This window comes from Spea bombifrons, chromosome 8 (genome assembly GCF_027358695.1).
Source record: "Spea bombifrons isolate aSpeBom1 chromosome 8, aSpeBom1.2.pri, whole genome shotgun sequence".
Lineage (NCBI taxonomy): Eukaryota > Metazoa > Chordata > Amphibia > Anura > Pelobatidae > Spea > Spea bombifrons.
This window is the reverse complement of record NC_071094.1, coordinates 26,920,926-27,375,925: the sequence shown is the minus strand read 5'-3', so window position 1 is coordinate 27,375,925 and position 455,000 is coordinate 26,920,926. Positions and strand designations below refer to the sequence as shown.

General features: G+C 39.4%; 14 protein-coding genes across 24 annotated transcripts in view; 6 read left to right on the top strand and 8 right to left on the bottom strand.

The window, feature by feature from the left end:
* Positions 1 to 1,709, bottom strand: part of RAB39B (RAB39B, member RAS oncogene family) — a 6,086-nt gene extending 4,377 nt beyond the window's left edge. The window contains exon 1 of the mRNA XM_053473570.1: positions 1,248 to 1,709. Coding sequence (XP_053329545.1) covers positions 1,248 to 1,465 — 218 coding nt within the window. The 5' untranslated portion in view covers positions 1,466 to 1,709. The remainder of the gene's footprint in view (positions 1 to 1,247) is intronic.
* A 4,857-nt stretch (positions 1,710 to 6,566) lies between these two features.
* Positions 6,567 to 40,708, bottom strand: LOC128503470 (synaptotagmin-like protein 4). Of its 2 annotated transcripts, none has more exons than XM_053473566.1 (17): positions 40,628 to 40,708; positions 29,517 to 29,924; positions 28,320 to 28,471; positions 22,870 to 22,957; positions 21,915 to 21,999; positions 19,767 to 19,860; positions 18,090 to 19,079; positions 17,559 to 17,657; positions 15,998 to 16,089; positions 15,439 to 15,540; positions 14,869 to 15,038; positions 12,226 to 12,328; positions 11,636 to 11,797; positions 10,938 to 11,016; positions 9,648 to 9,747; positions 7,698 to 7,903; positions 6,567 to 7,432 (listed from the first exon to the last, which is right to left on the bottom strand). In XM_053473566.1, the coding sequence occupies exons 2-17, from the start codon at positions 29,636 to 29,638 to the stop codon at positions 7,287 to 7,289; spliced, it is 2,790 nt and encodes a 929-aa protein (XP_053329541.1). In that variant the 5' UTR covers positions 29,639 to 29,924; positions 40,628 to 40,708; the 3' UTR covers positions 6,567 to 7,286. The 2 variants fall into 2 exon arrangements, with proteins under 2 accessions (XP_053329541.1, XP_053329540.1); XM_053473565.1 differs by lacking the exon at positions 40,628 to 40,708 and adding an exon at positions 32,329 to 32,442.
* A 22,861-nt stretch (positions 40,709 to 63,569) lies between these two features.
* On the top strand, positions 63,570 to 75,051 carry VSIG1 (V-set and immunoglobulin domain containing 1). Of its 2 annotated transcripts, XM_053473803.1 has the most exons (8): positions 63,570 to 63,701; positions 64,176 to 64,339; positions 67,768 to 67,869; positions 69,481 to 69,673; positions 70,526 to 70,681; positions 71,476 to 71,595; positions 72,098 to 72,227; positions 73,560 to 75,051. In XM_053473803.1, the coding sequence occupies exons 1-8, from the start codon at positions 63,653 to 63,655 to the stop codon at positions 73,726 to 73,728; spliced, it is 1,083 nt and encodes a 360-aa protein (XP_053329778.1). In that variant the 5' UTR covers positions 63,570 to 63,652; the 3' UTR covers positions 73,729 to 75,051. The 2 variants fall into 2 exon arrangements, with proteins under 2 accessions (XP_053329778.1, XP_053329779.1); XM_053473804.1 differs by lacking the exon at positions 67,768 to 67,869.
* A 1,043-nt stretch (positions 75,052 to 76,094) lies between these two features.
* On the bottom strand, positions 76,095 to 79,903 carry PSMD10 (proteasome 26S subunit, non-ATPase 10). The gene is made up of 5 exons (XM_053472666.1): positions 79,763 to 79,903; positions 79,025 to 79,123; positions 78,230 to 78,376; positions 76,963 to 77,129; positions 76,095 to 76,286 (listed from the first exon to the last, which is right to left on the bottom strand). Exons 1-5 carry the CDS (start codon positions 79,877 to 79,879, stop codon positions 76,133 to 76,135), a joined length of 684 nt encoding a protein of 227 aa, XP_053328641.1. The 5' UTR covers positions 79,880 to 79,903; the 3' UTR covers positions 76,095 to 76,132.
* A 162-nt stretch (positions 79,904 to 80,065) lies between these two features.
* Positions 80,066 to 90,529, top strand: ATG4A (autophagy related 4A cysteine peptidase). Its single transcript, XM_053472766.1, has 13 exons — positions 80,066 to 80,126; positions 81,899 to 82,012; positions 84,632 to 84,703; positions 85,711 to 85,809; positions 86,118 to 86,219; positions 86,695 to 86,767; positions 87,071 to 87,150; positions 87,449 to 87,636; positions 88,027 to 88,105; positions 88,427 to 88,572; positions 89,094 to 89,150; positions 89,242 to 89,353; positions 89,738 to 90,529. The coding sequence occupies exons 1-13, from the start codon at positions 80,117 to 80,119 to the stop codon at positions 89,800 to 89,802; spliced, it is 1,197 nt and encodes a 398-aa protein (XP_053328741.1). The 5' UTR covers positions 80,066 to 80,116; the 3' UTR covers positions 89,803 to 90,529.
* A 2,252-nt stretch (positions 90,530 to 92,781) lies between these two features.
* COL4A6 (collagen type IV alpha 6 chain) lies at positions 92,782 to 181,247 on the bottom strand. Of its 3 annotated transcripts, XM_053474004.1 has the most exons (48): positions 181,217 to 181,247; positions 180,523 to 180,805; positions 180,270 to 180,423; positions 180,105 to 180,156; positions 145,984 to 146,067; positions 122,830 to 122,964; positions 122,081 to 122,125; positions 120,546 to 120,662; positions 120,263 to 120,331; positions 119,510 to 119,545; positions 118,894 to 118,956; positions 118,468 to 118,503; positions 118,337 to 118,378; positions 117,515 to 117,604; positions 116,417 to 116,470; positions 116,224 to 116,283; positions 115,883 to 115,927; positions 115,277 to 115,330; positions 114,519 to 114,588; positions 113,814 to 113,924; positions 113,536 to 113,691; positions 113,166 to 113,258; positions 112,926 to 113,086; positions 112,024 to 112,203; positions 110,910 to 111,093; positions 108,347 to 108,400; positions 106,904 to 106,975; positions 106,319 to 106,426; positions 106,012 to 106,233; positions 105,427 to 105,588; positions 102,428 to 102,598; positions 102,039 to 102,182; positions 101,834 to 101,959; positions 100,971 to 101,152; positions 100,523 to 100,586; positions 100,099 to 100,173; positions 98,952 to 99,059; positions 98,701 to 98,808; positions 97,910 to 97,981; positions 97,444 to 97,569; positions 97,239 to 97,355; positions 96,773 to 96,934; positions 96,045 to 96,143; positions 95,805 to 95,954; positions 95,080 to 95,196; positions 94,340 to 94,531; positions 93,912 to 94,198; positions 92,782 to 93,569 (listed from the first exon to the last, which is right to left on the bottom strand). In XM_053474004.1, exons 3-48 carry the CDS (start codon positions 180,278 to 180,280, stop codon positions 93,309 to 93,311), a joined length of 5,127 nt encoding a protein of 1,708 aa, XP_053329979.1. In that variant the 5' UTR covers positions 180,281 to 180,423; positions 180,523 to 180,805; positions 181,217 to 181,247; the 3' UTR covers positions 92,782 to 93,308. The 3 variants fall into 3 exon arrangements, with proteins under 3 accessions (XP_053329979.1, XP_053329982.1, XP_053329981.1); XM_053474007.1 differs by lacking the exon at positions 108,347 to 108,400; XM_053474006.1 differs by lacking the exons at positions 180,523 to 180,805; positions 181,217 to 181,247 and having other exon boundaries at positions 180,270 to 180,437.
* A 111-nt stretch (positions 181,248 to 181,358) lies between these two features.
* Positions 181,359 to 258,875, top strand: COL4A5 (collagen type IV alpha 5 chain). Its single transcript, XM_053474008.1, has 51 exons — positions 181,359 to 181,703; positions 206,372 to 206,431; positions 211,749 to 211,838; positions 212,533 to 212,577; positions 212,809 to 212,853; positions 213,154 to 213,216; positions 213,780 to 213,833; positions 214,466 to 214,492; positions 214,818 to 214,898; positions 215,462 to 215,524; positions 216,412 to 216,447; positions 216,531 to 216,572; positions 216,816 to 216,905; positions 218,976 to 219,029; positions 222,052 to 222,108; positions 222,510 to 222,554; positions 222,651 to 222,704; positions 223,337 to 223,378; positions 223,559 to 223,688; positions 223,818 to 223,973; positions 224,687 to 224,767; positions 225,176 to 225,268; positions 225,492 to 225,562; positions 225,955 to 226,146; positions 228,126 to 228,294; positions 228,590 to 228,682; positions 229,551 to 229,655; positions 230,181 to 230,278; positions 230,551 to 230,701; positions 230,847 to 230,960; positions 234,212 to 234,379; positions 234,820 to 234,909; positions 235,258 to 235,399; positions 235,612 to 235,712; positions 236,265 to 236,354; positions 237,100 to 237,239; positions 239,147 to 239,273; positions 239,695 to 239,775; positions 239,947 to 240,045; positions 240,203 to 240,253; positions 240,760 to 240,945; positions 247,937 to 248,070; positions 248,185 to 248,257; positions 248,618 to 248,689; positions 249,573 to 249,701; positions 250,480 to 250,578; positions 251,578 to 251,790; positions 252,469 to 252,646; positions 254,617 to 254,731; positions 255,274 to 255,446; positions 256,799 to 258,875. Exons 1-51 carry the CDS (start codon positions 181,617 to 181,619, stop codon positions 256,878 to 256,880), a joined length of 5,031 nt encoding a protein of 1,676 aa, XP_053329983.1. The 5' UTR covers positions 181,359 to 181,616; the 3' UTR covers positions 256,881 to 258,875.
* A 6,143-nt stretch (positions 258,876 to 265,018) lies between these two features.
* On the bottom strand, positions 265,019 to 274,497 carry IRS4 (insulin receptor substrate 4). 2 transcript variants are annotated; one of them, XR_008355245.1, is made up of 3 exons: positions 270,589 to 274,497; positions 265,478 to 265,554; positions 265,019 to 265,251 (listed from the first exon to the last, which is right to left on the bottom strand). XR_008355245.1 is itself a non-coding variant. In XM_053473573.1 (2 exons), the coding sequence occupies exons 1-2, from the start codon at positions 273,842 to 273,844 to the stop codon at positions 265,550 to 265,552; spliced, it is 3,261 nt and encodes a 1,086-aa protein (XP_053329548.1). In that variant the 5' UTR covers positions 273,845 to 274,496; the 3' UTR covers positions 265,019 to 265,549. The 2 variants fall into 2 exon arrangements, 1 of the variants encoding a protein (XP_053329548.1); XM_053473573.1 differs by having other exon boundaries at positions 265,019 to 265,554; positions 270,589 to 274,496.
* A 17,207-nt stretch (positions 274,498 to 291,704) lies between these two features.
* On the top strand, positions 291,705 to 298,775 carry LOC128503843 (uncharacterized). The gene is made up of 3 exons (XM_053474038.1): positions 291,705 to 292,015; positions 292,091 to 293,347; positions 298,706 to 298,775. Exons 1-3 carry the CDS (start codon positions 291,705 to 291,707, stop codon positions 298,773 to 298,775), a joined length of 1,638 nt encoding a protein of 545 aa, XP_053330013.1.
* Positions 298,776 to 331,966: 33,191 nt separating this feature from the next.
* Positions 331,967 to 360,577, bottom strand: GUCY2F (guanylate cyclase 2F, retinal). Its single transcript, XM_053473065.1, has 19 exons — positions 359,762 to 360,577; positions 353,324 to 353,625; positions 352,005 to 352,359; positions 347,211 to 347,295; positions 346,242 to 346,338; positions 345,533 to 345,676; positions 344,651 to 344,731; positions 343,945 to 344,121; positions 343,572 to 343,728; positions 342,916 to 343,065; positions 341,894 to 342,042; positions 341,077 to 341,240; positions 340,331 to 340,523; positions 339,832 to 340,006; positions 338,900 to 338,998; positions 338,473 to 338,567; positions 336,640 to 336,725; positions 336,460 to 336,548; positions 331,967 to 332,578 (listed from the first exon to the last, which is right to left on the bottom strand). The coding sequence occupies exons 1-18, from the start codon at positions 360,501 to 360,503 to the stop codon at positions 336,461 to 336,463; spliced, it is 3,339 nt and encodes a 1,112-aa protein (XP_053329040.1). The 5' UTR covers positions 360,504 to 360,577; the 3' UTR covers positions 331,967 to 332,578; position 336,460.
* Positions 360,578 to 368,145: 7,568 nt separating this feature from the next.
* On the top strand, positions 368,146 to 374,206 carry NXT2 (nuclear transport factor 2 like export factor 2). Its single transcript, XM_053472675.1, has 4 exons — positions 368,146 to 368,237; positions 369,024 to 369,110; positions 373,367 to 373,511; positions 373,821 to 374,206. The coding sequence occupies exons 1-4, from the start codon at positions 368,226 to 368,228 to the stop codon at positions 373,997 to 373,999; spliced, it is 423 nt and encodes a 140-aa protein (XP_053328650.1). The 5' UTR covers positions 368,146 to 368,225; the 3' UTR covers positions 374,000 to 374,206.
* Positions 374,207 to 386,794: 12,588 nt separating this feature from the next.
* On the bottom strand, positions 386,795 to 387,298 carry KCNE5 (potassium voltage-gated channel subfamily E regulatory subunit 5). The gene has a single exon (XM_053473152.1). The coding sequence runs from the start codon at positions 387,256 to 387,258 to the stop codon at positions 386,920 to 386,922; it is 339 nt and encodes a 112-aa protein (XP_053329127.1). The 5' UTR covers positions 387,259 to 387,298; the 3' UTR covers positions 386,795 to 386,919.
* A 14,647-nt stretch (positions 387,299 to 401,945) lies between these two features.
* ACSL4 (acyl-CoA synthetase long chain family member 4) lies at positions 401,946 to 429,696 on the bottom strand. Of its 6 annotated transcripts, none has more exons than XM_053472990.1 (16): positions 429,559 to 429,696; positions 417,353 to 417,398; positions 413,729 to 414,260; positions 413,158 to 413,335; positions 411,671 to 411,780; positions 411,425 to 411,563; positions 410,260 to 410,410; positions 409,715 to 409,838; positions 405,564 to 405,635; positions 404,995 to 405,134; positions 404,577 to 404,749; positions 404,195 to 404,269; positions 403,706 to 403,897; positions 403,412 to 403,526; positions 402,732 to 402,889; positions 401,946 to 402,110 (listed from the first exon to the last, which is right to left on the bottom strand). In XM_053472990.1, exons 3-16 carry the CDS (start codon positions 414,077 to 414,079, stop codon positions 401,953 to 401,955), a joined length of 2,136 nt encoding a protein of 711 aa, XP_053328965.1. In that variant the 5' UTR covers positions 414,080 to 414,260; positions 417,353 to 417,398; positions 429,559 to 429,696; the 3' UTR covers positions 401,946 to 401,952. The 6 variants fall into 6 exon arrangements, with proteins under 6 accessions (XP_053328965.1, XP_053328968.1, XP_053328969.1 ...); XM_053472993.1 differs by having other exon boundaries at positions 413,729 to 413,968; XM_053472994.1 differs by having other exon boundaries at positions 413,729 to 413,965.
* A 19,624-nt stretch (positions 429,697 to 449,320) lies between these two features.
* The window catches only part of TMEM164 (transmembrane protein 164), a 16,074-nt gene continuing 10,394 nt past the window's right edge, over positions 449,321 to 455,000 (top strand). The window contains exon 1 of the mRNA XM_053472650.1: positions 449,321 to 449,757. Coding sequence (XP_053328625.1) covers positions 449,359 to 449,757 — 399 coding nt within the window. The 5' untranslated portion in view covers positions 449,321 to 449,358. The remainder of the gene's footprint in view (positions 449,758 to 455,000) is intronic.

Below are 455,000 nucleotides of genomic sequence, written 5' to 3'. Positions count from 1 at the left end.
GTTCCAGCAATCCATGTCATTAGTCTGCTTGTTTTCAGCAAACTGTTTGCAGGCTTTCTTGTGCATCATCTTTAGAAGAGGCTTCCTTCTGGGACGATAGCCATGCAGACCAATTTGATGCAGTGTGCGGCGTATGGTCTGAGCACTGACAGGCTGACCCCCCACCCCTTCAACCTCTGCAGCAATGCTGGCAGCACTCATACGTCTATTTCCCAAAGATAACCTCTGGATATGACGCTGAGCACGTGCACTCAACTTCTTTGGTCGACCATGGCGAGGCCTGTTCTGAGTGGAACCTGTCCTGTGAAACCGCTGTATGGTCTTGCCCACCGTGTTGCAGCTCAGTTTCAGGGTCTTGGCAATCTTCTTATAGCCTAGGCCATCTTAATGTAGAGAAACAATTCTTTTTTCAGATCCTCAGAGAGTTCTTTGCCATGAGGTGCCATGTTGAACTTCCAGTGACCAGTATGAGAGAGTGTGAGAGCGATAACACCAAATTTAACACACCTGCTCCCCATTCACTCCTGAGACCTTGTAACACTAAAGAGTCACATGACACCGGGGAGAGAGAAAATAGATAAATGGGCCCAATTTGGACATTTCCACTTAGGGGTGTACTCATGTTTGTCGCCAAGGTTAAGACATTAATGGCTGTGTGTTGAGTTATTTTGATGGGAAAACCAAATGTACACTGTTATACAGGCTGTACACTCACTGCTTTACATTGTAGCAGAGTGTCACATGAAAAGATATAATAAAATATTTACAAAAATGTGAGATACTGTACATTGTTGGGGGTCTGAGGACACAATGTATGCGCTTGGACATCTGTTTGCAGTGACTTTAAAGATGACACTATGCCACCCCTGTGCGATTTACTTGCAAGAGGAGCAGAGACAGCCCTCCCATAATGCACAGTTCAATCAATGAGGTTCCAAATAAATTTCAGTGATTAACTTATACAGTATGCAGGGGCAACCAAGCTTATCTTGCTTGAGAAGCTAAATGCTATTGACCCCATACAATGCATAACAAAGTTAGTGAGCTGGAGGTACAACTCCCAATACAGTCAATAAAACTGGTTGTAAATAAATATACTGCCATACCGGGAGTCATTTTTTAAAGGCAGTTTAATAGTTTTTGGCGCATGCATTTGGTTCCATCAATAGTACCATATGTAACAACTCCCATGACCAAAACCCAACCGGTCTATGAAAATGACAGAGCAGCGACCAATTTCTACTCACCTGAATCTCTCTTGTCCCGCGGTATCCCAGATCTGCAGCTTGATACGCTTGCCTGGCTCGATTTCCACCAGTCTGGAGAAAAAATCCACTCCCACTGTGGGATCAGACACCTGGGCAAAGCGTCCTTCTGTGAACCGGCGGATCAGACACGACTTCCCCACCGTGGAGTCTCCAATAACGATAAGTCGAAACTGGTACAACCAAATGGCTTCCATCATTCAAGCTTCGTTTTTAGGCTTCTCTTTAAAACGTAAGGTCTGGATGAGGAGCTACCAGTACGGATAGGAACCTGGCCTCTGAAGCGAAAGAAATAAAGACTAAATTACGCAGGTGCTTTGGGATAGTTAGTGCCTCGAATGATAAAGTCCAGGATTCCTGCAATGTTCCTACTCTAGAAAGTGCTGCTTTTCAGGGCTATTAAACCCAGATCTGTGAAAAACATTAATTTTGAAGGGTCGTTGGAATTCTAGCCATTTCTTCCAAACGATCAAGACAATTATATGATTATATTTAGGTGGCCGAGAAATTCCTTACGACTGCAGCAAATCTCTACACAAATACAGCCCTAGAGTCTAGGGCGATCTAGAAAGTGGGTCACTGACAGGGGGTAACAGGTGGGTATACTAGGCACTAGGCAGGGCCATGCTCACAGATAAGGGGCAGGTAAAGGGGTACTTGCCCTTATTCTTCCATTCTCAGTCCAGAGTTCAGGCAGTCTTCATTCTGCAGCAGAGACTTGATATACCTGACAATACGGTAGAGCCTATACCCTACAAAGAGAACTAGCAGAGGATGAGGCTTTCAGTAGACAGGCCTACAAAGGACACCTAATACACACTGCAGAAAAACGTCATGGAAGATTAGGCAAGGCAGGCTTCCAGAACAAAGCAAGGCCAACGCAAAGCACCCTGTCCAGCCGGACTGCGCAGGGCCAGGGTCTGACAGGCAGCTTTACGGGGCAGTGCAGGCCCAGACACCCTACTCTAGCTGTGGGAGGCCAGGGCCCAAGGCTGAGAAGGCAGCTGGGGGCGGTCAGGGTTCAGGAGGACCCCGCTATGGATTTGACTAAGCAGTGCAATCTCAGGCTGGAAAGCCGGGACCCCGGCTGTAGATTAGCAGCACTCCACATGCAGAGACTCCATAGGCTTTCTTTACAAGGCCGACGCAGGACCATTTGTTCTGTCAAGACTCAAAAACAACGCAAATGGCACAGAGCCTCCGGGGAGCGCGCGAACCCCGCTGGATCCGCTGCCCTGTGAGAAATACAAGGTGTCTGCGGCCGCGGTAAGATGGAGAGATGTGTAACGGGGGCGCTCGGCTCACTGAACTGATGAAATGGCAGCAACATCAGCACCAAACACTCTGACTCATCATTGGCATCAGCAGCTACCGTAATCAACGGCCTACAGCGGCCTGTCCTGCCCCTACCGTAATGTCTGGTATAGCCTCGCCCACCCTTGCACTACAGAAAGATGGCTGACAAACGTCTGAAAAGTACAATGAATCCAACACCTCATAGATTCCACGCTTAATATTTCAAGATAGAGCATACGTACTTATGTATGGAATGAGCAAATCATTATCCTCGTGAATTTGCAAACGATATTTTTTTGAAGTTTCTCTTCAACAGTTTGAGGGAATAAATATTAGTTCTCCTCCAGCTAAACAATGGGGCTTTGTTGTTTTGGGAAACCTAACAAGAGGATCGTTATATAACTGCTTGTGTGGGGTCAGCTGAGCTTATATATAATTTACCCCCATCTCTGCCCACAGGTGCTTCATACTAAAGAATTAACTCTGTGGGTGCCACGAGAAAGAAAAATATAGGCATTGATTTTTTAGAATTTGGATAGAAACATATTGCCAATTCTTAAAGAATATACACCAGAATTTCCGTGAAGGGCAGTATTGTGACACACACACACACACACACACACACACACACACACACACACACACACACACACATATATATATATATATATATATATATATATATATATATATACATTGTCCAGATCAACATTTTGTCACAACAAAACCCTTTGGTCCCGTGTTGATGAGGTTGGATCCCTAACTCACCATACATTGATTTAATGATAGGGTTCTTCTGTTATAAAATGTCTTAAGAATAGTAGGACTAGAGCAGATTTTACTCCTAATTCACATATACTCAGCATCAGCTTGATAGGTAACTCATATAAAAAAATTCTATGACTATAAAGTGTAACTGTATAGCGTTATTACTGGATAATTAATTTAGTTTGCGGCTGTTGTCTGAAGATACGCCACCACCTAAAACCCTCTGCACCATTTACGCCTTGAGGAGTTGAGAAAAGGAGCTGACTGGTGTTGAAAGGGTGAGAGGTATGGCCAAAAGTCATTCAGTTGAGCCCCAGTTGGGCTCTCATGAAAGTATTTTCTAGCTTTCAACCATGTGATAGAGTTTATCCTTCTTAGCAGGTAGTACAATGCATTGTATGTTAACACACATTGTCAATTAATGGTTAACACAATTGCACATTGTAGCAAATGCTATGTTACACAAGTAACGCAAAGAATCCTTCTTTTATGTGAATGTGAACAAGAAAAAAGGTTCTGGCCCAAGTCTAGCAACTGCTCAGCAAATCACTTGTAAGACATTCGCCGGGGCAGGCTGGAGCTCTATCACCTGCATCACTGAATTGATAAGAAAGAAGGTATGTTAACGATCTGAGTACCAGAAGATGCTTTATTTCTAGTTGTTAACCCCTTCAATTGTTAGTCTCGCTACATATAGCTTGTAAAACATCCCCTTTTCTACTTATACAACAAAGTATCTCAACTGACGTCTTCATTTTTAGATCCATGAGTTGGCCCCGCGTTTTACACATATTCTGGTTCTAATAATGTTATTTTTTTAAAAAAATTGGACACTGCCGACACCTTTTGAAGAGGTGAATCTCTCAGATGAGTACTGGCAGGGCTGTAGGAAGCGTGAGGCACTTGCCTCGGGCACAGCTGCCGGCCCTGACCTCTGCATTATGTTTGACTCTGCTTCTGGATATCTCCTGTCTGTACCGTGTACCTGTTTCGCCCCTGTGCACACTCTCACTGCTCAAGTGATTACTCCATTCTGTCGATCTGAGCAGTGTTATTTTGCAAGGGTGTGCGCCATCTCTTGCAACTCCTGGTAAGTTCATGCAGTGTGTGTGTGTAAGGCCAGTGTAGTTACCGTATTTGCTCGATTATAAGACAAGGTTTTGTTTAGAAAATACCTCTGAAAAATACCCCTCGTCTTATAATCGAGGTCGTCTCATAATCAGACCTCAACCCACTTAATGCCACTCTGCCTCCAGAAATGCCTTTTAACCCTCTATACGCCACTCTGCCGCCTGAAATGCCTTATACCTCCCTATATGCCACTCTGCCCCATAATATGCCTTTTAACCCCCTAAATGCCAGAGTGGCATATAGGGGTATAAGACATTTCTGGAGGCAGAGTGGCAGATAGGGGGTCAAAAGGCATATCATGGGGCACAGTGGCATACAGAGGGTTAAAAGGCATATCATGGGAAAAAAAATAAACGTACATTTTTCGTTTATTTAAAATAATTTAATTAACAAACTGGATGTTAAAAACAAACAGCAGAATAAAAAAAAACTTGAGAAAAATGCATTTCTTGTTTTTATTTCCCAACCTGCCCCCCCCCAGTTATGCACATCTGAGCCCCGGCTTGCCCCACTGCCTCCCAGATATGCCTTATACCCCCAGATATGTCACTCCACCCTCCCCAGATTTGCCTTATATGCCCTACATCCCCTATATGCCTTATACCCCAGATATGCCACTCTGCCGCCCCAAATATGCCTTATAACCTCCTATATGCCCCTCTGATATGCCACGGTGCCTCCCAAATATGCTTTATACCACCTATATGCCACTGTGCCCCTGATATGCCACTCTACACCCCCCAGACTTACCCCCTGTGCTCCAGACTACTTGGTGTCTAGTAGGGGAAGCCGGTGAGTGTCTGTTCGATGCGCACAGACAAACCTCTGTTGCTGGATGGCCATGTGACGTCGGTGTGCCATCATAGCCCCAGCTGAAGTGCCGGCAGTAGTGGAGGCTGTCTGTGCGTAGACGCTCACTGGCTGCCAGAGAGAAAGATCCAGGTCCCCTGCAGCCTTGCGGCAGATCCTCTTCTCTGGCAGCTGGCGAACATTGCGCAATGCGCGCAGACAACCTCTGCCGCTGTTAGCCTGTACTTCCGCCAGGGCTTCTATGGTGGAGTGCCGGAAGGTCATGTCACGCTGGTGCCCCATCATAAAAGCTCTGGCAGAAGTGGAGGACAGTAGCGGAGGATGTCTGCGCGCATTGCACAGACGCCCCTGGCTGCCAGAGAGAAGGATCCAGGTCCCCTACAGCGCTGCGGAGGATCTGGGTCTTAGTGTTATTATCCAACCTCTATTTGAGGTCGGATTATAAAACGAAGGGTATTTTTCAGAGAATACCTCATCTTATGTTCAATAAAATCGATTCAACTAATCGATAATGAAATTTGTTGGCAACAATGTTCATTATCGATTAGTTGTTGCAGCCCTCGTTTTTTGTGTGTTTGTAAGCTAGTGTGTGTGTGTGTAAAGGCAGGGGAGTGTGAGGGCAGTGTATTTGTATACATGTGTGTATGGACAGGCTTGTGTAAGGGCAGTGTATGTATATGTGTGTGTATGGGCAGCTGTGTGTGTAAAGGCAGTGTCTAAGGGCAGGTGTGTGTGTATATGTGTGTTTATGGGTAGTTATGTATAAGGGCAGTGTATGCGTATATGCGTGTTAATGGGCATGTGTGTGTTTATGGACAGGTGTGTGTGTTAGGACAGTGTAAATAAAATAACCTCTGTAAAAAAAAAAATAGTTGGGGGGGCACAATTTTCCATTCCAGCCTCAGGTTCAAAAGGAGCTAGCTACTGCTCTGGGTACTGGGCAGGATTTATCTGAACCTGATGAGGTTACACCCCCTGAATTCAGTAGATTTAAAGGTCCTGTTTCACCTACTGTTAAAAGTAACAATTTTATAAATAAATGCAGCATCAGAAGCTCTATTCTTTATTATGTTGATTACCCCAAACCTTCCAAGAAATAATTCATTAAATGCATCAAATTGTGCCTCTGATAATTTCTCAGTGAATGCATATTTGTCACATATCCCCCAGCAGTCCTGGTTTCTGAAAGACAGTCCAGATTTCCAGGATATGTATATAGTGAACAAAATCATCTATTTGTGGTAATGTCTGTGATAATTTAATTGCATATTATAGTTAAGAAGGATCTCAGCATAATTATGTACAATGAATTTATTATACGGCATAATGTCCTGCAATACAGTGCCCATTTAAAACAAGGAAACACGACCCATTTTATTTTTTACCCCTTATACAACAGTACTAACACGTTTACTTCAATTGATTAAGATTCTTCAATTTTAGGCCAGGCGAGCATGGCTAGCCATGTGTGATGAGAGTTGATGTGAGGTTGTACTCATCAAAGTCTGGCTTGCAGGATGTGAAATTCAGTTTTCAATGGTGCTACAAGATGCAAATTGTTCATGTCACGGTTTCTAGTTATTGGCAGTTCCATTGTATTTCTGACAAAAAAAACCTCAACATTCTTGATGAACTTGACAAATTTGTAAAGTGTCTAAAAAACACACTCTTTTAAGTGTTCATAGTTAAATACTCTGCCAGTCTCCAGTCACAGAGACATCTGGTAGATCATCCTAATTTAAGATCGATCAAGTGCAAATCATATGCTGATATATATATTCCAAATATTGCTTCTTGGATGTAGGTATAAAGTGCTTTACCATAAAAAGGCACCCTGTATCTGTAAGTTATGTATACTAAATTCCTTAAAAAAATAAGTCAATTTGGAAAAGCAGTCTGGTATCAGGCAGTAGAAGTCCGTAAAAGATTCATTTCAGAAAGTCCTAGTGTAAATTTTAATTATGAAAATAAAAACTCCTGTAACAATTGCATTGGCTGGTCTCTTACACCAAAGGCTTATTTGAATTTTTTTCTCCCAGCCAGTGACCTTAACGGAAGTGATCCTTCAATCCACTCATTTGGCGTGTGTACCATTTCCTGCCAGAAGGCCACCTCTTCCTGAGTAGAGTCCATCCAGTCCACGGCGATCCCGTAACTGTAACCTTGAGAGCATACCGCAAAGAAAGATCAACTATTAAAAATTTTTTAACAATAAGTTCAATGCTTCTCAAAAACAGGGAGGTTTGACCCCAGATTGTGTGGTTGACTTCCATCTGGGCATTATGTGTTATGTTAAAGGGTGTGTGTGATGTGGCCAAGTGGCTAAGGGAAAGACAGTAATGTCCTTTAGCTAGAACTGGGTCATTAACTTAGAGGTGCAATACAGTTGAAAATCAACAATGACAAAAATCCCTTTGTTACCCTTACCTGAACCAAATCCAAGTCGAATTCCTCCTAAGAAGTGATTGTTTAGTTTTTCATGATCCCAAACTGTCAACTCAACACATGCATCTTTTAGATCCTCAGTGTGAAAGCCATCATAGACAATTGTGTGATTGAAAATTGGATTGGGATCTTTCTTGATCACTCGAGTCTTCTGATAACTCTTCTTACTGGTGTCGGGTAGAACATAGCTACCAAAAGATAATTAGAGTTATTTCAACAAAAATGTATCAAAAATATTAAAAATCATTTAAATGTAAGAAAATAGTGAAAACGCCACGCAGAGCCGCACATACGTACATACAAGAGCAAATCGCTGTTTATTTTGGTCACCGGTAGCCACAACATCAATCAGTATTTTATAATTTGTAGTACTTGATCTGAGTAAATGGAGGAGAATAATACTTATAATACAATGTGTTGTGTTATACTATACTATGTTGTAAAAAGGAGGATGTCTGCAAACTGACTGCAAAATACCAAATACACATCAGGGACTAATATAAAGTAATTTACATATATTTGCTCTAGCCAGAGGCATGAAATATTAAAATATAGAAGAACAAGGAACTGTTGCTGCCATAGCTTTTAGCTTATGTCAACCTATTTAATGAAACAACTTAGAATTTGTACTTTTTTGGAGTTGTTTTGTTGATATTTAGTTCACTTAATGCAAGCTGAGATTGGCAGCAGCCTATGGCAATTATCTCATTAATTTCCTGTCTTGAAGTGATAACTATTGCCCTACAGAGACTGGCAACAGCAATCAGCAACTTACCAAAGGTACAGAGTGTCAAGAACCACAGGGATCCAAACCTGCAACCTTGTGGAATCTAGGTGAATCACCTACCCACCACTCCACCAGGTGGATCTTGGATCACGGTCTCCTTCTGCCTCTCCTTGGACCATGCTGTTCCCTAATGCTCTTGAAACACCTGCCCCTCGTTTGGTCAATTAAGGCTCCATATAAACCAGGCATCAGCCCAGCCTTTTTGCTAGAGCATTGTGTTCCTGGCCCTGTATACTGACCTACTGTGTTTCTGCATCTGATCTGGCTACTTAAACAATCCCGATTTGTGTACCAGACCCCGGCGTGTCCCAGACGTACCTACCTGTCCGGCTGCTTCCTAGCCGTCTGCCCTGCAAGTTTTTATCCTGCTCTCTCTGAACACCTAAAGATGGCGCCCAAGAGAAAATCTAAAGCTAAAGTAGAGCACAGTCCTGAACTGGACACATCAGCCTGCCTACAGCCATGTTCTGAACCTGAACCTGCCCCTGCATTGAGACTCCTACCTGATCCGGCACCGAGTGCCCTGACACAGAGATAAGTTAATCGGAAGAATACTTATACAAATATATATTTATATACCTCTAGTTATGTTTATTAAGTGTGTGGAACTATGAAATGTATTAATGAAAAGCAACCAATTTGCTTTAATGAGAAAATAAAATAATAAAATATCACTGAATTAGAGGTTAGTTGACCTAGCCCTAAGGCAGCAGATTTAGGTGGAAGCCCCTGAGTGGCTTTACTAGAGGCTTATCACCCTACTGGGCAATTGGCCTTCCTAGTAAACCGCAACTCTTAATGGGCCGATTAAAAGCCTTGGAACTGGCCCAGGTCTGGGCCACACACATATTTGTGTAGAAGATCAAAACAATAAGTAATAAAGCAGACATGATACAATTACATTTCTAGAATCATATATATGTTGATCAGAGGTAGCTTCAGGTTTTTAGAAACCTTAAAATAAAATGTCTTGGGTCTCTATCTTGAAACAAAAAAGCATTATGGAAGATATTATTAAAAATTGCAGTATTCCAGTGACATTTATGCCATAAAGGTATAATATCCTCAACTATCTGAATGGGTTTAAATGGAAGAGCCACATCTGGTTACAAACTAGAATGCATAATTGATAAGCCACTACTTACCATTTTACAAATGAGTCCACCCCAGAAAGTCGCAGCTGTGGCAAATCTTTGGTGTCCTTCACCCAAATAAGGACCTCTCCTGAACTGGGATGTTTTGGACCTGGAATATAAGAACAAATATATTTCCAGAAATTATTTCTGTCACATTGCCTTTTGAGATTACACAGTCTACAGAATAACATATTTAAATAAGAAAGGTCATAATTTTCCATTGCTGAATATTAGCCATAGTTGGGATACTTTCGAAGAGACCTTACGAACCCCGGTACTTCTATTAATGCACAACATTTACCAAGATTGCCATTATGTAGAGCTGCTTAGTTCATCTTATACAGCTGGATCTAAAAATATTTTTAAGTATATCTGCGAGGCTCATGTCTGCTAAAAACCTGTATGATTAAAGTAAAAAAAGGTCTGAGCATCTGTAAAAGTAATCATTTGTTGAAATTAGTTTATTTTGAAGAATTATCCACAGCTCACACAGAGAGGTCTCATTAAAAGGCCAACGTTGGTAAGAACAGCACCATATGTGGAGTGTAATGAAGCCTCTTTGCTGGGTAGAATCACATTAGACAGTTTTGACTATGGAGATGCAAGATGTTTCTTAATAAAATATTTTATTGATGATTGCATAAGATTCCCTTACATAATCTAACTACAAAACAAAGTATGAATGATTTGGAAAGAGAGAATCTAGATACCCAAGCTGTAATAATAAGCCGGACATCATAACGAAAAGACTCGGCAAAGATACATGCTTTCTAATGTGTTGACATCAGTTATGTACTCTGGTGTCCAGCACAGCTTTGAACACACTAAAAAAAAAGTTGAATATATCTCCTGGAAATGTTTCTTCGATTATGCTCAATGCAACTGTCCTGCTAATACCGGTATATAATAGGTCACTTAGCAGGACAAGGATGGCCATGTTATAAAGCCGTCATAAATAGGTAACCAAGTTATCACATAGGAAAACCATTTTACAGAGGTTTTTTTGTCCATCAGGGCAGTTTAATCTCCAAGATTGGAAGGATGTATAAAGTGTTGCCAACTTTTATTCATTTCAATGTATTTCTCCATTTAATATACAGTGAAACAGTGGTAAATAAGTAAACAAATCAAATCCCTGTCTGTAACTGAATGCAGCCTTCATCACACTGCCGAGAGAGAAATCATAACACTCATCATGTATTAGCATACTTAACACTTTAGGGAAACATTGCAGTTATTTCAAGAGCTTATCTAGGTCCTTAGAGCCGACAGCAGACTATGGTTCATGATATATCTTACCAAGACTCCCAGGGGGAATGTATTTTATTGCCAAATTCATAGTTCCTCTGTGATCCACACCATTCATGGCTGACAAACTCTGCAAAAAGGGTACCCTATTATTTGACATTTCCTAACGTCATAATGTAAAAATGGCAAACTAAAAAAAAAAAAGATTGTTTGTGGAGTTCTTACCAATCAAATAATGAAATACGCACAAATGCACATTACACTTTTTCAATAGGCAGACAAGGCAGTTTTTTTTTATTAGGAGCACTTTAATTTTCCTTCCGCAGCACGGGGTGCCCTTTCGCATCACACAACAGTTAATGACTGTGACATACACATTTCTTCACATGAAAATCTGTTGCTATAATTAGCTGGTAATGTTCTTGTAAGGTGTACTTTATACACCTTTCAAAAGTACCCTAGTGATCTAACAGAGAAGCATGAAGGCAGCCGGCCATTGCTGGTGCAGTCTCTTCTCCTGCTCTTCAGTAAGTAGTCTATTGTTACAGACAGACATAGATTTCCTTGCTCCTTCTAAATAACTGGAAGTACTGTCTGCCCCACCCATGGATCCAACAAAATGGAAATAAGCAATGATAGGGGCTCTAAAAATGTATTTAGAACATAAGGGCCACACGCCACATACATAGTTGTACCGCATCTTCTCTGCAGCCATTTTGTTGTGGTGTAGGGATGGTTAGTATACATACCCTGGGTTTTAGGGTGTACCAGTTAGGCTTTGTATTACTCCAGTCCCAGCTGGTGAGGTCAATCTCCATCTCACCAAGGAAGCTGTTTCTCCCCAGGGGGTCGTTGTGCCACACAGAGAGGTTTAGTTTCTGGATCAGCAGAACCATTTTCTCTATCTTGTACTGGGAAAAAAGTTGAGATCTGATGGTTACAGGTCACAGTATGGGGATACAAAAAATGATCACACATTTTGACTTCAATAGAGGTAGTAGAAGTATTATTAAACACTCATCCACAGACAAGCCAGAAGGCTTGTTTTTCCCTCAGAAATCTCATGGTGTTTCCACAACCACAAGGGATTCTGGGTAGGCGCATGCAGATAAGGTTAACAATTATCACCTTTGCCTCTATATCCACTTTATACATGGATCCCTTAAAAGTAATTGCCCGCTGTACAAGACAGCCTTTACACAAAACTCAGGAAGAGGTACAATAGAGGAGATACAGAAGAAAAATACAATACATCTAGTCAAACCTGGGAAGGTGGTAAACATAGGATGCCTATTGATTAAACACAAAGAATCAATTCACCCAACTAGCCAAAAATTACCCTTAAAACTTCATTATAAACTGGGTTGGTGGTCTTTTTCTTCACAGATGTTTTCCTCTTTCCCATTCTGGCTTTGTCTGGGAGAAGATAGGTCTTTACATACCTAAAATAAATTATTTGTGTTAGAGCAAGTGTCATAAACTTCCTGGTGTCCTCGCAGTCCTCCCATGTGACAAGAAAGTATGTGTGTCTTCTGAGACAAAAAAAAAACACTTTTCTTGTAAAAGGTGTGAATCTGAGAGAGAGCTTTACATTTTTAGATAAGAACTTACATCTGGAGATTACCACAAACCTCCATTAAACATACTGATAATCATACAGATATCCATGTTTTGTTTTTTTGTTTACTGTTGAGTAAACAGCTTAAGCAGCCAATCAGGAAAGTACTCCAACGGGAAAACATTACGCATATGCACGGACCTGCAGGCATCATTCACCAGGGTCAGTGCTGGACCTGTTTGGAGGGTGATGCATTCAGCCAAATGCATCTGCTTCACAGCATTTAGCTGGGGGTGGGGAAAGGGTCAAATGCATTTTCTGAACACCCTCGTGCATTTGCAAGGGGACCACATAGTAACACAGTAATTTAGGTTGAAAAAGACCTAAGTCCATTGAGTTATATCCTTCTACCCAGCCCTTCTGCTTTTGATGCAAAAAAACCCTCCAATTAAGCTACTTTTCGAATCTTTGCCTCTTAGCGGAGGGGAAATCCCTTCTTGACTCCAAAAGGCAATCAGATTCCCCGTTGGATCAAGAAGCTCTAAAATATTAATATTTATTCTGTCATTTATAGCCTGCTATGTTCTGCTTTTCTAAAAAGATATCCAGACCCCTTTTGAAGCCATTGAGAGCATCACCTTTATAGCCCTTAGTGTAAAGAATCCCTTCTTTTGTTGTGTATGAAATCTTCACTCTTCCGGTCTTAGAGGGTGACCTCTAGTTCTTTGTATATTTCTGTAAATGAACCGGTCACTGGAGAGCTCATTATATTGGCCCTGCACATAATTATACAATCTTATAATATCCCCTCTAAGACGCTAATTTTGTAGTGTATAACTTTTTAGTCTCTTGGTAACTAAGATCTTCCAATCCCCTTATTAATTTAGTAGCCCTACTTTGCCCTTTTCTATGTCCTTTTGTAAGGACTGGTGCGCAGAACTGCACTGCATATTCATTGCACACCCCAAGCGCATGCTGAATAACTATCTTCACATGCTTACACCTTAAAACTATTTGCACAGTTTTAATACACGGCAGGCAATCACGCCTGAATGTAAACTTACATCCCTCAGACTTGTTCTTCTGGTCTTCTAAACATTGCATAACAATGTGGACACGCCTAGACTACATTTGTACTTAAGGTAGGTGTGTGAACGGGGTGAACCTTGCACATCTGTGTACAGTGACATTTTAGTCTGTACTACATGATCCATACTCACACTACTTTTAATCTATTAAATCAGATGGTGTGATCAGTCACAGCAGGGCACAGTTTGTTGTACTTGTATACTGATACTGTAGCAAGGTGGGGGCACACTATACCCAATTCACCTATACCTAAGTTGATCCTCGTACAGTATTTATCATTCCCGTTGCTTATATGGCTTTTAATGTCCACTTATTTGTTTCAGATAGGAGTTTGTGATACGATAATATGACAACTCCTAGAACCCACGGTAAACTGCAAAAAAATTATGTAGCAGTGATTGCCACAACTACATGCATTACTGTGCGACATAAATTCAACATAATCAGCCTCATATTGCTCTACATATCTGCTTCCCCACCTTATTACACACGAGCGATCTTTGATAGTTTTGTGCTGTGAGCACCAATAAAATTAAAAACAGATTTGGCCATATAGTGTGACGGAATCCCCAATATTTATGCCTTAGATAGGTGCTTTTTAAATGGTATTTGCTAGCTATACATTGAATTCTTGCTTTGTTTTGTAATTATTGGTCTTTATTATTCTAGCAGCAACCCATGGATCTGAATGTGTATGCCTTTTATACTATTTTTGTACACTCTCCTTTCTGTGTTTCTTTATCCTATTTAATAAGAAATTTTATGATATGAAATACAATGCAAACATAGAATCTGACAGCAGATAACCATTGGGCCCATCATTATTATGGTCATGGGACAATAGTAATATACTTTAAACCTTATGTGGTCCTTGGTCTTGTCTGATATTCAGACTAGCCCTAAGTCACTTGCATCTCTTGCGTGCTTAACCCCTTCAAGACCAGGACGTACCTGGTACTTCCTGGTCACGTGTCATCAGCAAACCAGGTACGTCATTGATGATGATGGTGAACCCAGTGATCCGTGGCAGCCAATCCCCCTCAGTTCCGTGCACGTGATCGCTTCTGAAGCGAATCACGTGTACGGAACTAGGAAATTTAAATGGGTACGCGGTCATCTAAGCTGACCCTCAATTTGTAGACTATGACTTACTTTCTTTTGGATTACACTGTTGCTCTAACAAAGGAGCAGTCATTATTAACAATGGGTCATAACAAATGTTACAAGAGGAAACTCATTATTAAAATAATAATGCATTTTTTCGGGGAGGGTTAGGTAAAATAAACCACTTGAATCTTTAAATACAGCATATCTAGAATATGTAAGAATACTAACGGGTCAGATCGTCCTTTCTTTTCATCCACCACTGCCAAGTCTTTACACTGAGCCACAAATATCTGGAACTCCCGATTTTTCTCATCATAGTCCAGGGAAAACTGAACTGTTCCCTGTGCATCCACACTGCCAAAGTCTCCGCTGTACACACTGAGGACGCTGTTACTCACCTGAAAACAGGAGGAAACAAAATAACAAAAAAAAAAAGTGAAACTATTTAAAACAATGCCTCTGCCAGGCAGTGGCAAGACGGATAGGCCCGGGGGGAGGGCATTCCAGAGGATAGGGGCTGCCCTTGAGAAGTCTTGTAGGCATGCATCAGAGATGGAAACCAGAGGAGAGGACAGACGGAGATCACTGGATGAACAGAGGAGTGTATTTAGAGATCAGCAAGGAGATGTAATTATGGGAGCTGCTATGAAAAGCTTTGAAAGTAAGAGTCAATTTTGAAATGAATCCTGAAGCACACAGGCAGCCAGTGAAGAGACTGACAGAAGGGAGAGGTGTTAGGGAAGCGACGGGAGAGGAAGATAAGTCTGGCATCTAGTGGCCAGAACAATGCACGCTTACAGAGGAGACCGATGCCATATCAGAAGAGTTGCTTCCACTGCTGTGGGTCTTCCTGTGCCTCTTGATGTTGAAGCTGATTTCAGAGGCAGTGTCTGATTCGGTCTAAAAAAGGAAAATCAAAAATGGACAAGATTCTAAAAAAACTCCTTTCTATCTGCTGCAGCTTTATGGAACGTGAACCATCTGCAAATCCTCTTTTCTACACAGTGGCTGCAGTTGATCTAATTGTAATAATCCTGTTATTGAATATGTTTTAATATTTACTCGTAATATATATATATTTTCCTTAATTGATAATTTAAAAAAAAACAACAATCCAAAACTGAATTCAACATTTTCAAAGCCTTTTTTGCCTGTTATTAGCCAGGTTAGTAATTATACTTGAAGATGAGGCTGAATTGGTATAGCAAAGATGCAACATTAAGCAACCTCATTTGCCTCGGAAAGTAAAACCATCCACAGAGCAGGTGGAGGATATACTTGAAACATTATGTACGTAGGCCAGAGTGCAACAATAAACTCTCTACAGCAATGAAGGCATTAGTGTTAGTGTGTATACCTCCGACAGCAGGGCAGGGGTAGATCTGCTCAGTTCTTTAGCCCTTTCTGGCTCCAAAAGCTGCTGACTCGGGGCCTGGGGTTTGTTATATGCTAAAGAGGAATGAAGAGGAAACAAAACATACATTGGATTAGACATGATACCTACGCAGACTCAACATGTTCTTATAGGAACAGAGCGCTTGTCGTGTCCATTTTATTTTTTTTACACAAAAAAATGTCTGTCAATTAACTAGTTAAATATATATGAGAAGGAACATTGTTCAGAAGTGGCCACCAACAGTTTTTTCAACTATGACTGTCTACATAGATGACTCTCGCAGATTAACGTATCAAATAATTCCATGTTTCGTTACCATATAAAACATAATTGGAACCAAATGGATAAAAATCAAAAACTAGCATCCTCCTGAACCCATATTTTACAAAACTCACAAAATATTTCTTTAAAGTTTAAACAAACCTCAAGGTACAAATGAAATAAACCCCGTAAGGACCAGGGCCGGCCTTTGGGGTGTGCGACCTGTGCGACCGCACAGGGCGCCACACTCCAGGGGGCGCCGCCGCCGGGTCCTCCCCCGCCGACGCTGCTGCTGCCGCCGCCGCCACGGGGTTCTCCGCCGCCGCGGGGTCCTCCTCCGCTGCCGCCCCCTCTGCACCTAAATGAAAACGTTGTTTTTTTTGTTGTTGGTTTTTTTTAACTTTATTTAACAACCTCCATGTTAAATAAAGTTTTTTTTAACTTTATTTAACATGGAGGATGTTAAATAAAGTTAAAAAACCAACAACAAAAAAAACAACGTTTTCATTTAGGTGCAGAGGGGGCGACGGAGGAGGACAACCCCGCGGCGGCGGCGGCGGCGGCGGAGGAGGAGGACCCCGTGGCGGAGGAGGAGGACCCCGTGGCGGCGGAGGACCCCGCGGCGGCGGCGCCCCCTGGAGTGTGGCGCCCTGTGCGGTTTGAAGGGGCAGAGGGGGGGTAGTTTGAAGGGGCAGAGGGGGGGGTAGTTTGAAGGGGCAGAGGGGGGGGTAGTTTGAAGGGGCAGAGGGGGGGGTAGTTTGAAGGGGCAGAGGGGGGGGTAGTTTGAAGGGGCAGAGGGGGGGGTAGTTTGAAGGGGCAGGGGGGGGTAGTTTGAAGGGGCAGAGGGGAGTAGTTTGAAGGGGCAGGGGGGGTAGTGAGGGGGGGCGCCAGAGGAGTAGTTCGCACAGGGCGCCGGAACACCTAAGGCCGGCTCTGGTAAGGACAAAGGCATTTTTACGGATGGCAGAATTTTCAACATTTCTGCTATGTACTTCGTCATAATTTCCCTCTTTCTCATTCAGTCTACCCACACAAATGATATATTGTTTTATTTTTTGGGACAAGCGGGATTTAATAGCATTTTTTAATTGTATAGTTTAGCATGAAAAGGTGGTACAAATGTGATGCTGGACCTAGTAATTAGGCCCTAGTAATTAGTCAGGCAGTAAACCCATGGGCAGTGGTGTACTATGATCTAGACGTGGCAGGTATGGGTCATGTGAGATATTACAGTTGTGGATTTTATCTGTTGAGAACTTACTTTCTGTGGTTGTATATATATTCACCATGCTCTTAGCGTTGCTTACACCGCTGGCCCGAGATGCAATAATGGCTTCAGGATGCTCATCAGTATTTGTTTCTGGGAAATAAGTAGGTATAATTGAATAAAATGATCTACAAAATGAGATCTATCCATACTCATGTTTTTACAAGGGGATTAAAAAAATATACTACTACCTGGACCTTTCAGCAAGATTTAGTCTGTTGGCCAAGAAATTATGTCACAATTATGTTTAGGAACTTATTGTACATGTATCATACGTGCATTGGTCATAAACTATTTATTTACATCACTGCCTTTTTAGAATAGCAACTGGTCCATACTTTATAAGTGATTTAGTGCGTGCTGGGATTCATCCCCAGATTACATCTGTCTAGATCCATAACATTCCATCTGCAAATATGTTTTAAATGTACAACCATGATACTTCTACTGGGATTTGTGGTTCACCAAGAAGGATAACATGAAAATGATGCAAAAAAACTACATAGAAACTATGTAATGTTTTACCAGTTTGAAGTGATGTGTTCTCCCGTTTGTCACTTTTGCGTTCACCTTCTTCATCAGAAGAGACAGCATCTATTAAAATTTTGACTCTGCTATATAGGGATTCTTTGACCTCTTGCTTTTTTTCTGGCACAATTAATTCATCCACCTCAGTCTGGGGTTCATTAGGTAATTTTTCATTTTTAGGAGATGAAGGTGAGTCTGCTTTATCTTCCTTGTTAACTGTGGACATGCGAACTGGAAGCTTTGACTTCTTAGAGCCTCTAGTAACACTCGCGCCACTGTTTTCTTCACTATGTGAGCTTGTACCATTGCTTTCAGACAAAGAAGTATTTTTGGAAATGGGTGAGCCTTGACTCTTGCCATAGGTTGACCTTGGGATCAGGGAGGATGAGCTTTTTCTTGGTGGAGTCCTGTGGACCATTTCATCTTCACTTGATGACATAACTGGTGCTCTATGTGGAAAATGCTTTACTCTGTGCTGGGGCTCAGGCCACTCTTCGTTTGTTTGTTTTTTGTTGGACTGAACGGACACATGATTATTCGGCTTAATTTCTGTCAGCTCTGTTTCAGAATTACTCTGCCTGCCTGCAGAGGTTTCCCAAAATGTCTTCAGTGACCTAAACTGTTCTCTGTTTACCATAGTTTCTTGCTCTGCTTTGTCCTTCATGGACTGAACGGTGAAATTTGCACCTGATTTATCCACATCTGCTTCAGGTGAGGAAACGCTTGATTGTCTAGAGACAACTGGCTTCTTGGTACTGCTGTCTGACTGATTCAAATACACTGTAATTTCAGGCCTACTAGGTTCTTTGCTTGTCCTTCTTTTGACTGGTATTTTACTTGGGCTGCTTTCATCCTTTGGACTTCTTCTCTCAGGCACAGGGTGTTTTCTGGTTGAAGTGGTATCTTTTGGAGTGGAAGTCCTGAGGTTAATGTCATCATCATTATCTCCCAGGTCTGTATATGAATTTTGTAGAATGTCATGATTCTCTGAAAACACACAAGATTACATTTGATATAGTACACTCCCCATACTTGTACATTAACACACGGAAGCATTTTGCATTAGCTCTTGTCCAAAGTGCATTTTTGCTACAGCTTAGAGGTGTGGTGTTTCTTTAATCGCCAAGTCTCAACACCATTATCCCAATACCTGGATTTGTATTGTACACAGATCTTCAATTCTGTGTAGAATATTTCTTTTATTCAGAATATTTGAAAATCATTTATTCAACTCCCACTTCTACTTTTGGGAGAACTATACAATAGGAGACATCCACAGAGGGACGAGTCTCCTCCTATCTTTATAATTGTAGTGAATAACTTAAGCATTATATATCCATTGCTTGCAAATAAATATAATAAATTAAAACACAAGTGTTTAATAGTGATTAGAAAGCACATTTAAAACAGGAGTTAACATAATTTGAAGACATATTTTTATTTTTTATAACTAAACCTTTCACAGTCCCAAGCTTTATTCTTTAAACCATCATGCTCAGTAAATGAGTTATATTGTTTGTACACCATCTTACCAATTTATCTACACATTGTTTGTGCGAATTCAGTGGGGGAGGATGATGAGTTGAAACAATATAACCCATCACATCTCACCTGAAAACTAATGGTTTGCTGCCCTTTGGCAGATGAAAGACACTGATGTAATAAGTGTGTTACCATTTTCACGTAGACTCCACTTATCTGCGTTAGGACTGGTGTTATGTAAACTATCCACAGAGTCCACAGGCACAACCTCTGTAAGGCTTCTTCTCTATAAAGTAAATTTAGAGAAATAATAAAAACAATGATGTCATAAACCATAAATAAACAACATAATGCATCTTTAATGAAATCAGCCCTTTTTGAATTCAAGAATTAAACACTTTTTATCAAATACACAGCTGGTCCCCAAAAGAGGTAGTTTAATGTTCTGGTATATGAATTTAATTAGGGAAACCCTCCATCAGAGGCAGGGTAATTAATCAGGTGACTACAATTCCCAGAGTGGTTTTATCTCCATAGTCTGTTTCTAAAATGTAATTTTTTTCAGTGCTGGGTAACCACAGAAATGAGCAGCAGGAGAGCTTAAGTATATTGCTTTAACAAGGATGACAAACTTGACATCTGTAATTCAGGGATTTCCCTTCAATAATGTACTGTTCTGGCCCTTAATGACTTTTGTAAGACACACTCAAGGTCTGGTGGTGTGTTGGATGTGTTCCAAGTGACTTCTTCACAGAAATTATTTGTGAAACTGAATTCTAATAAACCAATGACACACATCACAAGTTATGTGTATGTACATGGTTTACTAGCCACCTTTTTCATGTTTTAACATATAGAGTAGGTACAGTGAGGCTGCTTGCAGTGCAGATGTTTGCGTGTGTATCAGCATGGATGTGTGTGTGAGCATGGATGTGTATGTGCGTGTGTACAAATGTGTATGTGTGCGTGTCAGCATGGATGTGTGAGTGTGTGAGCATGGATGTGCGTGTGAGTGTGTTAGTGAGTATGAATGTTGGGGTGATTGTCTAATTCTATGGAAAGGTAAGAGTGTGTGTCAAAATGTGCACCACTGCGTATATAAGTCACTGGGGGAGAGGCAAGGGAAAGATGGGGAAAATATGCCAAATATAATAATGAATAAGAGTAGGGAGAAAGGAAAGAGATAATGAAAGGGAAGAGATACAGGGAGAAATAAAGAAAAGAGAGAATTAGATAAAGATGAGGAGGAGAGCGATAAGGAGAAAAAAAGGAGAAAAGAGAGAGTGGAAAGGGAGAGATAACAAATATGAGGGATAATGAGAAGTGAGGAAGATAGGGAGGAAAAAAAAGGAGAGTAAAATCAGAGGAGTGATAAAGAGAAATGGAAGAGATGAGCTAAATAAAAAGAGGAGATACAATGAGAAAGGGGGATCAAAGTAAAGGGGAGAGATAAGACATAAGGAAGAGGTAGAGAGAAAAGAGAGAAAGAGGAGGAGTGAGAAGGAGGAGAGGAAATTTACAGAAAGGGAAGAGTTAGGCTAAATGTGAGGCAAAGAAAATGGGAAGGTAATACTATAAAGAGAGCAAAGAGACATAAAAAGGAGAAAAGAGATTAACAGAAAGGGAAGACAAAGAGGAGAAGAGATAATGAGAAGAGGACTGATAAAGAAAAATGGGAGAGATAAAGAATGAAAGAAGAGGAGGGCTAAACAGCAAATGGAGAGCTGAGATAAAGATAACTGTATGAGATAATGTGAAAGGGAAGAACCAAGAGGAGACCTGAGGCTTTGAGAGGAGACCACTGAAGGTGCAATGTGAGTGTGGGATAAGTTCCATGGATGCAATCTGGGAAATCCCTGTAGGTAGGATCTGGGTGCTGGGGTCCTCATGTACATATTATACATTGGATGAATTTAGAAATGTGTGTATATGTGCAGTGTGCGCAGCGTCCACTACCAAAGATGACTACACTGCTATAAAAACTGCGGTAGGCTCTAGCCTCGGATCTTTTGTAGACCTAGCAACACTCCTGGGTAAGTATATGTCTCCAAAGCAAGTACAGCACAACATCATATCCTGTCCAAGAACATTTATGTGCGAGATAATAATCTAACTGCATTCCAAGTAGCCCCTGAATATATTTATGGATTGTTCTTATATTGTAATAAAATAGACCAAGCCAAAAAAGTTTCAAGATCATTTTAAGCTCTATTATAAAAACAATATTTAAACTCAATCACCAGTAGCCAATTAATCATTTATGTCATGAATGTCAATAAATTACTTGTTCGTAATTATTCTACCAAAAGGTCAAAATTGACAACGCGAACAGTAGCTCACCTTATTGGATACTTGATGTGGGAACGACGGTTTTGCTTGTGTTTGAAATGTAGCTCCATATGTCTCTGTGTCCCCATTACTGATACTGGAACAAAATGTTATAAACAAGGCTGTTTATTTTTTTCCTGACAACGAATTTTGTTCATAAATCTCTTGACTGTGTTACACAATTCCGTTTGTTTTTCTAATTTGGAAACTTAACTCATGGGAAAAAATGTTCATTTTGTTGCATCCTCATCCTCATTTAGTAATTATTCTTTAGATGCACTAGAACATATATCAGACACTTGTAATGAGACTCAGCTTAGATGTAAAACAACTACAGCTCTCATTATGCCTAGGTAGTTTCTATCATGTAAAAAAATAGGACCATTTAATAAATATATCATTAAAAATAGTACAGACAAGTATATTGCCTTTATTAGAGCTTTTTTTTTCACTGTATGGTATTTATTTATTTTGGGTCACATATTTGGGAATATATTATTTTCAATATATTTTTTAGATGTCTTCTTTGCTCACCCACTTTATATATTACTTTGTTATATTTAGTTTTTGGGTATATTGAAGGAGGACACCTTAATGTGTGGTTTGCAGCCTGTTTTATTAGCGCTTATTGGTGTATATTTACCTTTATCTAATGGCTGACAACATCGACCTCCCGACTACCTCTTTTCAGACATACCACAGAGAAATTTTATAATACCACATTTCTGTGTAGCTTTATAACGATATTCATGCAACTTGCATATTAAGACACAAACATGTAATATGTTATAAAGAATGTTAATGATTATTTATTGTTTATTATTATTATTATTATTGTTTCATATAGCGCTATCATATCCCGCGGCGCTGTACAATGAGTATTAAAGACATGGTTTGCTTATCAGCGCTTTGGACTTTGTTTAAGTATTACCCATAACTACAAACTGTTATTTCCATAAAGTATCACCTCTTATTTCCTGCATCCACAATGGGTGTTGCTGAGGAAGACGCATTTCTATCTTCTGGGCTCCCACCAGCAGTTCCATTATTTTGACCTGTCAAAAAAAATAAATAAACCATGTTTTTTAATCTATTTGATCTACAAGAGCGACATCGCTAATGGAAAAAAACAGGCATGTGTGGAATCAAAAATAAAGAGATATTGTATTCATTAAAGGGGCACTCCCTGGCAAAATCAGCACACTATAGACTATTAACGCTGATTTCAGAGATAGTTCCTTAAACCGAGAGAAACTGGTTCTTTTAACAAAGAGCGTTCTTGGGTTGCCAATCCTATACTTTTTCAGGGATCAGTGAAGCATCAGGAAATCTCACCAATTTAGCTATTCATTAAACAGGGCCAACTTAGAACTTCTTTCATATGGAAATCACTGAAATGAAATGTTTCAACCTGCAAATTAACAATGCTTGCCAGTAGACTTTATTTATTGACCTGCTGATCAAGCAACAAGTCTCAAGCAGACCATATGATTAAAATAAAAAAAAAAAATAATAATGTTGATTATTTGGTTTGAAGTGTAGATTTTGGGACTGTAGTTATCAAGCGGACTATGTTTATTAAGCTAATATGGAACACATTTTCCATGTGTGTCCAGGTTAAAAAAAAACATTGAGGGCCAGCGAAAAAAATCATTACAGCAACATGATGTTATTTATGTATAAATCATGTCATATTCTGAATAATACTAAGTATAACTGAAAAAATTCCAGGGTGTGGTTTACACCAATATAAGGTAAGTAAGGTCATTCTCATTTCTTGGTCTTCTACTATAGCTTCATGAAGTCTGATAATCAGATATAATGTCGCATAATGGGGAGTATCCGGGCTCCTCAGTGCAACCTTTCTTTAACAGGGCGCTGGGACAAGTCTCCCTTGTAACCGGCCCATTTACACTACAGCATTTGGTATTCACACCGTGCTTCCTCACGAGGTGGAGTGCTGGCATAATACCACGGTGCTCAGCAGAGAGGATGCCGGCATGGAGGTAAGCTGATACAGGCGATTTAAGTCAAAATATTTTTACCCTGACTTATAAGGGTTTTCATAAAGACTGTCAATGCAAGCATTATGAAAGGGTTAATATTTAAAGTGTGGGTCTAAGAAGGTCAAACATGCTTTTTGTTTGCATAAGGAGTTAAAAAGACACATAGCCAGGTGAGAAAAAAACGTGAAGACTTCCATTACAAGTGAATGTGGCTTGAGCCACGCATACATCTAACCCAGAGTCTGTCCGCCATGCTGCTCTAGAATGAATGAAACATTAATGAATGACGCTCTCTGCAGATTCTTGAAGGAAACGAAACAAATGCTCCTCAGGTGTGTGGGAACTGTCACCTTCCTGGGTTTTGGCATAACTCCATTTGTTTGCCAAGACTATAGCTTATTATTTTTTTTACCAGATGATTTATTAATTTCTTGTCCTTGCTCTCCTCGCCCCATACTTTCAAGGCTACCTGGACCATCCAACCACTTAACAAAAAGGAACAATCATCCAAAACCTGAGAAAAGCAATCTTAGACATCATTCCTGTAAAATGTGCATAAGGTGTATTTCTATCACACATGCACTGCTTCATTAAAATAAATTCCTTTACATAGGTTTATGCATCATCCAAGAAAATCATCCAGCGATGAGTGACTGTGATGTCATTCCTAATAAAACATGTAAATAATTTAATAAAATAAACACAAACACATTTAGTGAGATCCATTTATTTAATAAAACAAATGGACTGGTGATCGTTTGTGGCCTATCCTTTGACTCCGAGTCCATGTATGTACCATGACACATATGTAATAAATTTATTTAAAAGAAGGGGGTTTTAAGAATATTATTTCGTTTAAGTTAGTTTTATTATCTGCTTTGGCATACATTGGATAAAAAATATTTTGAATCTTTTTTTAATCATTATATTGGATTTACAGTTTGCCATAAACAAGGTGTCAATGAACAACTTAACAAGTACTGAAACAAATAAACTGTAAACTTATATAATTGTCACCTAAATCTAATCATAACAAAACTATTAAAATTGTCTTGACTCAAAGGGTTATAATATTTCTTTATTCTGTATACATACTCATGTGTAATTCTTAAAGAACTGCGTGCAATTCCCACCGACTAAATGTAAAATAAACATTAATTAAGATAAATGTTGCTGCCGCTGGGCATGGTGAGAAGCCAGAGCAGCGCAAGCTCAATTCTAAGTAGGATTTTTTGTGGGTCAGAGCTGTGGGCTGAAAGGCTTATGCAGAGAATTAAGCCTAAGAGTCTAAGGTACAGCACTGCTTAGCCTTCTGGAATTCAGAGATCCAGAGGTCAAGTAACTTCAGTTTTAATGATTGTTTCCTTTTTCTTAAAAACTCCAGTGGCCTTGCTGTGTCTTTAAATGAGATATGTGGATGAGCTTCATCTATGATCAAGTAAACATATTATAAAGGGGGATCTGTACGCATGCACTTTTCCCCTCACACACTTCGCACATACCTGTGTACCCACACACACACAGACACCCACTCTCACACAACCATGCACACACACCTCAGTGTGGAGAGCTTCTAGCCATACACTCTCTGGCACAGTGACCACATTGCCCAGGATTTCTAGGCCAAATTTTATACATTGCTGGCCCACACATGAAACTTTTGCTCTGTGGTATGTGGCATGTATTAATGTGAAATGTACTTGTGCCCAGTAAAAAATGGTCGAGGCAGTCACCATACTCTCCAGCCATGCAGCCCAGGTAATAGCTAATTCATTCCATAGCCCCCAATGGAAAAGAGGCTATGCGGAATGACATGCTGTCAACAGCTCAACTATTAGTACATTCAGCCCACTCCCTTATTTTGAACAAGTACCTTAAAAAAGGTAAACAGCACAGAGCCAACACCCTCGCCACTGTCTGTCACCGCAGTGTCATGTCAGCAAAGCTCTCGGCTGAGACACAGGGAGTTACTGAACCTGATCCGTTCCAGGACTTCGGTTTACCTACTTCCTGTTTAGGGCTAACGTAATTTGATATTGGCAAACATAGGAGGAGACCAAAGGAGCGGATAAATGGAGCTTTTTGCTGTTTGCACTGGCACCATCCCAGTTTAGTCAATGTGGAGCAATAAATAGGATTGGATTGGTTGCATTTCTCATGAGAAAACTAAATGAACAGGTAACCTAATAAACATCAGAATAGAGGATAAAGAAACGGTGTTTTAAATACCGTTAGGCGATTCTCATTTTCAATATGTTGTTTGCTTTCATGTATTTATTGCCAACGTGGTTAAACTACTGGACTAGAACATGTCTGTGTAATAATGTGTCTGCTTATACAACACTTTACACGCGATATTAATACAATTTGTTCTTCGCTTTAAGGAAAAGAACATGCCATATTCAGATCAAAGAGGTTTTTTTTTAACAGGGTCTTCATTTATTAAGTATTCATTTGTATTTATTCAGGCAAAGATGGAGCAATTGGTGGCTAATTTCTACCAAGTAGTAGAATTAAAATTGCTCCAGTTTTGCTTTGATGCATATGATTCTAAATACATATGACTTCAGTAATAGACCATCAAACATAATGCCATGTTTCTCATTTCACTATATCCACATAGCAGATTTTATTTACTGCCATCATTGAATGGTTTATGATTGTCACCATTAAAACTAACAGCACATCTAAGTGATTTGTTACATGAGTGGGAATAAACTCGCTAGCCCTGTCATTCAGAGAGAAGAATCAGAGATGAATTCATGAAGCATCTTCATGAAACTGCTCTTGCCAACCTTCCAGGCAAGGCACCCCAAGTTGGAGGGCTATTTCTGAAAGTCATAAAATCACATAAAGAGTCGTGGGAACTCAAGCCCCAGTCCTAGCAAAACCTCTAATACACCCCCTACGATGAAGGTATGTACATTAAAGTGCTCCCGATTGGCCCCAGAGCCAGGTCCAACATTAGAATCTTTAGAACATATGACCCAGGCTTCCATCTATCACATCCCAACATGGTAAAGTGTTACTTATGGTACAAATGGCTACCCCCTCTTCTCAGATGTCCCCAAGTTTAAAAGGAAAAGTATTTTCTCTTTCCCAATGGACATACACTAATTTCTCTAGGATGTCTCAAATTAAAAAAACGCAACTTTGGTGAATGAATCTCTGTTAAAGATCAGTGCTGGGTTGAGTCCAGCCCCCCTTTAAATGGCCAATCTAGGAATTCTATTTCTGTCTCTAGTAATTTAAGGGTCGTCTAGCAGAAGATGGCAGCCCAAAGTTTCAGTATTGTAACTCAAAAGGGGAAAATATTCTACTAGCTTGGCTTTATTTGACAAATTGGAACATTCACTCCTTATTTTGCAAAAAAGTAATATGCAAATATGGTGCAAAGTTTTGTTTTTGTTATAAGAATCATGTGAAGTCTTTATGATCAATGCTACATTGGCCAAGTACCTTACAGCCTTCTTTACAGTTTCTGTTTTAAAATTACAGCTTCATCCTCCTCCCTAGTATAATACAAATGACCTAGATGACCCTTAAATTACTAGAGGGTCATTAAAGTACACTTTGCATGCAAGCATCATACCAAGAGCCCACCTGAGACAGCATATACACGCTTAGCAAGGTCAGTGAGATGACTCCATGCTAAAAGTGGGTGAATGGTAAATGTAATCAAAACCCTTCCAGTAGAAGTGCCGTAACCTAGTGATCCAGTTATCTTTACCTACTGTCGGGGTGGAATAAAATTGCCGGGAAAAATATTTTAATCACATTTTTTTTAATGAAATGCTTGTGGAAGAAAAATCTATCTAAAGATAATTTTCCATTTAAGATACATTTTAGTCCAAAGATTATTCAGCATGAAATAGAGCTTAACTATGTAGTTTTTTTTAAAGATATTTTGTTTAACCACTCCAGTTAATAAGCATGTATGCTATATAATGTTATTGTTTTAGTTAACCAAAAAAAGTAGTTCTCCAAATAAGTGATTATCCTTTTAAACTCAAATCAGTTCTGATATAGATGTTTTACTAATCTGACAGGTTATTATTCTAAATATGGAATCGTCATCTGGTTGCAAATATTATTGATTATAACTTCCAGCAAGAATGGGTCTTTAAATTTAAAAATCATGACTTAACTCGAGTCTTATAGACTAGTGCTTTACATCAAATCCACCCTGCCTACTGTCTACTTGTGCTCGTGTTTTGTCACTGCACACAGGTTAATTATTAAACCATGGTTCATGGGAACCCTAAATTGTCAATATTCGAGCAATCTGACCGTGGGAACTCAAAAGCATGGTGATGCTATGATAAAAATATGACATGTGTTGGAATTTCCACCTATGCATAAGTATTTATGTAAGAATACACCGTGTAATATTTAAACGTTAAGGACTTACGAGGAGTCTGATTTTTCTTCCTTCTAATTGACGCTCGAAGAAGATCAGAACCTTGCAAATCCTCATTGAAACGCATAGCTTTCACATCATGAAACCAAGCTCCGGTTACAAACTTCTTCTTCTTTTCATCTTTCAAGGATCCCTGAAGGCGCCTAAAATGAAAACATGTCATTATAGTTTTTGTTTATGTCCTTACGGAAACCTTTAGCAAACATTCTTAGTTGTTAGGATAGCAGAACATCAGAGGAGCAAAGATGGATTTGAGACCCATAGGGGGACTGGCCCTATTAAACAGGGACATTTAGGATGTATGGTACTGTTTTAAGAAGGTCTTTTCACCTAGAAGATGGTAATAACGGGGGCACTGGACACATTTATTTGTTTAGATGGGTAATCTTTTTTATATATGGTCCCACTTACTGGGATCTATCTGTCTGTCTATCTATCCATCCACCTATCCATCTATGACCTGGTTTATAGCATATAGAAAAGATATGAGAATAACTTATGAATTTGTAGAAGAAAAATGACAGGCTGTGAAAAAAGAGAAGGAAATCAAAATATTTTAAATGTTTAATTTGTGCGTTATACAAAGTATTCTTCAACAGCGCATGTTCACAGGGTCTCCTCGCGGAGCTGAAGTGGATTGATTAGAAACCCTGATATACTAATTAATCCACTAATTTACATCCTGACATTCTGCACTTTGGGTGGCATACAGCACTAAATGTAATACTTCAAAAAGAAAATAGTGTGGTATTCAGTAACGTAATATAAAAAAATAAAAAAATGTTCAAATAAAGCAACCATATATAAATCACAAAAATACAGAATAGTCCTTAAAACACTCAGGGATGTTTTATTTTTCATGGTGACGTGATTAATAGGCAGTATTCTAATAATTTAGCTTCCCATGTTACACACCTCGCCTACATGTTGACGCAATAAACAACTGTAACTGCCTACCTTTGGCCCTGGTTTGTGAGTAACACACAAGGCATGTGTAGTTTCGCACTCTTATCACTACAGCCGAGTTCCTGCTTTCTTTGTGCACACCTATTCTTGAGTTAGTTTGGTGGTATATTGTTTATTATGCATGAATTGTATGGATTGTGTTGTTTAATCATTACTTTTGAACCGTATATTACCACTTTCCTATTATTACAATTAAATAGAATTTCTATAACTCAGTCTCACCTGATCCGGTCGCTTTCTTTCTTCTGCAGCTCTGCATCTCTCTGGAGAACATTCATGAGCTTCTCATATTCTTCTTCTGTTAAGAAGCTGAGGTCCAGCAAGGCTCCTGTGTTGTTCTTCATTGTATACAAATCAAGAAAAACCTACTTTAAATCCAAAGCGATGATTTGTTATAAGCTGAAAATCATGTCACTTCCAGGATCGGCTTTAACGTGCTCAAATCTTCAGTCTCATGTTGTCTCAAAGTGGTTGCAGGCTCGGAAGGATAATTTCCATCGACTTTTCCAAGTGCGGTCACAGTGTATCCAAGAAACGTAAGCAGACTACAGTGACCCCCATTGTCCAAGAGGAAGAGGCTTAGGGTTCAGACCTTACTTGAGATTTTCCTTGTCCAGGTTTATATCTAAACTGGACTGGTAACCACTGCAAAGCAGAAACAAAATGTATTTTTGAAATACAGATCAACATGACATATGGCAAATGAATGTGTGCATTGGGGGTGGTTATTTGCTCACTGGTACAAGTTCCAAAGAAAGCGCCAGTATCCTGCTTATTCCAGCGTGTCCGACCAATCAGCCCAAGGTAACAACATAACAAGATATCAGCCTTTTTACATGAAAAGCAAACAGTACGAGACTAGGTCACACTTTAGAAAACATGTAAACATGGAGAATATCAATTGTCAATAGAAGAATGAAAGAAAAGTTTTCGGATTAAATTAAGTTGAACTAAAGCTACTGTTGGGAAAAAAGTGGAATCAAGTAAGGGTCGTTATTCATATGTATAGTTAAAGAAAAAATAACCATGGAGAATGTTACAGCTCAGATCACAGCAGCTGTCTGCGCGATGACAGAAAACTTTCAGGTAGGAGAGTCGACCTGTTCGACCACTTTCATTTGCCACGGTACACAACCGGCGCACAACCACTATTTCCAGTAATCCTTCTTTCATCACAGCCAGCGGGCGCAGCCTGCAATCCACCGGCCGGACATATGACTCCCTCTTCAAATGAAGAAGTTACGAGGCTATAATGTGTCACCTTTACGTAAACACGTTATTTAACTGGGACAATTGAGCTTTAGATGGAGTGCAGAGCCATAAGCGCTACGGAATTTGATATAAAACAATAAATAATAATAATAAAAATAAGGTATACAGCTGCAGTTACAACTCAGTCTGGCAAAGGAAAGGTTATTATATGTTCCGGTTAATAATAAACAATACATATTTTCAAAACCTACTTGCTGTGCCGTGCGGGAGATAACATCAGCACAAGTGATATTATAAATACAACTGCTTTATGTTGCCATTTCAAATAGTAGGGGTTAAATTATCTCTGTCTATACTGTAATACAATTAAATATCATTATATATATATATATATATATATATATATATATATATATATATATACACACAAAATCAATATATTTGCAGATATATATTATATACACTATATACTACACGCTGGTTGCATCCCAGCATACATTCACTTAGGTGGGGTAAGTGCATTGTATATTTAGTTGCTCATTAAGTTAATTGATTGCATTGAATTGTTTTAATGGTTTAATGGGTTGTACTATATATGTTATGTTCTGCTCATATACTCATTTGTGTCCTGATGAAAGTCAAATAAAGACTGAAACGTTGACCTGCAAAAGAGCAATCTGTATTTATTGGAAAAAGCCCTAGAGTGCTGGTAACTATCCATAGACTGTGTATATTATATATATATGGAATGTTTCCAGTTAATAGCTGAGAAACCCTACAATGACTTCCACAAACTATAACTACACTCCATCCACTTGTAAATAAATACATCTTCCATCATCAGCCCTGCAGTATTTTTATTTTATGTATACCTAATCACCCCAATGTAATGCTTTGTTTGTATGGAAAGTACCCTTGGCAGACATCGACGCAAAGCCAGGGTAAGAGTTTATGATGTCTGGACATGAAAGGTGTGATATATTTTTTTAATTATAACACCGTCTGCATTACAAGCTGGTGAATCATCCCTGGGGATATCATGAAATGAAGAATTCTAAACATCCCTGCAAATGAATGGACCTTTTTTTTTGTTCCCTTTGATTTAGACCAAAGTTTAACCACCTGGATGCCTGGTACGCATTCGGCCAAAAGAGTCACAATCAGCAACAAGTTTTATTTTACTGAGAGGGTGGTTGATACATGGAACAGCCTCCCATCAGAAGTGGTAGAGGCTTATACAGGGAATTTAAACAGGCATGGGACAGACATAAAGCTATCTTGAATCTGAGAGAAGATCGAGGACCGATTAAGGTCTCTACACTGGGAAAAATAAGCAGACTAGATGGTTCTTATCTGCTGCCAAATTCTATGTTAATAAATTGTAGCTCTTCAAGAAAAAATATTTCACCAATTCCATGCAACAAAACTGTGTAATATTGCAAAAATCCCTCTCCTCACAGAAAATAATAAACTCAACATTAAAACACAACAACAGACACACAACCCAACATTATTAAAAAAATTACACACAACTCGACAACATTAAAACTAATTACAAACACACAACTCAACATAATTAAAACATATTAAATACACACAACCCAACATCCTTAAAATATATTACATACACACAACTCGACATCATTAAAACTAATCACAAACACACAACCCAACATAATTAAAACATATTAAATACACACACAACCCAACATCCTTAAAATATATTACATACACACAACCCGATAACATTAAAACAAATTACAGACACAAAACCCTACATTAAAACATTTTACATACACACAACATAACAAATTCTACCAACCAAGCAAGTGCCTGCGGGTGACGGAGCCAGCAGCCTCACGTGGCGTTCATTTGGCTGGGGGCTGCCCCTGCTCTTGGCTTACATCTGTCTGCTCTTCAGCAGGTTAAAACCCTGTTTGTCAAGTAAATGCGGTTTTGTGTTAGAGACGATCCTACGACCAGACCTGCCCCGTTACTGTCCTCTGACACTGCAGTAAATCACGGGGATTTGTACACTAAGCCAAAAACAAATCGACGTAAACTTGGGCAATGAATTACATGCCTACGTTAGAATTACTGGGCCTCAAGACACCGCCGTCGGAAAGATGGTTCAAAGCCAGTTCCAAAAAAATTGGAACTGGTTTGTGTTACAAAGTTATACACTCTGCTAAATACTTATTGTGAAAGAAACTGCAAAAGAAAGATGCATTGCCACATTATAAATGTTTTATAGTCCCAGCCAGACTTCCTGCTCCGAGTCTGATTATGTCGGTAACGTCCAAAACAAATCTTTCATGCTATGTATTCGCGGAACTTCAGCGTACAATGAGGACATTGAAAAGTAGAAATTGAGTAATTAAGTCCATCAAATCTGCCAGCTTTTTCTACAAGAAACCAAAAGCTTTACTGTCTGCATACAAACCCCACGAGTTCACCATTACTACATAGCCAATGGCGTTAAAACGTTTCAGAAAATAAAAGGTTTTGAGACAATAACTTGTGAATATGGATATGTATGATATGAGAGCGCCTGGCTACATGTGTTTCTGGAATGTGTTAATGCTGTCAATTCTGCCTTTTCATAGAAAGTATTTAATTCATTCATTTAATGAAGTATGAGTAGATGAGGGATGCAATGAATAACTAAAAAGCTTTTTCTCAATAGGTTGTTCAACTCAGACTCTCTATTTCCTTCTTTATGACATGTCCTTATTTCCACTCTACCAATTTCTCATTTTTTCCCATTCCCACTTGCATTTTTTTAACATTTCCCCGCATCTCAACCTTTGTGCACTACATCAGTTTTGTCTTCATTATCTCCCTTTTTGCGTATTATCTCAATTTCCCCAGTGGGCAAAACACCATTGTGCAGCCCCATGGTCTTGTCAAGCAACTCTTCATCACTAGGTCTGATGTTAGTGACCTAAATCTCTGCTACCATCTCGATTTTAGATTCTCTTATTTCAGTACTAAAACCACTTCCGGGTAAAATGTAAGAGCATGCACTCACAGCCTCTGGAGTATTACCGACTGGTCAAGCTGTATTGAACATCCCTGTGTGCATACTGCATATTGATGCATACATGCAAATTAATGTGCCGCTTAAAAATGCAGAAAATTGTTGTTATAGAATAGCTTTGGTATTAAGAAAGGTAAAAATCATGCATCACTCAGGTCTCCTTTTTGCCACTAAAACAGCCCTGACCTGTCAAGGCATGGACTCCACTAGCCCTCTGAAGGTGTGCTCTAGCACTAAGACATTAACATCAGATCCTTTATGTCCTGTATGTGGGGCCTCCATGGATTAACCCTGGTGGCATGTGTTCTCCAGGTAAGCGACGCACATGCGCCCGGCCATCCACGTGATGTAAAAGAAAACGTGATTCATCAGACCAGGCCCCCTTTTTCCATTGCTCTGTGCTCTAGTTCTTATGTTCAAGTGCCCATTTTAGGCACTTTTGGCAGTTGACAGGGGTCAGCATGGGCACCCTGACTGGTCTGCGGCTATGTAGCACCATACGCAACAAACTGCAATACACTGTGTGTTCTGACACCTTTCTATCCGAACCAGCAATACCATTTTCAGCAATTTGAGCTACAGTTGCTTATCTGTTGGATTTGACCACCTGCCTTCGCCTCCCCCACATGCATTAAAGAGCCTTGGCCACCCATGACCCTTTTCATTCCTTGGACCACTTTTGATGGGTAATGACCACTGCATACCGGGAACACCCCACAAGAGCTGCAGTTTTGGAGATGCTCTGACGCAGTCGTCAAGCCATCACAATTTGGCCCTTGTCAAAGTCGCTCGGATTTTAACTCTTATAGTATCTTCATGTCTGATCATTTTAACAACATGTTTTTATGCACTGATGATGTACTGTTACAGAAATGGTTTGAGACCATCTGTTATGTTACTTTTCATTAGAGAACAGACTGTAGATACTAGTCTAGGTATTAATAGTTCTGTAGCAGTTCATTGTCTTAAAAATGGTTTATTCAATAAAGTAGTAGTACAGTATGCATAAAAGTTTTCCACAGTTCCAATTTGAACCCACTTACGTTACAATGTACAATACGTTACAATCTCTGTGAACTTCACCTGCAAAAAATTTTTAGGTGGTGCTATATAAAAGTATAAAAGTGCCCCCCCTTAGTTAGTCAGTGAGTTCAAACAAAATCATCCTGCAAACTCTCACTTATGGTATTGTCAGACCCAACTGATCCTTACCTGACATGGTAAGGGGTCCCCTTTGCTGCACAGCTCCGTGGTGATGGTGTAGGCCACAACCGATATGGCGGAGTAGGCGGAAGCTGCAGCGCAAAGGGGTGGGGGGGCCTGATTCCATAATTATTCGGACTCCAATGGCCTCAATCAAGATAGGGAAGGAGTGGATACCTGCAGCGCTATAAAAACCTCACAGACGTCTTCCAAGGTTTCTCAGTTCTAGAGCCTTGATTACTGTATGTCTGTGGACTCCAGATGTACCCTCTTTGCTGTGCTACAGTGTCTCCTTTGGATTAACTGTTATTTGACCTATTGGATTACCCTGTTTGCCTTTGCCCTTGACCTCTGCTTGACAATCTCTTCTCCGATTGATTGCCACCTGCCCTGACCACTTGGACGGTTCCTCATTACATCTATAGCTCAACCCTTATATTGCACCCTTGTGCTTCCACCTCCTGCAGACAACCTGATAGGGGTACCTGGCAAGAGATAGCACCTCCTATTCTATGCTCCTACTTCAATCCCGACAGTTACTGAGATATTGAAATAGGAGTGCTTACATAACAAGGAGTTCGTATTAGACATACTGACAATGGAAAAGGTTGAGGAATGCTGATCTAAAGTAGGCAATACTCCCATGATGCCTAACCTATCTGCAGCTCTCCAGAGAAATTACACCCACACCTGAAATCTACAGTTTCTGATTTTAAGTTTCACTAACAACCCTCCAGAAAAAAAAAGGAAGAGACGCTTGAGGGTTTTTTTTGCCTAGATGTGTAACCAATTTTCATTATTAAAAGTTAAAAACAGAATTAAAAAAAGAATTAAAATTATTTTTTTTTTAAAATGCATTTTAACATTTTGCACTTTAGATCCATTTCATAGTTAAGTAATTGTTAAATACCATGAAGATCTGTTTCTATGGTGACTAGAACAAGTCTCTTTACGGGATTACAGAGAATGTGATTATCCATACTGCGGGTTGTGCATTGTGATTCTACCAAAGCTCTTAACTATAGTGCAATGTGAATCTACGTACACCTAGACACTGCCGGGAAAACTGCATCAGCAAGACAAGGGTTTTTAGGTGCGGCACAAAAAAAATTACTTAAGAATGAGGTGGAGGCTACAATCAGAAAACAATTGGAACTAGAATTCTAATACTGTTCACTCAGGGCACCAAAACCCTGCGGCAGAATACAGAAGAAGGGAGTGGTGTGGGTTACCAGCCAAATGGCTTGAAGGCTTCATCAAAACCCACTCGGTATGTTTACAAAGAAAAAAAGCTCTTCATTCGAGAAAAGGTACCTTTCATTGTAGGCCAAACCCCTTTGAATGTTTGTGCTCTGGGCAGATGCAATGCCCTTATAATCTCCATGCTAATCCTAATCCCCAATTTGTTCCCCAAGAACCTGTCCGGTTTCTGTTCTTCTTTATTTCACAACACTTTTTTATTTCAACCCAGCTAGAAACAAAATTAACCAGAGACTACGAAATAAAATAGATGCCTTTAATCTATCCTCGCAGTATGGCTATTCTGTTGTTTCTTGTCTTAAAAGACACTTAGCATGCATTTTCACCTGTACATATTTATGGATGTCATACTCTTTCCAAATTATTCACCAGCAGTCTGCACATTAGTGCATACCTGGGAACTTCTTGGCTCCGGCTACTCCGGGACGCAGCCAGGACTGCACACTGATGACGGTGGGCGGTCCCACTGACAGCAGCGGGAAACACCCCCATTTAAAGGAAAAATGGGCGGGGAGTGGGGCGTGTCAAGACGCTGCTCCCACGACCAGGAGGATTCGGGTCTTGACCCGGAGAACCAGCGCTCACCCTTAGAGTTCCCAGGTATGCATAAGTAATTGGTTAATCTTCTGACCCGTAAGGCAACATTTATTGACCAAAATGTTTAGTTGTTTTTTTGCCATGTTAATATTATTTTTGATCATAGTTGTAGTGTCCTGCTTTTCTTTGTGATTTAAGGGAATAATGGCTCATGTTTACAACTAGATTTCCTCTTGGGTTTTATACTAGGTGTTATATTCATAGAAATGGCATGGCAAACAATTTTATTATTTCTGCATTCAATATAAAATGTGACCGGTACTTTTATAGTCTTATACATTAATATGTAGAATACATTAAGTAGGCCAGTCAAAACGGAGAACTAGAGGGCATTGGGAGATTACAAGTGCATATACCCTTAATCCCCCTCTTTAACAAAAAAATCCTGGACGCAGGTGGTATTCAAAATGTCAATCACACGTTTGCACGCAAAACAGGTGCCTGCGTAAGGACAAACCTATTATTTACTATACAGGTTTTATCGAAGAGGCAATGTTGTGATCTTAGGAAGAAATGGAAAATGAAGCAAAACTGTTATTTCCTTAAAACTACTATTTCCTAACCGCTAACCTAATTTTCTTAATTGCTTTTGTATTTTTATACTTTCTGTCGTTTTTTTGTAACTGTATAGAACTTGTCAGAAACCGAATTGTGCATTGGGACGCGGCTCCCGCCAAAAAACTTGCGGGCGGTTTTTTCGGGTGTTGTGGACGGGAGCGGGCGGTCAGGCAATGTACCTGCGGGTACAGTAATCCCGCACACTCCCGCAAGGCTGCCTTCGTGTTGCTCCCTGACATCGTCTCTTCTCTTGTACAGCGCTACGGAATTTGATAGTGCTATATAAAACAATAAATTATAATAACAAGAGAAGAGATGCTGTGAGGGAGCAACACGAAGGCAGCCTTGGGGGATTGCGCAGGAAATCTGCAGTTCAGGTAAGGGGGTGGGCGGGATTGGCCACATCTTTATGTCTTCTAATAGGTTAAAACATTATAAATATGTTTGTGTAGTAAGTATCTCTTTAGTCCTTTTTTTCATTATTATTTTTTTTTTAAATGAGACTTGGTCAAGGTTCTACATTATACTTCCCAGTTTAAGAGGTTGTTAACGTGTCCTACCATACGGCTAGGTATAACACGGGAAATAAGTATGCAGGATGTGGCGAGGAATATAAACTCACTCGGTAAATATATGGCCAGGTGGTGAGAGGACGGAGAGGTAGCTCATGCGATTTAACACACACTTAGAAAAACGATCCTTGTTACCTTGTATAGAAAATAATAAGTGTGTATAAACAAAATCAGGTGAAACCAATTAAACAGCTGGAATCCCTGTTGCCATTGTTTGCATGTGGTCTTACTTACTGATTGTACAGTTAGTTTTTGTTAAAATGCTATAAGACAGGCTGTCCATGGCATAGAATTTTTGTTTCTTTCCTTATTCCTCCTATACTGTCCTTTCCATGGCACCTCCTTTAACCGGGCCTTACCTGTTTCTACTCTTTCCTCCTCAGGAGGAATCAGGAAATATAACTAATATACGGCATTACGTGTTCGCCTAGACTGCTTAACAACCAAACCAAATAAAATATCTAAACAACAAAACATTTTATTCACTAAATAAAGGTGAAAGAAAAGCAGTACATTCAGAAAAATATAAAGCATGTAGGAAACAGCTGTCCTAACACCGATCATTCTCTGTTCCTGTGCCATAACCCACTTGTACTAAAAGTCTGGAAGACACTGAAAGAGCCATCTCGGAATGTCCAAAGCTCTTTTTCCACCAGAGACTTAAAAAAAAGCAATTTTCTACAGGAGCAGAGGCCAATGTAAATCAAGGGATGTCTAGCAAATTGCTGAGGATTGACAGTTTTTCCCTCAGTCTAATATACACCCAACCAAAGCAAACAGGGAGATCAGTCATGCGCTCCCTTTACTAAGCTCTTTTCATCTTCTGCATACCCATACAGGATCCGCACACACAGATTTTGGCAGGGCTATTCTTCATGAAGCACAACAAAAAAATAATCATTTCAAGAGACGAGCTGTCAGCACTCAAGCCATTAACTCCTTTGCCCATACAATATATTCTGGCAATCATGAGTTTAAAGAGTGTACTGTGATGACCACGCTGTGCCAGTTTTAAAGTCGTCATCAATTGAATCAAATCATCAGATTAATTCTGAAAATTGTCCTTATGGTCCCTTAATTGTAACAGTCACAATAGACAGGCGTTTTGACTGTGAATCAGAAATGTGCCATATTTCTCTTGGCTAACACACTCATCTTCATCTTCCTCTGTAAAAACAGAACGGAAGTACCGTATTGCCTTGAATATAGGCCACATGGTAAAACAGGAACATTTTTGGTATCTATCAGTTTGTCAGCATATGTTATATACAAACAGAAAACCAATAGCCATTTTAAGGTCCCCCTCCTTAATTCATAATGCACCTTACTTGTAGATATGGCCCTCTGCCCCTGATATGCTCTATGCCCCCAGATATGCCACTCTGACCCCCAGATATGCTTTATGCCACCTAGAAATGCCCCTGCCCCCCCAGATATGCTTAATGTCCCCTAGAAGTGCCACTCTGCCCCCTGAAACACAACTCTGCTTCCTAGAAGTGCCACCCCCCCCCCGACTTACCAATGCACCCCTAGACTCCCTGGTGTCTAGCGGGGCCGGCCGGTGGACGTCTGTGCTTGAGCGCAGACAACCTCCGCTGCCCGCACTTCGCCAGGGCTTCTATTATGGAGAAGCACAGGCGGAAGTGCCGGCAGCAGAGGTTGTCTACGCACATCACGCAGACGTCCACGGCTGCCGGAGAGGAGGATCCAGCTACTCATAATCGAAAGTACATATGAATATAAGAGGCCATGGCAGGGCACACGTGTATGGTTCTAGAGAACATACAATAAAGTGGGTGCAAACGGCTATATATGGCTGTCTCCCCTCGTCAGCTCAATCATAATTATAAGTAAAGCATTCCATAGGCTGAGCTTATGCTAGACACGCACAGCGGACAAGAATAAACGTAAAAGCAAGGAACATTCTGACCTGTCAACTATATGATTTATAATATATATAGAGAAAGAAAATGTACAGTGTGCAGTTAGGTGTGCGTCGAGATATTTGTGATCTCCTTCAGCCTGCCTGTGAATTGAGGTTACATTCCCTAAATGTGAATTATGTACATGTATTTAGATTGTTGCTTCGTAGGGTATATAGCCTAATTAGGAGTTAATATGCCCCTTTAATACTCACGACTATCTAACAATATAGGGAACACCATGTCTAGGAATTCAGCCCCATATATGAAAAAGCCTGGAGAATATTCCGCATCCCGTTCTGCTGTGACGTCAGAGGTTGTGATATTATCTTTTATTTATATAGCACCAATAATGTACACAGCGCTTCTTACAGCACATATATTCATTTATACATTGTTCAGCCTAAATCAAGGGCAGCAGATTACATAGAAATTAGTATGCAAAATGATTCTCCTGTTTTTTAATGTTTAGATGGAGTTTTTCTTGCTTTTAATAGTTAAGGAATTGGCATTCAGATTTACAAGAGCCCTTTAGAATGACAACCAACCAGGAAACTGTTTAATATTTTACATTGTGGCCTCTTAAGGAGTTTGTTGTATAAAATACAAATTAAAAGGTGACGTCATCACACGTCATATAATCCTCCAGATAAGAGTCGGAATCACCAATGAAAAGCACGTAACACTGGCTTGAATTACAATCCTAAAATATGCTGATCTAGAACTCCCATAACTCTAGATCACTCGTAACTGCAATTGTAGCTGTGGGGAGGCAGCCTGACTAACCCTGTTTTTACATTAAACAGACATATGACAACTTAACAGTAAGCGTACGAGGGCAAAATTTAAAAAGCTACATCCTATTAAACTCTTGAGATTTGTACCCCGCCACAAGACGAGTCGCTTAGTCAAGTTCGGCTCCTCTTTACACGTTGTGGATCACGGAAAGGGGGCGCAGAAGTCTCCTACCTTTGTGCTCTGCAGGTGCAGATCTGGTACAGTCAGCGCAGCCGGGACAGTCACACTCACCTGCAAGTACGGCTCCCGGCCACACTGCAAGACCCGGAGCGGAGTCACGGGATCAGGAGCTTGCAGCACAGTAATACTGAATAAAGCGGAATTTAATAAAGCTCGGATTGAAAAGACATGCTAATGTAAATTAAAGCTCTGACAATACTGTAATGCTTCATAATACCAAGACAAGTCAAAATGAATATTAATAAATCTAATCCTACTGGCACTAAAATGGATCTTAATTATGCAGTTGATGACCCCAAGCAATGTATGTATGTATAAATATAAAAAAAATAATATATATATATATATATATATATTATATATATATATATATACACACACATTTAATACATAGCAAGCCTTGTCCCAAAAATCGGTAGCAAGAAGCACTGCGCATGCGCAGTGGGTTTGCATGTAGTTCTTTTTAACCGCGCACCGAGGCTTCCCTCAGCAGAACAGAGTGAGCCAAGCTGGTGGATCAAACGGAGTTATCATAGCCTACATCATAAATTTTATTATTTTATCTAATTACAAAGTAGTCAATGTATCCGGAACATTGAAAAAATCGATAAGAAAAACTTATCTGCATCTTTATACGATAAAACTACTTTATAAAGTGGATTTGTGAGGAGGGCTTCACATGAAGGACTTGAAATGTTTTCCACCACGTACATTCTGCTTTTAGTTAATTACTGAAATAGCTTAATTAATGCCTGATTATGATCTCACAGTAGCAGCTAATATTGAGATTTTAAAACAATAGAACCAAGCTCACTACACGTTGAATTCCTCCATTGCAGTGAAGCGTCCAAATTACTTTTTTAAATTAAATACATGATGGAGTGCTAAAATGATAAAATCCTGACAATCCTAGCAGACATCTACCATCTTATTTATACTATATGGAGCAAATGGTTCCTAATATATACACTCAGGCATTTCTTTTAAGGCAATCAAAGCCATTTTTGTTTGTTCTGCATTAGTTAACACACATACTCCTCGCTGTTAAAGTGCTCTTCATTTTTTGTCTTTCAAGAACACAATTAATAAAACATTACAACTTTTATCGTAAAAGATTAAGTGAATAATGCCCCTTTCGGTACCTGCTAATGCTTTCTTTCTTCTGCCCAAAAGTTTAGAACAGACCAGTAAAGAAGCCAGCTATACAATAACTCTGATCCTTACTTTCAATTGGGGATCTGACAGTGCTTTATATAACGTCATTACCAGAGCCGGCCTTAGGTGTTCTGGCGCCCTGTGCGGACTACTCGTCTGGCGCCCCCCCCAATCCAAAAAAAGAAAGGAATCAAAACTTGTAACAAAACCCCAATCACTATATACTACGCCAAACATTGATGTGGTGTAGGCCTACCACTTCATTGTCTGGCTTAGTAGTAGGGATGCACCGAAACGAATTCTGGACTGAAACCAAAAGTGCAGCATTTACCTGGCCGAAACCGAATATGACCCCCCCACACACACACCATAACACATAACAAAACAATTAAATAACAATATTTATATATATATATATATATATATATGATTAACAGCAATCACATTCTTATCATGCCCGCAGATTCCAGGATGTACTCGTAGACTACTTGGCATGATAGGAGTATGATTGCCCTATGTACCCCGTCTCACTCCATTCTCCCTATCTACCCCCTCCTAACTATCAACCCTCTCCCTCTTTGAAGTTCACTTACCTTTCAGAAGTCCTGCGGTGAGGGTGCAAGGCCTCTGCCTCCCAGCTCTGCCACTGTATGGAACAGTATAGAGTGATGGGAGTTATGATGTACTTTAGAGCATAATTATATAATGAAAAATACATTGGAAATGGTACAGCATAACACCCATCACTCTCACACCCTTACCAATCCACACACATACACCAATCCACACATATACACCAATCCACACATATATACCAATCCACACACATACACCAATCCACACACATACACCAATCCACACACATACACCAATCCACTCCACACATATACACCAATCAACACATATACACCAATCCACACATATACACCAATCCACACATATACACCAATCCACTCCACACATATACACCAATCCACTCCACACATATACACCAATCCACACATATACACCAATCCACTCCACACATATACACCAATCCACACATATACACCAATCCACATATATACACCAATCCACACACACATACACCAATCCACACATATACCAATCCACACATATACACCAATCCACACATATATACCAATCCACACGCATACCAATCCACACGCATACCAATCCACACACGTATACACCAATCCACACATATACACCAATCCACACGCATACCAATCCACACATATACACCAATCCACACATTTACACCAATCCACACATATATACCAATCCACACATATACACCAGTCCACACATATACACCAATCCACTCCACACATATACACCAATCCACACATATACACCAATCCACACATATACACCAATCCACACACACATATACACCAATCCACACATATACACCAATCCACACATATACACCAATCCACTCCACACACACATACCAATCCACACATATACACCAATCCACACATATATACCAATCCACACATATATACCAATCCACACGCATACCAATCCACACGCATACCAATCCACACACGTATACACCTCCACACACGTATACACCAATCCACACATATACACCAATCCACACATATATACCAATCCACACGCATACCAATCCACACATATACACCAATCCACACATATATACCAATCCACACATATACACCAATCCACACATATATACCAATCCACACATATACACCAATCCACACATATACACCAATCCACACATATACACCAATCCACACATATACACCAAACCACACATATACACCAATCCACACATATACACCAATCCACACATATACACCAATCCACACACATACCAAACCACACATATATACCAAACCACACACATATATACCAAACCACACATATATACTAATCCACACATATACACCAATCCACTCTCACTGTCACTCTATGCTTTCCTACCTTTCCTCTTTCAGTTTCTTTGCCTCCTCTTTGCTCTTCTTCTTAGTTCTTCTGTCTTCTCTTCTTCCGGGTCAGAGGGCACGGAGACCGGTGGGCGCGGCTTCAGTGCTGTGCGCCGGGATCTGACAGCAAACCCCGGCGCACAGCAGCTGTTGCCGCGGGGATCACAAGGGAGCGGTATCGGAGGTCTGTTAAAGACCTCCGATACTGCTCCCTTGCGAGCCTGCTCCTCCAGCGGCGGACATTACTGGCGGCGGCGGACCCCGCGGCGGCGCCCCCTGGAGTGTGGCGCCCTGTGCGGTCGCACAGGTCGCACACCCCAAAGGCCGGCCCTGGTCATTACCTAGAAACACTCATGCAATTTATGGTTTTTAAGTATAAGTAGACTTAGTTTATATGTGGTGCATTTATAAATTGACATTTGATACTACCTTATACAAAAATGTAATCTTTTAGTGCCATTTTGCACAAAATATTAACCTAATTTTATCACGGAATTCATAATACATCACGTAATTATTTATCCTGACAAGTGTTCATGTGAGAATGAATTTTATTTCAAATGTTGTGTAAATAAACATAAGACATATTTATAAGTGTGCAAATGAAACTTACTGTTGATCTAAATATTTTTACTAAATTTCTAGCTATGTATATATAAGTCACAGCTAGATGAAACTTATGGGTGCTGCACCCCAATAACTAAAGTGTTGCTCTTTGGCGATTTAAAATGTTGGGGGTATTTATAAAACATGTTGCCCTGGGTGTCAATTAAGAATATGTATAATCAGATAGTATTATCTATTTCATATTGCATCAGTTGACCTATAGTAACTGTAAGTATAGTAAGCTTTTTCATGCACATATAGGCTTAAATCATTTATTATATATTTCTAAAAAAATACATGTAAACATTGTGAGCACATCATAAAGTTGTTATAATTTGTTGATTAACATCAAGTTTATTTTGTTAATAATTATTTTATTGCTTTTTGAAAATGAATTACAATAACAACAGAATACAATTGAACCATAATAAAAATCAACCTCCATTACATCTGATATCAGTAAAACCGCTTATAGCTGTCTAACGTTTCTGTCAATTTGCCTCACATATGGTCAGATGGAGGGTCTATGTTAGTGTGATATAGAAATTGTACAAACGAGCGGGTGCAAGTCTGGGAGGAAGCGGAAATGAAAACAACCATCAACGTAGTGAAATCAAAATGCAAAGCTTTATTCGCGTCCTTGGACAGCAACTATAAGAAAGGCTTCTGCAGGGTCACAGTTCGAGCTTGACGCGTTTCGCCTAACCTGCTTACTCCAAAGCACTCTCAATATGTGATATAGAGATTGTAACATCTAGTTTATTATTGATGAGACGTCAGTATTAAGCATGAGCTTGATCACAGTTACATAGAATGTCTTGAACATCATACAATTTTCCATTATAGAATACAAACAATACCATCTTTGTGATATTTATGCAATTAATTTCTCTTCCTCATTAATAGAATAATAGTGGGAACAGCTGCTAATATTTTCACTTACCCACAAAAATGTCTCAGTGTTATGAATGTGGCATATATTTCATATTCCCTGTACCTTTAAGTTAACTTTTCATACACGGTTCTAGTGAGTATCACAGTGTATGCCTAATCATTAACGCTACTATCCAGTCCTTTGGGGGTGGAAAAAGTCAAATCAATCTCCAGAATAACCACTGTAGTCTGAAAGAGCTGCCAAGCTAAATAATTTGAGAAAAACAATTGTTGTTATTCCCTAAGCTCTTCAGTAGTGTATGCGACCCCCTACATAACAGTATGTGAAATTGATAAGAATTACCTATTTTGGACAGCTTGGTTATGCAGCCATGTCGACCTGCACACCACTGTCATACCCAGTGACTGATTGACTCTGGGCTGGATTCGCCAGTCCAGGACTTCAGCATAAGCTAAGCTTATGGATAAAATTGGCAAATTTGCAGAAAAACTTAAGTGCATTGTTCTTTAAGCCAGCTTCTAAAAAACGCCGCTGTCCAATCCCCTAGAATCTTATTAGGGACTGAAGTCATAGGCACAATTTTGCTAAACTGGTAGAGTCCTAGTAATAGCAGCATTCCTGATGAGGTCAACTGTAATGTAGTTTGGTAATAATAACTTCCCTTTCTGTGTGTATAACATCCATATTCTTTGTATTTCTGTTAAATGTCATTGTGCTGGGGGTATTCTTTAAAATGTCCTTAAAACACAGAACATTATCCTGTTTGGTGTTCCCACAATCTTCTGCAAATTTTTGGGCAAATAATTAACCTGAAGTCTGAACAGACTTCAATTGTTCATCGGAGGTTATCAGTGTTTAATTTATTACTCAGTGAGACAAGTTTAGATGTTAAATATGGTCATACCTGACTGGCTCTCCCCTAGGTAGGGTGAAAATGAACCAAGTCACTCATAAAAACATAGCTTGTGACAATAGCTAATTATGTGTTTACATGTGCTAAGGATCCCACTTAGCAGTTACTTCGAGATTATAACATGTCCATGTTGTAGATATCTGCTATCCCAGGAACCACATCTTCCTCAGTGTTTGCATTTGGAAAAAAAAACTGTCTTGGTTTTTAGTAGGGTGGCTCTAGGTTAACAACACTGTTCCTTATAGTGAGAACCCGGCAGGTTTTGCATTTGAAGGACATTATTGTTCCTCCCTCCACCTGAAATAGAAATGTGTACTAGAAAGTATAAAACTAATCTAACACAATGTTAGATGATGTTAGGGGAAATCCTGACCTGGCTAAGAGGTGTTCACTACAATAACTAAAGGGTACCTGGTTTGTCTACAGAAGCCTATTTTCAAGACAAATCGTGTAACACTCTGCTTCATATAGGTGACCATTTGCATTAGAAAAAGAGGAAAAATGGTCAGCAAATACCCCAACAGCCTTCCCAGTAGACATAAAAAGTATTTTCTGAAGCATAGCTGTGTGGAGTGAGTTTACAAACATAGACTTTCAAGGCAAGGAAGGACCTTTTGACCCATCTTGTCTGAAATGTGTACTATTATAGCGAATTTGGAAAAAGTGACATGCTCTAAGATGCAAAACAAGTCAATTAATATACATCTATTGTTTCATTTTCATTAGATATGTTTTTTTTAGTTCTCTGTATGTTTAGATTCTTAATACACACCGCCCAAACATCAGAATGGGGAAGAAAGGGGATTTAAATAACTTTGAACGTGGCATGGTTGTTGGTGCCAGACGAGCTGGTCTGAGTATTTCAGAAACTGTTGATCTACTGGGATTTTCACGCACAACCATCTCTAGGGTTCACAGGGAATGGTCCGAAAAAGAGTATCCAGTGAGCGGCAGCTGTGTGGATGAAAATGCCTTGTTGATGTCAAATATCAGAGGAGAATGGGCAGACTGGTTCGAGATGACAGAAAGGCAACAGTAACTCAAAAAAACACTTGTTACAACCAAGGTATGCAGAATACCATATCTGAACGCACAACATGCGGAACCTTGAAGCAGATGGGCTACAGCAGCAGAAGACCACACCTGTCCGCTAAGAGCAGGAAACTGAGGCTACAATTCGCACAGGCTGACCAAAATTGGACAATGGAAGACTGGAAGAACGTTGCCTGGTCTAAAGAAGTCTTGATTACAGCTGTGACATTCAGATGGCAGGGTCAGACTTTGACATAAACAACATGGAAGGATGGATGGTTCTTTGGGCCCCTTAGTACCAACTGAGCATCGTTTAAATGCGACAGCCTACCTGAGTATTGTTGCTGACAATGTCCATCCCTTTATGACCACAGTGTGGTCAGCCATAACATGCCCTGACTTGTCGAGGCATAGACTTCACTAGTCCTTTGAAGGTATGCTGTGGTATCTGGCACCAAGACATTATCACTAGATCCTTTAAGTCCTGTAAGTTGTGAAGTGGGGCCTCCATGTATTGGACTTGTTTGTCCAGCACATCCCACAGATGCTCGATTGGATTGAGATCTTGGTAATTTGGAGGCCAAGTCAACACCTTGAACTCGTTGTGTTCCTCAAACAATTGCTGAACCACTTTTGGTTTGTGGCAGGGCACATTATCCTGCTAAAAGAGGCCAAAGTCATCAGGGAATACCATGTCCATGAAAGGGTGTACATGGTCGGCAACAATGCTTAGGTAGGTGGTACATGTCAAAGTAACATCCACATGAATGTCAGGACCCAGTTTTCCCAACAGAACATTACCCACAGCATCACACTGCCTCTGCCACCTTGCCTTCATCCTATAGTGCATCCTGGTGCCATGTGTTCTCCAGGTAAGCAACGCACACAAACCTTGCCATCCACATGATGTAAAAGAAAACATGATTCATCAGACCAGGCCACCTTCCATTGCTCCATGGCCCAATTCTTATGCTCATGTGCCCATTGTAGGTGCTTTCGGCAGTGGACAGGGGTCAGCATGGGCATTCTGGCTGGTCTGCGGCTTCGCTGCCCTATAAGCTAAAAAAACGTGATGCAATGTGTTAACTTTTTTAGCAATTTCAGATATAGTAGCTTGTCTGTTGAATTTGACAGCATGGGCCAGCCTCCGCTCCCCATGTTCATCAATGACCCTTGGCTGCCTATGATGCTGTTACCGGTTCACCTGCTTTCCTTCCTTGGACCACTTTTGATGCAGATTGGGAACACTCCACAAAATCTGCAGTTTTGGAGATGCTCTGGCCCAGTCTTCTAGCCCTCACATTTTGGCCCTTGTCAAAGTCGCTCAAGTCCTTACTCTTGCCCATTTTTCCTGCTTCTAATACATCAACTTTGAAGACGAAATGTTCACTTGCTGCCTGATATATCCCACCCACATACAGGTTGTAACAAGATTATCAGTGTTATTCTCTTTACCTGTCAGTGGTCATAATGTTATGGGTGATAGGTGTATATTTGTATGTATATATAACACACTATCCTTAAACTTCTTCCAACATCTTAAAGCCTCCATTCAACACTTTTTTCATATTTGTAAATGGATTATTGTGATTTTGGGGTTTTAAGACTTTGGTTCCAAAGCAGGAAACCTGTAAGGTATGGCATTAGTAAAATAGTTTTAAAAGTAAAAGGTACGGCTTTGACTGAATAAGACAACAGGTACTCCAGCACTGAAATCAAAGATGCTAGTCTGCTTGTGGCACCTCAGTTGGATAATAACACACTTATAACAGTTACATACCCAGTTTGTTTCCCCTATCACAACTCAAAGTCTTTATCCATTACTTGTAGATGCCCAAGATACTTGTCCTTCAAGCCGCAATTACCACCACAGCAACAGATGACTACTCCAACGAAGGAGCCTCAGACTGTGCCAAAGTATGTGCTGTTCCTCATACATAATACATTTTGTCTTGTTTGGATATGATTGTTAGGAGGCAAAAGGAGAGACAATCTTTTTTCAGAGCAAGTAATTGTACTTTTAGTTGACCATTCCATAAATATGTATCACAGTTGTTCTTATGTCTGCATAATAATTGCAAAAGGCACCACCTGTGCTGTAAAAGTCATAGAGTCTTATGTGATCGGCCATTTACTTATTCAGTATTATTTTAATAATTATTCTTTGATTGAAATAGCACCATCATATTTCACAGAGCTGTATAGTATGTGTTCTTTTTGTATCTAGACACAGATTTAATTATTCATGGTATCATAGCTAAATAGTATCTCCCTTTCCACACACTAGCCCCTTCAGACACGTTTTGCTATCCTCCTACCCGTGATACTTATTTTTCAACATATACAGAGATTAAAAATTACAAACTCCATCAAAGTAAGAAGTCATTACAAAATGGTATCTAAGAACATTGCTATTTCTCACACAAGGTTTATTACCGTTAATTGCAGATTACCAGAACTTGCCCCGGTGGAGCCAAAATCGATGATGTGCCTTGCAATACCTACAGCAGAAGCCATCAAGCAGATTTGGCATGTGTCATCAGTGCCCGCTGGACATAAATACAGAAGTGGTACAGTTAAAAACCACAAACACAAGGCACAGCGTCACTCAGCCATCTAAAGGGCAGTACTTAATGATATCAACAACAGCGCTGGACCATATAACACAGTGTGATAATGCCTTAATATAAACAGTTTTTTCATATTTAATAATTGTGTTTTTATTTCCCTTTATTTGCCAACCTGACCCCCGTTATGCACATCTGACCCCCAGATTTTCCTTATACCCCCTATATGCCACTCTGCCTCCCAGATATGCCTATTGACCCTCTATTTGCCACTTGGTTGCTGAAGAGTTTGAAACTGCACAAAAGTTCCATAAAATTACCTCGATAGCTAAAATCCTGCAGCACAATGTGCTGAGCATTTTTTTTGTTCCACTATATCTCAGCCTTTGCTTTTCTGGAGCCGTATTTCAATCTAATTTGGGAAATATCATACCTTAAATTGAATCAGAGAAGTATCTGATTCATTATTTTTTTTTTTAGTATAAGTACTTTACAAGAATATTGTATAAAAAGTTTTATAAATTGCTCCACTGTGGGAGTAATATATGTAACAACATGTATATGCAAAAAACATTATGTAGCAAAACTAAAGACACTTTAAAATAAGGATTTTAGAGCATATAGGCTCTATAAGATGTCGCTCATACGGACGTTTAACTCCTGGTGCGATCCTACGGATTCCAGTTCCCATTAACCCCTGCGGTGTTGTGTAGAGAAGGTAGGCTAGAGGCAGTGGGAAGAGACCAGGGAGATTAGCTACAGACCCTCCTGAGAATCTGGCTCCACTTGCTGGTTGAATACAGCCACTGCATTCAACCATGCAAGTCAATGGAGCCCAGCTTTCTAATCACTGTGTCTGCAACTGCCTTCCACATGTTGTAATAGGTCGAGGATGAAGAGAGCATTCAGATTTTCAAAAGAGTGGAACCCTGGTTCCTCAATGTTTGTTTTAAACCAACCAAACTTTCTCAAGACCCTGTGCTTCATTGCTGTGTTGATGATCAGCAGGACATCGTCCAGATAATGGAATATAGGGACCCAGAGCCTTCTGATGTATTCAATGAGAATAACCAGTATCTTGGTGAATGTTCTCAGGGCTGTGCTCAACCCAAATGATAGGCATCGGAATTGAAAATGAGATCCTGAAATCACGGATCTTAGAAACCTTTGATGTTCTGGGGCTAAATGGATATGATAGTAAGCTTCCTTTACTGAATGACAGAAAAAAAGACTATTGAGCAAGGGGGATCAGGTGACCTTATACCATATCAGACCAAATGGATTCTGTCCTTATGTCTGAAGGGGAGGAGCTACCCATTGTAATGCTGCCATGGTTAGCCAGGAAAGAATAGTAAATAAAGAGGATATTTTGGCAAATATTCAGTAATGAGGTGGAGTCCTGTGTTTCAGTAATTACACCCCTCCCCCATCAATGGAGTAAGATCCACTCTTTTGATACAGGTATTACCTGCCATAACATAAGGGGGGGGGGTCTCAGAATGCAGAGCTCTGCCTTATTTTATCCTATTTGCCCTACATGTATTGCTTTGGACTGTGATAGTGGTATGTGTAGCAGACCCCGTCTGAATGATGGCCAAAACTTTACTGATGATTTTTAAGAAGCTTTATTGTACACTTTCCTTTAACTCCAAAAATTCACCGTAAGAGCTGAACAAAATACAAATAATATGCATTAATGACTTATCCATAAATTATGTATCTTTTGCATATTACTAATACAAAGTGAAAAATATACAGACCTTATGCCTTTTTCAGGTGGTTTGCTAAACAACCTTGTATATGAGGATGGACTCTGATAACTCTTGTTAATATGCTGGCTCCCTTGTATTACTGTTATGACCAGTATTACTGTTATGACCATTTCCTTCAGTCCTACCCCAAACACCTTCCCACTGCAACATGGACAGTGTAAACCCTATCCACATTTAAAACTTGCAAAAACTCAGAACATGCATACAACAAATTATAACATAAATGACAGTCTGTTACACTCCCACCAAATTATACATGTTTTCCAAACATGAGTAATTTCCACTTAAAAACACATTAATAACTATAATAAACTATAGTGAAGTCCTTTTGAACATTCGGTCATTCAGCTTCCAATAATAAGATCAACTTCTGTGCTGGTCTCTCTACTACTGAGATCTTGTTTATCACCAAGTGCTATTGTGGCCGTCCTTACAAGTCCATCTGGGCTGATTATGGTATCTATAATCCTTCCAAGTCTCCATTAATTTCTTGGCAAATTATCATCTGCATCCATGACCACATCACTAATTTGAAAATTCCTCTTGGGAGTATGCCAACACTGCCTAGCAGCGATGTTGAGAAGATATTCTTTTTTCCATCTACTCCAAAACTGTTCCGTAAGGTACTGTACACGTCTCCATCTCTTTTTCCCATATAAATCTTCTCTTGTGAACTCTCTGTTGGCTGTGGTGGATTTCATGGTAATCAGATGGTTAGGTGTAAGTGGTTCTAAGCTCTTGGGGTCATTCAGGTTGTCCACTGTAAGGGGGCGACTATTGACTATAGCCATGGCTTCATAAAACAAAGCGCGTAGTGAAGCATCATTGAGTCTGCCTGATGAGAGGGAAACTGTAGCATTAAGAACACTCCGTACAGTTTTGATTTGACGCTCCTATACACCACCTGCATGACTGGAATGCGGGACATTCATAACAAAAAAACACTGTTTATCTGCAAGAAAAGCAGTGAGCCTTTCTGAGTCAAGCTCCTGTGATGCTAGGTTAAGTTCATTCTTTGCGCCTATGAAATTGGAATCTTGGTCACATCTGATCTGGTTTAATCTCCCTCCCACCTTGATTATACCATCTGTATCTAAGAAGGAGTCCAGGTGATGAAGTTTATTATGAAATGGAAGTTGTTTTCCTTGACTCAGAACATCTATTTCTTTCTGATATATTTGTTTTTGCACACCCTTCAAAATCAAGCGATTTGCATCATCTTGTTCACTTACAGATGCAGGTGAATTGGTTTTATCGTTCTTAATCCGCCTCGGAAGGCGTGCAATGGCCTTGACAGCCTTAGACCAAGATGAAAATTTAGACAAATGGTCTACAAGATCTTTACTTTCTGTGGTCTTTGTTTGTAATGTCTGAATTTTTTTTACTTCTGGGTCCCCTACTGGGAGTTCCAATACAACATTTGAGGTTGGTATTTCCTTTTTCCATAAGAATGAGGGACCAAAGAACCAGTTAGATGACAGTAACTCATTTATTGTTATTCCTCTAGAAGCATTGTCTGCTGGGTTTTCATCCTCATTCACTGTTTCTACAACACCTCTTTCAATGATCTCCTTCAAGTAAGTAATATAGTCTGTCTTGTATTTCTCACTTTTATAGAACTTGTGCAAATGATTGAGTCTGACTTTAACAAGTTCTCTGATGTCAGGTAAGTATGGATGCTGTTTGAACAGAAGGGGCATTTCATAATGTCCTTAGCATTTTTCTTTATGCTGCCTTTCAGTTTGTCTAGGAACGCAATATCATCTTGCGAGATTGTCTGGTCATCTGCTGTGACGTCCTTAAAGTCCGACTCTAGTATATGGATTGCATCCACAGGTGTCAAAGCTGGTATCTCCTTTGTGGTTAATCTGTGACAAAGACTGACTGCTGATGATACGTTGATGCGTGGTGTGGAGCAGCCCACTATACTCCATCCTAAATCTGTCAGAATAGCATAAGGTTCATCTTCTTTACCTAGTATGACTTATCTGGGAGCTAGCACTCTAGGGCAGTTGTAGCCGATCAGTAAACCTACTTTACAACTGAGAAAAGGTGGCATTTCGTTTGTAATTACCTTCAAGTGAGCCCAGTTATTTGCTGTTTCTTGCGTTGGTATGTGATCTTGATTAATAGGAATACACCCCTTTGTGTATACTGGCGGAAGATTGATATACACTGAGGAATTGTACCCTCTTACACGAAGATTAGACACGCTTTTACTTTCGATGACCATATTGTCTCCTATCATGATGGTGAGTTTAAGTTTTATTGGGTGAGTATCTACTTGAAGTATGTTACTTATTTCTTCGTCAATAAAAATACTGTCACTCTGAGTGTCTAACAAAGCATAGACAAGCTGTTCATTGGATGGATTTTTAACAGACGACCTGTGCTTGTGATGTTAAGTGACATGACATTAGTAGTTTCACCATTATGTACATGCGCATTTCTTACTATGGATGGTGATTGTTTCCTATCTCTGTTGACATCACTGGAGGCAGGGGGGAGGATTCATAATGAAAGGGGCGGAGCCTGCAGCAATTTTTTTTTTAAATCTTTATTGTCTTTTTCGTAAGAAAGGGACAAATAAGTACATACGACATATAGACTAACATTCGATAGTTCGGTTCATGAACACTGCTAACATATAATTCCAGTTATTATAGGACAAACAGTATCGAAAAGACATAAATAAAAAGGGAAATATAGATAACAGTTAATACAAGAATGTGGACTTCAGAGATGGAGCTAGGGCAAAAAAGAAAAGGTTTATTGAGTAGTAAGTCGACTATGTAAGTCTATGTATAAACGTTTCTGTTGCCTATGTTTCATTTGTTTATTTTTTGAAGACTTAGGTCCCAGGTGTGAATTTCTCCATTGAAACTTTAAATTTCAGTTGATTCTCTAGCTGAGTCAGATTTAAATAATTATCTTGTTTCCATTCTTTGGCTATAATTCTTTTAGTGGCTACACATGTATGAATGGTTAGATTTATCTGTACCTGGAAGATGGAGTAAGGGATTAAGATATTATCTAATCTTTTCATGTAGACGAGGATCTCTTCCCAAAACCTAGTGACTTTGGAGCAGGACCACCATATATGTAGGTAAGTTCCTATTGACTGATCACAACGCCAACATACATTAGAACTGGCTGGGTACATGCCTGCCAGTCGAGTTGGTACCATGTACCATTTGTTTAAAAACTTAAATTGGGTCTCAAGAAGGGATAAATCGTGTACCCTGGGTAATAGCTTCCTAAACTCATTTAGCCAGTCGTTTGTATTCATTGAGATATTTAGTTCTTTCTCCCATCGTGCTAATGCAACAGTAATGGCTTTGTCCCCTTCTTTTATCTTCATGAGTTCTGCATATTTGGAAAGGAGTTTTATTGGATAATTAGATCCGAATATCTGTGCTAATTTCTGGAGTATGGCACCTTCTGTGCCTAATACATGTTTATTTATGCAGTACTCGGGTAATCAGGTCAGGTAGTAGCCCATGTGCAGGGGATACTAGGGGTTCGGTCTGTAACCCACGATGCATGATGACTTGGGGGTTGTTACAGACAGACGCAAGAACCAAACTACAGGCAGAATAGAGTGATATGATCTGTATTGCAGATGATGATATAAAAAACAAATACAGGTGTTAAGTGTCTAGGCTGGCGGGGCGCACTGCAGGAAGCCCTCTGGATGGGGCGCACGGCAGGTAGCCCTCTGGGTGGGACGCACGGCAGGTAGCCCTCTGGCGGGGCGCACGGCAGGTAGCCCTCTGGCGGGGCGCACGGCAGGTAGCCCTCTGGGTGGGGCGCAAGGCAGGTAGCCCTCTGGGTGGGGCGCAAGGCAGGTAAGCCCACTTGGCAGGGCTCAAAGCAGGAACAAGTAAGGATCAGGTACTCAGGAAGCCAAATAGCAAGTCAGGAATCAGGTACACAGGGCCAGAGCAAAACGGTCCACCAACTTCAATGCAAAGGCCCTGACTGAAGGGCTGGGGCAGGTTTAAATAGGCAGGCCTGATCCAGATAACAGGGTTCAGCTGAACATGGTAATCAGGTCTGGGTGCTTCAGAGTGGGAAGGGCGGCCACTAGGGGTTGCTGAAGGAAAAGAGCAGCACAGAAGCTTGAGTATTCCAGGCTGCAAAGGGTGGAACATGACACACTAGTGATTACAATTTACTTCAAAGTGAATGTTGATTACTCAAGTGCAATTTTTGTAAACTAAGTCAACTCGCCTGTCTTTTTTAAGGCAAAAAGATCAATAACATTTTCGTTGAATCTAGGTATGTCATTGACCATTTTCTTTTCAATTGAGAGCATGGCTAGAGCAGTCAGCCTGTCCTCACTCATGGTGCTCCTTAAAAATGTCTTAACTCGTTTTAAAGTTGAGAAACATATCTCCACCTCAGCAGTTGTCACTGGAATAGTAGAAATAATCAGCAATATTTTGTAGGTCTCAGAGAACGTAGTGTGCAAGTTATTTTCTATAACGAATTGTAGAAGGCACCATTCATATTTCTGAAATCTGATCTTCTGTAAATTACTCCTAGTTCAGTTTTCAGGTGGAATAAACATCTGTTGTTTGCTCAATAAGCTGATTCTTGGAGGAGAGAAACAGCAGAGTAGTGAGTTATGAAAGAAAATCTATCTTTCAATTGATTCGTGATAACATCACAAATCTCTTTAGCTGCCACAGTTTGATTTATGTGACTATTTTTTCTCTTCATTTTCTTTGATGATGGTTCCTCTGTTTCTGATATATTCGTGGTCACTGTATCCATTCTTTTCCTTTCTTTTCCCATTGTCTGTTGGAAAGTGTTTACATGTTTTCGAATGCGTGCTGCATCAGTTAGTGTTTTCTGAAGCTGGTTGTATAACACATCCACATGTGGCATAATATTGTGAAAAACTGTAAGCCAAAACACAAATACAGAGTCTTTCAACATACACCGAATAGCCCCTGCTTGATTTATTGCTACAGCTTGTTTCAGTGGGGACTCTATTTTTTCCATGCATTCAATTAACTGTTCCCTGTATTCAAACACACTCTCTCTCTCTCTCTCTCTTCTTTCATATCCCTCTGTCACGTCTTTCTTCCAGGCTATATATGTTAAGATCGTTTTACCTGTCCTAGTGAATTTAATCCTGTAATCTATTCTGACTTAGAGTGAATGTGTAGGTGTGTTAGTGAGTATGAGTAAGGGTGTGTTAGCATGTGTGATTTGTGTAAGTGTGTTTACGTATGTGTGCCAGAGTGTATGTTGGAGGATGAGAGGGGCAAATAAGGCATAGACAAGTTGTTTGGGGGCAGTGATGGCAGATATAAGCTGTTTCTGGGCTAGGATGGCACTGATAAGCTGTCAAACTAGGGGCAAAGATGGCACAGGTAGGCTGTTTGGGGGTTCAGATAGCACCATTAAGCTGCTTGGAGCGAAAGCACTCACAAGCTGGGGGAAAAGTGGCACTTTGTTGCTTGGTGAAATTGGGGAGGCACCAGGGCAATTTTCACACCAGGGCCCTGTGGTTTCATCAGCAAAAGTCTGATGTAGTCCACTGTCATTCTTTGCTTTGAATGCTGTATTCAGAGCTCTTTTCAACAAGCAGCCCTAGGGACAGCTTCTGTAGGTACATAACTCCATCATTTGCCTGGGGCAGCTACCGCTTTTACTTTGTGTTATAGATAACCCTGTGTAATGAGAATAAATTAAATGTTGATGAAACCAGAAGGCATTTTTCATGCATGACATATACTTACTACAATTCCAGCGCTGGCTCAGTAAACAGTGCAGATGGGGGTCCATTCAGACCCCTGTCCGCTGCTCAGAAATTTCATCTGTTTTGTCTGAATGCAATAGTACTTTTAGTGATGCCGTCACAGCAAAGTGTCATATAACATTTTGAACTGATGCAAATCATGCCTCGCAAAAAGGAAATCTCAGAAGACCTACAATGAAGAATTGTTGATTTGCAATGCATACCTTTCCAACCCTTCCAGCAAACCCTGAAATTGTATTCATGCCACAAATAAAAAAATTACAACCCATCAAGGATTAAGGATTTTGAGTGGCATCTCTTTATTTAATTATAATTTTAGTTATTTTGTTTTAGCTTTCCCTTTTTTCTTGTTATTTTACATTGTTGAATAAAATTGTTAAACATATTTTGAATGCATTAATGTGGAACTAAACAAAAGACCCTTCCTTTTTTATGCCAAAGTTTGTTTCAAAAAAATAAACAGTATTATTGTATGAATGCAAAAAAATCTTGAAACCTGAAGAACAGTATTGATACTATGAAGATAAAATGACATAATGTATATAACAAAGACCCAAAGAAAATATATATATTTGATTTAAATAGACTATTGTGCTATCTATTGCTCCTCTTACTTCTTACATATACAAAAATAGTTTTAAATCAATAAAAACAATATGCAAAAAAATACATTGTTGGACTTTATTACTGCTGGAAGATTGGGAAGCTATCAGACAAGGGATTTTATTAGAGCAGGTTTGTTTCCACATTTTTTGACAGATGCTCTAATCTTTTTCTTCTTTTCATTTTTGACTCCAAAGCGGCAAGATTCCAGTATTATACCAATTTGGGTTTTTTCTCCATGTGGATGATTAAGAAACAGCCCTCTATGCACATTTCAGTTAATTAAGCCCATTTGGCCATCCTTTCAGTTTGGTTTCTATATAAAATGTTATTAATTTATAAGTCAAACAAAATATTTTGTGGGATATTAAAATGTATGCATTAAGAAATAAGTGTTTTCTTCTTATAGCTATCAGTTACTGAAACTACGTTAGAACAAAATACATTTTATTGGCTTATGTCTTCTATTTAGAAAGATCCTTTAGTTAGGTGCTCAGTTGTCTTTTGTGCTTACCCGTGCAACTTAGCATGTCATTCCTCCGCACTTTTCCTTGCTTCAGGACCGAGTCCTGTACTACCAGTTCCCTGTTCCTAATTCCTCCTACTTCCCCTGGCTCCCATACCCCTACCGACTCTGGCTTCTTCACCTTCCTCTTGCCCTGGGGATTCCTGGCTACGTTCCCTATCTACAACACCAGACATTCTACCATCATGTCGGTATTTACAGGACAGCGACTCCTGAGAGAGCCGTAATGGCCTGAGAGACAGGGGACATTTGTTCCCTGAGCCAGTCCAAAATTGTACAAACACACACTGAAGGGCACACGTATTGCAGCTCATGAAACATGATCCCACGGTTATATTGTTTCTGCTTGCATACTGTGGGAGCAGCTGTAATGAAGGTCTCCAGGTAAGGTAAGGATCTCAGGAGGAAGGTGGGAGAGAGTGATGTGTGATTGATAGGTGGGTAATGCATAATGTGTGATAGACGTGATAAGAGTGAGGTGTTATGTGTGACACGTGTGCGGTAGTGAGGTGTGTGTGATTGGAGTGAGGTGTGATAGCTGTGAATAAGTGCAGTGTTATGTGTGATAACGCGTCTCAGCTGTCCCAAATAATGAAACAGTGCTCCTGAGATGGAGGGGTGGCCACTAGTGGCTGCAGCTAGACATGGCAATGTATAAAATAGGGTCCAGGCAGACAGTATATGGGTATGTGAGCATGTATGCATAAGTGGTGTGAGATGGTATGTGTGTTAGCATGAGTGGGTATGTGTGTATTAGTGAATATGAGTAAGTGTGTTTTTACATATGTATGCGATATTGTATGTTGTAAGTGGGGCAATCATGGCACAGACAAGCTGTTTGGGGGCACTGACAAATTGGAGCAAAGCTGGCACTGGCAGGCTGTTTGGGGGTACTGATAAGCTGCTTGGGGGCAAAGGTGGCTCTCACAAGCTGTTTGGGGGCAAAGGTGGCCCTGTGGCAATTTTCGCACCGGGCCCTGGGGTTTCTAGTGAGGCGCCTGAAAGAGAGTCTTATCTTTTATTAAAACAAAGGGAGCAGGATTTGTGTGAAACACAGGAAATGAATCAAGCAGAGAGCGTCAGGTTCTGAATTGTACAGTCAGGCTCATGTTAGCTCATGCCTTTGTCTCTTGATAGTATTGTTTCTTAGGCAGTGCTAAGGTGTACACAGGACACAGCAACACACATCTCTATTCCAATTATTTTCTATTTAAACCCTGTTTCCTGGTGAGGTTTAAGGAGTGAATTTTTTGTGTTACATGGACTTTGTGAGCAATCTACGTCTACAACAACACATATCTGCTAAATTTACTAAATGGTGCAAGACTTTTTTTTGGTTTATTATGTTTAACATATGCTGAGACATAATGGAAGAAATATGTTTTATCTTGAAAGGTCTCATGGGACTGGTGCTGACAGTACGCCTTATTTGTAACAGTGGGATACTGATGTGTCCCAAAAAGTGAAGAAAACGGGAGATGCAGGATAGCTGCAAGAAAATTCAGCACAGAATTTAAATAATGAAAAGAAAAAACAAAATGCAAGCAGGTGCGATGTGTCCAAATCTCAAATACACTTAAACAAACAGTAGCGTCACAAGTGTATGTGTATGTGAACATATATGTGAATACTTAGTCTTTGGATAAATTCTGAGAGAGCATTAAAAATAAATACAAATATATAGTGTAATATGTTTTACAGAACAGTAAATGTGATAAAAATAATTTAAAGGAATATCCACTCTTAAACCTCAAAAAGACCAAGTCAATGTTAACAGGGAGATCTAATGGCAGATGTACATAATCAGGATTCATATATTAAAGTCAGAACCAGATGGAGTTCAAGTAGGATAAACTGGGGTAGCAATCCTAAAGAGGAGAAGCAGAATCAGTGGAACAGGGCAGGGTCAGCAACAGGTCAGCAAACTGAAGGTAACAAACACACACAACACTGAGCCGAGTATGTGTTGCCCATAGGAGACCCGAGCCAAGTATGTACCACCCATATCAACCAATCATCTAATCTGAAGCGACAGCAAAACTATCTGTGGTGTCCAGTCCTCTGCAATAAGAATGTGATTTTCTCCTATCCTTGCTACGTACACACCTGGCAACCCCAACAATAAAGTTACGAGAGCGGGAACCCAAGGGAACCAACAGGCGACAGCCCTTGAAGCTCCCTTTTATGCTTAATGGCATGGAAGTGAGACCTGCGTTCAATGCCTAACTATGTCAGGGTCAAGTGGAAGAGTGTAAGCTTGAGCCAAGTAGACCTAAAATCCTCCATTTTTTGTGTTTTTTTCCTTACTTATGTCCATTAGGCTGTATCCTTGTAGCTTGTGTTGCTCTATGACCTTGCACCTCTGTTTATTACATCATATTCTGATAAAAGACTCTAAAAACTGCTTTGTAAATATAATTAGTGCCAGCTATGATATTACAATTTTCATAAAACATAAATAAATTATTTATACAATAAAAGCTTTTGTAGCTTGCTTGGGGATCATCTCTGATTCATAGACCTTCACTGAAAACAGCTTTCTTCAGGATTAATATTTTACTCACCTATATCTAACTGTCAAATTATATTGCCAAGTTTACTTTGGCTGAACGTGGAATTTGGTAGTGTGCAAATCTCGCATATCAGCAGGGCAGGGAGAATTCAACTGCAAGAAACTACAACATAGTATTGTGATTTGGTGATTGGTCTGGTTATTGAAAAGGTAGTCACACATAATTTACCTAATAACCTCATTTTAAAGATTTAAAAGAAACTATTCACTTCCATAGATTTTTGTTTGTCTCAAACTCACAATTTAGTATGAGTATACCAGGGCACAAAATGAAATGTCACACACAGCTCTGAAGGTCTGATTTTTGTCTTCACAAGACGTGAAAGAGCTTTTGCAGTATGAGAGACTGAGGTCTCTAATAAATGATGTGTCTGGTTATTTACTCATGTTTTGCCCATGTGTAAAGCGTGGATTTGTCGCCGTGCATGAACAGTTCTCAGCATTCCCAGAAATCACACAGGTTGGGGAAGTTGGCATTTTGGGACATTACTCTCACCGGACCATACTGGATTGTGACACGTTTATGTTTCAAGTACCTTCATTTTTGCATCCTGTAGAAGAATCTCCTATGATTTCAATGAACTTAGTAGAAACAGTTACTATCCAATTTACTTAACAAGTCTTCTGCTACCCACTTTGATTAGTATTCATTCTTGTAGAACCATCCTTTGGTGATGTAGGTTTGATGCTGCAGTGCTCCATCAAACATCAGTCAATATCGTTCTTTGTGATGTTTCCTTTGACTACAAGTTTAGATTGTGACATTTAGTGATATTTAGAAAGAATGGGTCCACGGTATATTCAAGAAACATGATTGTTCTTTCTTATACATTGTTGCAAGGCATTCTTACCATTCTGAGCATTGGGAAATTAGGAAAGTAGACTAGATCTTAGATGAGTGTAGTATGTTATCTTCAGCATGTTTTACATCCGAACCTTAGAACAAAAAAAATCACCAGTGGAATATTTAGACGGAAAATAAAAACTGAAAACATATTTAGTTATTTGTTCTATTTTTCTACTACATGTAGTGACTAATTGTTTTTACAAAAAAAAATCCATAATAGTATATCAACACTTGTAGTTGGGACTTGTCAGACATCTTATCTCTTTTTTCACACCCTTTCTTTTATAGTAGTTTCAGATTTGAAACCTTTCTGAAACTGTTTGCTGAGTCACACGGTTCCTGGTACAGACCATTTACAAACACCTTTGAATAATATCTAATACATCGTACTATTATACATTGACTCATTCTGGAAACATCAGTCTCCTCCACTAAAAAATTCATTGTTATGTGAAAAAAATGTATATGCAAGTATATACAAAATGTAAGCAGGTTTTTAAAAAAAAGTTGTGGTCATCATGATGAAGGTTTGTGTTTTATAACATTTAGCATTTAATATATTCGAACCATCTTTAATTAAATAACAACTCATTTTATACCCGATCTTCGGTTATGACCTAACACACTGGATCTTACATCATTTTAAGTTCTTAATAAAGGGTCATTTTAATCACTTAAAATAATGCTGTCCCATATTCTTATCCATTGTATGTCACATGTAATTACAGATGTCCTTTGTAATATACAGTACCAGAGAAGTTAATATCTCATCAGCCTCCCATGAGGCACCTGTGGGCTAAGGGTGCCTCCCTTGACCTGGGTCTAGTAGCATAGGCTTAAATACACCTCCGACACCATACGTTTCCATCTAATAAAATTTCATATAGAAATGAAATATTAAGGTTTAAGATGATAAGAGTACAGAAATGATGCAGATAAAAGAAATTAGAGGCAGTTCTGGTCTAACTATGCACACTGGAAATAGCCTGCCACCATTCTGTCAATGCTTGAAACATGTAGATTTCACATTAAATGTTGGAATACCATGAGGCTGAACGTACATTTGGAAGCTTACTACACATTGCCATTTCAAAAGAATCAATATACTTAATTTACACATAGGTGGACCTAAATGTTTGCTCTCCAAGAGGCACTTGCTATAATATTCGATGTTAAGAGTTAGGAAATACAAAAAGTTGTAGAATGAATGGATACGGTCCATGACCTGTGAGATCCCTAAAGCTTGCATAATATTAAACCTTTTTTGTATGTTGGCCCATTTTCTATGTTGGTCTCCCCTAAATGTGCTGTTTCTTCTTGAGTTCACATGGCAGTAAAATGAATAAGGGAATTGTATCCAATCTCCATGTCATATTTTAATATTTTTACTTTTACATTTTTACTTTCTGCCCCCCCCCTTAAAAGTTAACACCTATTTGGAATTTGGTGAAATGTTGTATTTTAGAAATAATAACTTATGTGCAGGAAAAATACAATATAATCAATCCAAAATACTGGGTAGAAGGTTACAAAAAATTGTTACTATGAGGTTAACGAGGCTTACGAATATATCAGGTGCACACACCCTAAAATCTAGATCAACTGAAAATGCACACAAAAGCCACAGTGCCATATTGGGAGAGTGGGGAGTGTGTTTGATAAAGCCTTTCTATGTGAAAGCCTTTGTTGACTTGCTGATGTTCAACGATAAGGACAACGACTGAGTGGAAGTCAGTAAAGACTAAAGCTAAACCGAGAAAGCACCTGAGTCTTTTCCTCTCTGGATCTCTTAACAACATGTTGGAGTCGATTGTGAAGGTTTTAATCCTTACATGGAGCCTGACGGGTAAGGCATATGGAAACCCACCAGCCATTTATTCATGGCTCTAAAATATAATAATGCATAAGATATGATTTAGAGGCCTGTCGTTCGAACATACATTCTACTTTTCGGTTAACTCTGATGCCATGAAACAGGTGGGAGCTGCCTAATGATTGTTTGTAAAGGGATCTGAAGGTCCTTAAAGTTAAAAACACCATTAGGGTCCAACATCAGACTGGAAACATTGAATTTAAAGTATTTATGAAAATAAAGAATATTTTTAATAGCCAGGTCTAGTTTTGCATGTAAGCAAATTCTTTACGTAGAATATGCATTATTTTTTAGACACACAAAATCTTTAAATGTGACCTAACAGGGTCCATTGTGAAATTATAGAGACTGTCACCTGCAATTCACTTAAATGTTTTTACAACAATTTCTATGTCATTGGAAGAAGAAAAAAAAGATAAATCTCACACACTGTTTGTATGTTTTTAGGTTTTGTCTGTTCTGTGCAGGTGACAATGCAAAACCCTGCAGTCAATGTGACAGCAGGACAGAATGTTACTCTGTACTGTACGTACAGCCCTCCTGGGACAAGCACCAATGGGGTCTTCATACAATGGACAACACTGCAGGCTCATACACAGACAACAAATTCTGTGAGTATACTCATGGTACTTATAACCATTTACGGTACGTGATCAATTAGTACGCATCCCAAGCATGTGATAAACCGTAATTTGTGCATGTCGTTTATTTCTTTTCTGCTCTCAGTGGCTCTGCTGCAATGTTCATCGTCTCTGGTTGTGGTTTACTTTACCTTAAAACCTGTTTTTTCTGAGTGTGTTGTCTACTAACATCTTTCATGCTGACATACCAATCCCATATGGCGATCCTATAATTTAGGGTAATTTGGCAAGATCTTTATACTTCTGTAAACACACATGATTGGGAGGTAAAATAGAAAGCAACATTTACTTTTCATGTTTTGTTGAGGAACATGTCTTCTTCGGAACATGGAAGTGAGAATAAAGGGAAGGTGCGTCTTTAGTGCCACATGTGAGGTTACCTGGACTTCTTTAGTTTAATGTATGGAGCCCTGTCTATATTTTAAAAGGAAGGGTGTTGATGGTTTCTGAGACTTTTGTGAACAAAAATGTATTTTGTCAGCTAGTTTTGGTGTTGATCCTTTTTTTTAAACAAAATTTGCTTTTTGGTGGACACAATTTGTCTACATATTGGAATTGTACAATGTTACATATAGTTAAGGTTTCATGGGCCTGGTTTATAAATAGCTGTTTTGGGAAAAATGATTTATCTTTTAGAGCTGGGTCTTAAGATTTATTACACATTATCCAATATGAGAAATAATGCGCCATGTCCGCAGGTGGAGACTAACTGCCCAAAATCCTACTCACTCGAAAAAGTTACTCTCCATTGGCCATAGCTCTGTGTTAATGATTTTATCCAGATGCTTTGCACGCAGGAATATTTGCAGATTCAGGTATTATTGCATTTTTATAAATAGAAACCTTTTCTGTATTTTTTTTCTCTGTAAGATTGAGTAATTTAGAATACTTTACTAACATCAAATCAGAGTCTAAGGAATCTTTGAAAACAATACTTTTTAGTTTTAGCTATTTTGTTTTGTTTCTCCACCTGTGGGGGGAAAAAAAGCAGATGATGATTTTGTAAAAAATAAGGGCAAAAAGACAAAGGGAGCTCATAAGTTGAAAGGTAGCTATACAGACAGTAATAATTTAATAAAAGCTCTCGTGGCCTAAAAAAAACTAAACGCAGCATGTGTAAGGTTTTGGTAAAAAAAATTGGGTCTGAAAACAAAAGCCTAACAAGACCCACACATTATGAATTTTTTTTTTAATTATTTAGTTATATATTTATATAATATATATATGTACTGCCTAGAAACGAAAGATCACACAAAGGACCTGTCAGTGGTAAAAATATATCTTAAGGTCCCAATACTACAGATATCCAAGCCACACACTTTTGAATGTTAAGTGATGCTAGCCTTTTTTTGTGATTTATTTATTATTAGAAAAAATAAATGTTTTAATTGTCCTCCTTTTCTATAATAATACTCTTTGTAATACTGTTCATAAGAGCAACATCCTTCTCTCATAAGGGATAGTATAAAAAAAATCGAAATTGGTGGCATGTATTAGTATTCATGTTATATTTCTATGCAGAAATATGGTTGTGACATAACTGACTGTTGTATCAAGGAAACATAACGTTTAGTAAAAAAGCTTCATTGCATCTACTACACCGCCCTACTACGTGGGGCTATCCTATCTAAAGCAGAGTGTTCAAGATTTATGGTAACCCTGGAACATTTTGCATTTAAGTTTCCGTATCTTCACTTAAAGTGGCTTCGTCACTTGTGAGATCATAAAATTGCCATCAAATGTACATTCAGAATCTTCAAAGACCTTTTCTGTTTTCATTTTTTAATCAGTTTTGGAGATATTAGAGATATATAAGGGACTATTTTAGCTTTGCACAAATATGAGTTTGTTGGGCTTTTGGTGGCCACACTCTGAGGTAAAAAAAATAAGGACAGAATGTGGTTAACCTAAAACTTGGCCTCGTGTCTAAGCGGGTTTGAAACCTCAGCTACCTCACATTTTTGTGTGTAGCAGGATGGAGCAAACAGATATTTTTCTCCTATAGTAAAGGGTCTATTTGGTGAATAAGATAAGAAGTCCTCAACAGAGCCGTAGCTACCTCCTTTTGGCGCCTGAGGCAAGAATGGAAAATTGTGCCCCCCAGCTATTTTTTTTACAGAGGTTATTTCGTTTACACTGCCCTTACACACCTGCCTTTCCTACACATACACTGCCTTTACACACACATTTACACATTCACACTGCCTTAACACACACCTGCCCATTAACACACATATACACATACACTGCCCTTACACAACGCTGCCTTCACACACATATATACACACACACCAGCTTAGAAACATACAAATACCTATAACGCTCGCCTCACTCGCCTTACCCTTGCTTTGGCCCTGGCCCTCAATAGTTATTAATCATCGCAAGTCCAGGTTACATGTTCACACACCCTTCCTAAAATGATTCATTCTTCTGGGTTTGACAGACCCACTTTAAGTGTGGTTATCAGTAACACAGAGATCCAGTCCAATAGGATGCTGAGAGACTAAGGGTTAAATACATAATTGTAGGCAAAGTTAATTTCTAAATTTACTCATTGATTTTAAAGATAAAATCCCATTAAAGCCTGAAAACGGCTCATCAAAACTGCATTGTAGGTATTTTTTCAATAGATTTGTTTTAAAATAGAGGCTATATTATGGCTTCCAAATCTGAATCTCTTTTTAGAGAAGTCGATTAAGAGACGTCATGCTGTACCTGTGTACATAATATTGGTGTTTTGAAAACAGGTGTAGCACAATAGACTTTGCACTCCTGCTAGAAAGATTGAATGGCTCCTTAAACATTTCCAAGTGTGTTCCCAGATTTGGGTGCCACATAGCTGGCATTCTATTGGTAGAGAAAAATAGCTTATAGCCAGTGAGGCCCTGAAGCAATATGGCCACAGCATATCTCGGCAAAGAAATTATCCACCCCTGTAGTCATAATGTAGAGAGCTTAGATTTTTGTCCAGATTTCAAGTTGCTCTTTTATGTGCCTGCACCCCTGATTGTGTCACACCATGACATCATACTTCCACTGTCAAGTGGGATAACAGAGAATGGGAGGCAAAATGTAAATGTCCGTATGGGCTGCACCTTGCAAGCCATCTGCCTTCACAATTAGTGCTTCCGACATCTTATGGACAAAAATAATCCTATGGAAGGAATAATCACCATACCTGGGAACTCTCCGGGTTTCACCTGGAGACTCCTGGAGAAATAAAAAATATGAAAACATCCCTTCTCATATGTGTTACAATTCCAAACTTAATTCACAATAACAGGTAATGGCTTCACCCAGGACAATTCATTAATCTGCATGCCTGGCCTTTCGGTTTCTGTTTGAGACAAACATTGCTTTTTGCTTTAAGCTCTTAGCTGCTTTCTGCTCCAAAACAGCAATCTTCTTGCTTCAGCTTGGAGGGAAGTTCTGTGAAACAGTGTCAAAACAAGACGGTGTTTGGCAGAGATGCCCGGGGAAGGTGTAGCTGGAAACACCAGGTAAGAAACATGTCTACAGCTATGGGTGCACGGGTTCTGGTGTGGTGGCCTCTATTGCAAGATCTCTCATTGAATGAAAATCGCTAGATGTCATCAATTTTATTGTGATGTTTGAAAAGTGCTACTTTTAACCTACTGTTGTTACTTTTGTGAAGGACCGTAACTAGGACCACATAGGTGAAGCCCTACGTGGAATCACATAGTGTATAACTTTGTATTAATATTTCCTACTATTGCATAAAGATTAATTAAATCTCACATTAATGACAGGGTCTGATGGTACACCTGGCAGAGCCATCTTAAGTGGTATCCACCCAGAATTTTCTACAATTTACAATTGAATTATGTGCTTTAATTACATCTACATTTTTTTTTATCTCCAGTCAACATAACTTGACTCATTAGTTACTATTTTATTACTTTTTATTGTAAAGCGCTACATAAATTATTTGATTTAAAAAAAAAAAATTATACCGTAATAATAATAATAGATGCAGTCAGAGGTTGAATGGCAAGTAAATATATTTGATTTCACATAAGTTCCTCAAGGTTGTGCGTTACTTGCAGTTTCTTATTTGACCATCTGAGGGTATATAGAATGTGAAGGAGTCCACATCAGGTCTTTATGAAACTTCACAAATGACTTAATCAGCAATACGCTGTCATTGATAACATCGTTGCTTACACCATAATTAATCCTATATATAATGTTTTTTTAAAAACTTTAAGGCACTATTGTGCTGTCCATAATATGTATGGGCATCCCTACTGTTTTACGGTATTTAAAATGCCCTTAACATCAGATATTTTAATGAAAAGTGGTAATATATTAAAGGGTTTTCATAGAAAAACAAACGTTTTTGCTTTCTCATGAATATTTATAATATATGTTCTGGGTTCTATCAACGTTGGCACAGACAGGAACTTAATAAATACCACATCAGAAAGCTACACAAAAACAATGTCACCTGGCACAGTACAGATATCACATCAGATAACGGGTGAGATTCTATCATCTGTAAGCTTCTGCCTAGAAAATAATAGACAAAGAAATAATAGAAAGTACTTTAGTATCTGTGTCGTATCCAAGCATTGAGACGAAATATTTTATTGAATATTAAATTAGTCCCTGTACAGTATGTTTTCAAATTATATACAATTCCTTTCATTCTAGTCATACTATGACGATACCATGAAAAGTTGGAAATGTTGTTCTTGGAGCCTTAATCTCAATCTGATGCTGAGGTTACATTCTGGTTTTCACTTAACAACTTTGACTTCATTAAATGTACCACCAGCTCCGTTTTGCACACAATGAAAGAAATATTTTTCCCTTCCTATCAAAAAGCAGAATTATTTTAAATGGTTCGCACAATTACGGTTTTTAGAACTGTGTTTCAGATCAATTGAAATGCTGTGTAAATAAAATAGTAATATATCTCATAAATAACCTGAAATCTAAACCTTTCTCTGCACATGACCTTGGCACTCAGCAGACGGTTTCCATGTAGGATTGTGTTTGAAGATTAAATAGCTTTACAGGTTAGCAATCCATACATTTAAATGTAACTATAAAACGTCAAGTTTATTTTTTGTTTTGCTTTGTTCCAGGTGTACTACTTCAATAACGGACAGTCCTCTTCCAGTGGGAACTATAAGAACAGAGTCACTGCATACATTAGTCCAGGAAATGCTACAATTACCATTTCCAACACGCAGCCACAAGATACTGGGATGTATTACTGTGAAGTCATAGTTGAAGGGCAAAATGTTGTTCAGGGAAGCATGCAGCTGACTGTCTTGGGTACTTCCATTATTATCATTTTTATAGAGTACTTTCTGCAATGGTGTCTCATGTAGTCATTCTGTTTGGAGTATTCCTAATTGAACAGAGATGTAATAACAAATGCTACAACAAATACAGTAAAACAGGTAGTAGGGGCAGGGGAGGGCTAGTGTCATTCTGCCCCAGGGACACATTTGGATGATGAAACCCAGTGTGGCCATCTGGCACAACAGTTATATGCTGTTGGAGATTTTAGTTATATCAAACAGTTCTTATATAGCCATATTTACTCACTGAGGCACATTTTCAAGAAGGTGGAGTTTGTAAATAGGCGCCATTTCAGCCATTATCACCGAAGCATGGTGTTAACCCGAACAGGAAGGTTGTTTGCAGTGTCCGGTATCATTCATCCAAGAAAGCTCTCTGTTTAACATGGCATCCTGCCTTCCACTATCTTATTATAATAATGGAAGTGATTGCCTGGTACTACCATGTGATATGTTTGCTCTTCTAGAAAGAGACAAATCAAATTAAATAAATACAAACCCATTTTTCCAAGGCAATTAAAAATGGTCTTCAGTCCTGGGAGGTTTTTTTTTTTTACAAACCTAAGAATGTTCTGATGTAGAGACTAAATTTCACCTGTTGCAAACTCCATGCTAGTGAGCTCTTTACTACTTCTAGTGGACCCAATATGCATCTATAATTATATTAAACAAAAAGGGGATGGAAACTGCATGTCCATTAATAACATGTAATTTATTTTCCTATCCTGGATTTGACCTCATTTAATCAGTATACCACTATTCCACATATTCTTTCAGCTACATAAAGTCTCCATAATGACTTATTCTTGACTTTCTTTCATAGTTGCCCCTTCTACTCCACATTGCTCTATGCGAGGGGCAGTGGAGACTGGACACTACCTCTCACTGTTTTGTTTTTCTGAGGAGGGGATGCCTCGGCCAACCTACACTTGGAACCTAGTGGACAATGGGGTACTGAAGCCGGTGCCTACAAATACAAGTAAGTTCAGCTAAACGGGCAGTAATATTTAAGAGTGAAGGGGAAAAACCATGCAAAATAACTCATCAACTGAAGGCCGGGTTTACACCAGAGGCTCAATAACTGATCATTTAAAGCGAAACACAAAGAGACAAGAAGGGATTGGATTTATTCTCACAAAGCGAAAGAAGGGATTGGATTTATTAAAAAGCAAACATTAGGTCAATTAGAGTGAGGCCAAAAATGTGATCTCAATGAATTAGGTAAACCTAGCCCTTTTACATACATGAAAAAATTGAAGAACAAGTTAAACTGGAGAGCGTCGGGGAGAGGATGTCACTACCAGTAGTTTCATTTTGCCACAAATTCAAGTGACGGCAAAAAAACGGCTCTTGCAGTGACATCCTCTCCCTCTATTGGAGAGAATATAAAAGATAGAAGATGAAAAAGAATATGACGCAGAAGTGGTCAGCAGAGAAGGTGGGGAAACATTTTTAAGAGCGAGAATGAGTGTGAGTGAATGTGGGAACTGGGCAATAAATTTTGTTCCCGGATAAAAAATGCCCCTGAATTTATGGCTGAACTGAATGGGTGGGGAACTCAATTTGTTGCCCGAAAACAAATGAGCCAAAAGCAAAAAAAAAAATTGCCAAACCAAAGTTAGTTTTTGATCCATTTGCAGGTTTAGTATAAATGCTGATTGTTTTCTTCATACATATACATCTAATTTTAGGCATTGCACCAATCACGCACTTACTATAGCTTTACAAATAATTACCATTGAATTTCCTTTTACCTGGTTTTGTTGTCCACAGATCAGCAGAAAGGGATGCTCATCGTAGGCAATATGTCCAATTTTGATGATGGATATTACAGATGCACAGCCAGCAACAGTTTAGGAAATACATCATGTGAACTAGATCTACATACTGGTGGTACAGTAATTATTTACTCCGAAATTCAACGTCTTGAGTATCTGCCACTGGGGATTAAAATCTGCAATTTAAACCTGACACTAAAAGGCTGTTTGTCAATTAATTACGCGGTTGCCTGCCGGATACACAAGGCACTACCCTAGGCTCCTGCACGTTTGCAGCATATGGCCCATGTATCAAGCTAGTGGCCACAGAGTAAAGGTCCTATGAATGACAACAAAAATGGGTGGGAGGCATCATGGCCTAGACTCAGTCCTTCTTTACAGTACTTGTAGACAACTTCATAAAATGACAAGTTATATCGGGAATGCCACAGCGCCCAAACATTTGTAATGTCGGTTCTGGACACTAGAGAATTTCTAGAATGCTAGTTTTGTTTGAGGTTTGCACTATACAGTGCTATTAAGCATGTGAAAGCCCACATCATTAGAATGAATTCGGAAATGCAGCTCTTTGATGGTCTTGTATCCTACTCTGTGTGACTAAACCTTCTCCATTTCAGGTGAAGCTGGAATCATTTTAGCTGGGGTCATTGGAGCAGTTGTGGTTGCATCTATCATCGCTGCGGTTATCTGGTTTGTAATTGCAAAGAACAAGGACAAAAAGCAGAAACAAGCAACCAGTGAGATGAAGTAAGATGTGGTATAGTTATCGACACATCCTTGTATACAGCATATTGTTTAAGCAGTGGGTAAAATTCTAGCATGCCATTCACTTTTTGTACTAATAATTATTGCACGCATATACACATATTTACATGTTCAGTAGATCTAAGAGTCTCATTTTAAACAAAAAGTATAATTGATGCAGGGGTAAAAAATAGACTTTTGGGAGGTTTGGGTTGTGATGTCAGAATCCAAGATGGATCATGGTTCTAATGATGTAAATCTTCAAAGAGGTGGTAGAGTTCATAATATTAGAACACATCCTGGATTTTAGGCCAGCAGTGTGATTAATGCCTCAGTCAAAAAAAATATCTATACAAATTAGGTGGGAATATATGACACTAATTGTTAAACTGTATCACAAAGTGTTTGAGAGTGTGGATACCATAAACTCGATTTAGTTGAGAAAATATATTAATAAGGCAGATTTCGGAATACTAAATATATTAATACATTTGCAGGTTTCCTCCTTGAAGGTCAGAAAAAACATTAAGGAGAATTGTCAGGAGAAAATGATTGAATTCATTATTAAAATATTTTTTGCTGACAAATGCTCTATAATACTAGCAGAAAAAAACTAAACTTTGTGTGGGTGACATTTATTCTATTTTTATTTTCCACAGTGGGTGCAGTAGATACAAAGGGATTGTTTTAGAATGGACAGTAGACCGGGATGGAAGATAATGATGATAATAAAGGTTGTAGAGGGTGCGTTGGGTATGATGGACAATACAGAGGCATACACATGTCAAAATGAGAGCACAGTGTCAATTGTGCAGACCCAAGAAAAATGCAACCATGACATCAATAAAAATAATGAAATAATATTGAAAGGCCATGCTGGAACCTAATCTTCTCCATCAAAAATAATTATATGTTGCCATTATTAAAGGTGCAGTTTGATAATAAGGTACTGCCAGATAAGGAAAGTGGTTGCGGCCGTATTTGCCCTAAGAGAAGATGAAGTATTTTGTTGAACTTAATACACAAAGTACAAGCGTTTATTTCAGAGGAGGAGAAATGTTTGAACAAGAGGTCATAACCTAAAACTAGGGGCTTAGATGTGACATGAGGAAGTTTGTCTAGAGTGTCTGAATTGCTTTTATCATAAGGTTTCTACACATTTTATTGGGTCAACGATAGGTCTCTGGGGCCTCAGAGGTGTCTCTGGGGTTTGGAAATCTTAGATCTTGTTTGTACATTGCCCTGATTTAAGGTATCAACCTCAACCAATGACTCCATCTTGACATTTTGGGGCATTTTACAGAAAAATCATTATCCCAAATAATTTCCCAACAGGACAATGCCTCCTTCAGGAGCTAACACGTATGCTGCTGTATCAGACGAAGTCCATGAGCCTGCCAGAGAAAACCTTGTAGCCTCAGAGCCTACTGAGACCGTTGAATTCCATGACCAGCCTGAAAATGCAGCTTCTGCCAATGGAGAAATGGAAAATCCAGCAGTGTAAAGTACTCAAGCTCACGTAAAGAGATGGCACATATTCCCTAAGGATCCAGAACCATCTCTAAAGTATAAAGGACTGGATACACAGGGGTTTATGCAACATTAATAGGTTTAGCATGCAAGAAAATACATTTTTATACTTTTTTTAAACTTGTGTTTGGATTATTTTTAAGTCTAGTCTATATCAGTGGTGTTACTTCAGAAGCTTTAACATATACTTAAACATTAGGTTCTTTACATCATAGCCAGAAGTGTGTCATCTTTACTGCCATTTTTTGTCTAATATCTCTATAGTTTATTAAAGTCCAGAGTTTTTTTTATCCCTCTCTCTAGAAACTCACTGTTACCACTGACTGTCCTCTTACAATAACCTTAATTATTCTGTATGTGTTTAACACATTTACACACATATACATTTGCCCAGAAGTTATTGTATAGGTTTGACTGCTGTATTTAAAAATCACATTGTTCATGAAATATTTGATTCTTTTGCTTTCCTGTATGCGGGATTCATATAGATCAGTTGGATGTGTCTCTAAATGCCTAGTTGGTCTTTTGTGCATGGAAGATGGCAGTGAAGGGCAGTAAGCTATAATATATTGTTTTGTGTCTACATGGCGTTAGGTTATTTTAATTTAATGTAAAAAAAAATAAAGTCCCCCTGCCTCCATCAAGTCTAAACCTGTACCAATTAGCTTGAACCTTGCTGCATGGGTTTAGGGCATCATGTTTTCAATGGTACGCTGGGTGGCAATAGGGGCATTGTGGCTTTCTTAATTTTATGTAATGCTTATGTCCTTCCTACAAAGCAATTTTAGGCTTGGCTCCTATGGGCTCTAAGAACATAAGCCCTGACAGCGTGCGCACATGCAATGATGCCTGGAAGTGCAGACGTTATGAACCAGCAAAGTTTCTAAGTGAAACGCTGCTTGGTTTGTTAAAATTTTGGTTCACCTTAACGGGATGTTTCTTAAGCAGATTGTATTTCTGGGACTCCAGGGCATCTTGTCAATGGGACTTTAGTGGAGGCTCTACTTGCAACTTTAGTAGCACAATTTAAATATACCGCCTGCTTTGGCATAGACAGAGGAGGAAAAAATAAGTGTCCGATTTCAGTGTGCATTTTAGATAACGGAGCCTGAACTGAACCAATAACTTAATATTAAATAGGCCCAAATGTTTCTTTTGTTTATTACGGATACTTTTGGTTTATTTTATCATATACAATTCATTTACTACAAATGCTTATGGTCGACAGTTTTCTTTCAACATGAACTGAACTTGATTTATGAAATGATATAGTAATAGACACTGCTGCCTCTTCAACTGAGAAGAGGAAAAAAAACAAAAAACATTTTGACGCTTCATGTGCTTTGAAGATCTTTGCAGCCTATCGCAAGAATTTCACGCAAGTTCCAAGCCATTCACACAGGATGAACCACATCAGGGTTCTATTGATAATGGATTTCTGCGTAATCTTTAAACTTTCCTCTATAAACCATAATTTTACCTGGTACAGTGTGGAATGTTAAAATATATATTCCTTTTATGTACACAGTATTTGTGTAACGAGAAAATGTACTCTGATTTGATTGCTACAATGATTCCAATTTTATTTCAGCTAATCCTTTAGTTTGGTAATGTGTCTGTATTGAAAACTGAAGAGACATATGAATTTTAATAAAGACTTAATTAAAAGTTGTCTAATCTGATCATTTTACTGGGGTACATATTGACAGCCCTTTATATATATATATATACATATATATATATCTTTTTTTGTGGGATGGCCAGCTGGAGATTTATGGTCGTAAAACAATCTCCTTATCCACATGCCTACAAAAACACATCAGGACAGCGGTAAAAGGTTTGATTGTTTCCACGACTGTTTATTTAAAACTCATCGTATGGGCAAAATCAACTATTATACAAGATTTTGAAATTCAAGAGTGTTTGGAAACCTAACTAAAACACAGTTTTCCCAATACCAAAATGTTTTATTGGAGGTTCTTGAGCTAACAGGAAGAAAATAAAAAGACTAAAATATTTAATTTTATTTGCACGTTCTTTCCTCATTTAGAATCCAGTGTATTTTTCGCAAATATCTTTTTCTACAGGACATATGGCTGCTATAGCCATTCGTAGATCATTTCTACTATGTAAACTGTTGTCTAAGCCTAATTTTTTTTCAAGCTCACTCGCAAAACTATTTTAAACTTTTTTTTTTTTTATGGCTACCACCATACATCAGATTTAGGGACATTCACTTACTAACAGCCAAAAATAATGTTAAAATACTCAGTACTCAGTGTTTGCCAACTTGCACCATGCTAATATTATTCCAGTAAGACACTTAAACGAAGCAGCCACTTGAAGAAATACTCTGATGTGAAGTTTATTGTGCACAGCTATCCTTCGACAATCCTCCTCAGCAAGGAGCCCAGACCTCCCCTGGCTACTTGCAGTGGAGTCTTCTCCTCTTTGTTTTCAATGTAGATACTTGCACCGTGTTCCACCAAAAACTTGGCTTCGTCTGTCCTTTCTTCGTCACAGGCAAGGTGGCTAGAATGAAAAACCAAGGAGACGACGGTAAACATGCATGCAACATGGTGTGTTTACCCCTATATGAAACATATACAGTATAGGACGCGTTCCCTAAAGTTTGACGCGTCAGCTGAACTGAAAACTCAAACTTGCATTTTACGACTGACTAAATCTCCATGCGTGGGTGTTTAAAGCCTGAAACTAGAATATAAAGCATATGCCAAAGCAGGTATTATGCTATAAAAATCCTTCCATGATTCCATGTATTGCATGGTCCAGCTCAAGTAACCTTGGTTTGAAATCTATTTTTCTATTAGATCATATGACCACATGAGCAAAATTATTTTTCCTCATGCGTCAAAGAAAACTCAATAGTTACCTTATTGTAAGTGTTCCAATCATATAATTGATATCTTACTTTATATGCTTTTTGGTTTCAATGTTTTCAGTACAATGTTCATTCATAGCATGATACCACCTTTCACTGATCAATAAGTCAAGATGGCAATATTATCATCTCCAGTCACAGTACTACAATCAATAGTTTTCACATATACTATTAATTATATTGTACAGTAAATATTTGGGGGGCTAAATGTCTGCTTAAAAATAAAGGTTGTGCACCAGTCCCTCTTATCAATAACTCTTTAGAAGCAGTCCATTTCACAAATACACATTGTATGAAGTTACTTACAGTGGCGTGTTCCCTTCCTTGTCCTGGATATTGGTGGATGCTTTGTGTTTCAGGAGGATCTGCACTATTTTCAGATTGCCTTTAGAAGCCGCACGGTGCAGCGGGGTCGAGTCCAAGTTGTCTTTTGCATCAGGTGACGCACCATTTTCTAACAGCATAAGAGTTATCTACAAGAGAGGTACAGGGATCTGGGTCTGGACTGCCGATAAAAAAACAACGGTCCTTTCTACGCTAATTCAGCAATTTCCAGGTCAAAAGTAAATTATGTCGGTTTCAAGCTAACGTTTGCCGCTTAACCTGGTAACTTACATTTTTACACATCAGCTCCAAAGGACTAATAGCAAACTAAGAAGAACCTAGCGGTTCTATTGTAAAACCGTTAAAAGATGACTTTACAGAATATGGAAGTGGGTAATATATAAACTGATCAATTTCCACCATCACTGAGGAAGAGGCAACTAACCAGGGGCCACACTGCAGCTTGCTTAGCACTTTAGATAACACACGATGCTTAGGAGGGAGGAACACTGTTGTCTGCTGCAACATTAATGATGTTTTTTTAACTTGTTTTCAATAAAACTCCACTGTATATCGCCAGCGGTAACCACCAGCCTCCTGGCAAGCATGTACAGGCACTGGAGGTGTGAAAGTGATGTATTTTCCCACAGAGGTGGAATTCGGGACTAAACCCTGCCATCTCTGTCAGTGGGGCGGCAGTCTGTTAAATATACAATTAAAAGGGAAGGACAAAACCCAATCAGAAACTGTCTGCAAATCTGTGAGGCTGGAGATTGTGTAGATTACTATAAAATCAACAGGGTCAAAAATATTTCATGACTCTACCCCTAATGCCACAATGGAAGCGTTTGATCAGAAACTGGGAGTATTAGCAATGCATGCTAGAATAGGCTAATATTAGGTAGCTGGAAAATGAACACCTCAAGCACTTGTTTAATGGATTAATGACATTTGGTTGGAAATAATTATTACTGGACCTGGATGAACAGCCCCACTAAAGAAGAGCGCATGAAAGTATTCTGTGGGACATTACATACGCAGTCGTCAAAAAAAAAAGGAAAATATACCAAGGTATTAAGGCTTGCAGCTGTGGTCTGACAATTCTTGCCACCGATTGGCTGTTTGAAGGAGCCAACCAGCGGCAGGAAAGCTCTCTCATTAAAATCAATGGGATAGCTTGCCGTGCGACATTTGCTGAGCCAGCACTAGAGTAGACTGGAAGTATTTGGCATAAGCGCAGGCTCAGTACCTCATGTTTGTTTTTGGAGGCAGCATAGTGAAGAGGGGTGCAGCCATTTTGATTTGTAGCATTTACTTGCGCTCTTTTTGAAATCAAAGCTCTCACGATATCATATCGGCCAGCGGAAGCCGCAATATGCAGAGGTGTCCATCCCGCCTGCAAGACAACATAAAGAACAAACACAATTCATACATAAACATATCTGATCCATAGCTACCTATCCCTGAAATGGTGACAAAAAAAGTTAAATAAATACAATTATTTTTTTTTTCTGTGCTTCCATTTACTGCATCAAGGAGATCTCGCCGTGTCTGGTGACAGCCAATCCCGGTCAGGACAAATAATATATATATAAATTATTACCTTCAGTAATGCATAAGGCACCTCTCTTCCTCAAACCATCAGAGATGTAGGAAGCAGAAGCACAGAAGAGGGTTCTATTTTGGCAGAAAAGGTTCTATTTTGTTAGACAAACAAAATCATAAGCATTTTTAAAAGAATTATGTCTTAAAGTAGTAGTATACACCTTCCTGCTAAGATTCTATTTGACATACACGTTTGCATTTTATGGATGGTAAAGAAAAACAAATCCATAGTGTTAAAGAAATCTATAAATATATATAAAAGCTATATTAGCCCTTAGGGCCGGTTCATGCAAGTGATGTCCACGGGACATCATAATTTAAGGTAGACTATTCAAAGCTCATGGGGGTTGAAGATCTGAACCTCATGCATGAAATAAATGGGTTAAACTATGTCCAGGCAAGCAGGAAATCAAGTGAGATATGATAGCGAAAAACTTACATCATCTTTGGCGTCAATTGGTACCCCTAATCCCAGTAAATAATCTGCCACGTTTGAGTGTCCCGCAGAGCATGCCCAATGGAGAGGCGTCCGTTCATCCTGCCGAGAGAGAAAGCGAGCAAAACCCATTCATACATTCATAAATGTATCTACACAAATCTATGCAGTTTGGAAACTCTTCATTCAGGTAACTTTCACAGACATATATATATATATATATATATATATATATACCCTATCATTCAAAAGTTTCGGGTCACCTGGAAATCTCCTTGTTTTTGAAAGAAAAGCAAATGTTGTCCATTAAAATAACATCACATTGATCAGACATTGTCGTCCCGCCGCTTCCGCTGGAGCTGAATCTATCCCCGGAAGTATGTATACTGGCGCTTTGACTTGTTTCCATGGAAACATGGCCACAATGACCGGTTATAGGACACTTGTATACCCAGAAGGGTGTTTTTTTTTTTCCCTACCATGTTGAGAGTTAGGATGCCACGCCATGCAACAACTCCATATTCTATATATATACTGTCTGGTGATATTGCCCTTAACTAGAAACTTTAGAATATACGCCTGTGAAGAGCAAATTCCAAGAAATAGGACCCTTATTTTGGGATGTTTACAGCTGTCTAAAGGGAGACATTTCCTGGCCCCCGGAACTATCAAGCTGGCCCCTAAAGTCCTGCTCTGGCTTCTGAATTATATTCCACTGCACTGGGCCACACGGTGAATTACCTGGTCCGTTTTGGCGGCCAGAGACTTGTCTGCGAGGATCTTGCTCCGGAGCTCTTCTAACTCCCCTCTATACGCCAGGTTACACACCTCCACATCGGATACCTTCACATCCTCCATGCTGACAACAGGGGAAACAACGACCCGGCCCACAGGCCAATCACAAAGTCCTTTGTCTTTGACGTACCAGAGGCATGGACCCGTCTTTGTGCAATGTGGGAGCTGTAGTTTTAGCGCGGCATGCTGCTGTCGTGTACTGGGGACGCCTTTGCTTCCGCAGGACTACAACTCCCAGCGTGCAATACTGCAAGTGTTGTTGTGGACGGGTCTACGCCGGTCCCTGGGTGACAGGGCAGGATGGAGGCCGGTAAGTGTCCCGGGTGGAACCCGTATTGTGCTGTGTCAGTATACATGTGTTTTTGTATTATTTATTAAACACTGTATCATTTTTAGTCAGGAGCAGGTTGGCAAATATCTGTGAGAGAAGCCTAGGCAGAAAAATATACTGACTTGTGGCGCCTCGGAGCCTCTGGTGTGTCCACTTATTCTAGAGCCTCCAGAGAAGTGTCACTTACAGTGATCGCGCCCTAACGTGACAGCTAAACCCCCCCAAGAGTTTCTGCAGCAGCTGGAGCTAGATCTCTGTCACCTTGTAGACAACATTGATCTCATGGTGATTGCCCACATTATGAGCAGCTGTGTCGTTTAACCCTGTGCTCTGATCATGAATATTAATCGGTACTTTAACTTATCTTGCATTGGGTCTAATTAATTTTAATTTGTATGCTTCCAGTATCCAGTACCATAGTGCAGAATTGGACTTTTCCGACTGATCCGACATCTATATGTTTACGTTGGTTCATATCCATTAATGCCATCAGTGATAAAGATTCAGCGGAAGTTACAAACAAACAAAAAAAGGTAGGCAATCTTCGGCTCCCATAATGTTCTCACAGTCTTAATGCTGGCAAAGCATCAAGGAAATGTAGTTCACAACATCTGGAGAGCCGAAGATTGCCTACCCCTGACCTAAAGTATAGGACTGATTAGGATCTGAGTCTTTACATCAGGAATAATGAGGAGACTAGATCGTTCTGATAGCCGTCAAATTCTATATTTTTCATTCTGGAGCAAACTTTGAAATATGGTCTGTCACCATAGCAACCAATATAATGCTCCAATGAGCATGGACATGTTATTGCTAAGTGATAAAACCACCTTTACACATAACCCCAACAAATGATTGTTTGTTGATGATATGTATCTGGTGTATAACTGTATTATTCTCGAATCACTATTATATTCTCATTCATATGATTGACACTCCTACTGATTATTCTGCACATCTTTTGCTGGTTTTATACTGGTTTAATGCAGCTGATCAGTTGTAATCAGTTTCATCATATCCTGACATGTGACAAGAATTGTCTAATTTTAAATTGCTGATCCGTCGGCCTTAGTTTTGAAACATCGCTTTCAAAATAATTTAATAACATTTAGCTTTCACTACTACCCTCTCTCTGTATGCGTGTAACAGTTAAAGGGACGGGCTAATGGCCCTGACACCCCTCTTATAAAATAATGCATATTAATGTAGTCCGTAACCCTAACCGCCTCTGACTACTTTAAATGCATTCTTCCAATAAAACATGTGACACAGAAGAGGCGGCCATGCTGCAAAATCTTCTTTATTCCTCCATGATTTGACATTTCCTGTCACTGATTGGTTGCTTAAGCTGTCAATTACTGGCATTAAAGTACCGCCAGTGAAATCAATGGGCGGATGTCCTGTCACAGATTGACAATCAGTGTAAGGAAAGTGCTCTCATCTGCGCACTGCATGCAGCTGCCAGCGTTTCATATTAAAGTATTCTCTTAGCTAGAAAACATATTTGCTTGTTATTACACCAAAATTTGTTGTTTATAGATGCATATAATCTGACAACTGCTAAAAACCGTTCGGCCCATCTAGTCTGCCTGCTTTTTTCTGCTTAAACACTTCATGGAGATACCTGCCAGTGTTGGCCCTTCATAATAGTGAACTCTCCTGCCCCTTCTCTCACTTTGGTGAATAAATCCCTGTGACTGGACCTTTGCTTTTATACGTATGGAGATGTCCAGGTATTTCTTCTTTTTCAGCTCTACTGAAGTATGAAAGTCAGGCCATCCTTCCAGAGTGCCTTGATCTGGAAGAACTTCCTGATACCGATGAGCCGGTTTATGTCTTGGGAAAGCAATATGATGTCAAAACAGGTTAGTTCCGTAACCCTAGGTGGATCACGACAGGATCAATTCATCAATGCTGATGTCTCTTTTTGGTAGTCTAGCTTTGCTCTCCTAGTGGATCTGTTCTAAAATAGAGGCACAAGATACAGGTATTTAGTGGATGTTTTCAAATGACAAGTTGACTCAAAGAATGTCATTTTTACATATTAAACAACAGATGCTCTGATAATGTAGGCTTCATGGGATCCCTCTGCCTTTAAAAGCAAATATTTCAGTTCTGTAGACTTTGTGTGATGTGATTGAAAGTATCTTTGCACGTGTACATGTATGTATATGTTAAAAGGTGTTGGCATTCCCTCTGATATGAATGGAGACAAACCAAATCCCTACTGAGGAATACATCTTTCACGAGTGAGCAAATGCTACAAACACTCCTGAACGTCTGTATTTACAGTAATTCTCTATTTAAGGAGGTCGGCATACAATAGAAATGATACAGAAACATCATTATGATACATGCAGGGGTCGACACAATGTTTTATTTTCATACCTTACCCCCTGGTCTGCAGTTTATTGGGGCAATATGGCATAAAACACACCTTTCTTCAGCGTGGTACTACTTTATACATTACCACAGTTAACCCCTTCATGACAGAGTATTTTACACCATAAAGTCTCAAGCCTGTATATTTAACCATTATTCCCTTTTCTGTGTTTTATTGTACTTGCCAAAGATTCATATCTTAATCTTTCAAGGTTTCATAATAAACCATATTTATGCTAATAAATAATATTTATTAGCACCAAACTATAAAGAGTAAAACATTTAAATGTGTTAGAAGACATGTTGCTTTCCAAAAAATATATTTTTTTTAAGTTATTTTTTCAAATAAGAACAATAACTAATTTATCGTTTTCTCAGCTCTGTGTTGCTTCCCATGAAACCCCCACCACTTTTTATCGCAAAGCTAATAAAGATAAGACCTGAAACTGAATCACACTGAAACCAAACCAAATGGCTAGCAAGACCTTTCCTGTAATATCTGCCAACACGCATTCACAAAACAATGGCTAAAAATGCTAGCGCTTTTATCTGCCCTGTTTCTAGATGACCACTCCATCCATAATAGATTGGGGCATGTGCCTGTAACATCATACCCTCATGTACACACATGCTAACACCATACATTAATACACACACTGTATCTGCTGATAAACACACATGCTAATGCCATACTGTAACATACACAACACCATACACGCTAACACCACACACTGGCTAACATTATACACTATACTTATATAAAATGCACACACACACATCAAGTCTGACACTACAGTACAATAGACACAGTGACACTATACATTTACACACACACTGACTCTAGCACTATACATATACACACATACACACAGACTCTGACAGTACAGTATACACACACACTCACAGACTTACTCCAGCACTGTACATATACACACACACACACAGACTCTGACAGTACAGTATACACTCTCACATACACTACTCCCTTCCCCTCTCACCTCGTGGAGACCTGCCCCGCAGCTGCTTCTGTCGTTGTGAATCGTGCACCCTACGCTTTCCTGCGGGGAAGGCGCCCACCTCAGCACACCCTGCAGGAAAGCATAGGGTCCCAGATTCACAATGGTAGTAATTACACATTTTTACCCCCTTCTCCTTCAAAACCCATTTTACCCACACACATTTATATAATATTAAACAATGGTCATCGTTGTATAGCATTACATCTTACGTATACCTATACACCTTATTTACTGTACAGGGAACAATTGATTAACTGTCCAAGATACAGCACAAAAACCAGCATATTAACTAGAATTTCACCATCTGTCACTGGTTGGTTGATTTTTGTGTGTTTTTAACAGAACCGTTAGGATCAAATGAGTGTAAATAGCTATAAGAACCGCTTACTGCTCATCTGATATCGCAATAAATATAGACATTACCAATAGCTAACTATTAGATTACGCCTTGTGTTTAACAGACACATTTTCCCTGCTGTCCTCCTTTTTACCGATAAAGTCAGAACATGTCAGGGCATCTTCAGATGCTTCATGAAGAAGGTTGGGAGTCAGTGGTGTAACCTGAGATCTCTTCTCCATGTTTCTCTTATGTATGTGTCAAATGATTGCCTTATAGGAAAGTCCTCAACTTCACATATTATTACCTTTTATTAACAGTATATAGCGGCAGCAAATTACGCGGCTGTTCTTACAGTACATATATTAAGGATTTATGACAAGACTAGAACTGACAGAATAAGACAAACCGACACATTAGGTAGATAAGGCCCTGCTCACAAGCATACAAGCTATAGAGCTATTTTTGGGCATATATTTAAAGTGATCTTGTGTCTATTTTGAAACTTTACACCAGAATTTTCTGATTACCCCCCACCCAGTATTGTAATTACCTCCCAAATGCTTACCAGTAGCCACTATTACCAAAGATACAATGGTCCGTATTTATAAGAACAATTCTTCACATTTAGAACTTCAATGTTCTTACGAGTATGGTGGTGATGTTTTAAGGGTATAGTTTATATCATTAAGTGAATGGGACTGTAGCCGTATTTACTGAAATTCACAGTCTGTTTGTGTTTGTAGAGAAATGTGACCTGCTATCTGACACCGCCTCTCGCCTGTGGTTCACGTACAGAAAGAAATTCTCTCCTATTGGTGAGTATTACACTGTACTGGGCTTGTACTGGGCTTGTACGGGGCTTGCACTGGGCTTGTACTGTGCGGTGATCCATCCCTCCGCTTGAGTCTCGCTTGGCTGTCTGACCAGACTTGCACATTCTTGTTTTGTGCAAAACTAACAGTAATTTGAGAGAGCGAGAGCAGTACTTCAGCATGAAAAGTCCAAAGGCAGATGCCATCTTAAAGTGCTTGGTGAGGTTGATATTAGTGTTTGCTGGGTTAATATTGAAGCAACTAATACAGTGTTCAAATCACCAAAGTTGCAACATGCTAACTCTCACCAATCACCAAGGTCTGTTATAACATGTAAAATGAATGATGAGGTTGTTTAATCAATGTTCATTTTGTAATCAATTATTTATCTAACCCAGTGTGGCCTTTTACTGTTTGAGATTGTTATAATAATTAATAGTAAAGATGGACAACATGGGAGAAAAGATTTGGGGTCTGCATGGGGACACCAAGGAGGTATTTAAAATTCCATGTGGGGAAAACAAGAGCTATTTAGTAAAAAAAAAATTGGGTAGATTGATCTACATACAGAATACGCTTTAGTGAAGCGTTACCCCCTCGTCTGGGTTACCAAGACGTGTTATAGGGAATTTTGTAGCGTAGATCCTGTTAAAAGAACTTCTGAACTAAAGAAAGTATTAAAGCCTTTGGACGTTTACTGAAGCGACTGTGAACTATACCAAGACTATGAACTACGATATTGTGATATGGATAAGATATGACTATGTCATTGTGCTACGAACACAGAGTACCAGCTCTTTCTTATGTGTTCTGCCCATTGCACAGGTTCTGGATGTCAAAGCCATTCCCAATACATCATGTTTCTGTGTATGTTCAATATAAATTCTTTTTAATACAAATAATGTTTCACTTATAACTGTAAAACCGAAGCCACTTTTCCTCTATTTTTATTCTACTGTTTTCTCTCCATATTACCTAAAATGTGTTTGCTGTCTATTGTCTCCTATTAGGAGGTACAGGCCCCTCGTCGGATGCAGGCTGGGGGTGTATGCTGAGATGCGGACAGATGATGTTGGCTCAGGCTTTAATCTGCCGGCACCTAGGCAGGGGTGAGTTTATCTAAAATACAAGTCAAAGTGACAGTTCATAAAAAAAACATTATTTACCTGGCCATGGTGTTCATAAATTGACTCGTAGGAATGCTTCTGCGCATGCTTAGGTTAATTTTGAACAAGGCAAAATAAATCTAACCAGCATAAAAGCATCTCAAGCTGTTCTTCATCGTGTACTGAGGCATTTTCATTTAAGGTCTTGTACCAGCGGAATTTACTTGCTGTGGCTTTCTTACAAATATAGATGATTCACGTATGTCTATCACCTGTACGGCGATATATATAATGTTTCCATTTTGTTTTAGATTGGCGGTGGAAGAAAGACAAAAAGCAGCCAGAAGAATATCACCAAATTCTGCATTATTTCCTAGATAGGAAAGATTGTTGCTATTCCATTCACCAGATGGGTGCGTAGTCAATCATGGCATGATATGCAAGTATCCTGTCTATGAGAGAGTGTGTATTTATGTATGTTTATGTGAGGGGTAGTGTGTGTGTGTGTGGATTTATATGTATCTGTCCATGTACATACAAGCACCTTATTAAGCCTGAGGCTGCATTGGCTGCCTCTGAAAAAAAGTCCTAATTAAGTCTGTCCGTGGGAGGTGGGATCTTGGTCTTGCTCATTTCCCATTGGCTGATTAAAAAAAAGTTAAGTAAAATTATGTGCAAATTGAAATATCCCCAACGTAGGAAAAAATGTTTCCATTGCAAGGAGACCTCTGAAGGCTTACGATACTTTACATTTATTTCCATCTTGGACAAACAAAAAGCTTCAGCTTCTATTGGACCGACTTGGCTATATTCATATTTTGTTAGTGTTAAAACTATAAAATTGTGAACTGGTTATGTTTGTTTTTTGTTTTTTTATTGGAAAACCAGCACAGATGGGAGTAGGAGAAGGGAAGTCCATAGGAGAATGGTTTGGACCAAACACAGTGGCTCAGGTTTTAAAGTAAGTTCTTCTTGTGATATAATGTCAAAGATGAAGGAATCAAAACAAAAGTTCCTAGATCTTTATGGTCATAACTTGTGACTTCATTCGGATGAAGGGCCGCACCTACAGTAGGCATTTGAGACATCTTTGTGGCATGAATAAAGTCTGGGGTACCTCAATGCTGTATGGTTTAAAGACAGCACAATTACAAGGAATGCCCGGTTTATGCATTGTAAATTACTTTAAGCTGCACAAATGATGGGACTTATATTTGTAAGCACACAATGGATGTAGACGTGATTCACTCGTGTTTATTTTCAGGAAACTCGCATTATTTGACGAGTGGAATTCGTTAGCTGTATACGTATCAATGGACAACACCGTCGTTATTGAGGATATCAGTAAGTAATAAAGATTTTTTGTGTTGATGATAAATTATTGCTTGTAAATCAACTAGAATTGGTGTCAGATCTGGAAAGAACTAACCCTGCCGAGTACAAGCAATCATGAAAACATTTCGTCAAAAGGTAATACCGTTAGAGAGAACGAGATGATAATAGGGAGGGGGTGATGACATGGGGCTCACTGGGAGTAGAAGGGGTAATGCGTGGAGAATGCAATAAATGTATAACCGTTGCTGACATGTATGTGCTGTTATGTGCTGTTTATACGTGGCGGTCTCGCTGGTTTTCCGTGCAGAGAAGATGTGCAGGTATCAGCCTCAGAGCTGCAGCTGGACACAGTTCGGCTCTTATTCACACCAAAGTGCTTGGAGCGGCTGCCGAGACCCAGCGGAGCAATCCTCGGGGTGGAGGCCGCTGCTGCTTATCGTACCTCTCCGCCTAGGAATCAACCACATCAACCCTGTTTATGTTGATGCGTTTAAAGTAAGTCAGACGTATGCATTTTGCACAGTTTAATCCCTTTTAATATATATCATGCATATGTTTTTTTCCACCCCGCCCTGCAGCTGAAGTTGCTGCATCTCCTGCTGCGTTATTAGTATATACATTATATTTTATATGTGGAATTGTGAGCATGACGTACAGTGAGGTAGTATGCTGTTTGCATTTGTCTCTGTCTAATGAAAATAATTAGATTTATTAAATTATTAAGTAATTGATGAATGACTATATTTTGTTTTGACCTATATAATACACACAACAACAGGACATTTTGTTTTACGTTGATGAAGAATTAAACTTAAAGCATAACTTTCATATATTTATTGCTAACAGCTAAATAATGACCGTTTTTTCATTATTCTGTCTCCCTAGGAGTGTTTTAAAATGCCACAATCATTAGGAGCTTTAGGCGGAAAACCAAATAATGCCTATTATTTCATAGGCTTTTCAGGTATGCCATTTGTATATATAATATCCATCTATAGTTTCAGTGAAAGAGTTAATCCAGTAAAATCAGAACTCTCACAGTGATATATACATTATTTACATATGTGAATATATTGAGTGTGGGAGACATACAGTGGAATCCAGATGTTTATGATATGATATATGCATGCGTATATTGATATAACTATTAATATATTCATATGATTAATTTGCTTTTAGCGTTTTTAATGTGTGATTCCATTGGAATTTCATTATTATTGTGTTACTGAATTGGACGCAACACACGTGTTAAAGTGTTACACACTAATGTTCTTGTTTGGCACAGGGGACGAGTTGATCTACCTGGACCCTCACACCACACAGACGGCTGTGGACACAGAAGAAGCCGGACCGGTGCAGGACCATACCTACCACTGCCAAAAGAGTCCGAACAGGATGGAAATCCTTAGCTTAGACCCATCGGTGGCATTAGTAAGTCATCCTTTATCTCTTCTTAATAGCTGCTATGGTGGGTAAAGCCTCGGGAAGATGGGTCTATTGGCAAGGCCATATTAACTGGATCAAGATGAGACTGGGAATGAAAACAACGGCGGAAGTTACATCAGATCGATGGGGAAGTAAAGCAGGTGGCCGCAGTTACCCAACGGCACGCTACAGTATTACATTTGATTTGCTTTTATTATCAGGCACCACCGGCACTGGCATTTGCCGGTCTCCGCAACAGTTCATGACTGGTTGGGCCCCATTGTACAGCGCTACAGAATTTGATGGAACTATATAAAACAATAAATAATAATAAAACAGTAGCATCATACCTACAGCAAAAAACTGGTTCTTATAGTTGCCCAAAGTTGTATCACTTTGATCCCTACTTACACAAAACTTCACAAGAAATTCTTTAATAAAAAGCTTATTCTTGTTATAGTCTTACTCATGATCGGATGATTGTAATACATTCTGGATATAAACCCGTTATTTTTACTTTACCCTAGGGCTTCTTTTGTAAAGAAGAAAAGGATTTTGAAGACTGGTGCGATGTTATAGAAAAGGTAATGGAGATTTTGAGAGAGTACTGATTCTGTATATGGTTTGCATTCGTCCATTTCTGTGCTGATGCGTAAAAATAATTCTTTGTGCTAGGAAATCCTTAAGAAGCAGAGTCTACGGATGTTTGAATTGGCACCAAAGCACCCGCCTCACTGGCCTCCATTTATACCCCCAACAAAACCAGAGGTTACCACTACAGGTGCAGGTGCGTATATGTATGAAATACTAAATGGCCATTGAATTCAAATTCTGACATTTAGCTGAGAGATGAATGTAAAGGCGCTGCCTTCAGACATGACTTGGTTAAGAGTGCAGGAAAGCTCCTAGCCCCAATTACATCACATTGAATTGTAAAAACAACGGCCCTCAAGAATCTACTCATCTTCCTAATTTTGTGATTTACCAATATTCAATTCATTAGACTGGACTCCAAAAATTCTTTTTTAAAAAGGTCGGGGAAACGTCAGAGCTCTCCTGCCAACCTCTTAGCATTGTTCTAAAGCAAATTCACCTTAGTGGATTTTTCATCTTAACAGCCCTCACTGTAAAAGAAAAATAGTTGTAATTCATTCATTTTCTCATCCTACAGAACTCATTGAATCTACTGATAAACTGTTTGATGTAGAGGAAGAGTTTGAGATCCTCACTGTGTGAATATGTCTCTGTCTGTCGTGAATTGGTACCTTACCTTAGCAAAGCTTTGATAACCAGAAAGTGCCTCGAACACGGAGAACAGAGCACAACGGAAACGAATGAACTCTGGAACGAACGTCCAGGAATGACACACGTACTCCTCTTCATGCCATGTGTTTCTGTCTCTTTAGAGACCATACACAGCGCAAAAGTGTTTACAGTTTGTCTACACGTGTCCTGGAATGGTTTATGGAAAACATTTGGGGACACACTTGTATTTATTTATGCAGTATGTAGTAGCAGAAGAGGGGGTTCAATCCTCTTATCGCAATATTCTTCAACTAACCTATACATTTTTTATTGTTTTTAACACTTTTAATGCTGGAAATATTGGACCTTTTTTCTTGCAAGATTTGTAAAGTATATTTATGTGGAATATATAAATACCCATCTTTAGGAGGGAACCATTGAAAGTGTCCTTTCCTTTAAGGATGTGCTCACGTATTCATTCACCTAATGTCTGCCACTCTGTATTGGATCCGAATGCAACTATTTGACAGAAAAGTGTCAATGCTCATTACTATTGTTCTTTTTTTATAAGATCATCTGTTTGTCAGCTTTATAGTTCTGACAATCACTAATTTCACTTGTGCCAAGTGGTTTACACTTATTAAAAACAATATGATCACTTTGTGGCTGAAAAAAAGGAACCCATTAAAGTTCACCTGCTTTCTTTTCTTGGTTCTTATGTCATTTTTAAGGCATTGTTGATTTGTTACTGATGTACTAATCTGTGAGTGATCAGAAATATAACATGTTCTCCCTCTGCACTCTAAAGTAAAGGCTAGTTAATGTGTATATGTGACGGCAGCAATTGTCGCTAATGCTAACGCAGGCTTTTGTTAATTTAGGATGATTTCCCATTGCTGGGCATACTTATATTAAGAAAAACAGTAGAAACTATCCGTAAGGTGCCCATCCTTTAATATTTTAGGGGGCGTTTAATCTTATTTTGGCTGTCTTAAACTTTGGGAATTCTTGGTGGTCCAACAGTAAGAAACAGTGGAATTTGCCTTTCCGGTGGTCTCCGGAGGTCTCTTCTACACAGCCTCGCGGCAGTGAAATAGGAAGTTATACATAAAATGCTGATTCCATCAGACTAAAGACAAACCAGAGATTTTTGCTGTATGCATCACTGATCTCTTTAATCTGTTTTGCTACTCCATTGTGCATAGTCTCTGGATCAAATAGGTCACCCGCTTCCCTGTAGACCCAGCCCTGTCCATATATATAAATATATTTATATATATATATATATATGTGTTTGTGGTCAGTGTTTACAGCATGGGTTAGATGCAATGTACGTAAGATAATAATTAGGAAGCGTAGGAGACGGTATGATATATTGGTAAAAGCTCAGCATTGTGGCAACATGAACTTGGGTGTGCCAAGCCTGTTTAGGGGTCTCACCCATTGCGTGATAAACATTAAGGGAGTTGAGGCAGGGTTTCTTTGGGAATGATGTATGACAAGTGCTGGATTGGAGGGGTTTAAATACACTGCCGGCATTTAGTTCTTTAGTGGGTGTAATCCTGTGTGAATGGGTGAGTTAACCAACAGATGTTGTGATCAGGCTGGTGATTCATTGAATTCCACCCAAGTTTTGAACTTTTAAGGACCTAGTTAGGATCTTAACTTGACATTACTTTCCCCCCAAGAGTTAGCCTCCTGTATTAGCTACTTTCGTCTCTGCCCATGGCTAGTATAAAGATCTGATGAGTTGCCAGATGAAAATAGCAAACCTGCCGGTAGACTAATAATGGGATCCTGACCAGCCAGTCCAAAAACATTTCTTAGATTGGGGGACTAATAATCTAAGGTTTAGCATCAGAGTGTCTCAAGTTAAAACCCAAGGAGGACTTCTATATGTCCTATTGACCAACTACATTGTATTTCAAACAGCACATCCACTTAATAATAATAAATTCTAAAAATAAATGACCATCTTTGGTTATGATTCTCATTCTGAATACAATGAGAAACTTAAACTCAGGAACAAATAAGAACAAACAGGTTAATCAGAGATAGAATTTATTTTAAATTTACACAGTGGTCATGCCACTCAGATCTCTCTGTACAATTTTAGCCTATTAATGGTTCTGTTGACCTCTTGAGATGTCATTATTATTATGTGATTGTTTGACCCTTTTTCTGTGTGGATAAGACTAAAACAGGTCATTAGCTATACTGAATGGGCAAAAAGAAAAGTGTGGAAAAAAAATATAAAAGTATATAACAATCTGTTGCACAAGTATGGTTGACTACAATTTATATAATTATATATGTTCTTTTTTCTAGCTTGTAGATAGATCTCTGTGAAAACATTAAAAATTATTATTAAATTCTAGTAATAAAATAATTGAACCAAGGCTACCTCTGAAAGACCAGGCTCTAGTGGTTGGAAATGTTAACAAAAACATTCACATACAAAATATATATAATATATAAAATTGTATCTTAACAATGGGTGATACATACCTTCTGGAGAACACATCAAACAAGTTATTATTATTACAAAAAATTGTAACCCATTCAGCTCCTGAACGGTGACCAATATTGCATTATTCTGCCATAAATTACAGACATCCTCCGAAGAAAACAAATTGTAATTTATGTTTAGCACCTACAATGAACCTGTTTCAGTACATAATAGACTATGTTGCCTAAATTAACATTTGCACTCTGTCTGCTTCTAGTAAAAGTGTGGCAATGAGACAGCTCTCCGCATGTTATGGAACTACACTTCCCCCTCGGCAAGTCACAGGCTCACCTATTGTATTTGAGGATACGTGGTGAATGATAATCAAGTTGGAGTTATAGAAGAGATTAAGCTATATGTTGGTTATCTTGATCTAAGTAGAGGAATGTTTAGTATGTTCTGTAGGAACAGAGATACAAGGGAAAGACACATGGCTGCAGCTCTACATCTGGATCCTTGCATTTTTGACCTTGTGTACTTGGGTTTTCAAAATGTTCTGTGCTTCTTTACACCTTGCAATGTGTTAATCTGGCTTTAAAAAAGGTATCCACACTAATATCCAGATGTTCCTGGTAATTGCCTAGGTAGGGTGTGATAGGACTTCCAAGATCACCCTTGATAAAAGAATTGTAGAATGCAGAGATGTTATTTGTAGGCAAGAGGGAGTAGCTAGCACCACAGTTAGGAATTTATGGGAGGCCTTTCTGAGGTAGCCATGAGTAAAACATCAAAAAGACAAAAAAAAAGCTTAGCACCATTCTTTGTAAAATATATTCAGGTTCCAAAAATGAGAAGGTCCATACTTCATTGTACGGTGCTATGTCACTCATCAATTTATACTTTACTGATGAGGTTACAGCAGATATTATTTCATCGGATGATGCTTTTCCCCCCCAAACTCAGAGGCATAGATATGTTGATCTCACAAGCTAACTTCCACCTTTTCTGTGAGGATGGAAGTAAAAGAGTTTCTGCTTAGTCAGCTGTGCTACAAGTTCTTCATGCACACTTGACAACGGCTCACACGTGTTCGGAGCTGCCCAGATTTCAGGGTTTCCGACTGGGGTGCACCAGCAAACTGCTTTGTTTCTTCAACGGTGGTTAGCCAGAAACTGTACTTGTTGGCAAAATAATGACAGCTTCCTCGTGCCCCATTACATTCAATGAATGGTGTAGCCCTGAAATCCTCAAGGCAGGAACCTGGTGATACCAAAGATTGTCCACCACCCTCAGCACCTGCTGCAGTATGCTGTAACAATAAATGATCAATAAGTTAATAGTTCACATGAAATTTCATTATGTAATTGACAATTTTAAATGGAGAAACATGTAATGTGGTTCAGCAATATAGCAGATCTGAGAATCACTTTGATTTCTTCATTCAAATATCAATTTGGTCTATGGTATATTTTGTTTGTGAGAATGGTGGTTAAAATGGTCAGAATATAGCTTCTGTCTGGTGTCACACCAAGTGGTCTCCAGCATACACTAAAACCATACGTTCACTAGGGAACTTTAAAAGTGGGCCCTAAACGTTCATATAAAAATATCTGGTTCAGAGAAACCTTACGGCAGTCCATATTATATTTACCATGAGAAAAGAATATCCAATCCAGAGACTTCTCCATCCGTCTGGACACTGTGGGATGGTGTTATCTTGACTGTGAACAGCCACTGCCTGAGAAGGTGCCTCACATACAGAACAGCGGCTGATGTAGCTTCTGATCTGTGTGCTGCTCACTGGCATCATTGGAATTGGAGCCGTTGTAGAGAGCCAATAGGACTTGTCATTTCTGCTGGCGTAATAGCAAACTTCATCGATGTTGCAGTAAATAAATGGCATGGTGCTGAACCGAGGCAAGCAGGAACCAGCAAGGCCTGGGAAACACATCAAAATCAGAAACGTATTTATTCACCATTGACTACAGATCCTGTAAGGGAATGTTAATTCTACTGACTTAAACTCTGCAGGCTGATAGAACATTATGAGTTCCCATTGACACCACACAGGTCACTTACCCAAGTCTTGATTGTGAGCTTTCTCCTGCCCTTCTACATATAACAAGCTGTATCCCTCCCACAGCCGGGCCATTCCGAGTGGACATGGTGGAACTTGCTCAGATTGACTGTGCTTCACTAGAGTGTACCCGACATTAACACTTCGGCCAGGCATGCCGGGTAAACCATAGGAACCCTGCTTTCCAGGGAGACCTACGACCGTGAAAGATATACAGTGAATAAAATAAAATAGTGTGAACAATTTCAAAATAGATCCTATAGTAATGTAAAGCTGTAGTATAATTACTGTCTACAGGAAAGGGCCAGACAATATGCATGTACTGCCAAATGTGAGGTCAAAACCATTAACAAAATAAACCAGAACACTATTTCCTGGTTTTATTTCATGCCGTCTCACTTGAAACGATAAACCATATATCTTCCTATACAAATAAAGTGTAAAAGGAGCGCAATAAAATGATTGTGATTGTACACCATAATAATATATAGTTTATAACCACTGCTTATTTATTTATTTCTTGTTTTTGTATTATTGTGTTTGAGGATTTATTTTTCCATTTTCATTTTATTGCGCTCCTTTTACCTTTTTATATGTTTTTTTATGGGTATTTCTGCTTGTTTAAGTGAGCAGTGCTTCATTTTTCTGCCCACCTTTCCATGCAAGTATATTTTTGTACAATTATTAGACTGTGACCTCTTTTTCTATGGTAGTGCTTAAATAGATCCCCTGATATATTCACCTTCAAGTCCAGGAAGCCCAGGGATGCCATCAAAGCCAGGGTCGCCTATAATGCCAGGAGTACCTGGTGAGCCTTTATTTCCCATCTGCCCAGGTCTGCCAGGACCACCTTTGCCACCTATCAACAGTTTTCACAAGTGTTACTTTGTTACCAACTTGTTACAAATGTAAACACATGTACTATTTGTGTCCCACACATCGTTATATATAATGGGTATAATTATACTGTATTTGTTCATAAGTCAAATACCTCACTATACAGAAAGAAAGAGAATGAGAGAGAGAGACAGGTCTAATCATTCATTATATTGCACCTCACTGCAGTTGAGTTGTTTGTCTGCTAGTAGAGTCATGAAGTGATTCGTTGATAGAGTTTGATGAAGTTTTGGCTGAAGCCCCCTACTACTGAGCCCCTTTTTCAACTCAATTAAAAACTCCACTCAAGTCAGTAAGCTGTGGGATATGGGTTGTAACAGGTAAAAACCATCATTTTGTTTTAATCTTACAATTGAAATCTGTGCCACAGTCATACTGCCCAGGTTAATGATGTATGTGCTAGAGGAGTGAAGCATGTTACTTATCCTTCAGGCAGAGAGACGCATACACTTTAAATATTTATATATTTTTTGGTGAAAAGACACATGACTATATTCAGCAGGGGGCCAACAAAGAAAATGGTTTAAATATCTGTTCTGCATAGCTGTTCATCACTAATCCTGATCTTACCTACTGGGCCAACAGGCCCCAACTGCCCTTGTTGTCCAGCCCCACCCGGAAAACCATTAACTCCAGGTAGACCTGGCAATCCAATAGGGACTTGTCCGCCATCATCAGGTAATGGTGCTGGACCTGGAAGTCCGGGGATGCCTGGGGTACCTAAAGGTAAAGATGTAACAAGACACTGCATATGAATAAACTCTTATGGTTAGAGAAGATAATGCTAAAAGCTCAATTCATTATACTTACCTGGATAGCCCTTTTCTCCCTTTGGACCAGGAAGGCCAGCATCTCCTACAGGACCTTCCTTCCCTGGACTTCCAATAAAGCCGGGGTCCCCTCTCAAACCTTGGTAAGACAAAAACATGAAACAATCAGTGATCTACCAGTGGAAGTACGGTACTAAGAACATTACTATGCTTTTGCTGAAGCAAAAATAGGCCTCCCAGATTCCTTCAAATAATCAAATAACCTAAAATCCCTGAAAACAGAATGTACATGTTATTAGACTAAAAACTCCTACTTACACTGTCTATAGATGTCTATTGGTATTTTTCTCTATATTTTTATATCAATAACTGTATATAATAACTGCATGTAAAACCATTTCTGGACTTGGTAACCAGGACATACTTGGAAACAAGAATAAATCCTAATGTATTCTTCCTGGTAAAACACTTTCTAAATAAATGAATAAAATAAATAAATAAATTCCAAGTAAAATTTTGTCTAATATAGATATGGATGAAAAAGGGGTCAAGAAAAAAATTAAATGACGCACTCTTTAGCTTCACCTTATAAGCCATCTCGCTGGAAGTAGGTTTAACTCTCTCCATCTTGTAGGTGAGTAGCATATTATGCTGCTTGAAATTAATATGGGGTGGTATCTTACCATGTATATATATATATATATATATATATATATATATATATATATATATACATATATACATATATACACACAGACACGCATGTACCTTTTATTCCCGGGGCTCCAGGGCTTCCTGGAATTCCATTTATTCCAGGATCTCCTTTGATGCCAGGTCTTCCAGGCATTCCAGGGATCCCTGAGTCTCCAGTATCACCTTGATCAGACGCTGGACCTGGGGGTCCACGTGGGCCTGGAGCACCAGAAAATCCTTGACAAAAACAAAAAAAAGCATAGTTTAAACGAGAGCTCATAATCAAATTGTGCATCTGCATATTCACAGTTTTATTCCATACAAAGACATGCCATCAAAATAAAATAGCCCTGACCTACTGGAGACTCCCGCATCAATAGCGCTGAGTCCCCTATCTGCAACAATCCTCCCGGTTCTACTTAGTGTTTTATATTTTCATCCTATCACAGCAGTGTTTCACTCACAGATTATAACTCAGAATGACAGCTCTACAGATGGACTGTTTGGCTTTTTGACTGAATGGTTTTGTTTAGAGACATACCTGACTCCCCATCTCGTCCAGGAGGACCAGGATCACCAGGTTTTCCAGGGATGTTGGAGGGAAATGTTATGCCCGGTGGTCCAGGAAGACCAGGAGAGCCTACTGCGCCAGGTCCACCTGAAAAATATAATGTAGGATCAGCATCAGAAAGAACATGATTACAGAAAGGTGTTGACAACTATGAAGTATGACACTATTATTTTACCTGTGTCTCCACGTAATCCTTTGGGCCCAGGTAGTCCAGGTTGACCAGGCACTCTGCTGACAGACCCGGCTTCACCTTTTGGCCCTGGAAGTCCTGGGGATCCTGGTCGTCCCGCTTCACTAAGCCCTGCAAACAAAAGTAATTGTTAAAATCTATACATCCAGCTTTTGATTCATAACTTCTAAATAAATCTGAACATGGAACATCTCAGGATCTTTCTTTTGCATCACATCCAATTACACCTGTGTGGTCTTGAAAGCTAGACATCTTCAGCTATGATTAAGTCAGCCCACCATCTGTTTTCACAAGCTTTCTTCTTTGAAATCAGTGCAGCAATACCTACTTTCTGTTATCTGAATTCATCATATCACTTGGATACAGAATCTACGATTATACCAGAATACCGCAGAACAATACTCCTCCTAAAGCTCTACCATGTTGAGAGGAGGAATATAAATATAATTACCAGGTGTTCCAGGTGATCCTCTGGTGCCAGGTAAACCATTCAGTCCATCCAGACCTGGAAGTCCAGGGAATCCTATAACAGAAGAACATAATAATAATGAGACATCCAAAAGTCATAAAATGAGTTCTGGTGGAACAACACATCTTGTAAGAGAATTGCCATGAGGACCAAGGCTTCAGGATTTTCTATATAGCTGCTTATACTGTTTTAATTAGGAACCATATGTTCATTAAGATACATTCAATTAATCCCTATTACTATCTCTTTTATCTGAATATTTTTAAGCCCAGCTGATGGATCTCCTTCTGAAATGCTCTTCATCATTACAAAGGACACTTAATATTTACTTAATAATATTTCTATTAAATACTGCTGTAAACAAAAATATCAACAATTCCATATTTAGTGCACATGATCGTTAAGCCTTACTTACCAATATTTCCTTCTTGGATCCCGGGACCCTGCAACATTAAGCTTTAGGCTACCCAGTAAAGATACTGGGTAGTTTGTAGCTCATTTACAAGTCTTTAGGCTGTATGTGTCAGACGTACACCATTAAAACGCAATGCTGCCTCTGCACAGTGTAATGCAATGAGCATAGGCAGTATTTTTGTGCCGGGACAGACCCGAGCTGGACGACACTGGACCCAAAAAAACCCAGAACTGTCCTGGGAAATTCTGTTGGCAGGTATGATAAAGCCTACATTATAACTTAGAGGTAAGTGCATGTGGCTTGTTACGCTTAATTTATTGTTACAGATAAATAAGTAAAACATTTGTTAATTTAGTACCTTTAACACCTGGAGAACCCGGTGATCCAGGGAATCCAGGTGCTCCTGGTAATCCAGGGGTTCCTACCAATCCAGGGTTCCCTCTAAATCCATTGAGACCTGGACCTCCTGCAAATGTAAAAGGTAGGATAATAAATGATTGAAACCTTTAACATAACATTAGCCACAATATGCTTCCATATGTTCAGCACGTGCTTCACCTTTAAAAATGCTTTATGTTAATATGATAGGCTGCGGGTATATTGTGTTACCTGGTGATCCTGGACGACCAAAGTCTCCCAATAACCCTTTTTGTCCTGGATTTCCTGGGTTTCCTATTTGGCCACCATCTCCAGGAGGGCCATCAAATCCCCTTGAACCTATAATACAGACAATACCTTACTCGTCAATGAATAAAAGATAAAAATACAATCCATATAACAGAAATGTGGCTGGTTTTGTTATTTTGACTTATATTCATCCAAATGACTGGGGCAGAATGCAGTATAACTCGTTTTATTAAAGCATGGCATCAAAATGCTAGCATTTAGAAATTCAAGTCTTAAATCGAAGAAGGCATTTACAGAACAAAAATACAGAAGATGCTCAATGCAACAAGCAGAGCTTCTGTAGCGACACCAGCAAACTAGTAAGCATTTTGCTGAACTAGCAGAAATACTGCTTCAGGAAAGCCCCAACTGGGCTGAAGAAGGGTTGAAAGAAGTTTTGTTGATTTTAGGCCAACAATAAAAATGAGGTGACACTAGTGCGCCACAGCTTAGTCTGTATCGTTTTGGAAATATATATTAAGCAGGCTCCAGGTTTCAGGCTACATCACAGCTAGCAATCACTATTAGACAAAACAGAATCCAACGTGTTTGCCTATAACATATAAAAGATGAAACAACCAGATGTTGCGGACTTTTAATGTAGAACAGGGGAGAAGACCAATATTAGGTAATTCAAAGAAACCACCACACTTGTGGATGCTCTATTAAAGTTTTTTTTTTAATATATTATCAGTGATATTTATGACCCAGTCTGACAGAGATCTACCTTGTTCCAAAGGGTTAAGAAGCAATTACATTTTGTCTATCATTACACATGTTGAGTGAAAATGTTATAATCTTGAATGACTGCTTTACGGCTACCTCCTCCATATCGGCTGTCAAGTTGTAATTATGAATAGATCACCAACAAATCTTTGTACTGGTAATGTCAGCAGTTCTGGTCATGTTCCATGTTTTAGAATATAGATATATCAGTATGTTTATACATCTAGTAATGTTCACATCAGTTAATATGGATCTCTTTATCCATCAATATGTACAATGATGCTGCATCCTGCATGGACTTCTCCTCAAGGAGAAGTGTAAAATGATACATTGGCAGAGAATGGAAAACAGGTTGTGTTATTACCTGGGATTCCAGGTGATCCTGGTTCTCCTTTATTTCCTGGCCGACCTGGCTGTCCCAAAGATTCCCCCCTTTCACCTGAGACAAGGAAAGGGAAATAGGTTACAGGTTTACCAAGCTTACATAGTAGCTTAGGATATGTTGAGGACTTGATGTATACAAGATATGTCATATAAGGACTATAAGGACTGCACAGATTTTAGCTGTGATCACGTTGTAAATCTATATCCTAGTGGCCTAGAAGCATTTCAGGGCAATCTGTTCTCCTTGGTCTCCACAAACATGGACTGGTGAGAATACGTTTTTTGGAGACCCTTTCCATGTGAAAAATCAAAGTGCGATGGTGCCAGTGAGACAAGCTGAGAGGGGGGGCTGCATATAAGACGTTGCCTTTTGTAGTGGAGCATGTAAATGTTTATAACCTCACCTTTAGGTCCTGGTTGACCCGGACTGCCAGAGAAACCGGGCGGTCCAGGAAATCCATCATCACCCTATAAATCAAAATAGGTTACATGTGAGTTAGTATTGCTGGAGAATATTTGTAATTTTGACACATTGGAAGGCATGTTAAACTGTAATAAGAGCGGTATGCGCCCCACAGTTTATTAGAATATATATCATAATCGTACATACAAAATATATAAGGATTTAAGGTAAAAAGTACTGGGGGTATAAAAGTTGTAAACTGCTTTTATCGAACATATTTTACAGAGCACGTAGATAAATGACACAATCATGGAGAAATTAAGGTGGCTTTGATATGTTTTTGCTGTAATCTAACTACTAACAGTTTGCACGTATATATATACGTCATTACTTCTCCTGTGACTTTTTATCTCCCTCCTAGTAAAATCTATTTAAAAAAGCATTTTGACCTTTGGTCCAGGCATCCCAGGAAACCCAATGATCCCGGGTTCTCCATTTGGCCCAGGAAATCCTGGTCTTCCAAAATCTCCAGGCCGCCCTGGCTCCCCAGGACGGCCCTTCTCTCTTCCTGGTGCACCTGGCTGGCCAGGGAAGCCTGGTGGGCCAGGAGGGCCAGAAAGACCTTTATCACCTATAAAAAAAACACAAGCATTGTTACTGATAATGCAACAATAAGCGTTGTTTAAGAAATAGACTGTTGGCAGCAGTCATGATATTTTCCCTACATGTCTGAGAAACATTTAGTATTTTACCAAACACATACCTTTTAAAGAGAATACATAGAAAGGGCAACTTTTGTATTGTTATTCAGTAAACAATCTCAGTCATCTCTCACTTCAATATGCCCTTGCGTGTAAGTTAAGAAATTCTCTCTCTATATTTTTCTAGCTAAATTAGAGAAAATTGTGTTTTTTTCCAAAGCTTTGCAGGAACTCAGAATAAGTAAGGAGTGGTAACAATCCCAGCGCTCTTGGCTTTGTACAGTATATAAAGATGGTTGGCTTAATATGTTTTGGAAGAGAATGAGAAAGATATGGTTGGTTCTTAACAGTGGTTTATTTGGCCACACACATATTTGAATGCCTACTAAAAAGAGATTCTTGCCAGTGCACAGTCTACTGGTATGGTGAACACTTGTGGCTTTTTTTTACTAGTATTGTTTCTACATACTTTTGTAATTGTGGATTACGGACCACTATTTTATTCCCACTATGCAAACTGCATTGTTAGGGACTGGGGATTAACACTGTTTAACTAAGGAAAATTAGTTTCAGATTAAGTGTTTTTGACTGAATTTTAGTTCCCCAGTTACCTCTGGGTCCGGGAAAGCCAGGACGCCCACTTTCTCCTTTCTCTCCTGCATCTCCCCTCAATAACGATAACTCAGATGAAGAGACTGTTACATTACGACCAGGAAGACCGGGTTCACCTCTGCTGCCTGGAAAATAAAAACAATGAATATTATTATAGCAATTATTAATTTATTTATGGTTTTGAAGTGTGACAATGCAATGTACCTTTTTCTCCTTTAATTCCATCCAGCCCAGGAATGCCATCTCTCCCAGGAAACCCACTGATTCCTTTAAATCCAATGCCACCCAGAGATCCTGGCAAACCAGGCATGCCGGGAAATCCAATCACACCAGGAGATCCCTTTTCGCCTGAAACAGATATTGTAACATTATTATAAGTCGGTTCAAATCCTTTTTTGAGGCAATTAGTCGTTTTTCTTCTCTACCCAAGTTTTCTACAACCAACTCATTTGTAGCACTAATGTCCCAAAATCAGGATTACATGCAGGGTGTTTTTTTGTGAGCATATGAGGTTAATGCAGTTATTACAATGAATAACGTGAAGCAGTGGAACACAAATAAGTTTAACATAAAGTATCTTGTGAAGTCCTCACCTTTAATTCCTGGGAACCCTGGACGACCATCACGTCCACCAGGCCCTTGTGGACCTGGAAGTCCAAATTGTCCAGGGCGACCTCGATCTCCAGGAATGCCTGGAAGTCCTTTAATGCCGGTTGGTCCTGGTAGGCCTCTGTCTCCAACTATACCCTTTGGCCCTGGGAAACCTGAAACATATGCACACACACATATTCACTACTGGAAAGCCATCAATAATAACATTGAAACAAAACCCATCGCTTCTAGAGGGGATTTAAAGGTTTGTGTGCCAGAAAGGGTGGAAAATCAATTTGGACCCTTCTGATACACAAAGAATTAATGGCATCCATCAGCTGGATCCCGCGGTGAAGTTACAAAGATAAAAGCAATGTGTTATTGGATCAAATGACAAATAAGCCTTATAAGTTGCTACATTTAGTTACCTAGCAGGCGAAGTGTTAGCTGCCAAAGCATTAGTGTTCCAAAGTTTTGCCTACCGCAAGACTACTGCCTGCCTACAACACTAAGTAAGTGACTGCAGTGAAACCCCTTATGGTTCATTAATTTCCAGATCTGCATCTAATATCCAACAATGCTTTCAAATTTTGCAAAAAATATTTCAATCTTTAGGCAGAATAGATGGGAACCATTGTCAGATGTTGAAGCACACATAAGTATCAGATGAACCTGTCGGCATCGTTTTCAATAAATTCTAAAAAAAAAAATAAAGATGTATGTTTAAATGAAATATACTAGTGACTACTTGAAGTAGAATTTTAAATTCAGGATATTATATATATATCCCTTTATGTTAGTGTAAGTCTTATTTATATTTTTATGTCAATAAAGCAGAAAAAAACAACCACCCTATAGCTTGGTAAATAACTGAAGTTGCTTATGAAGAGTGTTTGTGAATTGAATGCTGCCAAATAGAAAGCTGAAAATGAATGACATATCAAGAAGTGCTATTATCATTATTATAATTTTTTTTTTAATTTGTTACATTATAGCTTCATTTTTATAAATCCTGGTAGCATTGAGTGCATTGAAATAGCTACCTTTGTTTATACAATACTTGAGCATACTTAATCCAATGGTTCTTACAAAGTAGATTCGTAAATAAGGGGTGTCACCTATGGTCAGTGCAATGCTTGCAGCATGAAAAGCTAGGCTGTTAGTCCGTTTGCTTTTATGCTACATTGGCTTTTCTCACCTTGGCAGCCTATGTGAAGAAGCCCAAACCATAGAGAATGACATCAAATAAGTGGAAGGTTGGTGGATTTGCATTAAAGGTGCGATGAAGGAAAAACAGACAAAATGTATGAAAGAAAGAACACATAGAGATGGCAACCCGCAGACCAAAAGATGCAGCAAATAGGTGAACCAGTTTTCTGCAAGACCAGGATGAGTTAACCCGTCATTATCCAGCTTTTGGTGAACTACAACAGAGAGGATGCTTAGTTCATCAATGCTTAGAGAACGGCTAACCCTTAACTACAGCATCCTAAGGAGGAAGAAGAACATCAGTAATCAAAACAGCTGGTGGAGAAACAGAATGTGGCAGTATCGAGGAGGCAGACATTTCATTACATAGATGAGATCTGTGTGAAGAAAGGTGCCAAGTACTTCATTGGTTTCAGGTTAGTGATTTATATTAGAAAATCATTTCTGCAGGTAGTGCATGATTACCAGAGGTTTGGGGGTCTAGAAAACATATTAAGAACTGGCATGTGTTGTATTTCAGTTCCCTTTACTGTAAACCCTGCTGTTTAGATTTTAACCAAGTCATTAAATATTATTTTACCTTAAAAATACACTACCCCGACACAAGATAAGATTTTTGTGCCGAACACCTACCTATTGGACTCCTTACCCAACCGTTGACACAAATTGTGGTTAACGCTACCAATTCAGTCTGCATGCCGCCTGCTGCAGGGTGCTGGGAAATGTTGTTATATTCTTATGCCCTGCACTTGAGTTACTGAAAAGTTGTTGCATGGACCTCCACCTCTGAGCTATGGCAGCTGTTGGGGAGCCCAAGGGACAGCTTCCGTGGGCCCAGGACTGCTGCCCTCTTTGCCCTACATTAAAGACATCTCTGTAGACTACTAGAGCTAAGTATACCTAGGTATACCTTAAGGATAGCTCTGCGCACATTATGCAGCTTTTGCAGATATTCCACCCGCACTCATACATACTACTTGTATGTGTCTCAAATGCTCTGCCTACATAGTATTTTAAAAGGAACATTCAATAAAAGTCCATCATTAAAGAATGGACTTCAATGGATGTTCAACCAGCATGTGTTCTCTGCAGCATACCTTAGTATACTGGCTGCTTCTGTAAAAAACAGTCAGGGGAGGAGGAAATGAGACAGAAATCTCATTTTATAACTCCAATAAAAAAGAATGCATGCACAGTAAAATGCACTGGAGGCTATGTAAAATAAACTCAAAAAATGTATAAATAAAAACAAAATTAGCGTCCCATGTGTTGTTTTTTTTTGAAAACTTTGACCACCACTTTTCCCTGCTTATCACACTGTTCCCTTTCTTCATTAAGACATGTTTTTATTGTTTTTAAAATATTCACAAGTTTTTATGTTTTGAAAAAAGGAGGAATTAAACATTGGAGCTGCCAGTTGTATTTCCACCTTCCTGTACCTAGTATTATTTATTACTATACCAAGGTGTGCTAACAAAAGCAAACAAGGATGGATTTCCCATGCATATCTCTATAGCTCAACTCTATTGTGACCTCTAGAAGGTCTGCCCACCTTCTGTGCCCCATGCACCACAATATCATGAAACAATATATACTATAGTTGTACAGAGTTCACAATAATGTGCCTATGCATTATGATGGGTCATCTGAGCATGATGTTTTGTGGTGTGAAATGCAATAACGCTGTAATAACACTATATCCTATATAGTGTATGAAACAACTGCTAACCTGTCTGTCCATCACTGAGCATTGTAGAATTGTTCTTTGTTTTTATGAACCGTATTTACATACCTGGTGATCCAGGGTATCCAATTTCTCCAACAGAACCTTGTTTTCCTTTAATGCCCATTTCCCCTCCAAATCCAGGAGGTCCTCTGGGGCCTGGGCTACCAGGATAACCTGAATTGCCCTGTTCACCTTTAGCACCCATCAGACCAGGTCTTCCATCAAAACCTAAAAATACATATCAGAAAAGTGTCTTATACTATTAAAACATATAAGGGGATTCACTAAATAAGTTATTTGCGAGTGCATGCAAGACCAATTTAGTTAAATGAAAACTTGCATGTCCTCACCTGAAACTAGTGGAATGCCAAAAATACATTTTGTAAATGTATAAATCTTTAAACAAAGAAAAAACAACCAAAAATGGTTCATTTATTATGAGTAGGGCTATCTCTAAACTCATTCAGAGTTAACATTAACAAATACAAAATTTTGAGCAGAACAATGTATACATTGTGTACATAGTGCATTTCTTGATACTTGGTGATAATTTCAATTTTCAGAGTAAAAACAAAAGAAATACTAGACACATAATAATCTTAAAAGTGGTCAGTAGTCTAGTTAAAGAGACTTGATTAAAAAATGTTGTACCTTTCTGCCCTGGGAAGCCAGAATCTCCTGGAATTCCCTTGTCTCCTGTGATTCCACGTCGCCCAGGCTCACCGGGAGCACCAGGTTCAGCTCCCAAAACGTCTCCACGTATTCCTTTCACACCTGGTGACCCAGGGATCCCAATCTTTCCAGGACGTCCATCAAGACCATCCAAGCCAGGGAACCCAGGAGGACCTTCCTCTCCACGTGGGCCTGGAAATCCTGGAACAACAAAATCCAAATTATCTTTAGAGCAGGGACTAACATGTCTCATGGAGGGACTGACAAAAATAATAGTCATATTTACCTGGTGGACCTGGTACTCCTCCAAAACCTGGGCTGCCCGGTTGTCCTTTGGTGCCATCAAATCCACGCTGTCCTGGGATTCCTGGGAATCCTTTATCACCTTTACGGCCTACGTGAGAAATAATTTACATGAAATTCTGTATACAACAGTATACACAAAACTCAATTTATAACATGATAGACTAATAATAGGTGTTCACAAAGATTGTGATGATAGGACACAACACTAGATTAAACATTTTTAAATATGGGACAAATATAGTAATTTATTTGTAAGATGAAAGTTTTCTTCTAACATGATTGTTTTGTAATATTATCTATGTAACCAAATTTCTGTAATACAAATTACAGATTTCTGTCATTACAATGTGCATTTTATATTATTTTAATGTTTTTCTCTTCAAGATGATACCAAGAAGAAAAACATAATCATTAACAAAATGTTAAATAATCCTGGAAACCACTTTCCAACAATACTTTATAACATTAAACATGCATATGAACCTTACTCACAGATATCAAAAAAATACAACTACCTAACTGACCAAGAAAAGTTAGTAATGATCAGTTGAATTCCTCTCCATACCTGGAGTTCCTGGGGTGCCACGAGTTCCCGGAGCGCCAGACTCTCCAGCAATGATGCAAGGCAATGTCATCCCTAGATGAAAGCAAATTAGTAAGTTTATGTAGCCCAAACTGACGTAAACATAATACGTAAGGGCTCCACAAATGTGGCACAACACATGCATTGGATGCTTGTGTTAAAGCTGTTGACATGTTGCTTATGACTGTGATGGAGTGGAAAACCAATGGGGGAAAAAAAAAGAAAATGATGCAATCATACATTAATGATCGTTCTTGTGATAGCACTCCTGGTGAAAGCAAAAGCACTGGCAAATGGACGGATGTTACCGATGAAAGAATGAAGGAACAAGCTGTTAAGTATACTACAATCCTGTCTAAATAATATTATCCTCAGCAGCTGTGTGCACATCTCCGAACATGCTGTAATTAAATACCAAATAAAGGTGCGTTTGTACTTGGTTCCATTTATTTCGTTGATCTTGATCACTTCACACTCCAAAGGTAACTCAACTGTTCTTTTTTTTCAAAGTAATTTGTGGTACAATTAGTACTGCACAAGGCATTGGATTAACCCTCTATAAACTATTCTCTATTGCATAATGCCATATGGCTTATTTTTCACAAGGCACTGGATTAACTCTCTATAAACGGTAACCATTTCCCATACCAAGTAAAAATGCACCATACGGAACCACAAAATATGTGTCTGAATACAAAGCATTAGCTCTACATGAGATTGGGAGTATATTCAGGCTGGGCTTGTCCTAAGGATGTCAGGAGTCCAGCCACAAATCACTACAATGCAGCCTACTTGTGGAGTAAGAACATTAATTTCTAATGAAGAATAACCTAGAGTAGGCTTACCCAATGGATGATCCCATGGACAATCACCTGTGTCCACCCTTTAAGGACAGGACTGTTCCTTGTACTTACAATATCATATGAATCTAAAACTCACCGTGTAGTCTGAAATGTTACCCAAAGCTTGATGCAGGCTTTGTTTGATTTAGGATTAAAACACTTTCAAACATAGCATTTACCTACTTGTTAGAGGTCTTGATGAAAATGAAATGATAGTAATAGGCTTGGAAAGGTTAGTACAAGTGAAATGGATCTAAAAATTCTCATTAAGAAAACACATCTAAAGTTTAGGACTTAAGAACAGTAGTGGGGAACCTTATCGATCCAGCGTTTCCTACATTTCATGACAAAATAACAGAATAACTAGACAATAGCAATTATAATCAGTGCAAAAATAAATAATGTCTGAACCTCATATCAAAGGTTGCCCAATACTGACTGAAGACGTTCCTAAGGATAACTGTTATGATGGATACAATTATCAAATGTGACATGCAAGCAAATTCAGAATTTTCTAAATGGTGACAGGAGATCACACGGATCTCAACGGTCACGCGTGTTTGACCAGGCACTATCCTCTCACCTCCCTTTGTGACTAAGTCTCCATTACCAACATTGGCCCCGCAGCAGCAGTCACCTATACCAGTTAAGCAAAGAAGGACAGGTTAAACGTAGCTCAGAGAAATCATAAGACAGAGAAAGCTACCCACAGCACAAGTATATTCACACTTTTACAATGATGATGGCAATATAAAAAACTCACAAACAAAAACATCTGCTTATTTATAGCATACTTCCAAAAAGGGGACTAGATAGCAAAATGGAGACAAGATTTGAAAGGGCTTTAGTGTTGAGATATTAATAGATAAATCAAACTCCTTATACTGCTGTTTGGAGACGGATGGGTAGTTAACACATAGAACAGTACTTCCCAGTTAAAGAATCCACATAAGCAGAAAGGACAATTGTTCAAGAAGCGATTGTGAATCGCTCATTTCCCCTACCCATGAAAAATATAGAGACTCATTAAAGTCCCTCATAAAGACCCTCTCCTAACCAGGGATGCATACTTAAAATCAAAACTGCAGGGATTACAATGGAATTAGAACTAAAATACAAAAAATCAGTCCTATGTAATAAAAAGATGGAGATATTATGGATATATCACCTTTCACCAACAGCCTAGTTAGTTGCTGTTTTAATAAAAATTTTAAGTCCCTCAATGCTCGGTCTAAAACAATGGTGCATCATCATAGTGAATATACTTGGCTGTTTTTTACATGTTAAATATGCATTAAGCAGAAAGTTGAAATACATTTATTAAACAAGCAAAAGCAGAAAAAAGCAATATTTTCATTATTTTTTAATTGAAATCATCGCAGGTTTAGCAAAAAGAAACCCAAGCAGCCCCTCTGAAAGTACAGACATATAGGAAAAAGATGAGATATGGTACAGACTAGCACCAAAGTGTACATCCACCACAGATGTTACCAATACCTTCTCATATCATAACGGAAGGACCGGGCTTATATTTATGGTACGCTATTCTGTTCATGTTCAGGAAAGGACAGCATGTGAGGTCCACCTGATGACATCTGTGGCTTGAACTCTATTGTGCATGGCTCAAAATATGTTTTTTGACAAAGGAGGCACAACAGAGCCTAAATGTTAAGATGGTGTTATGTTTGAATTGGAACAAAATGCCCAACAAATTATTGTGATCATCAAACTATCTATGGAAGCAGTCTCTGAAACAAAAGTATTTACATCATATTATGTCACTTTTTTACACGTTTAGCTACACGGCTCTAAGCCTGAAGCCCCAGCGGCCACCATACCGATCTCTAGATCAGCCGCAGGTCAGTGGAATTTTCAATGGTGTCAGAGAACTGTATTGTTTTAATAACAACAATGATACAGTAAATGAATCCGCTAGGAGTGCTTTATTGTATATGTAAAGGTTATAGAAGTTGGCTATTACTGTATTTAAAGTATTAGTTAATTGTCCTTTGTTTGTTTTTCGATGAGTGCAATGGTTTGAGACTCACAGAGTCAAGGGCTAAAACCTGCCCCAAATCTAAATACTTTTTTCTTTTTAAGGCTACCTGCTTCAACTCAATGCCTTTTATCAACTCCTTCTTATCACTACCAGCTTTCCTCAATGGAAAACCTATTAACCAGAAGCTAGGCTCAAACACACACAAACACACACAGATATATGTATTTATGTATATATTATTAAATTAAATGTAAACACCATTGTTTTTAAAATTCAACGACCTGCAAAATGTAAACTCTTGTAAAGTTAAAGTAGATGATATTTAGGCAGAAGTATCCAAATATATATATATATATATATATATATATATATATATATATATATATATATATATATATATATAATAGTTCTCAGGAAATAAATAATACATATAATTGGCAAATAACAGATGATGACATTAAGAACAGAAAAATAAACTGGGTAGATGAGCAAAACCTTTTTATATAAATGCATAAAACAGACAATCAAACTCAGTTATTCATTCATATTATAGAAGTAGTTCTCAAACATTGGTCTTAAGTATCACAAGTGGTGCTCTGGAGTCTGGACCCGTTCAAAGTTTTCCTTGTGATCATACAAAGGGTGTGACAGGGTAATCTGTCTTTAAACCAAATAGGTTTGTGTACAGTACATAAAGTAGACGAGTTACTTAATTAAAATGCTAGGCTTCATGTTACATTTAGGTGGATCTTGTCTCTATGATAACTGTGTTATAATTATACATCAAAAGTGTATCATGGTCATGAGGTTTCTATTATGAAGGCATAAGAATTTCACGCCTTACCAAAACTATACTTAGTCAGTCCACATTTAGCCAAGGTATATAGATTGCATATTTGCATAATCAGTTTTTAAAGGATAGTAACTCCATAAAACCATTGCTAGAAAATTGAGAGAATCGAAAACATTGAAGCAGACGAAGTGTAATTTCATCAGAAATCTAAATATGTCTGGACTTTGTTTGTACCCTGATTTGGTAAATGAATATAGTGAGCTATGACACTGAACCAAGACAGAGTCATACTAACGTTGTCTATGAGCATATTCCACTAATAAGCTATATATTTATATACGTGGACATTTGTACCTGGTTCTCCTGGAGGTCCTGGCTGTCCTGGAAATCCTGCTTGACCTGGGTCACCAGGAAGACCACGAGATCCTGGGGAGCCTGGAAAGCCAATACCTGCGGGTCCACTGTCCCCTCGACGGCCCTTCTGGCCAGGTTGCCCTGGATAACCTTTCTCACCAGGAATCCCAGGTCCACCCTCACCCTGCATAGCAAGAGAAGACATCACAAGAAGAGATATGTTAATTAACAATGATCTCAATATAGAGCATATGATAAAAAGAAAGAACAAGTAGTACATTGTTATTACCACTGATACTTTGGATGTATATCTTACAGTAGTGAGTGAAAGCCAGAGTTCATCAGCAGTTATGAAACAAATTACAAAGGTTATAAAGGTCTATGAAGGTTATAAAGATCATAATAATTAAAAATAGGAGTTTTGGTTGAAGCTTGTACACATCTTGTTTTGAATGGCAGGGAAGCTGTATTTGGCAATGCCACTTTCTGGCCACTTTCTGCCCACTTCCCTCCTGGTCCACACCCTCTACAGGCTGTCTGAGGCTAGCTTCACCTTATCTTGCCGCGAACCCTTCACGAAAAGGTAGTGTACACCAGGCATGCATACAGGCAGTTTTATGACACTATAAGACACCATAAGTTTGGCTTTTATAAAAATACATAGATTTTTTAAATTATTTCTTACCAAGTTCTGGAAATGGGGGTCAATACAGGGGAACTGCCCCCATTCCCTTTTTAGCATAACTAAAATAGCTTGTGCTTTTCGCTTGATAATGACATTGTTTTGCAGATTTTTAGTTTGGCCGGTCTAGTATTATCGAATCAATTTCCTGACCCAATGTCCTCTCTTCGTCTAACCTACAAAGCCTGTCTGAACTAATAACCAACAATCAGCAATCTAACAATAGGGAAGAGACAACATAATTAGATGGAATAATAATGCCGACCCTGAGAAGTTAACGTACATTTAAAGTGGGTTTATAGCACATGTATATTTAATTTGTAAATATTGTTACATGATTTCATTTATTTTATAGAACAGTGAAGTACAGGACTTCAGAAAACTGACAGATCTGCTTTAAATTAGACCATTTTTATTAAAATAGAAACTTACAGGTGGTCCTGGACGTCCTGGTTGTCCTGGAAGTCCATCTCTTCCTGGTTTTCCACTCAGACCTGGGGTACCTCTAGGTCCTACAGAGCCAGGGTCTCCTCGAGCCCCTCTGCCACTTGGAAATACGGGTTCTCCTTTCTCTCCTTTAAGACCTGGGGCACCAGGTGGTCCAAGAGACCCCTATGAAACAATATTTAGCATAATATTCATATATTTTGGGCCTGTCAATAAGCAGCTGAATCATTATTTGGCTTTGTGGTGGCTCATATTTTGTTCAACATGAAAATAATATACATTGCTTATTCAAGATAATAATTAGATAATAATAAGTATGGAGTCTAAGAAGCATTATATGAATATATTGGCCAACTAAAATATATCAGAAACCTCTGAAGACCCTTACTACTATTGGTAAGTTTATTGCATTTTATTTCTCAAGCAGCAGCACATACTGGCATAAGACATACTGGCATAGAAGGAGATCCAAGCTTATCGTCTTCTCCAAGATCAATATGGAAATATAAATTTTTGTTCGTTTTAATATCATAATATTTTTTAATGCTTCCTAAATTCAAAAATGTTCTTTTGCTCTAAAGCATCTGTTCATTAGTAGCCACAAGAGTAATCATACCAAGTGCTTTTCAGAAGGCAGAAATACTAGACACAGATTGTAGAATAATCTTTATGAATGAAGCTGAGATTGTTCTCTTTGTTGGGAAAAAACTTTACATATAGCGCAAACTTTAGCCGTAGACACGTTTTCAGACATGGTAAGCTTCCTTTTTGCGGTAATGTTCATATACATAAACACAGGACTTGCATGTTTTATTCTTACTAAATCAATTATGAACACACTGTTTATAAATATATACATATAGGGTATCTTATTCAAGATTTCTTACAGATGGTCCGGGTAGCCCTCCAGGGCCTATCCTTCCTGGATCACCAGGTAGGCCATCAAGCCCAGGAAATCCATCATTCCCTTTTGGACCTGGGGGCCCAGGGAGTCCTGGGCTTCCTTTGCCTTCAAAGCCTCCTTCACAAGCACAGTCACCATCAGCACCTAGACAAAACCGCGTATTAATGAATGGGATCACTTAGATATTGGCACAGTAATTTAAGAACTAGTTTGAGTAAGATACCTTTAAATCCCTTGGGTCCAATTATACCAGGTGGTCCTCGTGCTCCTTTTCCTCCCGGTAACCCTGGTTCAGGATCCTGTAGTCCTCCTGAGGCTGTTTTAAATATTGAACAGGAAAATTAAAAAAAATACCATAATAAAACAGAAAAAAATCCAATACTATATTCTGTAAAATGTGAAGCATATTGGAATTGCTTTTATCATAAAAATCCTAGGTGTTTACCAACCATGTAATCCAACACCATTACCCATAATGCAATACACGTAAAATTACATATTTTACAAGATAACGATAAGACTCAGCGCTACTAAAATGTACAAAATATCCCTACTCTTCAACAAAATGAACATTAACAATAAAGCAGAATTACAAGGGGAAAGAGGCCCAGGCAGTCCTGGAGGGCCAGGCTCTCCCGGTGCGCCATCTTTTCCTGGAGGTCCTGGTAAGCCATATGCTGGTCTTCCTTGGTTCCCTTTTTCTCCTTTAGCTCCCCGAACACCAGGAAATCCAGGCAATCCAGGAATACCTGTGAAAAATATAAATTAAAAAACATAGTATGTTTATCAAGTTCTTTCTCAACCAGTTGAGTTTGAAAAAACAATTTGTTTTGTGGCAATAACATAACATGTTAATGAAAGCTTATCCTACCTCCTTCAAATGATGGAAACCCAGGTTGCCCCGGGAGGCCAGGAGGTCCACGGAGGCCTTCATCACCAGGCATCCCTTGAAACCCAGGAGGTCCTTGATCTCCAGGTGGACCTAAAGAAAAACCAAGCATATCATTTGAAAGAAGCCTCAGTGGCCAATAATATGAAGCATTCCTCTAATGTATATTATTTTTCAATTGTTTTTCTAATAGGACATATAATACATATACATGAAAAGTAAGGGGACTTCTTCCCAAGCATATTGTGTAAAGGCATTGATCATTCCACCTACCATAGTTCTGGAACTGTTCAAGTGACTATCCTTACCATTAACCATGATATAAATTCTACAACAAGCAGCTCAGACTCCATCCCCCATGTGTACTTGTACTGTGTCAAGATTAGTGCTCAAGGTTATGAACTAGAAGCTCAGATAACTTTTTAGTTTTTCATCTGCTTAAATTTTTCTATAACAATGTTACATTGAGTGCAGCGTATTCATTCTATGTCCTATTTTATTGTATTTTGTTGTATTTTACCAACAATATTACCAACAATATCCTTGTCTACAAAACAACATGTTCTCAACATGAACAACCATAGCATGCATTTTAGATGCAGCTGCAATGGACTGCAATTATATAACCTTCCACCCACAAATTCATTGGATAAAAACACCCCACCAAGAAAGAAAAAGATGTTTCACCTGGAATTGCAACGCCCTCATCATCTACATAAATAGGAAGACCAGGGAAACCAATGTCGCCTTGCTCTCCCTGAAAAGAAAATGCAGATTACTCTTCTGTTACTATAAAGAGCAAATTATACAGCTGGTGCTGTACCTGATGTTGTATATGGAGTGCTGTTAGGGGGTCTAAAGTATATTTGGAAAAATACAGAGACTAGGACAGCAGCACTTGAAAAAAAGGCCGTATTTAACATGGAACAAAGAAGACGGCCATGCAGATCTCAAAATAAGAAACGTGTGTGGAAAAGTCTAGTGGCGCTAAGGTATGGGGGGCTGATGGTGGGAAGCTTGGAAAGACATCAATGAAATGGATGGTTCTAGTGTTAATGTTTAGACCCCCATGTGCGTGTGTGGTAAGCTCCCCAATAATTTTGATGGGACTGCTTTCTGGTTACTGATCAGCAGTCAATCAGTGGCAAGAATAGACAAACCACAGAGGACGGCAACTGCAGCAGCTTCCGTGTTAGCTATGGGCTTTAATTTTTTTCTTCTTTTTGTTGAAGCTGATATGAGATAAGAAAACAATGTGGAGAGTTGTGCATAAAGAGAGGCCAAGGTGGTAGTTTTTGGGCATTGAGGCAACCACAATTTACAGCGTATGCCTTCCGTCGACTAAACAATTACATGCCTGAAGTTTGACGTTAAGCTTAGTGGCTGGGGAAGTTTCTGTTCCTTATCATTGTGCAGTCTAAGAGCACACAGTAGGGGATTATTACCTTCCCGCCTTTGAAGCCATCAAGTCCTATAAAACCAGGAAGCCCACGGTCCCCCTATAAAAGAAATACAGTAAAAACATTGTTTTTTTTTTTAAAATGCATTGTATGAAAAAAATAAAACTTTGTACAAAAAGAAAATACAAACATGGGAAGAAAATCCATCCCAAGGCGGTAATGCTCCCATGAGTTTTATGGTTCCTCTAACTCACATAACATCATTGTACAATGGGACACTATACACATGGAACACAAGAAGAATATCAATTTAACCTAAGATAATTGATATTGATAATGCCACCTAAGATGTCTCACTGTTGTAGAGCTGCTTACTATTTTGGTGCAATGTGCCACTTCAATTAAATGAACTAAGTTACCAGATCAGGGACGTGGAAGCCCTCATTTGTATTCTAAGCCCTAAAAACCCAGTAACAAAAAACTTGCGACATATTCATTTTACAAATATTTCTCTTTAGAGACATATAATTTGATAACAGATAAGATCCACTGGGACCATTTTTTCCTATTTTTCATGTTTAAATTCCCTCACCTGCTGGGAAAGAATGTTTTAGCACATGCTACATATCATTTGTTTTTTTTTTAAAGTACCTTTCTACCAGGAAATCCATCGGTTCCATCAGATCCCGGCAAACCCTATAAAAGAAGGACTGTTAAAGACTGTGTGTCTTGAGAAAACAACGCACTACTTTTGTGCGTAGGACATGTTTTGAGGAACACTTTTAAGGAACACTTGCTTCACTTAAAATGGTCCTGAGATCTATAACAGAAAAGGCTCAAAAGTAGTAGCTATGTAATAAAACATACTGCCATACAAAATACTGCCATACACACACTTACTTCAACAGCTAACTTAGAAATGTTTGTACAGAAACAACCATTGAGGTGGGCCATTCTCAACTGAGCTTACAATTAAGGTAGCTGGCACTTACCCTTCCACCGGGAAGTCCAAGAATTCCTTTCTCGCCTTTCTCTCCTCTGCCTCCAAAGCCCTGGATAAAACAATGTTTTATAGAAATAGTGAATAATCAAACAATGCAAAATTGTCATTTTTGCATAAATCAGCCATGTACATAGCAACCGTTTTAACACCCCCAGAAAAAAAGCTAAGTACTGAGATCTTACCGGAGGTCCAGGGAACCCAGGTGGCCCCACAGTTCCTTTTGGTCCAGGATCACCCTAGGCAGAACCAAAGAGACATATAATACATGTTGTAGACAGTGTTTGTAATGCTTGTATATATATGTATGAAGGGTGCCTTTTTATAAACATTTCAGAATCTGTTGCAATCCAGCATTGTATACAAAAAACAAAAACTGTCTGCGCTTCTTACCCTAATAAAGTTGGCAACAAATATATAAACATAATATAAATGAGAGGTTTTGGTTATATGAATTGGCCAAAGCATAATTAAGCTCACCCGCCACGTCAAGGCACACTCTCAATAGGGTGAGAACCTACTCTCACCTCCTACGTAGTGGACACACAAAGCAGTTTATACTGCGCAGACAGTTTTTGTTTTTTGTATACATTGTACAGCCAATACACTGTTTTTGCAGCATGCTTACACCTGTTTGGTAGGCCTCGTATTATACATTTGTATTATTTGAGCCTGTGACTAGCTTAGCGCACCAACATTTTTTCTTTTCCCTGCAATCCAGCATTGGACTGATCAAGTTGCTGGTGTATTCCTAGCAATGTTCATTCAGATCTTACTACAACCAAATCATCAACTTTTGGCTTCGGGAGGGTAACCTGGATAGGCTTTGCTGATATATTATTTCTGGCATGACACCAGAAAACCAGGTGATGCTTTTACTGCTTGCCAAGTATTATTCACGCTTGTATCTTATCATCTTACCGCCCTTAGATTCCAAATATATTCCAAATGTAAAGACTTGTGTCAAACATATGTATCACTAGGACAGTGTACACCAGAAGAGAACATGTGGTTAAGGGCATACAGTCATGGAAAAGATGTAAGAAGTTGTGTAGAGTTGAGCTGATATATTACTCACAAGTTGATCAAAAATACATCATATAAACATCAGCTGTTTTGCAACAGAGAAAGAGTTTGGTAAATCAGCGTATTGATGGTCAGTTAGTGTTTACTGAAAAGAAAACACTTAAAAACAGTTGCTTTCTAGCACCAGTAAACAAGCATATCTTAACCTCTAAAAAATATAGTGCAAAACATCACAAACAAGGACAAGGATCACAAACCTCCTCTCCTTTAACTCCTTTATATATATCAGTCACCGGTTCGCCAGTTATAGGTGCTTCGCCCGGAGGACCAATTGGCCCAACATCTCCCTGTTTAAAACAAAATATTACATTTAATTCCTGCAGAAGAATTGTAACGGTACTGTCATCAAACTAATCATCAGTCTAGGAAGCTGCATTGTTTTGTTTGTTGCCATGATTAATGGAATTGTGTGATAAAAATGCCCAGCGCTCTAGCCGCAGGTCCTAGTACTTGGTCATCTTGGCTTATCGGTTTTGCTAATCCAACTTTTGATGGTACTAGAAGAGGAGCGGATCAAAATGCACCCCTACTTTGTTTTCATCTTTTCTTATCTTCTCTACATTGTTCTAGTCCTTCTATTTGATTATCCTTTTCCCACCTAATGGGATGTTATAAAGCCTAGAGGTCAGCCTAATCAATTTTATTGGATAAAGCAATTCAGATGACATCATTTTTATGTTTCATGGTGCTTACCGACTGTAGTTGAATATTATCTATATTATAACACACGGCTTGTTTAATAAACCAATGTCAACTACTACAAATGCAATAACTAAAGTCATTATATAATTCGGTCAAACCTTAAATCACTTGGGCTATCTTTGCTCCAATTATTCTACATCTACAGTAGCACCTAATTTTATTCGTGGCAATATATGTATAACAAACATAATGAATTTAGTTTTTACCATTGGTGACCAAAGTAGTGACTTTACTTGTCTCAGTGGCGTTTACAGAATACTTTGTGGACCTGCAGAAAACCTTGGATACTGGTATTATAACAATAATACATTATCTACCTTTTCTCCTTTCTCTCCTTGAAAACCAACACCCATATTTCCCTGCGGAATAAAAACAAAATTAATGGTAAATATTCAAACGAAGTACACAGTTTACAAACACTGTAACTCATCATAACAAATGTTCTTACTTTTGGGCCTGGATTGCCGGCTGGACCAGATGGACCCTAAATGCAAAAAATCAAGGTTAATCAACCTCTGGATCTGGCATGGCAGGTTTTAATAGGTAGAGAAATCTTTTCTCCTAGTCAGTAGGAACATATAATTACATAGTTACATAAAAGACATGCGTCCATCAAGTTCAGCCTTTCCTATATCTGTTAATTTGTTGCTGTTGATCCAAAAGAAGGCATTTGGATAGTGAGTTTGGATATGAATCCTACAAAGCCCTTTTGTGTGTCAAAGAATTTGGATGGACCTTTGAACAGGCTGAAGAACAGTGAATATGCTGAGTGATTGCAGAATACCGGACTGAAGCCAGGTCGCCACTATATTTTTAAATATCTATAATGAGATGAGAGATCCAAAGAACCCGTTTTTGTGTCTGTTGCACCTACTGGTAGACCAGGAATTCCAGATGGCCCAGGCAATCCTTGAGGTCCAGGGGGTCCAATTGGTCCCTACAATAAAACATAATGGAATAAACATAGGATTTATAATTACAATTTCCAATGTTCAGCCTGTAACGATCTGCATGGGTGGACACCTGAGATGTGGAGAAACAAGGTTTAAATAAAAGTGACAAAAATAATACAGCACCCATGCTTGAAAAAATCATATGCTTAGGCACTAATGTCAGAGAAGGAACATATATATAATATGTGAATATAATCAAAATTGGAGAAAAACATAATAAGAAAGAATAATAATTTAATGAGAACTAGATGTTAAGGTGACTGCTCATATGACAGACAATTCAGTCAATATGTTTTTTATTTTAATATGTAATTAGCATTGTAGAGGTTTATTAAGTATACTAATAACATATGTATTATAAATTGTACAGGATTATCTCAAAGGATATTACATATCAAACCAACAGGAAGGAAACAATGGGGATACAGTTTAGGCAATTGATTTAGGCAATGTACTTCCAAATATTTATATGTATATTTCTGGCGTTAATAAGACCATTGAAGATCATTTTCACACATGGTAATGGGGAATACATACACGGACACCATTAAGTCCAGGTAATCCATCTTCACCCTTGAAGGACACAAAAATTAAAAATATTATTTTACAAAAAGATTGTTGACAAAATGCGTAGTATACAACTTAATACTAAAACTGTTGTGTATTACCATAGGTGGGCTTATGGGCTGCTAGATGTAAAGATAAAAAATCCATCATCAGGGTGTCTAGAGTAACAAGAACTTTAAAAATACTTTATACACTGGATGGATCCTCTCTGGGCAAATTTTATGAGGTTTCAATACAATTCCTTGTTAAAAGAACCAGATAATGGATTGAGTGTGCTGTCTGGAAACATGAAATCATGTGCTATAAACTGGGCCACTTAGGGCGAATGGCTTCAGCCATCCCATGGAAGAGATTTGTTGGCGCTGGCTTTACTTGCAGAAGCAGAGAACATATAAGTACTGCAGCTACTCCAAGTGCCCCCAAAAGTAAGTAATTTTCAGTCTAGCCCGAATTAATCAAAGTGAGGTTTATGAACTGTCTTTCATTTATGTTGGTTACACTGGCCAACAATTTGTGAGGTTTATAAGTAGCAACAGGAGCATAACATAAGCCTCTGCAGCCATGCAGTGCAGGTCGAACTCCAAGTCTACCTGGTGCACAAGTAGATCATTTGATGCTGGCACTTTTTAAATGTAAAAGGACGGTAAGAAATGCATGATGTTACAAAAATGACAAAAAAACAAACATATAAATAAACAAACTGAGTGCAAGGTTTTTCCTTACCCTTGGTCCTTTTATTTCACCTGTGAAAAAGGATGGTTCCCCTTTTTGACCTTTTGGACCAGAAGGACCCTAATAGGAGAGAAAAGCAAACAGAACATACTTTTCAATTCACTTATCAAATATCCTGTACCAAAAAAAAGTAAAGGGTAGCTAGCTAATTGTGTTTTCTATAAAGTAGTCTCCCTAAGTTTAAGTAAGCATTAAATAATGTATTTTTATAACGCCTTTTAAAAGTGGCCAAAGAAGCCACTGTGCAATAGGAAGAGAACAATAATGATCATACCGGTAATCCAGGACTTCCAGGGAACCCATTAGATCCAGAAAAGCCTTCATCTCCACTCGTACCATTGCAACCATCAAGTCCAGGCAAGCCTCTATGACCGGGCTGGCCAGAGTGACCCTAAAGTACAAACAAAAATAAATCTACTAAATAATGAATACTTTATTATATGCTTTATTTCATGTACTAGAGATAATGTACAATAGATATTGGTGATCTGGCTCACCAAATATCTAAGGTGACGAAGCAGGTGGTTTTGTTGCTAGCTGTTTAAATATTTAATGTATGGTTTCCATGCTACAATAATAGAGAAATATATTGAGTATGATCAACGTGTATTAATATGTATTTTGGTCTTGGCTGACTTATCAGGGAAGGACATTAGCTGGGGCAGATTGCCCTATTTTATAAAAGGTCTCCCCACTGGGCCACAACTCAATAGGTGGAGGAATAAAGATCAAAGATCTTCATTGTAACCAATCCATTTACAATATTTACATCTCAGATGGCAGCAGTATCTCAACCCCCTGCACTGCTGTTACAGCACCCAGCACAGACAATACACAGCACAAAAAAAACCAAAAACTTCTTCATGTAGGGTCTAGGGTGGTGCTGGGGATGCAGTACTGAGTCAGGCCTAGGACAGAGACAGTCAGGAGCCATGGACGTTTAAACCAGCAACCCTGCCTATGGTAGGTAGTTCACCTAACCATCGAGCCATCAGATGGCTTTTGGGTCGCTGATCTCTCTGCCTCCCCATGGACATAAGATACCTGTCTGTTTCTGCCGCACTTGTTTCTTGTTATGGCAATCAAGGGCCTATTTACCGAGGCATGCTCCTAGCTCAGTGGTAGGGCATTGTGTTGCTGGCCCTGTTTGTAATTACTTTATTGTGGCTTATCTGGATTTTGACATTGAGTCTGGTTTTCTCCTTTGTACTGCGGTTGTTTTGGATTTTATGGACTTTGACCTCTTGGTGTCAAACTTGACTTCCATTGAAACTTGATTATCCTTTGATACCATGCTATTGTTCCTCAGTCTGCTCCTGCCACTGACCCCCTTTCCATCTGCTGCTACTACAGACCCACTTGCCATTTGCTCATACTACAGACCCTACTGCCCTCTGCCTATACTACAGACCCCGTGGCTGTGAACTGTTCTCAGACTCCCTGTATTTTCCAGTTGTGTCTACAGATGGAGCCAAAGAGAAAACCTAAAGCTACAGCCTCCAGCCGACTTCAAAGTCTGATCCTGCCCCTGCAGAGCCGGGCCCCTGACAGAGACACATTTAAATAAATTACTGAGTAAGATAATGTATTGTGTCCTGGAGCGTCCTGGCTGAGGACAAGCAGTCCCTGGAGATCTCTGCGGATCCACACTAGCTGTCTCTATGACACCTCACGTCATATTCTGTTGTGAAAGTCTTGAGAGTCAGCACCACATCATGGCCACTGTTTTTTTTATACCTAGATTAACCTATTAATCCCACTTCTTAATTATATGTTCAAGGTTATTCATTCGATAAGAAGAAATCTTACTGGAATTCCATTAGCGCCTTGGAACCCTGGCACTCCCATAGGCCCCTGCAGAAAAAAGAAAATTATTTTAAAAAAGGTCAAAATACAAGTGGAATGAACATAGACATTTCTAGAAGTCTGGTTGATATTATTGAATTACAATTGTTTGTTACTTTTTTGTTGTTCTTATTTTATCTTGGAAGACATGAGTTATTTATAGAGCAAAACCTTCATAATTATTTTGCTTCTGAGCTTGCTCTTCTCGCTCAGTTTCCCATTTTCTTAATGAGAAGGGTAATCATGGGTACCATTGGTCGCCTAGTTAATATAGCTGCTTTTCTAACAAATACCGTCTTGTTTTGAATTTGTTATACGCGTCTATTGCCTATTCATTATCCATTATATTATTATCCAATCGCACATAGTTAAATATAGGATTTTTGAATTTGCCATGCCCACTTAAAATTGGTGTAACCCAAGAAGCTTTCACTCCTGTTTCAGAACACTCTGAAATCTTTAGTTATTTTGTGAAATATATGGATTAGAACATTTCCGTAGGCTGATAGTTGCCATGAAACCCAGAGGCCTCAGTTGTATAAGGTTGTATTGTTATTCCCATCTAAGTGGTACATGTCATGCGTTGGGTAGGAAATGTATAGTTAACTAAGTACCGTTAAATCAGAAAACATGTTAATTTCCTTTAATCTGGTGCAATACCCCCATAAGGAGGAAATTCATAAAATAGACTCAATGTCTACAGATGAACAGACCTGGTCTCCCTTAAATCCAGATGGTCCAGGAGACCCTGGTGATCCTCTTTCACCCTTTGCTCCAGTGACTCCGTCCGGCCCTGGAAATCCTGGGGGACCCATTGGTCCCTGAGGTCCAAGCGGCCCTGGTCGACCCTGTCAAAAACAAATTCTCGTTAAAAACAAAATATGAACACATGATGCTTTGCATAGTGTCACAAGAATTTCAGCAAAAAGGTTCTAAAACAAATATGTGTCCGGTAAATTAGCATTAGTACAATGTAAAAAATAATGCGGCAAAAGAAGAAAAAGACATTAGTTAGTCGTAACTTTAAAATAACCCTGATAACAGAGATTCTTCATTCAAGCAATGTCAATAGAAAAGAAAATAATAACATTTCTCATATCATTTGGTCATTTTTTCCAATAGAATCCTTATTTAAAATAATAATAAATAAATTGATGGAATAAGCATTTTCCCATGTTTAGCATTAACAGATCGCGTTCATAGTGACGATACATTTGCGTCATTTCAGAAGTTGTCCAGCAGAGGGCATGAAAGAGCTTAAAATGGCGGTGCACATTTGTACATTTTCAGGACAGACTGTATATGTTCCATGTATCTTTGCTTAAATTCCACTTGAAAGTACCTGCTACAAAACATTTATTTCCTAGAAAATTACATTATTTGACATTGAAGAACACAGCTTTCAAAGCAGCACACATTGCACATTTATTCAGGATGCCAAGTTACGAGTAAATAAAAATAGCCTTTTTACCCCCAAAAAAATATTTTGCTGTGTTGTCCACGGTCACAATCTGAGTAATCTCTTTATGCAATGAACGCGGCATTTAATGACATCACAAAAACATGGTGGACACTCACGCAGACCACCCAAGAAAAACATAGTTACATAGATTTATTTCTGTGAGCACCAGTATATGATATTAAACACAATATATATAAGTAGGTTTGTATGTGTATGTTCTACTGAGTAGATATTTATTTCTTGTGAAAAAAAACACACTTAAGCTCTTACATTTTGATTCTTTAGTTGTTCTGTTGCAGCTGAAATTTACTATTTATTAATTGTTATAGTAAAATTTAGAAACGTATGAGCCTACATATAAAAGTGACCGTTTCTTAGAGAAACTCTTATCTGTATAGTATAAATGTATAGTTAACCTGTAATTAAATAGTATATATAATTCTCAAAATAAAAAAGGTGCTTTGTGGGTTTTTAGATATTAAACAATATAAGATCCCATAAGGCCTCATCATTACGTGCTACATCCTGTCTTATTTGAAAGATGTCCTCAAATGGCATTACTATAAAACAACCATTATACATTTCATTATTCTGGAACTGTTCATGTCACGACTTGTGTTTGATGTCATTTTTTTTTCCTCTGTTTTAGTACAGTTTTCGTAAGTCCCAATTTCAGGCAAGGCTTGTACAAATATATTAATAATAACCCTTTTCATCTTAATGAGCTATTCCACCTCTTATCACCGCGAGGCACTTTAAATCCCCATTATTGCAATATTTATTTACAATTTTGGCTTTCTCCATCAAAAACTATAAATAAAGAAATCAAAGTCCGTATATGGCTACAGCGTTCAAGACAGAGGGCAGAGGTTGGCAACTGCTTAGTAAAAAGCTCTGGGAAGAAGCATGGAAAATGAACTAATAAAAATAACTAGCTACTCTTCTACAGGGGTTAGTTATTTTCTCCACGGGAAACAAATTATACTGTTTTGTAAGTTAAAGAACCAGCAATATTTGAGCTTTTTATTAAGAATTACATTTAAATGCAAATATACCCTAAGCATTATGGAAAGCAGGTTAAGAACAAATATGCACTGTGCTGCAAAAATGATTATTTATTCTTTAATTAATTATTTCATTACACGGTACAAAAACGCAGCAGATTACTCTGTTCTCAAAGATGGGACAAAAGCACTAGATGCTGGATACTGGAAAAGAGAATAACATTATAAAAGACCAAACTATATAAGCAAAAAAAAAATATAAAAAATATAAATAATAAACATTTATTATATTTTGCATATGGCTATATGATATAGTAGTTATGCAATTTTTTCCAAGCAGAAAAATGAAAAATAATTCTCCACTATGGTGTGGCAAATGTTATAATTTTTCTATGAAGACTTTCTTTTTTTGAAGTGCTAATTTATGTAAAGTACTCAGAGTATATTTCAACATTTAATATATTAATATATCAATGGTTAATTGAGACTTCTTTTCCATTGTGGTCAATAATTAAGTATTGTATTTTACATTAATTAAGTCTTAAACTCATGGAACAGTGCTAGAGAAAAGTAGATATATAATAGTAATGGAAGTCTTTTATACTATGCATTGGTAGAAGATGATTTAGGTAATCAAAGAAGTCATCTTCCATCTAAGGTCTACTTGCCTGATCCTCAGGACTCATCGTTGATTTGAGCCCTATAAGAATTCATAGATGAGTTCATAAAAATAGTTCAATGGGATGGTTGTTTGCCCCTTGAATCCAAAGGCCTCTAATTTTATGGGTGACCTGTTCTCAGGATGGGCTAAGACAGCGTTATCACAGCTGCTGTCCTCAGCGAGGAGGTCAGGAGGGCAAGGCAGTTTTTATCTTTCCATTTTAGAGCTTGAAAAGGCTCTGAGGCACAGAAAAGATGAATAGGGGGCCGTAAAGATTGTAAAAACCTCAGTGACTAATCAAAACTCCATCAGCTCATTTACAAGTTTCCTATCTGAAATGTATGGACCAGACGTCCTAAATCAAAAGGATATTAACTTTACAACCACACGCTTTCAAAGGGCTGCTACCAAACATTTTTCAAGATAACTTTGCCTTTTCACACTCCTAGACCTTTAACTGAGAGACGATGCACATTGCAATTACTTAAATGATGACTTTTCTGGACTGTGTTGGACTGTAAGATTATTTTCACTTTTCACGTTTTTACTGATAAATGTGGAAAAAGTTGCACCCTAAAGTTTTTTCAGTTCTTGATAAGGTTTGCTATATCTCAAGAGTAAGGTGGTCATACTTCTCAAAAGTGATTGGGGCATATATGTTTTTGTCTACTTCTTATCTCTTTGCGTGCATCTCTTTCTTGTTCCTAAAAAAAACAATACCTGGCCCCTAATTTGTTCTTCATGACCCCTGGGACAGTTTTGTCTGTAGGGAAGTCTCTCAAGATCCAAGTTCAACAAGGGAAATTGTGAGTAACACAGAGGGGACAGCATACATTACTTGATGGAACCTAGAACTGCTTATCTGCAATCAGGATTAACCTCTGTGTACAGCCATAACAAGTATGTAAACATGTAATTTAAGTTATCCATGCCTCAGAAGCAGAGATAACATCTACTCGGTGTGCTGCAGGCTGGAGAGTGCAAAGACGCGAATGCATATCACAAGATCTCCAGTCTGAGAGAAAGCACAGATTTCATGTTGCATGGTTAGCTTCATCATTTAAAAAAGTTGCTTGCTTAACTCTGAGAAATCAAGCAAAGTACAGGAATAGCAACATAAACATATACTCTAACAGACACAATAGCTGGTAACATCAATGCAGCAGTAGATATCCAGAACAGGATGAGAAACTCACTGCTCCAATTGTTGAGATGCAACAGTTGGAGTGACACAAGTTGTCATAGGTTTGTAACAAACAAATTGTAAAGAACAAGTCTCCGATATCATTCACTAAAACATTCTGTTTTTGATCATTTTAATTTTGAGTACTCATTCTGTTAGATATCGGTCATGTATATATATATGTACATATTTATATGTATAAAGTTTCCAGCTACTATAGTAATTTACGACATTAACAAAGCTGCCCTGTATCAATATCAAAACTGCTGTGTAGTGAATTGGGAAAAAAAATGTTTTATCTATCCTTCAAACTTTTTTTCAGGTAATCGAGTTAAAATCAGAAGGTATTTGACATCTTAATCAATAAAACAGAAAATACTTGGGGAAATTGTTAGCTGCATTTTCTACCCCATTTAATGGTTGAAGCTTCAAGCCAAACTGAGGGGTGGAGAATGGGAATAATAGACTAATTGCCGATTCTTTCATAGTCAGGCAGTAAATTCTTCACACTGCACTCTCTATCACCCATCATTGTGACGACCAGACAGCAAGTGAATCCAGACCAGACTTCTGTTAAGAAGATTTCAAGCCTTGCATGCAGGCACCCCTATTCTGGGAGAAAAACCCATTTCCATCTCAAAGGAGCTGAGATCAAAATGCCCTGCATAGGGTTATTGTGTCACCTGACATCACACGGTGACGCTTCAAAGTAGAACGGTTTGTCCTCCCGACTACTTTTCATTCGTGATTTCTACATTCAAACACTGCAACAAAAACATTCTTGCGTTTGATCTTTTCATATTGTGCCTTTTGCTACGATAATGATGAAACAAGATGCTTGCTGATGATGGAAACAGCCTAAGTTAACTTTGTGGCCCCGGTCTGAATGGTGACCCAAAACCTCAGTCTTTTACTTTAAATATCTGTGGTTGGGTTCTATGAGAACATATAACTGTTCCGTTTGGAGGTTCTTGGTGAGTTCCCTGTTGTGGTTGTAGAAAAGAAGCCTTCAGAGGCATCTTCAAGGCAAAAAGAGCAGCTACCCAGGGCTCACACATTCTTGCTTACAACATGTTACCTATTTGTCTAACAACAACCGTGTTTTTGTTTTATTCCTCTTTGACAAACTAAAGAAATGAGTTAGGATTGAAGATGGTAGATTGGGAAAGGGGGAGGTGAAGAGGTATAGAAATGGGGTGTGAGGGCATTGTGCTGAGATGGTGAAAGCGGGACATAGATGGATGGGGTGGTGTTTTGAGGACCTGTGGGGGGCACAAACAAAAGTTTACCGTGCTCCCTATTATGAATGAAGATCACCCTTATTGTATTATGCACCTTAAAAGCACAAACACAACATGCTTTAGTTCCCTTAACATTGTGAGATAAAGGGTCTCAACAAGAAACAAAGATGTTTGTGTGAATATAAAAGTTGTGGCTCATTATTATTATTTATTGATTTATATAGCCCCATTACATTCAGCAGCGCTCTACCGTATGCAGAACATAAAAAGTAGTGCGCCTCATAACAATCTGGACTACCAGAACAGAACGGTAAGGACGGCCCTGCGCAAAGAAGCTTACGATCTAGATGTGAATGATGTTAATTAGCAGACAGATTTCAACATAGCAAACCATAATACTAATTCTTGATTTATTAAGTTATCATATATTACAGAAATTAAAAAATCTAAGAAATTAAATATATAAATTAGTAGAGATTAGTAAATGCAAAATATTTTGGTGCACTTGCACCTGGAATCAAGAGAACGAAGGGGGCTGGAAGAGTTTCCTTCTGAAACTGAGGTGGGGATAAATCAAAATACCTTTACAAGGATGTCACATTAACTCAGTTATGTCCATCTCCGGTTGATAGAAGATTTTGGAAGCTCTAGTTGACACTGATGGAGATACATAGGCTGTCTAATTCCTTCTGTGGAAATCAATGTCACCACCAAAGCTAGATATTTCCAGAATTGAACTATTAACCTATATGATTACAGCTGGCTTTGCCATATAGAATACACAGTTAGGTTTATCGGTGCTTATCATCACTTAGATTGTGTGTTTTAGTCTGTGGATGGTATTACGTGGCAATGTTAACACTCCGCAATCATTTGTTGCTATAAACTACACTTCCAGTCTGCTTAATCTCTGATGGACAGGTCTCATTGTCTACCAAATCTCTCTCCAAACAATACAACAAAGAAGTAAATGACTATGTGGGCTGGTGAAGCTAGCCATGGCGTTTTGTGTTTCCTGCCAATGTATCCCTGGAATTCATGAGCATGCAGATCACCAAATTATACACAAGGCCAGGGATTAAGCATGGCTCTTTGTATAAGAGAATCTGAGGTCTGGAGGAAGATTTTACCTGTCATGGCCTGTGTTCATTGGGTCTTGACAAGTGACAGAAGAAGGCAGCACTGCAAAAGATCACACACACTCTGGTGTGATAGTCAGTGATCTAGACATGATAGCCTAATTCCAGCTGTCCTGGATACTGGTCTAGAAAGCTTTAAATATCAACAAATGTCTGCACTTTCTTTGCAGTAGTTTAAGACGTAATACCCACCTTAGTGTTCTGCTGCTTCGGGAGATTGACACGTTATATGGGCTGGAGTGATAAGAACCCAGGTGCTTGACTTTGAGAGTCTAACTAGGGACATTCAGGACCTACTCAGCTATTAAAACTGGAGAATACTTCTGAACACCCTTCACCAACAAAAAAGCATCTTAACAATAGGGTATAAAAAACTTTATTGGAAGGAATAATCATGCAGATCCCTCGCTCACATTCTTCTTTTCTAAGAGTGTAAAAGGTTGCTGGGCATGAGTGAATAACAATGTTCTACAATCCAAAAGGACCCAATAACTTGAGCACGAATAACAGAAAGAACCAAACCAAATGGGTTCATAGATACAGAGCAATCTTAAACTCTGGGACTCTACATGCTCAAGAACTTCAAGATCTGATGTCGTCATCAGCAGGGATAAAGTAAGACTGCTCAGGGCTGCTGAAGGTCAGATGTAAAGCATGGCTCGCATCGGACGGGTTAAAGTCACAGACTCAGCTGTTGATCTGGGGCTCTTGAATCTTGGTGGTCAGAGTGTTAACTTAGTGTTTACTTTGTTATAAGTAAAAAATCTGCAACGTAGGAGAACAGCCACCAGCTGCAAAACATCAGTCATTGCAAGAGGTGACACTGAGACACTCTTTTAAGGCATTTCCTATCTTCTAGAAAAAAAAAGACTACTTCAGTATGAGTAAGTACACTTCAGACACTACTAAAACAAAATGGAAATACAGATAGGCGCCAATGTCAGGCATGGCTAAAGAAATGAAAACCCTCGTGGAGCATTAAGGGGGAACGCTATAATATTCAGAATACAATCAATACACATTGTGTAGCATTTACATTCACAATGGATATACGAGAATAGGATATTTTAATTAATGGGGTTTATGAAAAAAATTATCTTAAAAGTGGTCCTATCACTGTAGCAAAGAATGAAGCGCCAGCTGGATGGACCATTGAATTGATTGTTATAATGATATGGTTTGGACCAGAAACACTTTTTTTCCATGGAAATTGCGGCATACAATTTCCTTATAAATGCTTTACCTTACACATCTTACATTCCGCCGAGGTGCTAAAAAGTAACATTTAAAGCTTATTAGGAGCTGGGCTGGTCAACTAAAAGTCCCAGCCCCAGGCACTGAACATTAGAGCATATAATGGAAAAACTGTTCTCTGCCCCCACTCTTTCCAATGGATGGTAGAGATATGCTGAGTATTTTAATTATTTTGCTAGAAATACAGCCCATGCCTACAGCATTTAACATCTGTAAGCACCAAATATCACCTTATAATTGTCAGGTCACCTACTTGGCTATCTATGTTCATTACAAGATTTGAGAGATCTCAGCATGATACATAAAATGTATTTGCTAGGAATAATTTCCTTTGATAAAAGTACACTTATTCATAATATTATTTAATACTCATCAGAATATACAAAGAATGCAACATTATCAGTTCAGTGTATAAGGAAGATACATGTTATACTGAGTAAAAAAACATTTCTTTTCAATAAAAACAAGAAATATATGAAGTTTATGTCATCATCTTATCCAATACTTCAATTATCTTCAAGTTAAGGCTGAAAATCTATCTTGAGCAAAATACGCAGAGGAATGCGAATTAGTAACAATAAATGTGGATTGTCGAACCTGGGTTAAGAATATTGGAGACAAGGGAGGGTTTCTACCCAGCGTATTACCTTTATATTGCTATGCTACCTTTAGACTGTAAGCTCTGGAGAACAAAGCTTTCCACGCCATCTTTTAATGTCTCACAGTTTTATGCAACTTCCCCATTGTGCAGAACACTGGAGTCTGTTATATGCTAAGGGATAGTAGTAATTCTGAACAACAATTAATAACCTTGAGGTATATATATATATATATATATATATATATATATATATATATATATATATATATATATACACACACATATTTCAGTATTTAAGTGTCATAAAACCCACTTCACACACATCCAGCTGCAGTACTTCCCAAGACATACATATTGCTCATTAAGAGCCAAGGTACTATATAAATATTTAAAGGAAGAATATACATTATAAACTAAATACATTTGTACAGTCATTTAGTGCACACTCACTGATTCATAGGAGCCCTTAGACGTAGGGAAATGTTTTCTTGCTATAAACAATTCTGATAAACATTACATTAATGTGAAAAATGAGGGCTAGTAGCTAGGTGGTCTTTAGTAACAAATGGGGCCACTATTTTCCCAAGTATCTGACACAGGGATGCGCTTACATCATTCACACGGTGAATAGCTTAACTTGTCTACGGTGTCTATATAAAAGTTCCCTTTATTATGTCTACCTGAGTCATACTAATCCTGGATCTGCTCGGTGTGGATATTTAACTTACTGTATACTAAGTAACACGCTCAGCATTTGCAGATTACATCTGACATGACTTAGACCGTGTACTTAGACCAATACTGCAGTAAGACAACCCTGGGCTAAACTAACATATGACTCATTTAAAGTGGCCGTCCATCCAGAGCTAGAAGGGTCTACAAATCATTTTAACCACATCAATGTTATGCGTACACGAGGAATGGCCACACATACCATTTATGATATGACATGGCAACATCTGTCCTAGCTGTAGTAAGTCATGCAAGGCTATGCAACATATGATGTAAAGCTAGTAAGTTTTACTTTACTGAGAGGGTGAAGCACAACTGGTGATCAGGAAAGGAACAGGCATGAGGCTAAGGTAAGACTATGGATTGATTAAGGTCTGAGTCTTTACATCAGGAAAGACTAGATGGGCTGCATGGGTCTTACTGTATCTGCCCTCAAATTCTGTGCTTCTACTATGTTTCTATATGGCACCATAGTTGTTGTGGACGGTAAGTAACATGTTGGGTAACCAGGCAAGTCTTCTGCTGTAAATCACAGCACCCAATGTTCTGGATAGTTAGCTAAGCATTTATGGGCTGCTCATTTTAGATAGAAAGCTCGATAGTAAAAGTTTGGCCAAGAAACCATTGTTGCTACCTAGTAAAATGAAACAATGCTCAGGGTATTCCTAGTATAGAAATATTATCGATATCAAGAATAATGTAGAAAATACTGACTTGATCGCATGCCTATCAACAGAACATGTTCAAGGATACCTCGACAGATTATATGTACATTTTAGCTAACAATTATTTTTCTTTAATTAAAACTATAATGTGTTCTCCTAGATACCATATAGGGATTTCTGCAATAAAGATTACAGATTGTCTGTTGGATTTCTCCCAGAAATTGTAAATGAATATAAAAATGGAGAGAGGGGACTATAAGAGCAGCCCATCTGCCATTGTTTGTATAAGAAAATGCTAATACTTGTATGGATGCTAATCCTATTTTACACAGATGGATATGTATAGTTACACAGAGTACTTACTTTTTTGTATGGTCCTGAATATATACAAGTTACTTAAATATTTGTTTCAGTCACTGTCATCTATATCATAATTTGGTATTTAAGGAAGTTTTAAAATCTGGCGTGGGATAATATGCAACGTTACAACAAGACATATTTAACTGTGCTTATGGACATTGAGTACCAGATGATTCACACTCGGCAAAGCACAAGACATTCTCATAAAGCATATGATGAATATTGTATCCGGTGTCCTGACCAGTTCCCACCTAGCGATTCTCCAAAATGTCAGATGTATGCCAGGATCAATACGAAGTCCTAATACTATATGCAACCTTCAAACATGTAACAATAACCAATAAAATAATACTAACACATCATTTTTAGTAAAGATCTAAGGCCTCGTCCCCATCTCCACTTCTCCCACAGTCTCCAAATTATCCTCAGTCTCGTAGGTGGTCCCGGGTCTCACTCAAAGTTCACCTGTAGTAAGCTGCTGTACTAAAAGTCTAGAGCAATACCATAAAGTATTTCTAAAGGTATATATGATTCTAGTCTTGGTATTGTCATCTAGACAATCTATAAAACATGTGATTAAATCATTTTTTGACATGGGTCTCTTTTCCTAAACTAGCCTCCAGCCAGTCCATCATATTTAAAATATTTTAAAATGAATATTTTTTATAGTCTATATAAGATAGAATACACAATAATATTTAAACCCCAAAGAACTTGTGTCCCAGTGCATAAGGTGTCTGTGGTTTCAAGACTGTCACCTAAGAGCCATGACTTACTAAATGTAAACTAGATTTGAAAAAGAGATCGATGTTATACTAAATGTAATAAAATAATATAAAAAATGCATTTAAATGAAGTTGGCACTCCACAGTGTGATCCTCGCGCTCAAACCCAGACATAAGACCTACTCATGCATTAAATAAATCCAAGAAAGGCCATGTGAAACGTATAATATCTAGAAAGAGGAATTAACATTTCCACTTCCACTTAAAGAGGTTTAGCGTGGCCTTGTGGTTTATGTTCAGGGCTAAAGATCAATACTCCTTTGATATTACTACCCCACGTAAACATTTAAAAATGTAAAAACGAAACACAGGAAAACCACAAGCCACAGATCTCATTACCAAAAATCAACCCTTTGCATGACTTATGCCATTGCAAGAACGAAACGGCCAGATGCAAAAAATCAAGTTCCAGAACGGGCTGCCAAAACCCGCTTTAACACTAACAGCTTGTTTTATAGCTAACCTCTCTGCAAGGTTTTGTTTCAAAAACGCACGTGTATTTAAGATGGGGAAAGAAAACACTGGGAGGAAACATCAAAATATAAATGTCAGATCTCCCGCCTAATCTGTTTAAATCAGGACAAGATGGAACAATATGTCTAGCAGGAGAACACTGTGTACAAACAACTGTGTCTTGTCCATGCGGGCATGCAGAAATGATTCAAAATGATCGTAACTAGAACATACAACATCATTGAAGCCAATGAATTTGTGTATTAAACTGGTGACTTAACACCTATTATTGTTTTCAACAGTTAGACAATTCTCAAATATCAAAATGATATATAATGGAGCCTTCGCTATTGTAGCAGAAGCTTGCTTCTTAAAAACACCTCGCCACACCTGCTTGAAAATAGAGCGCTGCCTTCGAGGGTCAGCAAACCTGGAATATCCGGGGAAATACTTTAAAAGGAATCTACACAAAAATTCAATACAAAAGAAAACGAAGCAAATAAAAAAAGCCAATTCACTTTCTATTAACGCCAAGGTCCTTCGGAGCATCACAACTTGGCGCAAAGATGTGGATCTGCATGAGGCTCATTGCGAATAAGTGTTATTTCTGACTACATCTTTCTGGAACTGGATTATTTCCATCTGTCCTGTTTCCTTTATTACCAGATACGTTTTATCTTCCTTATTTACTCTTAAATACGTTCCGTATAGTTAATGATTTGCGTAAATGCCAGAAACTTTTTTCTTACAATACTCCCACTCATATATTTAGCGGGTCATAAACTCTCCTGTACTGCAGCTGTATCTCTGCTTAATGTTCCACTTTTTCCTCTGCTGTAATTAACAAAAAGTTGCTTAACAGACTGCGTTCTTTCAAAAACTAAAAAAGAAACTTAAAAAAAAGCCACACCTCCATCCAAATTTGTAAATTTCAAATAGCAAAATAGAGATCTTTTAAGGTTAATATTTTTGTGCTTTTTAGTCCATATCAACTGAAGATTAACATTTACGTTTTATTCTGTCCAAGATCAATGATTAATAGGATGTTATTATTTGTCCGTATAGCTATTGTTCTAGGCAGCAAATGCAGTTGTTTTGCGTATTACTCGAGCAAAAATATACATATTTTAATTAATAAAGCATGGTGTTAACTGCATCCATATGAATATGTTTTAATTAATAAAGCATGTTGCAAAACATTTTGTTGCATTGCAAACGTCTTCTCGCATGGCAGATCCACAACGACGTAGGAAGTATTTTTATTATAAACTTCCAGCATTTCAGACAAAATTATAGGGACATTGGTCAGTATGATTTACAATGCCTTTAATTGTTAACACTAACCCCACTCGTTAATAGGAGCACTGGCCTACATACACAGAGGTAGCATTCCTGAAGAAATGTTATTTATACCCTAAAGGCACAAGAAAAAATACAACAGGATCCGCAGAACTGACTGCTGGTAACATACTGGCACAAGCCATGACAGGCCATCCTAAAATTAACCCCCGTTCCCCACTGGATGTTATTGGATGATGAAGTTGCATAGAAAAAGAGTTTTATGTTCTACAAAATACTTAACATTTTTGGAGGAATTCACGGAGAAAAGTTGATCCAGGCCATGTTGAAATGTAAATGTTTATAAAGTAAATGTTTAAGTACTTAAAATGAAGTCTGCTTTGCCAAGTTAAACTGTATAAGTGGAATGATGACAGTAAAGCTTCTGAAAATCTTTAATGTGGTATTGAATTTGAACTGTGAAGGTACTCATAAAAGATAAAAAATAAAAGTTATCACAGGTGAAATCATATTCATATAGAGTTTTGGTAGTTCAAAGTACCTCTTTTCTTTATGATCTTAAAAAAAATCATTCTAAGTTGATAGCCCTAGAATAGAAGTTGCTTAGGGACAGAGCTTCTAAAACTTCATGGGTTTTCATTAATGGAAGGAATCTGAGCTATGATATTTTTCAACATTAACACTCATACATTCCAGGTAGAGGGCTCATAGGGTTGGAGTAGTCGGAAGCCTTGTGGTAGGAGCACCCTCAACAGGAACAGAATGAGGCTTAAAACCGACCCTGGCACTTTAACCTAGTGGCCAGTGACACACGCATCCACCTGCCGGAAACATGCACCGGCACACTACAGGATGAGATCAGCCGAACAAGTGTCAGTAAAGGTATCTGGGAGGTGCATTTTCTACTGTGTTTGATAGAAAAAAAAATGTTTTATCTTGAGTATTCAAGCTGGGATGTTAGGGGCGCTAGGTCAGGCCCAGGGTAGCACCCACATGAAATGCATCACTGATTAAATGTAATGGCAAACAGTGAATGATGGGTTTACGAGGCACATTTTCCACATCAGAATTAGGAACATATTTAATTATGTTGTGCTTTTAAATAATCTAGACATTTAGCCATATACATAAAGTAATAGTGGAAAGATAAATAGACGTTTTTGTTAGACACAACTGGAAAACTGAGTGGGCTGATTCTTAACATCCATCGTGCTCCATATCTCTATTGAAGCAAATTGTACTTTTTCAAACAAAATAAGGAAAACAGACAAGTACTGGTATACCCACAAACATATAAATCGAAATGTACTCCTAAATATATAAAGCACAATAGTGTCTCTCCATCAATGGTGACCTTGTGGAAATATGCACAGCCATTCTTGTAGAAATGTCTGGACATGTTTTTTGCCGTTTGTCCTGAAAACCATATTCTAGGGTAAATCAGACAAGATGAGAATAAGAAATATGTTTGAAGGAATTTGAGAATGCCTTATTTGATGCTATGCCTTAAGCATAGGATCCTATGATGTCCAATGTATAAGTTAAGTCTTCAGAGAACAAGAATACCAAGAAAGATACCGGTAGGTCCTAAATAGATTTGTTGTCAGCTAAGTTCATTGATTAGAAGGTTCATTACATAGCGCTGTATGTTGTGTCTAATTGAAATCCCACATATTTTACTATTTAACTGCAAAATCACAGCCAACAATCTCCCAGTGTCCACGGTGAACTGAATTGGAACAAAATTGTGTCAACATATTGCATTCTACGAAACTCTCTAGTATTTGTGTCACCAGGATTCTGGCTCTCTGAAATTTCCCCATTCTGTCTGGAGCTCCCCTACTTATCCTAACTTTGAACGCTTACTAAAACCCCACCTATTTCGATAAGCATATAATCCATCCTTTTAATACCCACAATGATGCTCTCCCCATCTTTAGATCTCCACGACACAGACTTCTCCACATCACCCTCGCTACAATTCCCTATCAACCCCCAAATAGCTCACAAGAGATTAACGTGTGTTAATCTTATTCTCAATTTTATATATTGTTCATTTTAACATTATTGTCAATTTTTACTCTCCCCTTATTGTAACAGCTCTACATAATCTGAGGGTGCTTTATGAATAAAAATATTTTTATTGCATTTTACGATTCCATGCACTAGCTATGATTTACCAACTGTTTGTGGGTAAATGCGTCAGGAGTAAGGGTTAAAACCCACTTTCGTTTTCACTCTACCCTCCGTCACTGTTATGTTAAATAAAATGTGTTTAATTTTATTCACGAGCACTGTTTGTTCTAATCTGTGCTTTTATTACCAGCTTCAAATATTTTAATCTAAGCAATGAGCAAAAACGCTGGTTTTGTTTGATTATATCGGACAATACAATATCTAAGGAACATCAGTAATAGCTGATAGCTTATCACCATGTTTTGAGAAGAATGCTATTACCAGGGCCGGACTGGGAATGAAAAGCAGCCCTGGAAACATTTGGACAGCAGCCCCATATATTTTATCTCATGGTTGAGCTCTTGTACCCACACACAGCCCTCATACATCACACTATTTGCCATCCAAATAACTATAATTCATTTATTTTTATCACATTATTCTATTAAAATCACAGAAACCAAAACCAAATTAGTTACAGAGATTAGATATAATGGAATCAAAACATTTGCTACTGCAACAACTTTTTGATAAAAAGTTCCAGTTCTGCCAGTGCGTATGTAAAAGGTTCTCCCTTAAAGGGGAAGGACAAGGAATTGTCCCCTGTAGAGCAGAATTAAATCATGCCTTACAATTAAATTGGGTTTCACAGATTCTGAAAATCCCAACCACCATCCAAGTTCCTGCAACACACCAGGAGACTTTTCCATTAAGAATAGCATGCGTCCTGTGGTGTCAGCAGAACTACCTACTAACCTCAGCAGGACCACCCTTGACATTAGTGGGACCTCCTATCTGCATCCCACCAGGTATAGTTATGATGTCCAGGGCCAGTGTTATAACAAATAGCACCCCAGGCGAACTGTTTTTTTTTGCAACAGTCCCTGATACTTAGAATGCCAGTGTAGACATAGATCCCTTGGGCGTACCCGAATGCACTGCAGAAGACTGTGATGAACAACTGGCACCAGATGTACTCTCACACATTGAGGACATATTGTAGGGCAACAGCCAGCGCCCACCTTCTTAGACCAAGCAGCCCAGACAGTTGGCTCAGTTGCCTTGCACTAAGACCGTCCCTGATAATGTCATATGCCAACTTGCAGAGGACCATCCTAGAATTCGTTCATACAACACATAAACAACATGTATGTATGTGTGTTAATCTCTCCCCTCATTCATTCCAAGAAATATTGCCGTATTCTTGTCTCTAACCAAGGGATGTTCAGCTATTTTTGTCAGTTTAAAAATAGATCAGTAGTCTCAGTTAATGGGAGTCATCATATACCTTGAAGTATGTAAACCACAAAACCCTTCTACCCCCGGTGGATGGAACAGGGGGAGGGGGAAACATATTAATACGTGGCCATGTTTTTTTTACATCAATGTCAATGTCTCACGTTTTGTGTTATGTGGTTTGTGAATTATTGACCATATCCTTCACTGATCAGTTGTCGAGAGAACTAAGAGAAGATCTTATATATGTAGAAAACACTGTACTGCTTGAAAACAGGGGGCTCTCACGTGCCTGACATGTAGTAGCAAAGAGGTTATTGGGATAACATATGACGTTATAATATGATTGTTTGTGATTAATGGGGTGCTGTTCCACTTTGAAAAACAATAATTCTACTCGGTAGTATGCTAAGCAAATAAACCTTAGCAGATCTGTCATTGTTTCCTTCTAAGGTTTATATACATAAAAACAACACATGAATATATAAGAACCTTTTTCAATTTCTATGGAAATAACCCATCAATGCCTGATTTTGCATCCCATGACAATTAAGTGTTCCCAGAACAAATTATGAATAAGGCAAACATTTACACGATTAAAGGAATATTTAATTTACAAATTTTATAATTTCTTTTTTTGTTGTAGTAGTAAAATATTGGTTAGGCTTTCTCTATTTTTAATATGAAGGCACAACCTAGAGAATGACATCATGTCATTTGGCTGCAACTCCTCGTCTCCATCTGACAGCACTACAGATTCCCGTCTGGTCCAAACATGCACAGAGCAGATGCTTCTAGCTGTCTGAAGAATGCGTTGGTTAAAACTCTGATGTCATCTAAAGTATGTGAGGAAGGCTCCGGGAAACTGAGATTTCAATATTTTACTGTTTCCTCTTAAACCTAAAGATATTAATGTTATGAATATTTAATAGTTACCCAAAATAAAAGCATTGGATGTCCAACAGTCTCCCTAGAGGGGAAAAAACTCAGATAAGTTTGCTCATGATACATAAGACGTTACTTGCTGCCCAAGTGGTCCCCTTCCTCCCTTTCCATATGAGAACCAGGAGGGGGCACTGCTAAAAAGAAAGACAGGGACTTGAGCCCCAAAGAGAAGTCATTACTTCTAAAGAGGGACACTTGGGAGGTAATAAAAATGCGCATACAGAGATTCAAAGGCTGCTTCAAGTATCCTGCAACCAGTTATCATACTTAGAGCCTCTGGGGCAAACACAGGTATGCTAAAAATGCAGAGTATTTGCTGATCTTAGGGATAGTTAGACATCCCTGACAGCGGCATATTCTAGCCTATGCCCAGGGTGGCAGTTCCAGGGGCATCATTCCTTGTGCCAATTTCCAGAGACATTGGGCCATCACACTCCCTGGTTACACAACAAATCAATGGACTGCTTTAGGAGATCAGACATCTCGTTTGTAATTTACCCACCTCCGCTACAAAGACACAGCTTCCGTAGCATTTCTTTCCTTCCTCCGTGTGCCAGCACTCAGCACAGAGGAAGACACAATCCTACAGGTGGGTCCATACCATGGATCAGTAACCTTCAAATCAGATCTCAAATCTTTATCCAAAATCCATAGTTCCTCTCGATGCATGGTCCAGAATGAATCCACACTGGCAGTATAATAGTTAAATATGTGGAGTTCTGCTCTAAATAGCAGGGAGATAGTTAGCAAAGATACAGTTCTACCCTCAAGAGATCCTCGGAAGCCTGAGAGATGCAGGTCACGTCTTGTCGCAGCATAAGACTGGGTATAAACTACAATCAACACACTTCATTCAGATGTATCTTTTGTTTGAATAATGCTATTATCACATAGTTATTCTATTTAACAGATCTATAATAATTTTTCTACATATTTTAGCTAATTTTAAAAAAAGAACATTGTTTCTTAGTTAAAGACAACAGCGGTCCTCTTTGTTGGGCTAAACTAAAGAAAAAAGAAAAGTAAAACTAAAAGGAAAGAAAATCTGACATCACGGTGTTTTGTCTGCAGGCAGCAGCCTCTGCATTCCGCTGATGGGCATGTTTTAAAATCTTTTTATAATCGTACGGAGATGATCTTTTGCCAGCGCTATTAAATCATGCTATCAGTCTGCCTGGCTCTGCTTTGGGTGTAGTCAAGCAGAATGACTTTTACAAGGCACATGACTAAAGGGGATTTTTTTGGCACTAATACACATTATAAAGGGAGAAATGCTTGTCTTATAATCTCGGAAACAGCTACAAACCTGCCATTTAAAAACTGGCGTATTTCTATACTGAAACTACAGGGCATAAATAAAGGATCTTTTCAACAATGTACTAATTAGTATAATCTTGTTTAGACCCTCAAAGGTTATAGTTTGAATAGAAGCCATTGTAGAATGAATTAGTATCCACGACCCAGATGGGTGATTGATGAAATTGCTAGTAAGACAGCTAGGTTAGGACAATCATTCAGAGATATGTATATAGTTCAGAATCATGTAGGTAATGGTGCCTTACCTACTGTGCCCGTAACACTGCACCACCTATGTCTCTTATTTCAAAATACTTTCCTACCTTCCTTTTCACTCAACTTGTGTCTCGCTTGCCTTGTGTCTGGAGAATTGAACCCATGCTGTATGTATTCTTTGGATGCTTTGGTTTGTCCCCTACTTATTACAACTTTAAACACTCACTGAAAATCTATTTCTTCAAAGAAACATTTAATTTATCCTCTAATACCAACAACTGGTATCCTGAAAGCTTGTGAGACAAGGGTCCTATCCCCTTTCTGTACTAGTACTGTATGTCTTAACGTGTGTTAATATGTAACATAAGATAAAAATGTAACACGCCAGGGTGATGAATTCTCAATGCCAAAGTTAATGACGGCATCCCATTTGCTTCCTTTGATGTCTGCACCTTCAGCTGGTAATTGTCCTAGTGGCTCGGTTGACCTGATCTATCAAGAAAATCATCTTGCCCATAAGTGAAAGTTATTTGTCTAACCTGGAGAAACCACAAGGCATATCCTTACAGGTAGCGACCAAATATTCATTTCCTCAAGCCATCTGAATTACTTTCTGTTACTCTATTGTTCAATTTTTGAAGCATTTACCTGTCAAGTACAACATCAGCTTAGACAGAGATAAGAAGAAAAAGATCATAGAAAGGGTAAAACTAAAAGCTCGGAGCACTCCAATTTCTCTCCAGATCTAATATAAACGCAAGCTCCAGCTGTATATAACTAGATGTGGTATTCTCTAGACACATCATTTATTTCATAAGCACCCAGGTGTCTTTTCTTAAACAGTGTAAAAAGCCGCGATATAAAAGGAGATTTTTATTAGTACAAAACGTACTGTTTAGATTGAGACAGAGATTTCTAGATAGCGCAGACCCATTTATGGCTAGTAGAGTTTCATCAATCTATTGTTTCTGTTAGAAATCAGGACCTGACAAACTGTTTAATTGGGACAAAGTCATTTAATGTCTCGCCGCCCAGGAAATGTCATAATAACTGACGTGTACATTATGGAGCGAACCGAATACATGCGTATGCCCAAGAGTATTGGATTTACTGTGTGGGTTATAGCAGAATGAGCCCTGAAATCAATCACGAATATTTGAATATTGAAGAAATGTATTAAAATACTAAATAAAGACGTAGGTCTCAGAAAAAAATATATAATACAACCCTATGCATTGGTAGCCCAAGTTGCTGGAAATAATTACAGTATTTAGCCTACACAGCCACTTCCCTGAAAAAAATAACATGAAACAGGCCCTACAACAACCTATAGTCTGACAATGTAGCTCAGCAGCTAACCCTTTTGAACACTAATATTAAATATATATATATATATATATATATATAATGCACATGCAATTGTTTAGGAGCAACTCTTTTCTCCGGTCTACAGTGAATAAACAATGAACCTTTAAGTCAACATAAGCTCCAACGCACTTACCGAGTTCCCAAATCATGTTTATAATGTTTCCATAGCAGAACCACTAAACATTTTTGTTGTTTAAATACTATTTTAACCTATGCAGTGAACTGTTAATGTGGAAGACCACCCAGCCAGTTAAAATGTTTCCTTTGTTATGTTTTGAAAAGCACAATTAAGGAGTAGTTATGTAAAACCCCTGAGCTCTTTCTGTGTTGGCAAAGCTACTTGCATTTAGAAGCATCTACAATCGTGGCTTACCTACTTCAGGTATCTCACATTGTCTGTGCAAGGAGGACTAGTAAAGACAATAGAAAACACTAAAAAAAGAAAAACAAAATAACATATAGTGTCTGAAGAATTTTTGTGACATACCGGGAGATTTTGTGACAGGTACGGGAAACCAAAATCTCGGGGTCCTTCAAAAGTTTTACTCTTTATTTATTTAGAAAAGTTCAGCGTATTGAACATCTCTGTAGAATGGGTATATGCAACTTGGAAATATCTGATGACGCTACAAGGTTAGGCATACAGATACAAAAGAGGGAAAGGGTCTAACACAAGTGGATAAGGCTCATCCATGTTTAACAATGTGCCATACTTATATTGTGACATAATTTTAAGGGCTACTAATCCACACTTTAGCAGCACATCTGCATTTATAAGTACAGCCCAATGTATATACGACTTCATCCTTTCCCTGTCTTTATCTCATTCTGAGTTTAAATAAAGTAGCCTTTATTCTTTTGTTCTTTAAGACTTTTCACATGCTCATTCATTCAATGTATTTACCGGTCAGTGGCATTTCACTGGCCATGTGATCAATCACACATTAAACAGGAGACAACTGAAGCCAGCAACACACATTTAACTGAAAAAAAAAAAAAAATAACCATTTATTCTTTCTTTCTTAATTTTTTTAATAAATAAACTTAAAGTGGCTGGCTGTCATAACTTTAGGTAAAAATAAGAAAAAAATAGTATACAAATACTCAATACTCAAGTTTTTATTAATTATGTCCTGAATTCTCAATATGTTTTTAGAGGAAAAATAATTCACGTTGTTAACAAATTGTTAACATATTTAAGATGCACGCTCACATAGTAGTGAAGAGATATTGCATTTGTGCGCATAGCCGTTCTGCTTTAAGTGTCTAAATTGGCCCAAATAAAATAGCCCATACATCCAGTGCATCTATGATCACGTGTAAGCGATGAAAAGGATGGCTGGAGTTTATTGCACTTCTGTTTCAGCTATAAGGTAACCAACAATTTCCCTCTTACACAGTTATAATGGGAATGGGGGATAATTGCTGGTTACTGTTTTTTTTCCCCCAAATGAGGACTTTTGTAACATGAAACAAATTCCTTTCATTTTTGTCTATGGAACGGTAAATCTTTAAGCTTAGACTGCCGAGGAGACATTGGCTGTTAATCAGATTAAGGGGTTTTAAAAAGGGAGTGAATCTTTGCAGGGTGTATAATATCTGTAATTGTGTAAAGGCAACAGTATTTGTATGAGCATGGGATCCGTCAGCTACAATGTTCCAAGCTATACAAATAAAGAAATATCACTTTAAACTAATACTGTGATTTAACACGAAAAAGAAAAAAAAACACTTATTTTACACAGCCTTTCAGAGACAGACCATTCAGGGGTGCAGTACTGAGTTTTTAGGTCTTTTATTTTGTTAGAGGTGATGAATTTCTATTTGTTGACATCAAAGTCATCCAACAGCCATTGGAAGCTCTTGGTGTAAGATCCCTATATAGTCCGTAAGTATTAATGCCCACCTCTCTCATAGATGAAGTGCTAAATATATTCTAGGGCCTGTATAAAGAAAAGGATATTCCATGGGTACAGGTTTTCATTTTATTCACATTTTTGTCTGATGAGTAAGAAATAGATGAAGAAGCATTTTTGGTTCTCAACTCAGCTATGAAAACAGCTCCGAATCTTTGTGACATTCACACAAAAGGGCATGCCAACAATTCTCTGTATAATGTCAACAATTTAGCAGCCAGATCAAACAGCCATGCCAGTGCCTGACAGTATGAAAAGGCAGATATGCGAATCCTTGATCTATCTCCACGTTCCGGGCAGCAGCTGTGGGGTCTTTCGTTTTCGTGCAAACCGCTGGTATTGAGCGTCAGTCATAAAGAACTAATAATATGGTCAATGTCTTGCACTTCACTTGATAGACATTTGATGTCACTGTGACCTGATTAATTTGTTCTTTCAGCATAAAAACACATGTAAAAAATGCTAGGAATGTGACACATAGCAGATGACCCAGGTGTCTGTGCACAAAACGGACTACTCTGTTTAAAATAACTCTTCTACAGGCCTGGAAAACAGTTATCTGCTGATAGAGGAATACTCAAACATGATGGGTTTTACACCAACGAAGATATCATTATGTGCCAAGCGCTAGTTCCTGGTGTGGGAGACTCTCATGTTTGGTATGTTAGTCGATATCATTTGATATCAATCCCCTATTTTTGTTTTCTTTTCACTTTTGACCAAAAATTCCCATTTGGAGATACCACCCAAAACAGAGCATAACTATGTTATTGCAGTATTCCAAACAGAATTAGGGAATTAGTTAGATATGGAACATTGGGAAAGAAAATCTGAGACGTCTTATATACCTTGTAGGACAATTTAAGATATATCTTCTGGCAAAACATGACTCCATTGCTAACATTGTTCAGTTCCAGTTCAGGGGTTTGTGATGGTTAATTTAATCGCTCTTTAAGGTATTATTGATATTTATATTAATCTCTGAATAGGTAATTTTTCAGCAAAAAGGCCAAAAAGTATAGTAAGATTTCAGTGGTATGAGCCAGAGACAATGCTGACAAAGATCATACAGAGCCTGGAGCACTTTATTGCCTGTAAGCCTTCATTTTTAGTCTGTCTTTTTAGATAACCTTCTGTATCTTGGAATGAGCTTGTGAACCCCATAATTACACTGTGCAACCCAAGACAATATCTGAATTATCCATAATGTCTGACAAATTGCTGTCAAGAAAAAGTAGTCTTTGCAATAGGATTAGGGGACAATGTTTAAATACTTTATAGGAAAGGTGTTTTGTCTATTGAAATCTTCAAAAAAGACATCCGGCTCCTTGGGTTATCTATGTTTCCTCTAGTGTTGGGTCCTTTCGTGTATTTTTTCTCCATAAAAAAACCTAAAAGCCACACCTTTACAAAAAATAAGAATGTGTGTACATAAAATTTATATACACAACTAAACCCATGCAGGATATTCATAGCACCATAAGTTCATAGAGAACATCTTACAAGCAAACATTTTTACATTTGACAGTTTACTAAAAAACACGATTTCAACCTGTTAAAAAAAGTTATTAGGGTTGCAAAGGGATTAGTGAGCGGCACTGAACAGGCTTTAGTTACAGAGAAACCTGGCCAGCAAAGTCTTAACATGTGTTTAACAGCACACTAGCTGCAAGCGGAGTAACACAAGCCAAGGTCTCTCAGACCCCCTGTTAGGTCAGAAGACTGGCTCTGCTAACAGCTGTTTCCCTTCTCTTGCCCTGATGTAGATGTTTCTGGACTCATGTTTCTGCAGATGTTCTTCATAACAGAAAAAAAGCCAAGCGATAAGAATTACATGTAAATGTTTCCATCCAATCTGGAAAAAGCTGAGACTTACCCGAGCGCCTTTCTCTGGAAAACATTTGCAGCCCCCGCTACAATCTCGTCCTGCACATGGCCCCTGATAGGACTTTTTCACTCCCTGCAATAAGGAAAACATAAATATGAGATCATTTATGGCTCCCACAACCTTGCATAAACAGATTACTACCAGCATTAATAACTGTTTGCCTTCAATCTGACAGCGATGGTACAAACTGTAATCACTTCTGACAAGGGTTCTGTAAGTTACAACATTGGAATACAAGACCAGGTGCCTCCAAGGCAGCCTACATGTCCATGTGGTGAGAGTGAAGCATATGTGGAATGTTTTCCTCTCTTCAATGTATATATAAACTGATGACCTTTTTGCATATCCCACCCACTAATCCATGGGTAGGCAACCTGTGGAACCCCAGCTGTTATTCAGCTGTAAAACTGATCATAGCCAACAGTTGACTGAAGATGATGATCCAAAGATTGCCACTGCTGCTCTAATCTTAAAATATGTTTACAACACATCTCAAGAATTGTATCCTCAGCATGATTCTACTAAACTAGCACTGGATAAACAATGGACCCATTGTGAGCCTGCCATTATCAATCCTATGCACCTGATACAGGTGTTGCAATATACTTCAGAAGTTAAAGGTATTTTGGGGTAGACAGTTGCGTTTAGTCGTAGCTTTTTTATTATTATCCTTTAAACAAAGTTTTAGCGCAAGACAGAGCGTCAATGTTGATGTTGTCTTGGCTCTTCGTCTGCAGTGCAAATGAATTCAAGTATTATGTTACTGCCTTATAATAAACAACAGCATCGTTTTATCTGTTGTTAGAAAGCCCTATAAAATGTCTGTGCAGTAAAAGCTTACTTGGCAATACCAAATCAAGAACTGTTATCCTGAATATTGTCAAAAGTAGATCCAGGTTCAACTCAACTGGAACTGTCAACTGAGCTTAGGCACAGGGGACCTTATATGTTGGAAAGACTTGCTATTACCAGCTGTCTGAACAGCTGCTGAACTTGAGAACACCTTGCCTTCAACTTAAGTATGATTTTCACTTCAGCACATCAGAATAGCCAGGTCCCCATGGAATCACTAATCTATGCGTGTCTCCGATGTGTTATGAGTAAGGATAAAAGATGTAACCATACCAAAAGAAAATGGAGTCAGACAAAGCTGATATCTTTTATTGGGCCAAAAGAAAAAAAAGATGAAGAATCAGGTGAGGCCTGAAGGTTTAAATGGCTACTACTGTATTATTATGTTTATTTAACAATTTGTAAAGAGTTAAATATGCCACACCACATCATTTGCATAATTTGTTGACTGTACTTTGGTAATTCAATCTAGAATGATGCACATAATCCTGGAAATACTCAAACACTACACTAAAATAAATATTTAATTTGATCAAAATTAGGTTTCATATATTTTCTCAATGCCAGATCATATGAAGAGAGCGCCAGTAGGTTCAAAAGAATGTTGCCGGAAAACAAAAGCTTGTTGATATTGGTATTGATTTTAAAATGTTGAAAGCTATTGAGGAAATAAAAAAAAATTAAGCATCTGCTTAACATGTTAGAACTCTGAGTTGTTTTGTTTGGACGGAATAGCGTCTTTTAATAAAATCTGTTGCATACTCTTGACAAATACAACAGAATACTTTATGAATGAATACATGTTGATACCAGAACCAAATATACGACAGTACTTGTTTAGTCAAACATTTTTATTTTGGTTCCACTTATAAACACTTATAAATATAACAGTCTCTTAGCACAATGTGCTTAGTACTGTCTCAAGCACAATGAGTCTTCTCTCTCTTGAGCTCACAGTGTTCTACTAATGGATACGAATATTTATAAGAGCAGCGATGCTTTGGATGTGGTTTTAGAAAATAGTTTAACACAAACGTCATTCAGTACTCGCTCATTCATCCCCGATCATATGGCGTCAGAATGAGACTCCTATATGTGCACTATACTGTGCATTTTATGATCCACAAAAAATCTACTTGTATAACCCTTGACTCCTGACGCCGAGTAGAGGTATGTATGACCATTGCATTATTGCTCACACTACACTTTGTAAATGTTTGTGACCAGACCTCCCCCCAAAAGGGATGACGTAATTATAAAAAGCATATTACAGGTTTATGTGAAATGAATGATGCATTTTTTTGTTTTGATTTTAGTTAAATGAGAGATTTGGTATACATTCCGTACTGGCTAAGAGCCATACCATAGCCCACTCTCAGTAAGCATAAGCTGAGCCGTAACTTGGGCTCTTAGCACCTGGCTCTGGCTGCGGAAAGAAGCAAATGTGGTCCAAGGGTACTGCTGTCTGGTTGCTCAAGAACTCTTTCTACCTCGCACTTCTTGAAGCAGCTGACCCTCCTGCCCCATGGAAATTACATATGGACAGCCTCTCTCTACCAAGAGGCAAGAATGCCTACAACAAGTGGAATTTTAATCAGGCCGCATAATTAAAAGATCATTCATGTCTTTAGATGAAAAAGAATACGCTGAAGACTTTACCTTGTGATAATAGCATTTGAGACTTTTGAAAAGCAAAACAGTTCTAGAAAATTTTGTAACTGATCACATGAAAAAAGCTAGTAGCAGAAAATAAAAGTAGGTACAATTTTCATATTTCATTGTATAATTTTAAATGCTAAATGCAGGAATTTGACTGGTTTACTAATAAAATGTGTTCACGGTTTCACTACAGGTGCTCAGACTCTAATGGGGTGAGGTGAGACTCGAGGATTGCTTCTCTCTTGTCCTGTCTTGTTGGGTTGTTGCCTTAAGGCATCAAAGAATACTAACCAGAATCAAGATGATGTATTGCATACATTCTTTTAATGTTTTCCTTAAGGTGATATAATTTAAGTTTTGTTACAAAACAAATCTATACATTTCTCAGTGGACAAATGTCTAAATAACAATTGACCAGAAATGGGTTATAAATCTTAATATGCGCACCTTAGAAGCGAGAAGAGAGACAAGGGGAAATAATAAATATTATGAATTACTCAGATATTGTTATTTGATTCAGACTTTACTGGTGCTGGAATACAGCCTTAATTTGTATTGATACTTGGGAAGGTTGCCCAGAACTCTCTCCTGGGGGTTTGGCTGCCATCAGGGGCAGGACTAGCTACACGTGGAGGTAGGACTAGCCCTAGTTAAACTTAAAAGGGATGAGAGATGGGAGGAGAGTAGACGGGAAGGAGCAAAGATCAGGCGGTAATGGGTGGAACCTGGGCAGGGAGAAGCATGCCGCTCCGATGTCTTAAGACTAAAGATATTGCCCCAGAGTCCCAGGGAGAAAGCACTTAAGCCATAGACTCTGGGTTAAACCAGTCAAGTACCCAGTACTGGCCCAAAAAAGAGCACAGTAATAGGACAGCAGTTTTAGTATATATATATCGTACTGCAGGATAGAACACGTACAAGATGGCGGATATAGAGTGTCAGATGAATGTGCGAAAGAGCTTTCAATCAAACTAAATGCATGATACAAAATATAGAATGGAACTGATATACTGCCGTAACCAGGATTTATTTTATAATATAGTATCTAATGGCAGAAAAATAATTTGGTCCAATCTTCTATCTTCTGCAAAGCCTCAACCCTATATTTCCCTTGACCTTGGCCACAAAAGGTAAGCCCAGCTACATTTTGCTTACTCATTCGAGGAAAAGGCAAGTTACGGCCAAGTACAAGTTTCTTGTTGAAACGTTTTATTCCAAACTTCCATTGCTTACATACTGTCAAACAAAACAGAACATGACGAAAAGCTGTGAAACTGCAAATATTCACTTTTGAATATTTATGTTGGGGTCAACTATTTGTTCCTGAACCTAAGCATTTGCAGCAGAAATCCATTAATTAATGTAGTGGTATGGTATGCTACAAATTATCCCTCCATCTTCCTGTTCAAACATGCTAGTTTTGTACTTGACAAATATATGTATAAACTTCTGTACTCCTTTAGATCACAACTCTCTATGAAAGTGATTCAACTTTGGTATCTTTAGAGCGGTTGAACGAAAAGTCATCGTAGATCTTGCAGATCTTTCAGCCACGGTCACTTGAATTAACAAATGAGTTACTATGCTCAATGAGTCATTGTAAAAAAGAATCAAACCATAAAATGTTCAAGAAGCTCTCGTTCCCTTTATATTCTGTATAAATATGTATATATATAAGTCAATAACAAAAAATAACATTCTTACACTTTTTCGGTATGTAAATCCCCCACCACTATGTTCATTCATACAAATGTTGAAAGGAGATAGGCTACATTGATTTCTAACCTACCCCATTTTAATTTTATATTAAGACCTTTAAATTGCTTTGAGTAAGGCACGTTTGAAAAATATGTTAAAAAACGTTTTTGGTGTATCTTATAATTGATATGTTCTCGTTTTTATATGGGTTGTTGGAGATCTGTAACAAGGTAAACCATAAAAAAACATGTAAATGAAAGAAGTAAATATTTAGATTTTAGCACGAAACAAGGTCAAGACAAGAATACATTCTTCTATAAACACTGACGTCAACCCTGATGTGGAGTCCTAGCAATGAGCAAGCAGATCTGAGATGTGAAGCCAAGTGATCATCTTCATAGAGCTATGTAATGTTTTTGCATTGAATGCTAGACAAGTGTGCAATATATTTCTGACCATGAAAACATCTATTTAGATCTATTTCTAGACTATGTATTCACCTCTAGCTTGAATTTGAAAAGCGGTCTATTTACAAAACTACCCACCAAGTCAGAAGATGCCTTTCACTAAAATTTACCTCACTCCAAGTCTCTTTAGCTGATCAAGCCAGTGTTGGCTCTGTTGAGTTGACTGCTCAACAGAACTTAAAAAGTAAATTATAGTGCAATCACTTTAGGATTTGACACATTTAAATATGATCATTGGAGGCCCTTGGCAAATGCTTATATGTTTGCTCTGAATTCTAGGCACTGACTTGCAGAGTTACCGCAAAGTATACATAATGGGGTTATCACTGCTTAAATACAGGTGACTCAGTCCTCAAGACTTATCTTTGAAAGTATATCCTACTTTGCTAGTGAGACAGGTTTGGGATCCCCTGCAGTATAAGACTCTGCCAGCTCTAAGACTCTGCCAGCTACTGGGACTGACTTGTGAATGAAGACACGCTAAGGGAGAGGAAAGAACCTGACACCGTTTGGCACAGAGACAAATGTCACAGGAGGAAGTAGCTAAAGTCAGACTGTCACAGTCTGTTTATATGTGACCGGCATCAACTGCTGCTCACATTATTATAGCTAAACAGTTTATGAATTCACTGCACATTTGGACAGATATTTATATAAGTAGATCTACCATTTTCCCAAATCATACAAAAGGCCAATCTACTAATGGAGTGCATAAATTGATATATATATATATATATATATATATATGTGTACAGTATGTGTGTGTAATAGAAGCCCAACTTATGTGCATAACTTGGGAGCTACATGAAAGCAGCGACATTCATTTTCCTGTTATTATCACTGTCCATTAAGGCATTCCTACTTTTTGTGAGTTTAATAATAATTCTAACAATGTATTCATTCAGAAGTAAATGCATTTAGTTATGCTAAAAACAGTACTGACATACAAGCTATTCTGTGGTGATAAATAATAGGTTCAAGAGTAAATATTTTAATATATTGTACAGTAGAAATACATTAGTATAGCAGACATCAAATTTAAGGTTATGGTTTACAAACAGGGTGGCTTATATTCAGACCAATACGGTAAATCTAGAACAAGCAGCTGAAAGGGTAACTAAACTGGCCCTGTCTGTAGTGCCTACAGAGCGGTGGTGCCGCTGAGCTATTTATGAACACGCATACGTTTAAAGCAAGTGTTCGGATATATTATATTTCAGTTTTGAAATGGTCAAGTCTATACCAAGGGAAGAACAATACGTTAATATGTTAAAACTAACTCCATACTGTTGGCTATTAAAGGTCTGGTCCTAGAAAAACATCAGTGTTTTGGATATACGGTAATAAGAAAATTATTTGAGATAAAATAAATTGTTGGTTTATTTATATCAGGAAACTACCACATTTGAGATAAACCAGCCCTAGAAACCAGAGGCATATTTTCAGTATCTCATATTTTTGTAAATATTTTATTATATATTTTCATGTGACAACACTGAAGAAATGACACTCAATGTAAAGTAGTGAGTGTACAGCCTGTATAACAGTGTAAATCTGCTGTCCCCTCAAAATAACTCAACACACAGTCATTAATGTCTAAACCTTGGCAACAAAAGTGAGTACACCCCTAAGTGGAAATGTCCAAATTGGGCCCAAAGTGTCGATATTTTGTGTGGCCACCATAATTTTTCAGCACTGCCTTAATCCTCTTGGGCATGGAGTTCACCAGAGTTTCACAGGTTGCCACTGGAGTTCTCTTCCACTCCTCCATGACGACGGAGCTGGTGGATGTTAGAGACCTTGCACTCCCCCACCTTCCATTTGAGGATGCCCCACAGATGCTCAATGAGGTTTAGGTCTGGAGACATGCTTGGCCAGTCCATCACCTTTACCCTCAGCATCTTTAGCAAAGCAGTGGTCATCTTGGAGGTGTGTTTGGGGTCATTATCATGTTGGGAATACTGCTCTGTGGCCCAGTCTCCGAAGAGAGGGGATCATGTTCTGCTTCAATATGTCACAGTACATGTTGGCATTCATTGTTTCCTCTATGAACTGTAGCTCCCCAGTGCCGGCAGCACTCATGTAGGCCCAGAACATGATACTCCCACCACCAAGCTTGACTGTTGTCAAGACACACTTGTCTTTGTACTCCTCACTTGTGGCACACTAGCTACCCAATAGCCGCTTCTTCTGGCTCATAACTCTATCATTTATTGGTTTACACAGAATATGGTACCAGGATATTACATTAAATCCCAGTCTCCTGTAGGCATAAAGGTCACAAGAGAATGGATCATAGAGACCTGATGAGTTAGAAGAGGGTAAACAGTAGGGGTATGGTGCAGCCCTTGGCATGGACTAATTCATCTTTAAATAGATTGCTGCTGAAAACTTTTTCAAATACAGAGTATTCATTTTGTCACAGCTGAGTACAGAAAACAGGAACTATATTGTCTCTGAATTCAAGCGTGGACCATGCAGACTTTTTCTCAAATTTGTAAGGACACTTGGAGTCTAAGTAGTGGTTTCTTATAGTCACAGTGATATGAACTTTAGATGACATGATTCACCCACTGCTCTGAGGTTTTCCCCCAACGTTCCACCAACTTCCCCCCATGTTCCAAAATGTAAACAACAATCTATTTTCAATAACTGTATACATTATAGCTATAATTAAAGACTAGGAGCCATAATAAATTATGATTAAGAGTTACTTATATCCACTATAAACATGCCTTTGGAATGTAAATAAAGAACATGTGTGTGCATCTGTGGTTGTAGTGAAAAAATGCCATATTCAGGTGTAGAGTTGTACATTTACCATGAAGACATCTTTGGAAATGTTTCTTAAATGTATGCAATAAAACAAAGTTGATAATACATTGTGATTACTCCAGTGGGTGGCTGATGATTAAATTACATTTTATTGCTAGAGCACCATCAAAGTCAATAGCAGTACTACAATGGGGAGAATGAAAATTAACAATAAATTTAACAGTATAGAAAAATATAATAACATTAACACAAATTACAAGAACTAGTACAAAAGGGAGAAGAGGACCTTTCCCTTGAAAGCCTAAAATCTACAATATGCTTTTAAAAACCTTTAAATTACCATATCAATGTTGGTCAATGCACTAGGAAAAATGAGTATTCTACTTGCTTTCAATAGCAAAGGCTGTGAGGAAGGAATCCACAGTGTAGGTATCTATGAAGACCAGACAGGAATGAAGGTGGCTCTGGAGCAGGTACTGGTGTCTGGTCAGGGAGGAGAATGGTGGCTCTGGAGCAGGTACTGGTGTCTGGTCAGGGAGGAGAATGGTGGCTCTGGAGCAGGTACTGGTGTCTGGTCAGGGAAGAGAATGGTGGCTCTGGAGCAGGTACTGGTGTTTGGTCAGGGAGGAGAATGGTGGCGGTCCCACCATGCTTCAGTTCCATATGAAGGGATAAGTGAGCAAAATATTACAGCTCACCGAGAAGTATAATAAACATATAAACTCATTATATCTACAGTACCTTGGACCTTGTAATAAGAAGAGAGGAAGCACATCTTGTGATGAGGCCGATAGACAATGTGTACTGACAGATATAAAACATGGGACCCTAAAGGCTATAGGGTACTGTTCAAGCCACGGCATGAATGGTGTTTTCCTTTATAGAGTTAAGTTCTGCTTCACAATTCCTCTTGGCACAACTCCAAAGGTGACTTTGGTGGAAAAAAGATAGCCCGTTCTGTGCCAACAGACACAAAGTCACACCGAACATGAAAGATAAAGTTACAGGTACCGACATGTGACTGCAGTTTTCACTCTTCCACAATCTTATGCTCTGTATTCTACCCTCTCAGCCTATACATGCTTTCATATTTGTCATCACCCTGCCACAAATAATCTTCACAGCTACTAGCTGAACAAACAATCCCATGTCAGTGTAAGCTTCATTCTTCAGGATTTTTGTGAAAACATGGATTTCCCGATGGCATGATACCTGTATGTGTATAGTACTAGGTTTTGTGTCGATCTGACATTTTGAAAAAGCAACCTAGCATTAAAAGAATGTGATACAAAGCAGAACAAACATTTTCAAGCCAAACGTATCATGAATCAAACAACATTCATTTATTACGAAGCAATTTGGTTCTCATGCCCGAGGTGCGAGACCAACCATCGGTTACGAGTTATTACACACAAAGAAATTAGATTATCTGAGGAACTGGATCCAGTCAAGATGACTTTTTGGAGGAATTTATTTTATCAACTTTTACTGACAATTTGAACACATATGTGATGATGGATATATGCTTAGAACATTTAGTTATATGCTTATATCATCTATTTATTCGTTATTAAGTAGCCAATGAATTATCTCATGTAGAGTGTTTTTTATTTGATTTATTCTAAGCACCAGTTCATGTGTGAAGTTGTTGGTGCCATTTCAATGTTATCATTGATTACTGTTTAATTGGTGTCAATGTATAATTGTATAAAAATTCAAACAAATAAAACAAGAAAAATAATCTCCACCAACTTTGACAAGCCTCACCCTACACTGCACTATTTTCCTTTTAATTCCACAGTGGCCTGGGTGACTTGGAGACTAGAAATTGCTCAGGTGTTACATTAGCCCCTGAGAAACTAGCATGCACCTACTACATGTTAAACAAGAAACACTGGAGAGGCACCACGACTCATCTCTGTTACATGTTTAGACTTAAAGGAACTATGATTCTGACTTCATCCAACTAAATGCAGGTTTTGGGATTAAAAAGGTTGCTTCCATGTTCTCTGTATAAGAGACTGATAATCACAGGAACGGAGGAAACAAAAGTACCCTCTGTTCCTATAATGATATCCATCGTATTTGACCCATCAGTACTCAGGAGTACGAGTTTATTTTCTACACAATACATAATTACTTTTTTAATGTGGAGCCGAAGTAAGAAGAGGTCTGATCAATTTGTGGCTCCAAGCCCATTAACAACGTATGTATTGCCTATACGATTGTTATTTTAATTGTGCCCGTTATTTCTTAATGACCAAATAACCATTCAAATACTTGCTGGATGGAGCATGAAAGAGGTCCACGCACTTAAAAAGTCAACATAATGTTTGTGCATGTGTTCTAGGTCCAAGCACATTCTACACCACAAACACGGGCAATTTAAAATCAGCTCACACAGGCCGTTAGCAATGATTACTAGAAAAGTACTTCATTCTGAAAGTTTTATCTTTACTTCTTCTTGTTTTGTATTTTCCGTTAAAGTTTATGATCTACGCTAATTTAAAACCGCATTTCTAGAGACATAAATAAAAAAAGACTGACATCTCTGAAAGTAATCCATGGGAACATAAAATGAAAATAATACAGTACAGGAACAAATGTGGAAATCCATCTGTGTAAATGATAACATCTGATACAAGTGTTTCCAATTACAAAACCCAAAATGACAGCCTAAAAACAAAAGGGAATTTTAAGAATAAAAGTAGAAGTTGTAGTCTGGGACTTTTCCAGTGTTTGCTTTTTTGGAGAACACAAGGATGAGCATTATATCTGAGTGAAAACCAGAGCTGCCTCCAGGAACATCATCTGTTCACCCTGGGGGTGCATCCGACCTCTAGTGAGAACAATCTCCACACGTTGGTCAAATTTCTATAAACTCAGTGTTGTTTCTAACTCGCTTTTTACACATGTTTTAATTGCTCTGAAAACTCCTAGGGCATATACCTGCTGGAACTGGCACTAAGAAACAATTAACATAAGTACCGTATTGGCTCGAATATAGGCCGCACCCTTAAAGTTTGATGCTATTTTAAAGAAAAAATACACATTAGTGGAATGGTAAAACAGTATTTTGTCTAATGAACAGGCATACATGTATTTTAACATTTTTGGTATCTATTATACAGTTTGTCAGCATATGTTATATATAGACAGAAAACCAATAGCCATTCTAAGCCCCCCCCCTTAATTCCTAATGCATCTTACTTATAGATATGCCCCTCTGCCCCTAGATATGCCATTCTGTGCCCCAGATATGCTTTATAACCCCTGATATTCCACTCTGCCCCCCAGATATGCCACTCTGCCGCTGATATGCTTTATGCCCCCAGATATGCCACTCTGACCCCCCAAATATGCTTTATGCCCCCTAGAAATGCCCACCTGCCCCTCAGATATGCTTTATGCCCCCCTAGAAGTGCCATGCTGCCCCCTGATATCCCACTCTGCTTCCTAGAAGTGCCACCCCCCTGACTTACCAATGCACCCCCAGAGCTTCTATGATGGAGCACCGGAAGGTTATGTCACGCTGGTGCTCCACCATAGGACCCCCGGCGGAAATGCACGCAGCGGAAGTTGTCTAAGCGCATCGCGCAGACATCCACAGCTACCGGAGAGGAGGATCCAGGTCCCCTGCAGCACTGCGGGGGATCTGGATCCTAACCCTGCTGCTTACCCGCAGCAGGGATAAATAAAAATGGGGAAAAAAACACACACCCGGTGCCCAGAACTGAATGTCCCGGGCGTCGGGCGACACAAACTGCTTATCCCTGTGCTAAACGCCAAATATTCGGACCAATGCAGTTATATTAAAAGTATAAAATAATTTTAAAATACAAATATATCGATTTAACACAGAACACAAACAGGTAAGAAAACAAGTAAAATATATAATCAACCATGATTACAGGTGCATTCTGTACTGAAGTATATTGACAAAGAACTAGAGGAAGAGTTAATAGTGTCCTGGAGGTTATTCCACAGTTGTGGTGCTCTGTAGGAATACGAGGATCGAGCCACTATTGTATTGTGGAATAGTAAACAAAGTGCTGGTACTGGATTTGAGGGCATAACAGGGTGGAACAGCCAGGGAGAGCATTCAATGTTGAAGAACTTTACATATTAATGCACGCTGGTTTCAATAGAGGTTGCCAAGGAGAAGAAAAATGAAGCATAAATCTACACTTTTCATTTTGTAATCTCAATAACAAGACAATAAATGATACAGTTTACATTTAATAAAATGTTTGGAGACCATGCAAACTGTGACTATTTACTGATAGTACTGGACTGAAGATAAGACTTTCCTTCTGAAGATTTTGTTGAAATTATGTTGAACCAAATGCTACTGATGCAAAACGCAACTAAGAATTTCTATTGGAAACTAAAGCATATGAAAATAGGAGAGATCCAACCATGTTAATTGGCTTTAAAAATGCATAGTTCTAATCCGTGTACAAACATTTTACTTTCTTCTAAGCATTCAAGGTACTAGAATACTACCTATGTATACAGGGGCACACAAATACACTATATTGCACTCATTGAGCCTGCCAAAATTGTCTTGTACCCTTCAAAGGATTCCAGGGACCTAGTGAGGCATGACCTTCTCTTCCTGAATTGTGAAGGCTATGCAATCTTCAATCAATCTCTCTTTATGTAGAGCACTCCTTAAGTTCTCACACTGTCCCCACAACCAATGACTAACTACTGTAACTAATCTGCCACATCCCACTGGGTCCTTTAAGGCTTTTGTTGGCTTTCTGAAGCACCTTTGTGCTTTTTAAACACATTCACGCCTACAAAAGCTGTCTGGTTGTGTTAGAGGACTAAGGGGGGGAATAATGACATGTGCAAAATAAGATATAAACACGAAGACACCTTGCATCTTGTACTGACCATTCTATGTGCTCCACAACTCAAAGGATCTAAGATAGTCTCAAAATCTGCTTTCCTTGACCTAGGAATGGTCACTTCCACTGAAGATTAGAGTTACATGTATCGATTTGAATGTAACTACCATGTACATCACTGTGACTCTATATGCAAAATATAACAAGAATATGTCAAAAATATATGTTCTTTTGGCAACTTAGCACCAGTTGGATTCAAACTGCAAGAATGGTTAAGCTGATCCCATTGAATGAATGCCAAATCAAAGATATATTACTCTAGTAGAATAATATGCAGTGCCCCCTGAATATTGGTAGATTAAATCATAGCCTTTTAGTTCAAGGTCATATAGAAGAAACAGAATGAGAATACGGTGGGTGGGCAAGAATTTATTATTTAATGCACTGCCTCCTGAAAAATTAACCAGATTTCCACTGGGAGCAAAAGAAGGATTGTTCCCACATACTCTTTCATTCATTCTGTAATATAATGCACTGCAGGGTACTTCTGATGGAGTCAGTAGGTATTTCAATACACATTTCAAGCGGTAATGGTATTTAATCATGAGGCACTGAATTAGTTGACTACAATCAGGTTGGAAAACACTGTGATATACGAATCATCTAAAAAATATAACGACTGAAAAAAGAAGAATTTAAAAAGTATCTCTGCCCAACGTGCTTTTCACTGGTATGGCAGTCTGCTTTCTCGGGGGCCAATGTTCCATACAGGAACCCATTGTTGGCTTATAGCATTCCTTGTCGGTTTTGACTTGTTTACTTTGCTTTTTTTAATTGGATTTACTAAGTCATCATTTCCAGTGGAACTATTGTTTTTGATTGTTACTTTCCATGCAGAAACACACATTTTTATTTATTACTTATGATGGAACAATCTTCATAGAATCAATTAAGTACTGGTATAAAGTATGACTACTGTTTCATTTAGTTTCTCCTGTATGGAACAGCTCTGATCAGAAACTTAATAATTAAAAGTTATGCTTTAATTAACAATTTATTACTCATGTCATATTCTGAAAATTAGTATGTAAAATAAAAGTAATAATGTATCTTAATGTGAGATATCCCATAGATTCCATTATTAAGCTTTATAGAGGGTCTTCAAGGATAAGAATAGTTATCATATGTTAATTGTCTTCACAAACCCTAACGTATTGCCAATGATTGGCTGCTTAAGCTGCCAATCAGTGGCAGTACAATACTTCCAATGAAATCAATGTGAGTATTCCTGTAACTAACCGACTTGCTTAAGAAGCCAATCAGTGGCAAGAAAATGTTCCGATTTAATTCAATGGGAAGACTTTTCAAATGTGTCACCCCCCTTTTGTGGAAGGCCATTGCTTCTAGCAGCCTCTTTAAGTTGGGAGTAACAGGATAGGAGAGAACCTCAGGAGAGGAAATTGATATGCCATATCTCTATCACAACTTTTATTTGCCATAAAGCAATCTCTTAATCAATAATTTCTTATTGGAGGTTGACAAACAAAAAGCACACATCATATGGGGCTTCTATAACGAAGTTTTATAACGAAGTTAATATTTGTGGAAGTGACAGTGCTCCTTTTAAGCTGATCTGTGTTCTGTGCTGCTGCTTGAGTGCTGTTTTAAACAACTGGTATGACTTTTTATTTTTGGATGTTGGAATTTAGGACGGCCCCAGTACATATTTAGAAAACTTTTCCTGCAGCATTGCGAGAACTGTTAAAAGATAATTTGTGTCTATTACGTTACTTTGTAATGCTTTCGCCTGAGGCAAAGGGGAAAAAAAATAGATTATCTGACTCATTCCTTCATTTCTTGATATATTTTATGGAATATTTCTCGTTCTATATTATGTGTATATATAATTTTACGGATTAGCTCACTGGTGACACCCACACAATGATAAAATTAAATAAATCCGTCAGCATCATCACGGCGTCTAGCCTATATTAAGATCTGGGATCATTGTCTGATATTCGTGCTAACAATGACTAGCTCCTTGGAGTTTAGGTGGGGCTAATAAAAATAATAATTATAATAAAAAGACCTTGTATGTCTCTAACATCTACTTTCATTTCCTCTACTATGTATTCCCTTAATAATTTAAAAATACATTTTAAGTTGAAAAGAAATAGTGTCACGGTCCCTAATTTTGCTTACCATGCAGAAAGTATATATATATATATATATATATATATATATATATATATATATATACACATGTGAGATCTACATCATTTGGATTCTTTGGATTGTGGTATAATCGTACAGCTTAAACATAGGGAGCTACAGATATTTTCTCAAGGATATAGAAGGACAAAAATGGAAATCAAACTCTAATATCAACAGGTTCTGAGGAGGAGGGTACAACGTTAATGGAGCAGTTAGTACAACCTCTGGCTAACATCTTATTCCAGGACAGAGCCAAATGATAACGTGAAGTGCAAAAAGAGCGTGGAGGAGGCTGAATGAGAAGTGAAAGACTTCCAGGCATCCAAAAACCTAATAACATACTATAACCCATGGAGGTGAAGAAGATTAAGCGGTCAAAAGCATTTCTGTGTAACTTCTGGCATTCCAGCTGCCAAGAATCACCACTCCCGACAGCTGCATGGTCGAAAACTAGTTTTAGAAGGCTCTCCAGCCGTGTATAAACCCCTAAAACTATGTATAACAGTATCATCTCTGGGTGCGACGATTCACCTGGTATAATAAAAAGATCTCCTGCTGTTCCAGTAAGGGCCATCATTTTCATCTGATGAACCGGCTCTACAGTGTTAGAGTCAGTGTATATGTTATGCTGTATAGAAAATATACTATACTAACACACTAACATATATTTACACTTACACACAACCTACCTTCTTTGGCTCAGAAGGGGGTAGGCCAGTAGCAGCTCTTCTGCTACCTCAAGGTCCTCACACGCTATGACATTTTGTTCTGGCGCTCAGACTCAGCGTGCAGGGCCTGAGGAAGCCCACCCTAGCAGTAAGTCTGGGGGAGCTGGTGTTAGGGGCTCACGGGGCCTAGCAGTATGTCCCTCGGCCAGGCCCGCCTTCTCGGTCGGACCTGGTACAACAGTATTGGTTGTTTCTACCTGATGGCAGCCCTGTTTATAGGTTTAATGTAGTTTAATACAGTTTTACACTGCTAACCTTAGGCTGGCCAATCTGTGATCCATTCGGATTGGAATCTCCATACTACTGGAATTTGATACATTATACCTTACTGTTTTTATACACATCTTCAAGGTGTTCTGGCCAATGTTGGAAGGTAAGAGTGAAACTCCCTGACCCGTAGCATTACTTGAGTGAATAAAAGAAGGAGGACACTAAGTTATTCTTAAAAGTCTTGTTTTAAATCACTTAGAAAAATGTTACCTTAATTTAAAGGAACTCAATAACCCACTGCAGTATAGTGCATAACAGAGGGGAGCTGATACCGCTAAGTATTGTTGTCATTACTGTTGACTTAGCAACCTGAGAGGCCCAAGAAGCCATAATAAATTTGCTTAAAATGTTTTTAAAGAGTTGAAAGTTGTTAAAGAACATACTTTGTACTCCAGCCATTCACAGTCTGGTGGTTTTTAACCAGCATGGCACGATTGTTCTTTTTAGAACAAACTCTTATTACTGGCCCCATAATCATTCCAGTGAAATGAACATAAGTGGGTTTGCTTCTTGTTCTTTTCCCTAATTGAGGGAAGTTAAAAGAACAAAAGACATAACAAAATTTGAAGCACATTTAGTGTTAAAAAAAAAAGGGCCCAAGAATTCCACTGTCATGTTTACCAATAAAGAGCATTATGTTTTCAACATGACATTTTGTGTCAAATGTGTATAGTTAGGAAACTTTTTTAATTAACTCGTTCCTTCGTTTAGCAATAGAGGCAATTACAAATGTTAGTCTAGAATGCTGTATAGATATGTGTGTGTTATAGAATGTGGCCAATGGCCCACATGGCTTTACCTGCCCCACGGGCCAGAAGCAGCCAGCCAGCCCCTGATTCCACTTATACGTGATTTCACACATAGTTACTATTTTAGTTGTAAAAAAATAATGGAAAGTTCATGCAAGGGAATGCAATGACAAAGGAGAGGAGTGGCTGTGAAAGTTACTTCAAAATGTATACTTTGTAGGAAAACGTCCTAATTATTCCCTGTAGGCTATGGGGTCAATCAGCTTTCAAAAGAAAATGGCCAAATTTATTTCAAGAAATTGAAGACTCCCCTTTAATGCTCAGTAATGCCTAAGGCTGAATGTTTGGAATTTTCACGATCAATGACTACACTTTCTTCTCTAAAGCTATAGTTATGTGTCACATAGCCATACCATGTTGCTACCTCGTTAACTTGAATATTACTAATTATGCCTCTCGGCAACAAAATTTACTCGGATACCCTGAAATTTTATTATGAACCATAAATATTTTCCTGTTGGGGTTCAATGAAAAAATGATAGAAATATATTATTGGTGCTAATAGTAAAAATCAATAGCGTCATTATTATGCCAACACGTTTTGCGTAACATATTTTTTTCTAAAAGATTTAGACGTTTAAGTGATATTCTTAATAGCAGCTCCGCTTACCTAAGGCATAGTACCATGTTTACGAGTGTGCACCTGCCTGTCTACTATCTATTGGTTGCTCACCATATATCTTTTTAAATTTCATACATATATGGAATGATCAAATATATTACTACAAAACCCTTAAAAACAATGCTCAAATTTTTAAATTTTTTTTATCCACTTCAGAATTAAACAGAAGTAGAAATCTCTTGTTTAATATTAATATGTATATTCAAACTGAGTATATTCTCTAATCCACTTCTAAGTCACTAGGTTAATGGATCACAAATGAATGGGGATATTCCACGCAGATGGAGTTGGGTCATTAAGTTTCAGGTGGTACAATTAAAACAGATGTCTCTCTACATGCATTTTTTAGTTTCCCAGGTGTGCCGTCTCAACAATTTTTGTCTGGGGCATATGCCACCATAAACTTCAGGTTATCTAAATTAAGCAAACCACCTGAATTTTAAGTGTCTAGCCTTTGAAATTGTGGAAATTACATTAATTATTGGCGTTCACTCGAAATTGTACTTGACACGGACATAAGCTAGGAGAGAGTGCTACTGTGTAACCTTCCATGCCAAAACGAAGGAAAGTTCAGGCATTTCAGAAATGTGATTTACATCTGTTACAACCGGCTTGCACCTTTTCTAAAATCAGGTGCTGTTATTTATGACCTGTCGATCCCAAATGACATCCATTACAGTACCAGGTCAGACGCGGTTATCGGTAATGACATCCTCACAATGCATTTAAAAGATGTGAGGTTTGTTTAAAGGCAAAGCAACATGTAGAATTTCTTGCAGAATAAAAGAATTGGGAATGGACAGCTTGTTATAAAGTCTTTTGAAATATTTCACTATAAGTACAAAAGTTGAGAAGAAGGCTACTTTTAAAAAGAATAAAAATTACACTTTTTAGTGTGAATCATGGCTTTAAAACACAAGGAGCCCAGAAGTCATGTTTCCTAGATACTTAAATCTGGCTCCTAACTTTTTGTAACATTTTATTTGCGGTGGTGTACGTAGTTTAATGAATTTTGAATGAAGATGCTTTTGCTCAAGCTGGAATATCCAAAGATTGTGGTCTGTTTGCCTGCCTCAAGGTCTGTGGTTGTGAACCCCTCTATTAAAAGAACTGCAAACATAGTGGGTCTGATATAAGAATTTATAGCAAAGACCATGAAACCATTTTCAATCCTGCATGCTAGTATTAAGACTTTTCATCTTTGACAACCAAGAAAGACTTACCCAGGGTAATTACATACATACTTACACTAACACACACACTTACACATACTCATACCAACACATGCTAACATACACTTAGACACTCATGCTAACACACACACATACATATTCATGCTAACACACAAACACTTACCCAAACACACATGCACACTCACTCTAACATACATACATACATACTCCCTCCCCATTTACCTCCTTTACCTTGCCTGGAGCCTTCTTTCTCAAGCAGCTTGCCTCTGCAAGAATTTTAGACCGGCCTGAGGGGCAATTGCCCCCCATGCTACCTGGATCAGCTTGCCTCTGTACACATGTTCTGTACTCTATGTGTGTTTTTTAGGCTACGTGAGGACCTGTGCAATGTAGTCTCTGAAATAAAAAAGCCTCCACAATTTTGTTTCTCAGAATTGATGTTCTGCCTATTAAATATACTAGAAAATATACAATAAACCTAATATTAGTATCTGATTAATTTAGAACATCATTGCCACGGCCACATAACGAATTAATAATAATAAAGCCCATCTGATTACCACAGACTTGGATGTGAGAATGTAGCCACCCCCTGGTAGGAGACATTTGATGATTTGAAGACATCTGACAAACAAAATCAACAAGGGAGCTATTCCTTACAGACACTGACTATTTGGTTGAAAGGCATTCATTAAAAATAGTAATCTCTGTTTTGACAGCTGGTAAAAGTAAGAGGTTGAGCCTTTGTAATACACAGATTAGATAAAATCACTGTGATGCTAAGGAATCTTTGCCCAACACAAGTATGTGGAACATTCCACCAAACTAATATAGAGAATCCTATCTGTTTTTACTGGTACATAAATCTGGTTGACACATGAATCGGTAGTGTTCAGTGATACTAAATCCTAGTTTCACTTTATTTTTAAAATCAATTATTAGTTTTAGAATTTTGCTCACGGTTTTTAAAGAAATCATCTTGGCGCTGCACGGCTTTACAGTTGTAAGCACCCCAGGCAAAAAGGTGGTTTCTATCTGTGTCACTGAGAAAACAATGTTTATTTGGTATGTTGTGACACCTTTTAAAAGGAAAACATAACTATGATAAATTGATTCATTGGTTAACATCACTATCTTTGCATGGCCTGAAGGGGAGATTTAAAGGGCAAGCCATGCACTTTTGTTTTTAACAGATCAATAATGCAAGTCACCTTGGCTGTCCCTGCCTTGGTTCAGATCTAGTCACTATTTCCTCAATAAATGCTGCTCTGCTAGTTACCTTTCTAACACCTACTGTTATCATGGGTTTACACGAGATTGTAGGCCAGTCAGTGATTAGGGGGCAGTCCGCCCCAGGTGCCACGCATCGCAGGGGGGCCACACCGGCACACAGAGGTCCCAAGTCTCCCAGAAATTCCCTCTCTCTCAATGTTCTTATTTTGCATCTTTTTGTTCTTCTGTCATTTTTCTTCATCCCCTTCCCCCTCGTCTTCTTTCTTCATCCGCTTCTCCATGAACCAGGGCCTTTTGCTCTTCCCTTTTCATAAGTACTCCGAGAGGCCAGAATAATGCAGACAGATTCAAGGAGAAAGAGAGGTGCAAAAATGCTTCTCTTATCCCATAAATCTATCTTCATTATTGTGGCATCTCTGGGTACTTCCTCCAATTGGGGGAAACGGAGTGACCGACAGCTCCATGCTTTTGCAGAACTGCTCTGGGAGGCCTAGTTCACAGAAATGTGGATAAAGAAAGAGATACGAGGAGAAGTGAAAAAAGACAGAAGAAGAAGGGGCAACAAAAAAAGCAGAGCTGCGGAAAAGGAGACAGAAGGACACGGAAGCAGTCGGGGGAGAAGATAGTGAGAAACAGAGAGAGTGATTGAGAGTGTAATAAAATTAGTGAGAGCGTGAGAGAATATGCGTAAGAGTGAGTGAGAGTGTGGATACTTTTACATTTTAAAGTGTGTGTGGGGGTCAAACATAGGATCTGCCCTAAGGCCAGCGCACATCCATGACTGTTTAGTTGTTTGGGCTGGCAGGCACTTTGACTGCCCTCATATATGCTCCCAGTACATCTGCGCTTTAGGATAGGCTCAAAAATGTATTTAACCATACTATTTCTATACATCAGATATTAGCAAAGGGGACAGCATTACGATAGTTGATAGGCTTTTCATTAGACCCTATTCAGAGAGTAGTTTGAAAACCTTAGCTAGTTAGTTAAGTGTAAGGAAAACTATAATTTTTCATATATATTATTATTTTGACAATATTCATTTTTAAAAAGAAATGGCTATACTATGCATTTCTCATAACTATTACAGCCCATACACATAGTGAAGCTCAACATTCATGCAACATTCCCTTAACTCACACCTGATTGCATGAGTGGTAGGCTTTGGTATAGCCATGTATGAGTCTTCCTTCTTTATGCTGTCTTGTAAAACTCAATATTTATTGCAAGTTTGGACAACAGAATTTCTTGCACCAAACAATGGCTTAACATTACACAAACGGGCTTTATGAGTAGGAAAATGACTCATCCGGAACGAGGCGAGTTTCCTGAGGCCAGTGTATTTGAAGAACACTTTCATGTTCTCATCTGAAAAAAAGGTATATTTTTCTCACCCGTTTGCCGAATTCCATTTAAGCCTTATAGTTCTCTCCGCTTCTATTGCTAGATCAGTTCTCCAAGTTAGTTTTCTTCTTTTCAGAAGTAGTAAAATAGATTAAATAAATATAGCTGCATGGAATGTCCAACAAGGAGCAATCATATAACACAGATAGGTTTGTTGCTGGGACATTACCTTTAGAAGGTCGTCCAGTCTGTGCTTATAGGAGCTCATTGTAAACTCCTAGCACTTTTCTAACGAACATGCCAAAGTGATAAATATGCTTTTAATTAAATGCCATTACATGTTACGTATAAGCAACTCAGAGGAGGCTGTCAACCAAGTTAAAGGTTTAATTTTGTTTTATTCATAAAAGATATGCATATTTTACTGTATATGATATTGGCCATGGCAGTGGGGGTGACAAGTCTCCCAAATTGTTTTTTTTTCTAACTTCAGTAAAGAGTGCTGGCACTGATCTGTTTAAAGCAAAATCTAATGCATATTTTAATTTGTATCCTTTATGAACCTCTACCACTTCTACTGAGAGGCTATTCCACTCCCTGACCACCAGTCTAGTTGCTGACAAGAATGTCCTACTCATTTTAAATACAAATTGGAACCTTTCTCTTACTTCCAGACCTGGCATTTTTATCTATATCCTCTAAACAGAGAACTACACAACACTACCATTTAGGAGTTCCACAACACAAAGCAAAAATCAGCATGGATTCTTATTAAATAAGTAATATTGTGTAGACTATGAACCTGATAACATCTTTGCATCTCTGATCTTTCCTTACAACCCTAGTATAAAAGAGTTAGATCAGAACTTGGTGCAAACAGTCGGCTAAGAGAAGCTAGGAGAGGGGACATCAGAACATGTTTTCCCATATCTTGTGAAAGCCGTTCTGTGTTTTTAGGAAGAGACGCAGACTAGAGCAGGATCTTCTTATCTGTTAAAATAATAGATGTCATAATAATGGTGTTAAAATAGCTAGGAAAGCTGCCAAGAGTGATTCTAGCAGGAGACAGACTAGATGTTTGAATAGATGGTGTCACTATAGACATGCCCATATCTATGGCATGACGGTCAAGAGAGGAGGTAAAGAGAAATATACCTTTAATAAATTTATATTTTAAAAAAACTTAACATTATCATGTAATTATCATGTAAATTAATACATATGTTTTGCCAATGTTTATTAAAATCATCAATCGCACATATGCTTTATTTCATCAAAGGTCTTTGTAAGCTTTCTATGTTCTCATAGAGAGGACATGATAACATCCATCTATGCTTTTAGCATGACAACTAATAAATGGATGTCATAAACATTAGAGCTGGGCCTCACATAAAGATAAAGTGTAGTGTGTTGGGAGCCAAAATAAAAAAAGGGAACACCAGCATCTATATAACAAAATTATACTTAAAAATATTTTTCTCTGGATCTTCTTTAGTGCAAGAAAAAAAGCGACCGGCAGGCCAAGCTGTGAGGATGCTGTGGGATGGGGGTTGACACTATATGGAGTCAGATAATTATAATCACAAAAGTAAAGTATGATGTCTGGCAGGCCACTAAGTCACGTGATACAAGATGGCATTATTTTAGGAAAGGTCCTAAAGCAGGTCAATCAGCGTTAAAAGTGCCTCCAAGTCATAGTTAACCTAGGAGACTATCTTTGGGCATGCATTCTAGGCAACAATCACAGACCTTGTAATTTACAAGTGATAAAGATTAGAAGAGCATGTCAACGGAAATTCACCTGGATAAGACCTTTTCTGGAGGATCTGATAGCTCAAGGTATGCAACCGATAAGCATCTTCCAGTACTGTGTCATGGCATTTACTAAACGGTGGAATGTGAACACCAAAGTTGGATGCCAAGAATTTTAGAATGTCATGAAAATATAAACCAAATTAAGAATTATTTCCTCAGCTAGTTTTATAAAAGGTATCTAGTCCTTTATATAGACCTGTAAGTAGAGAGAAAACCCGGAGGTGCTAAACTTTCAACTAAAAAGTACCCTTTGCCTATATTTACGCCTCCTGAATTCCAGTTTGGCTATGGACGTTTATACTCTATTTTAGCGTCGCAGAATGTAGAGATGCTTTTGGCAGGAACATGTTGCAAAAACCTCATTGCCCCACTTGTTTGAAATAGGGAGTTTGGAAGTGGGCATTTTCCGTTTTAACACACACGCTCTAAAGTAGCCGTGAGCAGCTAAAATAAGACGCTGTTGTGTCTGCAGGCAGGAAAAAGTGAACTTACTGAAGGTAACAGGCAGTGAATACATATCTTCCTGTCTAACATGAAAGGCATGTTTTATATTGAAAAGTGGATAAAAGAGGCTTACGCACCACTAATTTAATACCTTATTAGGGAAAATTTCAAAGAAACAAGAATACGCTGGTAATACAGACATCGGCACAGACAGCTCCAGCAGATGTGCCCTCGCCTGCCAGATGTTGAGATGGTAGCAAGGAGTTATGCCTACCTAGCTCATTGATGTTAAATAAATACTTAATACTATCATCTCAACAAGTGCTGGGTACTTTATTAAGTAAACTAGAGCCTAGGATAAATTATATTTTTAGGATAACAAGGTCCCAGCTTGTTTAACTTGATATTTAAGAATAAACATTGAGGCAACAGATCAAATACATCTCGCATCTAACTCTTTGGATCAATTGTCATTAACTATTAAGTATATCTGAACTTTCTTTATGTAGAACTAAAGACTTTTGTTGGCATGATATAAAAAATGATCAAATGTATTTCCCTGCACACAAACAAATAATACAAAAAGTAACTAACGTTTTTGTTACTTATTATAAATCTAGGGCGATAGAGGCTTTATACTGCTATTAGCTGTGTGTCGCTCCTTTCTTATTTTACTCTTATGTGATCAGTGGAACCCAGACACTCATCTTTGCTGTTCGCCGAGAATAACCTGAGACTTATGTCTGAATTCTCCCAGTGCATCTGCATGTTTGTGTTGTCTCCTGCTTTACGAGGGCAGGGAGTGCGGTAAAACCTGGTCTGTATCTTTTAACAAATACAACTGCCAAGATCAAGCAAGGTATGACATTTTTTTTAAAAAAGACTGAAGAAAAACCATAAAAATTACTGTAAAGATACTCCCGCAAAATAATCTGTATCCAACATAACATACACAGTTTTAGAATATGGGGGAAAGGTCAGTACGACTACGTTGTACTATACATAGTGTGGCTTATTAAAATAACTGGCTTATTAAATATATAATCGTCTCTTAAAGAATAATTATTAATAATATGACATTAAAATACATTATAGTTAACTGTATTGGAGATGTGGTTTTCCTTCCCCCTTCGACTAAGACACAGACACAGCAGGGCAGGAATTTTAACCTGTAGGGCACAAGTAAGAAGCTTTCAGCCTGAACGGCAAAATACTTCAGCCGCCACTCCAGTGCAGCTGACATTAACCATTCTTTGCACATTTCATATGCCGATCAGTTTACAAGAGAATTCAAGCTTGCAAGATCAATTTAATACAATTTACTCTGCTGTAACCGAATGAAAATAGAAGACGGAGAAATTCAAATTACACATGTGCATCTGGACAAAAAAAATCAAAACAGGTGTTGTCAGCCAAGAGATCATATCAGGGCAAGCTGCCTAATGAGTTTAACCAAGGGTTTGCTAAAAACTGTCTAAAATTCACAGCACCTCCCTCCAGTCAAGTGAAGGTCCAAGTGTACGTTGGTGGATGCAGCCAGACGTGCAAATGCGGTATTCAGCACCCTTTCCAAAACCCACTTAGCGCACAAACAGACGTTTCCAGCCCTGAGTACGGTGCATTCCATAGACACGTGTCTGAGTATCGCTATCATTCACTTACAGAGGCACCTACAGCCTACTAAGGAAGCCTGCTCCATAAATCGTCACACAAACTCAAGAACAAGCACAGGTGGGAACTATGAATCTAAACGTTACTCTCGTTGGAAGTCTATGTCAACGACATGAACAGAATCTTGAGTATATTGATTAGGATTAAGATAAGTACTCCACTACATTACCATATCTCAAGTGATCAAACATGCCTGTCTTATTCCTTAGCCTTACAATACAGGCAATTAAATTTAGGATAATAAAATCCTGGGTAATATATATATATATATATTTTTTTTTTTTCTTTTTTCTTACATGTTAAAATACATTTATGTAGACTTACTAGTGTTTTTAAGAACAAATAGAGAACCAAACAATGAAAGGACTGAAAAGAATGTTCTCATTGCTTCCTTAGATTTTTATAACCCATTGAAGAAAAACTAGTATCGAGTATCCTTCTTGTTGAGATATGTCAAGGAGCTCACTAGTACCTGTGTCCATTCACATTCTAAGGCATGGAATTCCAATGTGGCATGCCTGCCCCACCCCCACTCCGCCGCTATTCATTCCTATTATCTCTAGATAAATTTCAGGATGGAATGATATCATAATTGGAGGTAATTCTATATCTGAATTTTTTTTTGAACGGTCAGAAAGAAAACATATTCCCAACAGAATGTGTACATAAAGATCTGTCTCCCTCCCTCCCCTAATGAAGCCTCATAAAAAACCCATGTTTTTTTAATAAAACGTTGATTTTTTTGCATTTTGTCTTTACAAAGTTCTCCATTACAAATTGTATTTCCTCCTCTAATCTCGCTGTATACATCTGGTCAGCATATGAAATTCAACTGATCACCTGATTTAAATGCCAATCAAATAATCAATCAGCATTAAAATTTCACTTCCTTTTGAATTGACATGGAAGAATAACTTTCACATGTGATTGCATTTCCAAAAGCTCAACGGCCTAGAGAGGTCTAGAAAGATCTGCTCTATATACGAATGCATGGAGCAATTCCCACTTTTATATTTTTGTTATAAGTTTTACAATAAAATTGCATCTCTGTTATGTTGGTGAGGAATAGATGGTGTTAATTTAGCATTTTTAGTCACCTCTGTTTAGTACCACGGACAAGGGCCACAATATGGAGGCTTTTTGCGGTAAAGTGGTTTCTAGTGCTATTCACCAATGGCCTTTTCATTTCCATTAGTGCAAATACCTAGCGAAACCGCTGCCCTCTAATTTGAATTTTCCTTCATATAACAATGAGTGATGGGTGATTTTTGTAAAAAAAAAATAAAAAGAAAGAAAGAAAGCGGGAAAAGGGATACCATTTCAGCTCAGAGGAAGATCAATCAGCACTGTGCTGGTCGCCCACCAATGCCTCATACACACCAAGCCTCGGCAGAGAAACACAGCGGTGTTCTTCTACTGTTACCTATGTAAATCTGTGCCGAAAAAGGTATAGGATCCTTTTGGAGACATGATCCTGCTGACACCCAGCACTGGAATGAGGACAGTTATAGTTTGACTAAAGTGTGATAAACACACATTGCCTCCCTTTGATACAAAACCTCTATATTTCACAGAAGTAATAAGAACAAACTCACAATAAAATATTACAATTAAAAAATGTTCAGTTGTTTTAGAATTAACGTACAGCTACTTTAAAATCCTGAAAATATTAAATATATATCCTTTAGCATGTAGCTTCTTCAACTCTTACATTTCTTAAAGGAGCACTTTAGTGCCCATATGCAGCCCAATCAACAAAGAATAGATATTAAAGTAGTTTAGCAGTACTTCGATATGCATGTGTTTGCCATAAAAAGCTTTAGGAGAAGCTGCAGCTCCAGGTTTCTCTTTGAAATCAGTGACAGTACTTTCTATACACATGTGCAAGGGGTCTTCTTAGACACCCCGGAACGCTCATGATTCCCCCCGAAGCTTTGGATGGTTCAGAAAGGTGATGTGTAAAGTTAATGGTAAAACCTGTCCTGTTATGTCCTAGCTAAGTTATAATAACAACAAAGTGAAGTGGATCTGAATTAGTGAATATATATATCTAATACATATACATTTATCATTATCCTGATTACAAATGGGCCTAAGTAGGATCAACCCCCTTCAAACCTCCAAACCCTAAAATACTAAAACTTTTATTTTCCATTTATTTTTTATTCTTGGCTTTTCCTGGTTTCTTTCCAAGGCAAACTTGAGTTTTGCCAAATGCATGTTCGGTCCTTAACTAGATCAGAAACTCCGTTCAATAATTATGTTCCCCAAATAAACATTTTCATTAAATCACATAAAGCTTGTCCAAAACCTTTTTTTTTTCTGTTGGCCGGTTATATTAGCAAACAACTTTTTTGAAGGAAAATTGCGTATTCATTTCAAAGATAGGTTTCTAATGTGATATGCAAAATAAGCGTTTAGAATTTCTTTTTAAATAATATTTTTGAAAAAAAAAGTTCTTAAACCTCATTTTAACAGACTGTACTTTCAATGAGAGTTGAGACAGCTGAAAGAATTGCTGAGAGGCATGTTAATATTATCAGAACAAGATCAGGACAAGTCTGAGCATACCATGTAAAATAAACGAGTAAATACGCCAAGATTTATCTCTATTATCCACTGGGAATTCTTGAAAGAACAGAAATCCAACCACAAGAACTTAATCTTGGGGGCCCCTTTTACCGACGTAGCATTAATCCGAAATTTCTTCTAATTCCAGATTGATTTACATTTTACAACAATGGCTAAACTGGTTAATTATCTCTTTCAGCATTAGAATAAGAAAATAGTAAGTAGGGGCCTAGAACTCATGTTTTATATATATATATATATATATATATATATATATATATATATATATATATATATATATAAAAAATTCCATTTATACCACATTCATATATTGACACAGCTTGCTATAATAATGCATATATATTATTGGTTTAGGAAACTTTTTTTTCGCAGCTTCAAAGTTTTTAACCAAATTTTTATTTCTCAATGTATGGAAATGTTTGTGGATTACCAAAACACTGAAAATGAACTGTGCCAGGATTAGGAAGCTAAAAGTAAATAAAATAGTTTTAAAAAGGTGACTCTCCCTTATGTGTGTTTGTAAGCGTGTGTGTGTACAAGCTCAGTGCTGAACCATAAACTCAGATAGCGGAATATATATATATATATATATTTGTTTATATGCATACAAGTGGGCTGACTTCTCTTAGAAAACTTTGGGGTTTTTCTTTATTTAGATGGCTGCAATGCTAAGTCTTTCTGATAAGCCTCCTTTAAGTAAGGGTCATTATTTGAGTTAATGAAGTTATAATGAATTTAAGAAGAGTACGGTATTACCAAATAGTACAGGGTGTTCAGCTCAAAAATGTAAAAGCTTCAAATATCGGTCATGAGAAGACAAAATGTTTTTGACTTCATCACGCTGCTATGATCTGCTTCCAAGAGTCACTTGTGGTCAAGAGGGTAACCACAAAGCACACCACTAAACCACTCTAGCCACAAACAGCTGGATTCCTTTGTATCTTTTTAGTCATTGTTACATGTAATTGTTAACATTGTGACTGTAGTTACCAGTAGGAAATAGAGCTGTTAAAATAAAATACAAGGAATTGCATGCGTGTTCTACATTATGTCACGAAACGATACGTAAAATGTTTGGGATGTTTGCGTCAAACTGATTCTCAGATAAAACTGGAGGTTACATAAATCAGATTAACAAAAATTATTTTACAAAAGAAGATATAGATTGGTGTCACTGGGAGCGGCCCTTGGGAAACACTACTCATTGCAATCAAAGCCACTTTACCAAGATACTGTATGTAATCAAACAAAATCATCTTATTAGATTCAAATTAAGTTTGGTCAGCTTTTGCTGGATAAGAAAAGATCATTAAACCTACAATTATCAGACACAAGTTTTCCATGAGCAGTTTACCACCTGGAATGGGCTGCTGGACATGATTCCCTTTTAGAAGTATGTTTCCAAAGCCGGTGGCTGATGGAGCATGATGATGTTTAATTACCATGAAGATGAGAACATGGTTGTTCTGATATCATGTCAGGTCTTTACCAGTACACATTGGTGCAGCCAAGTTCCCACAACGCATGTTGGCCGAAATACTACAAATGTACTGGTCTTTATCAAGAAACACCAAGAATTGGCATAAACACCACAAAAAATAAATGGAATAAAATGCTTGTAGATAATCACTGGAATTTAGGACTAATTTACAGCTGTTATCTACTCATTATCTAAAACTTGCTAATGAGGTCACATTAGTGCCATTGGCTCTCCATAATTTTACATCTGTTGCATAACAATCATGGTAATTGTACCATGACACTCCTTTAAAAACATGCCTTTTGGGCACGCAATGGACACAATGAAACATACAAGATAAGAGGGCCATGTTGTCAATGTCCAGCAATTAACATAAAAGTGTGAATTCCCACAGACAGAATAAGTTAAATATCTAATTGGGATATTACTTAACATGCCCTTAATGATGTAGACTCATTCTAAATTATGAACTTCAAAACACATCTAGACAGTCCATGTGCGGCTCTAGCGCCACATCCCATTTACATGGAGGGGCATTAGGCAAATAGGGTTAGAAGGCAGACATGCAGATGAAGACAGAGATATAAAGGAAGAGCAGACAGAGTGTGGACACACAAACAGAAGTTACATAGCGTCAGAGACAAGGGCGGAGGGAGCACATGCCAAACAATAATACTGATATAAGTGTGGAATACCCAAAACACCCTAAAGCAATAATTACTTTTAATGAAAATCCATATTTTGTTCTTTTTTTTTATATTACTTATCAATGTAAGATATTCTTTGTTTGGGCTTAATTTATTGTAACCCTCTACCATTATTGAGCCCCTATGCTAAACATAAGCCCCTTTCTTGTGTTCAAGGCACATGCAGGGTGCACTTGGGTTCATCTTTAAGGGGGAATGCAGTGAATGAACATCTAAGTGCTTACAGTTCTTGCGCATGTGTGTGATTTTGTACTGACCCAGCATTCCTGACTGGTGGAGAACATTCACTGAACCCCTGCCATCATGAGGCTGTGAGAAGGTGAGTGCAAACATTACGCAGAAGTAGGGCAGACATTGTAAGTCAAGCATAACGGAGAGAGAAAGGGAAAGGAAATCTGGTTAATACAGAATTAAAACACAAATATTAAACGTTTAGAATTGAGACATTTCCTCTTGGAAATTCTACCCGGATTTCAACAGGGTCACACCAAAGATTCAGATCCTGTATGAAGTTTTAAGAGCTTTGGTAGGGAATTTTACAATATCCTGAAAACACTGCTGTTCAAGTAACCAACATCTGAAAATGCCTCCTTTTTTGTGCCCCAAATGTACAAAAGACAAAATAAAGCGTCCTTTTAAGATCAGGTTAGAGTTTTTTGTTTTTAATAAAATATTTGTGTTAACATTTCCAAGAGAACTTGCTCAGAATTGTATGTTGCATCCACATTAAACAGGTGGCATTCACCTTGAACATCCCTTAGTGTGAAATGTTGTGATTCTGTGCATGTGAAGATTAGTTGTGCTTTCAAAATTCTCCACTGTTAATAAACTTCCTAGTAAATGCTTAGACTGTAAGCTCTTGGGGACAGAGTTAAAAATGCATTCATATCTATTGTACTAATATTGTCAATATGAATAATTTACATATTATACTGCCTTTATTGCAGTACATCAGTGCTAAATAAATACATACAAATATCCATACATATAGCTTAATATAACTATTATAATATTGAAAAAGGAAGGTGCTTTCCCTGCACCTCTCAATCAGAGCCGTAACTTCCGCTGGGCAAACTCTTCCAGGGCCCAACGCTCCTGCACCTCATCTCACCTTCAGAAATGGAGTCAACAAGAGACAGGACCAGCGACTCTGCACCAGGCGCCATGAGCCCGAGTTATGACTCTGCTCATAACAGAACCAACATCCGGATGATTAGATCTCTACAGCTAATACCTGCGCCATTTACATGGAGGACCAATCTAGATGTTTAAAGTTAGACTGACCTGCTAAAGACATCTCCAGGAGCGGGGTTATGAATTTAACAGCCTTTCTCACAAATGTAGTCTAAATGGGTCTATTCCTACTTTATAACCTGAAATATTTCCAAAGTACCTGTAACAAACATATTTTAGTTGTAATGTAACGGAACGGTTTTACAATGGTTCATGCCATATGCCCTACCTGCAAAGCACTATTTTTTAAGTGCACCGTGTGGGGGGGGGCAGAATAAAGGGTCCTTTATAACACACTTATTCTTAACTCTGAACATTTTAAATCTTCTCTGTATATTATTTTTTATTATTAATTGTTTTATATAGAGCCATCATACTCTGCAGCGCCGTACAATGATATATCTCCAAGCTCGTGTACTTTTGCGTTTGGGTAACTTATTTACAGATAATGTCTTCTCATCTCACTGAGGTTTATTATTATTTAATAAAACTGTCTTCTACCAGCAGGGTGCTACTGATTTGTTCCTTATGTCCATGTCTACTATGTTAGGGTTTATACAGGCCAGCACCTGGGGGGTCATCTTTTATTCTGTATGTGATGAGATAGCTATAGATTTCATTGCACAAACCACAAATCTCTATTTCTTTAACCTTTCTTCAGCCCACAATAATAAACATGTCCATTAAGATAAGGACATGGATCCAGTAAAGACGCTTTAAGATAACAGAAATGGGGTGATTTAAGTTAACGAGAAGCAACTGAAGACCATATATTCCTCACCAAGTTAAATATTGGAAATATTTAGAACCACAATGTTGATCTCTGTTTCTGTTATTAAGAAGGGACTGAAATATCAAAAAAAAAATTTTTACATATTTTTCCCCACAATTCATGGATTGGTAGGAAAATCCCCATTATTGCATCATTTCATACAATTACAGGCATGGAGAACCTATTCATTGTCCATACTTTGAGTGCCAGTATACCTTATTTTTAACATTCAAGAAACAGATAAAGCAAAATTGACTTTTATGAAAAATAATGTTTGCACAATGTTTATCTTAAGTGTTTGGTAAAAAAGCAGCTTCACTGATCACTTCTTGCTGCCTGCATTCTTCCGACACTAAGTATCCAACAGCGCTTTATGGACCCTACCGTTACCCTTAAGATAAGATAACTATTAAGATAACGTTAAGGTAACTGTCCATATGAAGTTTGGCTGAAGGGAACCATAATGCATACACATTTGCCCCTTTGCCCGCCCGCCTGCCCCAGCTCTTATGCAGGAGATGTGTTTGGCCGAACACTTCATATACTTACTGCCAGTCTGCTTCAGTGCTGGCTTGGCGAATGTGCGCATGTGCAGAACAAGTTCCTACTGGAAGCGCTTTCCCGCATGGGTAGGCACCAGCATCGCTCATGGTGGACATTTACTGGGGTCTGTGGTGGAAAATTTAATGGTGTCCTATGGACCTTCACAAACCTTACCACAGACACTGGTGTCCTTGTATGGACACTTCGCCTATCCCTGCTTCCCAGCCACTGATTGGCTGCTTCAAGCAGTCAATCAGTGACAAGAATTCTTGGATCATGGAGAAGGAGGGCAGCTGCGGGTTCTAGTTGTATGAATTTTTTTCACAATTTTGAGAGATACATACTCTAGTACTTTAATATACATTCATCTTAAGCAGGGCTGAAAGGGAGAGTAAATTACCCCATTTTCTAAAGTGCTAAAAATAAGGCTTGCTGGCTCTTTAAACATAATTGTATGTAAGATAATCAATTAACATTTGTAATTATTATGTCCATATCCACTACTACAGATGTTACTTTGTGCCTTCCGCTTCAAGGTACTAAGAGCAAAACTAATGCTGGGTAGGAGGCTGGCCATACTAATACATTTAGTAAAGGGTGGAAGTAGAATTTGCTCTTTGAAAAGGGTAATATGTTATTTCGTTAACTCCATTAGTCTTGTGGATCCGTTCACAAAGTAGACAGTTGAATCAAGTTTGTAAGGCATATTTGTCCAAGTTGGACGAAATGGTCCACCTTGGCAAAAGCCATCATGACTGAAAAGAGAAGGTAAATGCATAGCTATTTCTTGGGTGGAAAACCAATGGTGTTAGGTCCCCCATAGCTATTATATGTGGTGGCATCTCCACTATCAAGCTTCCATAGTTCATCCCAAGACTAAGGCGCCACATGTTACACATACACATATTTGTATGTGAATATGTATCACGCAGCAGTGGGTACAGGTAGAGCCATGACCATTGGCTGACGAGTCAGGGGCCCCTAGCCCAAGATAAATAAATTAAGGAGGCACCAATTGAAGATAAAACGTTCAAATGAACCCTCTTATTACTATGTAAACTGCCACATCTTTTAGCAAAATTAGATTAATTTACTAAAACCACCGATAACATGCTTTCTTATTGTTAAAATTGTTGGCTTTACATATAAATGTAATTTGTCTTTAATGAACTTGGGATCTGTCAAAAGGTGGCAGAATGGCATATCATTTCCTAAGCAGATGTGATCTCCCCTTCTCCTTATGCATGTTTACAATGGCTACCGGAACAAAGATGGACAGCAACAAGAGTAATAACTTAATTGGGACAATAATCCATCCAGATCCGCTGCTCCCTGTGGTACACACAATGGATCACACATACGCAATATACCGCAACACGTGTGAAATCTTGCAGCCTACCTTGAAGTATCATTTATATGTAGCACATTTTGGGAGTGATCTAGAAATTGTAGTGAATTGTAGGCATTATTAAAACCATTAACCCTATTGAAGCCAGAGACTGTGCATCTCATCAACTATGCAACAAAAAAAGGATTCAATATTTTGGAATACAGATAGCTCCATTATACATGTTAATAGATATAATTATGAGACCGAGTAGACATAATAGTTGAAACATTAGGGATATATCATAAATATAAGTATGTCGTGAGGCCAGATGTTTAACACTTTCAGTGTCAGGCATCCATGGCATTCAAATAGTTAACTACACTTCAAATGACAATGGAATGGATCGGACTAGTCAATGCACAAAATACTACAATTTTTATCAAAATTCACTATTTACATGACTTAAAAGTTCATTTTAAGTCATGTAAGGGTAAGCAAACAGTTAAATAAGCATGCATTGTGTATTATTTCATATGTATTCTAAATACCTTTTAAAATGTAACTTATGCTCACAACTAAAACACAACTATGCGTCCAGTAACCTGTTCATACATGACTATATTTTAAAGAAAATAAATATGCTTTAACAATGGCTTCATGAAATTCAATGTAACTATTAGTATTTTGTGTACCACTGTCCCTATAATGACTTCACTTAATGCAAAACTAACCAATAATGAATATATTGGCAAAACCCCCCCCACATTTTATACAGTTCATAGAGTTACTGTGATCAACTCACCGCTTGCACCAAGTCAGCAGCAAGGCAAGCAAAAGCAACCAGTAGACAAATCCTGCAAGCAAACCACAAAAGTATTAGAAACTGGTGCATACAGATGGCTATGATCTTTAAGTTACCCCAGAAACACGATATAATTGTCAGAAGAATACAAGGAGCAGCACTTACCGTCCGATCATTTTCCTCTAATCTGCGAGGGGGAAGCGAAGTATGCGTCCCCCCTTTTTCTCTTCTGTAGTTACAGTGGTCTGTGCTGGGGGCTCATTGAAAGCTTCTCCGCGGAGCTTCGGAATCAAAGGTTAGTGGGGGAGTCCCGGGGGAACTAAAAACAAAGACAGAAGGGACAAAAAAAGTCGTTAGCATAAAGGGGTCGACTTAAGACGCCATAGAGACGAAGAGCTAAAGGTTTAAGGAGTTTCACCGAGACGGTAAAGCGGCTGAAGGTTGCGTCCCTCCGCAGTTACACGCAAAGTCTTAACTTGCCTCAGCTATCGGATGGGTTCCATGCACCGAACACTGAGCTGCGACTAGGAATGGAGGAAAGGGGGCGTGGCTAGGGCTGTCAATCACAGGCAAGTCACTCCAAGTAGCCCCGCTTACTTTTTTTTTGACAGCCAAATGCCCAGGTAGATGACTTAGAGCGCAGTATTAAGTGTCCGCACTTCTATGAGCCCCTCAGTGCAAACGGCGCTGTGTTATCCTCTCTGCTGGGGGAAAAGCTGCTTTTATGCAAATATACTGTAATTGCTTCTGTAGAAGTCTGTGAATCCCCAGTGCAATGTCTACCTAGAATGGCAGATTCAGCTATGTGGCTTAGTTAGGATATTTTAGCCTTACTAGCATTTGGACAGCGTCATTTGTAATAGGAGTAGCTGTAAGACGGGATCCTATGCACATAGAACTGCAAGGCATAGGATGGAGGCTAATACCGGGTATTAAGAAGAGGCACCCTTCCAAAATGCTCATGCAGATGACAAATAACTGTAAAACAAACAGGCAAACAAATACAATTCTAGTGGCAAATTGTTAGGGAATAACATATAGGGTTTAAGGTGTTTATTCAGCAAAGGGGCACTAATTGCCTAGTAAGGGGGCAAATATTAGTTTTCAATTACTGAAAGGGGTCGGTAGACTAATCCATCCGCAGAGCAAATAGTTCCTTGGTGCAAGTGGCAGACGGTGTCTTTATGAGGCGAGGGGGCGGGAAAGGGATGGGGATGGGTGGAGTGTTACAGAAGTAGAGAAAGGGGGGGGTCCACTATCACCAGAAAAAAAATTCTAAGGAGGCTGCTCATTAATTTTACGAAAAGACTCAAGAGAGAGCACATCTATCGGTGTACAGATTATATCATTAGCCTGGGGAGCGCGGAGGGATCACGTTCGAATGCCTTTCTGGCGAAAGAAGTCCGTCCGCTAACTTCAGCACGGAAAAGTTTGCAGGTCCGTGCAGAAGGCAAGAGCCTGGGTTTGGGGTAAAGCCCCCCCGGTACTGAATAAATCCGAGGGGCTTGAAGAATGAAGCCGGGACATTCGCTAAGTTTACCCAGCCTTGCTATCCTAGGCTTATTGCTGGTGCACCTGGTGCAGAATGCAGAATCTGCGGTAAGTACAACGGGGGGCTTTTTTTTTACCGTCTTCTTTCTAACTCTTATAGACTAATGCATAGCCAGCCTGCCGGACAGTCACTGACTTATATTTATAAACCTTGTAACCCAAACCCTCAGTGATTCAGGTCTGAAAGAACTTAAAACTGGTTAAAAATAGTGTTTTTATGACCTCATCAAGACAAGAAGTGGAAAGGCTATTTCTGGCATTTTGGGGATAATGTCACTTGCATGTATTTATTATCAATATTTCTCGAGCAGGAGATCGAGGGGGGGGGGATTCTGTTTAAAGGGATCGCATGCTCGCCTTTTCCCCCCACTACAGATCCCATTCACAGAATGCAAGGGTTTGGGGTAGATTGCTTTTCGGATCAGTTAGCCCGGCTAATCCCCGGGGTATTTGTGTCAAACAATTCTTCCTATTCTCTGGGTACAGTAGATGTATTTACTGGTACTTGCACTTTTTATCAGCCTAAGACCTGAGCTGGCTTCGGAAAAGCTTGACCCCAGGGCAGGGTAGGGAGTTGATCACAATGTCTCCCTGTCTGTCCCTTTAACCTCCTTCTCTGCATATCTTGACTTCTGATCCATAGCCCAGGACAAAGAGAATAGAGCAGCCTTTTGGGGGGAGATGATTCCAACAGATCTCTTACCTTTATTATATATCTTATGTTAAGTAAACATTCTAATGTCAGAATAATAGAAGTGGGGCATCTTAGCCCAAATTGGAAGTGTTTGATTCAACTATTCCTTCAACAGGTTGTGTATATATATATATATATATATATATATATATATATATATATATATATATACAGTAAGTAACATGTTAAATGAGACCTTCATCAAAAAGTATTTTTTCATGCTATTATAATGCTTGATCTGCGAAAGATTCATTCAGTAATGTAAATAAACTATCAGAGGTTGTTCTGTGATAGGAGTGGGAGTTGTGTATCAGCTTAAAAACCTGAATTTAAATAGCAGTTATTAAAGGGTCACATGTAAATAGCATGTATGGGATGTCACACCCCGCCATTACTTTAATATGTTCCCGGGGATAATAAATTAGAAGAGGACGGCACTCCTAACGTACATTAGATTAAGCAGCACCCATCCACAGGTTAGGCCTCTGAATGCCACAGGGGAGCATCTCTGCACAGTTGAAACATGTAGTGGGGAGGAAGAATTAAAGCAGTGCTTGGTGCAACCTCACAGGCAGCTCATGCGCAGTGTAACCTCCATCCTTAACCTGCTAAAGAACAGTGCTGGAGCTAAACCTCCTCTGACGCTATAACTCCCATTACCATAAGCAGCATGTAGACAGACTGCCCAAGTCATCAGATTTGTGGACCAATTCAAATGAAAGACTGCAGATTTATTGCCATGTTAAGACGCCGGTGAGCCCCGTGTAAACCTAAACGTTGTGGATTCTGCCACTTAACTATATAAACGTTAAATAAATATTAGACTCTTAAAAATAAACATTGTAATCATTGTATCGGACAGTAGGTATATGCTCCCTGCGTGCGATCTCATAGCCAGACCATAGTCCTCCCCTGTGCTGGTAGCTCTTCGACATATACTTATGCCATAAAGAGGTTCTGGTCATATGCTGGGAAAGGACATAGGATATATAAGGGTAGAGCCTTAATGGGGTACTAGAGCCTTTATTTGTGCGGCTCTGGCATTGCAAGGGTTAAATGTTACCAATTCCCAGTGAATGGCTTTCCCCAGTCATGCATGCAGCCAGGTACATCTTCCAAAAACGTCTCTTTTTGGGTTACATTATTATTATTATAATATACATTATTATTATTATAATAATGTCATACCGACGTCTTTGCTATATGTGCTGTAAGAAGCGCAACATAAATTGTTGAGGCTATGTAAATAAAAGATAGTGTAAGTTTAAGAGCCAAGGTAGTCTACAGAACGATATCATTTATTGGTCCGCAGAAATACATCATATACTGCGAAACAATACATGAAATAAAAGGTACCCTCACACCTTGATGCTTTCACGGCCTATCTAGTCAACCCCTTTATGTATCACTTTTTACTGCTTCATTCTTTAGGAGTGCTTTATGCGTGCCCCATGCTTTTTTAAATTATTTACTGTGTTCTGTACCAGTTCCACTAGAGGTCTATTCCAGGTATCTACTACCTTTTCTGTAAAGTAGAATTTCGTCATCGTACCCCTAAAACTTTCAACGTTCCGGTACTCTCCTTTACAGAAAAATGTATTTTCTTTTCGTTTTGTATGAAAGGATAAGGTTTTTGTTTTCCTGAAACATATTATGTGGATAAGATGTGTTGTAAATGACATATTTTTGCTCAAATGAAAACACTTTGATACAAGAGCCTGACAAGCAGGTAAGAACATTTTTTTCTGGCGGTACAAAGACAGGGTGGGGACTTTAAAGGAGTAACGTAGTGCCCCACCAACAATGGATGCATATTAAAGTACATCGTAAGTGCGCCAATATGCATTCTTTTTCCTAAATGCACTTACCTTGGTAAAAGGTATCCCCAAAGCCTCAGGATAATGCCCCTCTCTACTGTCCGTGTTACTTGCCTGTTTTCGCTATATAAAGCAGGCAATCACTGGCAGGATAGCTCTCTTATTAAAATGAACATGGGTGCTTCTGTGCGCGCATGTAGGGGTCTCATTAGGCCCCCTGGAACACTGGCGGTGAGTACCCTGCGCATGCGCATTGCTGAGCAGGGCAAACAGCAGGGACCTGGGAAGGAGAGAAAATGCAAAGAAGGGATTCTGATGAAACCCTCAATGCATTTAAATACAAAACACTTCACATATAATCTATGATATGATAATGCTATCATATGCATTCAAGTGAATGCCATGGCTGGGGTAAACTCCTGCCATTAAAATACGAAGCCTTAACAAACCCCTCAACATTATGTTAACTTTCCCATGGATAAGGAATTTACTTTGATGATTTTAAACTAAATGATATGTCTCCATCCCAGATTTCTAAAGGAATATGGTGTATTTTCGCATATATAACAATTGGGGTAACATTCATGTAGCTTGGAGAACAGGCTACTCCGATCTTTGTACTGAAATCCTTACACCATTTCCCGTCACGGGAAGCTTCACAGGACCCTCTTCTCTATGTTTTAACGTGCTCCCGCCAGTTTTGTATGCCGTTAGTTTTGAGGTTATTGTAAAATGTAATATAATGTAAAAAATCTACGTAATTGATGTCTTGGTTTTGCCACATTTTGCCTTAAATTCAGTTTTTCCTGGGTAAATCAGTCCTGTACTTTTACGCTAAATCAATGACACCAATTTGACAATGCCAAAAGCGTAACGGTGACAGAACCTCTTTAACATGGAGGTCACCTGCACTTAATGTTCGCATAACACGCGTGACCTGTGGCTATCGGGTGAAGCATGCAAGAACATAAATTAGGAGTGGAATTTAGCAAACCTTTTTCTTAAACCTGACACCATTGTGACTCCAGGTGAGGCCTGCCGGTGTCTATGACACGTGAGAGGTTTTGATAGATGGGAAGATGTACTCATGCTGTACTCCTCTTTAGTGACCACATTGCTCCATGCGGTTACAGAATATTTCTGTCCATTGTAGGTATTTGGAGGGGATCAACGGTCAAATAATCTGTGCCGATGTCACACTGTGCGGCTTTTTCTAAACTTCATTTGCGGCATACGTATCGCATCATGTATGGTGTTAATATGGGCATTTATTAGAACAAGCCATGACATCATTAGGCGGCACTTAGACACGGACTTTATTTCCGTGCAGTGATTTTTGAGAAGAGCAATTTGCATTGATCAAGATGAGAATGTATGCTTTAGTGCAGCTCTTTAAAGGGTCTTACTGTGTGACATCATAGTTTCAGAGCTAGGGCAAACGTACATATTCATGTGAATTTGTTCATGTTTTAACATAATGATGCTATAGAGAAATCTCCAGTGTAAAATCTGCATATTAAAATCACTGAGAAATCACCCAGGAAGCCATTACTGAGATTTTTCTTCTAAGATTGGTTAAAATGAACAGTCGCTTTCAATATCTGAAGCATCCGGCGTACCAACGCATATCACAACCAGTAGCCTGGCCACTGTATATAGATATGTATCCCCAAATGAATGAACATGGATTCCAGCGGGTTACACAAGCAGCTTTAAAGAGTTAAAGGCTGTCGCATTCCAAGGACAATTTCTTCTGTAGCTTAGGGGCACCACCTGCCATAAACCGGCAATGCTGTGCTAAAAGTGGAAAAAAACCTTAGAAAACCTGTTTGGGTATGTGGAACACAGGACGCTATACCCATGCAGGGGGGTAAAGGGCCAACAAGCTGAATTGCGGTGAATTCTCTACACTGCTTCGCTAAAGAATTCAGAAAAGTAGAACAAGTTTTCGTACCATTTTGTTCGATGAGTTCGTTCACAGCCCGTGTAGCTGTAGTTTTGATAGGACATGTTTGGAGTTGTTTGGATGACAGCTCAGGAATCCTGCATTACTTCACATTATCACAGTAGCCTATGCCTGGAGACAGACCCCTGCCGCTGAAAAGGTTAACCCATAAGTGAATAAGTGGAATCAAGTGCCCTCTTTGCTGCCTCTTATCCTTTAAATGGTATGCAGCCACGTAAGGGTATGAGGTGCAGAAAATGTACATGTTTGCGTTAAGAGATTTAAGGTCTGCAATAAAATTATATTTAAAATTGTAGCTTTTAAATGCAATGAGTAGTCAAGATGACATTGACAGTTGCCTACATCCTCAAGTAAAACTATAATACATATATATATATATATATATATATATATATATATATGTATATAGTTTCCTCTGTCAAAAAGGATTTTCATTCATTCAGACTCTATATATAATATTAGTTGGGTGATTCTTCATTCATTCACCAGTTATTAATGCTTTTAGTGATAGCGCCTTTATGTATCAGTTCACCTAAAATGATATATTAAGCCATTTGTTAAGCCTAACAACACAAGCATAGTAGATATAATAGCATTGTTGAAACCTTAGTAAAAATGATGGTGTTTTGTATAAGTTAAATGTAGTGACATATATACTATACAAATAGCAGAAAGGCATCCTGGCCTTTTAATTAATAAAAGAAGATATCACGCAGGAGCAGGTAGCATGTCAGTGTGTGATAGGGGTTATTAATGATTGACCTCATAAACATCTATCAAGAGTCAGCTAGTGGCTGTCAGAGGGTTGATCAGGAGGTCCATATTTGACAACTACTTGAAGTAAAGCATACATTCAGACATGCCCTACCAAAGCTAGATCATGCAATGTTGTTAGTCAGAAACATATATATGTCTGTATATATATATATACAGATCTAATAGCTAGAATTGCATGCAAAACACTGTATTGTGCCCATGTGCTCTTCCAATTCATTCTACCCCAAGTTAACTATCCAAACCTTGAAGTCATTTTTAAATGGACAAACATAAAGTGTTTACATATTTTCCGCAGTTGGCTAAAATATGATCTGCAATCCCCCCCAGTCCCACATGATGTATGGATGTGTGGGCTTTTCAAAAGGAGGATTTTTATGCCAGGAGATTTCAAGCTTCATGCTTTGATATGGGTGTTAATTCACAAATTACCATAGCCCTGCATCTGCTCATTTGGCTCTGCATAGTAGAACTGTTCTTCTTCTTCAATCACCAAAATCATGTTTAGCTCATAGCCCCTTTTGTGTAAAGGCAATTGTTTGCATAGTTGCCAATAACAGCTTTGTTTAAATACAGTGTGACTAGGGAAAATAGGCATGATATTTTTACTGCCTGGTTTCAGATACATCTGAACTATCACTTAAAGGCATTTTTAGCTTTACAGTTTATTTTTCTTGACATAATTCTGTATTATGCATTTTACAGAATGACCTTTTAGTTTTCAGAATTCACATATAGAGTATCCTTTTTATAATTTTCCGACTATTCTATCTCTTGACTATTATTTCATTTGGCAAAACATGAGTACTAAATCAATACTAAATGCTTAAGCCATTTGAATAGTGTCCAAACTTTAATGATTTACCTGTTGCCATTAACTGCTTTGCAACCAAAATGTTTAACCTACAGAACACTAGCACCACAAGTAACTAATTATTGCCAAATGTAGAAAGCGGAAACAAGGAAATTGGTCAATGGAGATCAAGATTCCAAGAGTCTCTGGAATGGATCTGTGTTTCTAATGACCCTGTAACAATGATCTGTAGTACACACTGCCTGCCTCCAAGCATTCACAGACCGGCATGGATAGAGGACCGGGGGTTGCATTGTTAGAAGAGAATGGTAATTTGTGAAACTTTGTATTGAAGCAATGATAAAAGATCCACCTCTTTCCCCAAATCTTACATCTGGCCGTTCATTAGATGAACCTAAGAAGGCAAGAAAGGTCCTCAATTTCTTTAAAGTCATTACACTGATTGAAAAACAAGTAGATGTAAAGATGAATAAAGCTCTGCCAAAAGCCATGAAAGTGACATTGCCCTTTAAGCTTGTCATCTACATTTCTGTGATCTAGAAAGTTCAGTTCTTACCTAGATACACTCTTAATTTCAGGGCACCTCTGGGATTTTTGGGAGTGCAATTGGAACTTGTTCTCCAAGTTAGATTATTTTTCTCTAAGAATATGGGTCCCATTGCTGGGAAAGTAAATTGAGGCACTTTGCCACTATCTATTCAATATTTATCAACAAACTGTACCCTTTTGGAAACATTGACAAAACAGCAAAGCAAATGCAAAAAGTTACATTATTATTTATAAAATAAAAGACACTGTCTACCAAGTTCCATCCACAGTGACTCTATAGCCACACAGAGTTTACACCAGTGAGAGAGGCCAGCTGTAGACATATCATTTGGTTTTGTGGTCATTGGTAGGTCTTTGTTTCTTTTGTGTTGCAAATCCTTATAATGGTTAAATTGGCCCTACAGGAACCCATCCTCTGCTCTCCTGCCACAGACAATAATACATTGTGATGAATGAGTAGCCACTCACACTGGATAGGTGCTAGGAGGTCCTGTGTGGACTAGTAATCCAGCAGGTGCCAAACTTCCTAAGGGTCCGTAGTCATACTAACAGATAACGGATTTCTTTTCTATGATTCTGTATCCAAAGAACCTTTAACCAGAACATTAGTCATCATGGCATGCAGAAATTTATATTGGATTAAACAGATTGTCATGGGTTTTATTGTCCCAGTGTATTTAATCTAAAGCTTCTCAGGGCGGATTCCGTAACCATAACTGCAAGGGCATATCTGACACTGACTTTTGGCTTTTTAATGGTTTATGATCCCCGACCTAGCGTCTTGTGAATTGCCTTATGTTTGTCACCCCATTCCCTCCAGATTGTAAGCTTGCGAGCAGGGCTCTCTCCACCTAATGTATCGGTTTGTCTTAGTCTGTCAATTGTTGTCTTGTCATACCCCTTGAATATATGTATTGTATTACGCGCTGCGCAAAATGTTGGTGCTATATAAATAAAAGATAATAATAATAATAACTATTCAAGACTTGCCATGACGCAGAAAGAACAAAATACCATATTTTAGCACATATAGTCTCCTGACATCAATAATAGGTATGTTTTTGAGGAATGGAGAGTTAGTACCTAGAACCTGACTGTTAGCGGCATGTTTGTTCATGTCTGAAAATGCGCTAGTCATGGAATGTATTACAGTATCCTTAAAAGATTATAAAAATAAACCTAGCGCTTTTGTCTGTCTCTATATACTCTCTCTGCTCTTGGAGGGGGTTGGGAGAGATTTACCGCTTTGTATAACTGGCAGGGGATCAACATCAATGATGTTCAACCCAATAGCAGACCCGAAAGTTAAATTTAATCTTTAACAAGTTTCAATGCATAAAACATGAAATGACATTTTATGTTAAATGTGACTTCTTCAAGTTTTTCACAAAATTAATGTACAATATACAAAATAAAAATAACATACATAAAAGAAAAATCATGACAATTTAAATAGCTGGTGCATGGATTTATTTGAGACATTTCCGGCACTAATTCATTTAATATCGTTCTAACTTTTAGTAGAACAAAGATCAATTAGTGCTGTAGGTGGTAGTATTTATCTTAATGTTAGGTTGTATTGCTCCGAATGGGGTGAGAATACTCGTGGGATAAGATTAAGTAGACAGTTGTACTCAGAGTCAGAGCCGGCCTTAAGTGTTCTCGCGCCCTGTGCGGACTACTCCTCTGGCGCCCCCCCATCCCAAAAAAAAGAAAGGAAAAAAATCTCCCTCCTCTGCCCCTTCTCACTGCCTTCCCCCCTCTGCCCCTTCTCACTGCCTCTCCCCTCCTGCCCCTTATCACTATCTACACCCCCTGCCCCTTCTCACTATATCTACCCCCTATCCTTACTTACCTTGTTGCCGGAGTCCTGCGGTGGGAGCAGGAGGCGTCCGTCTTCCCGCTCTGCCGCGGTGCACGCTTCACAGCTGAGCGCCAGAATAATTCTAGCGCTCAGCACGAAATGCCGGCACCGCAACGGAGTCACGGAGAGTGAGGGAGGCCGAGCGGTTGCTGAAAACTTCACGAGCAACCGCTCGGCGCCCCTGCCCGGGACATAAATGAAAACACCGGTTTTTTTTGTTTAACTTTATTTAACATCCTCCATGTTAAATAAAGTTAAAAAAAAACTTTATTTAACATGGAGGATGTTAAATAAAGTTACAAAAAAAACAAACGATGTTATAATTTAAGTCCCGGGCGGCGCCCCTGTTGCCATGGCGCTCTGTGCGGGCGCACAGGTCGCACACCCCTAAGGCCGGCCCTGCTCAGAGTATAAAGCAGAGTGTTCACGATTGTATTTGTGTCAGGGAAGGAACAATTGTTTGTCGGTAGCGTTTGGCAGAAGACTGGCAGGAGGCGAAGGCTATGGCTAGACCAGTTTGTTTGGCGAGGTGAGGTTTTGGACAATAGATTTAACCATAGTCCTCCCATACAGTTATTATTATTTATTGTTTTATATAGTGCCATCATATTCTGCAGCACTGTAAAAAGGATAAACAGGACATAAAAAGTAGTATATAACATAACAATTTCACTTAGAGAAAGAACAGGTAAGGAGGGCCCTGCTCTAACTAGCTTACAATAAAGAGTTCTTAGCCATAGGCATTAACTATGCGACGGCCCACCAACCATGACCCTAGGAGCCTGCTAGGCTGTGTCCTTTGCAGCAGAGGTTTGAAAGGGGTCTGTGGAGAAGGTAGGGTAACCTTATCCCATATTGCTGAAAATAGATGTACACTGGGTGTGTAGTACAGAATTTAGTGGCTTCAGGACCCAGGGTATCATCATGAAGTCATTCTCTAAATTAACCATTTCTTTTTCCTGTGAGGGCATGCCATGCATAGTAATATATCATCCTTAGCATATCTAATCCTCTTCAGGTAGGAAAACCATAAAGGGAGACCCTAGCTATAGTAGCGCCTGCAACACGGGCACCCAAAGTCCAATCAAAGCCTATTAAAGTTCATCTAGGAAGAGTGTCATATGCCTGCTGGACAACAAAGATACTTCCCCCAAAAAATGTTAAGCAGGTCCTCCTATCCAGTAAAAAGCCAAAATATCTAGTAAGTACTACCTAAAGCCACCGTTACCCGGTAGCTGTCATAAAATCATAAAACCAGTAGTGGCAGTAGTGGGTTATTTGGTTATATGATGGTGCCTCTCCACCAACAAGCAATGCATTATACCCGGAGCTGTGTCTCCTACTTTACTGCTTCTGTGGTCCATAAGAGATGCAATTGAATGATTGCAAAGGATTTGCTAACAATCCAACTTCCAAAAACTGAATACATTTTTCCTTGTGAAACAGAAAACCGGCTATAAAATATCCCTATACTTCCTCCATGTAATTAAAGCTATTTGAACCCTATTTGAGAAAAACAAGTTCTGACAAACGCGCTGGTGGTAACCCATTAACTTTATATTGTGCATCAAGATTTCATCAGGAAATAATATCTGCAAAGATCAGTGCTCACTTCCCATGGCATATTAATGAAAGAAATGACATGGTGTTCGGATCAGCAACATGCTTACTCCAGGGGCGACTTCCTTGTTCAGAGTAAAACAATATACTAACAGGGATTATTCTCTTAAATCATGAATCACTTTACATGTTATCTCACTCCTTGCCTCAAAGCAGAGAGTCAAGAGTCAATCAAACCTATACTGGCTATACAGCTTTTCAGTAGAAGTGGTAGATCCTTAGAAAATGAGGGGATGAAATATGCATGGAATAGGCGAATGGCAATCCTGAATTTAAGACAATGCCATGGTTCGGGTCTTTACATCATGAAAAGCGGGCAGACTAGGTGGGTCGAATAGCTCTTCTCTGTCATCCAACTCCATTGAGTGCATCTGTTTTAATAAAGTCCTCACTTAATAACGGAGTGTAGTTTTGCAGTAATCATTGCAGTAGTTGCACTATGACAACATTTTCTCCATGTAGCTCTCCTCCTTAAAGGATAATAAATCATTTTGTCTTTGACCCATTTACCCAAATATATTATAGGGGTCATTCTTTTGTTTGCTGATATAACAGTATTATTGCGGATTGTTATTGCAGACATTGAATGTTCCTTTACAGTCTTTAGTTCTGCTGAACAACACAAGTCTACTGACATGTTATTACAGCTAATGAGGACTGCAGCGGTATGTTTATATGTGTTTTGAATAGTGGTTTCACACAATTGCACAACCTGATGAGTGGCCTCTAGGCTCTTAATTAAACTACCACATACAGCTTATGAAATTACTACCTCCTCGGGTCTCATAACGTGTTGAGATTTTCTCACCCTTTCACTGACATCCTCTAATTGAAAGGGAATTTTAATTAGTGCCTATAAGGGGTCTATTCTAGAGTTAACAGGTAAAATGCATTGTAAACTAATTTAATGTAGTCCTAAACCACACATTTGCCCAGTCAATAACCCCACACCAGGTCTCAGGCTGAACATGGGCATTAAGCAGGCAGAACTTGAGGACACCAGCTCCACAGAAAATTCCTGGTTTGGTGGGGAATCCGTGGGGATCAGCTTAGTTCCTCTAAACTTTGTAGGGGTTTGCGACTATCATTTGGTGCTGTGAGATAAAAATCTAAAGCCAAAAATCTGTCAATTTCAATTCAGGTTATGAATCCGTAGCCTGGTATCTGGAATGCAACCACAGCCCAAAATATTCATACCCAACATACAACCTAAATATCAAGAGTACAAACCTAGGTGGGTCTTTTCTTAAAAGAAAATGAGAAATATAGATCGTACTCGTCCAGAATGAGTTCCTACTTAGAGTAATTCCGCATCAGGACAAGCGTTTTTCCATCAGCCATTCCTCTTAAGAAACTGTAAAATCCAATTCTCAAAACATAGAGTTTCAGCTTTGTCAAACAAACTAGTTTGTGAGTGACTGACAGGCTCTGAATAACTTTTAAACTATTATTATGACCACGGATGGGATGCATCATGGAGCACAATTTATCAACCGCCCCCCCAGAGACACAAATAACTTCCATAAGGCCAGCCACGGATGCTGGTGTCCTTCCCCTACCTTTGTGACTGCTCTGCTGCCGTAGCGTATGATTTAAACATACTCTGAACATTTGTTTAGCTTCTAGGAACGTTTGCAATTATATTCTTTGATCTCTGCTCCAGAAAGTCAAATTAGGAATAATACGAGCCTTTGTCTAGTATATGATCTACAATATGATCTGTAGCAGGCATGTTATCAACCAGGCAGAGATTTTAATTAAACAAGCTGTACATCCAGATTTACTCTTCCTATCTCAAAATGACATTTCTGTGCCGGATTTGGTTTCGTATTTATAACAAATTACCTTTAACGATTAACTTTCCCTAATGCAAGATTATTTTGTTAGCCCACTAATGTTTAACCCGTGAAGGGCTTTCATCGGAAGGTCTGAGTTATTAATTGGTTGGGTGACTCTTGAAGGAGAGATGTAAAGGATAATTATTGATGACCATTCCTGAGAACTTGCCATGCATACAATGGAACTACTGATTTTTTTTTGCATTTTTTTATAGGCTGTATGTACCGTTCCAGTTTCTCCTGAGACGAGAGAAACAGAGGAACTTGCCTACTAAACAGTGTTTATGTAATTACATTTTATTTATTTAGTGCTAATCACTTAACAGCTTGCAGTGTAATAAAAGTGGAGATACAATAAGCCCTGTAGTATAATAAGTACAGTAGTCAGATATGATCGGAGAAGAATAGGTATGAATAGATTAGGAAAGGAAATCCTTGTCCCAAGGAGCTTAATTTCCAGCACAACATGGCCGCCAGCATTAAAAGTTGCCTTTACTTTGCTTGACAGACATTCAGTACTGTGCCTGTGCGTACAACACTAATGTCTTATTGCCAGTACATGTTTGCAGGGGAGTCTCAGGTTGAAATGCTCAACAAAGCTGAGTTATTAAGATTTAATGCAACACTTCCAGAAGTTATCCTATTGCACCAAAATCATGGAGACTGCCCCTAATTCTCTCTTTCTGGAGGACACTTGTTCTGGACATCTGCTCGTGTTACCTACAGGGATGTTTTGCCAGGAAGTAGGATTTTCTTTTTAGGGCTCATTGGATGTATCATCGAGCTCTACAGTGATATTGCTTACATTAGGTAAATATGAATGTGTGTATATGGAAGCAAATAAATATAGAACCTTTCCTTATACCTAAGTACGAAGATATGTATATATCACTTGGCTTTATCAGTAATTATTTAAGCCTAGTTAAAGAAAATAAAGTAAAACACCCATTTTCCACTTTTGGCGTTGCGGATGCATGCGACAAGTCGTGCCGACAGATCAGGAACATCAGCTCCTATAATGATTAGCTAGCCATTGGTTATTTTATTTATGATATGGCTACCCCTTATCTATAGAGATTTGCTGCACCAAATGCATTTCATTGTTCTGGGGAACGTAGGAACAAGATGTACCATGTTGCTCCTTATAGAATCCTGGGAAATTTGAGTTTGACCAGAGTCTCATGGTTTTTCTTTATTCTCAGGGTCTCTGGGTCAAAGGTCAGATTCTCAGGGTCATACACTTATTTGATGTTGCTATTGACTCCTTATGGAGTTTCCTCTTCTTATAAGTAATACCAGCAAACCCTTCTCACACACAGTTGACCCTTTCAGAGAGGTGTTTGACTAAACCGCTTGCTAAAGTTTCCTTGGTGACTGAATTAAGATCAAATAATGAAATATCTTGCATATTTTAGATAAACCGCTTGTAACTTATCAACTCGAATCAATGCACGGGGGGCAGACAGTGGGTTAACATTTCTAAGAGTTTGCTCACGTAGAAAGTATGCAGGTATGTCAATATGATGATGGTGCTTTACAAATGAAGAGACTTGTGGCATCTGTCCCTGGATAACCTTATACCACACCCCAGAATCAGATGCAATAGCTTGCAAGTCCATGAAATCAACACATGTAAATGTATGCAGTTCTTAAGATCTGATACACAGCTCTCTAGGGCATGCATGGCAGAGCTGTCCATTTGTGATCCATGCATGGTCGTAGGGACCGGAAGGCTGATGGACCAACCCAGATTATGGAGAAAACCAGAATCAGCTCTACCAACAGCTAGTAAAATGTAATGTTTAGTAGTAGTTTAGTAGTTCTGCACCATCTTAATCCCATAATCCCAGAGATATCCGTCACTGTACAGCACACTAAATGTATTCATAGAGCAGCAGCAGATTCGGTAACACTGTTATAATAGAGGGAGAATCAAAATTAACAATAACATTAACACAATCATTTCAATCATCCTGTATGGTTTATAAATCACTTTAGTGTTAAGTAGCTTTGTACGATACACGATCATCATCATTATTCAGACTTCAGATCCAAGGTACCGCTGCACAGCCAACTAAGCCTTGGGCTTGTCAGTCACCCTCACTCTCTCACACTCTCTTTCTCTCGCTCACACTCCATCACGCTCTGTCTCCCTACCTTTTCCACCGACTGCTTCTGTGTCCCTGTTTCCTTTTCCTCAGCTCTGCTTCTTTTCTTACCTCTTCTTGTTCTTCTTTCTTTGTCCACTTTTCCTCGTGTCTTCTTTCTTTATCTATTTTGTGATTCAAGCCTCTCGAAGCACTTCCACAAAATGGCCTCCAGGCACTACTCCCTCTCCCTGATTGGAGGAACAGGAAACAGTCTACCGAGAGGAAGATAGATTTGCAGAGAAAGAGAGGTGCAGAAATGCTTTTCTTTCTCCGCTAATCCGTCTTCATTCTTCTGTCCTTTTGGAATACTTCTGCAAAAGAGGAGAGACAACCACAATTCATCCAATCACGGGGGAGGATGTGCCCGGGGCTCTACCCTTCTGTGGAAGTGCTTCGGGAGACCTGGATCATGGAGCAGCGGACGTACAAAGAAGAGAATCGGGAGAATTGGATGAAGAAAGAAGGCAGAAGAACAAGAAGAGGCAAGAGAAGAAGCTGAGCAGCTAGAAAAGGAGACAGGGACAGAGAAGCGGTCAGCAGAGAGGGTGAGAGAAAGTGAATGAGAGAAAGTGTGAGAGCAACAGAAGCAAAAACGATTTACGTTAAGCCTCCAAGTATATGCTTCTGAGTTATAAATGCCTGCCAGTAATTATCCAGACTTTTTATGTGCCCTTTATTAAAATACTTAGGAAAACCTTCTATTTGATGTAACCAGCAGAAATATTATCACCCAATTTAAAATGTGAACGCCTTGTAAAATGTAATTGCCCAAGTGGCTGCTCCCTTAAGACAGTTGTCCAAAATAAACACCTTCAGAATAGCCTATATTGAGCATGTAGGATTAATTCTATGAAGCCGTACTGCTCGAATACGTTCAGTCTTTAAGCTGAGTTTACAGGTGATGACAAGAGACGTTCTTTAGCTGTTAAACACTACTTCATTTCTAGTCATCTGGGAGCTATAAAGCACTTTTTATTAGTATAACAGAGCAGAGTGCAGAAAGTCCTGGCACATTATTTTCATAGTATGGAGACTCATGGTGTGAAGTGAACTTTGAAATAAATAAGTGCCTCATGCTGTTTGATTTCATCTGGAAATCGTTTTGAAGAAACCCCTGGAGGCTCACGGCGGGATGCCTGAGTAACGTTTAAACAAAATCCGGATATCCTGAAAACTTTTACGGAGTCAGCAGCCAGGGACCCCATTGATCTTACTGATTTACAGAGCTGGAAGGGCAGTGTGACAAATATAATCAGTTTTGTAGAGGATATCCAATAGAACGTTTTTCCAGATCTTTGGTAAAACATTGTTTCTGATTTTACCGCAACCTGGTCTAATATATTTTTTTTCAATAAAGCAGTGCAGGGTTTCACTAAACCATATACAAATGCATTCAATAATGCGCTTTCATGCCCGAAAGCTTTGAATTTTCAAACTAATGTAGTTCTACATATTTATAATGATCTGGTCGATTACTATCTGAGTCTGTGATGGACTAGTCTGGATTTGAGGCATAACTATGGCTAGGCAGAGCGTATTGGAAGAAGCATGAGCCATAGTGCAACTGGAGCAGGTGATAAGTGTGAACTCCTGCACGTTCAGCTCCCCCGGCCGAGTTTTTGGTCTGCTGAGAAGGACCTGGCTCTGCCGGAACTCCAGTTCTGCAAACTTCGCTCTGGCATCCCATTTTTCCTAGTTTGCCCAACCATAATACGTGGAATTATGATATGATATCTTACGGATTTATTCTCTTTTCCGCTTTACAGAATTCTAGTAACAAAGTTTTTCAGTTTAAAATCTGAGCAGATAATAAATGACAATTTGCTGATCATCAGAAATAACTACAAGTTTTAGGCAGCTTCTACTCTGCTGCCGTAAAACACGAGAAGCTGTGTGTGTACTTTATAAAATGGGCATTATGGCAGGAATATGACAACCCCCTTCATGGCCCTAGTGACCTGATTTCATTTAACTGGATGATCAGATGTGATGGGCTTTACAATCCTCACAATGAACTGTGACATTCATGGGTCATTGGCCATCAACATATAGTTTCAATGGCAAAGAAAATGTTTTGTGTATATTACAATGCTGGTCTATTCTCTACAAATCAATCAAACATTGAAAATAATAGTGGAACAGAAGCTTCTGTTTGTTCCAGAGGAAGATAAGTATCCAGCATGACTTATAATTTATTTTCCGACTACTTTCTGGAAAAGCAAATGATTGAGGGATAATAAAATAATGCCTGGGAAGAGCCTAGGAAGCCTTATCACCATACTCATTAACACAAGATTTGCAGAATCTATGTAAATATTCCTATTTGGTAAATATTCCTATTTAGTATAATTTATGATGTGTGTGTGTGTGTGTATATGTGTGTATATATATATATATATATATATATATATATATATATATATATATATACATATACACACACTAGAATTAAAAAGTTTGGGGTCAAAGCAGTTTTCATGGAAAACCAAGACATTTCTATCTGTGTAACATAATTGCGAAAGGTGAGAAAATGATCAATTAGTCTTGGATTAGCAAACACAATGTGCCATTGGAACACAGGATGGGAATGATGGGAGTGATAAATGGTCTCAGTACATATATGAAGATAAATAGTCATTTACAACATTAACAATGTCTGCGCTGTATTTCTGATGTACACCGTGTCTCACAAAAGTGAGTACACCCCTCACATTTTTGTAAATATTTTATTATATCTTTTTATCTTTTCATGTGACAACACTGAAGAAATTACTCTCTGCTACAATGTAAAGTAGTGAGTGCACAGCCTGTATAACAGTGTAAATCTTCTGTCCCCTCAAAATAACTAAACACACAGCCATTAATGTCTAAACCTTGGCAACAAAAGTGAGTACACCCCTAAGTGGAAATGTCCAAATTGGGCCCAAAATGCCAATATTTTGTGTGGCCACCATTATTTTCAGCACTGCCTTAACCCTCTTGGGCATTGAGTTCACCAGAGCTTCACAGGTTGCCACTGGAGTCCTCTTTCACTCCGCCATGACGGAGCAGAGTGTTATTTCTTCAGCGTTGTCACATGAAAAGATATAATAAAATATTTACAAAAATTGCATTCTTAGTAACTAATGCTTTCGTGATAAAATGCTTTTCAATTTTGACCCGGTTTGTATAGATGATCCGCAGCGTCCTCCAATAACTGTAACACTCGGCTTTTGAAATACAATGCGTGATGGGGATAATGTATAACGAGCAATTCAGCGGAGCAGTATCCATAGCAACCAATGTAACAGTCCTGCCGATTGCTCCACTTTAACCAGTTTGCACTGCAATATCTATTCAAACAGTAAAACAGGTGCCTCATCTGCATCTGGTAAAGATGGAATGACTCTGTAGCCAGATGAATTCTTGATAACCTCAAATGGGTCGCGTCACTCCCTTAAAGGAGTCACACAAAGTGCACCCATTTAGACCACTTTCATTCCTCTTTTATCTTGGGCAGAGTAGTGGTTACAGAGAGGGGCGGAGGAGTGATCACAATCAAGGTTGCTGGTTACAGTGATGGGCAATCGGCTTCTCACACCCGTATTAAAGCAGACCTCCTGGTGGCCCCAAGCAGTGATCTTGGTTGCTTGATGCAGGGATCAGCCCTTCTCAGCTTGTTTCCACACTAAAACATAACTCAATCCAAAGTCTACCTGGCTTCCCAGTAGTATACATTGGGATCAATATATAAAGAGACATTCAGGTGCAAACTGGTGAAAGGAAAGCAGGCTCCACTTTTACCGGTTCTTACCTTTATTACCAACTTTGGTGCACAACATTATAAATGTCGCTACAGTTTTGTATTAACATAGCGATGATGTATTGGTGTGCAGAAAAAGGTTAGAAGTTTGAAAGTTCTACGTGTCAATGCTGCACAAAGTATGTTTTGACGCTCCAGGTGATATTGGACGAAGAGTAACTCCCGTCACCCCAGGCTGCCTACCCCTGGCACACAACAATTCTCCTGCCGTCCAGGACTCCTCACAAGCATCATTTAATTGTCTTTTGTGGCGTTTTGGGTCTTCTTTGCAAATCCTTAAAATAAATTATCCAGAGGAATCCTGAAGTTTAATACAGATCTTCATACTAAGCAAATAATAATGCCAGCTGTCAGACTCCGCTTAAATCAGCTGTAGTAAGTGTCAGATCTATGGGCGACATCCTCAGGCTCTTTTCTTTCTGACTCTCTTCAACAACCTGCAAAATTCTAAAAATGTTCCTGCAAGAGACACATTCCTTTGAAGCTTCTGATTGACTTTACATGTATGAGAAGCATTCATGCCCCAAGCATCTTTATGGCTCCTGCCGCTCAAGTAACTTGTCTTCACAATACACCGGGATGAGTTCAGATGTGATAGCGTCTTTAGTCTTTAGTAGACGGTCTTCATGTGCAGCCCCTTCGGTTTTTGTTAGAGTAGAACCTCAGCCAGCTTTCAAGCGGTGCAACAATAATCTCTGGGTCTGATTTATCGAGTCTCCATGGTAGAGATAGTAGAGTCTCACACATATTGGAAGGTAAATAGGGGCTTAAGAGTCAGACTGGGAATTAAAACCAACCCTGGCTCTTATGGCCCGTGAAAGATAAATGGCATACATGTGGCTGCCAGCTGGATATATGTGGCCACACACTATGCTCTACTCTCTTGTAGCGCGTGGCTGTGTTTATAGAGCTGGAGGCTGAATGGACCGGATCTGCTGCACAAGTCTCTGGCCCGTGCCCACCAGGCATATGCCAGGTTTGTCAGATGGCCAGGCCAGGCCTGAAGGGCCTACTTGTCATATTTCTTAATCTGTCACATACCTTTTGAAGAACGTATGATACACTCATGCCTATCAAACATTCTCCTAAAAAGAGGGATTTTGACCTCACATGGGGACTATCCTGTTAAAATGGGACACTTCAGCAGTATTCTACCACGTTCCAAATGGTTTAGACAGATTAGCCACTATTTGAAAGTGTTTTAATTGACTGCAAGATTCAGACTGTCCCATTGAAACACTGTTTGTAGGAAAGCCATCTGAACTAGCTTGGACCTTTCTTACCCCCTCTGACAGTTTTCTTACCCTCTCTCTCGCCGTTTCTTACCCCCTTTCACAGTACAGCCTGGAATTCCACCCAGGTGTTCTGGAACTTGTCAGAAGGTTTTAAGCCTTTAAGCCACCCATAGGCACGGGATCCTCTGCAGTACTCAGACGTCCGTTAGACAGGTGACGTGACACGTTAGTGATGCTAAATTATTTCCACTGAACCGTTTTCTTAATTACGGTTTTGTAAACCAGCACATGGCCCTGCAGTAATCAGAAACAGCCCTGCATAGGTACATAGGTTATGGAGACTTAGAGAAAGGGCGAGGAACTAGTGGACACAGAATTTTAGCCGAGAGCAAATACCAAAGGATATAAGAGAGAGGGTGCGGGTAACGCAAGTCAATGGGTAAAAGCAAGTCTTCAGGAGGGCCGCAGAGAGAGCTGACGGCAGGAGGCTGAGGATTTATACAGCTGAAATTTGACGCTGAGCCTCTCTATAGTGCGGTTGGCAGGTATGGACCGGTTACATGTCATTGGCCTTTCTGAGCTGTCAGTGCTTGTGATGGGACACGCTATACATGCACGGAGCATGTATAGATCGTCATAATCACTTTTACCGCATTTCAGTTTGTAGTCACACATAAACAGTCATTGAATTTCTATTTAGTACATCCGTCTCCCCATCCATCTACCCTTAACTTTGCCTTCGCATCAGTGGAAAATGGCTCTTTAAGTGTCTTCTAAAGAAGAAGATTCATCGACCGGAATCTGACTGTGATAAATTCAACCCAAAATATCTCTGCGGGCTCTTCAAAAGTTTTATTTATTTTTTTTTAAATACTTTGATAACCCAGTTAACCCAAACTACAACTCCAATCTTGTTAAGCCAACTCTTAGACATAGGGGTTTATGGGTCCCAGCGGATAAAGTCAGGCCGTGAGTGCTTTACAGTGATGTTGGGAGTGTGAGTGGCATATGCTGAGACAGGAGGCAGCCAGTGGAAACTCATCCTTCATGCCTGCTTTATATGATCACCCTTCAGCCGGACCAAAATGGCAGTGCCCAGAAAAAGCTCAAGGCGGAGGGGGAGAGCATTGCTTGCATTCAATAAACATTATCAAAGCCAGTGTGCAAGCGGTGTTAAAATAAACTGTAGTGCAGATCTTAACACGCTGAGCACCAGTGTAGGGAAAATCCTATTTCAAAGTCACACATACTCCCTGCCCCTCCCCATCATATAATAAAACCATTGTTTTGCCATTGATTACACTATGATCTCACATTCGTTGTTTATGAAATAGGTGCCTTTTGTTTTTGTTATTGCAACACAAATAAAATACTGTTCTATATGGAGGGGAGTAATGACAGTTTTGCATTAAAGAGATGCTTAATGTCCTGGACACCCCCACTAGAATGCACATTAAAGTACATATGGTGGGGTGTCCCTTTAAGTTCATCTCTATGTATAATACAATTTTTACAGGCTTATGTAAAATAAAAATTTTACATAAGCCCAGTGTTTGTTTCTGATGAATAGGAAAAAGCATCCTGCTTCTTGGCAATGGTGGCTGCAGGTCATGGTGTATGCATGGGGTCAACTGCCTTATGCTTAACCTTAGCTGCCCCCAGGACCTCCCTCTAAGAAAGGATTCTCCCAGCACATATCTCTTATGGGCTACTCTGGGGTGTGGGGGCAAGAGTGCTACAGAGGCAAATGGCCCTAATACAAGGGAGACCTGTGATTTTCCCAACTGGCCCATTGGGTGAGCAGTGCCCTGGGGAGCCTGATATCTCAGTGATCTATCCACCACAATGGTTCAGGACGGGTTGGCCTAGAACAGAATGCGCCACTAGCTGCAGGGAGCTTTATTTTCCAGATAAAGCACATTGAGGTCACTGCAACCAACAGTGTTGTTTGGCATTAGATTGTTTTGATGTAGTTGGCATCACCAGTCATGAATCTCTGTAGCTCATAACCAGTGTAGCACCATTACATATATTTAAAGTGTGGACCAGAAGTGGCAGAAGATATTATATGGGCATTGGGTCATTGTTTAGTAGACACATAGACCAGAAAGGCCCACTTTCCAACCTCGTAGTCGTGCACGGTAGTGTAGGACTTGGACGTGACCTACAAGGATGTCACAAGAAGTCCAACTCCCTAGCACAATCCAGTAATGCACATTGTTACAAGGAGAAAGAGGAACATGTATGTATGCAGATCAACCGCAAGATCTTCCAATGTACCTGAGATCTGTGTGGACTGTAAGTCAGTTGGTCAGATATAGAGCATAGGACTTCTGAAGACTTCAAGAAGTTAATGAAAAAAAGACTGTAAGGCCTATGCGTCCATGTTTGAGGAAAACAGGGATCAACTTTAAAATCTTGGTTGCTATAGGTTCTAAATGTAATTATTTATATAGATTTACACATACTGCATTCATATATTATAACATTGAAGCCCATTGCAGAGCCTCTCTTTCTCTGAGTAATAAAATGGGTACTGGTTAGCAGTTGTCATCTATGCTTAGTGCGCCCTCTAGTGTTAAGTAAAGGATAAAGCAAGCAGATTTATAAACCAGACGTACAAGCTTTTTTACTTGCAAAACAGAGCAAGAACAATTATACATACATTACAAAACACTAATGTAGTTGTACAAATGATCTTTTGGCAGTGTGTGACGAGAAGAGGAGATTAATTATTAATTTTTACATCTAGACATGAATCAATTGAGCTGCAAGCGACAAGAGACTGGACAGTTTTTATTCGGCCAATGATTGTGTTCACTGGAGTCTGTAATTTGTTGTGCGATAATTCTCCTATAATAAGAGTTTTCACACACCCCGGAAGAGCTTAAATAAATCCAGTACGGGGAAGGCACCGCACGTCTCAGAACACCACTAGGACCTACTGGTTGCATGGTCAAACCATTATTTTAAAGTAACCGGTGGTGTTTTACAAAAATAAGCAAGTGTTCTTATTTATCAAAATCCTTATTTTAATTTATACTTCTTTTTAAAGAAATTGTAATGTGAGGGATTCTTTTTTAATGGTTACTTTTTTTAATTATTTGTTATTATTTGATTATTGGGGCTATTATAACAATGTTCCTGTAGGCGTACATAATGTTTTATTCAGACACAGGAGTAGGATAGATTAATTGGTTTTATTTGGCCCCTATAGGACCAGCAGCAAAATTCAAAAATTGTCATGTGTATATATATATATAGGGGTAGTAGAAGTATTGTTAAACACTCATCTACACACACCAGACAAGCCAGAAGGCTTGCTTTTCCCTCAGAAATCTCATGGTGCTTTCGCAACCACAAGGGATTCTGGGTAGGCACATGCAAACAAGGTTAACAATTATCACCTTTGCCTCTATATCCACTTTATACATGGATTCCTTGAAAGTAATTGCCCGCTGTACAAGACAGCCTTTAGACAAAACTCGGGAAGAGGTGCAATAGCGAGATCACCACTCATGGACAGCTGTTTCGTCCTTCATGGGACTCGTCAGCATGAGGTTGTAAATAACAGAGGGAAAGAAGATTCAGCAATGCTTTGCTAATAGCATTTATTGTTATTATAATCATCCGTCTTATTAACTTATTAATGAACATTAACTTATTAATGAGTTGAACATTTTGTCGTTATTAATGATGTTAAAACCAATTAAATGTAAAATATAGTGATTTTTATTTATCACCCATACAGGTTATAACTTATTATTTGCAGATTTAGTGTTTAGTATTTTTTTTCCATGTTTTTGAAATGGGAAAGTAGACATTAACCTTTTGCCTGCCAGTCTGTGCCCTTCACCCCACGTGCATACGCATGGTACAAGTGGATAACATGAGACAATGAAAGTGGAAGTGTTCCGTGTCGGTAGCAGGAGTCCAGTAACCCCGTGTTTGTGTAGAAGGCTTTACACCATGTGAAAATTCACCAATGGCTTCTCTAGATCTGCTGACACTCCTCTTCCCCTGTCCCTATTGTGATTCCACTTGTTCTCAGATTAACTCGGATGCTGAATAAGCCATTCCAGCGGCTTTGAAGATTACACAGCTAATCAATTCTCATCTGCAAGTAGACTGCAGTCGCATCACGCTTGAGCCACATGTATTAGGTCTGCGAGTTCCCTGATGTCACCATTCAGCCAAGAGTAGCTAAACTATTGTAACGACTACTCGTATAATAATAATATAATATATATATTTTCCTACACATATAGAGGAAGGTTGATTAACATTTACAATTATATAGTTAAGCATTGATATCAAGCTCACCTATTAGATCAGATCACTGATACTGCAAAACTCTATAAATAGTTTGGGTAGAACCTTAATGTTTCTTGAAGACTTGAGACTTTTATTTATTGAAACATTTATCCTATTTCTTTAAAAGACTATTATACTTCTTTGAGCTAACTACACCTAATGTTACCTTCATTACTGACTTGGTAAAGACATCTGTGGGGAGTCTTTAGAGAAGTCTCTCTAATGGTCAGGAATTGCAAAAGGAAATTGATTCTTCTCATCTGCTGAAAATAGCAGGGTCTTAAAAGATACGTTAGACCTGACGGGCTTTATAAAATATGAGAATTAAGACATAATACTAAACGGGCTAAATTCCAAAAACCCTGCCTATTTCATCACAAGCTTACAAATTGTTATTCTTCTCGTGGGGTAACATTCTTGAGGATTCTATAAACGAATGCTAAATGCTGGCAGTTATTTCATTATACTTAGCTTTAAAAATATTGTTTACATAGTAGGTCCTGCTTAGGAGGTCTTCAAAAGCAAGATCCATGCGGTAGTTTGATTTATGCAATACTTTTGATATATATAGCCAAAGGCATATGGTACACATATACCAATGTACCAGTTCCGTAACTCATTATATGCCAGGGCCTTCTTACATACGTCTAGGTAACATTCCTGCTGAACTTTAATTTAGTGTTATAGCTTTTGACGTAAGCTGACCATTTGGCTGTTTTCCTTGATCCTTCCATGTGTTCTTTTCCATCAGTAATTTAGTGTTGACCTTGCTGTGGATAAAGCTATACTAGATACCCAAGTAAGCAATTCATATCTTTTTCAAATGCCCCCCAGGAGAGGAATCTGGATCTTAATATAAAAACACTATATACCTTATAGTAACTCTCTCCTTTCAGTGCCACAAAACAAGAACAAAAATAAAAGATAGTTTTTTGTATGGTTTTTAACTATTTAAGATAGTTTTTTATAATATACATAACAGGAAGCCATGTTTATACAAAACTGAGTAACACAGAGCTGTTAGGTGTAATGTAAGGAAGCTTTACTTTACTGGTAGGTTAGTGGAATAGCTTTTCAGCTGAGGTGTTGGAAGCTAATGCGGTGAAGTGGGATAGTCATAAGGCTATGGTCAACATAACATAAGACCAAGAATCAAAAATGGTTTCATTTTTTTTGGGGGGGGTGGACGAACTAAATGTTCAGAACTTTATCTGCTGTCAAATATTATGCTTCATATTTTTTCTCCTTCTGATGGATTTATGTGTTTGTTTTTTCACAGGCTTGTCAAGGGTGTTCATCTACATCAAAATGTGACTGCAGCGGAGTCAAGGGGGAAAAGGTAAGCATTATACCACGTAATCTGTATAAACGCTTGCAAGGATAGCCTTCATTATACAACATAAAATTCCTTTCCTCGTGTCTTATAAACCTCTTTTTTTTTCTTTGTGCCTAAATGTTTAAATATAAATGTATAATAACTTCTATACTGTAAGCGTTTTTAGATTTTCTGATTGCTATGTTGTGCAGTACTTGTAATGTCATTGTACATCGCTTTGGAATATAAAGGCGCTAAATAAATAATAGAACATGCTTTTATACAAAAAAAAGAATATGCCATTATACAACACTACAACATTCTAGTGTGATTCTAGTGTGCCATAGCAATTTTGTGTTGCTGGGGACACTTCATTCTTTTTTATTTTTTTTGTAATATAGCATACAGTTTTACTGTATTTGTTCTTGAAAACATTTTGATGAGGGGTCTTAAATCAACAAAGGAAGGCTTAAAAAATACCGGTACTTTCCTAAAGCATTGATTTCACCCAGACTATTTTGCACGCATTAGATTTATGGTAGTACAAAAACTGCAACAAAACGCTTGGCTTCACCAATGCTGCGAAAAAAGAAAAATTGTTCAAAGCAGGTTAGTTGGACTCGTGGGACAATTATTAAATTGCCTTTTAGTGTTTAATGAAACCTAACCGCAGGGTAGTAACAATGGGGAGTACCGACAGCACTTGCAAGCACAAACCGTGTTAGTCATGTAATTGCCACAATAATAAAAGAAGCCCGCTTCTGACGATTACTCAGATGTGGTGTCATAACATCAAAGTATTAAAGCATGGCGTTTCCAATACAGAAAGCTCCGCCAGTTGTACTTCTGACAAAAAAATATTTCTTGTATCTGTGTGATCACGTTGGTTTGCTTTTGGTGCCAGTGAGGGAAACACCATCTAAGCTTTGCCCAAATCTTTACTGTAGCTCTCCAACTAGAGAATTGATTTCCTTAAGTAAGGGTTGTCATAGGAGGCAGAAGTAAGAGGTAACTGAGTACCAACTCTACCCTTCAAACGCTCCATAAAAACTCTACCACTGACTTAAACATCAAAACTTCTCTCTCACCCACTTACAACCCTTATGTCGCCCTACATTAACGTCATTCACTACCACGCAGTCCTCACCTCCTTTTTTCCACCCCTTATCCACCCCTCACCCCTTATCCACCCCTCACCCCTTATCCACCTAGATTGTAAGTTCCTACAGGAGCAGGGCCCTCCTACTGTATGTCAATTGCTGTATCTGTAAAATCTTGTACAGCGCTGCGGAAACTGTCAGTGCTTTATAAATAAAGTATAATAAAAATAATAATGTAAGCTCCCTTACAAGGGTCAATAAACCTAGGTACAAATAGTGGGTGTGTTATAACGCACTTAAAAATGGGCTTGTGCGAACGAGTTCATCTTTAAAAACCCTTTACTTCCAAAATATCTAAAAACATAAGGATCTTCACAAATAAATTCCAGATATGAATCCAAAACACTTACAAAAGTAATTGCACGAGGATGATATGTGCAAATAACACAATGTAAACAATCCATCCTGAAGTTCTTCAATAAAGAAATAAATAGACAAAAATAAGTAAATAGCATGCAAAGTTGCAAATAGTGTCCTCTAATGCCCTCAACGCGTTTCGCCACAAGTTGACATTGGTAGAAAAAATAGAGCAGCTCACCAAGGAGTTCTGCTTCTCTTTAGTTCCTTATCTATTGACTTTTCTGGGTTCTCGGGTCATTCTCCCCACCCAAGGAAGCTGCATTTAGGTGATGAGCTATACTGTCTACATATACCTAGGTGTTCTAACAACAATCCAAAATCTGCTGAAGGAGACATGCCTTATTTCTCAGACTTGTTGATACCAATCAAGCTCATGGGTGGTGTTGTTCGGCTGGGTGAGCGTGAATACCACGTTGAAAATTGAGGCATCCTCAGACAGGAACCAGCATGAGTCTCGGCTCGGCGGGTGGTTAGAACATGCTGTGTACGCTAGGTTTATTATCCAATGCTCATGTGAAAGGTTTGCTTAACACGGAGCTTTGTAACAACAAATAACGTGGCTCTATAGTAACGTGTGGAGTGACGGAACATCATGTGAAATAATAAATGAATGTTTCATTGAGTGCTAGAACTGGATAAAGGAAAAATGAAAATAAGGCAGATAGACAATAAGCTTTAATTTTTTAAGCATTTTATTTCTGAAAAGGTGCATGTAATGTATTTCACAAGCAGATTATGACAGTGGTCAGACTTTGGAATTTACAAAACCGGTCTAAAGCTTTATCATGTCCTTTGTTTGAAAGCTAAAACCTTCCTGCTGTATTCTTATCGCTAGTATCCGATTTAAACTGCATTTTTCTGTTGTTTTCATTTCTAAGACAGTTCTTGTTGTATAAAATAATGAAGGAACTGACTTCATTAGCATAGCCATAAAGTATCAGCTCGGTGTGGTGCTTGATGGGGAAGGTCACCCAAAATAGTGCATGACTGACAACAATGGCAGCCTCCTAAAGGAAATTTATTGGAATAAAGAAATAACACCAGGTTTTTGTCAATGCTAAATTACATTACTGTATACCTTTTCTCAAGGTAAAAAAAAAACATTTTTAATTCACTTTAAAATGAAACGTAGTTCCAATTAAAATTCCAATTAATATATATTTTTAAATCTCGACTCACCCCAGCCTCCAGTGAGTTTCATAACCAGAAACTGTTTCGCATTCAGCAAGTTTGTATTTGTAATAACAAATACGTATACAAAGTTTCTTGGCCTGGGACTGGAAAAAAAAAACAATGATTGCAGAAGGAAATTATGTCCCCGGTGTAATTAGTCTAAAATAACTCCCTCGGGGGGAAGTCTGTGGTATTGTCCTGGAAATTTGCCCAGTCAAAGCTTTGAGTCATATGCTTCTAGGGAGTCCATGCTTGTAAGCACAGTTTAATTGAACAGCCATCTGTTATATATACACCTGTTGTGGACTTTGATGGGGAAAATACATTAAAACATTAACTGCCAGTTTATTCTCTTCCAGAGTGTTAAATTACAAAGTTATTTTTAATTTTCAAGAAGCAAGGTATATCAGCTGAGCTTCACCCCATTTCTCCAGCTGTCCGACTCCCAACAGATTGTGTTCTGATGAAGTCACCACGTGTCTTCACCAAATATCTTAGACCGAATGTTGACACCAGTGAGGAACAATTGTTTTAGGCTTCCAGAGAGAGTCTAGTTAAGATCCCACTTATCGAATCTAGAGTTCACAACCAGCAGGGTCAGTGAGAGACTGCTAGCAACTGGGTCGCTGTCTACGCACACACCTTACCAGTGACCCTGATACACCCAGCGTGTATCCTTCTAACACACAAGCTGCTTTCTCAAGAATTAAGGGATCATTAGAAATAACTTTTGCTCCTTCAAAAGTGTAACAGGCAGGGCGGGCCTTAGGGGTGTGCGATTCAGTGAGATTGTAAAGAAACAAATGGAGAGGCTACAATCCCATATAATTTCAAATAATAGATCCAAGCGTAGCTGGGTGCTGCAACGCCAAAAGGACCCGGTCCAGGTTCCAAACCGCGACACAAGAACGGATAGTTGCGCCAGCCGACACCAGCATCACACAAGGATATCCATGAATGTATAAAATTAATTTATTAAACGTCCGTGGACAATAAAAACAAGGAGGGCAACAGAACAAAAACATGAACAAAAAGGCTAAAAACCCCTTGACGCGTTTCGCACAAACTGTGCTTAGTCATAAGCCGCAAATTAAGGGACCATAAGAAATAACTTTTGGTCCTTCAAAAGTGTAATAGGCAGGGCTGGCCTTAGGGGTGTGCGATTCAGTGAGATGGGGCAGAGGGGGGGCAGTGAGAAGGGGCAGAGGTGGTAGATAGTGAGAAGGGGCAGAGGTGGGAAAGGCAGTGAGAGAAGGGGCAGAGGTGGGAAAGGCAGTGAGAAGGGGCAGAGGTGGTAGATAGTGATAAAGGGGGAGAGGAGATAGATAGTGAGAAAGGGTAGTTTTGTGACAAGATTTTTTTTCCTTTCTTTTTTTGGGATGGGGGGGCGCAAGAGGAGTAGTCCGCACAGGGCGCCAGAACACCTAAGGCCAGCTCTGGTAACAGGGGACCGGTTACTGTCCGGTACAGCTTCACCAATAGAGAATATATATAGTTTAAGTTACTCCTACAATGACTTCAAATAGATCAGTCATCTTTCCCAAATCCAACATTTCACAATTTGGCCCATCAAGTTCATTTATGCAATTAAATAGATTAAATAAGCAAAAAATTTGCATTTAAAAAGCACATTGTGTGTATATAATTGGAGTAGCCATGTTAGCTTCCTACTACCTGTATCTACATGATTGTTCCTCCCCGTTGGCTCAGACAGATTTTGTAAGCGTGGATGAGGATTAGGAAGATAATGTCACGGCTGGAACCACGCATATCAGTTTTATCACCTTAATCTACAAATCTCCACTTCTCCAAAATACTTCTTGTAACAAAATATCTAAAAAATGTATCCAAAATACACATGCGTAAAGTAGTTTTAATAGGCGAATGTAGTTATGCTAAAAGCTGTGACAGTCCCAGCTCCTCTTTAATACCAATCTTCATTTCAATTAGTCCTAACAATAGTAGTCCTCGGTTATGCCCCTCGTTAACGTACCTTGCATCACTTTTAACTTAGCTGGTACCCGTAATATTTCACCAGCCTCCACTAATCCTTACCAACCCCCCCATAACATAGCTCCCAAGTGTCCTGTTTTAAGTGCAGCAGTACCGTTTTGTGGGCACTGTCTTGTGGGTAGTGATGATCATGCGCCAGTGAGTGAGGTTGGATGATCTCACCTGATGAGCCTATAGAACTGGAGGATGGATTGAGCGCTTTATATTTGCACTGTATCCTGGCGTTCTTCTTCAGTACATTGAAAGGTGGCTGGCCATGTAAGGTAGGTGGATGGTCCTGTCTCCAGCCCCTCCTCTGACCACGCCCATCTTGCCTTTAACCACACCCCCAAACTGAGAGGTGTCCCGCTTCGGGCACCTGAAATCTTCAGAGTATGGTGTAGTGCCTCGTCTGTCACAACCTTGAGAGATTCTACTCCATTGCCATGGACGGCAATTCCAGGTTCATGGTAAATTGAAGTTTATGTTTTGTCCTAAAATAAATAAGATTTTGCTTTGCTAATAAAACATATTTTCTTTTGTCCCGTGTTACAATGGTAAAACAATGTTTATGTCACATGAAAATGTGCTATATATGTAAAAGTTTAAAAAAAAAATCCAAAGCTTCTGTTGCATCACTTATATTGTTTTTATAGGGGGAAAGGGGGCTTCCAGGATTAGAAGGACAGCTTGGTTTACCTGGATTTCCAGGACCTGAAGGACCACCTGGCCCTCGTGGCTCCAAGGTAAGTAGCCTAAGCAACACCTTATTCATTCAGTTAATTATAGGCCAATGTGTGCATGTAAGAGTTGCTTAGCGCATAGACTAAACTAGTTGTCAGAGTACTAGTTAATGTAGGACAGTGGGGCTGATCATTTTGCATAGACGGGCTATTCATTGTAGGTAAATTTTATTATTGATTTGTAATACAAACACATTTTTGTGGCAGTAGACTAGAAAAAACAAATGCACCCCCCATAATGTCTTAAATTAATCAGAGCTCTAAAAATGAACACAAGGGTTCATCCCCAGCAGAAGCTATGCCAAAAACACTATGCGCATATTATTAAAACACAGCCAGTAATCACCTTTTAAGTTGTATGAGCCTACTCTCCAAGTAAACTTGACGACTACATTAATAGCTGTTTCATGGAGCACGTGGGGTGGCCACTTCCTCCCAAGTCGTCTTTAGTAAAGTTAGTGGTTAGTTTGTGCCGGCGCACCCGCATATTTCTTACTCTCCACTAGATGTCAGTCTCATGACACTTTGAACAAAGATCTATCCCATGCATTGCTATGATTATGAATGCATTGTCTCCATTGTTTTACCATATCATTCCTTACCATTGGAAATAGGTCAGTATAGTACGTATAAAGGTTGCATAGTATTTAATTTGTATTAAAGAGATATATGTCTTTCTTTTCTTTTTTCTTCCTAGGGAGACGATGGACTTCAAGGACCAATTGGACCCAAAGGAATTAGAGTAAGTTTTGTGATATCGCAGACAGAATATTATCATTTGATACATGTAAACCGCAGCCACATTGATTTTTAATCCTTTTTTCCCCAAATCAGATTGGTGAATACAGGAAAATGTACAATCGATTTCCTGGTAATTTAACTGCAAAAACCTTGTAGTACAATGTGGTTCTTCTGCAGAATACATAATGTGTGTTTAGTATTACACTAATTGGTTCAATCATTTTATTTTTAGGGACCTCCAGGGCTTCCTGGATTTCCCGGGACGCCTGGCCTGCCTGTAAGTATAATCACAAACTCTCTTCTTACTCAAAAAAAGCACGACTGGGATATTCCACGTCAACCATAACCTCCTTAGTGTCAAAATAGATGGGCCATGTGAGAAATAAAATAACGGGCTCAGCAGCCTGGTGTTCAAACCATTATATTATGGCACTGATAATATGCAGTGCATGTCCTCTCTTCCAGCGGAGCTGGAATCAGGGAGATTATTGTCATTTGCTACACTTGGTGGTCAAACGTAGTATGGGATGCAAATAATCATCTGCTCTACAGAAATCTAACTATTTATCCGCTGCAGGGCTTACCTGGCCAAGATGGAGCCCCTGGACCCGCTGGCATCCCAGGATGCAATGGGACAAAGGTAACATTTCTCTTTTCTGTGACTGCATCAGCTCTACCAGTGAATTAGTTGAATGTTGACTGGATGGACTCCCAGATTTGTATGGGATGGATGATCTGAATAGTCTAATACTGGTTGGATCAGAATTCTGACTAGTGTTACAGTGACTCCACAGAAGAAGATTCCTCTTTATTTTATGTTGATTACCATACGCTATAGCAATGACTTCTAAACACTAGGTTGACTAGCTGTGCATGGGCGAGTTAGCAGTACAATACTAGATCACTGTTCTGACCACTGTTTTTTGTACAAGTTCAGCTTATGGACTAGACCTTTCTGACCAGCAGTACCTGACATTTTGGCAAGCAGCGTATTGACTGGCAGTGCCCTGAATAGTACACAGACAGCACTCTGAATAAATCAGTACTGGTAGTTCATTATGACAGAGGAATTCTGTTCATGGACCCAATACTGTTCATTTTAATAATTGGCTTGTTTGGCCCTATGATAACCAGCTCTTCCATTGTTCACCTGCGTTAGTTTAGTGACACTTCATGTCTTCATCTTACCACTCTCATCATCAGGGTGAACGTGGTTTTCCCGGGATTGCAGGTTTTCCAGGCCCTTCAGGTCCCATGGTAAGTTCTCAGTCTCTCACATGTAACATATCTTATATATATTTATATATATATATATATATATATATATATATATATATATATATACACACATATATATATATATATATATATATATATATATATATATATATATATATATATATACAGACAATTCCTGCTGACAATTGCTAAACATATTCTCTAAAATCATGTGCAGTAACATAATACTTTTGAGAAGGTCCACTTCTAGACTAGACTAACTTTAAGAAAGCAATACTCTTGATTAGTTATGTTAGGTGTCTTTCTAGATACAGAATCTACTTTTGTCAGAATCTCCGTATTAAATCTTTCTAGTGTAAAGAGGCACCAATCCAGCAGTCATCAAAGCAACCAGTGGACCTTGCTTTTGCAAATTGCTTTGCCTCTAACTGCTTAGCAAATAATGATCCAGGGTACTTGATATCACTTATATTCCAATTAATTGAGAGGTAAAAGTAAAATTAAGTCTTAAAGGCTGTTAGTTATTTCCATGTTTTATCCACATCAACGGCATAGGTTTCTGTCTTATTTTTATACTGCCAGCATCAAAATAACTTACGTGTAATAAGAGAAAAAATGGCCATTTAACAAGCCTTTATTTTATTTTAAAGGGTCCGCCTGGATTGCCGGGTTTAAAAGTAAGTATACAGAATTTAAATGTCTAAATCGGATATTATTTTATTGTTTACTTACTCATATCAGTGTGTCACTGGGGAACTATTTAACTGTATTTATATTATATTGTGATGAATAAGAAATGGATTTGCAATGGGTTTAAACTTTGTTTTGTTATTTAATGTGCTTAACATTAAATAACAAATTTAACAAATATGACCCATTATCAGATTCTCAGTTAGTTTATTAATCTCCCCATCTCACAACATTCTTACTACAATGTGTCTCTTTTATTTTGTGGTGCATATATCCGGATTGAAAATACATATTTCTGAATATCTCCTCTAGGGCGAGCCTGGTGAGGTGATTTCGTTACCACAGACAGGACAGAAAGGTGACCCAGGATCACCAGGCCTTCCGGGTTTACCTGTAAGTAACACTGTGAATCTAAATATGTTTGCCAATAAAATATGTACAATATTGCACCAGATCAGACCTCTTGTATGCAGAGTCAGCTACACCCTTTAAACACGTTATGGCGGATACATTGATACAGACATACATAAGAAGCACCGGCAGCAAAGACACAATTGGGCCATCCAGTCTGCCTTGTCGTTATTACTGTTCATTTATTCATTCTTTAGGATAGCTTTATGTACATCCCATTTGATTCCTTTATTATGTTTCTTTGTACTACTTCCACTGGAAGTCTAGCATAAGTATATACAGCCCTTTAAAGTAGAGTTTCTCACATTAGCACTCGGTCTCTCTCTCACACAACTTAAAATCACGCCATCTAGCCCACCTTTTATATTAAAAATGCTTCACTTTCGGACTTTCTTTAATATCTTGACATGTCTAAGTATATCATGTCTCCTCTCTCCGTTTGCTCTTCTAATAATGTAATATATATATGAGTAATAATGCAACTCTCGCTTGGTATGTTTTGTCACGCAGCTAATATATATATATATATATTTTTTTTTTTACAGGGTCTGCTGGGTCCTCCGGGAGTTCAGGGTCCTATCGGTCGTCCAGGTCCAGCAGGTTTCCCGGTAAAGACCAATGATCAAAATTACAAAAATCATCCTTGTAGTTGATCGAAGATTTTACTTACCACCTCAATACCAAATGTCACTACTGTGTTACTTAGCCTTCATCTCTAAACAGCGCATTATTAGACAGCCAAGGCTTTCCTGCTTATGCTGAACAAGAACTCTCATCACCGTTAGCCAGCCAGAATACAGTGTTTTGATTAACTGGTTATTCTAGTGTGTAGGAAGCTCACTATTTACACATCTGCAACAAAGATGTTTCAGTCACTTTAAAACTACTCTTTTGTGCTGGGGTTTTGAATATGGCTGTATTGCTGACAATGTCTGTAATGCTACTGAACTTAGTGTTGCATTGGAATAACAACTATATTGTGTGTAAGTCCCATTGTAAACACCCCATATTGTTCTTGATCCATTAAGAAAATGTTTTGGACACAGAAAACACAAATATTTTTTAATCCATAATATTATTTCAGTCCAAAACTAACGATTGTAGATTGCCCAAGGAAAACTATTTATTTTTCAAAAAAGACTTCCACTTTTTCAGATATTTTAAATTAGTTTGGTGATTGAGGAATCAGGTTTATTTTTGGTTTCCAAGCATACTTAAATAATTTAACAGTTAATTAAACTCATACAGGTAATTGGGCATCCCTCTGTTACAGACTGAAAGTTTTCCATAGGTACAATCAGCGAGGTATATCATCTGACAGTACTCTGTGCTGATGTTTAAAAGGGGAGAAGGAAATGTAGCAGATCATCGAATCATTAAATGTACAAAGAATCCACAATATAAATGTACAAGACCAACACAACCCAAACCAACTCATGTGACACATTGTAAGATTCATGATCATGCTGACTTGTCAATCCTTTTCCTTTTCTAGGGACCTCCAGGGCCACCTGGACCTCCAGGACTCAAGGTGATTAGAACCCGGTTTATTGCAAAATTATATTTTTTGTATTGTATAAAACAAAATCTAACCCTTTTTTTGTGACGTTCTAGGGGAATATGGGGTTAAACTTCCAAGGATTGAAAGGAGACAAGGTATGTAGTTAATCAGTGCTACTACTCCGTCTGGATTGTGGGGTATATTTCATACTATATCTCAGCCAAATGGGCAACGTCACACTATCAATCGAATAGAGTAATAGATCAGTGGAAGGGATATGTACGGAAAGATAGAAGTAGAACATTTAATAACGGAGCTCTTTGGCTGTATCAAAGCAAACACTGTAATTATTGTTAAAACAGAATACTGGTGCAATTGAAACACGCTTGTCTCATTAGGGCGACATGGGTCTTCAGGGACCACCAGGACCACCAGGGCCAAATGAACAGCAGAAACCACCTGATGTACAAGTGCAGAAAGGAGAAAAGGTTAGTAAAAGACAAAAGAATACTTAATATGATTGTTAATGATACTAATGTTGGAGATGTTAATTTGGGATAGCACCATTAAATCTACCTCTCAGCCGCTCCATGTAGCACATTCCCTTTTTCACAAACACTATTTTTCCATGTTTCCCAGCTACGTAAATACATAAATAATCCATAGACCGTGGAGACTTGGTAACGGCCAGCATCCAAGCACTCCTCCTGAAAGAAAATTTAAATGATGGGAGGATCTGCCGTTCTGGTTCTGTTTTCCAAAGTCCTCATGTGATGTAAATAAAACAAAGAAACTTTGCCTTCGTGCTCTTGGGTTACTGTAATATTATAAGATGGAGAGAGTTGACAAAGGAATGGGAAGATCATTCATTTAAAAGAATACATTTAAAAAGGGTCAACCAGAAGCTTTGGTAACGCCCCCCCACACAAAAAAAAATATTTTTATTGCTGGAGTTAATAATGTGTCTCTAAACACTGTGTGAACTAACACAGTAAAGGCCAATAGGGATAGTTGGGAAGAAATCTGAGAAATAAAAGGTTGAAAAAACACAAGGGGGGGGATTGCTGTGTAATGAAAAATATTGTGTGCTTTAAATGCATTTGATTTTTCATACTTGCTATGATTTTTTTAATGCATACGACATCATCGAACCACACACAAAAGTATTTTTATGAACTGCGGGACTATTGACTAAGCACCGACTTTTAATTAAGTGTTATCCTCCCCCATCCCTTCAAGACCTCAATCAGAAAAGGAATTCAGAATAGTACTTAGCTCATCAATTAATAATACACATTTTAATTGCGAGAAATACATCTTAAAACGGATTGAATCCTTTGGGAGCCATTGGGCTGAATTCAGTGTTCAACTTTAAACTATTATTAATTACTTTTATCTAGTGCTGTCATGTTCCACAGCATCGTACAGCTGGTGATGGGTAAACATGATATAAAAAGTAGTATATTTATTAAGTAATGTATCACATAGTGTGAGGAAGTCTTTGTTCAAACAAGTTAATCTAGAATTGAATAGCGATCCAGGCATAGATTTCCATGGAACAAAAATGAGATTCCAAAGATACCATAATAATATATTGACCTCGATTCATTAACCGAGATAAAGTGTAGCAATCTACTGAAGGATCGCTCTAGTAAATTACTTCTGATAGATTTTCTTCAGCATTGAATAGTAACAATAATAAGAAGAATATTTCATCCAAAACAATTTCTCCAAGCTAAGATAAGTTTGGATAAAGTTCCTGGGAAACTTTAAACACCCTGAGATTCTAACTATTGAAAACTATCACCTCTTAAGTTATTCTCAGTCAGGGCAATCTGACCCTTTCTGAATCGAAAGATACCGGCTGCAATTGTAAGCCACCGGCAACCACGGGCCATGACCCTTCATCAAACTACTCGGCTCTCTTCTTGTGGGGAAGTAGTAGAAAGCTTTGTGACGTTCTCTCAGATGGGATAATAAGACTTTCCTCATAAAAGAATCATGTCGCATTAATGTGTTCATGACATCAACTATTATGTCAGTAAAGAATCGTATTGTATGGTGACTTTGACAAAATTCAGTAGGTTTAGCCCTTGGTCACCTGGTGGCACTGTACTCCTATAACAGTCAGTTTTAGCTGAAATAATAGTTGAAAACAAGAGCACTGGTTTGAATGGATTTTTCATTATCGACAAATTTACAAGCGTTATACATTATGCTCAAATTCACCAAGTTATCCCATTTTCGCTTATTGCACGCAATTTAAGCCAATTGCACACAATGAAGCAACGCAGGGATTACCTAAAGCCAATTTTAGTACTACTCCTATCATATCAGCCTATTTTAAGAAACAGCAACCCTAGGAGTTGCTATTGAGTGTCCATTACAATCTTATCCAGTATTTTTTTTTATTGAAGATGATATTAAAAAACAGAGGTTTTATGTCCCTCAAAAACTAAATATGACAAAATCTAATAGTTTAGCTAGACTGTTCAGTTTTTGATTTCTTTACAACCAGATTTACAATGTCATCATTGCTCTTTCTTGTCTTCTGATAGGGTTCACTTGGGCCCCAAGGTTATCCAGGAGACCGTGGATTCCCAGGACCTCCGGTAAGTACTTAGTATTTTTTTTTTTATTATAGTTTTTTCATTTGAATTATTTTTATTTTATGCAAGACAAATACACCTGCCTGGGGAACATGGTGGCTTTACAGCCAGGAGTCTCTACCCTTTCTTTGGTTCTGTGGGTGAAACGTGTAATGCCACAAGCTGGCTGGAAGAATGGACAATAATGTCTCAGTAAGGGCACTTTTATGGGTAGTATCACACCACTCGCTCCCATAGGCATCACCCATACTGCACTGCAATAAGCTGTCAATGCTGGAACATCGTGAAACATTGCAATATTAGTACAGTATAGCGTTTTCTACAGTGCGTAATTTACGGTGCAAACTGCATCACAGATAGATCACGATATAGAATGTGATGTGTTTAAGAACTAACACAATAGTGCGGTGGGAAGTTAAGTTATTCACATGGCGTAGAAATATTTCTTTTTGAAGAAGATCACACTTCGTTACAGCTCAGTGTGGGATGCATAGTCACATAGGTGATTCAGATAGCACCCACTCAGAAATAACTATTGTAATAAATGTGTGTGTGAAGGGGCTATATACACTGTGTGTGTGTGTGTGTGTGTGTATATGTGTATATATATATATATACACACATATATATACCCACATATATATACATACAAACATCACATAAGGATTGCGAGTGTTTGGCAGTGGATCAGCCCATTGCAGAAATACTGCTGTTGATTCACAAATCTGTATGCAGAACACTGAGCTGGCTGGAGCTGTCGTGTGGAATGGGGCGCTCGCTATCTGTGTAATCTCCAGAATGTGACTGAAGCCAGAGATATCATTGTTTTCCTATAACCACTCATGGGGGATGACAGCATCAGCTAGCGGGATATGAATAACAGAGCGTATAGCGTTCATTATTTCCAGAATGCATTTAACAGCAGCTTGTAACAAAGCATACACTTCTTTATTAATTCTTCATTGAAAGTATTGCACAGCGTGTTCTAAAGAACAAAAAAGCTATAACCATCAGAACAGTGATCTGCTAGATGAGGTTGGTAGGAATGGCAAAGTTAGGCTAGCGTAAAGATAACTTTTTTATGGTACTTATAACATGTATAAATAACAATAAAAAGGATTACACCTCCTAATGTCTAAAACATTTAGAATCAAACAGACGGGACATACTAGTTTCTTAACACATAAACGTAACCTGTTGATCCAAGTAATTCTGTATTTGCTGGAATAATGTGTAATCCAAAGTATACAGCAACCCCACAAGCCTTGGCTCTTACAGAAATATAAAGATCCCCAATGACCTGAATATCTAAAGAAAAAACATTGTTTTTCGGGTAAAATGTATAGGTATTTTCCATGCTTCATGTTCTTTAAAGGTGAAAGTACTTAAAGGTGCTGTTCCGCTTGCCGTTGTAAATGTATTTACCAATATTTAAAATGATTCATAGTACGGTTCAGTGTCCAAACCCTTGGCAGAAATAATTATTTAATCATGTCAAATTTTGCCATTGTGTTATTTTTATGGGCCTTATTTGCTAAAGTTGTCTGCTTAACACACATGAGAGCGCAATTCATGTTTTGTGTAAGTGGAACTGGATCTTCAATGTTATGGATAAACCATACACCTTACATCATGTTAGGCTGTATCTTCATGACACCTAAAAGTTAGGCCTATATATATATATACCGTATTTGCTCGATTATAAGACGACCCTGATTATAAGACGACCCCCCAAAATCTGAATATTAACTTAGGAAAAAAAGAAAAAGCCTGAATATAAGACGACCCTAAAGGAAAAAAGTTTTACCAGTAAATGTTAATTCATGTAAACTATTTTTTTAATAAAAGCTATGATTGAGAAAAATATTTTTTTTTTGTTTTTATTTCTTGTATTTTCCAACCTGTCCCCCAGCTACGCACATCTGCCCCCAGGCTTGCCACACCAATATGGCACTGTGGCCCATGATATGCCTTTTAACCCTCTATATGCCACTGTGCCCCATGGTATGCCTTTTGACCCCCTATGTGCCACTCTGCCTCCAGAAATGCCTTATACCCCTATATCCCATTCTGGCATTTAGGGGGTTAAAATGCATATTATGGGGCAGAGTGGCATATAGGGAGGTATAAGGCATTCCAGGAGGCAGAGTGGCATTAAGGGAGTTAGAAGGCATTGTATAGAGCACTCTGCCTCCAGAAATGCCTTATACCCCTATATGCCACTCTGGCATTTAGGGGGTTAAAAGGCATATTATGGGGCAGAGTGGCATATAGGGAGGTATAAGGCATTTCAGGAGGCAGAGTGCTCTATTAAATGCCCCCTTAACGCCACTCTGCCTCCTGAAATGCCTTATACCTCCCTATATGCCACTCTGCCCCATAATATGCCTTTTAACCCCCTAAGTGCCAGAGTGGCATATAGGGGTGTAAGGCATTCCAGAAATGACACACACACACACACACACACACACACACACACTTACCGGTGCTTCCAATTTCCTGCTGTATTGCCGGGGCAGCGGGTTGACGTCTCATTCCGCGGCAGCCGGAAGGAGGTGGAGTTGGCAGCGGGGGTTTGTATGCGTCCGTCGCAAATACCTTCCCCGGCTGTCAGAGATCAGGAACTCTGGAACTCTGATCTCTGACAGTCGGGGAAGGTATTTGCGACGGACGCATACAAACCCCCGCTGCCAACTTCACCTCCGGAAGCACCGGTAAGTGTGTGTGTGTGGGGGGGTCGGGTGAGACAGGAGGATCCAGGTCCCCTGCAGCGGTGCGGGGGATCTGGATCTTAGTCTCATAATCAGACCTCTATTTGAGGTCTGATTAGAAGACGACCCCGATTATAAGACGAGGGGTATTTTTCAGAGCATTTGCTCTGAAAAAAACCTCGTCTTATAATCGAGCAAATACGGTATATATATATATATATAAATATATATATATATATATATACTGAGATTAATTGTGTGCCATATTCACTGTATTTTAGACTTTAAATAATATTTATTTATTTCTTTAACAGGGTCCTCCCGGAGGACAAAAAGGAGGGAAAGGAGAACCAGGGGAACCAGGAAAAATTGTAAGTATGCCCATAGTCGTTTATATGAGGGGTACAAATATCTACCAAATGAGATGAAAGTGCCAATTCATATTGCACGGAATGCTAATTATGGTTCATTTTAAGGATACATTTTCGGGCTTGGGCATATATACTGACCCTCCCACCTCAGTAGTTAAAGTTCACACCTTCCTGAATGTTCACCTTGGTTCAACCTACCAACTTTACCTGATCAGGAAAAGGATAAACATTCCAAGTAGTAGAAATGACCATCGTTTGTACCATCTGCAAGGACCTCTGTGGCCTTCAGAAAACTCAGTGGTTTCCTATTAATACCAACTGGAAACCAAATCAGCATTTTATTACAGTGCATACAGGTTTTGTCCTATTTTGGTTTTTATGGATTTTTTTTCTTTTTCTAGGGAAAACCTGGAAAAGATGGAAAGGCCGGGATTCCCGGCTCTAATGTGAGTTTTACTTTTCACTTAAGTTGTTTAGTATCCTAGTCAAGGAATGAATGAAGATAAATATAATTATTTTTTGTTCTTCTTGTTTTTTTGCAGGGTCTTCCTGGAGAGTCTGGGCTACCTGGGAATCCTGGCCGAGAAGGCGAGAGGGTAATCTTTTTTTTTTTTTTGTGTGTTTGTTTTTTTATTTTGTGGCGCTGCTTGAATGAAATATTAGTGATGATCCTGTAGGTGTTACACTTTGCGTTCAGGTATATTTTAATGTCAGGTCAAATATTTTGGTTTTTTCATGCTCACCTTTTGCTCATTATCCATCAGAGGTATTAGTGAACCACTCCCAGGTTTCCTCCAACCCATCGCTCTACTATTTACTTCATATTTAGCCCCAAATGGTAAATGTTCCCTGTTTTTTTGTAATATACTGTCATAGTCATCGTATGGCCATACATGCTCATATACAATAACATGCTGTTACAATGACTTCCAACTTTGGGAATTTCAAGCATAGCAATGGCCAAGGACTTTCCATTCTGGCTGGCTTCCCCTCCTCTTTGTCCTATGTTTTTAAGGCCGCTATAGTAAGATTGAAAAGGGCTGCATTTGATCTCTCCAGGTCCTTCTCTTGTTGAAGAATGAAGGAATCAAATAAGCAGATACATTAAAGCTATAGAAAATTCACCTTGAGGGAAGATAAATACTTTGCCTTTATTAATCTTCCAGCAACCATTCATGTTTGTAGCTGTCACGGCAAAACACTGCTTTCAATAAAATTATTATTTCAGGGGCAAAAAGGTGACCGTGGGTTCCCTGGACCTCCTGGAGAAGTAAGTAAAGTTTTTCTGCTATTTTGTTGTCAGACGGTTTACAATCTATGTTTATTGTTACACATTAGCAGATGTTGGCCATTAACTTCACCCCTCTGGCATATTTCATTTTTTGTGATTTATATGGCTTCAACATTCAGTTGGGGATAAAGAGAATATTCCTTATTTCCATATTTACAGGTGATTACTAGACCAGGCATTGGTAAAATTGGACCAAAAGGAAACTCTGGGTTTCCAGGAACTCCCGGGATAAAAGGTGAACGAGGTTTTCCAGGCCTCCAAGGCCCACCTGGTTTACCTGGACTACCAGGTAAGACACTAACGTATTTATGCACATCTATTATTCGGTAACAAAAATTTCGGGAGGATAGATTGTGCAGTCCAATGTGAACCAGTATACATGCCGGTTTCTGAGGGACAATGTGTTTGTTGTTTTTAGGTACTGCCATTCCAGGCCCCTCAGGAGACCCAGGCCTTCCAGGAGAAAGAGGGCAGAAGGGAGATGAAGGTTCACCAGGTATATCCATACCCGGCAGACAAGGGCAAGATGGCCGCCCAGGAGCCACTGGACCCCCAGGACCCCCTGGCCCTCCAGGTCCAACAATACCCGGTGAGTTAACTTTTTACTTCATGATGCACACCAGGTTGTAATGTTAATTAAAAGACACAAATATTTGACTCTCCAAAATCAGTTCTATTAAAATTATGTTGGCTAATGGTTGGTGATCTATAATCATCAGATTACGAAACATTTTTTACATAAAAAAGTTTCCATTGTTCCAACAACATGCAGAGGCACGAGAATGTACTAAACCACAGAATTTTAATAGTCCGAATTATTCTGTAAACTTTTAATCACCAGATATAGTTTTGGCCTAAAACACAAGTTAATATATGTGCTATATTTTTCCCAGGTGTGTAATGCAACAGAGATAGTACAGTAATTGCAGCATAAACATCAGAACATTTATTTTCACAATGTTGCAACTTCCTCAGCCAAACACCTTAGGCTGAAAAAACAAATCAGAATCCATGGTGGTCATTGTCATATTTCTGAAATACCATTTCTGGAGTGTTAAATGTGGTGCAATCACCAGAGCACCCAATGGAAATGTTTGTTTGATTTTTGAGATTGAGTGCTGTAATTAGTCACTTCTAAATATTTGATATGTTATTTTTAATTCTGTGAGTGGAATTGTTGTTTCTCTTTCTTTGTTCTCTGATATTACCTGTTTATGTGACGTTAGCAGTCCAAAGTAGCGTTGCTGATTGTTAACTGAAATCCCTGACGCGTACTTTCCGATACAGGTGGACTATGCGAGCCAGGTCCTCCCGGTCTCCCAGGGCTTCCAGGTGATCCAGGATTTTTAGGAGAGAGGGGGCAGAAAGGTAAGCTACATGACAGGTATGGTAGCTTGTATAGCCCTTGACCATGTCAGATGTGATAAAACAACGCGTTCGTAACGTGCTCCTGAACACGCCGTGTTGCTGTATTCTGGTGTGCCAAGTGCTAACATGAATTATTAGATAATGATTAATACATTTACGTGTTTATTTGATCCGTACCTTTGTAATTGATGTCCTCCATGTTTTAATATGCAATATTAGTAAGTCTGAATCCATAGTAGATGAAGGCTACACCCTGAAATACATCAGTTAAATATATATTTAATTACTAATGTTAGTGGTTTAATTTGTTTTCAATACATTTTAACTTGGACATATTGTATTTAACAATCATTTATATTCCATTATACCTTATAGACATTTCCATTGTAAACGACTTTTTTCATGCAGGTGACAAAGGAGATACTTGCTACAACTGTATAGGAAACGGCATTCGAGGGCTACCAGGTGATCCCGGTTTACCAGGTCCTCCTGGAAGTCCAGGTAAAACAAACACCTTACCCTTGGGGAGATCTTGCAGATTATGGAAAACACATTGATGGCACATCTTACATTTTCATGCTTTAATGTCAAAAAAGATATCTGATGTCAACAAAATCTGTGGTACAACAGAGGTACTGCAGAGTTTTACTGTATAACTGCTATATCAAATGTTTCTATCCAAACATGCTGTTTGGTCTGCTTTAATCCATTTCTTTTTTAATAGGATTGTCTGGATTTCCTGGGACAAAGGGAGAATCAGGCCTTCCAGGTCCACAGGGACCACCAGGACAGCCAGTAAGTTTCTGTTCAGAAAATCTTTTGTGATCCAGATCACAGATTAAATGGTAATCATTCTAGTGAGGAAGAGGCAAATTCCATGGCTGTCAGACTTCCAACCAGCCTTATGCTTGCACTGACAATTTTGCAGCTAATACATTGATTAAGCTTCAAGTCATGAATACGCTGATTACAGTAAAATAATGAAGTACTTCAACAGTGTGAGTTTTCAATAGAGTTTGGATAGACAGTCCTGTATGTCACCCAAACCTCAAGCCAGACAAACTATCATCTAATGTGATTTCACCTATTGCCACTCTCTGTCACTTTGTATATTATGCTTAGATAGATTTGGGACAGCAATTACAATTGTACAACATGATTTATTCTTACGTGTCTTCTACCCACAGGGTTTTCCTGGTAGTCCTGGTAGTCTTGGTAGACCAGGTCCAAAGGGAGATCCTGGAGATGTGATTGGCCTACCCGGACTCAAAGGAGAAAAAGGTGATACTGGATTCCCAGGTCCGGCAGGGTCACCTGGCCTGGATGGACTTCCTGGAAGAAATGGCAGCCCTGGTCTTCCAGGACTCAAGGGAGAGCCGGTATGTTTTTCTTTTATACTGTAAAATACTCCTTTGATAAACATACATACATTTAAGTAATGATTACAATGTATAACTACTTATACTAGTAATGGTAAAGCCTGCTTAATTAAATAGGCTGTATAGCAACTTGGTTCTCTTTCCTATGCTATTTTTCTTGATATAATTAATTACTTATGTTGTTATGGAGTATATTGCATAGTTAGGACTATAGTGGGAATTGTGATATTGTTGTTTGTAGAGTGAGATGTAAAATAGGATAGGAATTCTTTGCTATCCAACATCTCACATAAAAATAAACAATACATCTAACACGTGTGTTTTTACAACCGTCTGTGATAAAATGTTAAACATTTATGAATTCTTACTCCCAAATAGTGTCTTTGGAATCAGCCAGAAGCCCTAGTTATCTTTGGTTTTATCATTTATCTGTAATACACATTTACAATGTATGACCAACAGTATGTGGACACCCCTCCTGATTATTGAGTCTAGGTCCATTTCCATAGACAACATAGTCCAGAATGTTGGAAGAGAAGGCCTGGCTCACAATCTCTGTTCCAGTTCATCCCAAATGTGTTTGATGGGGTTGAGGTCAGGGCTCTGTGCGGACCGTTAAGTTATTTCACACCAGACTCATGCAACCATGTCTTATGGGGCTTGCTTTGTGCACTGGGGCACAGCCATGCTGGAATAGAAAACTGTTCTCACAAAGTTGGAAGCATAGTATTATCCAAAATGTCTTGGTATGCTGAGGCATTAAGATTTCCCTTCACTGGAAGTGAAAAACAGCCCCATATCATTATCCCTTCTCCACCAAACTTTACAGTTTGCACAATGCTGGTAATGTTCTCTTAGCATCCGCCAAACCCAGACTCACCCATCAGACTGCCAAACAGAGAAGTGTCACTCTACAGAACACGTTTTCACTGCTCCAGAGTCCATTCTTTACACCACTCGATATGACGCTTGGCATTGCACTTGGAAATGTGAGGCTTGCATGCAGCTGCCCGGCCATGGAAACCCATTCCACGAAGCTCCCGCCGCACAGTTTTTGTGCTGATTTTAATGCCAGTGGAAGTTTGGAACTCTTCAGTTATGGAATCAGCAGACCGTTGGTGACTTTTACAGACCATGCGTCTCAGCACTCGGTGACCCTGCTCTGTGACTTTACGTGGTCTTCCCCTTTGTGGCTAAGTAGCTGCTGTTCCTAAACGTTTCCACTTTTCAATAACACCGCTTACAGGTGACCGTGGAATATCTGGCAGGCATGAAATTTCATAAACTGACTTGTGGCATCCTATCACAGTTCCACCCTTGAATTCACTTAAGCTCTTTAGAACAACCCCTTTTTGTCACAAATGTATGTAAACAGAGACTGCATGGCTAGGTGCTTGATTTTATACACCTGTATAGATTTACCTATAACACCAGAAATAGCGTTACTGCATATCAAGAATTACATGTGAACAGAATGAGATTCTAATACATATTTTGTTAGACACCTTAATGATAATAGCAAGAAATTTGAAATCTAACAATACTTTAACATGGGAAATGATAACAATGCAAGCCTTATGCCAGATAAGAATGGAATACGGAAGGGATGAAATATAAATTTTATCTCCCCAAATATCTATGCGAGGTGGATGAATAAGATATCAATAGCTTGGATATAATCCTGACTATGATTCTATATATTATGGAAAGTGAACATATCCCTCTCCCTTGGGCATTTTGTCATAGTCTTTATTTTCTCTATTGTCTCTATTCTCTATTTTTCTCTATATGTTGCCTTGCAGCATACAAATACATGTAAATGCAACTACCTGCTTTTATAAATGCCTCTATTGCACATATGATGAGGTCATAATTTTGCTGGGTTTGTTTCTGCATTATTTTTTTTGCTTTTCAGCCTACAGAACATCAAGACTATATTTGTTTATTTGTTGCTTGAGGTGTGGATTGTTTATTTACAGGGTGGTGCTGCCTTTAAAGGTGAACGTGGTCTCCCTGGAGATGCGGGTCTACCAGGGCTCCCAGGTGACAGGGGACCAATGGGTCCTCCTGGATTTGGTCCTGCAGGTCCTCCCGGTGAGAAAGGTGTACAAGGTGTCTCTGGTCGTCCAGGAGCTCCTGGAGTTCCAGGTAATTCAAATTCACTTCTATGATGTGGGTTGCAAGATAAACTATATTAGTAACTGTAGTGACCACGATGGAAGATTCTGTGGTATCATTGATGTTCCATCTTTTGTTTCAGTCTGTAGTATGTATGTATTGAATCACAGAACCTAAGCCAATTCTGAAGACCTAGGTAGACAGTGGTACTACAGATGTTTAGAGAAACTTGCATAAACTGTGTTATCATCGGCCTATAAGTTCAATTGGCATGTTCACAATACATTAACATATGTTTAAACTCACTTTGTTTTTAAATTCCTAGGTCCTAAAGGATCTGCTGGTCAAACCGTAACCGAACCAGGTCTTCCTGGCCCTCCAGGTATTCCAGGTATTCCAGGAGATACAGGAATGCCAGGTAATTTAAGTAACAAACTCCTCTATTATTATTTTTTTATCCTATTAACTACCAAAAAGGGCTCAAAAAGGGGTTAACATTTAGACCACCTCTTGGCCTTACCTAGACTGATGTTCAATGAGGTTGCCAGTAACTTTGTGTCCTACAATGTGTCTTTGTCAAAAGAATAGTAGACCCTGAGCAATGCTGTAGTACTCGCCAAAAGTCACTTTACAAAAATACAAATAGTCACCAACTGGCAAAGTCAAAAATGTATGTATAAAGCAGAAGAGGTGGAAACAAATGCTAGGAATTGTCAGGCTGTCCCAGCAGCATCCTAGCATTTTGACTGGTTGCTGTGAAATTGTGTACATTAAACTAACATTTAGTTGGGTTTACAGATTGAAATAAGCAATATTTATGAAAACCTTCGGGGGAAAGGTATTTTAACTTCCTTTACTAAGGTTTGTCATGGTTATTCCTCCACATTCTCATTCATTCTCTCTCCCCTATTATCAAGTTGCTGATTGTTGTTGACTGGCTCAGGCAGCCTTTTTAAGGTTACGGGAGGAGAATATATATAAGTTTAGGACTGGAAAACATTTGCGTAATGTCTGCTCTGCCACATCAAATCTTCAAAACAATTACCCAAATGAAAAGCGCAGTCTAAGGAAAATTTCATAAAGTTATTTAATCAAACAAAAATCTGTGATGCTGACAGTTCCCCGTTAACAGCACATTGGCTGAATGTATTTGCATGCATCTTAAGCAGACAGTAGTCATGTCAACAACAGTATTGTGTTCTTAATATCAAGATGTGCATAGCTTGTGCTGTGGAAATGTTCATACAATTGCTAACATTTTGCATTTTAACCACCTTATGTTAAAGGTGAACCTGGTCAGCCTGGCCAGCCTGGACTCCCAGGTTTTCCAGGATCGAAAGGAGATCCAGGCATTCCAGGAATTGGACTTCCTGGCCCAGTTGGTGGAAAAGGTAAGCAACAAATATAAACCTTTACTGGCTTTCCAATTGTGTCCTAGGAAAGAATGTTTATTTTTTTAATTAAATTGATACTATTTGGAAATTCACAAAGAGTAAGCCAGGTAACACGGTAATGATTTATCAAGCATCTATAAGGCTTGCACAAGTTGTCACGGGGTGATTTTTTGAAGTCAGTTGGCCACTTGGTGAATTGAACTCTAGATATGTAAACCTGGTGGAACTAGGTAGAAGAGGCCCCTGCTATTTTTAACCATGACTGATTGCTTTTTTTCTAGAAGGTGGAATTTACCTGAAGCTAATTACTGAAATTCATGCACTTGGAAAGTTTTAATAATAGATTTTTGGACATTTTTTGGTACCACCAATCATAAAACATAAAATTTGCAAGGTCAAGCAGGCAGTGTGGAAGAAATGCATGAATGGTAGTAGCAGTGAGGATGTTTTCTGATATACATCAATATTTTATTTATTAAATAGTTTTGGCTGGTTATGTCTAACGTCTCCCACGTGCAACAGGTTTTCCCGGAAATCCTGGACCACCAGGACCACCAGGCTCGTCAGGAAGACCTGGCTCAGATGGGACACCTGGGCAGCCTGGTTTACCAGGACCAAAGGTAACAAAAAATGAAAAATGTTTATTAACAATAATTTACTAAAGAACATGTGCCAATATCATGGTTTCTTAAAAAAAAAAAGTTTTTGAAGAATGAAAACAGTACGAAAAGCAATATGTTTCTTCAAATGACTATGCAAATACAATACAGTAGCCTCAGTTGAGAAAATACTGGTGCATATATTGATGTGGATTTATGAATTATGATGGCTCTGAGGAGACTTCACTTAATACCCTCTCTTAGACTTAATTTCTTTTTTCTGTCTATGAAAGGGTGACCCAGGATTTGGTTTACCTGGGCTTCAGGGCCCCCCTGGTTCTCCTGGCTTGAAAGGATCACAAGGACCAAAAGGAGACCCTGGCTTCCCAGGGACCCCGGGAAGTCCTGGGAGAACAGGTTTCGATGGATCTCCAGGACCAAAAGGTACATAATGGAACTATATGTAATAAGTAATTTAATAGATTATAGTTCCCCTTATTTGTTGTGAAAAAATACATTAAGATCCCCACCATGTAGATATGAACGAAAATAACATGCAACTAGATTTATTATATTCTCATTTTCCTAGGGGATCCTGGACAAAATGGGCTTCCTGGATCTCCTGGAGCTCCAGGGGTACCTGGAATAGGAGGCCAGGGTCCACCAGGTCCTCCAGGCCTTCCTGGACCCGCTGGACCACCAGGTAAAGTAATTCTGTAACATACCTAAGATAATGGAAATACAAATTCTAAACATTGTGCAGTGACATTAGACACTTATGTTATTGTGGAAGATATATACAGATCTCTTAATGCAGCTTTTGGCGTTGGAGACAGTTACAATAACATATTATTCCACTTCCAGAATCTTAGCTACCTATAGGCATTCGTGATGGTGTTGGCTAAAGATCATACTGTGCTCAGCGTAGCTAGTAGAGTGAGATGATTATAGTCTGGACTGCCATGCTGTCCACCTGTCCACCTTACTTTTATAATGATTTTTAATTTGAGTTATGACTACTAAACTTGCCAGCTTCAAACGTAAGCATATGACGAAAGCTTGGTTCAGCATGTTCAATTTTTTGTTAAACAATAGGCATATATTTAATGAATCAAGGCGTCATTCTGTCTAATGGCTGTGTTAAGAGCTAGGCTAGAACTAAAGGTATAATTTAGTATCATGATCTGAGTGTAAATTAGATTTACTACCTTGTGTGTTAGAAGGACAATCTTCATTTGAACTTCATTATTATGGCCTAGTACCAATGGTCTTCTCTTGAAAAGAGGGCTGAGATTACCCTGTATAAAGAATAATAAAGCCATGGAGTTCAAATGTCCCCTTCTCCTGCAATCTTCAGCAAATTCTCACGTTTCTTATTGTCAGCATGGAACATTACAAGCATAGGATGTCTCCAAACATAGTATAGGGAGTATTAAAGGAACAGTTTGCTGGAAAAAAACAGATATATCGCTGTTTATATTAAGTCATGACTCCACTGCAAACAGTCAGTAATACGTTTTGTTGATATATAATATTCATACAGTATTTTTGTCCATTCTGTAATATTTATTTTTCTCTGATTTGTTTTGTATCTTGGAAATGCATTGTGCTGGCTTTTTTCTTTTCTACGATTATTATTTTTTTTTTTATCTTTTCACATCTAAGTTCACATGCAATGTTATAGCCCATTCACTGCACCCAAGTACTAAAAATCACACCGAATGCAGTCTTTGTATCAGTATATTTTCACTCACTGTTCGCTTCCAATACCTGAGCACATTTTTTTTTTTAAATATTGCTTTGTACGGAATTTTCTGTAATGTATAATGCATGTCTTACGTACCTGCGCTAAACCTCTGTGATGCTGTAGAGTCCCGTTGAGGACTTCCAGCTCCAGCTGGTTTAGCGGTGTGACGCACGGCCCATAGCGACGTCACTGGACAGCCACACGCACCTTTCTGAGTACTTCTTGTGTCTATGTGTGTCTACTATCTGTGTCTTCTCAATTACTTTATCAGTTCAAGATTTATGAATGGTTGTTTTTTACTAACCGTGCATGCTCCTTATGAAGTGCATGCCTGTAAGATGAGCTGTCCCTCTTTTGGACTCTTGTCTCGTTGTCTTTCATTGAAGAAGCATTGCCATCTGAGAAAACATCTGTTTCATTTCACACTGAACCACAGATCTGCCACACCTCGGAACAGCGAGGCCGTTTACTGCATTCCTGCCTCCAACGCACACATTCATAACACATTTTCTTTTCTGTTTGTCCTTTGTTTACACATATACGCTATTGTGGGGTGACTTTAAACCAAAAGTAGGCAGCCTGAGACTCTAGGATGAAGAGTCTAATCCTCTACTACACTGTATCCACTCACTGTGGAACTATAAATTGAATTCTAGATGGCAATGTTTTCTTTTAATGGCTGCCCCTTCCCAGATGCATGTTATCCTTAAATCTATGAATCCTACCATACTAAATGGTGTTTCATACAATGGCATTTCTCTACTAAATAGTGTTTGTGATAAATGGATCTGCTCCCTGCTAATGTAATACATGTTAGGGCTGGAACTGGTCCATTGCAGTAATCTAAGATAATTAAAAAAGATATAGAAAACATGTATAGAGTATATAGAGATATAGAGTAATCATGTCAAATTGTCATGTTATGCACTGCATACCCATTGTACAATGCGGCAGAATATGATGGCGCTATATAAAACAATAATGCCAAAAACATGTTACCTATATAGACATGACTAGAGTAAGATCTTGTCCCACACACGAGTTCATGTAAAATCAGGGTACAGTAAATTCTGAGACCCTTTAAACACCACCTGTTTAATAGCCCATCACAAAGTGACTTAGCAATGGTGAAAACTGAATGGTTTTATTAGCCGCTCTTATGGAAACCAGAACTTGTCAGGAGGTAAAAATATTCTGAAGTAAGTCACCTCTATATATGCAGGGAATTCAGATGTGATATAACACGAAGCAGAGCTCTAATCGAATTGTTCAAATATTGTTAGAGTAGAATATGTAGTGGCTATCTCCAGGCAAATCTCCCCCTGTCCTTCGGTTAACTGTACCCTTTTGTTCTAATGTCTGTGTGTGCTTATTTTTGTTTTTTTATCTTAACCTAACAACTCCCTGACTGCATTATTTGCAACTCCTTTCTGCTTGATGCCTCCTGATGACCCTAACCTTGATGATTTGTGACCCAAGGTCCTCCAGGTACTGTGGTTGCTTCTCCAGTTTATTTTTTGCTGATCATTCTGATTTTTTATTTTTTTTATTTTTAAACAGACGTGTAATCACAGAGAATCTGGCCATTATTCAAGATTATTTTGGTCCCACAATATGCACATATTTATTTTTTTGACAAACATATCACCACCCTGGTACAGCGTAACCTACCAAGCGTGAATATGAATGTCAGGCAAGAACAGGATGGTGCATTTTTGTCAGATTCTTTTTTGTTTTTTATAACACTTTATCAATTTTTCATGGTTTTTTTTTACTTGAAGACTGTCGGTATTCTAATATACATATATTTATTGTAAGTTCTGTGTGAGATGCCTGACACCAAGAGATGAAAACATTGCAGTGTAAAATAAAAGCAGCAGTTGTATTACCGGCATATTTTATAAAGATTTTCTGAGCATGTAAGCACACCTCGGTATATTTTCTATAATTTTGGTCACATGGTATGCAGCAATATCTTTTTATTGGGGCTTTTCAACCCTTCACTCTTTAAAAAGACTGAAATTCCCGATAAACAATAATTGTTGTTTTTAGCAGTACGCTGAGATAAGCACTTTTATGGGGGGGTTGTGTCTTTTTCCCAATTTATGTAAACCTTCATTACTATTTCATGCTCAATATGACGTGTAGCGATGGTTTTATATTGTGTTTGTGGCAACCAGGTACTAACTGATTCTATTGCACCCCAGGAATAGCAGGCATACAAGGTGAGAAGGGAGATCATGGTCCTCCAGGATTTGATACTCCTGGGCCTCCAGGAGATCGAGGTAGTCCTGGATTTCCTGGAGAAAGAGGATTTAACGGTCCACCAGGGCCACCAGGCACCCAAGGTCGTGATGGGGTACCAGGCTTTCCAGGTCAGAATCCTCTCTCTCTCTTTTTTTTACAGCACATTTATGTTACTGAGGTTTCACTGAGGTCCATTATATGGCAGATGGTAATGTTAATTGGTAATTGTTTAGATTATTTAAAGTTCTTAGTAAAACATAAAGTTGTGTTGATGTTTTGGTTTTTCACGTAGTGTCCAGCTGTATGGTAGACACCCCAAAAGTGTATTTTAATTCGTTTTAAGACCAGCTCAGTGGAGTTGTTAAAGCCCTTTTGTCCCATTAATTTCTATGCCGGTGTCTTACTTTTAGTGATTGTGCTGTCTGTAGTTTATTTGTCCCCAATGGTTAATGAGTTGATCCTCAGATCAACAGGAATAAATTAAGATTGTTTTAAGTCTATTTAGTTTGGTAACAAAATTTACATGGAAGATAAATGTATTTTACTCTATGAAAATGTTTTGTTACAGGTGCTAAAGGTGAAATGGGAGTAATGGGACCACCAGGGCCAGCCGGAACCCCTGGAAACCCTGGAAGTCCTGGTTTTCCTGGTCCTAAAGGTAAAATCACAAAAGTTATTATTATGCTACCTGTGACCTTATTTTATAAGTAAAGGCTATGGTAAGGGTTCATTGTCATCTAGCTAGTAGTAAGAGCTCTTCAAAGTACTTCTACACCAGAGCCATATGAATCATAAACTCAGTCTCATACATTGAGGAATGGTTCCTGTGTTAGTAGTGGTCCTTTTGTTTCTTTGCTCTTGTCAAAGTGTAGCCAATCTTCAAAATGCCCAACTTCATCTTAAAAATACACCTGTTTTAATATCAAGGTATTTCTGATGCTCAAGCATAGACAAAGGTCTTATTTGTAAATTGTATTTTAAAATGTGATTTGAATCTGGTTTCTAGGCAATGATGGATTTCCTGGCCAGTCCGGTTCTAATGGAGCTCCTGGCTTCAAAGGTGACAAAGGAAGTGCCGGAATTCCAGGTCCTCCTGGAAGTATTGAGGGCCCTGGCGGTCTGGGATCTAAAGGAAGTAAAGGAGAACCCGGAGAACCAGGTAAAATGCTGGATTCATGAGACCATTGACATCCAAATGGCTGTTTTTTATAATTCCATAGCAAAATATTACTGCTAGTGATGTGCCTCTTAACTATTTTTTTTAAAACTTATATGAAATAATAGAAAAAAAACAATAACTTTGTGTAGCAATTTGGTGAATTAGATTTTAATGCCATTCATTGTACACTCATTTACTTTAAGGTCAACCTGGATTAAATGGCGAAAAGGGCTTTAGCGGTATTCCAGGAAACCAGGGACCACCAGGTCAAAATGGATTCCCAGGACCCCCAGGAGCACCAGGTACATGAGTAAAAGACTTTTCACTGACATTATTTGTGATTTTTTTTTAATGGACATTACTCATGAGGACCTCTTGTTTAGAATAGTAAGAAAGCATGATACTTAAGTTTCTTTACCTTGCATTTAGTGGATTAATCATTCAATAAAATAATGTGCAATGCAAATATCTAACTGACCAGACTCGACTGCGGTCATATGCCGTTTTATGCTAACACCCACAAACCATCTCGCATATTCATTAAAATGTAAACTGTTTTGGAGGGCCTGCAACTTAAAATGTTTGCGAGTTTAGATTTCAGTGAGAACTTTCATGTCCTCGCCTGAAATTTGCAATACCCCTATATACACATTAAAGATAAATAAATAGAAACAAGAATTCCCAGGATGATCTCCCTCTTCTTCCTCCACCTCATATGTGTTGAGGGGTTAAGTAAACACAATTGGTATTATAATATTGTGTGCTTTTCCTATATCCAATGAAGCTAGACTAGAAGAAGATAGACCACATCACATATTTGAAAAAACTCAATTATTTTTGCAATCTTTCACTAGGACTCAAAGGCGACCCTGGCTTTCCTGGACAGCCTGGACTTTCTGGATCACCAGGACCAAAGGGCAGTATGGGAGAGATGGGACTTCCTGGTAAGAACACGTGAAAACATATTCTCAGCTGGAACAGAGCTTTGGAGATGTTGTCATGACTTATCCTTTGCCTGCAGATCAAAGCAAACTTTAGGATACAGCAGTTTGTAAGCAATCTGATATGCATGCAAAAATGTTCCATGATCATACATTACAGTAAGGAACAGATTACTAAATTCCGGCTGGTATCATACACTGTTTGGATTTTTCCATTCAGTACGCTTCTTTGACATATTCCGTAGGTACTTGAATTATGACTCACACCCTTGATGTCCATACATAATTCATAAAGCAACTGAAAACCGTACCTTAAGCCCACTGTCTTTTTTAGTGCTAAGAAATGCGCCTGTAGAGTTTAGCTTTGCTGTATGAATGCATGTTAATGGTCAATGAAGAATGTCTAAACCAAAAGAATATGGTGTAGAAGGAAAGTGAATGAATAGTATGGAAACAGAAGTGGAATTAAAGGGACAAGTGGATGAGGGACAGGGTGAAGGGAACTGAATAGCAAATGACATGACAATACAGGAAGGAACTGAGTGTTACAGACCTGATAAAGGAAACTGATGTTTTGTTGATGACATTTTGAGGATTTCAGTGGGTAATAGGCATGAAGGCCTGGTAAGGACAGGTATGAACAAAAAACAAAACAAAAGAGCTGAGTTAATGAAATGATGGGTAAGACAAAGGTAAGCACTTCCTTAATAGAAGCCTTATATCTCTGCTTCCGATCTTCCTTTAATAGGGCCATCTGGTTCTAAAGGTTCCCCTGGACAGCCCGGACGCCCTGGCTCACCAGGGTCTCCTGGATTTTCTGGACTTAAAGGTGATAAAGGTGAACCTGGGCTTTCAGGTGTTGGTCAGCCTGGTTTATCTGGACCAAAGGTATGTAGCTGAATAAAGTTTACATAAAACAGTGGTATGTTTTTAATTTAATGTATGCATTCAATTTTGTATATCAGTTTTATTTTGCAAATGAACTGTTCCTATTTAGTAAAGAACTATGAACTAAGAAATGTTCATTATATTCTTCAAAATAAAATTCAAATAGAGTGCCTACAAAGACATTTGTAAGAACACCTGGATATGTTTATATATACCGTTGTGCTCAAAAGTTTGCATATCCTTGAAGAATTGGTAATATATGTACCATTTTTAAAGAAAACATGAGTGAGCAGGCAAAACACATTTATTTCTGATGGGATTCATATTCAACTGTAGGTTATAACAGAATGACACAATCAGGAAACAAAACATTGCAACAAAGGAAAAAATGAAATGACCCATGTTCAAAAGTCTGCATACCCTTAGTTCTTAATACTGTGTATTGCCCCCTTTAGCATCAATGATGGCGTGCAGTCTTTTGTAATAGTTGTCTATGAGGCCCCAAATTCATGCAGGTGGTATAACTGCCCATTCGTTGTGGCCAAATGCCTCCAGGTCACGCATTCTTTGGTTGTCTTGCATGAGCCGCACTCTTGAGATCTCCCCAGAGCAGCTCAATGACTATAAGATCAGGAGACTGCGATGGCAGCTCCGGAACCTTCACCTTTTTCTGCTGTAACCACTGGATGGTGTACATGGCCTTGTACTTGGGGTCATTGTTATGCTGGAAAGTCCAAGAGCGTCTCATGCGTCCCAAGAATTTTCTGATACCGTACTGCATACATCTTGCCATTAATGTTCACATGATTCCCTGTGTCTTTAGAGCTCACACACCTCCAAACCATCAGTGAGCCACCACCATGCTTCACAGTGGGGGCTTTTTTGTGGCATTGGTGCAGTAAAGGCTTCTTTCTGCCAACTCGATCCTGCAGCTCATTTGTGTTCATTCTGTTCCTTGAAACAACCACAACGTCTTTTTCCAGAGCAGCCTGTATTTCCCCTGAAGGTTTTTCTTTGTATCCTGAACACTTCTTCTGGCAGTCCTGGCTGAAATCTTTCTTGGTCTACCTGACCTTGGCTTGGTATCAAGAGATCCCCGGATTTTCCACTTTTAATAAGTGATTGAACAGTACTGACTGACATTTTCAAGGCTTTGGATATCTTTTTATACCCTTTTCCCTCGTTATAAAGATTAATTACCTTGTTACGCAGGTCTTTTGACAGTTCTTTTCTGCTCCCATGGCTCAGTATCTAGTCTTCTCTGTGCATCCTCTGAGAGCTAACAAACTCATTGACTAGTTATACACAGACACTAATTGTAATTTAAAAAGCCACATGAGTGGGAAATTAACCTTTAATTGCCATTTAAACCTGTGTGTGTCGTCTCATGTGTTTGTAGCAAGGCCAAACATTTAAGGGTATGTAAACTTTTGATCAGGCCCATGTGGGTGATATCTGTTATCATTATGAGTTAAAAAGGAGCCAAACAACTATGTGACAATAAATGGCTTCATATGATCACTAGCCAGAAATAAAAGTTTTTTTACATGATCGTTCAGATTTTCAAAATCAATGCCAACATTTCTGCCAGGGCATGCAAACTTTTGAGCATAACAGTACATAGTGAAATCGTATGCAATATTGCTCATTAGCAGTGGTGTATTTATGTGAGGCTCCACTTTTACAACTTTGTACCACAGTGTTATTTATGCATAACATTAGCAGTTAGAACACCAATTACCGGAAGTAAGTATGTCGTTGTACTGAAGATTTTTTGATAAATGTCAATTAAATTGATTGACTAACCTTCTATAGTTTATGGAAGCATCAGCCAGCCTTCTAAACCATTTATGTTCAGGAAATCAGATATGTTGATGCTTGATGCATTACTATGTTTTGTCTTTTAGGGGGAACCAGGTCCAAGTGGATTTCCAGGAACACCTGGTGGCAAGGGGTTACCAGGAAACCCAGGTCTCCCTGGATTACCTGGAGTTCAAGGGTCGAAAGGAGATACAGGTCTTCCAGGATTTCCAGGTAAACAGATTATTGTTTAATTCTGATTATGACATATATAGAGATGTTCTCCAACATGTCAGTGTAAAGTGTTGTATAGCAGGGTCCGAACTAAAATTATCTGTTAAAACTCAGAAGATCTGATCACCAGTCTACACAGAAGTAGCCTATATTGCACAAGTAGATCATCCAGAACCTACTATACAGAAGAGAAAGCTAGTGTAGTATTGAGTTTTGAAGTATGCAGGCCTGTATAACAAAATCCCACCGCTACTACTCCTTTCGCCTTGAAGGACGCTGGTCAGTGCAATGCTGATGAATGTATGAAGTGGTCAAATACCCAGAATCCTTACTCATTGCACCTGAGTACTTCAAGTGACACTGTAACACAATTTAGATAAATCTTTTTGGAATTCTAACTCTCTAATTTTTTGGTTTACAGGTAGTCCAGGCTCTCCTGGGCTTAAAGGAAATGATGGACCTCCTGGAAACCCTGGCACCCCCGGCTCACCAGGTACAAAAGGTAAGGATAAGTAAAGTAGCTAATAATTTGAACCACCGGGAAAAGGTAAATGTCCTCTTGTTCCTGTGTATTACAGGTTGTTTTGGTGTTACTATGCGGTCTTTTATATATATATTATTTTATATTATACAATGCGCTGTTTTTATATAAACCAATACGTGTTCTCTGTAGGAGATCCTGGTCGACCTGGGCAACCAGGCTTCCCAGGTGAAAAGGGCCGAGCTGGTCAAGATGGAATCCCTGGGCCTGCTGGTCTAAAGGGAGAGCCAGGTAAGCTTTAAACAGATGTGTAACTTGATGTAGATATTAAGCTTCTCCTATTCCTATTTCTTTGAGCTAAATATGTATGTATGTATATATATATATATATATATATATATATATATATAAACACACACAAACATGTACATTTGTATTTGTATTTCAGGTCTACCAGGCTTTGGCTCCCCAGGATTGCCAGGACTTCCAGGAAATCCAGGTAACATTTGTTCACCCATTCATGCTAATAAATTGAATGGCCGTATGTATTTTGTATCAGCAAAATATAAAAACATTGTATCATAATGAGTATAAAATATAAAGATATATTTTCTCTTTAATAGTCCTGATTAGATTTTATTTGGTTTTGGTGTTGGCTGTTTTAGAGTAAACGTATTAGAAGATGTGCATGTAGCCATCAAAAAGATGCTGGCTAGAGAATGCATACTGAGTCAGGGAATTTTTGGAGACAGCTTAGAACCTGGTACAGATGGAAACATTATAACTCCCAAGCAATAAGACAGAGGTGGTTTTACTTTAAACGGATCAAAACCTTCATACTTATACCTCACTGTGCACTTCACTGTCTTTCTTGTGATTCTACACCATTCTCCCACATAATAATACATAATTATAAATGTACATTATATTGTTACAAAAAAAATCTAAGGTTGTCCTGTCTGGTGAATGGAAAATATTCTAAAAGAAAGTTGTTTGTGGTTTCAGGTCTAAAGGGTGATGCAGGTTTCCCTGGGCCATCCGGATCACCTGGATTTTCTGGACCCAAAGGAGATAGCGGTTTCCCAGGACTTCCTGGCAGTCAAGGACCTCCAGGACCACCAGGCCTACCAGGACCTCGAACAGAGGGCCCTAAAGGAAGCCCCGGACCAGTAGGCCCTCCTGGAAGAGCAGGTAAATAAAAACAAGACACACCACTTGGAACTGGCACGTGAATAATGCTTTTGCTGCCGGCCTATTGGTTTGATGCCAGCCTTGTCACCAGTATATATACTCATTGAACTTCAAGGCCAGTGAAATCACCATTAGTGCGAGACGTATTACATTAAGGTTTAGTTTTTTACAGTATTATAAGCTGAAATAACTCTGAGCCCCTAGAAAACAAAAACATGTGGATAAGGAGCTTTTTCTTTGTGTAGAAATTCCCCGAAAGTGGGCACATCACATCATTATTTAAAATGTATTTCGCTTTTATTGACAAAACCAATAATACAAGAATCACTAAACAAAATGTGGCAATTAAAGGCTAATGGCTGTCAGCAAAACGCAGAGCACTTGGGTTGGTAAAGTTTCAGCATGATATCACTGAAATGAGCTAGTGAGCACCAAAGTCATCGTCATCACAGCCTGTGGTAGCCAAGTTCTTTTGTCTGCGGTCATTGAATCTAGCGGGCACACGTGTCAACACAAATCATTGTCTTCTACACCATGAAATCAAATCCAAGGGGGGCACTGAAGCATGAGCAAATTTGAACACTGGTCTCTTCATCTGAAACTCGTGTCTGCACAGCCGTTGAAATCATCCCATTGCAGAGCATTCAGAATCATTTGATCATCATGCCTGTGTTGTGGCACCTTGTTTGTGATCCATTTGATACAAGGAGAGCATTACTGAGAATTCCACAAATGATTCAGTCGCTTTTGATTCTAGCTGAATACATTGTTGTAGCCCAGTGCCAACATAAGTTAAAAAAGATCATCATTTTAAGACTTAGTCTTTGAGTTATATTTTTAAAAAAGATATTATAAAATATTTCGATTTATTTAAACTAGGTCATCCTTTTCTTATAATCAGATTCTAATATTTAATGGTGTTTATTTATACTATTTAATTTGGTTGGCAAATTGTTAATTGGCAGCCCCAGTTTGTTCCAGTCGAGGCTCTTTAGTACAAAGATCAACAGTGTTAACCGAGAACTCACTGGAACACTGGCTCAGTCACGCTCTCCTTGTAAGCCTTGTATTTGCTGCATGCATTGTGGGTAAAGGAAGCTTTTGTCTTGTTTACTTGTGCATGTGCTAATGTGGATAAACCAAACTATTATCAGTGTTTCGTGGAAGTCAGCGTTTTGTCCCGCGTACCAATGCTGCTTAGGCTGACAATTAAGTGTCAACTACAGCAACAAATGAAAAAAAAAAAAAAAAACGCCAACCAAACTAACAAAGGAATTTATTGATTTACAAAAAGACCACATTCTGTAAATTCATGTAATTCCTGCATGCACGTTTGCTATCTCTGATTCAGTGTAAAGGTGGATCAGTGGCTGCTTTATGTTCTTATAGCACGGATAATAGTTTGGTCTCACCGGTGTAGTTGGGGGTCACCAAATATGAAACAGATCCCAATCTTGGGATTTTTTTGTTGATATTTCTAACAATCTTGATGTTTCCCCCCTTCGTCTAATGATCATTTTGGAATGGATTTTTGAATTGTGGTCTCAATCGCAGGTCCTGAAGGTCAGCCCTTAATGTCTAGCTCATTGCATGCAATTTTGCTGTTTCGGTTACCAGTTATATTTTGGTACAGGCTTATAGAAGTACATTAGGTGTGCCAAGTTGTTTCCCAAAACTGTACATATTCATCACTCTCTCATTTTAGGGTTTGCGTTAATCTTAGCGCGCCGGCCATTTCTCACAAGAATCAATCAACAGTCGTGCGTTTACAGATCTGAAGGACAAACACTACATTAGTAATATATGATCAGGATGCCATTTGCTTGTGTAATCAGTTTTACATGGTTACATTTACTCCGTGGTTCCAGTAGTTGCTTCACTCTGATGGAATCAGTTTTCTATTAAACTAAGTTCAGAGGAAACTAAATAGTCCTTACGTTTAAACCAAAAATCGATAAACCATCAACAGTGACAAGAAAAGATAAAACAGCAGCAATTTTTATATAGTTGTAATGATGCTAAAATCTGTTATGGCATCTGGTCTACTTTAGAGATGAAAAGGGACGTAAGCGCCTCACGTTTGAAGAGAGGATATATATCGATATACAATGTTCAAAACAAACCTCTCACTTTAGATGCGCTATTCCCATTTGTAAGGTTCAAAAAAGCTCTCACTTTAGATGTAGAGGATATTCCCATTCTTAAGGTTCAAAAAAGCTGTTTATAAGCTATATAAAATAATAAATAATAGTAATATGTGTATATGTAACTTTTCTCTAGACAGCATCTATCTGCAGGTAAAAGGGAAGCGTTAATGTAGCGGCATGCAGAATTCTGCAGACATCTGTAGCTTACTTATTCATGCCACCTCCTCCTGTCAATTGATGGGGAAAGAACTGTGTGTTCTATTTTGAATTGTAGGTCACACTTGAAATATCAGATTTGCTCAGAGAAATGGGTATCCTAGCATGGTGTTCTCTTTTCAGAGAGCCTGGGCTCATGTAATTGCTATAATTAGTTTGTGAAAATTACCAAGTTAATGGAATTATACAGCAGTCTCACCTCCTAAAGTACAGTACGTGATTTTACTCAGTGGAACACTAAAAAGATTACTTCCTCCATCGACCCCTAAAAGAAAGAGTATTATACATCCATAAGCAGGTAAAGATTGGCCCAGGATGTAAGAGTAATTCGTTAACACGGAGTGTAACTATACATTTTCATTAACCCCTGTGGCAGAGCAGATCTCAACTCATCGCAGACTCTCATGCAAATGGCTTCCGCAATGAAGGAGCGAATCTGATTGTAGTAAGAACCAGGAAAGAGGAATACCCACAAAATAGTACAGTGCAGAATAGAAATCCGCAAGTAATAATAAATATATGTCAAATGCTCAAAAAACATCATAGTCCATGAGGAAGGAGGTTACAGGTCCTGTATCATGAGATTGAACTCCAGTCTCCCATTGTGCGTATTCAGTAACTTATAGCCAATAATTTAAGACCCACTCCTAATTAACCATTGTGTTCTAATGCTTAGAGTGTCGTATTTATGGACCTGGCATCTCACCATTACTAGAGATCCCTGTAAGTATGCTAGGAATTGTAGTCCACAGCAGCATGGGTGCTGAACATATATATCCTCATCATTACTGTTCAGTAAATGGAAAAGGGTGTTGGGTAAATCACTTGATACAGCTGTAGGGAAATGGCTTGGCACACCTTTCACTATCGCAGGTTTCGTTGGTTATTGACGTGCATTATAATGTTAATGAATGAAGTCGTAGTGTGCACATTATTGACTACAATGTTGGCGGTAAAACCCTATGAAGTACGTGTTGGATTATGTAAGTGATATTTATTCAGGTTTCTGTGATAAATTAAAGTTTAATGTATGAACATTTTACAGCTGCAGAATAATGACAATGATAAGTGGTTTGGGTTTTCTCCGCTCTTACACTATAATTAAGGAGATACATGTGTTTAAACTCCAGAATATGCACATAATCATAGAAATGATATTAAATGATAATTCATGCTTATTAAAGATAGTAATATTTCTTACAAGCAGAGCCTTTCTGCCTCATGTTTTTAGCAATTTGAGAATGATGGCAGACAGATTTAAAAAGTACTGTATTTAGCATCTTACTAAGATCAAATTATTTAAGCACATGGAATACAAAAATGCCCCAAAATGAACTTACTGTATTTAGTACCATAAAAAATAATGGAATGAAAATCATGCTTTAACAAGCAGAATCCTGTTTAATACCTGAATTCAGGGAATGATTTAGGCAAGATCGTTATTTCTCTGCCATTGGGATAAGAAGAAGAAGCCATTGGCGCTTGTTCCAAAGTTTTCTTATCACCAGAGGAACCAGTGGAACGGCCCAATCAGTAAGAACATTCTGCTGGTTTCTATGGTGATTCAGAACTACCATTTTCACAATTCCCCAACCGTCTTTATCATGTACTGATTACGATGATTACAGAAGATTGAAAACTCAGCTGATTAACATGTATTTATTTGTAGTATTTAGAAGCTTGTTTGAGAATCAAATGCGCCGTCGCTATGGATGTTTTTAATGGATTTATGATGCTGTTGAATCATTGTATTGAATAATGTAGCATTCACTGACACCATTACCCAAAACACTTAAATAAAATAACTTGGCAGATACCATCGGTTTGTAAAAGTATTACATCTCAAAAATCCAAAAAGTCAATGCACACTTTGCATAGGTAAATACATTGTTCCTATTGGCAGCACTCAAACTCGCCACTTCTTTATTACAACAGCCACCACGACTTGTCGTACGGAGTCTATAATAGAAATAAGACGTTACACCAGTCAATATAATGCAGCGGCTAAATAAATTCCCGGGGTGCCTTTTTATATAGCGTGCGGTACATTGTCAGATTAGTCATAGCTTGTGCGTTATCAACATAATACATCTTCACGAACAAAGTACAAAGCGTTGGAACAGAAACATATTGGTCTTTGAATGCTCTGTACCCTATCAATGTACAGCCATTATGTTTCCACGTAAACCATATCAAAAGCTGCTGTAAGGTCTCATCCTTCCCGCTTTAAATTGGGAGTCTGTAGTTGCGTTCTTAGAATCAATTTGAGTGTTGTTCTTCTTTTTTCCCTGTAATACTAAGAACATCCCTGACCTGCGGTAACATTTGTAAAGGCAGCTAAAGAAATATAACAAATAATAACTGTGGGAACTATGAGGAAATGTGGAGAAAATACAGTCGATCTGCAACAGGAAATGTAGGCCCAGAAAAGTTCTTCCTTATTAAAGGGTTTTCTGGAAAGCGGCTGAGGGTCCCATTCAAATGTAGATATTAGTGTTTTATTTTGTGTCAGGAATGACTCCCCCCAAGTATTCCTGATTCATTTACTCACACAAGAAAATCATTCAGAGCTTTTGAAGTGGTGTCAGTGAATGCCATGTACTCACAGACCTGCCTGCACTTTTATTCTTGGTTACTGTGCCGAATGTATAATATGATAATATTCTTGTGCATGACTTGCGTCGGCGGCAGAAGCGGGCTGTGCCTTTTTGTTAACATTGGGGCACAAGCTCTGTTATGTACAACTTTGTATTGCTGGTGTTACTTTTGTGATGTATATTAACTGGTCATCTTGTTTTGTGTTGTGTGGTGTGACCTTTCTAACATCGATCATTGGGCATTGGTGAACCTCTCCCAGGTCCTCCAGGTTAGATTCTAGCGAGCCATCTTCTTTAATGTGCATGCATTTTTTTTTACCAAATATTGTGTTGTGGCGTTCTAAGGTTCTATCAAATCTTTGTTTCAGTTTAAAGATCTTTATAATAAAAAAGCAAAGGGACTGGGGGGAAAAAATGTAATAATGATTCAGAGAAGCAACGAGGGGCACTGGAATATTCACTGCGAGAGGACAAGATAATGTAACATGGGAAGAATAAATGACGTAGACTGATTTGACGGCACAGAGCTAGAATTTACTGCTCTTTTTTGGATATCCCATTCCAGTTTTCCTTTTAAACTGCAGCAAAGCATTGATACATCCTGACAATTAAGTCTCCATACAGCAACTAATAGGAGTCATTGAGAAATACCTGCTACTGTTATCATGGTACCGGCATTACCTTGACATTCAGAATTTCCGCAGACCGTTCGAACGCACTTCAGTATAGCAATTCACTCCATTATTCTGGCCGCAGTAATAACTTGTGGATTAGCTATACAGTTTAGCGGTTCTTCACACTTTAATCTTTGCATGCAGTAGAAAGACACAATATTTTACCCTTGAATGTTTTTGTGTACTTATACAGTACAACCACATATCGTAATGTTCCGTAATGTATTTTCTACTTATTTTTATGAATATTTCACAGTGCTGTACACAGGGTAACGGAGCGCTCTTATAAATTATTTGTAACTTTAAAAGTTTATTATAAATCCCTGTCGGAAAATGTAATTTCACATACTGATCCACTCAGCATGAATTATGTTATACTCTGTCAATATAATTAAATGAACAGTAAAGGGTACCGATTAAATGGACGCTTTTGCAGAGAATTTAATGCTTTGGAATGGATTTTCTGATTTTCTTTCACAGTAAATACATTTTGTCACTGAAATTCTAAAACAAATCCCCATTTGCAGGTTACACAATATTAATTTGTGTCATTCTTTTGACTCAGACCCGTGTAAGACTAATATAATTTACTTATATAATGTTCAAACAAAATGCATGTTGACAGGTTTTGTTTTTCTTGTAAGTGTGAGATAAATATGTATGCGTTTTTTTTACATGTAGCGTGTAAAAAGCCAATAACCCTTGCTTTTTTTACATTCCTATAAAGATTTTTAAAATTATTTTATTTACCTATTGTGGGTTTTTTTTTCCACATCACCTTCTACATTTTGCACAGAACCAGGGATATTATCGCACAAAACATAACAGGGACCTAATTTTTTTCTCAGTGGCCCAGCAGTAGACGTAAAAGTGCCACACTTCAGTGGCTTAACCCCTTAATGACAAAGCCCGTACATGTACGGGGCTCAAAATGCATTGTTTTCAATGGTTTTAGGGACCGCCCATTGTCCTTAAGGGGTTAAGAGCTACCTCCGTGCTGAGCTTTTTGGTATACGATGGAACGCTCAACATATTGCCAAGACCTTGGTAATGGCATGAGGTGGGAAGAAGGGGACATCTTGTGGAATGTCAGTGGAGACTGACTGGCATTGCCTAAATCCTGTGAGCACACATTGAGAGAAACTTAACTTAATGTAGTTAAGACCCACCCCAAACAACAAAAATGCAGGATGAGTCCTAAAATCTTACAGATCTGGGGGTGTTATTATGTACTCTTTACTGTTCCTTTAATATGACAGAAACCCACACTGAAACCCAGAAACCCACAAGGCTTAGATCATTAGGCATTCTAAGAGGGTCCTGCTGGTATCCTAATATTTTTTTTATTTTAACAAAGGTCCTCCTGGCCCAGAAGGTCCACGTGGCCCCCCTGGTTTTGGCGGCATAAAAGGTGAAAAAGGAAACCCTGGAACTCCTGGACAGCCTGGATTCCCTGGAAGCAAAGGAGAGCAAGGGCAGCCCGGTTTCCCGGTAAGCGGTTCTGATAATGTGCGATAATTCTACATCCATTTTTTTTACCTGAGCTAGTTATACAAGATCCAAGAGATATGAAATAACCATACATCATTGTGTGGCTCTCTGCAGGGTGATTCTGGACGACCAGGTCTGAATGGCATGAAAGGTGATCAGGGTGTCCCCGGTGTCCCAGGATTCCCAGGTACATATCATTTACACTAGAGTGGTCAAGAGTAGACAAAGACAATCATGTTGTGACAAAGAAAAAAGCATATCATAAATCTTCATTCCAAGCAGCTGCCTGTTTGTACCATATCATACAAGATGTTTTGTGTTATGTGTTTTATTGTCCATGCTAGAGTATTGTATATGTTCCAAAGGTAAGTATTGGTGGTTTTGATGTACCATGGTTTGAAACACAAGAATATTTGAGGACTGAGTGGTAGGTCTATACGCATAGAGATGGGAACATAGTAGGTCGATTATTGTTTGTAGAGGCAATAATATAACATTTATGAGCATGGATAACCCACCAATTTACCAAATTACATGACCCTTCCAGGTATGAAAGGACCCAGCGGACCTCCCGGATTGGCTGGCTTTCGAGGAGACCCAGGCAGCCCAGGTTTTCAAGGTGAGCTGTCTTTACATATGATAAAACAGACAGCAATTTTCCGTAAAATCTTAATGTTTTCTTCCATATATAATAAGATTTGTACTTTTGGAACTTCATTTTAACACCAATACATCTAGACTCATTGTCTCCCCATAATATGTGACTTGTCAGTATGTTTGAAGGCTAAGCGACACAAATTATATTTTTATTGTTTCAAAATATTCATCATTTTGAACAAAAAAACAGTTTTACCATTCTTTTTGATAAAGTGCAGATTTTTTTTAGTTATTATGACAGAGATGGTTTAGTCAGTTTTTATCAAATCAGTAATTGTTGATGCATTTCAGTATGTTTAAAACTTTTGTTTAGCCATACATATCACAACTTTTTTTAAGAACCCTTAATGCATGAATGAGACATAATGCAAATACATTTTCAAATCAGTAGATTTTAAAATTAAAATAATAATACAGCAGCCACATCAGTATCTTCTACGTATTTATAATTGGATGGTAAGGTTCAAAAATTCCGTATGAGTTTTTCAAGCTCACCCTTTTCAAGACATTTCAAATTCTACCGATTCTGATGAAGCCAAAAAAAAGTTTTATAATTAAGCAAGTTTTGCTCAGGAGATTCTTTTTGTCTCTTTGGGCTGGCAACATTTAAATCTTTAGTAAGTCTCTTAAAAAAATAACAGGATGCTCTTCATTGGTTGTTTGTGAGATTTAAATTTGTTCAAATGTTGTGTATGCTTAAAATATAGTTTCTATATATATATACATATATATATATTGTAAAGATTCTGTACTATGCCGTTTTAATAATACTAAAACATGAATTTATCAAATTATAAACTACGCCAGAACTATATGCCAATATTGTTTTTCATTTATCCGTACAGGTTTACCAGGACCACCAGGTCCCAAGGGTGAATATCGAGAGATCAAAGGTGCACCTGGGTTACCAGGTCCCCCGGGTCGCCCAGGATCTAATGGACCTCCCGGCCCACCAGGACCACCAGGGTTGCCAGGTAACACAAACACACTGATGTATTTGAAGACCTTTAGATTCATCTGAGTTAAGTTCTAATCAGCCCTCAGGCTTTAATGGTGTAAAGTCTTCTTAGCAGTTGAAGGCCTTTGTACCTGAAATGGTTCATATATATGATCACCCTTACGAAAAAATTACTGCAGTTTTTCTGAAGTGATACTGCAGTTTTTTGGACATGAAAAAACTGCAATACTGCACATTTACTGCACTTTTACGGCATTTGTACTGTACTAGTACATCTCGCATGCGCGAGAGTTCAGCATTGCTGTCTATGAAGGATTCCGCAGGACCCCAGGATACTTCAAAGACAAGGTGACATTTTGACACAGGGAGCTCACTTCCTGTGTCAAAATGTCCCCATAAGACAATCTGTTACTGCATATGTCACTGTACTGCACTTTTCTGCAGTTATTTTTGTACGGAAGTACAAATGCAATAAAGCTGCAGTGCATTGAAGTACAACTGTAGGTTTGCAATATAAAAAAAAGTGCAGTAAATGTGCAGTATTGCAGTTTTTTCATGTCCACAAAACTACAGTATTACTTCAGAAAAACTGCAGTAATTTTTTCGTAAGGGCATTGTTGACCTTATTTGCGCCTACCCAAAATCCCTTGTGGCTGTGGCAGCACCATGAGATTTTTGAGGGAAAAAACAAGCCTTCTGGCTTGTCTGGTGTTTGTAGATGAGTGTTATGTGTGTGTGTATATATATATATATATATATATATATTGTGGCTAATTATTCTGATTTCTTTAAAGGTCCTCTTGGACCACCTGGAGATCCAGGCAGGGATGGACTTCCTGGATTTGAAGGCGAAATTGGACGGAAGGGAGACAGAGGACCACCAGGTCAACCAGGTGAGATGTTCTAATACTTCTAGATGCAAAACGTAGCATAATTGTATCTAACGTAGTGCAAATAATGTAGACTTTTTTTAAAATAAATATGTAACACTAGCAATTCTTCCACGGCACCATTCACATGACATGGTAAATATGAATATGAAATTCTTTATTAAAAGAAGATGTCATTTATGTGTTTGAAGCAAAATAATTTTAGATACAGACCTCTGAGGATAGTAAAGGGGATAAGATCTTCAAACACATCCTGATAAGGGTTTTGTTTTATAAATATCAGACTTTAATTGAAAGTATCATCCATGTAAATGAAAATGTTTAGCATCACAGTTTAGCATTACACAGCATTTTGATTAAAGAAAATATAATGGTTATAAACTAGCCATTAACAGGGGAAGATGAGACATATGAAACATGGGATGCCAGGTGCCCCTATAATGCTGTTGCTTGAAGTGTAAGTGTAAAAGTTCCCGTCTTCTCCCTGGCCACCAAGCTCAATTAATATGGATATTGATCATGTAAGAGAACACATAGCATTGAGACACAGTAAAGCAAATGTGTGGTAGTCACCCAAACCAGTACAGAAATCAAGGTACTAGAGGACCATTAAGAAAGTTCTCCACATTTGGCTATGATGATAAGGCCAGATGGTGTGCAAATCGCTTCTGCGTATTACATATTTACCAATATGGACAGCGTAAAAGGAGCAGAGGAAGGATCCAGACAAAGTGTGAATTAACACAACTAAAAATTCATCTTGGAAACATCTTAAAATTAGAGAAGCCCAGGGACAATTACTTACCTACCCCTTAATAGCCCTCCCTGACAGAAAAAAAGCATCAAGAGTGATGTGAACAGAAATCAAGGAAAGATCACATATCTTGAAAAAGATCACATATAAAGAAAAGCGACGTACAAGCCTATTAGTTGCTACAGAGAACCAATTGTTGTATTTATTGATTCACAATAACTTATTTTCCTATCTCTCCGTGGCAATAGGTTTGCGGGGAAACCAGGGCGTTCCTGGGCCTGATGGATTACAGGGTCCCCCTGGAGTTCCTGGTCCTGGTTCTGTAGCTCATGGATTCCTCATCACACGGCACAGCCAGTCGACAGATCCCCCCAGCTGCCCCCTGGGCACCACCAATATCTACGATGGGTATTCTCTCCTGTATGTTCAAGGAAATGAAAGAGCACACGGCCAGGACTTGGGTAACGCACTTATCTTTGTCCACGTATAACCTCTAGGCTTTAGTTCATAATACATACAGATGTGTGATAATACATATACACAGCGTACTGACAATGATTGTACTTTCCTATGTGTTGTGTTTTAGTTATAAACTGTGTCCCAATATGGCCTACATGATTTCTTGACTACCTCAGATAACCCTGTCGTATACAAACCTCTATCTATCCATTCATTTTCAGCAAGTGTTGAAGCTAATAAGATTCACAACACATTAGAAAACTTGGTTATTAAGTAGAATTTGTCTTTTATCCCAAATAACACATTTTGCAGTTCCAAACACAAAGTAGAAATATGTATACCATGGGGGCAGTCATCTGAACTTCCAATTTTAATAATTTGGATGATTATTCTTCACCATTAAGTTATATCTTGCCATTTGTTACATTGGTTCTTCCTTGGTGGTTCTGGCAGCCATTCTAATGGTCGTCGGAAAGGAAGAATGGATTACATTGGGCAGGAAATTAATTGAAATGCTAATTATGACAGGTATCTGAGCTTCAGTAAGATAAAATAGTGCTGTACTTTTAAACATCTGCAAGCAATCACACTTACTGACAATAAAAAGGCCAATCTATATGTAGTATAACCATGGCTCTAGTGCTAAGAGCAAATAATTATTTTCCTCCCTGTTCCTCTAGGTACTGCTGGCAGCTGTCTGCGTCGCTTCAGCACCATGCCTTTTATGTTCTGCAACATCAATAACGTGTGTAATTTCGCTTCAAGAAACGATTATTCGTATTGGTTGTCAACACCTGAACCTATGCCGGCCAGTATGGCGCCATTAAGAGGGCGAGAGATACAGCCATTCATAAGTCGGTAAGAACATGAGATTCCACAAATGTATTTGCAGTTTCATTTTCAAATGGTATGTTTCATTAGATCATAAGAAAATATATGTGTATAAGTTTAAACAGCTGATTTCCACATTTAGAAAAAAAATAGGCTCCATGAAAATGTAATTTGTGGTTTGGGGGGAACCTACTTTTCCATGGAATTACTTTGTAGTCATAGACTATAAACTCAATTATAGTAGCAAAAAGAATAAACAAAATATTGGTGATATCATAACTATCTTCAAGTATATGAATGCTAAGTACATATAGCCAAATAGTTCATTACACTCACTAAGCAAATTCCAAGCAGCCATCATCTAAGATCCAAAGATCAGTTCCATATTACTGTATTCTCTATAGCAAATAAAGTCTGGAATGTACTACCTAGGGAAGTCATGAGAGCAGATAATGTGAGGGATCTCAAGGGATGGAGAGAATAGCTTTTAATTATTTGGGTTTAAGGAGGGTTGTTGCATTCATATGGATCAACTTAGACATGGATGTCTTCCACTGAATCTGATGTCTTTATTAAACCTCATTAACCGTGTAACTCTATGCAGTGTATACCCCTATTTTATGCAGTCCATTAGTTACCTGGTGTGTTTTATGCCAATGAACACCATCATCTAACAAAGCATGCCACAGAACCTGTGAATTCTCACAGATGACAGCAAACACCATGGGATCAGAGAATATTCTCTGCCAAAGAAATTTTCTAGCAACATAAAAAAACCACTGCATTACCATGTTGGCTCCTTCTCTTGCATTCAGTTTAGTTGATTGCCACTTTAATATGAAGAGCAATAACAGCGTGTTATTTCTAGCATAATGTTATTAAACACCGATGAGTACAAATCCACCGGTAGCCAGCAGGTGCTAAATTCATTGTGTGGAAGATTTTGGCAGTGGTACATTTTGGCTCATCAGATGACGCAAAACCTTCTTCATTTGCTTCCGGGATCAAGTGTTCAACACGTTCCTTAGTAATGGTCACCTTTGTGTATATATAGTGTATTGCGAAAGCATTGGGGTAGGCCTTCTATTTGACATACTATGTCGTTTTTCCTTTACTGTAGAGGGCAGATAGCTTTCCCGGCAGCATAAAGTGCATGTCGGTTCTTCCTGAATACAGCATGATCACTTTGTGAATAAAGTAATGTCACCTCAATTCTTCACATAAGAATTGTTTCTTATGGTTATTCTGGGGTGGAAACATTTAAATACATAAAGTGAATTTAATGGAGGGTCAGAGGCTTAGTTGTAATGTGAGTAAGTTTTACTTTAATGAAAGAGTGGTCGATAACTAGCCTCCCAGCAGATAAGGTTAACCCCTTTGTGACCCTTAGAATGTACTATTACATCTTCGTAAACAAGCCCTAGGTGACCAGTGGTTCTATATTTTTATTCCACAGTGCAAAGATTTTGAAAAGTTTGTGGAATCATAAAAATAAATATTCTCAAAAGCTATAATCTTACTAAGAGAGTATTGACATTAGACCTTTTAATCTTAACTCACAGCAAATGGGGTTATATATGTACGGCTCTATATCACTGTCATTAGCCTGTGTTGGACACATTTATTCATGTAGTTATTTATTTCATGTAGATCAAAATACAGCAAAGCACGTAAGCTGTCAGCAGTAACGTGTTATAAGCTCTGGTTTCCGGGGTATTTGAGGTTTTTCCAGTATTGGGTTCAGGGACAGATCATGGCCTTTTACTGACTCTGGGGATTATTGGAAATCCAAGTCCATTCAGGACAGATGACTTCCAGTGGGCTTTGCTTGGATGTAGCAAGAACATCTTCTACACATTTCTGTAAACACACTGAGGCACATCCTTATTGCCTTGATAATTTATACCTTCACTTTTCCTGTTGTCGGGAACCATCAGATTGCATTGTGTGTACCCCACACATCATACACCTTTTCCTAACACATTTCATTATTACAGGTGTTCTGTTTGTGAAGCTCCAGCCATGGTGATTGCTATCCACAGCCAGACTATTCAAATTCCATCTTGCCCACAAGGCTGGGCTTCTCTCTGGATTGGATACTCATTCATGATGGTAAACTGCTCTTCTTCTTCTTTGCGCATGAATGTCCTTGCAGTAAAATTGCAAACACTTTCCCATGGTGGAAACAGCCATACATTACGGAACAAAGACCCATCTGCTTACAAAACAGATTGATTGATACCATCTTCTTAATTGTGTTAGCTGTCTCCCTGTGCAACATTATAATATTATATTTATTTTCTAAACGGAATCAATTTAAAGGTCAACTTAGGATAAGCTGTGTGGTTGATACCATTGAATGTATTTAATATCACCTCATTGACTTTCTATTGCCTATGACCTAATGAAGACTGTTGTAACATTATAAAAAAGTACTGAAGAATACTGATATTTCACAATGCTGATTGTTTTCTAAACAGTGGTGTTTATAGGCCAATTCACCATCAGCATAACCATAGCTTCACAAACAGGAAGATCATATAGTCTTCTTACACACTTGTGGTAGTTGTATAGATTAAACTAGGATTTGCACGTGTCATAAATAGAACTATTTGAGTTCCCTGTGAATGTAAGACTCCTGTTCCTTTTCTCAGCACACAAGTGCAGGAGCTGAAGGCTCTGGGCAAGCTCTAGCATCTCCTGGATCCTGCTTGGAGGAATTCCGTTCTGCTCCATTCATCGAATGCCATGGCCGTGGTACATGCAATTATTACGCCAACTCGTACAGTTTCTGGCTGGCAACTGTGGAAATGGCTGAAATGTTTAGGTAAGCCAAAGAAAACGTAACAATGAACTGTCATATTGTTAACACACTAAGCTTAAGCTTAGTCATGAGTTGCATCCTTCAGGCATGAACCAAAAGTCCAGAGTAAAGGTATTGTACAAAAGTACCTTGCTAATTAAAGTAAACCAGGTGCTCTTCCTCAGCTCATACATGGTGTTTCCCCATAAAGAACTAACCATATTAGTAAAATAAAAGTGTAGCGTGCTTTGGAGACGCTCAAGGTCTGCTTTATTAGGTAGGAAAGCAACACTATTCTCACTATTGACACCCTAAAATGTACCTTTCCTTCTTAGCTTGTTTACACCTGTACATTGATACCTGAGGCATCCACACTCTTCACAAGCGAGTATGAGAATGGGGTTAAGCCAAGTGGCTACATAATTACCGTATTGGCTCGGGTATAGGCCGCACTTGAATATAGGCCGCACCCTAAAAGTTTGGTGCTTTTTTAAGGAAAAAGTTTTGCAATAGATATGCTGCCACTCTGCCCCCCCCCGAGATATGCTCCCACTCTGTCCCCCCACCCTCGAGATATGCTGCCACTCTGTCCTCCCCCTCTCAAGATATGCTGCCACTCTGCAAACCCCCCCCCCCCCGACTTACCAGAGCAGACCCCCCCGGGTATCTTGCGGGGCCGGAAGGGGCACATCTACGCAATACGCGTATACAACTCCCGGTGCCGGCACTCAGTGGAAGTGCCGGCACCGGAAGTTGTATACGCGTATTGCGTAGATGTCCCCGCCGGCCCCGCAGGACATCCGGGGGAGTCTGCTCTGGTAAGTCTGGGGGCAGAGGTAAAATGCATCGTGCGGACGTTCATCGGCTGCAGCGATGCGCGTAAACGAACTTAAAGTGGGGGGGGGAAAGTGCGGCCTTTATTCGAGCCAATACGGTATATGGAGTCTGCAGCAAGACAGCACTGTACAGACTTTACTTAATCCTATTCCAGAGCATCTCCATCGTTAGTAAACTTCTGACTGGTTGTCAGATGTGATACATACATGCTGCTGTTTTCAGAACGCTGCATATTAGCCATTTGTATGTTTCCTAACTCTGCTATCTTAGCCCAATCTATGGTGCAACTGACCTTGGTAGCACTGCTATAAAGAATCAGCATAGTGTGTTGTTTGAGCAGGGAAAGTCACACAAAATACCGCATGACTGCGTCATATGACATCACCAAGACCTGAAAATAAAGGAAGTTTAATGGAGTAAAGTGCAATAAAACCAGATTCCTGACAACGCAGGCCTACATTACTAGATACAGCAATGAATTTTAAACTCAAGGAGACAAATATTATTTTAACCTTGTTGTTTTTCGTTTGTGTCACCAGTAAACCTCAGTCTGAAACTCTGAAAGCTGGCGATCTAAGAACGCGTGTCAGTCGATGCCAAGTATGTATGAAGAGGACGTAACACTTTGGCGAACTGGCTAACTGTGGAAGAAACCTTAGGTCTGAATTGTCCTCTGTGACAATGGTGCTACCGTGTAGATAAAAAGTAAGAACCAGATACTGTTATCAACAAATTCAAATGTACCTCACCCAAGTGCCATATGGAGGATAGTCTGGTGCATTTTGACGAATGGACTGAGAAAAACATTGCTTCAAAGAGAGAAACCTGAGTTTTGGCAAAAAGGACGAAATGAAGTTTTTTTTCCCAGTACCAAATGGCACTTTTGTTTTCATCAGCTAAAGGAGAAACGCACTGAGTATGATTATAATACCAAGGCTGCAGTTTTGAGGAAAAAAAAAAAAACAAAACATTTTTTCCATGGTGCTACTAACCCTTCAGTATCTTGGGTTTCTAAATATAAAACCGCTAAGCTTATTTCTCTTTGTAAGTAATGAAATGTGTATATTGTGTACAACACTTTTTTTATTAGTTTATCCATGAATTCATTTATGAAAAATAAAATTATAAAAATCACACTTTGGTGCACAAATCTACACAGGTTAATATTCATAATATATGCATCAGGATTTTCTATGTATTTTAAGGCAACGAGGCAGTTTCACTCGTATTTTCTGATCAGGAAGAATATTATTGATTGTGCCGTTTGCATTTCCCTTCTTCTGGTTTTTGATTGGACTTTTTTGATTTGTACCATAAACTTACATGTAGCCATTCTGATCAACATTTTATTGTGTATACCGTGGACACAATCCCTCATATTACTTGTGCCTCAAGATTTGGGATATATTTTTAATGTGTGTTTTTTTACTCTAAACACATGAAATAATTAGCCATATTCTTTATAACATTTTAAATAACACAAATGCCGAATATTCTATTTTAACTGTAATAAGAAGGCAAAGTCGGAAATTACCAAAGTAATTACGCCTGTGGAAAGCGTTGTCATATTGTTGAAAGTAGCGTGACTGAAATAAAGAGAGATTGGCTCATTATTTTCTTTCTTTTTTGGGAGATATAAAAAAAAAAAGTAGAATGTCTTAATTGAGTTAATGTTGCATTCCAGGACAAAATGATCCTCTCCGAGGCATTGTGTAATAGCTGAAACCAGGTGAAATAATAATGTCACATGACTGCTTGTATTTTAAAGGTATAAGAAGTAGCATGACAACATTTTAACCGTACAACAAAAGCTATGCTAAGGGATAGTAAGTTGGCTCCTGATGAGCATTATTGTATGGGCATTGAAGCCCTCTATAATAAACACATTGTCTGTCTGTCAAGGACTCGCTAATATATAGGTCAGAGTTTTTATTGCTGTTTATTAAAGATTTAAAGACTTACTGAGGCGTATCATCTACTCCTGTCCTGTTAAGTAAATACCCAAATATCCCCAGGTTGAGCTTGGAGTTCCACTAATGCATCGAGATTACAATTATACTTAATGCCACCTGCGAGTTGGATCAGCAATTTACCCCATAGACAAATAATGACAGATCTAGTGTAGAGAGTATAAATGTCTTACTCAGTTATGGAAAAAAAAAACATCTGATCTCACTACTGCCGTAACCTACATTATTATAAACAATTATTTTTGGTGCAATGACAATTGTCTTATACTACATTCATGGAATGTGTTTGTACATTGTGTAGCTGTATGTTAATTCCTATTGATTTGGCAATATAGAGTTTTTATTACAAGACTGTTGTACTACCTCTTTGTATTGTGTACATGATACGTTTTTTTTTTTTTTTTTTTGTATGAACTGGATATGGCAAAGAGTTTCACAGTCTACAAGAACCAAGACAGATTTGAGAAAAAAAACTTATATTTTATAAATAATTTAACATTCACATCTTCCCTGTAATGTTTGTTAAAAAGCATCTCCAAATAATTACCAACGCTAGAGATTGTCAAGGAAGTCCAATGAAAGATTAAACATGTGTTAGATTGTGTTTAACAGTAATAATAATCTTCAATAAAATTATATAATTCGACTTTATGTTTTATGCCATGTGGGGGTGACTGAATGTATTTCAATTATATTTGAAATAGATAATGTTGAGAAATTATTTTTTTAATTACTAGTATTGTTATACATGCAAGGGTTAATTTGCAAGGGCTTAAAAGTTCAACTTCCAAATTATAATTGGACATCATTTCAAGATTTATCGCTGAAGCAGGACAATATAGGACAACCATGCCAGTTGATGAAATATCTGCTTTGCTATTAATGGGAATGAGAACAAGCTGAACAGTTACAGCACATAGGATGCCGTCTGCACCCCATAGAATAAATGCTGGATTCACTAGAAACTCCTGTTTAAAGCAAAGGAAATGTACCTTTCTGGTATGGCGAAATCATACATTTAACCTTATGAAATAAATTACAAGGATATCATTTCAGTGAGATAAAACAATTGACACAAGCCCTGCATAATACTGGAAGATGATTCCCACAATAAAAGAGAGAGAGAGTGTGTGTGTGTGTGTGTTAAATGGGGGTATAGGGTGTGTGTGTGTGTGTGTGTTAAATGGGGGCATAGGGCATTTCTGGAGTGGCGTTAAGGGGGCATTTAATAGAGCACTCTGCCTCCTGAAATGCCTTATACCTCCCTATATGCCACTCTGCGCCATAATATGCCTTTTAACCCCCTAAATGCCAGAGTGGCATATAGGGGTATAAGGCATTTCTGGAGGCAGAGTGCTCTATACAATGCCTTTTAACTCCCTTAATGCCACTCTGCCTCCTGAAATGCCTTATACCTCCCTATATGCCACTCTGCCCCATAATATGCATTTTAACCCCCTAAATGCCAGAATGGGATATAGGGGTATAAGGCATTTCTGGAGGCAGAGTGGCACATAGGGGGTCAAAAGGCATACCATGGGGCACAGTGGCATATAGAGGGTTAAAAGGCATATCATGGGCCACAGTGCCATATTGGAGTGGCAAGGGAGTGATTAGGGAGCACGGAAGCCGAGGTCTGAAGTGCCAGACCTCGAGCTCCCTAATGTTGGGCTAGTTAGAGGGAGGTCGTGATCTCCTCAACCAGCCCTGCTCATCAGGCGCCCGCTGATCAGGGCTAGTTGGGGAGATCACGACCGGCCCAGGGGAGGCGGCTTCTCTGCTCGCCCCTCCCCTAGAGATACGCTACCGTGTTTCCCCGATAGTAAGACACCCCCGATTGTAAGACGTATCGGGAGTTTCAGAGGGGTCAGCTAATATAAGCCGTACCCCGAAAGTAAGACATATGTCTTACTTTCGGGGAAACACGGGGGATGTTAAATAAAGTTTTTTTAACTTTATTTAACATGGAGGATGTTAAATAAAGTTGAAAAAAAACCCCGATGTTTTTATTTAAACCCTGTGCGGCCGCAGACCCCTAAGGCCGGCCCCTTAGAGCAGGGCCGACCTTTGGGGTGTGCGACCGCACAGGGCGCCACACTCCAGGGGGTGCCAACCTGCGGCACCCGGCACCCCTCCAGAGACGGACAGTAATGTCCGCCGCTGGAGGAGCAGGCTCGCAAGGGAGCGGTTCAACCCGGCTTAAAATCACTCAAGGGAGCCGGAGGTCTGTTAATGACCTCCGATACCGCTCCCTTGTGATCTGCGCGGCAACAGCTGTTGTGCGCCGGGGTTTCTTGTCAGATCCCGGCGCACAACACTGAAGCCGCGCCCACCGCTGTCCGTGCCCTCTGACCCGGAAGGAGACAAGAACTGAAGAAGAGGAGCGAAGAGGAGGAAAAGAAGCTGAAAGAAGAAAGGAAAGGTAGGAAAGCATTAAGTGAGAGTGGATTGGTGTATATGTGTGTGGATTGGTGTATATGTGTGTGTGGATTGGTGTATATGTGTGTGTGGATTGGTGTATATGTGTGTGTGGATTGGTGTATATGTGTGTGGATTGGTATATGTGTGTTATGGTTAAAACAAAAAATTCGACAATTTTTTCCCAATATAAGACATACCCCGAAAGTAAGACATAGTGGGGCTTTTAAGGATAAAAAGAAAGTAAGACACTGTCTTACTTTCGGGGAAACACGGTAGTTTTAGGGGCTTCGTGGGGAATCGCGATTCTCCAGTCCAGCTCGGTAAGTTTCAGCACCCGGCGTATAAGACGACCCCCGACTTTTGAGAAGCTTTTCATGGGTTAAAAAGTCGTCTTATACACCGGAAAATACGGTAAGTGAAAGAGGAAAACATAAGCTAGGAAAACTAACTAAAGACACATGAAGGGAGTTATATAAAGATGGATAAAAATCTCGATGAGTACTTGTTTTCCATTTTTACAGAGGAAGATGAAGAGAAGGGGCCGCAGTTAGCGAAGAAACAGGTGCGTTTACAGAGAAAGAAGTTCCGCCTAAATTCTCCAAAGTAAAAACAGACAAATCCACCAAAAAAGATCTCTGGCAAAATCATTAGACTTATTTAACCAGTCACTATTGGCACGAGTAGTTAAGAAAAAGTTGGCAGTTGTATTATTACTTCCCAAAAAAGAGCAGCCTGGAAGTCTTGCATCAGTAGTGGGCAAAACTGAAAATAGCGCCTATGGCAAGCACTGAAATTGCACCCCTGTCCAAATATCTAAAACCCATTTATTAGACCCTGCTGCCGATAGCAGGTATAGATCAACACATTAACACCCAAACCTAGCTTTGCATGTGTAGGCCAATTGAAATTCACTTGTGATCTCAGCACTGAAGGTATATATCAAATAAACAGAATCAGACATACAAATCCTGTATTTGCAGGTATACAATAATAATATATGAAACGTAGCATTGCAGGTATATATCAAATAAATACATGTAAACAGCATTGTAGGAATTAATCAACTGAATATGACATAAAACCCCTGTAGTTGTAGGTATACATAAATAATGTATGGAAACATAGCATAGCAGATATGGATCTACAGAATAACACAAAAACCCAGCTTTGCAGGTATAGATCAATTGGAATTCACATAAAAACATGGCATTAAAGGTATATTTAAAAACACCCTACAGGCATAGCTCACAGGTTGCACACCCCAAAGCCAGCCCTGGCATCCCTACTGCCCACATAGAACCTGGCCAGCAACCAGATTACACACATAAGATTTGCCATCTTTGTCCCCAAATAACCCAGCACAAGTCAACTTTGTCCCCAAACAGTCCGGCCTGTGCCAGCTTTGTTCCATATACACCCTGCCTGTGCCATCTTGGTCCCCAAGGCTCAAACCACCTGCTAGTGCCATCTTTGCCCTTCCACAATTATACATCTATGATACACAAACACTTTTAGTCACTCACTAATTTACACTTTCATTCAGACAATTCATCCACACATTAACTCATGCTCTCCCTCATTCAGACAACACATCCACATATTAACTCATTCCCTCCCTCATTCAATTCATCCACACATTAACACATACTCTCCCTCATTCAGACAATAAATCCACATATTTACTCATGCTCTCCCTGATTCACTCAGTGATCCACACTCTTTACTTATTTCAATATTCTTACTACCCTCTTCCTCACTATCTACCCCCCTCCCTTATCACTTTCTACCCTGCCCCCCTTTCTCACTATCTACACCCTCTCCTTCCCTTATCACTTTCTACCCCTTCCCCATTCCTTATCACTTTCTAACCCCCCTCCCCCTTTGTAGTTCTCTCACCTTTAGGTCGAGCGACGGGAGCAGGAGACTTCTGTCATCCTGCTCTGCTTAGGTGCCCGCTGCTTCACTGCTGAGCACCGAAATATGACGTCATATTCCGGCGCTCAGCATGAAATGCCGGCACTGCGACTGAGGTAAAGGCCTCCGCATAGGCTCCCCCTTTCAAATGGCGCCTACCTTAGATACGCCTCTGTCTGGATCTAAATATGTTGAAAGATCAGAAATAGCACAAGTTTACTACAGGGAGATCTCGTAAAAGTAATTAATAGGCCATGGAGGTAGAGTAGATATAGCCTATCTGGACTACCACAGCAATGGTCAGTCTGCTAATGACAAAATATATGCTATAAAACTCAAAATGTGGAGAGAAAAAAAAAACTTCTCCCAGAAGGGGGCACCGCTGTTTGTTCAAAGTATACATTACAATCGGGTGAGGGCGGTGGAACAAAAATGCTTTCATTTCCATAAATAAAGAAGTGAATTCACATAAAATAGAACACCGTAATGATCAGAAGGGTTTCGGTTTACGAATGTACTTAAAAACTAAAAAATTAAAACACTGAATTCTGAATCTCAGGCATCTGTTTATCACGCAGAAGTTCATTCATAAATTAACCGTTTATATCGGTCACTCAAGCAGAGGTGGTCTGCTGCAGAAGTAGAAGTGAAAGTGACGGCCGACAGATTCCTATTAAACTTCTAATATATTATTCCCACCTATGTCAGCGGGAAACACCCCCATTTAAAGGGAAAATGGGCGGGGATTAGGGAGTGTCAAGACCACGCTCCCACGACCTGGAGGATTCGGGTCTTGACCAGGAGAAGCGGTGCTCTCCCGGCAATCTCCCTGCAAACCCAGAGAGTTCCCAGGTATGGCTATAACCCCAAAGGGAATTTCTCATCAATACCCAGTGAGTTACATACATTTGTTAGCAAAGATCCATAAGATGGTCCATTAGTACGAACATTTACACAAAAAAAAAAAACTAAACGCTAGAGGTGCACAAGAGGAAAAGAATAATCAGGACACAAGAGAACAGTACCAACCATGTTTTATTCATTTGTACAGACAAAATACCTTTCCAATATGAAATTAAATTACAAATTGACAAACCATCCTGCTTCCATCATTGGTAAATTTAAACTATACAGCAGCAAAAACTGGCAGCTGGAAGATAATATCTACGATATGCTTTACACACTCCCAAATTATGTTCCAGCACAATACTGAATAAATTAGTTTTGTTTGTAAACTAAGATTGCATATTTTATGCCGTACCTGTTTTAACTTCCATAGAACTAAGGTTGAGGTTATCTATATTAAAGATCTGAACCGGCAGCCGCGACGTCACCTAGGCCTAAAAAGGTCGGGATCTATGATAGCGTTAAGGAAATTCATCCAAAATCTCTTGCGACACAAAACGCAAATGACATTTAAATGGATATATATCTTAATACTTTGTAGAAGGGGTTTTTGGTATTAGAGAGCGGTTTGTTTGGAAACCTAAAGGTTTTGTGTGTTGCTAATCTCACTTGATGTTTCGAAAGGCCGTGTAAATATATATAGATATATAAAATAAAAAATGCATTCTACACCAAATCACGATTTGGGGCGTCAGAAATGACTTAGTGTATTGCGGCAATAAATTCATAACCAGAATTAAATTCACATCAATGGGCCTTTCCTGCCTCATCACAGCGGAAACAGTCGCTGCCCTACTAGAGAAACGAGGCCGGATTGGGTTCAGCCTCAACCCGCCACCAGAAAGCATTTCATTAATTAGAGGAAAAATAAAAAGTGCTGCTTTAGTTTAGTGGTGCAAAGGCAACTTTAAACTGTTACAACTTTTCATACACTGGCCACAAAGAGGTAAAGATAGATGAACCGGGCAGCTCGGTGCTCCGGCATACCCCATATCAAAGCGACAATATCAAAGCTTTAGCATGGGAACACGAGCACAAAAAGCAAATAATGCCGCAACGCACTGTATGGTTAAAAAGTAAAACCCATTACCAATTAAGAGAGTTTACTAGTCCCCAACTTCATGCAGCAACATACTTCTTTTAGGTGCAGAAGTCTTAACGTGAAAGCGCTGGCAGCACATCAATGGGGCCTTGTTAACTACACGGTTATAATTGTAAGCTGCAGAGGAAGCTTTGATTTTAGCTATTCGGTTACCAAATGGGGGGGGGGGGCTTAAGTAAGCCCTAAGTGAGGGGTTAAGAATACTACATAACCTTTTTTTGTGGCCATTCACGCAGAATAGATTTAATAAAGTACCTCTAATCTATCAAATTCACTCTTAATCGTAGAGAGATGTGCAATACTCTGGAAGGGTAAGGTTCAAATAAACATCTCAATAACAAAAAGTCATGTACCATAGAAAATGAATCTTTGTTCATCATATGAGGCATCTTTCCATATTATAGATCAATTAAAATACAGACTTAAAAAAAAAAAAAAGCAAAATATTTTGTTAACTTTACATATTTAATATTCTTTTTGTACCAGAAAATTAGAACTTATATATAGATCAACCACAAAGCAGTCACTTTCCTTAAAGTCTCCGTCGTCTTCTTCCGCTGGGCGGCACCTCTCTGAAAGGCTCATAAAACAGACCTGTGCAGTAAAACGGCATCAAAAGTGCGACATGGAAGCGTTTTCTACCCCATTTTACATGTCGGAGCCGCGTTGCGAAAACAATCTTTCATACGCAAAAAAAACTTTTAAGACGTGCCTTGAGAAATTCATCCTTTTTCGTAAAAATATGTATATCGCGAAAAGAAAAATAGGATTCCTTTGCAAACACATTAAATAAGCTTTAAACGGCAGTTCATTTATAATGTGTGGGGGGGGGCAGGGGACGAATCCGTTTGAAATTCAACACGACTTGGAGCTTTATGTCGCTGCGTTCTGTCTTTCCCAGTCACCTTATTTGGGTTTTCCAGCAGAAAAGGCTGGGGGTGACACATTCTTCTCTATTGGTTTCCATGGCAACATTCTTAGTCTGTGGAAAATAAAACATAAATAAAAGTCAATTAATTCGGAACAATGAATTGTACGAAGTGTGGCTTATAAAGCAGAATGAAGTGGTTTTATCATTCATGGGTTTTAATGGATTTTAGGCAATAGAGGAGTACAAGGTGAGAAATCTAGTTGGAGAGACAAACACGTAGCCATGCGCACGCACACAAGTACACATACACACATAGCACGCACACATGTATATACACTAGGGCTGCAACTAACGATTATTTTAATAATCGATTAGTTGGCCGATTATTTTTTCGATTAATCGATTAATCGGATAAAAAAAATGAATGTAAATTTTTCATTTATTTAAAATAATTTACTAAACAAATGATGTTAAATACAAACAGCAGAATAAAAAAACTTTGATAATAAATTTCTTGTCTTTATTTCCCAACCAGCCCCCCAATATATGCACATTTGAGCCCAGGCTTGCTACGCTGCCTCCCAGACATGCCATGCTGCCCCCCCACATATGCCACGCTGCCTACCACAGCACTCCACGCTGCCTCCCACATCTGCCACTCCACGCTGCCTCCCACATCTGCCACTCCACGCTGCCTCCCACATCTGCCACTCCACGCTGCCTCCCACATATACCACACCACGCTGCCTCCCACATCTGCCACTCCACGCTGCCTCCCACATCTGCCACTGTGCCTGATACGCCTTATACCCCCTGAAACACCACTCCATCCTCCCCAGACATGCCACGTCATGCTGCCTCCCACATCTGCCACTCCACGCTGCCTCCCACATCTGCCACTCCACGCTGCCTCCCACATCTGCCACTGTGCCTGATACGCCTTATATCCCCTGATACCCCACTCCATCCTCCCCAGACATGCCACCCTGCCTCCCAGACATGCCACCCTGCCTCCCAGACATGCCACCCTGCCTCCCAGACATGCCACTTCTCTACCCCCAGATATGCCACTCTACCCCCAGATATGCCTTATACACCCTGATACACCACTCCGTCCTCCCCAGACATGCCACACTGCCCTCCCCACATATGCCTTATATACTGTATATGCCTTATACCCCCAGATATGTCACTTAACTGCCCCCAGGATTTAGATTCCCCTAAATTAACCCTAAACTCCCCATTAACCATAACTGCCCCATAAATTAACCCTTAACACCCCCTTAACCACAGCATCCCCTAAATTAACCCTAAAGACCCCATCAACCACAGCATCCCCTAAATTAACCCTAAACACACCATTAACCACAACTGCCTCAAATTAACCCCAAACACCCCATTAACCACAGCTGCTCCTAAATTAACCCTAAACACCCTATTAACATAACTGCCCCTAAATTAACCCTAAACACCCCACTAACCATAACTGCCCCTAAATTAACCCCCACCTCCCCTAACTTTCAGTAGCCCAAATATATTTATATATTACATACATATATACACATACTTACAGTTAGATGAGTGTCACAGCCATGTGGTTCTGGCCTGGAGAAGGAAGGGGCGGGGCCAGTTGTCACAGTGATTACAGGGAGGGGGAGTAAGTAGGAGCTGCTGCTGTGAGACGGTGAGTCAGACTAAACGGATTATATAATGAGGGGGATTTTTCAGAGCGTTTGCTCTGAAAAAACCCTCATTTTATAATCGATAATAATCGATTCAACTAATCGATAATGAAATTCGTTGCCAACGAATTTCATTATCGATTATTATCGATTTTATCGATTAGTTGTTCCAGCCCTAATATACACACACACACACACACACACACACACAAATACACATTCATGTTTCCAAACGCACAAGCACCAATGTCTTAAGCTCAATTGTGCCATGTTTTATTCTTCTTTACTCTCGCACAACGCCCATTATTTTTATTTTTTTTACATTCTTAATGTATTTACCAACTATGGTAACTGACAAGTCACTATTTTAATGAATAAAAAAGACCCCAAAATACTGAACGGTTTCAGTAGATAAAGACCTTCTTTGCTTTTAAATGTTTATTAGTAAATAAAAAAGGTAAAAGATGTAATTCAGTGATATCCCGAGGTCTGGTCCGGGAAACCTGTTACTAGATGTAGTGCAACAGGTCGTGTGATCAGCCGCCTGCTCAAAATGTGCACACAGTGATAAATTACTAAGCAGGAAACATTTTGTCATGCGTATTAACCCATGATATGCTGAAAGGCCCTGCTGAAAAGGGTATAAAGCAACAGCTAGCTCCTCACAATCACAACACGTTACAGCGAACAACCAGACCCCCATATCTCCAAACTGAAAGCTGGCACCTGATACTGAGCCATTTCATTATTGATCTATGGCTTCTAAACAGTTAACTCAGCCTTTTGCTTATACACATTACTCATTTAAGTTTCAATATGCTTTTTGAACTAAAGATTTGTTTAAATCAGAAGAGTTATAACAATGCCCGGCCCCGGGCCCCCCCAACACCATGAGAAAGCCAAGGAGTATTTGCTGAAGGGCGCGGTAACATGTATTCCGTTAAAAGGGACACGCCAGCCACAACGTCGCACGTTAACGCATGAGATAGCGGCGCGGCCCTTTACATTGTGACGTTGTTGCATTTGCAGATGCATGGAATCTCCCAATATGCATTTGCCCCCCGCTAGCTGCCATTCAGCTGAACGCATCTCCTTGTATACGATCGCATTACTGCCAGTCAGACGCATCTCGGTAAGCGCTCAATGGGACTGCTTTCCTGATACCAAGCGGCTGCTTCAAGTAATTGGCAAGCAATGCTTGAACATGGAGGATGAGGGCAGCTGCAGCAACAGGGCTGCAGCCTCTAGGACACAAGACTGCTTCTAAGAACGTGCATTAAACAGCTTATAATATTCTATTCTATTATAATAAGAGGGATATAAACTGCTTACAACGCAGCATATATTTAAAGGCAGAATCTGTGCATTCGTAAACAATTCCATATTACTATAGTGCGTTACACAACATGTTTGTCCATGTTCTACCCTTTAACCTCTGGAGTGCTAGGGCATTGCTATAGTTACATTTCAGTGACAAACCTGAGCGCTGCTTACATTTTTACTTACGGATTCCTATAAGCTATTCACAGAGACCTGGTTTAGAGAAATCTACCCTACCGCGCAATATATATATCAGGTAAAGGAAGGCAATCCGCATTTATTCTCAAGAATAAAGTTACCTTTAATAATGGCGACTGCACATCTCTACCCATCATAACCTCGCATGTCCACAAGATGGGTTTCAAAAAAAATACACTCCCTGCACATAGGTGATCATCCAGTAATACTACAAGTCCCCTGTTCAGCTCACAGGGCTGCCGCGTGCATTAGTCTGCCCAGCAATATGAATACAATAAATATTCATCACATAACCCCTGCATTTGTGGCACGACTCAGACCCACACAGAGGATCCCAACCTAAAATGCCACCAAGCGGTAGAGAGGACCGATGACACTGCAGAGCGTTCCACCGTTTGAGTTACCCGTCTGCTCGGTTATTTGTCAATCTGAACTTAAAGGGGTAATGCTTCTTAAGCAGAATACGCTGCATACAGTAAAGTAGGTCGCCATCGACAGAAACTTGGTGTCATCCCTTTTTGTGCGAATAAAACTTCCTTTATCTGCAGTATGCAGACCTATTGGCTGCTGCGATATCAAGTGATGTTTTGGGTGACTTTCCTGCTTAAACAACACCGAGCTGACGCTTTATGTCAATTCTAATGAAGTTCGTAAGTTCATAGACTTTCATTAGTCAGAGCATCCGGCTGGAGGATTAAGACTAAGCCATTCTATTTCCCACAAATCTGGGTACTTGTCTAGCAAATTGTGTTAAGAACTAGAACAGAGCTTGGAAAAAATACAAAGATGCAGCTGCCTGAAATCATATTGTGTAAAAACTGGAAATGTCAACAAAAAAAAATAATTGAAAAAAAGAAAAAAATCAAAAAAAAAAAAATCATACCATTCGAAATTCATTGTAGATTTGTCACTTTCCCAAATCCTACATTTTACGGCAAACAAACCTAATAGTGCTTCTGGATTAAAATGCACACACTAATAGCCCAAATGATGTGTACAGTATAGAAAGGCATCTTCATTTCCTTTACTATCCTGCTCGGTGCGTGGGGGGGGTAGGGGGCATTACTTTACCCCGTTCGGTTACCAAGTGATGAGCTCTATGGGCAAGCTGAGAAGATCAGAGATTTCACCCTTACGCCACTGGACCTTGTGAGTCAGAATATCTCAGCAATCTGCATCAAGGGGACAAGGAAGGTAAAGACCCAGACAAACAGCCCGAAGTATTGCACGTATTATGCAAGAATATCGCAACATCACACTTTAAAACAGTGTTTCTATAGGGGTTAATAAGCATTTCTCAGATAAGTGGAACCTGCAGAATTTTGCATTCCAGAAAACCTTACAAACATACATACATAGCCTAATCATTCAGTCACCAGGTGGAAATATATGAATGAAGAATATGCCATGCAGTCAAACTCCACCTCATTCTGTCACAAACTTATTATATCATCACCTCATACATTCCTATCATCTCCTCTTACATAGTAACTGCAAGATATGATTATAATATGAAATACAGCTAATAAACCAGCTCTACCACAGGACTGCGGCATAGAAAGCTCAAACACGCTTAATAATGGAGCACTACAACCTGTACCAGATCGTGCCCATTATACCAGCTCCCAGATACGAAGCACAAGCCAGTCATCTGCCAGCAACCGGTTAAACAAGGCTAGATAACTTCATTCCGAGTAAACAAGATGCCCACGCACCAGCTGTATCACACGGTTAATTTAATCCTACTAGCCCAGTCTGTAAGGCAAACTGCCAACAGGCACAAGAGATCGAGGCAGATGCCTGTCAAAATGTGAAGGATTTTTTTTTTTCAGTACCCAGTATTTAAGCACACGCCATATACACACATGCATTATACACACACACACATATGTGTAAACAAACAGTCACTTCCTGTTTACTGCTTATCATACAATTAACTACAAACCTTTTCTGAGGGCCGGGCACTTCAAACAGTCAGACCTTGAGAAGTCAATGCTGACATAAGCCCCGCTCTCCAAGTTTCTGCTCCCATTTGGATGCTGGTGACACGCAGGCGACGTAGAGTCACTGACGCCATCATGCATGCTCAGGGCGATGTAGTTTAAGCCATTCTGAAACCCTGTTGAGCAATTCCTGGACATTTTACTTTCTTGTTCTCCACAACACTCATCTGGTTTCAACCAAACGTTGTCGAACGAAGCAGAACTGTGCCTTTTGCCACTTTCAGTGAAGCAGGATGAGGAAGTGGTCACTGTGCTTGCAGAAGAAAAAGTCTCAGAGCTGTGCCGCCGCCGGCCTTGGGAATCGGCGCGGATAACTTTAGGACCAGCTATGGATTCAGATGGAGGGTTGGGAAGAGGAGGAAAACTACTACGAAAGGGTGACATCTCATCTATGCACAAACAGTTCACAATAGATGAAGGACTGTCAATGTTTGTACCATTCTCTGTCTCATTAGAAAAGGGCCTTGGAGGAGTCATTGCCATATTGAAGGTCATTGTAGTGTAATCATCATTTCTGTTTGTTGTGGTGCTGACACAGGCTGTGCCGCATGGGAGTTTAGCATACTCAGCACTAGGCTGAATTCTAGAAACAATTGTGCATGCATAAGATGAAATGTCTGTTAGAGAGCTAGACAGTTCTGCTGTTGCCTTTGGAGACTGAACATCAATATCCACACTCATGTAGTCAGATAAGGGGGATTGTCTCTGGTCACAGCTTGAGCCCAAAGAAGATGGGGAACCTTCTGCAGACAATGAATATGGGGTGCTACTAGCCTTATCACTAAAGTCAATATTTATATACTCTCCAGGACTGGTGGGTTCACCAGAAGCAGAATGATCAAACATCCTTGGTATGGTATTGCTCCCTCTCATGGCTAACGAAAGTTTATTGGGCCTTGCAGCACTAACTTGATCTGTAATATTGGAAGATTTTATGCTTACTTTAGATAGACCGTTAGGTGTTGCCTCCTTAGTGCCATCACTTAAAGTGTCCATACCTACATGAAGTAACTTACCAGGGGAGGACATTGGAACATACTCACTGTGATCACTATTTTGTTTAGATGAACTTTTAAAGCTTCTGGGTAAAGAAAAATATGAGCTAAACCCCCTGGAACCATTTGTCAAATTAGCATCAGTCTGTTTGACAGATGAAGAGTTTCCATATGACATATCCATGTAACCTCCATTAGTAACCTTTTCCTGGTTACCCTTAGTAATACTTCCTGTACCTACATTTCCAACAGGTGAACTAGCAATTGGAAACATCATCATATACCCTTTTGATTCCACCTGAGGACACCGATTAACTATTTGTTTTGGTGCAGACACATTTTTAGGAGCCATTGGTAAATAGTCGTTGTCATGTGAATGAGAAGGCATCATTGGCATGTAACCATCATCAGTGGCTTTACTCCTGCTTTGGTTGCAAACAGAATCTATAATACCATTACTGTAATCCTCAGGATGAGTGTTGTCTTTCAACTTTGGTGATTCAGAGTATAAAAACTGCTTGTTAATTTCTTCAGAGTCTTCATCTAAGCAAGCGGCTGTATGTGGCTTTTGCTGCAGCATGGCATTGCTTGGTTTAGTTAAAGAGTATGTCCTTTTCCTAAAACTTTTATCTCCTTCCATATAATCATCCTGAGCATCAGGATGGCTTTGGGCACTCATTGACATGTAGTCACTGAGCGTGTTTTCCTCTTGAATTGGGGGAGTGTTGCCCAATGAATCAGGTGTATTGCTCCTTACACGAAAGTACCTTATGTCACCAGGGCTGGAACCATACTCATCAGATGAGATAAACCCCCCATCACTAGGAGATCCACACACAGAAGAACTTGACGGCCTGGTAAGGGTATCAGAAGCAGAGCCAAGACCACTACTGGAACAAACGCTTATCGGACTTGTAGCAGAGGGAAAGTGAGAGACTGGTAAGGATGCAGATCTTGAGTGGTAGCCAGAGTTAAAAGGTGCCCTGACATACCTGCCGGTACCTTCCTGCTTGCCAAGATTTAGCCGTGCAGTATTTAAATGGATCAAGCTACCAGTTACTGACCTGAATGGCCTGGTCATTGTACCTTCACCCTCACTGGAGGTCCTAAACCGGAAAGCGTTGTTCTTTGATGTTGGGGGGGTGCCCACCACACTCTCTGTCCTGGACCTTCTCTGCAGGCCTGTCTGGCTGGGAGGCAGGTTGCCCAGATACCTCCTGGTTGTAATAAAAGAGATAGGGTTAGTGCCAGATGACTGACTCTTGCTTCTGGGCCTGAACTCCGAGTAGGCTTTTAAGGCTTTCATGGTATCCAGGAATGTTTCATGCATGTTCTGGGCCACCACACAGTCGTCCACTTGCATCCACAGCTCTCCGGCCCCCGTGGACGAGGAGCGACCCACCTCTATGAAGAAGTAGTTCTCCGAGTGCCCGCACCTCCTGATGTTCATAAGCAGCAGGTGGACGCAGGCCACGTCGGAGTTCAGCTTGACCAGGTGCACTGCCTTGCTGGACAGGCACAGTCTGTACACTCCGGAGAGGTTCTTGGCCTGCCCCAGACCCCGGGGCTTCACGGTCACCTGCCACACCTCCTTGAAGAGAGTGCCGGCTCTCAGGGCCCCGTAGTTCTCCTCCAGCTCCTCGGTGTCCAGGCAGGCCTTCTTATTCTCGTTGATGAGCTCGCTGAGGGCTTGGTACCAGGCGTCCTGCTCCTGCTCGCTCTCTGCCACCATAGCGAAGTACTCATCCTTGGTGTACAGGGCCAGCAGGTGCTTGTTCTTGGCGTCCGCCCTGCGGCTCACGGTAAAGCACAGGTAAAGCGGAATGACCCTCTTAGGGGGGCACCCGGCACCTCCGCCTGCCCTCTGGGAGCTCCGGAATTTTTTCTCGTTGTCGTAATACTCCAGTCGGGCAGGACCCAGATGGCTCTGACTCCTCAACACGAAGTACCGCTTGTGGCCATGTTTCTGCTTCCTCAGGTAGCCGCGTTTCCTCACATCGTCCTCCCCCGGCGCGGAGGTAAGCGCTGCGGCAGACGAATCGGTCACACACTCCTCTTGCACTTGCGATAGCACCGGTCCGGACAGCCGCCGATAGCCGTTCTCCTCAGCACACTGCTGGACAGGAGCGGGAGGCGGCGGTAGTACCCTCATTGCTGCAGTAGCTCGACAGGATTTGTCCTCTTCGTTTAGGACACCCGCCATGTGGGGGGGGGGGTTGGAGAGCCCCTCTGTTGGCCTCTCGACTGCGGCGTGTGACGAGCGCCGGCTGCTTTCCGCACACAGTGAATGAATTAAAGCGCGCACTGCTGCGTTAAACGAAGTAAATATTATGGGACGTTCATGATGTAGACGGGAATTTCCTTCTTCCCGAACAGGCAACGAGTCCTCCCGCCGCGTACACACACCGCAGACAGACTACAGCGGGCGAGGGAGAGCGGCACGGCGAAAACAACACGTGACCCCGCCCGCCTGCGTCACCTGGACTATCGGAATCAATGACAAACTCCCCAACCAATAGTGACGCGTTAAAATGAAAACGTCACTTAAAATGGGCCGAACTTGTGATCTCCGAGCCCCGCTCCGCCTTCATTTTACTCACGCTGTGGCATGTAAACAGGTCTCTGATTGGTGGCTGAAGGGGAGGACCACGTCTGTCTGCTGGAAGACGGACAGTAGTAAGGAGGCGGAGCACAGAGGAGCCCGATTGGCTGCCATTGTGGACCCAGTTAGGGTTTGGCGCGCTTTGATTGGTCAGAACTATATTGAGACTGCCCCATCTGTGGGCGGGAAACTATAGCCTGGTTGTGAGGAGAAGTAAACAACAGTCTGAGGAGAGTCGGTTACAGGGTGGGGAGGCGGGAGCGAGAGTTCGGGTGAAACGTCAAGGAAAATACGCCAAACAAATGGATGCGGCGAGAGCATCTCCGCTAGCCTCATGCGCAGTTACCGTATAACCAATGTCGCAAGCTGTGCGTAATTCCGCCCATGACCAAAAATCATTGATAAAATTATTAATAAATAAAAATGTTATTCATAAAAAAACACGTTCGCGAAAAAAAAATATACTGAAAACCTATTCTAAGAAAAAGAGAATATAATGGGGAAAACGTATGCTGACCGTCTCACTGACCCAGTGCAGCGAGGGTGATAATCAGACACACATTAAAAGTATTGCAATAATGCACACGGATTATAGAATGAAGAAGCGAAGTAACAGATACTCGGGATAACCATATGCCTACCCCGTGCATGTTTAAATCCCTTCACTGCTTTAACCTCTTACCACTTAAGCAGGAAGGTTGTTACACGTATCTACCACCCTTTAAGTAAAGTAAAAACGTTGGAGAAATCCTGATAAACATACACCCCACCACCCCAAAAAAACATGGCAGGGGTAGGGCTTTATATATTTATCTTTTATCACATACTAGGATGGCAACGTAGAATAAGATGATATTAGGCAAGGGAGGGGGCAATCGCTTTGCCTCCTAAACGTTGATCTGGTCACATGCCTCGCTACATACGTGTGACTATTCTTACATTTTATAGAAGCAGGATTATTAACCCGGAAACAGAACCGTCGCGCATGTTTCTAATCAGCACTTTGTGCATATTGACTTAATTTATATAGGCAGAAAATGCAATGAGCGACGTTTACATGCCAACATGTTTCGGTGTAATTGGCTCCGTACGTCTATATTCTGTATACAGAACAAGATTCCCATTTATTTTTATAATGAGTATGGGCTCGATATGAGGAAACAGTGGCTACTCAGGGCAGAGGAGGGTCCATTATTATTATTATTCCATTTAAAATGTTCCGTGAGTGATGTCATCGGGCTATTGCAACATTTTATTTGTTTAAGAATTTTTACAACATCCCGTGTATTATTATTATTCATAATAATATTATTATTTTCTTATATATAGTATCAACGATTTACACAGCTCTTCTTAAAATACATATAGGTTTTATGACAAGACAAGAATTGACAAAGACAGACTGATACATTAGGTAGAGAGAGCCCGGCTCGCAAGCTTACAATCTAACGGTGTTTGTGATTGACTTGTATTTCATAGCGCCATGGGTCTTACACAGAACGTATTCGATTATAAGACGACCCCCAAAATCGGAATATTAATTTAGGAAAAAAGAAAAAGCCTGATTATAAGATGGCCCTATATTCTGTAAATGTGTAAAACGTACTCGCTGGGAAAGTATTGTAATATAAGGAAACATATTCATGTAAAATAAAAGATTTTTCTAAGGGAAGGTTTACTGCCGCCGACAGCCCCACTAAGCAAGAAGAAAAAGAAGCACTTTCCTGTTGTAGAATCGGTTTGAAGCAGCCAATCAGTGGGAGCAGTTTTGCGCATGCACAGGGGGTTCTAAGTAGACCCCCCAACCGCCGCATTCACTGAGCGGTCCTGGAGCTGACTGGGGTGAGTATATCACATACATAGTGCCGTGTTCGGCCGTAAACATCTCTTGCACAACAACTAGCTGAGTGGTAAGGAAGGGAGCCAAAGCATACGGGGACATACGGAATCCCCCCACGCATTGCACAAGAGACGACACGAAAAGTGCATCTAACAGCTGGACTGCCCCTTTAAGTAACAAGCGTCTGGATCTGCAATACATCTTGTTGGTGCATTATTTATACATTTGGTATCAAGGTAGACAAATGCATACAGGCTACACAGGTAAGCGTCACCCAAGATGACTCCCGTCAAATAAATCCCATAAACTCCTCTGTGTTTATAATGATCTTCTTTATAAAACTTGCATCGTTAAAAAGCTATAGAGCTGGACACGGTTGACGCGTTTCGCACTAGGTGCTCACCAAGGTAGACAACCTTTGGCACGCTTGTTGTTGTTGCACTTTAGATCCTATGATCGTAAGCCAGCAGTTGTAATCCAAAATATTTGAAGTGCCAAAGGTTGACTATCAGTGTTTCCGAATAAGCGGTTTCAGCACGGACACTACTGACTTGTAATGAACATTCGCTCGGTGATGTTTTAAATATCCAGTTATTTTTATCTTCACTCCGATGACGCAACACTAAGGAATATTCTTTCCATTTGGACATTCAGCAAACTTCTCTAATTAAAGTGTGTTAAGAATGTTTCACTCGGGCTTCATATGTCAAATACCATAGTAAACATATTATTTCAACAAGATGAAAGAGCTTCAAAAACTGAAGCTTCGGTGTCAAGAATTCAAGAGTAATTTGCAAAACTCATTTAAAAGGCTTTGCGCCTACTGCATTTAAAAGAGAACGTAGTTAAACCAGAATATTCAGTACGTCTGCGCTGTGACGAGAACAACATCTTCTTGTTTTGATCTTAAATTTACTTGCTGAAGTAAACTTTCGCAAAGTGCTTCATTTGCATAAATCCGGCCGTTTAAAGAAAACACTTGCTGGGATTTGAATAATCCCGTAGAATTATTCCAACACATTTGTGAAATTAAGAGTCATACATTTCAGATGCACTTAAATAAAAATAATAGAAATAAATAATAAAGTGAGCTTAGTGATGTCATTGTGACATCACTGGCACGCATAACATTTTGAGAGATCTCTATCCATATTGCAGCAAAAAAAATAAAATATAAATAATATTACTAATGATAATAAATAAATAAATAAATCCAAGGGCTACATATATAAAGTGTAACCCCAGCCCCTGTTCACTCTACTGTGCCAAAGGGATATATGGATGTGGCCCTCGGGAACATAAAAAATATCTATGTATGTATATATATATATATATATGGGTCATTGTTCAGCAGGGGCACCTAACGTGTAGAAGAAACTCTAAGAAGATGGCTAAAAAAGGATTTTTTTTACTTTTTTGGGGTTTTTACATACGAGCAGAATTATATTTTTGCATTTTTCTGTGGTTTCTAATAAAAGTTTTAATTGTTCTGAAAAAAATGATGTTTAGTGTAGGAAAAGGGGAATCTTAATTAAACCCACATATGGTAAAAATGGCAAAATTGCTCAGGGACGAAACACCCCTGGGAGTTAGCTTATTGTCCTAAATGCCCAAAGCTAGTAAGTTACACAACAGGTTGACTGAAATCTTAAAATCTAATGAAATGGTATATGCAAAAACATTTACATAGAAGGTTTTTATTGGTTAATGTCGAGTTTATTTTTCAGGTGACAGGTTTAGCGGGAGGGTAATACTTCCCTTTCACCGCCACCATTACAACTGGGTTTTAGTTTCTTAAGGTCGAAGAACATGATTTAGCCAGTAAATTACCATGACACACTTAAACCATCATCATTATAAAATAGTAATTTGTTCTATTAAGTTAATACTTTTCAGTTTTGTTGCAGTGACTCAAAAATGCGAATTGAAACTGAATGCAGCTAATTTTTTAACATTCTAGGGGCCTCCAATGCCTAAAATGGCGGTTTAGAAATATAGGAACCCAGCTTGAGGAGCATTGGGTGTCCTACCACCTCCCTGAGATGAGGGCTCCGCAGATGAATGGTTCAGTTTTAGGTCACCAGGAATTTGCCATAGCAGAGATGGCCGTTAGACTAAGTCAAAGGCCAGGCTGAGCGCAAGACAAGGAGGAGATTCATCAGAACGTGCTTAGCAGGCGTAATCAGCAGGGGCATTCCACTGGTTTTAGTGGTTTATGCTCAATGTGTGTGATATTGTGACATACTTTGATATACTTTGATATACTTTGGATATATCTAAGGTGCACTTGGGCCAACTTCTTATTTAGTAAATAAATGGCATATCATTTGGTATAGTCAAAAAGTACTCTGCGTTTTTTGTTTTTTTTTCTTGTTTTATGATTCTTTTCTTTTGCTATTTGTTTGCTTCTGAAGCACGTTTTGTCTGGATTCTTTGCTAAAATTAAACAATGTGACCTTGTTTTATGGCATTGCTTCTGCTGACCTTATCTATAGCGACCAGTTGGTGGGATAGCAGTTCTTTATAACATATATCTCTCTTGAGATGTTTCTGATTAGAATGGGGTTCTATATTGTTCACAGCAAAACAGTTTTAAAGAAATCTTAGTTGTACTTTCATTCACATGCTTCTGTTATTTATCTTACTTATTTTTCTCTATTTTACTAAGCATATTGGTTAAAGATGATACCTTTATTGGTTAAGTGAATTGCACCAGATTGCACACTTTGAAGAGTACTAAGATCTTTCTCTTCTATTATACACAAGAAGGGGCAAGGCAGGTTTTATGTCATTTTGAGAGGGGTGCGTATGGATCGAAGAGAGATGGTGGCAAGAGAGAAACGGGAGAAATAGAAAAAGAGAAAAGGAGGCGAGGGAGAGAGTCAAGATGCAGAAGTTGAATCAAGGGAGTGAGAGAACCAGGGAGGGAGAAAAAGGGGAGGGAGAGAGGAAAAGAAGAGAGGTAGGGAAAAAAGAGAAGGAAAGGAGGGGGGAGAGAGAAAGGCTGTAAAAGAAGGAGAAAGATTGTTAATATGGGAAACAGAGAGAATAGTGGAGAGAGAGAAAAAGAAAAGGAAGAGACAGATGGGGAGAGGGAAAAAAAAAGGTTTTGGCCACATAATTTCAATGACGGGCACACTAGTAAGACATCAAATCTTGTGATCTATTCAAACACCCTGCCCTGCTTATGAGAATGACACTTTCCAAAATCACATGTTTTACATCTCAGGTTACTGGAAATGACTACATATATTTATGCAGAATACTTTGTGTACTGATGTGAGCAGCCATCATTATTTTCTGCTGTCATGGTTGGTATTCCTTTTTTACCCTCACGTCGATTATGTCAACACCTGTTGGGTCTGGCTGTGAGCAGGACCGAATCAGCTGCCACCAAAATGAGCCTTGGGGTAAAATCATCCATTATAGGGTATGTACACTGTTCAAAGCAAAACAGACAATTTATAGGTAGTGGCAATTTATTGTATGATATGTATGTTTTTCTCAATGTGCAGTGCTGAGGAATATGGTAGCGCTATATAAACCAATAATAATAAATAGCAGAAATTAGGCACAACCTGTGCTCGACTTTCCTGAGTGTTCTATTTTGTGTGGACTAATCCAGACATTGATGTTGTTGGACTAATGTGAGCATATTTTGCATGTCATTCAACAAATATTGTTTAATACTGACTACATGACATCGCTGATCATTGCAGAAAAGGTGTACCAAGCATCAAAGCATTCCACAGATCTTTATTTCCCTACTTTTATCTTTTCTGTCAACTGTAAAGAAGATAGCAATTTGTTAAAAAACAAAACACTTGATAGAGTTGAAAAGGGTTGCCCAATTACTTTGCTTCCTGTAATTTCTGTGGCATATCAACAAGAGTTGTAAAAACAAGTTATGAAACATATGGAAAATTATATTATTTCATTCAATATGTTAAGCAAAGCATTAAGCAACTAAGGATAAGGTTAGCGAGGGAGACAATGTGAAGGTTTACTAGGCCAATCTTTATTTTTTGTTTTCCTTGTCATTTCAGGTCACCTCTTGATTTTTTATGTTGGCGGTGATTACATTATGTCTGTTATACCACATTGTTTGCCAAGAGTCATACAGTTGATTGATGATTTTGTTTTGTAATTTCCCAATATTTTCTATGTGAGAGAACTTTTTGTTTTAGTTCACTCCCTTTATTGAGTTTTATTTTCATTTTTGATATTTTGCAGAGATCATTTTGAGGTTTTAATGGCCCTCAGGGACTGTGACATCACTGGGGGCCCTTTATTTTTATTTCAATGTTTATTTTAATGACTGGTGAGAACTGTTTCCTCCCCTTCCTACTAGAATTTCATTGTGTGCAGACCACACAGCGACCAGGAAGCAATTCTGTGTAGTCCTGCTTACCTGGTGCTGGAAGGGAATTCCCAAAGTCAGGACTCACCATACCCAAGAGGCAATTTGCCATGGCTACTAGGAGAAGTTTCCTGGCACCTAGGGTTCCACTAGCTTCATCTAGCTGGGAACTCCATGGCAGCTCCTGACCCCTACATGTTTCTCCTACATCTACATGAAATATGTGAAGCCCTGCTGTAAGTGTAACAGCACCCGCAGTGTCACACTCCCTTTATCAGCTTCAGAGCCAGCGGTGTTGCTTCCCATAGATAGGGGAGACCAGTCATTCATCAGAAAGCCTGATCTTCAGTATTGGCAGAAAATACTATTACATCTTTTTTGCAGCCAATTTTTAGTGCATAGTAGTATTCCTTAATGTCATAAAGTGGTTGATATAATATTATTATGACATATCTTTAAATAGTGTTTATTTTGGAACTTGATTGTATATAACCAAGCTACTAACTCCACAATATAAACTGAAACATACATAAAAAAATTACCTCCTGGGGTCAAGTTAAAAAAGTTTTTTTTTATCACGGTGAGAAGGAGAGAGGCAGAGAAGAGAGAGAAAGGAAGTGCATACAAGCATTGCCTTTATCTTCTGACTGTATCCTTGCATGTGATTGCCTGTTGAAGCCATCACATAGATCTGCTGTAGGCTGGCCGCTCAGGCCATGGAGAGGCCAGCAACAGTGACACCCTTATAGTTGTGATGACGCGGGAGTGTTTTTAACCAATGACATACTAGGTACTTCATGGGCATACCTGGGAACTTGTGGGCTCCGGCTACCCAGAGCCTTGCGGGACGCAACCAAGAGTGCCCACTAACGTCAATGGATGGTCCCACTGACATCACGGGAAACACCCACATTTAAAGGGGAAATGGGCAGGCAGTGGGGCGTGTCAAGACCCTATGACCCGGAGGATTCAGGTGTTGACCCGGAGAACCAGAGAAGTGGCACTTCTCCCGGAGTTCTGCGGGTCAAGCCCAGAGAGTTCCCAGGTATGGTCATGAGTCCTGTAGGGATATCTTTACATGATATACCTGGTATGTCATTGATCCCAATCTGAGTCTACTAACATTCACTAACATCTTTTATAACCTCTATATATGAAAAAGTGGTTAGATCTGTAGATATAATGGAGTGAAGGTAAATCATTTTTTTTAAAAAAACGCTATCAAAATATAACTACCACAAGTAGGCTGCATACTTATCACTAATAAATGCTCATGCATTCCAGGTGTATATAAACTTCATAGCATGATAATGGAAGAATGGAATGATCGCTGCGAAGGAATGGAGCCTTAGGAAGTTATTATTACGATGTTGTTGTAGAATTATGTGAAACTTTCCCAAATACATGGCATTGTTTTGTGGTGTGGTTGTAGTGTACCCATTCAAAATGTCTGTTGTTATCTTACTATTTTAAGGTTTTTCGAGCTGATATTTGTATTGTGCAAAATAGCCCAATCAACTAATTTGCAACTGTGAGAGAATTAACACATGAAATAAAAAAGTCCATTGTGTTCTGTTTCCCACAAACTGGATTTATATTGCTGCTCTCTCTCTTGGTCCACAAAATCCTTTTTTGTTACTAATTGCGATTTCCTTTGTCACCCAGGCCATATCAGAATGAAATCATGATTACTAAATCATTATGTAATCAGGGTTCAGATAATTAGCCTCCTAGGTTACTTTTACTAGAGCAAAAAGGGAAAATATTATGTGGTAGTGTTGTGTATTTCATGACAAATTTGTTACTGAAGAAGTTGTCATGGCATTTACGTATTATTTAATTTAATGTGAAGTTGTATTCCAGCAATGGTGTCTGTGTGGAAGCATGGTGTTATTGCAAGAAACAAGCTAGATTCCATTAAATATCTATTTGGTGATGTTGGCACCTTATCCTGTGTGACAGAAGTCCATGATGACACGGACAGGGTGCACTAACCTGTTGGGCTCCTGATTTACAGGTTCAGGAAACTAGGAACCTTTGACATCAGCATGCTGCCAGGGGTTATGTTTTATGTGAAATACTTCACTATTCTCATCCATTAAAACACAGAAATGCAGACAAGTTTTGCTTCAACGATCCCTGACAAAACATTACTATCTTTTTATTACACAAACTATTAGGGCTCAGACCCCATAACATAATTTTAATGACGAACACATCAGCTAGTAATTTGGTGTGGGAATAGCAGAGTGAGTATAATAAGGAGAGCATAATACTTATTATAGAATAATCAGAATGGTGCACATACTCTTATGTACAAATCTGTGGACTGTGATGTTTAGTCTATTATTGTTTTAATACATATACTGAAAACAAATCAAATTATTGTTTGAAAATAATAGAACATGTAAGCGTAACAAAACTCCTTAAATAAATGTATATTATATGTCTTACCAGACATATTAATACCTACAAAAAAGCTCTAAAAGACTGCCATAAAAATACTGTATGCATATTAAAATGTGAAGGGATAGCTATGCATTTAAATCAAAATGAGCCTGTCCCAGGCAACTATTACATACTTAGCTTTATACCTATCTAGATACCATTATAAGTAAGACTCCTGCATTAAAGGGACACTCCAGCCATCATATTTAATGCATTTAATAGTTGTGGGACCCCTCTAAATTTGTGTAGTGTTGCTTTTGCAAATGCATAGGGGGTTCTGCAGCAACCAGCAGGATAAACAGCAGGTGCAGGTAGGCCGGCACCAGATTTTTTTCCAACAGGGCCAGCCCACTCGTGGAAGCTGGAGCACAGTGGAGTCACGTAACGCAATGTTCTATGACCCCTCACAAGGTAAGCCTGTGAGTGTATTATTGTGATTGTGTATGTATAGGTGTGTGAGTGTGTATGCGTGTGGCGATTATTTGATGTTGTTGCCAATGGGGGTTCCTGCAAAAGTTAAGGTCCCGCATCCCACTAGCGGAAGCCCTGCCTGATTATATAGTAAATTCTACTTGAACAGAATGTTCTAGCTCTTTCATTTATAGATTTCAGTAATTTTTTAGCATATGGGTAAAATCTATCTTCAACCTGTACTGAAAGCGAATTTGAGCTGCAGATTCTCAAAATGTCACATTTAATTATTGTCAAGTATTGTCAAATATAATTAACTTAATCCATGTGGATATACACTCACTGGCCACTTTATTAGGTAGACCTGTTCAATTTTTTGTTAACACAAATAGCTAATCAGCCAATCACATGGCAGCAACCCAATGCATTTAGGCATGTAGAAGTAGTCAAGACAACTTGCTGAAGTTCAAACCGAGCATCAGAATGGGGAATAAAGGGGGTTTAAGTGACTTTGAATGTGGCATGGTTGTTGGTGCCAGACAGGCTGGTCTAAGCATTTCAGAAACGGCTGATCTGGGATTTTCACGCACAAACATTTCTAGGGTTTACAGTGAATTGCCTGAAAAAGAGAAAATATCCAGTGAGCGGCAGTTGTATGGACGAAAATGCCTTGTTAATGTCAGAGGTCAGGGAATGGGCATACTAGTTTGACAGAAAGGCAACAGTAACTCAAATAACCACTCTGAACGTACAACACGTTGAACCTTAAGGCATATGGGCCACAGCAGCAGAAGACCATCATGGGAAACTGGGGACTGGGGCATGTTAGGGCCACACTCCCACGACTCAACCTGGAGAGTTCTCAGATATGCCGGGCACCATGAGGCAATGCTACCATGTGGCACCCCTTAACCTGAACACAAATCAAGACATATCCATTTAGAAAAATAAACTCGGTCAAACTGCAAAGTGGATGTGATGAAAAATGTTGGAAGGCCCTGGTGTGGAATCATCTACATGGGACAGGTAAATATGCCCCTAACTAGATTCCCTGAGCTGTCTAGTTTATGGAAATATACAGTTTTAGGGATTAAAATGGGGTATTCCTGTACTGAAATACTGTGTCTGTATAGAATGGGTTTGTTAATAATGAAAAAAATGAAATTTTACTGCAGTGTCTTGGACAAATTGGAGCTTAAATGGTTGAATAGCAAAATACTTTGGGATGTCAACTTGAAAAAAATATCCGTATTTGCTTGATCATAAGATGACCCTGTTTATAAGACGACCCCCCGAAATTTTAATTTGAATTTAGGAAAAAAAAAGAAAAAGCCTGAATATAAGACTACCCTAGAAGAAAAAAACCCTATATGCCACTCTGCCTCCCTGATATGCTACTCTGCTGCCAGATATGCCTTATACCCCCTATATGCCACTCTGCCTCCAAGATATGCCTTTGAACACCCCTATATGCCACTCTGCCTTCCTGATATTCCTTTTAACCCCCTATATGCCAGTCTGCCTCCCTGATATTCCTTTTAACCCGGTCCTGAATGGGTTAAAATCTGGGGAATTTGGAGGCCAGGTCAACACCTTGAACTCATTGTTGTGTTCCTCAAAGCATTCCTGAGCCATTTTTGCTTTGTGACAGGGTGCATTATCCTAGTGAAAGAGAAGAATACCATCAGGGAATACGTGTCCATGAAAGGGTGACCCTGTCGCCGGTTCCCAGCTTTTCCTTCCTTGGACAACTTTTCTTAGGTACTGACCACTGGTGAGCGGGAACACCCAACAGGAGCTGCAGTTTTGGAGATGCTCTGACCCAGTCGTATAGCCATCACGATTTGGCCCTTGTCAGAGTCACTCAGAACCTTACGATTGCCCATTTTTCCTGCTCCTAACACATCAAATTTATGGACAAAATGTTCACTTGCTGCCTGATATATCCCACCCACTGACAGGTGCCATGAAAACAAGAATATCAGTGTTATTCTCTTTATCCTGTCTGCATGTAATAAAAATATTCATACGGCTTATCTTGTTTTCCAGTCCGTACTGGATCACATGCACATTCATTATCTAAACCTCCATTGTGAATGAGACAGAGGGAATCCTTTCTCCTGTGATCTTTTCATCACATTGCCTTTGTCAGCTATTATACAATGTAATGAGCAAAGCCAACCATGTTCAAAGAGGGAACCATTAGGCAGCAGTCTGATGAGTTGCACATGTAGCTCCGTACCTGCAGTCTTTTGGACCTGGCCAGCATCCTATAATTACAGCTGTGATATTCCAGACAGAAACTACAAAGGGCAGAAACACTTATTAAAGGGACAATGACACCCAAAATGAAAAGGCCAATATGCAGTATATTAAAATATCAAGGTAAAACCTGAAATTAAAGTTCTTGCACAGATTAAAACAACTATAGCTGCTATTTGGGTGTGCACAGAGTATAGTGTGATTCATTTTAGGAATTTCTTTTAAACAAATGATGTAATGATACATGTTTTTTTATACATGTGCAATAAAACAATTAAGAGGAAGAATAATGCATGAGTGTTTTATATATAAAAGAAGAAACGAAGGCCAAACTAGACACTCTTGGGAAGGACAGAGTGGTGGAATGTCTTGTTTATAGGAAATAAATAAAGCTGAATACATTTTGGAAGTTGCATATAATATATATATTAAGTCTTTCTTATCTTGGTGATGTTTTAATGTCCTGTTTATTTTCTTGTTTATATTTGTTCTAGCAGAAAATCCAAGCCACCAACATTTTAGTTACTAGTATTTTTATAAATTCAAGAATACAGCATGAAACGGAAAAGGAAACTAGACAAAAACCAAGCCGTTCCTGCGAGCAAAAGTACGTCTAACCAGAAGATCTGCAATATTACAAATTGCTTATGCTCTTTCACATGGAGATGAGAACACATTTCCTCTTCATGCATCTTATTGAAAATGTCCTGAGAAAAGTTTGGCCAAGAGGGCTGATAAGCGCTCCCCAAGCAGTGGAATGTAAAGCGGTTTTAGTGGCATTATCAGATTTTGGCATCTGTGTGTACACAATGTTTAGAGATGATGCATTTGGCACATGTATACTGCAGTTTGATCTAAAATTCAGCATTTGATTATTGGATTAAAGCCACAATCTTCAGGTTATTAGTTCTAACACAAATTGTAAACAAATCCATGCGTCAGAGAGAAGAAATGTTCTTCCAACGGAGGGGATTATGTAAACCTGACACTGAAACAACGTAGGTGCATTAAAAAAGGATTGAGTGTCCAACCCCAGATAGCTTCTTCAGTACTGGGGTTCAGCTTCTTCAGAAAAATGTACACATAATAATAATAATGGATATTTCTTGTTCTCACACCAATGTAACTACATATTCTGCAAGGTAAGTTCACCCCTTCTTGCAGCAGAAACACACTTTTCCCAACTGTAACATAAGCCAATGGAACTGATCAACGTACTAGTATACCCCCAGTATAGTCAATATACCTCTGAGGGTCTGAAAGCTACAAGACGATACATCTAGTAGTATCTTAAAGAGCACAAAATAAGATCTAGTGGTAAGCTGCCAGCTAAATCAACAACTGAGTACCAGATGCCCCTGAAGGTGACACCAGTGGTCAATTATCTCTATTTCAGGAAGCGGAATATCATTTAGAAAAGGATAAAAATCCAATGATATAGGTACAGAAAGGCATTGTACAGTAGGTTTGACAATTACATCTGCATTAAGGGTATCTAAATGCTGATAATTTGACTAGATCAGATGTTTGTTTAAATTAGAACATCTCTAAATGTTCATACCATGTATAAATCCTACCTCGTAGTCATTCTGTGCATGCACTTAATTAATGTTCTTCATCATGTTAAGTCATACTCAACATTGTTGAACTTTAATTACTCTAATTACTAACTCTATGAGCTATCTCTAACATTTGTTCTTGTCTTCACATGGGAATGTGTTCTTTCTTTAGTTCTTTTCTTCTTTTATTTGTAGGAAGGTGCCTTTACTTTGTTTTCATCCATCATGAACGTTCTGCCATTTCAGCATGTCAGTGAGCGGCCAGCTCCACTATTTAGTAACAGTAAGGCTCTGCCATTGTTGCTGAAACTAAAATGGGCTTCTCTGCTTTTTCAGACTTGCATAAACTTCACAAGAAGCCTAGTAACCCTCAATAAAGTAATGGCGATTTATGTTACCTTACCACACATTGTGACATGATTTTCATGACATTATCGCATACAGGTATTAGGGTGCCAAGCAAAGTAGATATTATTGACCCCAAATTACAAATGACATGCAATGCTTATTCTTAGACCGTTGTATCAGATCCGTGAACTATTGTCTATTCTTTATGTTTCTTCAATACTAAAACCACTACAACATTGCACTACAAAGTGACACAGCAGCAAACGATGTGAATATTTGAGATCATGGGGACGGAAGAATTACTCATTCATGGGGTTCTTAAATCTTATTTCTAAAAATCGCCATTCTTTCTTTTTTAATTAATTGATATAGTATGACTACATGTGTACAACATATATACTCTTGAAATAAATATGAATTCATATTGGTTCCATGTACAAATATACTGTATCTTGTAATCACTCTTGACTACATGGCCCATTTATGGGCAAAAATGCACAACATTGTTTTTGTGTCACAGATTTGTGTGACCTGATTTTCTCTATGTTATGACACAACATATTCGGGGTTATGACAACCTTGAGAGTGCAGGTATTAATAGACTTATATGATGTGCCATCGTAAATGCAAAATTCCATTCCAACGCCATCATGTCATATTTCATTAATAACGTTTTGATGCAGGAATCTATGCCAGCATATAAGAGGTTATCTGAGAGAATGGAATCCAGCACTTTTATTGAGACTTACATAATTAAATGCTAAGCTATTGCTATATTTATTCATATTTTGGTTTCCCTAAGTCACTCTTCCTATTTTTAGAACCAAATTATAAATATAATTAAAAGTTGCTTTGGAACCTTCCCTCAAAGGAAAAACTTCTGGATGTAGCAATATGCAAGCATTACTTAACTTTATATTAGGAGGACTAATCTAAACTCCAGTACCAATGGTTTTCCATCTTAAATCACATTAAAGTTTTCCAGGTTTGAGCTTCTAAGTGTTTTAAAGACATCAACTAATAGAGGTACTTAAAAACCAGCTTCTAAACCAGCCTCAGTGTCAACATGTGTTAAGATGGGTCACTATTGCAAGATAAGTTCATGTTTCCCCAATGATTTCATTCATTGAGGTGAGTTCACCATTCTAGCATCTCTATATGTGGCTTTGAGAGTACTAGCCTTCTGGATAGGATAGGGAGCAGTGAGATAGGAAGGGTAGGGCATATATACTTTAAGGTTGGAGTAGGTACTAGAAAGGCATCATTATCTGAACTAAAAAATAAGCATGGCTACCCTTGACAATGACTAGTGACCTTTAAGGAAGGACTGGATCCATTGTAGAATACTATTGTTTTCTATTATCTGTGGCTTACTATGTAGACTTACAAGCATAAATCTGAAGCTTGTTTCATAGCCCAGTGTGTATGTTCTAGAAGTCAGCCTCCCAGAGCCCTAGAGGAGCCACTTGTTTCTAATGGAAGCATCCTGCCATATACAGTGAAGATTTTCCAATATTCATGGGATAGACATAAATCTCCAATCTAAGACCAAGGACTGATTAGGGCCTGTGTCTTTACATCAGGAAAATTGGGCAGGCTGGATGGGCCAACCACATTCATTAGATAGATAGATAGATAGATAGATAGATAGATAGATAGATAGATAGATAGATAGATAGATAGATAGACAGACAGACAGATAGATAGATAGATAGATAGATAGATAGATAGATAGATAGATAGATTGATTGATTGATCTTATGTGTATAGATGAAACACACTATTGTAGTTGGATGTCTTGCTGTTTGTTTCTTTACTTTTCTCTTGTTTAGTCCTTCCAAATTAGTTCTTTATTAGTATAATGCCTTCTAAAAAATGGAAACGATTCGAAAATACCTCTGAATAAAAGCAAATAAAGACGTAACAGCATATTTTGTAACACTCAAAAATAGAACACTATGTAACTCTATTAAAGACTGTTTATAAAAGCCAGTAAGGTTATATAAATGTAGAACACTCCCCATTTTAATGCAGATTTACCACTGAAAACAACTGGAGCCTGACTCAGCACCCTAAAGGTAACACTAAAGGTATTATACAAAGTAAATAGGGCTTCCTGTTTGATCACAGTGTGGTATGATCCACTTTGTTTTGTCTTAATTTAACACAGCAGGGAGGGAGCTGTATATTAGTTCATCAGATCAGAGGAACCATCTTAAGATCCCCATATTATCTTTATGATTACTGGAGACAAGGACTCGTTTGTTTTACTCTAGATCATTTTATTGCAGAGAAATATGTTAGAGGATTCGTATCCAGCGCCAAGCCTTCAGAGAGTCAAACACAAGAGGATTCCAGAATATTAAATAAACATTCTGCTTAGTAGGGGTCAATATCAGCTGGCTGATTACATGTTAACTTGTGATATTCTAAAACTCAAACAAGATGGCAATCTCTGAGGACACATATGGACAGAGAAAATTCAATTATATTGTACCCACCCCATGACAGTTATCCTCAGGCCTAATACGTGTTAAATGTGTGAAACCATATTATGAGCTACCCTTGCTGTAATTTACACAATAATAGACCTCACCGTATGCCCGGGGCAATGCTTGTTCAGATAAGTTACTTTCAGGGTGTTTTTTCTTTGTCCCTGGTTGTTAAATTCCCTGCTTAGTGTCACATTTACATTTGCTATTTTTGTTTCATGTCAAATAGTTACTCCTGTCTGTCACACCAACTTGTGTAGTGCATGCATGGACTTGCTACCTGGCAGAGATGGTAAGGCCAATTTCAGTATGAGAGGGGTTAATTTGATTGTTCAGGCATGTGGTGCCAAAAGGTCTTGTGAGATAAATTTGTCCTTTGAAGCTCGGACTCCAACCGGGGCCTTCTACGGGGTGTTAGGTCCTGCAGTGGAGCTGCCGTTTTGTCTAGGTTCAAATGTAGACGACCATATGCCTGTATCCCCTCATAGATACTGGATTCTTTGATATGCTAAGTGACCACTAGCAGTCAGGAAAACCATCTCATATCCAGGTCATATCCAACACATATCAATAATAACTCATATATTCATTATCATACCTCCTTGTGTGCATACCTAGAACGGGGAAAGTGCAGCCTACAAAAAGAGTACAAACATGACGGCGCAACTTAACCAGTTTGGAAGGAATTGTGAAGTCTATGATGTTTAGTCATAAGTAGCTAGTGTGACATATCTATGGACTTCACAATTTACAGGAAAATCATAAATGTATGAATTATGGCTGTGGCGAGCACAGGAGGGACGATAAAATGAATATAAGTTATTGGGACTGATATGTTTCCACCACACAAGGGGGAGGTCACTTATGGTACACCTTCCCTCCGCTTATACCACCTCTGGGCCGGCTTGGAAACTCGAGATGAACTGGGAAAGTGTATAAAATTAACCAGAGAAGATGGGTCAGTGTGCTTACTAGGGGCCAAGATCTAATTTTGAGTAAGTCGCCATCTTTCCTTGCCGGAGCCCTACGGACAGAAAAACTGTTACTTGACCATTCAGTGAGTAGTTAGGTTTTCTGTAATTTTCTCCTTTTTATTTTTATCTGTTTGGTGTAAATAATCTGTTTATCATCTTTTTGTGTATGCACTGTGATTTTCTTATTCATAATAAATATTCCTTTATTAAGTTCTGCCGTTGTCTGGTAAAGACTCACGTTACCTGAAGAGACCGTTTTATTGGTAATTTTAAATCACATAATTATTGTGTAAAAATATACTGTGTGGGTTTTTATAGTCTGATTCATTTGGGGTACCAAGACACCCCATTTCTAAATTGTCTTGGTGGTGGCAGCGTTATTTTGATATTTGCTATATCATTATAGTTAATCGCGGGTGGTATTAAGGGTGGATATTGGTATTTTTATCACTATTTCCGGTCTAGTGCAGACAGATAGTGAATTTTAACCCTTTTACCACCAGAACCAAGTCACGCGCACGCTTGGAGTAGAGTGCGTTTGTGACAAATTGGTGGCATAGCGGTGGGATAGTTAAAGATTTTTTCCATCTTTTTCGGTACCAGATTTCAGTGTTGCTGGATTTGCTAATCCAGACACTAAAAAGAAATTGTCTCTCAATTTCCAAAGGCTGAACTCAGTGCATACTTAGTATATTTACACCTCAACAGTCCCCCCCCCTTTTTGTTTTCTTTTCTTTTGCTATCATTCATTTGGGCCGGTGTGATAAATGGAATACCAAACACAGTCCAAGAGTGCTCTGGAGCAACGTTGCCGTGAACAATGTATTCCCATCCGGGGAAAATCAAAGGATGAACTTATTCAAGCGCTTGTGGACTATGATATGCAACAAGCAGCGCAAAGTGATGCTGCAAACACTTCTGAGGGAGGCATGGTCATACGGGAGATACCTGTAGCTGATGTCGGTGACGTGCCAAGATCTGGAGATCCCTTGGACTCTTACCTACAAACTGTTTTCAAATACGTGGACTCAGCAGATGCAAACCTCAGACTGCAGCTTATCCTTAAATATCAAGCAGAGCGCCAGGCCGAGAGGGAAGCTGCAGAGCGCCAGGCTGAGAGAGAGACTGCAGAGCGCCTGGCTGAGAGAGAGAGGGAAGCTGCAGAGCGCCAGGCTGAGAGAGAGACTGCAGAGCGCCAGGCGGCAAGAGAGCATGAACTAAAACTGGCAGAGTTGGAGAGGTTAAGTGCCTCACCTATCAGTGTGGTTTCAAGAGACTCTTCTGCACCCAAACCACGTGCAGAGAATTTTCCCACTTTGGACAAAGATGGAGATCTGGATGTTTTTCTGCGCAGTTTTGAAAAGGTTTGCAGGCAGTACCAATTGCCAAAGGACCAGTGGGCAAAGTACCTCACCCCTGGTCTCAGAGGTCCTGCACTGGAAGCATTTGCAGAGCTACCAGCCGAATCTGACCAGGACTATGAGGCAATTAAGGCTGCACTGCAGAGACGGTACAACCTTACCCCTGAGGTGTACCGAAAGAAATTCCGGACTTTGCAAAAGCGTTCCACAGAGAGCTACACTGCAGTTGTGGGACACCTGACGACGGCATTCCGGCAGTGGACTAGAGGGCTGGAGATTACAACCTTAGAAAGCTTGGAAGATCTGATCATCAAGGAACAATTTTTGCAGCTGTGCCCAGCCAATGTACAAGAATGGCTGCTTGACCGGAAGCCCAAAACAGCATTGGAAGCGGGTGAGCTGGCTGATTTCCACACCGCCAACCGAGCACAATCGGACCGGAGCAGAGGTTTTACTACGGGTGCATCCAGCTGGAAGACCACTACACCACGGCTTCCCACCACCCAGTCTACTGTACCATCTTCTGCGTCAGTTTCTACCTCAGGGAGAGGGGGAGCTAGTGCCATTTCTACGTATGGGGATAGCCGCAGGTGTTTTATTTGTAATAAAGTGGGGCACATTAGCACTACTTGCCCGGAGAAAAGAAATCCTACGCCATCCACAGGAGTGGGTCACCCCTCAGAATCACCATCTTCGGTGTTGTTCGTCTCCAGCGGTGAGAACACCCCCAATGTGAATATGCAACCTGTGACTGTGGGAAACAAGGTAACTGTGGGGCTCAGAGACACGGGGGCAGAAGTGACTCTTGTGCGTCCAGAGCTAGTGAGCTCTGAGGACTTTATTCTTGGCAAGAACTTAACAGTGCGGGGAATTGGGGGAGTACGTCATGCAGTGCCAATGGCACGAGTATTTTTGGATTGGGGAGCAGGGAAAGGTGTAAGAGATGTGGGGGTATCAGATAACATTCCTACTAATGTGTTACTGGGTACTGATTTGGGTAGGCTGTTGTCAAAATATATGCCGGAGGATGACGCTTTTGATTTATCCAGGTCTTCTAGGGGCCCTACCATAGAAAGGGCAGTGTATAAAAATGTACCAGGGCAGCCTCATGGGGAGAGTGGGCAGAAAGGTTGTGCGTGTCTGCCTGTGCGAGAACCCAGAATGTCTGAGGTGCCATGGGAGAATGTGAAGGTTTCGCATCACTGGGAGGGAGGGCAGATTGAATCTGTGCCAGAACCAGGGATGTCTGAGGTGCCATGTGAGAAGGTGGAGGTTTTGCATCACTGGGAGGGAGGGCAGAGCGAATCTGTGCCAGAACCAGGGGTGTCTGAGGTACCGTGTGAGAAGGTGGAGGTTTTGCATCACTGGGAGGGAGGGCAGAGCGAATCTGTGCCAGAACCAGGGGTGTCTGAGGTGCCGTGTGAGAATGTGGAGGTTTTGCATCACTGGGAGGGAGGGCAGAGCGAATCTGTGCCAGAACCAGGGATGTCTGAGGTGCCATGTGAGAATGTGGAGGTTTCGCATCACTGGGAGGGAGGGCAGAGCGAATCTGTGCCAGAACCAGGGATGTCTGAGGTGCCGTGTGAGAATGTGGAGGTTTTGCATCACTGGGAGGGAGGGCAGAGCAAATCTGTGCCAGAACCAGGGATGTCTGAGGTGCCGTGTAAGAATGTGGAGGTTTCGCATCACTGGGAGGGAGGGCAGATTGAATCTGTGCCAGAACCAGGAATGTCTGAGGTGTTTTGTGAAAGTGTGAGAGGACCACCCGACTGTGAAGAAGGGCAGAGAACAAGTGAATGTCCGTCTGTGCCAGATCCCAGAATGTTTGAGGTGCCGTTTGAGAATTTGAAGGTTTTGCATCACTGGGAGGGAGGGCAGAGTGACTCTGTGCCAGAACCAGGGATGTTTGAGGTGCTGTGTGAAAATGTGAGGGGGCCACCCTGTGAAGAAGGGCAGAGGGTGAGTGAATGTTCCTCTGTGTCAGGATTAGCTGGTTCCCAGGGTCCTGTATGTATGCATCCTTGGAGTGGAACAGGTGGAGTGACAGATGTTTCAATCATAGCTGTGGTAACCTGGCAGCAGAATAGGGGACAAAGAGAGGGCTGTTGTGCACCTGTGCCCGTATTCTGTGGGACTACGAAGTCAGGACACAAGGGAGAGGGTGAAACTGGTGACCATTCTGTTATCCCTTACGAAAGGCCTACATGGTTTGGGAAGCCAGGGCGAGACACCCTAGCTACCCATCAAGTAGATTTGTTGGGGCTTGTAGCTATACCAAGCCGCATGGAGAACCAATCTGTTACTAAGGGGGTGGACTATGCCCCTGGGTACCCTGAGACCATGGCCTTATCCTGTAGCAGAGCAGACAACGTAGCCGATGCTTTGAAAAGTACCTTCTGTAGGGTGGGTTTTCCCAAAGAAATACTTTATCTTAGCCGGAAACTGTTACCCAGGGAAAGAGTAGGTAGGCGCAGAGATAAGCTTGTGGCTTAATCTCTGGGCCACCATTTTATTTGGGGGAGGTGTCACACCAACTTGTGTAGTGCATGCATGGACTTGCTACCTGGCAGAGATGGTAAGGCCAATTTCAGTATGAGAGGGGTTAATTTGATTGTTCAGGCATGTGGTGCCAAAAGGTCTTGTGAGATAAATTTGTCCTTTGAAGCTCGGACTCCAACCGGGGCCTTCTACGGGGTGTTAGGTCCTGCAGTGGAGCTGCCGTTTTGTCTAGGTTCAAATGTAGACGACCATATGCCTGTATCCCCTCATAGATACTGGATTCTTTGATATGCTAAGTGACCACTAGCAGTCAGGAAAACCATCTCATATCCAGGTCATATCCAACACATATCAATAATAACTCATATATTCATTATCATACCTCCTTGTGTGCATACCTAGAACGGGGAAAGTGCAGCCTACAAAAAGAGTACAAACATGACGGCGCAACTTAACCAGTTTGGAAGGAATTGTGAAGTCTATGATGTTTAGTCATAAGTAGCTAGTGTGACATATCTATGGACTTCACAATTTACAGGAAAATCATAAATGTATGAATTATGGCTGTGGCGAGCACAGGAGGGACGATAAAATGAATATAAGTTATTGGGACTGATATGTTTCCACCACACAAGGGGGAGGTCACTTATGGTACACCTTCCCTCCGCTTATACCACCTCTGGGCCGGCTTGGAAACTCGAGATGAACTGGGAAAGTGTATAAAATTAACCAGAGAAGATGGGTCAGTGTGCTTACTAGGGGCCAAGATCTAATTTTGAGTAAGTCGCCATCTTTCCTTGCCGGAGCCCTACGGACAGAAAAACTGTTACTTGACCATTCAGTGAGTAGTTAGGTTTTCTGTAATTTTCTCCTTTTTATTTTTATCTGTTTGGTGTAAATAATCTGTTTATCATCTTTTTGTGTATGCACTGTGATTTTCTTATTCATAATAAATATTCCTTTATTAAGTTCTGCCGTTGTCTGGTAAAGACTCACGTTACCTGAAGAGACCGTTTTATTGGTAATTTTAAATCACATAATTATTGTGTAAAAATATACTGTGTGGGTTTTTATAGTCTGATTCATTTGGGGTACCAAGACACCCCATTTCTAAATTGTCTTGGTGGTGGCAGCGTTATTTTGATATTTGCTATATCATTATAGTTAATCGCGGGTGGTATTAAGGGTGGATATTGGTATTTTTATCACTATTTCCGGTCTAGTGCAGACAGATAGTGAATTTTAACCCTTTTACCACCAGAACCAAGTCACGCGCACGCTTGGAGTAGAGTGCGTTTGTGACACTGTCCCCTCCAGAAACACATTTTATAGACTCACACCAGTGTCACAGCCTTTGTGTGCCAAGAAGGCTATAAAACATGCACTACTGCCTAGCTGACCATGTTCAGAATCTTCTTCTGAGACCACTCTTTAAAGCCCGTCATTTAATCCTATAGTTTGGAGTAAAGTATCTACATCTAATATTCTAAATCCAACTAACAACTAATCCCGTAAAATTGAATGTATGCAGCTTAAACTAAGAGATTTATAAAGATTTCTTGGAGAAATGGCTATTTCAGGATTTTGCCAAATAAGCACAGAACATATCAGATAGGGGCTAGGTATACCCCAGTATAACTTGAGTGATAATGGCTCTAAGCAGCTGTAAGCGTTCCCTGAAAGTAGTCCCTGCTAGCTTCAGTGGGGACTTGGCTCAAACTCTTGGCCCTGAAAATGTGCTGGACCACTCTATTGGAGGCAGGTTTATTGGTTGGTCCTCAAGACCTTTTTGCTAGAGGCTGAATAACTTCTTAAAGCCTCACTATTCTCCAAAAGTTAAATTCGTTTTTCGGAGACCCGCCAGCATCAAAGGGGAAGCAATTCAATTGAGTTGCTGCAATTTTTCAAAAGCTTAAATCAATTAGGTAAGGTACATGTGGATTTTATTGGCTCCCCTCTGGATTTGAGGTTGCACAAGCTCCACCAACTCAACCATGGCTGAATATACCATTCAAACACCTTACTGAAGACCCTAATGTCAAAATGAATACATATTGGGTCTATGCAGGACCAACCTTTCCCTTGGTTCACCCTTTGTATAGAAAAGTAACCGAAGAATAATTACTTGTAGAGATAATAATATCCCTGTCCTGTTTTCTGTGTTCTTGATATATGCAAAGCAGTGCTGATTCCACACTGTGACTCATTTTATTACAGGTGTTTAATTGTACTGGTGAAATCCTAACAATGTTTCACTATTAAAGATTAATTTGTTTACTGTATGGTGAGTAAATATTAAATGTCCTAGTTTTATCATCGTCACAGTCATTATAATATATACACAAAAGCTACGTAAAGTATTTATTGATCTGTGTTCTGTGGCAGACAATTATTGCTATTTATAGTACACAACATAATTTGGAAAACAGTTTGAACGACTTATGATAATGCGGGATAAATGTATTTGATACCAATTATTATAGGGAAAAAAATATCAAAAGGTCTGGATGACTGGGTCCACTGCAGGTAATTACTACACAATATTTATGCATTCTGTTAACCCCTTAAGTCCCAGGGCTTTTTGGTACCGCAAGTCCCGGTTTTTGGTACCTCAAGTGGGTGTGTGGGAAACCCACCCGGCAGCCATAAGTTTTAGTTTGTGTCTCAATGTTGTCACTTAATATTGGGAATTTAAAATTACACAGAATATTCAATCATATACATGCTAGCCAATTGGCTTAAACATTAAAAGTGATTACAAATACTGCCTCATCATGCATCTCATGTCTGTTGTTTATATAAAATAATTTAAAAAAAATTGTTGAAACCTCAACATTGCTTCAAAAGGGAAAATATGAGGTAATTTGAGCCCAGGCCTGAGTCTGATGGGTTCACTGTTCACAGTACTCCTTTTTTTACGATAAAAGTGGGAGTCATCCATTGTGCAACTTGCCTAAGCGAGCTATACACAAGACAAGCTGGAAACAGTAGGAAGCAAAACTATAGTCATAGCAAATATGCAAATAACAGGAGGGCTTCAAGATGGCTCTCGTCCAGCTTATACTGCTCCTTTTTCATAAGGTGGCTCAAGTGGAAGCTGGGTTACCCAGCTATAGTTTAAGTATCTGTTGACCTGATTGATTATTAAGTACAGTTTCTTGAGGCTGTCTTATATTTTGCACCAAATTCATCTGGTGAGCGGTCGTGCGTTTGGCACCGGTTAATTTTTTCATTACTTGAGGTGACAACTCTTGGTATGACAACGACAGAAGGGCACAAATGTATTAGGGGTTGTGTATATGTTTGCTTACACACCAGTCATTTAATTTGAGTGAGCTGCTTAATCCAAGATTCTGTAACTTCTCAGGCCTGGAGTCTGACATCCTTCATCTCGTGTATCTCACTTTATGACAAAGGGGGCTTCTACGGTTTATGTCAGGCTCATGTACTGTATCTGTTTCCTTGGTACAAACTTATCATCTGTTGACACTGTGGGACCACATCCGTTTTGATCATACTATTCAGCAGATAGTCACTGCCTTATCATCTTATTTTAAAGAAACATTTGTACTTATTGATTTATCTGTGATGAGCAGGTCCACAGCATTCTGCTCCATATTAAATCTTGTAATAAATGTGCACATTTTGTTTTGTATGTCCCGTGTAACTGATAAAAAAAGACAGGAAGTCTGTCCACTGTTATCAGGTTTCTTTTCATTCAGTACTCCGCTTACATGTTGCAAATGTCTATCTAATGTTTTAACACCCCTTGTGTGCGTGAACTCCATATACAATTTTTTATTATATGTATGTGGATCAGTGGGCTCTTTTGAAGCAGCGGACTTCCCAAAATACCGAAGCGTCTCACTTATAATGAAACGCACTTTTGGTTTTTACACCCCTTGCAGCTGCTTATGCGATTACTTCAACGAAATGGCCCTGGAATTACGACACTCTATCAGAGAATTGCTTAGCTGAAACAAGAACATCAATGAAACCCCCCCGCTAATCTCCACATTGATGCCTGGGGGAAAAAAATGGACCCTTGCCTTTTAAACTTTAAGGGGGCTATGGGATATTTTAGGATCCCAACACATCCTCAAGCTAGTCCATGATTACTTATCTCCTATCTCACATCGCCACAAAATGCTACCCATTCTGACAAAATACTGTAGCTCTTTATGCCAAAGAGGACTGGTGACAGTGTGTAGATGTTACAGGTTAACTGACTTGCCATTCATTATAACAAGACTAAGTGGGGCCAGTTGGGAGGCCAAAATGTCAGCAGCCATATATATATACTCCTAGGGAGTCCACTCAAATCCTGATCTCAAAGTTAGGCATCTGCAGACCCCCAAATATTGGTGGACTAACAGCAGCGATATATCAACTTAGTCTAGGGTGGCCGGTCTATGGTGGTAGCTGTTCCCCTGCTACAAAACATTGGAAAGGGGAGGTCACCCTCTTGAGCGATGCAGCCCTCAATGTCCCACCGCACAAAGGGCCGATTATAGGGGAGGCCTTTGATCTTTGCCCGGGGTCGGGCCTAGGGCAGCGCCCAAAGTAAATACACCACTGACTACCACCCCATCAGGGCAAGAAATTAGTAATGCTTACTATTAGATGTTGTGTCTTCACAGCAGCCTGACTACATGCAACAGCCGATCAAAGTAGTACGTGGGGAGAGCATGATGATGTCATATTGTACAATAGATCCTAAAGGAGCCCCCATTTATCAATTAAATAAATGAATGAACTTTCAAGGTTAGATGGCCTCAGTGTGACTATTATATTGTTAGTATTGAAAACAAGATGAATACTGTCTTTAAATGTCAATGCGACATTTGATTGGACTGTGAAGGTCATTTTTTATGTGTATCAGTGTTTCTCAGCTGGTATCACAACAGAGACTGCAGGAAATACAGAGTTGCTGAGCCCTGGAGCTCGTTCTCAGTGTGTCCCTTGCATTCTTTGTCCTTGATGTATCGTATTAAGCGCTGCGTAAATTGTTGGTGCTATATAAATAAAAGATAATAATAATAATGTCTTAGTAGGTATGGAAATCCACAGTATAGATCTATATTCTCTGCTGCTTCTCAGGCTTGGTGTTCCTAGGAAATTCCTCCGTAACCGAACCCAAAACTGTCCCTCTCCCATGACCAATCTGCAGCAGAAACAATATGTAAACTCTACAATCGTAAAAACTAACTTGAATGTGATACTAGTATTTTTTTAATTTTTTATTTTTTTGTGGGAGTTCCCTTTTAAGAAATTTTATTTACAATGGGGGAATAAGAGATGGGTCTTCCACCCCATGGTAATCTTGCATTTGCCCAACTGCAATGCTCGGCTACAAGTTCCTTTCTTTGAAAGTTGATACCTTCTCCCATGAAGGTGATGTTTTTTCAGAATTAGACCAATAAATGAACCTGCCATTTAGGTGAACCAGCTATTAGAATTAACAGCATAGAACGTACTATACTACAATCCCATCTCTTTGATTTTAAATGCAATTTTTAGTTTTAAAGCTTTAATGTCATATAATGTTGTGATTTTACTGTTAAGTAAATAAAACACAGCATAATAACATTTTAAATACATTCAAACAAAATACAGCAGTAGGTCTCATCTGTCATAATGCTATTTTCTTTGTTATTTCTGCATAAATAGTGTTTCCCTGCTGTCTAATATGAATATTTAGATTTTTTGATAATCAACGTGAATTCATTATAGGTGGAAAAAACATCATCTGCTCAAAACCAACGCATACTAATGTATACTTCAACAGGGCTTCTGATGGCCCAAGACCCGCTCTGGGAGCCTCATAGCCTCAAATACTGGTGACTTGGCTGAAGGTCTTACATGTCTTCTATTACACCAAATGTAACCTCGTTAATATTGTTGAATTTTAATTTGTAATATTTTCATATTTCCGTACGGTTTCAGGGTGTTCTTCTTATGCAGTTTATTGTACTAAAGCTTCATCAGCTGGAATCTTTTATCTAATGCCGGTTATGAAACTCCCGCCGCCACTGAAGAACAACAATGAATGTCCCACAGTACAACTTTTTTTTTTCCCTGGGGAATCTGGATTGCGAGTAGAATAAGGTGATGTAAGTAATTCTTTCATGTAATGTAGTACTTCTAACTCCTTCTACTATAATGGACCACTCCCTCTTCTATAATTATTGGATTGCACCATTATTCCATCTCTATTACAATAAAAACAAACACTGCCCAAAAATCGGCTTTATAATTGTGTAATAGAACAGTGCTTGTTTTCTAGAATTATTATTGGGCTCAGTGAACCGTAGTAGCCTTTAACAGATTAAATTAAATAGAGCATTGAATACCAGCTATTCACGATGGACATGTATCTTCACTCAGTTCTCCCAAACTGTACTAAAAGCATTTTACTATTCATAATTAAAAAATAATTATTGAATGCAAAATATGGGTGCTTTTTAGGGGAGGGGGCATTAGTTTTAAGGTGCAAATCCAATTTTGCCCAGGAGGTGCTAAGATGTTTGCTGGCTACTACCAGCAGTGACTGTCATCTCCTCCATTTGGCTATAGAATTTTAGTGAAAAAGAGTAAACTATAATCTGTTTTAGACACCAGGTCATATCTGTATGTGTATTGATCACCACCCGTCACATATATCAGTATCTCTAGAACAGTAAGCTAAAAGGTGAAACTGGCAGACAAAGGTCTAGTTGAGCCACCAAGTGGCATCTATCAGACTGACCACAAGAGGTATGGAAAGGAGTGAGTGTGCGGGCAGGACCCCTCTGGGCTGTGAAATGGACTTTGGAACATGAAAGCCTGTAGCCCGTAGATTACAGGCGTGAGGAATCTGCACACTGCACGTGTACAGCAGCCTAGATGTAGAAGTTTAGCATGTGGTTTCATGTGGCAGTCACGTCATTTGGCAGTGGCTCACTCCCACTCCTCTCCTGAGTGTATGAGGGTTTGAGAGTTGGGGGTGGGGTGGGGGTATAATGTGTGTGTATCTGATGATATATGCATATACATTTTGTATGTAAAGGATATAATTTTCATTTAGAGAGGACATGGTACACAAGAAAAGTCAATACACACAACTTATCATCTGTACAGATTTTTCATTAATATTAAACTAAACATTCCCAATACATAGAATCCAACTATGAGCTCCTGCAAATAGGACCCTGCTCTTTATTTATTCCAACGTGTTTAAGCAAGAACTGTATTTGACACGGATTATTTGTGGTTTGTCTTGGTTTGTATCGTTCTACATCATAATTGGTCCAGCACTTTCAATCGCAAACAACACAATTACAACCCTACTTTTTGGTTATGTATTTTTACCACGTTATTCTAGAAAATGAATGTTCAAGCAAGTTATAGAAATGCAGTCATTTCATCTCTGTCCCATCCTTGCTTTTCTGCAGAATGCTGCACTGAAGGCTTTTTAGAACAATTTTAAATAATCATATTCATTGATAAAGCCTGGCCATCTATTTATGAGCCTGCTAGACTTCAATGATGTTCTGTTTGCAGAGGTGATATCTTTGAGATCATAAGATGACATTGTCGGTGTCTGCACTTCTGGGATTGATGTTGAATTGGAATATCAAATAGAACAAATGGTGATTCATTTCTTTTCCAGACTTGTAACCTCTCCTTAAATGGGATGATTAATATCAATATTTCTTTACAGGATCACGCTATGTTTTTATTTGTTAGCAGAACTAGCATGAGTCACAGTTGAAAGAGTTGTCTCGCTCTTTTCACTTAGATAGAAAGCTTGCCTAAATAAAACCGAGTCTTTTCATCCCTCAAAGAAAGGTGAGTGCATTGCCTGTGCTAAACGATAATCCAAGGCCATATGATTTGATAATAAAAGTTTCTATTATATATATATATATATATATTTATATATATATATATATGCTCCAAGGTGTAGACAGCTTTTGTATCAATGAAAAAAAGGATAAAAGACATATATAAGTAGTATCATGTTCTTATGATGCAAGGAGGATGGAGATGATCAGATTTGTGTCCTTTTATGATATATTCAGGACTATTTTCACAATTTCCATGAATCAGTTTTCAAAGAGCCTATACATTTAAAAATGATGCACTAAATTAGAAAATGTACTTATCTACTGAGTTGGAAGAGACAGTGTCTGAAGGTTACTGTTTTAAGTTAGAAGTACATGTAACCAGCGAGAAACAAGCCTGACAAATATGTATACTTATATTTAGATTATGGTGGAAAAAGACAGATATACAGGCGTGGTCAGGCATAACATATGAAGGGATATAGACTATAGGCAGTTGTCAGAATTAACAGATGTTTCAGAAGCACAGGGGGAGATTGGGAGAAAGCGAGGTGCAGTGAAAAAATGTTGGGGAGCATCTTGTAAGATCTGGAGCATGGTAGCTGAGGCTGCAACTCACTATAACCAAATACCTTACTTGCTGGGGATATTAGAAAGGGAATGTATAGTTTAGGTAGCAGACATATTTAGCTTAGGAACATATATTGTTTATATAATCATTAATGCTGGTTAGCATTTCAAAGGTATGGTGGGTGCTGAATGTCCTGAATTAAAGAGTACCTTGGTGAGCCAGATTGATATGAAACCCAACACCCCGTTCTTCTGAAATAGGCAATCAGCTAACATGTCTCCTCCCTTTGGTATCTTGGTCCTAAGAAGCATGTGAACAGGAATCCTGTAAACGTTTAGTGTCCACAGAAAATGCCACAGAATAGGTTCATCGGGGCAGTGGTTCCCAACAAAATCCTCAAGCCATACCAGTAGCCTGGAATTTTCTGATTGTGCAAAATACCTGGACTGATTATACTGTACCTTGAGGATTAGGCTGAAACCATTACATTAGGGCACACTCTGGTGGGGTATGGTACCAAACGCCTATAGGGTTGTTCACAAGGCCAAAGCTCAACTGACTTTCCAAGCTTCTCAGGTGGGTAATGGCACACTTCATGAAAAAAAACTCTAGTCTATGAATTGCCCTGTTTAATAGGGTTTGACCCTTTAAGTGCAAAATATAAGTGGGCCTTTTAGTGACACCACGTGTAGAACGTGTAAAGCTCAACCACTTTCCTTTTTCTCTAGTAGACATCTTGAACTGTTTTAGATATACTTGGGACGTTTGAAAAGTATCCATATTTATATATATATTTATAGATATATATATGTATTATATTTAAAAAATCGCGGAAACTTTTCGAACGTCCCTCGCATATATATATATATATATATATATATAAAATATATATATATAAATAGGAACAGTCTTTTAAAGATACCACATACAAAGACTAAATCACCCATTCAAAGAGCCAGTATGCTACTACTCCAGGTGTGTGAGAATTGTTTGTTTGTCTTTTTACCTTTGGCTTTATTTTTGACTATGGTTCCTTTATTATCTCTTTGCACTGGCTTGGTGTTATGCATCAACCTGCTGCTCCCCTTGATTACATTTGGAGTATTCCATTGTGGTTTGGCATATATAGGTAAAGGGAATCTTTTTTTTTTTGTATTTTTAAATACAAAATATATAGGTTTTCCCTAGGTATTTTGTTTCTAAGTTGTCACCTAAATATAACTAGAGTAGGCTATGAAAATTACCCCGGCCTCCCAGGGGGAAATTGCACTCTTGGGTTAAACAAATAACCAAGCTGATTACTACAAGTATAGCCTGATAATAATCGTGTCGCAAATAACATCTTAGTGAACGGACTGGATCGTTACTGACGAAAAGTCTCTGAAGTCTGTAATAAGGAGACTTTGCTGTTTAATCGCAAGCTTTAAGCTGCATAAATGTCTCTTCACAGGTCTTCACAGTACACAGAAACAGAAGCATTTGAAGCAAGGCAAACACAGCCATACACCGTATGCCCTTTATTCATCAGGAAAATACATATAGAATACTTCATAAAGCCCCATTTAAGCCGACAGATAAGACATATGTTTTTAGAAGTTGTTTTGTTTCTTAATTCCTTTTGACCTTGAACTTTCCAATGTTTGTCTTTTTTTAAATGAAACATTATCAATCGTCCCTGGATCTACAGATATATCGAGGCTTAGCGGTGCGTTTTATTACCTCAAAGCAAGGTTGATAGAAGCGTGCCACATGGTTGGCTGGAACATATCTTGCAGCCGGACTCCCTGGAGCAATGGGAATGACCTTTGATGCATTAACTGCTTTCCATCAGAGTTCACCGAGTTCTCATTTGAATATAGAAAAACCTTATGCTTAGAAAAACACCCAGCGTTTGACTGAACCGACACACATTGTTCTGGAACCATGGTACAGCAGGTTTCTCTAAGCTATACGATCAAAGCACACGTTCAGTACACATTGTGTGATATAAAACATACCCCCTCACAAATAAAGAACATGTATATTACATATATGTAAGCAAACAAGAAACTGAAACTGCGTAATATTGCATACCCTAAGGATCAATCATTTAAACGAGACTCCACAAAACTGAAAAGATTCTGTTTTTAGTTCAGGTACATAAAGACACAATTACAGCTGCCATTCTCAAACTCTCCCATAAAAGGGAGGATTTGGTAAAAATAGGAATAACGTGGGTCTTAATAAAGCAACTAGAAGTTTGATCACAAAATCAGTACCCTAGGTAAGGGAACAATGTGCCTTTTTGGGAAATAAAAATGTAAAGTCAGGAACGCTGGGTCGGATCTTAAAAGTTTGTATATATTGTATATTTGTGTATGGATGCACTTTAAGCATCCATAGTGTCTGGCATTGTCTATAACACTACATTAAAAGTGGGTGACAAGGGATACCATGAGAGTGGAGATTCGTTTTCATTGAGCATCCACATGACCACCAGGGCTGCTAAAAGCTTCTAACAGAGCCATAAGTATGTCTTTTGGTGTCTTTTGGCGCCTAGGACAGGAAGGGACGTCACAACCTGCACTGACATCTCATCCACTTTTGAAAGCAGAAGAAGGCACTGGATAATTGCTTCCAAGCAGCTCAGGTGCCCCCCTAACTTTGCAGTGCCTAGGACAGTTGCCCTCTTGCTCTGTGGAATTTACAGCCCTGATGGCTAAAGTTCAAGGTAGCTGAAATCCAAAGAATTTATGGCCAAAGATTCAAAGCAGGCAGAAATCAAGCAACATCTATGGCAAGCTAAGGTCAAATACTGGCAACCAAATGCAAACAGAAGCCATACGAGAAAGAGACATCTGTGTCCAAATGAAAGAGATGCTCCAGCCTTCATATGCACTAATGCATAGGGTAGCTACATGGTGCCCCATGCAAATGCATGTTTTTGAGTCATTCCACCATAAATTTTGTTTCAGTCCCTCTCACATTTGCCACTTGCCACCATCTCACAGGCCAATTAATCTACAGGTTGCTTTTGTCATGGTTCCAAACTTCATGCAAAGTTATATCTTCAATGCATCAGCCTTTGTTTTGCCCACTTGCTACCTCTAGTGCAGGTTTGGGATCCCAGGTTAAAACCTATTAACAGTATCAGCTGAGCCTTCTTTCCTGGGTGTAACCCTCCCCTTAAATACCTGTTGATTCTACCATACTGGGCTTTTACATTGAAGTTCTAACATTTCTGTGTTACTGCATTAGGCCCTCTGCTAGCAGCACTCTGAGCGGATCCTACCCATTTTGACCTGGCTTGTTCTGACCCTGCACTTTGGTTTCTGATTTGGCTTCTGTCTGTGATCTTCTGATACCGACCTGGTTTGCTTGACTACGTCTTCTTGTGCCTTGCCATAGGGCTATCCTACTGTGTGCCCTGCTAGTGTTTCAGCTGTGTGCCTTGCCTATGGGCTACCAACCGTGTACCAACCAGCTTGCTCAACTATGTCTTCTCATGCCCTGCCATAGGGCTGTCCTGCCGTGTTCCAGCTGTGTGCCCTGTCCGAGGGCTTTCCAGTTGTGTATCCTGTGCCCTGTCCGAGGACCTTCCGAGACGTGTTCCCTGTTGAGAGCGGGCTCCCGCCAATCGCACTTCAGTGTGCTGTCAGTGGAGTATCTTATCATGTGCACGGCCAGTGGGCTATCGTGCCGTGTGCATCTGCCTTTGTGTCTGTGACGTATTCAGTTGTGTTGACCAGTCTTATTTTGTACTTACCAGTCTCCAATACAGACTGTATCATATATATATATATATATATATATATATACCGTATTGGCTCGGATATAGGCCGCCCCCGTATATAGGCCGCACCCTAAAAGTTTGGTGCTTTTTTAAAGAAAAAGTTTTTTTCTTTAAAAAAGCACCATAAAAACATGCTGCCACTCTGCCCCCCCCGAGATATACTGCCACTGTCCTCCCTCCCCGAGATATGCTACCACTGTCCTCCCTCCCCGAGATACACTGCCACTGTCCTCCCTCCCCGAGATATACTGCCACTGTCCTCCCTCCCCGAGATATACTGCCACTGTCCTCCCTCCCCGAGATATGCTACCACTGTCCTCCTCTGCCCCCCCCCCGGACTTACCGGAGCAGACTCCCGGGAGTCTTGCGGGGCGCCGGCGGGGATCATCTACGCAATACAACTTCCGGTGCCGGCACTGGATGTGCCGGCACCGGAAGTTGTATACGCGTATTGCGTAGATGTCGGCTGGTCCCGCGACACCCGGGAGTCTGCTCCGATAAGTCCGGGGGGGGGGCAGAGGTAAAACACATTGTGCGGATGGTCCGCACGATGCGCTTAGACAACCTCCCGTGGTGCGGCCTATATTCGAGCCAATACGGTATATCCTGCCTTCTGTGTGTTTCTATTTGCCTACCCGTCACTATGCATTGTGGGGTACAGACAAAGCCCCGGGTATCCCCTGCACCTGAGCTGCTCCTCGATTCCCTGGCCTGCCCCCTGACAGCTTGCTTTAAAAAAAAACAATTGCCTGTCCTGCAGTCAGGTTGGAAAGAGATTTTTCCAAGTAGAAATGGGAATTGGCTTTTTTGCCACTTGGATTTTGGTTGAACTTGTGCGAGTTTGCTGGTGACCCTCGAGTGTAGTGAGTAGACCCCATCACTGATCTCCCCATCTGGCCCTGCTGCATACAGGCATCCCAATAGGTGGACTGCTCTGTCATATCATACGGAGTAAAGACAAAGAAATAGATCAAGGCGACATACAGCAGTGCTACTTTTCATACATAACCCTGAACGTTTGGGTGAAAGGAAACTAGAATGGTTTCATAGACAGTGTTTGAGCCAAAGCAAGTGATACAGGCAATAGGAACTAGTTGGCGGCTGTAGCCATGTACAGCGTCTACATTTTCAACCTCCTTCTTTTTATTCAAACAAGCACCTTGTAAACAGAGGCTGGTAAAACACCGAGATATCAGTCGCCAGACACTGTCCCTTCTGAGAGTTCCAACCTCTTTTCTTTCATGTCACATTAGTAGAATGTGACCTGTTGTGTTTGTGGAAGCTCTGGAATCCCACAGGAGAAGGATCACTCAGTCCTCTGGCAGATGGCCAAGTACAACTTGTTCTTTAGCAGAGGAGCTTCTAAAAAGCGGCATTATCAAGTGAGGCAGGTCAGGCCAGCAGGAGGTGGCTTAGACTGTTGATTAGCTGAGCTGTTACGGAACAGACTGAGGCAATACGAGGAGGAAATCAAATTAATTGTTTATACACTGCATGTTAAGCATCAGTTCCAGCTCTTTCTTTATTATGCAATTATATGTCAATTTGCTACAGTCTGTTTGCAAGGAAGAGATTGAGAATTGTTGGTTTAATGCAGCTTTGCTGTACTAGTTATTGTTTAAATGGTTAAAATGTAACAGAGTTTGGTTATAAATTTGCTTAACCGGCAAAAGAAAAACAGTCAGCTGTCAGAAGGTGCAAAGTGACACCAATGTAATAACCTTGTTTTTGTGCAATTTTCTCTGTTTTTCAACGCAGTAACAATGTTCCAGGGTTAAGGTGCAAATTGGCAGCATTTATGGGAGCTGTAGAAAACTTAAATCACTATGTAACTTTTATGCTATTATTCACGGTTGCTTTGTACTTCTCACTGACTTCAAATCACTGCCTATATAAAAGAAGCTGTACAGTAACGTATACCTGTTAAAAGAAACACCTAAACTTTTTATTCCATCAACACTAAAACTTTACTATGTTTCAAGGTCCGGCAAGACTGAGGCAGAATCCCATGTCCTTGCCGCGTAGACCCCAATTGTTTAAAATAATACAATAATTAAAATGACACTTCAGTGTCCCAGGGGGCCTTGAGCAATGGATGTGTATGAAAGTACTTTATAAGTGCTTTTATACACATTTATTAAAATAACAAAAAAAGACCCCAATATGATCTGAAGAAAAATGTGATGCACAGGAGAGTTTTGTTAGTGCTCTGTGTCATTCACTGAGCCAATGCTGAAGTAAGTATATCATGTCTCAGGAGATGCTGTGTGGGCAAAGGGAAAAACATTAACGTGATAGCCATCCATGCCAGCCATCCTAGCACGATATGGAATGAGCAGCTACTGCGTATGTCTATATGGTCTGTGTATACAGTATATAGTAGATCTATATGGTGTTTCCCATACAAGAACATAACACCTGTTGCGGCAACAAAACAAGAAGTTAAGGAGCTGCTAGTAAGAGCTTTGTCTTCTAAGACTGGAGGAGGGAATTCAAAATAAAGAGTAAGAGTTATAGTTAACAAAGAGTAAGACTATTTCAGCAGTATTAATGCTGCACAATGTAAGGCGGAGTGAGAGTTCATAAACCTCCAAAAAAATTAAACCAGGGCAAGCCTGTACATTGAGAATGTCTGAAGGCACCATTCTCAGCATGTTTCATACTGAAGAATACTTTCCCACTGATTCAACAAGTTGTGTGTCATCAGCTTTTCCACATCTTACATTCCTCTCTGAATTCCCAATTGAAGACCCTGTGGGTGTGCAAATATGTAATGTCTGTGTCAAGACCCTTACACAGCCTGTTGTATTATTAAAATATGGTTTCTTTCATTACCCACTGAATTTACTAAACATGCTGTGTCAGCGCTAGGAGCCTAACTGGCTTTCGTGTCAGTGGGTCCTTACTTTGTAGTACCGGTTTCTCCAGAATTGGGTCACTTGGCTCATGCACAACTCTGTAAACCTAGCTGGTATTGGGAACACTTACTCAGCTTGCACTGTGCTACGCCTGATCACCCACCTCATCCAAGTAATTAATATCTACCATTCCCATGTGTCCCTGTTAAAGACCCAATTTGCCCAGGAGAATATAAGGAGCCATGTGAGTCGTTATTAAAGAAAAACAAGTAAAAGGAAATGGGGGGTTCCTGCATCCCCTATTAACCAAGGAGATGGGCTCTTCACCCCCTTTCCTCATTGTGTGCACTGAGGTGAGGGAATCTGCAACAATACATGAGCCAGACATTTAAAAACATGAATCCTTCCATGGTGACAGAATGTTTCTGTGTAATGGATTAACATTCAAGGTATACAAATGGTTCCAATACCAGTCCTCTTTGAATCTAGAATTTAGAATGATTTTCCCTTAATTTATTCACCTGTAATCCAGTGATGATCACTATGGCTAGCAAGAACACTAATTTGGAGGCTTCCAAGTAGGTTTCATCTACTTAGTACAGACTATGAGGTAACCCACTGTGAGTCCATAAGTATGAGCCTCTTTGTGTTATCAGCAAATCAGCATACCTTACTATTCAAATCTTTTTTGTAATATCAAACTATTGTTGGGTCTTTTGGCAACTAAGGAGGTACATTCATCGAAAATACATACTGGTGTCATGTTCTTGTTTAGGAATATATGGCTACACAAATTTCATGATTTTGATGCAATACCTGGAATGCTACATTTCATTTATACTGATCTAGACCTTTTTGTTGCGATAGTATATAGCAGTGACATACTGATGAGCAGAGCATGTGACAATTGACCGACATTACTTGGTGGCGACGTGGTGTCATATCACATGGGCAGGCCAGCGGAAGTACACATTGCCTAGACTCCTTGACTCAACTATGGCAACTAATCTGTGTAGAGAGGTCGTAACAAGTCTTCAAGTCTAATGAAGGTTAGCCAGCACCATAAAAGCATAAGATTAGGTGGCAAACTTAGTATCGCTAGGTGGTTACTAGTTAGCCAACTCAAACATATATTTATCTTATTAAATATTAAAACATATGCAATAACTTCTATGTTGTTGAACAACAATAATAATTATTTAGAAAGCATGTGTCACCCACGGGCCTTATGTTCACGGTATAGAATCTATGCAACTTCATCTGAATTCATTGAGTGTTCCACTATTAACAATAAGTCCACTGTGAAAGCAGTGTAAAAAGATTCTTGTTCCTTACGCCTCTTGGTGTTTTTCATTCTACCAGGGGGCTGTCGGAAAACAGAGTTTGTTTATTTTGAGAAGTAGATGGAATTGATCCATGCAGATACACAGTAGCCGAGGAAGGAAGTAATTGTACTCCATTGTTCCACAGTGGTTATTGCTTACAGAATAAAAACAGAGAAAGGAAGTTGTTGAAGTTTAAGGAGACAGAGTATGATAGTCCAGGAACAAGTTGGTTGGGTAAACTTAAATAATAAAGAGTTTGTTTGACGTTAATTACAACTGAGTGAATTGTTTGAACCCCGCTGGTTGATGTAATGCATCAACGATAATTAATCCTCTATGTGACTTTTACTATATACTGATTGTCAGTAGTTTTGGATTGTATATTAAGTGCAAAGTTCTACAACCCATATGTTATTTTTTCTTTATTTATAATGTGCCTGTATATTTTTAGTGTTGTAAAACAGAATGACAATAGTTATATTGACATAAAAAAAGTGTTATATGAAATAAAATATAATGGCGGTGGGCCTTGACTACATAATAATATAAAGTTGGACTGGGCAACCTTTAACAATCCAGCTTCTGATCTAGAACTACCATAATCTACACTTAAACCAACCTCAGAAGTCTGGTATTCACTGGCACATGTTGGCAGCAATGTTACATCATTCAGTGGACATACACCGGCAGTGGAACACCCCATCCTCACCGACGCTGACTGACCACTGAAGAATATGAGTGGAGCATTCAGGCAGGATTGGAGACTGAAGATCATATAAAAAAAATGCCAAACAATTAAAAAAGGTCTCCAATGTGCATTTTGTAAGCTTAAGGAGCTGGGGTATCGTGCTACTTTTAGGGATCTTTTTGTTTTCTTGAAAGGGCTAAATTCCTTTACAAAAAAAATTATTTTTACAAAATTATACAAGTTGCAAGATATAAAACTGCAAATATTTTCAAATTGAAACACGACTCTTCAAATGAAAAACCTTTACATGTTCAACTACCCATTGATGGAAATAAAGTGACACTTCAAGGTGTTGCTTGCGTTGTTTGTGTGCTGAGTCCCCGGTAGTATTACTCACAACAGCATGTTCATACCTAAAAGCCCAGAGGGCCACAGCCAGTTTCAAAGTTTTTGTTGGGTAATTGGGAAGGCAAAGCTGTGCTGTGACTAAGATCGACTTGTTTGCACTTGTTGAATGTATTTTTTTAATAATCAAAATAATATCTGACTGACACCTATGGAAAAATAATAGAAAATCATAGATTATGTAAAAACAAATTAACGTTTTTAATGCAGCCATTCACCTAAAAATAAATGAAACCTAAAAATAACTGTACATATGTTTTTGGTTTTTTTTTCCATTTAAATGTGTTTCCAAAGATTTCCCAAGCTTTTGCAGCAAAAGTGGCTGCATTACTATTATTTATGCTATAGTAAAATAATTGAATGCGTAAAAAAATGTTAAAAGCCCACTATACTCCTCATGATGCAACTGACCTTCTGGCCGGCTAATCATTTTGGCTTTTATTTTGGCTATTATGTCTTTACTTCAGTTTATTTCCTTCCAATCATTCCTCACAAGACATTTATTGTAGTTGCTATTATGTCATGCACCTAATATTTTACTGTTTGGAAGCAAATTTTGCTTTGTATTTAATGAACCATTCTATGGTACCTCATGTAATCACTAAATCTGTACGCAACCATAATGTTGAAGAGCCAAGCAGCACACAGAGTTACACATGGCAACGAGGTAAAAGACATCTGGGTAGAGACATTCGTATGTGACCCAGGAGACATGGAAGGAGTGTTGAGACGTAGGAGAGTATCCTACAATACGAGGCAGGGTCCTGAATATGTCCTGGGTTTAGGACTACCTTTGAGATCACCCCCAAACCATTGCTGGTCACTGGCCCAACATATTCTAAAGAAAATACCTTGACTTCCTTAACTGGAGACCCACATAGTAGGAAATGAGCTCTAGTTTGTCAATACCTTACTTCTTGCAGCCCATGGAAGACACAGGACATCTTGCACATATGAAATAACGCAAATAATAAACCAAATGTTTCAATGGTAGAACCTGTCAGTCCGCAATGAAGGCTGTAGCCCACAGCCCAACATTACATGATAATAGATGTTCAGTTTTACCCTCCTACTGTATGTTCTACTTCATATTAAAAGTAAAAGAGTAAATGTGCAAGTTTAAAGTGCCCCAGTTTTGTACTTTGTCTGAAATTTGGGTGTTTTACTCGGGGTCTTGGAGGATTGTCTTCTAAGAATTCATTAGTCTGCATTCTAATAAGATAACTGTAATGAATAGAACAAACTATTTCAGAAAATAAGTATTTGTCATATGTCACACTTCACAGTTATTTTAATGACAACAAGAAGTGAAAGTTATCCATAGCATTGTGTAAGTGTGTTAGGGTTTTTCAACAATTTAATATAGTATATACCGTACTTGATCACCCAACAGCAGTGGCGACTCTAGAAACAATATATAGGGGGGGCACACAAGATACCACAGTCAAACTGGGGGGCATTCATAATTTCCAAAAGTAATGTGCTATGGAATTATACTTTTGTTATTGGGCTAAAATAATACTTGGTCATTCAACATGGGAAGCCTGAAGCCACAATTGAGTGCGACTAATCATTGAAATAAATATTATAACAATAAATAACTTTTCCACTAAATGATTTCAGGGCCTTGAACGTTTTGTCCCCTGAAGTCACTACAACTTCAGGAGGGCATTTTATCTCTGGATAAGTATAAATTAAATATGTCCTATTGTAAGGATATAAACAGATGACCAAACACACACACCAACACAGGCTCTGTCACACCGACACCCAGACACACACATCAGGACAGGCTCTGCCACACCGACAACCAAACACACACACACCAGGACAGGCTCTGTCACACTGGCACCTAAACACACACCCTAGGACAGGCTCTGCCACACTGACAACTGAACACACACACCAGGACAGGCTCTGCCACACCAACACCGATACACACACACCGGAGGACAGGCTCTGCTACACTGATAACCAAAAACACACAAACAGCAGGTCACAATCTATGTCACAGACATCTACATCAGGATGGATTTTTCACACTGCATTGTCGTTTATACCCCTCTTAGTGTTTTTGCCCCTTGTGTATTGATGCCCCTGCTGCCCATATATATATTAATATTAGCCCCAGTTGCCGATAGCAGGTATAGATCAACACATTAACACACAAACCAAGCTTTACATGTATAGATCAACTGATATTCACTTGTGATCTCAGCACTGAAGGTATATATATCAAATAAACAGAATCAGACATACAAATCCTGTATTTGCAGGTATACAATAATAATATATGAAACGTAGCATCGCAGGAGTAGATCAAATAAATACATGGAAACAGCATTGCAGGTATTAATCAGCTGAATAAGACATACAAACACTGTATTTGCAGGTATACATAAATAATGTATGGAAATATATAGATATGGCTCTACAGAATAACACAGAAACCCAGCTTTGCAGGTATAGATCAATTGGAATTCATATAAAAACACAGCATTAAAAGGTATATTTAAAACCCCCAGAATTACAGGCATAGATCACAGGTTGCGTCCACACTGCCCACACAGCAATCACACTCCTATCATACCCAGGCAACCAGTAAATGCTGGTACCTAGGCATGATGGGACTGTGCTTGCTGTGATTGCTGTTAGTAATCACACTCCTATCATGCCAGGTCAGCCAGTACATGATGGTACAGGGTGGCTGTAAGTGATGTGTAGACCCCATACTGCTGGCAGCATCAATACACAAGGGGGGCAGCTAGCTAGGTTTCAGCATTTACTGGCTGACTTGGCATGATAGGAGTGTGACTGCTAACAGCAATCAAAGTCCCATCATGCCTAGGTTCCAGCACTTACACATCCATCCAGTAAATCCTGGAACCTAGGCATGATGGGACTGTGATTGCTGTTAGCAATCACACTCCTATCATGCAAAGTCAGCCACTACATGCTGGTACAGACCCCATACTGCTGGCAGCATCAATACACAAGGGGCAGCTAGCCAGGTTTCAGCATGTACTGGCTGACTTGGCATGATAGGAGTGTGATTGCTAGCAGCAATAACAGTCCCATCATGCCTAGGTTCCAGCACTTACACTCATACTCATTCAAACACCCTCCCCACTCATTCAAACATCCTCTCCACCCCCTTACTTGCACTGCAGCTCCTCGACGCCGCTCACAGACTTCAGCAGGGGGCGCGGCCTCCCTCTGCATTCTCTGCTGGCTTCCGCTTCCTGTATACAGTACAGAAGACCCTCCCACAGGTAAGTAGCAGGGCTCGAGGTGCGGCCCGCGTAAGATCGGTTGCCTTGGCTGCTGATCTTACGCGGGCCGCACTGGCTCTCTCCTCCGTATTAAAAAAAATAAATTAAAAAAAAAGACGGGATTTAAAGTCGCATTGCGACTTTATTCCAAATTCGGCAGGGGGGCAACAGGGGGGGCAAGGATTAACCTAGGGGGGGCAATTGCCCCCCCTTGCCCCCCTGTAGCGACGCCACTGCCCAACAGACACCTGCAAGGTTCAATGAGTTCATTTGTGTTTTCAGATATCTGCCTTTTGTTATGAATTTTAACAAGGGAGTCAGAGCTACGTTCTTGAGAAATTACTCATCTCAAAAGCTGCGTTGTTACAATGAAAGCTTCTTACTTAAGTGGGTTGAATTGTTTTTTAAAAATCGTATTACATATGATGCAACTGTCCAGGCAGAATAAAAGTAAATATCTCCCTTTGAAGGAGAGAGCCCGATATCTAGAATATTTGCACTGCTGGGATTTATAAATGTCTTCACTTAGAAGCAACCTTGCTATTGGTACAATAGTGTGTGAGAAAAAAACAGAAAAACTTTTCTGTTACTTATACGTCATAAATCATGTAAGCAGAATTCATGTCTGTATTAGTCAGGATTTTATGCCGACCCTTTGGGACAGGGCTGAGCAGGGTCTATTCCATGCAGGGTAAGTAATTGTAGTTGTCAAAATGAGTGAGTGTGCTACAGTGAATGTAGTGTTTGAGTGTGTGTACGTGTGTTACAGTGTGGGGTAAGGGGATGGGGGCAATTGGCTTTACGTGCTTTACAGGCCAGAAGAGGCCATTCCCCCCTGCTTTCAGAAATTGTGGTGTTGAATGAGAATGTATGCATACATGTTTGTTAACAAGAATGTGTAAGTGTATGTGAGCATGAATGTGTAAGTGGTTTGGGAGCAATTAAATAGGCAGACTGCTTAGGGGCAATGACAAGCTGCTTGGGGACACAGATGGCATATACAAGCTGTTCTGGGGCAAAGATGGCACATACATGTTATTTGGGGGCTATGATGGCACAATCAGGCTGTTTGGGGCAAAGATGACACAGAGAAGCTGTTTAGGGACAATCATTGCACAGACAAGCTGTTTGAGGCAAACGTTGCACAGACAAGCTGTTTGGGGCAAATGTGGCACTCACAACTGTTTGGGGGCAAAGGTGGCATTGTGAGACTTATGTGAAGTCAGGGGGATGGGCAATTCTCACAATGGGGCCCTGTGGTTTCTAGTCATGCCCCTGTGTTATTTTATATGAGTTATGGAAAAGTATTGTTGAATATTGTATGAATATGAAGGAAGGCATACTAAGGGAATGGTATTAAGATGATGGGGAAATAAAGGAAGGGTATAGAGATGATGATAAGATTATATTATATTAGCATGAAGATAGAGGGGTGTGATTGTGGTGCAGTTGGTAAGGGGTGACAATAGTAAGGGATGAAAATTATGGGTAGGAATATGATAATGGGGGTATGAATATGGTGGTTAATGATTGTAGTTGGGTATTGGAATTAATTAGGATGTTGGGGTATGATGATTATAGGCAGCTCTACATTAACACATACACACATACACACATATATACAGCCACTGTAAATATACATACATGTACACATACCTACTAACTCTTTACACATACATACATGCATACACACACTTACAAAATAAGCATACAATTGTACATACATACATACACACTAATAGCCACTCAAACACTATACACTTACATATACATACACACACCACTCTAACATCAAACACTTATGCAAACACACACAGAGCCCCTGCAACACCACAAACTTATTCATACATACACATAGCCACTCTAAGACTCATACACACACGCATTGACACTGTAACACCATACACTTAAACATACATACACACACAATCTAAAAAACATACACTTACATTTACACACAGCCACTCTCTCGGATAATCCATGCAGCTCACACACGTCCCACTCCCTTAGCACATAGGCTCCACTAACCCTAGGCTCACCTCTAATGGGGCCCTTTTTCTAAAGATAATTATACAATTGGGATGTGTCAAATGTTTACACTTTTACATATGGAAAAATTAAACTATAAAGATAGCGTTTGGACTCGGTTTAGAGAGTGCTAGGCAAGTATAGCCTATTGTGTTCCACACTGACCAGGGGAGGGTTGAAAACATTTCTATTCAAAGGATCTATATGGACCTAACTACATATGCTCATGTGTGTAACCTGCAAGAATATTGCTGACAACAGTGGTGATGTCACGGGTGCCAAATGTGCTAGCCTATGTCACAATTATTGAGGCTGCTTGCTGAGTTGGACACTGAGCATGCATAATAGTGGTGAAGACTTGGTGTTCAGTTGGTGAAATAAACTGGGATATTGGCGATCTTCTTTGTAACTGGCCCATTGAGCAGCTTTTTGATCACCCAATGGGGACTGCTGCTCCCCATTGAACCACCACTCTAGGCCTGATCGACCTGGACCAGAATACAATATTGTGTGGGCCCTCGGGAGACCTCATACACCCTTGTGTTTGCCAGTTTTGGAAGACAGTATGTTAATTAGCGCATAATTCATCCAAGGAATAGCAATTAAAAGATACTATTGGTGGCTCAGTCTCTTCAGATCTCTGCAGCGCAGGGGTCTCCCGCTAGCCTTCTTCTGCCATTGACTATTTAAGGAAGCTGTGCTTTCTGTTTACTTGTTGCAAGGCTCCATGTTTTGCTATCCTGTCAATGTGCCGTTGTCAAGGCCGATTTATCAGTACTCTGTTCATTGTGACCTTTAAATTGCAGAATGTTATTGTCATGAAATAGTTCTCTAGAAACAGCAATGTATATTCCTTGACACAGACAAAGCCTTTTACAGTTTCACTGCATAGAGAAGGTGCCTGTATCCTGAGCAGTTTTTTCCATTGTTGCCGATATTAGTCATATCTGTTGACATGTTTCACCTCGTTAATTTGACTTCTTATTTAGTGTACAGAGAGGTGCTCAGGATATAAATGAAAACTGTTGCAGTAGTGAATAAAACAATTTTCTATAAACATGAATAAGCCATAATAACCAATTATTAAAATCATAAACAGCAGCGCTACATGACCTGTGTTACATTGACAACAGCACCATATATCTATACAGTATTCTCAGCACCATACTTATACTAGATATGATCAGACAAGGTTACAACTGGTTGATAAACGCATCTCAGGTACTACTTAGATTATATTTGCATAAATTGGGATTGGTTTAGGAATCAAAGCTCCACCACATCCCCTGCTTCTGATTGGACAAATATTGGGTAAATATTATACATCATTGGCACAAATTATGTATTCCATATATATGTTCTGTATTTTATTTTGTTAATAATGCCAGATTACCTTATATCTCTGGTCTTTAAAGTATAAGGATAGTCTAGGGAATTACTGTTCTGTTCTAGTTCTTCTGAACATGTGTTTTCTGAATGTGTTTTATTAAACATCTAGGTTTTATAGACTTATTTGGCAGTTGTTTGTTTTTTGAAATTATGTTTGCCATTACATAGGTTCTTGTTTGTTAGAAAACCATTAGTAATAATGGGTCTGCACCGCTTCATGTTACTTAGTGACTCTGAGGTTTATTAATGACTTCCCTGTTTTTAGCACAGTAAACAGATTAAGAGATCTTCCTAGTACGATTTGAAATCACCCAATTTGGTGGTGAAAGTATGAATAGTTCACCAACAATTAGTGGTTTTAAGGTCTTAATGGTTTAAGGTCATTGCCTTATTTGATTTTTTAACTTTATTCATATATGACATGTGGATTTGTAGGGATGGTGGGGGGGAGCCACAGATATTCTAAGTGGATCAGGAGTAGGAGGAGAAGTGAGCAGAGACAATGTATGACCAAACATTGTACCCCCTGCCCAGAGAAAGAGAACAGTGACCCAGAGACCCAGGAGACTGATCAGAGTGCGCAAGACTCAGCAAATACACAACCAGAGTATTATATCCAGGATGCTCAAGATGAGTGCATCATCAACTGCTATAGGTGTGTAAGTGAAACATTATAAAGGTTTGTACACAAAAACATTGTATAATGAAATGTTCTCATCAAATTATATTCAGTGACATCGGACACACAATCAATTTATCTTTTCTGTTTTATTAATATTAATAAAAAAATATTTAAAACCAGAAGGCCAAGCTTGTGCTTATGACATCTGAAAAAGGTAGTCAGACATGACTCATTGATAGGCATCCCAACAGGTGCATAGTATTATCGTTGGTCCTCAACAAAGTGTGAAGATCCCGCCACCCAGAAATGGGCCGCTTGAGTACATGTCATGGACATAACCAGTGGGCTTGTATAGGGATATGCTCCAAAAACAATGCCAAATAGCTGCATTAGCAGCCTATGTCTTGAATCAATTTATTTAATTTTGGCAAAATGATGATCTATTAACTGTATGTATTTTAAGAACATTATACAGTCACTCAAAAAGACATAACATGTTCCTATCTTTTATGTGACCCTTAGAGAGTTTGCCTTATGGCTAGTACACAAAATCCATAGAATGTAGTACTGATTTGTAAATCTATCACAATAAAGATAATGGATATAACTATATATATTATGATGTATGTGCATTCGGGGGCGGCGGTGTGAAGACATGGGGAGAAGCAGATGAAGAAAAAAGATAGAACAAGAAAATAAAAGCAAAATAAAAGAAGAGACAGGGATGCGGAAGTGGTTGGCAAAGAAGGTAGAGAGACATTGAGAGAGAGAGAGAATGAGAGAGAGAATGAGAGCGTCAGAGTATAAGTGAGCAAGTGTGTGAGATTGAGAGTGTGAGAGAGCTTGATAATCATAGGAGTCATGCTGTACCACCGTCTGTGTCTAGCTCACTATATAATCATGATGTATATTTTTTCTAAATAAAAAATAAGTGCAGCCCACGCACACATACATTTCTGATTAAGTGGCCTGGAAAAAATGGAGAACCCTGATATATATAATTGGTTGCACATCTTTTGGTATTGTATGTAAATTATTTGGCACAATCTAAATGATGTACACCTAACAAGGCAAGGAGTCATTACACACCCAGAAAGCAATATATGGGTGTGCTGATTCCCCAATATTTCGTCTAATTTGAAATAGTGTTTATAGGGTTTGCATTATCTACCTACTGGATGTGCTCATTCATTGATTTGTTGGCTGTACACCTTGATCATTTTAACAGAACCTCAAACTAGCATTTCATGAATGTAAGTTGTGTGCTTCTCTTTCTGTAATTGTTCTTGCATTTGATCAGTGTTCTGGCCCTTCTCACCTGAAACCATAAAAAGGGCCTATTTAATGTGTTCAAAGAAGGCTATACGCTGTACAGGAGTCTCAGTGTGTTTAAGAAGAATGCAGTAAAGCTGGTTCAGTTTCAAGGTAAGCAATACATATCTAAATGCATGTTAGGGTTGGATAAGACTCGCCATAATTGGGTTATGTTGTGGCAGGCTAAACCGGCAGTGTATAGCTGTAGACCTTAGGGGCCAAAAACATGCCACAATTTTGGGATTTCCCATCTTGAACAATTAAAAGTTCAACAAATTATTAGGATTTACAATTTATCATCTACCTTTCTGGATCAGCTACTATGACAGCAGATGCAGGCTAATCTCGTAGTTGACAAGAGATTTCTGGTCTGCTGGTGTAACTGATATAAAGCATGCCATCCATGCCACTTCTGAAGTAGCCATTATGATAGGAAGGTTAGCCATATCTTTTGTTTAAAGCTTTTGAGCCCGTACATGTATGGGCTTTGTCATTAAGGGGTTAAATATATACGTTGTGTTTAAACCCATACAAGGGTCCAACGTGGATCTCCCTGTAGAGTAGAGAGAAGTGGATGGCACACCAAATCAAAGTTAAATGTGGTTATTGTTTTGAAGTTTTCAAATATTTCTCTGATCAAAGATGCTAGAATCAACAGTAGACAGGGTGCCAACTTTCTCGACAGGTGGCAAACCTGCTGGCTCACAAGTGGCTAGGTTCCTACAATGCCAGGGTTGCTACCCAATGATTGTGGCACTGATTAAATAACCTGTTGACAAAAAATAAGCCAAAGTCTATGACTTTTAAATTGCTACATCTGTATAAAGGTAACCAAAAGGTTCATAAGACTTTTTTTTAGGTTTTGCTTTTGTATTTCTCAAAATCAGAATCAGGGCAAGATGCCAACTCCAGTTTTTCTCAAGCCTTTTCAACCAATGTGCTTCGCCACCAACACCGTATTGCGTGTATTTCTTTTATATTTTATATCCCTATGCCTTATACTATTAGCGCCTCTGCTTTTGTTCCAGTCCTGAACATAAAATATCACGCATCATTTGTCTTATCTTTGTGTAGTTCTGTGGAACAGATCGGCACTTTAAATAAACAAGTAATTATACTTGTTCTCTAATCATTCTTGCAGAAGGGAACATGTTTTACTTTTTAAATAATAAAAGCTGCATATGGCAAATATTGATGTTAACAGCATGCATCCAGCTCATGTGTTGTTAATGCCACTGGCTGAGGAAACTCCAATTTCACTTAGAGATCCCGTAGATCAATACTTACACAGACATCGAGGATAAGGATAGAGAGCAGTGTAAACATACATTAGCAGAAGAAGGCAGATTGTCTTAAAACATGCGCCATCAGGATGAAGGAAATCGATTAAGTATAGGGTGCACACTATTGCTCATAGGTTTATTAATGATTCTGTATTAAATAAAAATATCACGCATCATATAATCCATCTCTATCTCTATTTAAAGGTTCTGAAGCAACTTTAATAATGTCACAAACAAAAAAGAACCTGCTCTTCTGTATGCCACGGTTTAGAGAAACATATTTTTCTATTACAAGTCGTTCTTTTGTTTAATTACCTGCCATTCCTGTTATTTCTTTGAAATTACACGGACAAATCGCAATACGCGTAAGTAATACCCTGTGCCCTAACAATCTAGCAAATGCCTTCAAGTTATCCAGTTTTAGATGACTAACTGACTACCATGGCACTCACTTTCCGTATGCAATATCATGGTCCTCTTTCTATCTATATTAGTAAGTAATAATCAGATGGGTTCCAGGACAGGCACAAAGGCTGATCATTAACAGTAAAAACTGAAACCCTGTTCATCAATGTGAAATTGCATTAGCGATAATTTCCATCATAAATAACTTGTGTACTGACAACTTGGTAAGCGAAAACCACTCAGCTCCCCTCTCTCTCTCCTCAGCTAAAAAAAAAAAAAAAAAAAAACCCAAACAAACAAAAAAAAAGGTGCTTGGTGCGGAAAAGTGCCGGGCTGTCCTACACATCATTATGTAAAGATGTATCTTGCACCTGGATGATGGGCTGTAAGTTACATACAAGCAGGCTTCTTCTTCTGTCCTGTTGGCTCCTATCATCAGTGATGCACAGGAATGTTGATATACTTTCATACTTTCACATGGCTCTTGTGACACAGCTGATGCACCCCTTACATGTACATTAGCATGTGGCTACCGTCAAAATAGCTTTAACCAAAATTCAGCTGATGCTCCACTGCTGTAAAAGTAAACATTGTTCTCTAAATGAACATTGATCAATGTTTTTATTTTGTCTCATTCACATCTTGGAAGCAAATTGTGGCAATGTGGACATGGTTGCTACTGACCCACATGGTACTTACAATATAGATAAACATATATGTGTCCTGACAGCTATTTTGTATGTGGCTAACATGTGGCTCGGAGGATAGAGCATTCACATCGCTTGCCATTCTTAATCCTGGCGTTTATCCATAACCAGTTGGTAAACCAAAAAGCACATAACAGATGTTCAGATCATTTCCTACAAAACAATTAACAACATAAAAAGTTGATGTTGTGGGTGTTTGGCTAACAAAAAAAACCCTCTCCTGGTAAGGGGTTAATAGAGTAGAAAATTTACATTCACACCCGGATTCATGAAGAATCACAATGACCCTTTTGTCCTGTGTGAAAACTAACATATACCTGGGATTTGTGTTGAATAATCCTTTGAGGAAATGAGTATAAGCCAAGAGGAAACCATATACTACATTTCCATTGAGGTGTGCAAGAGAACGCCCAGTGCCAGAAGAACAACAGCCCTGAAAAACAGATGACAGGCATGTCTGTATAATGAGGTGTTTTCAATTCAAAATTGTTGTCAGTGTCTGTAAACAAGTTAGTGAAATCCTCTAATGTTCCCTTAATTACGTTCCACGTCAGCTCCTTGCCTTTTCATATTCTCTGTAAACAACGCCACGCCCGTACATCAGCCACATTAAGTAGACATTCCCGGAACACAGCTGGCCAGAAAGAATTTGGTGCATTGTCTTGTTAAAAAAATCTAAACTTAGGGCGAGTTGCTACAGCGCCACATTTATTCCATACCTGTAATGATGAGCTCCTCAGCCTCAAAACAAAAGCACTAAGACTCTGATTTCCTTTACGCATGGCGCTGCTCAACACCCTTTTCTTGAAAGTCATTGCTTTTTAGTGAGTTTTCTGAGGGCCGAATTTTAATATTAATTTGTGTACACGCCCTTATGCTCCACACAACCTTGAGTTGAAAAGTTTTATTTCTAGGTATTCACTAAGATATTAAGAGTTCACTTGGTTGGACCTCAGTGAAACCAACAAGCAAGCACCATTCTTATCTGAGAGTTGTGTTTGTGAGTTCAGTTGTCAAATGGAGAGATCTACGGTGGGCAGGGCTACCATTAAAACTTTGTGACTTTTGCCCCAGCAGACCCCTTAAAAACATTGTGCCCTGAACTGTGAGAAATCCAACTTAAGGCTTAATATTTCTAATGGTCTTAGAGTGAGCTTTGTATGTATAGCTAAACACTTTGAAATGCTGATCGCACTCAGAGACAAGTTCCCTTTAGATCGTTAATACCAAACGATCCAAAAATATTGAGTAGAACATCCAGTTGACATGGCCTACAGGGGCAAACTATTCATGGGCTTCAAGAGACAGGGACAAAAGAAAACAGTTATGTCTCTATGTCAATTTTAACCATACCTCCAAAGTGCCAAAAATATGATTTTTTCCCAGAGCATTAAATCCAGTGCTATATACAGTAATGTAGATCAACAATGACCAACGCTTTTTTTGTAATAAATTGTCTTTATCTGTGGAACTGGAGAGTTCTATTGTTGTCATTTTGCGTGACTTTTCCTGCTAAAAGAACAAGCTGAGGGGTCTATGGCAATGCTAATGAAGCCCTGGTTTTCAAATGAAACCCTTTCATCCAGAGAATTTGATTGGTCAGAGTTTCAGTGATGATATGATTAAGACTAAGCAATTCTATTAATCACCATATACTGTCTAATAAATTGGGCTTAGATAACAGAGCTAGAATGAATGAAAATGGCTAATATACTACTGTCTGAAAACATTACTCAAAAACTAGAATTGTTTTAGAATAAATAAATCTTTTTGAAAACGATATGACTGAAGTACCCTCGATATGCGAGCCAGGACCCCCCGATCCAATTTACCTTAAACCAATAACGACACCAAAAAATTGGGTTGAAAAGGCAACAGCCAATTTTATTTATTAACCACGCAATCTTAGGCCCAACACCTCGTTGTGTTGACAGGGCAGAGACTCCAAGTTCAAGACACTCCTGGGGCTGGTGTCCTCGTGATTTTGTTTGGGCTGCCGTACATGAATATAATTGGAATGCCCATGCCAGCCTGTGGTGGTGTTACAGTTAAATGGGTTATCAATGGTAGTATGGTTGATAAATATATGAGTTGGCTCGGTTTCAGCTCATGTAATGGTTAGCTATATGTTAATATGTTTACGTAGATTTCCATACATTTGCATATAAAGTTAACTGTTCACAACATTGTTTAGGAATATGATGAGTGTCATGGTGCGGAGCTGCAAGGTGAAAGTACCCAGGACATAATCCGTAGCTGACTTTAATAAATGTTTAAACTTTGATTTATTGCGTGGTCTCTTATTTGGGTGGGGAAAAGGGATGCCAACGTAGGCTATACCTCAGTCATGTAGCAGACCTTTATTTTGGTGAGGGCACGTAGGAAGTAAAGAATGATGGTGGGCACCATTAAGCCCATACATACAGGCATACAAAATAAGAAACCTTATCACACTTCGTTTTAATATGAAGAGACCACTAGGAAGCAAAGCTGGGAGGTGGACACTACTGATGTGGAAGGAAAATACCATATCCTAGGAAGAATAGCCTACAGATGGACACCATTAAATTAAAGATGGCCTTGACTTTGTGTGTCTATCTAGAGGTAATGGTACATATAAGTAAACTGATGTTTACGTCTCCATTGGTTATTATTATTTATTGTTTTATATAGCGACATCATATTCTGCAGAGCTGCACAGTGGGTACACAGGGCATACCAAGTAGAGCATAACACAACAATTTGTCAAAAAAAAGGGGTAGATATGATTAGGCTGGGGTGGGGGTAGCTTGCCCATGGCATGATTAAAAAGACATTTACTTGGAACATCAAACAAGAGGTGCTTAAAGGTGCACCCGGTGGAACATAAATCAAGTTCTTGCCTTCTCAGAATGTCAGATTTCGAAAATTCACGATGGACAGTCATTTTCTTCTGTCCATCATGAATCCATTGATCTGAAAACTCATTTCTTTAACCAAGATGCAATTATTTCAGACCAATATTTCTGTTTGTTTTCATTCAGAACACAAACTTTAATTTATTTTTGAGATTGTGTAAATTACATTCACCTCATGGCATTCATATAACAAACCAGAACTAAACATTCCTCGCATTCTATTGTTTGATGTAAGCTCATTAAACTAAAGAAATTGGAATCTGTGCATTGGTTAAAGTGTTTTTATCTTCAGTTGGAGTACCATCAAATTTTATTGTTGTACTTGAGTTGTTTTTGTACTGCAGAATAACATATTGCATGCCTTGTCCTATTAAACTTTACACAGATACAGCATGTAAGCATTGCACACATTTGGCCTTAGAATTATGTTTTGTAGTCTGTGTGTTTGTTCCAGGGATCGCTTTAGTAGGAAATCAATGATTATTGCTCAGCAGAACAAGTGGAATTGCACAACTCCACAAGCGGAAGGTCTGATATAGTTATAACTCTATCGCCATCTGTTGGGAAATTTGTGCATAACAACCAATTTGAACCTAAAGTTCCAGAGAATACTTGAGTTATCAATTTCCTGGTCTAAGTTGAAAAATAAATAACTTAAGGTGCAGTATGCATGTTTCCTATACTGCTGGTGAATGGCCTAGTGTAAATGGGAGCAGGAGGTCTGTCCACAGCAACAGTGCCTCAAGGTCCACCTTTGCGCTGTCAGGTAGTATATGCTATCCAATCACATTTGAGTTCCGGAAAGGTTGTGAGTTCCCAAGAGAAATTGTGCCCCCACCTATTTTTTACATAGTTTATTTTCTTTACACTGCCTTTACACACACCTGCCCATAAACAGACTTATACACACACGAGTGCCCATAAACGCTGCCTGTACACACACCTGCCCATAAACAACATATACACATACACTGCCCTTACACACCTTTACACATATATGCACTGCCCTTACACACCTTTACACATATATGCACTGCTCTTACATACCTTTACACATATATGCACATAGAGATACACACAGCTTACAAACACACATATACCTACACTGCTCTTACACACACCTACCCATTAACACGCATATACACATTCATTGCCACACAGATATGCACATATATACACACACAGGGCCGGCCCTACAATGGAGCCGACTGGGGCAACTGCCCCAGGTGGCACTTTAGAAGGGGCGGCACTTTGCCGCCCCAAGCATTTTTTTTGGTTGTTTGTTTTGAGGCGGAGGAGAGAGAGAGGGGCGCCGAGTAGTTTTCCCTTACCCGCTCGGCGCCCCTCTCTCTCTCCTCTGCGGCGAGTCTCCCTGTTCAGTCTCGGTGCCGGCTTGTAATGATGAGCGCCGGAAGTGGCGTCAATTTCCGGCGCTCAGCATTACAAACCGGCACCGTGGCAGAGCAGGGAGACTCGCCGGCAGGACTCTTTAAAGGTAAGTACGGGAGGGGGGGGGAATAATGGCGTCAGCGAAGTTTAAAATGCCGCCCCCCCCCGCATCGGCTGGGGGGGCGGCATTTTAAACTTCGCCCCAGGCGGCGTTAAGTCTTCGGCCGGCCCTGTACACACATCAACATGCAAAAACACAAATACACTTATTGTAAAGAAGGTCTGAGATGTGGAATGGAACAGTTTGGAGTCTGGCTACATGTGTATCATTGTCCTGCAAAGCTGGAAAGATAATTACACAGGGAACCATGCTGCAGCTCTGAAGCGTTAGCATAATATATATGTGCTCAAAGTTCTGCTCTTACACACACCTGCCCATACACGCACATAAGCTCACAAACACACACATATACAGTATATATATATATATATTTATCTTCATCTATGGGGAAACAGCTTATTGATCCAAGGAGAAATCTGACTGCCATTTTAGGGTCAAGAAGGAATTTTTTTCCCTGGTTAGTGCAAAATTGGAAAGAGCGAAACCGGGGGGTTTTTTTGCCTTCTTTTGGATCAACAGCAACAAATTAACAGATATAGGAAAGGCTGAACTTGATGGACGCATGTCTTTTTTCAGCCTATGTAACTATGTAATCTCTTATCTTTCTCATTTTCCATCCTCCATCCTCTATCCTATATCCTTTTGTGGGAGCGTGATGTCCGCCATTTCAGACCTCTGCTTTACTGCTCCCTCATCACTATGTGCCGGCTATTGATGCAGAGCACGGGGATGACATCATATCCCGTCGCTTGGCATCATTTGCCGGCACATAGTGATTAGGGAGCACGGAAGATTTGTGATCTCCCCAACCAGCCCTGCAGGCGCTCCCTAATGTTGGGGGAGTTTGTAATCTCCCCAACCAGCCAGGCTGTGCGCCCCCTCATAGCTGCGCCCAAGGCGAGTGCCTCTCTCACCTCACCCTTCCTACAGCCCTGTCCCCACCCATGGCCATTCCCACCCCCATTCAAATATAAAGCACTTGGGGCAAACCTAGCCTAGAACATCACCATCCTTGCCCACTGATGATGCCTTTCCCGCCCTCTGTTGCTGTTAGCCCTGCTTTACCAACATCATCAGCCTACCCAAAGAGGGAGGGCTGCGGGAGCCAGGGCCTGGAAGCTCCCAGGTATGCTAATGCACTTATGTCAATGTACAGACCTGGGTGGTCCATGTGCACTGTACCAGCTGAGTACCGGTCAGTTTAATATGTGAGTGGAGGAAAGCTCAGGTTCCACCTACTTCCCACCCAGGTTCTGTTCAGTCCCGATCCCTTTTCATTTATAATTTAGGATGGACCCACCCTTATATGCAGTTAGTCCTCCCCCTGTATCAGCCATGCCCCCTCCCTGTCTCATTTAAGGAGTTGGTGAAGGAGAGCAAGGGGGCTAACCCTGAGACATTGCCAGGTATGGCCGTAACATACAGAAAATTTTCCGGAATAAAGGACTAGGAACTGGTAAGCAACGTCTCATGTCCCTGTAAACCCTTTAGCCTCAGTTGACTGCAGTCGTGAATGGTTTGGCATTTAACCTCACATGCGCAGTGCACACGTTGTGTTTACGGGCTAGAAGCGGTAAACTGATTTCATATTAAACCAGATTTCACACTTAGCGTGTTTTGATAATGAGATCAACTGTTTCCAAGTTAATCCATGGTCTTGCACTGCCTGGCGGGAATAATTCTATTTGAATCACAGATGATAAGAACGCTCCTGCTTATGGAAAATTCCCCCTGATTACGACACAAATATTTCAGCTCACCTCTCGTGGCCTCTGATATTATTGCAAAGTCTCAAGACCTCTGTAATGGTTAGAAGAATTTTTAACGTTACAAGTAAACACTTTAACCCGGCAGCCAGGAATACACTTCATTCTGCCCCCTCATTGACCCCTAACATGTTATAAAATGCACAACAAATGGAAACAATTCTTAAAAAACAAGTAAGGATTACTCAACTACTCCGTCCAGTGACTTTTTTCTTGTAGTTTCAACTGATACAGGGTGCTGCAGGCAGCTGCAAGTCTGTTGTTTACGGGCCCCTTGCCTTAAAGTGATATGATTGATTTTTGGCTCCGGTCCGGTCCTTGTAAAGGGCTACATATAGTCAGCTTTAAGTCACCTGTATTTAAGCAGGAACTCAAGCAGTGATACACTAGTGAAGAAAAGAACCAATTGCCATGGGCAGGCAGGCCAGTCCAAATTGTTCAAGCAGGGCCAGTGTGACATGCGTCCCCAGTATATTTTAACACGACGCACTGGTTGGTACAATGTGTGAGGAGGCATTGAGCCAGGTACCTGACATACAGGGCCCTCCACTAATATTGTCTAGCCACCTTTGGTAAAAAAAAGGACTGTGAAAAGTAGTCTTTATTGTTCAACCTTTTGATCTTTCCTTCAAAAAATACACAAAAATAATCTGCTCAGTTAAATATATGTGTGGGAAATGTATTGATACCCCTAAGAATTTATATGATAAAAATATATTTGAAGTATGCCCTCATTAATATTGTACACTGTTTAGTACACCTGGGTGACTTGCATCAGGAAATTGTTGAACCATGACTTCCTGTTCAACTGGAGTAAAAATACTAGGTTCATATAGGCCAAATTCCCGTAGTCATTTATCACAATGGGTGAGACCAAGGAATATAGCTGATGTGCGGCAAAAAGTTGTTGAGCTTCACAAACTGGGAAGTGGCTACAAGAAAATATTGAAAGCATGGAAACTGGAAATGTTATGAAGTAACCTAGAAGAGGACCTGTGTCTATATTGTCTCAACGCATTGTGAAGAGGATGGTTCGAGTGGCCAAGGATCACAGCTGGAGAATTGCAGAAGTTAGTTGCGTCTTGGGGTCAGAAAGTCTCTACAATCTGACATCACCTACAAGGGATGGGAGTGGGGCTGAGCAAGTGTTGGCATAGTTAACAATCAATTGATATAAAACACAACTATGAATGTGTATTTGCATGACTAATGACTAATGCTTTAGTTTTATATTGAAATCAGTGTAGGTATTCTTATATCTTACAATATCATACTTTGTAGCCATATGAGGAATCCCAGGAAGATATTATGTGATAATCATGTGAAACTCTGACACTGTATACTCACTGATAACTACACAGAACATTTTGGGAGCCTCCCTTGTTGTGATTTGTTTGATGGGATGAAATATATGATTTCAAAAGAAAAGCATGTTTTTAGAGAGATCCCTTCATGAAGGATGATTTCACAATTGCAAATTATTTCTCTAAAGAAATCCCCAGAGGGGAAATTCCCACTGGTTCGTCCTAGCTTGGCTAGAATGTTTATTTTAGCAAAAACACAGAACATAGACCTGATTGTTCAGCCACAATCATATACCAACCTCTTCATTGGATTAAACAGATGCATCATGTTTAAACATAAATGTTTTCACTTTTTCATTTATTTTATTACATTCCATACACTGAAGGGCAGCACTTTACATGTGCCAGTCAGCAAAATGTAAGCGGTATATATGTGTGTCCTGGAAAAATGGCCAATGAGATCACCCAACTTCCAACATTAGTTTTGAAGATGCCACTTGTGGAACATTTTAGGTAACATTTAAGTTACTTTTTGTGAATCTTAATGGCTTATTGATAGCATGGGGTTTGATAGTAATCCACAATATGAATTATTTTATTCACGTACAATGATTTATAAATACATTTCCTGCGGTATAAGCATACCATGTCAGGTTCACTTTAATATACTCTTGGAAATGTATTTTACCTGAAAAAGAACACATTTTAAGAAAAATGAGCTATTATTATTATGTAAAATAAAAAATAAAGTATCCAAGGTAGCAGCCTTAAGTGCTGGAATCAAAATGAAGTTTTCAAAATGGCTGAAAACTTCTGGTGTAGATGTGGCCAACGGTCACTAGTCACTTGTATTGAGTATTTATGCAACTACAAGTTGTTCCATAAATCTGGAACCATAGTGTTCAATCAAAGTGTTTGCCGTTGTGTAGCATCCATGGGGGAAGATGATTCCTCTACTCCGCCAGAACACGTGAAATTACAATTCACTGACATGTCTCATGACATAAAAACATCAGCGTAAGTCCTATGGTTCCATCCTTATGGGACTCATGTAGATCTAGAAAAATAATCATTTACATTAACAAAGAATAACACACTGTGTCATTGTTTGTCCTGGGTCTAACAACCACTTGACATTCCATAAAAAAAATCCATAACTTGAGAAGTTTCTTCTAAGTAATTGACTTAGGTAATAAATTGACAGTGTGGGATAAGACACAACGCAGCTTGGTACACTAGAATTTATTTGCCTAGAACATACACTGGAAATATTTGCATTCATCCTAGAAGATATTAAAGTCAAGATAAATATACATACATATAAATACCCAGGGAATATGCAAACCATGTTTTGCTTGCATAAGCTCACACATATAATGGTTTCCTGATATAGCCCCTTTCCCAGGTAGCTACCTGTCATTGCGCAACACAGCATTTCTGTGCAGGCTTCTCAAATGGTGTGAGGGATAATCTATTGACTTTCCGGACCCATAATCACAATGGTGTAGTCTGTAGGTTTCACATTTAAACATTTACATAGTTCATAGTTTACAGGGAATGGAAAATGCAGACTTTCTTCTTCTTAGCATTGCAACAATCCACCTAGGGCTGGTTTATCTGGTGTAACGTACAAATCTTGTTAAGGATGACCTCCCAAAAGGTGTCCTTCTTAACCGATTGAGACTTGGTATAATCCAGAAGATTAAGGTCACCATCTGCAGCAGCATTCATCCACTTTCTGTTTCAGGTGTCATTAGGGAAGTTATTTGTCGAACCTGTGATATTTTCTTCACCGCTGTCTTTAAGATTCGCTTGAAATCTCGGAAGGGTATTTCCTCCCTGTAAAAACAGTAAATATTAGTATACATATGGAGATTAGATACATTTGTTGCACTCATGTTATCCATGTCATTGGTTCTCAAAGTCATTTATTTTTGTCCTATACACTAAGACCTTTTTCAGGATATCCTGCATGGCATTAGTGGGTTTACAATATTCAGAAACACATTGATCCATCAATGCTCATGTTAGAAGATCCTGAAATGATGCATTCTTGTTCATTCACCATCACCTTCTTTGAGAACTGACAAATAAAAAAAACTCTCACTTCTCTCGAGAGAAGAAAATGCAATATATAACCCAGAAACCTGATGCCAAACTTTCCTGAGCACATGATTGGGATAATAAAGCTAACAAACTTTTTTCATTCTTATATTCAGAATATTTTTGCAATATTGTCAGTAGTTTATAGATAGTATAATAGTACCACATCTACAAATTATTTTGATGGAAAACATCCATTGAATACTGATACCTTAACAGGTAAGGTAGTTCTCTTGTAATTACTTATTTTTTCAAGCAGTCAAAAAATGTATAGTTTTTATTGAATGTGAACCTAAAAATTCCAGAAATAAACTCTTCGTTTTTTCATTTGAGACTTTCAAGATCACTTATTAATAACTATTATGATAGCTTTGCTGTCTGAAATCTAGTTAGCTGATGATTATCTGGGGTCAAAAGACACTTGGGTAAAGTTTAACATTAACCTTTACCACAAAGGTGATGGCTAGCTAGCTAGCTAGCTAGCTAGCTAGATAGATAGATAGATAGATAGATAGATCTATGTATCATGAAAAGTGACAAAAAAAGAAGTTGCTTGTGATCACCATGATATCACAGCTATCGTTTCAGAACAGCAAATACTCTCGGTAATAAATCAAAGGTTACAGATCAAAATGACAAGCAGCTTTTCTCATTGAGTAATTTACACATTCATGACATTTGTGTTGCATGAAAATTATTATGACATTAACATATATTGATCTCTTGAGTGCTAGATAGTAAAAGACACATGTTGGAAATTTGGACAATCTGAATAATGTCCCTCGGAGAAAAAAAATGGAGCAGAAGTCGAAGGTGCTTTTATTAAAGCTGAACAACATTAATTAGGTTTGATTTAAAAGTGAAAATATAATTTCAACCCGTCTACATGATTATATGACACATACAGCACCAGGAAATGATTATTTGCTTCCTTCCTTCGTGACAGATTAATCACCCAATAATACGTGCTTCTATCTGATAAGGCCCAAACTGCTTTTAAGCAGAAGAAATAATACTATTTTTCTCGTGCTGAATATGTTGAACCAAAAAGCAGAATTTAGTCCCACAATGCTGTTAGTACAGCAATACAGAATACAATGAAGCTATATAAAACAATTCACTAATAGTAATTAATTGCCACTACCTGTGTCCTGGCTGCTCTGACCACGAGTGTTGCCACCAATGCCAGCAGTGCATGAGTGCTGCTGCCGGCAACATGGACACTTGTCGGAGGTTTTATGGTAGGGTATAGGTGGAGTTGGGATTGAGCATGGTGTGAGCTAGGCATATTTTAATTTACCTGCCAACAATTTGTAACCAATTTATTGCATGAATGCCCAAGGTTCAGAATGGTAGTGTGTGGCCACATTAACCAACTCATCATAGCCAGCATGTATGGCTCTGTGCTTGATCATTTTATCGAAATGTATTACACCTGCAGCTGTGCTCCCAGTTCACGTATTTTGTGAAGCTAAACCAGGATACCCCATTATAAACGTTATAAGAGTGTTAATGTGCATAAAATTACGCACTCCCACTTTCAAGCACTAGATCCGCTGAACCACTTATCCAGCATGGGACCACTTTATGACGTTATGATGGGAGCTGCGTAGACCACAACGATGGTGTCCATGCAAATGTGGAGAAAACTGTCAGCATGCGACAATCTGGAATACAAAGCAGGTTAATTCTACCCCAATACAGTAAGTGAAGGGGAAGCACAGTCTTTTAATATTCAATAGTTCTTTAATATGATATTTGTAACGTGGCATTCATGGTTTATAGAAATATGATGTTATAATATAACAAATCTAGTTACCTAGAGAGGCGCGTGCTAGTTACCATAGTAACTGCAGACTCTGCTTATCTGCCCGGCACTGTATTAGCAATGCCAAATACATAATCATGAGTGACTTCTCCTTATTTTGTGACTGTGTTAAGAAGGTAAGCATTAGATATGAATCATTTCTTAACATTAAGTCCTCTATGTGTCATATGTCAATTGTACATCATTTAATTAATATGATTTAAAAGTGGAACACGAAATTGACACCAAATTTCACACCTTTTGTAAATAGTTTGACCTCTTTGGATATTTTATTTTTAAAAATTACAGTGTCTACATATATGCCAAGAAAATGTTAGTATTTAGGCTTTTATTTTAGTGTAGGAAACAAGCAAAGAATGTCTATATATATTTTATTGTTAAGTAATATAAAGGTGAAATCCAAAGAAAAGACCACAATGACATTTATGATAGCTAAAGCATTTCGAAAGTCATTTCTTTGAGACGTGACGCAAGCTACTGACATGGCAACTGTAGACAACGAGATGGATTCTATATTCTTAGAAGTAGCTGTCTATGTTTAGAGAACACCAATGCAGAACATTTTTGATAGCTGCTTGGAAGAATCAAGAATCTCACCCAAAGTCTAGGGCCGTTTGCTGCAGGATGGCCTGCAACATACTTTGTAACACTGTTTTTTGTGTTTTATTTGGTATTTATAACATCTGAAGTAGAGCAAAGGTTCCCTCCTGTAGAGTCCTATCCATTTATACAGAAGGCAGTACTTCTATTTATAATAGTCTATTGACTATTAGTGTTCTTCAAACATGACCAACATATGAGTGTATTCAGAAAGCCCAAGTTGGACCAAGTAGCCTGAGATGTGATAAATAAATCACTTTTCCTGGGCTCAATTAGTAAACAATTAGTTTAGATATCTAAACTCATCGAGGGTCTTTGACACTAAAATAAATATGTTTTTTGATTAATCATGAGTTCTACGTTTTAGGTTTCTAACTTTTGTACGCCAATTTGGGCTTAAAGAATACAACCCATAGGGTGAAACAAATGGCCATTTTGGATCTTATATTTTCTTTTGCATTTATTTTATTGGGTTGGTCAGTTGTGGACATTTAGAATGAAGAGTTGCCTTTCCGGGCCTGTACTTCAGACACTAAGTGGCAGCACTAGTACTGTAACAAATAAAGACACAATTTGATATTTTTGCTACAATACGTGGCTTTAGTAAGGATGATAGTGGCATAAATATTTACACTATTGCAGAGAGGCTTCGCCTTCGTGAGAACTAGCTTTACAAATAGCATTTGGTTGTAGAAAAAAATCCCTCATTACAATACAATAACGAAAGAATATAAAAGTGTGGTGGGAGTTCCTCTTTAAGTATTCTCAGTATCCCGTTCATTGCAGATTTGTAGGAATGCCTTACACGAACACTGGTAAATGTAATATATATATATTTCTGAAAAATCCACCTACCCTGAAAACACGGACTGCTGACCAACAAGGAGAATGTCTTCCCTGTAGTTAAGGCTCTTTCAAAAACAGATTTGTTTGCGTTGTATAAATGTATAACCTGACACTTCACCAAAGCCTAATACTGATAAGTGACCTGCAACTTGCTAGGTGGCAAAAGGCCTTTTGTAAACAAGGAGAGAAACGAAAGCAGGTACACGTGACATGAAAACTGGTTCAGATCCTCCTGATTATTGCCAAGCAATAAGGAGAAAGGAGCCCTTAAGATTCCACAGCAAGTGGTTTGAGCATGTGACACAAAGCATGTAATGTTATACATTTTCATGCATAACATTACCTCAGTTATTCTTCCTTGCAAGTTGCTTTTCTGCTTTTCTTCTTTTGAAAGCGGTTACCTCATCCTGCAGCAAACCATGCCCCACTTGCCTGTGAACGATATCAAAATAGTGACGTAAAACAAAACAAAAAATACAGTTAGGTGGATAGTGAGACAATATCCTGCACTTGAACCGCTTACCCTGACTTGATCACTGGCGGAACAGGTAACGGTTTTGTAAAACCTTCTTTTCCAACCAGCCAGAAGGTCTCTTCAATACCTTTACCCTTATCCAAAAGAGACAAAGGACAGAATTACCGGGATGCAAAGGAGGACCCATATGTTCCACCCAATCTGGACACACTAGGTCTTCAGCAATCTAGAAGAGTATATTTAAGTCCAATTTCTGAAAAAGAAGCCCTCACTTTGAAAGAATATTGTTGTAATTGTGACTATTGTTACTTGTAACTAGGCTACATATACAATATATAAATGTCTGGTAACAGCAGTGATGCCAATGGTATTATCAAAATGTCATATTGTCTATATATGATGTAACTCATTATTTTTCAATATCGTGCTGCATTACACACTTAATGCTGCTGAATTCTTACCATGTACCACAAATCATCTCTATATTATAACAACAATATAGTTCCCTTGTTTATTGTGACCTTTAAGTTGTGTAAGCTTCTCAAAACCCACCCTGGGAACTGCATATTGGAAGGCCAGATCAAAGACAGATCTTTCAGCCTCCATTTATTTATCCTCTTTCCTATCCTTTCTCTGGTATTAGTGTAGTCTGGCTATAAAATAACTTATGTTTAAAAAAATAATGTGATTATAATTGTGCTCCTTGTCCCAAATGTTAGTCTTTGGTTTGAGACGTCCAATGCATTCAAATAATGTAACAAACGAACTAGTGGATAATGTAACTGACTTTGAAAGATTTCATTTTATGTAGATGGGTCGTGTTATGCAGCTTGGGAGCCAATTTTTATATAAACAACGATTTGCAGATGGACAACCAAGATTCCCCCTAAAGCCCTTGTATTAAACAGGATATGTAAAAACTGAACAAAAACAGAAAAAAAAACACAGAGCAAGGTACAAATCTCTATACAGACAGATAAGAAGCGTTCTCCTTCATGGATAGCAAAATAAACAAATACGTCTGGAGCCAGCTTGGAAAAAGAGCATTAGATGTGTTGCCAGTAATGGTTGTTAGACATGTTCTGTTCAGGTGATCGCACAGATTTAAAGTTAATAACCCCAGCTTTAGATTAAAATGATCTCACAATAAGCCAGCTATGTGCATGTTCGCAGGGACCAGAGAGTGTAAATAATGTTCTGACCTGAAACATTGTACGGTTCAGTCACCTTAGAGGCATATCAAGCACCACGCTGTTCAATTGGTTTATTTCCAGGTGACTTATTATTTAACAAAGATAAATATGACACATTATCTCCTGTGTCTTGGGAGCACAAACAGACAATTACATCAATACAGGCATTAAGCAACCCAATCACAATGGCATTTACCCAGTTAAAAGAGTTTTGTATTTGTGATCTTGCTTGGACTGGCCTTTAATTATCCAAAATAATACATTTGATGAACATAACTAAGACATAGATTTACTGCTGGAATATTATTATCCACTAGAATGCATTACCTCTATACCAAAACCTGTAAGGTAAACATAGCCGCTAACTGTCCAGCATTTGCAAGGACACTCACAACAATGGATGCCTTTGTCCCAGCTAGTGTCCCGACTATTGAGAATACTAGCAGCTTTGCATGTGCAATTCCCAAAATCATGTACTGTGCATGTACAAAATTGGTCTTACGTGAGCTAAGTATACTGTAACACTCTGACAACACGTACTTATCATGGAAATTAACACACTTTCATGATACTCCACTTCACACATAATGTGGAGGGTTGCATGAGTGATGTCACTGTGGCAGCAAAATTTTGGTACATGGAACACATTTTTATTTCGGTGATCATTGTGATGAGCAGTGTCACTTACCTTCAGTTCTGTTCTTCCTCGTAATTCCAAAAGGTAGCCTTCATTCAAAGAGAGAAGTGTTTTGACAGTACTTTGATTGACATGGATTCGATAAGCTGCAAAGTAAAATGCGACATGCGTGATTTAATGGGTCATTTAAAGGGTCTCCATAATGTACAACTTGTCCTAATGATAAGGCCTTGTACAGTTAATAAATGTTTAATATAAGCAATTGCCTTAAACGTTAATGTTTTGGAGTTACCACTAATTTGGTATGTCATTACTATAATGTATATAAAATATTACATAGCACTGATCTTTATCACAATGTGTGTTCTTGGTTCATAGACATGTACTGTACAAGTATTCAATTCCTTTTTAAGGGTACCTGTTGTATAAGCCAACAGCGTTCACTATATAAATACATTTACTCCATTGAATTACTCACGTAACCCTGTCGACTCCATACGTGATGCAGTATTTACTGTATCCCCAAACAGGCAATACCTTGGCATGGTGAGACCTACTACTCCAGCTACAACAGGACCTGGAAGAGGATTAGTAATAATCATATGAATATATAATAAAGTGTTGCGCCTATAATTGTAAAAATTATTATTACTATAGGTATTTTGGGGTCATACTATTAGTGTTTGCAGCATTATTTACAATCACTTATATATAATTTTATATATATTTTTCATATTTAATTTTTTTTTATATATAATTATTTATTTAATAGCACAATATTTAGCGCTTGATCACTATTATTATTACCACCAGTAATAATCATATGAACCACAGAAGTATCTCTAGGAACCCAAATATGTTATTTTAATAACCAATTATATCTCTCTCTCTGACATTAAATTAATGAGAATTAATGAGAACAGAAGGAGCACGTTCACTGAGTTGCAAGGGTGGACTTGCATTCTCCTAGTGTGTAGGAACTGCAAGTTCCAAAGCTCCTCTGTGTAAGAACTTTCTTTATTATTATTCTTATTATTCATTGTTATCTATAGAGCCATACAATTCCATAGCACTGTACAATGGCATATATATACAATCACATTAGGTGTAAGTGAAATATGAGTGACAGGAACATGTGTTTTAACAGAACTACTAAGGGAGGTTCTTTTGATGACTTGTATGATGTAATCTAATGGAGAAACGACCTCTCTACTCTCTACTCTCTACCTCTCTTCCATTGTTTCCAGAAGAGTCTACAACACTCCATTATCCTGTGACTATCATCTGTCATCGTTTGGTGCTGTATGTATACGTATGCTTTGTTTAACCTTAGAAGCTGTGGTTTCGCCTGATCTTTGGACCCAGAGAAATTTAGATACGGTAAAACAAATACCTAAGGCTCCGTATTACCTGAATGGAGGCCTATACGTATCCTGACCGGTACATCAGGCATGTGTCTCATTTTAAAGGAGCCCACTGAACTGAGGATGTCGAGAGACATGTTTGCGATCTCTGCTGCATGTCTTTTCTCGTTCTTCTTAGGAAGACCTGAAGCAACCATGTATGCATCTCCTATAGTCTCCACCTGTCATGAGACAAAATCAAGGTTGTGGTATTAAAGCAGTCCTGTTCACGTCCCTATTTTGATGTTTATTATCTGACCAGGATATGTTTGATTCCGTTAAAACATCTTGGCAATGCACAATGAAGCATAACCCACAGTCACTACAATGCATGCGCAGGCAGCATACTTAACTAGACAGCCTGGATCAATGAAAACAAGCGGGAGAGGAGGAATCCGAGATGGTCTCATTTTTTAACTTTAATAAACTTTCATGCCGTCAATATAAATAATATCCCATTAAGTGCTTGAATTTGCTATACAATGAGGGTGTTTCACAGTACTTACCTTATATACATCATGGTTTCCTATCACTGCATCAAACAGTGTATACAAGTCATTGAGAAGGTCCACCACCTCAATGGGCTCACTCATAGCTGATATAGAGGTGAAGCCCACAATATCACTGAAATACAGTGTAACGTCATCAAAGCATTCTGGTTCCACCGTGCAGCCGGTTTTTAAAGCTTTTGCCACAGATCTAAAATTGAGTAGTTAGAAATGAGTATTGCCATATAACAACTATTATCAACGTTGCTGATAAAGGCAGGGTATGGTGAATGTCATGGGAAAGAAAAGTGGCCTCAGCACTTTAAGTGCAGTAAATTATGTACTTGTGAAAGCTGGCTGGATACTCAAAGCCACGTACATGCTATGTTGTTATACTATCTTGTTATACAATACCGAACGACTCGATCTGCAGCTTAATTGGCCACCATCCCACCAGACATTTTCGTTTACCAGATGGCCACTCTTGGTGTTGGCAGAGTGAATGTGTATTTATTGAATTAAGAAAAAAATTGCAATAAGAAATAAAGAAATCCTAAAAACTCCATTCTAAGCATTGTAGTGTCTATTCTGACATGTTTTTGTTTATTATGGGTTTCTCATTGCCTGGTAAATGATCAATGGATTCCACTGCAATGTATTTCACACAAACCTTTACTGGTCAAGTAGTTATAACAAACCAAAATGAAGAGGGAGAAGCCAAATGCAGTAAGACAGCTTGTTTGCCAAATATCTCATAGACTTACGGAGGTAACATTTGTGTTAAGAGTTTTTCCGTTTTCTGTTTTTCTATTTCTAGTTCCTCGGTTCTCTCCCTTATTAAATCCTCCAGGTTGCTTGAGTATTGCTCCAGCATACGCAGCATTGAGTCAATGATATTTGTCTTCTTCCCTTTGTTGATGTTTTTAAACTGCATATTTCACAAACACATAAAAAGCAGAACTCAGTTATAATTAATCATGTCAATAATGCTTCCAAAATTGCTGTCTACTTTATCAAATACCAGCTTTAGTTCACTGTGCCTCTGGCCCAACGGTACAAGAAGGTACTAGAAAACATACTCATTTATACTAACAAACGAAAATAGGGCACTGACTCAATTTCGGTGATGAGAGATGGTTTATTATTTTGAATTGAGCTTGATGAAGGTCATAGGGAGAGAAATGATGTTCAGCATGTGATGAAGTAATAAAGTAAATAAAGTAGACACATCCATTTTGTTAAATAGTCAAGAATAGCTGCAGGCCATCAGGTCACCAGGAGTTGCGCTCTCATATCTATCTATCTATCTATCTATCTATCTATCTATCTATCTATCTATCTATCTATCTATCTATCTATCTTTCCATCTATCTATCTATCTATCTTTCCATCTATCTATCTATCTATCTATCTATCTATCTATCTATCTATCTTTCCATATATCTATCTTTCCACCTATCTATCTATCTATCTATCTATCTATCTATCTATCTATCTATCTATCTATCTATCTATCTATCTATCTATCATTAGTTGTTTAACCGCAATGTTCATATTCCCTTAGTAAACCAGGTTGCTCACTTGATCAAATATTTCATCGAAGACGGGACGTCTGTCGGGCACTTCGTTCCAGCACTGCTTCATGAGCACAATGCACTCCATGGGGGCATGATCCGGAGAAACAATTGGACGGCACAAAGGAGGGGGCTTTTTTATCTTCTGGATGATGTCTGTGCAGAAAATTAGTTGGATGGTTATAGCGGTATCACTATTTGTGCATGTTTTGTGTTAAAGAGATTTTATTCTATATTACAAGCATGCCAATTATAATAAAAAAAATCCTATATCTTTATACCAAGGGTGTGATGCCTCTCTTGCACGTCTGAGCAAGTGCAGAAAGTTTGCTTCAGATTATAGTTCTTTACATTCTTGTTTTTTATGGTATTTAATGACGTGTGAAAATGCAATGATTTAGAGGAGAACACCCGCCATTTTTTTATCACAAGTTACACATTAAAATGAGTTTTCCAAAGTATTCAATTGTTTTATTTTTTATAAATGGTTCTGTTTTTTAGATAAAACAATATTTTCAAACAGCTGCATATTTGTCATGTGTAAGTTATCAGGCTGGGTTATTGTAGCCCAATCTATTAGACGCACACTCTGACTTGTGTGGTAAACAATAGAGAAAGTTCAGTGTTAATCACACAGCCCAGCACCTTAACAAATGAAAGCCCATGACCGCAGATGTCCATGCTAAGAACACTATTACTTCTCTCCTCTCTGGATATTTTCAACCTTTATATTTCTGGACCTTTTATATACCAAGTTAAAAAGTTTCAAAAATAGCTAAATCGGTCAAAACAAATACTACAGGTTCATAATAGTGAAAAACATGAAACTCCCTATTCACAAAATAGATACATTTCTAGAAGAACACAGACTGAATAAAGTGTTTACTTTGTATATGCAATTTATGTATAGCAGCTCTACTTTATAGATATATATATATATATTAGATTTGAAGGGCCAAATCTGCTAAAAAATGACTTTGTAGTACACAACAATACCCTCACACATCTTCCTCAAAGCTTCCTTCTCACCTTCTGCACACAGTTCAAGAGTACAATATGGAGGTCCACGGACCACTACTTCTTGCATGATAATAGAGAAACTATACACGTCTCCAGTGAACGTTCCATGCAGAGCTGCATGCGGATCCCTCAGCAATTCCGGGGCAGTCCAGAGTTGCTCTACAAGAGAGGAGGGAAAACTAGACTGATAGCCAAAAGCTGCTTTGTTATTGATGAGTGATCTGAAAATATGTGTTTCACTGATAAAACGAGGAACAAATGAACATTTTGGTTTGGCGGCACTAGCTAGCAATTAACAATCACATTAGAAAATGTTTCTAGAAGTTATATTAAATTAATATGAAATACTGAAAAGACAATGTCATATTCATTTTGGCTACTGTGCAATAATGTTATATATTAATAACTATGTATATACCGTATTTATCGGCGCATACCACGCACCGGGGTATAACACGCACCCCTGTCCGGACCGGAAGTGAGGGAGACGCGGCTGCAAATCATGCAGCTGTAGGATTTATTGGCGTATAACACGCAGGTAGGGTTTCCTCTTCTTATTTTAGTTATAAAAGTGCGTGTTATACGCCGATAAATACGGTAGTTATCAAGGCATAAACACTCGGAAATGAGTAAGTCTCAGGGTAATGTATTACAGTTTAATTTACCATATGCTGATGGGTCATCATGAGGGATTTTCTGAGTCTGCAAAATCTCATTATATCCATAGTCTGTCACTTTTAGCACAAAACGACCATCTACTACACAGTTCCGTGACTTGAGCCTCCCATGAATGAACTTTCTGTGGTGCAAATACTTCATGCCCTGTAGAGAAGATAAAAAGAACCCTTAGTCGCAGAGCCACAACTACATTTTCAACAGCCACTGATCTGAAACTAACAACAAAGAATGGTTTCAATAAAATATCTAACCATATATAATGTTATGCAAATCACAGGTATATTACATTAACTCCACAGGCCTTGTTGCATATCATTGCCAACACTTAAGGCTTTTGTGTTGGTCATTCCTTTCGGTTACCTTGATAAGATCCAACAGAAGAGATGATTTAAACATCCAGTCAAGTTTGACATCGTCATTCCGTAGAAGATCCTCCAAACTACCTCTGGAACAGAACTCTGTGACAATGGCAAATACTCCGCAGTCATGAAAGAATCCAAGGAAAGGATTGATGTTCTCATGACGCATGTCCTTCATCTGCCCACAAGATCAAAAGACATCATTGTAAGACTGGCTGTGAAATATTGCCCTCAATGCTTACCTGGTTCCCACAATTAAGTTGTTTTATGACTCAAACACATGCAGCATTCTGTGTGGATATTATTGACGTATTTAATTCTTTGCATGGCCCCTTTAACCAAATACTGAAGCATTTTACCTAATCAATCAACGACAGATCTGGAATATGTATAAATATTCTCTTGGAGAGATTTACCCAGGTTTGTTAAGGTTGAAAGCTAGTGCATTCTATACTGCTACATAATATATACAAAAGAAACAGTGTTGGGGTTACATTTTATTTTTGTACATTTCCCTGCTCCAATTGATAGAAAAATATGTGAGCTAAAAACAAACAAACAAATAAAAAAAAATGTTTGGCTTGTTTTGGACAAATGTAGTCCAAAAGCTGGGTGGTCAGAGGTTGCCAAAACCTCTGGTAGATGAGTAGTTTTGAATCTCTGGAAAGGTGAGTTGCATCATTACGTGAGATAAGCCATATATTTACAATTTCAAAGACGTCGCTTGTTCCAGGTTTAAGGTCCCCAAAGTCTCCGAAAGGGAACTTCTTCAACCACACCCAGTCACCCTGAAAAAAGGTGTTAATGATATTTTCAACAAATAAGAGGTTTGTAATCATCAAATTAACAACTTTAGTTCTATAAGGGCTCCGATTACCACCATAATACCAATAAGCTCCTAATAGCCTTCTCTCTCCCTCTCTTTGTCTCCCAATACCTATCAACCAATAGTCCCAACAACCCTTACCCCAGGCTACTAGGAATATCCCACCCATCTACATGCCCCAGTAGGACAGAATATTGGAGCCCTACATGGTAACATGTACTCAGATACAGATATGGCCTTGGGATTTGGTGACAAGCAGGGGAAGGCAGAAAGCAGGAGTTGGTCGATACATAGACAGAGTGAGGACGTTATGCATACCAGACATAATGGACCAACAAACAGGCTCACGTGTACAGATCTCAGTTTATCTCCTTCTGAGCATCTCCTCATCACCAGATATAACTACTTTTTCGAATATATGACCTTGGGTGTCCAAAACTATCATAGACTTTTAGGCCCCCACCATCTTTACTAAACACAGCACTATCCAGTTGTTACCATTGTTCCAGAATGCCTGGTTTGCTGTGGATGTTATCACTCTCACTAAGCAGGACACCATCCAAACATAGTGTAGAAACTATCCTATGACTAAACTTTCCCTTTACATTTTTTTTAGGGGTAGGGTATACATACAAATGAAGTTTAATATGTTTTGTAGCAATATTACTCATTACTCCAAATGCCAAAAAAACACCTATCCTTGTGCAAGTAACATTAATTCTAATTAAGCATAATAAAACACACTTTACTAAATAATACCTACCTCATATATTGCTACATTGGAATTCTCATAGGTGGCTGGTGTAAGGCTCTTTAGTGAACCTGACCTCATTGGTGACTTCATACTCTTTGTATCTGATGTCATCTGTGCACTGTCACTCGTGCGACTGCCGTCATTGCTAAGTTTCTGCAAAGAAACAGTCTCTTAAGTGCAATACCACAGTTTCTTTAGTTTCCTCAATACTGAGGAAGGCTGTCCCCTAAAATTCATATTAAATGTAAATGTTAGTTATCGAACCTACTGTTTTGTTTTTCATTTTTTTTTTCAGCTAAATCCAGAGCTGTAGATTAATATGTTTCTAACACCAAGGCATTTGCAACAAAATTAACTAGTTAATTACAACCACATATACCAGAGTATCCTGCAACAGTCCATACTGGAGGACATGTTAACGGCATGTAACACTTGGTTTCATAAACTCAATGCTGTTGATCTCTGGATTCTATGCAAATTAACCAGAATGAAGCAGAAAAATAAACATATTTTAGGCACCCTTGTCTCAAGATAACAAAGTTATGATATTTTTTAACAAAGACTTCCTTTGAGAATGGGTTAGAATAAATAAAGTGTCACACCCCTGTATCATAACAAATGTAGAAATATTCTATTTTCCCCAATACGTGTAAATTATAGTAATTCTCCCCATGTATCAATGAGATTTGGTGTGATGCCAGCTCCAGGATTTTCTTACCTTGAGACTAAACTGGGGATTAATGAACGTAACATTATCCAAGGTCAGGAGAATTTTGTGTGGCCCTCTAACTAATTTTATTTTATTAATACGGCGTCTGAAAAACAAAAGCGTCACATAATGTTATCAGACATTAGCAAGTAATAAAGAGAGCTAACATGTATGTGATAGAAACACAAATCATTTAAGTAGATGGATGACCCAGTTGTGTATTGGGTACGGTACATAATCCACATCCAACATATCGTCAACTTTACTCATATTGGTGCCTTTATATCTCACTGAAATCAAGTTTTAATGACAACCCTATGATAACCATAGCTGGTGCTACCCTCATTTCAGCAGTACTTCCTTCCTCACTGTTATTGTTTGTAATGCGTTCAGCACATAGTTCCCTTTATTCCCCATCCACATTAAGACTGCGCTGCCTCTCTGTATCAGAAATAAAGGGCAGAGCAGGGGTTTTCATTACTGAAAGATAAGTGATGCCCCCCATACCCTTAAAAATAAACAAACAAATGAATTAGTCATTTATGAAAACTCTATAATTTGTACATTTGAGTTTTCAGCAAATGCAATTGGGTATATTTATTTTAAATGTAAGTATTAGGGGTCAGTATTAGGAATACATTTCCAGCTCTGAAGTTCTCTCACTTCTCCTCTCTTTACTCAATCAAGGCCAATCAACAACAATCAGCAACCTAGCAACAGAGATAACCTAATAAAGATGAATAATCAAGAAGAACCTGAAGACTGGAAGTCAAGTTGTTGCCAAATGATATACAAATTACACGATTTTCTAATACATACATAAATTGTTTATATTAAATTGTGTAATATGTAGAGGGGTGACATTTCCCTGGAAAGGTCACATTAGTTTGGTGCTTGTATAAGATTAATGTTTTGTTACTTCAATTAACTAATGATTCTATTATGATTCACGCATTCATAATTGTATATATTTAATACCTTATAACATAAGCAAGTCCATTTATGGTAATGATGGCAATGAGGATGCATAAAAAGATCATCAAAGCAAAGGCAGGATCAATACCTGAGAAAGACAGAAAACAGCATGGATCACTTTAGACAAATTAAAGTAGTGTTATTTATCCCCATTATTTCCAAAATATTGGGTGATATCGAGAGTAGTCATGTCCTTTACTCTTCACACGTTGACATACATGCTGGAATGAACTCAGACATTGAAATAAAATTATTCCTGCCAGAGCTTCCCTTATTTCCCAGTTTCCTCTCCTTTTTTTCCCACTCAGCTCCACACTACTCCTATTCAGTGATCTTGTGGAATAAAGTTAAATGACATTTGTCACGGAAGCCTCCGTAACTTGTGGGTGCCTGGAGGCTGTATTTCCCATTATAGACGGTGGACCCGTGAATTATATAACCTACTTCTTGCAGGCGACAGTGGACACTGATTGCATTGCAATATCTGGTACTTTGCTTGGATTTATGTGTAAGTCGCCTTGTACCTGATTAGGGGTACAGCGTGACAACAGTGAGAGAGCCAGAGCTCTCTAGATCCCAGTTTCCCCCTTCCTCCTGCCTGTCTGACCAATATTATTTCTTCAATAAAGTTAGTTCCTGTTTTACCTCAATACGAGCCCTGTCTTGTTATTAGGGTAAGCCTCTGTGCTGCCCTATGTCAGGGCGGTAAAGCACTGTATTGCTATGCTTCTGTATACTATAGTGCCGCCGATGTTCCCAAAGAGCTATGTTTCCTGCTGTCTTCGATGCTAGTCCTGCCTGACGGTGGAAGCTTTGTGTTCCCGCTGGCCATAAGGAGAAGGAAGCATCGTCTGGCGGGTGTACCCAGTCTGGGTACAGGTTGTTCCCGTCACAATGTTTAAACATTTTCATTGAGTTTTCAGATAAAAACAAGGTAACCAGGATACAGCAGAATAAAGAACAGGTTACATTTCACATTGACACATTCCCCCGGTAACATCTCCCCAGATATAACATTCAGATGTAAAACACTATGAAACAAGCGGGCAAGTGGGAAAACTCTAAATCTTTAATCCCCCCACCCCCCAAATCGAACCGCAGCAACATGGTTATCTAAGAGAAATAAAGTCAGTCACAAAGCAATATTCTGTCCGTTGTTATTTTGTCCAAGGAATGTGTTACGCACATGGGTTTCTGCCCTGGAGTAACTGTGCACTAAACCAAAACGTATCTTGGAATGTTTGTTGTATCCGATGTTTCAATCGTCTGGTGTGTCAATAAATCTTTCCCATGTTTTGAAAAACGACTTGGTGTCTCTTTCTTTGTTAAAAATAAACAAGCAGAGGCTCAGAACTCAAATGGTAAGGTGAGTTTATTTCACACAGGCAACGACACTCAGGTCTATACGTGTAAGAGAAATACGTACTGTGTCAGTAAGTGGTAAGAGCCCAAAAATCTCAGCCTCAGGAGTAACCTGGAGATTAATGCTACGCAAGATGGGAAGAAAGGTTTGTGCACTACGCCAGCGTATCGGAGGACATGACCAAAAGTTATGAAAAAGGTCCGCTCCCGCCAGACCAGACTTTGGGCAAGAATCTGAAGACAGTATTCCCCCATAAAAAAATTGGAGGTGAGAAGATAAATATGCTTGATGAGCAACTTTTGTTGCATCTTGACATTAGTGCTGGCCCGAAGCAACATACATGTGGATAGTGTAGATTTGATTAAATCCAACCTGTCAATGTCAGGGAAGTGTGTCATCCAGACCTCCGGACCTTTAGAAATGCAGGCACCACCAGTAGTGTCTCGCAGTAACCCATAAACAAATTTAGTGGTTATATGTCTTGAGGAAGACAACCAGAGTTGTCTATCAAGAGGGTTAGTCCAGTCCACCCATTCAAAAGATGCCAATTGGGAATTAGCAAAACTTTGTATCTGTAGGTAGATAAACCACAAGATACAAACCATGAGGAGTCTTTCCCTACAAGCTGGAAGACAATAGAGTGGAGTCATGAAAGGATGCAAATTCCGAACCCTGTGAATCGCCATCCACCATAGGGACCAGACGCCACCCCTCTCTGTAAAACAACATTGTTACAAAATGGTTGAAACAAAGATACCTTCAATTGGAGTCCTAATCTTAATCTCACCACTTTCTATGCCCGTATGAAGTCATATGAAGAAGTGGGTTATCTGTAATCAATAATGTAAATTGTGTTGAGGGAATATGTAAGAGGGCTGGAAATGCTTTATCTGGGCTAAACTGTTGTTCCAAGTGTGTGTCTGTGTAAGCATTCGAAGACAAGACCCAATCTGCCACGTATCGATAGATAGCTGTTACATTATCTGATCACCAGTAAGTTATATGCAAGGTTTTGTCTCCTCAGCTGTAAGGTAGATATATCGATGTTTGCACGCTTAGAGCACCAAATGAAGCTCCGGAAAGCTGCTGTTAGGGAGTTCATCCCTCTTAATAAAGAAAGGGAGATACTGAATCAGGTATAATTCTGCCCGAGAAGGACATTTTTGCCAATTCCATTAAGTCTCCTTATCAATGGTTTGTAATTGAAATCATAAAGGGAGGCAGGGTGGTTGGGTATCCTAACTCCCAAGTAACGTATAGACGTAGCTCCCCATTGAATTCCATGGTCTGCCATGTGTGGAGGCTTACAGAATGCACTTAAACATAATGCTTGGCACTTGGTTTTATTTATGATGAAGCCCGTGGCCCCACAAAATGTATCTAATGTGAGAAATATACATGGTATAGCCAATTGTGGGTGTGCTGTATATAACAGGACATCATCCCCAAATTCATAAAGTTTAACCATACGTGACCCTCTCTGTATTTCCGTTATTTCAGTAGAGGAAAGAAGTATATTCAAAATAGGATCCAAAGCCAGGTTGAACAGGAGGGGTGAGAGGGGGCATCCTGGTCCCATAGCAATGGGGGCCACGTCCAACCCATTGGTGGAAATAAAATAAAATTAAGTACTAAAGCTAATTATTATTGTAATGGTTAATAAAATACGATGAACTATATGATTCATGGTTCATAAAATATGATTATTTTAAATATATCCTACATTGAAAGTTGTGATTGTACTTGGGAACCCTCTGAGTATCCAGTATTTCTCACACATATTACTTGTATAACACAAATAATGTTCATGCATTTAACATAGGCTGTAATAATTTACAGTAACTATACACATTTTAATGTGCAAATAATTCATTCATTTTAATTACAGTATCATAATTCCATTAATAATCCTACTTTAAAGGCATTAGGCAGCTTTGTAAAGCATGAACAAATGCATGTTCACTCTAAATACCTCTTATAACATCAATGTAATGACAGCAAGGCGTTTAAACCATATTCTCTCTATTTTATGAATATATAGTCTGAGTAGGAGCTGGATAATAACACAAAATGTCAAAATTCTGTGCCCATAGGCAAACAGGAGGTTGCATTAAGACATTCAATACGTACGATCTTAAGTTTGTTTTTGAAAGATATATTATAGAGATCTAACGTTATAAAGAGTTTGTCTCACGGCACTCATATCCTCTGAATGGGTCCCTTTGATCAATGGGGCCCTATTATGGTAACACCACCACTCATTAAAAAAAAAACCCCGCTCAAAACAATCTTTCATTCTCTGGTTCCATGGAACATTCTTTTTGATTTTCAAAATTATATATGTTACTGATTGTGTCATATCTGACCTGTCACAATAGTTTATGAACATTGTGTGTGACATGATTCACAATGAGTTTCACATTTCCTGAAAATGTAATTAATGAGTCAGACACATAAATATATAGATTTCTTGAAGTTGGCCCCATCTAGGGGAGGATAGAGAAGAGGAAGGCTATCTGACCTTTTAGAAATCAAAGAAAATTCTCCATCCGTGCTTAAAACCCTTCTTGGAGCAGAGCAACCATTCAAAGAAATAGTTCAAAATAAAAAAATATATATTTTTGTTTCTAGCCCACATTTATGACAAGACCTGAGAACTCTCAATATTTGCTCCAGATACCTAAGAGCTCTTTCTAGGTTCAGATATAGCAGCACATTGCCAGACCTCCTAAGCACACATATGATCTATGACGGTGGCATGTAGTGGCATTAAGCACCACCAGCTGCTTTTATGTATGTAATTGGATGTTCTTCTAATGGTCTGGCTCCATACACTACAAGCTTCCTTAAGATGAATAGGCAAGCTCCTGAAGATCATATCTTAAAAAACGACCCGTTATGTATACTATACACAAACATTGGCAAATTCATTCTTCTACATCTTGAATTATACATTAAAATCAACAAAAAGCAACATCAAAGATTTTCAGTAGGGTACATGGGTATTAGAGCTTTAACAATAAATATATGTTTCACATACATTGTAGACCAGCATGTGCTTGGACAAGAGAAAGGAATACAGCATGAGCATCATTTTCAGAGTTTTTTGTTTATTGCTGCTCAAAGTTTTAATGCAATTTTTTGTCTTGAATATATACCTTAAAGATTTCTTTTATTGCTTGACTTTTTTTTTAATTTTTACTTTATATTATTATTATATGATATTATTATGTTATTGTACATATTTTACTACCAGAACTGTTTAGTGTTTAATTTTTATGATGAGATTTTGTCCATTTCAACAACATATGTTAACATTTACTGAAAATAACTTTTTGGAGAAGCAGTGGTTTGATTTGTTCAGAGTAGACACACAAGTCTCCAACTTATATAGACTAAATGCACAGTATAGACAGACATTAGTATGAACTCACCTCCAGTGCAGATTTTTCCATCCTGAAACCAGCAGTATGAGTCTGACTTTGGGGAGACACTATTTGGAAAGTGAATGGGCCTTCCCATGTAACGGACCATATCTGTTTCCATGTCCACAATGTAGGTGCGATGCAACTCACAGGTCCTTACATCTGTATCAAGGATGACATAGTCCGTGTATCCATTCCCTCTGAGGTCTGTCCTAATCCACTGGTTAAAGCCGTAATATCGCATGTTTTTAGAATACTTTGCTAAAGTGGTTCCAGACACCCAGGATCCATGCATCTTGCTGCTATTCATGGCATGAGCAGTGAAATATATTGCATTGTATATGGTTCCAAATAATGGCGATACCTGAATTAATAAACATAAAAGGGCAAAGTTATTACCTATTTTTGAAAATGAATACATGCACACTTTGTATCCTGTTATGTGGGGAAGTGTAACACTGCGTATTGAATATTATTGTTCTGTATGGGCAAATCTCGAGATCTATTTTGATTGTGTATTTTAATTCAAGTAAGAGCATTGCTTATTGGGCACATCCAACTCCATTGCTTGGCCTATGGATAAGCATAGGGGTTCTGATACTTGCATTATGAACGTCACCTTTTTGCACCTCATCTTGCTAGTATACCCCATTTTGTTCACAGTTATTATACCCACACTTTAACATAATAATAATAATAATAATAATAATAATAATGTATCAATCCTAATTTAAAGGTTGTTTTTATACCATAGCAACCAATGGAACAGTCTACTCTTTTGGCAAACATCATTGGTTGCTATGATAACAAGACCACTATTTTAAACTTTGCCATAGAATCACTTTATACAATGTGACTTTTTGCATCAGCAACAATGTTAAAAAACAGTAGTATGAATTAAAACCTTTGTAGGCATTTTATGTGCTGAAGGATCAAACTTTATAGATAAAAGCAGAAGAAATATAACAGCTATAACTATACTAAGTCACCAATTAAATGAATGTATTAATTAAGGTTCTGAGATTGATTTCTGTTTGGAATCATAACTTAATAAACCCATAAAAAAAACAGGGAACCTTGTGTCAAGAGAAGAGCTATGTCTCCAAGCCCTCCAGCATGCACTTGCTTGTCAACACAGGAGAGAACAATACTGTGGTGTCCCCTATCACATATGCATTGTAGGCAGCCTAGGTCACCTATAGAGAAAGACTAGCCCCAGACACAACCCATGAATACATATTAACATTCATAGCTCCATGATAGACACAGCCGGCACCCCAGCATGCAGCATTTCATTATATTTTGGTGTTACAAAGTGGTATACATACCTCATTGGGCATTAATTTTGTAACCAGTTCTCCACTGTCCTTCGCTTCCTGGAAGGCTTGGATGAAGGTTTTTTGCTCCGACTCTACCGTTATCGTTAATACAGCATCATAGGCAGCCCTGAGTTTGGAATTGAGCTTCAGCATTTCATATGTGTGTTTTCCATAAGGTAAGCTATAGTATAGTGTGTCATATGGGATGAACACATACGTGCCATCTGTCATTTTCAGTTCATGAGCGATTTCCAGCAGCTCCTGTTGTGGCTTTCCTCCAATTAAGACAGAATGCATGCACATAATGATCACTGCAACAGACAGATTACACATCATCAGAATACATTTGGGAGATTTTTATAGGTTTTACTACATACAGTGTATTTTATGTGAAAAATAAAGTTGATCCTTAAACATTAAGGGCCAGTTTCTCTGTAAGGTAGATATTTCATGGCTCTCTTGGCTCTTTATGTCCAAGTACATGGCTTTCCAAACCTTTTTAGAAGTTGGGGGAGACAGTAGTTTGGCCTACCTAATTTTCATTTTTGTTACTGTTACCTGCAGAATTGTTCCTGTTATTGCAGAATTAGTAAGCTAGTGACCTTATCAGGGATAACATAACCATGGTGCTGTTGCTGAGAAGCCAAGAATAGCCTTATAAACACAGACTCCAGCTCAAGGACTCTTGAGTTAATCAGTACCTGTTTTTGCTTTAATGCAGGTAAACATTAGTACTATTGATGTGAAGATACAAAACAGAGCCAAATGGTTTTCTTAACAATTAAACAGTAGTTTTTTCTATAACCCCCTCCTTAACTCCAGACATAGGGGTCCACTGAATTACTATAAAAGTTGACTTACAAAATTCAAAAACTACGGCAAAGGTTGAAATAAAAAAAGTATTTTTTATACCTCAATTGTATGCAATTGTAACAATGGCAGATTCTTGTAGGTTATGTGTGTTCACGCAATAATAAAACTTCCAACTTGAGACGTGCGTTAAATTGAGCTATGTTTGCCAAATCCTTAAATAAACATGATTTGGGGAAATAAACACGATTTGGGGATGAATGTTACATTCATGGATTTGAATTTTTCAACAGTATTCATATTTCATTTATGGCAGAGGCATCCAACATGGGAACGGTGGGCCAAATGCGGCCTATTTAAGATCTGCTGCTGTAACCACATCTCCAACCAGAGCTGCGTCTAGGCGGGTGCATGGAGTGCACCTCAACTGTGTGTTGTGAACGGCAGGGGTGCATTGGGCAGGAAGCGGAGCATGAGGGGTGAAGTCTGTGCTGGTTGAGTCTCCCTACTTTCTCTGCCAACCGCTTCTGCGTTCCTGTCTCCTTTTCCTCGGCTCCACTTCTTCTTTTGCCTTCTTCTTCCTCTTATCTACTTTTCCCTGTGTCTTATTTCTTTGTCTGCTTCTCCATGAACCAGGCCTCTAGGAGCATTACTGCAAAAGGACACACCCTCTCCCATGATTGGAGGAACAGGGAGAGGCTGTCTCCATGGCTCCGCCCTTTTGGAGAGTAATCCGAGAGGGCATAATAACGAAGACGGATTTGTGGAGAAAGAGGAGCGTTATTCTGAATCGTTGTACTTCCACAAAAGGAATGTGCCACAGAGAGTGTGAGAGAATGTGAGAAAGAGTGTGAGGCAGCGTGATAGTGTGAGTAAGAGTAAGCAAGTGAGAAAGTAATCAAATGGAAACGAAAATGATGCTCATGATGGGAGATAGGTTAGAAATTAATGCGCCCCACACTCATACATTTCTGATGAAGTGGCTCACTATAGAAAAATAGATTTATAGTATAGCCACTTTGTACATAATGATTCGTATTTAATGTCTGTTTCCTATTAATGGGTCTTTGGTAAAGTTAGATTAGTGTTCTCATATAGGTTATTTTTAGTGTCACAGATCAATCTCTCACTGACTGGTGTACACAAAGAAACCCTTAAGTTGTGGAAGCCTAGACAAAACACTCCAAAGACAGACATGTCACATTTCTGAATCCCAAATTTTAAAGTTAAGGACATAATCAATCTATAGAATGATAACCACTACACAGTGGGCAATATCATGTCACATTTTCATTATCTATGGACAGTGGGCTTGTGAGTTAATGTATTGATCTATACCTGCTATAGGCAGCATGGTCTAATATATATATATATATTGACAGCAGGGGCTAATATTAATATATATATATATATATATCGGCAGCAGGGTCTAATATTAAAGAAACTGCCAGTTCAGCTGTTATTTTGAAACCATATTTCAATTTCAAGTGATAAGTACTTATTATGTAGTTAAAAATGCATGTCTAATGCCTATATGGGATGGGGCCATCACATAAATCAATAATAAAGGGACAGGCTCACTGGGGGCATTAATACAAATAGTGCTGGCTGGAGGCGATCATACAAAGGTGTATGGGCACCAGCATACTAAAAGGGTGCTGGATGAGGCATCAATACACAAGGGGCAAAAACACTAAGGGGGTATTAACAACAATGCAATGTGGAAATTCCAACCTGGTGTAGATGTCTGTGTCATAGATTGTGTCCTGCTGTTTGTGTATTTTGGTTATCAGTGCAGCAGAGCCTTTCCTGGTGTGTGTGTGTGTGTGTGTGTGTGTTTGGGTGTCGGTGTGGCAGAGCCTGACCTGCTGTGTGTGTTTGGCTGTTGGTGTGGCAAAGCCTGTCCTGGTGTGTGTGTGTGTTTGGGTGTCTGTGTGGCAGAGCCTGTCCTGGCGTGTTTGGTGTGTCGGTGTTGCAGAGCCTATCCTGGTGTGTGTGTTTGGGTATCGGTGTGGCAGAGCCTGTCCTGGTGTGTGTGTTTGGATGATGGTGTGCAGAACCTGTCCTGGTGTGTGTGTTTGGGTGTCGGTGTGGCAGAGCCTGTCCTGGTGTGTATTTGGTCATCTGTTTCCAGGCACTTTACTTACTGTAGGAGTAAACAGAACTATTTATTTTTTATTTATATATATATTAAATTGTGGCTTCAGGCATCCTGTGTACCTTTTTTTTAAGTGTACTGATGTACTCCCAATCCCATTACATTACATCTATATACGTTAGAAAATCAGGAAAAGATGGGCATGGAGGGTGGGCTGATTCGGTGGCGCAAGGGGCCACTTGACTAGACTTTCAGGCCATAGGCTGCTAGCCCTCCCCTGCTTGAATCTGATTGAGATGCCATGACCTTAAAAAGGAAGTTCATGCGCGAAAGCCCTCCAACGTGGCTGAATTAAAACAATGCTGTGGCCCAAAATTCTACCACATGGATGTAAAAGACATTGCTAGCTATTGCAAGTATTTCATTGCAGTTGTTGCTGCCAAGGGGGGCACAACCAGTTATTCGTTTTAGAAGGCAATTATGATGATCATGATCACATCATCACATGATGATCATTTAAAAGCTACATGTTGTACTTACTCACATTGTCTTTGTCTTAGTAAGTTGGATGATTTGAAACATTTAAATGTGAAAAATAAGCAAAAATAGAATAAATCAGGAAGTTGCAAATACACAGCACACAAAGGGGACATTAAGTATTTTTTTACACATGCTTTATATATGTGGCCTCTTCTTGCAAACATGTTCTGAGCTTTCATGGCAAGTCTGGTTATACCAATGTGATTTTGGTGTGGTTTCCAACCCCCGGCTGAGAGCTGCAGTCTACTATTTCTAATGAGCTAGTATCAGTGCACTTGAACTTTTGTACATTTTCATGTACTAAAAGTACATGGGCTTTTATGTACAGCACGATCCAATACCATTCTGCCAGTGATGTTTTAATAATTAATCCTTATTTACCTGCAACAATGTTATTGCCAATCTTCTGTTTGCATCTATACCAGCTCCCTATTTATATTTAAATAAACTGATTTGATCTGAATGTGAAACAGGATGAATAATATGCTGAGAAATGGCACTTTTCCCACTAAACAGTGTTGTTGCATCTGAAGGTGCCTGGTGTGTTCAATCACTAAAGCATGAAATGTATAAGTTGAAGTATTCAGTACTACCGATTCAACCATGCATTATGAAGAGCCAGACCGCTCAAATGTCTTCTTAGAGAAGGTCCTTGTCTAGACTACAGTAACACACCTAGTTATTGGTCTTTATGCTTGACACATACACTACCATTCAAAAGTTTAGGGTCACTTAGATATGTCCTTTTTTAAAGAAATGCATATTTAGTCTATTAAAATAACCTGACATGGTTAAGAAATACAGTGTAGACATTGTTAAATGCTGTAAATGACTATTGTAGCTGGAAACGGCTGATTTGTAATACAATATGTTTATAGGCATACAGAGGCTAATCCAAGTTTAAGTTTAAGAGGCTAATTGATCATTAGAAAACCATTTTGTAATTATGTTAGAACAGCTAGCTATAAACAGAAAGGTGACCTCAAGCTTTTTAACTCCTTCACAAATCATACTCAACTGCCACCAGAATATGCTTTCACTCCTAAAAAACACCATTAATCCTAATTGCCTTGGCTTCTTATAAAACAGCACATCCCCTTCAAAATGCACCATACACCTATATACCCTCTACACCCCATTCATAATGGGCATTTTGGGCATTTCTCTGCTCATTAAACAGCTACTGCTCTACCTCAACTATGGGCCATTTTCCCTCGTTTCTTCAAATCCTTGGAATGCCCTACCACATCTCTCCATAACTCCAAACGCAAATTAAAAGAACACCTGTTAATTGTAGAATTAGTGACTTAAAAACCATGGCTTTATATGAAGAACTCATATGTAAATAACACTTTCCTTTTCCTGATTGTATCTGTATGCCTGCCCACTCCCTACAACTATTTGGACTGTAACTTCTATGGGACAGGGATCACCTTTCCTAATGTATTCATAGCTATTGTAACTCAATTAAAAGGTTCGTAGAATACTGTACTTTTTATATGACAGCATTTATTGTACTACCTCTTTTAGTATATTCTAAACTGTTAAGTAAGTCTGTTAGCACTGAATAAATAGTAATATACTGTAATATACATACAGTTGTGTGAAAAAGAAAGTACACCCTCTTTGAATTATATGGTTTTACAGGACATAATAACAATCATCTGTTCCTTAGCAGTTCTACAAATTAGGTAAATACAGCTTCAGATGAACAACAACACATGACATATTACACCGTGTCATGATTTATTCAACAAAAATAAAGCCAAAATGAAGAAGCCATGTGTGATAAAATAAGTACACTTTATGATTCTATAGCTTGTAGAACCATCTTTAGCAGCAATAACTTGGAGTAATCATTTTCTGTATTACCTTATTAGTCTCTCAAATCATTGTGGAGGAATTTCGGCCCACTCTCCAATGTTGCTTCAGTTCATTGAGGTTTGAGGGCATTTCTTTATGCAAAGTTCTTTGTCCCGCCACAACATTTCAATTGGGTTGAGGTCTGGACTTTGACTGGGCCCTTCCAACACCTTGATTCTTTTCTTTTTCAGCTATTCTGTTGCAGATTTGCTGGTGTGCTTGGGCTCATTGTCCTGTTGCGTGACTCATTTTCGGCCAAGCTTTAGCTGTCGGACAGATGGCCTCACATTTGACTCCAGAATACGGTATACAGAGGAGTTCATGGTCAACTCAATGGATGCTAGGTTTCCAGGTCTTGTGCTTGCAAAACAAGCCCAAATCATCACCCCTCCACCAAAGGACATTGCTCCAGAAGTGGTTTGTTCAGATGCAACTTTGCAAACCTAAGCCATGCTGCCATGTTCTTTTAGAGAGAAGAGGCTTTCTCTTGCCAACCCTTCCAAACAAACCATACTTGTTCACTCTTTTTCTAACTGTACTGTCATCAACGTTAACATTTAACATGCTAACTGAGGCCTTTAGATTCTGGCATTGTATTAACACATACCTGAATGCTCCAGACCAGCAAACTGCTAAAACTTTGGGTTTTACAGAGGTGGTCATACTTTCTGCTGATCAGTGATCAAGAGCATTTGATTAGCAGCACCTGTCAGCTACTTAGCATCTTAATTCCTATGGAAACAGTAAGGGTGTGCTTAGTTTTTCACACATGGCTTTTCCATATAGGCTTTATTTTTGTTGAATAAATCATGACACTGTGTAATGTGTTATGTGTTGTTGTTCATCTGAGGTTGTAGTTACCTATTTTTAGATCTCCTTAAAGGAACAGATGATTGTTATTATGTCCTGATACCTGATACGTAAAACCATAGAATTCAAAGAGAGTGTACTTTATTTTTCACACAACAGTATATGTATACAGATAATTCTATATGATGTAATGTTTCATCTTAACTCACCATTAACCCATGGTTTATTAAATAAATCTGTGAGATTGATGGAACGTGTAGCTCCGAATTCACACACACACATATTTATTTACAAATTATCACTAATAAGAAACCCTAAAAACTTACAGCGTAGGTTGTCAACCTTGCGGACTTCTTCCAAAGCTTCTCGGACGCTCTTTTTGTTCTCTCCCATCGCAACCACAATTCCCACTGGCAAGCCATTACTACGGAGGGCATTGGCTACCTTCCTGCCAGTGTCCCTCCAGATATCTTCATTGGATGAAATGACCCCAACATGTGCCCACTGGAAATACTTCATCACATTAAAAAGTACCCTAGTGGGTGAAGGGAGCGTCCTGGCAAAAGTGGGGTAACTTTTTACATTGTCCAACTCATAGTTAATGCAAGCCCAAGAAAATACAGCCTTGTTCCAGTTCTTGCCTAATAAAGTAGCAGCATCACAATACCCTGGATTGGAAGGACCGATAAACCCTGAAGCCACCCCAGAGTATGTAAGAAAGGTTGAAAGGGCTGTTGAGGTTTGGCAATCTTCTTCAAGAATCACATAGTTTAACAAAAGTCCAAGGTCTAAAGATGCATCTTTGTTGATGCGTTCAACAGCTAACTTGGCAGCAACATTTGGAAAAGCTTTAGAAAATAATGGGTCACAGGACCAGGGTCCAACCACTCCCACTTTGTATGGAACAGTGTTTACAAGACGTGGGAAGCTAAGAAATACCAGAAGTGACCAACAAAGGAATATCTTGGAAGAGAATGTTGAGAATGGGAGGTAATCAGTCTCAGTCCATCCTGGGTAACTAGTACATTTTAATTCAAACCTATGAAAATGCCAGGGCTCCTGGAGCATTGCAGTCCTGCAGAGAACGGTGCCAGCTGACAAAGAGATACTTGGATCTTCACTCTATTGAGATCAGGAGACTGGCTAGGGGACCATTTCCAGGGTATTTCTGGTAACAAAAGCAGGAAAATGTTAGAAGAACTTACAACTCTATTAAAGGGAACAAAGATTACATATCACATGAACATCTAATGCTTCTCAAAAATTATTTTTCATTGGCATCAATATATTTTTAATCAAACTGCAGTAAGCAGGTTTTATCCATGTTTCTTTTCACCTGGTATTAGTGCTTAGAGCAGTGTAAGCCAACAGGTATCTCGCGAGATGTTGAGAAACTAAAACTTACATGCTGTCCAGTCATGATCCATAAACATCCCAATTGAAAGTATTTTCCAGGCTATATACTATAGGAGATGTAGTTTTACAACAACTGGTGGCATAAGGCATATCAGGGGTTATAAAGCATATTAGGGACAGAGTGGCATATCTGGGGGGCAGAGTGGCATATCTGGGGGGCAGAGTGGCATATCAGGGGTTATAAAGCATATCTGGGGCACAGAGTGGCATATCAAGGGGCAGAGTGGCATATCTATAACTAAGGTGCATTATGAATTAAGGGGAGACCTTAAAATGGCTATTGGTTTTCTGTTTGTATGTCACATATGCTGACAAACTGTATAATAGATACCAAAAATGTTAAAATACATATATTCCTGTTCATTAGATAAAATACTGTTTTACTGTTACACTCATGTGTATTTTTTTCTTTGAAATAGCACCAAATTTAAAGGATGCAGCCTATTTCCGGGTGCAGCCTATATTCGAGCCAATATGGTATATATATATATATATATATATATATATATATATATATATATGTGTGTGTGTGTATGAGCATGGATGTGTAATTGTGTAATTTGTACAAGGGTTTTTAAATATGTTGTATGTTGGAAGGGGGCAAGGGGCAATGATGGCACAGACCAGCTGGTAAATTTGGGGGGCCTGGTGCAATTTTTCGCACCAGGGCCCTGTGGTTTCTAGTTACAGGCCTGCACATATGAATAGTTTTAACAAGCTATGTCAGACCCACTTTAAAGATCTAAACACTAAATCATATACGTTATTTAAAGCTCTGCATGCCATATTTTTTATAAAAATATATTGTATCCACAGTACTATCTCTCATTTTTATATATCTTAATTTGCATACAGGATTAAAGCTTAAATCGCTTCAACTCAGGGTTACATTTCTCACATCTCACTAACTAGCTCTCACTCATTGATGTTATGAGCGAATATTGAGTTTTTTTAGAGCCAGAAATATTCCATTAAAATGTAAATGTGTTAAGTACATAAAACCTCAGCTGACACCATCACCGAAGTTCCAAGAGAATATGGGTCGATCATACACAATTCAGAAAACAGGAGCCAAAAACAGTGTCTTAGTTAACTGGTAATGCCATCACTAACATAAATTAATTTGTTAGTAAATCATAAAAAATGTGTAATTTTTAATAAAAGAGTCAAACTGGCAATGAGGAGGTGGCCCGGCACTTTAAGTGGGGGCAAATGGCTGGATATGCACGGCCACACGTTACGCTTTATGCTTATGTATCATCTGGCTGGCCACTGGGGTGTAACTAGAAACCACAGGGCCCTGCTGTGAAAGCAAGATAGGTGGCACTAAGCAACACAGTACTACATTTGCCCTAAACAGCTTGTGAATCCCATCTTTGCCCCCAAGCAGTTTATCGGTGCCATCCTAACCCCCATCTTTGTCCCAGCTTGTCAGTACCCCCAAACATCTTATCTGTGCCATCTTTGCCCCAAACACCTGGTCTGTGCCATTATTGTCCTCAAACAACTTGTCTGTGTCTTCTTTGCCCCTCCCTCCAACATACAGTCTGGCACACATATGTAAACACACTTACATACACTTACTCATACTCACTAACACTAATGCTAACACATAATCCATCTCACACCACCTACACATCCATGCTCATACACAGACACTAACGCATCCATGCTCACACACACACACACACACACATACTTACACATCCAAACTCACACACACTTATACGTAAATATTCATGATCACTTACACTTATGCATTTACATTGACGCTCAGATACGCTTATGCAAGCACATTCATGCTCACATACAAACAAACATATATACATACATATCCCGCACCTGCTTACCTCTCACCTCTCCAGCAGCTTTTTCTCCGGCTGCTCATAAACTGTGCGAGCTGCCTCTGTTTCACCGCGGGGTCACGTGACATAACGCGATCCTGATATGTTCCTATCTCCTTGTGCCGGTTCAAGATAGTTTAAAGAGGGCCCATTCTGAACAATTTTGAACTGGTACAAGGAGACAGTACAAGTGGTCACGGGGTCGCTAGAGGCACAGGCCAGCCATATACAGATTAGGTGAGTATGGGGTGCCAGATGGTGAGTCTGGCTCTGAAAATAACCATTTTGCACTCAGGCAATCAGGATAGATTTGTCTATAAAGAAATTGATTTGATATTTTTTTGTTCATAGTTTTGCAGTTTTTATTGGGATTTAAATAACAGATTTACACTCAACACTCTTCCTATTTTCCTGTGTTTTATATTAGTCCAGGTATCCAGGTATCCAGGTCACTGTGAGGAAACTCTGGGTCACAGTAGCGGCATTGTGGCACTCCCCACTTCCCCTCCAAAAGCGTGTTTCACATGGCGTCAGTAAGACTGCCCGTGATATCAGCGGGACCACTCACTGACCTCAGCAGGACCTCTTACCTGCATCCCACAAGGGGCGCTCCATGTAGCCGGATGCAGGTTGCCAGGTATGACAGCATGCACTTAATTATTTAACTGCCCATCAAATATTCTCCATAATGACTCAGAGATTATGGTAAGGATTTTTTTCAATTACAGGTATTCAGGCAAACGCAAATTTATCAGCACTTAAATAGTAATCTTGATGTGTCACCTACACTATCGTTCAAAGGTTTGGGGGTCATCTAGATTTGTCCTTGTTTTTTTAAAGAAAAGCATATTTTCTCAATCAAAATAACAGAAAAATTGTTTAGAAACACAGTGCAGACTTTGTAAGTATTATAAATGACTATTGTTGATGGAAACAGCTGATTTTAAATAGAATATCCTAGTAGGCAAACAGAGGCCCTTTATCACTCCCATCACTCTTGTGTTCCAATGGCACATTGTGTTTGCGGCCATTATTATTATTTTTTCAAATAGTTATAGAATGTGAAGGAGTCTGCTCCAGACTTTATGGCCTAAAAATCTCCATTTTCCTGTGTTCCAAATATTAAAGTATTTGGTTGATAATCTGGTTACAATGGCTGTTTTATATAAGTCAATGTATTTCAAGGATGCATGCACAATATATTAATGAAAATGAATGGGGCATTGACATGGAAGAAAAACAAGAATGAGAGGAACAATGCTCTATAGTTAGCATGCTGTGTACGTAAGTAAATTACATTCCCAGAATGCTTTGCTGTCTAGTTTAATCCTTATGTTGTAACATATGATAATATCTTAAACCGTCGCTTCTCATTATTCCTAAACTCTTCTAAGATTTGGACTGCCACACTGGATAATAGCATTCACATAATAAGAAGCTGTTCCATTTTTGGGAACATTATTTTACTGTTGTAAAATTTTCAATTTCTTGCTAACCCTTTCATCTAAGTTTATTTGTAGCGTAAATCTATTACTATGTGCATATGAACGTGCATAAACACAGCACAGACATTATACAGTGCCCTGGTGGCTGTAAGAGGAATTGCATGTAAAACAGATGACAAACATTCAGACTGTCCACAGTCTACAACTCTGGACAGCACAGTCAAACACTAACCACTGGGAAATTGGGTAAAATTGGATAAAGCCATGGTGAAAAAAGATTAAAAAAAGAAATAGAAAAGTTCAGGAATAATGAAAAAATAGGAGAAAAAAATATATTCCTATTTTTTCCTTATTCCTGAACTTTTCTATTGTTTTTATGTCTATATATATATATGTCTTTTATATATATAACCTTTCACTTTCAATGCAGTAAATCCCACCCACTACAACTTGCTTGAACTAATGTAGTCTGATATGTCAGTGGCTCCCCCTAGTGCAGTGCTATGATATGACTATGATATAAATTACTTGTTCAGTTTTCCAACCCATGGCCACAGGGGGAGTTTTAAGGGGTCTTAAGCAAACCAAAAAAAAGAATATTTTTACTTTAGCCTATAGATTTAATTTTATATAAACCAATGAATTTAACTATTGTAAAAAAATACCATAGTATCGTATACAGTAGGAGCTCTTACTTATTCTGCATACATGATGGTGTGACCTATGAATGCCCAGTTTCCAAATTCTGGCCTCATTTAAGCCTCACCTAATACAAAATAAATTAGTGCGGATGTAAAGGAATTAACCCAACAATATACTACAATCCCTGGGTCCCAACCTAGTCCCACAACCAATCACAAGAGAAAGCAGATAATCTTTCCTAATGCTGATAAGGAAGCTCTTTATGATTTATTATTATGTATGATTTATTATTATTTTATATAACCCCATTAGATTCCACAGTGCTGTGAAAGGGTAGACAGCATCAATTATCATTAATCATCATATATACCATAAGTAACATATAACATGATGAGATGACATACAAAAACAACAGGTGAGGAGGAACCTCATCAAATGAGCTTTAGAACATTTGATATTGAAAATTCCACCGTAATAGTGTTAAAAGACTCATAGAATTTACAATAGATTTAATTAAAATACAGTGATGGTTCTAGGAAATCAGAGTTGTTCACATCAATGCCTATTTAAAGCCTTTTTTTGAATAACTGTAATCTGCCCATTGAAATACAGCACAGAAGAGTAGATTAGGGCGTCTTTAAGTGTTTATGCGTTAAATCAGTTGATCTTATCTACTCTTCATATTTCATCATAGACAGCCAATGCATGTTTACTGGTTTGCAACAGAAACCCTACAAGTGATTAATGTATTTCTTGCATGTGCATTACGCACCACTCTGGCACATGTAGGGTTACAATAAACCACTTATTGACCCATAACGAATCAAGGTATTCTCATTTTTATATATTCTTTTTTTAATAAAACAATTCACAAGTACATGTAGCTACATACAAGCTGAGATGTTTGTTGTGAGAAAGGTGATGCAGTTACAATTTGATTTATGAAATAATATCACTCACCCTTGTTTATCGTGATGGTTCGTCACCTGGTAAACCCAGCGTTAAATCATTAGAGTTTCTTTGCACTTGTCTGGGTTATTTCCAAAGGCTGAATCTCCATGATACATCAGCATCAGAATTAGAGGGTCCAGGGAGGTGACACAGAACAATCCTTACATTTTCTGCAAACTTTCCCTGGGCTCTCATACCTTCATCGCACAGTAATGCCACTTGGTGAACATAACTGAGACGTGTCATAAACCTTTCAAATCACTGTTCAGTCTGCAGACCAAAGGCACAGATTAAGATTTACAATGCAATGACGCTTTAAATCCTTTAAACTGATCTTCCCCCATTAGTGTTATCGGATGACCTATTTATGACCTGAGATTAGATAAACACTGCAACCTACACTTGAACAATATTCATGCATGGTATTTATAACCTGGGTTTAATTACAAAAAAATAATTATTGTTAGGAAACATGCAGTTAGCAACATTAATATAAAGTAAAACAGGGAATCAGATTATGTGATGTCCTCAGACAACAGTAGTTTGAGTGTTTTTCTTTTTCTTCTTTGTACATCATATTGTAATTGAGACAGAAGTTATACAGCCTTAAGTAACCGTTACATGGGCCAATACCTGTTGTTTTTCTTTCAAGAATATAAATTGAGGGGTTTTAAAACATGGGGGTAGAATAACATCATAAGGTCTTGGTTAGGTAACAGGCAAAGACATGTGGAAAAACTAAGAGCAGATAACCAGTTAAGACCGAGATTGACAAACCATCCATGTTATAACGGTGTGAAGTGGGGTAGAATTGTGTAGAGCGGTAGATACTAGGATCTACTCACAAAGGTTTGAGCCGTGCCAAACAGGCAGCTATATTGCTCAAGCTAATTCGACCAAGATGACTAAAGCAGAGGTCCCAAGTTTGGAAAATGGGGTTATTGAGAATTGTAGGGGTCATGGGGATCTGCCCCCAGAATCCAGAAAGACTTCCTAAATTTAATGCTGTCAAATATCCCTGAAGACAAAATATGTGTAGCATTTATAACACAGATAGCAATTTTGTATGTTACATTGTGGTTATTATTATTATTATCTTTTATTTATATAGCGCCAACAATTTACACAACGCATATATTCAAGGGGTATGACAAGACAAGAATTGACAGACTAAGACTAACCAATGCATTCGGTGGAGAGAGCCCTGTTTTGTTTTGCATGATTCTTTTTGTATTCTTTACATTTGTTGGTTAATTTTTTTAGTCCAAATTAGACTTACGCAATTGTAAGAACCTTAACAAAACGTGACAATTTTGTTGGCAACGAAACAAATGTAAACGAAGCACAGAACTCTGAATTCTTGTTTGCATTTTGTTGCTTTTTCACTCTCACACACTCACGCTCTCTCACTGTCTCTCCCTCGATGTCGGCCTACCTTCTCTGCCGACCGTTCCCTTGTCTCTCTTTGTCCTTTTCTGCAACCTCGGTTCTTCTCTTGCCTCTTCTTGTCATTCTGTCCTCTTTCCTCATCTTTCTCCCCTGTATCAGCTCCATTAACCAAGACTCCCGGGGCAAATCAGAGATATTCTTGCGCGCTTCAAGGAGGCTGGAGGAGAAGCAACCACATTTGCAAGAGACTCCCTAAAACTTCCAGGAGACTTCAACTCAACTACATGTTATACTATCAGTCTCTAGCACACATGCTCCGAAAGCACTCCAGCTCCCAATATTTATGAAACTTAATTATATTTGTTATACTTTGTTGATATATAATAATATTATACTAATGTAACGAAATAGATCACCTAATGAAGCAGCACGTGGCTGCACGCGGCACTCTTGCTGCCTCCAGTTGTGTGTATCCGGTCGGCGGCCGCACGCTGACACTTAGGATAGCACAAGCAGCAATAAAGGTACCTTAGGAGGCATCGTCGGGGACTGGCCCATTGGATATGAGCCAAGTTTGCCCTATGGCTGGTCCGGCTTATTTTTTAACAAACATTTCAGACTGGTCACTGAATCGTGTGGCATCTTTCCATTAAGGGTGCAGTAAACATAACCCAGGTTTTACGTGATCATAGGGTGTGTATGATGTTGACCAATTTCATTTGTGAAGCAGTTTAATAAATAATGAATATAAAATTGAGCTACAGCTGCATGCCCTGGAAAGCGGTTAAATGAAATCTCATAGGCTCTTTAAAAAAAGCATTTCACATCACTGATATCCTACAATTCGTTACATATTTCTCTCCAAAGTAAGTTAAGTGCTGCGCATTAATATCAATAATAAAAACGTGTGCACCGCGACACATTCCGCAAGCACTAACACGGCCCTTGATCCACGGAACTCTCCATCGCCATCTGCTGCAGAGAAGGTGAAAGCAGGCGGAACGAATAAGTCGGCTTCTCTGTTTCCGGGAGCACGAGTTCAGCGGTGGAACGGAAGCTGGCGCTGCTGATTGGCGTGTTGTGAGGGAATAGGAGTGGACACAATGTCTTCGTTTGTAAGTCCTTAGAGGGGTTTTTCTTGTGTGTTTCATGAGCGTTTCTGCTGACTGAAAATGTTTTAGAAGCGATAAACTTGTGATTCGAACTGTTGCTATGTAGAAAACATGTCCACCTTCCCCGAATCACTGTGACTGTCCTGTATGAAATTCATGGGTGTTGCTGTATATTTGTGATCCGGCACCTAAATGTTTAGCCTGGTTACTCCCGCATTATAAAGCGGTTTAAGTTAACTGTGATGTAAAGACCCATAAGATATAGGAACGTGTAATATTTGTAGAAGCTCCTTGAGCATAGAACTGGTCTCACGTGAAGATTTTCCTACTGTAACGGCAAAAACGAGCTCAAGTCTGACAGGTGTAGGAATTCACCTGGCTAGATGACTTTATTTGTAACTGTATTTCCCCAAGTATAGGACGCTCCCATGTATAGGATGCACCTTAATTTTGGGGCCTGAAATTTAAGATATATATATATTGCATAAAGTTATTGTACTGGCTTGCTGGGCATGATATGAGTGTGAGTGCTCGAACAGGAACGGAGCAGAGTCATGTGATGTGCATTCATGTGACTCCACTGGGTTCGCCGTGACAGATCAAGAGAAGCTGCTGAGCAACACAGATGTAAGCAGCAGGTCCCCATTCCGGTTAAAAAAAAAAAAAAAAAAAAAAAGTCTACCACCACTGTATGAGACGCACCCAGTTTTTAGACCCCAAATTTTTCTAAAAAAGGTGGAAACGTTTCTAACCAAAAGATGTGATTTAATGTGTTTTTGTGTTTGTCAGGATTTCAGACGTGACGTTGACCTGGCCTGCAGAGCTGCTGAGGAGTTTGTCCCTCTGTATTATGATACCTATGACAAAAGGAGGAGAGTAAGTATTCTTAAACGTTTTAAGCGTAATAGCCATATGAGTTGCAACCTCATCACCACGTTTCTGTTCTGTATATTAGCTTTGGTCACAACATGTTATACGCAAGCACTCTCTCTCTCTCTCTCTCTCTCTCTCTCTGTATTGTATTCATTTTGTAAACTTTCCATAAAGACAAATACTGTTCCTGAGCCTAGCTTTCTAATCACGATGTTATAAGTGAAACAATTTTTTTTTTAAATTTAAAACAAAAGTTGACAACATATAAAAATCCCCACTGATATCCTAATTAGTGGAACCATACAGTAAAAATAGTCCTAATATATATTAAAAAAAAAAAAAAGGTGTTTTTTTTATGAGTCAGTCCTAAATTAGCCCTAATATCTTTATCTGCTGTGGCCATGATACACGATAGGTGACAAAGCAGGCTTCTCTCACCGGGTCTGTATTTGTTGGGCTAATCACTGGCATTAATGATAATTGACGGCCCGGGCACGTCACCTGAAAAGGAAAGGATAATGACAATTGACATGCCAGGGCCGTCATGACTTTAAACGGGTGCAGAAAGCGATCTGCGTTCGCTTTCTGTACCCAAACGGTGTTGCTGTAAGGCCTCGATGTCGAGGCATTCAGCAACACCACAATCGGCATCAGGGACCGTGTCTGCCCCATCCCCGGGGCGTCCGACACCGAACTCCCACCCCAAGACGCGCCGTGACCGCTCCGGAGAGCCACTCGCAAGATGGCGTCGCCCTTTAAAAAAAACAATGGAGTTCAAAAGAGTTCTCAGGAGTGTCTCTCCAGACCCTCCTGAGAATCTGGCTACACTTTGAGGTTGAATACAGGTACTGCATTCAACCATGCATGTCAATGGAGCCCAGCTTTCTAATCACAGTGTGATTAGTAAAATACATTTAAAGTAAAAATAATTTTAAAAAAATGGTTAAAAAAATTCCCACGATGTCAACATCCACAAAATGTAAAAAAAATAAATAAAAAAGGCAAAAAATATATATATTCAAAAATATTTTTGTGAGCAAGTCCTAAAATTAGCACATTAGCTTAAAATAATTCTCGCATGGAAAGAGTTAAAATACTGGCATGTTAAATGCCCATGGGGTGTCTACTTTAAAAAAAAAATGTATGACTTGATGGGGTAAATTACCGTATTTGCTCGATTATAAGACGAGGTTTTTTCCAGAGCAAATGCTCTGAAAAATAACCCTCGTCTTATAATCAGGGTCGTCTTATAATCAGACCTCAAATAGGTCTGATTATGAGACTAAGATCCAGATCCCCCGCAGCGATGCAGAGGACCTGGATCCTCCTGTGTTAACCCCCCCCAACTTACCGGTGCTTCTGAGTCCCCGGTGCTTAGTCCGGGCTGCGTGTAGAGCTCTACGCGATACAATCGTGTAGAGCTCTGCACGCTTCCTGGACTAAGCACTGGGGACCCAGATGCAGGGGACCTGGATCCTCTTGTGTTAACCCCTGACCCGACTTACCGGTGCATCTGAGTCCCCGGTGCTTAGTCCGGGCTGTGTGTAGAGCTCTACGCGATACAATCGCGTAGAGCTCTACACGATACAATCGCGTAGAGCTCTACACGATACAATCGCGTAGAGCTCTACACGATACAATCGCGTAGAGCTCTACACGATACAATCGCGTAGAGCTCTACACGATACAATCGCGTAGAGCTCTACACGATACAATCGCGTAGAGCTCTACACGATACAATCGCGTAGAGCTCTACACGATACAATCGCGTAGAGCTCTACACGATACAATCGCGTAGAGCTGTACACGATACAATCGCGTAGAGCTCTACACGATACAATCGCGTAGAGCTCTACACGATACAATCGCGTAGAACTCTACACGATACAATCGCGTAGAACTCTACACGCTGCCCGGACTAAGCACCGGGGACTCAGATGCACCGGTAAGTTGGAGGGGGGGGGGCATAACACAGGAGGATGCAGGGGACCTGCATCCTCCTGTGTTATGTCCCCCCCCTCCAACTTACCGGTGCTTCTGAGTCCCCAGTGCTTAGACCGGGCAGCGTGTAGAGCTCTACGCGATTCGTGTGGAGCTCTACATGCTGCCCGGACTAAGCACCTGGGGCTCAGATGCAGGGGACCTGGACCCTCCTGTGTTATGCGCCCCCCCCAACTCAGAAGCACCGGTAAGTTTGGAGGAGGGAGAGGGAGTGTTAAATGGGGTGTGTAAGGCATTTCTGGAGGCAGAGTGCTCTGTGAAATGCCTTTTAACCCCTTTAATGCCATTCTGCCTCCTGAAATGCCTTAAACCTCCCTATATGCCACTCTTCCCCATAATATGCCTTTTAACCCTCTAAGTGCCAGAGTGGCATACAGGGTTAAAAGGCATATCATGGGGCACAGTGGCATATAGGGTTAAAAGGCATATCATGGGGCACAGTGGCATTTAGAGGGTTAAAAGGCATATCATGGGGCACAGTGGCATATAGGGGGGTATAAGGCACTTCTGGGGCAGATGTGCATAACTGGGGGGCAGGTTGGGAAATAGAAGGAAATAAAACCAAAATATTCTTCTCAAGCATAGCTTTTATTGAAAAAATTGTTTAAATGAATTAACATTTACTGGTAAAACTTTTTTCCTATAGGGTCGTCTTATATTCAGGCTTTTTCTTTTTTTCCTAAATTAATATTAAGATTTGGGGGTCGTCTTATAATCGAGCAAATACGGTAAATTGGCTGAGTTCAACAATGTCCCAATTAACATGGGGGGGGGTAACACATCTAATTTCCAATTAAAAAAATGCACACGTATTTGAAATGGCCAGGCTCAAAGATATACCAAATAGAGCATTGGCAGTGGATCGCCAAATGTCAGCATTGAAAAATGTGTGTGTGTGTGTGTGAAAAAGTAAACGCAAAAAATGACTACCACAAAGTTTGACAAAGACTGGCGGTAGAATTAGTGCATGGAAAGAGTTAAAATACTAGCATTTGAAGTACCCCGGGGTGTCTAGTTTTCAAAAACATATGATTTGATGGGGTAAATTGCTTGGCCGGCTTCAAAGATACCCGAAATGGCACATGGGGGGGGAAGAATTACCAGATTTGCAAAAAATAGTTTTGAAATAGCAAAACGCTACCTGTACTTATTGCCCCATAATGTGTAGAAAAAAACATAAATTGGTATTTCTAAACTCAGGACGAATAGTAGAATCTATTTAGCGGGTTTTTTTCATTACAGTGTAATCTAAAGAAAGCGCTTCTTGTCCTGAAAGAAAAAATATATGTGTGGGTTCAGTAAATGGGAAAGAAGAAAATTACAGCTAAACACGAGCAGCGCAGAAATGTTAAAACAGCCTTTTGTCACGAAGGGTAAAAAAAATAAAATCAGCCTTTGTCACGAAGGGGTTAATCAGGCAAAAGTGAAGAGTTGCATTAGTTTATTGACTTAACTACAGTTTTGTTGGGAATTGGATCTTGTCATCTCACTTTACATGACATACTATAAAGGCATTATGTAAAGCTAGTTACATGAAGTATCCACTACAGGGCCAGCTCAACACAGTTTGTCAATAATGTATAGTAGAGTGAGCTGAACATTTATAATTTAATAAAGTGTGAGGAAGTCTGTTTTTATTACTGAGAGTTTTGACAGAAAAGGATGCTTTTGTATGGGCTTTATCCATTATTTTTGGCATTTTTCTTATTTACAAGAAACATTGGGCACATAGCCTCTCACCGCTCTCAACATAATGCAGGACAGATGATTTGTCAGCTTTCCCCCAAAACACACTTCGGAGATTGGGTAGGCAAACCCATTTTCCAGTTTGTCACCTCAGGAAGTGATACAAAATATCTAAAATATAGATATAAAATAATATATATATAACATAGATCTCCTTTTTAAGGACAATTTATTCAAATGATGCTTTCCATCATGTCACCCTCACGCTAAGTGCTTTTAAAACAACCTGTTTTGGATTCAATATAAGGGACTATTTTATCTCAAGGAAGTCAAGATCTTTGGTGGAAATAAGCATTTTAATTGGTCTTTTCTGCTCTTCTACCTACAAAGGCTTCCAGAAGAGGGAAGTAGTAACTTTCCTGGTATATCCATATAGTGTGATTGTAATATGGGTCTAGAAATATGTAATATCTAAAGGCTATGTGTTTCTTATGTGACTTTATTAAACTGATGTATGATTTGGGAATGTGTTAACATTTTTTAAAAAAAAGTGCTTTTCATTCATTTTGCAGCAATTGATAAAGCTTTATGCCGATACAGCAACCATGGTTTGGAATGGAAACGCTGTTTCTGGGCGCGATGCATTAGTTGAGTTCTTTGAGATGTTGCCATCCAGTCAATTCCAAATCAATATGTTTGACAGCCAGCCTGTCCACGGTAAGGTGTTTTCATATTTAAAACAACCCTTCAAATATGAAATGTATAATTTTCGTGAAAATCAGTTGGTCCTCATTTTGATTTTTTTTTCACTTATTGATATGTGCATTTTTACCTCCCTTATTTTAAAACTAATCATAGAACTCAGCTGACTACTGGAATAGTAGCAGCCGACCTCATAGCTTATGTACGTGTGGAAGGTAAATATGTTTAATAAATGTTTGCGCCTTAATTACTGCTACACTGTTAATTTTGGTCTTTTTCTCATATAATGATAACTAATACATGTATTGTATTATGTTTTTCAAGAGCAAGCTACCCAAGGCCAGAAAACCGTTATGGTTGTTGTCCATGGATCTGTGAAGTATGAAGGAAATAAGCTACATAACTTCAACCAAAACTTCTTATTGACTATTCACACTACTCCATCTAGTCAAGTGTGGAAGATTATAAGTGACTGTTTCCGTTTCCATGACTGGGCCAGCTAGTTCTACTGTTTGTTCTGGTAGAACACCTTATGTATGTTTTATAGATCTTAAAGACTGTTCAAAAGAAGTTTTGTTTCTCAGTTTTACCCTTTAGTAACCCCAACCATTGTTTGCAATAAACTAGGATGGGTTAATGTATAAATTGAAAGAAAAACGTGTCATTTTTGTTGAAGAGTAAAGTTAATAAAGTTTTTATATCCTTTTGTAGCTGCTTTTTGACATTCCATCTTTTATCTCAATGTAAAATAATGTATATTTGTACATTTTCGGGGGTATAAGAAATTGAATGTTTACTCTGTCACTATCTATTCACTAAAACCATTAGTTGTGGATGAGATAGACCTTGTCATATGCAGTAAACTATACAGAAAGCTTTGTATGGTAGACCTTTGGTGTGCAAATAAAACATATACACTATAAAAAAAATCTGAAAATTCTATGTTACTGCTTGTGAGGGCCTTTGTTGCCGCATCCTGAATCCCACCTAACACATTTCCCTCTTAATAAAATGCCTGAGCCTTAATGCCTGCTGCCCTATGATCATGTGGCCACTTATTTAAAGTAGGTCTGTTTTTCGTGTAAAGATAACCAATACATGTATATGCCGTTTTTCTGTTTTTCAAGCGCAAGCTACCCAAGGCCAAAAAAAAACATTCTGATTGTTACCCATGGATCCGTGAAGTATGATGGAAATAAGCCACTTAACTTCAACCAACAATTCTTATTGACCGTTACACCATCTAGTCAAGTGTGGAAGATAATAAATGACTGTTTCCGGTTCAATGACTGGGCCGGCTGGTTCTATTGCTGTTTGTTTCAGTAGAACATCTTCTGTATGTTTCATACGTTTTAAAGACTGTTCAAAATAATTGGTTTTGTTTCATTATTTTTACCCCTTAGTAACTGCAACAATCTTCTAGGAATAAATACGATGGGTTACTTTATAACAGGGGTGTCCAAGTTTTTTCTCCACGTTTTTTTTTTAGCCTTTAATAAGATATGCAGATTAAAGTTAATGACAAAAAACCTTTACTTTTCCTCTCACTGATTTTTGGGCCTAGAAAGTTTTGTGACTATAAATTCAGGATTCTGGATAAGTAAAAACGAAATAGTTCTATTTATTCCAGGGATGCACCAAAATGAAAATTCTGGACCAAAACAGAAGATTCAGGGTTCACTTAGCCGAAGCTGAAAATGACCCCCCACCTTTAAAAATAATGAAAAACCCCGCACTTTTAATAAAAGTAAGTTACACACCAAAGTTATACAACAAATGTAATAATGTTAATATATATACATATATATATTATGATTGTTAACCACAATCTCAGGCATACCCAGATTCCAGCATGTACTGGGCATGATAGGAGTGTGATTGCTGTCAACAGTCATATATAAATTAATATTATTGTATTTTTTGTCCAATTTTTATAAAAAGTAAGTAACACCAAAATTGGACAGAAAATTCAACAATATGACTTGGCATGATAGGAGTGTGATTTCTAACAATCCCACTCCTATCATACCCAGGCAACCAGTAAATGCTCGAATCTAGGCATAATGGGACTGTGATTGACAGCAATCACACTCCTATCATACCAAGTCAGCCAGTACATGCTGAAACCTGGCTTGCTGCCCCCTTTGTGTATTGATGCTGCCAGCAGTATGGGGTCTGCACATCACTTACAGCCACCCTGTACCATGCCCCCCACTTACGCATCCAGGCTATCACACACACACACACTCATTCACAGATTCATTCCCTCAATCATGCATACTCATTCAAACATTAATATTTCTGGGATATTTCTAATACTGCATTTAGTTACAAAATAATTCATGGTATCAAAGCAGGTAGAAACTAGACTTGTGCATTCATATTCGTACAAATTATTAATTGACCAAATTTTGGCTAATTCAGCCATATGTACAAAGCCATGAAAATGAATCCAGACCCCCCGTCTAAGAACGAGAAATTGAAGCTAAAAGCTCAGAATGTTCATCTGGAATTCGCTGGCCCTTTCACTCACACCTTCGCTCACTCTCTAAAACTCTCATTCACTCTCTCACGCTCTCTAAATGTTTCCCTACCTTCTCTGTCGACCACTTTTGCTTCTGCTGACCACTTCCATAAGTTGTTGTTCTTTATAGAAGAGAGAAGATGAAGAATAATAAGAAACGGAAGTGAATGGCAGAAGCCAAATTGGTCGGCATAGAAGGTATGGAAGCATTTAGAGAGTGAGAGAGGGAGTAAACGAGAGAGGGACAGTAAATGTGGGCACATTGCAACGAATTTGTTCCCCAATTTAAAACGCCCCCCTCCCCGATTTGTTTCCTAACCAAATGGGTAAGGAACCTAATTTGAGGCCAAAAAACAAACTGAAAACATTCTATTAGAAACACACCTTAAAATGGAGAAGGCAAAGGATAAGTTTTCTTTGGGGTGGATTCACTAAAGGGAGACTTGTAATTTCCATTACAAAGGCCTCACCCAAATCAGCCTTTGCAACAGGAAGGGCTTGGCAGATCATGTGTAATCTATCATTAAATTAGTGAATGTTATATATTATACAGGACCAGTTTAGCTCTTCTTGCAAGAGAAAACTGTCAGGGCTGGCCCTTCATAATGAGTAGTGAAGGCAATTAAAATCAGAATATTCTTCAAAACACTCCTTTAACCTCTCCTTTAGTGAAAAAAACCTCACTTTTATTGGAGTATTGCTCTGTTCAACTGATGAATTTACATTTTAAAATAATAAAAGTGCTCACAGACAATTTGATCCTAAAATTTTCCCAGTAGATTGCCAAAAGCATCACACTGCCTCTGCCGGCTTGTCTTAGTCTCATAGTGCATCCTGGTGATTCATTCAGCCACCTTCTTCCCTTGTTCCATGGTCCATTTCTTATGCTCATGTGCCCATTGTAGGCACTTTCGGCAGTGGACAGGGGTCAGCATGGGCACCCTGACTGGTCTACGGTTATGCAGCCCCATTTGCAACAAACTGCGTTGCACTGTGTGCTCTGACTCCTTTATATCAGAACCAGCATTAACGTTTTCAGCAATTTGAGCTACAGTAGCTCATCTTTTGGATTTGACCACATGGGACACCCTTCGCTCCCTATGTGCATCAATGAGCCTTGGCTGCCCATGACCCTGTCACCGGTTCACTTTTGATAGGTACTGACCACTACAGACTGGGTACACCCCACAAGTGCTGCAGCTTTGGAGATGCTCTGACCCAGTCGTCTAGCCATCACAATTTGGCCCTTGTCAAAGTCGCTCAGATCTGTATGTTTGCCCATTTTTCCTGCTTCTAACAAATCAACTTTGTTGACAAAATGTTCACTTGCTGCATAATAATCAATAATTACGGTAATAAATCTGTGGATACTTCTTTTGTAATAGATTCTTTAGGAACATTCAGAATAAATCTGAAATTTGCATTTGCTAATTTTACTCATAGTAACTGTTGTTATTTTATCAAATAAGAATTTCCACATAACTGCTGTTATGGTTATGCTTATGTTTATATTATGTTTATGGTTATGTTATTGTTCTTATGGTCCCCTGTGATCACTGATAGGGTAAACATTTATTTGGCTGACTAGCTGTTATATCTAACAAACAAACATTTGTTTTATCTCAAGTTCATTACACTAAAGTATTGTATACATTTCTTGACATAATATGTTTACTCTGTACTCAGAAAATATATGTATATTAACTGTGTTGTGTAATAATCCAGTCTTTGTAATTTATAGATACTGCACCCAAGATTCAGCAGCTGTTATTTTAATCATTAGGTGTCCTTAATTATCTAGTTGCACGTGTACACTCCCTCCTCTATGTTGTTATCTATTTAAGTCTACTCAGGAGTGTAACCGGAAACTACACACACATCCATGTTCACATAAACACATACTTAAAGATCCATGCTCACACACACAATTACACACCCAGGCTCACACACACTTACACATCCATGCTCACACATACACTTACACACCCAGGCTCACACACACTTATACATCCATCCTCACACACACACTTACACATCCAGGCTCACACACACTTACACATCCATGCTCTCACACACAATTGCACATCCATGCTCACACACTTTATATATTCATTCTCACACACACTTAGAGGAGTTTGAATGATACCTTTATTGGCTAACTGAGTAAATATAGATTGCAAGCTTTCAATACCTCTCAGGTCCCTTCAACATGCCTGTCTTCAGTTAAGTTAGGTGGGAAGTTAGCGGGTTTGCATACCCACGCTGGATATTTGAGACAATCCTTTTTCAAGATCATTTACATTGGATTCTGCAGAGCTCAAACTGTTCAGTATATATTTTTCCTTTACTTTCATATCCCTTATATTAACCTCTTCATTTATTTTAGTTCAGCTGTATTTATTGGTTGACCTTTTAACCCCTTCCGTACCGGGACGTACCTGGTACTTCCTGGTTAACAGTCACCGGTAGACCGGGACGTACCAGGTACGTCTCCTCCAAAAAACGCCCCCACATCACCACAATCGCGGTGATCGCGGGGCGCTGCTGCTGCTGTCTGCCCAGGACTCCTGGGCAGACAGCACAGCCTGTCTAAGCCCGCCCCCAAGCCTACAATCACTCCCACGGAGTGATTTTGTAGGCAGAAACAGCGATTGCAGAAAGATCTGCAATCGCGGTTTCAGCTGCCATAGGCAGCTTCAGGGAAGGGGGGGTGTTGAATGGGTCCCCACACAAGGGACCTGATCCAACACCCCCCTGCTGCCTGATCGCTCCATGAGAGCGTCAGTGCAGCGTTAACCCCTTCAATACCGCGATCGCGGCATTGAATGCCGCGATCGCGGCATTGAAGGGGTTAATTCCCGTTTTGTAGGGGGCTGTAGGACTGATCAGAGAGATTCCTCCCCTACAATCTCCAGTCTATTGGAGATTGTGTCCCAGCTGCCAGAGGCAGCTTCAGGGACAGGGAGACAGGGTTCTTTGGTCTCCACATGAGTGTGGAGACCAGACCCCCCCCACCCTTCCTCAGTTAACCCCTACCCCCCCTCTTCCTCAATTAACCCCTTCAATGCTGCGATTGTGTATGACCCCCATCGCAGCATTGCAGGGGTTAATATTAGTCCCCACAAGCTTGTGGGGACTAAATATCAGTCAATGCTGTGCTTCAATGGAGCATCAGCATTGAAAGAGTTAAAAAAAATGTAAAAAATAATAATAATAATAATAATAAAAAAAATTAAAAAAATAAATTTAAAAAAATTAATAAAATAATAATAATAAAAAAAATAACAGCACTGACCTGAAAGTCCAGGGTGCTTCCAGGTCAAATGCTGGGCTGGGCTGATCAGATCGCTCCTGGCCAATAGGAGTGATCGGATCATTATGGCAGCCCACGGATGACCCTGCTCTACAAAGAGAGAGGGGTCATCTAGGGTAATTATGAAAAAACACAAATTATTAATAAATGAAATAATCATAATTATTACCTGATCACTTGTCGGTGACATTTTAAGTCGCTGATTATTGATCGGTCTCCCTGATTGATGTCAGCGGCCTAAACCTGTCACTTACAAGTAATCTGATAAAAAAAAATATTTAAAAAAATGTAAATGCACATGTTCCAGTTTTGCCCTCATAGCTTCCTCAAAAAATGCATGAACCATGCATGTGAGGTCTTGTTGGAATCAGGGGATCTTGGTGAACAAAATGTGGTGTTTTCTTCCACTGTTGCACTTATGGTGTGCAAGAAATTCAGTGCAACATTGAAATGTATGCGTTAAAAAAGCAGTAAAATAATTTCCCTGTGAAGTTTGGCAGACATCAGTGAAGAAATGGCTAGCTGAAAACTGTCAAAACTACCCTAGTTGAACACCTTGACTTGTCTACTGTTCATAAATATATACTTTTATGGGGTAATTTACAGTGGGGGGCTTCCAAAATGTCCCAAATGGGATATGGGCCCAGGAAACCAATTTCTGAAAATTCCAAATGTGAAAACGAAAATGCGCATGTTCCAGTTTGCCCTCATAGCTGCCTCATGTGAGGCCTTGTTGGAACCGGGGGATGTTGGTGAACACAATTTGGTGTTTTTTTCTGCAGTTGCACATATTCTATACAAAATATAATATAAAATCTAAAGCAACATTGCAACATATGCAAAAAAAAACAAAAAAATATAAAAATACCTCAAAATTTGGCAGCAACTGGCGATAAAATCCCTGTTTGAAAAGTGTCAAAATGACCCTAGTTGTACACCTTGACTTATCTACTTTTCATAAACATATAATTTTGGGGGGATAATCAGTATCTGTGACAACTATTGCAGTTATTAGACTACCATGCCAAATTTGCAAAAAATTACATTTCAAAAACACGATGCATGCCTAGCAATATTTGCCCTATATTGGTCAAAATAGATGAAAATCCTGGCCATGTTGGGTGGTTTCCAAATCAGGACAACTTAATGAATATATTTGGGATAATTTTTTCCCATTGGTTCAATGTGTGTACAATTTGTATGTATACAAAACTGTAAAAAAATGCGTTTTTTTTCATTTTTTCACCACTTTTTCCAAAACAATGTACTACCCAGCTTAATATGGTTTCAAATGAAAGCCCTACTTGTCCTAAAAAAAACAATATATGATTTGTGTGGGTGCACCAATTGATAAGAGAGAAATTACAGTTGAAGAAAGACATGGCAAAAACACAAAAACGGCTCCGGTCCTTTAGCGACACGTTAGTATCAAAATCCCGGTCCTGAAAGGGTTAAAACGTTAAATGCTTAAAATGTCCCCTTTGTGTCTTATGCAAACAGCCGTGCAGATTCACTGGGCAATCTTTCTTAGAAGGCTATAGCAGATGACCTTTTTTGCCCTTACAGGTCCCAACAATAATTATTCTTTAATGCCGCATTATAACAGTGAATACTGACATATTTAACAGTAAGACTGAATAAAGGGCTATACAGTTTTCAATATTGGAAAGAAGATAAAAATACTACATGTGCACAGACGTCATTAATCGGGAAACATGTCTTCTCATTTCCTGTTAGATGACAGATGGTACACAGTTCAAACCCATTAAAATCCCAGGTGATGGTAGATCCCTGGGGGTGCAAAGTCTTGAATTACAAAAAGCTTTGGGATCCATTGTTTTTGAGGATAATTCAGAACACAAAAGATCAATGCATTCAGCCAATATCCCCTCCAGGCAAACAGCACAGCTGTGTGATAAACAGCAGGTACCTCTGTTCCTGAGTCTGCATATACTGATCAACATATTTTAAACCAAGGTGAATGAATGAGCTATGGGCTCACGCATTACTGCTATTTAGTTACAAATAAGATCTTCTTTTCCATTCTAATTTATTTTTAAGATTTCAGGTGGATTCTATTTAGATATTTAAATAATATCTTTCAATTTCCATGCCTATTTTTTTTGTTATGTTACTGAAATGCAATGCATATGTTATTGGTGTATAAAGATTTGGTATTCTACATAAAGATTACAATGCTGTGTATTGCATTGCATAGACAATTAAGGGCCTGGATCATAATCAGTGGCATTTGTATGATGGGTGCTGCCCAAATTGTGAACTAGAAGGCAGCTCTTAGAATTCCTCATAAAGAAATGATGATGAGCAAACAGCAGAGCAACAGTGGGATCGGACTGGGGATAACGAGGCAGTCCTGGTGCTTTAGTACCAGTGGGCGCATAATCATATAAGCATGGCTGGACAGGACACACATTACTTTTTATGCTCACATAGCGTGCAGCTGGGTGGATTCAGGCACAGGTTGCACACTACAGCACCTGATCTGATGTTAAGACGGCAGATTGGGTGCTTATGGAGCGATGTAGGGCCAGAATTTGCTCTGGTATAGAATCATCACACAATGGGTCTGAATTTTCAGTTTTTTAATAATTACATACAAAAGATTCATCTGAATCAGCATAACAAACAAAGGAATTAGGCTTCATTCTAGGTCTTTTGACCTTAATCAAATCTTCCTCTCATAAGGGTTGTGTGGGTGATTTTGAAACACACTTGTCAACACAAATCAATAGTTGGAGCGAGTCTGAATTTCCTGGGCTTTAAATAATTTAATTTAATTTTAAATTGCATGTCTGTGTAACATTAATCACTCTCCCTATCAGGACATATAAGCAGAATTACACCTTGGAGAAGAACCTTGTTTATGTGAGAATAATACTTAACTTTCTGGGAGCAGCAAATAAATATTTCTTATGGATATTTAGAGTGGATTGAAGATTTTTATTTATTGTGTTGTATATAGCACCATCATATTCCATAGTGCTTCTTCAACTTTCAAATATTTAAACTATTCAGTTGCTGTATATTTTTTTCATTGCTGCTTATTGGGAGTAGTAAAGAAAGTTATAATATTATATGAAGCCTCCTGTCTTGTGGCAAAATTACCGTATTTGCTCGATTACAAGATGAGTTTTTTTTCAGAGCAAATGCTCTGAAAAATACCCCTCGTCTTATAATCGGGGTCGTCTTATAATCAGACCTCAAATACGTCTGACTATGAGACGACTAAGATCCAGATCCCCCGCAGCTGCAGGGGACCTGGATCCTCCTGTCTCCCCCCCCCACTTACCGGTGCTTCTGAGTCCCCGGTGTGTAGCCGGGGCAGCGTGTAGATGTCTACGCGATTCACGTAGACAACTTACGCTGCAGCTGGAAGGAGATGTGGCTAGCAGCGAGGGTTGTCTGCGTCCATCGCGCAGACCTTTCTCGGCTGTCAGAGATCTGGTGCCGCACCGGAGCGAGGAACTCTGTTCTCTGACAGTCGGGGGAAGGTCTGCGTGATGGACTCAAACAACCCCTGCTGCTAGCCACACCTCCTTCCGGCTGCAGCGTAAGTTGTCTATGCGAATCGCGTACAGCTCTACACGCTGCCCCGGGGGATTTGGGGGGGTCGTCTTATAATCAGGGTTGTCTTATAATCAAGCAACACAATCGCCATGGAAACGCGATAACAGCTATTGTTTCAAAGTGTACAAAAATAAAAAAAAACAGTCCTGTCACAAAGGGGTTTCGATTATGTTTTATGAGTCTGCACTCAAAATTGTACCCCATATCCTAGGCATGGTCTTCCCAATGTTATATAAAGAGGCAATATGATGCGTTAATGTCCCTATTACATTTATCCATTCATAAATCCACTGCTCTTCTCTTAAATCTTGATAAGATGCTAGGAAATAAATAATACACTTTGAAAAATGCTCCGAGCTTTGGTTATGTTGTACCTACAGTGGTTATAACTAGAAATGAAACCAACCCCCCAACTACCTAGGTTTTGTTTTTACAGTTTAATGGTTTCCAGGTTTTCTTCTTTTACATCACGTTTCCATGGTAACCTGGGTGCCAATTTCCTGAACTTAAGTGTTTCTTGCATTCTTTAGAATTTATCAAAAGCAGGCAGACATTAGCACAAGGATAGTTAAACCATCACAGTTGCTTAAAATACCCATCAAGGAATGGTGCGGTTTTCCGTACCCCCAGGAGAATGTGGACTTTGTTTTTATCTTGTGTCGTAAAGTAGTACATAGCTGTTGTAATGAACAGCTGCTTTCCTGGAATTTTAGGAACATTTTATTACAGATCTGAAAAACAATATATATATATATATAATTAGCAAGTGATTCTTTCAAAATGAATACTGAAAGTGCTGATTTAAACTGTTAGCAGGACCGCCTGGAAAATGAGCTCATAAGGGGTGTGAATTAAAAGCGTTAAGCAATATATAGACCACGGTGAAACAAACCTCTCCCTTGTTGTTGCACGCAGCCTATATATTTAACTCTTTAAGGTATCTGTCAATATTCAAGCACGTCAGAACGAAAACTATTACCTTACTGTGTTACTCCCAAACCATATCCGTTCCTAATTAAACGTTTTTCATGTTAGGGCATGTTAAGGGTTTTGTAGAAAAAGTTAACCCAGTGCAAAGTTTGAAAACTGGTGTTATCACCATAGCAACTGATGGAATATTCATGTTTATCAGACAAGAAAAAACTTGTCACCTGAATTCATTTTTAAACATAATTCATGCTATTTTCCCTTTCTGACCCCATGGAGCAGTATCAATGTTTAAGGAATGCGCCCTCGGGTCCTTAAGGACCAAATCTCTTGCGTTTTATTTAATTTAAATTTTATTGAATAATAATCTTTATGATCTGTTATTTCTATCCACACTATTTTGGGTTTTGCAGAACAGCGGTGCACTTGCCCCATTTATTCTGAGCAAATGTCACCCGCTATCTTTTTTATATTATAATTAATGACCAGTCATTTGCTAGAGAAAAGAAAAAAACTAATGTTAAACTAAAAAGAAATCAAGAACAAATGTTTTTTTTTCTAAAATAAAAACCTTCTATACTAAATGTCTAGCAGTCTAGTATTTCCTTATTATCTACAAAGTTCCTTTTTTTGTTTGAATTTTCAAATGTTTTCTCCTATCCGTCATCACTTATTCCCTCTGCGTTTGCAACTTTCTAGTCTTCTGATTTAAAAACTAAACAGACAAAAAGGAAATCTTTTAATCCTTAGAAGGTAAAAGTATGCCTTACAAGTATGTGCTTGTTTCTTTTGTAAATGTATTTCTGTAAAAACATTAACACAACTTCAAAAGGCGATGCTGCCGTCTGTACCTCCAGCTCTACTTAAGTCGAAGCACATCCCTGGAGGCGTTAAAAAGGCCCAAGGAGTAGCTGCTGCGGTGAGCCTCGAGCAGACAGCCCGTTCTGATTGACATTAAAGAGACCCTGTCTGTATTCCCATGCCTAGGGAAAAAGTTAGTACGTGGAACAGGACTGGGCTACGTCCTCCAGCCTGGGAGAAGGAAAGAAAAAGTTCAGGCGCTCTCTATAAACACAAAAACAAAGAAGTATGAACGTTTGGACCCTACACACACCTTCATGGCATCACATCACAATGATTTTCATTATTTTGATTTTGCCCACTTTCTGCCATAATGAAGACAAAATACATTGGGTGTTTTTTATGCTTAAGAACATTTTTGTGTCTACTGAGTGTGCTTTTTATGTCTGTGACTATTAGTGAGACGTATCAGTAGTAGCCACCGATTTGTGCGCCTCGTACGTTTAGTGTTTTTTTCTGTTTTTGTTATATTTTTCTGGTGTGTACACCTTAACCTTCTGTCTTCTCCAGCCTGTTGGAGTCAACCTTATATGTGCTGAGGAGCAGAACATATCCCCTGCAAGCCTAGGAGCTGGGATGCAGCGAGTCTGAATCTATCCATGTATTTGCAATAGGGAGCAAGCGGTAATTCAAAGTTGACATTCGGCTATCATATAAAAAGCTGGAACCCCCCTCCTAACTTCAAACCAAGAGATTTTATTATTGGGTAAATACATGTGTAATAGGTCTTAATATTTAAAGAATTACAATTAAAATATATGAATTCAATGACTACCACCTAAATGATCCAAGGTACCAAGAAACTAAAAATAAATTCTAGATCAAGTCACATTCACTTTAGAAACTTACCTAAAACTATATGTACTGGTAGGTAAATTTTTAAAACCTAATATCTTACATCTACCCATGGGTACAGGATACCCGTACAGGTAGATTTGTAGTAAACAAACAAAATATGTGTATTTTAACCCATGGTAACAAAATACGGTATGTTAAAATTCATCTTAGTATACAGTGAGAGAGCCTTTAAAATATTAAAAATATGTGTGTTTCAACCCATGGTAACAAAATATGTTAAAATTCATCTTAGTATACAGTGAGAGAGCCTTTAAAATATTAAAAATATGTGTGTTTCAACCCATGGTAACAAAATATGTTAAAATTCATCTTAGTATACAGTGAGAGAGCCTTTAAAATATTAAAAATATGTGTGTTTCAACCCATGGTAACAAAATATGTTAAAATTCATCTTAGTATACAGTGAGAGAGCCTTTAAAATATTAACATTCAAAAGAACACAACATGTTATAAAACATTAAAAAGATGCTTTATTTGTTAAAAATATCTATCATAAAATGTAAACTCCGCAATAACAAATTAGTTACCTGAACAAACCATTAAACTTTACTTTAAAGAGTAAACAGGCCTTTATTTTCAAGAGGACAAACTGTATATTAAAAATACCAATGCCCTATACAGAGTTCCAGTCTAAACTATGACAGCTTGAGAACTTTTACCGTGTACAGGGTGTTACTTTGTAGGGGGGATATATTTTTTCCTCTACTTTTTGGCTATAAAGTATATGTGAGAAAAGCTATTTAAAATATTATAACTCCCCACTATTATCTATATGCCAGTATAAAAAGCAACTTAAAAAATTATAAACATGGCCTCTGACGTACCCACAATCCTCTCCATAAGGCAACATAACGCTATAGTGCGTAGAGCATTCTGGGACTAAACAAAAGACAGTGTGAGGTAAGCGGGAATACGTGCGCAGGAACCAGGCAGCCATATTGGAATCCACCACAAACCGGCATCACCAACATTCAGGTAAGTGTAACTTTTTATATATACACATTTTCTCTATCAATTTTTCCATCCTATTTCATAAGCGTATTTTTTGATCCAGTCTCTAAAACATTGACGGTAATGTGGGTTGTGGTCTCCAGGGTCCCCCGGCTCTGTAGACTCCATTTTGCATATTGCCACAGATTAGATGTACCACAGAATCAACAACATTATAAACCCCCTTGAAAGACAAATTGGTATTGGTGGGTTCACTCCAATTCTACTTATCATTGTGGACAGTTATGTGACACGATAGTTTTACTGCTGTGGTAGAATATCCTTTCTTCGCCTATCCTTTGTAATATATTTCCAACCTAAAAAATATGAGACTTGATTATCCCCGAAATCCAGATCCTGTTTCAAAGTAAGTGTTCGCTCTCAATGCTGCCCCTTTGTTGGTGCTCGGAAACACATGGAACATTCCTTCGATTCTTTGCCCACTCGCTCTCGATGTATAGGTGGTAAGGGTCGGTTTTGGACTCCATTTTTTTGGATCTGGTGTACGCCAGGATAAGTCCCCCCGCCAGGCAGGCATAGAAGATCATGATGAGAAGGATGTACAGATAGGCATCGTCCGTGTCATTGCTATCTGTGTGCGTAGTGGTGCCATTGGCCTGGGCCAAATCTTTCAACAGCTGGGTCAGGAGAGTTTTCAGACGGGCTGTGTCACTGCAGTTCATATCGACGGGGAGGCTCATTCTGGTTTGACGAAAACACAAACCTACTTACATGAAGCAAAGTAAAGTTTATTTTTGGTACTGCAGAATCTGAAATCACGTTAACCACGGGGAGCTTTATGTTTACTTCCAGTAAACACGCTCTTAGAAAACAGTCTTAATTCCTGTGGCTTCCGAGGTCCCAACTGAGCTCTGCAATCTGATATATATATATATGATAAACCTAAACCAAGAAAAAGAAATAAATTAACATTAAATGGAACCTTTCCTTATTTCAGTTTTCTTCATGATGTCATGCAATGAAGCCTCCAAGCAAAAATATATTCATCTTATGCAGATAACTTCTTTCACAGGTTTATTTTATCCAGGGTACGGTGCATAACAGCTCTGAAAATACTGAATATATTTTTACACCACAATTTATTTAGTGCCCCTAGGGTTAAAATACTCACAAGAGTGCCACCTCTGTAACATTTTCCTTATTTATAACCAGCATCAACCGCATAATATAAAAGCTCTATGTGGAATCACTTAGTAAATCCCAGTTACACAGGGAAAGAGCGATATGTGTTAAGGTCTATGGGTTTCCGTGTTACTTATTTCAGAAGGTAGTGCACTGAAGTTACACTAGCGAAGGACGCAGTATATTATATATATATATATATTATATATACGCATACATACAAGCCGCTGAACCAGGACACAGACTGGCTGGATCCAGAGTGCCTGCCGGATGGAGTAACTTTACAGAGAGTAATGGTCCATGGAAACTGTACAACATGTTACCGGCAGAGAATGCCGGATTACAACTCACATCACCCTCGACCAGAGGCCAGTATATAAGCACAGAGGTAGTTTTTATCGGAGTCTGTACAGACGTTTAAACAGCAACTGGATGGATACTTGGAAAAACATAATATTCAGGGATATAATCTTTAATTATGGGGAAACAGCTTATTGATCCAAGGAGAAGATCCAAACTGGGGTTTTTTGCCTTCTTTTGGATCAACAGCAACAAATTAACAGATATAGGAAAGGCTGAACTTGATGGACGCATGTCTTTTTTCAGCCTATATAACTATGTAACTATGTAACAAGTAAACTGAGTATTTCTATTGTGTGTCCATAGGGCTGCCTCAGAATGGTGAGAGTAGTCAGCACACCCAAGAAGCAGTTAAACCTGGTCGATTATGGAAGCCCAAAAAGTCGTACAATCTGAGTTCAAGCATATATTATTATTATTGTTATTATTATTATTCTAAATAATAAACGCCAAGCATAATATATGATTATTAGCATTACAAATAATGTAATGTAGAAATAAAGCATAATATATGGGGAAGAAGGAGCCAGCAGCGAAACCATTATAATACCTGAAAGAAGATCGGTTCTCCCCACAAGCTGGGTCGGATACTCCAGGTGGCAGCTATAAAAGCCTCACTCCCAGCACTCAGATCGCCGCTCTATTCACACCCATCACATGTAATCCTGACTCATTACACAATCACAAGGCCCCTTACACTGCAATAAAGCAACCGGATCCCCACCCTGCTCATCACTCTCGGGACATACAGATTACCCCAAGCCCCGCACTCACCCCCTCCCCAGCTGGTCCAAGCGAGCCCTTCCCGCACTCACCTCCTCCCCAGTTGGTCCAAGCGAGCCCTTCCCGCACTCACGTCCCTCTCATGCCTCTTTGTGTGAGTTCGCACTCTCCTCGGGGTTGGGGGGGGGTAAGAGGGGGGTCCCGTTTGGCAGGGTCACGTGCTCTCCAGGACTCCCTGCACACGCAGGCGGGAGGGTGTGACTTGTCGGGACCGGTTTATCGTGCGAAGTGATGGATGGCTGTAGCACGCGAGCGAGTCGGGGTCTCTGTGTCTAAAGAACGCACGGACCTTCCACAGAGCGGCCGCTTATAACACTCCGAGTGTGCGTTATAACACGTAGGCCATTAATCCCCGGCTTTGCTGGGACCGATAGGAGTTATAACTGGCTAGGTGTCATGGGAGTTGTAGACCTGCTTAGGGGGTGCTATGCATGCAGCTTTAGTGCAGTCCTGGCACCCGGGCAAACAAAAATGCCCCTCCCTTCATTATATTTGTACACAAGGTTTATAAACATACTTTTTGTTTGCCTAATACATTCACACCCAGAAAATGATCAGAGCTCTTAGGAGGCACGTGAAGGGAGCAAAGTGGGGCAAAAGTGCCCCCAATGGGGTGATGTGATCCTGGTAAAGTGTCCCACAAACTAAAGAAAGAAAATGCAGCTGCCCTGACCCCCGGCAGCTGTCTTGGATGCCAGCCCTGCTTTTATAGCTGGAAGAGTAATGTCTATAATCCACGATTCTCACATTTTCCAGAATCTTTTTAATTGTGAGTATTTGCGTAGCTTCACAAGTCCAACCCTGTTTGACGAATTCCGAGGCTCCCTGGAGTCAGAACGGTGGCTCCTTCATGCACTAGATTTATGTTACTGTCTAGTGGGGGGTATGGAGCAGCTTTTCTGGATTCCTGCAGCTTCTCTTTGAACTTTACTGTGACTTTCAGCAAGTGCACATACTCGGCTAACGCTCTGCCCGGCGGCATATAGTCTCAAACTATTTATAAGGCCGTAGTAGGTTATAAGGCATAATATTCTGCTTTAGAAGTAAATGCCTATGGCTGATGTATAGTTGAATGTGCTGCATTCACTAGGCTGAATCTCAGTGTATCAGTAATACAGTAGAAGGCTACTTAGTGTCTCGGCCTGGAGGCACTAAACACCCTGATGAGTCTAAGTCAAGCTCTCGCAATGCAAGTAACCTTCCGTGGTTTTAGCCCCATGAGGTTGCTCTTGTAGTTTTCTGTTCCTGGAGGTCTCCTCTAGAAAGCTCTCTTGGTGTTCCTTGTTTTGTGGCTTCCAGGAGCCTACAAAAGCTTCTATTGCATTAGACAGCGACCGATGCCCTCACGCACAGCTCCAACACCTTGAACAAATTTCAAAAACTTATCATCACAAGGTATTGTGAAAAGCAATGACACCTTGGAAATTATAGTTAGTAGAATTTAATACTAGTTGAATTCCAGGCTTTCTAGATTCGATCAGCTAACATAGAACGGGTCTCTCAGAGTTGACTTCCGTTCCTGATCCATTTTGGAATCAATATGCTGGGCAGACAGATATTTACTTTTGGAACCGATGTAAATAATTCCTTGTAATCTTATCACAGGGCAAAAGTGTGTAAGTACAGTTGTCCTGGACACTTAATCAATGGACTGCCACACCTAAAGCACCTTTAATTTCGAGCACAGTGATATTCCAGTCAACATGTATTTATGATGATTGGCCATTATATGGCAGATGCATAGACGGAGCCAGATCCAAACCAATGCAAACCAAAGCCTTCTCTTGACAAGGCAACCTCTGTAGAGGGGCAGATCATGGCAATCATCACTCTACTCACTTTAAACCAAGCCTAACCAGGCATCTGTCTTGAGCCGGTCCTGGCACAATCCTGTCTTTATGTTATCCCTTCGATATATGAGTCCAACATTTGGATTTCTTGGGTTGATCTGCTTTTTCAAGTCAATGTAGGAGACAAAGATGCACAATATTTGATACTCTTTGTCAGGTTTTTCTCAAACCATTAGCAGGCAGGTCTATTCACAAAGAATGTGAACCATTAGTAGAAATGATGCAATTTGTAAAGAAATTTGTGAGTGTGTGCAAGAGCTCACAACCACAAAATAAAAAGTGGGGATGGGGCAGAAATGGAGAGCTAGCAAGGGGCAAAAATAGGGGATACCTTGGTATGTTCACATTGTTTCATCTGTAGAAGCTGCATGTCTGCTCTTTTAATAGCATACTCACAGACTATTTTTACTGTGGTACGTCATGGGAACACGACTGGAGTGCAAAGAATGATTGATTGAGTTATTCTATAAATGCAGTAATAATATAATTTTAACATAGTCTCCAATAATTAAAGGCAAAACTCCATCATTGTTTTTAAATAGTTCAAGTTTTCACAAAATATTATGTTTTTGTGTTGCTGCATATTAGCTACTGTTTTTTTTTTAGATGAATATACTGGACAAACACCCTGACTCCTTTTCATACTGCCTTGCAATAAACAATAGTATGGCTGAGTTCTAATCACCCAGCTAAACACTGACTAATGTGTCTGTGGAGGAAAGAAATCCATTGTACAGCTCAGTGTGCTGTTTGAGGATGGAAAGCCACGCAAAATATCTCATGGCCAAGGCCAGAATAAGGAGCTTTTGGCAATGGGGCAATTATACAGAAAGGGCTCCTTCTCTGGATTTTCTGCTCTTTTCCCTTTTGTTTCTCTGCTTTCTGCCTCTTGCAGTCCTTATTCCTTCTGTTCTATTCATTCCTCCCTCTTTGGTGATTTGTTTTGGCCTTTTTTTTTCTCGCTTGCTTTTAACTTCTGACATCTTTTCCTCATATTTTTCTGTTTTCTTTCACTTTTTTATTCTGACTTGTCTACATACTGTATACATGCATTCATATGCACTTACATATATATATACACATGCACACATATGGATATATATATATATATATATATATATATATTCTGTATATATGGGGCGCAGGAATATATGTAGGGAAGAAAAAATAACACAATATAGTGTAGATGATATGAGCAAAATATATAAAAAGTGATGTATTGCACCCCTTGGGCTTCTTCAGGAGATCAAACGGTAGGTCAATAGGTCCGATTGACCTACCGTTTGATCTCCTGAAGAAGCCCAAGGGGCGAAACGTGTCAAGAAGGATCAAAATTGGACTTCAGTGTATTCTACCTTTGGTGAATACGCCTGTATATGCACTTTTGTGCATATCCAATTGTGAGTGCATTTTTCTGGACATACCTGTATTTGACTTGAAGATATTGCACTATTTTAGTTAGTTCTTTTAGATTTTAAATGAAGATAATTAAAGAATTTATCTTACTCCATGCTGATGGGTCAGAATCACCTTTTCCTTTTGTGAGTGCAATGCATCACTTTTTATTTATTTTGCTCATATCATCTACACTATATTGTGTTATTTTTTCTTCCCTACATATATTCCTGTGCCCCATACATTTTTGGTTCGTTGACATTTTAACACTTCGAGGAAGAGTGTTGTTCTTGGGCAGCTGCGGTCTGTTTTGGGAAGTATTATCACTTTACCTATTGCATTATTTATTTCAATTATTGCATTTTTTCACTTTACCACGGTAGCACGTATTTTTTAGGTTCATTCACGGTGGTATATATGTAATATATATATTATTTATTATATATTTAATGCTCAAGGATAAAAAAATTTCCATAGATCCTTCTGTCTAGCCATGAACTCAACCAAAGCGATAAAGACATATTACAGAAATGTAGTATCACAATGCACATATTTTCACTATTGTTGCACTTCGAGGACACATTGGTATCCTTGCTTATGTCGAAGCACACATTTAAATGCAGAGTTCCTTCCCAAATGTATAATGTATATAATGTTACCCCTCCTGGGTGACAAGGATTTAAAATGCGCTCTATATAGTGTTTATGTTCAGTCACTTCTTCACATGGGGGCTGAAGATAATGCTGTATTCTATAAATTATAATAATGTAGCTGTTTTCACTCTCTCTCCGCCAGTGCCAGGCTCTGCACTGTACACAATCATACAGTGTTTACTCGTCTTTTTGGTTTTGCTTACGTGCTATAGGTACATTTGTAATTGTTACTCCTTTACTAAACCCAGAGATTAAATAGCAAATCCTACTGGATTTTTTGTTCCGTTATTATTGAATTCCTAGCTGTATGTAACTAGTTTACTTTATCCAAGAATATATGAAACAATATTAAGCAATATTAAACAAAACACACTTTTTCACAATATAAATATTCTTTAGTCTCTTCTTTGTTTGGAAAGAACGGTGCAGAGGAACTACAGAGGACATTTAAGAACTACACCAAAAGAGCATTGTTGTACCACAGTGTCCGTATATTTTAATAAGACCTTTCTTCCCAACATGCCCTCCTTGTTTAGTCATCTCATGTATAGTTTTTAAGATCTTGAAAGCTGCCTTAAAGCCGACATCACTGCATATTCAACGGATCTGCTGCCCCAGTTGCAGATCAGGGTTCTGGAGCGCCCTGGTGCCCAGCTGCATGTTATGTGACCAGAAAAAGTTGTGTGTGACCAGGTGTATCCATCTGTCGGCCCTACTTACGTCATCTGGGGGCCACCATCCTTTAAACACCAGGGTCGTCTGGCTGGTAACTATCTTTTACCCACCATGTGCCAGGGATGCAACAAAGGCTCCCACAATCCCTCATAGGCATTTGGATTCTACAGCCTTGGGCACATCCAGCCGATCTGTAAGTAATTCCTAAATATAATGAGGCCATGCCTAAACCTACACTTGCAACTTAAGGGTATGGATATAAGAAAAAAACCATTTAATTAATTGATTGTAGCATTTGTGCTTAGTAATGCATTACTTGGATTAATTAGAACGAACACGTTGACCATTATATCCAGGACAAATATACATTTTGTTGACCAGCACATCTAAAGCACACCACATGTTGCAGGCCACCATGGGCTTCAAATACGCATTTACGTCTCTTGATCATGTTTGTCACCCGTATCGCATATTAGCCACAGACCTCCATATAGAAAGTGGTCCGTCTATTATGTAGATCCCTGGTCGTTCAATAAGGAGATCAGCCCACGATCCTGGACCTGCCACACCTGAACTAGCCCACAATATACAATTGTGTCCCACATACTGTAGAGCAGCACTTGACATGTGCAAATTATTTCGGAATAATGGCTAATGTGGTCACAATAAGTGATTGAAGGGAGGAGTAGAACATTACCAAGTTTGTAAAAATAAAACATACAATGCAAAATAAATAAAAAACCCTTTATTGATTTATTTTCTTCTACAGTTACTATTAAATCTAGGCTAGGTGACAGCAGGTTACACCCAAGATTTATATTAAAACTAGAATAAGTAAATGGCACTGGATCCATAGATGACATTCAGTGCTTTATAATACATTGCCAACTCTGGAATTTATAAGGTTAATGTCAGATGTCTGTGATGTATTACAGTTAACGCTGACACAGCCTGTATCATTAAAACTTTGCCCCGAAATTGCTTTGCACAAGTAACACAAAGTAACTTTTTATATATTTTAGCTGGTATTTGGGATCAGTCATAATGTAAGGATACAATAAATATAAAAAATGTGCAGGTCATATATTATTACTAAAGACAAAGTGCTTTTACCCAGTAAATCAGTTTAAACGTCTGTATGAAATCATCTGTATTACAAATGAAATCATCTGTCTTTTTCTGATATGTGAAGTGCGGAAAAAGTCACATTTCTCAGATTTGTTGATTTAGCCTTTTACTGATTACATTATAGGCGTTCAACTATGCATCATGGCTCTAAAGAGTTGGATTTCTATCACAGATACTCAGTAGTCTTAACCAAACATGAGTCACAACATACATAATATGTAACAGAACTGCCTTGATCTACATCTGAGGCATGATTACAGGAGACTATCAAGTAGAGGAGACCAAGCCTGTATGGGCTCTCAGTGGCTCCTGTATCCAGGCCCGGACTGGCCATCTGGCACACTAGGCAAATGCTTCCGGAGCCGATAGCGTGCTGCAGTGAGCAGCCACCAGCTGGATATGCCTGAGACTCGCTATGGGAGCATAAAACTGTATTGCTCGACTGATCATATCCAGCTGCTGGCCACATTTTTGTCATTAGAGGGCATCTGGCCTTAAAGTGCCACTGCCGCCCCATCATCGCCAGTCTGGCCCTGCCTATCTCCAGTGGTCTGAAGGGGTGCAGTCCTGTGAGTAGGTATATGTATAGCTTGGTGTGCCAGTCATTATTGACACCCTCCTCCTGCAGACTCATTAAAATGAGGGCTGGTGTCCCACACACTTTCTTATTGGTGTCCAGTCAAACCAGTGTGGATTGCTTCCATTTCTGTTCTTCTCCCCCGCTAACTATATGAGTGGTAGAAGTGCCCCCCCCATAGCACATCAGTGGCAGCACCTGGAGGGTCACATGCTGGGATGGCTGTGGAGCCCTGGACTACTGTGCATGTGCATCTAGGGGCCTACGCTGTTTAGTTCATTTGAGCAGCCCAAGCTGGTGGTCGCTGGGACAGCCAAGCCGAGGACGCACACAGTGAGGTCCAAGCTGCAGTCCATCGCTACACTGATCGCTGCTTTATGTCTGTGAGCCTGTGACGTTACTTTAGCTTTCCTTTCACTCGCATTAAATTACTGCTCCTCCGTGGCGATGGTGGTGGGGGATATCACCAGCGAGGGAAATTATTTGATGTGTTGGTTATGCCACCATTAGGCCCAAACCCCATCTTAAAATAAATTATATTTTAAATTAAATAGATCCATAAAAGATAAACTGACAAACACACAAGTTTTAGGTGGTTTTAATAAATTCATTTAGTTATACTGTGAATAAGACAGTTGCCCTTTGAGGCATCTTTAAGATGTCAAAACTTGGCACACAGAGTCTCTCAAGAGAAGCACAGAATATCATTAATCCCCCACAGACCATGTACCACCTATAGAATGGTATATATATGATAAATTGGCACAGAGACCCATAGTTTCCAGTTATAGAGCCGCACAGAATGTTTTTATAGATGTAATCACCGGAGAAATGGTTCAGCACCTTAAATGGTGATGTATGTGAATATAGAGCTAGCCAGAAAGCTAGAAAAGAGAGTGGGGATTGGAATTGTGCCGTGACAGCCCAGCAACCCAGCCCTTCGTGTCAACAAACTGCATGATAAACACGAGTTCTGTCCCAGTGCACGCTGGAGATTTGACTCAACCGGTTCAATAGCCATCAGTATCAAATACCCAGGTATAATTTCACTCTGGCAGGGCGTGAAACATCACTGCCATTGAATAGCATTGCTTCCTTGCTTTCCATTACAAATAACAGATGTTGAACTCTGATTTTAGGAATAACGCTGCGACTTTTTAGGAATTTAAAGGACCCCTGCAAATAATTTTTAGAGTCCCTTGCAGGGGTTAAATTGTGACATTTTCTATTTTCACCCACTTGTGTCCATTTCTATGTGAATTAAGAATGACTTACTGTCTAGTCTTAAGTTTTGATTCCCTAACCTTTACCTTTGTTGTATTTTCACCATCGTCCCACTCTTCTTTACAACGTTACTTCAGTTTGTTTATGCACAGCTCTCTGAAGGTCCCACCACAGCATTTCAATCGGGTTGAGGTCTGGACTTTGACTGGGCCATTGCAACAACTTAACGATTTTCTTTTTCAGACATTCTGTTGTAGATTTGCTGGCGTGCTTGGGTCATATCAAGACTTCCAGGACTCCTTGTTCTTCTTTACGCTAAAGACAGTTCTCAATGACTTTGGCTGTATGTTTTGTAGGGGACAGCTCACACATGGGGCGGCAATGACAGTATTCACACAGGTTTCAAAAGTCAAGCGTGTTTATTTAGATGATGTAGGCACAGAACACCGTGCAAATAAAACAAACTCTAAGCCTGTCCGGCTCTAACTAAACATCCGGATACCTCACTACAAGCCTAAGGTCTGGCACAAAGCAAAGTAACAGGTTGTCCATAGGTAATGCTTCATACCTGGTGGGCTGCAGCGCTGGCTGTAGCTGCTCCTTCACTCAGTTTCTCCTCCCCCCTGCAAACCTAATAGCCCTCTCTTTTAAGGCTTCCTCCCCAGTAATGAGCTTAGGAAGCCTCACCTGAGGGCTCCTGGGTTAGCTACCGTGCCTGGCTGAGGAAACCAGGTGAGATATACACCCCATCCACCACTTTCCCCATACACTTTACCACAGTTGTTATGCTGAAGAATAAACTTGGGGCCAATCAGATGCCTCCCTGATGGTATTGTATGATGGATAAGTATCTGCCTGTATCTCTCAGCATTTTATTAATATTGACCAAATCCCCAACTTAAGCCACTACGGACCACACTTTTCTGGACAGTAGATGGGTGTACCAGGGTCCCACTGTTTTCTGCCAATGTTGAGTGATGTTGTTGCTGGACATCCTCCGATTGTGAAGAGAAGTAGGCATGATGCGTCTTTCTGCTGCACTAAGTTTCCTTGCTATTCTCAGTCTTTTACATTAAAACTTGTGAGTTTGGTTGTTCCTCACCTAGTTTTATTCTTCTGAACACAGCTTATACAAGCTTATTTTTATTCCCCCTTCACAGCCTGCCTATCAAATTGATGATCATTAACCTGTTTTCTATAATTGTTTAATCATACACCTAACTATATGCCTACAAAAGTTTGTGCAAATGTACCTGAAAGAATTGATGCTTTTGTGAAGGCGAATGGAAATAACACCATATATTGATATAACGTAGATTTTTCTTCTGTTCACTGACTTTGATTTATCATTTAACAAAATAAAGCTTCGAAAAATAGTCTGTATTAGTTTACAGTGTTATTTTTCACCTTCCTAAAACTTCTGCACAGTACTGTATATTTATACATATACACACACCCACACCTAGATTGTAAGTTCCTATGGGAACAGGGCCCTTCATTCCTCTTGTATCTGCACGTCAATTGCTGTATTGTACTTGTCATTATCTGTATCATTTTCTTCTTTGTACAGCGCTGTGGAATCTGTCGGCGCTTTATAAATAAAGAATAATAATAATAATACTTCCACTATCCCACCAAGGCTAGGTTTCCACTTGGGTATTTTTCCTGCGTTATTTTCTTGATGAAAAACGCCAGGAAAACTGGCACTGCATTTTCCTGCGTTTTGGCTGGCGCTTTAGCCTTTCTGTGGAAATTGCTTTTTTGACCTTAGGCAGTTTTGCCAGCCTTTACAAGTTAGAATTTTCACCCAGCTAAAAGGGATTGGGATAAATGGCAAGTATCAGCCCCCTCCTGATGTCATTTCCTTGGTAGAGTTCTACTTAAACACGGCCCGGCGGACCCTTTTGTCTATTTTCTGTGGTTTGTAAGGCATGCTTTATTCCGAATGTCTGCTCCTCTAGGAAGATTGGCCCCAAATTGCAAGGGATACTCACTAGTTGAATAATCTTGGACACATCAAAGACAATTCTGGGTGCCATGCTGCTAATAGATTACACAGAGACAGCACACAGTGTACAAGCAGATAAAAGTTTTACCACAGTACTGGGAAAATGGCAGCTCTTCCTCTTCCTGGCCCTTTTTTGTAACTGTGGAAAAAAACGCCAAAAAAAAACGCCATAAAAAACGCCAAGGCAAAACCCACATGGCTTTTTCATGGAGTTTTTTTCTCTCCCATAGACTTCTATTGGAGAAAAACGCCAAGATTTCCGTGCAAAAAACGCCAGTGTCAACATGCTGCGATTTTGAAAAACTGCCACAGAGCCCAAAAAAGCAGAAAAATGCCAAAGAGGACTGATAAAAAAAGGCACACAGAAAAACGCCAAGTGGAAATGGCATTTCCTATTGAAGAACAGCTAACATCTGGCCTCAGCGTTTTTTCACTAATAAAACGCTGTGTGGCTGAATTGGCGTTTTTGCAAAAAAATACCCAAGTGGAAACCTAGCCCAAAACTCTCAGGATACAATCTCTGCAAAAGCTAAACAGCGGAGAGTAGGTAAAGCTGCTCGAGGGAGCTCGTCATCCAGAACAAACTATGTAGCAATACAAAATTCATTGGAGGAAACTTAAATGTTCAAGTGAGGTAGAACTTCGCAACTCCTTCTGGGTTTACGTATCTCAGATTCCAGGAAATTAAAGTTTATGACTTTCCTAAGAATGTTCAATTTGTTCCAGCTGGAAGCATTTTAGATCGATGGATCACGGACTGTACTGCGGTTATCTGATTTTTGTATGTATGTGGATGGTCATGGTGTTCTCACAGCCTGTGCTACATGCTTACACTGCAAATTAGGAAAGCTGGCAGAGTGGTGCTTATACAGTACATATTGCTCAAGAAAGGGTAATACCGGGCCCTCTGTATAATACACAGCTGGCTCCATCAGCTCCTTTACGTTACATTATGAAGGTCCACCCACAGTGAGCTTCTGCTGCAGGAAGAGTTTGACTGGCCATGTATAATGCATAGTTTAATCAGCAAGATTCCTTCAAAGCCTCCTTAAACATTGAATCATACATTATACAGGGCCAGCTCAGCCCTTCTTGCTGGACAACCTGTAGCCTTATCCTCTCCACCATGCTTTCTATGTTCATTCAATTAGATTTAAACCAAATAAAAATCAAGCCACATTTGATTTGCAACAATGTTTTTATTTTGTTTTAAATATTTCTTATGATCCCCGTCTTCAACGGATTTACCAATTGTGCATCAATCAGAAGACAAAAACTAGAAGACATACAAAGGCAGTCTGGAAGATAAGTGACAAAATGAACAGAAAATAGGATTCCGAACAAGTCAAAAAAAAGGACAATAATAAATTAAACAGCAAAATATTCATAACTCGATATGTTCAGAAAAATATACTCCACAATTGCAAAAAAACGTTTTTCCCCCCAACAAAAAAGTAAAAAATATGGTCCCTTCTGTGGCAGTGCTAAACTCATACAGGTAGCTCCTTCAGCAGGATATTGGGCAACTGTTTGTCATGCAAAGGAATGCCCTCATTTATATGGATTTTACACACAAATTCACGACTACCATTATAAATTACTATGATTTTTTTTCTATATTTCAAGCAGCAATAAGGCCCCAGAAGTGTGTTCTAGAAGACAACATACAATGTTTAGAATCAGATGAAATGGCCAACTACTAAAAACACTGTGCGTTCAACAAATCGGTGGGAAGTCAGAGGATGGCCATGTCCACCTTTAGAACATAGAATATATAAAAATATGTTCTACAGAGACGAAAGAAACTTGTACAAACAGAAAAGAACATCAAGCTCAGCGATGTATAAGAGTGGTCTACATACACATATGGTTCAAATAAGCTTCAAAACGTTTTGTTGTTGCATTCTCTAATAAATAGTTTTTAAGATCTTTAAAAAAAGGATCATGCTCAGTGGCTAACGGACAAAATGTACAAACATGTCAATATCAACAATCCACCATAAGAAAAAGTGCAAAGTACATTAGAAATGAGAATCTTTACTTCTTACAGCATCTATGTATCAGAGCACACACACGCGCACGCACGTCAAACTGTTGCTAAACATATATACTTCTATAAAGACACTCAAACCAGGACCATTGTGGGTCAATGACCAGCACTGCAGCAGTCCGTGACTTCTATGGATTATTCCAACATTGAGGATTTCCAGTATCTCTTTCCCCCATATACACAAAGAATTAGATTCCAAAGCCATTGTAAAAACGCTTCAATTCTAGAGGCTATGTTAAAGATATGCATGCCTGTCTTTGGGGTATATTTATTCAAGAGGAAGCCAAGAACACGGGGCAACTAGTTTCCTATTTTGGGGAAAAAACTGTAAGGTAAAGGACCAACTGGATGAGACAGCGGTGGTTTTCAATTGATTGCAGTGTGAAAGTATTTGTCAGTATTAGCACTAGTAAGTCACACTGGTGAATAAAAACCATGCCCGATTCCTGAGAAACCAAAAATGAAGTTTGTTTGTACGATGTACCTCTTATGAAAGGGATTCACTGAAGTGCTTTTTAATCAGATCCGGAGACAGAATGCATTCCACGTTATGGGAGAGAGCGATGTCCAGATGGGACACACAATACACCGGTGAAGGAGATAAAAAGAACCGTGTGGGGATGTTCTAACATTACTTTACCACCTCCTGTAGCAGCAGCTTACTTAAAGAGGACTCAATCCGATTGAATAAAGACTCCCCTTTAAGTGGTGTTCTTAATTATACAATCTTTTTTTCTGCTTAAGGATAAATATACATATATATACAGTTTCAATAACCAACCCCCATCAAAAGTACGAACGGAAGTATGTGACGCTAACGAGACTAGAGTGCAGTACGGAGGGTCAAGCATAATAACGATGAAAAAGAAATTTCGGTGCGAAGCGGTAAAAGATTTTACAATCAACACATCAACCTGCTGGTGGACTCACTTTAACCATTACGCACCAAGATTGCTATTTATCATTAAGCTGGATGTCATCAAACATGTCGGCCACGACCATCTGGCTGAATTGCATAAGACAAAGACGATAAACAAACGCACGGCCAACTATTTGCTGGCACGGTTTTGTTTAACGCGATTTAAAGCAATGATTGGGAAATTATTTGTGATCGGTTTGTAACCCTCCCCGCCCCCAAACTCTCCCACTGCTGGAAAAACACGTTATTTAACGAAGGTTTTTTTTTTTTTGAGAACTACATTTAGAGCTGGCAATGCTTGAGCTGGTCAATCACAGAGATTGTCTGGTGCGTGGCTGAACCGTGTATAGGTTAAACATATAACTGGCTTCGAATATAGGACCCTTCAACAATGCATTATGTTGAATTTCTTTTTCTGACAGTGGTTTTATATTTGAGTGCAAATCCCAAAATATGAATATAATTCCTTTAGTATTGCCCACATGAACATGCATAGTCACAACTTCTCAAAATAGACATTGTTTCAACAGTATAAAGCTGTCCCTCCGTTTCTTGAAAACAAAAATAATAATAATAAAAAAAAAAAAAAAAAAAAAAAAAAAAAAAAAAAATCGAATGTTCCCTTTTGTTCTATTTGCCTCCATACATCCTCTCAATGTCGTTCAAATAGTGGTTCTTCAGCTCTTTCCTCTTCAGTTTAAATGCATCTGTCACCAGGCCTGTCTCAGGGGTCCATGGGTCAGGGCTCAGGCGTACCTTGATTGGAATTTCAAATCGTTCTAGTTTCACTGGGGAAAAAAATGACCATTAGATGGCAGTCAACAAACCAATCCAAGCAATCCTTTGGCGGTTCACAGAAACAGAATTTCTGTCGATAAGAACCATTTGGCCCCCCTCCGTTTCCTGCACAAACCTTAATCGGTGCTATGCCTTGTCATCAGGATAGCCATATGCCTATGGCAGGTATTAACCTTTACCACTTCTGCTGGTAGATTGTTCCATTTATCTACCACCCTCACAAAACTAAGATCGCAACATTAGTTAACAAAATGTTATTATGCTACATATATTATGTACTACATCTTTTTAAAACAAAGCTCCCGCAAGCTTTCATGCATTCTGCTACCCATATTCATAGTTTATTTGGGAAATCATCACATCACGGTCAAATAACCACAATTTGGATCCCTAGACACCTCATGGTAGTGCTACATGAGCAGCCAAGAGTATCTAATATGACAGGAATGGGTTAAATAGGTTGCATCATACCAATCATTCCCTTTCTGGATGATTTTCGATTCTAACCATTCACATTCCTTTATTTTGAGGTTTTCAGAAACATTGAAATGCATTTTGCGGCGTGTTCTACAGCACATCCGATCGGCCTACATAACGAGAGATGCACTCACTTGAGCCGGCTACCTCCTTAATCTCCCTTAATACTTCTGCTTCCATCGTGGGATTGTTGCAGATCTCCTCCCATGCTCCTTCGATCCCTTTCTGCTGCGCTAAAGCCGTCAGCTTCTTCTGATTAGGAACTACAAAGCTGATCACGTAGGACTGGTAACTGTAACAGGATAGAAGGAAGATTAGTCGCTGTATATTCAAGGGCGAAAACCGAACACGAAAACCAACCGTAGCCGACTCCACAGCAGCTCGCTGTTCTCAAAAACATCCGTGTCAAATTTCACGGCAGCTGGTGCTCACCGATTTCACCCATACACACATTCACCGCAGAAATATCCAGTACAAGAACAGCCTCACATTATCAACGTTATAATCTAACAGCCCGAAAGCCTAGTAAAAACACCAAACCCTAACTGGGACGAAATCCACTGTTTACTTGACAGTTTGTGGATTCGCTTTCACAGAATATAGAATCCTCTTTAAACATCTAATTACAGAGACAAACTTCCACTCTCTCAGTGCAGTCTCAGATATATACAGATATTGGCTCCATGAACACAACAAAGGCTGAAACACCGGCTGAAACACCAGCCTGCTTGCCAACAAGACAACAGCCTGGCCATTCCCGATTAGCGGTCCGGCGAGCACATGCTAATAGGAGCGAGCAGATAGAACTCGTTACCTGTTCGCGTATGCACAGATGTTGTCAATAAGCGGGCAGTTTTTCAGCGCTGCCTCCACCTTGCCCAGCGAGACATATTCCCCAGCTTGTAACTTCACTAAATCCTTTTTGCGATCTAGAAAGCAACGAAGACAAGTTATAGGCTGCAGAAGGGGACACCCAGCATAGTTTTTTTTATTAGTAGCTTTTACAAATATTGCTTCATTATCCATTTCAAAATTGTGGAGTTCATATAATACAAGCTTAATCTATACAACACTATTCATATGTTTTCCACAGGACTCTCTGACCCACCGATAATCTGCAGGCAGCCATCTGCATGGAATTCTCCGATGTCGCCTGTACAGAACCACCTCTGTCCATTCTCATCCACGTAGAAATCCTCCAAACTCTTTTCCTCATTCTTAAAATACCCCATTGCAACATTATGCCCTCCAATGATTATCTCTCCCCTTGGATGTGGTTTGTCTTGATTTGTATATCCACCTAAAAAACATTACCAAAAGTTAAATACACAAGCTTTGTCATTTTTTCCCCAAAAAAACATATTGTTTAGGAAATAAGGCCTTAGCGTTATGTCTGAAGCAACAGTACACGGAAACCCTCATCTATATGCAACCTTTACTGGCAGGCAGCAGAAAGAGCCATGCCAGGTCTGCAGGCCTCCAACTAGATGTTTCTGCCCCAGTCTCCACTCCTTGACACCCAACCCATGTTAAAGCTTTCCCTACTACCGCAGAATTGGGAAATAATGTAATATATAGGCACCGTGAGATAACGCACCTTCTTGCCAGTCTCGAAGTTTCACTTCACAGCAGGTGAGAGGAGCCCCTACTCTGCCAGTGCTGTAATCACAAACTGAAAGAGAAGAAACAAGCCGTTACTTTCCTCTAGAGACAGAATCGGCACATCTCATTCATTAGTTAATCAGACGGAAACCAGCCGTTTCCTTTCCTCAAGGAATTGCATAATGCAACAATAAAGTGTTTTCAGGTAATGGAGATACCGCGTCGTTTAATAAGCAATACAGATAATCCCAGTGAAATAAATGGGGAAATATAGCTGAACTTCATAATTTACATCAGAAGATCAAATAAGCAAATTAAATATATTCATATTATCATCATCTTTTATTTAAGCAGTTTACTGGGTCTTTTCTTTTTACCTTCGGTGATGGTACCAGCCCCGCACGTTTCCGTTAATCCATAGCCCTGGCCCACAGGACAGCAGAAGCAGATGTTCATAAACCTCTGTGTTTGCGGAGACAGAGGAGCTCCTCCGCAGAGCATCATGCGCACATTCCCACCCAAAAGGGCTTTTACCTTCTTAAAAAGCAACCTGCAAGGAAAACCACCATACTGTAAATAATTATGTTACGAAAGCACTGAATGAATTCTAAACTACAGGTCAAGTGGACCGAGACACTACAGGAGCCAAATCAGACTCTTTGGTCGTCTCTCCAGTCATCTCACATTAGCAGGGACCAGAAAGAATGATGCTTTTTTATGCCACTGTTACATAGACCACGAGTAACCTATAGGTATTAACCTAAAGTAGTACCAGATGGTACGATCACTACTTACATATTACACAGAGGAGCATCATATCCCTTCTTTATTTGTTCCAGCTTGTAGTCATACCCAAGCTTAAACAGGGTTCTTTGGAAAACATTCATTTCTTGCACTTTGCTCATGACATTCTTGTAAATTCGATCCATTATTTCCTGCACGGGATAAAACAACCATAAAAAAAATAACTATACTTTGTACATCATTTTTATTGATATACAATTTAAACTATGCCATGCTACCAGACTAAGGATGTATGCAGGGTTAAGATTAACGCAAGGTCATTTTTAATTACTAAAAGATCGGATGTTAAAAAAAGAGGGAATACTAATTATTATACACACTTCATAACCAACTTTTTGGAAAAATAATGGGGGAAATCTGGTTAAGGGGTAAAGCTCCTCAACCTAAGCATTATAAAATACAGCAAGTGGACCTCCCAAGACATTAACTAACATATTATAATCCAAAGAATCATAATAATAAAGTTACTGTTTATGGAAGGAACATTAATTACAACAAAAACAAACATTTTGTGTAAGAAGTTAGTTATTTCCATATCCGACACGGATGACCCCACTTACCGGCACAGCCGCCATCAGCGTAGGCTTCAACACCGTACAATCACCTTTGGTTCCCTTCTTGATTTTACTAGACTGAGGAGGGACAGAGGAATAAAACATTAAATAACGAATATATACAATACCAAAAGGCAGCTTAGTGTTAAAAGGATATATATATATATATATATATATATATATATATATATATATATATATATATATATATATCCCCCAAGTGTTACCGGCGTTTTGTTTATGTGTACACTCAGTAATGGGAAATGGCAGAACCCGCAGCATGGGATGTTACACAATTTGGCAGAAAAGTAAAGTCAACAGAATTCGTGATAGGACGCCCCGATCATCTCCAGAAGGCTGTTCTTTTGTAAGCAAATCCTGTATTTGTCCAACATGAAACTAAACTCCTGATAACTCAACATCTCCATATCCACCACGTTATGTCAGTGAATTGCCAGCGATTTACTAACCATTATACCCAATGTCTTTATTTAACAAATGAACCCTAGAAACGCGATCCAGACACAAAACCACGTTTAATAGCATAGAAAGGGAACAAAATCTAGATTTATTATTCTTTTCTCAATACTATGTTGAACCGTTCTTATCCCGGTCTGTGCAGACCTGAAGTCCTTTGCATAAGCCAATTTGTATAGAAGACCAAATCCTTTGTGAAACGTTACTACATACAACCTTAACAACTGCATAAAGCAGACGCCGAGCATGTAATAGCACAGGATATGTATGCACGGTTACGCAAATGGAATGGTGATGGTCAAACCACAACATGAAGGAGGTCGTATGATTTAAGTCTGGGTTATGATGTAACATTAGGTCATAAACTAGGGGTATGAAGGATATGAGGCTGCAGCACCTCGACACCGTCTGGCCATCCAACATTAGCCGATGGAGAATCAAAGTTATTAAGCCGTGCCTGCCGTAACATAACAAGATTATACTTCCCGCATAATTATTATACGGACAATCAGAGTTAATAATGGGGGGGGGGGACTGGTGTCAGGAATATTAAATATGCAATCTTATTTTTGAGGCCAACTATGACCAAGTTTAAACAGAACGATCAGCTTTAAATCGGACGAGTCAATGAAACAAGGTTTCCTGCTGAGTAATTTTGGCTTTGTTCCTCGTAGCAAAATCGCTTGCCAAAGTCTGGGTCAACCCGTCTAACGAAACAATCATTCACTTGAGGTAAGACAGTAGGCGGTTTTGTCATTAGATCATGGAGTTCAGATGGGTTTAGTCAACCTTCTCCCACAGAGAGAGCGCCCAAACAAAGCTCATATTATAAAGGGCCACCGAGCCGTATGCCAAAACATGCAGCTTAGTGCAGAAACGCCAAGGAAAACATTCACAGCGCGTCCAGTGTTAATAATAGAAAATAGAAGATACAAATCCACCAGTCCACAAATAACGCTGCTGTGTCCAGAACAATACGGCACCGCGCTCATGTTTCTCACCCTTTCCCCCCACAGCTGTTATCAACAACCCTTTCTCGTATCCATGAATGCAAATCACACCAAAAAATGCAAAGACTACTCAAAACAGGACAAACGCACCTCAGAGGTCGCTGTATTTAGGAGTAATCGTCCGCCAGTCTAAAACAAACGACTTGCACGCCACTCTTGGGGATCCGTCACCTAAATACATGGTTTCGGCTACCAAGCAACAAACAATTGGGGCAACCTGAGCATTCGGAGTTTATTCACTGAACAGTAACTTGCAGGCAACATGAAACATTTCCACTGACTGCATTAACGGTGCTGTCCCACATACACTTCCCAACATTCCTAGATATTTATATTATGTACGACTACGGAATGCGCCCTAAATAAGCTTATTCCCGATTTTAAAACATTTCGTTTTCTTGTTGAAAAAATTTCAACGGGGCCTCTGAATCCAGTCCGTCTTCGTTGCCGATCCTGCCCATCTCGGGCATCACAGAAGGGGCATTACTTTTGAGCTCTTCTAGTAACCCATCACACAGAACACCTCGCACACTCACACTCACTGGCAATCCCTGTGTAAAGCTTAACGGTTTCTCCCGAATGAGCATGAAACGGCGAGAGGGAGCAGCTGTTGGTAATCAGACTGCAGTTAATACATAGGAGAAGGCTTTAATGGAATGACAGGACTCTGTTGCTAGGCAACCGTGTTATTTCAATAAAAACTTTTAAAAGCAGTTTTTAAGAGACAATATAAAAAGAAAATGACCGATAGAGTCATTCTTTTACTTCTCCCTACATGATGTGGGAGGCATTATTCAACGCAAATCATTGTACGTTTCTTCTCCAAGATGAGAACAGTTTGGACAAAGTTAGAAGATCAAAAACGCCTTGCCAGGTCTACAGGACTTGCAGGCAATCGCTCATCACTGTGTAGATGTAGGTTCCCCACTAGATGTCCTCTGTGCACCAAGGCCTGATACACGCAGAGGAGCACCCGCCAAGGCCTGATACACGCAGAGGAGCACCCGCCAAGGCCTGATACACGCAGAGGAGCACCCGCCAAGGTCTGCTGCAGGAAAAAAAGCATTCCTTTCCAAGTTGTCCCTTAAAGTAAAAGGCTGTCCATCTAGTGGTTATCCTAATGAAAATCAGCACTGCCCAAATCATCTAGAACTTAAGTTAGCGAAGCTCTCATCTTTGTTGCACTGATGCCATCAGCCATTCAAGAACATTAAACCAACGGTGCGTCTCATATATGAGTATCACAGAATGTGATTTATTTTATTTTCCAGCCAGTGCAGTTGTGCATATTTCTTACTTGGCCCCATGTAGCATGATTTGCCAGCTTTACTATTTAGAGTGTATCCTGGCTTTGCGCTCTTCAACAAAACTAAGGGCCTTTTCGGATTTCAATAAGTTTTCATTTTATTACGCAAGTGAGGGTTATTTCCCTGTATGTTACAAAGTTAGCATGACCGTACTAAAACTAGTTAAGATGGACACATACGCCATTTTTGCCCCCCCAGACACTTCACATGCTGCTGACCAGCACAGGTAATTTGCAGTATGCGAGATGTATAACAGAGTGGCTTTTACAAGCTTATGTATCATACATGCTGCTGGTTAGCATATTTAGACGGGTGGGAGGCTGAATGTCTCAAGGACTGTTATTAGTAGTCATTCAGACTTTCAACTCAACTTGCTTAGATTCCTTCCTACATAAAAACTCTTACCTTTCTAAACAGAAACCAAATAAATACTTGAGTTTAATTGTCTGATTGTCAGAGTGAACACACACGGCAACAACACAACGCATTTTTACTTAAAGGGACATTCCAGCCATTATATGCACTTAAGAGGTTCCTTTAAAGTTGCATGGTATAATTCCCTTAATATGCATTTGACCCCAACATCACCCTCTCCCGGCTAGGAGATTTGGCGGTAAGAATATGACATCTCCGAACAAGTCAGCTCCGGCATTGGCTTGTTAACATTGTAGGAGGTCTAACTTGACCCCCTGTGCGCATGCACAGAATGTGCTGTCTGAATTTCCTGAGTGGCTGCTTCAACAAGCGGTCATCAGTGGTGAGAATCAGTGAACCACAAGAGGCGAAGAGCTTCAACTTTTCCCTAAGGCACAAAAAAACCCCCAAATGCACATGGAAGTAATCAAAAATAACTTAGCATTGTTCTCGGTTTAGGTTTCTGGGACCTTAAACCGTCCCTTGAAGATGTGATCTAGATGATAATTAGTGAATAGGTCTAACCTGTCCCTCCACCCATACCTTTTGTTATCTTGATATTTGTGATAATAGTGGAGCAATCTCTCCGTGGATTTAAACAAGACCTTCCAGAAGTGACAAGTCTGAGCTAGTGCAGCTTACGAAACATTTCTCCGTTCCGCATGACGTACCTCAACAGTGTTTGTGCAAATAAGTGGACTAATGGTTTCATGTAACTACAGTCATGGGTTTTATTTTTGCTCAGAATTTCTTTGTTCCTATGATTATGCTTGCCTTAGGGATTTATTAATCAAATCCCCGGGTTTGTCCAATTATCAGCAGTGCCACAAGAGACAAGTAACCTGTGCTGATGGGTTTTGTTTTTCTATTTTACATGGGGGGAAAAAATCATGTCAGCTCCATAAACCGCGTGTAAATGCCACAAAGTTGGTTGGATGTGATCACTCACCTGGTCAGACAGCGTCTGCGGAGATGAATAACCAATTCTACAGCCATAAGTAACACAGGATATTTCTGCCGTCATCTCTAGAACATGCGCTAAAGGCAAATAACCAATATAGGTATCCTTGGGGCTAAGAAGAAGAAGAACAAAAGGAAAACATATTCAATAAATAAGCTACGTGATACATGAGACGATTAAGAAGATTTTCTCAACGTCATAATGAAACCATATCATTGAAACAATATCTTTTTGCAAAGCATGTAAAATATTTTGCCAATATTCAGCCAAGAGGCTATTTATATAAAAAGGATATTAATGCTCGATAGAAGCAGAAATATGGGGGGACAAAATTCATTTACAAATGTGTTTTTCTTTTTAATTATGAAAACAAAATTAAAAGCCAACAGAACCAGAATGGCTTATAGTTTATTCGGGATGATATATTTAGTGTGCAAAACTAAATCAAATAAAAAAGGTTCTGCTCAGCTATTGTATGAATTGGAGCGTCACTGACGTTTAGTTTGGATTAAGTCCACAGACCATAGACTTACCCAAGGCCTGGTATGCGTTCGCACTGCCCCGCCATGCCAGCGATTAGGTTGCTGTGGATCATCATTACTCCTTTGGGCCTGCCAGTAGAGCCACTGGTATACATCACCACCGCCAGGTCTGAAGGAACGGGTCGGCTCGGAGGGTTGTTCACTGGAGATAAAAATATTATAAATGACTTGAAGACGAGCAGAGCACAGGAAGGATAAAAGGATAATGTCTACAACTGAGAAAAGTCATCGCCAGTGGCTTATTCCATGAACTCAAAAATAAATAAATAAATAAATAAAAAACGGCACATCTTAGAAGGTTGACGCGGTCCTTTGTTATAGTTTTGCAATCTCTCGCTATTCCCGTCTCTTGGCTGAAGTTGTAAGGAGGATTATATGAATTACCCAATACTAATGTATGTGTAAATAATTCCCATCACGCCCAAAAGCCAATCCAGGATAAAAGGGTAATTAGATTTTCTAGTACACCGGTATTCCGCAGACATATTTCTCATGTTTATAAAGATAAAATTTTACGTGAGGCTTGAAATAAAGCGATTAATGACATGTGGTTTACGAGGATACAGCGGATAAAACATCTATTTAATATAAAATGCATTGCCTTGCATATATACACACTAGCAATTTGTTTTAGATGGCACAAAAAGTCATCTAGAGAGATTCTCAGAAATCTCAGAAATACAATTTTTAGTTGGTAACAGAAGAATATGACAAACATCACTTGTTTTTGAGCAAAGTTATACGCATCAGTTTGTAACCGCTTCAACTGAGCCACCTGTTCCTAAGATGGGAAATTAAAATATCCTTGCAGCCCCCAAGGTCCAAGGTTTGCCATCTTGGGACCATGGCAAGCCGTAAACTATTTGAGTGCTCCAAGTTTGCTTTGGTTTACCAATGTGGCAGGGAACTTGACCATGCATGCGACAGAAATCTAAGACCAGACCAAGGACTGATTAATGTTTTAGTCTTTAAAGCACGAACTAACCGGGAAACTAGATAGGACCAATCGTAAAGGTCACGCATCTGACAATGCATGGGTTAAGGTATCTTAAAACAGTCTTAATACATTTTATAAATGACCATAATCACGGATGTGGGCCAACGTCCTTGTGGTACCCTCCATCCAGTTTCCATGTTTAATTACAGTCACACTCACAATTCTCAGGCCTGGAGCCCAGCTCTTCCACGGATTCCATATCATGGATATGTAGTTCTTCGGGATATTCCGATCTGTTTATGCTTTTCTGATCCACATAAATTACGTGTTTAATGAATGAAACATTTGTGAGGACATTCTGTAGAAGCAAAAGCACATTAGTTAACGGACATTATGATATATATATATATATATATATATTATATTTATGTCAGGAATTGTGTTGCGATGATCCTATCCACGCACCTTGAGCTTGGTCTCTAGCAGCTCCACACTGGTAATGAGATGAGTGGCTCCAGATTCATTGAGTCCATAGGTTACTGCCTCCTCGCCCAGCGTGGCATACAATGTGACCACTGAATCAGAAGAAAGATACGTTCTAACACGACTTTACAAAAAGGCAACATACAAATACTTAAATCACATGCACGCACTTGATTTATACAACGTAAGCATGTATAGTTATAGGTCTGTGACCAGAGAACGTTCCGTACAATATTAACAAAATGTCATGTTCAAGCACGACAGATGGAAACTTCTACAAGAACTTACATAAGTAATATTTCTGCATATGAGCGTGACTGCGGTTGTAAGGTGGAATAAAAGGGAATTGAGAATGCGGCTTTATTTTAAATTTGCATTTATGAAGAATGAGGAAGTTGGTAACCATTGCAGACCCTGTTGCGTATCAAGCAACAACAGCAGCAGCAGAAAAAAAGAAGCTGATGATCCATAAAGGAGATATAAACATAGCGACCCAACTCAAACACTGGGAACTACTAACACAGAAGAACTGGAGCTCCTATTCACCCCAAATATATGGAAGATAAGATTCAAGTGAAACTATGTCCCAGTTCCAACGAAGATTGGATTGCCTGTGACAAAATAGTTTCGGTATAGAAAGCTTGTTTTGGTCTGTGTATACTTCACAAATCATTATGGCGATGAGTAAAGCATATTTAAATCAAGTCGTGGCTGCTGCGCCTGAAGAGTGGGGCATCCAAAACAGAACTCTTTAACTGATCAACTAATGCAAGCAGAATGTAACAGACTGCATTAGAAATCTGAGCAAGCAGCCACAGAATCTGTTCAATTTGCTTGCACTTATTATGTTTTGTTTGAATCTCTATCGCTGGCAGAGCAGGTATGAGCATGCGTCTGTATGGCGCCATTTGCAATCCAAAATGTGTTACATTAGCTTACTCTAGGAGCCGATTACTCCTTCACCTGTATTTCATCTAGCGATCACTGTTTACAGACCAAATGGCGGGCGCAAACCCCCCCAAAGCATCAGCGTGTGGCAGACCTGCGCACGTTCACATGGATTTCACGAGGTTTAAAATAGACAACGCTGGCTCCGTTTCATTTGTCTATCGTGTCAAACATTCAGTGCGATGGAATGAGAGGAACAGGAGCTCTCTCGGGAATCTGTGGCTATTGATTACATGACCCATTACAATATATTATATATTCTTTTGCAGTGCTTTAAAGTGGCGCAACAGAACGTAATTTCCATGCCACCCCAACTGTACCAGCACTGGAGCGGAAGAGGTTACACGACACTGAAACCGTGCCTCATTCATCATTTAACCGACCTGCACCCAGCACCAACCTCTAACTACCAACCAGCACCAACCTCTTTGGAGCGCTAGCTCTAGCAACGGTTAAGATTACCAAATGTGGTGAAAATTTTGGACAGATGTATGTTTTTATAGTGTTTCCTGGAGACTTACGAGGGAAATTGTACTTAAAACACGCCTGCGCAGCGATCATCCACTCCGCTCTTGTCTCGCAGAAAATGGCTACAGTGCTCTTTGGTTTCAGGCCGAGCGCGGACAGTCCGCTCCCCAAATTGGTCACTCTTGTATTGACCTCTTCATAATTCAACCACTTGTAATCCCCTTGAATTAGCTGAGAAAGAAGTTATTATAGGATTAGGAACATTGGGAAACAGAAGGACATGGTCCATCAGACCGTTGGAAAATATCATTTTGGATATAAACAAAGATTTTATTATTTTTTTATAAGTTTTCAGTGCATACTATAGGGAGCCACAACTTAGAGACTGGTTTCATATCTCTGAAATAAAGGCTTTGGCTGCGATAAAAATAAATGATAATTATATAAGTTTGGTTCCCATTGTCATGGAAACTGTTCTAAAATTTCATATAAAGAAAAACCCTGATTGAAGAAGAAAAGGCTACGCAACATGTATTAGTCAACAGTGCTTAGAGCGCTCTTGGATTTAAACGACCAGAAAGCCAATATTAGAATATACGACCTGCGTGCGAAGGGAAATATTACCTTCTTAAAGACTTTCCCGTTGGGTTGCTTCTCGTTCTCCTCGCTCAGCAGCTCCCGTGTGCCCAGACAGTCTTTCTTTGCGAAACGCGCCACCGCATGTTGAAACAACTTGTCCAGAGTGTCAGCCCCTGGAATGTCTATGGTGGCCAGAGAGTCGAAGTGGCTAAGAGCCCGGTAGGGGCTTCCAGGCATGTCCGACGCCGGCTTTGCCTTTATTCTTTTTGCCATAGCTTTTTTCTTCTTTGCGTTGGTGAGAAAATACCACGGTATGAATGCGAGAGCACTGTACACAAACATTAACAGGTAGACAGGCAGCAAGACAACGGTGTACACCTCTGTATTAAGCTTCATGGTGGTGTTAAAGCGGGGCGAGAGAATGGAAACGCGGGGGCCGGTGCCTGCTCGTTACTCAAGATTCTTTGGGTCGGTAAGGCAACAGGGCAAAAGCAATGCGGCGTTTAATCAAGGCAGCGGCAAACACACGAGCTTGCTGTGGTGTTCGGGGTGAACGTTAAGACTATCATTTGTTAATCTTTGGAAGCCAAGGCGAGTGAATATCCGTGCGGCCAGCCAGAAAGCAGAAAAGAGAAAGGGAAGAGGTTAGTGAATACCGGGTGCTCGTTAAAAACATGTTAAACATCAGTGACATGGGACGCTAACATAACCAGGCAGCAACTTCTACTAGACCGACAGCTAGCGGGCCTTCTTTTGCTTCAAATTGTGCAAATATTTACACATCTTGGTGCGTTCCCCGAGTTCAGGGATGGTTGGCGCATACGTTCCTGTAAACAACGGAGGAGGAAAAACCTAATGTCATCAGGCGTGCTCGAGATGGATAAATACGGATGAAAGGTTAATAGTTTGTAAGTTAAACATTTATATTAACCTTAAAAAGGGATTCTGGTAGCAAAATGAGATTTGTATAACTGGCCGGGGGCTTCCATTTGTTTTAACCCTTTGGTGGAACTCAAAGACTAAGCATACTTCAAGAGCCTGCTGGTATATCAACGGAAACGAGAGAGGTCGCCCATTACTAGCCAAGAGAGTTAACAGGACACGGCTGCATGTTCTTTAATCCTCCATTAAACAAATATTTCCATCCCACTGCATGAATTCCTCAACACGGTGCAGATGTTTCTAAACATCTGGGATAGCGAAGCACAAATATAGAAGAGGAAATCTCCTCAATGCCGTCAGCAGAGCCTCGTCTCCGTTATAAACTGTTCCCCGAGAGAGAGTTACAGCGGAGTATACGTAATACCCCGACGATGTTATCTGTCGGGTAACAAGAGACTATGGGAATCCTACGATATTTACCACCTACAATACATAGGGGAACATGCATAGAGGGGATGCCGTAAGCCCGTGTAGGTAGAGGAATGAGCACTGCGCTTAGTAGTAGGCATCTGATTAAACATAATGCCTTTGAGAATGGGGAAAATGTCAAGATTATTTATCAATCTGTGTGCGTGGATTCTAACATCTAACATAACGAGAGGGACACAACGCGCCAGATTCGTCATTCTTCGCTTTATTTCATTCCTTGTAGGAGGGCTCTTGCGTGTATCGCTGGGTAGCACGTGTGTCGGTTACAATGCCCTGGTTCCTTTGTTTTGGTAGCAGATTAAGGTAGATATAGTCATTATAGAACTGGGGCAGACCAAGGCCAGCAAATATTATTCAGAGGAGGACCTCGATTGTACGGAAAAAACACATTACTCCAGGCCCACTGACACCTACATGAATTAATGTTGGACAAACTACATAATCTGTTTAAATAAAATTGATGACTGTTCACATATTGCATTTTTAGGAATCCTGGCAAAGCCAGAAAAAAAGCTCATTCAATATCTGAACTCCACGGCTAAGATGCGGAATAATTACAGGCGGCAGCCTCCCCGGAAATCTTGTGTAACACGGAATTCCAAGACATGCCGTAACAGATGCCTAGAAACAGAGGCGCTCTAGAAAAACGCCTCGCTAAGGCCGGCCTCTCAGAGAAGACCCCACAAGACCGCTTTGTAAATGTAAGTAAGATGAAAGCGCGGTGCGTCTAATCCAGTTTTATAATCTTACACAGCGGTGTATCCAATTAAGCTATTTGGAAAGAGAACGTCTTGGCGTAGCCTGCTGGAGAATTTCCAAGGCGTTCTGCCTCTAGGATCAAAGAACCTCATACGAAACGGATGACTTGCGAAAGCAATAAGGACAGAGGTGCTTGGGTAAGGAGCCTAACCAGCCGAGTGCCATAGATGCATTTCTAAGCCCCGTGCCACACAAACAGGATCATTAAACTACAAGCGAACGTCCTGCGACACGGTGATTTACTAAGCCATACACGCAGCATCGCCCATTAGGATCCATCGCTTCATAGCAACGCCATCTTGCAAGGTCTCTCATACATGCGGGTGTTGGATAAACGTCATGCCTGGTTATGTTAGCCATCCTTAACAAATACGCAAGGACTGTATGAAACGCAAGTGCTGGAATAAAAACGATACGTTATATATATACGGTGCATTTCACAACGAAAACGGTGATAACACGACACAGCACGTGTGAGCGTGACGGGAAGCACGCCCGTGTGACATGCAGGTATGAACAAGCGGCAGATGGTTTAGTGATATAAGCAGGGCAGATGCACGTGTGCCGGGATCTCGCAGGGTGTTACACCTGTGTGCAGACAGTTCACATCATACAGAAAACAGACGCAAGTTTACCAAGTGTGCGTGTCTGAGTATTTAAAAAGGGTCTCGTTGGGACAAAAAGAAACGTCGTATCTTAGACATTTTGGGCCTGCAATAAACATTCTGCATGCGTGACGGTAAGGGGACATTACCGTGCTCCCCCCTATAATGTTTGGGTAATTAGAGGGCCGCTGCAGGCTTTTGAAGAGGACTGGTACGCTATAGGTAGTATCCTGCTTGAGGAGACTGGCGCTTCTCAGGCTCATCATTACTTTTTTGTGTAGAGGCGCATTAACCCTTTATACGATCCAGAGGGGTATTTGCTTTGAAGATATGACCACTTTAGAGCTCTGCAGTGTTTGTTGAAACCGTAAGGAGTGATTACCAATTATGTTTTGGGACAGCACACTCGGAGAGACAGAAGTCTGCTTTCACATCCGCCACCCTCCTGGTCGCGTTCATTAAACTGTTTAATGCAGCAGGATTAGTCCATTGTGCTTGTGAGTTACTACAGCCCCCCACCCAGAAAAAGCAGAGGCGACTGGCAGGTGCAGTAAGCGCTAATCATTTATCCATAGATCCACCGCGTATATACAAGCGGTGTGCTCCACGTGACCCACTGCTTTGTCCTTTAACACACAGAAGGGGTCAGAGCCCCCATGGCAAGCATATTATGTACACTATAGATTATGTAAACTATACCTACGGGCATTCAAAAAAATACAAAAAAAATGACAATCTAGAAATTCAGGCTGACAAGAAGTCGTGTAAACAGAAGATATTTGACATTTAAACTACACCTCGCTGCACAAAAACACCATGAATCATGTCATTCCTGCGAACTAAATGATGTGATATATTATGTTTAGACAGGATTGTCCCGTCATACAACATACAAAAACAATACAAGAGTCTATAGCATTATATATATACTTACAGAACTTGTACTGCACTAGAAGGTGGTCTTCTCTAGGTAATGCAAACTGTTAACAAAACAGATGTCAGGAGTTAATCATGACAAATCATACAATTTATAATTTTTATTATCAATATATATAAATATAAATATATATATAACACACACACACAATATTATTCATTATGTTAGCATCACCAAATAATCAGTTATGTGTAAAGTCAGCTACAGGTAAATCACGTGTAGAATGTTGTGTTGAGGTCATGGAGACTTCTCCCCATCTGTGGTCATATTTTTATACCGAGCGAGATCTTTGAGGATTTAACTAAGCAAATTAATTATTAATGAAAGGGGGATTTAAATCATTAGCTTAAGAGGTTCTCAAATTTCCTTCATAAATCCGCTAGACGAGAAGGCTGTAGGATTATCCACTTTCTACAAATAAGAGGTCAACGGCAACAGAATGACCAAAACAGGTCTTCCTACACAGCGTTTTAACTAAAGGTCCCGATTGAGTGAGTAAACGGTAATATTTGCTTTGGTCTGGTCAAACAGCGTTATCGATAGGAATACCTGCTGACTAACCTCTCACCTGTGGGGCATGAACTGCAAAGCAACGTAATGGCTGCTAATCACGGCACTGGGAACATAAAACAGGGGGTTATTTAAACTTCCCAAGATAAGGCCGAGGTCTAGATATATCATTTACAAACTAAGTGGCATAACATGCTAGTCATTTACCGTGTATCAATGTATTGCAAAGTACTGGGCCAAAACCAGTGGTGTTCAGTCTATTCAAAGATAGATGGATAAATGGACATGGCTAATTGATACATCCTTTACTAGGTTGGCCTAATAAAAGGTAGCGTCACATAAGCTTTTGGTCTCTTCCTCAGATAAAAACCCATCCAAAGTTCCAAAGAGTTACATTTTTTCTAGGTTGGCCCACTTGAGCTTAAGGTTTGTCGTGAGAGGTGGTGGTGCAGGGCACACACCATACAGATGTAAACATGTCAAATGACCAAGCTGGTTGAGCCATGAAAGAAGATCCCGGCCTTGTGGACTTAGTTGGCCACTTCATGGTTATTCGATCGGTTCTAGTAGACTGTTTGAGAAACGACTAGTTAAGAGTTAAACGCATTAAAGTATTTTATCAGATAACACATTCAATGCATTGAACTACATTGAAGGTCTAGCTGCGATAGATTTCTCTGTACATAAATCAGCATCACAGCCGAAGCAGACCAAGGACCTCTTCAAGGTAAAGAACATGACGACAGCAACTGAAACAGGACAACATGTCCACACATCCAGTTCTATAACTAAATCATTCATGACATAGTATTTCTGGCAATATGTCACAAGATTAATGTTTTTATTTCTTTTAAACAACCAGCCTTACTGTACAAAAATGCAATAATTGATATACTTATTCCTAAACGCACATATAGACTAAAAGACTGTTTCCCTCTGCAATGGCAGGTGGTCTTTTTGCTAGACATGGTTTATAAATTGGTTATAAATAAGGTTCACCTGCTCCAACGCGTGTGCAGCCAAACTATTCACTGGAAAGCTTTCAAAAAAGTATAAATAACCACACAACCTTTTGCGATACGCCCCACATACACAATGTATGCAAACGAGAAACAAGGCCAGAAGATTTAACGTTTTAAATGACCTAGCGTTGCCATCAACCTTTTGGATGTTTCAATCATCAGAATAACATTACTATTAGACGTGTTTCATGACATCAACTTAGTAATATCTCCATCTAGTATACCACTTCCCAAGAACCAAACCTGCCTCTTTGGAGGTCTTCCTTAAGGCAAGATGGCTGCTCCCTATAATCTTATCAATGCACAACAGAAGTTAAAAGACTAAAGGTAAATTGACATCATGGTCAAAACCGTTTTACCGGCAGCGTAGTCTTTCCGTTCCTTGCCTTAACAGTTACCCTCTAAACACCCTCCACCTGGCTACTTGTGGGCTTCAGACTCAAGCTTTAAGAAAGACATGTTTGTATGGTCAAGGTAAGACCAAAAGGAAATCACAGAGAAAGTCAGAGATTTGGTGTATGGCAGCAAGATGGTCAGCCAAGGTCAAGTCCGACCACCATGATACAATAGCATCGTAGAGATAAGCCCCATTAGATGGTTCTCAGAATACAGAAGGCAATCATTAGGTTCAGGAACAAAAGCAGCAAACACCCTCGCATATCTTTACAGAGAAAACCAAGATTAAATGACCTACCGTATGATGTAATACAGGATACACACATATACTATAGTTGTTCGCTGACTAAGCATAATAGCCACTACGGAAACCACAATCACATTTTACAGTCTAAAAAGGTATCTAGCGTGTGCAAAAAACAAAAACAAGAAAGACTGGTTTACAACAAAAGACCCTTGTCCAGAGACAGTTGACAGATATTAAGGATAACTTGCCTTGTGCAAACATGTGTGCCAACAACCTACAACGACTATTCCCTCAGACCACATGTGCACAAGATTTAATCCTCCCCGGCACATCTCAACCAGGAAAGAAATACATCGAAAAAAGTCCTCTTAGTCTATGGGAAGCAAGATCAGAAGAATCCCGAGCACACAGTATCCCGAGAATACAGCTCTATATTCCTACAATCACAGCGGAATAAGGAATGTTTCATATTTTAGTTTCTGATTGCCAAGCAGCTCTGTTATATTACGGTGATTCATAGAATTAGGAATATAGAAAAAAAAACAAAAGGCAAATATATAGCAATCTGATTTTTTTTCTGTGATATCAAAGAAATGCAGTGAACAGGGTTAAGAAATCCAAAAAAGTTGAAGCTCTGGGCGGCTCGGGGACACGTAAGACGAAAATAAATTCCACTCACCCAACTTGTGTGATGAAGTCTGAACAGCCCCTGAGTGATCGCATTCTGAACAGAACAGACTTACTTATACGGGAAGTCGATCCGCCTACTTCAAAACACAGCTTGGGAAATCTCTTAAAGCAATACCACCACAAGTAGGTGAAAGGCCAGTAAAAAAACGAAGGGAAATGATTCATTTGTACAAAAGGCAAACGTATAGCAATCTGATCTTTTTTTCTGTGACGTCAAAGAAAAGAAATGCAGTGGAGGAGAGCGTACCGGTAACAGTCTGCCCCGGCCTCCACTATCAAGATTACGAGGCTGGCCAGAAACGAGGTTACCAAAATAGCACATCATACTGGGGTTTCTTTACCAGGAGGTTACATCGCATTGATTAGCGAGGGACTCAACAGAAAAAATATTTTATATTAAAAGTTAAATGAATAAAAAATACATTAGCAAGATGTCTGAGCACCAACTGAAAACCATATGAGAGTCCCGAGTTAACCCGAGCCTAGCATCGCGAGCCACAACTAGTGCTTAAGAATTCAAATCCATGCCAGATTTTGATTGCTTGCCAAGCCTTAGCAGATGACAGAAGTCAGACACAATGTATAGACTGGTTGGACTCTTGATATGGAGACCACACAGGCTGTCTGACATGAATAAAATAAATTCCTGGGCACATCACACACACGTATCAACACAAAAAGGTGTAACTCCACCGGTAATATGTACCCATAACAGAGACAATCCCCCCTCCTCTGTCCTTGGTGTGAAATGGGGTTACTCTTTGCCCTCGGTGTACTTGGCCCTTTTCAGTTCTTCCGTTTGGCCTCCAGGCACCCGTTTATGGCTGTCCCAGACTCCCAGCTTCCTGTCGTCACTCCAACAACGGCAAGACTTGGCAAGCAACCGGCCAGCCGACGTCCGCACACACGAGGCTCGTTAACTCTTAATATGCCTGCACACGTTTCTTTGTGCAATGAATGTAGAACGAAGGAGGCAGGACATTGGTAATCATGTATCGGATGGCAAATCTGTAGCTACGATACATGATTACCAATGTCCTGCCTCCTTCGTTCTACGTTCATTGCACAAAGAAACGTGTGCAGGCATATTAAGAGTAGTCTCTCGCAAAAACATACATCCTCCATTTTCAGGGGCTAAAACAAGCAATTTATTTTATTATTTTTAAATACTAATATATTTTTTAAAATATCAATTAAAAAAAAACGGAGATTACAGTGTACCATTAAATACAGACCCACTAACGAAGAACGCACATTAATATTTTGTAGGTATGTTAATACGCATTCTTTGCCTTAAGTAAGGTGACACTCCGCTATCGTCTTCATTAGAGTGCATGCAATGGCTGGAGCGTCCCGTTCGGGAATAGGCTGAACACCTTATATCATCCTAAAGTATTTAATATGTATATACTGTTAATGTACAAGCTATTCTAAGTAACGAAGACGTGTACTTGCCCATTTACTTTTAGTGATTAACTAATTATGTTTCACAATCATTTCACTTTTGCGTGCCAGAGGCAATATTTATAGAATTAAGGTAACAGGTCACGAATAAAACACACTGATGATTCAAACGCAGTACAAAAGGTTACTACAGTTCTAAAAACTGGGAAGTGTTTTAAAGGAGTAGTCTGAGCCCTTTCCCCCGGAGGAAGATTCAGTGGTTGTTTAGAGAGTGAGTGTTACACATATAGAGTGAGGTAATAGCTTCCAGTGACCGGCGGCTGTATAGATAGAAGCAGAGGATCAGGTGGACACAACCACAACGGATGATCGTCATCCAGACCACAACAGTGGGAGGATGGAAAATGCCATTGAGCAACCGAGCACGCCGTGTCATTAATAATGAGCTTCTACGTTAACCATATGGAATCTTCATATAGGCGACTCAATAACGCATCGCCATATTTATACATTTTGGAAGGATCTGTAGTTCCTGTATGCTTTTACCCATTTTGATCAGGGCGCTAGTAGAGCTGACGTTCAGTAACACCGAGCTGCCTCTTGCTAAACTAAAAGAACATTTAAATGACACTTTAAATGCGAGTACGCTTAGTAACAGAAAGGGAGTATTAAATGACCTCCAAGTGACTTTCACACAGTTCTTACATAGTAATTGTGGAGTTATTTTCCCCATGGAGTATCTGTCATGCAGCATTTATATGAGCAGACCCTAAATAAATGCAACGTTTGGTGCTACAATTTACTGGCTGGGTCTACAATTACTACTATATGTATTATTTACACGTCATGAATATTACATGTAATGTAGTAATGTTCCTAAAGAACACCCATGCCCATTCCATCTCAGACATGAGATCCTGGTTTGCTCTGCTGTATCATTTGCAATCAGACACTATCTAGGGGTTTATACACTAAACTGGGTCTGAAAGGGCATAGTTGGCCCTGTCAAATCCATACTTAAAGTGGGAAGACTTCATACAATGTAACTATAAAACTTATTCAAAGCCTCTTCTGCAAGAATGCCCCATTTTATAATGCATGGCGGGATCAGTAAGGTGACTTCAAGAGACCTGTGTCGTGTAGGACAAACCCAGCCCTTCCTGCAGGAGAAGCTGACCAGGTCAGCACACAGTTTGGCCAGAACATATTAAAGGGTTTTCGACAGAACGACAATGTGGGGCAGACAGAAGAGCAAGGAAGCTTTCAAATAAAAATAGTATATAGATGACCATTCCTTAAAATCAAGATGCAGCTGTATCTCACACTACGCGAGAACGTGGTATGGGACGGGTGAAACAGAGCACCTTAATCTATACCACACTCTTAAATCCATCGCTCGCTGATGGGTAAAGAACACAATTTATATTATAGCAGTTATTAAATATTACTAGGAGAATCTTGGCAAGTAGCTTTAGCTGCCAAACATATCTCTGTAAGCCGCAATAACCTGTGGCATTCAAAGCTTGGCTCTCTATTAATGGCATGTGCCTTCACCCAGAGAAACACAAAGTGCCGGGTATCAGAACGCTGGTCGGCAGATCCCTACTCGTTTTATACACTTTATTATGGCTTGACATGGTCTAAGGTTATTTACACAAACAGCATTTTTTTGTTTCAGTCAAGGCTTGCAAAGCGTTCAGATGTGCAATGCCCAGTAATAACCTTGGATGCTTTAAAGCTTTCTTCTCCGTGGTTGGAAACTGCCTTCCAAATACTTGCCAGCAAAAGATAACCCAAAAAGACCTTGTTTAAATTGTACTTTATGATAGCAGCAGCAGAAATACACACTGGAATAGATCGAGTAAGTCTGCCCTGCCATGGAGACCAGGAAAGCAAAAGATATCATTAAAGCCACACTCCGGCCATCAGGACAGCCGAGACGTCTCCGTTGTGCCCCTTTTGTAAACAATTCTTCAGGATCGCCCATATGTGTTTGCTGCCCCCAACTATTTGCCATGCAGAAGATGCGGTCGGCCATACATGTCCTCGCATGTGACACATACTGCCAGCCAGCTCCTGCCCGGCGAGCGCTGTGGGTGGAGGTTTACTAAGACCCCCCATGCGCATGCATCCAAGTCACTCCCTTTGAAATCAGCTTTCATGTCACCATTGGGCTGCTACAAGAATCATTGGACCACAGATGGGGGTCGAGAAATGCAGCAGCAAAACTGCAGCTTCTACCTCAGACGAGTACTTTTTCTTTTTGTATGAACTTACATTAATATGCATTCTTGTTTACTGAGGCTGTCAGGGTCATGCTGAGCACTAGGACAGTATTACTTAATTTTCCCTGACAAGCATAACATGCCTTGCACAACAGGAATTCGTGACAGCCCACCGCACCAGTATCTCCGCACTAAGCATCTGTGAACCGTAATAACGTCCGCAGTGAAGTCAGCCACACAACCAGAATCCTGTGTACTTTTACTACGCAAATCACTGGGTGCTGCACTCCAGGTGCTACGTAGCAATCACCTGCTCATTCATTATACACGAGCATAACATTCATGCACCCGTAGCACATGCGATGCGCCCTCGCTCAGGGTTCAGCGCGCCCTCATACACATTACATTCCCGTCCAGTAACTTATCGCACCACCGAGATATCTCTAAACTACAGAGATTATATCTTCATGATTACACCGTTTTAAAAACCATTAGCTTAGGCAAAGAACCAAATGTCATCGTAGCCTTGGCCATTTTGTACTGTGCCTGAAATGTTAAAACGCAGCCCACTTAACTTTGTGTGCGATTGTAAAGATAAAGAGTTATTTATGCAAGCATTCCCGGTATATACTCTATATCAGAACTTGCAAAAAAAAGCCAAAGTGCAGCAAGCGACTTAAATCTGAAGACGAATCGAACCCATATAATGGGGACCTGGGAGCTTGGATTGCTGATCAGTAGCCATCCGCATATCAATTCCATTTAAAAACAGTTTCCCTTTAAAAAAAAAAAAAAAAAAAAAAAAAAGAGAAACCTTCTCTGCTCAAACAAGGAAACGGGTCAGTAAAGAGGAAACTGTTGGTGCCAGATATAAAGCACGGAAACCTTCTGCTATCCTTGAACTACACAGACATCCAGTTGGGATCACTTACTAGAAACCAGCATATGAGATGTGTAATACAGAGCGGAGATAATGGCCACAATCAGGCATCTAGATCTATAGACAAATAAGCAGTTCCATAAATGTATGCACCTTGCGTATTGGATTTAAACCTGCATAGCCTTCTGATTTACACTTTACCTTGTAGAAGCGAGTTACAGCTGAACGTATTGATCTAGGTTAACAGTCACTAAGAATTCATATGATGACTTGCCATGTGTTTTAATCTGTAAGCCATCTCGTGGAAATTGGAAGTGCTTAAAAATACTCCCAAAGAACAATCAACAGCATTCAAGCTCTACACTTAAAGCCAATTATTCAATGGGGAAAAAATGCATATCTAATATCTTCCATTTAAGTCAGACTGGGGGTCATGCAAAAATAAACAATTAATGAACACCACTAAGAAGCCACGTGGCTGTGTAGTTTGGCAGCACTCCAGAACAAGAAGTGCACAGAAATGGTCTTGGCTGTCTCCGGTCAACAGTCAAGAGACACTCCACGGCCGAGTGGAAGACCTAACACGGTCACCTGTATGTCTATAGGAGGTGTAAGACATTATACAGGGGAGGAAATCTTGGTCTCCATGACACAGCTCTCTTCCCGTTCACTCCCTAAATGTCAGCATTTCCCTTTCCATCAATACTTGCCCCTGCCCTCAGTTGGTGTACCCCAACACAGTTCTAGGACCCCTTCTGTTCTCGCGTTACACTGCCTTACTTGGAAAACTAGCTTTCAATAAATACCATCTGTATGCTGATGACACCCAGATCTACCCACCCTCTCCTGATCTCTCCCTCTTAAATTGTGTAACTAACTGCCTCGCCTCTGTCTCTTACAATGTCTGCACGTTTCCTAAAACTCAACTACTCATCTTCCCTCCAATGCTTACAGTCCTTCAACAGTTTCCCTCAATGTCAGAGGTACAATAAACCTCTTAAGATCCCCCTATAAGCACATCTTATAAGAACATGAGCGAGATTAGGGTTAGAGGAGCCTGGGTGCAATATTTATTACCTCCAACACAAATACATATTAACACTCATATTTGCTCTCACATCAACTCCCTCTAACGCCATACAACTATTTTTTGATCCTGCCCTTCTTCTTCCTCTCCCAGGTGCCACTAACCCTATGTTTTCCCACTGACAACACCACTCACACCAAATACTAACAGACCATCCAGCCCACTTACTATATATAGCATGAGAGTATGTATATATTTGTATGGTGTTGGAGTCAGTATGTATATTATGTACACATATACATACACACACAATAACACTTTACATTCATACATACGGACTATAAGCCAATGGTACAGTACACACACACACTCTCTACCCCCCCCACTTTCCTCGCTGAGTCCCATCTCCCATGCACCTTGCACTCCCTGTGTGAGCTGCCAGGCCAATGCCAGGGCCTCCCTGCGAGATGTATGGTCGTGACCCCCAAGTTCCTCCTACGCACAAAGTAGCATACTTACACACACTGACATATTTGCTCCAGTGACGGTACTTATACTGCGGGGGCCTCCTTTACAACGGTGTATGTACGACAATGGAGTCATAATTCATGTAATGTGACCCCAGCACAGGGCGCTTCAGTTACCAGGTAACCACAGTGCCTGCCTCAGCGCAAACATGCCGCCAAGCTGGGGGGCCAAGCCAGGTCCATTAAACACCAGTACCGGCCATACCCCCTGACGGCGACCTGCTAGAACACAAACATGGCAACATAGACGTTTAAAAACATAAAATAAACATGATTTTAATGCGATACTCGCAATAAAATATTTGGTGGGAGCTGTTCTGTGTCTTGGAGGACAGCCAGAACCTGCCCCACGCATATCAAGTAATATCAAATTAACAGTATTCTGGACTATGAGCGCCTGGACTACGTATTACTATTTCATTCCCATGCATTTTTCTCTCCTTAAGATCATATGTCATTTAGCAAACCAGTCCCCAAAAACAGTGGCATATCTTTCTACATGTTCAGCCACATCATCTGCACATGAAGTGGGAATGGGTCCATAAAAGTGTAAAATGTATTTCTATAAAAACTGTGAGCAGGAACTCCTGAGACTCTAACCTGCCATTTCACGAGAGGACCTCTCTGTGGTCTGCAGGCCCAGCAAGATCATCAACAAAAAATAAAAAGTGATGGCAAAAGACATCTCTTGTCTTCATTCCTATCTGCCGGTGAAACCGAGGTGGTCACATACTTGGTAGTTTACATCTTAAAATAATCTCAGGGACGCGTGTCAAATTACATGCATTATAATTTATTTTTCCCCCGGGAAAATGGAAAAAAATATTTTGGATCAACAGCTCTCAGAGAACACAAGAAAAGATAAACAGCAGCAATCAGACAAACATTAGTTTGTTCATTGTTTCTGAACTTTAGCACCTGAAACTTGTTTGAACATGGTTTGAAAGTTTCCATTCTGGAAGTCACGGTGACTGAGACACAACAAACATTGATTTAGATGCCCTTGGGACTCAACAAATATCACATGGTGGCCAATTCTCTATGCATTTTCTTCTGATTTCTCATCGCAAACAGTATCTTGGAACCACTCATGTGGCGGATGCCGAAGTACTTGTGGTAAAGCAGCTATAATTATACCAACGCATTAACGAGGGACCTTTAATTACTATATAGCAAAACTAAAGCTGCTGATTAAAACGTATAGTTATAATTGTGTAATTTGTAAAGTTTAAGCACAATGAGCACGAGGCATCCTTGTTCCTGGAACATGGGGAACGATGAGGCTCGCTGGCATGTCTTCATCTAAAATACTTGGAAACCGAAGATTTTCCATGCATATAGCAAGCGCTGCACAACCAGCATCATCCTGATTTATCTTCTGTTAATGTTACAGGGAAATAGTCTGCATACCAATGCGCACGGAATATATCTTATAAACAGCTTTTATAAACCATGTGCCCATGAGGTTAAATACAGCCGCGCTGCCCCAGCGGTCATAAATATTCGATGGCCGTGAATGCCCATTAAATAGGTTCAGGACAATAGATATATAACAGAATATATAATAAGTTAATAGAAATGCTAATTATAAGCCATCGCTTAAAGCAGACTTTGCTTGGTATCTGGAAACGTCACCATAGGCAAATCTATTGCTATATTCTCTTTGATTAAGATACATTTCCCTGGCACTGGAGAAGTTCTAATAAACTTGCAAGTTGAGTATCTACACTGAGGACGTGGACTACGTGGCTCTAGTATATACACAGCCATTCACAGCCTATCCCCACACTGCTCTCAGATATACTACCTTCCTCCACACCAGTGATCTGTAATCCCCCCGATCTTCACAGTATCAAGTGACCACCTCACAAACATACAGCCGCCATCTGGGGTATCAGTGACAACCTGCAGCACATCAAACGGTAACTGGGCATTCTGTAACAGAGAACAGGCAGCCTCATTCGCCAGTCCATAGAAGCTGAATGACCAAATGAATGAGCAGCAGCACTGGCATGTACAGATCCAGACTAGAACTGAAAAAGCTCATCTTTCCTTCTACGCATAAGATCAATATGATGGTTTAAGGCACTAGGATACGCAAGTGCCATTTGGTGGAACTTCCATACCAATATTCTCTTGCAAATGTCACTTATCTTTCGATGTCATCGTTATACTACTGAGAGAGACCCGGGATAATTGCTGGAGTTTCTTCTGTTATTACATCTTATCCAGAGTGCCAGATGATTCCATAGCTGTTTATATAGTTATTTGCATGCGTTACTTTTACTCATCTGAGAGACTGCCCTTTCCAGGAGCCAATCTTATCAGACCCCAAAACACGCTTCTCGCAGACATCCCCCCCCCCCCAAACATTTATTACAAGCATAAGACACGTTTCCAGGCTGGCTGGGACCCAGCGATAACTACCAGCACTATTCTGATTCAGACTGAACAGATCTGGATCATAGAAACAGACAGCAGAAAAGAACCATCCGGGCTGCCTGTTTTTCCCCTGATGCAAAGACACAGATATTAATCAGTGCTTGGTCTTGTCTTAGATTCTGGAATGGCTTTATGGCCATCCAATACATGTCTAAATCCCCTCGCTGTATTAATTTCGACTGCTTATGCTGGGAGGCTGTTCCATCTATCTACCACCCTCTCAGTATGGAATCAAAGCCAATTCAGATCTGGTGTCTCTAGATCACACTATAGTGAGCACGATAGCACAGGACGGCGGTCTCTTTTAGAATAATCGTTTCCTGTGTCTATTCCGGATATCAGTTAATGTGTAATAATTCCTGTGCATCCCCCACCCGTAGAACACGTCTGATACAGTATCAGTGAAGCGGCTCTGCTGTGATCGCTGATAGAGAAGCCATCACAATGGGCTATAATCCCAGCGCCCCTCCTGTCACACAGTACCTGCCACTCAATCACCACCGCTCACAATAGCTACAATTCTACGTCATGAATGCTGCGCAGCTTATTTATATCTAATCACTCAATTCACAGATTATTCAGATTTTATTACTAATAATCAGTTATCCAGTCCGCAGGGGTATTAGGGTGTGATTAAGGTACATGCACCCTCTCTACCGACTCTTAGTAAGTGCCCCACCTGCCTCACGCACTTTGAGCATCCCTAACTCCCGTTACTAAGCCACGCTGCCTCCTGGTCCATCCCCTCCAGCCCTCAGCATCCTCCTCCCGGCCCTGACCCGGGATAGTCTGGCACAGCCAGCATGGATTGGGAGCGCATGGTCAGCACTCACCAGATAACGGTCCGGGTCAAGCAGACTGGCGGCTCGGTGTAACCGGGTGCTGGTGAAGCAGCCTCTCCCCCGGGCGGTAAGTTAAAGCAGATCCGCTCTCGCCTGTTGGTCTCTCAGCCGCCGCCTCTTCAGGTAAATGACCGATAGTAACCTCGAGCTCCGGAAACCCGCCGGCGACGTCATCTGATTCGATAGCTAGCAGCCAATGAGCGTCTCCCCCTTCTCTCCCGCCCTGTTTCTGTTCTATCACCCATCACTGAATAGTATGAGGGGGTTTCCAGTGTATCCATGCGCAGTGTGACCCGTGTGCTGAGTGCGGGGCTGGTCATTGTGTGACTGAATGTACCCTATATTTAGAAACAATGTCTCATATCTGGAGTGTCATGGAGACGCTCACAGCATTAACTGTTATGGGGCTGCAGTAAACGGTCAGTAGGTGGCCTATGGGAAGATGGAGGGTGTCTGGCTACCTAAGTTGTGTGACAGTCTAGTCCCGGCTGGAGTCCCCACCATGGGAGGTCTGGCCCCGGGGGCATGTGGCCCTGTTACCCTGTTAGTTCACAACTGTCCCAATACAGTGGAGACAGCTCAGACAGAGGAACTCTGCCTAAATTGACACTTTTATGGTTTGCATTGTATCAGTTTATGTCCCACCATATAAAACAAGATGACCATCAGCGCTCAACAGCCAATATTTTTCAGGTACTTGCAGTGGTACGTGAAAAGATATGGAATAGGTGCATTACTGAGTGGGTGCTAGACAAATGGAACGGCCTTCTAGTAGAAGCGGTCACAGTTAATGCAGTGAGGGATCTCATAAACATGTGCGGGATAGACATATGGCTTGACGCTAAGATAAGACCCAAGACTGTTTAAGCTCTGAGCCTTTAGATCGGGAACACAGGCAGGATAGATGGGCTGAATGGTTCTTATCTACCATCATTTCTATGAGGAGAGGGTGACGTGAATGTTTAAATATTGCCTCTGTGGTTGGTGATCCAATGTATTTCGCACGGTTTAGCAATTATAGGAATCATTGATCTTTATTAAAATACATATGGATCACCATGGCAACAATGGTCACAGTACAACTTTCTTCTGTCATTGATGCACAAAATCACTATGGCTCTGGAATCTTCCTAAAGAAGCATTAAAGGGAACAGTCGCTGCCCCCATAAGTACAGATCTCATGAAATCATTTGCTAGAACCCTGCAAAGTCCTTTACATTCTACACATTGTGAGAATTGATCTTAGTTTCCTTTCCTTTAGTGCATATTAACCCTATAACTCTATAACTGTGTGTAAAACTGTCGCACATGCTGCATCTGGTCTCATTATGGACATTTCATGCCAAAAGCATTTCTTTGTGTCCTTTAGTTCTTTGTCCAGGACATGAAACACATGACAGACACATGCCATCTGGAACTACAGAGGGGGCTCTAGAATTTCCTGCAATATCCCATCCCCCAACAGCGGTACGTCACAATACCAATCACCATAACCAGCACAAGGCAGGATATTGTTTATCTGTAAACACATTTTTACATAGACAGCAGAGGTCAACATATTAGAGTAGAAGAGAAAAAGAACTGTTTTTTGAAATATATTACATTTAGGGTGACCACATTTTATTTCTGCCATTCAGGGACACACTATGAAACACATGGGATTTCACACACAGGTGAGTATATATATATACATATATATATATAAAATTACATATATATACATGTCTCCCATACACACTGATTAACATATACTATTATATATTATTAGAAAGCCTTGGAAACGGTTAATTTCAGATTTAATAATATACATACGATCATTACTGACATGAGTAGATTCAGAGTGTTACCCCCTCCATTACCAGACATAAGCAGATTCAGAGAATTAACTCCTCTATTACTAGACATTACACACACACTTACACAGACAGACAAACACAGTCACATAAACACACATACCTGCTGCTGGCTGCACCTTACACTGAGTTGGTGTGAAGGAGGGACTCCAGGCCTATCAGGAGAGGCTTCTGAACTCTCAGGCGATCAGAGTTGAGAGGTCTCTCCTGATTGGCTGAGACCTCCTTCACTCAGACTTCTCATTCCGGGACAATGGATTGCCATTGCGGGACTGTCCCGGGCAATCCAGGAAATGTGGTCACTGTAATTACATTACATGCGTAGGGGCATTTGTTTCTTGCAGAGGGTTGGAATTATTGTAATACATCAGTTTCCTGCTTGCACAATACTGTAACTGCACAGGAAAAGTGCGTCGCCATCAGATATGTAAAAATGAATATTGATAGAACCTTATGTTGTGTTTAAAGGTGCTGTTCCGCCAACTCTGCTGAATTTAACACTGTTTGAATTAAATGCAGCATTAGAAAGATCATTTCTGTTGCTATAAAATGCACTTTTCCTCAAAATAATTGTTTAATCAAGGAAGAAAATTGCATCATTCTTTTTAAAGAACACTTAATTGCCATGTGACATGTGATGTGTTGTTGCCATAGAAATACAAAATGGTTCCTAAATGTTTCTGTATAGTGATCATACCTGGTAACTCTCCGGGTTTGACCGCTTCTCCGGATCAACACTCAAATCCTCCGGGTCGCGGGGTCTTGACACGCCCAGCTCCCTGGCCATTTGCCCTTAAAACGGGGGTGTTTCCCGCTGACATGAGCAGGAACGCCCCCAATGTTAGCTGGGCCGCCCACCGATGTCAGGGAAGGCACCAGGTCACCGCAGTAAAGAAGTTTCCAGGTACGATAGTGATGAGTGAAACAGAATATGGGCCATTCTCTGCTAAAATGGCCCATATTCTGCGTGTATAGAATGATGAGGGTGTCAATGGAGAATGAACATGGATGAAGCCACGAAAAGCCATCAGAGCAGTGAGTAGTGATACATTTGTGTTGAAGTTTAATTACACAGAAGCTGTTTATTAAGACCAAATGTAAGGGGATCCCAATCGAAAGGTTGCAGGACAATTATGTTTTGCTGGGTAAATTATGAATGTTAAACATTACAGGATTAAAGAATTAAGAGTATGGGTTTTCAACAGTACGAGATCGTTCTAATGTTGCATTTACAAAACTGATTTTTAATAGCAGAGGTCGGACAAAACGTTTAAGGTTGAAAAACAACAAAACACACAAAATTAATCCAGAACTATAGAGCACATGGCTCCATCCTTAAATTACGACATTGGTCTTCTACAGAATAAATGACTTTTATAATCGGTACAGTAGCAGATAATCTAAAGAGGTGTGCAGGCATTATTATTTATTGTTGTATATAGCGCTATCATATTCCGCTGTACAGTGGGTAAACAGGACATAACAAGGAGTGTATAACATAACGATTTGACTTACAAAAACAAGGGGTAAGGTTTCTCAACCTGAAATGTATTTTGAAAAAGCAGATGATTCATGCACAAGAGTGATGACAGAAAGAAAAAAAGCAATTGAAACCTATGAAATGACAGCTGTACTTTATCCGGCTTTTCATTGTTCTTACCCAACCACAATACAGCTAGAATTTAAATTACGGTCGCTGAAGAAAAGCCTAATTACAACCATAAAATGTTGATTTTCTAAAGAAAAGGAAGAAAACATAACATGATGATTTTCTATAGTTCTAAGTTTTAAATATTTCCACAGTGATAAAAACGATGAAAATGGATATCTAACCTGTTACAACCTGAAAGGAAATCCTTATTTAAAAATAATTTGTTCGCCGCTGTTCCTGATCGCAAATTGTAACTTGGTCACATCCCACAAATTGACTGAGCAGAATGCTCGGCAGCAGGTATTGTACATGATGGATAAAGCCTCATCCTCACAGAAAAAAATGAAAAAGAAGTTACAGCAGTATCTGCATCTGAATCTGCAAGGGCTTAAAGCTCCATTGTCCGTAAGCAGAACCAAATATGCAAATATTATGTTTGCAAAATATTTTGAATGTATTCAAAAATATATTTGCAAAACACACCCTGTTATTTTTGTGTTGCCTATCATTTAAAAATCCACCTTTTATTTTCCTAAGTCAGGTGTCCCATGTGGTGACAGGCATTGATTGGATAAATGACTCATCCTATAGAGCTTATTGTGTTCTGTAAACAATTTTTAAATTTCATGGGGAAAAAAATGCACCTCTTGAGTTTCGTTTAACTTTTTTTAGTGCAGGGGTGGTTTTCTGTTTATTGGACCACACAGGTAAGGGTAATCTAATGCATTTTAGTATGAACTAAGTATGAACAATGCAGCAATGTGAGACACACTTGAGCCAGGCACCTGCAATGCACCTATACTCCTTTACACTTCCAGAAGTGGATGTGATGTTGGCGCAGGATGGGACCTTGTCACAGCCCCAAACAATCAGGACCGTCCTTAGTGGGGTGCAGGGCCCACACTCACTCTAACACCGTACACATACAACACACACTCTTGTGCTCCTCTTCTCTCTTCATCTCTGTTCCCCTCTCCCAGGTTTCACTAACCCTAGGCTCACCCATGACACGCGAGCTGCCGTGCTTTTACAATACGAGTTAGGTGACCCCACTGGCTTCCCTGGTTACCAAGGGGTGAATGGCCAACATGACAGTCTGTCCTCACATTCTCTGCAATCTCATCTTCTTCCACCCTGGCATCTTTTTTCTGACTTGCCTTTCTCTTAAAATGTCTTCTCTCTAGGATGGAACCAATAATTTCTGATGTACGTTTCAGCCTTTATTGGCCTTGTCAGTGAGGTACAGTTGATATCGCATTAAGCACAGTGAGCAAAGAGGTCCACATCTGCTCATCCATTCCCTAGAGAACAGGGATTTACAAAAGGGCTAGCTATTCAAGTGCTGCCTATTCTTAGCTGAGCCAGTCTTACCCTTTGGTGTGTGCAAGTGGAAGACCATCAACTGCTACAGGATTTAACATACCATGTTGCTGGTCTAGAGCAACAAATGTTGAACTGAAATGCTGAGTGAATATTTCCATGGGGAGTGTTTATATCAGAGGTTATCTATTTATTTTTTTCGTTGTAATGGATTAGAGCATGATCTATATGCAAACACATAGAACTAGATGTTATTAAGCTATCCCAAGAATGTAGGCCTGAGGCGTTATGCACTCAGACCTTTATCCATCTGTCACTATACCTGGATTCTTGCAGAGTATGCGAGGCACACCCTGCCTAATCCTCTGGAGCTACAGCAATAGTCTGACATGTAAATAGCTATTTTCTGAAAACTAATTGTGAGCAGTGTTGATTTTTGGGCAATGTCCCACTGTTCGATAGCTGGCTGTCTGCCCCTATTTTGCAGGCAGCCGTGATCATAGGTAAGTTGGGAGATCACCTGACCAGCCGAGGGAACGGTAAAATCAATGGAGGTCTATATTGTTGGAAAATGTGACAGATGACCTTTAAATAAGTCAAAATAAAAGGGACAGTTTTTTAGTTTCAGGTATTTCTACAAAGCAACTAATCAGCCCAGGGCGGTGTGAAAAAGTGACTCATGTGACCAATCTAAGAAGCATCTACTTTCTCCATGTTATCCCATGAGAAGGGTCCCGATCCTGGGACACGTTTTTCCTCTGTTGGTCACCATTGCTCCCATTCCCGTCGCGCCTCCTCAATCCTTCATACATCGGAAGATATTGATGTACGTTAAATACATAATCCTTGATAAGTCATCTTTAAAAGGAACCATCTGGTCAACTTGGCAAATAATATTTTTAATAAAGAAGAACACAATAATCATAATTAATAATTACTTATTTACTCTCCTCTTGGGAAATTTGATATCTTGTTATGTTCCACGTTCTGTAAATTGCTGATGTAGACAATGCCCTAACAAAACCTACATGTTTGCAAAATAAAAGGATTTCCACCGAAACTAAAATTCCTATAGCACTACATTATGGCTAAAAGTGGTAATAATTAGGGCTAAGAGAACATTTCTACCGTTGTAGAGCTGGTTCACAGACAGCTTCTTGTCAAAATAAAATCTCCAAGCTGAAGTATTTTGGTGTCAGGTGTCCCATGGATTAGAACATGTTCACTTAAAAGATTCTCTAAACATTAACAGCAAAATGGCACAACAGTATGACAGTACTCTCTTCACCGTATATCCCAACCATTAGATACTGGACAATGCCGAATATCTGCTCTTGGATGGATCCAGGTGGGGAAAGGGGGTAATTGCTCTCCCCCTACGAAAGATGGCATCTTGCTTTATGAGTAGAGATAAAGAGGTAAATCCATAGTTCTCTTTATGCCCCTAATTTCTAGAAGCAGATGAGGTCACATAATGTTGCGTTTTGTGACCTTGTGGGAGTAGCGTTCTATATTGAAGACAAGCTGAAGACAGGATAAGTGAGTTAGATGGGTATGTTAGCATGTGCGTCTGGGTATGGTAGCTTATGTGTCTGGGAATGTGTGTGTCCAGGTGTGGATGCAGAGGGCGATCAGGTCACCCCCCCCACCCCACCCCCCGAGAAAGATGGCAGCATGCTCTGTGAGTCCTGGATTTACTTATTTATGCCCCTAACTTAAAGAAAGAGGCCGGGTTGAGCAGAGTCACATAACGTTGCATGACCATGGGAGTAACGTGGCAGCTTGCATTGTGGGCCTGGGTGTGTGTTTAGGTAGGTGTGTGCCTGGTAATGTTAGTGTGTGTGTCTAGTTATGTTAACATGTGTGTATATTACTGTGTGTATGTATCTTGGTATGCTAGTGTGTGTATGGGCCTGGATATGTTAGTTTCTGTGTGTATGTCTGTTAGTGTGAGTGTCTGGTAGCTTACTTGCTGGATGTGTGTGTTAGTGTGAGTATGGGCATGTTAGTGTGAGAGGGTGTGCGTGTGTATATTGGTGTTGAATGTTTAGTTGTGCTAGTGTGAGTGTCAGAGTATCTTATTGTGTGTGTGGGTATTGTAATGTTTAGTTATGTTAGTGTGAGTGTCAGAGTATCTTTTGTGTGTTTTTGTGTATTGTGTAGTGTATCTGGTTGTGTTAATGTTTGGATGCATGTGTTAGCGGGAGTGTCCGGGTGTGGATGTGTTACTGTATGTTAGTGTTGAATGTCTAGTTGTTTTAGTGTCTGTAAATGTACTGTATGTTAGTGTGAGTGTCTGAGCACATTATTGTGTGTGTGTATTAGTGTGTGCACACCTGTCAGTGCTCAGTGTTCAGTGTCTCTGTGTGTGTTAGTGTGTGGTTGTGTGTCTTAGTGTGAGTGACCCTCCCAAGCCCAGGCTCTGGATCCTCCCCTGACTTATATTGTTGCAATCTTACATTAGTTTACTTAGTTTTCTTTTTCTCCCTGCGTTTATAACAGATTATTAGTATTTTAATCTTTAATAAACATGTTTTTACTAGCAGTTAAGTAATCCTGTATTTTACAACATATTGCAATTTTAAGTGCAATGAATTCCAATGCGATGAACAGTAGGAAAAAATACATGAGAAAATGTTAATTCCTAAATTTTCACAATACAAGCAGTAATCCGTAGCTCTAAGACAATATTTATTTCAAGAAATAATGTAGATACACCATTATTGTCTTAGTCTGTCTTAGTCTGTCAATTCTAGTCTTGTCATAAAACCTGAATATATGTATTGTAAGAAGGGTTGGATAAATAGTTGATACTATATAACCGAAAGATAATAATAATCTTGGACATTTTATTGTCATTCCTTTTAAATTAGCAGCTCCAATTACGTTGTTCGCTGTCCACTGTCTCGTCATACTCAGTCTGGCCCTAATTGCAAGTATATCATCTTTGACTAATACATGACACTTTTATTAACATTATTTTATTAGCCAGCACCATTACGCATCCAATCACCACCAAGACCAGCTCTTAAATTTTGGGGGTTATTTTCCACTCTAATGCTCACTATGATAAGAAATACTGACTTGAATTTATAAGAAATATCCCAGTGAATATGGGCACAAAATGAATGCCCTGATTAAAGACCAAAAGATATTATTGTGGATAAGATGTTCTGTGTGAACTGTCATTTTAAGGATATAGGTTTATATGGGAAAGCAAACATCTTGTGCCATAGCAAACAGAATATAGATTTTTTTTGCTTCTGTAAATGTAGCTTTAAAAAGGTTTAGTGGCTAAACAAAAGGAGGTATTAAAGCAAGATTGTAATTTCATACAATCTCCAGGAGGGGGCAGACTGACATAAGTTTATTTATATCACTACAGACATTAGCTAATAATGTGCCATCGATTAATGTGAAAAAGAAGAAAACAAAGAGCAGTAGGAAACAGTTGGGTTTTCTACATTTCATCAAAATGCCAGGAAATACCAAACCGTCCATATGAAACATCCGACCACGTCTTTTGTTCCCATTAACATCTTAGTGCCAGTATTTTTGTAAAACTACAACTCCCAAAATTCTTATTATTATATTCTATTTATATGGCATCAACAATGTATGCAGCACTTGCACAGCCTCTTAGAAACATTCTGTCTAGTGTTTATTTTATAATGCAGTTTATATTCACCGGTTTTCCTGCCTAAATAAACCTGATATTGAAGTGTATTTGATATACACCTGGGTTAGGGTGTCCACATCTTGCATGGTTTTCAGGACACACATCAATCATTTTCACATTTTCCTAACTAACACAGCTAAAGCTCTGGCCTGCACTACTTAGCATGTATAAACTCATGGCAGGGAATCAGTTACTCGGTATATATACTGCAGGGGGCAGCACTTAACCTGTGCTGGTCTGCAATATGTGAAAACTATATGTGTCCTTGAACATACGACTGATGTGGTCACTCTACTCTGGGGTACACACCTATTTTACACAATCTGACTCTTGCTTTGACGTATTCTGGTCTAGACCGACACGGCCTCGGACAGCAGGTCCAAGGGAGCGGCAGTCACCCTACTGCCAAAACGGGAGAACAGATCACCCCAGTACCCTGCTGCTCAATTAACATTATGGAGGCTGTGCCGACTCAACACAGTCCCGTAGTCTGCATTAGAAAGCACAGAGTCTGACCTTTGTTTTCTGACCTTTAAGACAAGGTGCACAGAGGTATGATGTCATATTGAAGTGCTCCATGTCTTAAAGGCATGATGCGCCTTTTAAGGCAGGACAGGCTCCAACGAGGAGGGGGCAGCAGGGTGCTCTGCCCGATGTCAGGTCTAGGGTAGCGCATAAGGTAAATGCATCATTGGACCTACGGTTTCAATTACAGATGAGGTCCGATTCCATGCCTGCCAAGTGTCCCTGCTTAGGAGGGACAGTCCGTCTTCGGGATCCAAATCTCTTTGCCCCCTCATAATATTTTCTGGATGGGATTGTGTCACACAGAGAATGTATCAATGCAAATAGAAACAGCAGTAAATGGGTTTATTAATTCAACTGTGTAAATGAAATACATTATTCTTCTTTAAGTGCCTTATAAGCAGGGCCATCCATTGTAAAGGGCCCCACACTGGGGAGGCCCTGAACTGAGAGCTTAAGTAGAAGGAAAGCTGTCAGAGAGGGAGAGCTGAGTGAAAATGAGTACTGTGAGAGGGGAAGAGCTAAAGGAGAGGGACAGTTGTTAGAGGGGGAGAAGGAGAAAGAGTATATATGCAAGTATGTGTTATTAGCCTGTGTATACATATATACTTGTAGCACATGTATGTTACTGTATGGTGTTGAGTGTGTGTGTTAATTTATGGTTTGAGTGTGTCGTCATATGGTGTTATAGTGTATGTATAGTGTTGTATGAGTGTATGTGTCGGTGTATGGTGTATGTCAGGGGTGAACTTAGTGGAGCGTTGGAGAGGGGAAAAGAGAGAAAAGGGGGGTGTTTTCGTGTATATGATGTTATAGTTAGTGTGTGTGTGTTAGTTTGTGGGTGTTAGTGTAGAATGTTGTTGCTAGAGCAACTAAGGCCACCAACCTGTGTGTGTGTGTGTGGGGGGGGGGTTATCTGCCCTCTTCCATCTGCACAGCACACTGGGTAGGCTGCTCAAGGTACAAGTGACACTGCTTTGATATGAGGAGGGAAGCCAAAAGCATGCATGTAAGTTAAAAAGCAGCTTGGTATAGGTATATAAGACAAATTATTAATGTCTTATTTATCTTAAAAAATGTACTCGTGCATATATAAAGAAATAGGAATTGCAGAAGAGGTGCAGGTGTTACATGATATTGTTGCCTATGGAGCGCTCGCAAAAGTCAGGTCTCTCTAAGCCCCCTACCCAACTATGGAAGGCCTTGCTTAGCGGTCAGTAGGCCACATAAAAAATCTTGGTGATGCTGTCTCCAGCCACCCCTCTAATTACACTAACCATTACAAACATGGCCCTCTTTTGTACTGCAACTCCAGCAGCACAAATAAACGCCAACAGTGCATGCTGCTTACAAATTGAGTAATTTCTGATTTCCTCTGTACATATTTCCTAATATTTCACACATACTTTGCTAAGAGGTGCTATGATGTCATCAATGTTCTTATTTTGTTATTGATACGCACTTGTCTGTTGTGTTTACTGAGGGTGTAAAACAGTAATCAGAAATGTAGAAATTTGAAGTATTTTACTTGGATAAAGGTAACAAATGAAAAATGGGATAAATGAGGCATTTGCCCCAGCACCCCTTTGGGGAGGGGACTTATTGCTTGCTTGCTGTAGTGTAATTTCTGTATTAGCCTGCACTGGACAGCAGGAATACAGTTCTTATTATGCTGGGTGATGTTGGAGTAACTATGGGGGCCCACTTGGTGCATGGGGTCCCTCTTCTGCAGCGGGGGTATTTGCAGAAACACAGATGGGCTCCATTTTAGGCATATCATCAGTGATAGCACAGTGAGTTAACTGTTTTTTGTCATGTGAGAGGATCTGCCAGGATGAAGACTACAGTATCTGCCAGTACATACTCACGAACATTTATTTCCTGGATCCAGGGACAAAGTGGGCGGGGCCACACAGCATCGTTGAGCTCTAGGATACCCAGTACAGATACTGGGTTGTTTGGGGGTCATTTAGAACCGTTTAGACTGTGTGTGTGTCTTAGACGTACACAGTGTAATGTGCCGTGCATAGGCAGAATTTTTACAGGACAGACTCGAAGTTGATAGGGCTGTTGGCAGGTACGCCAGTAAGAAGCTACTTTTGTCACATGCTGCAGTCAGTAAGAAAGGAAGCTGTATGGGTTGACTGTTGTAGCCTCGATTTTCTGGGCGAGGCTTATTCCCCCCATTAACCCATTAACCCCAATAATGACACCACACACCAATGAATATGGATAAGAAAAGGCCACAGACAATTTTATTTATTAGAGTCATTGTCACGCCAAAACCTGAAACAATAAACATAGGTGCGTTAACAAGGACAATGACTCAAAACACAAACATGTAAATATATACAACAAACACACCAAGCTTGCCAAGTAATCCAGGTACCATAACCAAATACCACTTAAGGGAGGTACATACCCGGATGCCCCCACCCTGACCTGAGGTTCCCAGCACTGACAGACAAGAACCTCCCACCAGTTGTTACCAACAATTCACTTACCACCACATTAACCCCCTGGATACCTGGCAAGCTGCTGCCCCACAGACTGTGACAAAACAACACAAACCCCAAACCAGAATACAAATATAAAGGGAGGGAGGGTGTGACACGCAACCAGGTAAGCTGACCACAAGAATGGATCCTAAGCCCGGGAAAACTCCACCCCCAAATTTCCCGCCAAAAAAGCCTACCTCTCCTCTGCACAAGACTCAGGGCCCACTATAGCCCATGATTCCCACCCAACCCCCGGTGGGCATCATTCTGTTTGGAAGGAAACGGGAAGGATCAGGGCTTTTGTGTCAGTGTATCACAGCCAGGAATCCACAGCTAAATAAAAAGATAATATGTAGACATGAGCTCAATTGGTGTTTCGGGTAGTCAGTGTGTATTGTATGCATGTATGTGGGAATAGCTCTGTATGAATGCACGTGGTTGTCCATATTAAGCATATACAGTATGTACTGTGTGTGTATGCATGTATGTTGCATTAGCGTCATACAGATGTATGTGATAGGTAATTTGTTATGGTATACATACAGTTAACTTGCAAACTTCCATGCAACATTCAGGGAACAAAACCTTCTTTAAATTAATGGTCTCTATAGCTATGTATGTTTTAGTTACCTTCCTGACCCCTTCAATTTGATTTCTGTTGTTTATACTGTCTTTGACTGCCTGTGGGGGAATAAAAAAAGAATTGGAAGGGAAATGTGTTAATCTTACTGAGCAGCCGATGGTTTGCTAATTCACTGTGTGTGAGTATGTGTGTGTGTGTCTGTCTATACATGTACATATAAATGCAAAATAAATTATGCAGATTCCAGACAATGTTTATTAACAGGCTTGTGGTTATCATAGTAGACACTCACTGGATCTCATATACAGTATACACTATATGAGCTTCTTGGATATTCCATTCCAAAACTATGGGCATTAATTTTCAGCTTAACCAAGCCCACACTTGTGGGTATAACAGCTTCCGCTTGGCGCCCTTCTGTCTCTTCTGGCACTGCCTGCCTCAGCGCTGCCCCGACTACAGTGGTGGGAGTGTGAGGCATCTGTCTCGGGTGCCGGTGCTTCACGCTGAGCGCCGGCATATGACGTCATATGCCGGTGCTCAGCAGTGAAGCCGTGCGCACCGCGGCAGAGCAGCGAGACAGAGGCCTCGCGCCCCCACAACAGGACTGCACGGTAAGTGACCTACAAAGGGGGGTAAGGAGAGGGTAGATAGTGTGAAGGAGGGGTTAGGGAGAGGGCAGATAGTGAGAAGGGGGGGTAGGGAGAGGGTAGATCGTGAGAAGGGGGTAGGGAGAGGGTAGATGGTGAAAAGGAAGGGGGATAGGGTAGATAGTGAGAAGGGGGTAGGGAGAGGGTAGATAGTGAGAAGGGGGTAGGGAGAGGGTAGATAGTGAGAAGGGGGTAGGGAGAGGGTAGATAGTGAAAATGAAGGGGGGATAGGGAGAGGGTAGATAGTGAGAAGGGGTAGGGAGAGGGAAGATAGTGTGAAGGAGGGGTAGGGAGAGGGTAGATAGTGAGAAAGGGGTAGGGAGAGGGTAGATAGTGAAAAGGAAGGGGGATAGGGAGAGGATATATAGTGAGAAGGGGGTATGGAGAGGGTAGATAGTGAGAAGGGGAGGTAGGGAGAAGGTAGATAGCAAGAAGGGGAGGTAGGGAGAGGGTAGATAGTAAGAAGGGGTAGGGAGAGGGTAGATAGTGAAAAGGAAGGGGGATAGGGAGAGGATATATAGTGAGAAGGGGGTATGGAGAGGGTAGATAGTGAGAAGGGGGTAGGGAGAGGGTAGATAGTGAAAAGGGGAGGTAGGGAGAAGGTAGATAGCAAGAAGGGGAGGTAGGGAGAGGGTAGATAGTAAGAAGGGGTAGGGAGAGGGTAGATAGTGAGAAGGGGGGTAGGGAGAGGGTAGATAGTGAGAAGGAGGGTAGGGAGAGGGTAGATAGTGAGAAGGGGGTAGGGAGAGGGTAGATAGTGAGAAGGGGTAGGGAGAGGGTAGATAGTGAGAAGGGGGGATAGGGAGAGGGTAGATAGTGAGAAGGGGGGTGGGGAGAGGGTAGATAGTGAGAAGGGGGTAGGGAGAGGGTAGATAGTGTGAGAAGGGGGTAGATGGTGTTAGAAGGTGGTAGATTGGGTTGGGGGTGGGGGTCCCTTAACAGATTCTCGCACCGGGGACCTGAGGCTTCTAGTTACGCCCCTGGTGGGAACTGATGGGCCCTGCAGACCCTAAGCACAGCCATATGCCCAGTTACCCTGTCATAGTTAACTGTCCAGTTTGTATTACTATACAGACACACCCTGGGGTCATGATAAAGTTGCATGCCTGCATAAGGTACACAAGGAAGAAAATGAGGAGCAGGAGAAACCAATTGTCTTTTTTTAAAGTGCAAATACACTGAGCTAGTTGCTATGTGAAAGATACACAGAATCCCAATTATTTGGAGGAGTGCCACCGAATGCCTTTTTAGTGAGCTGCTGTTCTAGGTGGCACAAGGGTGTGCCCAGTATTAAAGGTAAATGGCTGTGTCATGCAAGAGTAAATAAGATGAAAGAACATATTTTCTTCATGGTTCAGTGGAACTCTGCATTTATACATAGACTTAGTAGGCAATGACTACTTTAATTTTGATGACTAGTTTTGACTTCAGAAAATATTCCAATAATTTTGTTTTTTTTAAATAATTTTAGCTTTCACACAATACAATGTTTTTGACAGTTGGATGAGTTTTTGTCTCTTGTTATCTTAGCCTGATTTGGTAAACAAACAAAAAGATTCACAGTATTAATCACCTAAGGGGAACATCTGACTAATCAATGCATATAGGGACCCCATGCACCAATGCATATAGCGTGATGTTTGAATAGGTAGTGCCATCCAAATATCACATGACTACCAACTATGGCATCCTCCAGGTCTGCAGATAAACTAACCTCATTTGGCTCTCTCATCTTGATTTATTTTTTCTCCTTCATCCCTCTTTCTTCTTTTGTATTTCTGCCCACATCACTCAAATCTCTTTTTCTTCGTTTCTCTCCTCTCGTTTTTCTCATCACTCTTTTTTTCTCCTCTTATTTATGATCTACCTTCTTTCTCCTCTCTCTCACCAATCCACCCCTATGCACATACAATGTGAGTAAGCAGCCTCCTGCACCCCAACCAACCACATCATACACAGGGATTGTTTGGGGAGCAGGAGGCTGCTCGATCACACTGTGGTGTGCTGAAACACTCCAAAATCTTGTGGAAAGCCTTCACAGAAGAATGGACACTGTTTGGACATTGTTTGGAATGGAATGTCCAAGAAGCTTATATACTGTAGGTGTGATGGTCAGGTGTCCACATAGTTTTGGTTAGATACTGTATATTTAATGAATTTCAATAATACCATGTAAATCCTTGGATTTCACATAAAATGAGTTGAAATATTACTTCATTCGTTTTTAATAAAACAAATAGGTTGAAGTCAATTACTGCTTTAATTAACAATTACATCTTGATTATTGTAGTTGTTTGCAATATTCAAACCAGCAGTTACTGTAATAACCTTTGGATTTAGTGAACAGACTACGATCAAAACACTTTGTATAATATTCATTCGTATTTATGAACATTTGATCTCTTTCGTATAACAAGCAATACATACAAACATTCAGTGATATCAGTACATTGGCCTTATTTATATAAATAGATACAAACAAGAAAATCAGGTGGGGTACAGGGTAGGGTGACCACATGTTCCGGATTGCCTGGGACAGTCCTGCAATGGGACAATGCATTGTCCCGGAATGAGGATTCTGAGTGAAGGAGCCTCATTGGTCTCAGTCCCACCTTCACACCGAGCTCAATGTAAGCTGCAGCCAGCACCAGGTATATGTGTGTGAGTGTGTGTGTGACTGTGTTTGTTTGTGTAATGTCTGCTATTACAGAGGTTAATCATTTGAAACTGCTGGTAATGGCTGTATGTACATTATAATATAAATATATTATTAAATCTGAAATCAACATGGTTCCCAAGGCTTCCTTAAAATTACGGTAATATAATTACAGTGTGTATATGTGAATCAGTGTGTACGTGACATATAAATGATATAAAATGTATTTAATGTATATGAGACGTGTGCATATGTGAATCAGTGTGCATGTGTATGTATATATATACCTGTGTGTAATCTCATCCGCTTTATAGTCCCTGAATAGCAGAAATAAATGTGGTCACTCTAGTACAGGGACGTCTCATCAGGACATGTGGATAAACCCACAGGGAGCATACCGTTAACCCCTGGCAACAAAAGAGAAATAAGTTTCAGCTTGTGTTATTTGATTACTTATTGCTTTGGATAGTTATTTTTTATCCTGCAAGATGCTATCAGTTTCTTCTGGTTTGCTGATCCAGGCCCAGACTCTTAAGATCCACAGGTGACTAATACACTGAGTTCAAAGTTACAAAACTATGGCACTGATCAGGACAAGGCAGTACCTTCAAGGAACTAGACACAAAGCAAATAGTAAGGATGAAACCACAAAGCATGGCGGGAAGAGAACAAGATAAGGGAGATCAGATGAGGACAGGGCGGAAATGGAGGCCAGGAAGCATTAGCCAATTTCCTTAGTATGGATCTTTTTTGAAATAGGCTGTTATTGTTATACACGCCAAAGAGTGAATTTATCTTTTTCTTGACTCCTTGAGTAAAGGTGCACTACACGAGCCATAGAAACCCACCACCTATTCTACTCATCTTTTGAGTGCCTCCTGTTCTGTCGACTAAATCTTCTAAAAGACGAACAAAAAATAGAGAAACATAGAATTTGAATGCAAGTTAGAATCATGCGAGCTATCTAGTCTGCACGTGTTACATTTAAAAAAACATTATTTCTGCCCAAAATATGACTCCACCTGTACCGAACACGTAAAGCTCAGTATTACTTCTCTCTGGACTATTAGGAGAGTGAGTGACCTGGCTCATAAAACTATGCCCTGCTATATTTTGTCATTAGGATTATTGTGTACTTAAAGCAATTCGTGTCTACCCCCCACCCCATTGTTTTATGTGGGAGATGTATAATCTTCATAATACCTTTAACCATTGTCTGGTACTTATTGTCCTTAAAGGGAAAAGCCCACCATATTTTTTATGCATGTGTATTATTTATTATATCTATAGAGTACCCATCAATGTGTGCCACGCTTTCCATTCATTGGAGCAGAAAAAAAAAGTATGCAGTGAATACAAACTAAAATTCCAGGAGTAGTACTAGCCTGAGCCATCAGACAGGCCTGATCGAAGGGTTTGCCGTCCTAAGTGACTGGAGCTTTTTTGCCATTTTAAGCATTTATTTGTTCAACCATGATTCTCCTTTTCCATCTTTAGTGTACCCATACAAATTATACTTGGGTTCTTAGTAACACGTTTTTTTTGTATAATCTGTCACCTTTCATTTGGGCATTCCCCGGTATTCCGTGTAAAGTGTTGTGACATCGGATCAGTAAGCCTGCTGGCAAGGGAGACACCAGGCTGTCTAATGAAACGACCCCACTAGTGCAAAAACCATGGGACGTACGACTGCACCTATGGCTTGTTTCCTAGGATGCAAAAGTAAGTCCTACGTCACAAAGGGGTTAAAGGGACACTCCAGCCATCATATGAAGCTCAGAGATCCCTTTAGATTTACCAAGTGCCTCCTTGCAAATGTATGGGGGGTAGTGCTTAATAAATGCATTCTTATGAAATGCATTCTTATGAACCTTTAAAAACTGCTAAGGATAAGCACTGAAGATTCTTGACACTGGTTGGACTATGCCCATCGAGCCCGTTTGGCCCAAACACATCTCTTGCACATATAATAGATGTAGATGCAGAATGGCCCAATGCATTTGCAAGAAGGCACCATGTAAATCTAATGGGCCTCTCAGTTAACTTTAAAGCGCTTAAAATGACTGGTCTGTGCCTTTCACCAGATATTGTTGCAGCAGAATATTTTAGTAGATGCAACAGAAAAATAATAAACAATAAGAGGGACAGAGACAAGACATGAGAACAATGCACAGCCATTGATGAGCTGAGTGTGTGTTATATTGTATCAATCACACCTTCACACAGAATGTAAAATAATTGAAATGAAATAACATATATAGTTTGTTCTAATGACTGAAAGACCCTGATCAGTCAGTAGGACCACCAGTACAACCAGTACTCACATGTGGGGTCCCAGCAAGCTGAGGGACCAGGCCTTCCTGATCTGTCATGGGCCCTTGGTTTAGATTTGCACTAGACACCGAGATTTATGATAGCAGCCCTGATTAGGCATCTCTGGAGTAAGCTAGCTTTATAAAATATAATGCACATGTTTTAATGTATTATTGAGGTTCAGTGTCATTTTGGGAGGGGTATATGTTTTGGCCGTACATTATCAGGATTCAGCAGAAACCTCTCCTATGGAATGGTTACACCCATAATGTCTGGCAGAGGGATGGTTGCTATAGTAACCTTAGCCTCAGTTCTTTATCTGATATAATGGGTTGACATAGCAACAAGGGCAATGTCAATAATTGGTCTGTACGTACCTATTTATATCAGTGAGAATTGACTGTATCGATACATTTATAGGCTCAAATTTCTGACTGATTTCAGGAAAATCTATCTATCTATCCATACTATATAGACTTTGATGACATTACATTCTAAGTATATAGATTTACAATTCCACTTCTCTGGGGCAACTTTCCATGAGATTTTGGAGTGTTTCGGGGGGGGGGGGGGGTTGCCCATTCATCCAGTAGAGCATTTGTGAGATCAGGGACTGATGTTTGATGAGGAGGCCTGGCTCGGAATCTCTGCCCAGTTCATCTCAAAGGTGTTTGATGGGGTTAAGGTCAGGGCTCTGTGCAGCCAGTCACGTTCTTCCACCCAAACTCATCCAACCGATGATGGAGCTTGCTTTGTGTGCTGCGGCAGCCATGCTGGAATAGCAAAGGGCCTTCCCCAAACTGTTCCTACAAAGTTGGAAGTGTAGCATTGTCCAAAATGCTTTGGTATGTCCCCTTTCAGGACAGCAATACATTTACTTATTATAAATGACTTACAGCCATAATTAAGGAGGCTATGTAGAAACCAGTAAAAGGGTGAAATGGACAGCTACTCCTTCATATGGTGACAAACAAGCCCAGACTGGCCATCTGACACAACTGGCAAATGCCTGGTGGGCCGCTGCCCACTTCTTCAGCAGAAGGTCAGGTGCTGCGGCATCTGTCCGGCTGCGCGAGCATAAAAAACAGGATGTGCAGCCTCTCATATCCAGCGAGGGCTGCACTTATGTCATTTGGTGGCCGCCAGCTATAAAGTGCCAGGACCGCCTTACCATCCTCAGTGGGCCCTGGTAACTGCGATCTCTCCGTACCCCCTGGATTTGGATGTTGTAACATTTATGCCGTTTAGGTTGTAAAAACTGATACGCAGGGCGCTCATACAAAGACAAAAGGAAATGATTTCCGAACACACCTCTTGCACAGGAAATAATTGGGGAGCAAATGCATATGTAGCAGGGGCACAATCTACATTTAAAGGGACCTCTCGGCTATTATATGCAATAAAGTGCATATGATGGATGGAATGTCCCATTCATGACTCTGACTCCCTCTTTTATGAATAATGCATTTTCCCGGGCGCTCCTTATCCTTTCTACACCCCCCAGTCTGTTACTCTGTTACAAGGTATTGTAATTCAGCGGCTACAAAGACCCAATAAGCAAATTGTCACTCACACAGGTGGGCGTGGTCGCGAGGGCGGTTCTCACCCAATAGGCAGAGGCGTGCGCCCTATCAACGAGGGGTGATACGGATGAGCGGCAGTCGGTCCTCGTGACAGCTCAAGAGTGGGGGCGGAGCCAGCTCACACCCGGCAGGCTTTAGGGGAATTCAGATCATCGGGGGAGGGTCACGATAAGGGCATTAACTGAAGCCTGAGCCGGGGCATGTCCAGAGACCCGAGTCACCTCCTGTGGTCAGCCATTGATGATCTCCCATCATCTGGATGAGCATTATGAGAGTTGTGCATGATACTAGAGTACACCGCTATGTAAATGTGTGCATATTAGTCACGTGACCGGTTATCGTTAGCCCTCTAGGTCCTCTTAGTCCAAGTGGGTGTATAGTACCCGGGTAGCCTACACCCCCTTCCCCCGGACGCCATGTTTTTTCCGCCCTGTACCTCCCCCTCTCCTCCCTGACTGCTTCCCACGGGCCGTCCATTTGATGTTTCGCCAGGAAGGCAGTGGCGGAGTGCTGCTGGTGCACAGGGAACACGGCATGTCCCGGTACACGGACTGGCTGTACGGGGGCGTGGACCCCAAGCTGGAGGGAAACGGGGGTCCTGAATGCGCCTCTTTCTTGCCTGCCCATCAGAGGCTGCTGGAGAGCGCGGTCATGCTGGTCGTGTCGCTGCTGGAGATCGGGTTGTCCCTGCGGAAGATCCTCCGGTGCAAGCAGGGAGATGGGGGGCTCGCCGTACAAAGTGCCAGGCCAGACAGTGTGGGCAAGAACCTGCTCCTCGTGGCCCTCTGCCTCACCTTTGGGGTCGAGGTCGGATTTAAATTTGCCACTAGGACTGTTATCTACCTTCTGAACCCCTGCCATGTGGTCACCATGCTGCAGGTATGCACTCACCCCAGCTTTACCCCGTCATTAATCGGTAGCTGTCACGGGGGGTGTGATAGTGTAGAACGTGCACGTTCTCAGGCAATGTGTTGCTGACTTGCCTGGCATACAAACTGTTAAACGATGTTAGTGATGGCAACAAGTAATCAATGCATCCTCATACAGGAGGACGGTACCGATCTCCTGACAGAGGGGTGCATCGATTCACCCGGTCCTCGGACAACTTCTTAACACCAACTCAAACTTTATTCATGGCAAGATGTGGCAAACGAGATGCTGGGAGTGATCCTTCAGTGTGATCCAGGTTCAGCTTGTGCATCTCTAGACTGTCAGGGTTCCTCTCTATGGTATAATTATACTGCTGGCCTGTGTGTTGGATTTCATGTTCTCTCACTCGCACTCACTCACGCTCGCTCTCTCACACTAGTATTGTCATAGTGCCCTTTTGCACTTTATAACCCTGTAAAGTGACGATAAGCTAGATTTTGGGAATTGATGGCGCTCCGTGAAGAAATGACACCGAGCCACATGGTTGCCATATAACTGTCACAACCTGTTGTGAAAGCTATAGAAGGTGACGGGCTGTACTGCTCATTCACTAACACGTTCTAAACCTGTGCTAGAAAATTTGCAACGCTGTGTTTGGGAATTGTGTAAACAATTCAATAGAAGAATAAGAAACACAACAGTTCTGTTTACTATTGTGCCGGAAAGGAGATGTCTCGTTTCTTGTTTGGGGTATATTTATAATATATTGTTTTTTCCATGGGGATCTTGGTTAATAAAATGTAAAACAAGGACACTATAAAGTCTATAGGATATCGTATGCGGTGTAGCATTTAAAGTGCTACTTTAACCCTTTGGGAACAACATCTTGTGGCTCACTTGCACCCTTAGGCCCACAAAAACCTCACTTAAATGTAATTTCAGTTGGGGGAATCGTAAGCAAGTCATCTTTCTTTATTCCAAGTCCTCTCAGTCTCTGCTCTTAGAAGCTCGGAGTTGTGTCCATACTTGGAGTATTGACTTTCTGGTTACTGACTTTATTGAGGCACCTTATATGAACTGAGATCTTTTGCAGATTATAAAGCTTGGCGGGTTGATTGATTTGCCAAGGTGCTAGTTATATATCATGGTGCGCCATGTGGATATGCCTAAAGGTTTAGTACATACAGGGAGAATGCTTGGCTTTGTGAACAGTTGAGTTGCTTATGCCATCTCACTCAAGTGAGCTCAACAGCCAACATGACTACACTTCAAGTCAACTGCTAACGCTCAGAAAGTCCTCACGAAGCATAGAAATTTCTCTGTTCTCAAAAACTCGACCGGAATTGCGCTGTCAGCTTGAGAAAACAATATCTGAACTCCTCCAGAGGACACAACTCCCCTCTGAACTCCGTAAGACTCCATAGAGCTGCCCAATATGATCATGGAATAAAGAGGCTGCAATAAGAAAAAGTATGTGTGTGGCAAGCAAGTTATCGAAGTCATTAAGCTAGTGAGCTTAGTGAGCATATATAAGACTGTGTCAATATAAGGTTTTAAACTTTTAAATGCATGCATGTGCCAGTGGTTTGCAGCTCTGTTGATTTAAATATATTGTGACCCCAAAAATTGGTCACATGTTTTAAAGGGACTCTCCAGCCATCATATGCACTAAAACATGTGATAGCTGCATGGTCCCTTTCAATTTTTGGGTGGTCTTACAAATGCATGAGAGATTCTACAGAATCGAATGGTTTTGCCCCCCTTAGTTAAATGGCCAGCAGTAGATTAATTTGACCAAATGCCATCTACCTGCAAGTGATGTACTCGCCTCCAGTCAGCTCCACGGCGTCCAGGAGTATGTTTAGAGCCCAGTACTCGTGAAATGGTCTTCCCATTGATTTTAATGGCCGTTGATTGACCACTTCAAGCAGCCAATGAGTGTTCAGAAAAGCTGGATCATGGTGGAAGAATCAGGATTTTCATGGCTGCAAAATCTGTGTGAGGTTAAGCGATTTATTTTTAATATACATTGTTCTGTAGTAGGGGTGTCAGCGACATTAAACGTTCCCTTTCAACATGCAATCAGTAAGTTTAGTGATCAACACACGCTAAAAAAGTTATCTGGTGTCTTTACTCCAGAATCAAAACCTGTTGTTATTGACTTGGAATATATAGAATACGGTTACATACTATAGTCCTGTCATCGTTGCAGGAAGACTATTTCTCGTTCTTTGTCAAATTGTAATAAATGGCATTCTTTTTCACATGGGGATCCAAGAAAAAACCCAAACACTAATATGATACCAATAGTATCACAACATGATAGAACAATGTTTACTTAATAGGAACAGATAAGATAAGAATTTGTTTAAAGGGCAGCGTTTGGTAACTATGTAACGCCTAGAGGTTGGACGGTGCAAAAACTTTTGGAGATCCACGTCACTGTTTTTTCTGTTTTTTTTTTTGTTTTTTTTTTATGAATGAATGCATATTCATAGAGATCTGGACATAAGCCTTTAGCAGACTAATGATAAATAATACATTGTACCGAGTCAAGCTGTATCCCCCTAACTAGTAAAGTTTACTTCTGGCTGGTAAACTGAATCCTCGTTTTTATATAAATTGCACTATGCATATGTTGCTTGTCTTTGCTTGTTCACTTTCCAATCTTTTCATTTTTGTGTGTCTATCCTTGAGAGAGAATGCAGTAGTTTGTATGTTCCTCTGGACAGCGCATGGGGAAAGGGGCAGAGAATTACGTGACTGATGCTCTAGCAAGGGTAGATACAAGGGTACAAGCGTTGGTAATCCTTATGCAAAAAAGAGAAAAAGCATGAAATGGCGTTTGTACTCCAGATAATTATACAAGTAATTATAGAAAATCAATACCTTCACATGGATTTTGTGTTCAATAAATGGGGCTGGTGGATGTAATTCACAGTGGACAGGATGATCATTTATTCCCCCCCCCCTCTCAATTTCTCTGTGGTAAAGCATACGGGGTCCGTCCACCGGCCACCACATGCCGCCTCTCACCATAGGCTGAGCTCTTCCATTTGGAACCAGTGCTGTGACATACTGCATTACTTAGTTACCCAAGTCTGTCTTATTATAGAGATAGTAGCTTACTTTGTGAATACAGTGGGAGCAGCCGCCTTTAATTTTATCATTACAGGGTTGTGGGAGGTTATTGCTCCCCATCAACTTATTTCTCAACTTCAGTTCAATTTTGGTGGCAGCTAATTTATAATGTTTGTGTGTGTGTGTGTGTGGGGGGGGGTAACATCGGAACAGGAAAGCTAGTTCTGCCACTTTTTGCAACACTCAGATTCCTTAGAAACCATGCAGTCTGGTTAGTTTTTGTAACTGAATTTGTTGTGCTGACAGTTCCAGTGACAGTTCCCTTTTCGTTGTTACTATCTATATGTGGCGTAGAAAGGATTATGAAAGTTATTTAAAGGCTCTTAATGTAGATCCAGTTTATGTTGGCGGATGTGTGTTTTTTCCAGCTGCCATATCTGAATGTTAACCATTTGCCAATAATTGTCTCCCGTTCTGTGAAATGCCCATACACATGCGACAATGCTTGCTTTTACGACTGTCACACATTGTTCGCTCCTGTTTACTTAAAGTTCAGTTCAGGAAGTGGCGACTGGGCCTACAGTACATGAAATTTGGAGTTTCCATCAGGGAATCTTACATTTAACTACTTGAATAAACCCCAGGCAATGTGAATTGCTAGTTTGGAAAGTTATTGCATAATTAAGAAATACCTAACGGCCGCTGCCATCTGACAGGCGTAGGTACGTTTTAGGAGTCAGTCAGTCCGTACGATACATTGTGCTTTACTGCCAAATCAATACACTTGCACATCTATTGGCATGCCTTATTTATATTTGTGAGGTTTGGGTCTTGGACAATCGGTTGGGAAATTGGCTATGGTGCATGTGATTACATGATGCCAGTTCATTTAATACCTAAGGTTTGTGGTAATATGTGAGACCACACAGCGTATTATCACTGGGTTCAGGGGTGTAACCACAGGGCCCCGGTGCCAAAATTGCTATTGATCCTAGACTTCACATGTCCCACAGTGCCGTCTTTACCCCCCAAACAGCTTGTCTGTGCCACCTTTGTCCCACCAGCATCCCGCGACTGGGTTAAATATTAGGATTGTATATATACGTTTCCTAACGGTCTATGTTCTCACATAAAACGGTCACGTGGTCTCAGTTCAGTCCTTGGGAAGAAGCTACAGGTGCGAGTGGCGGTTTTTGCCGTTAGCATGGGCAGGCAAAGGGTGTGTGCACGTTTATCTGCGTTCATGTGGGGCACTTAGCCAGGGCTCTACCACTAAGCCTTTTTTCATTCGTTCCCCTTGGTTGTCAGGATTAGCAACGGAGAAACTTTGTTGAAAGGTGTGCCAAGACGATTTGAACTTGTTTGTTCTGGCATGCACCTGATCTGTCTGCAAATAGGCAACCATGTGTGTTTCTTCTATTTACAGACAACTGTGCTGTACCCACATTATTACTCATCGCTTCTATTTAACTGTTAATACTCTTTGTGTACTTTATTTATTAACTATTTACATGCGACTTAATGCGAAAAGCGAACAGATTATCTGTGCAGTGGTTTCCCAGTGACTTTATTTTATTTTTTTTTAAACTATTTTTGGTACAAATTTTAAAGGGATGCTGTCCTGATTTTCTTTCCTTTTTTTTATTGTAACCCTTCTATTTTGGCATAATGCTGTTGCTTGCTCGTTAATAACATATATTGTATTACACAAAATGCATGCTACTAATTGGAATCTAATTAGAAATCAAGTGATTTCTGATATTTATTCTTTCCTTCTGTTATGGTAAAACCATAAACAATATGTATTTGTTTTATTAAATTTATTTTCTTTTTTTTATAATGCAAATTGTTTTTTTCTTATGCAAAAACCGGCGCCTCTCTGGTCTTGGTCTATTCGAGCTGGAATAATAACTGCTAAATGTGCAATGCCTGAGGAAATGTTACCGTATTACCATGGGGAGATAATTATACCAATTAAAGAAACACCTGGGCTATTACAGGATCGACTAATAATGTAAATCATTTTCTCTCTTAGTTCCTTTTAGATGGCTGTTTTATTTTTTTGAGGGGCCACTCATTTTCGGTACCTTCTTTTGTCCATTTGCTAACCGATAAGTGGGGATGCCACTGAAATGTTTCTTATTTGATGCTTATAATGAAACATCTTTACT

What these genes read in the sequence shown, in the direction of transcription:
- GUCY2F (XM_053473065.1), bottom strand. Translation starts at nt 360,503, where the DNA reads ATGCTCCAGGAGCCCTGGCATTTTCATAGGTTTGAATTAAAATGTACT. An exon ending in TGGAAAAATCTGCACTGGAG is followed by an intron (nt 347,296 to 352,004) that starts GTGAGTTCATAC and finishes TGTCTTTCTCAG; the next exon opens with GTATTGATCCTGCCTTTGCT. An exon ending in CAAGCGACGTCTTTGAAATT is followed by an intron (nt 344,122 to 344,650) that starts GTAAATATATGG and finishes TCTTGTGGGCAG; the next exon opens with ATGAAGGACATGCGTCATGA.
- COL4A6 (XM_053474004.1), bottom strand. An exon ending in CCGGCAATCCAGGCCCAAAA is followed by an intron (nt 118,379 to 118,467) that starts GTAAGAACATTT and finishes TTTATTCCGCAG; the next exon opens with GGAAATATGGGTGTTGGTTT. An exon ending in CTGGGATGCCTGGACCAAAG is followed by an intron (nt 100,587 to 100,970) that starts GTCAAAATGCTT and finishes TTTGATTTATAG; the next exon opens with GGTGATGATGGATTTCCTGG.
- LOC128503843 (XM_053474038.1), top strand. Translation starts at nt 291,705, where the DNA reads ATGGAATACCAAACACAGTCCAAGAGTGCTCTGGAGCAACGTTGCCGT. An exon ending in ATCCTTAAATATCAAGCAGA is followed by an intron (nt 292,016 to 292,090) that starts GCGCCAGGCCGA and finishes TGAGAGAGAGAG; the next exon opens with GGAAGCTGCAGAGCGCCAGG. An exon ending in GACGCTTTTGATTTATCCAG is followed by an intron (nt 293,348 to 298,705) that starts GTCTTCTAGGGG and finishes CACCCCTTGCAG; the next exon opens with CTGCTTATGCGATTACTTCA.
- KCNE5 (XM_053473152.1), bottom strand. Translation starts at nt 387,258, where the DNA reads ATGAGCCTCCCCGTCGATATGAACTGCAGTGACACAGCCCGTCTGAAA.
- VSIG1 (XM_053473803.1), top strand. Translation starts at nt 63,653, where the DNA reads ATGTTGGAGTCGATTGTGAAGGTTTTAATCCTTACATGGAGCCTGACG. An exon ending in CATGCAGCTGACTGTCTTGG is followed by an intron (nt 69,674 to 70,525) that starts GTACTTCCATTA and finishes TTTCTTTCATAG; the next exon opens with TTGCCCCTTCTACTCCACAT. An exon ending in CAAGCAACCAGTGAGATGAA is followed by an intron (nt 72,228 to 73,559) that starts GTAAGATGTGGT and finishes ATTTCCCAACAG; the next exon opens with GACAATGCCTCCTTCAGGAG.
- ATG4A (XM_053472766.1), top strand. An exon ending in AAAGAAATTCTCTCCTATTG is followed by an intron (nt 84,704 to 85,710) that starts GTGAGTATTACA and finishes GTCTCCTATTAG; the next exon opens with GAGGTACAGGCCCCTCGTCG. An exon ending in TAGACCCATCGGTGGCATTA is followed by an intron (nt 88,573 to 89,093) that starts GTAAGTCATCCT and finishes ACTTTACCCTAG; the next exon opens with GGCTTCTTTTGTAAAGAAGA.
- NXT2 (XM_053472675.1), top strand. An exon ending in CCTATGACAAAAGGAGGAGA is followed by an intron (nt 369,111 to 373,366) that starts GTAAGTATTCTT and finishes TTCATTTTGCAG; the next exon opens with CAATTGATAAAGCTTTATGC. An exon ending in TGACAGCCAGCCTGTCCACG is followed by an intron (nt 373,512 to 373,820) that starts GTAAGGTGTTTT and finishes ATGTTTTTCAAG; the next exon opens with AGCAAGCTACCCAAGGCCAG.
- IRS4 (XM_053473573.1), bottom strand. Translation starts at nt 273,844, where the DNA reads ATGGCGGGTGTCCTAAACGAAGAGGACAAATCCTGTCGAGCTACTGCA.
- PSMD10 (XM_053472666.1), bottom strand. Translation starts at nt 79,879, where the DNA reads ATGGAGGATGTGAAGGTATCCGATGTGGAGGTGTGTAACCTGGCGTAT. An exon ending in TGGCCGCCAAAACGGACCAG is followed by an intron (nt 79,124 to 79,762) that starts GTAATTCACCGT and finishes CTCTCTCGGCAG; the next exon opens with GATGAACGGACGCCTCTCCA. An exon ending in CCTCCAAAAACAAACATGAG is followed by an intron (nt 77,130 to 78,229) that starts GTACTGAGCCTG and finishes CCTCTCTTGTAG; the next exon opens with ATAACTCTTATGCTGTTAGA.
- COL4A5 (XM_053474008.1), top strand. Translation starts at nt 181,617, where the DNA reads ATGAAGCCGGGACATTCGCTAAGTTTACCCAGCCTTGCTATCCTAGGC. An exon ending in TTGGACCCAAAGGAATTAGA is followed by an intron (nt 212,578 to 212,808) that starts GTAAGTTTTGTG and finishes TTTTATTTTTAG; the next exon opens with GGACCTCCAGGGCTTCCTGG. An exon ending in CTGGCCGAGAAGGCGAGAGG is followed by an intron (nt 222,705 to 223,336) that starts GTAATCTTTTTT and finishes TTATTATTTCAG; the next exon opens with GGGCAAAAAGGTGACCGTGG.
- ACSL4 (XM_053472990.1), bottom strand. Translation starts at nt 414,079, where the DNA reads ATGAAGCTTAATACAGAGGTGTACACCGTTGTCTTGCTGCCTGTCTAC. An exon ending in CGCTGATGGCGGCTGTGCCG is followed by an intron (nt 405,135 to 405,563) that starts GTAAGTGGGGTC and finishes TATCCCGTGCAG; the next exon opens with GAAATAATGGATCGAATTTA. An exon ending in TGGCTGCCTGCAGATTATCG is followed by an intron (nt 403,527 to 403,705) that starts GTGGGTCAGAGA and finishes GTTGCTTTCTAG; the next exon opens with ATCGCAAAAAGGATTTAGTG.
- LOC128503470 (XM_053473566.1), bottom strand. Translation starts at nt 29,638, where the DNA reads ATGAAGAACAACACAGGAGCCTTGCTGGACCTCAGCTTCTTAACAGAA. An exon ending in GTGGAGTCTACGTGAAAATG is followed by an intron (nt 19,080 to 19,766) that starts GTAACACACTTA and finishes GTGTGTTTTCAG; the next exon opens with AGAATCATGACATTCTACAA. An exon ending in TTTATAATGAAGTTTTAAGG is followed by an intron (nt 11,798 to 12,225) that starts GTAATTTTTGGC and finishes CTTTTTTCCCAG; the next exon opens with TACAAGATAGAGAAAATGGT.